The sequence below is a fragment of the Mauremys reevesii genome, linkage group 2, assembly GCF_016161935.1.
Source record: "Mauremys reevesii isolate NIE-2019 linkage group 2, ASM1616193v1, whole genome shotgun sequence".
NCBI classification, from domain to species: Eukaryota; Metazoa; Chordata; order Testudines; family Geoemydidae; genus Mauremys; species Mauremys reevesii.
Genome location: NC_052624.1, coordinates 66,175,484 through 66,752,199, shown reverse-complemented (window position 1 = coordinate 66,752,199; position 576,716 = coordinate 66,175,484). Strand labels below are relative to the sequence as shown.

Below are 576,716 nucleotides of genomic sequence, written 5' to 3'. Positions count from 1 at the left end.
AAAAAAATCCTTCCTGACCCCCCATGCAGGCGATGGGCTAGACCCGCAGCATCTGCCAAACTGTTTTCCCATTTCATGTTCAGGTGTGATCGGGTGGGACTGCTGGAATAGAGCTGAAAAAGAGCATGGCCCATGCTCCAGGTGAAATCCTGGCACCTGGGGAATGCTTGCCAATGAGCAGCACTCCCTGTCCCACATGTGGCCTGTGGGTTCCAGAGACTCTGACAGGGAACAAGCTACCTGGTTTCCCTACTGAGTCTCCTTCCCTCGCTGCTGGGACTATCCCCCTTCACTGCTGGCCCAGTCAAATTCCTCCACCTGTTGAGGTGGGTAGATGGCATATGGAACTGGTCTGGGTGCAGCTCTTAATTAGGTTCAGTTTCTGCTACGTGTAGTTAAATACTTCTTAATTATTTGGGTAATAGATGAAGGGTCCATCCATTCCTCCCTACCTTTCTTGCCTGTAGGCAAAGTGATCAAAGGATTCCCCTGGTACTATGCTGATGGCAAATATTATAATTTATTTCATACAGTGAGGTACTTTCTTACCACTATATAGTAATGATGAAATACTCCTAGAATACTATATCAGACCCTAGTGCCTCAGTATATCACAAAGACGTCAATAAAATGGAGAGAGTTCACTGATAAGAGCAAAAGCGATTAAGAAGTTGCCAGAATGACACATGGTGGAAGTTTAAAACTACTAATCAAGACAACTAAACTGCTGGTGGGAATATAGCTTCATTGCAAAGGAAGAGGATAAATACCAATGTGGTAGAGGAATTGTTTAGCATAGGTCAAGGAGGGAATAAATAGGAGGAATGGATTTTAACAAAGAAATATTTAGGCCATATCATTTCAATAGTATTGTACTTTGATATACTCTCCCAAAAGAAGTGGTGGCCTCATTAAAAAATATACTGAACAAAGCACTGGAAAATATATCATTAGGGATTGGCTCTGCAGTGCGCGGTGAATGGATTCAATAATTAAATGGGTCTTTTTATCTTTAATTTCTGAGATTTATGATACATTTAAAATATCTTTACAAATCTACACTATATTGCTTAATTTATTGTTCTTTTAAAACTTTTAAATGTGTCATATTCATGTAGATTTTTCTCTTCTTAAAACAAAACATTTTAATCTTAGCAGAAAAATGAAGAGATTGAATCATCTTGTTTAAAAATATACCATTCGTAGTCAAGGTCAACGATGCTTATTGTGATGAAACAAAATTGTTTGCTTCATAGATTGGTTTCACGTCTCCTTGACATTCATGATTTTAAACCGATGTCTTACTTTTAAATGCATCTGCTGATAATTCTATAATATAATCAATCCTCATTTTTCTTGTAATTGTTGTGCATGTTTGATACATTTTGATGGCTCAAGTGCAGACACTGATCCATGTTTAATGACTTCAATCATTCTTTTCACTAGTATACAAGCTTAATATACTACTTTAGGTGGTAGGAAATAGATATATTGCCCTTATTCTTCTGAACTTCAATCTGGTGTCAAAGCATCTCATCTTGCAGACCTAATGCCCTGTCATTGCTTGCGTTTCCTGAAACTGCAACTTGAGGAAAACACCGCATAACTCCACTTAGGGATCTGAGGGGAAAAAATAGCATCAGCTTTTCGTGGCAAGCCAGTAAAGTACCAAAATCATTGTTTGGCTTCTTGTGTTGGTGTCCTGAGGTGATCATTGCCAATGCAAGGTCAGTTCATAAGAGACCTGAATCCTGGCAAATGTTTGAACCTGAATTCTCATCTAATTCTCAGATGATATGTATGTAACAGTCTTTTACAGTTATGATTTTAAAAAAAAAAGTTCTCCAACAACATTGCAGACCTCTGGGTCTGAGTTGAGTGTTTTGGGTTTTTTTTGTTATTTTGGTAAGTTAAAGGCACATTCAATCTGTCCCTCTCCTACTCCTCCCTGAACATTCTAAATAAATATTTCTCCTGCGTCACCATCTAATTTTCATGTTCTGGTGTTAACTGGGTTATGTCAGAGCATCAGTGCCTTTGTTGCTTTCACAGCCTACCAAAGAGCAAGGTTTCACTTCCCTACTAGCACTTATGGTCTCTGCCAATTCAGTTACTATATGTGATCAATCAAGATCTCTAGAAATTCCAGGCCTGGTAGTCAACATAGATAAGTCATATCCATGATTCCAGGACATTCTCCTTCCAAGACACTGCATAGCTGGTAGAACTGTGGGGTCCTGGTTCATGACTAGGGCTCCTAGGTGCGATGATAATACAAATAATTGCTTCAAGTTGATGAGGATGTATAGTCTAAAGCCTGGTCTCAGTACTAAATGCATTCAGAGCACTGAAGTCAGAAAGTGTACCAAATATATCAGAGTCAAGACTCATGATCTGAGCCTTAATGCTCTCAATGCACTTAGCCACCAGTGTGTGCCCTGAACAAATTTCCTTATTATTAATGAGACAAATAACTTAAGTGCATTAAAAATAGCCACTATAGTTAAAAACAAAAGAGAACAATAATAAGGATTACGTTATGGTATATAGATCCAATCCTGAAATCATTATTCAGTCTGGATCCTCTGTGGCAAATACACCTCTTCCCCGATATAACGCGGTCCTCGGGAGACAAAAATCTCACCGCTTTATAGGTGAGACTGTGTTATATCGAACTTGCTTTGGCCCCCCCATTCCTTGTACCCTGACCGCCCCTTCCAGAGACCCCAGTCCCTAATCACCCCCAGGACCCCCCGTCCCCTGACTGCTCCGACCCCTATCCACCCCGCCCCCTGACAGGCACTCACCGGCAGCAGCGGGAAGCAGAGCAGCCCAGCCCCAGCCCGCTCCACTCTGCCACCTCCCAGCCGCGGCGCTGCGCTTCCCACTGCCGGTGAGTGCGGGAAGGTTGGGGAAGGATGCCCCCCCCCCCGCACTCACCGGCAACGGGAAGCGGAACAGCCCCGCCCCAGCCAGCTCCACTCCACCAGCTCCCAGCCATGGCGCTCCACTTCCCGCCGGGCAGGTGAGTGCAGGACCTTTCCCCAGCCGCCCCCCAGCGCCACGGCTGGGGCCGGGGCAAGGAAAGCGGAGCGGGCTGGGGCTGCGTCGCTCCGCTTCCTGCCACAGGTGAGTGCAGGGAGGTTGGGGAAAGGATGCCCCCGGTACTCACCTGTGGCGGGAAGCGGAGCGCTGGGGCTGGGAGCTGGCGTAGTGGACCGGGCTGGGGCTGGGCTACTCCGCTTCCGCTGCTGCTGGTGAGTGTGGGGAGGTCCCTTCCCCCAAGCCCCCTCCCCCGAGCGACACGCCTGGGGCCGGGGCAAGGGAAGCAGAGCAGGCTGCTCCCAGCACCCCGCTAATCCCCCGGGCCACTCTGGGACTGCGGGGTCCTCAAAAGTGCCCTCCCACCGCTCCTGCCCCCCAGACCCTGGTGGGGAGCCCCTGACCGCCCTCGAGACCTTCTGTCCCTTATCGAACCCCTTGGCCCGGGCCTGGTCCAGCACCCTTAACGCTGCTCTGAGCAGTGTGTCAGAGCTTTACCGTGTTGTATGTGAACCCGCGTTCTATCGGGTCGCGTTATATCGGGATACAGGTGTGCTTAGCCTCGTATACACCTCAAATAACCAAGTTGAGTTTAATATGGGGTGGGAGCAAAAGAAAACGAATGTCAATTGTCAGTATGATTCCGAAGGATAACATACTATACCTTCAGCGTAGTAGCCGTGTTAGTCTGTATCCGCAATAAGAACAGGAGCAAAAACAGACTACAATGAGAGATTGCTGAACTGGAATTAATTTGCAAAATGGACACCATTAAATTAGGCTTGAATAAAGACTGGAAGTGGATGGGTCATTACACAGTATAATATAGACAGACTTCCCAACCTAAGGCTTAAACAGAGGTTGTTTGTATATCCTTGAGACTGTTCACCAGATAAGTATACACTCTGTGACTTCATAGACTTCCCTTGGTACTTTGGTTGGTCATCTCATTTTCCCAGTGCACTATAATAATTTTTTTGGTTCTGGTCGCAGCCAGCCTAATTACCTTTAAAATGACTAGTAATATCGTACACTTCATTTTAAAAAGTTGTTCCATGCATTTAAAATTAAACTGGGTTTAATCAAAGTGCCATACAACTATTCATCTCATGCCTGATCAGGGTCATGTTCTTGGTCTTTATTCTTTCAAAGAAAAAAAGTAAACAATTTCTGTCCATGAAAAAGAGAGAGAATTCCTGGGAAACAGAGGAAAAAGAATACCCACAATGGCATAATGCACTTAAATTGTGGAGTTACAAAGGATCCATGTTTATTTCCCCCCACACACACACTGTTCCTCACACCTTCTTGTCAACTGCTGCAAATGGGCCATTTTGATCACCACTACAAAACGTTTTTTTCTCTCCTGCTGGTAATAGCTCACCTTAACTTATCACTCTCATTAGAGTGTGTATGGTAACACCCATTGTTTCATGTTCTGTGTGTGTGTGTGTATATATATATATATCTTCCTACTGTATTCTCCACTGCATGCATCCTATGAAGTGGGCTGTAGTCCACGAAAGCTTATGCTCAAATAAATTTGTTAGTCTCTAAGGTGCCACAAGTACTCCTATACTATACCTTAATTTCCATGAATTGTAGCTTCTTAGAATAAGTTCAAATTGCACAGCATTTGCCAAAATCTAATGTTTTCATTGAATGGAGCATTTCAATTTCCCATTCATACTTGGGGTGAAGTTTTCCTCAAATAGGTAAAACAGCAATTCTCAAACTGTGTGGAAAAATTGGCTGGCAATATTGTAGCTTTCTTTGTTTGCATTTACAAGGACCGCGGAATAACATTCCTTCACTCACAGAAAGAAGGGATACAGAGCTCACCACGTCATTATTACAGTATGTTTTTCTGGGCAGCTCATGAGGTGGAATGATCAAGCCCAAAGCTGTTGATAACCATATTCTTTAACTGAAGTAATGCTTAGCTGGATTAGCCAGAATGAGAGCACACTGCATAATGCAAATGGAGGAGCAAAAGAACAACACAGAATAATCAGAACAGTAATACATATGCCATACAATAGTCTAACTTTTTCAAAGCACCATTCCAAAAAAACATTGTTTGTACCACAGTTTGTGTGGCCTGGTTTTACTAAGAGTCAATGGATGCCATAAAAATGCACAAACTATCCTCGCTCCATAATGTAGCAGTAGTGCTTTTGTCAACATATTACAGCATTCAATATGGGTGGGAATACAACAGAGTATAAATACTCTTTTCAGAATAAAGCTTTCAGTTATATTAAACTCCATCATGATCACCCACTTTGCAACATTCTCAGCATTTGCCCCCTGTTGACACTGTCTTTGGATTTATGCACAAATTCATGTGTGCATGTAAATTTCTATATGTGTAATGTCCTTGTGCCTTAGAAGATTTTTTCCACTCTTTGTAAAACGCTGCATATATTTGTAATGCTCTATAAATTACTAATGATCGTGATATTTTCATTTCCATTTTATCTTTCAGTGCCAGTGCAAAGGTTGCTCCACTGAACATTAATAAAGTCTCCAATAGCTTGCTTAATTTTGGTCGAAAGCTGATTGCCCCAGCAATGGCTTCAGGTAGTCCTGCAGGCCCAGCTATTAGTGCTAGCAGCAGCAGCTTTCCTTCTGCTGTAATGCCCATCAGGAGCACTGTGGAGCCCCTCCAGCACCAACACCTGCAGGCGCAGCAGCAACAGCAGAGAATGATGAAATCGGAAAGCATGCCAGTTCAGCTGAGCAAAGGTAAAAATGAGACATAAGAAAAGACTCCAGGTGTGGCGTGGAACTCCACAAATCTCAAAAGGAATCTTGTGGTCAAAAATTAGCCCAAGAGGGAGAAATTTTTTATATTGATTTTATCTAGTATTTCTATAGATTAACATTGCTGTAACTGAAATAGTCAACTTGCTGCTAAACTTAGACATGTTTTCTATGTACTGTGGTATGTTTGCACCTTAATGTGATTTATTTTAGAAATTGTGGCTGTAGAGAACATACAAATAGGATTTTCCCATCTTTTAAAATGAACAAAAAATGTTCAGGGAGGAAATGGTGGATTAAACAATCTAACACAAAATCTTAGCTGCCCCTCTAGATGTTATTTTCTTCTCTCTTAAATGGCTAATATTACATTTTGGGCTGTATAACTCCTCATAGTTGAGGAAATGGCTATCAGGCATAAAGATCTTGTGTAACAGTACTAGCTGAGTACTAATGAAGGAACATAATGTCACTGTAAAATGTTTTGTGATTGATCAATATCTCATTCCGTTCAGAATGCTGGTGTCTGATTTTGATTACAATTAATAGCATAAAACGTATTTGCTTTTGACAATTGGCATTACACCTGGAGGGAGCCATTACTCCTTTTAAGAAATACTGACTTTTTTCTTGAGGCTTAAAATGATTCTATTTCCTTCATTTTTCTCAATTCAATTTTTTTTTTTACAGTCAACAAAATAAATAGTGGGTGATCTAAACCTCAACCACAGTACAGTGCACTGTACAGGATACAGACTTCTGCTTCTTGGGCTAATGACTGCCAAGGAGATAACGTTGTTCTTTATAAAGGAGGAGTATGTAGACTCTGTGTATTCATTTCTGTCTACCTCCAAGCATCTTCTAGTGGATTATGAGCTTGAAGGCTGACGGTTCTCCTGAGCCCCACAGTAAGCACACAGTAGGAAGTTGTGTTTTGGTCAGAGCTGAAAACATATGGGGAGGAAAATAATACAAAAATAATACTTTGCATATCTATGACCCAAATTTCCTCCTCCTCCTTACCTGCCATATCAAGGGTCCTGGTGGGCCAACTCTAGCTTCTTATCAGGCATCATGTGGCCAGTGGCTATTGGTTGACCAGAACCGAAAAGGACAGTCACAGTAGCCCTCCTTTTCCTACACATGTATAGAGTAATTTGAAGCACTTTTCTAGGTGCCTGGCTGAAGTCCAGCTAAGTAGTTCCTTAGCAACCCCAACTCAGACTTGGGGCACTGCAGAAACTGCTCCAGCAAGGCTCTACAATCTGTAAAAGTGAAGTTCCTTGCATAAGGGTAGTTGTATGTGGGCTGAAGGAGAAACTGAAAACCAATTAGTTCCTTAATGGCTCTCAGTTGAAGCAGGGCCCCACCTGACTCACAGGTAGAAATGTCAGACGACCCAATCGTGCTCCTATTGAATCTTTGATAAAACTCCTAGTCACTTCAGTGGAAGCAGATTGGGGCCTGAAGAGAAACAATTCCAATGATTTTTGATCTTTTTAAAAATAATGTTCCCCTTTCAGCAATTTCACAGCCCCGTTTTTTGTCCCCATTTTTTGTGGGGCAGGGTGGTAATAAAGTGAGGTCCTTGTAAATTTTGGAGGTTGTCTGCTTCAGATAAAAGGAGTGAATGAGCCGAGAACACTGGGTATGTCTACACTAGGAAAAAGGTGAGTTTCTACATCATGACAACTGACACATTGGGAAATCCTAGCCTAAACAGAGCAAGTTGTAGTTCTACCTAGATTTAGGTGAACCCAAAGGTTTCCCAGTCTACACTAGGATTTTACAACACGCTACCTGTCATGTGTTAGCCATCATGTTGTAAAAACACCCTCTAAATACAGTAACCAGTCAGAACAGAGATTTGTGGGGGTAGGTCAGAGAAGAGAGATTTGTAATCCTCCTACAGTTATTACAAAAGTTACCATATAATGATTATTTACAACTTCCTGCACAAGTAGCAGTACAGGGATTTACATGCTGTACTGTTGTTGACAAATAATAGTAGTGATACAAGTTAGAGATCCAGAACCAGTCTGGGCACAGGGAACTTCATAGTTGGAAAAAATCCTACAGTTATGCTTAAGTAACGTATCGCATCCATGCTTTATGTTAGAGACTATTCCATTTCAGTATAATGAAGGGTAATAAGCATCTTTGTGTATCTGTAATTGGTATTTTTCTTTAGTCCAGTATTCTGTCATTGGTTTACACTGATTTGAGATTTCTCACTATTGTGTAATATAGCACCATTAGATGTGATTTAAAGACCAAAAAGACTTGAAATCATTAACTATGTCTAAATTTTTTGTATATGTAGTGAGAATGGTAACAATTGCTGTTTTCTATATTAGTTGACTATACTGTTTGTTTTTCTAAATAGATGATATTTCAATTTTCCTTTGATAAGCTACAGTTGATTGGTAATTCTAAATTATGGCAAACAAATGAGTCTAAAAGTGCTGTGATTTAGTTTTTTGAGAAACCAAGCCCAAATGGCTATAGAAATGTTAATTCATCTCTCTAAATTAATATATATGGAGCAGCTGATGAACGCAGATTCCTTATCTGCCTAGAGACATGGCTGTACCCAGACACATCACTGTCTTTTTGTAATGATCATTTTGCAGATATTAGCATCGTGAAAGAAAGGGGTGCCTTGGGTACCTTCCACCTTAGATCTTTCTCCTCTCATGTAAACAAAGCAAAGACTTTGAGATGTGGCTAATATTTAGAAAAACGTAATAGTTTGAGACCATACTTATTTTTAAAAAACTGTAAGTAAGCTATTTTTATTATCATGGTATAAACTCAGGATACCATGAGGATTTTATAGGGGATTACTGGAGATCGGGGATGTGTGCATAGATGGGTCTGGTAGCTAAGGTGTGGATGTGCCTTCTTCCCCTTGCTTCAACCATCTGCTTTTTTCCTCCTCAGTTCTCAGCACTGTATCTCTCCTCAGTTTCCTTCTGCCACACACATTATTTCTCTCTGTTGCATTTGCTCTTAGGCTCTCATTCAAAGAACACTTGTGCACATGTTTAAGTACATGAATGGGCCCCCTGAAGTCAGGGGGACTATTCAAGTGCATAAAGATAAGCCATGTATAAGCATTTGCAGGATTGGAGGTTGTCTTTGTTTTCACCCTCACCCACCACACCTTTCTTCCTTTTATTCCCTAATGCTCTCAATACACTTCCACTATCTGGTGCTCTCTCATGATCCAATTGAGATGACTAGAAACATGGATACCAGCCCAAAGTCTGACAGACACCAGCACTTCAAGTAGTGCCTACAGTCTCATGCTGTACATGGTTCTGACATGTGGAGAGAACTGGCTATAGATGGCTGCTAAGGGGGAGGCTTTAGGTAGACCATAATAACAGATCCAGGAGTGATCCCTCAGGTACATATGCGCTCACCTATTCTGCTGGCAGTTTCACCAGCTCAGCCGGCTGACAGCTCCTTGAGGTGACAGTATGCTGTTCTTTACAAAAACAAAGCACTGTATTCTGTAAATCTGATCAGTGCAGACCCTGTAAAAGAGGCATTCCTTGTTTTCAGAGATCATGATTATCCTAGTTGTTTTGAAAAGCTGAAGTTATGTTGTTCATTTACATTAATGTATAGCGGGTTGTAACCATGGTGAACAAGACAGATTGCTTACTGTTTTCTTGGGCCAGGGCTGAGGGAGTGGTCGGTTGCAAAATGTATTCCATACCTGACAGAATAAAGCCAGCCTCTGTCCTGGATGGCATAGCTCTTCTAGATTAGCACACCCTGCTGAACAGTCACCAACTAGCTGTGGCAGCAGTTACAATAGTGTTGTTGTGCCTGTTGCTGCTTCTTCGAGTAGTGTCCCTATGAGGCTCCACTGTAGGTGTGGCTGCATCCCTGCGCTGCTGATTGGAGAACTTCAGCAGCAGTATCCGTTGGACCCACGCATGCGCTGTCTCTCCTCGTGCTGCACCACAAGGCTAGGCAGCGCACAAGGGCTAACCATCCTCGGTTCCTTCTCAACTGCCCCTGGCTAGAGACAGAGCCTTTAGCTGTCCATTAGCGGATTGTTAACTCTCCTTTTCGGTTGTTAATCTTTAGCTTTTAGAAACCCTGTAGCCTTTGATTTTTATTTATCCATGCCCTAAAGAAAAAAACAACCCAATAATAACAACAACAAGAAAAAAAGAAAAGACTTGGTTCTTGCGTCAACCCCTGGTGTGGGGGGCACCCCTGGACAAGGGTATGCCCAGCTCTTCAGGCTTCAAGAAGTGTCGCACTTGCAATCCTGGTCATGGGCAAGCACTCTGAGTGCATTCACTGCCTCAGCAAGGGCCATATCCAACAAAAGAGTTCCCTCTGCCAGCAGCACTGACTGAAATTTTGCAAGGACAGAGAGCTCCACCAGAAAATTATCTTTATGGAGACGGCTCTCTGACCCCAGCCCTCCAGAAGGCATGCATCTTCCCCTCAACCTTCGACTTCAAAGGATAGTGGGCCAAAGAAACAGTTCGAGGACTCCTCTCCTAAGTCAAAAAAGAAAGCAGGAAATCCCCTCAGCAAGCTCAGGGATAGCCAAAAGCAATCACCCTCTCGGTATCCTCAGCACTGCCGACACAAGGATCATCCGGCACCCATGTCTCACGGGAACAGTCAGTGTCCAGTTCCTTTGATAGGCCCACAGACTCTTTGAACATGGGTACCGAATCTTCGGTACAAATAGACAATGGCAAATCCCCTAAGAAGCTCCTGGTACACGAGCTGCCGTCTGTACCAGTGGTGGCATTGGCCCATCCAGCACCAGAGAGATCAGTATGGGTGAGGTCCCTATCTCCCCTGGCACTACCACCAACACTCAGATGCTCGGTAAAGGCAGAATTCCATTAGGCCAGTGACCTGGCTATGTTGGAAGCTCCTGGCTCTTCGCCCCTTGGTACCGATCCCATGGCACTGAGCCATGGCTGACCTGGGCTATTCTCCCACAGTCATGTCATGCCCCTCGGATATCGAGTTAGGGATCGGTCAGTAAGTCGGAGAGGGTTTCCTCTGTACTCCTCTCAAGCTCCATATAGGGCCCAATATTAACAGGGTCTGAGAATGTATCACCAGACAGCACCATCACCATCTTGGTATGGTCACCCATGGTCACATCCACCAGGCCCTATGCCACCCTAGTGGCAATACTGGGACCCCTGGGTGGCGCAGCAACAGCCTGCCTCATGGGCACAGAGTATCACCTGAGAGCTTCTGAGGCATGCTCCCTCAGCTAGAGCATCACAGGCCTCGGAACCCCAAGAGGTGGACAGAGGAGGAGGCCACACCCAAGGCCATATCCTCTTCTTCACCGGACAAAGCAGTCATGCCATCACCACCTTCTGTGGCAGATGACTTCCGCTTGTTCCAAGATCTGGCGAAGAGAGTGGCAGACAGCCTCTGCATACTATTGGAGGAGGTTAAAGATGCACACCAACAGCTTATTGACATCCTCCAGGCCTTATCTACCTCCAAAATTGCCCTCCCAATCATTGAGGCCATCCTAGACAGAGCTAAAATGGTGTGGCAAACCCCAGCCTTGGTGACCCCAACATGCAAGCGGGCAGACAAAAATATTATGTCCCCACAAAGAAATCAGAGTTCCTGTTCACTCACCCACCACCCAATTCCATCGTGGTGGACTCTGAAATCTCACGGCCAACAGCACGACTCCAGGACAACACCCTATGGCAAAGACTGGAAACACCTTGATCTCTTTGGTAGGAAGGTGTATTCCTCAGCTACCTTACAGTTTCGAATTGACAACTACCAGGCACTCTTAGCAAAGTATGAGTACATGAATTACAATAAATTACATGACTTTATTGATAAGCTGCCGGAGAGCTTCCAGGATTCCTTCAATGCCATGATCCAGGAAGGACAACTGGTGGGAAAAGTAACTTTGCAATCGTCCCTTGACCCCGCCCACCTGGCTGCCAAGATCATCTCCACAGATACGATGATGAGATGGGCCCCGTTGCTCCACCCCTCAGGATTCCCAGAGGAGATGTAGATCACAGTGGCCGACCTCTCTTTTGAGGGGATGAAGCTCTTCGCCGAGAAGACCAACACCTCTCTCCGCTCCTTGAAGGATTCCAGGACCACTCTCCAGGGCACTGGGAATCTACACACTGCGACAAAAGAGACTTTTTAGCCCTCAGTACCACTGGAGGCCTTATTTGTCCCAATTCCCGTCACAATGGCACTAAGTCTCAGAAGAAAAAGGGAAAGTTCTCGAAATGAAAGCCTTCAGGTGCCCAGTCCTCAACTCAACCATGTGCCCCTAAGCATCACTTTTGACAGGCAGGTCGAGGCACTGCAAGACCACTCCTCACTACTACCTGCAGCCATGTACCCATTTGGCCACCATTTGGCAATGTTCCACAGTGGTTGGGAGCTCATAAAGTTGGACAGATGGGTCCTAGAGATCATCAGATCTGGTTATTCTATCCACTTCACCTCCCTGCCCCCTCTACAACACCCTTTCCTGTCCCTCTTCAGGGACTCTTTTCACGGAACTCTTCTACAGCAGGAAATAGATCAGTTCCTGCAGTTAGGAGCCATAGAACCAGTACCTCAGCATCTCTGAGGCAAGGTGTTTACTCTCTGTACTTTCTGATACCTAGAAGGAAGGGAGGTTGGAGGCCCATCCTGGACCTCAGAGTTCTCAACAAGTTTGTCAAAACTCAGAAGTTCCAGATGGTCACACTATCAATGATCATTCTGTCACCAGTACAGGGAGACTGGTTTTCAGCCCTCAACCTGCAAGGGCTTGTTTCACTCTGGAAAACAACCATTACCAATACAGGGTCCTTCCCTTCAGACTTTTATCAGCCCTGAGAATATTTTTCAAAGTTCCCTCAGTGATGCCCACATATTTAAAATCTCAAGGGATAATGATCTATCCTTACCTAGATTACTCTCTTCAGTGCCCAGTCACTTCAGGAGGCTCAACAAGACAGTGAGGGCATGATGCACTCGTTCGTGGAACTGGGCCTACAGATGAATGCCCAGAATTCAACCCTCACACCAGTGCAATGCCTAGAATTCATAGGGGCCGACCTAGATGCACTACAGGACAAAGCCTTCCTACCTCAGGACAGATTTCTGACCCTGATATCACTTACAGACATGACTCAATGCAGCCCTCAAGTGCCAGCCACAATCTGCCTCCAGCTCCTGGGGCATATGGCAGCCGGCATGGTGGTGATTCCACATGCCAGACTTCACATGTGATGCCTACAGCTGTGATTCAGCTCGGTTTACAGGCCAAATAGGGACAGATTGGATAAACCTGTCACTGTCCACCATGATCAAGAACTCCCTGGACTGGTGGAAGAACCCAGCCAGTGCATGCAAAGGGATCCCCTTCTTTCAGTGCTACCTTCGTCACTCCTTATCACAGACACATCATAGGATAGGGCATGCATTTAAACTGTCTCACAGCGCAAGGCAAATACCATACATCCCCACTTGAGGATCCTCCACCTTAAAGCATGGCTCCTATGTGGCTCCAGCACCTATAGAGCTCATGCTCAAAGGATGTGCAAGAGGTTCTACTACCCAGTAGAAAGTCCTCCACACAATGCACTTACCTTCAGTAATGGTCCAGGTTCCAGATTTTGTACACATCCCAACAGATCTCTCCAGTGTCATCAGCTCTTTCACATATTCTGGAATATGCTCTGACACTTAAAACATCAGGGTTATCCCTGAGTGCTCTAGCAGCTTTTACAGCATTTCACCACGCCGTAGAGGGTACTCCGTACTTTTGCACCCAACCACTACAAGGTTCCTTAAGGGAATAACAAATCTCTTCCCTCAACCTCAACTTCCCACCCTTCGTGGTACCTAAACCTAGTGTTGAAAGGGCTGTCTAGGCCCTGCCTTTCGCTAGCATACCCATCGATGAAAACAGTCTTTCTGGTTGCAATTATCTCAGCAAGGGGAAATAGCAGCTCTGATGGCGCATCGCACGTACACAATATTCTTCTCTGACAAGGTTAAATTCAGGCTGCATCCGAGGTTCATCCCTGAGGTGACCACCTCGTTTCACATGAGTCAGTCTCTTCACCTTCCCGCCTTCTACCCCAAGCCTCACTGAGACAATAGGGAGGCCATATTGCATACCCTGGACGTTAGGAGAGCCCTTGCATTCTACCATGACAGGACAAAGGCCTTCAGGATGTTCCTTTCACTATTTCTCTCTATGGCGGAAAGATCTAAGGCCTCAGCAATATCAGCCCAAAGACTCTCCAAGTGGCTCTCGAATTGCATCAAGCAGTGCTGCCAAATTCATAACATGGCCCCTCCAGATTCGATCCATACACATTTCACAAGATCTATCTTCTCATTTGTTACTTTCCTCAAGGATGTTCCCATTTCAGAGATCTGCAGAGTAGCAACATGTCATTCCACACCTTCGCAGAACAGTATGTGAGCACCGGGGACTTTGCCTCTGATGCCATCTTTGGCTTCACAGTACTGTCATCTGACTAACTCTACTCCAAAGTCCCAGCCCTGCAAGGGGATACTGCTCAGGAGTCACCTACAGTGGAGCACCCTTAAGGACACTACTCAAAGAAGAAGGTTACCTTGTGTAGTAACGATGGTGCTTCGAGATGTGTGTTCCTATGGGTGTTCCACAACCCGCCCTCCTCCTCTCTGCTTCAGAGTTCTTGCTATTACTCTGTTGTAGAGAAGGAACTGAGGACGGTTAGCCCGCGCGCACTGGGTAGCCTTGTGGCGCAGCACAAGGAGAGACAGCACACGTTTGGGCCTAATGGACACTGCTACCAAAGTTCTTCAATCAGCAGCACAGGGACAGAGACACACCTACAGCAGAGCACTCATAGGGGCACTACTCAAAGAACCATCATTACTGCCCAAGGTGGTAACTACTTCTTCCACCTGTAAAGTTGCTCACAGTACATTTATAATGAAGGGAGCTTATTTTTTTATCAGTAGCTGATTTTTAAAAGCTCAATAATTGGTGTTCTTTCTTCATTTTAAAGTTTTTGTAATGTGCTGAATCCTTGTAAGGATAATGCCTATGCACTACAATAAGGTAAATGGGGAACTGTAGACTGATCTAAAAGAATACAATTCTAAATCTGCAAATTCCAGATTAGTCTGTCATGTTACAAATAATAGTTGAACTGAGTACCAAGGCACTGAGGGTGCCACCTAATTGAAAAATCAAATTCTGCTAATATTAAATTAACCTTACTCAGCCTACCCTACATTACAGGAAAAGATTGGGCATCAATACTGCTTTCTTGTGCTAGATAGCATGCTACCAGCATAAGAATTAAAATATTGTCCTGTTCGTACTAAAGGAAGGACTTCATTGACACTGAGGTTAAATTTAAAGCTTGAGTTCAATGTGCTGTATATAGAGCTTGTTATCCTAAAAGGAACATAAATGTGATGGTGAAAATGTCTCTGAAAAAAAACTGGCTAAGTTGTTTCCCTTTGTGTGTCACAGGATTTCTTGTTTTTTTTCAGAAGCCACTTACTCTTTAATTACCAACTGGTGATGCGTTCATAGAAGAAAAGAGTTTCTCCTTCAGTTCGTCTCTGTGATATTGACTGTACCTAATTTTTTTATCATTTAAACTACACTACAAGATTTAGTTTTCCTTTAGGGTCCTTGATTCAAAAAGGTTTTTGATTTGAATGCCATTTTATCACAAGCACATATTAAATGACCAATATGAAAATGAAATGCCACCAAAATTATGTTTGGCTATTGGAGCGTCCAGGCTACTATTCATTTTGCATGTTTTCATTTCTGAAGTAGTTGTAGTAACACAAGATCTTTGTAATCAATACAACATTATGACATGCCACTCAACACAGTGTATTTGAATTCACTATATTTTAACTTCCCGCTGATTATATCTGGAAAACAAGTGTGTTGTTTCTGGGGCAAAAGGGAGCAGCTGTGCTTACTCAAAGCAGAGCTACATAGTAATGAATAGAATAAACTGCAGACTAACAAATCTGTTACTCTTTTTGTTGATTTTCGTACTGCATTACTGATAACACAATTTCATACGCGATTAAGACAACGCATATTAAAATCAGCAACATAAAGGTGTGAGTTTAGCAGCGCCCTAAAACAAATTGCCACAACTAAACATATTTTGCTTCTAGCACTTCACAATAGCACAACACTCTGATACTATTTTGTGCATTAGTATCAGTTGTACTATCATTGTGAAGAGCCAGAAGCAAATCATGTTTAGCTGTGCAAATTTGTTCACATCTTTATGTAAATAAAAAAATCTCTTTACACATTGGTTTTTTTTTTCCAGCATACCTGCTTTATTTAAAAAAAACACACCTTTCTTTGCCAAACAGCCCATTAGTTTTTGCCAACTCTGACAGATTTTTCAGCTACTGTTTTTGCTTGGTTCATGTTTCTTGTGTGGAGTTAGTGTCACCATCGTTCAATGAACCACAGGTTAAAAGACTTTATTTCAATCATTTGTATTTGTTCTTGTAAAAATCCTAAGATGTTTTTATTTATTTACTAGGAGATGTAGTTACAGGCAGCGAAGCACAGATGTCTGTTCCTGCTCAGAATCTAACAGCCCTCCAAGGTACAGTTGCTATGGCAACTCATAGTATCTCTTTGCCTGCAGCATTATCATTGGTCTGTCAAGGAACCCCCCGCTGATTTCATCTGTGATGTTTCCATTTCCAGTGCTTATTAACTCACTGTCCTCATCCATCCACAGAGTGGCACTGTTGTTCAGAAGAAAAAAGGTTTCCCTTCAATTCATTAACATGATGATGCTGAGTGTGGCTGTGATACTGATTTACATTCACTATGTGCCAGCTTCTGTCTTTGCTAAAAATCTGATTTATCTTGTATTTTGTAGTTAATTTCACATGTTACTTTGTTAATATTCAGGTGCTCTTTTTTGGTGCATATATTCACAATGATAATCTTCAACGGAGATATTTTGGACTGGAAGCCTGCTGCAATTAGCAGGAGGTGCACTTTTATAGTTTACTTAAAGAGAAGGCGTAGCTGCCTGAATATGAAATATTTAGATATAGATATCTGTAGGTTAAATTGTTTTAAATAAATTGAAAAACTGAGTTGAAAAATTTTATACCACTTAAAATTTGGTAAAGACAGGGGAATTATACAGTAGTTTGCATGAACTTTGAAAATCATTAGCAAAGAAAGTCAAGTTAATAAGAAACAACACCTGTGGAAATCATTCTTTTTCAAATTTCAGTACTACAGCCTAGTTACTGCAACTGCCGTATTATAGATTAGCAGATCTGAGTACTCTTCACTTCTCCTTGAAATCCTGTCCTACTTTGGCTTTCATGGCATAGTCCTCACTTTTCATATCCTCTTCCCCTTTTCATGGGACTTCAGAGGGCTCTCTCCTTAATCCTTATCTTGCTCCATTCTTTATCCCTGGACAGCCTCCTCAGCCAACATGAATTCAACTATTACCTTTATGCTCACTACTGACAAATCAACTTCTCTATGGCTGATCTGTGTTCCTCCTGCCCAGTCCCTGATTTCAGTATGGCTCTCCAGTGTTTGTTTCTATATGGCTCATCTACAACTCCCCCTTAGTAAAGCTAAAACCAAACTGGTTTTTTTTTTCTTCCTAAATCCTCTCCACTTTCCCCATCCTCCACTGAAGTTACTGCCACCATCCTCGAGGCTCACAGCCTGGAAAGTAACTTTAGCCCCTTACTCTTATTATTCCCACATATCCAGGTGGTATCTAAATCTTGCTACTTCTTCCTCCAGAATGTATAGAAAATCAGAAACTTGCTCTCTGTCCTGAAACTAAAATGTTCATAACTCTTCTTATCCAATTTTGATTCTCACAACCTCCTCCTTTTAGCCTGACTTATATCTGAGTCGTCATCTCCAATACCTTCAAAATGCAGCCACTAATATTCTCTCCCCTGCTCACCAGTCTGTCATCCCCTCTCTGAGTCCTTCTCCTGGCTTCCCATTGCACACCACATTCATTTTAATCTCTCATTTTTGCCTTCAAGGCTCTGCACGCCTCCACCTCAGCCCTTTCGCCAACAATGCCAACCGTGATACACAATTCAGTTTCTTCTCCTAACCCAGCATCTGTGCCTTTTTCCAGGGGTACAGAAACAGAGCCTTTGTAACCACAGGACCAGGCAGAACATCAGCTGCCTTTAGCAGCAGGCAAATAGTCAGTGTTGTGGGAGCACTGATTCTTCTGGCGTGGGGAAGGTATACTAGCTGGAGTACTCTCTCTGCATTTTGACTTGGCATCCTCAATCTCTGTGAGCAAATAGGCAACCATTTCTGCATCCATGCACATGTATATACATAGTAAACATACTGTGTGGTAGTGTGCTCAGACTAGTCTTACATTTAGTACTGCATTGTTTTTTATTTTCTTCTTTACATTCCTGTGATGTTTTTACCTTGAGCTTTCTGAAGTCCGCTGTGTCTAGATTGAAGCTCTCCCCCCCCCCCGCCCCCCATGCATGTTTCCATTCTAGAAGGTTGGACTATTAGTATGCTATTTTGAGCTCCTTTTAATGAGGATGGAGTGTATTGATCTTAGATTGAGTAGCAGAGGGGAGAGGGTTGTTGTGATTCAGTGATGTTCCAAGGTTGCTAGTTGAAGCACTAGAGAAGAATGGGCTGTATTTCGCTAGTGGTATTGTCTCATTACTATATATAGTTCTGTTTGTCGCCTTTTTACACATTGTGGCGGCACATTTGAGGTAGGGGTTCTGTTCCTTATTTATTTGTTTTGATTCTACTTGATTTTCTCAAATTATATGCTTCCTTAGATGTCCTCATTGTGGTTAGCCATTCTGTAGGGTGAGTGTACTATGTCATTAATTGATAAGTGTGGTGAATCAGTGGAACATGCTACAGAGTCCCAGATGTTATTTTGTATTTACTCTGCTGAGGTCCTGAAACCTGTGCCGTGCAGGCAATGCTCAAATGTGTTCTTCCAACATAAAATTAAGATTCTTAAGTTTTCAAAAATGGACACAGGTGGAATAAATCTGAAATAGTTGACACAAGCATTATGGTAAGACTTTGTGATTTCCACAATGCAAGTCTCAAGGGAGCTGCAACTCTGCCAAATTTTAGACTGACAGCATTGGAGTTTGCTATTTAAATGAGTCCTGTTTTGTTACTCAAAGCATATAGGGCTGGTTTGACTTGTCTTTGATTTGTTTTCTCCAATTTTAGATTTGGCAGCCTTTCTGGTCATTGCTGATAGCCTGTTTTAATTAATTATGATTCGCCACTCCTTTCTGATTCTGGATATGTAGTTCTTGATCTTCCCAATAATTGTCGGTATCACAGTAGTGCCCACAGGAATGAAGTAGACACAAAGTTCAATGGTGATTATTTTCCTTAGGTTTTCTCAAATTTATGTGCAAATTCTTTTTTCATAGTCTAGTGTCCATTTGAGCAATCATAGACTCATAGACTCTAAGGTCAGAAGGGACCATTATGAACATCTAGTCTGACCTCCTGCACAATGCAGGCCAGAGAATCTCACCCATCCACTCCTGTAACAAACCCCTAACCTATGTCTGAGTTATTGAAGTCCTCAAATTGTGGTTTGAAGACCTCAAGCTGCAGAGAATCCTCCAGCAAGTGACCCGTGCCCCATGCTGCAGAGGAAGGCGAAAAACCTCCAGGGCCTCTGCCAATCTGCCCTGGAGGAAAATTCCTTCCCGACCCCCAAATATGGCAATCAGTTAAACCCTGAGCATGTGGGCAAGACTCACCAGCCAGCACCCAGGAAAGAATTCTCTGTAGTAACTCAGATCCCACCCCATCTAACATCCCATCACAGACCACTGGGCATACTTACCTGCTGATAATCAAAGATCAGTTGCCAAATTAATTGCCAAAATTAGGCTATCCCATCATACCACCCCCTCCATAAACTTATCAAGCTTAGTCTTAAAGCCAGATATGTCTTTTCCCCCACTATTCCCCCTGGAAGGCTGTTCCAGAGCTTCACTCTTCTAATGGTTAGAAACCTTGGTCTAATTTCAAGTCTAAACTTCCTAGTGTCCAGTTTATATCCATTTGTTCTTGTGTCCACATTGGTACTAAGCTTAAATAATGTCTCTCTCTCCCTAATATTTATCCCTGTAATATATTTATAAAGAGCAATCATATTCTTCCCCCCCCCCCACCTTCTTTTGGTTAGGCTAAACAAGCCAGGCTCTTTGAGTCTCCTTTCATAAGACAGGTTTTCCATTCCTCGGATCATCCTAGTAGCCCTTCTCTGTACCTGTTCCAGTTTGAATTCATCTTTCTTAAACATGGGAGACCAGAACTGCACACAGTATTCCAGATGAGGTCTCACCAGTGCCTTGTATAACGGTACTAACACCTCCTTATGTCTACTGGAAATACCTTGCCTGATGCATCCTAAAACCGCATTAGCTTTTTTAACGGCCATATCACATTGGCGGCTCATAGTCATCCTGTGATCAACCAATACTCCGAGGTCCTTCTCCTCCCCTGTCACTTCCAACTGATGTGTCCCCAATTTATAACTAACATTCTTGTTGTTAATCCCTAAATGCATTACCTTGCACTTTTCACTATTAAATTTCATCCTATTACTATTACTCCAGTTTACAAGGTCATCCAGATCTTCCTGTATGATATCCCGGTCCTTCTCTGTGTTAGCAATACCTCCCAGCTTTGTGTCATCCGCAAACTTTATTAGCACATTCCCACTTTTTGTGCCAAGGTCAGTAATAAAAAGAGATAAGATTGGTCCCAAAACTGATCCCTGAGGAACTCCACTAGTAACCTCCTTTCAGCCTGACAGCTCACCTTTTCTTATGACCCGTTGTAGTCTCCCCTTTAACCAGTTCCTTATCCACCTTTCAATTTTCATATTGATCCCCATCTTTTCCAATTTAACTAATAATTCCCCATGTGGAACCGTGAATGCCTTACTGAAATCGAGGTAAATTAGATCCACTGCGTTTCCTTTGTCTAAAAAATCTGTTGCCTTCTCAAAGAAGGAGATCAGGTTGGTTTGGCACGATCTACCTTTTGTAAAACCATGTTGTATTTTGTCCCAATTACCATTGGCCTCAATGTCCTTAACTACTTTCTCCTTCAAAAAATTTTCCAAGATCTTGCATACTACAGATGTCAAACTAACAGGGCTATAGTTACTTATGTCTGAAAAATATAGATATATATTTATGCTCATCATTTCTTCTGTTTAGCGCTTTCTATATTTTAGCTTTCATAGCATTCCATGTAATTTTTTCTAGTTGTCATTTGATTATCCATTTGTATTGAGTAAGTGTTCAATTCTTCAAAATCTCTTGATCTCATTTAAGTAATTCCTCTGTAGAACAGTGTTGTTGTGCAGTCCACTGAGCTTCTTGTTATAGATAGTTTTTCTACTACCAGGGTATGCAGGTCATTTATATGTATTGATTTATTTTAATCGTTTCTGTAAACTGTGATCCTTTTTTTGCGATCTGTCTGATGACATGGTATTTACCAAAAGGACAGTTTGCTGCCCTTTTCCATTTCCTGTGTGATTTATATTTTTGGGGGTTAGTCCTGTGAGAACATGCAAAAATACTTTCACTTTTACAACTCACCTTTTCCATTATGTGGGTTTGATTGAAACTGTGGTATTATTTGCATGCATGATGCTGTGATGTGTTCCAAGTACTGTATATCTATTTCTGCGTATATTGATGGTATCTGTGAACCTATTGCTACGTCATCTGCTGGCCCACAGTGTTCACTAATGTAGTTAAAACAGTTTGAGCACAAAAGTATGTAATGGCATCAGATGTAATATAAGATCTATCATTTTTTTCACATTGTTCTTTGTTTCAATTATCCTGAACAAATATGGAAGTTACCTAGTTATCACTTATTCAGGGGGAAAATAGCTTATTTAGCTTACCCTTTATATGTTATGTATTTTTTAAATTTCTTTCTTCTCATTGTATCTTTGATTTCACACTCCTCACACAATAAGTTATTATTTTTATCATTTCTATTTCCCAGCCATGACTTAAGATCTGTGAAATATACCCTTCAGATTACATCATAACTATAAAAATTGTATACAAAATTCTGAAAAGTTGCTGTCAACCATTGTGATGGGTTAGAAAAGAGGTGGTATATAAGGTAGGTAGGACATAAACTCTCTAAGATTTATTTCTCAATCAATACCAACAACTTGGGTTGTATTCAGAAATGACCTGAAGTGTCTTATACTTCCACCACTGCACCCTGACAGGTACGGATGGAACAATGCAAGTTGCTCCATTCTTTCTTTCTCTGAGAGGGTCCAAGTCTTAGTTTGGGGTAATTCTGCCTCAGGACTTTCTCATATGAGATACACGGGGGTCCTGTACTATTCATCTTCCTTTCAGTGTGTACATGATGCTGCTGTGGTAAAATGGTTCAGATAAGGGCTAGCTGCTAAAATTGAATCCTTACAATATGGGAGGTTATGCTGGTTGTCTGGGGCAAATACCAGGAAGATACAGTAGGTAGATACCTACCTTCTCAGTTGAGGGGGCATTTACCTTTTGTTAACAAGTTTAGTCTCGGGGCCCACTAGATACTACCTACTTTGGACGTTCAAAGAGCAGTAGTATCCAATATTGTTTTTATTCACGTTCATTATTAAAGGAGGTTGGGACTTTTCCTTTGGGCACTGACCCCTTCCTAATTTTGTCACCTCCAGATTAGTTTACTGTGACATGAAACTAACATTAACATAAGTAGAAAGTGGCTTCCAACTTGTTTAGTGGTGGTTTTCACATGGAGCATATTACAACAGTGCTCCATCTGTACTGGATCCCAGAGTGTTTACAAGTCTAATTCAGGGTGCTAATTTGATCTCTACTGCTCTACGTCATTTACTATAAATCTTGGCTACCTTGGAGATTGCCTCTTTCCTCGTGTCCCTTCCCTAGAGCTGAAATTAGCAGAGGTGATTGATTATTGTCGCTGCTGCTATTATCTAAAGCTTCAAGATTTAAACCATTAAGGGATGGAGACAGAGCACTTTCACTGTGTGGCCCTTGTCTCAAGAACTCATTTCTCCCAACAAAGCCAAAGTTAGCTGACTGCAAAGCCTATCCATTTTTTTCAGTTCTTTCCTGAGGGACATGGCTTAGGATCTTGAAGGTTAGCCTGAGTGAAAGCTGTTGACTCCTTTTAGTTGTCACTGTATTAGATTTTTTTTATATCAATGTGGCTTTTTTTTAAATGTGTATATTACCCAAGAGAGCATCACAGGCCACTTTATAAACTAAATTGCTAGGGAGAACATTCATAAAGCAAAAAATATTGAGAAAAATTAGACCAATTATCTTTTGTAGAAGATCTTCAACTACCATCTCCTACATTCATAATGATTCCAACTAGAATACCAAATATGGGATTAAAAAAAAAAGCTGAAATTTCAGGAACTTTTAATTCAAACTAAATTTCAAATCCAAGCCTAGTGAGTCAGGCTCATCTCTATTTGTTATTTAGTCATAAAATACAATGTACATATTGGAGCATTTATAAAATAATTCAGATGATGTTTCAGAGCATAAGGCCAAAAGTGGTGATTGTGAATAGAAAAGTGCAGGAGTCATCTTGAATTGTGTTGTGCCTTAGCAGTGTTTTCCATGGCGATGGGGGTTTCATGTTTTATCCTGAACCTTGCTTTTTAGCCCTGCTTTGTCACCATTTCAGAACCACACTGAAAATTGTTTTCTACTGTAGAAGATCAATATCAGGCATTCAGTATATTCATTCATTTATTTAGACAATTACATTTTAATGTGCAACTTTCAGCATGCTACCTGAAGCCTCTCTTGTTTCAGTAAAGCAGCTAGAAAAATAGCAGCTTTGTCGAATCATGAGGAATATGACCCTTTTTAAAGGTTCTTGTAATTTTATAATTTCTGCTTTCAAAGATGGCCACCCACACTTTCCAATGGGGCTGAAGCCAGGCTGCCTTCAGGAAAGATGGTGGCTGCTTAGTGACCATGTAAATGTTGAGCAGACAGTGGAAACTGGGGGTGCATCAGGGAGGGGGGAATGTGTTAGAGAATGGGACAGGAAGCTCTGAGAGACAGAAGGCAGGGTGAGATCAGTGCTGGGAAATGTAGAGAGAAGGAAACAGACTTGAGGGGGAATGAGGGAGAGGAAGGCAAAAGGAGATTAAAGGGAATATGGGGAAAAGTGGGAAAAGGTTTATTCATCACCTTTTCTACCCACCAGGAAGCTTGTTGAACATTCAAATCAATCTTCCCTGCATTCTGCTCAATTACCCATCATCTGATTCTGCAGTGTGTGGTGTCTTATTTACTGTTGTCTGAAGAATTGGCCAGGACACAAGATTTCAATGTATCCAGTTGTTTGTTTTTAAATAGTGTTTTCATTTGACGCGTCTTCCCAAGATCACATGTTTGTTTGGGTTTATACTTTTTCTTTAAGAAAAACTATAATTTTATCAAAAAATTAAACCCAGTATTATGTGCAGTACATATTGCAAGTATCAGAATGCTATTGAGAACTCTACAATGGGACTCAGCCAGCCAGAGTCTCTTGGACGTCTAGGAGACTTTGCATTGGTGGACCTCATTCTAGGATCGAGGCCTTAGATGACACTGGACAGTGCTAATCTATTTTCTAAATATATATAATAACAAAGTAGACTTGTATTCCCTAGTCTTTTAATTTTTATTAATCTGTGGTGTTAGTGTTCCATGTGGCTTTTTGGTATCTTAATCTCTCTCTTGCTTTCCACAGCCTTTTCTAACTTTGTTTTCTATTGTAGTTTTCTATTGTTTTAGCTCTATGTTGTGTGGTGTAGATTTATTATGGGAACACATTTGGAGTAAAACTGCAGTCCATATTGGACAGAAGAATGTGATTTACCACAGATAGGGAGTTGTTAAATTTTTCAAAATAGTTTAAGCAACAACCATTACAAAATACAGACCATGCTAGTAACTGTGTGCAATTATATATAGCATATGCAAGAGTGAAATTGACATGGAAGATTGAAGCAGCAATAAGCTTTTTGTAAAATCAAGGGCAGATTGTAAGGAGATTTACCAGAAAACCAGTGAGTAACTTTATACCTGTGCATGCAGGTCACTTCCTTTGTGTGAATAATTTTTGGTGTCATAGAGGTTAGTAAAACAAAAGGGATTCACAGTCAGAATAGCTGACCATCCAATGTGATGACTGTAGTGTGCACTGAATTCACAGGCGTAAGCATGCATGAAATCAAATATAAGGCCCTACCATATTTGTGATATTGCAGAAATTGCAGATCCCGCAATATTAGGATTCCACCGCCATTTTGTCAACCAGGTGCCTGACAGCGGGACACTGGCCGCCAGCCACCTGGCGCTAACAGAAGGACCCCAGCCACCCGGGGCTGACGGAGGGAGCCCTTCGCATTAATGACTGTAATGTAGATGCACCAAAATGTTTGGTTATCAAAAAAAGTAGCAGGCATAACGTCGTACTTGAATTTTTATATTGTTCCAGCAAATTTTTCTGAAATAGGTTTTCTCTGGCTTTTCCAAATTACTGCAATTAATAAAGGTCTAGTATTACTTTTCTGCCATTTTCAATGTCTTGTCCACAACTCAGCTGCAGTTATTTGACAATCATCCCATGATTCAAGTAGGGTCCTAATTATATATCAATTCACAGAAGCAGCAAAATCAGAAAAGAGAAGTGAGAGCGAAAATAATTACAGAAGACTTAAAAGAATCCTGGTCCATAATTTCTCATGGCATTTTATCACTTTTTTCACTGCAATAGTATTTAACTTTCCTTTCAAATTAGGATTTTGTGCCCCTCATACTAGATTCACTTTCCCATATGCACCTTTAAAAAAGCTTTTTTAAAAACCCTAGCTCCGCTTTTATCCTCCATCCCAATTCATCTTTGCAACCCTAGTGGCAGTACATCACTTAATGAAAACTGGGATATTAGTTGTTTTTGTTATGGGGCTATTAAATTAATATTTTAAATAAACAATATTAAAAGCAACCCTGTGGACCTAATAAACGTTTTTGTTTCTTGCCAAGGCTAACTCTATTGGTAATATAGGAATTGTCATTTTGCATCAGATCAGTGGGCCATCTAATCCACTGTCTTCTCTCTGATAGTGGCCAGCACCAGATGCTTCAGCGGAAGGTGCAAGAAAACTCACAGTAAATTGCCCCCTTTGAAGGCCTCATCCTAATCTCTGATCGTTGTAGAGTGGTTTAAGCCCTGAAGCATGAGATTTTTATATTTCTTCCCAAAATGTGATCAGCATTAACTGTAATAACTCTAGATTTCCATCCTGGTTAAGTTCTTGACCTAAATATCATCATGTGGCAATTATGCACTGTGTGAAAATAGTTTTTCCTTTTCAGTTTTGAATTTGCTACCTCTCAATGTCATTGAATGTCTCCTTGTTCTTGAGTGATATGAGTCAGGGAGCAGAGAAGCTCTTGATCTACATCTTCTATATTATTATTTGTAGGTGTTGTTGTTCTCTTAAAACCACTGTCATATTTCATTTTTATCAACCACAGCAGTAGAGATGAAAGCTGTCTTAGCTCCCTGAATACCTTACCTGTTGTGAACTCAGGGACCTTGAAATTTTTATCTCCACTGCACTAAACAAAAAATCCATAGGACTTGGAGAAGTGTAGCTCCACGTGTCATAGTGTCATGCAAACATTAGGCAAGTGAAAATAAACTGTTTTTTGTTTTGTTTTGTTTTTACATAATGTTCAGTGGAAATAAATATTTCCTTTTTGGAACTCGCATCTCCTTATCTTCAAAATGCTTCAGCTCAGCTGTTGAGAACGTTGTTTGGATCAGCTGTTATGAGGCAGAGTATAAAATCCATTGGGTGTACTCAGCTTTCTTTCAATATTCTGATTTGCATATTTCTAAACTATGCTTCAGAGAAAATGGGCAGAGTAAGACGTAGGGTATGTTTACACTGCAATTAAAAACCCGTGCTGGCCCATGCCACCTGATTTGGGTGTGTGGGGCTTGGGCTGTGAGGCTATTTAATTGCAGTGTAGATTTCCAGGCTCGGGCTGCAGCCCAAGCTCTGGGACCCTCCCACCTCTCAGGATCCTAGAGCCAAGGCTCCAGCCTGAGCCTGGAAGTCTACACTGCAGTTAAACAGCCCTGCAGTCCAAACCCCAGGAGCCTAAGTCAGCTGGCACGGACCAGCTGCGGGTGTCTAATTGTAATGTAGACATATCCATAGGCTTTAAGCGCCTAATGAATGATAGCGTGTAACAGGTGACGAGCCCTATATTTATATTTCAAATTTTATTATGAGTTGAAGAGCCAGGAGCTTATATGCTCAACCTTTCCATAATATTGTGAATTCAATTTATTTTATTTTATTTTATTTTAATTATGTATTATAGCACTGCCTGGTGTGCTTGATGCTGCACAGGCGTATAGGAAGATACAATCAGAATATAAAAAATGTATGTGTTAGCTCTGCATCACTAAGATAGAAAATACAGTTTGGGGGCTAGCGGATCAGAAGGGAGAATTGACTTTTTTATACTTATTTAGCATCCCTAATAAGCTTAATGCAAGTTAGTATGGATTTCTCTGGACCTGTTGAAACAAATGATAGTAACATTTATAAAGGAAAGTCTTTGAGAGTTGGAACTAATTCCTATGAATTTGGTGTAACTTCTCAACGTGAAATCAACCATATTCTCTGTTTGTTTCTCATTGGTGCAAGAAGATTAAACTGATTTGCATCTATTAAAATATTTGAATCTTAGTTCCTTTCTTAGGGGCTCTTAATTCTCAATCCTAGTACTTGAGCTATAGTCATGCAGAACAACTCCCAATGATGGAAGAAAAGTAGAAAATAAAACATCATAAAAGTCTTTCTTCACAACTTTATATATATGAATTCATTAAACAAAAAATTCTTTTCCATTTCCATCCCTTTTCCCCCACCACATATTGTGTGTAAGACTGAAGGCTTCACATCAATCTTCTCATATTAATTATGTGTGTCATACAAATTACTAAGGTACCACTAGGTGGTATATGTGCTTATTAAGATTTGGTGTTGTTTTTCTATGCTCTCTCATTAGAAATATACAGAGGCCTGTATGTCAGAGTAGTTCTCCATATGTCACAATGCATACAGACACTTTAATTTTGCAAAATCTCATTCTGTGTTGATCTGCTTATGAATCTCAGTGAGCAACATGTGGGAGCAGGTCTACACTATGGCAGGGACCAACGCTCTGAGATCGAACCACCGGCAGTCGATTTAGCGGGTCTTGTAAAGACCCACCAAATTGACTGCAGATCACTCTCCAGTCGATCCCTGTACTCTACCCCGAAGAGAAGAGTAATCTCCCTTTGACCCCTCATAGTGTAGACCCCATGGTAACTTGACCTAAAGTATGTCAACTCCAGCTACGTAATTCACGTAGCTGGAGTTGCGTAGCTTAGGTCGACTTACTGCAGTAGTGTATACATAGCCTGAGACACGAAGTACTTGATCGAGCACTTTTCCACTGATTTAATGATTTGTTGCTCTGTGCTTGTTTTACAGGCCAAAGTTCAAAAAATGTCAGTTCATCTCCAAGCATAGAGAGCTTATCTGCAGGACGTGAATACACAGAATCGCCTCCTTTGTCTGCATCCAAGAAAGATTTCTTTTTCAGTACCATCTCCCGTTCTCGTTCCCACAGCAAAACTATGGGCAGAAAAGAGTCTGTAAGTTCCTGAACATTGTGAGCTGGTTTTGGTTTGGTATTTTTTCCGTGACACATTGTTTCACTTATTGGAATTGATATTCTTTCTTATTAATTGTTTGCCTTTGAAAATATTCCCCAAGCAGAAATTAATGACAAAACAGAAATCACTGAAGATATTTGTATAATATTTTTTGCTAAATAGCATCTGCTCTCTACCCTCAATCCCACAACCCTACTTTATCTTCTGAAGCCCCTGAAAGTCTCTCGTGGGACAGATCAGAGGAGAGACTCCTGCAAGTTCATTTCTTTCATTAGACTTCAGGGGTGGGCCTGAAACTAATATAGTTCAGAGACTGACTTTATAATCATCAGATCCAAATGTATCCCCCTTAAATTCCCTAATATACTAGAGGTTTCCCACAATGTCTGTCACATCTGTATCCTACAATGACAGTTATATCTCCAAGCAGCCACTTTCTTAAGCCACAAGAAATTCTTATTTAAAAAACTTGTTGCTTTCATGTAAGGAAATCTGCTGATGTGATAGGTGCTGTGTAAGAACTTACCACCTTACTAAAGAGCTTTTAGAGGAGATCTAGTTTGATTAATCTTATATGTTATGGATGCAAGCTCCTTTACTGAAATAAAAAATAATTAATTAAAACTTAAAAAAACATTTTCTTCAGCCATCTGCCTCACATAATCTTTCTGATTGTTAGAGACATATTTATGTAATGAAAAACTGTAGAGTTTTTTGCTGAAAAATGTACATTTGCTGTGTTTTTACAAATTTACGTTGATAGAATTTCCTGTTAATTTCACCAAGTAACTGTAATAGCAAAATTTCTGTACTATACCAAAACTTTCAATATTCAGAGATCCCAGAAATACAAATGCACAATGATAAGTTAAAGACAGAATGGAAACATTAACTGTGAATGTCATAACTTTAAAGTTTTAACCCTAAGATTACAAATAATATAGATTTTTTTCTGTTTGGTATTTAAAATTTGCTGCCTTACTGGAAAAGTTTTTTTTTTTAAATATTATATTTTTAAATTTAAGACCTTGCCTACTTGTTTTTCAAACGAAGAAAACATGTCCATTCAGCTTTTTACTCAGCTCTGTTCAAACAATATACTGGGAATAATGAAGACACTGGAGTGGGAGTTACTTGCTTTTTCCTTTTATTGGGGTGTCTAAAGACGCAAGTATATAACGCCTTGTCTACACTGGCAAGTTTCTGCACAGTAAAACAGCTTTCTGCATTGTAACTCCTGAGATGTACACACTGCCAAGCCATTTAATACCCAGAAACTAAGAGACATGAGGTGTACAGCTTTCTGCGCCAGCATAGACACCCTGGTCGATTACAGTGCTGCGATTGGCCTCCAAGAGGTGTCCCACAATGCCTGTTCTTGCCTCTCTGGTCATCAGTTTGAACTCTACTGACCTGCCCTCAGGTGACCAACTGTGAGCCCCACCCCTTAAATTCCTTTGGAATTTTGAAAGTCCCCTTCCTGTTTGTTCGTTGATGCGTCCAGTGGTCTCAGAGCATCTTTCCAGGCGACTATGCCTGCTGTATGCACCAGGTGATCTGCCGCTTGGAGCAATGCTGAGCTGCTGGACCTCATCAGCATTTGGGGAGAGGAGGCTGTCCAGTCCCAGCTGCACTTCAGCCGTAAGAATTATGATACCAATGGACACATTTCACAATGCATGACACAAAGGAGTCATGACCAGGACACACTGCAGTACAGAGTCAAAGTGAAGCAGCTACGGAACGCCTACCAGTGGAGACTTCAGTAGCTCACATGCCAGTCAAGAGTGGACTGAACCAGGAGAAGAAAATCTTGGACAGGATGTGGAGGGGGAGGGGGATCCAGAGGCAGAGGACGAATCGATGGTCAGAGAAGCATGCTGCCAGGAACTCTTCTCTACCCCGTAGGAGGCTAGCCAGTCACAGCTGGCAGAGCTTGGCGAAGCGCAAACAGGAGAGGAGGCCCCTGGTAAGTGGCTTTGATTTTCTGGAATCACTGAAGTGAGTTGTTGGGGGCAAGAGGGTTGCAGAAAGCAGGCTTGTGTCTGTATGATGCGTGTACCACCACATGCCTAGTCTGAGCAGCAGAAGAGGGTGTTGATTGATTCCCTCACTTCATGCCTCAGAGATCTCCACAAAACTCTCATGGAGATACTGGGCAATCCACGGCTGTAGGTTCCTTGGCAGAGCTGCTTTGTTTCTTGCCCCATTAAGAGTAACTTTCCTGCACCACTCTGCCATCACAGGGGTGGTGGTGGGACCATTGCTGCACACAGGTGAGCCATATAAGGACCAGGGCAGAAGCTACAGGCTTGGAGAAGACCTTCACTTGATTCCCTGTTTACCCTCAGTAGTGAGATATCTTCCATAATGAACACAGCCTGTGGAAAATGTGGGGGCAGTAATGATTATAAGGCCCCCCCTACAGTGCTGGCTCTCCCCAAGAGCCACATGCCCAGTGTACAGTACGGTCCTGGAATGCTGATTTCCCCTGCCCCTGCAGTTATTCACCATCTTGGGGATCTTGTGGCTCATGTGTGCTTGCCCGTGGTCAGCCAGTTAGTGACAGGTATGTGAGTACTGGCTGTGTTTTAAATCACTGAATCAATGGTCCGTGTGTTGCAAACAATACTGCTTCTGTAAAATGTTGCATTTTGGCTTCACAGATATGACTTTGGGAGCCCAGTTTCCCTCTTTGTTATCACCGGCTGAACGGCTGCACAGAATTAGAAAGCTGCCACGAAGAACTAAAGAGGGATTTCTGCATGATGTCATGATGCACTCTGCTGCCGAGAAGCAGGAATTGGAGGAGTGGCGGGACAGCGAGAAGAGGGACCAAACAGAGAACATGGCACACGCCAGAAAGACGTGCGGCCTTAAACATTATGGAGCACCAAGTGGATGTGCTCCAGGCGCTACTAGCACTGCAAACCGAGCAGCTCCACGCCCACCCTCCCCTGCAGCCGCTGTCGCAAAGCTCTTTCCCATGCGCTCTCCAGACAACTCCAACACATTCTTATCAACCGCCTGGCTCCAGTCTATACCTGCTGCATTCCACTCCTGCCCCGTCACAGTCCAGCCCTGCGGACTCCCGGTACCCACTGCACTCAACACCCGTCCCTCTGTAGTTTAGCCCTGCTGAAGTATAGTACCTGCTGCACTGGACTTCAGAGGAGAAGGTTGGATATGATACCTGGACATACACACCTCTTTAATCATCCCAGGACCCCGCCTCCTCCTGGGACCCTCCCTTCCCCTATCCCCCTCAGTGCAGATGTGTTTTTTTGTTTCTCCCTCCCCTCTGATTGTTGTTTTTTAATAAAAGAAATGTTTTGGTTTGAAAGCAATCTTTATTCCATTAATTGAAAGCAAAAAGGGCCTTGCAAAGCAACAGGCAATTTTCTTACACCTTCATAGTGCATCGTCTGCACCAATCACAATCACCTCCTAGCATTACAAGCGCTGCACTCCTGAGCATAACAACAAACATTAGTGGGTTTCAGCTTCAAATTGCTGATCCTTATGGCCCCGCACTGTGCCCCTCTAATGGCCTTGGTCTCTGGCTGTTCAAATTCAGCCTCCAGGCACTGAGCCTCAGCAGTCCAGCCCTGAGAAGCTTTCACCCTTCCCTTCACAAATATTATGTAGCATACAGCACGTGGCTATAAGCATAGGACTATTGTCATCAGCCAGGTCCAGCCTCCCTTATAGGCAGTGCCAATGGGCCTTTAAATGTCCAAAAGCAAACTCAACGGCCATTCTGCACTTGCTCAGCCTGCTCTTGAACTGCTCCTTGCTGCTGTCAAGGTGCCCCCTGTATGGCTTCATGAGCCACGGCATTAAGAGGTAGGCAGGGTCTCCCAGGATCACAGTGGGCATTTCAACTTCCCCTACAGTGATCTTCTGGTCCGGGAAGAAAGTCCCTGCTTGCAGCTTCCTGAACAGGCCAGTGTTTTGGAGCAGGATGCAATTAATGGCCCTGCATACTTCCGTCAACCCATTCCAAACTGGTTAGCAACCAATCAGTAGCAGTCTGGAGTAGCCAGGTTCCACAGTGCAATCGCCATGCGCTTCGCCAACAACAGGGCAGCTCTCATTCTCGTGTCCTTGCGTCACAGAGCTGGGGCGACCTCATCACACAGTCCCATGAATATCCCATGAATGTGGTTTTCCTCATCTGAAAGTTCTATAGCCACTGCTCATCATCCCAGAGGTGCATGATGATGTGATCCCACCACTCAGTGCTTGTTTCCCGAGCCCAAAAGTGGCCTTCCACTGTGATCAGCATCTCCGTGAATGACACAAGCAATCTATTGTCGTAGCTACTATGCATGGCGAGATCAATGTCGAGCTCCTCTTGCCTTTGTAATTTAAGGAATAACTCCACTGCCACTCGTGACGTGTTAGAGTGAGCAGCATATTGATCAACAGTGTGGGATCCATTCCTACAGAACAAAGAGGCAGAGTGTGCAGTACACAAACCGTTGAAAGAGGGCGCCAAATGCAGATGGAAGCACAGGGATTGCTGGGATGCGAAGCAATGCATCACGGGGCATCGGGACAGGATCCAGAATGCCCTGCAACTCCCTCTGCCTTCCCACAATGCTTAGCAGCAGAAGAGGAAGAGATGCAGCGGTGCACTCTGGGCAGCTATCCCACAAAGCAAGTGCCACAAGTGTGAACACACTATTGCGCAGGCAGCTGACTCTGTGAACATACAACGGCGGTTTCCCTTCAGCACTCTCTGAGTGGCGCTGTAACTCTGCCAGTATAAACATACCCTAAGTAGTGTTTTTCCAGTTCAAAGAATAAGCTCCACTTGAACTGCTCTAGTCTACTTTGCTCTGTGCAGGCAGACTCCCTGCATCCATAGAGAGCCCCACATGCAGAACAGCTTGCAGAATCAGGGCCCAGGAATGCAAGAAACATTAACTCCTGGGCACTGCCTGAGGCACAGTGGGTTGAGTTAAAGGACAGAATGGAAACCTTACATCTCTCTCTCTTCCTGCCTGAGACGAAGTAAAACAAAACACATTACTTAAAATGTATTTTTGTAGAGATTTTAAGTATAAATGTATATATTTTATGGTATAATTTAAAAGGGTCTAAATTTGAGCCAATTATGTCTACAGGTTGTGGTCTGGCTATCATGCTGAATCTCTTGTGTATAAATGGAGTTTAAGACTAATGCCTCTTTTATACTGTAATACTAGATGTACAAGAATTTTCTATGATACCACTCATGCTTGGTTAGAGTCCCTTGAGAATCCCATTATACATTTTCTGAGTAATTGATTTTCCCAACACTTCTGTTATTACTTTGTATTTTCTTTTCTTATTTTCACTGGATGACTTGAAGAAAGGTTGAGGGAGGGAATGTTTCAAAGGAATAAATCTGTAGTCTCGGTGTTATGGTCCGTTTCTGAAAACGTCTCAGAATCACCAGTAAATTCATAACATGGCAGTCTAAGCAGAGCACAAATTTTCCTAAGGGTTCTTTAAATTACATCATATGCTTTACACTGTAGTGCCTCAGAACTAAAAAAATTGAGCCATATTTACTTCCAACCACTTAAACCTATTTCCCCGTATTGAGCTTTTTGACTGCCTTGTTATAGAACAGAAGTGTTTTATTTCACATCAGCTACTAACAGAAAAGTTTTACTTAAATTTGCTCTTGATTACTAAGGATGATCACTTGTTTTCATTTCCTCACATATTTTATAATGGGGGTGGGAACAAATAGTGCAGCCCAGTGTCCCAAAGTAAATTAAGTCAATTACTCTCAGGCCAGTAATTTATAGCTGCTTGATTGAGAACTGTTTTGAGAGGGAAAAAGAGGCAAAGGACTTGAAAACATATTGGGTTCACTTTATTGTTGAATTTATTTACTATGCTGTGACTGATCGCATACCTTTTTGGTAGATGGTAGTTGTATTACTGTTTGATATTTTGTACATTTTGCCAATCCTAGTTATATTATGGATTATGTCCAAGAATTTTTTATGGAAAGCGACTCTAGTGGGCACTTAGTCATACTTCAGTCATTTTTTAAAAATGGTTTTGATGTATTTAAACATCAGCCATTACTCATTTTATGGACACCAGAAAAACCCATTTCCCACCCTCAAAGGTCTTTGCTAAGAAAAGGGTGAGAGGAGGAAAACATATACACAGAAACACATGCCCTACGGTGAGGAAATTGCAATAATTTAGCCCCACAGGTAAAGCAGGGCAATTTTTGTAAAAAATGCAGTTTGTCAACCCAAAACAATTAGCGAATTCATGTCAAGTTTAATAGTTAGAGCCAAACTGAGAAAATCAGAATGTTTCAGAAATATCAAAATGAAACATTTCATTTCAATCCAGCTTGAAATGTGTTTTGACTTCAGGCATTTTGATAGAAACACAGGATTAGATTCACAAAATGCTGGGAAGAGTGGAGGAGGACCTCCCTTATACAAGAACATTTAGCCCTGTGATCAGGGTACTCACCTGGAAAGTGTGAGACCCCATTATGAATTAATAGGAATTGCCACTGTGAATGACAATGAATAGTCATTCAGTCAGAGAAAGACAATGAGAATGGTTCTATTACCTTAGTGGTTAAGGCATGGGCGGCACGTGCCTCCTGCATTTGGGGAGGCTGGCCCGAGTGCCAGAAGCTCCCCCCAGTTCCCAGACCATGGCCCCGTCCATACTCCCCGGAGGAGGGACACGGCAGGTGGTGATGGCCTCTCGGGGGGTGGTGGAGGAGAGGAGGGACTCAGACAGGGGCAGGCAGTGGTGACCTGTGGGGACAGAGCAGGGACAGGAAAAGGCAGAGCACAGATGGGGCCACCACGGCCCAGTCATCTGCATTCTGAAAGGTGGTGGGTTGGTGGCTGCTATTACACCTGCCGCCTGTGGGTTAAGGGCATTCACGTAGTATGTGGGAGACCCAAGTTCAAGTCCCTGCTCTGATGACTATTTAATTCTTAATACAAAATGTAGCAGTTTCAACAGGAGAGGCTTAGACGGACCCACCCCAGAATATCTCATAACTCAGTGGCTAAGACACTTTCTGCACTGTGGGAGACTCAAGTTCAAATCCTTTCCCCATGTCAGGCAGAGGAGGGAATTGCCTCCCACATCCCGGGTGAGTGCCCTAACCACAGGGCTAAAGGTTGTAAGAGAGGTTCTCTCTGCCCACCCACGTTTTGTTTTAACGTGACTCAAATTTTTTTTTATTTTCTGATTTGCCAAAAAACTCATTTTCGATTTGACCTAAAGCTAAAGCATTTTCAAATTTTTTTTTCAGAAATGCCAGCAAACAAAAAAATCCATTATTTGTCCAGCTCAAAGTTGCAAGATTGTTACGAGATAAACGGGTGTAGCTTGCATACATTTTTCAGGTTCTGAGTCATGACCAATACACTGGACTTTGCTTGGAAAGGGCATGGTCAAAACTGATTCTTAACTTGATTCACTGCCTCCAGCTGAATCACTTTGACAAGGAGGAGCAAGATAGGGGGAGGAATAGCTCAGGGGTTTGAGCATTGGCCTGCTAAACCCACGGTTGAGAGTTCAGTGCTTGAGGGGGCCATTTAGGGATTTGGGGCAAAATCAGTACTTAGTCCTGCTGTGAAGGCAGTAGGCTGGACTCAGTGACCTTTCAGATCTATGAAATAGGTATATCTCCATATATATTAGACTTCTCATGCTGAGGGTCTTTACTCCTCTAAGACAGCAAAATTCCTGTTAAGTGCTGAGAAAGTGATGTATTTCCTAAACCCAAAGACTGATGAAAATACATTCACTGTTACTATCTTCAGAGACAAGTGCTATTTAAATTTTTAGCTGAAAACTTTAATGCTGGAACTTGAGGTGCTGGGGGTGCTGCCACACCCCGTGGCTTGAAGTGGTTTCCATCATATATAAGGTTTACAGTTTGGTTCAATGGCTCTCAACACCCCCACTATACACATTGTTTCAGCACCCTGGCTTACGGCCCCCTCTTGGCAGGAATACTTGAAGTAGAAAGACTCTGGGGCCATCTCCTCACAAGGAGGAGCGGCTTAACTGTTATATGAAAAGCATCTGGTGCCCTTCATCCTCCCAGCAGCAGCAATCATGATGGAAAAGAGCAGTGGTTCTCAAACTGTGGGTCAGGACCCCAAAGTGGGTTGTGACCCCATTTTAATGGGGTCGCTAGGGCTGGCTTAGACTTGCTGGGGCCCAGGGCCCAAGCTTAAGGGCTTCAGCCCTTGGCATCAGGGCTCAGGTTACAGGCCCCCTGCCTGGGGCTGAAGCCCTTAGGCTCCGGCTTTGGCCCCCGGGCCTGGTGAGAGGGGGCTTTGGCTTTGCCCCCCACCCTGGGGTGGTGGGGCTTGGGCAGACTCAGGCTTGGGTACCCCCACCTGGGGTCCTGTATTAATGTTTGTTGTCAGAAGGAGGTTGTGGTGCAATGAAGTTTGGGAACCCCTGGAATAGAGCTCCGGCGTCATTTCCTCTCATTACCTATCTCCCTCACCCTATGAGCAGACTGTGGGGGGAAATTGGACAGATTTGCAGCCCTTCGTTTCACATTATGATCACCTTCCTTCAACTACAAGCATTAAGAACAATCAGTTCCTGTTCTTGGCAAATAGCAGGGCTGACAGCTCTTAGTTTTGGCAAACATTGGAGCTGTCTGACACCTGTCTCTGGCAGGAGATATTGGGCTTGGCTTTTGGCCACAAAGAAGTGTTCAGATGGAAACTGTTGTATCCAAGATTATAGTTGGCCTTATCAGCTGTTTCCTTACTTCTCAGGTTTGACTCAAGTGACACCATAAGACATACAGATAGCACTGTGTCAACGGGAGAAGCCCTCCCACTAACACAGCTTCTACCTTTGAGAGGAGTATCTCCACCCACAGGAGAAGCTCCCCCATAGGCATAGGTAGCGTCTTCACTAAGTGCTACAGAGGCACAACTGCACTGGTGTAGACAAGCCCTGGGATCTGCATTTTGCATAACACCTCCGAAAATCAAACCACTGATTTAGCTCCCTCACTTCAGGCACCCAAGTTTGACAATTTTGGCCATAGACTACAAAGCATAAAAATCCAAAAACCCTTTCATAAGCCGACCCTATATTTCAGGGGTTGGAAAACTTTGGCTCCTGGCCCATCAGGATAAGCCGCTGGCGGATTGGGATATTTTGATTATTTGGAGCATCTGCAGGCATGGAGCCCCTCCGCTCCCTGTGGCCATTGGTTGGGAACGGTGTATCACAGCCACAGGGAGCGGAGGGGCTCCATGCCTGAAGATGCTCCAGGTAAACACAACGACAATGTATTAGATATTCAATTCAGTGATTCCACAGAGTTTAAAATCATCAAATTTTGGGGTAGACCCATTTATAAGCTGACCCCCGCTTTTGATGCGTCAGTTTTTTTACCAAAAATATTCGGCTTATGAACGAATATATAGGGTATAATGTTTTAACAAAATGTTTGTGAATTCATATTTAACATGTACCTCACATTTATTCAGAAATACAAATGTCCCAAAGCAATGCCCTTTCTTAATGACAATCAAAACATTCCTAGAAATAAATGTTATATAATTTAAACTATTATAATAACTGCTTAATGAACTTATAAATGTTTTCTTGTAACATCTCATTGCTTAATCAATAGTTTGGGATTTGCTGGCTCTAATATAAAACCCCCACCTCTGCTGACATTTGAGTGTAGTATATTAAGTTTAATGAATCAATGTGAAACTGTAATTTATATTTCAGAAGATTTTTCAGCTTTGCCATTCCGATATGATTATCTTGATTTTGATATGAGGCCAAATTCAATTCAGACACTTGAAACTTGGCATTTGTTTAGTTTTTCAATGCCATTCTGACTTTGGAAATAGAAAGCATTTAAATCTGACAGGCTGCCAGGTCATCTAACCAAGGTTTGTAGAGGTACTTTTTAGATCTGTTGGAACTGTTGCACTGTTTTCAGTTTCCTTCCTTATGTAGCCACAACATTGCTGTTACTCAGATCAAAGAGCTGTGAGCATCAGGAAAGGAAATGTTTTATAAAAGAAGCTTTCTCTCTTACATGTATTGACATGTTTATGTAATTTTTGTTAAAAGGTTTTTGTTGACAGCTTCATAGTCAGCTGTTACACATCTTCATGCTTCAATTCCATTTAAATAAAAACAACTGTGGTGGGGTATAAGCAGGAAGTGAATTTTTAGGAAGTTTAACAAGAAGTCATACAAATGAAAACTAGGGTTCAGCGGTTCTCAAACTATGGGTCGGGACCTCAAAGTGGATCACGAACCTATGTTAATGGGGTCGCCACGACTAGCTTAGACTTGCTGGGGCCAGGGACTGAAGCCACAGCCTGAGCCCCACTGTTTGGGACTGAAGCCTGAGGGCTTCAGCCTTGGGCAGTGCGGCTGAGATTACAGGCCCCCTACCTGGGGCTGAAGCCATTGGACTTTGGCACCCCTTCCCCTGTGGGGCGGTGTGGCTCTGGCCTGTGACCTGGGGTGGCAGGGATTGGGCGGGCTAAGGCTTTGGTCCCCCCTCCTGGGGTCATGTAGTATTTTTTTTGTCAGAAGGGGGTTGTGGTGCAATGATGATTGAGAACCCCCTGCTATAGTTACATAAGGTGAATGAGATTACAACAAAACCATATTGTTTTTCAGCCATATCTGAGGTCAATATGCTGACATACAGATCAGATTTGTAAAGCCATTTCGAAGACATTAGAAATGTGTAGAACAGTGAATAATCTGTAGTCTTTTACTGGCTAAAAGAGGGTTAAATATTTAAGTCCTGCTGAAATCATGTGTACCAGTAATAATACCTATTTCCACATCCTGACCCATCTTTACATAGTGACAGTGTAGAATTACTTAATTTGGCAGAAGGCAACAAGAGGTTTTAAAATTATTGGACAATAATTAGTGTCTGCTAGGGAAGATGCAATAAAATTTCAAAATCTTGACTGATTCGAGGCTCTGGGTAAAATCTTCAAAAGTGCCTAAATGACTTAGGAGCCCAGGTCCCATTTTCAAAAGTGACATAGACATTTAGATGCCCAAGTCACATTGACATCCAAATTCAATGGGACTTAGGCTCCTAAGTCACTTAGGCACTATTGAAAATGTTACCCTCTGCTTTTTTTCCTCTCTTTAAATTATCTAATAGTTTATCTGAGTTTCCATTTTTGCATATGTTAGTAAACTGAACTGGACTCTCATAAAAAATATGAACAGTACCATTCCAAATCTAGATGATCTGTTTTTTCTCCTTGAAAGAAATTGTAGGTTTATATTTCAATTTAGGATGTGTTGCAATTTTTTCATGTTCAGTTAAATCAAGCTTCTCCCCACAAAAAACAGCAGATCTTTTACTTTTATTGTAGCAAGTTAGTGTAAATGTTTACATTTGTAAATGTTTTGAGTCCTTGCATAATTACTATACTTAAGCATTACCCTTCTTAAATTCTGAACATTGTAATCAGAGCTCCTAAAAGATCTAAATAATGAGGTCCAACTCCAAAACTGCATACTGAATCATATTGTGAATCACATCACAGAACAAATGTATCATTTGGAATAGAGAATATTTCACTTGAACTCTTATGTAGCTGATGCTTAAGAAACATTTTTAAGTGAATAAAATATAAATAGTGGTTGAATATATCTAATATATTTAACAAGCAAATGGAAAGACTGAAATGTTGCTCATGGTGTATTGTGTTTCATAATTCAAAAATGTCTTTTTGTATTATGAATCAAATCAACATTTTGCAGTGGCAAAAGAAATCACTTGTGAAAACTAAATGAGAATTTATTTGGAGTCATTAATCTATAACAAAATGTATGCTTTGGGAATTATTAATAAAAGACTAGATGGAGGCAATATTGTAACTAAAGCACTGAGACAGCAAAAATAAGAAAGAAATAATTGCATAAATATATCACACCTAGTAGGCAATTCAATAACATTTTACGAAATATTTTAGAAACACCGTGTAGGAGCACAATACATGCACTGTATTCACTCCAGAAATACATGGATTCAAGAATACTTAGTATCTTATTTCAAAGATCTTTAACATCAGAAAACTTGGTTTTGGGGATTTTTTTAAAATTATGGACAGAATACTATGACTGTTTTAGTTTCACATTTGTCTGACAGTCACTAATGTATGTATATCTAGAATTAAAAGCAAAAAGCCAGCCAAACATAATAGTAAAATAATCATAATGGGAAAAGAAAATCAGAAATCTCCTAGTTCGTTTATATATTTATCATCATTTCTGTGGTACTCATCACCATATAATCTGAGCACCTATTTATGGATATAAAAGCAACATCACAGTAGGATGTTTTTAAAAAGTATTACAGACAATGTGTGCAACAATGCCTGTACCTGAGTAGTGGCTTTTTCAGGGTTTTATAGGTTCATTTGCACCCACAGCAATCATTAATCCCCACTAAAGTGACAAATCCGAGTGGTGCTGGGACACCATATGCCTGGTCACAATGCCCAGAGCGGAGTGCTGGGCCCAGCCTCGTGCCAGTGCTGGGTGAGTGTGGGGCATGCTCATTCTCCAAACCCTGCCCTCCACGCTGAGCCTGGATTAAGGTTACGGTGCCATGGCAGAGGGTGCTGCTGAGCCTGACCAGTGTCCCACTTGACTGTAACAAGAAACGCTTAGTAGAGTGCACCCATTGAATCATGAGGCTCCATCTGCCCCTGTTATAGCTAAATTTATCAGAATTTCTGTTCTAGGGGGCCATTTCCAATTCTTTATTCCCTTTTCAGTTTTTATATCTAGCTAAATTTGCCAGATTTGTTGTCAGTCTGGGCATAATTTGTATTCTACATCATGGGCACCTTGTGATCCATGACCCATTACAACTGGGGTTTTTCCTCCTTTTCAAAGCATGGAGTCCTCTCTCTCTCTCTCTCTCTCTCTGTTTGTTGGGGTTTTTTTTTAACCAAAGAAGCTCTCTCTAGCTTCAGGATGTACTGCCAGCAGGTGGAGCTGTTTAGAGAACCAATTGCCTCTCTAACTCCCCAGTGTCTTGCCTCCACTGGAAGATGTGGGAAGTTCCTGTCTCTTTTCTCTGTCTCCACGCAGGAGCTTTTTTTCACGATATGTATATTTTTATTTTTCACCCTCTCCTTGGTGCTCCCTTGGTAGGGAGAAGATATCTTTAAAACAGGACCCTGCCGGACAATGGTATTGCAAGAGAAAACACTGCAGTGTTGCAAGCTCAGCTAAGATCAAAGAGGCTTCTGCTGGTGGATCAGTTGTGCAATATTGCACCACTCTGCAGCAACGTGGCACACAAGCCTTACGCCATTTGGGGGCACGGATTCAGCAGTGCAGCAGTGGAAGCCAGCTTTTCAGAACCTCTAAGCCAGGGATCCCTGACCACTTGGTGCTCCAGGCCAAAGTAAAACATGGCAAACAGGGCAGACTACAGCAGTAGTAATGTGGCAGGCAAGCCTTCACTTGTTTGAGGCTGAAATTCAGCAGCAGGCCCTGGCATTTTGGAAACAACATGCCAGAGGTCCTTGGCTGTTTTGTCCCCTCCCCTGGCATTCTTCTTCTGACTGAAGTGAAATATAGTGTCCAGGAGCATCTTCAAGAAGCTGCTAAATGAGAGGGCTAGGAAAAACCCACAGCACAAGATGCCCCGCTCCTTTCAGACTGCTACAGTAACTAGGTATTTTTGACCCAATTATTCCAACAAGGGCCTTAGCCAGTCCTTGTTATGGTCGGTATCGTGAATCCATGCCCTGTCACTGGTTCTGTCAGTCTCTCTCTCCTTGGTTTCAGAACTCCCAGAGGTTCTGAAACCAAAACAACAGGTTTATAAAACCACTCATGGCTGAGGTTCTCCATATTTGGTACCAGTTTCTATTATATCAAGGCAGTCCGAGGGTTCTGTGCACTGGTCATGGTACACCTCTGAATGCTACAAATTTTCGTGATTATCTGAACCAGGAATCAGATGCTTTTCTGCAGCACTGTGAGAGCTGAGATAATGCCACTCAATTCCAAGCAAGAGGTTGTCCTAGGACACTCATCAGAACAGCTTTTTTAAATTGTAGCAGCTAGAAAGGTGGTTCTCTTCCTTAAGTTTCCATCCAGAATTGGTTGCCACTCATAAAATATAACACCAGGGCTACTGTTGCATGCTAGACCAAGAAAGCACAAGCTAAAAATCCTGAATAAAACAGGAGGAATTATTTTTCCTGGAGCTGAAAGTTTTGCTGACTATGTATTACATTGATTGTTTGTTTATAGTACTGCCAACTATTTGCTGGGTATTTTCCAAGCCCTCATAAAGGGGCTGTGCTCTGAGGCGCTCACAACATAAGGCATCTAAGGATTAAAACCACATACATTTGAGCAAAAGAGCAGTATGTAGGTTACGTATTTAAGCAGGTGCCAATGGGATGCTATTGAACAAGAACTAAATCATTTGAAGTTAACAGAAAAGTAGTATCCTAGGAACTCATGGTCTCAGGCTCGTTAAGATGTCAGTTCAGCATCCTTGAAACTCCTGATTAGTGGGAAATTCTATTTCAGGATCCCCTCAAACTTTCACACCTATAGCACATTGAACCCAAGAGGTTTTACCTTCTGGAGCATGAATATTCAGGAAAGCTCATGAACTTCCTGCTCAACTCTATAAACGGTTTTCAAATCTGGGCATTCCAAGGGTTCTGCGAACTTGAACCTGGTGGTGCTCTTGAAAGGACAAAGTTCGCCTGTATCTCACAACCAGGGACATATTGCAGTTCTTTCTAGATGGGCTCTTGATTGGGTTTGAGTCCTACTTTCCTGAAGGACCAAAGCTTAGTGTTAGGAGACATATTCCTTGTAGCATATTCCTTCTACATCTAGCCCTTTTTTAGCAGCACTCTGACATTTCCCAGGACCTTCCCTACTTCAATATACATCCCTGCAAGATGCCAACTGAAGGTGTTGGGGACAGAGATCAGGGGTGGCCTCCTTCCAGAGAGAAGACAGAGGCCAGAGGAGGTTCTGTTTTCTGTACCAACAAGCTCTGTTTAAATTGTGTTCTCCCATCTAATAAACCTTCTGTTTTACTGTCTGGCTGAGAGTCACATCTGACTGCTCTGTTCTCCAACACCTTCATTCAAGCTGTGTCTCTTCAAAATCTGCCTGGAATCCTTATGTGCACCTTTTCTCTGGTGAGGTGACTCTCAGGGCTGCACCAAGATTCTCTGGTTTTCACTTGAACCAATCTTTTTAAATTTGCTTTCCTTATGTTCAAAGCCAGGGATAGGCAATCTATGGCACGTGTGCCGAAGGCGGCACACAAACTGATTTTCAGTGACACTCAACTGCCCGGGTCCTGGCCACCGGTCCAGGAGGCTCTGCATTTTAATTTAATTTTAAATGAAGCTTCTTAACCATTTTAAAAACCTTATTTACTTTACATACAACAATAGTTTATTTATATATTATAGACTTACAGAAAGATACCTTCTAAAAACGTTAAAATGTATTACTGGCATGCGAAACCTTCAATTAAAGTGAATAAATGAAGACTCAGCACACTACTTCTGAAAGGTTGCCGACCCCTGGTCTAAGCCCTTCAACTACCAGGATAATTAGTTTCACTCTTTAGCCGTGATTGAGACATTCAAATTCTGTTTTGCAACGCTAATGCTTGAAGAAAATGTTAGGATTAGTTGGCTGCCTAAGGAAGGGTGCAAATCATTCACTATTTCCAGCTGGATAAATTCAGGAATTTGTCAGACCGCCTACAGATTTTTCACAAATTACGCTCCTCTTCCCCTTCTGTGAGGGCTCACTTATTCAGGAACCTCGCCATTTCCTGGCAGGACAACTCAGTACTTCATTCAAGCAATTTTACTGTATGGCTGCCCAGTCTCACTGTATTTTTTTCCTTTATCTGTTACTTTAAAGCAGAAGTATTGTCTTTATCTTATATTATTTTTGGAGAAATGGTCCTGCAGTTTCATTCTTGGTTTTCTTCGTTAAAATCTTTCATATGATGGAGGAAGGAGAAAGAATAAAAGCAAAAACTCCAGACAAACAAAAAACAATCTTCAGATAAAGAGTTTTTTCCCTCTCAATTCAATTTTATTCATGTTTTAAGTTTCCCTCCTGTTTGTGGGGATTTGTTTTGCTGCTGACTACAACCCACTTGTAAAATATCACAGAGCAGCAGTGAAAGGTATAATTTGCTTAGCTAGTTGTAATTTTTCATTCTCTGAATTGGCACATGTTGCTTCGTGGCCCTCCACCCAAAGCGTCACTTTTGCATCAAATTCCAGTTGGAGGGGAAATGTTGCAATCAGTCCTTTTTCTCTTGCAGAACATTCCTGCAAAGAGAGAGAGAGAGAGAGAGAGAAAAAATGGAATTTCCTCATATTGGGATCTAAGTCTTCATTTCCATTTTTTTGTATAATAAATTAATAAGATGCAAAAGATGAAGTATCCTGCCTGGAAACAGCGAATCTTTCATAATGATTATAAATCAGAATGTATAGCTTGTCTTCTCAGCATAGGCATTAGGCTGGGGTGTTGGAGAGGCGATCAGTTCCCTGAATAGCTCCACCTCCTGGCACTACATTGTGAAGCTAGGGAAAGGGGAAAGTGAGGAAGGTTAAAGAAAAAAAGAGGCTCCTTCCTGTTTGGAAGATGAGCAGGAATAAGATGAGTAATGGGTCACAGAGCATCATGTACCAACTTAAGAAAATATATGGGTAGGTAAGTACATTTTTACCATTTTTCTTTTTTTAATATAATCAACCAAAATGGTTCAGCCATTTTCAAAATCAAAGAGTAGGAACAAAAATACTTTTCCTGTGATTTCCTATGAACAGCACTCATGCATTAGTGGTAGACGTTAGAAAGGTGGATTTTGGCAGGAGGTAGTTCCTAGGTCAGATATGTGTCTTTTGTTGGTCTCTTGATAATTGGCTGTGACTTATCAAAGTCATACTGTTTTTTTAAGTACTTTGTGCATGTACACTGGATTTTGAAATGCAATCGTTCAGTTGTTTGCCAATGTTCTGTTAGTTCTGCACATACGTACATAGCTTTGGAAAGTTCATAGGCAATGCTGTGTCTTTCTCTATGATTAATGGTATACAGAGAAGGAGTCACGAGGATGAGCATACTAGTGCTCTAAAATAGTATGTATTCTTAGGATGCTAAGCTTGGAAATTTGATGGGAGTTGACCACCTAGCTCACTTGAAAATGCCAGCCAAAAACCCTGGGTAGATAAGAGTCCTGACTCTCCTAGCAATTCTTTCTTATCTCAGAAATTCTTTAGGTGCTGCCATTTTTAAAAGCCTGTATTACTGTACTGCTGAATCTGACTGACATTTCTTGTGTTCTGTTCAAGATTGTAACTTTTTTTAAAAGGCATGAAAAATCTACAAATATTTTTGTACCTTCCTTTAGTGAGTTCTTGCTGACTCTCATTAATCATAATTTTCTAGATATTTTCTGATTCTGTGTTTTGTTAGTTTTTTCAATGTGTTCCTGAATTGAAGTCAAGCTTCTGGCTTTGTAATAATCCTGGGTCTTTCCTTTAGCACTTTCTGAAGCATACAATATTAAGTTCCTCATTTCCAGTGACTGTGTGCAGTATCTCAGCTGTTTTCAATAAGTTTAAATATAGCCCTTCGAGATACATTGACAATGTTAGTCAGTATATGAAGCCAGACTATATTCTGTTTAATAGTTTGCCTATTGGTTTCTCATTTCCTTCAGAATTCGAGAGGAACCCTATCTGGGTCTGCCATTTGTTAACTTCTGATATCTTAATTTGTCTATCACCAGGTTTGGCATCACCTCAAGCCAGTTGAACTCTTCCTCCTCCTTTAGAAAATATGTACCTGTTTCTGACATTTGTTCCCAATCCTCTTATGAGACCACACCGAAGCAAATAATGTATTATTATTTTGTAGAGTCAGCAAGTTATCTGTTTTATGTTAGCTCTTGTGAGTTGTATTGACTCTTCCACTGATCTTCCTTGCATATTTGAATTTTTTTATTCTCCACAGCCCCTCACCCTCCCACCAATGGTGAGTTTGGGACCTTTATTTTCAGGATTTTTTTCCCCGTTTGCCTAATTCAGGTGGGCTAATTTCTGGAACTCTTGAGAGGTTTTGAAAGGCATAATGCTACCATAGAGCAGGAGTTCTGTCCAGCAGGTTAGTGGGTCAAGATGGTGGCCAAGGCAGAGGAAACAAAATAAACTCCAGAACATGCTTCTGCAGCTCTTGCAGTGCCCAACTTCCTTCAGATATCAAGGACCTCTACTGCACTTGTTTCCTTTCCTTGGCTGACATTAAGCCACCATGCACTTAAAGGCCCTGATCCAACTAATCACTGAAGCATCTCTCAGCAAGAGAGTGGCCCCATTGACTTCAAGTTATTAAGGTAGTCATTGATGGTATAATTACTCAGAAAACTAATGTGGTTGGCTGACTAGTTTAACTTGAGCTAAATTAGCATTCTATGGTATTGCAAAACCAAATGTAACTCTATGCAAGTCCCACATGGTAGAAAGGATTTGTATTGTTGTTCCTTGTCCTGAGTGGTTAGCCAGTGTTTGGGTTCTTGCCAGGTTGTTTGCTTTAGGAGGAGAAATCTGTTATCGAGGTCAGATATTTCTTTGGTGCAATCCTGTTTATTTACAAAGAATATACACAAATTCTCATTTCACTGAACACAGTAGGAACAAACAGTGGCAATTTCCTTATTCAGAAATCCAAATTTGCTTTCTCAGTGAGTACTCGACCCAAAAGGAGCTCTTTCTTGGCTTTGTCCCATGGCTACACTCACAGTGCTTCCTTGCTTTCTACTGGCTTTCCCTGGCTTTCTAGTTGCTTTCTGCCTCTGACGCTTACAGCTCCGGCCAATCCATGCCCCCCCCTTGCATTTGCGATCAGTTCCTCTGAAGCATCTGGCAGCCGCTGTCGGAAGACAGGCTACTGAGCTAGATGGACCATTGGTCTGACCCAATGTGGCCATTCTTATGTTCGCAGTGAATCCCTCAGCCCACATGGCTCAGTCTCTGCTCAGTCCATACTACACTGGCCAGTGCTTTGGGCAGTGGCTTTCACTACACACCCATCATCACACAAAGGGGCATTTAATTGCTCCCCCATTTAGCCTTGATAAAGGATGCTCAGCGCACCCATTGAATGGTCTGTGATTGATGGGAGCCATTAACACCTTCCAGAATCGCAGAATCAAAACAAGGACGTGTGGGTGTCAAGAGGACACTCCCACTAAGCCTATTTCATATCTACCTTGTGATGGTGTAAGCAGATGAAAAGCAACAAAGAATGGTGTGAAATAAAGCATCACCACCATGACTGTTGTTTATACCCTGTGCACACTGTCCATAGGAATGAAATATCTATTTTTAAAAATGTATCAAAATGCTGTGCATGAAGAATATGTTGGTAGCATTGAAAATATGTTTAAAATATAAAATTGGCACCCATTGAGATGTAAAAAATACAAAGTATGATTGAGGTTCATAAGTTTGGTTCCACAGTTAGCAGGGAGCACAGAAAGTCTGGTAGCTTGTGTGAATGGCCTCTGTGGAATTTGAAGGCTAAACCTCCTTCTTCTGCATGAGGGTCAGCTCACTCCACCCCTATGTATGAGAGTAAACTCTGAGTTTTCCATGTGCCTTTGTGGGAAGTATTATAGCACTAATATATGGAATAAATCTTAATTCCATAGTTTTATTAATGAAAAAATCCAAGGAATTTATTTTTCTGCATTTATCATCAGTATTGCTATGAAAAATATAAAAGTAGAAAGTACTTCAAGTTAATGTTACAGTTGCATGAATATTCCCCCACCAACAAGTGATAAAGAACTGTATCAAACACAAACTACTTGTCTTCACTTTCATGGTTCTTCATTGCCCATCCCCCACCCTACCTATCCTCTCTCATTCACTACCAAGATGTCAGCTTTTGCCTCCAGGGCCAGTTCCATTACCCACTTGTTAAGTTTTCAAACAAGCATCTTCATGCTTTCTCTCATACTGCCCCCACACACTTGGGAGAAGCTGTCCAGGAGCATCCACAACACTAACTACTTATCCTCCTTAAAAATCTCCTTTTCCAAGATGCCTATAAAAACTTGGCCATGATTAGGCTGCTGGTGTACTAAGACCACTACCTAGCATGCTGACCAATCCTTGCATCCTTGTACTGTCTGTTTGTCTGTCTGTCTGTTGATCTCTGTTGTCTCTTGTGTTATCATTGGATTGAAAGCTCTCTGAGGCAGGGACCATCTTTTTGTTCTGGGTTTGCACAGCACCTAGCACAGTGCAGTCCTGGTCTGTGACTATGGCTCTGAAGTGCTTCAGGAGTATAAATAATGATGATTCCATGTGTGACAGGTTGGATCACAGGAAGCCCGTTGAGACTGCCACCTGATGTGCTGGGACTACCTCTGAGCCCGTTTTCCCTGGCAGCTTGGGACTTCAGTACCCTGTCTTGTTGAGCCAGACACACTAGCCTGCTGCAACGTAGACCCAGGTCTGAACCACGCCCCCCACAAGCTGCAGGCTTAACTGAAAACGGCTTAGAAAATGCTCCTGTCTCTAGCACCCAGATACCCAGTTCCCAATGGGATCCAAAACCCAAATAAATCTGTTTTACTGTGTATAAAGCTTATACAGGGTAAACTCATAATTTGTTCGCCCTCTATAATACTGATAGAGAGATGTGCACAGCTGTTTGCTCCCCCAGTTATCAATACTTGCTCTGGGTTAATTAATAAGTAAAAAGTGATTTTATTAAATATAAAAAGTAGGATTTAAGTGGTTCCAAGTAATAACAGACAGAACAAAGTGAATTACCAAGCAAAATAAAACAAAAACACGCAAGTCTAAGCCTAATATAGTAAGAAACTAAATGCTGGTAAATCTCACCCTCAGAGATGTTCCAATAAGCTTCTTTGACAGACTAGACACCTTCCTAGTCTGGGTCCAGCAATCACTCACACCCCCATAGTTACTGTCCTTTGTTCTAGTTTCCTTCAGGCATCTCTTTGGGGTGGAGAAGCTATCTTTTGAGCCAGCTGAAGATAAAATGGAGAGGTTTCCAGGACCTTATATAGTCTTTCTCTTGTGGGTGGAAACCCCTTTGTGCTCCTGTGTAAAATCCCCTCAACCTGATGGAGTTTGCGGTCACCTGGGCAAGTCACATGTCTAAGAATGCCATTTTTTACATGTTAGTTTGAAGATTCCCATGAAAGCTCAGTTGTGGATTGGCGTCTCCCAAAGTCCCTTGTTAGTTAAATACTCCCAATTACTTGAATAACCCCTTCACACTATGTTGACCAAATCTGCCTTATGTGCTTCCTACAGCAAACACTTTAAATACAAGCATAGATCCAACGCTCATAACTTCAGATATAAAAATGATACATGCATACAAATAGGATGAATATATTCACTAGGACATAACCTTTGCAAAGATATGTTACATGGCATATCTAGCATAAAATATATTCCACTTATGTCATATTTACACTCATAAGCATATTTCTATAAAGCATTATGGGGTGCAACATCACACCATGTTTATTTTTAAATTTCATTTTATATTACTCATCAGTGGGAAGTAACGGTTTTAAATGTCAGCACGTGTTGTGGGCAAGCACGCTGCTGGCATGGAACATAAAGATTCTCGGGGTGTCAAAGAGCATAAAATTGTCATGGGTTCATCTGTTATATATTGGCTTGTTAGCAGGGCCAGCTTTAGGAACTGCGGGGCCCGATTCGAATACCCGGCGCCGGTCTGGGTCTTCGGCGGCACTTTGGTGGCAGGGGGTCCTTCACTGGACTGCTGCTGGGTATGTAAAAAAATTAAAAAGGCGCCTAAGGCGCAGGGCCCTCTTAGGTGTGAGCGCGGGGGAAGTGGCCTAAAGCCAGCCCTGCTTGTTAGTCAGAAACAGAATTGAAATAGACTACTGCAACAGAATGGAAACATTAGGTGCTATTTTCTATCCAGGCTACATTTGTGTAAAGAAAATAAGTGGAAGAATTAACATGGTGTGTTCATTTGTCTGCAGTGCATCTGAAAGTTATAATAGGCAGATGTAAAATTACATTGATAACCTGAACACATACTCTGTGTTTGTTGTGAATATGTATTTGTGCCAGTTCCCTGTTTCCAACTTTATTTTTCCCCTTTGATATTCTTTTAATGTTCCAGTATTGACAGGTTTGAATTCTACTATATTTTGTCTTGCCATTTTGACAGGATCTAAGGAGGGACTTGCTTAAATTAATGTAATTATCTACTTGAATTTATTGTTCAAGGAGTTTGGCATAAATAACTTTACACAAGCCAGATTAAGTAGTCCCTTTGAAGATAGTTTCTTCATTGCTGCATATGACACTTTTTATTGCTGCTAAGTGTCTACAGATTCAGACTCATTCAGCTGTAATGCAGATGGACTTTTCCCATGCTAAATATTCTAAGCGATTAGTAAACTTCTGCAAAACACAAAGAATATGAAATCTAAGAAACTATATCAACCTTTTACAAATTCATTCAACTGTATTTATTAAAATAATGCTGTTCATGTCTTTGGTAATCTATCTTGATAAGTTATCAGATCATTTAATTTTCTTCAGCTCTTGAAAAATATTTTGTTTTCCATTCAGTTAAACACATAACATAACAGAAAAAAACTAAATATATAGTTGCCTTCTTCATTCTTCAACAAAAAAAAAAAGGGTATATGATAACATAAAGGGGGGGGGACTAACAGCCCTATTTGTTTTGCATTTTGATGCGTTTCTTTGATGCCTTGACAGTTTGGTATTTGGATATTTATTATGCAGAAGCAGAATACATGTATTGTGAAAGACTGATTTATTTTCAATTGCAAAAAAAACACATTTTGGTGAGAGTGGCACCTGCTAAAATCATTTTTCTTGAGATCTTGGATTTTATATACTGCATAGTTTCAGATGCCTTGAACATAGCTTCTGCCAACTTAATACAGCTTGCAAAGCAATGAGCTGTGAAAAATTAGGATCACAATGTCATGATCATAAAACCTTCTGTAATATGTGATATATAGGTTTTTGAATGATTTCATGAGAGTTCATCTCTGTCACATCTCGCGGCAGGTACCACTCCAAAGCAGCGCATGCCTGGGGCGGCAAGTCGCGCGGCGGGCGGCCGCGCTGCCGCGGCGGGCGCGGCGGCCGCAGGCTTGCCGCGGCGGAGGGTCTAGTCCTAGTCCCGCTCGCCCGGACACTCCCGCAGGGACCCAGGCACGGGACGCCGACCTTCCGTGCTCCGGTGGGCAAATGAAAATGGCTGACTCTAGACTCTGAGCTTTCCTGAATCTGAGAAGCTTATGAGATAGAGCCTACTGACTGCACACACAGTTTTTTTTTTTTTTTTTTATGAGTCTTTCAATCAGGAGGAAAAATCCAAAATATACTTTCCAGTGTCATCCTTCTATTGGTGGGAAAACCGGAAAGGATTTGGGGGAATAGAAAGTTGCAGAAGCAAAATAAATGTAGAAGTAGAGGAAATGAAGCAAAATTAAAGAAAAGAAATGAGAGGGATCATAAACAAAAAGTGAAACAATGTGCATGGTCAAGGGAATCATCAAATGTAAGAGAAGGCCTGAATACAGACGCAAGGAAAGAAGAATATGAGAGAAACACAAATAAGTGAATCACCTTTGCAGGGTTTAGCCTTACCAGAAGGTAGAACAGTTTGGATATAATATGTGGAAATAGTACCAAAAATGCTCTGCTTGGACTAAGGAGAAATTGAAGTCCATTTTATGTTGTCAGAGGAATGTGAACCAATATTACCTATCAGTTATAAACCCACCTGCTTCATTTTCACTTTCAAATTTAGTTCAAGGTGTTGCTGATTATCTTTAAAGTTCTGAATGGGCTGGAACTATGAGGGTGTGGGTAAGAGTTTCTGGGACTGAATTTTGCAGAATTTGTTGTAGGGCTGGGTGGGGAGGGGGTATTTCTCATCATTAAGATTCATTTCTCTTGGTCTTCCAAGCCAGGCACAATGGCTCATTTGTTTGATTTAGCTGTTGTTTGATTTGTTTCTCCTCCTCACAACATGATCCCCAGTGCCTGACTGCAGCAGTAGTGGTTTTGAATAATGCCTACACAATGTGGGTAATTTCATTTAGTATTATAAAATGTTGAAAATAAATGCCTAAATGCAGTTGTTATTTTATAAACCTTTAAAAAGGAGTTAAATTAGTTTTCTCATACTGACAGCAGATTTTTTTCTGTGGTCAAGTGGTCAACTTCACAGAGTTATGGTTGAATTATTTTGAACCCCTTTTCACCTATCCCCACCCCCTTCAGTCTGACTGACTGGCAGTTCAGTTCCCAAAAGAATTACAGAGGATGATGTCTTGATTTTCACTGATATTTATGTAAGTATTTCCTAGCTTTACACTGTGTAGTTTGGGTGTTTCACAGATACATTTTCACAGATACAATTTTACAGTCATTGTGTATGATTCTGGGAGAGCGCACTTGAGAGAGCAGCACAACACATTTTAGCACCTACAATACAAGTTACAATTCCTGATGCAACTCCTTCTCTCACATTTTTAATTTTTTTGTAGCCTACCACATAGTGGTATCTCGCTGCATGGTATCTTTGTATGCAGCCTCATTTTTCCTTCTGATTGCCATGACTTTTCTTTCTTAGTACGTGTTTTTTCATTATAACTCAATTCCTTGTGATCTGCTTTTGGGTCAGGGAAATTCTTCTTTGCCTGCCTACTATTTTACATACCTGTTACAGCACTTACTCATTCTTAGTCCTGTGATAATGTGTAACACAGAGATCAGATTCAGTGATGGTTTGGCTGTTCAGCAATGGAATTTATATACAAGAACTCTCAGGCATGTTCTCCGCAAAGTGTAAATGCAGAAGTTAGCATTTATAGGAACATAGAGCAACGGACTGACAGAAAAATTCATGTAATGTGGTGTGAACTAGAATCGAGAGAGTTGATGCACCTTTGTCTCATACTATTAGTGTAAGGATTTATTATAAATATTGGAAAAGAAGGAAAATATGTTTAGTTGCAATTTCCATTTTTACATTTGCAAGGCATTAAAAACATTCCTGTTTCCCAGGTTAAAACAAGAATGTTACATAGACATTGTAGGTCTTTGGCTACTCTTCAATCTTACTATCAATCTCAGCTAGGAAATTAACTGGTACTTAGTATAACTGGAGAGTTTCATTTTACTGTCTAAGTGTCCACAGCTGCACCAGGAATGTTTTGAAAAACAATTTAGTCTGATTTTGATTCATGAATCTGAAGAAAGATAGAAGTGTGGGAAATACAGAACTATTTATTACCAGAAGTTCAATTTCCATGTCCAGTTCCACAGGAATGACATTGGTATGTGCATCTGTGTTTAAATTGTTAGTTAATGCTGCTATTGCAAGTTGATTGTATATGAGTTTATAGTAAAATGATCGAATCTAGTCTCCTTTCTCAAGCTGGTAACTAAGTATCAAAAGTAGTAACAGGAAATAGAGTAGATTATTTTCTGTAGTCATTGCAAGATGTAGTTGCTAGAGAGAGGTTTTTAAGTACTACATTTGTTGATAGAATTATAACAGTGTGCAGCCTAGTTAACACTGTCAGTATTTCGAATTTCGAACTTGACTTATTTATCAGCAATTTGTTTATGACTTGGCATTAAAAAAAAAAAGACAAAGAAGGTATGTAAGCTGAAAGTTGTGTTCGTTTACAGATTTTTCTTACAGAATGCTAATTTAAACAAATGCTTTCTTTTAAATAGTTGGTGGTGAATACAGGTCATCTGAGTGCCAAGTTTCCTTCTCTTTGCTGGGCCCTGGCTCTCAGTTTTCTGATAATCATTAATTTAGGATTAATTATGCAGCCAAATAAAGGTTGTTTTATCCTTCTACATTGCTGTTTTCCTATTAATACTTAAACCACAGTCTGAGGACCAACAACCTCAGCCAAGAAAGACTGTAATACATCTGTAAGCCTCCCAAAGTGGAAGAAGAGGAGGAGCTCAAAAGCAGGGCCGGCTCCAGACCCCAGCGTGCCAAGCGCGCGCTTGGGGCGGCATCCTGCGGGAGGGCGGCAGGCGGCTCTGGTGGACCTCCCGCAGGCATGCCTGCGGAGGGTCCGCTGGTCCTGCGGCTCCGGTGGACCTCCCACAGATGTGCCTGCGGAGGGTCCGCTGGTCCCGCAGCTCCGGTGAAGCATCTGCAGGCATGCCTGCGGGAGGTCCACCGGAGCCGTGGGACCGGCGACTGCCAGAGCGCCCCCCGCGGCGTGCCGCCCTGCTTGGGGTGGCGCAAATCCTAGAGCCGCTCAAAAGTGACCTTCTTTTGCATACTGCTATACTGTGAATAAAAAAAAACTTGCTTGAACAGGAAGGATGATTAATCTTTGGAGCAACTTTTCTAGGGGCATCGTAGATTCTCCATCACTTATCTTTAAATCAAGACTGAGAGACTTTCTAAAATATATGCTCTGGCTCAAACAGAGGTTATGGGCCTGATGCAGGAATTACTGTGTGAGGTTCTGTGACCTTTGTTATACAGGAACTACATTATCATAATGCTGTCTTCTGACCTTGAAATCTATGGATCTTAAAAAATGTACTTTAAAAATATTAAATGCATGTTTACTGAACAGACCTTAAAGATTCCATAAGAACGGCCACATTGGGTCAGACCAACGGTCCATCTAGCCCAGTATCCTGTCTTCCGACACTGGCCAATGCCAGGTGCCCCAGAGAGAATGAACAGAAGAGATAATCATCAATAATCTATCCCGTCGCCCATTCCCAGCTTCTGGCAAACAGAGATTAGGGACACCATCCCTGCCCATACTGGCTAATAGCCATTGGTGGACCTATCCTCCATGAATTTATCTAGTTCTTTTTGAACCCTGTTATAGTCTTGGCCTTTACGAGATCCTCTGGCAAAGAGTTCCAGAGTAGCTGTTCTACAGTACATTGGTTAAAAAATACTTTCTCCCAAATATTACACAAAATATGCATTTGGAGTTGTAGTTGGTCTATCATGGAAATACAGGGTTTTTTTTTTCAAATAGAGCATGATTCATTAGGTAAATAAAATGAATGCCTAAATATATGGTGAATAAGTATATGTTTAGCTTATACTAAATATTCAGAGTGGCTAAGCTAAAAGGCCAGTGTTTTGATGGAATATGGTGGAATTTTTAGGGAGGTTATAGTAATAATGTCTAAAGTATGTGACTGTGCTCAGTGTGAATTTGCATAATTTGTGTAGGTTCATGACCTGTCTCCGTTGGATTAGGTTTGCATAGACCAAAATACATATTTATCCAGAAATATATCCTATTATCTCCATCAATGAAATGTAATTGTTAACCTTTCATAAAACATTGTATGGGAACTGATGTTTTGTGGTTTGTGGGGGGGGGAGGTGTTCAACTAATTATTCAACTAATATGAATAAAAAATGGTACATTAAAGGACAAAGACATCATTAAGAATGATAAAAGAAAGAGAAGTCAAAATGATTCCATTTCACCTACAAAAGAAAAACCTAACTCTGTTGTTTCCGAGACTTACTGATAGGCAAAAATGAGACCATAACCAGTGGAATGTTCCAAACATTTTAAGGGCATTGCTTATCAATTTTATTGTATGTTAGGTTTCTTAAAGCTTATCCTTTCAATTGTAGGAGGAAGAATTGGAGACTCAAATTTCATTTCTCCAAGGACAACTAAATGACCTAGAGGCCATGTGCAAATACTGTGCAAAAATGATGAACACACATCTTGGTAAGTGAAGTACTCTAGACAATTAATGCTGGCCTATAAATCTTTCTTGAGGTTTTTTCCATGTTGCATACCTGGAATTATGTAATAGTTCTGTAGTATAGTTCGTATAACTTTGTAAGTCATGTTATAAACTGAATTAATGTACCAAATTGTTGTAACAGCTGTTTCTAACCACCATTTTTTTTTTATTCTTAACCTTCTTGCTTTTAAATGTGGGTGCTTTTTAACCTATTGATTAACATAAGGATAAAGAGCAGACATGTTGGGACAGATGGCCTTTTCTTGTTCTTAGATTTCTTGTATTCTAAAGGACCACACAACTCAGCTCATTTTACAAGTCCATGTGCAGTTCAGCTGTTACACAGTGATCCTTGATACATTGAAATATGTTTGTAGAAAATCTATATATTTTCATCAGATGTAATGGTGTGGTGATTACTTTCATTACATAAAAATATTTTGTTGCTCCAGTTACTCCAGGCTGGTTCCTAATCTCTTCTGCCACTTCTTGCTCTGACATTAGCAGCAGAAGACATGAATTAACAAATAATTGGTGTATTGGGAAATGGGATCAAGAGTGGAAATTATTGGATTTATATACTACAAAGGCAAATTGGAGAAAAAAAAAACTGCAGAGGAGCCCAATATATGTGTACGTAGACACAATAAGCAACGCTCTTATAAAATTATATTGAGCCAAATTCCAAGAATTGCCCTATTCAGCCACATAGTGTAAAAACTGCCAGTACTACAGCCCTCACTAGAATCTTCCAGCCATGTTCTTTTTGACAAAGCAACCTTCACTTGGACCCTCCAGTTGTTATCTCTCTGGCTCTGCTTTGTCTGCGGTTTCCAGTCCTGGATACCTGGTAATATTCCAGGTAACATGTAGTCAAAGCTTTTTGTTTTTCTGATTGCCCATCTTTTCAGTGCTCCAGTGTATATCGTCATGGAGAACGAGGCTGCTTCTTGACACCCTTGACACAGTCTTTGTACAATACTTAGTTCCAGTCCAGTGAATCTAAGTCTAGTGAGGCATATTTTTGACCACTCAAGATTCTGAATTTGTACTTTGATGCCTTTTTGATGTATTTTGCATTAAGGGTTTGCCTCAGTAATCTAAACATCTCATTTTCTCCAAGACAGTTTTAGAGCAGCTAGCCCTTTGGAAGCTCTTGAAAGCTTTGGAGCTTAGTTCCATGTAATGTGGCTTTGAGCTTGATGGTGGTCTGGGTCTTTCTCTTGTTTTTTCCCCCCAGTTTCTCTTTCAGGATATAGTCCTTTTCCTGAAGACCACAGAGGTAGGAAGGAAGAAGGCCCAGCTGCCTCTGGAAGTTTGGATGTAGCACAGGGGTGGGCAAACTATGTCCTGCCTGGCCTGGGAGGCTTGCCCCCGGCCCCTCCCCTGCAATCCCCCCTCCTCCGCAGCCTCAGCTCGCTCGCTCTGCCGCCGGCACAATGCTCTGGGCAGTGGGGCTATGAGCTCCTGGGGCAGCGCAGCTGCAGAGCCTGGCCTGACCCGGTGCTCTGTGCTGTGTGGTGGCATCAGCAGCAGCGTAACCCAGTTTCAGCCCAGCGGCACGGCTGTAGCACTGCCAGCCACCAGTGCTCCAGGCAGCACAGTAACGGGGCAGGGAGCGGTGGGGTTGGATAGAGGGCAGGGGAGTTCGGGGTGGTGGTTAGGGGGGAAACGGGGTTGAGTGGGGCAGGGGTCCCGGGGAGGCAGTCAGGAAGGACTGGGGGTTGGATGGGGTGGTGGGGGCAGTCAGGGGACAGGGAGAAGGGGTGGTTGGATGGGGCAGGGGTCCCAGAGGGGCCATCAGGGAACAGGGGAGGTTGGATGGGGCAGGAGTCGGGGGGGGGCCCGATAGGATGTGGGGGCCAGTCCATGACCCCCTCCCCTAACCGGCCCTCCATACAATTTACGAAACCCGATGCGGCCCTTAGGCCAAAAGTTTATCCACCCCTGATATAGCAGGAAGTTATGCTGCAGGAATTGAACATGATATTTTAGGTCTATCTGGAACTGTCATCTGGACCCAGTGAGCTTTGAGGGGGACCACCTGAAAAGCCAGCTGCTAAAGCCATCCCAGGGGACTCCAGTAAGCCTGGTCAGAAGCCAGTCTAGAACAATTTGTCCTTGAAGCAAAAGCCTGAGTTTCATCACTCAGTATCGGTTCCACTCAACCAACACAGTCCCAGTTTCCTTCTCTGCTCAGCAGATCTGCTTCACTAGTTCTCTTGAAGCAATCTGCATTCTTCTCTTTGAAGCCAAATGTTCCATTGCATACGAAGGCCTGGCATATCCTGGTGGTGGTACTGAACTCCAACTCATGGGAAAAGGTGTCATGTCCACAAAACTATTGAGCACAGGAAACAGTGAATGAGCGCCAGCCACCCTCAACATACCACTACCAAAGCCTGCAACGTAGGCACTCCCTTCTTGAACCTGTGATACTGACCAACAGCCTTCTTAAGACAAAGTATTTTATTTAGTAGTTGGAAGAACCTTTATGCATGTCTATCTTGTTTAAAGCACTACCATCCCATAATGTCAACCTGGGCAGGATTATCTTCTTCAGACACCCCCATGGGTGTCTGTGCCTGAGTGTCTCTGTCTGGTTCTCCCTCTAAGTATGTCCTTTTAAAACCTTCCCAGCCTTCATTGTTCTTCAAGAAGCCTCCTGGTCGGATAAATTCCTAGGCTGCCCTGAGGGGGCATGGTTATTGGAACAGTGTCATCAGATTTGATATTTCTGGCTTTGTCCCTTAACAACCCTCAAATGGAAGCTGTTAGACAACTATCCTGACTAACTAACTCTGCCTGGGTTATCCATGATGGTACCCTACTGGGGAGAAGTTCATCAAAAATATTCATGCAGAAAGCACAATGCCAGTGGCAGATCAAGGTACACTATTAGCAGTTATTAAAGAGCACCCCAATATTCATCATACTGAGAGCACAATTCTTGACTTGGCTACTCATGTTAAGAGCTTCAGCGTTGACCTGTCCTCTCTCCAGTCAACATAGTATGCTGAATTACATGTGTGAGAGCTGGGAGAGATTCATGAAGACAAGGAATGCTGTTTGAATGGACTTTTATTTACAATAGTCCAAATTTTACCATAGAATTATGTATTTTTATCTAAAAATTCTACTACATTTGCCAGTCATTTTTTAACAAAGATACTGTGGCTGTTTATCACAAAATTATCCATAGAATAAATGAGTGTACTGAGTATCAAAAATATTTAATAGTTGCAGAATATTTTTTCCGTGAAGTTATCTGAAAATGATTTGTGACCTTCTGAGTAAGTTTTTTAGTCTCCTTCTGCTATGGGAATATATTTATTACCACCAGTGACTATCATAGTTCATTATATAGGTTACTTATTTTTCATAGTCCAAAACTGCTCAAAACCACTCTTAAATCCTATATCCTACTTTAAATCTTTGAACCTCTTGTAATTATCTTTTTAAGCAAATCCACAGTTGTACTGAGTAACTTTTTCTTTTACATAATAGCCCTTTGTATGAAAATAATTTTGTTTAAAAAAAAATCTTTTGCACAATTTTCCACACCACCACAAAATGACGACATAATTTTTTACCTAAAACATGCCAATTTGTTACCATGGGATTGAACAAGAGATTGCCAACATTATAAATTCACTCCATGGAATCTGAAGAAGGAACAGATGGTTAGAATGGCAATTTTTGTTTGTGTATATACACAAAAGCTTTCTCATTAAGTGCTCATCTACTTCTCTTGCTGCACCACACACTGACGACATAATTATATGTTTATGACTTGGCAGTATGGAAATGAATGATGTTCTATGAATATTAGAACTTGGTAGCACGTGGAGGAGTTAAAACTTGTGTTTTGTGTGTGATGAAAATGAATTGAAATAGGTTTATGATCCCTGAGATGGTTCAATAAGATGGATGTGCAGAGCTTTAACCTTCTGGGATTTCCTTTCTCCAGTGTAATACAGCACATCCGCGCACGTAGGTCCATGCATGAGAATGACCATTAAGTTCCCAGTAAAGGATGGCATGTGCCATGGCTGCTGAGAAGGTCTAGTGACTCTTAACGCATCCAACTGCCAATCTTTAGATTTGTATTAGTGGCTAGGAATGCCAGGTTGGAAGGTAGATCTTGATTCTCTTCTCTGCTCTGCCACAAACATGCTTTGTGACCTTGAAAAAAAATCACCTAACTTTGTGTCTCAGTTTGTCCATTTGTCAAATGGAGATGCTCACAAGGGTTTTGTGAAGCTTAATTCATAATATAAATGAAGACTGTTAATGCAGCTGCTGGTGAAGGAATTTACTCACCATTATTGTTACTGCTCCGGCATCATCACAGCTACATTTCCCTTAATGTTTCTCTTCACATCTATTGGTTTTCTTCAGGAAATAATATTCTGATCCTAGTGCCCTTAATACTGTGATAATATTGTTCCTATATTTTAAAATATTTTCAACATTTTTCTTATGAAAGGTATACTTAGTGCACCTCAGGATGCAGTGCTTCACAGAACTTTAATTTACTTGTTAAATATTACATACAATTTAACATTTAATATGTTATGTCCTTATTCATTATTCCTTCTCTTCTCTCTTACTACACCTCTACCCTGATATAATGCTGTCCTCCGGAGACAAAAAATCTTACCGCGCTATAGGTGAGACTGCATTATATTGAACTTGCTTTGGCCCTCCTGCTCCTTGTCCCCTGACCGCCCCCTCCAGAGACCCCCGTCCCCGATCACCCCCAGGACCCCACCCCCGACCCAACCCTGCTGCTCCCTGTTCCCTGACTGCCCCAACCCCTCTCCACCCCCTCCACCCCCTGACAGGCACTCACCAGCAGTGGTGGGAAGTGGAGCAGCCCAGCCCACTCCACTCCACCAGCTCCCAGCCGTGGCGCTCCACTTCCCACTGCCGGTGAGTGTGGGGAAAGGACGCCCCCTGTACTCACCTGCAGCAGGAAGAGGAGCACCGTGACCCCAGCCCACTCCGCTTTCCTTGCCCTGGCCCCAGCCGTGTTGCTCGGGGGTGGGGTGGGGGAAGAGGAGTTGGGAAAAGGTCCAGCACTCACCGGCAGCAGCAGAAGCAGAGCAGCCCAGCCCCAGCCCACTCAACTCTTCCAGCTCCCAGTCGCGGACTCCGCTTCCTGCCCACAGGTGAGTACGGGGGGCGTCCTTTCCCCAACCTCCCGGCACTCACTGACAGTGGCGGAAGCGGAGCAGCCCAGCCCCAGCCCACTCCACTCCTCCAGCTCCCAGCCGTGGTGCTCCGCTTCCCGCCGCAGGTGAGTACGGCGGGGGCATCCTTTCCCCAGCCTCCCCACACTCACCGGCGACGGGAAGCAAAGCGCTGTGGCTGGGACCTGACACGCTGATCCGCCGGAGCACTGCTTTACCGCGTTGTATGCGAACCCGCGTTATATCTGGTCTCGTTATATCAAGGTAGAGGTGTATAATGTAGAAGCATCATCCTAGCAGGTTCAAAAAATGCCCCCAGTATGGTCATAGAATGTTCCTTAAGGACAAATGTGACCCCCGTCTGATGTCTCAGAGCAGATCATGACTAACCTGGTCTGTGGGATCTGTGCCAGACATCACCATGGTTTCTCAGATCCCACAGTGACTGCCTGAAGGCTCCCTGGCCCCCACTGAGTTTGTCATGAAAGTGAGTTTGATGTATTAGTTTAATATCAAGTCAGTCTGGAAGGCCTCAAAGAGAAAAGCTGCATGTGTTCCAGAGCCAAGTATCACAGCTGGACATTAAGCGCTAGCTGATTTGGCACAGATCCAGTGACACAGGTTCTAATACTGGCATTTGACACCCTCTAAATATTCAGCGCTCCAGCATCATCAGTCCAGTTTCTCCTGCAGCACAGATCTAAATCTGGATACAGTCTAAAGCTGTGGGGCAGGGACTGTAACGTATTATATGTTCATACAGCACCTAGCACAATTGGGCATAGCAGGGTTAAGGCCTCTAAGCACTACTGTCTTATAAATGTTAAATAAATGTTAAATAATAAAGTAGAGGTGAACTCTGAAATCTATCGTTCACCAGCAGTGGTCTGGCTTTAGCAGGAGGTATGCCAGAAGTTTTCACAGCTGCTCAGTGATGATGTAAACTTGTTTGGGGGAAAAGATAAGAGGTTAACATGACAAAGATATGGTTCACCTTTCATTCCTTGGGGTCTGTCATTGTAATGCAGAGGTTCTCAAACTTCATTGCACTGCAACCCCAAAAAATTACTACATGACCCCAGGAGTGGGGATCAAAGCCTGAGCCTGCTAGAGACCCACCATCCAGTACAGGAGGGCCAAAGCCCGAGTCCCTCCGCCCTGGGCGGGGGGCCAAAATTGAAGCCCTCAGGCTTTGGCCATAGGCAGCGAGGCTCGAACTTCGGCTTCGTCCCGAAGCCCCAGCAAGTCTAATGCCAGCCCTGCCGACCCCATTAAAATGGAGTCACAACCCACTTTGGGATCCTGACCCATAGTTTGAGAACCACTGTAATGGAATGCAAAAAGAACGAGGAGTACTTGTGGCACCTTAGAGATTAACAAGTCTAAGGTGCCACACGTACTCCTTCCTTTTGTTGATACAGACTAACATGGCTACCACTCTGAAACCTGGAATGGAATACTAAATTGTATTATGCTGTTCAGCCACGAGATGGTGCTGGGTGTAAAATACCTCATACCTGGCAGAGCTTTAAAGGATCTTTTGGTGAATACTTCTGGTGTGTATAAGCAAGCTCTGTAGCCAGTCCCATATCTGGTACAGGAGCATGACAGTCATCCAGCTCTTCGCTCGGTCTTAATATAGAAAAAAGAGAAAAGCATTTGTCAAGAAACCAGTCTGCATAAGGTAGTTCAGCATTATCAGAATGAAGGAGCAAGGACTTGCCTCCAGCAGAGGCCTTTGGGTCTTAAGTTTCAGACCTGTAAATATTGAAAACCTGAACATCTCCAGAATGATTAGCAAGGCACCTGGTATTTGCTTTGGAGGCACTTCTTGTGAGATTAAGGGACAGTTGTAGCAATATCACTTTGAATGTACGGGTCTTCTGCACTGTTAAGCCAGTCTGCACATTTGGTTTGGGAAAATCCCACCAAGTTGTCCAGCTCAAGTTATGTAATTGAGTTAAGTCGTACCTAGAAGAGAGATTGTAGGAAACGCAGTCCTTCCGGACAAAAAGTGCTATCAAGCCCATGCCATTGGTCTGTATACAGTATTTGTAAAGCGTGTGCAATGTAGTACTGAATTTTTGTATTAAGTATAGTGTGATAAGACTGAAGATTATGAAATGGTAATTATAGCTGACTTTGCAAGCCCAGGTTGAAATGAAACATTTTCTTATCTGTAGGGAATGAGTAAAATAAAATTAGTTCCCTTTTATTTGGGGCATAAGTAACATAATCCATACTTTATAAATTCAGTGTTATTAAAGGTGCTGAAGGGGAAAAAAAACCACCTCACCACCCTGCCCTTTAGTTCAGAGAGGGCTGTTTCTTTTGTAAAAGAGCAAAAAAGCTTTAAAAGACTGTTTAAAAAAAACCCTCCTATTAAATAAAGTTTATTTCATATTTTTAAATTAAATGTATGAAACAAAAGGTAGCTGTATAGCTGGCTTGTCAGAGAGCTGATTCTCTACATGCTCAGATATATTTAGAGACAGCCTTTTCTGTTCTATAATCCAAAAACTGTCAGTGGAAAAAATGAAATATCTAGCTCAGTGGTTCTCAAACTTTTGTATTGGTGACCTCTTTCACATAGCAAGCCTCTGAGTGCGACCCCCCCCCTTATAAATTAAGAACGCTTTTTTATATATTTAACACTATTATAAATGCTGGAGGAAAGCGGGATTTGGGGGTGGAGGCTGACAGCTCGCGACCCCGCCATGTAATAACCTCGTGACCCCCTGAGGGGTCCCAAACCCCCAGTTTGAGAACCCTTGATCTAGCTAATGATAGCAAATTAAAACTTTATGGGGTTAGTCCAACTGGGAAGGACTTGCACATTAATGATATATGCAGTGTATTAATGTTCATTGTGTATTTAAGTAGAGCTTTAAAGTGTGATTCCATTCTGAAAAGTGACTCTGGAAATGGCATTGTGACATTCCATGGTTATGCCGTCTCAATAATGTGTTTTGTTTATAATTTAAAAGATGTTTTTGATGACTGCCACCCTTACAGTCTAAGTCTGAATTCTGAAAGTCAGGCTGGGTTCTGTCACATGCCTTATCATTACACCTTTACCTCAAGATAACGCTGTCCTCGGGAGCCAAAAAATCTTACCACGTTATAGGTGAAACCGCGTTATATTGAACTTGCTTTGATCCACCAGTGTGTGCAGTCTCCCCACCCCAACCCCCGGAGCACTGCTTTACCACGTTATATCCAAATTCATGTTATATCAGGTCACGTTATATCGCGGTAGAGGTGTACCTCCATCTCTGGGCTGGGAGAAGAGAACTGCCCTGCTGAATTCTCTCCCTCCTTCTGTGCGCTTTTGTCAGCATCTCCTCTCAGGCAGCAGCAAACAGCCCAGTCAACCCCTTTCTAGCTTAGGCCAGCAGCTATAAAGTTTTAGTATCTCCTTTGATCCTACTTTCAGGGCTGGGAAGAATAAACCATACTAGCCTGGATGAAGCCAGGAGGGGGCCATTCCCCAACTAATAGCTTTCCCATTGTTCCTCAAGGACCCTTGGCATTCTCTATGACAGTACCTTATCTTTGTCATTGTTTAGTTTCTTGTTGGTTTCCCCATACAGCCCTGTGTAGCAAGGCAAGATAATATCACACAGGTAAAATGAAGTGCACATTATATTTATAAAAATAATGTGAGTATTTCCCTCATTGTCTATGCCTCAGTTAGGCCTGTGTTAATCCTTGTTTTTTAAATAGATGTCAGCAAGGGCATTATGTAACCTCCCTTGTATTTAATACCACCATGTAACCGATTGGAATTTCAGACTTGTCTGCACACAGGAGTTGCACCAGTTTAACTTAAATCAAATTTTAAAGCCCCAGACATTCCTATTGTGGATTAATAATGGTTTATTTTAGTTTATCTAATACCTGTTCCCAGTCGATTTAAACAAAACCAAAATAAGCCAGCCTGGGTTAAGCTAAAAGCAATGTCCACACTGCCTTTGTCACCAATTTAACTAAACCCTTTAAAATTGAACCTTAAGTTAAACAGGTGTAACTTTCTCATGTAGAACAAGCCTTAGTAAATAATTTTGTTGATGATGCACAAAATGGACTGATTTCAGAGTAGCAGCCGTCTTAGTCTGTATCCGCAAAAAGAACAGGAGTACTTGTGGCACCTTAGAGACTAACAAATTTATTTCAGCATAAGCTTTCGTGGGTTACAGCTCACTTCTTCGGATGCATAGAATGGAACACACATTCTATGTTCCATTCTATGCATCCGAAGAAGTGAGCTGTAGCCCATGAAAGCTTATGCTGAAATAAATTTGTTAGTCTCTAAGGGCTGGTCCACACTAAGAAGCGGGGTCGAACTAGGGTACGCAAATTCAGCTACGTGAATAGCGTAGCTGAATTCGAAGTACCCTAGTTCGAACTACTCACCCGTCCAGATGCCGCGGAATCGAAGTCCGCGGCTCCAAGGTCGACTCCGCCACCGCCTTTTGCAGTGGTGGAGTACCGGAGTTCGAACTATCGCGTCCAGATTAGACGCGATAGTTCGAACTCCGAGAAGTCGAACTCACCGCGTCGACCCAGCTCGTAAGTGTAGACTAGCCCTAAGGTGCCACAAGTACTCCTGTTCTTTTTAAAATGGACTAAAATACTCCATTTGCTCCCTCTTCGCTACCAGGAGTGTAATGCAGTAACACACATTTTTTGCAACAAAGGGAGACAGTCTGGCTCTGAATATATAAATGGAACAGATCTATAGAATAAGAGAGTTCTTTTTTGGAATATTCAGTTGAAAGTATGAGGATTAAAGTCTCAGATTGAATGGCATGCCTTCAGAATTTAGCTATGCACTCTATGGATTAATATATTCCTTCACTATAATGGACTAACAGATGAAAGGGACCCAGTTTGTGCAGCAGATTTAGTTGCACCATAAAAGTGCCCAGTACAGTTCCTTGTGCCAGAAGTCAGCCCATTCATTAAAATCACAAAGTAAATTAGAATGAATTAGATTTCCTAATCTAGGTTTAGACTCACTAATTAGTGGGAAGGGATAAAACTGCTTGAATTAAGTTAAAGACAACTTTGTTTTCACTGAAGAAGTGTACTGCAGATGTATGGAACAGCAGATTACACTGGAAGGACTATTAGAACACCATCATAGTCTTGGCACTATATGCAGGAAACTTAGATGGTGTCCGTAAATTTATCAAATCCAAACAGTATATTGAGAAGCCCAGGGAACAAAATGGAGGCAAACAAAGGAAAAGAACAGTCTTCTAACACAGTTGTAATTAATGGGAAGAAAATTATACCTTGCAACTTGAATCAATTTAATTTTAAGTTAGAGTCCTGGCACAAGTTCAGCACTAACTGTCAATAATGCTTCTTAAGGATTTCCAGATAAATGTGCAAATGTGCTGGAGTATGTGCAATATTATTTTGGCAACTTACATCAGTGTTTAATGTAAATTACAGTCTTTTTCATCAGGCACAACATTTTGTATCCAGAAACTGAAACAGTGGATATAGAGCCCAGCCATTCATTTTTAGACCTCAGTTAAAACTTTTCGGCAGAGATAAGACAAATGACTCACTAATCCCCAAATGTACCCCACAAATGCCTGGATAACTCCTCATGATGTGATGTCAGTCTTACGAGTACTGTACTATCTTCAGATAACAGGTGTGATGCTACTGCTTTGCAGTTTTGTGGAGAATCCATCAGTGCTAAAATAAACAGAAAGTGACTGAGTCTTACGATGAATGGAAAAAAAAACTTTGTTTTTCTCTCTTTAGGTAGGTGAAAGTGAAGATATGGGAAAAACTGAGGGGAAATAGGTATCCAGTCATAAACAGCAAAATACAAACTAAATATAATGGAATATAACAGGGATAAATCAAAACAATTAAGACAGTGTATAGTAGAATTATTAAATCCCCCCATAGCCTTTCCACCTGCCTCCTCAAGTTGGGTTTTCATCTGAAGCTGTTGCTACCACAAACTCCCACCTTAAACTGAGAGGACAGAGGAAAAAAACCTGTATTTTAAGTTAGGCTCCAAATTTTTGAATACACCATACAGTACTTAAAATTGGACACTCTAGTTTTATCTCACTATGACTCTCCTTATTAGCATTTTAAGATGTCCTAGCATTTTTCAAAGTTACTGTTACTGCAGGAAGAATACATTACTCAGTAGGGCAACATGCCATTGAGGCATCCAAGGCAACTGAGCCATGCATACTGGATATTTATTTTCTGTCTCCGATTCTAAGATTAAATTGGTTTTGGTTCAGTTCACCTCAGAAGAATCACAAACTGTCCAACATTTAAATCATGTGTGCTCTGTGGATTTTAATCTTCTAATTCATTGCAAGGTTGTTTTTGTGACTGGCAATACAGCTTCAGCAGCAGAGGAGAGTTTTCCTTTTAGTTCATAAATGTAAAGTAGTACTTTGCTTCATATGATATTTAAGCTATTGAGGATCCAATCATGTCATGGAAGTAAAAAATAAGTATATTAATTCTTGCACTTCAGTTTACTTTAATTTTGACTTGTTTGACCTAAATTGTAGAAGTTGCGTGTGTAATAGAAAGAGAGACCCTGAGACATGAGGCCTGTTACAAGGGGCCTGATGTAAGGCCTAAGGCCCAAACTGAAGTCAGGCCCTACTGATAAAAAGCAAAGTTTGCAAGAGTAAGGCCCTGTTACAAAACATGCCTAATGGCAAGTTCACTGAACTTGGCAAGAAGAGGGTTGGTGTTGCAAAAACACAAGCAGTCCTAGGAAGTGCTAGGCACAGGACACTTGCATAAACACATTCCAGAAGGATCATGCCAGAACATCCTGATACCAAATTATGGTAGAAGATGATACAGGAACACACTGACCCTCCTAAACATAGGGTCATGGTGACAGGGTGATGGATAGAGAAGTTTTGATTGAACCAACATGTACAAGGTAAAGGGTGGTAACTAACCACGTCAGAGTGGCAATAGGTAACTTGTTTGTATCAGTGTATAAAAGAGGAGTCACAGAGGGGCTGTCTTTGTCCGGCCAAGATGAGAGCGGAGAATCCCACCACTCACTGAGCCAAGTCCTTTGTAATGGGCATACATGTGTTAGTGTACCTGTAGCATGTATAGGAGACAAGGACCATGCTTCGTTAACAATAAACCTGGCCAAGCACCTTCACCACTGAACTGAGTCTGTAGCCTTCTTTGGCAGTTTGATCAAAGTCTGCTGTATGGGCTGTCTGGCCAGAGCCAGTGCAGAACACAGAGAGAACACACACACAGCCAACAGCTGATAACAGGGTATGATCTGATGTGATGCACCTAGTTGTTTGGAGGAAGAGTAAATCTATAGTTGTTCAGTTGAATGAAGTGAGCCCATTTCTCACTGTCTAAGACCTTAAATCTATATTGCCACCAGTCACCATAGAACCTGAGCACAAATGCTCCAAACTCCACTCTCAACCCTCCAACAACTAAATATGCAACACTGGCCTTTTTCAATGAGACTTTTACTGAGGAGCACAAAGGTGGCCTATAGTATCTATCTCTTGCGCGCAAAAAATGTCCAGATGCATAATATCAGACAAGTTCTGCAATTTGGGTCAATAATGGAGTGCAATAATGAATTAGCTTAGTTTTTGTATAACCCTTCCACTTGAGCAATTAGGTTGGCAGCAATGCAGTAACTAATAACTGCAACAAAACTTAACAGATATAATTAGAATGCATAGATATAGCTGAGAGCAACTACATTAAGGGGTGGTATAAGCTTTTATTGGCCTGAGTTTGTGATGATGACATACTCACTGATGGCAAAGGTCATCCCATATTCCTGCTGTTAAAACAGATATACCATGCTATGCCATTATCTAGTCTACATATGCCACATATTCATAGAATAACTCCTTTAACAATGTTTTAAATAGATTATAAAACCTTTATTGGTATTAGGTCTGTTTATCTAGGTTTTATTTATTTATTTTACTGTGTCACAATAGTATCTTGTAAAACCAGGCTCAGTTTTTACTGAATTCCGCTACACAGACCTCTGAAGCAGAAAATAAAATATGTTTTAGAAACCTCTATAATGACCTAAAATAACTTTTCTATACATATACTTTTAAGTCTCAGCATCTGCAGTCTGTTGGATCAGGAAGTGAGTGCTTTATATCAATAGAAAGTAGAGAGATGCAGCTCTCCATTGGAATAGGTTGCAATTTCTAGTTGTAGTTGATGGACAGTAAGTCTATCACTGGTGCAGGAATGAATATTATTTGTTTTGCACATCAGATCATTTGGGTTTTTTTAAATTATTTCTGGTGTATGAGTGTGTTGGCAGAAGCGGAGAAATTCCACAAATGGGGAGAAAGAAGGAAAACTCTTTCTGACAGGTTTTTTAAAAAAATAAATACTGTTTGAAACAGTGCAGAAGTTTGCAGTTTTAGAAGCAGCCTGAGTACAGATGGTTTGATGAGCAGAGTGCGAGAGAGGCAGTTGATGGTGTGCCATAAATGCAGTTTATTGCATGGATAAAGCCTCCCCGTATTTGGCTCTGTTGTGACCAGCCTTGCACAAGTACAAAAGATGGGGTGCATCCCCTGGCGCCACTCTGCAACAGCCAAGAACAAGGGCTAGTCTAAGTCTGAGACCACTGACATTGCCGTGTTTTTCATAGGGGCTTGCCCTGCAAAGGGGGAGAACACACTGCAAGCTGTCAAAAGGTGGCACAGTGCCCACATTCTCCTGGCACTCCTTCCAAAGTCATGGTGCTTCTTTTGGGCTAGTGCACCTCTGCACTGACCACAACCTGTGTATTTATACGTACAGCAGGTGCTATTAAAAAAATCAGCAGTTACCACTTTCTCTTTTACTTATGGGAGAATAACTGGTGTTTAACATAACGGCACATTAACTGTTGGTAAATAGTTGACTTTTTAAAGGTGACTACTGTTTATGAATTACAAGTATATTGTATATAAATACAAACATGAAATATATTACAAGAGGAACACAAGAAAAACCAGCTGGAGGAAGTCTGAAATATTGGTTTCTTTTAACCAATAGACAGTTTTCCATTAGCTCAGTTTCAGGACTTCACACTTGCGATGACTTTAATTTTGAGTAACAATGTTGTCTGCACTACAATGTTATGTTTACACTAAGGGTATGTCTACACTACAAGAGTAGTTCGATTTAACTTAGGTCGAATTTGTGGATTCGACCTTATGAAGTCGAATTTGTGTATCCACACTAAGGACACTAATTCGACTTTGTGAGTCCACACTAATGGGGCAAGCGTCGACATTGGAAGCGGTGCATTCTGGGCAGCTATCCCACAATTCCCGCAGTCCCTGCTTCCCATTGGAATGCTGGGTAGAGCCCCCAATGCCTGCTGGGGGAAAAATGTGTCGAGGGTGGTTTGGGGTAACTGTCGTCATTCAACCGTCACTCCCGCCCTCCCTCCCTGAAAGCGCCGGCGGGAAATCTGTTAGCGTACTTTTCTGGTCAGTGACAGCGCGGACGCCACAGCACTGCGAGCATGGAGCCCGCTGCGATCATCGCTGCACTTATGGCCATTGTCAACTCCTCGCACCTTATCGTCCACCTCTTCCACAGTCAGCTGCTGAGAAATCGGGCTAGGAGGCTCCGGCAGCGCGGTGAGGACATGAAGTGTCAGAGTGGCACAGACCTCTCACAAAGCACGGGATCCCGCGCCACGGAGATCATGGTGGCAATGGGTCACGTTCATGCTATGGGATGGCGATTCTGGGCCCAGGAAACAACCACGGACTGGTGGGACCGCATAGTGCTGCAGGTCTGGGATGAATCACAGTGGCTGCGAAACTTCAGGATGTGTAAGGGCACTTTCCTTGAACTGTGTGACTTCCTGTCCCCTGCCCTGAAGCGCCAGGACACCCAGATGCGAGCAGCCCTGAGTGTGCAGAAGCGAGTGCCATAGCCCTCTGGAAACTTGCAACGCCAGACAGCTACCGGTCAGTAGCGAACCACTTTGGCGTGGGCAAATCTACCGTGGGGGTTGCTGTGATGCAAGTAGCCCACGCAATCATTGACCTACTGCTCTCAAAGGTAGTGACCCTGGGAAACGTCCAGGTCGTCATAGATGGCTTCGCCGCGATGGGATTCCCAAACTGCGGTGGGGCTATAGATGGGACTCACATCCCTATCCTGGGACTGGCCCACCAGGCCAGCCAGTATATTAACCGAAAGGGCTACTTTTCAATGGTGCTGCAAGCACTGGTGGACCATAGGGGACGTTTTACCAACATCTACGTTGGGTGGCCGGGCAAGGTTCATGACGCGCGTGTTTTCAGGAACTCTTGTCTGTTTAGATGCCTGCAGGAAGGTAGTTTCTTCCCGGACCACAAAATAACTGTTGGGGATGTGGAGATGCCTACAGTGATCCTCAGGGACCCAGCCTACCCGCTAATGCCCTGGCTCATGAAGCCCTATACAGGCGCCCTGGACAGTGACAAAGAACTCTTCAACTACCGGCTGAGCAAGTGCAGAATGGTGGTGGAGTGTGCTTTCGGACGTCTCAAGGGGAGATGGAGGAGCTTACTGACTCGCTCGGATCTCAGCGAAACCAATATCCCCATTGTTATTGCAGCTTGCTGTGTGCTCCACAATCTCTGTGAGAGCAAGGGGGAGACCTTTATGGCGGGATGGGAGGTTGAGGCAAATCGCCTGGCTGCTGATTACGCTCAGCCAGACACCCGTGCGATTAGAAGAGCCCAGCGGGAAGCGCTGTGCATCCGGGAGGCTTTGAAAGCTAGGTTCCTCAGAGAGCAGGGTAACCTATGACTGTCCAGTCTCTTTACAGAGAAGCTAAACCTGCCCCTGTTTCAGTTACTATTGACTTTTTTCAGCGGTTACATACCCCGTTCACCAGGTTTCCCCCCTTCCAACAGACGTTTAAAAATAAAGTTATTGGAACATTGTTAATTAACAAAGTTTTCTTTACTAACGAATTCGCGTTAAAGGGTTCAAACAGGGATGCAGACTGTGGTGGGTACGGTGTGCAGTGATGTACAAACCGCTTCTACACTTGAGGAATGACAGGCTCCTGCTCCTACAGCGGTCTCTGGGGGGAGGACAGTTACAGGAGGGTGTGCAGGAAGGGATGGGTTTGCAGGAAGGGGTGAGGGGTGTGTGGGAAGGGTGAGTAGGTGTAGGGGGATGATGGCTCTGGCTGGGGCTCAGGGCATCGGAGAGGCTCATGGCTGGGTGGAAGGGCATGGTAAGGGCAGCCTGCCTTGCCATTTGTGGATGCCAGGTGCTCGGACCCTGGGGCAGCATACACCTCCCAGAGTGACCCGGGTGCCTAGTGACTGCACTCTGTGTGTGACCTGCTGTTGATCCTGCCCCCATGTCTGTACCCTGGTAATGGTGGCTGTCCTATGCAATTAACAAACCCCTCCCCCCCTTCACACAAAGTCTTCTGCAAAGAAACATGACGGAAACAGTAATTAACAGCAAACTATTTTTAATACTCAACTACACAGTTGGGGGATGAAACTGGGATTTGGGATTGGGTGAGCCAGGAAGGGAAGCAATTCTCATACTTTAGGGAATGAGAGCTGTTTGGTACATGAGCGCTCTGCTGGGGTGGAGTGACAGTTTTCACGGCCCCTAGCGCCCCTCCTTCTTGTTATTTTGGGTGAGGGGGGGACAGGACTTTGTGGCGGGGGAGGGCGGTTGCAGATACAGTGCAGGGGGGCTCTCTCCTCCTGCCTGCGGTCCTGCAGAACATCCACAAGGCGCCGGAGCGTGTCCGTTTGCTCCCTCATTAGGCCAAGCAGCGTTTGAGTCGCCTGCTGGTCTTCCTGCCGCCACCTGTCCTCCCGTTCGCTGTGTGAGCGCTGCTGCTGAGAGAGGGTCTCCCTCCACTGGCTCTGCTGGGCCGCCTCGGCTCTGGAGCAGGCCATCAGTTCAGCGAACATCTTGTCCCGAGTCTTTTTCTTTCGCCACCTAATCTGCGCCAGCCTCTGCGAGGGGGATGCCGGGGCAGGTCGGGAAACAGCCGCAGCTGTGTGATGGGAAAAAGGAAGTGATTTCCTTGCAAAGATACATGTTTGCGAACACTGAACACAGTCTAGTCTGTTTCTGTGAACAAGACCATACACGGCACCTATCTCATGCGCTCTCAGGACAAGTTCGAATTTTCGGCATTCGCTTTCATTGCCTGGAGTCTTGCACTGGAGATCAGACAAGCGGGGCAGGACAGCAGAATCCGTGTAGCAGCCAGGCCTGGTAAGCCGTAAACTTTAGGCTGCTTAAAAGTTAATGTATAGCAGTGCCCTCCTGCTGCAGGCAATCTGGAAAGCATAAACTCTGACCCTGTTCCACCCCCTCGCGGCTGTCCCCGGGAAAGATCCCTGTATGCTTCCCCTCTGCAGCCTCCACCACGTGGCTGTTAAACGATGCTTATTGTTATGCAAAGGAAAAGTGAAGCATTCCCAATAGTAACATTACAATAATTCCCCTAATTAGATGCAGCAGTCGCCGAGCGAGATCACCCTGAGGCGGGTCACTAAGACAGACAGAGAGCGCATGCTGCGTGAAACCCTGCACAGACCAGGGCCCTATGCTGCCATGCTCATTGAGGCAATGCTCCCACTGTACGTGAGGATAGCCTGGCGCGGAAGAGTGCTTCCACGGAGCACCCAATAAGGCACCTCTCCCCAGGAACCTCCTGCGGAGGCTTTTCGAGTACCTCTACGAGAGCTTCGTGGAACTCTCCCAAGAGGATTTCTGTTCTATCCCCATATGCATTGACCTTCTTTTCATATAGTTTTTATTCCTGTTTTTTAAAAAATAAATGTTTACATGTTTATAGCACTTACCGACTGATCCTTCCCCTGATTCAGAGTCCGGGTTAACGGCCGGGGAGGGTTGGTAGGGGATCTCTGTGAGGCTGATGAAGAGATCCTGGCTGTCGGGGAAAGCAGTATTGTAAGCGCTGTCGCCTGCCTCGTCCTCCACAAACCCTTCGTCATCTTCCCCATCCGCGAACATCGCAGAGAAACTGCCCGTCGACACTATCCCATCCTCAGAGTCCACGGTCAATGGTGGGGCAGTGGTGACAGACCCACCGAGAATGGCATGCAGTGCCTCGTAGAAGCGGCATGTCTGGGGCTGGGCTCCGGCGCATCCGTTTGCCGCTTTGATTTTTTGGTAGCCTTGTCTCAGGTCCTTGATTTTCACGCAGCACTGCGTTGCATCCCGGCTGTATTCTCTGAGTGCCATGGCTTTGGAGACCTTCTCGTAGGTCTTTGCATTCCGTTTTTTGGAGCACAGCTCCGAAAGCACAGACTCATCGCCCCACACAGCGATCAGATCCAAGACTTCCCGGTCAGTCCATGCTGGGGCCCTCTTTCTACTCTGAGATTGCATGGACCCCTCTCCCGGAGAGCTCTGCTCGTTGCCGGTGCTGCTGAGCTCGCCCCGATGTCCAACCAGGAATTGAGATTCAAACTGGCCAGACAGGAAAAGGAATTCAAATTTTCCCGGGGCTTTTCCTGTATGGCTGATCAGAACATCTGAGCTCGGACTGCTGTCCAGAGCGTCAACACAGTGGTGCACTGTGGGATAGCTCCCGGAGCTACTAAGGTCGATTTCCGTCCACACACAGGCTAACTCAACATAGCCATGTCGAATTTAGCGCTACTCCCCTCGTCGGGGTAGAGTACCGAATTCAAACTAAAGAGCCCTCTAGGTCGAACTAATTAGCTTCCTGGTGTGGACGGTTGCACGGTTAAATCGAATTAACGCTGCTAAATTCAACATAAACTCCTAGTGTAGACCAGGCCTAAGTGAACACAGGTCAGTCTGTGGCCACACTCAATAATGTACATCGTAAAGAGGTAGCTCAGTCTCAGCTTCATTTGCCCCTCTGTATTCATCATTGCTGTTTGTTAATCTCAAAATATCTGTCAGATGAAGCAATCAGTTTTCATTCAATACCTGCTCATTATACTGCAGATAAAAAAAAATTAAATTTCATGAATTTGCATATCAAAGACCCACATCCCTTTACCATTTAAACCCTTTTAGGCACCGCTTTTGAAAACAGTGCAATGGAGATTTATTGAAAGATGGCACCCACAAAAAAGAGAGGTGGATGAGACTTTGATTCCTTGATAGTGTTGCCATCATATGCAAAACAATTAACCTTTCGTAAACCCATTAGCTTGAAAATGAAAATAATTCACTCATTGTCATTTGGGGATGTTAATTATGAAAAGCAAAGGAAACTAATGGAAACTTGTTGGGTTTTGTTAATAAGCATCAACATCTATATACTATACTGCATTGCCTGTCTGTATAGGTCATGCAAGATATTAATTTTCAGATCTGACAACAACTTTAAATGAGGTATATGGATTCCAGTTTCATATTCAATCTAGTTATAAGGAAAATGCAGCCTCTCCTATAAAATAAAAGGAAAAAGCGGAACTTTAAGATTAAATGAGACTGAGATACCAGTTCATGTTTTCCACTTCATTGTAGGGCTACTGAAATAGAAGTTGTGTCATTACAGATATACTAGGGAACTTGGAAATATTAGCACCTATTTTATCTTTCCTATAAATCTTTTTCTTTAATAAGTGTCACACTGCAGGATTTGTATGTGAAGCACGAAACACACAGTCTTATTGAATCCCTGACACCGGTGTGCACTCAATTGTTCTAGTCCTGTTTGGAAAGATTTAGAACTAAAATGAAGCATCTTTCATCTTGGTGTCCCCAGGTTAAGTATCCCTTACCAGGGGCTTAAATTGATAATGTGAGTGTTGCAAGTTGCTAGCTCTCCTTCATTCTGACTTTGAAGAGTGTTCTTGGTAATCACAGCCATGGCTGTAGAAAGGAAAACTAAATTTAATGTGATCCTGACAGTGTTAGTGTGTACAACTCATTGATCAGGAGCCAACACAGGCAAGGCAGCAATCATAAAAAAAAGCCTGCAGCTGTTTCAAGATTGTTCCTCTCAGAAGGTGTTATCTGCACGTAAATGCCACAAGAGACCTAGGATACAAGTGGAGATTAGTAGGGGAAACATTTGCCATAAAGAATGGGTGTGGAAATAGAGGAGGAAATGAAGAAGTGAAGTGAACAAGTACACTGAAGAGATATCTCATGTTTAGTGGTTTCCATTCCTCTCTGCCACCCCTGATTGTCAACAGCAAATTTCAGTCCATTACTGTCTCTTCCTACTTCCGGGTTCTAACATATGAAATAAACGGAACCCCACCTTTCACTGGTCAGGATGCCATAAGGTGCCGCACTAGTTGGTGGCTACATTAGAATACGTTTCCATTCACCTTAGGTCTTCAATTATTACAACAGTTCTTAACCGACTCAAGCAGCTCATCCTTTGTTGTACACTCAGTGGCCTTGTAGTCTAGTAATTTTTTCTGGAATGTGATAATTTTCTAAACCCCAGGAAATTATGTCTACAGTTTTCCTCTATTGATACCTTTTTTTTTTTTGTTACTGCTGAAAAAAAATCTTCCACATAACAGATGCCCTCTAGTAGATCCATGCTCAATATCCAGGGATTAAATCCATGCATTCCAAGCAGTTCCTTTTTGGTGGGAGAGGTGGTCCTTGAGTGGTACTCACAGTATCTTCCTTTGTTCTGGAGACCAATTTACAGATATGCTGTTTCCTGGTTCTCCTCTAAATTCCATTCAAGGTGTTATTTTGTCCTTATCATTATGCTCTCCTTTTTCCAAAGATGTAGAGTGCAGTCAAGAAACACAACAGGAAGTGTTTGTTGTAGAGCAGTGCTTCTCAAAGTTGGGCCGCCGCTTGTGTAGGGAAAGCCCCTGGCGGGCCGGGCCGGTTTGTTTACCTGCTGCATCCACAGGTTTGGCCAATCGCAGCTCCCACTGGCCATGGTTTGCTGCTCCAGGCCAATGGGTACTGCGGGAAGCCGCGCAGGCGGAGGGATGTGCTCGCCACCCTTCCTACAGCCCCCATTGGCCTGTAGTGGTGAACCACAGCCAGAGGAAGCCGCGATCAGCCAAACCTGCGGACGCAGCAGGTAAACAAACCGGCCCAGACTGCCAGGGGCTTTCCCTGAACAAGCGGCGGACCGGCTTTGAGAGCACTGTTGTAGAGTCTGTATTCTTCTTTCATATGGCATTTGAAAAGCAAGGGGCTAGGATTATAATTAATTTTAAGATTTGAAAGCCATTCTAATGCTTCTGTGATAGCTAGGTGGATCCCCTTTGTGCCACCACTGTAAACGGGAATGCACCAGTTGTCTGTCATGTATTGCATGGTTTGCACCTCACTGTGGTCACAATTTGATTCTTTGATTTTTCCATTTGTGGAAGAGATATCCAAACCTTCCACGCATTGTCCAGACATGGTTGAGTGCAGTCCACTGCCTGTGAGGAAGGCAGAATCCCAGGACGTCTTTTGTTGAATTTTTCAATCAAGGCTTTGTTTGGGATGTCACAAGCAGCATTTCCATTGACCTTCAACACTGATGTGGGGATCCAGAAAGGCTTCCTGGATTTGTGTCGGGAGAGTGGCACTGAATTGAAGTATTGGTATATAGGCAGGTCCAGAACGGACAGACTGCTGTTGTACTCTGGACCACAGCAGCGTCTTACCTAATGTTGGCTGGCACAATGACCGTGAAGACTGGATCCATGGTATTGGCATTGATTTGAGGGAACCACTAACAATCTTGAGTACAGCATTAGTTTTTGGTGTCAACAACATTGGTGTGGGAGCAGTTGCACCAAGCTAGCGCACAGTACTCCACTGTTGGCAAGATCAGGACTTGTGCTGAGGTTTGAAACATGCATGCATCACATCCCCAGCATATGCCAGCGAGCTTCTCAATGATGTTAACCCTTTTCTTTATCATCTTTTTGGTGGTGTTGATAGCTGAGCATCTGATCAAGGTGTCTCAAGGGTACCATGGATTCTGGTTACGCAAAAGAGGTGGATCACAAAAGTCCACTTTCAGCAGAACTTTGGCTTCATGGTTATTCAAGTGAAAGGCAGAGATGAGCATTTTGAAGTGTTGGGTTTCAGTCGTAAAGCTTTGAAATAGGTCTCTAGGGTCCAGAGGTGGTTGTTCATGACCATTTCTGTGGCCTTCAAAGAGGACACTTGTGTTGCTAGAGTAATGGTGTCTGCATAGATGAATTTAAAGGAGAATGTGACCGGAATATTGCTGGTACAGAGATTGAAAAGTGCAGGCACTAAAACGGATCCTTCTGGGAGGCATAGTTCAATCTCTGTAATTTGCTGGTAGATTCACCAAGGTGCACAGTGAATATTCTGTTACTCACCATCTCTATGATGAGTCTGATGGTTGATTGGCTGGGAAAGCTAATGATGACTTCAGCGGGAGACCTTTGCACCATACATTATCCTATGCAAAAGGAAGATCAATGAATGCAGCTGCTGTTTTTAATTTTTGCTGGTGGCCGGATTCTGCGAGGCTGGCTAAGGCCAGCACCTGGTCACAGCAGTTGCGACTGGTTCTAAATCTGGCCTGCTCTTTGGGGACCAGTTGCTCCAGTATCAGCTGTAACCTTTGAAGTAGGAGCCACTCCTGCAGTTATAGTAACTGCTAAGGAGGGAGACGGCCAGTAGCTGTTCTGAATGTTTGATAGTCTTTTGATGTTCATTTGAACTTATTTAATAGGAAACTAAAACTCATTAGGCACAGTGCATACCATTTTTGCATATTTATACATATTAACTTTACACGTCATCAAAGAGCACAAGTCTTCTCTAAATAGTGCAGCTAGGACCTACTGTGGATTATTTTACTCATCCATCTTTATACAGAAAATGATAATGTCTAATTTAAACTTTAGAAATTAGTTTTCTCAGTGAGCGGAAAAATTGAAATCTTGAATTTTTTCAATACCTGTTTCAAGAGTGAATTTTCATGGGTGTTGTTTACAAGTTTGGATAAGTGTGAGAGCAAGATATGAATGTTTATTATTCATTGTAATTCTTCAACTGTTACAGCTAACCTGTTTCAAACCAACATTTTTATCGATTTGCCACGTTTGGGCAGCAAATTACATTATTTTCCTTGGGAATAGTTATTGAATGTTTGGTGAGATTCCTACAGTATTTAAATGAAGCATTTGCTTGACAAGAAGTTTCTGAGATTTATTCCTAGCCAGTTATGCAAAACACTTTTAGGAGGTATCACTCGTAAATACGCCATTGTTGAAAACAAAGCAGCCTTTGTTTGATATGGTAGCTGAATTCTGAAAGTGTGTGTGGCTCCATTGTTCTTTATGTTGAGCTATATGTGACTCATGTCCTGCTCTGCCCCTAGGGTTTTGATAGCTTTTGAACTACAACCACCATTTAACAATGTTGTAAGAAAAATATGTATAGCACAGAAATAGATTTACTTGGCTTTGCAAATAATTTATAAGCCATATAATTCAGTGGTTCTTCAGTGTATATCCGTGTTTATTCTGCAGATAGGAAGATGCTCTCAGATTTTCTTAGATTTGGGCTTGATACTAATGCACGCTTTCATAAAGGTTTTATTATGTTATGAAAAAATCATAATTCAGGAATTACAGTTCCATGATAGGATAAATATTGTAAAGCAAAATTTGGCCATTCAGCTGTATGAATAGAAAAAAATATCAAATAATATATAAGATCTCAAACTTGGGAGAGCAATAAAATTAGATATGTGTGTGGGTGGGTGGGTGCTTTAATATAGAACGGTGGTGCCCAAATGTTTCTTGCCACACCCCTCTTACCAGTAATGGAATCTGTCCTTTTGCTCCATTCCTGCACAGCCAAAGCTTCCTCAGCAGAGGAGCTTGAGCTGAAGGCAGAGCTGGGGGCAGAACTGGGGATGGGTGTTTTCCTTATTATTCGCGTGTTACCACATCAAGGTTTGAATTGTTGAATTAAGAAACAGTAGCTATGAAAAACCAGAATACCAATGGATTATTTCCACATCATGTGGAGCGCCTTGCATCTTCTATTTTGTGCTTTATTTTCATAGCATTTTAAAGGTCAGTGTCCCACATCTGAGGTATGTTCTGAATTACTTATTTTCTCCTCCTTACCCCACCCAGTTAGTCTTTGTGCGTACTTGTTTTATAACACACGTTTCCATGCATGTGTGTGTGAGGGGGAGGAATAGTGTTAGAGAGACATAAAAACCCTGCAAAATGTGAAAGCCAACTAAAGCCTGATGATTCAGGTTCCCCATTGATCAGTTGTTTTCCCCGGATATTAACGTGTATTTTGGGTGCTGGATAGTTTACAAAACTTTCTGTAGTAAAAAGACAAGCGTTATTTGGGAAATAATCAGAGTCCGGAGTTAAAGTAGTATCGCCATATATGACACATTTTAAAACTCTGCCAGAAACTTTTAATACCAATTATTTAGTTCAGTAGTATTCAACCTGTGGTCCATGGACTCCTGGGGGTCCACAGACTATGCCTAGGGGATCCGCAAAAGTTTGTTGTTACCATAGAACAGTGGTTTTCGACTTGCGGTCTGCAGGCTCCTGGGGGTGTTTAGACTATATCTAAGATTTCCAAAGAGGTCTGCATCTCCATTCAGAATTTTTTCAGGATCTGCAAATGAAAAAACATTGAAAACCATTGATTTAATATAGTGAAAGACTGCAGCAGTGCAGGAGGAAAATATTTAATATAGGCCAAAATAATGAATAACAGGAAACATATTTGCAAAGGGATCTAGCTTCATATTAATTCCATCCTCCATAGTTCAGCTTCTTTGTAATGTACCTTGGAATCATAGGATTAACATTCGTCACTATCCAGTTTTCATTCTTATATTTTAGTCCATTGTTCTAGTACATAGCTACAGTTGACTTCTTAAAAACTGCACTGTACGGATGCTAAATAATGTTCATGTAATCTAGTAACTTGAGGCCATCTCACTCCATTTCCCCCGGCTGCTTTTTACACCTTACGCCCTGAAATCTTTTCCTCTCTGGGCTTTCATGGCTCTTCTGTTCCTTCTAACTCTCTGATCATTCCATCAGCATCTCATTTGATGTATGGATCTCCACCCCTTTCCCCATTTTATGGGGGTCTATTGCTGTAACACGCTTCTGGAAATACCCAGAGCTATGAGACAGCGTTACCTCTCTGCCTCAACAAGAGCGATTTTTGCTGGTGAGTAGACTCCGTGTCCGCTCCATGACACAGCAGCAGCAAATCACCTTCCTCGCCAGCAAACACCTGGCCCAGACCTTGCCTGGCAGGTAACAATCAGCAAAGTCCAGCTCCCAGGCTCCTCAGAGATGTTTCTCTGCAATGCCCAGCTCCTCCCACTGTGCAATCACAGAAGATACAAAGTTCACTGTTCTGTCAGACATAGCTTATTAATTTAATGGGGGTAAATAGATCCATCTTTTCAAACACAGCACTGAATTGGTTTATAGTAAAAGTAAAACAGGTTTATTAACAAAAGAGCATGGATAAAGTGATACCAACTAAAAGAGAGAAAGGTAGAAATGGTTACAAGCAAATAAAAGTGGAAACACGAATCTAAACAGCTAAAACTTAATCTAGCAAGATGAAGTTTTTGTTCAAGATGGTTTTTCCTCTCATCCACCGTCTTCTTTCCAGCTTTTTACTGGCTGGCCTGGCCAGGACCTATCTCAGAGGTGAGATCACTTGATTTCTTTGTCTCCTTAAGGTGAGGGATCGAGATGGAGTCTCTCTCTGTTCCTTGTATTCCCAAAGGATTTTCTTTTCTTACAAGTCTGGAAGGCCTCCTGGGGATTCTGTCTCCTGTCTCTCTCTGGGTTTCAGGAGCCATGTTAGTTCTGTCTCTCGCATTCCAGCTCAAGATAACCCCACTGGTTTAGCTAATATGTAATTGAGGTAAACCCACATTTCTTTGTCTAGAACAGACCTATTTATCAATTTTACGTAGGCTGGAATATCTTTGTCTTAAACATGCTCTAGTAACGTCATTCTTAACTTCACATGTAAAGTTAGAACATACATTTTTACGAAGCTCTTAATAACCAGCATGTTGCTAGCTTTCATGTGATGTATTTCACAAGACATATTTTGTACAAATATTATTAGTGTGCAGGGAGTGAATACAAGGGTGCTTATGGCCACACTTGTCCCTTTTTCTTCTCTCTTTACATCTATCTCTGGGTGATCTGATCTGGTCTCAGTTACCATCAACAATGTGAACTACCATCTTTACACTGATGCTTTTAGATCTGCCTTTCTAACCTGTCTTCTTCTGACCCAGTTCTAGATCACATCTCCACTCTTTCTCATCTCATTCTGCATATATTAAATTTAACATGGCCAAACTGTACTCCTTTTCTCTCCTATGAAACCTTCTGCAGTCCCATATTCAGTCACTTTTGACAACACTACCATCTTTATCTCTGTTGGTCATGTCTGTAACAAAAACTTTGAGTTTTCATTCTTTCTTGCCCTGAACATGCAGGGTTTGTTGTTGTTTTTTAAATGATGATGATGAGAGGGCATGGTGTTGCTAATAAAAATGTTATATCACTAAGAGTTTAGGATGATAGCATTATTCACAGGTAGCAAAGCATTGTTCCCAGATGAATGCCAGGTAAAGGGGTAGATTTGCATAAAGCTTAGTACAGTGGGGTGGAGAAGGACACAGAGAAGCTTTTCCCTCCCCTCGTTGCATTCCAGTGCAGCAGGTATCAAGCATAAATTTGTTGTTCTGTGTTGTGCCTCTGAAGCATGGCACAGAAATCAAAGCCCAAGGAGAGTGGAGGGTTAAGGTGAATGGAGAGGTTCCTGGCATAGTTTAATCAGCTCTGGGGGCCTGCCTGAGTTATGGTAGCCTCTCTGGGCTGCCCTGTGCACTACAGCATGGCCCAAAATCTCCATGGCACTGTGTACTGTGGTATTTTCTCTGAAATATCCGTCCTGGACTAGGTAAATCCCCTGTGCCAGGGCTTGCAAGGGGGATCCTTGAAGAACAGACTTTCAGCTGTCTTCCTTCTCCAGCCAGATATAAGACTATTAAGCTCCATTTACTCTGCTCCGGCTCTTTTACCCAGAATAAAGGGGAGAGAGCAGAGGTGAGGATTTCACGCTTGGTACCCAAGGACCAGGGAACTGTAGCATCAGTGCTGGCATTAGGACCTAGCAGAACTAGAATTGCACAGTGCACACTTAAATGAATTGAAGGGGTCCATAGATACTATTGCTGTGTATATTCATAAGTGCTTCCTGAAATATTTCCAGAATCAAGTTAGGAAGGTTGCACATCTGAATGGGGATGAAAGTGGAAGTAGCCAGCTGACTAGATTCTCTAAGGGTAGGTCTACACTACGAAATTAGATCCATTTTATAGAAGTCGATCTTTAGAAAGTGATTTTATATAGTCAATCGGGTATGTCCCCACTAAGCGCAGTAGGTTGGTGAGTGGTGCACTGTGGGTAGCTATCCCACAGTCCCCGCTGCCCATTGGAATTCTGGGTCGAGCTCCCAATGCCTGATGGGGCAAAAACATTGTCGCGGGTGGTTTTGGGTACATGTTGTCAGTCTCCTCTCCCTCTCTCCTTGAAAGCAACGGCAATCAATTGTTTTGTGCCTTTTTTCCTGGGTTACCCGTGCAGATGCCATAGCACGGCAAGCATGGAGCCTGCTCGGCTCACCACTGCTGTTGTGAGCATTGTAAACACCTCACGCATTATCCTACAGTATGTGCAGAACCTGGGTAGGAGACGCCAGCACAAGGACGATTGTGAGGAAGACATTGACACAGATGTTCCTGGAAGCATGGGCTGTGGCAATTGGGACATCATGGCAGCAGTGGGGCTGGTTGATAGTGGAATGCCGATTCTGGGCCCGGCAAATAAGCTCAGACTGGTGGGACTGCATAGTGTTGCAGGTATGGGATGATTCCCAGTGGCTGCAAAACTTTTACATACGTAAGGCCACTTCCATGGAACTGTGTGAGTCACTTTCCCTCACCCTGAAGTTCAGGAATACCAAGATGAGACCTGCCCTGACAGTTGAGAAGCGAGTGGCAATAGCCCTGTGGAAGCTTGCAACGCCTGACTGCTACCGGTCAGTCGGGATTCAGTTTGGAGAGGGCAAATCCACTGTGCGGGCTGCTGAGATCCAGGTAGCCAAGGCAATAAGTAACCTTCTACTAGCAAGGGTTGTGACTCTGGGAAATGTGCAGGTCATAGTGGATGGCTTTGCTGCAGTGGGGTTCCCTAATTGTGGTGGGGCGATAAATGGAACACATATCACTATCTTGGCACCAGACCACCTTGCCAACCAATATGTAAACTGCAAGGGGTACTTCTCGATGGTGCTGCAAGCACTGGTGGATCACAAGGGACGTTTCACCAACATCAACATGGGATGGCCGGGAAAGGTGCATGACACTCGCGTCTTTAGGAACTCCGGGCTGTTTGAACAGTTGCAAGAAGGGACTTACTTCCCAGACCAGAAAATTACCATTGGGGATGTTGAAATGCCAATAGTTATCCTTGGGGACCCAGCCTACCCCTTGCTCCCATGGCTCATGCTCATATACAGGCAGCCTGGACAGTAGTAAGGAGCAGTTCAACTATAGGCTGAGCAGGTGCAGAATAGTGGAGGAATGTGCCTTTGGACGTTTAAAAAGCTGCTGGTGGCTGACTAGGTTTAGACAGTGCAAACAATATTTCCATTGTTATAGCTGCTTGCTGTGTGCTCCATAATATCTGTGAGAGTAAGGGGGAGTGTATGGCGGGTGGGGGAGTTGAGGCAAATCCTGTGCAGCCAGTTTTGAACAGCCAGACACCAGGGAGATTAGAGAAACACAGCAAGGCGACTGCACATCAAAGAGGGGCTTTGAAAACCAGTTTCATGACTGGTCAGATAGTGCAGACAGTTGTGTGTGTGTGTGTGATGCAAAAAAACCCTTTGTTGTGTTTACTTCCTCCTGTCCTGTAAGCCTCCTCCCCTCCCCCTTCGACTACAGCTGGCAAAGGAAATAAAATTCTTTCTCCATGCATCATTTATCTTTTTTTTTTTTTAAAGTTAATGACTGAGGGTGGGGGGTTGGGTGGGGGAGGAAAGAAGGACAAGGCCGCATTGCTTATTGTAGCCACACCACAAATCAAAGCTGTTTGAATGACAGCCTTCTGTTGCTTGGGCCATCCTCTGGAGTGGAGTGGCTGGGTGCCTGGAGCCTCTCCCCTACCCGCACCCCCGCCTTCTTGGGTGTCTGGGTGAGGAGGACATGGAACTTGGCGAGGAGGGCAGGCAGTTATACAATGGATGCAGCAGCAGTCTATGCTCTTGTTGCCTTTCCTGCAGCTCCACCAGACGCCTGATCATGTCCGTTTGCTCCCCCATTAGCCTCAGCATTTCCTCCTCCATGTTCTGATCACACTCACTGAATGCTTTCCAGGCCTTGGCCACTAAATGCCTCCATGCATTCAGCTGTGCCCTATCAGTGCAGGAGGACTGCATGAGCTCTGAAAACATGTCATTGTGGGTGTATTTTTTTCACCTTCTAATCTGCGATAACCTCAGGGACAGAGATGATACGGGGAGCATAGAAACATTTGCACCTGCAGGGGCGATAAAAAGGGATAGTAAAATTTAAGAAGATACATTTCTGAGAACAAAAGGGAGACTCTTTCACAGTGAATCAAGCAATTCACAGCAGACAGCACATGTGCTTTAGGTACAAGGTTGCATTTTGCCTTTTATATTGAGCGCCTGCTGGTATGGTGACACATCACACACGGCTGGGCAACAGAATTCAGTTTCCAGGCAGCGGGGTATGCGGGGTTGGCTTCTTCCGCCTTCATAATATGTGGGAATGGTTTCAAACTGCAGCGCTCTCCTTTCCCACAGCAAGCAATGTGGTTGGGTCTGCCATTTAAAAGGAGGGGGCTGCGGTTTTGGGTTGGATGTGCAGCACACCCTTCCTCCCACCCCGTGGCTATTCCCTTTTAGCCAAGCGCAAACAGCCCAGCATGAATGGGGTCCTTTTACTGTTCCCTTACAAAAATTCCCCTATTTCAACCAGGTGACCATGGATGATATCACTCTCCTGAGGCTGACACAGAAAGATAAAGACAAATGTTGCATGAATGCGACCAAAACCCAGGACCATTCGCTGCCATGCTTTGCGCTGCAATAATTCCAGACTAGTTGCTACTGGCTTGGCATAGTAAAGTGTCCTACCATGGAGGACGAAATAAGGCAGTCCTCCCCAGAAACCTTCTGCAAAGGCTTTTGGAGTACCTCCAGGAGAGCTTCATGGAAATGTCCTTGGAGGATTCCTGCCCAACCCCCAGACACGTTAACAGACTTTTCCAGTAGCTGGAAGGTTGCATCCCAATTCTTCAGGGCAAATCAAACATTAAACACAATTGCTTTTAAGCCCTGTAGTGTAGTTACAAATGTGCACTCATCAGAGTGCCTTCCCTGCCTTCAGGGTCCTGGAACCCGCCTTGGGAGAGTATTGGCTCCAGGGTGATGAGACGGTCCTGGCTGCCGGGGAGAACAGATTCTCCGCCTAGAATGGCATGCAGAAGCGGCATGTTTGGGTCTCTGACCCAGAGCGACCGTTTGCCTCCTTTGTCTTGTGGTAAGCTTGTCTGAGCTCCTTAACTTACACGCGGCACTGCTGTGTGTCCCTGGTAAAGCCTCTCTCCACCATTCCCTGTGCGATTTTGACATATATATTTAAGTATTTCTTCTTTTTGATCGGAGTTCTGCCTGCACAGATTCTTCTACCCATACAGCAATCAGATACAGTGTCTCCCGTTCACTCCATGCTGGAGCTCATTTGCAATTCTGGCACTGCATGGTCACCTGTGCTGCTGAGCTTGCCATGCTGAGCAAACAGGAAATGAAATTCAAAAGTTCCCAGGGCTTTTCCTGTGTATCTGGCTAGTGCATCTGAGTTGAAAGTGTTGTCCAGAGCGGTCACATTGGAGCACTCTGGGATAGCTCCCAGAGGCCAATACTGTTGAATTGCACAATGCTGCATCTGCACTACCCCAAATTCAACCCAAGAAGGTCGATTAAGCTCTACTCCCCTCACCAGGGAGGAGTACAGCAGTCGATTTTAAGAGCCCTTTAGGTTGACGGAACGGGGTTGGTTGTGTAGCCGCATTGCTTATAAAATCAACCTAATTTTGACCTAACCTTGTAAGTGTAGACTAGGGCTAACTTAATATGGAGATCATGAAGGTTATAGCCATCAGCTTTCTTCTAGGGATCAGGAATAGTATGTCTGTTGTGTGTCCTGATTGATTCAGTTGGCAGTCAATCTGGTAATAGCACAGCATCATTGTGGGAGTTCTGACTGGTGCATAGATTTGGCTAGCCAAGTTTCTAATCTGCTTCTACAATAAGTAAAGGTGCCAAGCTCTATAGGTCTATATGTGTGTGACTGTTTGCATGACAGCATGAGACATGGTGCTAATTTCTGAGCATGCTCATGCTGACTGTAAGTTGGTGGCAGATAAGTACTAAGTGATCATTTAGGAAAATATTGTTCTTTGTGTTGCAGGAAATATTCAAGAGGTCATATTACAGGAACAGTTGGAGAAAGAAGATGAAATTCTGGTATCCCTGGCAGGCTTGAAGCAGGTATAGATATTGAGTGAATTCAACTTTACAAATATTAATATATTAAGTTTTACAAATCCTCTTTTTCTGGAGGTGAAATTGAACCATAGGTCAAGTTTCCTACCCAGTCCCAATTTCAGGAAGTCTATGGTGGCCTGTGAGTAGAACCCTGATAGCCTTATTCTCAGTTCTGGGCTTTAACCATCACTCCTCCAATGCATAACATACACTGTATTCAGTATCCATGCCTCTGTCTTCTGTACCAAAAAAGCTGATATTTGTGTGTCATTTGATTTGAGGAAAAAATACTACATTCCTTTAATGAGAATATTACTAAACAATGTGCATCTGTCTCTAAGAACTATTTCATTAGGGTTAGCTCTAGAATATCTTTCAACTGGAATACCATAATATATGTCAGCTATATGAGTGCTGGGGAGAGCACATCGGTGGTTTGTTCTTTTTAAATATCTTGGGTACTTTGTGCTTTCCAGTTTCTGGTAGAACCTTGTTTCACTAGTGCTTGATCCTTTAACCAGTGCAAGTATTACCATTAATATTGTTTTCTTTTTCAAAAAATATAGTAAATCATTTAAAAAAACATAGTGCATGAAAGGCAGACTGTCTGCTTTGCGTACATTAGCCCAAGCTTCAGATATTTTAGATTTTTCCTAATGTTCTGAATTATTTTTCCTCCTGTTTGGCAAATAGATCAAGGATATTCTAAAGGGTTCCCTGCGTTTCAACCAGAGCCAGCTGGAGGCTGAAGAGAATGAGCAAATCACAATAGAAGATGATCATTACTGTTCCAGCAGTCAGAACAAGGAGATGGGCGATGTCCTAAAAGGATCTGTTATGGCAAAGCAACACTTCCTCTCAGCGCTTCAGGTAAATACATCCATTTCAGCCAAGTTGCTGATACCCTGATGGAAAAAACGTGGCATTCAATAAACATCTTTAGAACATTTTTCAAAAGTTCCTAAAATTTCACAAATGTCTTGTGACAATTAAAATATTTTTTTTGTGATTCAGACATTTACCTAAGAATGTAATGTAAAAAAAATTTGTTCTAATTAAATAGCTTTGTTTATAAGTTGATACAATAGCAAATAAGACCTAGAGCTCCCTTAGCTGAATGAGTTTTCCCAGGGTTTAAATTATCCATTATCAGAAAGGAGGCAATATTGTTCGCTGCTAGATAAGGCTCTGAGCCCAATCCTACTCCCACTGAAGTCAGTTTCAAAACTCCCACTGACTACATTGGTGCAGGATTGGGCCCTTTGTGAATAGGTAAATCAAGTACAGTTGTTTTTTGTTTTTTTCTAAATAGTTATCTTGGCTGCTTCTCAGTAAATTAGTTTCATATTTTAAAAGATTGAAAATATATCTTTAAAGAGAGTTATAAAGGTATTATTGGTGCTGGGGATTTAAAAACTGAAAGCAAATGTTTTCCTGTGGGTAGACCATTCTCATTGCCTCTGTCCTCTAGAATTTCATTATGCAACAGCTGATTACTGCATTGCCCCAATGTATCCATCCTCAAGTGCCCAAAAAGATGCTGCTAAATCACTTTAACCTCCCATTCCCTTTCAGTTGTTTGACGTTTCTATATTGGCTTTCTCCTTGAATCAATATGATGTTTTCATCCCACATGAAAAACATACGGTTACAAGGCAATAGATTTATTTCCATCCATGGTAGCACAAGGTTGCATAGCACACGGTTTTTGTCATTTAGTTGAGCTATGATCTTATATGAACAATTAACTATGTATGCAGATTAATGTATAATTCCCAATAACAGCACATCAGCGGAGTTCTGAAGTTAAATCTGCCATATGCCAGCGCCAGTATCAATACCAACAACACTGGGAAACCAATAACAGCATTATCATTGCCATGGTCCAGTCTAGGCTGTGCTCAGTTTTCTACTACAGCTTGTTGAATCAACTCAGCAGTGCTGAAGGAGTGAATGAAAGGAAATAGAAAGAAGAATTACTTACCTAAACCTAGTGAAACAGGATGTTGTGGTTTATAATAAAAATTTTCTTGCTTTTAACAGCTGTTAAAAATCGTATTTTAATATTAAAAATAAAATATATCTTATTTTACTTAATTATGTTAGATGCAAAGATAAAAGGCTTTTACGTTTGTTTACAAATTCATTTATAATGGATGTTGTCATGGATCTTAGTGAGCGCCCCTTCGCGGCCACCTGCTAGGACTGCTGTGAGGGGAATCCAAGCCTCTTTGCTTTAGCTCCTCAGGGGTGTGTTAAGCTCATGGAATCTGAACAGAGTCCAGCCACTGCCCCAGTCTCGGAGTCCCTAGACACACGCTCAGGGTGAGATCTTGTAACTGCACCCCTTTTCTGAGTGTTTGAACCCTCTGTCCAGCTGCCTAGCCCCCCCTTCAAGACTCTCTAGTATTTAAACACACCCCTGTCCCAGAACACCATTCCCCAAAAGGTGTGAAGCTTCTGGTTCACAATTTAAATCCCTCAGGTGCACCACAGTAGTTGTGAAGCAGCCCACACACACACACTTTGCTCAATCTATCAACCTGTACTTAAGGATGCTCTAAACAGATAAAGCAGAGGAGAGTACAGATCATATAAAACATCCTAAATGCAGCATCCCTCACTGGCTTATCCTTCTTTTGGGATCCTTGGGGGACCAACTATATTCCAGCAGGCAAGCAGGGCCCTCCATCTCCTTGCCTAGTCTGCCACTGCAGCAGCCTCCCTTGCCTTAGCAAAATGACTCCCTCCCCTAGTTCCTCCCTGTGAGTCCTTTAATAGACTCCGACTGGGGTCACATACTTCTTTTGTTCAGCCTTTTGGTAACTTTCCACTGCTCCCCTCCCTTCAGACAAGAGGAGAAAGTGTCTTCTCCAAGGTAGAGCAAACCTATTGTCCCAAGGTGTTTTACTTTGAATAAACTGTCGCTGAGTGCTGATTAATCACCATTGTTTCTGGCCTGGCAGAGGCATGGCACAACCCTGCTAACTCATTGGGGATCCCCATACATATAGGTATTCCAGGATACAATTTCATAAAATCATCCAAAGTTCAGAAGTGGTACAAAAAGAACTCCCAGTTCATCACAGATGTCATTACTGCATTTAACCATGGTTATTAAAACCAGGCTTTTCTGCCATATTGAAGGCAATGGTTAAACTCCATTGGTAGCCCGCTGGAGTACATATGGGCTAACACGGGTTTAACCAATGCCTTCAATATGGTAAAAAAGTCAGGTTTTAACAAAAGTTGTTAAAGCAGTAATGACATCTGTGATTTGTGTAAGCTCGAAAGCTTGTCTCTCACCAACAGAAGTTGGTCCGATAAAAGATATTACCTCTCCAACCTTGTCTCTCTAATATCCTGGGACCGACACAGACACAATGGGATTGCATATGGGAGTGCATATCTAATGACAGCCCATACTTTGGTACTATAGCTTCACACTCTTTCCGTAAGAAATATTTGTGCCTTAGTATTGAAATGGCAGATGCCTTATTATTAATAATCCTTAACATTGATTCACAGTATAAAATGAAAGATACAGTATAACACAACACGCTGTGTTAGATTGTGCAAACATTACTCAGGCTGGAAAGGATTTATTCTCACATTGGTATCATTGGGGCTACTCATGAGTAACTGCTGGCAAATGCGAGTAAGGGTTGTGCAATCTAACCCTGAGAAAACATTTAATAAGGTTTTGAGCTTTAAATGGTTAATATCTGCAGATTATGGTACATTTACAGTTTAAGGTACAGTGCATTTATTCTTATTAGCCTTCTCTCATCTTATCTTCTGGGAGCTCCAATTATAGTAATGAGCATCAGTTTATTATAGTAACAAAAATAAGAAATTAGTTTTAGAACTGCTTATTGTTGGGAAGAAATATTAATACCCCAGCATTCTTTGCTGTTTCTGACTACATTGTGTTTTGCTTTAGTAGGTAAAATCAAGTAAAAAGAGAAGATGTTTTGACATTATGTAATGAAAATTAAAAGATAAAAGCTGCTAAGTTTAGTAGCCTGAGAAACGAGAGCATTAATTAATTCTTTTCCAAACAGGACCACAGTCCAGCTTTTTAGTCTTAATGAGGGTAATGTGCTACAGTGATGTTTCCAGGTCAAGCTAGAAGCATTTTCTGAATACGGCAGAAAGTTTAAAAAGTTCTAAACATTAATTATTTAGAACACATTGTGTTGCTTTAGTTTCATTCCTATTTAATGTATTTCCAGCAAAATAAATTTTACTACATTTGTGGGTTTTTTCCTAGTGCAGTACTGTGAGTAATTCTGTTTAGTATGGCCTTTTATGGCTGCTGAGTCTGTTATGTAGAAATTATATTTATATTCCAGAACCTCTAGAAAATGTTTTGGGCCCAAATCTCTTCTCATCTACACTAGTCTCACACCAGTGTTACTCAGTTGACTTCATTGGCATTACTGCAGATTTATATTAGTGCAAATGAGATTGAAATCTGGCCCATTGTCTTTCATTGTTTTTAGATACTGGTCATTTGTCACTTCATTAATCAAAAAAGAAACTTACATCCCACCCCGTACCTCAGTTTCCCCATCTGTAAAATGGGAGTAGTGATACTGACCTCCTTTGTAAAGAAAACACTTGGCAATACAAAGATGAAAAACACTATATAAAAGCTAAATATTATTATTTATACCACTCTACTATATATGTTTGGTCATAGTGGCACATTGCTCCAGCACTTGACATTTTATAAAGAATTACACATATAAGGAGGACTTTTTTTTCCTAATGCTCCATTTTTAACTCTGTGCTACAGTGGAATAAGAAAAAGCCTCAAATAAGATGTACAGCATTAATTTCAGTAGCAATACAGTTGATAAATAGAAATCTTGCATTGCTAAATATTGTATAATTAACTCATTATCTTTTTACCTAGACCAAGAAGGAGACAAAATGAGCTGCTGCTGTTTTTCTAGGCTTACTTAAAATGTATTCTTATTGTTAGCTTTAGCTAGTTCACAGTATGCAGGCAATTGAAATAAGCCTGATACTAGTAGCTGATATTCATCAGGAAAAAATGTTTGGAGAAGCCATATGGCACCAGGCAAAAGGTTGTTAACTTTCAAACGCTACTGGAAGTATAATTCTGTCATTTTTCATTTATTCAGTAGTGGCGGCAGTTGGAAGAAAACATGGTTCACATCAGTACGAGTTTCCTGAAAGAGAAACAGACAGCGCAGGGAGTGGGGAGACATATTTTTACCTCTGGAAATACCAGCATCAAAATAATAGTGTGTTCTAAACACAGACCTGTATTTATACCAAGCCTTTATATCATATTGAAGGGAATGGGTACACACTTCTACCAAACCCAGGTTTAGGGGCCCAAAATTTGAGTAGCCTAAAAATTGAAGAACATAACCATAAAGAAAAGAAGCTAAGATATGATGCTTCTTTTTGTCCAACCAGGCACCAGCACATTTCAGAATTTAGGAAGCTGCAGTAGCAGGCCCCCAGTAGAACTAGCTAAGGCAGTGCCTGTTCATTGCCTTAAGGAAGTCAGCTTGTTTGCCTTACAGATATCTTCAAGATCGCTAGCACTGGTAACCTATTTGTGTGTTGCTAGGTAATGCCTTTGGTTCCCTAGGGTAGCAGCCATCTTGGACAAGAGAGCTGGGAAGACTGAAACAGTGGCTAAGATGATGCCATCAGACTGGAATTATAAAATACACTCAGTGCTCAAAACTAAATTTGTATCTGTGTGTCAGGGGCTTCCAAAAAGAACGGGGAAAAGTGGATTACGTCAACTAGGGGTGTTTAAAGTAGCTTTCATTACTGTTGTAAAAAGAAAAAGAAGGCCATGAAATTTGGAATGGAACCTACAGCCCCAGAAGACCTTAATCTGGCTCTTGTAATGCTATGTGATGAGTGTCCATGGAATCAAGCAGGATACTGTTGATTAATTTCTGGAGCTGAGCCGTTCTTTTACACTGTCTGTGTTCTCAGAGCCCTAGACATGATAGCTGATTAACTGACAGACAATGAAGCTGGTAATTCAGATACAAAAACAGATGAAACAAAAACAGTAATTAAAGAAAAATTATATGTTTCATCATACAAAAGGTGTTTAAATAGTGTAGTGTCTCTGTCTGTAAATTAGATCTGTTTGTTTGTAACTTCTTGGAGGAGTGAAAACATGTTTTTAAATTCACAAAAGGAGTAGGAAATTTACTACCAGTCAGTTTTAACCACATTATGAACTTGCTAAATAGTTTTTGGAACTCTTAAATATAATTTGTTCAATTTGGGTTATATTATTTTTATAATGGTCATCTGAAGGAAAATTAATTATTTATTAAGTTATTTTAAAAGGGATGTGTGCATGTAAAGATTAGCAACAGTATTCAGCTAAAGTCAATTTTTTAGACCCATTAATTATATAATTGTTATTGCTTGTGATTGGTCATATTTTTGTTGCTACACTGAACGTAAGATGTTTGAATTTGTATTGGACAGACCGTATTAAAATGGGTAATTTATTTATAGAAGAAAATATAAATAAAAATGAGAGTATTTAATATTAAAGTTATATAAGCAATAATATTTTTTTTAAATAGTCTATATTGATAGTGGAAATGTCTCTGGAACCCCTTTAATACAAACTTTTCTTTGTTCTTGAGGTACTGAGTCACAATTCTTTGTTCTGGCCTTTTTCACTCTCAGCCGATACATTCCTTGTTAATTTTTAATAATTTGTAGTAACTACTTGCATAATAGCTAGTAGCATAAGTTTCCTACATCCTGTACTTCAGTCCTCCCAATCCATTGATGGACTGAGGACTTTCAAGAGAGTACTCTTGTGTAATGAACAAGAGAGACAATGGGAAATGGCTATCAGCAGTTACTACTGTAAAATAAATTTGGCAAGAGCCCATGGGGTACCTAAAGGCAAGTTATGGATCACCAGTACCTTAATGATGCACATAATTTTAAGATACTGTATTACTAATCTGTCTCTATCTCATTCACGCTGTTCCATATCCTTTATTTTATTATTTTTCCCCTCTACCAAAGCCCCCCATCTCTTACCCTAAAGTTACATTATGCTGGGAAATATAACTTTGCCTCAAAAATCATTGTTGATGGAGTTGCTCCTGCTTAACACACCATTGTCTATTTGAGCCTTACATAACTGACACACATGTTCCTCCAGCTGCTCCTTACGCTTCTTTTCCCTTTTCTCACTCTTGTGTTACTGTGAATCTAACAAGTTAGAATCAAATTCATCTCACCTCAGGCTAACATGGAGTCACTGCTTATCCCATGTCAGACTGTTTGCCAGACTGTATTCTTACTCAGTGGCAGCTGTATGAAATTGACTAGGCACCCAGTCATGATCCCTGGTAGGTGAACAAACTGCTTCCTGTACAGGAACATGATATTAATGTTTCTTATGGAAGAAAAGGGAAATAATCTGCCATCCATTCAAGGTAACAGATTACAAATTTGCTATTGAAAGAATTTCTGCTCTGCTGGATATGCCATTAAGTCTCATGAATCAAATCGTGGACCTCTTGAGGCACTGCAGTTGTTCCAGGTGGTGTAAAAGTTTGGTGAACAAGCCACCACATGGGCTAGGTGGACATTCAGATCACTCTCCAAAATGTCATTTCACACCAACTTCTACAAGCCAAAGGTTCTCTAATACTAGGTCATCAACCAACAGAAAAAAATGTCACTATAATTCTGATTTCCAAAAATCTTCAGTACTATAATGTACCTATAAGATCACCTAGTTACGTAGAACTATAGGGAACTGCAGTAATGTGAGAGAGACGTACTTTAGTACCAGTACAAGCTCCAGTACCTGGTGATGTATTTTTAGTCTCTCTCAACTTTATATTTCATGCAAAGTAAACAAGTACTTTTAGCCATTGCTGTTTTGTTAGTTAAAAAACATATTTTTTCCCTCATCTGCCCTTCTGCAATGCTTGCAATGAGCCAAATTCCTCTTGCTGTTTCTCCCCAGGGTTGAGGTTTGAGATATGAGTGTTGGGGTCATTCTTCATAGAGGGGCTTTTGAGCCTGGAATTAATTCCATCCATGTATCTAACCAGGGTCCTATTTAGTATCTTTAGGACACAGTGCAAGATACATTTGTATACTCTGAGTTTAATTGTTTATGCACCTAAAGTACCAAGGGTATTTGTCAGGTCAGTGGGTAGAGATCATACAAGTCAGAGTAGACTTGAGTTCTTCTTCGAGTGCTTGCTCATATCGATTCCAATTAGGTGTGCGCGCCACATGCACAATCGTCAGAATATTTTTACTCTAGCAACACTTGGTGGGTTGGCTGAGGCGCCCCCTGGAGTGGCGCCCTTATGGCACCGGATATATGCCCCGACCGACCCAGCGCCCCCTCAGTTCCTTCTTACTGCCCGTGGAACTGTGGAGCAGCTTAGCTGATCTCCGCTTTCCCTAGAATTCACTTTAGTACCTGTTAATAGTTTCTGATTAGTTAATAGTTGGTTATAGTTGTTAATAGTTGTGAATTACTTAATATAGTTAGTTAGTTTAATTAGTGTGGGAAACGGGGTCTTCTCCCTTCTCCCCTATCCCAGTACCCAGGCCCATGCCTGGGTCTCCAGGCTTCAAACCCTGCTCAGCTTGCCAGAGGCCGATGCCAACGGGAGACCCTCATGACTCTTGCCTAAGGTGTCTGGGGGAATCCCACCAAGCAGACAAGTGCTGCATTTGCAAAGCCTTCAAGCTGAGGACCAGGAAGGAGCGGGACTTTAGACTGAAGCAGCTCCTTACGGAGGCAGCACTTAGCCCAGTCCTTTTCTCCGCGCACTGAGACTTGTCACCGTCGTCCTCGGTGTGGAGTGCCCCTGCGGTACCGACTGTTCTGGCACTGTGTTCAGACTCTACCAAAGACTTGCAGCACCAGCTTTCCCCGGCACCTCCACCCCCACGGCGCAGGTCTCTATCTCCAAGGCAGAAAAAGAAGCAGCCCAAGCAGGTGCCAGCCACTTCTTGTTTGTCGGTGTGGCAGCCGCCGACCCTTCCTGCACCACAGTTGGAGCTGTGTCCATTGCCGGAGCGCATAGCACAAATATTGGCTCCTGCACTGTCGACTCTGGCACCGCAAGGGCTGTTGAGTCCAGTGCACGTAAGCTCCCCGGTGCAAACCACAGTCGAGCTGAGACTACCCTCCACACCGGATACCTTTTCAACGGCACAGGACTTGATCATGCTCATAGAGCTGACTTCTCTGCAGCCAGCAGCACCTCTGGCACAGACAGTGCTGTGGAAGGGAAAGCTGTCCCTCATGCGACCACCATTGCCGAGTGAAGAAGAACGACACCAGTCCCGGTCCCGATCTTCTTTCCGGCACCCATCACGGCGTTGCTCGCAGTCCCGGCACCGTTCTCGCTCTTGGCGCCAGTCGTACTCGCAACGCCACTCCAGCTTGCAGAGATCCAAATCGCGTTATGGACTCCCGGTACCGGTCAGAGTGGAACTCGACCCATAGCCGATCCCAACACCGCTCTCACCGCAGGTCGCCATCGAGATCCAGATCAGGCTCCCAATACCGATATGACCGCAGGCACAGATCCCCGGCATCGACGTCTCGGTACCGTTCTGCCTCACGGCACTGGTCCCCGACACCACGGCACTGTACAGCACCGGGGTACTCGGCACCAGCGCATACAGCACTGCCGCTGCGTCATTGCACTCGCAAGGTGGCTACCATGCCCAGAACCAGGGCAGTACAGGCCAGTGGCTAGAAGAAGGCCAGGACCCAGGCCACGAACCCCCACAGTGGTCCTTTTGGACCCCCTGGGCTTACCATCAGGCCCAGGGGGCTCCTTCGGGGGCTTCCTGTTCCTCCCCTTTGGAGCCCCGAGTACTGGAGGCCATTGTGTCTTGCCCCCACACCGGGAGGCTCTGAGGCAACTGCTCCAGCACCAGTGCAGGCCCATGCTCCTAGCATGATGGACCTTGAGCAACAAGATCCTCGCACAGGATCTCTTAGTCCCGGGGGTATCTTCCTCTCCTCGCCCGATGAGGCAGTGGCGGGGACTATGGTTTCCAGCCCTCCTCCTATGGACCTCCCCGACCACCAGGAACTGCTCCGCAGAGTGGCGCGCAATATGAACCTCCAGGTAGAGGAGGTGATGGAGATAGAGGACCTTGTGGTGGACATTCTGTCCGCAGAGGCACAATCCAGAGTTGCCCTCCCCGTCATACGAAGCATATAGGCCAATGCCAAGACAATCTGGCAATCGCCAGCCTCTATTCCACCTACGCCCAAGGGGGTTGAAAGGAAGTACTCTGTCCCTTCAAAGGACTACGAGTACCAATATACACCCCCCCCAACCGTGCTCCCTTGTCGTGGCTTCAGTCAACAAGAAGAGCAGCATGGTCAGCACCGTTTGTGCTATGACTTGGCTGGTGTCCCATCTACGCACCTTACTGCCCACTCCATGTGGGCTCAGGCTTCATCCTCTGCTTTCCTGGCACATGTGCCCATTCAGGAGATACGTAGCGCAGCGACTTGGTCATCGGTGCATACCTTCGGCGCCCACTATGCAGCAGTCCAGGGTTGATGCTGCATTTGGTTCGGCAGTCCTTCACTCCGTGACATCTCACGCCGACCCCACCGCCTAGGTAAGGCTTGGGCGTCACCTAATTGGAATCGATATAAGCAAGCACTTGAAGAAGAAGAGACGGTTACTCACCTTTGTAACTGTTGTTCTTCGAGATGTGTTGCTCATATCCATTCCAAACCCACCCTCCTTCCCCTCTGTCAGAGTAGCCAGCAAGAAGGAACTGAGGGGGTGCTGGGTCGACCGGGGCATATATCTGGCGCCATAAGGGCACTGCTCCAGGGGGCTCCACAGCCGATCCACCGAGTGTTGCTAGGGTAAAAATCTGTCAACAATCGTGCATGCGGCACACACCTAATTGGAATGGATATGAGCAACACATCTTGAAGAACAACAGTTACAAAGGTGAGTAACCGTCTTTTATGTCAGTTGTTGGCAACAATTGTTTGTTTTTCCTATGTCCAGTATCACAATGGTGGGTATAATAGAGATTTTAAAATAAAGATGTGGTTTTTAGTTTTGCCACTTAGTCTAAATCATTTCCATGCTATTGTCTCACAGGCAACAGCTGAAACAAGTGGAAATTCAGAGAGCAGAAGCACTGATGACTATATCCTGGTTTCCAAAGAAGAGGAGGGAACTAAAGGTGCTGTCTCTGAGCATGAGCAGTCACTTCAGGCACACAAGGAGACGGCAACAAAGAATGAAGCTCCATCTCATTCTTCTTTGGTCTTTTCTGATCCACTCATGGGCTCCATTTCTGCCTCCTCTAGTAATCTGAGTTCCAGCCCTGATGATGATGATAGCAATAATAGCAAGGATTCTGACTTCACTATTGTCAGCCCATTGGACAGCTAATTAAACAGCTTGGAGAGCTTGTGAGGTCAGTTACTAAACCTCAGCTGAAATAACTTTGATTCCACAGGGCTGGATGACTGACTCAGAAGGACAGAAGGTATATAAAGGTAACCCATTTCAGCTGCTAAAAGCCTAGCTAATAGATCAGAGCACAAATTTGGTACAGGCAGTATATTGCAACCCTCCAAAGAGTATAAAAATTTTGTAATGATTACCTTAACAGCTGCAGTAGTATCCAGATCTAATATACAACTACTGCTAGTTGTAGGGTTATCTTAGCAGCTTCTAGAACTATAGTATTATTTACTTAGTTTCTCACCACATAGAATAACCTGCAGCATATATTCTAATGGATACCCAGAGGAGAGGAGACAAAACTACAGTTAACACATTTACTTTTTCCAACATGCCAGGTTAGGCTTATGCTGGGTGGGAAGGGAACTATTTCGCTAGAGATTATGGGTAGAAAATGAGGGGAGACAAATCAAAAAGATGCAAAGCATCCTTCAGCAACTGGTTCAGCAACTGGCATCAAGATTACTGGAGTCACAGCAAAAACCTCTGACTAGTACTCAGAGAGAGAAACTATAAAAGATAAGACCAGCACTTCAGGTATAGGAGAACACCAAATTAAATCTAAAATAGCCTCTTTAAAGCACTGGGAAGCTTGAATCTATACTAGTTAAAAGACTTCTAATATTTCTGCGTGAGATGGTATGGGGTTTGTGTGTTGGAGTAGTGTTCCTTTGGAATCTTTCTGTAAATGTTCTAAGAACTGTACAGCCTCTTTTGTGTATAAGAATCAAGTCTATTCATGATGGATGGTGCTGTAGTTTTCCTTCATTGCAATTCTGTTACAGTTTAAGAAATAATTCACTTAGAAATGTGACTTGGAGTTATCCCCATTTATTTGATTAGAAGCATTGTCTGTTGTCCCACAGGAGTCTTGAATTCCAAGGGACTATGTGATTCCTTTTCCTCTAGCCAGAGAAATCTGAGTGGTGACTTTTGCTGAAGTATAACATTAGTTCTCAGTCAACACATCTGTTCTGAGGTATAGAAATATGCTGGAGGCATGGCTGTGAAAAGGAGTGGATGTGGCCTGAAAATGAAAATGATGTGGAGACTGATTCCAAATTATGGAGTTGTTGAAAATCATCCACCTTGCTGGAGTAATTTGTTTGTTACTGTGATAAGGAGAGAAGGCAAAGGAGAACTCTACTCAGATTCCTAGGGATGTCTGCAACAAAAGAGAGTGATAAAATGAAAGAACTTCTACTACTGTGTCTAAAAGAAATTCACAGTTGGAGAGATGAAAATGTATATGCTGCTCATGGAGAGGTGAAAACTTTCCTTTGCAGATAGCTTGATTAGGTTTGATCTTTCCTTCTGAAGCTAAAGGAAGTTGCCCTTGCTCTGATTTAGGTATGCCACCAGGTTTGTTCTCAGTAGAAGAGTCCTGAGTTCTTTATCTTTAATCCCACAATAGCTGGTATAGGTTAAAGACACAAGTTTATGTCCCATTTTTAAGACTTCCTCACTACTGTGTTAAAGTAAAACCAGCTGGCAAATTTTGGAAAGGATGGGGATCTGAACAGCAGAGTCCTACTTCTTTTTGCCTAATATTTTTTTCTCCTCAGAAGTAGCACTATACCTCTTATCCCGAATTATATTGACTAATTTCACTTTCCCTGGGAAGAATTATTGTTTAATGAGATTAACATGTCAAATCAGTGGTTTGCTAGGGAAATTTTAACCATCTGATGGTGTTAGATCTGAGTAAACTGAAATAAAACAGCTTCCAGCTATTGGGTGAACATAACTTGCCAGGGAAGGAGGAAAAGAGCTCTGAGGCACTCATAATTAAAAGCACTTTATATCGCAATGCTACTAACCATGTATTCTCTGTATACAAATAGAATGACATGATCCCCATTGCTGGTCAAGAAAAAGGCAGTGGTTCAATGCGGTCAAGATTCTAATTAACTCTAACTTGTCTCTCTATTCTGAAAAGGAAATCTCTTTCCCATGAAATGTGGAATGCATCTGATGATAATTGTGGGGTTGTTTTTTGCATTCCATAATCATTCTTAAACTCTTTGAAAGTAACAAAAAGAAATTATTAGTAAATGGAAGCCTACTTTTTCAGGAGCTCTGAGGAGATACACTTATAGAATGAATGCCACTAAATTACTGTATACACAACAACAACAAAATCCTTCCACATTAATAGGATTTTATTTTACAGGACACATACAGTGTTACCATGCAATAACTTTGTAATTGCATGGCAAATGTTCTGTTATTAATAAATGGTACATACAATGATCAATTCATCTGCAAGTAACTGGAGTTAAATACAGTTTTTCAAAATTAGGTGATGTGATATACTGTAGTTGGCTCTTACAGGGTCTAGTGTTGAAGACTGAAATTAAAAGGTAATTATCACATAATTACAGGGTAGCTGCCACACATGTACACATTCGAAAGCCACCATATAATTCTTCCAGAATTATTTGTGCCTTGTAAAATGAAGAAATACTGGAATGTTATGAGCAGGTTTAGCATCATGTGCATGACAGGTTGAGGTGCCGCATAGTCATGATGGCTGTTTGTTTTGCTGAAAGATCTTAAACGCATAACATTTTGGAGGGGTTTTTATGTTGGTTTAATTCTAATCCTCTCATTTCTACATCTTCACAAAAAAACATTTCAGGATTTAACCTGCATGCTTGTGTGTAGGTTTATTTTGTATCCCTGAGTTTGTGCGAATGTTAGAGAATTAAATAACTGTTAATTTAGAGACTTCAGGTTTTTCTAGCATTACCCCTTCCAGCTAGAGTTGTTGCTGATGTGGCACAAAGGTGAATCTGCTCAGGAAGCGCATATGTAAAGCTGGGGAAAGTGTTATGCAGATCCGGAGAATCAAGAAGTACCGTGTATCATAAAAACAAAATCTTCAGTGACCACAGCAGTCTGGCAGGGGTAAAACACTTTATTTTTTAATCTTTTTTAAGCATTCTTTTGTTTTGTGTCCATTTACTCCAGGGATCACATTGTCATTCTCTTGAACAGTCTCAGTGCCATAAAAGAATGTGATTTGTACAGTTCTTTTATTCTTTAAATTTAGTGGTTATGTCATTAATATCACATTTTTAAGCAAAGCTGAAAGTATAAAACTTTTTTTAAAAAACTCACAAGTTTGTAATAATCAGTGAATCTCCCTGTTGGCTGAATGTCTATTGTGCCATGGAATTTGAACAAATCCTCGGCAATAGAGAGACATTAATACAAATGAGATTTGAGTGAATCCCACTAGATGAATCCACTTTGATTATACCATGTCCCTCTACATTCCAAATACCATTTGTGGCTGCTGTTTAATCATACCAGAAATGTCATTAGACTTTTTTATATACATTAAGCCAAATAGCTATAGTTTGGACAAAATGACAGATAATCACCCTATCTTGCCTTATGTTACAAATATACCAAGGAAGAAATTGCCATTTTAAAACACAGGATTATTCGTTCTTCCAAAGATGACCTGCTCATAATGTTCATGGATAACACGTAATCTGATATAAAATATATGCATTGTAAATTACAGATAAGTACTGAAGTGGGACTTCAAAAATATACCTGAGCCAATTTGAGGCTTATTGTACTGTATCTCAAGTGTGTACCAAATGATTGTTTCAAGGCTTGTGCATGTAATGTCAGTCATACCTTACTGCAGAAAGGCAGTCACCATATTTTGACTGGGTATTCATTTAGTTGTGGAAATGTGTGTCTTCACTCTGGAAGAATGTCTAACCTGCTTTATTAAAGAAAGAACTAACAAATGCAAAGGGTGTCTGCTTTTATTCTCATCAACAACAACAAAAAAGGTGGGAGGAATCTGGTGAATAGGGATTAAAATATTACAACTATGCTTTCCCAAAATAGGGATGCACAGCTGCTTGAAAATAATATCTAGCTCTTATACAGCATTTTTCATCAGTTTATCTCAGAGCACTTCCATTGCTTACATAGAACTGAAATCACCACTATTCATTACTGTTGTTTTATTGTAATTGTATACATGAGCTAGAAAACGCAAGTGATTACTATGTATTTCATTAAAACACGTTAGAATTTGTTTGCTATTTCATTAAACTGATAGTGTGCCATATTTACTGTACTGAAAGTAAAGGGCCAGAATTTAATATAGTGAAAAGCAGTCGTTCCATTAAATTCAGTGTTACTAGTTTAATAGATTCCAAGGCCAAAAGGGACCATTGTGACTATTAATGTTACCTCTGGTATAACAGAGGCCACAGAACTGCCCCTAGAGCAGTGTTTTTTAATCCGTGGGCCATGACCCAGTACTGGGTCGCGGCATTTAAGGCACTGGGTCACCTTGCTCTGGTCAGCACAGCTGACCAGGATATTAAAAGCCCTGTTGGCGGTGCTGCCCAGCTAAGGCAGGCTAGTCCCTACCTTTTCCGACACCGCACTGCGTCCCGGAAGCGGCCAGCAGTGGTCCAGCGTCTAGGCAGGGGGGGCCATGAGGCTCCATGCATTGTTTTTGCCCCAAGCCCTGGCTTCACACTCCCATTGCTGGCCAATGGGAAACTGGGGGGGAAGGTGATGCCTGCGGGTGAGAGTTGTGCGGAGCTGCTTGCGCATTTCCACCTAGGAGCCAGACCTGCTGCTGGCCACTTCCAGGGCACAGCGCGGTCCATACTGGCTGAGCCTCCAGAGGTAAGTCCATGCCCCAATCCTCTGCCCCAGCCCTGAGTCCCTCCGGCACCCTGAGCCCCCCCCAAACCAGAGCCCCTCCTGCACCCCTAAGCCAGAGCCCTGACCCCCCTCTTGCACCCCTGCCCCAGACCAGAGCCCCCCAAACCCAGAGCCCCTCCTGCACCCCAAACTGCTCTCCTGCACCCCAACCCCTTGCCCCAGCCCTAAGCCCCCCCAGAGCCTGCACACCCAGCCCAGGGCCCTGACCCCCTCCCACACTCCTCATCCCCAGCTCTGTTGGGTCAGGGGCATCAACAATTTCTTCAACTGGGTCCCCAGAAAAAAAGCTTGAAAATCACTGCCCTAGAGCAGATCTTTTAGAAAAACATCCAGTCTTGATTTTAAAATTGCCAGTGATGGAGAAGCCACCACAACCCATGGTAAATTATTCCAGTGGTTAATTACCGTCACTGTTAAAAATCGATGCCTTATTTCCTGTCTGAATTTGTCTAGCTTCAACTTCCAACCATTGAGTAGGGGTGTATAGCCTTCTCTGCAGATTGAAGAGCTCATTATTAAATGGCACTTATAGACTAATCAAGCCACCCCTTAACCTCCTCTTTGTTAAGGTAAATAGATTGAGCTCCTAGAGTCTATCACTATAAAGCATGTTTTCTAATCCTTCAGTCATTCTCGTGTCTCTTCTCTGAACCCTCTCCAATTTATCAATATCTTTCTTGAATTGGACACAGTATTCCACCAATGCCAAATAGAGAGGTAAAATAACCTCTCTACTCCTACTCAAGATTCCGCTGTTAATGCATCCAAGGATCACATTCCCTCTTTGGCCGTAGCATTATATTGGGAGCTCATGTTCAGTTGATTATCCACCATGACTCCTAGATCTTTCTCAGGGTCACTGCTTCTCAGGATAGAGTTCCCCATCCCGTAAGTATGGCCTGCATGCTTTGTTCCTAGATGTATACATTTACATATAGCCGTATTAAAATGCATAATGTTTGCTTGAGCTCAGTTTACCAAACAATTCAGATCACTCTGTCTCAGGGACCGGCACTTTTCATTATTTTCCACTCCCCCAATTTTTGTGTCATCTGCAAACTTTAGAAGTAGCGATTTTATGTTCTCTTCCAGGTCATTGATAAAAATGTTAAATAGTGTGGGGCAAGAACCAATCCCTGTGGACTCCACTAGAGAAACGCCCAAAAGATGATGATGATTCCAGCTTCATACTAAATAATATCAGCTTACTCCAGCCAAGGTCCCAATATTTTTACATTTTTTTCTCAGCCCATTTCAGTAATGTCTATTTCATATTTGTAAATGTTATCCATAACTCCTGCTATTCTAATATTTACATAATACTAACTTAAGCAGGCAAAATTACTAAATTCAGTTTACGTATTTAGGGCCTGATTCTGCATGGTAGTGTTTTACTTGTAACTACCATTTATGACACCCAAGCTGTGTAACATCACTTAGAACTCATCTGCTCTAAGGCACAGTGTGGCTGTTTGAATACGGGCATAGAAGCCTTAACTTAGTCAGTTTCTTTGCTTTTGTATGTCAGACCTTTAATGCTACTTCAGCTTTTGTATGTTATGTGGCTGCCTTAAGTGAAAACCTATGATAGTAATTAGACATGAAAAGGTTCAATTTGATAAGTGCAGCTGGATCTGGCTGCACTATAGTCATCAGGCTAGCTCAATCTTTGCTAGTCTTTCAAGAAAGAGCAGGACAGTTGCTGCTTGTCATTTCCTGTGGCGTTGAGTCTGCAACATAGCCATTGTAGTAGCTATCTAAATTTAGAGATGAAAGAATGTGGAAGGTCACCAAAGAAATAGCTAGCAATTTGAAATGTGCTCCTAACCAGCCTGCTGCCCCCTGCTTACAATATTATTTTAACCACTAACAAGGAGCATTAGACATTAAGAAACACTTGTGCCTGCCTCCAAGAGTTTACAGTCTGCTGAGAGTGCACAACCTACAAATGGTAAACAAATGGAAGGGCTGCAAGGTGAGGGGTTTGTTTTTGTTTTGTTTTTAATATTGTAAGCTCGTCGGAGTAGGGACCATCTTTGTGTATTATGTTTGTACAGTGCCTGAGAAAATGAGTCCTGCTCCATGACTGGGGCTTCTGCGTGCTACCATGACACACATAATACACTCATCATTTCCCATGGCTTGCCATTGCAAACAATGGGCTAGATTTAATCTATGATACAAATGTTTAAAGCAATGGAAATATCCCCAGGGAAGAATTTGGCCCATTACCGCCAAGGTAGAAAGTATAATTCAAGAGACTTGGCAATGTGGTAAAGGCCTAATACAGAACAGAGCAATAATGGCCCAGGAAATTATAAATTGTACCTGCCTATACCCATGCATAAAAGATTCTAAGTGTTTTCTATAGTACCCATCACTATAGCATCTATATGCTTTGCATGTAGCAGCCAAGGTACATTTGTGCAAATCTATCTTCATTTGTAAATTGTCAAGTGCTAGCTGATGCTGAGATGCAGGGTGGATGGAAAAAATACCAACAGCCAAAAGAAGCCACAGAAGTTTCAGTTCACTTGCACTGCAAGAACTTCAAATGAATTTCCCATTAATTCAGCACCTTCACTGGCCATCATAGAGTGCATGAACAACTACACAAGCACCAAAGGGCTAAGGAGACTCTGCAGCTGAACAAACACTGTCAGTCATAGAGCTAGTCTGGGGAAAGCTGGACGTTTTCACAGGTTCTGCCTTTCCACTCTGACCATTTCTCTACATGCAGAGTCTCTTCTCAGCTATGAACCTTAACAGTGTCACAATTAAGGCTCCTTCCGATGTGTTTTCTCAAGCTTCTAATTGCTAGGAAGCATTCAGAGCCCCTAGAAATAGACATGTCAGTATCTGAGGCATCTTAACAGGATTAGGCCTATTCTATCACGCTGTCCTGCTATCAGACCAAGCTTTGTTCTTGCCAAGTCAGCTCGCTCCCTGGGGTTAACTCGTCTGGGCTTTCTCAAGGAATCCAGGAAAGCTGTTTTCAGCAGGGGGGTTGTTGCTTTACTTAAGCCTTCTTAACAAAACATAATCAAAACCTTTGCAGAGTCTTCCCTCAAAGTCTGTGCAAGCAAAGTAGTCCCTTTCCCAACTCTGTCTTTAACTTCAGTAACAAGACTTCCTGTCTCTTACCTCTGAGCCTCAGCAATAAAGGGCTCCAGTCTCCCTTCCTCGCCATTTGTTTTCTAAGGCAGTTCCTCTCTGGAATAGATCCAGTAGCCATCCATTGGGAACTCCACCTCTGGCCTCTCAGCTTTCTGCAGTGATGCAGTTTCTGGTCTCCATTTCTTGCTGCCCTCTTTTACAAGGATCAGCTAATTAAAGTCTGACTCTTTCTCAGGTGCAGCAGGTGGGGCTAATCAGCCAGCCAGCTCCAGGCCTCTGATCTGAGATTAACGAATACTGGACATTTGTAAGGCAGCTATCTGGAGCTCCATCTTTACGAAGCATTATGCCCTGGCTCAGGCTTTCTCAGCAGATGCACCAGTGGGGACCGTAGTGTTACAGTCATCCATATCAACCTTCTATTTGAATGCAGCTTAGCAGTCGCCCATGTGTGGAATACACATAGGGACCAGCACTCAAAGAAGAAATGGCGGTTACTTACCTGTAACTGGAGGTTCTTTGAGATGTGGAATCCCTGTGTGTTTTCCACTACCCGCTCTCCAGCCCCTCTGCTTCAGATCCTATCTGATTTGTGGTAAGAGAAGGAACTGGAGAGATGTTGGTCCACACCATCTTTTATGCTCTCAGTTTGGAATACCAAGAGAGAAATTGCACATTTGCAGACCAATGGACATTACTTGCTACAAATTTCCAGTCTTGGGCACATGGAGTGTATGTGTACCCCAGGCATGGAATACAGATATCTCAAAGAACCCCCAGGTAAGGTAAGTTACAAGTAAGTAACCTCCTCTTATTTTTCCAGTTCAAAATTCCTATCACCACAAATTGGAGCTGTTGTTCATCTTGTTGCAATATTTAGTGATGTCAGAAATGCAGTATTTTGAGATGTAAGCAATTAAAGACTTGAGGCTGAAGAAATAACTTTTTAATGATCAGTTCTGCCACCCGTTCTCACATTTCAGATCCTATTCTGCAAGTAGTCCGGTTGCTATTAAAAGGACTTTTCATGGAGTTAAGGTACTATTCAGTATGACTGTTATGACTGCTGCTTATTCCACTTCCTGTCTCACTATTTCCTTGTGCTCCTGTCTGTCTGTCTCCACAAGTTTTTCCTCCTCTGAAACAGAGTGTAAGCTCCTCCAAGCAGGAACTGTTTTCTTGGTATAAGTTTGTACAGCACCTAGCACAAAGGGAACTCTGGCCTCTAGGTGCTACCACAATACAAATAATAAATATATGTAAGGGTGGAAGTTTGTGATCCTAAGTTATATGGAAACCCTGCATTTTGGGTTTGTACCTCAGGCTGATAACGTTAGAGTTATCTTGTAAAAATATGGATAAAATTATGACCAATGAGTTGCATGTTTACTGAACAGCGAAGAAATTGGGGTAGGGAGACAACTCCCCACTAAGCTCACTTTCTCAGTTCTTTTCTCCTTGGAGCATGCAGTGCCTATTGTGTCAAAAGTCTGGCAGGGTTTTTTTTATATTGACTATAGCCCACAAGAGCATGAGCTGTTTACAGTCTCCTGAACAAATTAATTATTTGTCACTGTGATCAAAGCTCATTTTCTGAACATGACAGAACTGAAGCACTTTGTGGCTGGAGGACAGTCACTGACCCAGCCAATATGCTTCTTATTTTGCTACATTTTGAAATCTTTCTTAGGTCTAATGAAGGTTTTTGCAACAGGTGTTATCCATACTCAGGCCACTTACCCAGCTTCTGATAAGCTTATCAATGAGCTTTATTGCCCACTGTTTTTTTCCATCCACACATGCCTTGTCATTTTTATTCTATGTTATAAATGTTTACTATTTGTAGGTGGTGATGGTCTAACACACTGAAGTCATTGGACAGTGACCTCGGTCACATGACAGCAACATACCCTTTTGAAATGCCAATTCGTGCTATGTTACTGGGGCCAGGAAATAAAGGCCAGTCTTTAACCAGTACACCAGTGTCTGAACCAACTTAACAGTGCTCACCCACACAAACAGAGGCAGTGGCTGGGAAACTGAAACTGCCTGTTTAAGCTGTGCTGGAGACCGTACAGTGGGGCAGGGATGGAGAAGAGGAGGCGTCGTTACTGGACCAGAAGCCTGATTGACATGGCAGGGCAATGCCCTGCAGGCTTAGGATAGCAGAGGGACTGCCCAGACGTGCCCTGAGATGGAAGAGGCAGTGTTTGGGCCAAGAGAGCTGGGTGCAGGGAGCAGGAGGGAATGCAGGCTCTCAGTCACTCTGAGGGAAGCAGATAGGATCCTAAGACTCTACTCCAGAGCAGATTCAGTGCCAGCCTCTCCCACTAGGCCTCCCCTCACCAAAAACCAGGGCTTGCCCAGGACCACCATGGGCTCACTCCATCTGGAAAAGAGACCTGTCAGTTTCCTACACAGGAACCTCCCATTGGTGCACCAACCCCACTAACTAGCTACAGCCTGTGGGGAGACTTTGGGCTGACCCTTTTTATTTCTGGACTCAGTGTGCAGGATTTGGATTATTTGAGGGGAGGGAATGTTTAACTATTGCTCTGTGATGGGATAATCGTTCAGTTCTTTGTTACCCTTGATTTTCTAGGGCTGGATAAAATAAAAAATCGTCACTTATTTTCGAATGGCAAATAGGGGGTTTCGGCCAAAAACTGTTGAGTTTTCAACTGCAAACTATTGACATGTTTTGCTGAGAGTTTTGACAAAAACTATTTTTTGTTTGTTTTCATGAAACATGCTCTGTGGAGCAAGAAAACATTTTCCAAACAGCTCATCAGTCAGTTCCTTTTCTCCCTGGTTTGAGCTTTCTTTTCTTTGAATCCCATCTCTTTCTAGAATAAACTGTTCATTTCTCCTTCCAATCTGCTGGTCCTTGATTCTATGTAAATACAGGTTTTTATATCCTTGAGGGCTATATATGAATTTATTCACCCAGCCACTATGTAGCAGCTTAGGCACACTAAGAATCTGGTTTAGCACCAACAACTAGCAAACTCCAAGGGCTGCACCTGTCATCCGCCCAAGAAGTACAAGGAACACCCATTGGTCCTAAAGTGGGATGCAGAGCCAGCTGCCTTTGGAGGCAGAAATAAGTGAATTCTAACACTTGGGCAAAGGTACTCTGGGGTGGCTAATTATGTTACAGCTGTATTCAGAGGAACCAACCATGATTGGGGCTGCATTGCACTTGGTGCTATACTAACACCCAAAGAGACACACTCCCTGCTTACAATCAAAAAAGGCAAGAAGCACACCAAGGGGGGAAAGTGGGCTACATCATACAAGCAGAGTGCTCAGGATAACAAGCACGTGTCTTTTTGAGGGAGGCAACAAGACAAGCAGCGTACAAAGTACAAGAGAGAGGCAATCAATCACAACATGGCATTTTTGTGATCACTAGTTATATAGAGACAGGTTCTATCCATTAGCTACTTTCCTAAAGGTAATTTGCTTGTTCAAAGACACAATGCAAACGAGATGCAGGCACAACGTCCAGACTCCCCCTCGCCAAAGTAATTGACTTCAGCAGTGTTGCTGAGGCAAAAGGGCCATCTTTTGTCATTTTCAAGCTCCTGTCCCCCATCTGCCCATATCAGCACGCTAACTGATGGTGGTCCTGGAAGTTGACAGCCAGATTGTCTGTTGAGAAAAGCTTGTTTGATATACAGAAAATACAAGAAAAAAGAATGAGTACTTGTGGCACCTTAGAGACTAACAAATTTATTTGAGCAGAAGCTTTCGTGGGCTACAGCTCACTTCTTTGGATGTATAGAATGGAACATATAGTGAGGAGATATATATACACATACAGAGAGCATGAAAGGGTGGGAGTTGTCTTACCAACTCTGAGGCGCCTATTAAGTAAGACAACTCCCACCCTTTCATGCTCTCTGTATGTGTATATATATCTCCTCACTACATGTTCCATTCTATGCATCCGAAGAAGTGAGCTGTAGCCCACGAAAGCTTATGCTCAGATAAATTTGTTAGTCTCTAGGTTTCAGAGTAGCAGGGTGCTACAAGTACTCCTGTTCTTTTTGCGGATACAGACTAACATGGCTGCTACTCTGAAACCAGAAAATACAAGATGGTTCCTGCACTAAAGAGCTTTGGGTATGGGTGGGGAAGGGACTGGGCAAGAGAATCTGCTTTGGGGCAGATCCTATCGTCCCCCTCCCTGCAGTATATTCTAGCCAGCAGACTGAAGTGGCTTCTGTTGAATGGCTCCACAGCTGCTCCCTGACCTGCTATTGACATGTTCAGTATGTATAAGATATGCGTATGGATTGTAGATGGACTCTAAAAATACTAGTCGAAGATGAGTTTGGGGGCCTGGAAAGATAGATGTGCCCCTTTAATCAAACCCAGCACAGAGGGAAGCACGAGTCTTTCAGTGCTGTAGTCCTGCTGGAATTTTTTCCTCAAATAATGGGTCAGATTGTGGCCCCCTTGACCCACATGCAGAGGGGGTCCTGCACACAGTGATCACCCCTTTGCACATGGAAGTGGAGAATCAGCTGCCTCTGTGGCACCATCCTCTCTGTGAGGTCTAAGCGCTGTGCTGAGGAAGGGAACAAAGATGTAGGGACCAGAGAAGGGGGAGGAGGTGGGCTAGGGTGGGGCTCTGGAGAAGCTTGTTCCCTGTCAACCCCAAGGTCCTTAATTATAAAAAGTAACAGGCTGTGTAGGGCCTTGTTTACCATGTAGCTTCCCTCCACAAGGGCTGCTATGGGGGGGGGGGAGTCTCTGGCTGCACAACTGCATTAGAACTGCCCTCCCAGGGGAGCCACGAGGAACTGGAATTATTGTGCGGGTACTGGGCTTTCATGCTGAGATGGTCCTGGTCTCCTGTGGGATCTGCCAGGTTAGGGTAGGCTCCAAAACCACCTTCCACAGGGAGGCAAATCCTCTCTCTCCCCACAGATCACAACCAAGTCATTCAAGAGACTCTCTGTACCCTTTGGGTGGTCTAGAGTTCAATTCATTGCCCTTCTCCGGTGCCTAAGAAAACCCAACTCTCAGAGAAAAGTAGCTGGACACCCAGAGTTCAGTCTCAGGATTTTCAGGAAGGATTGCACAGGGGCAACCTCCCCACATTCAAGTCCCAAAAGGAATGAAATAAATGAATGAACTTTATAAAATCTTATGATAAATGTAAATAATTTTTACAACATAACATGGCTCTTTTATAATCCACAGACATTCTCTTCACAGTTATATATAAACATAAAGAAATAAATCAAATCTGAACAGTTCAGTCCCCACAGAAGCAGAGTGAGAAGAAACTCAGAGTCCCCAAAAGCTTAGGTTGAGTTCTCCTGAGTCTATCTTTGATCACCAAATCTATACAGTCTGCTGAGTCAAAAGCAACATCTTCCCTTCACTTGCTTGTAGGAATCTTCAGCTGGAATCCATGCAGCCTCTTCCTGTTCCTCTGCCGAGATCACTGCTAGCCAGCCAGCTAACTGATTAACCAACCGCTCAGTAAAGTGTATAGATTTTAAAAAAATCCTTCTTACAAGAAAATACAAAACGGAGAATAGCAAAACAGAAATGACTCTTTCCCCATTATCACTGTTAAAGTTGGTGAATCACACTAGTTGAGACAATTTAACTAAAACAGTGTGGCTAAAAGTATACAATTAAAATAGAAACAAGTATTTTTCCTCCCAATTTCCCCTGCCTATAATGAACATTGCCGATGCTTCCCTGTTGGAGAGTTAGTTAATATCCCTAACCTCCTGCAAGATGCATCAGAATTAGGGACACCAGCCTGCTTTCTGCTCCTGGGCTCAGCTCCTCCCAGCTCACACAGGGCACATGGCCCTCTGCAAAGCAGCTGCCCTGAGGGCTTGCTCTCATGGAGCCTGACCCCAGCAACAGGGCACCTATTGGAGCAGACCCAAAACTACCACACCCAATTCCAGAAGCTTCTGGCTGTGGAGTGCTAAATCTGCCTAGTAACAATGACCCAGACACAATTCACTCCTCTCTCCCTCCCTATTAGGCACCTGGGTTACCTCTCCATGAGGAAACTCCTCACAGACTTTCTCCCCAGAACTCCCTTTTCATCCAGGAGCCGACCGTTTGGGCCTACACTAGGAGTCTAACATTTCATGTCATTTAGAACCAGTTGTTTTTCTGCCACCACATCAGGATCCGGAGGCCCTGCTTATTTGCTGATGAACAGGGAGTTAATTCCCCACATGCTGCTCGCATGGCTGCACAGGGCACGGCGCTGAGGCAGAGCTCAAGGCCCAGTCAGGCCCCAGGAGGTGTACAGGACACTACCACAACAGCCATCTGAGTGCTGGGGGAGAGAACGCAGCGCTGGTTACCACCAGGCTGGATGCCACCGCAAGGTGAGGTTCTTGAGTTTGATTTTGTTTCTCTTGTAACCAATATTCCCTGCACCCCTCCGACTGAAACCTGGAGGAAGGAGCCTCCTGACGGACCCACTTCACTCTTGAACCACTTATTCCTCCTCAGTCCCTCCAGCTTAGTGCCCTGTTTGACAGAGCCGTTGCTGACCACACAGGGAAGTACTGGGTTACTTTCTAACTATGCACAGTGTCCCTTAATAAGGGGAAGAGTAACCCTACTAATAGAGCCTTTGGTAACAGAGCAGTTTGCTCCTGGATCCGAGTGGTAGTTTCTGCTTCTCTGTCAGGAGTGAAAAGCTTTCACGAGCAAATTCCTTGCATCAGATTTCATACTTGGAAACAGAGCCATTTGCATTGTGCACAAAAGGGCTGTAATTTGTGAAAGTGCTGTAGCGCCAAGGAATTGCTAGAAAGGGAGAAGGGAAGATGTAAATTAGCCTTGTTTGTCACGTTCTGCACATCTTGAGAGCTTTAACACTAACTAAAAATGAAAAGCAATTGCACTTGAAGTGTACCATATGGTGTGTCATTAACTGTACTAGTATTAGTCACTTTAATATGCCTGCCCTGAAGTTTGCTTTTTCTGAAATGTGAATTTTGCATTGACTCCAGTAAGAACCCATTCCTTGTACTCTGGCTTTTCCTTTTGGGTTTTAATTGCAAAACTTTACTCTTTATTACTTGTTGCACCTTGATGTCTCTTTCCAGATTGGGGTGTATGGACACCCTCCGTTTTGTAGGCATTGTACAAACACCTAGCAGGCAATAATATCTGCCTTAAAGAGTTTCAAAATCGAAGTGTAGTAATTATATGGCTGGAACAGTCAATTCAGTAATTAATTAATAAGAGCATTGTCAGAGATGATGTGTTGGAAAGACAAAGTCTTGCTGGCACAGGAATATAGTGATTGCCAGTGATTACAATGTATAATTGGTCATACTGTCACCCATGAGGAAAATCTATCATGAATACGGTACATGTTTAAAGAAAATGAGAGAATATTTTAGCATAAAACAATTTCTCTATCTTAAATCTTTAGTATTTCTTCATTATCTTCTCAATGTATTTTAAAGTTCAGCAGAAGTTTTCTTCTCCTTAACACTTCCCCTCTTGCAATTTTATGACTTGATTTGATTTCTGCTCCTGCCACATAAACTACGATTTACAAGAGTATCAGTAATTGACCTTTTTTGGTGTACAGCAACAAGAGATGTGCAGGCATGAATAGCAGCAGCCTGACACAAATCAGTGAGTTACAACCCTGTAATGAAACATTCATTTGTTATCCCTGACTTCAGTAAGCCACAAACATAATCAGAATCACTGGTTACCAGGGAGGTTAGTTTTTTGTTAAAGTAAACAAACACAAGTGGTAATCAGCACAGTGGCACCATGCCCTGTTGTTACAGGGTATTTATACATGCTAAAAAGCAGAAAATGTGTAATTCCAGCTATTATCAACGATGTTGGTAAAATGTTAAGTGAAGAACTCTTGAGTGCAAACAAGTATGGTACAAACCTCTCAGTCTGACCCAGTGCTGGTAAGAAATGGTTGTGGAGGTTGGAGGAGCATATGGGTTCAAATATACATACCAGGTCTCCCTCCCTGCTTCAAAATTCCTACATCCAGAACTACCACCGCAGCAGCCTGTAGAGTTTGGTTGCAAGCAGATATCGTTTTAGAGCATTACAATTCTGACTGAACTGCAAGCTTGCTATCACAGGCTATCCGTATCGCTTTGTGTTATGAAGGTTTACAACACAGTAGTCATGGCAAGCTGTAACAGATCAGTCCTTCAGAGGCAGTGTGTGCTGCTTAGGTAAAGATGTGCTAAAGCCAGATGTTGCCACATGTCTGTTGTTGAATCTGTGAGCCTGAGCTCTCATAATCACTCCATTAACGCCTGCCTTCCTTTCCCTGCTTCCATGGATCTTGTAAACAGTTATCACTATACAACATTTTGTATTTAAAAAATTAGAAATCATGGTCATAGAAGGTGGAAACAGGCTATGTCACGTATACTGCAAATAGGCCCAGCCAAGTTTAGTGTTGATGGACACTAGTGGTTTTTAAGATTATTATAAAACATTTATATTCTGGTATCATCCAAAAGCCTCAGTTGGGTTTGGGGTTTCATTGTACCGGCTTCTCTATAACATAAGACGGTCTCTGCCTTGGAGGGTTTACAGTCTAAAAAGAGACAACAGCAGCAAGGCTGGGAAGAGGTTTATGATGCAAAGGCAGGCAAATATGGTGATGAGTGTTTGTTAGTTACATGCCTTATTGCTGGGGTATTTTTGTTTTTAAATAACAACTCTGTGAGTTCCAGCTATTCTGTTCATTTCACAAAGACCACTGCACAGCCATCAATTGCTCATACCGTTCGGGTTTTCAGAATATGTCAGATGAGAGACTGTTCAATCCTCTTCTTTCATCCCAATTTCTCCATTGTATTTCTCAGTCCTATAGTTTCCCCTCCACCTCCTCAAAGCAATAGCAGCCATCACACTGGATTAGGGAACTCCACCTAAGGAATTTGCAGAGCAGAATGTTTTCTGATAACATTACTGTCAGGGTTCCCTCCCTACTCTGAACTTTAGGGTACAGATGTGGGGACCCGCATGAAGACCCCCTATGCTTATTTCTACCAGCTTAGGTTAAAAACTTCCCTATTCCTTGGATTAAGTAATGCTGCCACCACCAAGTGATTTAAACATTTAGGGAGGGCCACTTGGAGTCCTACCTTCCCAAATATCCCCCCAAGCCCCTACACTGCCTTTCCTGGGGAGGCTTGAGAATAATATCCTCACAAATTGGTACAGGTGAACTCAGACCCAAACCCTTGGATCTTAAAATGATGAAAAATCAATCAGGTTCTTAAAAGAAGAATTTTAATTAAAGAAAAGGTAAAAATTACCTCCGTAAAATCAGGATGGAAAGTACTTTACAGAATAACAAAAGACTCAAGAACATAGCGGATCTCCCCTGTAGGCAAAACCTCCCTCTAGATAAGGAAAATCATAAGCCAAAATAAAAGTAAGCTAACGCATTCCCATATTATTACTTACTAATTCTAACTGAGTTGGATTGCTTGCCTTCCTGATCTGTCTCTGGCAAGCACACAGAACAGACAGACAAAACAAAGCCTTTTCCCCCTCCCCTCTTGTCCCCTTATTGGTCCTTTTGGTCAGGTGCCAGCTAGGTTACCTGAGCTTCTTAACCCTTTACACGTAAAAGGATTTTGTGCTTCTGGCCAGGAGGGATTTTATAGTACTGTATACAGAAAGGTAGTTACCTTTCCCTTTATATTTATGACAATGACACTTTAGCACAATACAATTCCATATCTCTTGGGCCAGATCGTTTGCTTGCGTAAGTCAGCATAATTTTATTGACCTCAGTGGAGAGACAGCCATTAATACTAGCCAACGATTTGTTTCCTTATATCTCACCAGGAAACAGCTATTTTGTCTCAAATATCTCCTTGCCTGGCTGATGGAGGTGGTTATTGCTAGCCTTGACATGGCAGCACAGCCCATCAAATCAATGTAACACAGTAGTTATCCAGAAGCTATTCCCAAAGAACAGGAATGATGGGGATCTCAGAACTTTCCTTTTAAAGCAACAAGAGCGTCTCTTTAAGGAGTTGTTAAGATGTGCTTATTTTAGAAAGATTGCTAACTAGTAGATGAAGCTAACGTAGCATTTTGCACAGCAGTGGTGCTGCTGCAGCTGCAATTCGAGTAACCGTGAATTGGCCAGAGTCAGGACATTCACTTCCTGTCCCATGAGGCTGGAAAAAAAGCCCATAGATAGGAAACGAATTCAATCTGCTTACTCCACTTCTTCCCACTGCACCACAGACCAGCAATGCAATTTGCTAATGTGTCATGTTGAAAAACACTAGAACAGTAACAATAGCCCAGGAGTTGGTGGACACTGACCTCTCTCTCATGTGACAAGGGTGTAGCCTCTGCAGCTCCAACCATGGAACTAGAGATCTGGCATTTTCCAAGCCAGCACTCCTATTGGTTATTCAACCTCTAACTGTCTCTTTGTTCTAAAAGATACAGGATGCTGGCAAGGGTTTTGCCTCGTGGAACCAGAAGGCTGTACTGAAAGTACGTGAGAGGATGTCTGTGTGAAAAGCTTCTTATGTTTCTGCTACATGCTGGTTTCCACAGATACGGGCAGTTAGGTTTAGCCATAGTTGCTAACTACCCTGAATCACTCAGAAAAACCCAGGTGTGACTGACTGAGACATTGTCCGTTTCTTAGAACTCAGCACCTAGTTTCAAGGAAAGTCTAAAAGAGTAGCAAACCACAGCTAGCACCACAACCTCAGTCATCAACTGAAGAGATAGCGTGACAGTCTCAGATGATAAGTTAATGACCTTGGATCCAATTCTGCTGTGAATATTAAATTGGCTGACCAAAGAGGTAAAGTAACATTCCTATCCTGAGCCAGATGTGCAGTTGGAGTAAATCTGCATAGCTCCTTTGACTTCACTGGAGGAATGCTGATTTACACCAGCTGAGCTGGCTCCCATCTCAGTCCCTCTCCCCTACTTTCTGTTTCCAGTGTGGTTTAGGCGTATTGTTAAGAATATTGTTGCTGATTAAGGGTCAGATCCTGCTGCTATTGAAGGTAATGGGAGTTTTACAACTGACGTCAGAGTGAACAGTCACCAGGCCCTCATATAGATTAATGTTATTTAATGAGTATTAATGTATTTATTTTTCAATGGGGAGACTTTATATTTATTGTATTTGGTTACTTGCTGGCAAAAACATCAAAGCATTGTCCTTGGAACTGAACTCCAAGAGGCAGGTAATCAAAATCCTCTTCCCCTCAGCCTTTCCATAACCTGGGCACCTTTTTTTTTTTCCTTTATATTTTTACCAACATCCATAATCCCTTGCTGATCTATCCCTGGCTTCCAGATGTTGCTGTTCAGTACCACGTTTGACCAGAGGTCCATATCCCAAGCAGGAGGCAATAAAGAGAGTTAAAAAATTCTTTTGAGTGCTGAGCTCTATTCTCCACTCTCCTCCGCTAAAGCCAGCCTTCCCTTTTACAGGCCTCAGCTGCAGCAGTGAAAGGAGCATGAGTGCCCACAATAGAGCCCTTTGGAAAGCTAAGTGTACCAAATCCCATTAATAAGTATCCTGTCCTGAAAGGGCACTCAACCCCCACCAGCTCTGCCCTGCAGTATGAAGCTGACTAAAAACAGAATACAGCTGTACTCACCAAAGGAGTGTAACCTGCATCAACATTAAGACAGGATTTGTGGCTCATAGAGGGAGGCTTAGAGCAAGCTTTTTTAAAAAATGGGTTTTGATCAATAAACAAGGGTTTAAACAGGAAGCTGAACATGTAATTAAAATGTTGGTATGCAGCCATGGTTATAGCACTATCATTGATACTATGTTCACAGTTCTATTGGAAGCCTTATTTTAGATACCTCCACGCTCTCTCACACACTCTACCTTTGGGTCTGAACCAGTGAATTCTCTGTATGTAGTATAGGTTAGAAATGATTTTTTTTTCCAAAAAGTTTAGTAACTCTAGGACGCCATTTAAAAAAAAAAGTACTATTTAAAACTTTGACACATTGTGATTTTGTGGCCTCTGATTTCTCAGCTAAAAATGAAGGTAAATCCATCCAAAGTATTATAGGTGTGAGAAAAGAGAAATTGATCCCTGCACACTACTAAAAACAGAGTATCAAGTAATATTTTAAAGGACTTACTCGAATCTAGCCACATTAAAATAGACTTACAAACCTCCCTGCCACCGTCCATAACATTTGCCATCTTTTTTCTCCATGTCACTTCTCTTCCTGACCCACAAACCACTGTTAGCTAACTAGCAATAGTGGATTTCAGAAGAGAAGCTGCTGCTCCCACCTCATTCAGAGTGTTGGGTGGCAGGGCTTCAAACAATAAACAGCAACAGTAGGAACTCACTATCCTTTGATGGATACTGCTACCAGACAGGTTTGCAGAGTGAGGCTGGTCCAGTGGGTAGGATGCTGGCCTGGGATGTGGGAGGCCCAGATTCAGTTCACTGGTCTGCCACAGACTTCCTGTGTGACCTTGGCCAAGTCATTTTAGGACCAAATTGTTAAAGGTATTTAGTTACCTAAAGAGGCAGATGGACACTTAGTGGGATTTTTAAATGTGCCTAAGTAGGATCAATGGGAATTAGTTGCCTAACTGGCTTAGGTGCTTTTGAAAACCCCACAAGGCACCTATCTGCATCTTTAGGTGACTACTTCTGTATCTCAGCTCCCCATCTATAAAATGAGGATTATAGCACTTCTGTACTACACAAGGGTGTTGTGAGGATAATTGCAAGGTGCTCAGATACTATGGTAATGGGAGTCATATAAATTCCTTATATAGATTTTTGTGGCCTACTGGACCACAAATTAGCAAGGAAAGAGAAGAGTCCAGAGAAGGGGCATGACTTAAGGTCATGTACATTTACCCACATTGTAACATGCTTGTCTGATACAGCTACTGACTTCATTGTACAGCTGCAAAAATTGGGCTGTTACAGACATATCTGCTACTCCCTTTTGTTTATAGTGTCCAAGTTTCAAATAAACCCTAATAGTACCAGCACCAGTCATTTCAAAAGGAGTTTGTTCGCTAATATACTATTGTAGCTTTCTACAGAAAAGGCTTGGCTGGCTTTATATCTTCTTTGTGGAACGATCCAGTGCAGACAAAAAAACATTTCCAGTAAAGCTGTGTAAGACACACCAATTATGAAAGAATGTCACCAAACACAATCTCTCTCTATCATGAAGGAATGAGAGAATCTAAGGGACGTTTCATTAACAGCTTCTGTCAAAAAGACCCAACAAAGTGCAATCTAGAGCCTTAGAATTCCACCTGTTCTGCAAAATGTGAGAGGTAGGTGGGTTGTTTGTTTTTTAAATAAAGGAACTCAGTGTCATCCAGTAGAAGCCACCCTCCTGAGCAGGAAATTCCTGCAGAACGATTGATTTTTAAGTAGCTAGGACTGTAACAAGTCTATGCTGTGGATTATTAACATCTATTTCCCTTCAGTTATTTCTACAGAACACAGTAAACACAGTTCTGTCACAGTGGTAGATTTAAAGACTGGATGGAACAAAGATACCAAAGCAGGAGGGGGGAAGGAGGGGGAGTGAAGCTGAAATCAAGATGTGGTTGTAAAGAGCCTGAGAGAGACTATTTGTGAACTGAGAGACTGTGTGATGGTTTTGTGTAAATATCCTTGGATTGTTGGGATTTAATTTTGTATATTGATAATGCAGTGTGGCCTTTTATGCAGCTACAGGGACTTCTCAGAGAAGGCTGACATCAGCCCAGATGAAATATTATTTTACTGTCAATATTTCTCAAGCCATTTGTTTGTAAATAAACGCTTAACTTGTTTACTGTTGTTAGGCCGTTTTTCATTATTGTTAAAGTAAAAATAATGCACTTCCAATGTTTATTTAGTCTTAAAAGGAACGTTGGCATATACCAGTTAAGATGACTGGGAAACGGAAAGGAATATTCGATAGGTTATAAGGAACTGGTTTTCAAAAGTTCACTACTCCCACACTGTTGATTTAATACAGTCTGTTTTATAGGGCATACCAAAAACACATTCTGGCAGATACATAGCAATCCTGAGCTGGCATTGTATCTAGCTATCTATTCTAGTGTCTTATACTTTGGCCCATCACTGTCTTATCTGAGTGTCTTCCATGTAAAATGGATTAGCAATAACAAAGTCCCTAGTGAACGTCCTGGGGTCTCTGGCATTGGAAAAGTCAGCTGGTTTTTTTTGTTTGTTTGATAGCTGCAGTTCTCTTAGAAGAAGTTGCAAGAATTTTTGAGGGGGGATTGTAAACTCTTTGGGACGTGGACTGTCTTTTTGCTCTGTCTATGCAACCTGTAGCATAACAAGGTCCTGGTCAATGATTGGAGCTCCTAGGCATGACAGTAACACAAATAATTTCCTAAAGAAGAATATGTCTGCTCTGTGGAAGTTCGTTCCATAGCCAAATGAAGAAAACATGGAAGGGCACCCACAGGTACTCTGAGTATTCCTTAAAATATTTATTGAGGTTTTTTTGTAAAATATATCTGAATTCAGGAACTACACTATAAATTCCTGGCCTTTAAGATACTTTTGCAAATTAAAAAAAAGTAGGGAATTTTTTTAATTTTATTTTTCTAAATCCTCATCAGGTAAGAATGTCATTGATGCTATTATATCTTTGTGACATTTGGGAACAAATCTGGACTCAGTAGGAAAGGTCTGTCAAGAAAACCCAGATTTTTTTTCACCTCTCCTGGTGCTATGGGTATGTCAAAAGGAATTCAGTACTATTCGTGTATATAGTTTACACATTACTTTGAGTATAAGTATACTCATAAGTATGTTGGATAATTTACCAAATGGAATTATGTTGCTAACACATTGACAATGATTCCCAAATAAAAATACTGAAAAGTACAAAAAAAATTTAATCCATCCTTAAAAAGCATATTCATAAAATCACATACATGTCTTGGAAGGAAATCCCTCCCAGCCAATCAGACATCAAGAAATTAGATGGGGGAGGTGAGCCAAAAAATTCACATCCTGTTTCTACTTTTCCCAAAGTTGCGTTTTTATACCAAATGGGTGACGAAGTGCATGGTGACTGCGTGTATGTCCCTGGCAGGTAACCACAAGTAGCAGAAGCATTTTGGGGGCATGCAGGGTTATAACACAGTCAGCATGCACTTCGTATTCTGTATGCTGTACATCTCTGATTCAATCACTTTGAATCCAACAGCCTGCCAGCAGTTATCACAGGCACACTTTTGTCTGTCCCAGACTTGGTGAATGTTAGCAGGTGACCTGCGGTCCTGAACTTCCCCAGACCCGTGTACTCTGAAATGTCCAGCCCTCTAGTGCAACATTCAGAGGAACAATACGGGTCATTTGTTCCTTTAAAGAGGCAAACCCAACACCTTGCTACATTAACTGGAGTTAAAATTCACTTTAAATCAAACACTGCATTTTTTATTTAGATTAATGGAAAAACATGTTTATTAATAAAAGAAGACAGGATTTGAAGTGGATTCAAGTATAAGAGATACCTGAATAAACTATTCTTTGTTGGCTATCCTTCAAAAGAAACCACTTTAAAGGTTCACTAAAAGAACTTGGGGTTTTCTGCTGCTTTATCTCTTTCACTTGAAAAGACCCAGGCACCAGCACTTTTGGGCCTCTTTAAGCCATCCTAACCAAGGACAGGTCAGACACCATCTTGCTTGAAGAAAAGCCATCTTAAACAAAGCCTTGAACCAAAACTTGCTAGATTAAGCTTTAGATTTTTTGATGGATTTTCACTTTTATTTGCCTGTAAGTATTTCTAACTTTAGCTCTTATTCTTGAATTCACTTAAAATCCTATCTTCTTTTGTTAATAAACATGTTTTATTTTTAATCTAAACGAATCCAGTGCTACATTTAAACTCAACTGTTTGGTAACTCCAGTTAAAGTAACGAAGTGTTGAATATTGAGTCCTTACAGGGGAAGTGGACCCTAAGGGCTTGTCTACACTACAGGAGTATTTCGAATCTACTTAAGTCGAATTTGTGGATTCGACCTTAATAAGTCGAATTTGTGTATCCATACTAAATACACAAATTCGAACTTCTGAGTCCACATTCATGGGGCCAGCTTCGACTTTGGAAGCGGTGCACTGTGGGAAGCTATCCCACAGTTCCCGCACTCCCCGCTGCCCATTGGAATTGTGGGATTTCCCCCCAATGCATGCTGGGGGGAAAAATGTGTCGTCATTGAACCGTCAATCCCGCCCTCCCTGTCTTCCTTGAAAGTGCCGGCGGGAAATCTGTTCGCGCCCTTGTCTGGTCGGTTACAGCGCGGACGCCACAGCACTGCGAGCATGGAGCCCGCTGCGATCATCGCTGCACTTATGGCCGTTGTCAACTCCTTGCGTTATCGCCCACCTCTTCCACAGTCAGATGCTGAGAAACCGGGCGAGGAGGCTCCGGCAGCACGGTGAGGAGAGTGGCGCAGACCTCTCAGAAAGCAGGGTACGCCGGGCAGTGGAGATCATGGTGGCAATGGGTCAAGTTCATGGTGTGGAACGGCGATTCTGGGCCCGGGAAACAAGCACAGACTGGTGGGACCGCATAGTGCTGCAGGTCTGGGATGACACAGAGTGGCTGCGAAACTTCAGGATGCGTAAGGGCACTTTCCTTGAACTGTGTGACTTGCTGTCCCCTGCCCTGAAGCGCCAGGACACAAGGATGCGAGCAGCCCTGAGTGTGCAGAAGCGAGTGGCCATAGCCCTCTGGAAACTTGCCACGCCAGACAGCTACCGGTCAGTAGCGAACCACTTTGGCGTGGGCAAATCTACCGTGGGGATTGCTGTGATTCAAGTAGCCCACGCAATCGTTGAGCAACTGCTCTCAAAGGTAGTGACTCGGAAATGTCCAGGTCATCATAGATGGCTTCGCGCGATGGGATTCCCAAACTGCGGTGGGGCTATAGATGGGACTCACATCCCTATCCTGGCACCAGCCCACCAGGCCAGCGAGTACATTAACCGAAAGGGCTACTTTTCAATGGTGCTGCAAGCTGTGGTGGACCATAGGGGACGTTTTACCAACATCAACATCGGGTGGGCGGGCAAGGTTCATGACGTGCATGTGTTCAGGAACTCTGGTCTGTTTAGACGCCTCCAGGCAGGCACTTTCTTCCCGGACCACAAAATAACGGTTGGGGATGTGCAGATGCCTACAGTGATCCTCGGGGACCCGGCCTACCCGCTAATGCCCTGGCTCATGAAGCCCTATACAGGCGCCTTGGACAGTGAAAAGGAACTCTTCAACTACCGGCTGAGCAAGTGCAGAATGGTGGTGGAGTGTGCTTCGGACATCTCAAGGGAGATGGCGGACCTTACTGACTCGCTCGGACATCAGCGAAAGAATATCCCGTAGTTATTGCTGCTTGCTGTGTGCTCCACAATCTCTGTGAGAGCAAGGGCGAGACCTTTTTGGCCGCTTGGGAGGTTGAGGCAAATCGCCTGGCTGCTGTTTACGATCAGCCAGACACCCGTGCTGAGAGAATATCCCAGCGGGAAGCGATATGCATCAGGGAAGCTTTGAAAGCGAGTTTCCTCGCAGAGCAGGGTAACCTGTGACTGTCCACTTGATTTTAAGAGAGCCTGATCATAAACCAAGTTTCCCCCACTTCCGAAGGCCTTTTTAAAACTAAGGACATGTTTTAGTAATTAATAATAAATCTTTCGTTGACTTTTCATTTCTGTTTATTCGTTGAAACATGGAAGCATTCTGTGCTGGTTAAGGTGTGCACTGATGGGTGGGTTTGCAGGAAGGGGCGAGGGGTGCCGTCCTTGGATAGGGGTTACCATGACGGCTGTGGGTTTGGGCGTTGGAAGGGGTGAGGGTGTGGGGAAGGGTGAGTATCTGCCCCTGGATGAGGTCTATTTTTGGGGCTCAGGGCACCGGGAGGATCGTGACTACGGTCCAAATGCATGTGAAGGAAGCCTGCCTTTACATTCTGGGATGTCAGGCACCAGGACCCTGCACAAGCATACACCTCAAGGAAAGACCCGGGCAGCATACACCACACAGACTGTCCCTGGTGCCTAGTGACTGCAGTCTGTGTGTGCCCTGCAGTTGACCCTGCAGCCAAGTCTGTAGCATGGCACTGTGGGCTATGCAGTGACATTACAATTACCCCCCCCCCCCACAGAACAACAGAAAGTCTTCTGACACCAGAAACGGGACGGAAACAGTCAGTAACACCAAACCGCTTTTAATAATGTAATACACAGTGGGGGGTTTGAACTTGGAGTTGGGACTGGTTGATGCTGTAAAGAAAGAGCTTGTACAAATTTACAGCGCGACAGTTGTCTCTAACATTATCGGTGTGCTGCGGTGCAGGGACAGTTCTCACGGCCCCTACCGCCCCTCCGTCTTGTCACTTTGGGTGAGGGGGGGACAGGACTTCTTGGCGTTGGAGGGCGGTTGCAGATGCACTGCAGGGGGGCTCTCTCCTCCTGACTGCGGTCTTGCAGAACATCTACAAGGCGCCGGAGCGTGTCCGTTTGCTCCCTCATTAGACCAAGCAGCGTTTGAGTCGCCTGCTGGTCTTCCTGCCGCCACCTATCCTCCCGTTCCAGGTGTGCGATGCTGCTGACACAGGCTCTCCTCGACTGTCTCTGCTCTGCCGCCTCCGCTCTGGAGCTGGCCATCAGTTCCTGGAACATGTCGTCCCTTGTCTTTTTCTTTCTGCGTCTAATCCGAGCCAGCCTCTGCGAGGGGGATGGCGGGGCAGTCCGGGAAGGAGCCGAAGCTGTGTGATGTGAAAAAGTAGGTGATTTCCTTGAACACATACATGTTTGCCAACAGTAAACACAGTCTAGTCAGTTTCAGTGAACAAGACCAAAGAGGGAACCAAGTCTCAGGAGATCTCAGAACTAGACCGAGATTTCGGAATACGCTCTCATTGGCGGCGCCATTGCACTGGAGAGCGCACAAGCGAGGAGAGACAGCTGCATCCGTCTTGCACAAAGTCCTGGTAAGCCTTACAGTACAGAGTGCTTATCAGTTAGTGCTTAGCTGTGCTCTCCTGCTGGAGGCAATGTGCAAAGCAGAAAAGATGAGCGTTATGCGGCATCTCCCGCCAGTGAACGGAAAGACCCTGTATGCTTTTCCTCTGAGGCCTGCCACAAGTGGCTGTTAAGCGAGGGTCATTCTTATGCAAAGTAAAACTCTGTTAAGCGAGGGTCATTCTTATGCAAAGTAAAACTCTGTTAAGCGAGGGTCATTCTTATGCAAAGTAAAACTCTGTTAAGCGAGGGTCATTCTTATGCAAAGTAAAACTCTGTTAAGCGAGGGTCATTCTTATGCAAAGTAAAAGTCTACCATGCACAATAGTAACAGTACACTAATTCCACTAATTAGATGCAGCACTTCCACAACGACATCACCCTGAGGCGTGTCAGGCGCACACAGAGAGCGGATGTTAATAGAAGCCCTGCACAGACCAGGACCATACGCTGCCATGCTCAGAGGCGATGGTCCCCTCTACCTGAGGATGGCATGGCGGAAGAGTGTGCTTCAACGGAGCACCCAATAAAGCACCTCTCCCAAGAAACCTCTTGCTGAGGCTTTTCCAGCTGCTCTCTGAGAGCTTTTTGAAATATCCCCAGAGGACTATTGCTCCATTGCTGTCTGTGTAGACCTGCTGTTTGTTTAGTTTCATATTTAAAATGTTTATATAGTATTTCTATTTTTATATAAATCCCTGTTTCTTAAAAAATAAATGTTTCCCTGTTTGTAGCACTTACCGCCTGATCCTTCCCCTGATTCCGAGTCCTGGTTAACGGGCGGGACGGTTGGTAGGGGATCTCTGTGAGGGTGATGAAGAGATCCTGGCTGTCAGGGAAAGCGGGAGTGGGTTCGATGTCGCCTGCGCCGTCCTCTAAAGACCCTTCCTCATCTTCCCCATCGGCGAACAGGAGGGGAACTGTCCCGGTACACTATTCCGTCCTCGGAGTCCACTGTCACTGGTGGGGCACTGGTGGCAGACCCACCTAGAATGGCATGCAGTGCCTCGTAGAAGCGGCATGTCTGGGGCTGGGCTCCGGGCGTCCGCTTGCCGCTCTGACTTTTGATACCCTTGTCTTAGGTCCTTCACTTTCACGTGGCACTGCATCGCATCCCGGCTGTATCCTTTGTCTTTCATGGCTTTAGAGACCTTCTCGAAGGTCTTCGCATTCCGCTTGTTGGAGCGCAGCTCTGAGAGCACAGACTCCTCGCCCCACACAGCGATCAGATCCTGGACTTCCCGGTCAGTCCATGCTGGGGACCTCTTTCTAGTCTGGGATTGCCCGGACTCCTCTGCTGGAGAGCTCTGCATCGTTGCAGGTGCTGCGGAGCTCGCCCCGATGTGCAACCAGAACGTCAGATTCAAACCGCCCAGACAGGAAAATGAATTCAAATTTTCGCGGGTCATTTCCTGTGTGGCTGGCCAGAGAATCCAAGCTCGGACTGCTGTCCAGAGCGTCAACAGAGTGGTGCACTGTGGGATAGCTCCCGGAGCTGCTAAGTTCGATTAGCATCCACACCAAGCCTAATTCGAGCTAGCAAGTGCGAATTTAGCGTTACTCCACCTGCCGGGGTGGAGTACCAAATTCGAACTAAAGAGCCCTCTAGTTCGAATTAAATGGCTTCCTGGTGTGGACGGTTGAGCGGTTAGTTCGAATTAACGCTGATAAATTCGAATTAAAGTCCTAGTGTAGACCAGGCCTAAGATCTCAATGGAAAGCTACTATCATGCTGATCATTAATACTATTGGGTGGTGTCTGTATGGAGGACAAATTCAATTTTACTAACATTGGAAAGCATGTTATCAAAGTGTGTCTGCCAGATGGGGCTAAAGTTACCCCCCTCTAGATAAAGGAGTCCGGTGGCACCTTAAAGACTAACATCTGAAGAAGTGGGTTTTTTATCCACGAAAGCTTATGCCCAAATAAATCGGTTAATCTTTAAGTGCCACTGGACTCCTCATTGTTTTTGTGGATACAGACTAACACGACTACCCCTCTGATACTAGACAAAGGAGAGTGGTTCTGCCACCTTGAAGGTGCATTTTGGCAATGGGAATGCAATTTATATGGAAGGTAAACAGGGTCATCAAACTAACAAGGGGAGGAGGTAACCCTTCAGTATCACAAAACTGGGAGGAAATTGCAGGAAAGAGAATAATTTGCATTTTAGCAAACACGAGCAAGGGAAGAAACCAGCATGGAGCTTCTTTCATCACCAGACTCCATGTTGCCTTCCTCACAGGTTGACTGGACTATAATAGAAAGGAGTGAAGAACCTCAAGTTGTCTTTCGCCTAAGAATACAGAGTAACCGATCACCTTAGACATCGTGGGAGATCCTGACCAGAGAAGTGGTTGGTCATCTAGCCGGAAAGTAATGTGATGAAAATCTTAATTTGAACCAAAACTGTAGTTTTGTTAAGAACATAAGGTGGGGATACACCACCTCCTCTTTCAAGGAGCAAACAAACCTTTATTATTTCTCTGAGTGCTTCAGGAGAGGGCTGGACATGTCAGAGCCCACGATTTGGGGAAAATTTAAGACTGGATGTCTGCTGGGGTCACTATGCAAAGTGAAGCCTGAGTGTGGCAGGGGTGTAACAAGCAGGCTGCTGGAATCAGAATTGCTGAGTCATAACTATTTACAGTTACAGGGCAGACAGAGTGCCTCACTGGTCTGGATTTCACACCACAATGTGAACGCAGAACGTAACATACATGGAGCACATTATTTATTACATACTGCTCCATGGTCTGCACTGGTTTTGTTTGTTTCAAGGTGCACTTCAAAGTGCAGGTCTCGATCTATAAAGCTATATTTGGTTTAGGTCCTGGCTGTCTTAGAGAAAACCTTGCTCTCCATGTCCTATCCTGGTGGTCATGATCATCTAAGGCACATGAGATAACAGGCCCCAGATTGAAAGGTCTAGGATCTGGCAATATGGTAGCCTATATAAGGGCACTTTGATTCTGGAATCCTCTTTTCCCAGTTTATTCAGCAATACCTGAATTACTGATTTTATTTTATTATTTATTTATGGCACATTGCAAGTCCTATGTATTAATCTGGCTTTTTTGAGTGGGTTATTTAGGCAAGTTTGGAAAAAGTTGCTTAGTCCTTTAGCTGACAGTATTTTTTTTTGTTAATAAATGTATTAATGTACAGGCCCCAAGAGAGTGCTGAAAGTAGCCATTGAAAGATTCCAGAACAATAAATCGCCAGGTGAAGATCAAATCACTGCAGAACTGCTTGAAGTAAGTGGAGAGGACAACATTAAAATCCTGCTATGCCACTTCACTTTGGTATATGAGAAAGAATACACCTCAGAAGAATGGAAAAGAGGGATCATAATCAAATTCCCCAGAAAAAGAGAGTTGAGTGATTGTAACTGCTGTAGTCTCAGGAAAAGTCTTCTGTGCAATCATAGAATATCAGGGTTGGAAGGGACCTCAAGAGATCATCTAGTCCAACCCCCCAATCATCCTAAATAGACTTAGAGGTGCATAAATAGCAGACCTGGAAAGCAATCTGGTTTTCACCCAAATCAGTCTTGTATAGATCATTGTTCATTTTCTGTGAAAGCTTAAAACAAAGCAACAAATGGCACCTGCCAGTAGTCTTGATTTTTGTGGATTTCCAAAAGCATTTGATAGTCGAGAATTGCTGTGGCAGATAACACAAATCTATAGAGTCGTCAGCAAAGTCATTCAAATTTAAAAAAATGTGTATCAGAAACCTCAGTGTACAATAAAGAGAAACCAAGAGCTAACTTTTAACGTTAACACTGGTGTCAGGCAAAGCTGTATCTTGTCCCCCACGTTGTTTGGAATTGCTATTGACTTTGTTACTGACAGTCTGTCACATACAGAAATGGGCATTGCATAGACAGATGGTGAGTATGGAGACTTAGACTTTGCAGATGACATCTGTCTTATAAATAATCAGTTGACTGTATGCTGCAAAAGACAGATGGTCTTGCAAAGTCTGTCAAGCAAATAGGTGTTCTTATCAATAAATCAAGGATAGAAATTACGTAAATTAATTTACCTACCACTGATGTTTATCTACTTGGAAGTCAAAGTCTTTAGAACCATTCATAAATTTACTTGTCTGGGAAGCATCATTCATGATACATAAAGTCCAGAATAGGTAAAGCAAATGCTGTATTTCAAAAATGTAATACAGTATGGAAGTCCAATGGGATTAGCAAAACCACCAAATTTAAGACCTTTCAAAGCAACATCCTAAATGTCTTCCTATGGGGAGCTGAGTCCTGGGAAAACCATAAATCTGTCCAACAAAACTGAACAGCTTTCAGTGCATGGGTCTATAGAGAATATTCAGAGTAAAATGAATAAGTAATAAAGAGATCTTAGAATGGGCACAACTACCTACAACAGTACAAGTAATACAGAAGAAAGGATGGACATATCTGGGATATCTTTTAAGAATGCCCTATAATAGGCTACCTAAACAAGCACAACCCCAGGGCAAGAGATGGAGATGCCAATCTAGAGGCATAATAATGACAGAAGTGGCATTGATACATCTGAATATAAAAGACCCGGGGAAAATGAGCCTAGGCTAGAGATGACTGGCACTGTTTGACTTCTGCCTTATGCACCTGATGGTGTTGGAGGAATGATGATGATGCCAAGAGTGCATATAAGTACATCATATTTATTAAATAATATACAAGATAAGCTCTGTACAGCAGAAATAGACAACTGTCACCTCTTACTGCAAGAAGTGTACATGTCATGCTAAGGTACTGCTAACCATTTTGCATATTTGTCCAATGCTGAGCCTTTCCGAAAACACAATGAAACATTTAAAGCTCTTAAATGTCAGCAACAGGGCCAGTAAAGACCAATATCCTGGATTATGTAGGAGGAGACTCTCTCCAAGCAGTTGCTCTTAAAGGCTTGACTGTTTTCTTGTACATTTGCTACAATAGCAATGATGTTAATGGAATACGAGTTTGTGTTTGTCATTAATCTATCAGCGGGAGTTCACTTAGTGGAACACAAACTTGCAGTCTATTAATATTATCATTTAACTATTGTGGTTGACAGCACAGCATCTTCACAGCAGGCACTGGATGAATTCTGAGAGCAGTGCATTATCTTTTAACTTTATTGGCACTTCTGAAAACAAGATCATAACAGCAGGGCTGGAACCTACTATTGTGGAGGATGACACTACTTACTGTATGTGAACTTACATAGCTAGTTGGCCAATGCAGCTCAGACCTTCAGACTAAGTTCTGAACCAAGCACATGTTTGTGATGTGAGGAGAAAGTCAAGGGTTAATAAAGAAAATGCAGCAAGCTAATACCTTGGCTTCACTAGCAAACACTGCTCTAGTATGTCTTTAAGATATTTGCTGTACACACAACAGGGAAAGAGGAAGGGCTTTTAGTACCTTTGGTACGGCAAAAGAAAAGTTCCATGAATTTCCTAAATTCTCTGACTCTCTTGAAGCTTCAATACAGGTAGAGTAATTGTAAGGCCTACACAGAAGGGAGTGCTATGAACTTACATCAATAACTGAAGTTTTCACAGTTGTTTAGCTTTCTGGACTACCTACCTGCTTTTACACACACACACACACACACACAGACACACACACACACTCTCTCTCTCTCTCTCTCTCATTTCAAGACACTCCCTATTCTTGCTGGCTATGGTTGCTGTATAGGGGCAGACATTTTAGTTTGAGCCCTGCTGGATACAGACCCCTAAATTTCTGCTCTGCATTATAGGTGTTTGCATTATCAGAAGCAATAAAGAATCCTATGCATTCAAAGAATAGAATCTGAGTTTGAAGTGTATTCATTTTTTAAAAGCACTTTTATCAATATAAGAAGCTGCTGCTTTCCTAAGAGTTATAGTGGCATTTTCAGATAATTACCACACTGTCCATGCAAAATAGTCTGTGGAATTTTGAGGTAACCATGTGGTTGTCATGTAGCCTTAGGATGTAAAGAACACGGGGAAGGAAAGGTCATGTTACTTTCTGACTGAATCTTTGAGCTTTTAGTTTCATGGTGGTGGATTTTTTCCTTTTCACTTCTGCCATGCAATGGGAAGTTTAGAACAGAATCCATTTTGCATATCTCTGAAGTAGCTGCCACCCAGTAGACAGCCAAGCCAATTCCGTGCTGTTCTAAATTACCATGTTGGGGTCATCATGAAATATACTTTGGTCTAATTTGAGTGTGTGAAGTCTATAAGGCCCCCTGCTCATTCCACAAGAGAAAATATGTAGGTTCATAGATTCAGTCCAAGGCAAGAAGGAACCATTGTGATAATCTAACCTGACCTCCTGTATAACACAGGCCATAGAACTTCCCCCCAAATAATTCTTAGAGCATGTCTTTTAGAAAAAATGTCCATCCCTGATTTAAAGAATCCACCACAACTCTTGGTAAATTGTTCCAATGGTTAAATACACTCTCTGTTAAAAATGTCTGCCTTATATCCAGTCTGAATTTGTCTAACTTCACCTACCAGCCATTGGAATGTGTTCTACCTTTCTCTATTAGACTCAAGAGGCCATTATTAAATATTTGTTCCCCATGTAGTCACTTACAGACTGTAAGCAACTCACCCCTTAACTTTCTCTTTGTTAAACTAAATAGCTTGAGCTACTTGAGTCTATCACTAAAAGGCATGTTTTCTAATTCTTTAATCATTCTCGTGGCTCTTCTCTGAACCCTCTCCAATTTATACTTGAAGAAAGGTGTAGGTGAGTGGAGAGTAGACTCTCATTTCATTTCAGAGATTACGCAGCCGAATATCTAAGATAGAGAGGCCCAAACTGTAGCCTGTGGACCACCGTTGGGGCCATGGAGAGCTGGTGTAATTAACCCCTGCTTGGGCCAAGAGCAGGGTTTGAACCTGGAACCTTCAGCGCTATAAGCATGAGCCTCTACCACTTAAGCTAAAGGATGATGAGACTGAGCCCAGATCTGTTAGAGTCAAAGGCCTGGTCTACACTACGCGTTTATACCAAATTTAGCAGCGTTAAACCAATTTAGCCCTGCACCCGTCCACACAACGAAGCCCTTTATATCGATATAAAGGGCTCTTAAAATTGATTTCTGTACTCCTCCCTGACGAGGGGAGTAGCACTGAAATCGGTATTGCCATGTCAGATTAGGATTAGTGTGGCCGCAATTCAACAGTATTGGCCTCCGGGCAGTAACCCACAGTGCACCATTGTGACCGCTCTGGAAAGCAATCTGAACTCGGATGCACTGTCCAGGTAGACAGGAAAAGCCCCGCAAACTTTTGAATTTCATTTCCTGTTTGCCCAGCGTGGAGCAGGGCCGCCCAGAGGATTCCAGGGGCCCGGGGTCTTCGGCGGCGGGGGGCCCTTCCGTTCCGGGACCCGCCGCCGAAGTGCCCCGAAGACCTGCGGCGGGGGCCCCCCGCTGCCGAATTACCGCCGAAGCGGGACCCACCGCCGAAGCGCAGCCCGGTCTTCGGCGGTCATTCGACAAAGGGGGGCCCCGCCGCGGGTCTTCGGGGCACTTTAGCGGCGGGTCCCGGAACGGAAGGGCCCCCCGCCACCGAATTACCGCCGAAGACCGGGCTGAACTTCGGCGGCGGGTCCCGCTCCGTCTTCGGCGGTAATTCACCAGCGGGGGGTCCTTCCGCCCCAGAGCGGAAGGACCCGCCGCCGGCGAAGACCGGGAGCGGCAGAAGCTCCTGCGCCCGGCCGCACAAGAGTTTTCCGGGCCCACCGGAGCGAGTGAGGGACCCTGCTCCAGGGGCCCCGAAAAACTCTGGTGGGGGCCCCCGTGGGGCTCGGGGCCTGGGGCAAATTGCCCCTCTTGCCCCCCCTCTGGGCGGCCCTGGCGTGGAGCGCTGATCAGCACGGGTGGCCATGCAGTCCCAAATCCAAAAAGAGCTCCAGCATGGACCGTACGGGAGATACTGGATCTGATCGCTGTATGGGGAGACAAATCTGTTCTATCAGAGCTCCGTTCCAGAAGACGAAATGCCAAAGCATTTGAAAAAATCTCCAGGCTATGATAGACAGAGGCCACAGCGGGGACTCAACACAGTGCTGTGTGAGAAGCGTAACGGAAAGCCAAAGAATCAAATGGACGCTCATGGAGGGAGGGAGGGGGGACTGAGGACTCGAGCTATCCCACAGTTCCTGCAGTCTCCGAAAAGCATTTGCATTCTTGGCTGAGCTCCCAATGCCTGAAGGGTCAAAAACATTGTTGCCAGTGGTTCAGGGAATATGTCGTCAATTTACTCCCCTCTCCCCCTCAAAGAAAAGGGGGAAAATCGTTTCTTGCCTCTTTTCAATGTCACCATATGTCTACTGGATGCTGCTGGTAGACGGGGTGCTGCAGCGCTAAACAGCAGCATCCTCTCCCCTCCCCTCCCCGGTGACAGATGGTACGGTACAAAATGACTGATAGCCGTCCTCATCATCATCCTGTGAGTGCTCCTGGCTGGCCTCGGTGAGGTCGGCTGGGGGTGCCTGGGCAAAAATGGGAATGACTCCCAGTCATTCCCTTCTTTAAGCTTTGTGTCCTGGAGATTCAATCCTGGCAGATGGTGCAATAGGGCTGGTAACCGTCCTCATCATAGCAGCTGGAGGCTGAGCTCCTCTCCTCCCGCCCTTTCATGTCTAATGGAGATTCTGGACTATCATAGCAGCGGGAGGCTTTGCTCCTCTTCCCCCCCCCCACCCTTTAATGAGTAATGGAGATGTCCTGCCTGGAATATCATAGCAGCTGGAGGCTGCCTCCCCCTCATTTTATCTCACTAAAAAGTCAGTGTTTCTTATTCCTGCATTCTTTATTACTTCATCACACAAATGGGGGGATAACTGCCATGGTAGCCCAGGAGGGGTGTGGGAGGAGGGAAGCAACGGGTGGGGTTGTTGCAGGGGCACCCCCTAGAATAGCATGCAGCTCATCATTTCTGCAGGATATCTGGGGCTCTGACCCGGAGCGGCTGTGCTCTCTGGTTCTCTAGTAGACTTGCCCCATATTCTAGGCAGGACTGACTCTATTTTTAGACAAAACATAAAGAAGGGAATGACCTGGGAAGTCATTCCCATTTTTGTCCATGCGCCCCCGGCCGACCTCAGCGAGGCCAGCCTGGAGCACCCATGACAGCAGCAGATGGTACAATATGATTGGTAACCGTCATCGCCATTTCCAAAGCAGCAGACGGTGCAATAGGGCTGGTAACCGTCTCTGCTACATTGCAAAGGCAAATGAATGCTGCTGTGTAGCACTGCAGTACCGCGTCTGTCAGCAGCATCCAGTATACATATGGTGACAGTGAAAAAAGGCTAAACGGGCTCCATGATTACCATGCTATGGCATCTGCCAGGGCAATCCAGAGAAAAACGGCATGAAATGATTGTCTGCTGTTGCTTTCACGGAGGAAGGATTGAGTGACAACATTTACCCAGAATCACCCGCGACACTGTTTTTGCTCCATCATGCATTGTGCTCTCAACCCAGAATTCCAATGGGCAGGGGAGACTGCGGGAACTATAGGATAGCTATCCACAGTGCAACGCTCTGGAAATGACGCTAGCCTTGGTACATGGACGCACACCGCCGAATTAATGTGCTTAGTGTGGCCGCATGCACTCGACTTTATACAATCTGTTTTAAAAAAACGGTTTCTGTAAAATCGGAATAATCCCGTAGTGTAGACATACCCAAAGAGACTGCCATTGCCTTAATGGGCTTTAGATCAGCCCTCTCTAGACCCTAAGCTAGGGGTTCTCAAAGTGGGGGCCGGGACCCCTCAGGAGATCGCGAGGTTATTACATGGGGAGTCGCGAGCTATCAGCCTCCACCCCAAACCCCGATTTGCCTCCAGCATTTATAATGGTGTTATAAATTGAAAACACTTGTTTATATATTTAAGAGGGGGTCACGCAGAGGCTTGCTATGTGAAAGGGGTCACCCGTACAATAGTTTGAGAACCACTGCCCTAAACCATTTAGCGGGCAGCTATAACAGACTCTGGGTATGTCTACAGTGTTGCTGGGAGTGAGCCTTCCAGCGTGGGTAAACAGACTCATGCTAGCAGGGCTCAAGCTAGAGTGCTAAAAATAGCATGTGAACAATGCAGCTTGGGCTCTCAAGTCTAGTGGGTCAGAGGTTGCACAGTCAGCCTTGCTTCTGGCATTGCATAACTTGAGTGGTTGACTTTGCAACTATGTTCTGCTAATATTGTTTTGTGTGTGTAATATTTACATTGCTGTTTTTCTTAACTATAGATGTGAATGCCATACAAAAATACACACTATGCAAGTACAATTTGCTCTTAAACATCTTTTGAATCCAACTGGTCTTTGAATTAATGTAAAATCTAGGTTTGCATAGCAGGTACTGGGTCAGTTTCAAAGACTGACCTATTAATTTTGATTGAATCTCTTGGCTTAAAAGTGCCCGAATAAAGCACAGCGGGTACTGCTGCTCTGTGTCTCTCACTGAACGTCTTAGAAGACTGCAGGAGAAAATTTAGAAGAGCTAGCAACAAAAAAAATAGGAACATTTGTTATAAGCTTCTTGTTGCTCTGTTCAGAAGTAATTTATCCCATATTATTATTTTCTCAACTGGGATAAAGCGGAAGCTCCTTAAGTAGAGTTGTCCTTTGTGGAGATGGTTGGCAGGTTTGTCTCTAGTTGTCTAGTATAGCTGAGTGGTTGGCTACAGTATAAGAAAGCGCATTGACCAGTAAGTCCTGAGGTAAAACCTCTCAGACATCCAGTATTTTGTATCCTACATTATGTATTGAAGACGACACATTGGGCTGTGGATTTCCTACATGTCTGGGAGAAGGGGACCTGTGTGAGATTCCCAAGCTAGGACCTCTCAAAGTCAGTTGGTAACAGCAGCTAAGGTGTAAAGATGGTTAAGGTTAAAAAGGAGAAGGAACTTTATTCCACTTACATCTGTAATGTTCTATCCTTTTATTGGAGCAGCTTCTGTTGGTGAGGGAGACAAGCTTTTGATAAGAGCTCTGTCTGAGCTTCAGGGCCGGCTCCAGGGGTTTTGCTGCCCCAAGCAGCCAAAAAAAAAAAAAGCCGCTATCACGATCTGCAGCAATTCAGCGGGAGGTCCTTCGCTCTGAGCGGGAGTGAGGGACCCTCCACCGAATTGCCGCCGAATATCTGAAAGTGCCGCCCCGCTCCGGAGTTGCCGCCCCAAGCACCTGCTTGATAAGCTGGTGCCTGGAGCCGGCCCTGCTGAGCTTAAAGGCTTGTCTTTCTCACCAACAGAAGTTGGTTGAATAAAAGATACTACCTCACACACCTTGTCTCCCCTTAAACTATGCAGCCTGTGCTTCTTTACTGTAGTTTGTCTGGCAACAAATTACCCTGTAGCACCATCCAGGAGATCACTACAATTACCACCCTCCAAAATGCATGGTATGTTTAATAGAAATTACTCATATCCTCTGCCACAGAAGAATCTCTTATGATGAGTTGGAGTAATTAGATAAACCATTAGAAAGACAAAGTTTGAGATAAAGAGCCTGCACCACAGTACTTGTATGAAGTGAATTGAAAAATACTGTTTCTTTTGTTTATCATTTTTACTGTGCAAATATTTGCAATAAAAATAATACAAAGTGAGCATTGTACACTTTGTATTCTGTGTTGTAATTGAAATCAATATATTTGAAAATGTAGAAAAACATCCAAAAATACTGAATACATTTCAATTGGCATTCTATTGTTTAACAGTGTGATTAATCATGATTAATATTTTTGAGTTAATCGCGTGAGTTAACTGTGATTAATCGACAGCCCTAATTACAATCTCTTAAAATGTTTAAATAAAAAACAAATATGCTGAATCCAGGAGTCTCTATCAAAAGCTTTTTAAGTTAAAGGCTTTTCTATATAACAAAAGATTTGGGGCAGGGGGGAGAACATCTAACTTTTGAGATCAGGCTTTATAAATATGGCACAATAGATAGGCAAGTAGGAGCTTGAGCTTCAGTCACTTTTACTTAGGCATATTTTAAAATTTTCCCAGGTTGGCCTGAAATACTTCACTTACTACAGTTAATCCCTCTGTTTAATAAATCATTTAGTTGTAAATGAGACAGGTCTTGATGAGAAGTTTATGTATCCAGAACATTTCAGGTTGTTTTGTTTAATTAAATTCCAGTGACCATCCTAATGCAGCTTGACAGAAATCATGAGCAAAAAGTTAATTATCTAGTAAACAAAAAATATATCCTTCACTATTTTCTAACATACTAATATGTAAAATTAATAAGAATCTAAAACATTAAGCTATATAATTGCTTAAATAAGTGTATACAATTATATTGTACCCACCTAGGCAGCAAAAAGATGATGTACCAAATCTGGTGCAAATGCTGTATTTAGTTGTAAATCAACATGTTTTAATGATTATATCAACTATGTGTAGGCACCTGTTTTTAGAAAATAACTGAAGTACAAATGAAAAAATTTATTAAAATCTATGGTGATTTAAATCACTGATTTAAATAGCCTTGATTTAAATCAATCTGGACTGCATAGCAGGGTGGGTTTGATTTAAATCACTAGTCAGGAAGACTGGATTTAATCATGGATTTCTACATAAAAGTGCATTCTTGTTGGTTGTTATAACTTTAATACATATTCTTCACAACTCAGAGAGAGATGTAGGTTTCATTTTTAGAAGGTACACACTATACATTTTTAAAGTGATTTATTTTGAAAACTTTTCAGATTAGTTTTACAGCTATCTCAGAAAATAAATGATTGTTTGGTTATTTCATTTACCAAAGGTAACTGAAGCAGATATTTTTGAAGTCATTGGGAGGTGAACTATCTCCAATTCAACAGGTTAATCATTAATATTTGGAGGATTTTCTTGCCATCCTGTATTAGGAGGAGAACATCACCAGACAGACATTTAAATTGTTTTGTTTAACTAAAACAACGTTACGTATTCTGGATTTTTTTTCTTCAACAGCAAACATATAATATTTTAGCAAAACAAGCATATGAATTTTTGAATTTAGTTAAACATTCAGGTTTTTTAAAATCAGGTTTGTTTTTGTTAAAATTGTTTTTAACTAAAATAGTTAAATAAAATATTTTAAAAAAACAACAAAAAGTAAATCGACTATGTCAGCTAGGTCAACATGAGAAATTTAAAATATTGTCTTCTGCAGCTAACAGTCATCTTCACCTTCATTTTCCTGTTTGTTCATAATCAGGAAACGAAAAACAAGCTTTCTTGCTTTTTCAAGTCCCAAACGATTTCTCAGTTTGGAATGAATTAGTCCAAAGGAAGAAAATATTCTTTCTACACTGGCAGAAGAAGCTACTCCTGTTAAAAGTGGGATTATCACTTCAACAATCTCTGAATCCAAGTGTGTAAGTGATTTCCACCAGTTCACTGGTGTGGCTTTCTTTAAAATATCATCAGCAAACATATATTTCTTGAATGGTTCTTATTCCCAAACTGGGTCTTTTACGGCCTGCTGCCATTAGAGGTTTTCCCTTCTAGTCAGAGAATGGTATGGTAGATCTCAGAAAGACCTAAGACTTCTGGAATGTGCTGCTCAAACAGTTTCACTTTGGTTTCTACTGCCTGACCATCCTTTCTCACATTTATCTCCAGACGTCTTCTCCTTGTCCAGATCTGTTCCGCCCCCAACAATCTTTGATTCATTGAACTTTTTGAAACTTCACACTTTTAGAGAGAGGTAAGGGATTGACTCTGTGTGCACAAATTTGAAGAGGGACAATAGGGTTGAGGTCTGTCATTTCTCACCTCTAGATTTATTTATTTAAAAACATTTTTGCTGTTAACAAGCATGTTATATCTGGAGACACAAATCCACAGTTTGAGAACTGCAAAACTAAGCATCTCTGATGGTATCGTCTAGACTGAGCCCTGAGTCCCATTGGGTAGATAGAAAGATTAACCTAAATAATCAATACAGAAGCCTGTGGAACCCCATAAAATTGGGTCCCTAATCCATGAACAATTGGAACTCATTTACAAAACTTTTCTTAAACATTACATGAATACATTGTCTCATACTATAGAATTTATAATCCCTATTCCATGATGAGATATCTTTGGGCTATAATGGATCTTAATTAAAACCATCTTTAGATAGGTTTTTTTCATCAAAAAGCATTTTATAAAAAAATCCAATTAAAAAAAAAACATCGATTTTTATTCATCCTGCTTCATAGTATAAACGGGCCTTAAAACAAACATGCAGGTTTAAAAGTGATTATATAGTTTAAAAGTGCTGAATTCGGGTTAAAAAATAATTGATTAAAATTTCAGAGATTTTGAAATTTGCAGACTCAGACTCTGATTCTCCCCCTTCTCTGGGCTTGCCAAGCCACACACCCTCCTCCCAGGAAGTCACTGTGGGCTGCGTGTCTCTAGCAGCCCAGGCACACCTCTCTTCTCCCAGGGAGTCCCTTCTGCTCTAAGCTCCTGGGCTTAATACAGGTCCCTCCAGTTCCTACCCAGTTGAGCCTGTTCTGCTTAAATCCCTGCGCCCTGTCTCCTTCTGTAGGTGCAACCTGGGCAGTTAATTGGCCAATTTTAGCCATCTTAACCCTTCCAGGCCCGTGTAGGTGGACACCACATCACAGCATCATACATAAGGCCCTACTAAATTCACGGCCATGAACAACGCGTCACGGACTGTGAAATCTGGTCTTTTGTGTGCTTTTACTCTATACTATACAGATTTCATAGGGAGAGACCAGGGCTTCTCAAATTGGGAGTCCTGACCTAAAAGGGATTTGCAGGGGGGTCCAGGGCTGTCCCTAGCCATTTGGGTGCTTTATGCAGCCCCCCTGACTTGGCCCTGGCCCCAGGCCTCCCCCCGAGTCTGGGAGGCAGGAGTGTGGGGGGGGGCGCTTTGGGGGGTTCCGCAGGCCCAGAGCGGCCCCAGGAATTAGCGGGGGGCCGGGAGCAGCCCGCTCCACTTCCCTTGTCCCGGCCCCAGCCATGTCACTCGGGGGAAAGGGTTTGGGGGAAAGGGATTCCCTCGTCCCGGCCCCAGCCCGCTCTACTCCGCCAGCTCCCAGTGGCTGGGAGCTGGTGAAGTGGAGCTCCGCTTCCTGCCGCTGCCGGTGAGTGCAGGGTCGCTGGGGGCAGAGGTGGAATGGGGCGGGCCGGGTGTGGAGGAGGAGGGAAGGGTAAGAGGCAGGACGGAGGGAGTTGTCCAGGGCTCCACACACCCCTAGGGACGGCCCTGCCCCTGGCAGGGGGGGCTGGATGAGGGATAGGGCTGGTCGCCGGGGCTGGTGCTGCCGCATATGCAGCAAGCACCTGCCTAGGGCACCATGAAATTTGGGACAATTTGGTGCCCCAAATTTCATGGTGCCCTACACAGCTGCATATGCCTAAGGATGGCTCTCGGGGGAGGGGGGTCGCAAGGTTATTTTAAGGAAGTTGCAGTATTGCCACCCTTACTTCTGTGCTGTCTTTGGAGCTGGGCAGCCGGAGAGATGGAGCTGCTGACTGAGAGACCAGCTCTGCACACAGCAATGCAACAGTAAGGGTGGCAATACCATACCGTGCCATCCTTAATTCTGCTCTGCTGCTGGTGGTGGCTCTGCCTTCAGAGCTGGGCTCCCAGGCAGCAGCCACTGCTCTGCAGCTGCCCAGCTCTGAAGACAGTGCCGCCGCCAGCAGCAGCGCAGAAGTAAGGGTAGCAGTACCACAACCCCCCCTACAATAACCTTGTGACCCTCCCCCCCAAAAAAACCCTCCTTTTTGAGTCAGGACCCCTACAATTACAACACCGTGAAATTTCAGATTTAAATAGCTGAAATCATGAAATTAACAATTTTTTTTAATCCTATGACCGTGAAATTGACCAAAATGGACCACGATTTTGGTAGGGCCCTGCCCCTAATCATACACAGATCCACCCTGACCCTGAGTGCATGCTGTCCCTTCAATTTATAGTTGTGGTCCCTCTCTTGCCTTGGTGCGCTAGGCAAGCAGGAGTTCAGGCCAGCACTCTGTAAGTCTGGCAAAGGCAGTCCAGTTGAAACAAAAAGTAGTAAGGCAATTTTGTATCATGACCAGTCAAGATTGCACAGTATGAGCTGGCAACACCAGCTGTTATATCAGAGAGAACCAACCCCTGATTCTGACCATACAATGAATCCCTCCTCTTTTTCCTTTCTTAGACTTAATGTAGCCACACTGAATTGTAACACTGGACCTTCAACCCAGAGAGCACAGCCCCAGGGGTAACTCACTCTTTCCTCAACTGACAGAGAGGCAAATTCAAATCTGCAGCACGACTGCCAGTCTCCGGCTCCTGCTCTCAATGCCAAACCAGGGAGGAGGAGTCTGTGAGCTAGGACTCAGCACTGACAAGCATTCAGCTGTAGTGTACTGTCATCTTAACCCTGGTTGCATTTCTTCAAGCCCGACAACTCAACATAAGAACATAAGAACATAAGAAAGGCCGTAACGGGTCAGACCAAAGGTCCATCTAGCCCAGTATCTGTCTACCGACAGTGGCCAATGCCAGGTGCCCCTGAGGGAGTGAATCTAACAGGCAATGATCAAGTGATCTCTCTCCTGCCATCCATCTCCATCCTCTGACGAACAGAGGCTAGGGACACCATTCTTACCCATCCTGGCTAATAGCCATTTATGGACTTAGCCACCATGAATTTATCTAGTCCCCTTTTAAACACTGTTATAGTCCTAGCCTTCACAACCTCCTCAGGTAAGGAGTTCCACAAGTTGACTGTGCGCTGCGTGAAGAAGAACTTCCTTTTATTTGTTTTAAACCTGCTGCCTATTAATTTCATTTGGTGACCCCTAGTTCTTGTATTATGGGAATAAGTAAATAACTTTTCCTTATCCACTTTCTCAACATCACTCATGATTTTATATACCTCTATCATGTCCCCCCTTAGTCTTCTCTTTTCCAAACTGAAGAGTCCTAGCCTCTTTAATCTTTCCTCATATGGGACCCTCTCTAAACCCCTAATCATTTTAGTTGCTCTTTTCTGAACCTTTTCTAGTGCTAGAATATCTTTTTTGAGGTGAGGAGACCACATCTGTACACAGTATTCGAGGTGTGGGCGTACCATGGATTTATATAAGGGCAATAATATATTCTCAGTCTTATTATCTATCCCCTTTTTAATGATTCCTAACATCCTGTTTGCTTTTTTGACCGCCTCTGCACACTGCGTGGACATCTTCAGAGAACTATCCACGATAACTCCAAGATCTTTTTCCTGACTCGTTGTAGCTAAATTAGCCCCCATCATGTTGTATGTATAGTTGGGGTTATTTTTTCCAATGTGCATTAATTACATTTATCCACATTAAATTTCATTTGCCATTTTGTTGCCCAATCACTTAGTTTTGTGAGATCTTTTTGAAGTTCTTCACAATCTGCTTTGGTCTTAACTATCTTGAGTAGTTTAGTATCATCTGCAAACTTTGCCACCTCACTGTTTACCCTTTCTCCAGATCATTTATGAATAAATTGAATAGGATTGGTCCCAGGACTGACCCTTGGGGAACACCACTAGTTACCCCTCTCCATTCTGAGAATTTACCATTAATTCCTACCCTTTGTTCCCTGTCCTTTAACCAGTTCTCAATCCATGAAAGGACCTTTCCTTTTATCCCATGACAGCTTAATTTACGTAAGAGCCTTTGGTGAGGGACCTTGTCAAAGGCTTTCTGGAAATCTAAGTACACTATGTCCACCGGATCCCCCTTGTCCACATGTTTGTTGACCCCTTCAAAGAACTCTAATAGATTAGTAAGACACGATTTCCCTTTACAGAAACCATGTTGACTATTGCTCAAGAGTTTATGTTTTTCTATGTGTCTGACAATTTTATTCTTTACTATTGTTTCAACTAATTTGCCCGGTACCGACGTTAGACTTACCTGTCTGTAATTGCCGGGATCACCCCTAGAGCCCTTTTTAAATATTGGCGTTACATTAGCTAACTTCCAGTCATCGGGTACCGAAGCCGATTTAAAGGACAGGTTACAAACCTTAGTTAATAGTTCCGCAACTTCACATTTGAGTTCTTTCAGAACTCTTGGGTGAATGCCATCTGGTCCCGGTGACTTGTTAATGTTGAGTTTATCAATTAATTCCAAAACCTCCTCTAGTGACACTTCAATCTGTGACAGTTCCTCAGATTTGTCACCTACAACAGGGCTTTTCCTTGGCCCAGATCCCAAAGGGATCAGAAGCTCTCAGTTATAGCTCCCAGTCAGGGGTGAAAGTAACTTAAAGGACTTACCGGTACGCTGGAGTCCTGAGCGAGGGCATGGCCTCAGCCAGAAGAGGCGAGGCCTTTCAAGATTTAAAGGCCCTGGGGCTCCGGCTGTGGCTGGGACCCCCAGGGCCTTTAAATCATCCCAGAGCTACCAGCTGAAGAGGTGGCTGGGAGCCCTGGGGCTCAGAGGCAAATTAAAGGGCCCAGGGCTCCGGCTGCCGCGGAGCTCCGGGCCCATTAAATCCCCGCCTGAGCCCAGCTGCCCGAGCTCCAGTGGCGCTTTAAAGATTAAAGTTAACCTCCATTGCTTTAAATCTCTTTCTTAGATGCCATATGCATTGTCATTCTTGATACCTGTAAAAGGGAGCTGAGCAGAGAGGCAACTTGAAGACATGATGCTTACCGAGTCACCCAATTTCTGGGATACATAATCTTGTTCCTGGTTTGTGGGCCTCTCTCCTGAAGGGGCATGTGAAATGATTAAGAGGAAACTGGCACTGGCTCTTTATTTCCCACAAAACCAACCATTCCCTGTAGCAAGAAGACAAAAGAAAAGCAGCTGGAGGCTGCTGTTTAGTGTACTTTTCCAAAGATATTTCGCAAGAATCATCTAAAGTGCTGAATCATTGACTTGTGTAAACATTAGTTTAAAAGAGAAGTGAAGCACAGTCTCTTCCTAAAGTGCTGTATTTTTGCCAGTGCAAGTTATGTATGATGTCAAAAAAATAATACTACCTATAATCTGCATTACGGAGAGCAGGGCCCTATTGTGCAAGGCACTATAGAGTGAGCTTAATCCTGCAAAGTGCTGAGCACTCTGGTCTTAATCCACAATGCCCACGGTGCTTAGGTAGTCTAAGAATGCTTTAATACGGGGCGATCTGACACATAATGGACTACCTTTTACCCTTGGTGTTACACCCAGGCAGTCATTAATTTCACTGAAGTTATGCAGTGTAACTGACGCCAGAATTTGCCTCCATGAGTGATGCAAATACCTAAGTGCAGAGTGATTTAGGGAGAGTTCGTTACAGCTAAATTTTTTTTTTGATGATGGGGGAGAGGAGGTGAAGGGAAGCCTTCATGCCACTGTAGCTTTTTGTGTTTAACACGCACATTTTTTGAAATGCGTATATAGAAAGGATAACAACAGTCATCAATATCCTCTCAGATATACAGATTTTTGGACACCAGACCATGCAAAGCAAGCTAATCGTTATGGGTTGTGATAAGACATACATTTTGTATTTGGGCAGAGCATTTTTGATCTGTGTTGAACAAATTCCCTATGCACGTTGCAAAATCACTGCACTATTTGCAGCCTTTGCTCAAGAGAGGCCCTGGTGAGATATAAGCCAGAGATGTGGTGCAAAGCAATGAAGGCTGCATGCCACATATGCCTCTTTGGTCCCTGGCTTTCACAAGCATTAATTCACTCTCAAGTGTTTTTTGAAGGGGACTTAACGTTTAATCTTTGCTTCTGTCAGCTTGTTTCAACATTACTAACATTTTAACCCATTTGTAATGGCTTGTGCTTTATGGTTCATTGTCTCTATTTTATTTGTAAAGTACTGCAAGATGTCTGCATAAGTACAAAAAACGCTCCAACCCTAAGCAATGTGATTGACTGAACTGCAGTCATTAGAGAAAGTAAACAGGGTTAAGCATGATATATTACGTACAAAATCAACTACAGTTGTTTGTCCATTTAAAGTTCACAATGTACAATAGCTAAATGGACTCTAATTTTGACTGAAATCGGTAGCCAATTGTGTCAAGTATTTTATTCTATAAAAAATGATATACTACGTTAAGGCAATTTTGAAACCCAGCTTCTCTGTCTACCCAGTCCTAAAGATTCATACATGCAGTCAGCTGAGGTGTGTTTTCTTGTTTATATAATATCAGCACAGTAATAGAATAACCCAGTGTGTTGTGCCCCCCAGCCTACTCCATCTAAGGGCAAAATTATCTGTGCGCCTGTCTTTTTTTAAATACATTATAAAATAACAGTGAAAGCCTGTTTAGATAATGAACATAATGAAAAAATTACTGTTCAAAGTGCTGTATTAATTTAGGTCCACATTATTAATTATTCTCAAACGTCATTAGTCAAACCAAAATCAAAATGGAAAACGTCATAAAAGATCTGTTCATTCCTTTTCTTTAACACATTTTACTTGTGCTGCTTTTCACGTGGAGTTCTCAGTGCACACTGGAAAGGTGAGTATGTGTTTTTGTCGACATTTTACAGATGGAGAATCTGAGGAACAGACGTGGCCAAGGTCAGACAGCAAGTCAATTGACAGGGTCAGTGTAGATGTGCAGACTCCCCCCTGCGGCACCTCCTGCTGGTTGTCCTTGAGAATTAGCTCATTCCAGCTCCAGAGCGCCCTCTGCAGGCTGGTGAGCCACCTGTCCTCTGGCCCCCGTGTCCCTCCCAGACCCGGTGCCTCTTTTACCTGGGGTGCTGCCTCTCTGGCAGTAACCCCTTTCTCTTTGGGTCTTCCCTCCCCTGGAAACCCCCACCCACTGTCCCCACCTCGCCTCAGTGTAAGGCTACTGCTAGTCATTGTCTAGCCTCATGCCCTGGGGCAGACTGCAGTATCAGCCTACACATCACTGGCAAGGAGGGTTTGGACCTGCTGCCTTGGCCTACCCCTGGGCTGCCCTCTGCAACCCCTAGTATCCCTTGGCCTTCTGCTAGGCCACAGCCTGGGGCTTTCCAGGCTGGAGCTCCCCAGCTCCTCTGCCTTTCCCCAGCCCTGCTCCGGTACCCTGTGTCTAGCTCCCTGCAGCCAGGCCCTTCTCTCTCTGAATGCAGAGAGAGACTGTCTGGGCTCCTGGCTCACTACCTCTTATAGGAGCCAGCTGGGCCTGACTGGGACATGGCCACAGCTGAGCCTGCTTTCCCCAATCAGCCCAGGCTTCTTGCCCCAGCCACAGCCCTCTCCTAGGGCTGTTTTAAGTCCCGAAGGGCAAGAGCGGGTAGCCACCCCACTACAGTCAGGAATAGACCCCAGGTCTCCTAAATGCCAGTTTTGTGCTCAGTCACTAGATCACAGCCACCCCTTAGCCTTGGCCCATATATCCTAGAACAGGAAGTAAATTAGCCACTGCAACAATACCTTTCAGGCTCTGACTTACAACATTTTGGGTTTCTTCAAAGGAAAGTAATGTAGAGTGGTTTGGTCTAAAAGTCCAACAGGAAAAATTCTATCCCCCTATACCAACACACAAAAGCATCCCTACAGGCTGGCACATTTCTTAACCTCATAGACTTCAGACTGGGGACTAATTCTTCTGATTTATGGTATCAAGCCAGCTAAATGCAGGGTCTGTTGCTTTCTGATCACTTCTAAGCCCTCTCCTCAGATTCTGTGCTTCTAGAACTGCATCATGCATACATTAATAGAAAAATACTTTCTTTTCTGATCTAGTCTGAGCAGGTCTCATTTTACATACACATTAAAAAAAAACCCTCTTGGTTATGGCCATGGCATAGAAATAGCATTATGCAACTGCTGCCTTTTGTGGCATAATCAGATTTACTGTGGCATACCGTGCCCTGCTGCCTGCATCTGTACAATAAGAACTGAGTACTCCATGGATGATGAAAGTAAAGACTTAAGGAAAACCACTCAAAAATCCAGCCGCTGGTTTTCAACATTAAGAAAACATGCAACCCGCTTCCTGCATCACATACCGTAAACTAAGCTCAAAGAGCCAGTGGAAAGTAATTCAACAAAGACAAATCTGTTGTAACTGTGCAATAGAAGGAGTGTGAATATAGAAAGCCTTTGTGTTGTTAATAAATTCCCATTTGAGAAAGGAACAATATCTTTTTCTTGCTTTCTTAATCTATCTGTCAGCAGCTAGTATAATGGACCAAGACTGGAGGCCTCAAAAGCATAATCTCTGCTGCTTCTTGAGCTGTGTGTTTCTGTATTATTTTTCCAAGTATTTCTTCCCTTCGGGGCCAGCAGGTTTTTTAGCCATCTGTTCATTGATTAGGTTGGCTGCTGCCCTCCACCCCAGAGGTAGCAGCCTGGTGGTAGTGCTAGCTATATGTAACTGTTGAAGCAGTTTGAGATCCTTTGCAATGAAAGGCACTATATTTTACATTGTTGTTTTTAATGAACAGTGCTAATTAGAGATGGACAAACTACTTCAGATAAATTAAGAAGCATCCCTACCTTTGTGTGAAAATTTTCATGGTACTCAAATGGAACATTCTCTGAATTCCCTTTGTCAATCCTGCTTGGCATTCCAGATTCTGGACCGGAAGCAGGAATTATATAACAATGACAAAGAACATACCCGGGGTATTTCTGTCCCAAGGAGAAGCAGGAATCTGCAAGAGCCTGGCCTTGTGAGTTGCAAAAGTGTCTGACTGATGTGAACAAGAAACTATATTGTGGATGATTTTTTTCAATTCAAACCTCCACAGATTTTGAGGTTTGCCCTTCGCTACTGCTGTGTCTCTTTAGCCAGCAAGTAGAAGGTGCTCCCACCTACACGCTTTGGTTTCCATCCTCTGTCCCAAAGGCTGACTCACCCACTTTATAAGGAAGTCAGCAATTCTGCGTTAAAACTGCTTTTTTGCCATTTGATAGTTACATTTTCTTTTTCTAGATGCAGGGTGAGATTTGAACTGGGTGCTTTGAGCCCACAAATCACATACAGTGCAAGGGCCTGCTTGTGACTGAAATTTCACCGTTTCATTAAGAAGCCAAAGGGATAGAGCAATGCTGAGGACTAGAGAGGAGACCTTCAAAGCCTTAAAAGACAGCTGGGCACGCAGCTCCCCCCTGAAAGCAAATGGTAGCCTAACTCCCAGTTGTGCCTGTGAAAATCCACTCCCCACGCCCAACTGCTGCAGCAACCTGCACTAGGGGTCTGTCCAAAGCCCAGAGAAGTCACCATTAAGACTCTCCTGGCCTTCAGGGGGTTTAGGACCAGCCCTGCAAGAAAAACAAAGATTTTTATAGCCATTGTTGATAACAAAAATAACACCACCACCCCCCCCAGCGCCAAGGCTTTGCTAATTAGGACATGTCTGCTCCTAAGACTGTCAATGGCAGGCTTTCACAGCCTCTCCCTAGTGTCAGCCCTCCAGTGTCGTGAGCCTAAAAATAACGTCTGTAGCAGCATTTTTTAAAAAATAAACCTCCCCGACCTCCCCAGGAGCTACTCCCAAGTACTTGTTGACCTGTCATTTGTCTGATCCAAGTGCTGTTATTGTAGTGATGGCTCAGGGGACCTCGCTTGATGCCTTCCGAAAGCCACCTCCCAAACTTTAGTGTATCCAGCTAAGAATACCAATCACTGGCGAAATTCCAGCTTATCAAAGCTAGGCACAGTGGGCATTAATAACCAGTCACTGCTTTTTTCCTTCCCCGGCAAAGCAATGAGACGCAGGCAGGCTGGAAACCCTCCACAAAGCTGCTGAAGAAGTGTTTACGTGATTTTTAAAAAGCAAATTTCTTCGTTCACCCTAGAAGCATTATTGATTTAATTGGAGAGCTCCTCTGGGGGTTGCACTGGGGAAAGGTTACAGCCTGTTAAGACAAAATTATCTCCATCAATTGTCAGCTCTTTAACCTAATGATGACAATCATGAGTAGCTCACTCTACTCTGCAGAATTACATAAAGCACCTAATTAGATTAATTGGCAAAATAATAATATTACGAAGAACTTGGCTCAATATATCACTGCTGGAAAGAGGAGGCACAAAAAAAGCAACTCCGTCTGAATGAGACCTTGCTAAATGGTTAGTAATAGTTATTTTAGGTGGGGGGTGCGTGGGGAGGCTTTGTTTTTGTGTTTTTTTATTATTAAAAGAATGCTGGAAAACTGGAAAAGCACAAACCCATTAGAACTTTTCAGCAGTGGCTGCTGTTGTTTTTATTTGACTGGTACTTGCAATGGGCACTACTTAGGAGTGCCAGCAATTGATCCTGTGACTTGGAATGAATCAGTAACTATGGCTCTTTGCTAGTACCCAGTAGAAAGATAGTATAAAGATAGATAGGTAAGGAAACATGATTGCAATGGCTTTTCATCGGTGTGGTTCTGGCTTAGGCTGATGCAGTGCTTTCTCAGTCCTCCCATAGAAGAACAGATCAAAACAATGTACATAAACATAATATTGACCAAAGCTGAGTGAAACTCTGGAGAATGGGGTGGACAGAGGGAACCATTTAATAGGTTTGATGAAGACATTAGAAGTGAACTAACGCTAAACTTCACATTTTCTGGCAATAAGTACCATCCTGCATAGGATTTGTTCATTAACAAAAGGCGAGTCTTAATCTGTATTTGGTCTTCTTCAGATGATAGACCTGAAATACAGACTGAAAACAATGGAATGTCAGTTGTTTTTGCTTCTGTTTAATGTGGTGGTCTTGTTTCAGGCTATATCTATGCTACAGTTTTGTCAACAAAATTTATGTTGGCAACCAAAAAGCGTTATAATTACATCGCTATTGCATGTTCACACTGCGCTCCCTCTGTCAGCAGAGCGCATCCACACTTGGTGCTCTAGCAGTGACAGTGAGAGCAATGCACTGTGGGTACCTATCCCACAGTGCTACAGCCATCTTATGCCGCTATGAATTCTCGGTTGGCGGAATAGATCACAGCGCATCATGGGTGCAGGCTCAACGTCCCATGATGCATTGGTTTTTGTCCCAGCATTCCATGGTCTTCTGGCTTCAGTTTGTGGCATTTTTCAATGGCCTTTGTTCGTCCACCCACCATCTGTATGTGAAAGAATGGATCCCACGCTGCTCTCCAATGCTCTTCTGTCATTAACATATCACAGATGGCAGTGCAGTTAATCATAAAGTTCCTAACAACAGGATTCAGACTTGCCTGACCTGCTGAGTGACATTGGAGTAAGATACGATTGCTTCTGGCATTCACGGATCAGCTGCACACAGTGGACTGTTGCTTTGGGGCTCAGGAAACAAGCACTGAGCGGTGGGATCGCATCGTTATGCAGGTCTGGGCTGACAAGCAGTGGCTACAGAATTTTCAGATGAGGAAAGCCACCTTCTTGGAACTGTGTGCGGCGCTCGCCCCAGCACTGCCATGCAAGTACACCAAAACGAGAGCTGCCCTCTTGGTGGAGAAGTGCGTGCCAATTGCAGCATAGAAGCCAGCGACTCACTACCATTCGGTCACTAATCACTTTGGAGTGGGGAGGTCGACTGTTGGCCTTGCGTTAATGCAAGTGTGCAGGGTCACTAATCGCATCCTGCTGCAAAGGACTATGACTCTTGTCAACATGTGGGAAATAGTGTATGGGTTTCCCTAACTGCGGAGGGGTGATAGATGGCACATGTATCTCGATTTTGGCACCAGACCACCTAGCGATGGAATACATCAATAGAAAGGGGTACTTCTCCATGGTGTTGCACTGACATAAACACTGGTTGGTCCGGGAAGGTGCATGATGTAAGTATTTTCAGGAACACCGGCCTGTACAGAAAGCTGAAGATGGGGACTTTCTTTCCAGACCAGAAGATTCCGATGTAGGATGTTGATCCCATATGATCCTGGGAGATCCAGCGTACGTCCATGGCTTATGACGCCATACACAGGAAACCTGGATAGCAGTAAGAAGCGCTTCGGCAATAGACTCAGTAGATGCAGGATGACCGTGAAATGTGCGTTTGGCAGATTAAAGGCACAATGGCAATGCCTTTATGGCAGGTTAGACCTGAATGAGGAGAATATTCCCATGGTCATAGCTGCCTGTGGTATGTTGCATAGTATTTGTGAAGTTAATGGGGAAAGGTTTGTTCAGGGGTGGACTGCTGAGGCTCAGTGCCTGGCAGCTGATTTTGAGCAGCCTGATACCAGGGCTATTAGAGGGGAACAACAGGGGACAATTCAAATCAGGGAAGCCTTGAGGCAACACTTTGAGAATGAGAACCAGAAATGTATGTTTCTATGCTGCAAACTGCAATGCTTCATTAAATCGAACTTTCCTAGGAAGCACATGTGATTATTCATGGTCTAGGATTTCAGTAAGCAAAAGATTAAACTGCCTGTGTATGTCTTGCTGCCACCTGCTATCTCAATTTGTAGGGCATAAATAAGGATCAATTATCTTTCAGATTCTTTTTTTTTATTAAACAAGCAATCAGCACACATACAAATGCCTGGTGGGATAAGAAGGGAGCAGGGAGGGGCAGACCGTCAGAGCTGGGCAGAGGTCCAGCTATCATTCTGAAAGCTGTCCGAGGGGGTGGAGTGAATGGGAAATTTGAGAATTTCTGGAAAGCATCAGGGAATGCATGGATGGAAGGGGGCGGGGCTTGAAAAGAGTTCTGAATTTGCTGCAGGTGAGCGCACATCTGTTCCAACTGCAGCTTTATGAGGGACTTGAGTCTCTCTGCTGCTCCATTACTTTTATCATTTGCTCGGTGGCATCCTTAACAAAGTCCTGATTTTCTTTTCTGTCCCACCTTTCAATTTCTCTCCACTCCCTGCATTCCCTTTTTTCTGCATCAAAGTATTACAGGACCTCCCGGAACATGTCCTCCTTGCTCTGTCTTGGCCACTTTCTTATCTGGCAGGGGCTTGTGTGGAGGCAGTTCCCCTGAAGGCCACATCCACAGAAGCACAAGAAACAACAGACAGAAGCATGATTGTTAGTTCTTGCATAGCATTGAATCATTACAGTTCAGCACACTTCTTGTAAGATACCAAGCACTTTCTCAGTGTCTCTTGGCAAGCACACATCTCGGCGAACACTCTAGGCCTGGTGAGTTTAGCCCAGGGGGCGAGGGGCTTGTACTTGGGGTAAACAGCAGCGGTGCTTATGAAAGGGTGGCAGTGCAGGCGACTAGGGACAATATTGTAAATCAGGGGTAGGCAACCTATGGCATGTGTGCCAAAGGTGGCACGCATGCTGATTTTCAGTGGCACTCACACTGCCCGGGTCCTGGCCACTGGTCTGGGGGGCTCTGCATTTTAATTTAATTTTAAATGAAGCTTCTTAAACATTTTAAACTTTATTTGCTTTACATACAACAATAGTTTAGTTATATATTATAGACTTATACTAAAAACGTTAAAATGTATTACTGGCACGCGAAACCTTAAATTAGAGTGAATAAATGAAGACTCGGCACATAACTTCTGAAAGGTTGCCGACCCCTGTTGTAAATTCTACACTTTTCCACAGGCGGGGGTCACTGAAGCAGATATTTCACTCCTGTGGGTAACCGGGGAAGCAAGGCTGCATTTGCTGATTGCAGAGTGGTGCAGGAAAGCGTCATTCAATGGGGGAAGGAACAAAGCAGCTCTGCCAAGGAACCTCCGGCAGAGGATTGCTGAGTACCTCCAGGAGTGTTTTCTAGAGATCTCTCTGAAGGATTTCCATGAAATCTCAGTGTGCATCAATACACTCTTCTGCTGTACTGCTTAGATCCACATGGAAATGTCCAGCACACAGAAACGCAGCCAGCCTTGTCCATTTCTATCCCTCCTCCCATCATGTAACCAAGCACCATCGACTCAACCCCCACCCCCAACAACAACACATACTGGGGTCTCCTCTCCTGCTTCATGCTCGCCGGACTGGGAGTGCTGGGACTGGCTAGACCACTCCAGAGTGGAGAACAGTTCTTGACTGGCCTGACCACCTGGCAACCCCACAGCGGGTTCCACAGCATCCTCTAACTCTACCTCCTCATCCACCATCTCGTCCTCTGGGTTAGGCCTGCTTTCCACCATCTCAAGCCCTGCTGAAGTGTCCACAAGGCTCCTCCTGTGGAGGAGGGGTTGCTGCCAAGGATAGTGACCAACTCCTTATAGAACCAGCAGGCTTTCGGTGCAGCACCGGCACGACAGTTTGCCTCCCTTGCCTTCTGGTACGCCTGCCTCAGCTCCTGTATCTTCACTTTGCACTGCAATGTGTCCCGATTGGAACCCTTTTCACACAGGCTGTGAGAAATCTGCCCATATGTATCAAAATTCCTATGGCTGGAGTGCACCTGGGACTGCACAGCCTCTTCTCCCCATAGATTCAGCAGATCCAACTGCTCCACAGTGGTCCAAGCGGGAGAGCGTTTGCTGCGTGGAGCCGCCATGGTCAGCTGGAAAGATGTGATGTGAGCGCTCCATGCCGAGCAACCAGGAAGTGGAATTTAAACAAATTGTGGGGCTCTAAAGGGGGGAGGGGCGGAAAGTTGCTTATCTGGCTACAGGGCAGTGGAGTTCATTGCTGATAAGAGCCATCAGGATGGGTATTGTGAGACGACCTGGAGGCCATTTACAGCGGCAAAACCAAGTGCAGTGTCTACACTGGGACTTTTCTGCTAAAGCTTTGGCGCAAAAACCCCTCTGTCTGTCATTGAGGAGGTTTTATTTTGTCGCCAAAACAAGGCAGTTCTGTGACAAAAAGTGGCATTGCAGTGTGTACATTTCCACTGTTTTGCTGCCCAAAGCTGCCTTTTTCTGACAAAACTCTGTAGTGTAGACAAAGCCTTAGTGTCACTTCAGCTCACAACTTTCAGGTAAGATACTGGTGCCCCAAGATCATGGACAGTTGGATGCATCTTTCCAGGCAAGAACATTAGAAGAACTGTCCACAAAGCTCTCTGAACCATTACTGTTGATTTTTACCATGATCTTGGGACACTGGGGAAGTTCTAGAAGACTGGGGGAAAAGTAATCTGCAAATATTTAAAAGGATCATTGGGATGACCTACAGCATTACAGACCAGTTAGCCTGAAATTGATCCTAGGCAAAAGCATGGTAAATTCATATGGGATGCAATCAGCCACATGGCCCCGCTCCAGATGGGCAGCAGGGTCAGGGGCCACTCCACATGGCTCTTGGAAGCAGTGGCATGGCCCCTCTTTGGCTCCTATGCGCTCCAATGGCTCCGCTCCAATGGGAGCTGCAGGGGCGGTGCCTGCGGATGGGGCAGCGCACAAAGCCACCTGGCTGCGCCTCCGCATAGGAACCAGAAAGGGATATGCCGCTGCTTCTGGGAGCTGCTTGAGGTAAGCACCACTCGGAGCCTGCACCCCTGAGCCTCTTCCCATGCCCCAACCCCCTGCCCCAGCCCTGATCCCCCTCCTGCCCGCCAAATCCCTCGATCCCAGCCCGGAGCACCCTCCTGCACCCCAAACTCCTCATCCACAGCCACACCCCAGAGCCTGCACCCCCCACCAGAGCCTGCATCTCTTCCTGCACCCCAATCCCCTGCCCCAGCCCGGAGCCCCCTCCTGCACCTGAATTTCTCATTTCTGGCCCCACCCCCAGAGCCCACACCCCCAGCCAGAGCCCTCACCCCCTCCCATACCCCAACCCCAATTTTGTGAGCATTCATGCCTCACCATACAATTTCCATTCCCAGATGTGGCCCTCGAGCCAAAAAATTTGTCCACCCCGGTCTATGACCTATGTCATGCAGGCGGCCAGATTTGATTATCATAACTGGTCCCTTCTGGCCTTAAAAACTATAAATGCTTCTCTCTGTCAGAGCAGCAAAGAGTCCTGTGGCACCTTATAGACTAACAGACGTATTGGAGCATGAGCTTTCGTGGATTTCCACTACATGCATCCGACGAAGTGGGTATTCACCCACGAAAGCTCATGCTCCAATACGTCTGTTAGTCTATAAGGTGCCACAGGACTCTTTGCTGCTTTTACAGATCCAGACTAACATGGCTACCCCTCTGATACTCTCTCTGTCAGGTGTCCAGGGGAAGCAGAAGAGGTGCAAGTTGCTAGTAACTTTCAGTAGACTGGATAAAACTTAAATGTTATCCCTGCACAGTGACAATTCTCCAGCCAAAGAAAAGGTGCCTCTGGCTGGAGTTTCCTTTGTTTTCTACTTAAGCTTCAGAATAAACAGGAGTTACAGGAATTGGAAATTAGGCTGCATGCCCCAATTTTCACATTTGTAAAGGTAGGAGCAGCTACAACGTAACACCCAGCCCCCACCGTGATGGTGGTGATCGGTTCAGAGCCAGGCCTGTTGTGGGTCCCCAAGACAGCCCTCTGGGACCAGTGGCAAAGTGTTCTTAGTAATAATAGTAATAGATGCAATGTTTTGACATTGATGCAATGTTTCAGAATGAAAAATCAAACACTCAGAAAAGAGCAAACTTCGAGTTAACATTTCTGCCACAATTAACCCATTGTAGCCTAGTATTGTGTAGTTTACGGTGCAAATTAAATACTTAAGAAGGAAATGAGTATAGAAAACACTGTGACCCAGATTGATCCTGGCACTGGCCCAAGGGGAACAGGCATATGGAACCTTCCTCCCAACTCCAGCACACCATCACTACACACTCAGACCAGCACGTCACACCGTCTCTTAGCCCAGGCTGAATGTCATGCAGTCAACTGGGTAGTAGCTATCGTTAATCCTTTTGGCGGCCAGGGGTTGCTGAGATACCGGCTGAACAAGTAGCCAGTTCCAGCTTTTCTGGAGTAGCACAAAGGGAAGAAGGCAGTGGCTGGCGAGTGTGACAGGCAGGGGATGTGGTGGGCTAAGATGGGGATGGGTGGGAGAAGTAGGGAGGGAACAGATGCTTTTAAGAGGACATGAACTGTTGGGGAATCAGGATCTGTTGTGGGGGTCAGGAGCTAATGGGGAGGACAGTTTCTGATGTTAAGCAGATAGGCAGTGTGCAGGGGTTGGACAGCGTGGAACTGACTCCAAACTCTCCTTCCCCTTTAATCCCCACCCAAGCTAGCTCATGGGAGGAGAATATAACTTACCCTAATGGCATAGTCCCATCCCAGCTGCTGGGACACTGCCTGACTGCATCCCATTGCTCTTTGTAGGAGTCCCCTTGTGATATTTTCCAACCAGGGAGTCAAGTCGATTGTAGGAATTGGGAAATACAATTAAAGGTGAGCTGCAGACAGTAAAGTGTGTGCCCTTTAATCACAAACTGAAAGTTAGTTAGGTTTTTAAAAAAAAGATATTTATTTTCATGTTTTTTGAACGATCAGGCCCTGCGTTCCTGCTTTTTAACGGAGTACTTTAGGAAGCACTTTGGAGCATCTAGAGGGAGACATCACAGGTTGATTGAAACCTGTTCTGCTCTGCCAGCCTTTTAACTGAGGAGGAGGGGAGCGAGTGGTCTGTTACCACAGCCCTCCACCATAAAGGAGGAAGTAAGAATCTGACGTTGCAAATATAAACTACAAAGCAGAAAAACTTTAAAGAAAAAACACCCCATTGTCAGCAAGGGGAACAAACACAGCTTTTTGTTTTGCAATACGTCTTTTAGCACTTAGACACAAGTAAACAAAAGAATGATGTTTTACAATAGAAACCCCCTTCAAATGTTAAATGTCTTGGATAACTGACCTTTAAAGTTCACTTTCTTGTGGCTTGAAGCTGATTCCCTGCCTACAGTAGGCTGGATATGGAATGAGCATTTGCTGCTAAATAAGTTCTAGAAAATATTGTAAGTGTTAAATAGCAAGTATTGAGACAATATATATTCTTACACACACAAAAATAGTTACTAAAAATACTCTAGATTATCAAAATGGAAAGAGTTTGAAGCATCAAAAAATTTTTCCAGCATTTCTGCTGTTTACTCTGTTTCACCTCGAGTGGGCAGTGAAACTAAACTGTTCAATTTATGGCATTTTCACTTGCTATTTGTTGTCACTACCGCTTTCTGATGCTCACCCTCAAGCCCAGTGCTGTTATCTTTGGACTTTCAGCATTGCAGGGAACTAGCTAATGAAAGAGATGAGGTTTTTGTTCATGGCGGTGTTTGCTACCGTTTCTTGAAACCACGCCTGTTTGTCCCAGGTTTCAGTTTACACAACCTAAATGTTGTGCCTAAAACCAGTTGACTGTTAAGCTTTTGAGAACTGTATCAAAACAGATTGTACAGTATGTGGTAATATCTCTTGTTGTGGGACACTAGTCTAGTATTATATTTCCTCTCTTGAAACTTCCAGTTGAGGCTGAATTAAATCTAGTTTACCACAGCCCTCCCACCTCTTAGTTCCTGATAGATTTATATCAGTAGAAACCATTGGAAGTGTCTCAGCTTTCAGCCGTTTTTTATGGCCTCGCTGTGCAACATCATTTACATCAGAAATAACTGGCAACGCAACCAATGTCCTCTAATCATTCTGTCACTTCTGTTTCTTCTGCCATGCTAGATCTGCCTCGGTGTTCAAGGGACAGTGCACACTGTGCACATGCAGGAGGGAACAAAGTCCCACAGCAAGACATTTAAATGCCATAAAATGTCACAACACCAGGTAAAATGAGGATTAAAGAGGGAGGCAGAGATACAGTTTATTGGCAAATGATATGCAGTTAATAGTCCTTTGCATGCGTTGACTTCACATAATGTTTCTATGCAGTTTTAAATGTCTTCTAAGTGTATAAATTCCATGCAAACGTAACCTTTATTATAAGAGCATCAATAATAGGAAAATCTAATTAAAGGCTAAAAGGCTTGCTAGAAATGGAACCTTTTTTTCATATGGAATCAGTAATGAATGAAATGGCTTCCATGAAGGATATTATTTCAGATGACTACTGACAAGTACAAAGGAAAGCCTGCCTATCACAACATTATTTAATTAATGTCTTTCCCCCTTGCACACACACATCCCCTCCAGTCCCTGTGTGGTCCTGAGTGAATTATTATTCCATGTGCCTGCATCAGAATATATGAAAAGAGCAGCTGGACTGTCAAAAGCCTCTCCATTTTGCTTAACCCAAATCATTAACATTCGGGCACTTGCCACATTGCCACAGTCTATTACACCCAACACCATGGCTGATGAATTACATCTCTGTCAGTTGTCCTGTCTAGCAAATTACCAGCATGTGAAGAGGAACCCAATATCATTATCAGCATTACTGAACACAATGGACAAAGTAATGGCAGGCTAGATTTCACTTGTTCGGTGCTTCCCCAGTGAAACCAGACCATGGTGTCCTTCAAACCATAATGAGAAACACTACTGAGAATATTGTCAATCCAAATAACAGAAGAAATGAGGCATGACAGTTCAGAAGATTGGGGATAAGTACAGTAACAGAACCAATTACTGGGTTTCTTTTTCTCCATGTTTCAGTCTAAAATGACTGGAATGACCCAGTCAGGGCTGTTATCTAATTTGACGTGTATCGTGATTTTTCCTTTGTCTGCCTCTATATGCCTGCTGAGGCTGGGAGTACTTTGAACACTGTACAGTTTCATTTAGAGCCTCTTTCTTTCCTTGAATATATATCTGAGTCCAAGCCGCAAAAAAGGAATGTGTGGACATGACATATTGCACTATAAATGGATAGTAAGAATAGCCCTAATCCCTGTCTGTCTTCTGTATTATATACATATAGAGGGGTTGTGAGCATTCTTTAGGCTTTTCCACTTACTTGCTAACTTCATTTTTCTTCCATAACAACAGTTGAAAGTGTGTGCTATTAAATCTCCTGCCAAACTATGACATGCCATTTGACTTACACTGCACTCTACTATGAAAGCACCAGGTAGAATTCATTCTCTAGAAAACAATGTATAAAATAAATGCATGTGAACATTAAATAAGAGAGCAAGGGATATAAGAATCTTGTAAGTGAGAAAAGTCCTTCAGAATTTACCTACCTGTAGAGCTGTGGAAATAATGGTTTTTTCAGTTCTCTGGCAATTTTGAAAAGTTGAAAAACGTATTTTGAATTGGACCAAAAATGAACATTTTTTTTAAATTGTTGGTGAATCAAAACCTAAAAAGGAAAAAATTTGTTTCAAGTAAACAAAAAGTTTTGATTTCAAAGCATTTTTAAAGATTTTGAAATGTTTACAAATAAAATTAAATGTCAAAATGAAACATTTCTGATATTAAAAAAAAATGTAGGATTTATTTTTAAACAAACAGTTTAGTGAAATGAACATGAAGTTGTGAAACAGTCTGGTGTCATTAAATCTGCATTTTTTGGCTGAAAAAATAGTTTCTGTTGAAAAATTTGAAAAATTTCACCAAGCTCTATCTAGTGCTTCCATCAAATCCTGGATGTAAAAGGCCTCAATCCCCCACCCCACTTAAAAGTGTTTCAAACGGCCCAGAGCACAGGGGCAAGTCCATTGGGAGCTCTCTTCAGAGGCTAAAATAATTTCATATTTTTTAATGTCTCCTTCCCTATGGGAGGCAAGGACTTCCCTACTCCGAAAGTGTGTCTGACCCCATTAGCACTTTGCTAATTGGAGCAAACTCTTTTACAGATGTGTTGAGAGCATTCTACACAGGACATGATAACTGATGGGTGATCCCTGGAGTTTGCTTCAGTCTGTGTTCACAACCAGTTTCTCCCATTGCTTGCCCACACTCAGGAAAAGGAAAGGAATAGCCACAACCTTAACTGTCTACAAATTCAGCACATTGTGTCAATTCCAGCTGGTCTGGAGAGGACTTGAAGGAAACCTCTCCAATGAGTTCCATCTCATCCTGGATTTGAAGCATTTAACCAAGTATCTGAGGAAGGCCTTTTTCTCACTCAAGACCTTGAGGCCTACCATTAAGGTGTAGTGAACTCAGAACAGTTTCTAGAGAACAGAGACCTTTGGGTTGCTTCTCTTCAGGGTTCTATTCTTCTGATTCATAAACAGTTCCTGAAGGTGTATGTGTTTCAAAAGCACTTCTGGGCACCTCTACCTCCTCCCACCCTAAGCTTTCATAAAGGTAGTCCTAAATTACATGATGGGTTGCTACAGGCCCCTTCAGAACTGGAGGACTCAGCAGCAGCAGTACAAGTAAAATCCAGACATTCATCAAGGATGCCTGTGTCATCAGTCTCAAAAAGCGATTTCCTTCCCTCTCCCCCTGAAATTGGTTTACCTGTAGGCTCTATTCAACACTTGGATAGTCATTTATTCAGAGGACAGGATCTCTAAGGTGAGAGAGGAGGTTTTGGGCCTGTTGGGAACTGGGAAAATTAGTGAGACCCTGTCAAGTTTCCAGTCTCCCTCACAGCTTGCACGAACCTTGTCCAGTGGGCAAAGTTCAAGATATAGCCATCATAGGCTTCCGGTACGTTTTGGTAGGAAAGTGATTCTCTCATTCCCTTTTGCAAAAAAGGAGCTGAAGTGGTAACTGAGTGTCTCTTATTCCACTTCTGTGCAGTAATCATGAAAGATGCCAGTCTGCAAGAGGCTGGAGCCAACTGGGAAAACAAGGCACTTTGGTACCTGAGAGAAGAGCCTCTGTCTATCAGAAAGGCTGTAAACAAAGCTAGCCCTGCTACACTGCAGGGGCGCTACCAATGGAAGCACAGTCACATCCAGAGAGGCAATGGCAAATAGTGCTAGCATGGCAAATCTGAGTGAGGTGGAGGGGCTGGAAGTTCCAGGATGGTGCCAAAGCTCACAAGGTTTGCCTGTGGGCTGACACTCATCTCTTGATCGTCTCAGCAGTCAGTAAGTTTTACAAGAATGTTGAATGTGATGGTAGAGTTGCTGAGTCGCCCCCTTTCTGCAAATCGAATGGGAGCTGTCGACAGCTGCCTGTCAAATTGCCTCTCAGAACTGACAATTCTCCAGATACACATAATGGCCATCAGCAGCATTGCAAAGATTAGGATTTATGTTCTGGGATCAGGTTCCCCTGGCTGCTGGGAGTGGCTTCTCAGTTGTACCCCTGAGAAGTCAGTCTTGATCTGCCTTTCTCCCCTTTCCATCTTATAGGTCAGTTGCTAGAGATTTTGGCACAGGAAATAACTACTTTAATTCTGATCACTCGGAATTGGCCTGAACCCCCAGAAGAAGGATTGAGTTACTGAAATCCTGCATGTTACCTGTGGCGACTGATTCTCTCATAAAGCTTCTGCAGTGTATAAGTATTCCTAGTAGTCATAGGCGGCATGTAACAGAAAAAAATCCTCTCTACAGTTCTGGCAATGTGCTATAATTAATGTAATTACCGTGCCCTACAGCATGTTAGAATTAATTTCAAATTTCAATTACGTAGGCACACAGGAACAGGAATTGCCATGCAGGATTAAACTCATGGTCCATCTAGTTCAATATCCTGTCTCTGATAGTGGCCCGCACCAGATGCTTCAGGGTTAGGTGCAAGAAGCTTCCTAACAGAGGTTGGCTTAAACCCTGAACCATGAAATTGAATATCTCTTCTAAGCTTTTTGTTAGCATTAACTGTTGTAACTCTGGATATTATTATTATCTGTATTTTTCTGAAGATACTTGCAAAGATTTTTTTGGCCTCAGTGACATCCTACAGCAATGAGTTCCATGGTTAATAAAGTTGTGTGACAAAGCATTTCCCTTGGTCGGTTTCAGATTTGCCATCTTTAAATTTAATTTAAGGAATTTACCATATACCTACATCCGGTTAAGCATAGGTTTAGAAGACTCTAAATGATAAACATCATGATGCTCACCAGTCCCATGGATGTGTATCTAAGTGGTCTACATGGACTATTCAAAACAGTGAGAACTGTCCAGTGGGCTGCCTGTTCTCCTCTCTACTCTGTGTAATCTTTGCCACTAAATGGAGCAGGATATTTGTTTTAGATCCTGCTCTAGGTTGAATCTTGGGTTATTCCTTTGGAGTATGATGTGATTTTCTTCAGGCCTGGTTATAATAATAAAAAAATAAAGCTATACCAATCTCCTAGAGCTGGAAGGGACCCTGAAAGGTCATCAAGTCCAGCCCCCTGCCTTCACTAGCAGAACCAAGTACTGATCTTGCCCCAGGTCCCCTCAAGGATGGAACTCACAACCTTGGCTTTAACAGGCCAATGTTCAAACCACTGAGGTACCCCTCCCCCTTGGGGAATGCTATGGGGTATTACAATAGCACCTGACATGGGAAAGGAAGGGTTGAGTAGGATTTACACAGGTGTAACAGAGGCTAGAGACATTACAAACGCTCAAGAAGTTAGAGAAAATGTACAGCTATATCAAAGACAAACTGTATGTGATTTTATTGTGTTGAAAGGGATCATTCATTATAACAGAGACGTCTCTATAGCTGCTGGTTTTTTTTTCTTGATTTAGAGTCTTACATCTCAGTGTTACATTTTGTTGATAACGTAATGAACATTAAAATGACACATACTATTTCTTTCTTATAGTCAGCAGTAAATCATAACTCTTCTCAGCACTTGCTGCTAGTATTCCAAAACATCTAATTTATGCTTCTAATTGTTTTGAGACAGTGTTTATACTTGATCATTGTTTTTGCAGGCATTAATACTGCTTTTGTGTGTATTTTCCCCCAGATGTTATAGCTGCAGCAGAGAACAAATGTAAGAAGAGCTCAAATCACATGAAGAAAATACATTTCCTTTTGCTAGAGCATTGCAGTGCAAATGGTGAGTTATCGGTTAATGGTGGGACATCTAATACAGAATTTACATCTGAGTTTGAGCTATCACAATTCAGAAGTCAGTCCTGTGGAATTGTACAATTTAATCCCTGAAAGAACAATCCATAATACCAAAGATACCTGCCATTAAAACCAATGTAGTACAACTTCTCTGCTGAGCCCCTGAAAGAGGAGGGCTCAGTTAGTGATTCCCCTCCAAGGACTGAATATTTCCCTAATCCAAGGTTCCCAGCTCCTATACTCAGTCCAGTCCCCGTATCATAAAAGCTCTGCAGGCTCTTTCCTGTGAGGTGCTGAGTGCCCTCCACACATACTGGCTTAAGAGGAGGTAGAGGAGGGTCAGCTAGTGTCAGGGTTGGGCCCTGTAAGAGCAAGGGGTCATAGTAAACCCAACATAGTTTTAAGTTCTGAGAGCTTGGGAACCACCAGAGCTGCAAATAAATGTTTTATACAGTCACAAAACTAGAAATCACAGCATTCTGCCAATTCCATTAGGTTTGTGAGCTACCGGTTGCTAAAATCATGTGGGAAAGACTGTTGCAAAGTTGACAGGCCAGCACCAATGTTTCCAAGCCAGCAAAAGCAATGGCAGAATTGAATTTTTTTAAAAACATAGTGTCTACATAAAATGTAAAAAAAATACTGCGCATAAGGGTCTCTGTTACACTAGGGTCTTTATCGAATGCTACTGGCAGCCCACCCTTACTATCTCCCTCCAGTAGCAGAAGGATCTTTGGAAGGAAAGGGCTGTCCCTGGCAAAGTGTTCACTCTAAAGCAGAGATCCTTGGAAGGAGACCTCTGGAAGCTAATTTCCTGTGTGATATAGCTATGCTATAAGAGATGGTCCTTACCTCTCCAACCAGGGAAATCTCAACTTCATTTTCAGTGTACCTGACAAAATGTAAATAAGTATTGGCACTGGATATGCTTCAAGAGAAGATGTTACTGGTAATATGTCTTGCTTAATTCTTTGTGTTTGAGAATGTAATTACTACTAGAAATGGGTCCAGACCAGAGCCACAGATCTCAACAATTCTGAAAGGGATGAGGATTTGAAATCTGGATCTGAAGCCTGGCGTATCTTTAAGACTTTTTTGACCGAATGGGAGAAACTCCAAAGAGAAAGGTGTGCTAAGCTTGCAAGCCAAAGTGCATAACAAGCATGCTGAAAGTGTAACAGAGGTTCTTTTGTGTTACTGCACAGTACAGCCAATCGTACAATGAATTAACAATATTGACATGGCCAATTCTCGGGAACCCAGAACCTATTTGCTCAGTTCATATCCATGTTCATGGTGTGGCTTACATTTTAAAACCTACTATACAAATGAACTAAGATCAGTAGTGTGATCAGTATACGGCACTGGAAAATCTCTAGTGTGCAGTGTGATTTGCAAAACAACATCCAGTGAAACCTATTTAAGTGAATAAAGGCTGTGTTCACCACTATGTGAGGGTGGATTGGTGTGGGTTGTGCATACACATCATTGCCCCAACACTAATACACAACCCATTTCAAAGTGGTTTACAAAGGAAGTTAAATATAATTATCCCTATTGAAGAGGTGGAGTAAAGTGAGGCACAGAGAGGCTAGATAACTTGCCCAAGATCAGGAAGCAGTTTTGTGGCAGAGTCCTGAACAGTATCTTGCACTCTCAACTCAGTGCCCTAGCCAATGCTGTCATCTCCGCTACAAACAGTGAAGGATGCTCCAAACAATGGAAAAGAAAGTTGTTAAGAACATAACATGCCCCTGCACAATCGAGCTCTGCTCTCTGCTGAGGCACCTAAGTTTCCTCAGAGAGGAGCTCTTCTTTTATGAACCATAGGAGGCTCATTGGAGCAGAGGTCCTCCATAGATGGCTTGTGAACACCAAATTCCTCTGCTGTGCTTCTCCCACTGCAGCTCAAGCCCATCTCTCCTCATTGCAACCCCCACAAAACACTTTCCTGGTCACCCTGTTCCATCATTTCTCATGACTCACTCACCTCAGCTTTGCAGGGTGCTATTGCCTGGTGTGTCAGGGAGCTGAAGGGACATGAGGGGTGGGTGGGTGGGTAGGGCTATAAAGGCCAGAATGGGACTGTGCAGGGCACTGGTATTTGAAGAGGTCTCCCAGGACAGCTTCCTTTTCTCTTTGACACACCAGGCAGCACTGCTAGGAGAAGAAAGTGTCTCTACACCAACACTTCACCAAAGGCTCCCTGTGACACTACTGCCTTAGCGCACCAGGGAGCCCAGGCAGCAGCACAGCGGGAACCCTGCAAGCTCCATTGTGTTGCAGAGGCAATAGTCTGCCCTCAGACCCTCTGCAAGGCCCCTCCTGGCTATAGCTCCCGTACCACCACCCCCTGCTCCTTTTTGTACAAAACCCTCTTCTGCCCACTTACCGGCCCCTCCAAACATCCATGTTTAACTCCTCACTGATGCCTAAAAGCCGCACTGACTATCTCCATGTACCACTCCAATCCAGCATGTTCTGGTACTGCTCCCTAGTGCATTGAGAGCTGAAGCAGCGGCTCTGAACCCTCCTCTTGCCTGCCACACAAGCCCCTTTCCATGCAGGGGCGGCTCTACCTTTTTGGCCGCCCCAAGCAGTCATGCGCGGGAGGCGCCCCGGAGCCGTGGGAGCAGCGTACGTCCCGCGGGCATGACTGCAGAGGGACCGCTGGTCCCGCGTGGCTTGGCTGGACCTCCTGCGGCTGCGGACAGTTCGCGGGTCCGGCGGCTCCGCTTGAGCTGCCGCAGTCATGCCTGCGGCAGGTCCAGTCGTCCCGGGGCTCCGGTGGACCTCCAGTAGGCATGACTGCCCAGCCTGCCGCCCCCCCCCCGGCTGCAGGGGACGGGCCGCTCCTCGGCTCGCAGCGGCAGGATGAGCTGGGGCCCCAGTCTTTTTCCGCCCCCTAGATTTTGCCGCCCTAGGCACCAGCTTGTTTTGCTGGTGCCTAGAGCCGCCCCTGTTTCCATGCCCAGTCTTTGTGCTCTCAGAACACCTGGGCTGCTGCCCAGTCTGGCTCCTTGGTCCCCTTAGGGGCTCGGTATGGAGCAGAGCTGGGGCATCAGAGAGGGAGGTGTAGCAGCATCTGAAAGGAGAAGTAGCCAGCAGGAGCTGACAGTTGAAAGCATTTCCTTACTGAGAACAGACAACTTGTAATGACTAATGGGAACATGAGCTGAGAATCACCCACCCCCATAATCCTGCTAGCACTGATCAAGCTAGTGTGCTAAAAATAGTAGTGTAGGCATCATGGCACTGGCAAGCAGCAGCACAGGGTAACCACCCTAAGAACAAACCTAGCACGTCTTGGGCAGGAATGTGCACTGGCCCATGCTGTTTGTGCTACACTGCTGTTTTTGGCAAGTAGCTTGATAAGAGCTAGCAGGAGTATGTTTGCTCGGGTTGGGGGATGGGGAAACCCCTCCCTCCCCCCCCCCCCCCGGGAGCTGGTGTGGAGTAGCCAGTACATGTTAGCTACTGCAGCCTTATTCCCAATGTCAATACACCCTTAGTCCTGCTTTAATAGCAAATCGCAAGGCAACCCTAGCTGCGGAGCATAGTACTATGACTGGCTAGCTCACTGTATGGATACTGTGTAGCCATAAGGCTAGTTGCACTTTAGCCCAGTTTAGAATCTAGATGAACTAAACTCCAGCATAAAATGCTCTTCACAACATTTTGAGCCATGTTTTCATAGGGGTAAGGTTTGGATGACAGCTTGCCTTTAAAACGCGCAGATCACGTAAGAGTTGCTGGGAGCTACATCACAATCTCTGCAGGCGGCAAGGCGAAAGCAGTATTGTTAATAAAATAACGTTCACACCGTGGAAACAGGCGAGTTGTACAAATGGAAATTTCTGAACTGCGAGCGCATTGGGCTGGCTCTTTACAGATTGTTTCATTTGATTAGTAGATTGTAGATGCATTTTTAGTCATCTCAAAAGCACTTCCATTTTTCATGCTGGCAGGTCTGACATCTTTCTTCTGCTTCGGCATCAAAACAGGAAAAAAGAATGGTATGGTAACCAGCCATGGAGTGTTATCAAAATTATTTATACACAGCATGTAACTATTGCTGAAAGGCCTGATCCATACATTATTATGCGTACTACTTAGGATGGCAGGATTGGTGAGCTTCTAAGGGGGCAAAACAAGGCATTGCGAGTAGGAGGATAAATAAGAGAGAAATGGGGGAACTTGTACTCTTGGCATGAAATCCTGGCCCTCTTGCAGTCTTTGGGGCCAGGATTTCAGCTGTAGAACTCAAACCTGAACTCCATTTTGGACCCTTTATGAAACGGGGGGGGGGGGGGGGAGAGGAGGGGTGGCAGGAAAGAACTTAAAACTGACAGTTTTCCCCCATTTGTTAGGGGATTTCTAGGATGGTGTGAAGTTGAACTAGTTTGCTCCTATACCGGCCCACCATCTGGAGGGTAGGGCATGGCCAGAGCATGCTGTACTCCAGGGAAACTTGAGGCTGCTCTAAACTATGCTGGAATGACTGAAATGGCCCATGGAAGGCTCCACGATCAGGTGTCCACAAGGGGCTCTTTACAACCCGTCCTCCTCACCTGCCCTCAGTGCTTTCTGAGTGCAACTGAAGATGGAAGTTCCAGTTTAGCTTGGTACCTTTCCTGGGCCAGGACTGTTGCATCCTTTGTCTTGTGTACAGAGCAGAGCACAGGGTCAATATTTAAATGACAAATAATTCATGTGTGCATTTTCTTTCAAATGGCACTCGTCTCTCTATCGTAACATTGACTATTTCTTACCAGGGCTGAGCCAAGGCAAAAAAAGGCAATTTGATGAAAACCTATATTCATTTTTTGGGACCCTTTAAACATATGTACAGTGAAAACAAAGGATATAAAGTTGAAACCAACTGTGGTTGGTTTTGTTTTGTATTGAATATCTAGAAAACAACCAGCAAACATGGTCTTCATTTATAACCTGAAAATAAACAGTGTTAAAAATGGAGTAGCAAATAAAATAACTTGCATTATGGATACAAGGATGCCTTGTTAAGGAAACATAATTGAAAGAACCTCATTGACAACTTTGGTCTTGAATTTACAATGCCTGGATTACCCCTAGCATAATTTCAAGTGTAAATACGTTGTTCTTCTAAAATGCAAGATGCATACGCCTTCTGGATGTCCAAGTCCCTCTCATTGTTTGATGTGTTTTATAAGCTCATTTTAAGACCTATTAGATACAACTCTGGCCATGTATGAATAATGCATGGATGGTTTCCATTCAAAGCAACAGAAAGCAATATTAGAATGTAAAATGTTAGTGTTTTGAGTGGTGGGGTTTTTTAGGTTGAATGAATACATTTTATTTTTAATTGTGCTTTTCTGCTTTCCCTAAGCACGATTTAAGCCTACATGAGATAAAGGCATCATAATAGAGTCATTTTTGAAAATGCTAGTTTTGTTTGTGTTGGGTAACTGTACATCTAGTGAGCATGGAGTCATGATTAGTTGCAGTCCCATGTACTTTTGGTTTCAATATTTAAAATTACTCATAGGTCAGATTTAACTCATGCAGTATACTGCCTTTTTTCCTTTCTTTTTAGGTTGCTTGCCTTTTGAACAAACAAACAATATTTTAGGCAAATCTTACATCCTTGAAGGAGATCAGGGATTAACGTGCCTTAGAGAAATGTGTAAATGGAATGAGTACCTGAGCCAGAATTCTGATTATATGTAGTTTAAGAAACAGTCTCATTTATGGTATGTTATAATCTGCCATACTGTCGGTGGTGCAAAGTGATGCTGGCCAGGATTCCTGTTGGAGCTTTGTTGACTTGTGGTCATATTTAAGGACAATACACATTATAGTGATGTTTTCCAGATAGCTTTAGAAAACAATTGGCTTTCTGCTTAAATCAAAAGTTGTCAGTAAACACTCACTGCAACTAGGTTATTGAAGTTTCTGATAAATATTTGTTTACAGTGAAATTGCCCTTGTACATTTGTAGCCCAGTTCATTCCTCATTCCCATTTAGTTTGTGAAAAATACATCAGGGATGCATTTGGCCTATGCAGACTAATTTTGTATTAACTACTACTAAGAATGCTGTTTGCTTCCTATCAATTTCACATGGAATCGGGGATCTCACAGCTGACAGCCTTGGGAAAGATCACTTAAAGAGCAATGGTGACTATGGGCCATATTTCACATCTTTATATGGCAGTCAATGGAAGTTTTGCCTAAGTAGGAGTATAATATTTTGGGCTTGCAGTATATGATCTTCTTACTGGGAGTTGAGTGAGCAGCACCTGCTACAATCAGCTCCTAATCTGTACAGAATGTCATTTAGAAAAGCAACTTCAAAGGGTTCTGCTTAGGGTGCGTTCAACTTCTTTAATGACTAAAGAATGTAATCAGATCCATGTAGGCGGATTGCTGCCTCTAGGGAGAGCTCCATTAAAGTCATCAAGATTCTGTGTAGATGAAGAGGTCCACTCATACAGCTTTCATTGCAGAATCAGGGCCTTGGTTTGGTATAAGTGAAACCTCTGTCTGGTGTAAAGTGCCACTCAAGGATTCAATAAAATCCCCCCTGCTGAATAGAAGCTGCATTTTAATCTTATTTTTCTTTGAATATAATGCACTGTGTGATGATACACTGCACTTAAATCAGAAGCCCTAATAGATGGCTCTAAGTTTGTATAATAACTTTAAGAGTACATTAGCTACTGTACCTTTATCACCTATTGTGTATGGAAGAAAATATTTTTAAACTGAAAAATAAAGTTAAAGTTTAGTTAAAAGATTTACTTGCATGGGAGTGATATCACAAAACTTGCTTTTAATGTGAACACGTCACTTCACAGAATGAAAAATTATTTATAACACTTTACTCGCAGTTTGGTCACTTTTACATTAGCTGTACACATTTGCTGAAGTTCATAGGTATGTATCGTCTTTAGGCCTAGGCTATATCAGACTGATTGCACATTTTCCTTTCACGCAATGGCTCTCCTATAGTGCACTGAAGTGTCAGTGAGCACTGTCTAGTTACATTCTCCTTTTTACTTATGGCTCAACAAGAAAAAAAATATTCCCCTTCAAACCCAAATACCCTCAAGTGTCTAAAATAAAATCCACATTTTTTAGAGAATGTATAATTCATTTTATTGACCTGATTTTCATAAGTTAGGTGCACAATTGCATACCCATGTATTACAAACAATTACTGAATTTTGCACAAAAATCAAGGAATTGCACACCTAATTATTTTGAAAATCAAGCACAGTCACAGTCCATCTATGAATCCACCTTCCCTTTTCAGCACACTTTACTGAATTATGATATATTTTACACATATACATTTTGGCCAGCAAGATAATTTCCATGTTAAACAATTTCATTGCCGTCACACGCAGAATTGCAAAGTACGTTCACAGTTTTAATAGATTGTAATTAGCTTTTCCAGTTGTGCTTTAAAAACTCCAAATATAGTTTTCAATATTAAGTGCAAAGCAAATGTCCTGTGCAGCTACAATTGGTTGCAGAGTTATAAACTCCAGAATTATGAGCAGAAAGTTCCCTCATTCTCCAATTTCATCACTTGACTTTTCAGGTATGGCCTCCAGGCTTCGACGGGGCTTTGAGACTTCTGCATTTTCAGTGCCTGGTTTATTGAGTCCACATGAAAGAGCGGCATAATGGATTTGTTTCAGATTCTCCAATGTCTCATTTTTAGCATATTTTAGAAGATCAGCTTGTCCCTGTAAGAAAAGTACAGTTAGAACATACAGTCAAAAATCGGATTCTTTTCAGATTTATTGTACAGTTGCCCTACTCATGAAGATAAAAAACAGATTACTATGCGTTCGTAAGAAGCCATGCTGCTTGCTTTCTCTGGAGCCAACTGGATGTATAAACAAAAGAACAGAAACCCTCGCTACCCAACAGCTTTCAGTAACGGAATCTGCTACAGTTTTTAACACATGCTGTTTATTAATGCAGACAGATGTGGGGATTCATTTGTACACCTCACAGAGCAGTTACATGCTTTTCTTTTTTGTTTACCAGCAAGTCTCTTCACTCAACAGTAGCCTGGTGATAAACCTAAATAAGGGCGGGTGTCAGAGAAAGCCCTTGTGAGAGGGGCAGAGAGGACTGAAAACTCAGCTGGGTTACATTGATGATGCTTCCAAGGAATTGTATTTGTCCTGCTGTACTAGGCGGAGCTTAAGGAGAAGCTCGGAGAAAGGACAGGCCTAGAACAGGAATGGCTATCCCTCCCTCCCTTCCCTTGGTGGAGTCATGCTGTCATTAGCTAGGCTCTCCCTACTTGCAGTTGTGCTCAGGAAGAGCCAAAGAGGTGAACCACCACGAGGCAATGCTGCTACAAACACCAACTCCTCCATATGCTATTTACATGCAGGAATCCATAGGCTGACCATGCTACAGAGAACAGCCTCTTCCCTGAGTCACTGCACATAGAAGACTTCCCAGAACCTGTGTAGAGAGGCTCCTCTCTGGAGGGCTGCTCTTTGCTCGCAGAAGTAAAACAGGATAAGCCAGCTCTGAATAAGCATACCAGATCAGTATAGAACTTGCTAAAGAATGTTACGGTACTGACACTTACAACTGATGAAAAATATTTTCATATGGAATCAGAATGTACCAAATTATGTCTGTTTGAGTCACACAAATGGAAAACATTGTTGTATACAAAAAAAAAAGTCCTCCTTGAAATTGCAATTGGCAATGCATGTTCCACCTATGGGGAGACAAGTAACAGAAAGTTCAGCCACTGCGGCACTGGCTTCAATAACATTCTGATTCTTTCATCTGTTAAAGGAAACCAGGACATCTTTTTTTTCTTCAAACATGACAACCAAGAAAGTTAATTTAAAACATTCCGGTAGAATAAGTGAGTCATAGCGAGAGTGCATCTGTTTCTAGCATAAGTTGTTATGTGGATTAGTTAGAATGCAGTTTTAGAACTTTAACCAGGCTGTTTATTATAGGTTGTACTGGTGGCTCGGCCTACAATTAAGCTTGCCTGACACTCCCCATTATGAGACTCTGTTGCTTACAACTATGTGAATCTTTAACTGTTTGGGCTGAAATTTTCCATACTGCCTCAGCCTCAAGCTGATTTTTTTTTTCTGAAAAATTTCAGCATAAAATATTCAGCCATTTCCAATAACAAGATTACAGAAAAAAGTGGGGTTTTCTGTCCATTAAAAAATCCTTGAGACCTTTTATTTGAATGGCTCTAGTGTTCGATATTTTAAAGCAAGGACTTGTAATTTGGCAGGGGGGTGGCCTTTGTATTAGGGATGTGCCTTGTGATGTAAAAATATGCTTGTTTGGCCAAGTGATAAGCCTTTGATAAATTGAAGTTTGCACATGCTCAGTAGAGATTTCATCAATTTAAGCAGCTAAATTTCCAGAGTCTGTCCTCAGGGAGCATGCGCCTGCATATGGTTGTGCATGTTCTATCCAGCCTAGGGCTACAAGTGTGAAGCCTGACTTTCTCTGTAATGGTTGCTCCCTGTTACTTTGGGCTGGGCCCTAGAACTACGAGTAGGGAGATGGTCTCTCCTGTGCTATTAATGCCCATGCCTCTGCCCAGGCCACGTGAGGGAGGAAGCTGTCTGATTCAAATGTAGAGGGAACAAGAGCTGGACCGGTGGCGGGGGGAGGAGGAGGGAGGAGAGAATCTGGAACTGGGAGTGGGGACTGGGTGTGACTGGACAAGGAGACTGGCTAGGACTGTTTGGAAGAGAACACTGGGAGATGGTGAGAGAAATTCAGGGAGGCTGGGAGATAGCTTACGGGGAGAACATTGAAATCAGACAAGGAGCTGGGGACAACTGGGACTGACTGGACAAGAAGACCAGGACTAAAACCTACTGGGGAGAGCTGAGAAAGAGCTAGGGTGCCGGGAGAGAACAGGGACTGACTGGGAGCTGGAGTGGACAGAGTGACTGACACTGAATGACAAGCCTGCAGAAGAAGAGTGGGATGGATGGGAGAAGGACCCAAGAGACGAGAACTGAGAGTGGCTGGGCAAGAAGACTGGGACTGGAAATGGTGGGGGAGAGGGGAGAAAAGGAGAGACTGGGTCTAGGACAGTGACCATGGCTGGGGAGACTAGCAGGGGTTAGGCAGGGAGACTGGGCCTGGGTAAGTTAAGAACAACAGTACTGGGGCAAGGAACCAGGGATGGAGAAGAGACAGGACTGGGACAAGTTGAAGGGAATGGTGCAGAATGGGTCGTCAGGGCAGAGAGAGGGGGAGAAATAGGCAGAAGAGTCTGTGCCCACTAGAGCACCCTCCCATCCAGAGCCTGAAATGGAACCCAAGATTAACAGATAGCAACAGGAGATTGTCATTCTCTGTATGGACTAGCAGTGGGGTGCGGGGTGAATGGCACTCTTTTCCCATTGGGTTTCATACATAGTTGCTGACAGCAAAGGGATAGTGAGACTCAGTACTCCATTAACTCAAGTGGCAGAGGTCAGTGCAATGGCTCTAAAGATTCCAACCCTGCTGATGAACCATGGGGTTGTCAATATGATGCCACAGGATGGAATTTCCCCCCTCCCGGTTTGTTTGTTTAAAAACCTAGGAAATTACACACAAACTCTGTTAAAAGTCCACTACTGAGGTTGCAAAGTAAAGCACTTCAGTGTTAGGAAATGCCAGAATTAATTTTCCCCCAGTGGAGAGGCAGTGAGACACAGTCTTTAATTACATGATCACATACTGTTTTTCCACAGGACCAATTTTCAAAGGTTCATCATTCTTTCAAACTAATTCACCCCAGAACAATACAAGGCACCGTTCCTTGGTAAGGGCTATTACAGTGACACATTTCCTTTCTTTGAGCCCTGCCATTTTGGTTTTGGGGATATTCAAAAAAAGGAAGCAAGACTTTAAAAAAAAATTCAAAGATTAATCAATTCCAAGGCCAGAGAAGACCATTGTAACCATCTAATCTGACTTCTTGTATAACACAGGACTCCATCGAACTCCTCTTGTCCCCCAAAAAACAACTTGATAGTTGGTAAGTCAAAATAAGCCAAATAATAGCCTTTCTTGACAAATAAATATAGCCTCTTCGGTTTCTTTTCCCTCAGCAATGCTCTGTTCTGTCTTGCCTTCTTGTTGGCCACCATGATAACCAGGGTGGCTGTAAAATATTCCACATCTCCAGGTGGAAATTTATATTTTCTGTCCACCTTCCTGGATGTGATGGCAATTGTAGCTGGGGTCCGCTATAGTGATTGGGCTGAATCCATTATTGCCTCATTTATAGGCCAGGCTATCATTCCAGAGCAGTAGATTGCAAAATATTCACTAGCTTGTGGGTGGGCTCCTGCACCTCCTCCAATGGTAGCTGGAGTGCTGTTGTTTTTTTCCAGAGGTCTTGGAACTCCTTAAAGCAGGGGTTCTCAAATTGGAGGTTGGGACCCCTTAGGGGGTTATTATGTGGGGGGTTGTGAGCGGTCACCCTTCACCCCAAACCCCGCTTCCCCTCCAGCATTTATAATAGTGTTAAAACATTAAAAAGTGTTTTTAATTTGTAAGGGGGGGGTCATACTCGGAGGCTTGCTGTGTGAAAGGGGTCACCAGTACAAAAGTTTGAGAGCCACTGCCTTAAAGTCATCCAGTTGTGGGGTCCTGAAGAGCAACACTGCTTCACCCAGAGATGATGACAAAGCAACTGGTCTTGAGGAATCTAATGGAGGAAGGGCTTGTTTCCTCTTGCTCCTCCTCATGACTACGAGAGACCTGAGTTGGTGGGAGTTCGGGCGCTGCTTGACTTGCTGAAAAAATGAATGAAGGAGCCTTAAGCATGTATGGTCAGTCTGAGTAGTCTTGTTTCCCACGAGATGACCAAGGTGCCCAACAGGGCCACAGAAGTATGGGCCTTGAGGTCCTGGTGTGAGGAAGCATGTTCCTGGGAGTGATGAGGGACCCTGGAATTCCTAAGGAGGTAAAGGGTAGTGGTAATGCTCTCAGTGAGTACACATGATCATACTTGTGATCATCACCCAAGGTAACTGAGGATGCTGAGGAGACTGAATACTCTAGATCACGGGTGGCCAACCTGAGCCGGAGAAGGAGCCAGAATTTACCATTGTACATTGCCAAAGAACCACAGTAATATGTCAGCAGCCTCCCATCTGCTTCCCACCTTCCCCTCTCTCCCTCCCCGCACCTCCTGATAAGCTGTTTTGTGGCATGCAGGAGGCTCTGGAGGGAGAAGCGAGGGCACGGCAGGCTCAGGGGAAGGGATGGAGTGGGGGCAGGGCCTATGGCAGAGCAGTGAGCACCCCCTGGCACATTGGAAAGTTGGCGCCTGTAGCTCCAGCCCCGGAGTTGGTGCCTATACAAGGAGCCACATATTAACTTCTGAAGAGCCGCATGTGGCTCTGGAGCCACAGATTGGCTACCCCTGCTCTAGATCCATCACAGATGCCGCAGATCTGGATGTTGCTGGCAACTGCGCTGAGGTTCTTGATGCCACATTCAAGAGTTTCAGCACAGTCAGGGTGAGTTAGGTTGAAAGGAGCGAATACTCCAGTTCTTATCGGATTGGAAGATCTTGATAAATCTGGCTGTTGGTGGTACATGCATTCCGGGGTAGCTGATCCAATCAGTGCTGGAGTTGAACTCTTGACCATGCCTACCCCTCATGACAGTGCTGACTTTGCTACCAGTGCTTGGGTAAAGTGTATCTTTCCCCATTGGTATTTCATTCATATAGGCCAGAGGCTCTCTAATTTATTTTGTTGGGGCCCCCTTTGAAAATATTTCAGGCTGTGATAACCTTCCCCCCACAAAAAAGGCAATAGCAAATTACTAAACATACTCATAGGAACATACTTGTGGTATTGCCACTCTTACTTCTGAGCTACTGCTGGCGTTGGCACTGCCTTCAGCCTTGGGTGGCCGGAGAGCGGCGACTGCTGTACCCACCCCTACCCCCCTCTCCCAGAAATATTTTTTGTGATCTCGCAACCCCCTTACAATAGCTTTGCAATCTCCTTTTGGGTTGGAACCCCCAGTTTGAGAAACAGATATAGGCAGAACTATTCCTAAAACTTTCCAAACAAATTGTAATCAGGAAGTGGCAAAGCTTCAAAAAAAAAGTCTCCCAAAAGGTAAAAGTTTCAAAAAATTCTTAATGACTGAAAAGGGGGGGAATGGTGTGACAGAATGGAAAGAGTCATGCAATCTCAGCTACAGCACTTACTGAAGTAACAGCAAAACACAGTAACACGGACTTTAATAAAATTAAACTAAAAAGCTCCTTTGTACAGATTCAAAGATTTGCCTTCTCAATTTAGAACTCAACAGTTGGCCTAATACAGTAATTCATTTGTTACAGGTTAAATGTCTCAACGACTAGACAAAAGCCCAATCCTATAAGCCCTCTAAATGAGGAACTACTAGGACATGCAAAACCGATCCTCAACTCCTTATTTGTTGTTACAGAAGACCCCAGTTTCTTAACACACTATTTGATCCTGATTCACAAAGCCAAGTACTATTATATACAATTGATTGCCAACTGGAATATATGTATGCATTGAAATTGTGGGCCATTCACCCTTCATCATGGACAGTCACACCCCATGCTCTGAAAATCTATGCTGCAAGACCAAGATGTATGCCAAACCCATGCCTTCCAAAATGAATGCAAACCTAACCGATGGCTCAAACAAGAGTGATATGCAGACACCATAATCCCGAATAAGTCAAAGGAAAACAACATTCAAGGAAACAAAGCGATCAGCTACCCCAACAGTAACCTGATCTTTAAAGGCAACTCAATCCTGGAGCCTGAACCAATTCCAAAACTAAACCCAGATGCTGTTTGTTGGCTCTATGGCGATGTTAGTTCTACCAGCCTTTCACCTCTGAAGACTTGCCTTCAAATCTGGGTTAGGTCAAAAGTGAAATGAGCTTAATTATCTGAATCTAGTCTCCATTAGAAAACTGTCCACATAACCAAGATATGCTACCACCAAATCTGACATGGGTGGGAACCAATCTGGGAATGGGAACAGTAAGGGGTTTGCATTGCGATGAAGCTGCCATTCTGGACTGTAACCACTGCTGTCCACTAAAAAAAGGAACAACAGAATAAAGCACAATAGTCTAGTTCATGTACAGAATACACCTGCTAACCCAAAACACTGTTATCTGAACTTCTTATTATCAGAATTCCTCATCATGAGATAGATGAGATATCTGCCTCTACAGCATGTATCTCATGCTGGGGAACAAGGAAGGGATTTGGATAATGTGGAGGTTCGGTTAAAAGAGCAACCTCCCCACCCCAGCCAGGACCCATGGCCAGGAGGATGACCACCTGGCCGTGGGGAGGCCACCCTGATGCTGAATGGCTCCTGTGGCAGTGCAGGGAGCCCTCTTCAGTCCCCACTGTCACAGAGAGTAAGTGCGTGGGGCTGTGACAGAGGAGCTGCAGAGGGCTCCCTTCACTTCTGCAGGGCTGTGGACACTCAATCGCTGCAGACACTGGTCGGGGAGGGGGGTGTCGCTTCTCTGCCTTGTCAGGACCGCAGCTTCACCCTCACACCTTGTGCCTGCAGGCATTGACTGTCACCAGCTCAGCAGCAGCACATGGAGCCCTCTGCAGCTCTGCTGTCATAGGAGTGAGCGAGAAGGGACAGCAGAGATCTCCAACCAGGACTGTGAGGAGGACAATGATGAACCCCCAGCTGTTGGTGAAGCCACCCCCTGCTGAAGGGCTCCTGCCTTCTTCATCATCAGAACTCCCGATTATCTGAACAAAATGCATGTTACTGGCATAACTGGGAGAATATTGTACAGTAGACATTCATGTTGTTCATAAGTGGTGGTTGCTCTTAGAAGGTGTTGCTGCAAATGAGCATCTACTGTATTAACAAATGTTAATACTTCACAAAATGAATTCAGTAGAGTATTGCTTTTTGGCCCGTTATGTAGTAATTGCTTTAAAAGACATCAAACTTCAACACTGATATTCATTTATAAACTGTTAAAAAACGAGGACATGAGTTAATATGCAGTATCAATTAAATTTCCTTAATGAATGTAAGTTCTCATTTGCCTGAATTCTACCCTAGAAGAGCAACTTCATCAGCATGGAAAAGCTCATGCTTCACTTTGATATTTTCAGGTATGAGCTGTAATGTCAGATCTGAATAGAAACTGAAAGGTAATTAAAAAAGGAAAGGGTTTTGGGTTTATCATCTCCTCTACATCTGTGAAATGAGATGTTGGCTTTGATCCAATGTGACACAATAACAAGTAGAATGTCTCAACAGTTTTACATTTTCTTTACTCTGTATCCTGTACTGAAGCTTGATTTTTTTTGTCACAGATTCTACTGTATCTGTTACTATTATTACTGTATATTTTACTTTTAAAATTACTTGTTGGCCAGAAATTAAAAAGGAAATAGGAATTTAAAGAAATGGGAGGGCAGACACCACAATGCGGTGGTCATAGACCAGCACTGAGCCACCAGATTGGCTGGCTCAACGGGGTGCTCCACTGTAATCTGTCTAAAGGGCAGCAGTATTTGAATAAGAAAAGGATTGGCACTGGCATCTCGATAAAATTCAGTTCATCTTGACTTGTATATGTATTGGTTACACTGTGCATCTTTTCTCTAGTGCAGGTATTTGTGCTGCTTCTTGTACATAGCTGGGTGCAGGTTCTTAAATGTCCTACTTTCCAACAAGACGGTAGAGTTTAGGCCACTTAGGGGCCATCTCCAAATAATCATCATTGTCTATTTTACGTTGGGGTGATTATGAGGTGGAAGGCATGGAATTGATGGTAAACTCCACAGTTGTAGGCCATCGGAGAGAAAAAGCATCAAACCATCAGTTACCTGTGCTGATGTGACTTCGTATGAGGACACCCCTTTGCTCTGAATCAGAAATGGTTGGTGTAGGTGCCATTGGAACATGCGGCTGCGCCACCCGGGTGCCACAGCACGCTGCGGCCACGACACCCAGCCCAGCCCACTGGAACATGCTGCGGCCGCGCCGCCCGGTCTGGCCCGCCAGAGCAGGCTGCGGCCTTGCTGCCCAGGCTGCTGGAGCAGCTCCAGCCAGCTCAGAGACATCCTCCCTTGACCCTCCCCAGATAAGGTGGGAAGGGATGGGATGGGGAGAGTGTGGGGTCCCAGGCTAGAGGTGGGGTTATGTGGGGGGGTGGTCACAGGGGTTACTCCCCTGACTCCCAACTCCTCCGCCCCCCAAAATTTCCCCACCAGCTGCTGTCCCGGCCCATCACTTTGCCGGGACACTTAAATTTACTTAGGTTTACCTCCATGCCTGCAGATGCTCGAGGTAAACAAACCATCTTGGCCCACCAGCGGCTTATCCTGATGGCCCAGGAGCCAAAGTTTGCTGACCCTTGAATTATAGGGTCAGCTTGTGAATGGCTTATAAAAATTTTTCCATTTTTACTCATCCATCTTGGGGGGTTGGCTTATAAACGAACCGTCTTATGATCGAGTATATACGGTAATTTGTTTAGAAATTACATCAGCTGCGTATTACATTCCTGACCTTTCCTTATGAAGGAGCTGAGCTTGACTCTTGGTTTTCAGCATGAGGATATTTTTGTAGTGTTGTTCAGATTAACATGACTTTGCTTTATTATAAGAGGTTATGCTTTTTGCTTAAAAGAAGTAGGCTGATTTCAAATAGCCATGGGGAAATACAGAGCAAATAAAATGAACTTGTATTGTTTATTTTTCCTTCCTGATGCATAAAGATAGCCTCAAAAGGTATATCTATACTGCAACGGCTGGAGGGACAGTCCACAGCAATGGTTCTTAATATTTAAGATGTGCTTTCCCCAGAGGAGTGGACGGAGTACTGATCATACCCACACATACATTATGGGACATTGTAGCAGGGTGGACCCCTGCTCCTGCCCTGAGGGGTTTAAAAGCTGCCTGGCAGGGCTTGAGAGCTGCTGCTCTAAAAGCTGGGCTGATTGGGGAAGTGGCTGCAGCTGGGCCACACCCCAATCAGGCCACAGCTGGCCCCTATAAGAAGGCCAGGGAAGCCAGAAGCCCAAAAAAAAGACAGTCTCTCTCTGCCTTCAGAGAGAGAGGGGCCTAGCTGCAGCGAGCTTGAGACTGGATACCTGAGAGAAGCAGGGCTGGGGACAGGCTGAGGAGCTGGGGAGCTCTAGCCTGGAAAGCCCCAGGCTGCGGCCTAGCAGAGGGCTAACAGGTACTGGGGGTTGCAGAGGGCAGCCCAGGGATAGGCCAAGGCAGCAGGTCCAAACCCTCCTTGCCAGTGATGAGTTGGCTGATGCTGCAGTCTGCCCCAGGATGTGGGGCTAGACAACGACTGGCAGTAGCCATACACTGAGGCAAGGTGGGGATAGAGGGTGAGGGTTCCCTGAGGAGGGGAAGCCCTGAGAGAAAGGGGGTTACTGCTAGGGGGCAGCACCCCATATAAAAGGGCACCGGGTCCAGGGAGGGACACGGGGGCCTAAGGACAGGTGGCTCACCAGCCTGCAGAGGGCACTCCAGCGCTGGAACGAGCTAATTTCCGGAGTCACCAGCAGGAAGCGCCGCAGGGGTGAGTCTGGCCCGTCTACAGGCATGGACACTGCAATTAGTGGGTGTGCTGAAAGGAACTCCCTGCACCTGCTTTAGTCTCAACTGTCCCTATCAGACCCTAAATTTCTGATTTAGTACTTTGACCATTACACTCAACACGTTGAACTACATGTAGTTAGTTCCTTCCTAATACAAAGTCACAATATACAACTTCATGACCACAGCTCACACTTTTTCTTTAGCTCACAATACATGCACTGCAGTCACTATTAAAACTCCATTTAGTCTGAAATCAGAGTACTTCTAAGAGTGAATTAAAATTTTACCTAATGACCCTGCCCGCAGAGGTGAAGAAAACAACATCAAACTTCAGTGGCATTAAACCAGTTAAAATATCTATATTATAAATATAATATACAAATAGAAAGGTCAATCTTTTTTTAAAAAAGGTAACACCTCACAGAAAGATTGTAAGTGTGAAGTAATAATGGCAAAGAACTTTAATATCCTCTGATAAAAGGTGATTTATACACATTATTATTATTATTTATTATTATTATATATAAAGTTTCTGCAGTTGGTAGGAATATCTATTGGTTTGAAAGTTCATAAGAATGTCAATTGTTTTTCAAACTTCTCATTAGGATGAATAATTAGAAAATGCTTTTTTAATATATGGTAGTGGTGGAAGGGGCAGATTTTGCAATGTTCCTGTGTAGTACACAATAAATATAAAAAACTAGAAACCCACACAAACAAGTTTGTATGGCAGCGATATGCAAAACAAGAATAGTAGATTTAAAATTAATTATGCGGTCAGTGCCTATCTTGGTGTATATTTAGAATTAATTGCTAGTGTCCCAAACAAAGTAGCTGGACTTTTAAAAATTATTTGCAGGTCACTTTTAAGAAAGTGGACTTGTCTTTTCATTTACCACCGTATGAAAACAAAGGACGTACATATAGTGTCTTGCTGCACCTCCACAGTCAGTGAGCACCCGGGTCTCTTCACCTTTAATAATGTTCAGTGGTTTTTTCACGAAGATACCCACATGTGTTATTTCTTAAATTATTTTGAGGGGTTCCACAATATTGTACCCTTCACAACACAAGCTCATTATGCTCGTATAACATAAAATTCTTCTTTAGAGGAAGAAATAATTATCCACATTCTATCCTGTGTTCCAGTTTGGGCAAAAGAATTGACATTCGTACTTGACATGTCTAGAGGTTTAAAGAAAATGCTAATATTTGAACTGTGATGGTTCTTAAAAGTTTTTCTTTGGAGAGGGGTGGGAGGAGGTTGAAGCTAGTAGACAGTGAATGCACTCAGAAGTTTAAAATCTCTAACTTCCTTTTTTTTTTACTTTTTAATTTAAACACCAAAACTTTTCAAATAATAAAAATATATTACCACATTTCACAAGACTACCTAGAGATTTAAATACTAATTATTTCACTGTTCTTCAATTAAGTATTATAGAGTGGATATATATCAAATTCCAAGCAGCTCTGCTCTCACCACAAAACTTTAATTCATGGATCAATGGGAAAAGGAGCTGAATGAATATGTACCTGCTGGAGGCCTGGGAATCAGTTGTGCTAGAAGCCAAAAATGCTTCCCTGTGTCATTAATAGAAATGCAATACAAACTACCTGTCGGGATATATTTTACACCAGCATGAATAATTCCTATATATCCCAATACACCAGATTTATACTGGATAAACTGTGTACAAAACGGGTTAGTGTTCTAAAAGTTTTTCAAGGAAATGCATGCATATAAATCCAAATCCTGCATCCGATGTGACACTCAAGTGGTTAAATGCTGTGCCCAGTAAGTCAATGGAAACTTTGCCATTGACTTTAATTGGGTCAGGATTACACCCAACACACTTAATGCAAAGGAAACTGGGTGGGCTGAATCCCTGTGTGAGGTTGAATCAACAGATCATGATTGTTGGAACCTTGGAAAAATGAGCCTGGTGTCTGGCTGCTCAGACAACCAGTCTGCTTGTGCCTGAAAGTTCTGTGTCTCAGCCCCACAACTTTTTCAGGCAGAACAAACACACTTTATATGGTCTTTGTTCAGCTATTCAAAATTTGGCATGCGCTGACCAAATTCTAGCTGTAAATGTGCCTAAGGTCTAATTTTTCAGAAGTGTCTAGAGATTCTGGGTGCTCATTTTGAAACAATTTAAATTTAACTATGTTCTGAGCACCTCTCCTCTGAAAATTAAACCCCTACCTCTAAAGTGTTTCCACCTAGGCACCCAAAAAAGGACTCACTAGTCACTTTTGACAGTCTTGGCAGCCTTGGTTCACACTGTTGTGAGGTGTACAACTTGCAACTAAAATAACCAAGACCTAGAATAATTGTTGTCTATACTGCTATTAGCTTAGAGATCCCTCATCCTTTTGATGGAGGCAGGTGAAAAGGACGACTCTATGTATGGAAAACACTGAGGTCACTAAATTAGTCTGTTCCTAAACAGATGAAATATTTAAATTTGAAAAATCCTAGAACCTTCTTTAATATTATGAAAACACTATAAACAATTGTAGTCAGCCACATGTTGGCCATATCTTGGTCCCCAGCATACTGAGCCCTACTTAGCTGTACCTTTTTCCTCTAGTATTTTTCTATTTTGATATTTCTCTTCTGATCACATTGTAATATTTAATGATATGCTTGACTCCTCTGCTATAAGATAAAGTATTTTCATGTATTTCTGTAACCAACTGATGTTTTTCTGTGATTTGAGAGCTATTTTTCCTGTTTTATTTTTTTGTTCTCTTCTCTGTAGAGGCCTCCTATTTATGTGTAGAGACACCAAGGGGTCTTTTGGGTAAGAGAAGTCTGGAATGAGGGGCAATATCTTGGCTTTTCAGGAGAATTAACTCAATGACATATTAATATATTTTCTATCTCTAACTACTAGCAACTGATAGTACTTTGCTATTGTTTGAAAAGGTGTACTCACTAAAAATGAGGAGTAAATCGGAGCTCCCCTATACATATAGACAATAGTCGAAGGTAACACTTTAGCTTTCTTATGTTGTGGCCTATTATTGGATTGGATTTAACATATACTTTTTTTCTTTTTCTGAATAAAAATGTGCTGCTGAATAAAAGAAAATGCTGCGTAATCTGTTCTGAATATATTTAATTTTACTTTGCATGTGTGCTCTCATCTAATCCTCTTTGTTCAAGAAGAACCACCTGGGTTGAAACAGTCTCTATTTAAGACGTTATGTACTTCAGTCAGTTGCCCTATTGACAGGGGCGGCTCTAGGCACCAGCAAAACAAGCTGGTGCCTAGGGCGGCCAAATCTAGGGGGCGTCCCCTGCGGCCGAGGGGGGGCGGCAGGCTGCCCGGCGGACCTGCCGCAGTCATGCCTGCGGGATGACCGGACCTGCCGCAGGCATGACTGCGGAGAGGGCGCTCGTCCCGCGGCTCGGCTGGACCTCCCGCAGGCATGACTGCGGCAGCTCAAGCGGAGCCGCCGCGTCTGCAGCCGCGGGGGGTACAGCCGAGCCATGCGGGACCAGCGGACCCTCCGCAGTCATGCCTGCGGGAGGTCCGGGGCGCCTCCCACGCATGACTGCTTGGGGCGGCCAAAACGCTAGAGCCGCCCCTGCCTATTGATCATAGTTTTTCCAAGCCATATAAAGTTGGCTTTAATTTTTAAGCCTCTCTGATAGAGCACTCTCTCAAATGGCATGGCACTGTATCACTGACAGTACCACATTTCGGGGCATCAGATTTTTTTTTACGCCTTACTCTGAAGTATCTGAGACTGATTCAAGTCTATGACTGAGACCTGGATTACCAGAGTTCAAGAAGAGAGAGACCTATCTGTCTTTCGTCTTCCCCATTTGCAAAATGGAGAGAAGAAGAATAATTAAAGGGCTGCTGCGGTTGTCTAATATTTGTAAAGCACTTTTCAATAATGTTTTACATCTTCAGTGTAGCATATCTCCATCATCATTTGCCACACACAGAGACAAGATATTGACTGGATGGCTCATTGGTCTGTTCTGCTATAGCATTTTCTATGGCACAAGTGGTACCCTTCTGCAGATGAGAGTTCAGTGTGGGAGGAAACAAAGCAAGGTAAACATTAAAGAGCTCTGTCCCCTCAGAAGGAAGAGCCTGCCACCTCCCAACCTTGTTGGTCTCAAGAGCATGGCATGTGAGGGTGACAGGCCTTCAGTATTGTGAGTGGTCTACCATACTGCTATTCTCCCCCACAACCCCAACCCTAGCATCATGGCTCCTGCAGACATGGGGATGCCACTGACCAGACCCTGCAATTACAGAATACTCCCTACACTCTGACTAGGATGCAGACATGAGGTCTAAGTTATTGTTGCTTCAGGCAGTGTTAAATTAGGTAGGAATAGCCAAAGGTAATAATTGGAGATATACCAATCTCCTAGAACTGGAAGGGATCTTGAAAGGTCATCGAGTCCAGCCCCCTGCCTTCACTAGCAGGACCAATTTTTGCCCCAGATCCCGAAGTGGCCTCCTCAAGGATTGAACTCACAACCCTGGGTTTAGCAGGCCAATGCTCAAACCACTGAGCTATCCCTCCCCCCTAGATGATCTCTGATGCTCAGGACACAAAAGTGCAGCAAATAACAACTCCTTCCCCTCATGCCCCCCACAATGTTGGACTACGATCCCCCAATGCATCCACACAGTCCCAAGACACAGGGGAATGATGCCAAGATCCACCAGATCTAGCAGAAGCTGAGGGACAATCTGGTCCCTTTAACTTTAAACAGAACTTGGAACCTTACCAACAGAATTTGTTACCTGTGAATGCTCTAACCTATTTTTGTTTCTCCCTAGAGTTGGGCTCAAAGAGGACTTTTGCCATCTTAAATACTCTGAAAAGCACAGCTCAGCATCTGTCAGCTGAAATGGATAGCAAGTGTGGGAGAACAACATGGGGGTGATGGTTTTGTATGTAATGTTTTTCTATAAGAGGCATAACAACACAAATGTGGGGAGAAGAACTAAGCTGAGAAGGAAAATTTATTTTCAACAATTAAAAGAGATAGGGTTTAAAAAGCATGCATTAGAGGGAGAAAGAAATGAAACAATTTTTGTAATTAAAATAGATTTTACACTTTATTGTAGAGATGAGGTACTCGGATGGACAGAGGACAGGGAATCTTTATTAAATTTAAATAGAAAACTGTTTAAAATGAGGCTGGAAGGACTGAATTGGAGAAGTTAAGGGAGGCAGCTGTGATAACTATCAAACTATTTTACACTACTGTACAGAGACTGTAGACGACAAATATGAAAACCATTCTGCATTTTAACTGTCTCAGGGTGTCCACTTGAAAACTGTTTACACTACATCACTTCATGTTCACTCAAAATGTAAGCAACATGTGCTTAAGAAAAAGCAGAGGGAATTTCTAAGTCAAACATACTCAGTTACTCAAATCAGAAGTATTAATACATTTATGTATATATCTTTAAACACTATTCTCATCATAGATTACTAAAAATCAACACTTGTATTTATTTCCTATCTCGATCTGCATTTATCTCAATACTGCTTCTCCTTTTCAAATCATTGAATAGATTTTGAACTGCATAGCCTCTTCACAGCCCTATTTATTCCACAGAAATCAATAATCACTGTCCTATAGGTATATTCAGGACCACAGTGGACCCTGTTAACATTAAAAGGTTTTACAAAGAATATATTGAAAACTAAACCAAACAAAAAACCCCAAAGAAATTACAATGATAAAATTCAGTGTACTTGTCTAAATTCATGTTGACAGCCTGTTACTCTTTCAGGATACCCGAGATAATTTATAAAGATAGTAAAAGAAATGAAATCAGGTCACACAGTGACCACTAATTTGATACACAAGACAATATAATTATAAGAGCAAGTGTGAATGGAATAAATAACATAAGTGCCAGCACCAGTGAAGCGCCATTACCTTTAAAATTGTAATATTCCAGGTAAAACTCTCTACTGCTTTCTGTAGTTTCCTTTCTTTTAAACCTTCCTTTGCTCCTATATTGTGCAGGTTTTCATGGAACTCCATTGCTGTGAAGGGTGAAAAAGATGACTTTAGTATCTTGGTGTTTACTTTGAATTTTCATAATGGTAGAATTAGATTTTTCTAGAAACACTTCATATAAATAGCTTCCTGGAACTGCTGTCAAAAGCTTAGATAAATCTGAATTGGAATAAGGCAAAGATGAGAGACTGAAAATAAAATCATAATGATAAAACAAACTGAAGGACAGGTGAAAAATCTGCACATTTTTATTCTATACTGGCAAATGTTCATGTTTTCAGTCATACAAACTTAACCAACATGTCAATGTACATTTATTCTCTAAGAAAAAGGTAGCATGTTGTAAGTTATTATTGGGTTATATAAAAGCATTACCATCTTTGCTGTACAAAACGCCACAGTACTTGCAATCAAATTAATTATACTATATATAAAGGACTTTTTGTGAGTTGCTGTAATATGGAAACAGTTAACTTCATGAAATGTTATCCTCTGACAAATGTATTTTGCATCTTGGTCTTTCATGCATTAAATCTAGATAATGGACAATTTGACAGAACCATAGCATTGTTTATACCAATGGACGCAAGTTTACTCTTTAAGAAACTTAGTCCCATATTGCTGTTGTTTCATGTCATATATGGTAAATTAGAATAAAAACACTGATATCTTCCTCATACAAGGACAGAATTGGCTCCCTCATGTGCCCACGCAGTGCAGCTAGTGCTGCACAAAGAGAAGAGCAGCATACAGGGAACTATGCTCTGTGGCACTCCATCTATGGCTAGGTCTACACTATGAGCTAGTGGTTTGATTCCTCTGCTTGTGTACACATACTTGAACTAGACTGATGTCAAGTAATTGTCTCATTGCCACTCTGTAGCCTCAGGTTGGGGATTCTGTTCCACACCCCCAAATTCCCTGACTCAGAAGATGTGGTCCGTAATGTACAATACTGTAGTAATGTCATGCAATAACATTCAGATATGAACAAGACACACATTTTTCCTTAATCCCCCACCTCTCGTGTTTCTACAGATTTATGTTTTTTGTGTTTAGATTTCTTTTTCTGTTCTGGGCAAACTAAGTGTTCTACCTGTTCATAACCGTCACATGCAGTCATATATCAAACCCAGGTACATTAAAAAGGTTCAATCCCAAAGCCATCATTTAAAAAAAAATTTTTTATAAAAGCTTCATGAATTGATTTGAATGACAAAGTGGTCATTTTTGTATTTATTATATTTTTAAATTGACTGCAAGGAAAACTAAAATAGTGAATTCCTTATCTGAATTAAACTAATGTATCATTTTTATTTAAAAACATTAACTTCCTCATAACTCTGACTCAGTCTCTGGAGTGCAGCCTGAATTAAACCATTAATTACCTATTTGCCCAGCACAGATTATCAACCAGGTGAAAAATTAAATTCATTCATCCATAGTATTTATTTCCTGTCCAAATAATCTACAATCAGTTTAACAATATGCCTATGGATAGACTTGTAGACCCACAGCTACAATGTCCAACTCCTACTACAGCGATGAAAATATAACTTTTCTTATGTGTCGTTGGAGTCCTCTAAATATGTTGTTTCCCCAGATCCACAGTTTTGGACACACAGTGCTGCATTCAGCATCTTAGAAGGAACGCAGACCAATTCTACAGGCGATAGGTACACAGGCCCTGCCTCTTCGTTTCATAACCATCTTCCCACCAGTAATAAATTCAAAGACGAGCAAGGAGGAAGGAATGCAAGTGTGGATGCAATACATTCAGAATGATGGGGTTCAGAACACACGCAAGTTTACTCAAGATTGGATTGATGTTTGGGGATTGGGGAGGTAGCTTTAGGGCTGATTCTGCACTATGACTGAGCTTGGATGTTTTGACCAGTGGCTACTGCAAGGAACTGGTTGCAGGTCTCTAATCCTCAGTTGCCCACCCCCACAATGGATTCTATGCCAGTGGAGAGTCAGGCATAGTGAGGCTCTTATTCATCCCGCTCTCCCTATCATGCATGCACGCTCACACCCAGAAAACTTTGACAAGTACCCTCATTCCCCTACTCTTGGGATGGGAGTGGTGCAGCTGACGTAGGAGATGGTAGAGCTGGTGGAAAATTCCCCAAGGGGAATTCTCCACTAACTATTTTCAGCTATTTTAATTGCCATTTTGTGCCATGTAAGCTCTGCAGAATGGCTTCAGCAGAACAGAAACTATGGCCTTAAATTTTTACAATACACTTGACTATGAACAAAGTTTGCTTTCTACCAGCTCAGGAAAAGCCATGCTAGCTGCCAAGTAAACCTGGATTAAGACCATGTGATGTGTCTCACCTTCATGAGCACCAGCCTACATATACCCCAAAATATTTTTAAGAGGCAAAACAAAAACATCCAATCCTAAACTACCAATCTTAATTAATATAGGATAACAAGTTTTAAAATAATCTAGTAAAATTAAATAATTTAATGTTCTATTAATTACTGGCAACGCTTTTTTTTAACATATATGGTCTTTGAGAAGTGCTAATACACTAGGAAAGGAGTAGGGTGTAACTAATCTTACACTTTGTGTGAATCAGTCCTCTGTATTGCTTTCATCCTATTACAGAATCAACATGCACTAACATTAATATTATTTTTATATCTTCAAACCATGGTTCTGTCTTTTACAGCTTCATTTTGATTCAGGTCTGAATCAGTCCTTGAAGCTTTTGCAAAAATGTTTTGCTCTTGGGAAAAACGTGCATTTCAAAATGTTAGGAACGTTGCAACAAGCAGATATTTCTGACGGAATGTACGTAATGGATGCTAGTTTTTCCACAGGATTAACTTGTGTCAGAATATTTTAAGGTCATTTATATAAAATCTTCTGTAACTCACAGTGGATTATCAACAGTACTACTATGTTATATTAGTACTGAAAGTACTGTGCATTGACATTGCTATTGACTGGAACACACTTTACAATTTGTAGGGCCTCAAGCTGTTTGAAGGGAGAAAGATGAGTCCATGAATTGCCTCCATTTCCAGTTCTGTTGCTGTATAGTGAGGGGTGTGAAAAATGCTGTGGTGTTGCCTCTCTCTCCAGTCCCACAGCTGGAGGGAGAACTAAACTCAGTATAGGCATGATTTTGTAAGGTACTAAGCATTATGGCCCAGATTCAGCAAAGCATTTAAGCCATAGTCCCGTTGAAGTCAGTGTGCCTATTCACATGTTTAAAGCTGAGTTGCTGGCTCAAGACCAGAGTGTTCAGCACTTGGCAGGATTGAGCTCTATGTGAGTTGCAGAAGCCCCAAGTAAACAGGGCACCAAATGGCTGCTTGTTTTGCTTGTGATTCTTTCTGGCCATTTCTTGCATTACTACTAGCTAACAACTGATTAAAAAAACCCAACAAAACAGTAACAGACAAATGACTTTAAATTGATGTGGGGAAGACAGAGAAGGGAACGAAGAAGGCAGGGGCGGCTCCAGGCCCCAGCATGCCAAGCGCGTGCTTGGGGCGGCATGCCGTGGGGGGCGCTCTGCCGGTGGCAGGGAGGGCGGCAGGCGGCTCCGGTGGACCTCCCGCAGGCGTCCCTGCAGAGGGTTCGCTGGTCCCGCGGCTTCGGTGGAGCATCCGCAGGCACGTCTGCGGGAGGTCCACCAGAGCCGCGGGACCGGCGACCGGCAGAGCACCCCCCGTGGCATGCCGCTGTGCTTGGGGCGGTGAAATGGCTAGAGCCACCCCTGGAAGGAGGAAAGACATGGCTTCTCATTCAGAAATAAATGAAATGGGAAATGCATATTTGCACAAAATCATGTAAAAACCCCTTAAATTAATATATACTTGTAGTGAAAATGTATCTATAAAATTAAATATAGACTATATTAACTGGAGACATAGAAAACATTGTTTTTGCAGGATATAATTTTTTTTTTTTTACAAGTGCAAGTTCAAATTTAGCTCAATAATATATTAAATGAATCTAGTACTCAAGCAGGTTTAATTACTTTTATTATTCTTAGCTCATTAATATTTTGGACTGTCTGATTGATAAGACACTAGACTACACTAAACCTGAATTATTAGATTATTCAGAGCTGTATTCCTGTATATACCATCTGTCTAATCCACAAAGCACAAGTTACCCATCTTTTCTAGCTTTGCTGACAGCTGTCAAAAATCGACAACAAGCTAATGTTTCTGAGAGATTATGAGGATTACAAATGATACCCAAGAATGCTAAAGCAACTTTCAGCTGTTAATGATTCACTATGTTTGTGCAAGGAAAACCCCCAGCAAAATATATAAAACACACTGTTACTCTCAGAGAGTAAGAATATCTGGTTTTCTTTGCTAGAACCAAACTTTTAGATATGAGAAAATGCCACACTTAATTCAAGCTATACTACGTCTAAAAAGAAGATTTTTTTTCTTGATTTAGGCTATAGCTCATTCCACACTACAACTCTAATTCAGCATGATCAATGTAATTAGGGTCAAACTGAAACATTTAGTCACTGGCCTGAGTAAGAATAGGGGATAATATGGAGCAAAACTGTCACATGTGGAGAGACAATGTTTCAGGGTAATACAATCTCTCCCTGAGCAGCCAAGTGCATTTGGAATGATGCAGTCTGCTTTGTTCAGTGCAGCTGGCTCACTGTGCATGCTGGTAGGCCACTGCATCACTGCCTCTCTTGAGTCAACGGGCACCTCTGGAGACACACATAAATAAGCAGTAAAACTATGACAGGCCTTTGCGTGGGTCATTCAAGGTTGGGTGAGAGGCTCCTTGCATTCCCCCAAATATCTGCAGATGGATTTGTCACAATTTATCTCTGAATGACTTTTTATAAACCTCTTGTCATAGTATCTGGGCTTAACTGGTAAATTAAACACCACAATCCATTAGTTAAAATGGCTCACAATATAGTATAACACTTCCCAGAATGAAAGATAGCTATCATTATTAATAATTAAAAACAGCAACCTAGCACTGCTGCAGAGCCAATCAGATGCTGGACTGAGTGATGTGCCAATCAAATACTTGACTGAAATGATGCGTCTGAAGGTGCAAACTGTGGCTCCAGCAGACCACCAGAGGGAACTAGCACTCCAGTGATCCCAGTCATTACGATAGCACATAAAATGACATACAATCCATAAAATAGCTAGATCCCAAACCATAGCAAACCTCATAGATTAAAACCAACACCTTAAATTATTTCAGAAGGAGATGAGAAGCCAGTGCAGTTCCTGGATCAGAGATGTAATATGCTCACATGGACCCACCACATTATTAGGGAACTTACCACATTCTGTGCTAACTGAAAGCTCTTTAGTGGTTCCTTATTATATTAACCATTGTAACTGCACCAATAATAAACAGACTAATTTGTGCACATTCAAACTTCTCTCAGTTAACTTTATCAAAAACAATTATTACAAAGATGATATCCTGCTAAACAGAATAGGTAGGGCCCTACTTACCAAATTCACGGTCCATTTTGGTCAATTTCACAGTCGTAGGATTTTAAAAATTGTAAATTTCATTATTTCAGCTATTTAAATCTAAAATGTCATGGTGTTGTAATTGTAGGGGTCCTGACCCAAAGAGGAGTTGTAGGGGGGGTCGCAAGGTTATTGTAGGGAGGGTTGCAGTACTGCTACCCTTACTTCTGCGCAGCTGCAGGCAGTGGAACTGTCTTCAGAGCTGGGCAGCTGCACAGCGGTGGCTGCTGGCTGGGAGCCCAGCTCTGCAGGCAGAGCTGCTGCCAGCAGCTGTGCAGAAGAAAGAATGGCATGGTATAGAATTGCCACCCTTACTTGTCTGCAGAGCTGGGCCCTCAGTCAGCAGCTGCCACTCTCCAGCTGCCCAGCTCTGAAGGCAGCAGCGCAGAAGCAAGAAGGCATAGTATGGTATTGCTGCTCTTACTTCTGCGTTGCTGCTGGCGGGGCGTCACCTTCAAAGCTGGGCACCCCTCCACCAGCTGCTGCTCTCCGGCCACCCAGCCCTGAAGGCAGTGCAGAAGTAAGGGTGGCAATACTGTGGTCCCCCTAAAATAACCTTGTGACTCCCCCCCAACTCTCTTTTGAGTCAGGACCCCCAATTTGAGAAGGCTGGTCTCCCCTGTGAAATCTGCATAGTATAGGGTAAAAGCACACAAAAGATCAGATTTCATGGTGAGAGACCAGGTTTCATGGTCCACGATGCATTTTTCATGGCCATGAATTTGGTAGGGCCCCAAGAATAAGTAATCTGAAGGTTTTAAAATATGACTTCTGATTCTCTTCTGGATTTTTTTTCCTGAAGAACCATGGCTATGGGTCTTCAGTAGCAGAAAGTCAGTCTGTGAGAGCTGCAGTAGTTTAAGTATCTGATAACCAAGCCCCCACCCAATCATTAAGGGATTAAGGCCTGGCCAACACAGTCCAAAAAGTGATTCAGCCTCGCAGGCAGCCTCTGCCCCATCACAGAATACATCAAATCTGCCTTCCCCTGGAAGGTTCCTTCAGGAAAGACAGCAGTGAATACAACTGTCTTCCTCCAGGATTAACTCACTTTTGTGAACAATCGTCCCCAGGGACACAAGGGTTTGTCACCAGCATAGGTGAATCAAGCCCTAGGAGCTCACCCCCTATTATAAATACCATCTCTTAACTTCCATCCAGACTTGGTTCCATTGTACAGTAGCACCTCAACGTACATCCCAATATCACCTGCACATAGTCATCTACTCCTCCTGACTTACATTATGGCCTTCTGGGGACTCTGAGAGACTAATTAAAAAAAAATACACACTTGTCCTCTCAACTTTTGAAGCAGATAGGGTTACTTTAGATACTGCCCTGCAGCTGATGGATAGAGATTCTGCCTTAAGACTGCATCAATCACTTATATTTGAATAAATATAGCATTTACTTACAAGCTATAATACACAAATAAGGCAATTCTTGCACCAGATAAACAAATTAAAAACAAAGGACTTAAAGCAAACTCACATGCACTGTTTACTAATTTATGCACGAGGCTTAAACCTTCCTAAATATTTTGTTCCTTGAGATAGTGAACAAAAAATACTTCTGAGTGGGAAATGTGGAGGGCAGAGCACATTTTAGTGGGTGCAAAAATGGAAGTCAGTGTTTGAAAATCTGGCCCTTAGCAAGAAGGACTTGTTTAGGAAGAGAAACAGTGTCATTTTACAAGTTACCCTACCTTCACAATTCAGGTCATGTTAATACTCTATAGTTGTTAAAGGAAAGGATAACAGAGTAGCATGGATCAACATAAGAGCTGAAAGTCTGAACAAAACACTGCCAGTTCTTACTCGGTGATTCTCACAGCATACGTCTGCTCTAAATTGCAACAAATTTTCACCTTACATCTAAAGCTCTCTAATAATCAACGCTTAATTATTTCTAGAGTATCAAGTTCTTGCCTTTCACGGCAAATCACTCTGTGCTTTCCCCATGCACATTGGATACTCTGCATTTTCAAGTCCCCCCACTACCCACCATCTCTCTCTCTCTCGCATGCACACGCACACGAAAAAATGATTGCCATCTAATTCCTCCACCCATGTGTTGTAGCAGATGTATCTGTTGTAAGCTACACAACATGACAGGGCATGAACTGTTTTACATTAATTCACACCTAGTGTATTGTGATGGACGAGACAGAAAGTTGATGCTGCCAACTAAACTAAGCATGAACTGATATGACAATCCACATACTGGAATGTCATTGCTATGACATTCTCAAACAAAAACAGTATTTTTAAATGATAAAACATACAAGCTTGCTTCTTGCTTGCCTATATAAACCTGCCCCTGGAAATTTCCACTACTTGCATCCGAAGAAGTGGGTATTCACCCACGAAAGCTCATGCTGCAAAACATCTGTTAGTCTATAAGGTGCCACAGGATTCTTTGCCGCGTCTACAGAACCAGACTAACACAGCTACCCCTCTGATACAAAACATACAAGGCAAATTGAATGATGTAACTGGCTGATAGGAATTTTGAGCCATCAGTTGTCAGAATAATTCATGGCTTACAATTTAGGTTCACTTTCTGAAGCCTAAACTGTAATAATTACAGTAACTGCTAACAATTCTTATCAGACAGAAACAACTTATCAGGCAGATGTAGAAGCCTGTATCGTTATTAATTTGCAAATGAGACACCATACATTATTTATCATTTTGCTGTTGCTTAATGCACCTAGAGCAGCAGACAAAATACATTTCTAGTGCTGTCCAGTGTATGAGGTATGTCAGCTGTGACGTGCCAATGTTCCATCCTCAGAATAACCAGTTCCATTTTGGGATATTTGTACCAAGGATAATAATTTACACCAGTGATGAGCATCAACCGAGGGTGCTTGTGCTGCCCCAATGGGTATCACTAAGGGAAAAATTTCCAGTGAATATGTGCAGGACACACACACACAAAGAGCGGGCTTCACATGTGCAATCACTCAGAGAAGTTGGCTAGTATTTGAGTTTAGACATTACAAATTTAACACTGCAAAACATTTAGACTGAGATTTTTTCAAAGCTGTCTAAGGGATTTGGATGCCCAATTTCCAGTAAAAATAATGAGAACTGAGCATCAAAATCCTTTCAGTGGATTTGAAAGTTTCAGCTTTAAAGCTTAATGCAACAGTATAGCATTGTTTGCAGTGAATTAAAATAATAATAATTGCATGAAATAAAACTTAACAGTTCTCAACCTTACTTCCAGGGAAAGCAAAACTCAAAGTTGACAGTGAATAAAATAAACAAACAAATTATGTTTGGAATGATGGCTTTCTTTTCCACTTCAGAATCAATAGTATTGATTAATATAGTGATAGAGTTTCTGCTCCAGTGAGTGATTCATGATCTTTTCTCTCTCTTCAAATCTCTAGAATGAACACAGCAAACTCTTCCTCAAAACAGATTTTGTATGGTCACAAAAGAATTTGAAACTGGATTTTCTTTAAGTGCCAAAGTCCAGCAAAATGCCTAGCACCAGTGATAGAGAAGGCTAAGTGAAATTTTTATTCAGGTGGCAAATATCTTGGGAGGGATTCTACTGGAAAAATCACCCCCTATTTATAGGAGTCGATAGAGGCTTTTCAGATTACATCATTCCCATCACTGTAAACTCATTTGTCATAGTTTAAAAGCTTTTTCCACGGGTATGTGAATTAAATAGGAAGCTATCAAATCACCTATAGTTTTATAAATTAAAAAATTAGTTTGATCATTATTACTTTTAAAAATTGTCCAAATTACATAAATAATAGGATGAAATTTTAAAAGCAAATGAATGTTAACTGGCCCACAAACTATTTCAGATAAAACTACACTCTAATGAAATGTACAGCATAAAGATTAAAGTCATAAAGGTGGAAAAAATTCATTGCCTCAGGGCTTCCTGTTTCTCACAGCAGACAGATGGATGCCTAGAAATCAAACACCACCAGACTTTATTACAATGTCCACACTTTATTAATAACAAATATTATTCACTAATGATACAGAGAAGGCAGAAGTGGCTCAATAGATCTCTCTTCTTTGCATTTGGAAAGAGGTTGGATGATGTAGTCACATCTTACAGTGGCAATGAAATATTCCTATTCCAACAGTAGCTAAGGAGGATGTTAAACAGTAACTAAAATTACATATTTTTAATCTGCAAAATCAGATAACTTGCAGCCAAGAATTTTTTTAAAGAATTGCAAAGGAGCTCTCTAAACCAGTGATTCCCAAACTTGTTCCCGCCGCTTGTGCAGGGAAAGCCTCTGGCGGGCCGGGCCGGTTTGTTTACCTGCTGCGTCCGCAGGTTCGGCCAATTGCGGCTCCCAGTGGTCGCGGTTCGCTGCTCCAGGCCCAGGGGCGCCGCTTCCAGCAGCTCCCATTGGCCTGGAGCAGCGAACCACAGCCACTGGGAGCCGCAATCGGCCGAACCTGCGGACGCGGCAGGTAAACAAACCAGCCCGGCCCGCCAGAGGCTTTCCCTGCACAAGCAGAGGAACAAGTTTGGGAACCACTGCTCGAAACCATTGATGTTGCTATTTAACAAATCTTTAGACTCTAAAGAGGTTCCAGAGGACTGGAAGAGAGCTAATGGTGTGCCAATATATTTAAAAGTTAAATGGGACACCCTGGGTAACTGAAGACTGGATAGGTGACATTGATCTAGGGCAAAATAATGAAAACGCTGATACAGGGAGAAATCAATAATGAAGTAACAGGCAGTAGCATAATTAATGCCAATCAATATAGTTTTATGGAAAATAGGTCTTGTCAAACAAACTTGATATAATTTTTTTTATGAGAGTACCAGTTTGGTTGATAAAGGTAACTGTTGCCATAACATCGTTAGATTTCTGTAAAGCACTGGATTTAGCACCATAAAACATTTGCATTAAAAAATAAGCTCTCTATATAAAACCAGTGTAACACAAATTAAATAGACTAAAATGGATAGATCTCAAAAAGTAATATTAAATGGGGAATCATCATTCATTAGGGGTTTCTCTACTGTGGTACCATAGGTATTTGTTTTTGGCCCAGTGCTATTCAATATCTTTATCAATCATCCAGAAGAAAATACAAAACCATTGTTGATAAAGTATGCTGGTGACACAAAAATTGGTCAAGTGGTAAATAATGATATGGACACATCTGTTATACAGAGTGATCCTAAGCTGGGATCATTTGAACAACATGTATTTTAATACAGCCAAATATATGAACATACATCTAGGAACTAAGACCACAAGTCATACACAACTGGGGGCTGTGTCCTGGAAAACTGACTCTATAAAGGACTTAGAGGTCAGCCAAATAACCATTTGAACATGAGCTTCCAGTGTGATGTTAAGGCTAATGCAATGCTTGGATGTACAAATAAAGGAATATAGAGTGGGTGCAAGGAAGTGGAATTAATCTGGCATACTGCATTAATGACACCATCATTGGAATACTATGCCCAGCTCTGATGTCCATACTTCAAAAAGGGTTTTGAGAAATTGGCAAGGGTTCAGAAAAGAGCTACAAGAATGATCCAAGCACAGGAAAACCTCCCTCATGGTGAGAAACTTATGAAGCTCAAACTGTTACATTTATCCAAGAGCAGGTTAGGTGGTGATATGATCACTATCTGGAAGTACCTACAAGGAAGGAAGATTTCTGATAACAGAGGGTTCTTTAATCTAGCAGACAAGGCCATAACAAGTTCCAACAGCAGGAAGTTGAGCTAGACAAATTACCACTAGAAATAAGCAACACGTTTTTCAAAATGAGGGTAATTAACCATTGGAACAATTTACCTAGAAACATGGGGATTCTGCATCACTTTAAGTTTTTAAATCAAGATTAAATATCTTTCTAAAATATTTGCTATAGCTCAACCTGAAGTTATGGGCTTGATGCAGGAATTACTGGAGAGGTTCTATGGCCTATATTAAGTAGGAGATCAAACTAAATAATCAAAATGGGTCCATTTTGGTATTAAAATCTATGGGTGAGCTTCAGCGTCTGTATGCCAGATGAACAGAGCTGGAGCTGTGTAAATAATCTCTAAAAGCCTGAGTTCTGGCTGGGAGAAAATTCTGCTGTTTCAGCCTGTCTTTGGAAGATCCTGAAATAGGGATATCGGAAGTTGGGAGAAGCATGTTGGGGCAGAGCCACAGCACATGGTACTGTGGAGACTGTGGGTACTAGGAGGGTACAGGAGGCTGCTGTAATTTGGACAAACCTCGGGTGGCCTGTCTAAATCACACTTGCTCCCTTATCCAGCCACAACATGGATTGGGAGGGTGCAAAAGTGGCTTAAAGTCACTTTAGCCCATCTTACCTCTGTGCTACAACTCTTACTTGTGCAGCACAGAATCTCACCCTATGAAACTACAAACTGTAAGGATCAATTCTGCACTATCAGGGAGATGAATAAGATGAATTAACCAATTTTTAAAGCTTTTCTCACCTCTGCAAGTTGAAACAACATCTGAATGACAGAAAATAAATGTAAACCCTTTTGTGGCTGAGGATAAGACCATCCATGATTCACCTTACTTCATACTCCACCTTAAAGGTAGTGTTGTGTGGTATATAAAAATCTTGCTTACCCTATCTCACTGTGAGCAATCCCCCAGTAAATCTGGTGTTGGCTCACACCACCAATCTATGCTAAAATAGGCAAGGAGGCACATTTTGATACTAGTGTGCCGGGGAAGATCCATGGACTGGGCAAGAGGGTAGCAGAAAACTAAAGCAGCTACATGGCCCTTTCTGGCTTTTATAACTGCACCTACTTATTTAAATTACAGATTTGAGAGCTATGCCTGGTGTGACTGCTGTGGAAACTAGATTTACACTATTCCTCTGTAACAAGCCTGATGGACAATCATCAATTTCACCTTTGAGCATCAGGTGTTTTCTCATTCTGTCTTCACTGTAGATATGCGCGCGCACACACACACACACACATCAATTTGAATCTTCTAAACTTGGGAAGCTGGAGTAAACAAACACCTCAAAATCAGAAGTATTCTCTCAATTAGTAAAAACCTGTATCATTTAATTTAATTCTAAATCTCAATAAAAAGAATTTTCTAGTTACCCTTTCTCTTCCACAAAGTTTATCTCAAAGTTTTTATGTATAAGTGATCTACATAAATGCAGCATATTATTATAGTGTTGGAAATGAAAAAACTGATTAGGGGTGAGATCCTCAGTGGCTGTAAGTCAGTATAGCCCCACCAAAGTCAATGGACCTGTGCTGATTTAAAGCAGCTGAAGATCTGTGTCAAGAATTTTAAACTTTCAAAGAATGATAAACGGTAATGGATATGGAATGGGAACCAAAGCAATATTGCCTTACAGTATAACCTCAGGGTTACGAACACCTCAGGAATGGAGGTTGTTTGAAACTTTGAAATGTTCGTAACGCTGAACCAAAACATTATGGTGGTTCTTTCAAAAGTTTACAACTGAACATTGACTTAATACAGTTTTGAAACTTTACTGTGCAGAAGAAAAATGCTGCTTTCCTTTTTTTTTTTTTAGTAGTTTACATTTAACACAGTGCTGTACTGTATTTGCCTTTTTTGGGGGGGCTGTTTCTGCTGCTGCCTGACTGTGTACTTCCGATTCCAAAGGAGGAGTGTGGTTGACCGGTCAGTTCGTAACTCTGGTGTTTGTAACTCTGAGGTTCTACTCTACTATACGTCTTCATTATTTAGCACATATAAAATTCCTGTAAGGATGCAGATATTTTATTCAGAGAAACACAACTGTGTTCAGCTGAAAGCAATGTGTTGATTTTTAGAAAACCAACAGAGCCATTTGGATTTTGTTGAAACTTAAAAATAATAAGGAAAACATCCAGCTTACCAAAAAGTTTATACCTTTCAATTTTTGCTTTCATAAAGTTTAAAACAGGTGCAAAAGCACCACTATGGGATAAATCAGAACAAGAGCAAAACTCTAGCTTATTCAATGCATTGTTAACCAAAATGAGCAAAATTATTGACTTACTTCAGAATTAGTTTTGAATTTTAACAGATACACAATAATCTTATTATTCATTTAAACCTGGAATTGGTTTAATTAAGAGAACAAGTCCAGTTAAAAGATTTTCCTACTGAGCTTGTTAATGACAATAAAAATTTACTGTATGTTCACAGCTTGTGAGGATGAGGATTTATTCTTATTTTAGCAACTCTCTTCTTGTTCTTCTCCGACACATGATAATAGTGCAATTTCCTTTTACTTACAAAGACACTAATTATAAAAGCGTATAAGCTTTTACTCAGAGTTAATATGCTATCCCATGAAGAAATTCATTCTCAACAAAAATCCAAAAAGCTGACAGTTCCAGAATCCAGAAAACTGACAAAACCCTAATGCAACAAGCATCTGCTGGAACCAGGAAATTAACAGAGTTGTAGATGAAGTCTTTGGACATCACCACTATGTAAAGGCTTGGATCAGCTCATCTATCTTAAGATGTACGTCAGTGGGACTCTGCAGGGGTGAAGCTGTCCAAGATAGCAGATCCTATTTCCTATTTCACAATCAGGAATTAAGCCTATTGTGTTGTACTGTAGGATACTTTTGGTGAGGCCCCATCTGGAGTACTGTGTCCAGTTTTGGGCCTCACACTACAAGAAGGATGTGGAAAAATTGGAAAAAGTCCAGCGGAGGGCAACAAAAATGATTAGGGGGCTGGAGCACATGATTTATGAGGAGAGGCTGAGGGAACTGGGATTATTTAATCTGCAGGAGAAAAGAATGAGGTGGGATTTGATAGCTGCTTTCAACTACCTGAAAGAGGGTTCAGAGAGGATGGTTCTAGACCAGCTCTAGGCAACCTATGGCACGAGTGCCAGAGGCGGCACGCGAGCTGATTTTCAGTGGCACTCACACTGCCCAGGTCCTGACCACCAGTCCGGGGGGCTCTGCATTTTAATTTAATTTTAAATGAAGTTTCTTAAACATTTAAAAAACCTTATTTACTTTACATACAACAATAGTGTAGTTATATATTATAGACTTCTAGAAAGAGACCTTCTAAAAACGTTAAAATGTATTACTGGCACGCGGAACCTTAAATTAGAGTGAATAAATGAAAACTCGGCACACCACTTCCGAAAGGTTGCCGACCCCTATTCTAGACTGTTCTCAGTGGTAGCAGATGATAGAACAAGGAGTAATGGTCTCAAGTTGAAGTGGGGGAGGTTTAAGTTGGATATTAGGAAAAACTTTTTCACTAGGAGGGTAGTGAAGCACTGGAATGGGTTACCTAGGGAGGTGGTGGAATCTCCTTCCTTAGAGGTTTTTAAGGTCAGGCTTGACAAAGCCCTGGCTGGGATGATTTAGTTGGGGACTGGTCCTGCTTTGAGCAGGGGGTTTCGACTAGATGACCTCCTGAGGTCCCTTCCAACCCTGATATTCTATACTTATTTAAATAACACCAAAGTCTCACTTCAATATTTATAGAATCATAGAAATGTAGGGCTGGAAGAGACTTAGAGAGGTCATCAAGTCCAGACCCTTGTGTGGTAAACCAAGACCATCCTTGACAGATATTTGTCCAACTTGTTCTTAAAAACTCCAAAGATGGGGATTCCACAGTCTCCCTTGGATGCCTATTCCAGACCTTCACTAGCCGTATAGTTAGAAAGTTTTACTTAATATCTAATCTAAATCTCCCTTGCTTCAGATTAAGCCCATTACTTCTTGTCCTACCATCAGTGAACACTGAGAACAACCGATCACCATCCTCTTTATAACAGCCTTTAACATAACTGCAATTGTTATCAGGTTCCTCCTTAGACTTCTTTTCTCAAGACTAAACGTGCAGTTTTTTTTAAATCTTTCCTCATAGGTGTGGTTTTCTAAATATTTTATCATTTTTGTTTCTCTTTGGACTCTCTCCAATTTGTCCACATCTTTCTGACTATGTCTATGACGCACACCAGTGGCGGCAGTGTATGTGGGTATGTGTAGCTACACATCACAGTGAAAAGCAGGCTGTATCCAACTGCAGTGTGCAGCAACATGTCAGTGAACGGCTTGGCAGTGGGGAGGCAGCGAGGAAAGACTTGACAGCTGCCAGAGACTGTCCCCATTGCTTCCCTGCCAGAGAGTCTCTCACTGTGGTGGGGGAAAACTCTGGCAGCTCCCAGCTGTCAAGCCTTTCCTCACTGCCGAGCTGGGAGCTGCTGGAGACTTGTCCCACTGCTGGAGCCTTTCACTGTGCCGAGGAAAGACTTCACCAATGAGTATCAGAGGGGTAGCCGTGTTAGTCTGGTTCTGTAAAAGCAGCAAAGAATCCTGTGGCACCTTATAGACTAACAGACGTTTTGCAGCATGAGCTTTCGTGGGTGAATACCCACTTCTTCAGATGCAAGTAGTGGAAATTTCCAGGGGCAGGTATATATTCACCCACGAAAGCTCATGCTGCAAAACGTCTGTTAGTCTATAAGGTGCCACAGGATTCTTTTCAGCAATGAGGAAGCAGTGGGACACTACACTGCTAAAAAGGCATTGCTTGGGTAAGTAGAGAGCTGTGTATGGTACATACCCCCAGGGTTCAGGCACATCCTTGCTCTACTCACCTCTAAGCATTGCCTTACAGTCTACACGGCTATTTATACCTATGCTATGCACTGTACCTCTCCAAAGGGTAGTGCTGATGCAGGGCATTATTCTCCTTAAGGTTCACCTTTCCCATTAATGTGTCTCTTTTCCTCCCTTTTTAACAAACCTTTAAAGTACTGACTTTGAAAAGGTTTTCTTCAGGATCACCCACTTTTTATTTTCTCTGGTTACATCAACACTCCACTCCACTGGCAGCAGCGCAGAGTGTATGTGTAGCTACAACCCGCAGCGAAAAGCAGCCTGTGTCCACACTGCGGTATGTAGTTACACGTGAAATGCTCCGGCAGAAGGGAGGCAGTAGGGAAAGGCATCAGCAGCTTCCCACTCTAGCTTGCCATGCTTTAACTCACCACATACACCAGGCCTAAGTTCTCTCCAGCAGGTCTTCATATCAAACAATCTCAGGGTTTATTTACACAGGGCTTATTTACACTATCAACTTTTCAGACCAGCCATTTGCCATATTTACATGAATTGTCACACTAATACAGTACAGTACATGATTCAAACATCAACAGTGTTTTTCTTTATTCAGTACTTCTAACTCTTCTGTCAATGCAGATTCATCACATTAGTGCAACAGCACAACATAATTTCCATAGATATGGCTTACACTTGTATACCCATGTGTATTAACCCCAGACTTCCAAGATGGCATGGCTGTTAAAAACATTAGCATTTCTGTAAGGTAAGTATTCTTATTCTCAGTTTGCAGATGGGGAAGCTGTCCAAGGTCACTGAGGAAATAATTGTCAGATCTGGGATTGGAATTTAAGGCTTGATTTAGTTGGTGTTGGTCCTGCTTTGAGCAGGGGATTGACTAGATGACCTCCTGAAGCAGGATGCCAACTGATCAAATGACCAGGAGCCAAGAAAACCTGGATTCTTATCCCAGCTAAACTAATTTATGGCATTTTGCGGCAATTCACTTGATGCTCCTGGGCTTCATCTAACGCAAATGAACCATATGATATTTGAGTAAAACTGCAAATTGAAAATGATGAGAAATGAATCACTGATACAGGTGTTATTGTAAAAAATATGCCTCCCTAATCTTTCATCTTTCATAATCTCAACATAACAAAAGTCTAATGATGTGTATTTTATATTTTCCACAGTCTAATGAACAATTAAGAAAACACAATGTTTTAACCACTTTGGCATTAAAATACATCAAGTACATTCTAGAAGGTAGCATCTGTTTAGACCCACAGTGTGCACATTATACTCTTCCCCTATATCAGCATACTGAGCAACACCTCGGGCATACACTTAAAAAGCATGGCCTTGAATGTGTGTAGGAATAGCGCAGTATCTCTCATTCATAAATATATCAATGTGTATTTTCTACACTTTATCTTTGCTTTATTAAAATAGAATATGTCAGCAGGCTACTGTCCAATTATAAAAGTTAAAAGGATTAAAAAGAATGATTTCCAAAATTCAGTTGAAATGCCAAAGACCCCACTGTCCATGATTAAATCAGTATTAAGAAGGTCCATTTTTGCTGCTTTTGTGCCTGCATAAATTTGAATAATTTTGTTTTGTGCATTAATGGACTAAATGAACCCAATCTAAGGTTTTGTAAAAAATCAAAATATAGGAGAAATGCCTTACTGTATTTTAATTTTTCAAAAAGAGAGCCTGCACTTACCTGCCTTCTGACACTGTACTATCTTCTCATATACACTATTTGCGGTTTCAATCAGAGTCTTGATAGTCTGAATCATCTGCAGAGAAAATATCAGATTAAACTGTTCAAACATATATTTATAAAAGTGTCTTAAAATATTAATCATGATTGGTACAGTTGTATCTTTGAAAGATATGTGCTTAAACTCTGGACTATTTAGTTTTGAAGCCACAAACTTTATTTAAACACCTATTATTAGTTTTTGCATAACTTTGTTTTCCTTGTTGGTACCAGACAGATGGAAGCTCCAAACTTAGCATGAAGGAAGGAGGAATGTGGTGTTGGTGGTTTGGGATTTGTGAAGAGGTTTATAAAACACACTGTGGCTTACCATTAGCCCACTGTTTGTCAAACGAAAGGGGAAAAAATATTCCTATTTACCAGCTAATTCACATTCTATGGTTTGGTCAAGACAACGTGGATGCTGTTTCCTCCTCCTCACCCTGACATTCAGGATGACAACCAATCACCATCCAATATTTTCTGTTCTCTGTGTACTCTCCCTCTGCTTTTCCAGATTGGTTCCTTATAATTGCCTTTTTGTAGCTTGATCTGTAGAGAGAAAACATCCTATAGAGGAAGAACAAGAGACTCAAGGCCAAACTAGAAGAGGGAGTTGGAAGGTGAAGGAGTAGAGAGAAAGGGAACCACTGACTTCTTCACCAGCTCTTTCTAGATAGAATTTCTTATGGAAGCCCTGCTCTAAGCAGTCAGGGACAGATTTGTAAAGATATCAGTGGGAGTTAGGCACCTAAATACTTTAACAAATTTGGCACTCTAGAATCAGGGATGCATCCATAGATGCCTGCACTTCCAGTCAATAGTGCCTGGTGAAGTGTATAAGGAATGCTAGGCAGCAGGTTTGCTGCAAAGTTTGTTCACTGCTGTCTCTGCTCTCTGATCCAGCAGACAGCAATTGTGTTAGTGGATCAAATTATACATTTTTCCTTAAATTTTCTTTTCTCTGAGAGACCATGTTCCCTGTGCTGAACAGGCATCTGCATAAGCTCTACAGCAAAAATCCCTTTTAAGATAACCCACCCGGCAAAGAGTTACTTCAACAAGCACAGTTGAGGAGGGGTTCCCTCACCCACTTTTTTTTTTTTTAAGTGTTTTCAGTTTGAGAGAAGCGGAGAACTCCTTTTGCATGTTGCTTTGAGCAAGGGATGAACCAAACTGGAGAAAAAGAGGAGAAAGCCTTAGATTCTGGGTCACAACAGGTGATCTTCTTGCCTTTCACAGTGAGTGAGGAGGAAGAACCCGATGTCTGCATTAACATAGACTATACCACAGAAATTTAACTGTTGCTTTTACTTCCAGTTAACAGAAAGCTGAGCTAGACAAACTAAAGATTATCACACCTCTACCTCGATATAACGTGACCCGATATAATACGAATTCAGATATAACGCGGTAAAGCACTGCTCTGGGGGTCGGGGCTGTGCACTCTGGTGGATCAAAGCAAGTTCAATATAACACGGTTTCACCTATAACACAGAAAGATTTTTTGGCTCCCGAGGACAGCGTTATATCGAGGTAGAGGTGTATTTGAAAGTAATCCTGGCCCTTCTTCTAGGATTACAAGGTTATAAGATACATATATTAAAATACAAAGAAATATGAAGCAGCTCAGATCTCATGTTTAAGGTAGAAATAAACAGAACATGAACCACAACTGTAGAGTTCTGTTCTAGAGTCTGGAGCCCATTATTTTGGATTGGGTTATTCATTTTATACAGCTAATTCTCCCATTCCTAGTTACCTCTACTTAATTTTGAAAAATCAAAATGTCTTGATTTCTGATTAGATTCCAGAAGTCCTTCAAAAAGAAGAAAATAAAATGCATATCACAACATTAAATAATGAGAAAAAATTCACAACTACCTTAACTAAGCTGCATTTGAAATAGTAGTGCTGATCTATTCCTCTGTTGGACTATTTATTGTACATAAACACCTTATATTTGGCACCCACAGAGGCAAAAGTTGCCAGATAAATAAAATTGAACTGATTACTAGATAATTAAGTACTGTATACTGAGCATGCTAACATTTTAAAGAGAGTCATATTTTAACTAAGAGAAAGGTGTAAGACCCAAAATATTGTATGTCACCCCAAACAGACTTTTCTGAGAATCACTGCAAGCTGTTTATTCCCAATTTTTCCTGAGAAAGCTGTAAGAGTATTTTGTTTCATGGTGTTCATCACTAATGATATGTTTTCAACAACAGTTAGAAATTACAATTAATCTGCTCTATAGATGTCCTTGAAAGACAAGGAATTTGCCAGTTGTTTCAATATGCATGTCATGAAGTGTGTGTTTGTTTGCTTCTGTAATAGGCTTGAATACTAGGAACCAAGATACAGCTGATTTAAATCACAAATAGCCTTGCAATACCAGAACATGTTATTTTACTAACTAGCTGTAACAAGACTGCACAGCTCCCTGTGAGGAGAGTCCTGTTGATTTGAAAAATGAAAATCACCTTGGAAATAATTCCCTGAGAATGTGTGGACACTGTTTTAATCAGAATGCCAATACACAACAATTGGGAATCCAATTTACAGCTATACAGTCCAATTAAAAGCACATATGGGGTTTTTCCTAAAGAGCATTTTAACGTGAACAGAATAGGGCAAATATTCAGATAGGAGCAGTTTGAGTTAATAACATGGTTACTCATAAAAACCTGCCACTTGCCTTACATCAATATTTCTTGAATTCTAGGTATTCTGCGTAGTATATAAGAGGAAGTAAAAGGGAATACTGCAGATACAACAGCAACCATATTTACTTATGTAAGGCAAAATTGATAAGTTTTTAAGTTTAAGTTTTTAAGACGAGATATCATGTAACTAAAAATCCATTCATCTCTTTGAAAATCTACTTCAATGTAAGACAAACAACATCTTAGTTTTGTACTGACAACAAATCCTACATTCTAAACTTTTCAGCCATCCATGTTTAGTATCAAATGGTTTTTAACTCCTCACTATGATCATGAGTTCAGGTCTTCATCATTTCCCATCTTTATCAGTGTACACCACCCCAATGCCTACATCACTCCCACTCCAGACATTACAGAACTCACCCACTAATGGCTATCTCCATTGCCTATTTTTTTATCCATGTCACCCTGTCTTTGAATCCCTACAATAGCTCCCACTGCATCAAAGCCAAGTTTCTTGTCACTGTCTTCTATATAACTCCATAGCACTACCCTTATTTTGTTCCAAGTTGTTCCCTTCCCCTTTCCTCCCTCTATACGTTTGTCTATTTCTCCCACAACTGTCTCTATACTGTCTTCATACCAGATCCACTGCAGAGAACCCCTTCCTTAGCTTATCAGCACCTTGCAGTGTTCAACTCCTTCTGAAGAGACACGTCTGCCCTGATGCTTATAGGAAACTTGCTGACTGGCAACAGCAAGCTTAGGAGAAAAACAGAATCATTTTAATGTCACATTGTATTACCAAGACATGGCCAATCACTCTCTCATGACTCTACTTTGATATGGCACCTTTAGCCTATTTTTAGACTGAGAATCTTTGGAACAAGGATTGAGCCCAATTATGCTCCCATTTATTTCAATAGGAGTTATGGCCCCCAATACTGTTCTCACTGATAAAAGAAAATGCTAAAGCTCACTATGTGCAATAACTAGTAAAAAGATACCCTCTTGACAAAATAAACAGAAATCAACCTACAATTATATGTGTTGTTGCCTATAATACTGGTACAGCAAAGATAGCTAAAATGTGGACTTGTCTTGCATGAATGGTTTTCAAACTTTTAAGCTCTATCTGCTGTTATCAACAGTTCTTTCACTCTAGAATCCCTTCTGTGACAGAGCTCAAACATGCAACAGGCTGTAACTATGTTACAGCAGAGAGAAATTGTGTTGCCCATTCAAAACATTTTGTTCTGGAACAGTTTTGAGAAATATTGGTGTTGGAATATATTAGCTTACTGCCATATGTTTACATTTAAGCAACATTACTATCATAATACCTACATCATTTTAATTCTGGCCCAAACTCAGCTATGTCTTACACTCAGAAAATCTGTTTGTATTCTGCTTCCTTTCAAGTATAAATTTTACATGCATCAGACAAACGCACTACTATTTAGAAACAGCGTAATAATCTCTTTCAAGAAAAGTGGGGAACAAGTCTCAGAAGCATAATAAAACTGCTCCTTATACTTTGAGGCAATGCAATGATGTCACGGAGTGAGAGAAGGGAGGCAAGTCAAAGACAAACAGAAAATCTTAAATCAATATGCCTTTTTTATTTATATACTGTATCTGCAAAGAAGGTGAGGTAAATTAGTTTAATTTCTTAGGTGGAAGGGAATTTAACAAAATAGTTGCATTAGTACTCATGTATCATGGAGAAGTAAAAGTTATAATCAGCTTCTACTACGAAGTCTTATTTAAGTACTTGGTAACTTTGACTTGAAAAATAAGATTGGCCTGAAAACTGACAGATCTTTCAGTAAGTGTTTTCACAATGTGTGAAGAAAATTTGTGAAAGTGCTTTTGTAGGTCATTAACAATTATTCTAATATGAAACTGAATTTAGTCTAAAATATCTCCTTCTAGGGCAACAATGGCTTGTTTCTAGTCTTCAGCCTTCTTTGAAAACACATGCACTGGCTATATTTAAAGAAAACATAATGTAATTAATTCAGCAAAGTTGTTAATCTTTGCTATGGAAAGGTTAAGGGCCAATTCTGCTCCATTTATTTCAGTGGGAGTTATGGGACCAATTCTGTTCTCACTGACAAACAGAAGTTTTTAACTGATCTCACTAGGTGCAGGATCAAGCACAAAATTGTGTGTAAATAGGTTGCTCCCTTTTATTTGCCTACGTTTTAGAAAGAACATAGGGTCAGTTCATTAGGTTAGTTCAGACAACAGCTAATTTAATGAGCTGAGGACCAACAATACCGTCTCTTGCTTGAGCAGACAAGTGGAAAAAGTGGGTAGATGTAGAAATGACACATGAGCTCCAGCCTGGCCAACCTTTTCATATTGGAAGGTTGAGTCTGCTATGAGACTCAGACGTTTCAAAACAACAATTTTTTTGTAGCTTCTGTTCTGAGTCAAACCTTGGTCATAACATTCTCTAACAATTGTTTGACTGACAGGTTCTGGTTAACATGCTACAGAAGTAACTAAGGTAAAACATGACTAGGAGAAAACCTGGACATATCAAAACTAACAATATTTCCAGATGTTGCTAGGGTACACGATGGGAAGCAAGCACTGAACTCAAAGGCAGTCTTCCTCCCCACCCCAAACAGAGAGCTGAACATTCCAATAATTTTCCTCTCCTGCCATCTTCTTCCAAGAGTACATTGCAACAAAAACCTCACATAGACAAGAATTAAATAGAACACTTTTCAGAATGAATAAGCACTGCACCACAGGATCATTATGAAAGGGATGTGTCATAAACAGATAGTTAAGGGTTAAAGTCTCTTTTACCTGTAAAGGGTTAACAAGCTCAGTAACCTGAGGAACACCTGACCAGAGGACCAATCAAGGGACAGGATAATTTCAAATCTCTGTGGAGGGAAGGCTTTGTCTGTGTTCCTTTGTTTGCTCTGTGTGCTTTCTTTGGATCTAAGAGAGGCCAGACATATCTCCAAGTTCTCCTGGAGTATTTCCTACTATCCAGTATAGTGAGTATTAGTTAAAAAGGTGGATTAGCCTTTTGAGTTGCTTTCTATATTTGCAATTGTGTGTTTGCTGGAGAAATATCTTTATTTCTGTTTGCTGTTACTTTGATTATTCTGAGAAAGGAGGGGGGGGGGAAGCCTCTCCAGGTTTATAGTTAGACCCTGTATTTTTGCATCCTGGTAATACTTTTTTTTCTTTCTTTAATAAAATCTTTTCTTTTTTAGAACTTGATTGATTTCTTCCCTTGTTTGGATTTTCAGGGGAAGGGGAGGGGGAAAAGTGAATCCCTCTTTGTTTGATTCAAGGAGTTTGAATCAAGGTATCTCTCCCAAGCACTAGGAGAGGGGAGGAGGGAAATGGATTATTTCCCTTTGTGTTGAGATTCAAGGTGTTTGGATCTGTGTTCCCCAGGGGAAGTTTTTGGGGGAACAGGGAGTGTGTCAGACACTTAAAACTTGACTGGTGGCAGCGAGAACCAGATCTAAACTAGGATTTTGGTTTAGAGGAGTCCATGCAGGTCCCCATCTTGTGAACGCTAAAGTTCAAAGTGGGGAATAAACCTATGACAGGATGTTACTGCAACGTTCTCGCACACAGCAAGCTTCACTCAGTGTTCCCAGAAGATGCTGGATCTGAATGTGATAGGTCCAGTCTGAGAAGCAATCATGGGGTGGTTGGGTGGCAGTGTTGATATTCTCAACATGAATTTCAGTTTCTATGAAACAACGGTCACACAGATATGACTAGCAGGATGTTAACAGAATGAAAATATAGGGGCCGGTCCTTCACCCTTCAATGGGAGTAGGATCAAGCCCATAACGATGATTTTGGGAATATCTTACAGTAAAATTGTACATAACACTTTCAGAATAAGATATTTTAAGAAAGGCTCATGTCATCTTTTTTTTTTTAAATACGATTCCCCCGCGCTCCTCAGAGCGTACACACTCTTCCTTTCAGTCAGTGCAGTACATGTATATGGTTGCTGAACTGTTCATCTTCCAGACTGATCTGATGTACCAAATTCTTTTGTATCCAAGCCAAAATGACGACTTCATGAAAATATAAGTTGCGAGGCCTGTGACATCTATGGGAGGCCTGTGACATTCTTCATTAAAACTTACTTGAGATCAATAATATTGTGCAATATTATTGATCTCAAGTAAGTTTTAATGAAGAATGTCACAGGCCTCCCTATGCAAGGGAGATAAAAATCAATGATTTTATTGGGGGACGACGACTGATTTTTTATATAAATGGATTGTTTTATTTTGTTCTTTAAATTACAAGATGTTTTTTCTTTTTAAAAATAGACCAGTTTAAAATGAAATCCAAATTTAATACAAAATAGGTTAAGGGTTGGCCCTAAACTTATTATAATCTTTTAAACAGTTAAATAAAACAAATATATTGAAGACTGCTTTTCTATATAAAGAAAGTTAAAGTCTGCTTTTTTATATGAATCATAGAAGAAAGAATAAGGAGAAAAACATCCAACTTTTGAGATCAAGCACAATAGGTCATGTACTGTATTAAGGGCTTATCCTGTGGGGGGAACCAGGGGCTGCGTTACTGGGTGCAAAAGTCATCACAGGCATTGAGACTTAGTCTCTGACTCCAGGAGACATCATCATGTATTAGGATCATCCATTGAGCCCACCTGGGTGATCTCATACGCCTATTTTATAGGTTCTCCCTACCTGAGCTCTGATGGGTTCAGTTATCAAATTAACTCTCTACCTCGTAGAAAAACACTGATAGGCCCAGTAACTATCAGCCCTTGCTTTTGGATAGTTCTGGGCACTTCGTGAATGGCCTTGCTCAGTCTCCTTACATGTTTACACAGACTGAGATACAAACAAACAGAAATCCATTAACTTCTCCAGTAACACTCTCTCTCTCTCTCTCTAAACAAAAGACTGTAGTGCAAAGGCACATGAGTTACAAGAGCAAAAAGTCTTGGATTGTTGTTAGTTCTTGTTTTTCTGGGGGTAGGGTGGGGATGGGGCAGAGGAGTTATGCGACAAGGGAGAAGGAGCTGTGTGTGCAACCAGAAAGGAGCAACACTGATGTCCAAGCAGCACAATCTGGGAAGAAGGAGCAATATTTCTTCAGAGTGCAGCCTCTAGTATGGTCAACGACTGGGAACTGGAGGAAAAAACTGCCTTAGGTTCAGGTCACAAATACCACCCGATCTGGGAATATTTTCAAGAAAGTCCTGTACTTCTAGGTAAAAAAGAAATGTGCACCAAATGTGAATAATGGAACAAATGTGAATAGTAAAGAGATACAAGGCTGGGCTATCAGAATGAAACAACATTATGAAAAATGCTCCTCAGAAAGCAATGACTTTGAGGATGATGACATGGACATATCTGAATTATCTTGGTCAACTGCTTAGTAAATGTATTATGAACCAATCTTAAGGACTGCCTACCATGTATTACTATGCTAGTAAATGATGACTTAGATTATTGTCATAAATTTGTGTTTGGGGTAGATTACTCTTACTTATGAATTTCAAAATGTTTTTGTTGAAAATATAATTGGTATGTTAATTTGTTGTGGGAGGATTTATGAATTACATTTTCACTGTTACTACTGGACTTCTGAAATGATTTTTCAATTGTTCAATATAGTCAGGTTTCAGAGTGGTAGTTGTGTTAGTCTGTATCAGCAAAAAGAACAAGGAGTACTTGTGGCACCTTAGAGACTAAATAAATTTATTTGGGCATAAGCTTTCGTGGGCTAAAACCCACTTCATCAGATGCATGGAATGGAAAATACAGCAGGAAGACACACACACACACACACACAAAATGAAAAGATGGGGGTTGCCATACCAACTCTAACCAGACAAATCAATTAAAGTGGGCTATCAGCAGGAGGAAAAAAAACTTTTGTAGTGGTAATCAGGATGGCCCATTTCAAACAGTTGACAAGAAGATGTGAGTAACAGTAGGGGGGAAAATTAGCATGGGGAAATAGTTTTTAGTTTGTGTAATGACCCATCCACTCACAGTCTTTATTTAGGCCTAATTTCATGGTGTCCAGTTTGCAAATTAATTCCAGTTCCACAGTTTCTCATTGGAGTCTATTTTTGAAGGTTTTTTGTTGAAGAAATGCCACTTTTAGGTCTGTAACTGAGTGCCCAGGGAGGTTGAAGTGTTCTCCCACTGTTTTTTGAATGTTATAATTTTTTACGTCTCATTTGTGTCCGTTTATTCTTTTGCGTAGAGACTGTCGGGTTTAGCCAATGTACATGGCAGAGGGGCATTGCTGGCACATGATGGCATATATCACATAGGTAGATGTACGGATGAACGAGCCCCTGATGGTGTGGCTGATGTGATTAGGTCCTATGATGGTGTTCCTTGAATAGATATGTGGACAGAATTGGCAATGGGGTTTGTTGCAAGGATAGGTTCTTAGGTTGGTGTTTTTGTTGTGTGGTGTGTGGTCGCTGGTGAGTATTTGCTTCAGGTTGAGGGGCTGTCTGTAAGCAACGACTGGCCTGTCTCCCAAGGTCTGTGAGAGAAAGGGATTGTCCTTCAGGCTAGGTTGTAGATCCTTGATGATGCGCTGGAGAGGTTTTAGTTGGGGTTGAAGGTGACGGCTAGTTGCGTTCTGTTACTTTGTTGGACCTGTCTTGTAGTAGGTGACTTCTGGGTACTCTTCTGGCTCTGTCAATCAGTTTCTTGATTTCAGCAGGTGGGTTTTGTAGTTTTAAGAATGCTTGATAGAGATCCTGTAGGTGTTTGTCTCTGTCTGAGGGGTTGGAGCAAATGCAGTTGTATCTTAGAGCTTGGCTGTAGACAATGGATCGTGTGATGTAGTCTGGATGAAAGCTGGAAGCATGTAGGTAAGTATAGCGGTCAGTAGGTTTCTGGTATAGGGTGGTGTTTATGTGACCATCACTTATTAGCACTGTAGTGTCCAGGAAGTGGATCTCTTGTGTGAACTGATCCAGGATGAGGTTGATGGGGGATGGAAATTGTTGAAATCCTGGTGGAATTCCTCAAGGGCTTCTTTTCCATGGGTCCAGATGAAGAAGATGTCATCAATGTAGCACAAGTACAGTAAGGTTGTTAGGGGACGAGAGCTGAGGAAGCGTTGTTCTAAGTCAGCCATAAAAATGTTGGCATACTGTGGGGCCATGCGGGTAACCATAGCAGTGCCGCTGACTTGAAGGTATACATTGTTCCCAAATGTGAAATAATTGTGGGTGAGGACAAAGTCACAAAGTTCAGCCACCAGGTTTGCTGTGACATTATCGGGGATACTGTTCCTGACGGCTTGTAGTCCATCTTTGTGTGGAATGTTGGTGTAGACGGCTTCTACATCCATAGCGGCTAGGGTGGTGTTTTCTGGAAGATCACCAATGGATTGTAGTTTCCTCAGGAAGTCAGTGGTGTCTTTAAGATAGCTGGGAGTGCTGGTAGCATAGGGCCTGAGGAGAGAGTCTACATAGCAAGACCATCCTGCTGTCAGGGTGTCAATGCCTGAGATGATGGGGCATCCAGGATTTCCAGGTTTATGGATCTTGGGTAGCAGATAGAATACCCCTGGTCGGGGTTGACAGGAACAAATCTGCACAGACACACCCTTAGAACTCTGACCAGGGGTATTCTATCTGCTACCTGGGGTATTCTATCTAAATCTGGGGAAAGCTCAGTCTAAGGCTTTCCCCAGTAAAAAGGAATTACCAATGTCCAAGGTCCATATGAGGGGGAGAGTGGAATGCTTCTTTCTCTGATTGTTTCTGAGGTGAGTCCTCCCTTTCTCTCAGGGAGGGCCCTTTGGGTCAGTTATCCTAAAGACTTCTGACTTCCCTCTGCTCTGTGCTGCTGGAGCCACAGGTTGCAAGTCTGCTGCCTTCCAGATCTGCTACCTAATGAGTTGTTTCCTTGTCTTTTAATTCCTCTACCAGAACGAGCATTTGCTGCAGGTGTGGTGGGGTGGCACTGGCTGGGCCCAAAATAATCCTTTAACCCCTCGTTGCCCTTTGTGTACACCCTATCATACACACTCTCCCTCAAAATGGAGCCAGGGGAGCTGGGGCCAGGAGATTGCTCCCCCCATTCTGGTGGGCTTTGCTGGTCTGATACTGAATTTGGAATGCACAGGGATGGAGGGACAGATACCAACACATAAGTCAGGAGTTTGTGTCCTTCCTGATATTTAACCATCTTAAAGGTGTATGGTCGTTGATGAGCTTGAATGGGTTTCCCAGGAGATAATACTGGAGTGACTCCATGGCTCATTTTACTGCCAGGTCCTCTTTCTTTGTGACAGAGTAGGCCCATTCTCATGGAAACAGTCCACGGCTCAAATAGAGCCTGGGGTGTTCCTCCCCCTTTATTTCCTAAGATAAGATGGTGCTCAGTCCCACATCCCACATTGACTTTCTGGTCTGCAAAATGAATTCTTTGGAGAAGTCCGGACTGAACAGAACCAGTTCTTTACATAGGAGTTCTTTCAATTCTTGAAAGGCCTTTTCACAGGCCTCGGTTCAGTGTATCTTTTGAAACATGACCAGATCTGTGAGGGGGTGCTATTACTGAAAACCTTGGAACAAACTGACAGTAGTAGTAGTCGTCCCAAAAAACTCCAAATCTGTTTCTTTGTGGCTGATTGGGAGGCTGCTTTGATGGCCTGGACTGTATCTATAAAAGGCTGGACCTGGCCTTTCCTAAAAGGGTATCTGAGGTAGGTGGCTTCTTTCCTTATCTTACACTTTGTGGGGTTCGCTGTTAGTCCAGCCTGCCATAGAGACCGAAGCATGGTAGCAATTTGTGCCAGATATTCTTCCCAGGTTCAGCTGTAGATGATGACATCATCTAAATAGCCTGCTGCATACAAGTTATGTGGCTGAAAAACCTGGTACATGAGGTGTCGGAATGTCGCAGGTGCCCCGTGGAATCCAAAGGGCATAGTTCAGAATTGATAGATGCCAAAGCGAGTGGCAAAGGTGTTTTTTTCTCGTGAGTACGGTGTGAGTGGGATTTGTCAATACCCCTTCGTTAAGTCTAATGTGATGATATACTGAACCTCGCCCAGTCTAGTAGTTTACCCATGTGGGACATGGGGTAAGTGTCAAATCTGAAGATAGCATTGATTATCCTGAAGTCGATGCAAAACCAGACAGTGTCATTGAGCTTTGGGACAAAAAGGATGGGGCATTGGCACTTGCTTCAGGATTCTTCAATGACCACAAAATCCAAAATGGTCTGGACTTCTTCATGCGTGTTCCTGGGAAGTGGCTGGGGATTCTCCTGAAGAAGTAGTCCTGGTTCTGTTTGGATGTGGTGGTACGCGTGATAGGTCCTTCCGGGTTGGAAGGAGAACACTGTCGGGAATGCTTTCATGAGGCTTGTAATGGGGTGCACTCATCTCTCGTGTGTGCCCTCTTGGCCTAGCGCATGCGCCTTCACACACTCTCTCAGATATCCCTGCTCTGCGATAAAGCAGGTGCCTCAGGGCCCCCTCCCTGGAGACAATGTCTTTGCCCTCTTGAGACTTCCTGGCTACAGATCTCCAGTTGTGCCACTATAGTTCACTTCCCCTTTGGGGTGCTTCAATGTCCAGGCCACTTCCCGCAGGTGGCTAGTAGAGGGTGGGGGAACCCGGGCCCACCCACTACCCCGGGTTCCAGCCTAGGGACCCTGTAGATCGCAGCTGCCTGCTGTGTCCCTTTAACTATGTCACACGGCTTCTCTAATTTCCTGGGCCACTTCCCTGTGGCCCGCTCCATCTTCACCCTTACCTTGGGGCCTTGTCCTAATGGAGTACCAGCAACCAGCTCAGGGAACCTTCTCACTTTCCTCAGCTTCTGGCAGCACTGGCCTGTCCAGGGTTCTGTAGCTCCATCAGCCAGCCACACACCATCCACACTCTTACACCTCCAGCAAGGAACTGAACTCCCTCTGGCCCTGCAGCTCTTCTTATATTAGTCTGCTGGGCCCTGATTGGCTATGTCCCACACAGCCAAGCTAGGCAGCTTGGAGTACCCTCTTCATTGCCCTTTTTTTCGGGTGGGGTGTCGCAGTGCCATAAGGTCTCCAGCAGGGGGCCTCAGAGGGTCTGGTATACCCCATCACAAGGCTCCTCACCTGGGCCCTTTGTTCAAGGTAAAGTTGTTCTCTCACCTGTATAGCATCTGGAGAGAGGGCATAAGGTACTTAGGGCCCCAGTTCTGGTTCATGGCGGTATGGGGTGAAAAATAGGCTCTCTCATTCTTTCCATACCTTCAGCAGATTGATATGAAGATCTACGTGGGCCTCCATTTTTCAGGCAGTCTAATCTCATAAATCTTGAACCAGCTGCTGCTGCTGCTGGGTAGCCATTTGCTGCAAGAGCTGTTGCTGCTACTGGTTCTCCATCACCCATTTCAGCAAACATTCTAAATCCATCATGGCTGACCATGGCCGACCAACCAGCCCACGTTGCTTTAAATAGGGCTAGTAGAGTCAGTCCTCCCTTCCCTTGGGGTAGAAAGGTGCCTGTGTTCTCCACCAATTTCTAACCATCCTCAGTTGGGGGTTTGTCAGGAAGCGTGGCCCAGTCGTCAGGGTTATAACCCATGAACAGCAGAGGAGTGTTGGTATGGAAGCCCGGGCAGTCCCACTCTACGAGGCTCCAACCCAGGGCCCTTTGGGACTACCAGTGATCTGGAAACCAAGGCTGCTTAAAGCTGCCCTCCCTGGGTCACTTCCTATCTTCCTCCAGGCCCTGGGCCAGCTCAGTCCAAGGCTTTCCCCTGCTGGGGTACTCCACACCAAGAAAGTAAAAACAGATTACCAATGTCCAGGGTTCACATGTGGGGGAAAGGGGAATGCTTCTCTCTCTGACTGTTTCTGGGGTGGGTCCTCCTTTCCTTCATGGAGGGCCCTTTGTTGCAGTTGTTCTAGAGATTTTGGCCTTCCTTCTGCTCTGTGCTGTTTTTTGAGCCTCAGGTTCAGGTCTGCTCTTTTCCAGGTCTGCCACCAAATGAGCTGTTTCCCTGTGTTTTAATTCCTCTACCAGATGGAGCATTTGCTGCAGGTGTGGTGGGGTGGGGATGAATGGACCCAAAGTAATTCCTTAAGCCCTTCTTGCCCAGTGTGGGGTTTGTACACCGCATCTCAAACAGCTGCAGCAGAAGAAATCTTATTTACAAGCTCATTTTTTTTAAAGCCGTGCGCTGAGTAATATCCAGTGAGTATGACTTTTTTACCATTTTGTTTCAGGGTCCAGCTTAGACATAAGAGGTCTATCATCTGCAGTGTGTACAACTTCAGAGTCATCTGCTGGTACTGTCAGCAGTGCTGGAACTAAACATATGTCAGACAGTAAATTACCTGTATCAACCCCTCACCCCCAACTTTCTTCATCATCCAGTAAAACCATGGATGAGTTCAAAATCAGAACCAGAAAATTCCTGCAAGACTCCAGAGATTAAAAGATTTCTCAGTTCATTTATGCAATAAATTCTCCCTTTCATCTTGTTCAGAACAAACATCACATTGACATGGTTCAATTTGTTATGACCAGGCTACATTGCACCTGGCAGAGCAGACGTTGCTGGAAGTTTGCTGAATACAGTGTCTGAGAAGGAAGTCGAACAGTATACAAAAAACATTGACAGGAAATTTGTTAATCTGATAGATGGAATGATGTGCACAATGATCCAGTAACATGTGCTGGTGTGACAACAGACGCTGAGCTCATCTATTTTACAGAAACAATTAACACATCAGGAAGTGCCCACACAGCAGCATACTTGTAGCAGCAGTAAAAGCTCTAACAAACTGAACAAAAATTGAAGTGTCAAGTGCAACAGAAATATTGCAAATGTAGTAAAGATGAGAAGAAATCTAGAGGAAGTTAATGAAAGGAACCTGAAACTTATAACATGTGGGTGCAGTTCTCATTTCATGCATCTTTTAGCCAAAGACTTAAGTACAACTCAGGAATAAAGGAAAAATATTGTTGAAATTGCCAAATACTTCAGCTTCACTGAATCAAGCAGGAGACTCCAAACCAATTCTCCAAGATGTATGACCAAATTCCTTGGTTGACTGTTTTGAGCTATTTATTAAGAACTAGCCTATTCTGAGGATAATTTATGAAGAAAATTGTGACTGTGACAGAATGCTGGGAATCAAAAGCTGAGCCAGCACTCTGATCACTTAAACACCAATTAACTCCCCCAATGTGGCCCTGACTGTGCCTAATTAGTGGATTAGAATGGGCTGAGGACTAACAGCTTAGTCCATTAATGCAGAGGGTGGAAGGCAGCACAGGAAGAAGTTCTGGGGGAGAAAGGCAGGTTAGCAGAGCCAGAACCAAGAAGAATCTCCGGGTGGAGAGATCTCATCCCTTTCCTCTCCACTCCTTTTGTCAGAGGAACTGATGTTGTAAGTGGTGTGATGTATGGATTGCTGGAAAGACCAATGCAAATAAACAACATGTTGGTCATTAACAAATGAAGCTCTGCTAATAGGCTATGTAGACTGAGGAGACAGGAGTGGGACCCTACCCTGCACAATGACAAAATTTGATGGAACTATCACAGCCAGAGTAGTCAACATCAGACTAAAGAGAAGTGTAGAAGATAAGCTGAATATACAGAAACTTATTTCCATAGCCCTGGACAAATTGCAGAAAGATTGCTGCTGTATTGCTGATGCTGTTGATATTTGGAAAGAACTTCAAGAGACACTACTGGCACTGATAGAGTGCACAATGCAAGAGCAACAGTGGGAGAATTTCAGAAAATCCTTAGTCTAATAAGGCAATGGAGGTGAGCAGCCAAGAACCATAGGTCTGCAACCAGTGGTATAAGGGTTTCCAGCTCCCCATCACACAGCTAGGAGATGGAATACCCACCTCTGCCAAGTTCAAGTATGGTGCTCTTCTGCCATTTTCCTTGAATAGCAAGGCTTTATAACATCTGCAAGTTAGACATTCCAGTTTTCACCTGACAAATATATCGAAAATACAACTGCAGAAGAGACTTAGCTAGTGAACCAGTAAACAGCTTTCACCAGGAGTAAAGTTTTCCAATGACTACTCCTAGATTAGCTATCAGAGAGGAAAAATATCAGTCCAGAGCAAGTCCCCAGTAAAGCATAATTATAGTAGCTTTCTCCCCACTCCCCCCACTTTTTACTTTTCTTCTTCTATCCCTTTTATTTCATATGAAATTTTTCAATATTCTTTGGCACTGGTCATGCTGACAAAACAATATTTGTCCTAATTCTAGACAGATATTTCAGATAAGTAGCCGAGAGACTGCACACCTAACCCAATTGTCTTTGGGTCATTCTTTTGGCATTAATGGGTAATATATATCAATAATTATCAACATATCAATAATTGGGTAATATATATCAATAATTTTATCAAACTCAGCTGCATGCATGTAAATAGAAATGTATTTTACTATGGCTACTGTGGTTGGTGCAATAGACACCTCCAATTAAAAGAAGCTTTTAATGTCAAGTTTTGTGGCAGCACATTGATAAAAGAAACTGCAAACAAGACAGCAATCAATAATAACCTCATAATAGATCAGCCGGGATTTGGCCAGACAATCAAAGTCGATTTATAATGAAGTGTAATTGATCTTTCTACTGCTGCAAGTGCTGTCCCAAACTGAGAGTGTAAGAAAACAAAGCTTCTGCATGTTATTTATGTGTACAACGAGTACTTGTCACCAATACTTCTCCTTCTTGGAAAAGATAAAGATCAGACTAAATTTGTCTGATGCCAGTGATTCATTTGGAAAGCTTGTTTTTAGTATCTCACTAAAGAGTAAAGAGTAGAAATCATACTTACAAGCCAGGCAAAATTCCTATTCTCCCCAGAAAACAAGTTTACATTAAACACTCTGTGCCCCATAGTGCCTCTGAGGTACCACCCTGCAGTGAGAGTGGTGCAGAGGATATCTTCAGAGGAGAATTCCTTACTAAATACAATACTATGGGGCACATCTGCTGCTATACCACACTGGTGTTTGCAGCATACTCCTTCTGTGTGAGGGGAAACAAGGCTATGACCCCTCTTTCTCGATGTCTCTTCTTACCCCCATTGCGGGGGATGTCTTATTCCAAAGGAGAGTTATGAAAAGAGCATCCCTTCTCTCTGAGGAGTAGGGGGGACTGCAGTTGTACCCCCGTGCTATGAAGGAGCATAAAGGAAGCGGCCTCTTTGCACTGATTCACTCTTGAACCCGATGGAGAAATAGGACACGATCTGGTCCTACATGTGCAGTGTCCCAAAAATGAAAAAGGAAAAAATAAGTAGTACCAAGATAATATAAAATTTATCAAAACAACAAATAATCCACAAATTCTCCACTAACAAGTCTGCATGTCTCTCAGTTCATTATGAACAGAACATTTAGGAAAAACTAAGGATGGAAAATAGAGCCAAGCAGATCCTGCTTCCACATCTCAAACCAGACATCCTCTACATACAAAGACATTAAACTCCTTTTAAAACTCAACAGCCATTTCTCCTTACTTCACAAATTCCTTCACTGACACCAAACACTTGGCTTCTGAGGGAAAGAATAATAAATGAACACCAGCCTATTCTGTGATATCAGATTGTGAGTTGAAGTTGATGGAAGGAAACTGCTGAGTAAAAGGTAAAGATTAAAGAAGCGGGACATAAACTGGGGGATGGGAAGGAAAATATCCCAGGTCTACATACAGAAGCAGAGAGAATGGCCTTTCTTAGAAAAAATTAATAGGCCCAACACAGTGTCACCTTTCAGGCTGATGATGACAGACTGCAGTGCAGGTAGGCCGGTATGGTGTTCCAGCAAGCTATTTACAGCTGGTACAGCCTACTGGAGGAGAGGGCTGGGGGGGCAGGTCTGGGAGTTCTTTTCCTTTCCCCGCTGGGAAGGGCAGCGGGGAAAGGAGCAGAACACCGGCAGCCCCCCAGTGGCTGTACTGTCTGCTCCAAGCCTCTCCCCCAGCCCTGTCCCTGCAGCAGGACGAGGACAGAGCCCTCTTCCCCCGCTCTGTAACATGGGAGGGGACAGGGAGAGCATGGGGGCCCTGGGCTGGGTGGTGAGGAGTCACATGGAGGATCACGTGGGGAGGTCACATGCTCACCATAGCTGGTGCCTTCTCCCCACCATGTACCAGTAAGATATGGATTTTACTTGCACCACTGATGACAGAGGCCTGGTCTACACTAGGCGTTTAAATCGGTTTTACGAGCGTAAAACCGATTTAACGCCACAACCGTCCACACTAGGAGGCACCATATATCGATTTTAATGGCTCTTTAAACCGGTTTCTGTACTCCTCATTAACGAGAGGAGTAACGCTAGTATCGGTATTAACATATCGGATTAGGGTTAGTGTGGACGCTGATCGACGGTATTGGCCTCCGGGAGCTATCCCACAGTGCACCACTGACCGCTCTGGACAGCAATCTGAGCTCGGATGCAGTGGCCAGGTAGACAGGAAAAGCCCCGCGAACTTTTGAATATTTCCTGTTTGCCCAGCGTGGAGCTCCAATCAGCACGGGTGGCGATGCAGTTAAAAATCAAAATAAAGAAAGAGCTCCCGCATGGACCATGCGGATGTGATCGCTGTAAGGGCAGGCAAATCTGTTCTATCAGCGCTCCGTTACAGAAGACGAAATTCAAAATCATTTTTAAAAAATCTCCAGACAGACGCCATAGCAGGGGCTCAGCGCACTGCTGCGTGACAAACGAACGGAAAGCCCAAGAATCAAATGGACGCTCATGGACTGGAGGACTCAAGCTATCCCACAGTTCCTGCAGTCTCCGAAAGTATTTGCATTCTTGGCTGAGCTCCAAATGCTTCTAGGGTCAAACACAGTGTCCGCGGTGGGTCAGGGCATAGCTCGGCAATTTACGCACCCCCCTACCCACCCCAGAAGTGAAAGGGAAAACAATCCTCTCTTGACTCTTTAACATGTCACCCTATCTTTACTGAATGCTGCAGATAGACCCGATGCTGCAGCACTCAACACCAACATCCTTGCTTCGCCCCGCCATGGGTGGCTGATGGTGCAATACGACTGGTACCCGTCCTCATCATCAGCCTATTGGCAAAAGGGGCAGTGCAAAAGGACTGGTAACCATGATGACCAGCATCTGTTAGGTCGATCAAGGGTGCCTGGTCCTAATTTTTCATGGTAGATGGTGCAATATGGCTGATAACCATCATCATCATAGAAACAGGGGGCTGAGCTCCATCAGCCCCCACCCTTCATGTGTAAAGAAAAGATTCAAGTGCCCCTGAACTAGCAGAGGGATGCTGGGCTCCTCTCCTACACACTCCTTACTGTCCTGTCTGGACTATCATAGCAGCTGGAGGCTGCCTTCCACTCATATCACTGTGTCTTATTCCTGCATTCTTTATTACTTCATCACACAAGTGGGGGGACAATGCTATGGTAGCCCAGGAAGGCTGAGGGAAGAACGGAATCAACAGGTGGGGTTGTTGCAGGAGCACCCCCTGTGAATAGAATACAGCTCATAATTTCTGCAGGATCTGACACAGAGCAGCTGTGCTCTCTGGTTCTCTGATACAGTGGTTCTCTAGTACACTTGCCCATATTCTAGGCAGGACTAGGGGACTTGCCCATATTCTAGGCAGGACTGATTCTATTTTTAGATACCAAAAAGGAGGGATTGACTCAGGGAGTCATTCCCAATTTTGTTTTTGCGCCCTGGCTAAGAGCAGCCAGGGGCACTTATGACAGCAGCAAATGGAACAGTGCAAAAGGACTGGTAGCCACAATCATCTTATTACCAATTTATGGTATGGTAGATGGTGCAATATGGCTGATAACCATCCCTGCTATCATGCAAAAGCAAAAGCATGCTGCTGTGTAGCGCTGCTGAATCGCCTCTGTGAGCGGCATCTAGTCCACATACGGTGACAGTCACAAAAGGCTACACAGGCTCCATGATTGCCATGCTATGGCATCTGCCAGGGCAATCCAGGGAAAAAAGGCATGAAATGCTTGTCTGCCGTTGCTTTCCCAGCGGAAGGAGTGACTGACGACATTTACCCAGAACCACCCGCGACAATGAATTTCTCAACCCGGAAATTCAAAGGGGCGGGGGAGGGGAGGCGGGGGAGGCTGCGGGAACTATGGGATAGCTACGGAGTAGCTACCCGCAGTGCAATGCTCCAGAAATCGACGCTAGCCTCGGACCGTGGACGCACACCACCGATTTAATGTGTTTAGTGTGGCCACGCACACTCGATTTTATAAAATCTGTTTTACAAAACCGGTTTATGCAAATTCAGAATAGTCCCGTAGTGTAGACGTACCCAGAGCAGGTTCAAGTTAACCATTTGATTCAACCATCAGCTGTAAATGGGACTAATGGAAGAAAGAGAGGAGAACCCTATGATGTACATTCAAGGGCATATAAAAAAGAGGAGAAACTCTGACTTCACAGAAGTCACCACAGAGTTCCCAGAATCCAGGGCAGTTGGACTGCAAAGTCCACATCTACAGGAAGGTGCCAGACAGGGAACGTCTACACTGCACACTAACTCTGGGCTCTGACTAAGCCCCGCCAGCACAAATCAGTCAGCAAGCACTGAGGTGCCAGGTTCTAGGACTCTGCTAGGGGAATAGGTGAAAGACCAAGGCGTGCTGTGACTCGGGTCCAAGCCTCACCATTTTGTAGTGTGGACGCAACTCAAGCTGCAGATCCAAGTCAGAAGGTCTGCATAGTTCAGTGTGGATGATTAGTGTGACTATGAGACCCAGGGTTCAGCAATTGTAAAACCAGCTTTACAATGCAGTGTGGACACTCAAGTGTGGGCTTGGAAACACTGAATCCACAGACACAGGTTTACAATGCAACGTACACATACTCACTGAGGCCCAGAATCAGAAAACAGTGATAGGACACTGCCCTGCCCCAGCAGGCTTTGAAGCACATGGAATCCAAAACTGGGTCCTTATGACCACCCATAAGGGGGACCTAGACTTGTCCTTAACAATTTTAATCAGAAACTGAAGATTCAATACTAGATGTTAACCTGATTTTCAGTGTCACGGGTTGCTCTCTAGAATGGAAGTTGCACAAAAGCTTCCTTATGGAACACCTGCAGTATGCCCTTGGTGATTATTAATGTCTCCCTTACAATGGACCCAGTTCTTCCCCCTCTAGCTTTCATCAGCCAGGAAAGGCATGGGCCCAAAGAATAATTTGTGGAACAATGAGTTCTCAATAACTCTAGTAACTCTGATGAACCTTCACGGCCTAAACTCAAGCAGAGAAGTCTTAACCTTTGTACCCTCAAAATACCACTCTGTCTGTACAGAAGCAGACAGCTCAGTTTGAATCTGCTCTATTTTAACCACAATGTAATCAGAATGAGAGATTCAAATCAGCCAACAAGAAAATCAACTCCGTGAATGTCTATACTTCAAGACAGAGCTGTACATTCCAACTTGAGGAGACATAGCAATGCTAGCCCTGACTGAGCTAGAGTGCTAAAAATAGAGCGTAGCTGTGGCCCTGCAAGCACCAGGAGAGGCTAGCTGCCATTACTCATTATGGTGGTTGGTCATAACAACATAAGAATGGCCATACTAGGTGAAACCAATGGTTCATCTAGCCCAGTATCCTATCTTCTGACAGTGGCCAATGCCAGAGGGAATGAACAGAACATGGCAACTGAGTAATTCTCTGTCATCCAACACAGGCGACACAGGGCCAGAAAGGTTAGGCAACTTGCTGGCTAATTGACCTAAATTCAACCTTTAAAGACATATTAAAGAAGTATATAAATGGTAATTAGGGCTAGTCCTTATAAATAGCTAACATAGCTGTGTTAGATAGACTAGAGCTTTGAAATGCAAACTTGTATTGTTAAAGAATTAGAGGTAATGTTAATTGTATGTGTTTACTTGTATCTTGGTAGATGTTAACCATGTAAACAGATAGTTCCTGTCTGTTACTATATCTGTTAATTCAAAGATCAAGATGTTAACATTTAGATGAAACTTGGGTGTGAACTCATTGTCTATATTTCACTTCGGGCAGTTTGGGTGATTATGTCACATGATGAAATCTCCAGGAATTCGTCCAACCAAAGCTGGCAATCCTATCTTTCACTTGGCTGTCTGGGAGGAAGCCCATAGGCTGGGTTGCTTTAAGGGAACTGTGTTTTGGCTATTGTGTAACCAGTAAGGTACTGTAGAAGCTATTTTGTTGCTGGCTTGGTGAATTTAAGTATTAGAATACCCACCAGTTTTGGGGATCATCTATCCTATTCCTTGCAGACTGCCTTAACTGAGCAATCTCAGTGTGCCTCCCCTGGAGCCCCAGTCATAACCAGTTTCTGGCAGTCAGAGGTTTAGGGACACCCAAGCATGGGGGTTGCATCTCTGATCATCTTGGCTAATAGCCACTGATGGGCCTAACCTCCATGAACTTATCTAATTCTTTTTTTGAACCCACGTATACTTTTCATTTTAGCAACATCCCATTAACGAATTCCCACAGGTTGAATGTGCATTGTGTGAAGAAGTACTTCCTTACGATTGTTTTAAACCTGCTGCCTATTAATTTCTGGTTCTTGTGTTATGTAAAGGGGTAAATAACACTTCCTTAGTCACTTTTTCCATACCATTCACGATTTTATAGACCTCTAAATCATATTCTTCCTTAGTTGTCTCTTCTCTAAGCTGAACAGTCCCAGTCTTTTGAATCTCTCCCCATATGGAAGCTATTCCATACTCCTAATAATTTTTGTTGCCCTTCTTCGTACTTTTTTCATTTCTAATATAGCTTTTTTGAGATGAGGCGACCAGAACAGCATGCAGTATTCAAGGTGTGGACGTACCATGGATTTATATAGTGGGCATTATTATATTTACTGTCTTATTATCTGTCCCTTTCCTAATGGTTCCTTACATTCAGTTAGCTCAGAGGTAGGCAACCTGTGGCACGCGAGCTGATTTTCAGTGGCACTCACACTGCCCAGGTCCTGGCCACCGATCCGGAGGCCTCTGCTTTTTAATTTAATTTTAAATGAAGCTTCTTAAACATTTAAAAAACCTTATTTACTTTACGTACAACAATAGTTTAGTTATATATTATAGACTTATAAAAAGAGACCTTCTAAAAACGTTAAAATGTATTACTGGCATGCAAAACCTTAAATTAGAATGAATAAATGAAGACTCGGCACACCACTTCTGAAAGGTTGCCGACCCCTGTTAGCTTTTCTGACTGCCACTGAACATTGAGTGGATGTTTTCAGAGAAGTATCCATGATGACTCCAAGATCTCTTTCTTGAGTAACAACTAATTTAGACCCCATCATTTTGTAGGTATTGCTGCGATTATGTTTTTCAATGTGCATTACTTTGCATTTATCCACACTGAATTTCATCTGCCATTTTGTTGCCCGGTCAGCCAGTTTTGTGAGATCTGTTTGTAACTCTTCACAATTAGCTTTGGACTTAACTATCTTGAGTAATTTTGTATCATCTGCAAACTTTGCCACCTCACTCTTTACCTCTTTCTCAAGATCATTTGTGAATATGTTTAACAGCACTGCTCCCAGTACAGATCACTATGGGACACCGCTATTTACCATTTTCTACATTCTGAAAACTGACCATTCAGTCCTACCCTTTGTTTCCTGTCTTTTAACCAGTTACTGATCCATGAGAGGACCTTCCCTCTTATCCCATGACATGTCAAAAACTTTCTGAAATTCCAAGTACACTATATCCACTGGATCAACCTTGTCCACATTTATTGACCCCATCAAAGAAATCTAATAGATTGGCGAAGCACGATTTCCCTTTAGAAAAGCCATGTTGCCTCTTCCCCAACAATCATGTTCACCTATGTGTCTGATAATTCTGTTCTTTATTATAGTTTCAACCAATTTGCCAGGTACTGAAGTTAGGCTTACTGACTTGTAATTTCCAGGATCGCCTCTGGAGCGTTTTTTAAAAATTGGCATCATGTTATCCCCCAGTCACCTAGTAGAAAAGCTGATTTAAGTGACAGGTTACATACCACAGCTTGTAGTTCTGAAATTTCATATTTGATTTCCTTCAGAACTCTGGGGTGAATGCCATCTGGTCTTGGTGACTTATTACTGTTTAATTTATCAAAACCTCCTCTATTGATACCTCAAGTCTGCAGCCGTTCTTCAGATTTGTCACCTAAAAAGAATGGCTCAGGTGTGTGAATCTCCCTCACATCCTCTGCTGTGAAGACCAATGCAAGAATTAATTTAGCTTCTCTGTAATGATCTTGTTTTTCTTGAATTTAACTAGCTCCCTCATTTCTGCCTACTTCCCCTTTTTGAAGTTAAATGCTACTGTGGTGGGCTTCTTTGGTGCTCCCCCCAAAAAGGTTACTAAAATTATATTATAGTCACTACTACTGACTCAAGCTCAAACACTTGATCAAGTGTGCGACTAGCTACATGAATTGAGCTTTGATAACCCCATAGTTACCATAGTAGCCATAAAGCCCAGAACTGATGCTAAAGATTCATCATCCACATGGATGCTGAAGTCACTGAGTACCATCTAATGTCAACGGACAAAGATTTGGGTTTGGAGAAAGATAATTAATAAACCAAGACTAGCTCAGCTTGACCCTATACTAGGACTCTCATACAAAACGAATAAACTATGGTTACATCTATACATGAAGCTGGGTGTGTGATCTCCAGCTCAAGTAGACATACTTATGTGTGGTCTCATTAAGGTCACATCCTAAAAATAATAGTGTAGCCGCAGTAGCACAGGCAGTGGCAAGCAGCAGCCTGGGCTAGCCATCCCACCTACAAAGTTGCCCAGATTCTCTGGATACATATCCAGGGCAGCTAGCCTATATAGCCGCTCACAGCAGCATGTGGACATCAGCCCATGCTACTATGGCTATATTTCTATTTTCTGTGAGCTATCTGGATGACAGCTAGCATGCATATGTCTACTTGATCTGGAACTCACACCCCCAGCTCCAACTGTAGACATAGCCCATATGAGATACAGTTTTAGTCTAGGAGACCACTTACGTGGTACAGACACACCACCCCATCTCCAATCCCCCTTAGGCTCATACTGTACCAAAAACTTGACTGATACCAACTGTGTCAAGACAGGTCAAGCATATTATCCAATCAGGTTTCAGTAATACTTGTTAGATTACGGGCTTCATCCAGACAGACAGGTTCTCTGTAATAGCTGGCTTCTTTTGTATGATGCCCCAGCATGCACTTTGCTGGTATCATCGCTCTCATCACACTGCTGCAGACTGGGGACAAAATAAGTATTCTCTTCCTTGTCATTGCATAGTTTTAAATTTTTTTCACTATTCCTATTGTTTATCCTGTAGGGTATATGACATTAAGAAAAAAATGCAATGGTGTGGAAGAACCACTTGCCTTATCTCCAGGCTTCAGTCTGCAACACTGTTCAGTGACAGGTGTGATGACACCAGCAGAGTGCATGCTGAAGTATCACACAGAGGAAGTTGCAGTTCATGAACTTGAGGGGAAAAAAATAAAACATTGTTAAATGGTGAAAAAATGATACGTAATGTCCCCTTTACTAGTCCCTAATCAAAATATCCTGATGCTTTTATAAAGTGTACAGATTACATTCAGGATTCTTTTGCAGCTTCATCAACCCAGGAAAATAAGCATCTTAGTATCCTGGGAAACAGACTTAGGTGATTCTCATTACTTTTTTTAAATTAATATTCTGAAAACATGCCCTGACTTACTATAGTGTAGACAAATACAAAAGATCCTCCTTTTTTAAAATTCCTGGGTAAAATTCTGGTTCCAATGAAGTCAGTGGCAAAATCCCCATTGTCTTCTATGGAACCAGCACTTTAGCTCCTGTGTGTATCATTTCTATCTTCCTTACTAAATGTCCACTTTACCCACAATATACATTAAGCATCCAATTCAACTACCACTAAAGACAACATATGTCTTTCCACTGACTTCAAATGCCTAGTAAAACATACCCAAAATCCCAGAATTTCAATGACACTGTAGTGAATGCTGACTGACTAGAATAATTTTTTATGCATTGTATCTTTTTGTCAAGAATATGTAAAATAACAAGTATCCTGGGATGTTCTAATTAAGTCATGCTTACTTACTAAGTGTTTCTTTAATAACTATACTGTTCCTGTATTGTACTAAAGACATTTTCACCGGTTTTATCCCTGCAGTATTGTATTCTTTAGTAATTACTTTACTGCAGACTAACTCTTTCATTGAAGAGGACTTGCATCCTATCCTAGTTTATTGAGCAAATATATAGAGCCCTCTAGTCACTCACTGTGCAAACAAATTCTACTGAATAACTGTTGACCACTTTGCTAGGGTAAATGTTTACTGTAGTTTTTACAGCCGGGAAAGTATTTCTGTCAAAGAACTGTTAAATATTAAATTACTGTATCTGTCTGAGATAGACTGACCCTGAAACAGTGGGTGCTTTGAAAATATCCGTATTAACCACATGCCACATCCAGAATGAAACAACAATGTAAACCAAAGATAGCCTATGCACTTACCATGGTAACCAAGGTTTGTTTGAAAAACATTCCACAAGGTAATGTTTGCTGTCACCCTGATTTCACATTGATAGTAAATGACAAATTGGAGCAACTCTGTTAAAACATAATTCTGAACAGACTGTGAGGCATATGCTAGCACAAAGTAAAAAAGGTAAGAAATTATTATTATGGAGAGGTGATAGTCTCTCTCTAAATTAAGACTGAATTTGTCTTCCCATTATATACCTAATTTTCACAACTACCTCCTAATTTAACAGTAGCAGGCCAAAAAACCAAAAAAGAACGTCCTTGGGATTTGTGAACAGAAAGTGTCCTTGCCTGGGCATCTTAATTTCAATTTGCCCCAAAATGTAAGAAAATGTATCTACAGTGTCACAGACAGCTTCAGGCTCTCCTCTGCGGTGTCCACCCCATTAAATAATTATAAAGCACAGGCTGGATCCCCTTCATGTCCTTCCTCCATCTAGTGAAAAGGCTAATGTTTATATAGTGACCTTTATTTCCCACCACACCTTGCCAGAAACTAGGATACTAATATCGCTGCCAACAAAAATGGTTACCCACCATTTTATAACTATTGTTCTTCAAGATGGGTTGTTCATGTCGATTCTAATCTAGGTGTGCATACGCCCATGTGCACAGTCTTCGGAGATGTTTGACTTAGCAGTATTCCTAGGGCCAGCTGTGTCGTCCTCTTGAGTGCTGCGCTCATGCCTTGGTATATCAGGCGCTGCCGGCCCTACGCCCGCTCAGTTCCCTCTTGCTGACAACTCTGACAGAGGGGTAGGAGGACAGGTAATGGAATGGGCATGGGCAACACATCTTGAAGAACAACAGTTATGAAAAGGTGGGTAACCATTTTTTCTTCTTCAAGTGCTTGTTCATGTTGATACCATTGTACGTGACTCCCAAGCAGAATCCTCGGAGGTGGGCTCACAGTTCAATGCATTGCAGATTGTAGAACTGCTCTGCTGAAACCGGCGTCTTCTCAAACTTGCTGGGACATGACCTTGATCAGAAACGCCAGGTGCAGGCACAGCTGACCTTTGTCCTTGAAGACCGTATAGGGCAGTTCAAAAGTGAGCCCTGATCTCTGACCCCCTATGGGCTGACGTTATAGCAACCAAGAAAGAAACCTTCCAGGAGAGAAGCAGGAGGGACCAGGAAGCCAAGGATTCAAAGGGATGACCCGTGAGCCTGGACAGCACAAGATTCACATCCCAAGGAGGGCCCGGTTCCTGGACATGTGGGTAGACGCGCTCCAGCCCTTTCAAGAATCGCATTGTCATGGGATGGGCAAAGAGAAACCTGCCCTGGACCGGGGGCTGTAGCAACAAGATGGACACCAGGTGGACTTTGATGGAAGAGAGGGAGAAACCTTGAAGCTTAGGATGCAGCATTTAATCCAGGATGTCCTGAAGCGAGGCCTGCAAGGCCTGAAGGTGCCACTCCGAGGCCCAATACTGGAATCTTTTCCATTTTGCCAGGTAAGTTGCCCTGGTTGAGGGTTTCCTATTGCAGAGCAAAACTTGCTGAACACGGGCCAGACATGCCCTTTTGTCCACGCTCAGCCATGCAACAGCCAAGCTGTCAGGTGCAGCACTGCCAAGTTCAGATGCAGCAGGTTGTCATGGTTCCGAGACACCAGATCCGGTTGAAGAGGTAGCCGAAAAGGCAGGCTGTCGACAGGTCCAACAGCATGCCGAAGCAGTGCTGATGGGGCCACGAGGATGGCGCGCTCTCTCTCCTGCTTGACTTTAACCAGGACCCTGTGGATCAATGACACCGGCGGCAAGGCATACATGAGTGCCCCAATGAAGGGATGAGGAAGGCATCCGAAAGGGAACCTTTCTCCAGACCCTGGATGGAGCAAAACTGGTGGCACTTCCTGTTCTGCCTGGACATGAACAGGTCCACCTGGGGAATTCCCCACCTTTGGAAGATTACATTGACCATCTCCAGATGGTGGGACCACTCCTAGCGAGACGAGAAGGTCCTGTTGAGGCAATCTGCTAGGACATTCTTGGAGCCGGGTAGATGAATGGCATGCCATGCACAGAAGTTCCAAAGGTTGAGCACCTCCTGACAAAGGGCTGAGGATCTGGCCCCTTGATGTAATACAACATAGCGGTATTGTCCATCAGGACCTGCACCGCCTTACCTTTCAGGTGGGGCAAGAACACCTGGCAGGCCAGGCATTGATAAGGAGGGCCAGACTGTCTTGTAGCCAATGGCCCTGGGTGCTGAGCTCGCCCATGTGGGCTCCCCAGCCCAGATCCAAAGCATTGGAGACCAGGGTCAGCAATGGGGATGGGAGGCAGCACCAACTTGGGGTCAAGACACCAACTCAGGGACAAAATGACTTGGCTCAACACCATAACCACTTGGTCAAGTGAGTGCCTTTTGGGGAGTCCAGGCGCACCTGCAAAGGCCGCTGACATGTACATGCATGTGGCCATATACCTCACAAGGTGTGGGCTGTAGTGAGTGGGTGGTTCCTTAAATGGCAGATTAGATCCACCATGGCCTGAAAACATGCTTCTGGAAGGAAGGCCCTGGCCAGTGTGGAGTCAAGAATGTCCCAGATGAACTCTATGCATTGGACTGGCGTTAATGTGGACTCTTCTGTGTTTATCAACAGGCCCAGGTCACAGCAAGTGGAGTGTACCAGGTCGAGGCTCCTCTGCACCTGATCCAGAGACCTGCCCTAGTTGTCGAGGTACGGAAACAGGTGGACTCCCCAACGTCTGAGGTAAGCGGCCACCGGCGCCATGCACTTTGTGAACACCCTCAGAGCCAAAGAGAGTGCCATGAACTGGAAATGGTGCCCTCCCACCAGAAATGGAGGAAGCACCTGTGGCCCGGGAATATAGAAATATGGAAGTAGTGTCTTTCAAGTCAAGAGCGACGTACCAGTCTCCCAGATCCAGGAATGCATAGACTAAAGGGGGAAAGGAAAAACCACATGAAAGACAAAACCTCAGGTAAGAGGAATATGGGAAAGAAAGACAGACAGACAGAAAGAAAGGTATGAAACTCGCTGGGAAGGAATGGTCTATCTTGGTGCAACCTGAAAGTTTTTTTCTGAACAGCTGAAATGCCCAGATAAATGATTTCACCACCTTGGAGTTAAGGTTGAATAGACATAACAATGACCTTTGTTCAAAAATTCTTTAAGAGAATTACCATTTTAAAAAATATCCTAATTCTAAAAATCCAGATATTCCAAATTTATGGATAGTATAGAAATGCCCAGAAAGGAGAAACTCTGCTCCCAGTGTCACCAACCTCAGAACAACCGGACATTTAGACACATTTTCCATCAACAACAACAGAGGTTCATTTTATCTGTGATTTAGCTGTAATCCCAACAATTAAAAACACCTTGAACTACAATATCCTAATCTTACAGTAATTACACAGTACGGTATCATTTAAACCAAACTGCACCTGTGTTTACATCACTGAGCCATGCACGGATCCCATAGTCCTACTTGAACGCCTAGTTAACTAATTTTTCTTTCTACAAACAGTGCTACTGTTTGAGCTCCTCTAAGTATGAAGGGTCTGGTATGGTTACTATTCCAAAACTATTTGTGCCAGGAAATTAGCTCTAAAATGTAACTCCATATACATATTTTCAGATCCTAGGTTAATGGTTTGATTTTCTAATTTTTTTAAAAAGGGAAACAGTTGAGCTGTTTTGTTTGAAAACACAAAACTAGTAGAAAAATCCTGGAAGAGAATATCTACATTTCATCATATTCCAATTTTAGAGGAGTTCATTTTAAAAAATCAAAAGCTCTAACCCCATGTGACAGATTGTCTCTTTCCCATGCCATATTTCTGCAACTGAAATCAGGTGGAGGTTTTAAACTCTATAAATTCAAAACTGTAATGTAACAAATCATTGTACACCTGTGAAAAAGCTATCACTCTGCAAAAAGTTACAAGTTAATGTATAAACAGGTAAATTTCTAACATATTTACATACACTAATTCAAAATCTTGTGAATTTGCATGAGGTAAGAGGTATTAATTTTTACATTCCTCCTTACATATACATAATGTAAACTTCATAATTCATCACTCTGCTACAGAATTCATATCTTTTAGTCTTTTTTTACACAGTTCTTTTTTTCCTCATGCAGTATACTTCTGAATTTTTTATGTATTTCTAAAGACACCATTTACAGATTTGCTGAAGTTTATAATAGCTAAAGTGAAAATTAGAGTTGATTATAGAATGCACAACTGCCAAAATAAATGAGACGTACAGGAAAGATGCAGCATATACATATTATATATGTATGAAAAAAAAGGGCGGATTTCAACAGTATCACGCTGCTCATAAAATTACAGTTTCTAAAAACATTAACATTTTCTGCTCTTTGAATCAATGGTGAAAAGAACTACAGCTCTATAAATTCAAAACTGTAATGTAACAAATCATTGTACACCTGTGAAAAAGCTATCACTATGCAAAAAGTTACAAGTTAATGTATAAACAGGTAAATTTCTAACATATTTACATACACTAATTCAAAATCTTGTGAATTTGCATGAGGTAAGAGGTATTAATTTTTACATTCACCGCACATTAAAAACAGTGTCAGATGCTGAATGTTCATGGGAATAAATTTTCAAGCACAAGTAATGAAGCATGAAATAGGAAGTCACAGATTCGAATGACCTTTGAAAACAGACATGGTACAGTATATTATAAAAAAAAAGTCTTTCAAGCAGCATACATAAACCACAAAGGACTACTCACCATGTCATATGCAGTTACAATCTTTTTCAAGACCTCTGGAACAGTCCCTTGGATCTCCATAGTGGGATACTGATCACTGAGATTCAGTAGTACCAAGGGTGTACTATCAGGTCCGACCAAGCGGGTAGACACTGCCAGAATACACTGCATAAGATTTGCTACAGGAGAAAGGCCACATAATTCTTTGAATGAAACTACTGCATTCTGTTAAAAAGAAAATAAAAAAGTTACTTTACAGTTAACCATGATTTTTAGTCTCTCATTCATTTAGTTTAATAGACTTACATTTCATTGTATAATAGTTATAACCAAGCAACAGTGTAGAACTATTGGCGGTTTTGTCCTGGAAAAATGGCAGTTTTCCAAAGCAAACAAAGTACCACAGATATTTGCAATATTTTATTTATCAGAGATATTAAAATCCTGCCACAGAAAATAAATATTACTTAGAATAAAGAGGTTGTAATATGCTACTATTAACTTCAAATTTTCAATAAATATAAAAACAATGAACTACTAATCCATGTTCATTGAAAAAGCTTTTCAAAATCTTCAAAAAGTATTTAAATTTTTTTTTAAATTCAACTGCTTAAATGTTATGTGCTGAATGTCTCAAAAAAACTTAGTAAGGTGGAGGTGGCAAGTCAGTCCATTTGTAACTTTAAACATACCTATTGTATATGTCAGCATTCTCCAGACATGCTGAGGATCTGCTGGCTCCCACTTGGTGTGATGCCAGAATGCTGCACACCACTAGTGATGTCACACTATCACTTAGATGACCTTCTAGGAGTATTTGTTAAACCCAATATTGTACATATTCCAAGAGTTTATAGTATTTTTATTTTGTAGGCTAGAATATAAAATATATATGTTTAAACTTAAGAAACATTGAAATATTGTAAACATCAGCCATTTATCTTAATCCTATAAAATGATTCCAGCCTCCAGTCAATTCCTATGATGGGAGTGCTCTCCACCATAGTGAATTTAGGGTTGTTGCACTAAGTGGGAGGTGGCAATCTGTGACAAGTCTGGAGTTTGTGGACCTGTAAGATAAAAATCAGTAAGTTTAAGTAACAAATGTTCCAAGTGCTCCTCTTACCTTGGTCATTTGGGATATTCTGCACATATTTTAAAGCATATGACAAGTTTATAGGTCTTAAGTCACATTTTTACTTTCTGAAAGACCTTTATACTGCCAGAGGGGTGTAAAGTGGTTTTAGTGTAAATGGGAATCAGGGCTTAAATGCTTAGGCCACTTTTAACAGACAATCCACATCAAGTTGACAACCTATTTTTAAATGAACATATTATGTATAAATTTGTATACATAAATTATTTCCAGTACAGTGACTGGTACAACACTCAATTATTAACATAAATGTTTAACTGTTAGAGTAATTAGCCACTGGAACAATTTACCTAGGGTTGTGATGGATTATCCAATAGTGACAATTTTTAACTCAAGATTGGATGTTTTTCTAAAAAAATACGTTCTAGGAATTATTTTGGGGAAGTTCTATGGCCTATGTAACACAGGAGGTCAAACTAGATGATCACAATGGTTCTTTCTGGCCTTGGAATCTATTAATTTTATCTTTCAAATAATTCATTTTCAATTTTTAGTAAACCAAGGCTATTTGTAATAATTAGATTGGAATTTAATAAAACAATAGGACATCTGAAAAGACAGACCTTATACGGCTTTTCATTTATAGATCTCAAACTTTACAAATGTGGATAAGCATTACAAACGGCAATTTTACAGAAAAAAAAACCCTAAGACCCAGGGAAGTTAAGTGGCTTGTCTAAGGGCACATAGCGAGTCAGTGGCAGGACAGTGAATAGAATTCAGGTCTTCTGACTCCCAGTTTGATGTCTTACCCACTAACCCCTGCTGACTTTCATGATTCTCTGCACTGCACTGCCAAGCAACGTGGATGTTCTATACCGTATCCCAGTATAATCACAGACATCATACATTCAGCTGTGGTAGTGATACCAGCTTTTGTATTAGTAACACAATGCATATTGCTGACTACAGAAAAAGGCTAGATATGGCTAAAGGGATTCTAATGACTACTCAAACAAGATCTTGGTGTAGTTCATTATACTTCTGAGTGTACTTTATTCCATGAAATACTTTTCTATTTCATATTTAAAATAACTAGATACCTGAAGTTGTCTGTCTTTCTAGCTGCTATATCATGGCAATTATAGTAGTAAATGGATATGTAATTAAGAAATTAAACCATTTCAAATTCCCTGACTTATACATTTTGCACTTGTCTTTATTTTAATGGATTTTTTTTCTTTTTTTTTTTTAGGCCAGTTTATACAGGGTGTAGCACATATTATATTACAATTTAAATTTTATAGACATATTATGCAAATCTGTCAGTTAAAATAATCAAAATTAGCATTCTATCATTCACCTCAACTATATCTCTCTTGGGAACATTTCCAGGTATGCTACTGATAAGTTGGGAAGATGTAAATACATCTTTCAAAGTAAAAGAATGAAATGCATACAAGGAAATTCCTTCCCATGCACTTACCCTAAAACCTCTACTAAATTAAGTTTTTCAAAAAAAAAACCAATCTGAAAAATAAAATAGCATACTAGTTATGAACACACTTTTTAATTGTATATTGAAGTCTTAGGATCCAGGTTTCTCCTTAAGGCACTCTAATTCCATTGTGTATAGGCTAGGAGATTTTTTTTTTAAGAGTCTTTCGTTAATTACAGTTTACATTCATATCTAGTCTCCAATCTGAATCTCATTTACCAGTCATAATCACACCTCCACATTTTGCTAGTGATCTTTGCTTATAGAATGGAATAGGAAGTTGCAGGAGACTGGATACAATTCATAAGAACAAGTGTGCAACACATCATGCAAATCTGTCAGTTAGAATAATTTTGATTATTCTATCATCCGCTTAAACTATATCTGTCTTGGGGACATTTCCACATATACTAGTAATAAGTCGGGAAGATGTAAATGAATCTTTCAAAGTAATAGAACGAAATGCATAAAAGAAAACTCCTTCCCAATCACTGCTCCTAAAAACCCTAATAAAATTACATTTTTCAAAAACACACCAATTCTGAAAAATAAAATAGCATGCTAGTTATGAGCACACCTTCTTATTGTATATTGAAGTCTTAGATCCAGGCTATCCTTGATTAAGACACCTTAAAAAAAATCTCCTAGCCAGTACACAATGGAATAACAGACCTTCCTTAATTACAGATTAGATTCACATCTAGTCTGCAATCTGAATCTCATTTACCAGTCATAATCATGCTTCCAAATTTTGTTTGTGATCTTTCCATATAATAATGTCCTTGGCATAAATCATACTGAATGGAATGGGGAAGCTGCTGGATACAATTCAGAAGAACAAGTGTAATCTTTAAAGTTTGCAATACTGTTAAAATCTTTCATTATTACAACTTTCAACATAACTTTATTCATAAACAAAAGTTATCTGCACTGATATACAGTACAAACACCCTTTTAGAATCTGGAATTGAGCCTCAAACATGTTTCTTTGACCCAGTTTTTCCTTAAAGTCACATAAAATAAGATTTAATGGGTAACTTTTTTGATATGGTTATACTTAATTTTATTTTTTAGTGCTAGGACTTTTACTGTAGCTTTTATATACACCTCTACCCCGATACAACGCAACCCGATATAACACAAATTCAGATATAACGCGGTAAAGCAATGCTCTGGGGGTGCAGGGCTGCGCACGCCGACGGATCAAAGCAAGTTCGATATAACGCGGTTTCACTTATAACGTGGTAAGATTTTTTGGCTCCCGAGGACAGCGTTATAACAGGGTAGAGGTGTAGTTAAAAGCTTCATCAAACAGAATATTATTCTTTACATTTTTCTCTACCCTGTTCCAGATCAGCAGTTCTTGTACCAGGAATATTTATCAATACACAAAAGATGCAATCTAACAGTGGAATCCATAATCCAGCATTTTAGCCTATACTACTTCCTATCATTCTGCAATACTGTATTTGTTTGATATTGCAGTCTTTAAAACACCCCTTTTGGGGGAGAAGGAGTAACTCCATCCCCATTTAACGTGTTTGTAAAATACTAATGGTCTTTTGGATTCTGGTAAGGGAAGGATCTCTTTGAAAGGTCTGCTAGTGATGTGAGGAAATTTTTCACCTCATAAAGACACGGGAAAGCCATCACACTATGTTTCATTTACAGGGTCCTTGAGAATTCTTTCAGATATGAGGGGGTCTCTGAATACACAGTAAACTGTTCACAAGTTTTATTATTGTTAGTAATGTTTTCTCCCTGCACTTCTATTTTACTTAATTTCTTAAAGCTGAAAAGTAGCCTCCACCCTTTTTTCCAGTATATCTAGTGTACTCTTCTCAAGAAATAGGGCCAGTTAATAGGCTTGAATTATAGCACAAACCATGTGTTGGTACTAGGAGTTATCTTAATAGACAATATCATCCAGCTGCTGTTCAAATAGAGTCTGTTTTTAAATTCATACAGTGTAAAAACATGATAAATGAATGATATTATAAAATGCAGTTAATATTTACATATCTATGTAACACTCACTGCAGAGACACCATAATGCAAAAGTACAACTGTGGCACAAACATTGATAATTTCATCGTAAAAACTGTACCTGCATATTTTCTCTCAGATCCGTGGCATCCCGTATGGGCTGGAGAGCATTCTTGAATACTTCATCTATGGTTTTAATCCATAATGTTCTCATAGAGGCATATTCCCTGGATTTCTTTCCTTTCCTCACTGAGAGGCCACGTTTATGAGGTTTCCCACCACCCCTTCGATTAGTAATAGCAACATGTACAAACAAGAAAGCATGTGCTAAAATTTCTCCAGTTAAAGACTGCAGTGGAACATGCCGATAGCCTGTCTGTAAACACTCAAAGGGAATAGTGTACTGCCCAATAAATTCATCCCCAATGTAATCATCATCTAGTACTACAAAACGCATGACAGCGAGTTCAGGAAGATTAATTTGAAATTCAAAACTTTCATCAAAAATTGGATTGTCTCCATTTTGATGGACAGTTTTTGTCCTTTTTTCTGCACAGTCTGCTGGGATTCCATGAATTTCTACATATACATAAGGATCTACAACATCACCTTTGGCACCGGACCCTTTGGGTTTAGGAAAGTTTTGCCCACTAATAATTTTAACATGAAGAAGCTGAGGTGAAACTCCAGGCACAGTATCTTTTGTATTTGCACTGAAGAAGGATACTTCCTCTCGCATGATGGCAGGACGAAGGACATAACCACAATTCCCATTTTGTCGAAACCAACCAATGTTAAGGTCCATCATTAAGCCAGGTGTCTGAAAGTTCATGGCTACTATCTGACAGCCACACTTCCAAAAATCCTGGGGATTCATATTACTAGAGTCAATCCTCATAGGGCTAGGAAAAACCCTGGCAAGAAAACGTTTGTTGTAATTTACAAAGTCTCCTGGATTTTCATTGGCATACTTGCTAGCAAGCACTTCATTAAATGAACAAACTTCCCAGTATTTCTGGAGCTGAAATGAGACTTGAAACTCTTTGAACTGAACTGATTTACATATGCTTACCAATTCGGAAAGCTCTTTGCAAAGCTGAAATCGTTTCACTATCACAGTGTTCTGTTGTTCTGCACCCTCTTTCCCTACTCTTTGTGACATTTCTGCTCCTTCATCTTCATCTGTAACATCTCCCTCTAGCCCAGAGCAATTAGAGGAAAGCTTCTTTGCTTTAATTAGTATTTTCCCTTTAAGTGAGTCAGGTGAGGGAAGATAAGACTCTTCTATGTTTGGAGACTGTGTGTGTAGCTTGTCGCCCAAAATTTTCTTCATATGTTGAACCATAACTTTCTGCTGCTTAATAGAACAATGATTTTCTAAACACAGAATAAGAGGGTATTCTGAAGCAAAAAATGCATACTTGTTAATAATGTCAATTACACTGCGGAAGACTATCTGTGATGTCATTGTATGTCCTGTATAAATTACAGGCTCATTATCTGGACCATCCCATACATCCAATTCAACACTTCGGCAACCCATTTTAAGAGCACGAATATATCCTGTGATATCAGATGGACCTCGGAACTGGTCCTCTATCAAGTATGTATTGTGAGATGAGTTTATGAAATAATGGGATAAAGGTTGTTTCATATCCTGACAAACCTTTTTATGCTCTGGATCAAATATATGACAGTCAGGTGAAGTAAGATAATTAGTAAAACCATCTATTGAGAGCCAGCCCTTTTCCTGGCCCTCTTTTGATGGTTCATATTTGTGAATAATTTCAAGACTTATTTCTTCTGTGACATGTGCCATTCCCTGTTCTGCTTCTAAAAACATCATAAGGTCCTTGGTATCTAGGAATTCTTTATTGCTGGAAAACTGAACCAATAAGAAGTAGATCTCAGGTCGGGTACAAAGTTCATGGAAAACTTCAATAAATTCTTCCTTTGTGACTTCAGTACCAGTTTTGTCCTTGGATCTATGTAACTCTTTGAACTTCAGCTCAATTTTACTTGTTTTTAAACCCGGATTTAATTTTTTTATAAATTGAACAGCTTTATAAAGGGCTATATGTCCAAAATTATCTACATCAGTTTCACTGAACATCTGTGAAACCCAGGAAGTCCGCATATTATCTTGGCTACTTTCTATCATATCTAGTGTATGTTTTCCATAAGAAATTAGGTATCTTAGCCCAGTAACCCAAATGTTTGCAACATCTGCTGAGTTAGCAACGAGATCTAGAGACTCATAGTTATCTCCATAAATAACTGAAAATGCACAGTCTTCTGATATCTGGTCATAAATTCCATTGCTGCGGAATATATCTGTATTTTTTCCTGTTCTCACTTCTTTGACTGATTTAATATCAATCTTTGCTTTTTCTGAATCCTTCTTTGAAGGTTCCCAACGCAGGGACTGCATATCTGCATCTAAAAGAAAGTACCGGTGATATACTCTCGAGTTGGACCGAAACTTTCTGAGCTCAGAGCCTTCAACCATTGCATTAATACAGTCACTTGCACTACTGATCTTCTTCTCAGTCGGCATGCTGCTAAATGACACAGTCTTCTTCCGTTCTCTCTTTTGTTTTGTACCATCCTGTGGATTAAAAAAAAAAAAAAAGTCAATATGAGCTTGTTTATAGGACATGCAAAATCTTTATGTTCAAAGATCAAAAATTAATTGAGGAAAATCTAAAGAAGGTATGTTGGACAACAAATCTTTTGTTCTGACACCACAAATGCAAAATCTGACACACTAACAACTGCTTAATGATTGTGTTTGCATAACTATGTATTCGGCATTTTTAAAAACATGTGTTTTTTTGCATCACAAAGCTTAGGTTTTGTATGCCCACAAAATTTAACAAAAAAGGTTTTAAAAGTAAAAAAATGCATAGTATTTTGTTAGTAGCAGCATGGTGAAATAGGTATCTCACATTCTACTAACAAGATGGTGGGAAGTAATCTGTTCCCCTGAGTCCTCATGCAGTCCTTGTAATCATTTGTAGATCCCTGACACCGTATTAAATAGGGTGCTTAGATATCATGGCGATAGCATCCTTAGAAATACCAGAGACAGACTGATACACAAATAAAGAGACAGGTCATGTCCTCACAGAACTTACAATCTAAGTACTGACAGGCAAAACAACGTACACATAGGTCTTCCTCCCTCCCTATCCTGCCCACTGAACATCCCCAATACACACTCTTCCCAACCTGAACTGGGGAAATTCTCCACTAGCCATATCTAGCTGCTTTATGGCAGCTTAATGATTTTAGCAGACAGGAGAGTCTGATGGAGAATATTGGGATGTACAGTAGTGATTTGGGGGGATAGTCTTTGCTAAGATTATTGGGGTTTAGAAGGTGTCACATAAGAGGAGTATCTTAAGGAAGAATTTGAAGGGGGACAGGTGAAGGCATGGAAGACCAGGTTGGCAACAGTGGTTCAGCCTCATCTTAAGAACAATGATTCACCCACCATTTCTGTTTTGTTTTGACCCTAAATTTTCCTTATATATTAAAAAGTCATTTTCTGCAGTAGTTAAAGAAGAACAATACCACTTAGCCAGCTCCACTCGAACTTTGTATCCAGTTTAAGTTTACCTGAATGACAATAACCTAGTGCAATATGTAATGAGTTTCAAAAGAGAAATAATTACATATGTTCATTTGCACCATTCAGACAGAAATCAGCCTGAGAAAATTTCTAGGAGTGTTTGAAAAATGGCCATGTCTTGCAAAAGGACTCAACTTCTGGTCTGTAAGTTCTAACACAATCCTTCCCATAGAAGAACCTCTTGATATCAGATCTCAAGAACAGCAATTTTTCTATTTGTATAATCCTGCAAGGTTCAACTAATTACTTTTCCAGATTTGTATAGAAAAGTTTTGGTGGGGTGTTTTGTTTTGTTTTGTTTGTGAGGGAGGATTTTCTCCCTAGTACTTTCCCTCTGGAAATCTGTTTAATTTTCATTCCAGAGCTAGCAAAGATTGCTAATACGGGCAGCGGCGGGGTACTTTTACTAGATTGTTGTCACTCCGTTCAAATAGAATATTTGAAATACAGATACATTTCCACATAACAAATTTCCTGAAACATTTTCATATGTAATCAAAGGACACTAATAAAAATATGCATCTCACAACATTGCTTACGTGGTACCCTATATATAGCACCTAATCTAATAGAGAAAAGGCAAAATGCCTCTCCATCAGTGCATTTGGAAAATACTCATTCAGATGTGAAAATGGAGAATTCTGTTTTTCTGATTTAATATGTGAAGCTACCTTGCCAAGTGTTTAATAGATTTAGTACTTGTAGTTCCACATAAAAATATAAATTTATCAGACATAAATATTGCATCTTTAACAACAGCAAAATCTGTTTTAAGAGACCACCCAAGAGACCAGCAAAAATTAGTTGCCCTGTAAGCATGTTTTTTAACTACAGATCAAACTAAACTGCATTGAAAAACTCAAGGGATTGCTTCTTGGAGTTGGTTCTTAATTATAAATTGTTCTTTAAGTATTTTAGATTTTAAGCAACAATTTGATTAGAGTTATTTTCTGAGTTTCAATAAAATTCAGTGATAAATTTAATTATTATTTACATGGAGGGGTCATTTATTTTTATGTTCTTGTAGTACTAGGATACTAATTCTCATTCTCCAACAGACAAGCTCAACAGCATACTTGCATTGTCTTTCTCAAAACAACCATGTCTAATAAGTGGATGGCATGGGAAGTCTGAATTGTTTTGTGCATTTTTGAAATTTTTTAAAGACAGAACAAATAAAATACTACTTCAGATTAATACCAGGGTGGATAAAAATCAATGATTTAAAAAAAAATCGGATTGTTTTTATTTAAATCTTTTTTTATACACTGTGTTTTGAGGAAAAAAACCTATCTAAAGATAGTTTTAATTAAGATATATTACACTGGTCTACAATTTTTGAGAAGTCATCTGCTTCAGAGATAAAATGTGCTATTTATTATGTATTTTGATGTGCTGAATTCAAATATGACAATTAAAACAACTGATTGGCTACTGTTTCTAATATATTTAAGTTTTTACATTTTATGTCCATGTATATTGTGTAGATAGTAGAGTTTTAATCATAAATTGTAAACCTAGGTCTTTTCATGTGTTTATGGTTGCTTTACATGATAATATGTCACCTGTCCTGTTTATGTAACACTTTAAAAATCAGCAAAAGGGTTATATAAATAAAATTTATTATGAAACAAAAGGCAAAAAACTATTATGTACATAGTTTAGTCCTATTCGGTGTCTACTCGGCGCTTCTTGGCTTGTCTCTTGTATTCATTAAATGGAGCATCTCTTGTCACTGTCCAGCAATAGTCTGCAAGCATTGATGGGCTCCATTTGCCCTGATAGCGTTTCTCCATTGTTGCAATGTCCTGGTGAAATCGCTCGCTGTGCTCGTCGCTCACTGCTCCGCAGTTGGGTGGAAAAAAATCTAGATGAGAGTGCAAAAAATTTATCTTTAGTGACATGTTGCAACCAAGGCTTTTGTATGCCTTGTGGAGGTTTTCCACCAACAACCTGTAGTTGTCTGCCTTGTTGTTTCCGAGAAAATTTATTGCCACTAACTGGAAGGCTTTCCATGCCGTCTTTTCCTTGCCATGCAGTGCATGGTCAAATGCATCATCTCGAAGAAGTTCACGAATCTGAGGACCAACAAAGACACCTTCCTTTATCTTAGCTTCACTTAACCTTGGAAATTTTCCACGGAGGTACTTGAAAGCTGCTTGTGTTTTGTCAATGGCCTTGACAAAGTTCTTCATCAGACCCAGCTTGATGTGTAAGGGTGGTAACAAAATCTTCCTTGATTCAACAAGTGGTGAATGCTGAACACTGTTCCTCCCAGGCTCCAATGACTGTCGGAGTGGCCAATCTTTCTTGATGTAGTGGGAATCTCTTGCACGACTATCCCATTCGCAGAGAAAACAGCAGTACTTTGTGTATCCAGTCTGCAGACCAAGCAAGAGAGCAACAACCTTCAAATCACCACAAAGCTGCCACTGATGTTGGTCATAGTTTATGCACCTCAAAAGTTGTTTCATGTTGTCACAGGTTTCCTTCATATGGACTGCATGACCAACTGGAATTGATGGCAAAACATTGCCATTATGCAGTAAAACAGCTTTAAGACTCGTCTTCGATGAATCAATGAACAGTCTCCACTCATCTGGATCGTGAACGATGTTGAGGGCTGCCATCACACCATCGATGTTGTTGCAGGCTACAAGATCACCTTCTATGAAGAAGAATGGGACAAGATCCTTTTGACGGTCACGGAACATGGAAACCCTAACATCACCTGCCAGGAGATTCCACTGCTGTAGTCTGGAGCCCAACAGCTCTGCCTTACTCTTGGGTAGTTCCAAATCCCTGAGAAGGTCATTCAGTTCACCTTGTGTTATGAGGTGTGGTTCAGAGGAGGAGGATGGGAGAAAATGTGGGTCCTGTGACATTGATGGTTCAGGACCAGAAGTTTCATCCTCTTTCTCTTCCTCGTCTGACTCAAGTGAGAATGATTCTGTTGCATCCTTCCCCGTGGAGTACTGGGCGTATAGCTGATGGAATGTTTGGATAATGCACAGTCCACTTTTTCTTCTTTGACACACCTTTCCCATGTGTCAAAGAAGAAAAAGTGGAGGCACCATGCAGAAGTAACAATTGCTGGTATGATCTGTTGGCTCTCTCCAAATCATTGGCACTGCAAAAAGGCATAGATTTCCTTTTCCTGTTCAACCACTGGCGAAGATTTGTTGCACAAGTGTTGCAGCATATGTGTGGGGCCCACCTCTTGTCCTGATCTCCAATTTTGCAGCCAAAATAAAGGTGATAGGCTTTCTTAACCACAGTGGTTATACTGCGCTTTTGTGATGCAAAAGTCACTTCACCACAAACATAGCAGAAGTTATCTGCACTATTCACACAAGTACGAGGCATCTCTGCTCACTTTGGCTAAACAGAAATGTGTCCCTTTTTCAAAATCAAACACTGACAAAAATAAGAGAGCATGACACTGTATGATTTCTAGAGCTAATATAGGGCAATTTGTTCAGCAGAGTGATGTAAGCTTCGTTATGATTGCATCATCCATGACTTCTAGGAATAACATGATGCAATTCATATCATGTATGATGCAATACCAGCTTCAGATTGCATCATTCATTGTTTTGCCTAAAAAGCAAGTACTGTCCAAACCCAGTCATAGATTTATTCATAGATCCAGTCAAAGATGTAGTTTAGTCATTTCTGGTTTAAATTGAGATCCCTTCACTTTATAACTCACTTATCCTCCGCTATTCCCAAGTCAAGGGTCATATATACTGACCCAATAGCATATCTTGAAAACTAGAGCCAATCAACAATTTTAAGCATCATTTTTGTTCTCAGTGACCCAGAATTAATAAAGTTTGACTACATTTATTTCAGAAGCATTTTGGCTGTAGAGCAGTGTTATAGCTCAAAGATATCTCATCATGGAATAGGAATTATAAATTCTAATTCTATAGTATGAGACAATATATTCATGTAATGTTTAAGAAAAGTTCCAATAGTTTGTGGATTAGGGACCCAATTTTATGGGGTTTCTGGAGCTTCTGTATAGATTATTTAGGTAAATCTTTCTATCTACCCAATGAGACTCAGTGCTCAGTCTAGAAGGTACCATCAGAGATGCTTAGTATGCAGTTCTCAAACTGTGGATTTGTGTCTCCAGAGACAACATACTTGTTAACAGCAAAAATGTTTTAAATAAATAAATAAATAATATATCGAGGTGAGAAATAACAGACCTCAACCCTATTGCCCCTCTGCAAATTTGTGTACACAGAGTCAATCCCTTACCCCTCTCTAAAAGTGCAAAGTTTCAAAAAGTTCAATGAAGATTGTTGGGGGCGGAACAGATCTGGACAAGGAGAAGTAGTCTGGAGATAAATGTTAGAAGGGAGGGTCAGGCAGTAGAAACAAAAGTGAAACTGTTTGAGCAGCACATTACAGAAGTCTTGAGGTCTTTCTGAGTGTAGCCTTCATTGATTTGAGACCTACCATACCATTCTCTCACTTGAAGGGAAAACCTGTAATGGCAGCAGGCCATAAAAGAAATTTGGGAATATTTTAATGAAGTTCCCCTACCTGTGGATAAGACAGGCATGTGTGCAAAATGCAAACAGTGCAACAAAGAAATGCAAGACCTGGTTGCTGGAATGAAACAACATCATGAGAAGTGTTCCTTCGCAGGAGGAAGCTGCGTTGAAAATGATGAAAGGAACATGTCTGAACATGCAGTATCTTCAGGTTGCTAAACTTTTTTATTTCATACTTCTTTCTTAAGGACTGCCTGTCTTCCCTCTGGACTGTTCTTGAATTCTCATGTTTGAGCAAAAAATATAGTTGTTACTCTATGGTACTATCATTTTGGATGCAGTTGTGATAAAAAAAATAGTTGAAATAGGCAGATCTTCCTTTTATAATTTCACCTTTAAATTAGTACTATCAGTGAATGCAATGGTAATAATAATTAAATAACTGCATTCACTTATTTTGTTTAGGAGAATTCATCCTCAACGTACAGGATTCTGAAGAGTATCCACCTTCAAGATCACCATCATTTTCTATAGTTGCAGAGTTATCTGCCAATGATAGTGTTTCAGCCACATCATGAACGTCACATAGCCACAATATATCACCTGTAGCAAAAAGAAGTAAAAATCTCCATTATCCAGAAACAACCATAGATAAGTTTGTGATAAGAACCAGCAGATTACAAAAAGAGGTACTTGAAAAAATTGCCTGGTTTGTTTATGCAACAAACCGTATGACTGAGCATCCACACTTCATTAACATGGTTCAGTCATTAAAACCAGGATACAGTCCACCCAACAGAGCAGATGTCGCAGGCAAATTGCTGGATAAAGTGTATGAAAGAGAAATTGAGCAGTGTGCAAAAGGTCTAGAGGGTGAAATTGTTAACCTGAGTCTTGATGGGTGGAGCAATGTCCACAATGATCCTGTTGTATGTGCTTGTGTGACAAAAGAAGGGAATGTCTTCCTCACAGAAACAACTGATACCTCAGGAAATGCACACACAGCAGAATACTTACAAGAAGTAGCAGTAAAAGCTATAACAAATTGTGAAAAAAAATTCAAATGTCTAGTATGCAGCTTGGTCACAGACAATGCTACAAATGTATCCAAGAGGAGAATTATTTAGAAGAGAATGAAGAGAGTCCCAAACTAATAACATACAGTTGCAGTGCTCATTTCATGCACTTCATATCCAAAGACTTCAGTGTTCCAGAAATAAAGGCTAATGTTGTTGAAATTGCAAAATACTTCCATAATAACCACTTTGCAGCAGCTGCTCTGAAAAAAGTGGGATGAACCAAGCTAATTCCCACAAGACGTGCAATGGAATTCAGTAGTGGACTGTTTTGAGTACTATATCAAGAACTGGCCTAATCTGATGACAGTTTGTGAACAAAATCATGGAAAAATAGATGACACTGTCACAGCCAAAGTTCTCAACATTGGGTTTAAGAGAAATGTTGAACACATGCTGAATACCCTGAAACCTATTTCTGTAGCCTTGAACAAAATGCAGGGAAATAGCTGTTTTATTGCTGACACTGTTGAAATTTGGAAAGAACTGAGTGAGATCTTAAAAAAAAAGAGAGAGAAATATGCAATGACAGAGTTAAATTACAAGCATTAAAAAAACAAATGAGACAAGCACTATTTCCAGCTCATTTTCTTGCAGATATTCTCAATACTCAGTACCAGGATCAAACCTTAACTGCTGAAGAGGAGGAGTTGGCTATCACATGGACATCCAGCAATCATACCTCTATAACGCCAACTATAATAAAATTCAGAGCTAAGGGTGAACCATTCAAAAAATAGATATTTGCTGATGATGTTTTAAAGAAAGTCACACCAGTGAACTGGTGGAAGTCACTTATGCACTTGGATTCAGAGACTGTTGAAGTGATAATCTCACTTTTAACAGCAGTATCTTCTTCTGCCGGTGTAGAAAGAATATTTTCTTCCTTTGGACTAATTCATTCCAAATTGAGAAATTGTTTGGGACCTGAAAAAGCAGGAAAGCTTGTTTTTCTTTTCCAGATTATGAACAAACAGGAAAATGAAGGTGAAGATGACTGAGTTAGCTGCAGAAGACAATATTTTAAGTTTCTCATGTTGAGCTGGCTGACATAGTTGATTTAATTTTTTTTAATATTTCATTCAATTATTTTAGTTAAAAACAATTTTAACATAAACAAACCTGATTTTAAAAAACCTGAATGTTTAACTAAATTAAAAAATTCATATGCTTGCTTTGTTAAAATATTATGTTTGCTGTTGAAGAAAAAAATCCAGAATACATAACGTTGTTGTTTTAGTTAAATTTAAAAAAATTAAATGTCTGTGATGTTCTCCTAATACAGTTGGCAAGAAAATCCTCTAAATATTAATAATTAACCTGTTGAACTGGAGATAGTTGACCTCCCACTGACTTCATAAATATCTGCTTCAATTACCTTTGGTAAATGAAATAACCAATCATTCATTTTCTGCTATAGCTGTAAAACTAATCTGAAACGTTTTCAAAATAAATCACTTTAAAAATGTATAGCGTGTACCTTCTAAAAATGAAACCTACATCTATCTCTGAGTTGTGAAGAATATATGTGATGTCGCACTCCATATGCTTTATAAAAATATGTTTAGAAGTGCGAATATGATGTAACTGGAATATGCTTTACGCAAAAGGTCTCTTGTAAGATATCATTACAAAGCTTATGATCTACTGGGGGTGTTCATCCCATTTGTTTGCATGTATTATTTCTATGTCTGGAGTTAGGAGAATAAGATATAAACTTGTATTACTGATGTAAACATGTTAAGTGGAAGCCATTAAGGGTGCTTCAGAATCAGTCACCTGTAAACGGTTCTGTTTACTTGCAAACCTTCTGGTGTACGTGCTGGCCAGCCTTGGAAGAATGGAGACTAGGGGTCTCACAGGACATGTGACCATGTCACATGATACTGGAATCCATCTTAAACCTTGTGCTTTTCCATTTAGAAGGAGGGGTGGAAACCCGGAGAGAGGCAAAGCATTCCCACCTTGTGCCAAAGTTATAAAAGGGGGTAGAACAGAACAAAGGGCGGCCAGTCATGAGAAATCCCCAATTTACCACCTGAGCAGGAACTAACAAGGTCTATACCAGGGGAAAGGATTGGGCCCAGACTAGGAAGGAGTCTAGTCTGTGAAAGAAGCTCATTGGAACATCTCTGAGGGTGAGATTTACCTGTATTCAGTTTCTTAACGTATTAGGCTTAGAATTGCATGTTTTGTTTTATTTTGCTTGGTAACTTACTTTGTTCTGTCTGTTATTACTTTAAACCACTTAAATTCTACTTTTTATACTTAATAATATCACTTTTGTTTATTAATCAAGCCAGAGTAAGTGATTAATACCTGGAGGAGCAAACAGCTGTGCATCTCTCTCTATCAGTGTTATAGAGGGTGGACAGTTTATGAGTTTACCCTGCATAAGCTTTATACAGAGTAAAATGGATTTATTTGGTGTTTGGATCCCATTGGGAACTGGGTGTCTGGGTGCTGGAGACAAGAGTACTTGCTGAGCCGTTTTCAGTTAAGTCTGCAGCTTTGGGGACGTGGTTCAGATCCTGGGTCTGTGTTGCAGCAGGCCAGCATGTCTGGCTCAACAAGACAGGGTCCTGAAGTCCCAAGCTGGCAAAGGAAACGGGCTCAGAGGTAGGGGGTCTCTACGACCGAACCCGTCACAATGTATTAAGGTTATAACAACCAACAAGAATGCACTTTTATGTAGAAATCCATGATTAAATTGAGTCTTCCTGACTAGTGATTTAAATCAAATCCACCCTGCTGCCCTACATCCTCCCAGTCCACTTTGGGATAGTTAATGCTCCTAGCAGTGCTAGCTATGCAGTCCTCCATACCTACATTCATCTGAACATAAGGATTGTAATTGTGATGGAAAGGTACACAAAGAGGTTAGGCTTTTTGCATCCTCAATCCATTCCTAGAGTCTTTAATGTGCTCCTTTTAGTGCACTACTTAGCAATTTTATCAACTTCTCAAAAATATACAGGTTCCTTCTCTTCTTTACATGTAATTATGGTAACTAGATGTCCCGATTTTTGGGTCTTTTTCTTATATAGGCTCCTATTATCCCTGTCCCAATTTTTCACATTTGGTGTCTGGTCACCCTACATGTAATGGTATGTGTTGTCAACAAGTGATATGCTATAAAAGTAGATATGTAAATAGTTGAGATATAATCTCTAAAATACCTTTCAAAACTCTTTGAAGGTTCTCTCATACAAATATAGAGCTACCATCCTGGGTCATTAACTCTTAGTACCACCTACTACTACAACAACAAAAAAGGACTGATTTTTGGAGGTTTTGAGCTTCCTCAGCTTCCACTAAAATAAATGGGAACTATGGGTGCTTGGCACCTTTGAATATCAGCCCACTTATATAGGTGTCTAGTGTTAGCACCCATGTTTGAAAATGTTGGCTTAAGAGACTTACCCAAGTCAGTAGCAGAGCCAGAAATAGAACCTAAGTCTACTAGTCCTGCGCCCTATGGACTGGCTTTATGCTGACTTCCTAGGAAAACTGAAAGTCCTTTTAACGTTAATTAAAGATGTCCAATATCCAAGCTTCCCAGACACAACTGTAACTGCAAAATCAAATACGTTCTGAGTTGAAGGACACAAAACAAATATTGGTAAGACAATATTCGTCCTTCAGAAAATATAATAGACTTACCTTGAATCAGCTATAAACCTTATGATGGTTGATGTTTACAGTGAAAAAGCAATCTACAGGATAACACTGAAGCATAACTGTTCATCAACCATTAGTTCATTATTAGGAGAATCAAAAGAAACCAAAACATCTTGCCCAAATATTAAAGCAGCCTGAGAGAATAATTGCACACATCATTAACTTTGAAATTAAATTAAATGGAAGACTATTAGCTACAAAGTTAACTGGCATGCTTGCTCGCCTCACACAAGAGGAATCACATATCCCCCAGAGCCTGAGAATAGTGTTTTCACATTCTTCTAAAAGTTATAGATGGAAACAATACTGAACTCCAGTACAAACATCCGTCTAGACTGCGTACCCTGCAATACTAACTTCCACTTAAGGGTCTAGCTCTGAAAAATCTTGCAGCAACAGAGTTTCTAAGAGCAATGACCCAAATGGTCTTTTCTACTTTCACTGATGTTATTCATTTAAAAGAGCAGTTTCAGCTGGCAGTGACGTAGGAAGGGGAAAGCCAAACATGAGTTAATAATAAGCAGCAACATTGGATCTTATTTCTTCCCATACTTTTCCTACCCAGAAGACATTATTCATAGCTTGGCACTATGTCCGTCTGCCATTAGAGCATCTAGTGAGTACTTAATAGTCTGACAACTTTCTCCTGCTGATAGATCCATTCTGACTAGCTTCTGATCTGAAACATAAACAACTGTTCACTCTCTGGATGATGTTCTCATTTCAGAAGTCAAGCTAATAAGGCTGAATATAAAGAAGCAGATCGTCAGCTAGTAGGTTATGACAATTAACACCAGCTGAGGATCTGACCCAAATAATCTTAGCCATCAGGATCACCTGGAACCCTGGAAATATCTCAAGTCAGAATTGTCAAAACAGTAGGTCTAAAAATGAAGGCTATTCCATCTCCTCATGGGTAAACTTTTAAATCTTACCTGTCACGGACAAAAAGGTGTGGTTTTGCAGGTTTTTGGTCCTTTGTGATGTATAATATTTGTGGGGTTTTTTGTTCTTTTAGAGGATTTTTTTCAACTTATTTTTACTTTATGACTATCAGGTTTTGTCCACTTTGTTTGATGGAGGACTCCTTGGACTATTTGAGGACTCATGGGATTAGGATACCATAAGAGACTGAAAGATGGCCACTGGGGATCAGGATCAGGGATTTTTAATCAGACTATTCAAAATTCTTGGTTTTGTTTGTTTTTGTTAACACACATGCATGAAAAGTTCTCTGTTAATGATTCCAACACCCTTGTCCCTCCCTTTGCTGATCTCTAGTCTTCCTTAGAGCCATTCAACCAAATCATAGTAGTTAAAATCTGATATTCCTTATGTAAAAGGAAGCAAAGAAATAAAACTTCAAAAACAAATAAAATTCAGTTATGGCTATGAAAGAATAACATATTGAATACAAAACAAATTTGGTACATCTGATGACCTATACAAATGTTATGTTAATTACTACAGCAATGAGGAGTTCTTTCATAATTTTGGTATAGTTCTGGCTGCTCAAATTGAGACATCCTAAAAGGGCCTCATTTTCAGAGGTTGAGGGCTCAGTATTAGTTCAGTTCAATATAGCGGCCATGTCTATATGGTTAGCAGTATTGCCCACCCTAAGCAATTAAAAAACATGAGTCAGGTTGAAAAATCATGATATTGTCTTAAAAATCAAGAGTTTTTTAAATAATAAATTTTGCATTCTTTTTATTTGCCTTCTGATTTTTGAGTGTTTAGGGCAGTGGTTTTCAACATTTTTTTTTCCTTTTGGGATCCTAAAAAGTTTCAAATGAAGTTGTGGACCCCTTTGGAAATCTTAGACATTGTCTGCGGACCCCGACCACAGGTTCAAAACCCCTGTTCTATGGTAATGACAACATTTCATGGACCCATTAGACATAGTCTGCAACCAGACATTGAAAACAGTGCTAGAAAATGTGTATGTGTATATATATATATATATATATATATATATATATATATATATAAACAAATGAACAAAGCCCCCAAAGACCGCATTCTACATGCATCTTTGTGAGGAAGGACTATAATTTTCAATATGCATTGAAATAAACAGTATACTTCTCATTTAGGGGCAAAAATATACTCCTTTCTCCCCAATAAATACTGAACAGCACACTTCACATGTGCAACTCCTCACAAATTACTGGCATGATTTTGTAGCAGCCAAGCATGAGCTGTTGCCATAAATTAATACTGACCAAAAAAAAAATAAAAAAATAAAAAAGAGGTCCGGTAAACGGCAAAAATAGAGTTTTTCATATGAAAAGCAATATAAAGATTGGCAGGCTGAGATATAACAGAAATACGTATAATCAATTATCTGAACAATTATAATGCATTAACAAGCAGCTGGGAGTTGCAGCCCAAAGCCTCAATTTACAGCCACTTTCTGGCCCGCATGTTTAAAATTCTGGAGACTTCTGCCATGGGACCTCATAGCTACCCTTCTTGAGACATGCAACATAGCTCCTTGTAGACTGAAGTATTGTGGGGAAAAATCAAGCACTGAGCTTTAACCTTTCAGAAAAAATATGCAACATCTGTATTTTGAGTTAATATTGCTTTGTGTATTATCACCAACTCAGCCCATAAAAGTATAATTCTTTCCCAAGAAAGAACGCAATAAAACCACTTAATGCTAGTCTGAAGCCAGACTGCAGTCCATCAGAAAAGCTTTGACAAACTTAAAATCTATTTGATTGCAATCTTTTAAAACATAACTTTGAAACATGATTTGAGTAACCAATGCATGCAGTTAGCTTAAAATACTAATAATGCGGATCTACTTTTAAAGCCTCAAAACTACTCCTAAAGGTAAAGTTCTCAACTAAGAACTGACAAAACTCAGCAAAATAAAAAGTGGTGTTCATATTCAAACTGCAAAGCTAGCAATGTTAATGTGGACATTCTGCATGTCTCAAAAATGTATGTGCTATACTTGTAACTGGTTACTGTAAATGTTACACGTAAAGCTTAAAGGAGATTTACATGGGTTACTTTTTAAATACCTGAACAGGAAAGTGTTGAAATTAAACACTAGAATTTCAATTTCTTTGCTGTTGCAAGGGACATTAAAATAATTAATTTTTAGGTCTCTTGCTGTTCTCATATTTTTAAACCTAATTTAGAACCGGGGACATAGAAGTGCAACCTGGACACTGTATGCAGCCCTCTACAGTATGTAAGTCTGAAACTGAAGTTTATACATTTGACCCTTCTGCCAGCAGCTAAACCACAGCATAACAGAAAAAGGATGCAATCAGCTACTTCAGTTTGCTCGTATTGTTATCGTGAATTAACAAAGACAAAGGTAGGAGATATCCCTTTATTTCCTGTTCTGGTAGGCATATGGAAAATGGCAGGGGAGCAACACTGGCTAGGCAAGTGGATTCATCAGCAACTGGCTTCAGGGAGCATGATGTGTTGACAAGTGAGAGGAGCTGATTTGGAATAGTTGCAGCCCAGAGCCTCCATCTGTAATCATGATGCAACCCACATGTCAAAACAGTTTAGTAAGCTGTTTTTAAGGGCATATATTCTATGATAAAAGGTGCACTTGATCATTTACCCTTCTAAAAAAAGGGTACATATTTCACTACACATTTGTAATAACCAAGACTAAACTAGTCCACTAAATGTGTTTTTCTAAAACAGAAAATTAACAAGTAGTTTGAAATACATTATACACTGCTTGCACTACTGATCCAAAAGGTGTTGCACCCACTTCCACCATGTCTGAATTCGACCCTTGGTGTTTCTAAAATTTGAAAACTAACTACAGTAACCAGGCTCTCTGTATTCTGTGGTTTGATGTAGAAATCTGAAGTAACGCTAAGAGTTAGCTGTGGCAAGAGTTATCGTAACTGATAGAAATTTGGCTATGTTTATTTAGCAATAATGCAGGAGTAGCAAACTTGATAATAGCATCAGATGATAAAAGGATGGTGGCAATAATTATATAGTCAAGCACACTTAAAAACAATCTTAAAAAAAACCCAAGGAGTTAACGGTGGTCAGCACCTCATGGGATGAGGCCTTTTGTGTCTTACCTGAAAAAATTAAGTAAATGGCATCTCAGGCAACTGCTTATACTGCTGTAGATTATGGCAAATGCAATGAGTGAGTGAAGTACAGACTGGTAGTCTAAACTTTGAATTTTCTTTAGTTGATTACAGTTCATCCTTCAGGGAAGAACTTCCAAAGGATCCTAAGCAAATTAGGTGCCCGGACCCCATCAAAATTCAATAGGAGTTGGGTGCCTAACTCACTTGGGCCCTTTTGAAAATCCCAGAGCCAGTAATTAACCTTTTAAAAAAATAATATAGTTATATTGCAATAATGATTTGTCTAAAGCTAGTAAACAGGAAATAGCACAAAACTTTCCATACTAAATTGTGATATTCAGAAAACACAGTGATTAAAAGTAGTCAACATAAAAACTGCCTGGAGCTGAAAGGTTATCAACCCCAAATGGATATGTGAAGGATATTTCAGTCTCCCTAAATTCTTATCTACTGTGAAATGACAAGATTTATGACAAGAGAAGTGGCAGAGATTACCCCTTAAACATCCAAGAATCTGACTTTATAGCTTCTTCCTAACACATATTGATCTTTACTATTTGGCTCAAAACTTAGCTAAAAAAAAGAGTCCTTGTCATTTCTATAGGCAATTATTATATTGTGACAGGGGTACAATATGCATATTGAAGTTCTAATATTAGTGCTCACTATATATTCATTACATTTTTTGCACAATGCATTACATGGCAAAAAATCAGACACAAAAAAGATTCACTTACATCAACACAACCAAAGAGAAGTTAACAACAGTTATACAAATCAGAACAGAGATGAATTGCAATGAGTTGGAATCACTTTATTCATATAAAATAAAATCTTGGATCGCAGAACAAAAATCTAAATTGATTTATTAAGTAATCATTTCAGAAAATGACATTTTATTTGCACATTATAAAAATTCTTGCACTCATGCTAGAAATTATATAAGTGCAAGTGAAATTTGGCTTTGGTCAAGTAGTACATAAATTAACTTGTTCAATCAGGCAAATCACTTTAGTATAATCTATAATAGCCTGAAATATGCAGAATTACCACTTTTCCAAATCTATGACATTAACAGATCATCACATAGTAGGTCCAAAAAGGGTAAATACAAAATTAAGCATATTAGTTATTCAGTTAATTGAATGCCATTAAAAATCAAGTAACTAAACTAGGATTAAACCTTGTTGAGCTGCCTGTTTTCTTTCCCCCAAATAACTTCATCACTAGGGCCCTACTTGAATTGTGGGATGATTGTGAAAAAATGTGGCAGAGTTACAGACAAGCAATGAAAAATTGCAGAAAAGTAATAATGGACTTTATTAATTGCAGTAATAAAGTCCATTATTACTTTTCCACAATCTTCTGCTGTTGGCAACCAGGGATTGAGAGCGGGGGACCGGGGCTGAGAGTGGGGGCTCCAGCTGTTGGTCGCCTGGCGCTGAGAGCAGGGGCCAGGGCTGACAGGAGAGAGCTCCTCCTGTCAGCTTCACGCATGGCAGGGCTCCCGTTGTCAATACTGTGGTGGAAGCCTAATATTGGGGAATCTGCAATATCGCAAGTTAAGTAGGGCCTTATTCATAGAATCCTAGAATATCAGGGTTGGAAGGGACCTCAGCAGGTCATTTAGTCCAACCCCCTACTCAAAGCAGGACCAATCCCTAGACCAGGGGTCGGCAACCTTTCAGAAGCGGTGTGCCGAGTCTTCATTTATTCACTCTGATTTAAGGTTTCGCGGGCCAGTAATACATTTTAATGCTTTTTAGAAGGTCTCTCTCTATAAGTCTATATATTATATAACTAAACTAGAGTTGTATTGTAAAATAAACAAGGTTTTCAAAATGTTTAAGAAACTTCATTTAAAATGAAATTAAAATGTTGATCTTACGCCGCCGGCCCACTCAGCCCGCTGCTGGTCTGGGGTTCTGTTCACCTAGGCCGGCAGCGGGCTGAGCAAGGCCTGTGGCCAGGACCTCGGCAGGCAAGGGTCCGGCAGCCACAACCCCAAACCAGCAGCAGGCTGTGCGGGGCCGGCAGCCTGGACCCCAGACCGACAGTGGACAGCGGTTCCATCTGCCGGCTCCTGCCAGCCGGGATCCCGGCTGCCGGATCCGCTCAGCCCGCTGCCAGTCTGGGGTCCCGGCCCTCCCCACATACAGTAGGTACCTACCTTCTCCCTGGCCCATTCTCTTCCTCTCTCTGCACTGAACTGAGGGTAGAAGTGCACTGAGCACAGGGCTGGGGGTGAAGGATCTGGCCAGGAGCTAAAATGAGGGAGGGGGCTCAGGGTTGGGGCAGGAGGTTCGGGTGTGGTGCACTTACCTAGGCAGCTCCCATTTGATGTGAGGGGTGCAAGTGGGAATGTGTGTGTTGGGGGGGTGCAGGAGCTCCCGTTTGGTGCTCCGGGTGGCGGTGGGGATGTGGCGGGTGCAAGAGTCAGGGCAGAGGGCTGGGGGCAGAGGGCTGGAGTCAGGGCTGGGGGCTGGGTATGTTGGGGGCTGCAGGTGTCAGGGCAGTGGAGGGGCTGGGTATGTGTGGAGGGCAAGAGTCAGGGCCAGGGTTGTGGGGGGGATGAAGGAGTCAAGCAGAGGGCTGGGTGTGTATGAGGTACAGGGCTCAGGGCTGGGTGTGTGGGGGGTGAGGGCTCAGGGCAGAAGGCTGGGTGACTGCCCCCCTAAGAACTCCCAACCACCCTGCTCCTTGTCCCCTGACTACCCCTCCTGGGACCCCTGCCCCCAACTGCCACCCAGGACCCCACCCCCTATCTAAGCCTCCCTGTTCCTTGTCCCCTGGCTGGACCCTATCCCCTACCTGTCCCCTGACTGCCCCAACCCTTATCCACACCCCCACTCCCAGCCAGATCCCGGGGACTCCCATGCCTATCCAACAACTCCCCGCCCCTCGACAGGACCCCCAGAACTCCCGACCCATTCAACCCCCCCGGTTCCCTGCCTGCCCCAACCCCTCTCCACACCCCTGCCTCCTGACAGGACCCCCAGAACTCCCGACTCATACAACCGCCCCCGTTCCTTGTCCCCTGGCTGCCCCCTCCAGAGACCGCCCCCCGTCCCTAGCCACCCCCGCGGGATCCCACATACACATCCAACCCACCCTGCTCCCTGTCCCCTGACTGCCCTCCCCCTTATCCAACCCTCCCCCCCCCCGCCCAGGACCGCTTACCATGAGGCTCCACGCAGAGCCAGATACGCTGCCCTGCGGGAGCACACAGCCTTGCCCCTCAGAGCGTTGCGCGCGCGGCGACAGAGCTCCGATTGAGTGGGGAGCATCTTTCCCTCCCCGCAGAGCCAAACACTGCCCCGCGGGAGCACACAGGGTGGCATGGCTCCAGGGGAGGGGGGAGCGTTTCTGCCTCCCCAACCCCTAGAGCGCTGCGTGCGCAGCAGCAGCGCCCGAGGGGAGGGGAGAAGGCGGGGGAGGGGCCAGCAGCTTGCTGCGCTTGGCCTGGTGCTCCGGCCCGGGAGTGTGGACCCCACAGTTTGCTGCGCCGGGAGAGTGGGCCCATTTGCCCACCCCGTGTGCATGGCTATGCTTCTGCTCCCTGCCCCCGCGGGGAGAGCGGAAGGCAGAGGAGAGCGGGCCGGGCTGGGCAGGATTTTTAATGGCATGCTGGAGTTCGAGCTGGCTCCAGCATGCCATTAAAAATTGGCTTGCATGTCGTCTTTGGCACGCGTGCCATAGGTTGCCAACCCCAGCCCTAGACAGATTTTTGCCCTAGATCCATAAATGGCCCCCTCAAGGATTAAATGCACAACCCTGGGTTTAGCAGGCCAATGCTCAAACCACTGAGCTATCCTCCCCCCTTCACCTAAATGAAGTAGCATTCCGAGAGACAGAGAGAGAATTAACTAGGATCCGCCTGAGATCTGTTACCTTAACTAATTAAGAGATAATGAAAATGCCTGGTTCTGATACAGGGGACAAAATAGTAAAATCTGGCAACAAGACAAAACAGGGGTAAGGGACACGTGGACAGGTCTATTGAGGTAAAGAGAAGACATTTAGCTTCCAAACTCATAGTTCAAAGAACAGTCCAAGTAAAATGGGACTACTCAAATGCATGTGTGTATGTAGCAGCATAAAAAAAAAAATCATACACAGCATGTCATGCAACATACAGAATATGCAAAAAGCTGAGCCAACATTTCTTATGGAATGGTAATTTTTGCATTTGCTGGCTTTTTAGTTGTACAACTTTATTACTGCCTTAACACTTTATTGCTTTATTATTGCTTTCTTTTTGCATTTCAAATATATAATTAATGAATATTGAATTTTTGTAATATTACTAATATGTAGAATTGAGATTTATTACCAATATTATTTTTCAGCAATAAATAAAAATAGGAATAAAAGTTATGCCAGCTTTTAACCTGACAAAGTCAGTAAATAAAACTGATACCATGGAGCATGTGTCATTCCATGGCTAACTGGGTGTGTATTTTTATCTTCTCTGAGTAGGTATCAGTTTTAGAAACAAAGTACTGAGACAGCACAATTTTCTGTTTTCTCGTCTGTTGACTTTTATAGCATATAGTTACAGTACATTTTGTTGCAATACAAGTTAATAGATCTGCTTTTGGAGTAGAATTCAAAATGTATAGGACCAATAAAGAAATTTAAAAAAAAAAACTCAAAAGAAAATTTTCCATGCAGGCAAGTGATCCCCAACCAATCACAAAGGGTTGCAGTTTAGGAAAATGTTTTTTAAGGTGAAATGTCCTAAGGCAACCTGGACCTCAAACACAAATGTATGGTAAGAAAATACAAATTGTCTCAATTTTTTGAGAGCCAATATTGTGGGAATTTTTTAAATTAGCAATTGTTGTATATACATTATATTTATGAGTATATCGCATTCAGCATTTGGATACATTTTTATTGCTGAGTTCAATTAAGTCAAGTTATCGTCTTGTCCCTTAGTCCATCTCACTTTCCATTACATAATTAACCTTGTATACTCTTCCTGAGGCACAAATGCATCGTCACCGACTCTGTGGGTGCTCTGGGGCTCAAGCACCCAAAGAAAAAAAATAGGAGGTGCTCAGCACTCAAGAAGTGTGTCCTTGCCTGCACTCCACCCCAGTGTCCTGCCCCCACTTGGCCTCTTTCCCCCGTGGCCCTGCCCATGCTGCGTCTCTTCCAGCCTCCGCTCTGCCACTTCCCCTTAGGCATCTGCCACTCACTCCTCTCCACCCCCTCCCCGTCATTTGTCCTTAAGGCATGAGGAGGCAGAGAGAAGTGAGCGGTGGGCAGGGGGAGTCTCAGGGGAGGGGGTAGAGAGAAGCAGGCAGCAGGTGCTTGGGGGAGGGGGTGGAGAGAGGCAGGTGGGAGGTGCTCATGGGAGCGGGCGGAGAGGAGAAAGGGCAGAGAGGAGTGAGCGGTGGAAGCCTCGGGGAAGGGGACAGAGAGGAGCAGACAGGAGATGCTTGGGGGAGGGGGTGGAGAGGAGCAAGCGGCGGTTGGGCAGGGAGGCCTTGGGGCAGGGGATGGAGGGGTGCCAGCAGAGGGTGGGCAGGAGAGCCTCAGGGGAGAGGAGCAAGCAGCAGGCGGGGGGTGGGAGCGGGCGGTGCTTGGAAAGGCGCAAGCGGTGCGCAGGGGAAGGAGTGGAGAGGAATAAATGATGGGCAAAGGGACCTTGGGGGGAAAGGCAGAGTAGTGGCAAGGCCTCAGGGGAAGAGGCCGAGTGGGAGTGGGGCATTGGAGTGGAGCAGTGGTGGAGCACCCACCAGCGCAAAAAAAAAAAAGTCAAAACCTGTGCACAAATGAATGAGCGGAACCAAATGAGGAATTTAGCAAACCAATGGGCTGTTATTCTGTTACTAAGTGTTGATTATAAGGAAACCAAGGTAAAAGCATAGGCGTGGAAGTAGGGATGCGGGGGTGCTGCAGTATCCCCAGGTTTTATGCAGGGTGCCGGCTGCGCACACGGGGTCCCAGCTGCTGGCCCCGCTCTGGCCTGTGGGTGAAGTCCTGGCTGCTGGCCCCATGCCCCGCCTCAGCTTGGGGGGTTGGGCAGAGCACGAAGTAAAAAGTTTGGGGATAGTTTTTGCTGGCTTTCAGCACCCCCACTATAAAAAGTGTTCCAGCTCCACTGGGTAAAAGTAAGTGTTCATTTTCAGCCTCAAGTGGAAAATGCTGGTCAATCAATATACCCAGGATTTTTAAATGCAAGCTAGCAGCTTCTACAGCTGGCTGCAGGTAATTAAATTTCACTTAATGTGCTGGCCAGCCGGACATCAGGATTTTTCTTAGGTTAGAGGGATGGAAAACTATGTAAGATATATTTTATTCCTTATGGTCAAGTCATTGAGGATTTGGAGATACTTTAAAGGCTTCAAATGAAAAATCCTATTTGGCCCAACAAGATGTAGAAAACTGTGTGGCTGAAGAAAATTCTGAGTCTTTGCTTTCATCCTTCAAAATAGAACAAAAGCCTCACTTTTGCACACACAAAACCAAAATTCAAGCATCTCAATATCCATCCGCATTTTCCCCTCAGAATAGTGCAATTATTTCATCAACATCACAGATTATTTAATTTAACCCTCTTAACTAGTCCCTGTGTCTTTAACATTATTCCAATCCAGAGCACTAATTATAGAACAGGTCTACAATGGTCTCCAGGTCTTAGTCTGGACAAGAGAAGACTGAGAGGGGACATAATAGTTTTCAAGTACATAAAAGGTTGTTACAAGGAGAAGGGAGAAAATTTGTTTTTCTTAACCTCTGAGGCTAGGACAAGAAGCAATGGGCTTAAATTGCAGCAAGGACAATTAAGATGGACATTAGGAAAAACTTCCTAACTGTCAGAGTGGTTAAGCACTGGAATAAACTGCTAGGGAGGTGGTAGAATCTCCATCATTGGGGATTTTTAAGAGCACGGTGGACAAACCTTGAGTGCAGGGGACTGGACTAGATGACCTCTTGAGGTCCCTTCCAGTTCTAGGATTCTACGAATGAGCAAGTGGAGAGGAAATGTGCTCTTTGGGAACCTGCAGATCATGCTGGAACAGTGCTTGTGCATGATATTTCCATTCACAGTAATTAGCATTTTCATTTCCACTTCAATAGCATCAAAAATTATTTTTAAAACTGAATTAGTATTGCAGTTAAACAAGACACCTTTTCTTCTGAAAATTGTAATCAACACATATCAGTGAGACTTATTATTCAGAATGTTGAAATACATAAGTAGAAGTTCTGAACAGAAAATTTTTAAAATACTTTTTTAAGTATTCATAGATGTAACTTGGATTCACTGAGCGAGCACAGTATTATCTCATTTCTTGTTTCTTGTGTAAATAATAATTTGTCTAAATTGGTAAAATATCTTTCATAATACAGCTGTGTGCCTTCACAATTTAAAACAAAAATGTGTACAGATGACCTATAAAGATAAGTAGATAATTACGGTTGAAAGTTGCAATACGGAAAGTGTTTTGTGAAGCTTAGAAGAGGCTCTGCATTATTTTCTAATACATTTTAGATCTTTAACAACTCTAAGTAAATGTACATGCATATTATTATTTACAAATGGAAAATGCTTTCTGTTGAACAAGGACAAATGTTAATATATCAAGGCAAATAGGCAAGATACTATAGCACTATTGATACTATAACAGCTAGTGCACACAGCCAAAAGTTAGATAACCTGGGTTCTATTCTTGGCCCTAACATTGGCTCACACTGAAGCCAATGGCAAGACCCTAAACCTCTGTGTGTCTTAGGCCCAGATCCTGCAAGAAGATATGAATGTGCTTAACTTTACTACTGTGAGTAGTCCCATTGAATTCAATAAAGTTAAGTACTTGCAGAGGTGTTTGAAGGTTTGGAGCCTTAGTGTAGAGCAGTAGTCCCCAACCTTTTTCGTCTGGCGGGCACCACACGATGAGCCACGGAGGACCGGGGCGGCGGACGAGCATCCGCCAAAATGCTGTCGACAAGTGGCGTCATCCAGAGGTGGCATCGCCAAAATGCTGTTCCAACACCGCTGGATGACACTGTTTGTCAGCGGCAAGTAGCATCATCCAGAGGCGTCGCTGCCGAAATGCCGTCGAATTACAGTGGCATTTTGGCAGATGCTCGTCCACCGGTCAGTACGCAGGCGCACTTAAGATGCCCTTGTGGGTGCCATGGCATCCACGGGCACCGCATTGGGGACCCCTGCTGTAGAGGAATGAGGCTTTAATTTCCTCATCTGTAAAATGAGACAATATTTCTTTATCTTTGTAAAGCATTTTGAAGTCTTCAGGCAAAATGATATTTTTCTTAAGGAGATTTAATTTGTTTTGTTTTAATTGTTTGTAGATATACTGTATGCCAGTCAGGGGCGGCTCTACAAATCACGCTGCCCCAAGCAGCGCGGAGCGGTGCGCCGCCCTTCCCCGGTCCCGCGGCGGGTCCTCTCTTCCCGCGGCTCCGGTTGAGCTCCCGCCGGCATGCCAGCGGCAGGTCCACCGGAGCCCGGGACCAGCGGACCTGCCGCAGTCATGCCTGCGGGAGCTCAACCGGAGCCGCGGGAAGACGGGACCCGCCGCAGTCATGCCTGCGCAGGTCCGCTCGCCCGGCTCCGTGGACCTGCCGCAGGCACGACTGCGGGAGCTCAACCGGAGCCAAATGACGCCCCCCCGGGAACGGCCGCCCCAAGCGCCTGCTTGGTGCGCTGGGGTCTAGAGCCGCCCCTGATGCCAGTAAACAAAACCAAAACCTTTAAAAATGTTTTGGGAGAACAGGACTGCCAAGTGTCATGCATTGCACCCGACACTCATACATTTGGCAGCCCTGACTGCATTCCTGCAGCCCAGCTGTGATATCAGCTGTGGCACAGGCTCTGTGGGCAGCTACTTTGCCTCCTCTCTCACTGCTTCCCTGGCTTGATCTGAGAGGGGAAGGAACAACCAGCAACAGTGACAACAGCAACTGCAGAGACAGAGGATTAGAGGGTGTCCGTGCCAACCCTGTCCCCAACCTCCCTTCCTTGTAATTGGAAGCAGAAATTGATCGAGTCTGGCATTTTCTTTGATGCAATTTTGTTTATTGTGTCTATGTATGCAGAAGGAATCAAGAACAAAAAGGAGCAATTTCTTACCTTACAGCCCCAAGCTTTTTTAGCCAACAGACCCAAAAGCTCTCTAACTTTTTTTCCAAGGCCACACTGTCTTCACAAGCTACTACAACTAGGCTTTCTTGTATTATTCACCCTTTGTTTCTCTCTCTCTGTTCTTGACTGTCCATTTCTGTGTGTTCTCTCATACACCTACCAAAACAATACTCAGCCTAAAAGCTCCTGGGTAGATTCACGCACACCTTTTGTCTTAAGTGATATTTATCTTTACAGTTATGTTAACTGCAAGGTGAGTTCGCACTTACCAACCACAATAGGTTTTTAACCCAACTCATAACAAGTTTCTCCTTTAAAGGGCTGTAACATTTTGACTGTCCCCATGCAGGAGCCCTCAGCACAGGGCTAGTGCTAAATGCCACAATCTAGCCCTCCTAGTATGTCTACATTGAGATAAAAAAGCCACGGAATTTCAGAATCCAGGTCAGCAGACTTGGGCTTGAGGGACTAAAAATAGCAGTGTAGACATCAGGCTCAGGCTGCCGCCTGGGCTCTGAGCTCCTTCTCTCTCGCCTCGGCTCCAGCCTGAGACCAAAGTCTATTCTGCAATTTTATAGCCCCACAGACTGAGCCCTGCAAGCCCTAGTCAGCTGACTCTGGTCAGTTGTGGCCACGCTGAAGGTCTTTGATGCCAATGGTTTGGCAAAACTTTCAACTGTGGCTTCACTGCCAAGAGTACTTCACCTGTGACACTAATACATATGTGGTAACTTTCCAGAAAGAGCTCTATTCATACTGCTACTACTATACTGATTGTGTTGCATTAACACAACATACGCTGGCAGGCGCACCCTCCAACTTTTCCACACAGAACAAACAGATTGGTAAGAAGATTGTTACACAGTTACATTAGCAATAACAACTACAAAATTAAGGCTGCAAATATTGTGCCATCCTTAAGTTTTTATGTTATATTATGGGAGTGCCATTCATGGTTCCTTAGTTAAGAATGAGCTGAGTTTTGCCATTAAAAGTAGGAATTAAATCACATTGTTATATGTATCAAAATACAGCATATCCTCCTCAAAATAATAGTATGTAGTCTTTAGGCAAATAATTAATTTTATGAGACCTCACTAGTAAATCTGTTAGTTTATGACTTAAAATAATTTTAAAAGGGTCCGTTAATAAATTTAGCACCATGTCAGGCCATTTTTAGGTTAAAGTAAGTAAACACACACACACACACACACTAAATAGGCTGAATTAACAGCACCTCCTATTATGGTTACCTAACACTTCCCTTTATAAGATTCTGTTTTGATTTGCTTATAACTTTGCAAAATTTCAACCATTTGGGCTGAACTATCTCAATGTAGACATACTATGTAGACATACTAGAAGGGCTAGATTGTGGCATTTAGCACTAGCCCTGTGCTGAGGGCTCCTGCATAGGGACAGTCAAAAATGTTGGGTATCTGACTCAGGCTGAATTCTCTTTGGAAAATTTCAACCAAAACCATTCAACTGTTTCTGACAACAAGACGAGGGGGGAAAATATGTTTTGCACTACTTAAAAAAATTCTTGAGACCTTTTCTTTGAGTAGTTCTACAGTCCGTAGGTTTTTGAACAGGGATTTGTAATTTGGAAGTGGTGTGGCCTTTGTTTGCTGTCCCTGTGAAAATGTGCCCAAATTTGTCCAGGTTATAAACATTTGAAAAATCTTAGTTCACATATGCTCAGTAGAGAATTCTTAGAATTTATCAGCTAAAATTTCCAAATTGTCCTCACTGAACATGCTCAGATCTCTCACAGTTACTAGTATTGACCACACTCTGCATACACCATCCTCTCACAGAGCAACAGAGCATGGTCCATCCCTTCGCAGGTCCTAGGTATGATCGATTGTGTATGTGCCAGTCCCAGAGAGCAACTAGGGAAGTATTAATGCAATTTTACAAGCACCTATAAGACCCTATCTGGAATACTGTGTACAATTCTGGCTGCCCATGTTCAAGAAAGATTAATTCAAATTGGAACAGATATAGAGAAGTGCTACTAGGATGATTATCAAAATGACATTAAAAGAGCCTGGCTACTTTAGCCTAGCAAAATGAAGGCTGAAAGGGGATATGGTTATTCTCTGTAAATACATCAGAGGGATAAACACCAGTGAGTGAGAAGAGCTATTTAAGCTAAAGGACAATGCTAGCACAAGAACAAATGGGTACAAACTGACCATGAATAAAGTTAGATTGGAAGTAAAAAGAAGGTTTCTCACCATCAGAGGAGTAAGATTCTGGAAGAGCCTTCCACTAGCAGTATTGGGCACAGGCACTGACTTTTGTTTTTGCCAGTGGATGCTTTTGAAGAGGCGTGTGTGTTTGGGGGAGAGGGGTCTGCCAGTTTTGGGGGGAAAGAGACTGAGCAGGGGCAGGGCCTCAGGCAGGGGCGGCTCTACAAATCACGCTGCCCCAAGCAGCGCGGAGCGGTGCGCCGCCCTTCCCCGGTCCCGCGGCGGGTCCTCTCTTCCCGCGGCTCCGGTTGAGCTCCCGCCGGCATGCCAGCGGCAGGTCCACCGGAGCCCGGGACCAGCGGACCTGCCGCAGTCATGCCTGCGGGAGCTCAACCGGAGCCGCGGGAAGACGGGACCCGCCGCAGTCATGCCTGGGGCAGGTGCGCTGTTCGGGCTCCGGTGGACCTGCCGCAGGCACGACTGCGGGAGCTCAACCGGAGCCAAATGACGCCCCCCCGGGAACGGCCGCCCCAAGCGCCTGCTTGGTGCGCTGGGGTCTAGAGCCGCCCCTGGCCTCAGGGGGAAGAAGCCAAGTGGGAGCAGGGTGCTTTTTTTAAAAATAAACCTAGGAAACTACACACACAATAATGTTAAAAGAACATTATTAAGATTGAAAAGTCTAGCACTCAAAGTTAGGAAATTCCAGAATTAAGATTGCCTGTGCAACTTCAATTTGGCCCTCTTGTGCATAAGTATATGTAATAATTAGGATACTGTCTTTAATTACATAATCTTGAACTATTATTTTTCCTTTTCTATATTTTGAAGGGAATTTTCTTTTACATAAAAAAGAGGTTGAAGGTAAGTTTGTCAGCTATTCAGCTTTTGACCAAATAGCTTATGTTTGGATACTGTCCCATTCTTGATAGCACATAATGCCACCTATACAATACCATTTAAAACATTGCTTAAATATATCACTAAACCATCCATACCTCTGGACTTCCCAATGCATCCTGCCTTCTATTATTATTTATATTATAGTAGTGCCTAGATACCCACAGAGACAGCCTTGTGGTAGGCACTGTACAGACCAATGATTAGAGACAATCCATGCCTCAAAGTGTTTAACACCAGATGCAACAATTGGGTAAAGCAAACAAGTAGGAGAGCGAAGGGGAGGATGGACAGGGAAACAGTAATATCAATGTGGTTAGCAAAGAGGCTTAAAGAAGTTCTCTCTGACACACTATACAAAAATTAAAACTTTGAAACACATACAACTTCAGTGTCATACAGAGATGAGAAAACGTGTCTCATAACTCCTTGTGTAAGAAATAACTCTAGCCTAAAGCCAGGTGTATACTAAAAAGTTAGGTCAACCCAGCTATGTCACTCAGGGGTGTGAAAAATCCACAATCCTGAGAGATGTAGTTAAGCCAACCTAACCCACAGTGTAGACAGCACTCTGCCACCTCTTGGGGAGGTGGATTAACTACAGCAACAGGAAAAACCCTCCCGTTACTGTAGTGAGTGTCTATACTGAAGCGCTACATATGTGCTGCCACAGCTTTTCTCGTGAAGACATAGCCTCACACTACCTAGATCTCTTGGTAGTCTATTATTTGTAATCTTTACAACAGTGACAGAAACAATATAATCTTCTGGTTTTGAAGGGGAGAGGATCTTTACAGATATTTATTTTCCTGATTCATAGAATTATAGAATATCAGGGTTGGAAGGGACCTCAGGAGATTATCTAGTCCAACCCCCTGCTCAAAGAAGGACCAATCCCCAGAAAGATTTTTGCCCCAGATCCCTAAATGGCCCCCTCAAGAATTGATCTCACAACGCTAGGTTTAGCAGGCCAATGCTCAAACCACTGAGCTATCCCTCCCCTACGTAGGGTCACCATCCAATCAGTCATGTTGGTAGAAAATGTGAATATATTCCCCCTGCCCAAAATGCAATAAACAAGTTTTCAAAGAAAAACAAGTAACAACCTAAGATATCACTGCTTTTAACATTCATTCCTTGTTGGTATTTAGAAAATGCATTTAATTTATGCTTAAAACATAATCACAGGGGAAGAAGGAAATTGATCATTCTGAACACTGTATCAAATGCACTTTTTTCCTTTAATTCTGTTAATTATTTACTGTAGTGAGAAGTGGTTAAGAAAGGATTGTGATCTATGAATATTTCATAGAGGAGACCTGTAAAAACAGAGGAAAGAGACATGAAAGAGGCTAGAAAATCAGATACTGGCGTAAAGGACTTGTTCACCTTCTGTGGACCCAAAAATACTAAGTACTGTATATCCTACTGGAAAACATATTATAAAAGTAAATCACAATCTAAACAATGTTCAAAATATTTTTATCAAGCACAGAACCACTAGATAATGCATGTTTTACGAGCCAATTACAAATCAACAGACAAAACAATTAATATATTTCAAAACAATATTTTCCCCAAGTTCCTTTTACTACTTTTATAAGCTTTTTTTTGCATGCCTTGCCACAGCAAGTTGAATGAGCTTTGATGCTTGTCCTGAAAAGATCACTGGCAAACCATCACCTAACACAGTCCGAATCCAAGCAGTTAATGAGTATCAGAGCTAAAGTGATTAGCACTACATTTGGAGAAAAAGCTCATGTGAAAATACACAACATCAAGCCAATGATTCTTGACATCATGTCTGCAGAAGTACAGTGTTGTCTACTTTTGCAGTTTTATCTCAAACATCAGGATCACTGGCATTTTCCTTAAATCCATTTTTTTCAGCTGCTACAGTCAGGTGAATATGTGAGAATCTCAATCTTTATTTGAAAAAATTTGCTAGCCCTCATGGTTCATAAAAAAAGTATGAAGATGTGAACTCTGTAAACCGAAAGCTTCAAAAACCAAAATGCAAGTAAACAGAACCCAAAATGTAATTTTAACATTTCATGATTTTTTTAATGTTTGGGACTGACAATGATGGAATTATACTAATGTAATAGCTGAGTTTTGAAAGAAAAGATAACAAGTGGAAAAATAAGTATTAGATATGATAACTGTATACCAATTTTTAATGGATAAGGAGTGTTAGGACTATGCTCCCAGTCTTCCATAAAAATATCCACAGGTTTAAGAGCTGAAATATTTTAAATGCATAAACTTGCTTCAGACAATTTGTACTGAAAATTCTGCACCTGTGTCACAAGCAGTAAAAAGTGTCAGATTATGGAGCACAAAATCATTCCACTGATGCTTAAATATTGAAAGAAACCACCCAAACAAAATGTTTTTTCCAGTGATGACTGAAACTTTGCCTTGTTTTTAGGTTAATTAAATTAAATTAATGTGTCTGCCCCAAAGATGTCACTGACATATCAAGTACAGGGAAGGAGGTTCTTGATGTGAAAACAGGTCAGCATGTCTCCCAGTGATGACACAGTGGCCGAAACCAGCAGAAATAAGAGGTGAGCAGGTCCAGATGGGAAAAAAGTGGAGGACAGGGGAAAAAATATCATGCAATAGTTACATTCATTTTCCTCACCCCAACCTGAAAACCACAAGATGCCTTCCAAAATTGTCTGATTATTTAGTGAACATGTCTAGCAGTTTGCTCTATCAAATGGATCTAGCATACAGAATGTAGGATTCTCTCCGTTTCAATAATGACCCTTTTGCGATAAATTACTTGCTCCCTATAAATCAATTAGCTATATTTCTACTCTGATGTAAGTACTAAAGGAATGCTGTCTTGTAATATTTGACAGGGACCTTCTCTAAGCATTTATCTTCACTATTGTCTGTTCACAACATAGATTTAAAATGTTCTCACTACTTTCTTGATCCTACTTCTTCACTGCTGGGAGGTGAACCATGTTAATTCCAACTCAAAAGGGAGATTCAAATTTACTTGAGATTCAAAAGGGATATTCAGGCACCACTGTACATAAATCACTGTGCTGTGCAAGATACATTTGAGAGTACTCCTATTGACTTAATTCCCTCAAGTATCACCCTTAAAAATGAAGCCAGCCTGGAAGTAAAAAGCAAACACTTGAGCTTGATAATAAAAAGTCTCAAGAACTGTACGTGTACCCATCAACTCTCCAAATACTTTAATTAACATACAAACTAAAATTAAAAAATTAGAGTCTTCTCTTTCTCACAAAACTGAAGAGATTATTAGATAGTAATTCCAATATATGCATTCATAGAGAACTTCTTTAAACCTCTTGCCTTCCAGTTTAAAGGTACAAGGGGATGTTTAAGAAAATTCTCTTATTACACATTAGATGTGGCCCCTAAGAAAGATATAATGAAAAATTAATCAATCTCTTAAACAATTTTATGAAGATCTCTATGCATTTCTATATTTTTTCATCACAATATGACTTGCCTTGGGCTAAGGAAAACTGGAAAAGTTCTCTTAATAGTCTAAGGACTAGAAACAATTAAAAGGTGCTAGTAACTATGCCCAAGCTGGAGGAGGGACACTGACAAAAAGAGGGAAGAGTGCTGAGATGCCACTGGTTTGGTGCTTTAGAAATACAAAACAGTAAACCAGTTCAGATTAGATAGACGATGCCTATGGGGAAATGGCATGCTGAATGAATTTGATCCAATACTTTATTAATAACTTTATTAACTTTTCAATGAAGTGTTTAAATTCTTGATCTTAAAGAAATGTTTTCCCCAAGTCCTTTATGCTTTATTTTAATCATGGAAGAAAAAACAAGAACAGTGAAAAATTACCATTACCACCAGTTTGGTGTTTTACATATTTTATTATCGCCCTGACATGGAAAATGCAATTCCAAATCCAAAACCGTATCCCATCTACTCAAAAGTCTTGCCAGCTTGGTTGCTCGATTCTTGCTACATAGGCTTTGTCAGTAACAGAAATTAAGTATCAGTATTAGAAAAACCATTCTAAATCAAAAAGATCTGGATGCTGAAGAAGTATTATATCAAATAGGAATGTTTTTATGAAATCCCAGATATGGTTCAAATTTGGTTCCATTTTTACAAAATGAATCAAATATACTTGGTTTCAATTAGGACCTAGGTGTCAACAAATGGTTTGCTTTCTCTCCTTTTCAGTATTAACATGGGAGAGAGAAGATGAATTATTCCTTTATTATTTGCATTAACTACAGAACTTACTGTAGCAAATATTAGACAACTGCTTGAAATTATATTTGACATTCATGACTCAATGAAAAAATCTCCCTTCACTCTGCTTATATCCTATTTCGTCATGATACTAAAAATTATCCAAGGATTTCAGTTAAAAAATTGCATGGAATAAGTTAATTTACTATAAATCACCAATCCTTCGCGGTCTGAAATTGAAATACAATTTAGCAAAGAATTCTTTTAAACTAGCAGGTGTCATTTTTGGTACCTATGGTATCCTGGTGCTTATTGACCTTTCAGTTTCATTTGATATCAACTGTTTTTGTAGTTTAGTCAGAAGGAACAGAATTTTAGAGACTGAACTGACCTTCCTCTATTACTGGTAGAAGCCTGTGACATTAGGACTACTGTACCCCTTTCAGGAGTCTGATTTGTCTTGCGTATCCCCAAGTTTCACCTCACTTAAAAACTATTTGCTTACAAAATCAGACATAATAATACAATTGTGTCACAGCACACTATTACTGAAAAATTGCTTACTTTCTCATTTATATTATATAATTATAAAATAAATCAATTGGAATATAAATATTGTACTAACACAGGGGTAGGCAACCTATGGCACGCATGCCAAAGGTGGCACGTGAGCTGATTTTCAGTGGCACTCACACTGCCCGGGTCCTGGCCACCGGTCCGGGGGGGGGGGCTCTGCATTTTAATTTAATTTTAAATGAAGCTTCTTAAATATTTTAAAAACCTTATTTACTCTACATATAACAATAGTTTAGTTATATATTATAGGCTTATAGAAAGAGACCTTCTTAAAACATTAAAATGTACAACTGGCATGCGAAACCTTAAATTAGAGTGAATAAATGAAGACTTGGCACACCACTTCTGAAAGGTTGCTGACCCCTGTACTAACATTTCAGTGCATAGCATATAGAGCAGTATAAGCAAGTCACTGTATGAAATTTTAGTTTGTACTGACTTCGCTAGTGCTTTTTCTGTAGCCTGTTGTAAAACTAGGCAAATATCCAGATGAGTTGATGAACCCCCTCTGCTTATCCCCAGAGTTAGACATACCCCTGGTTGAGAACCACTGCTCTATTTCACCCATATGTTGCAAATTCAGTTGCAACTCTATTTCAGTGTTTTGTTCTAAGTTGCAGCTCTATTTCAACTCTTTACTATTGGGTTGTCTGAAAACTTTTGCCTCACTGGACATAATCACCAGTTTCCTTGAAAAACAAATATATGAATTACACCTTAGTCTTCACTTTCAAATTCCCCAGTTAGTTAAGGCTTTGCCAAATATTTAATTCTTGACTTTTGGCTGCACAATGATGGTAAGATGGAATTTTCAAACTTGGTATAGATGGACCAATGTTGGATTCAAACATTGCAACAATTACATGGTCTGAAATAAAGTCTGTATACATGATACAACCAGAACTGTTAGATTAACTACAGACAATATGGGAATATTCCCACACTGTTGCAAGTTTAAAACAAAATGAACCAATTCTGCACAAAGATAAGCAAAGATTTTCTGTGTATTCTGATTAGACACAACACATTTTTCTTAACTGTCATAATGATCTACGTTCTAATAATGGGTATGCAATAGCTCAAATTTACATCTCCCATTTATCCACTAATGAAATTTTTATGGCTTTCTCAAACAAAATTTTAATAAATATTTACAAGTACACATCTTAATTACTAGATTATAAAATAGGTAACTAGCTCCTTGCATTGCTCTCTGTACTAGACTACGTATTCGAGTTTCTCAAAAAGAAAATAAAAATGTCAGATTTATTTTTTCTTTATTCAGAAAGTTCCAAATCTACACATGTGTTCAAACTTTAAAATGGCTCTATAATTAAAGGAAAACAAGAAACTCCCACCTTTCCAGCAGTTTTAAGCACTTCTGCGTACAGCTTGTAATACATAACCTTCACTAAATGCTACCAGGTAGGATGCTTGCAACTTACTATATATGACTGATGAAAACAGTGCTGCAGATGTAAATTATCCCCAGGTAATTTACAGAATGATACTAGGATTGTCCTCTGCCAACATTTGGTATCCTGTAAACCAGGCACATCACAAAGTCTCAGCTATTAAAAAAACATGTTTTCCTCTGGATGCGACTTTTCTTGCCTTCAGAATGGAGATTTTCACTATTTTTACAGATATATATTGTAAGTCAATATTGAAGTCAAGACTGTTTCTTTTTTTTTTAAGAAAACAATTTGTTGGTGCCCATCAAACCTGGAATATATAAAGCTAGTCTCTTAAGCTTCTCAAGAGCAATATAATTTTGTATGGTGCTTCAATATGAGGTGGTTTGGGAAATACGAAGCCTTTAGTGATATTATATGAGGGCACTGAATTATGCTGATTGCCTTACTAGCCAGACTGTTATTTATATATACATAAGAGTAGCCCAAGCAAAAGAACATGGAGGCCCTGGGTCAAATCATTTTACTCTCCTCATTCACTTATTTGTATCATACCACTATATTTGGCACTAATTCTTGAATTTAAACTTTATATTTCCTGTACTATTACAGAACAATTGGGCAAAATGAAGATAACATGAAAGCCTTAACTCTGAATTTCCTTGCTTTCTTACAGTTAATCAGCATTTGCTAATCCTTTTAACAATTTTCATGAGAAAAATATATAGGGGAGAAGGAACAGTTGGGGGGTAATTTAAAAAGCACAATAAAGACAAACATGCAACTATAAAAACCTCAGATCTCCTGTCAGATCTCACACACTAAATTGTGTCAGTCCAGACTGTATTAGGTCAGGAAACCTCATGTTACTTTTCATAAGACCGGGGGTATCAGCCTTGTTGCACCAACAAATTAAAGTCAGGGTAAAGGTATTCTGCTTCCTTAAATATTCAGTGAATTTTCCACTGGTATTCTTCATTTGCTGTCTTGAACTATTTGTCTGTGTTCCTGTACACAGTTAAACTACTGCTACATTTCAATCAAGAGGTGGCATTTCTTTATATAGGTATATATTCTAATACAAGTACATTATACTTCATTTACTTTAAAAATGTCTTGCCTTTCAAAAGTTACTCAAACTTTGTGAAACGGGAATTTCATTTTGATTATACATTACTAGTGCTTAATGGAACCTGTGCATGGAAAGCAGTACTTAGAAGAGAAATTAATATACAGATTTCTTGTTTGAATCAGTTTCAAAATATCCCTCAGGTAATTCTAACATATTCATTGTTCTTTCCTCCCTTTTTGTTTCACAAAGCTTATGAAAAGTTCCTGGTAAGTGTAATTTATTTTCTTACATATGTTAAAAAGTTCTTTCCTTTTAAGTTTAACCACCTTTGAAAAATTTAAATATAGAAATTATACACAAAACAGCTCTCATTTATGCTCCTTTTAGCACTACATTGCTACTAACTTTAGGAGTCACAATGCTTGAGGGTAGTTTTAAGATTTTTTCTGAAAAGAGAATGGCAATTACTTTCATTTTCAATTCCTTACTTGTTGTTTTGATCTCAAAATGTGTTCCCTCTTTTTAGCTGTTATGTACGGTACTTAAAATAAATGGAAACAAAACTTTGAACTAATTCTACAATGACAAAGCAAAGTGCGCAATTTTAAGAATGTGAAGATCAATAGCAAGTATGTTACACCAACTTGAGCACATTATTTACTTGGGCATTTGAAAAGTGATAGTTGCAGTTTACTTGTAAGTATAAAATGGCTAAAGATTAGTTATTGAGGTGAATAACGTAAACAGATTTTCAGTTCCTGTGGGACCCATCCAGCAAAATATTATTTCCAGAATTTCAGGTAACATAAGCTTCAGAAGTAGCGATACAAGGGGAAGGTTAGTCTGCCATGAAAGACAATGCAAAAATGACTTCTCAGAAGCAAATTGGAGATCAATTGAGGAGATGGTGGAAGGGAACAGGGAGGAGGGAATCGTGGAGAGTAACTTTCATGAGAACCTGTGTGGGTGAGGAGGGAGAAAAATGCTTTCAGGGTGACCAATAATCCATATATTCTGTTTTTGTAACTCACTCCAGAGAAGAGAGAGGTGCCCTGCTATCTTCCTCCCGGGGATTAGTATTTTCCTCTTAAAAATCAGGTAAACTTTAACCAACACTTCCTCCTCACTTTTTTCACCTATCATGGCTAAAAAAAAAATAGATTCATATCAGTCAGGGGCAGGCCTTTACATCTGGACTATTCCCTCCTTACAACGTTTTCTGAAGGACTACGTGAGTATGCTCAAGGAGTTCCCCCAAACCATGATGACACTATAAAACAATCTAGGTAAACCAAATACAAACTCTGTCCCAAAGAGTACAGATGCAGAATACCCACTTCACCTTTCAAAATAGGGAATCTTCTGCAGCTACAGAGCTTGAGAAGATTGTTTATCTCCCTTAGGCCAGAAGGAAGATAAGAGGTTTATTTCAGCTGGATTGGGCCTTATGAGTTTACACAGAAGATACTGTCAGGCTTCAGAGGGGCCAGGAAAGATTTGGGGACAGATCCTGTCCCATGTCAAAATCCCTTTGTGCTCCTCCCAAAGCTGCTCTAAACAGGCAGTTAATGATTCCTCCATGGCGGGAAAATCCATGAGTAGCATAAACTGGTGAAGCAAGCTCTAGGCTGTTTACCTTCTCTTTACACTGAGGATACTGTAGCTTATGTCTAGGGCCAAGAAGTCCCCCAGTCAGCCCAGTAGGATCGGGGACAGAACAGTGTCATAAAACTGCTTCCTCTCTCCACCCCCAACCTCAATTAGGGAAAGCACTGCTCTGGCTCGCCTGAAATTTAAGCCCTTGGATTTCAGGAGCAAGTTATTCTTTATTAGTATGTGAACACAACACAAGATAGTCCTTCCTAGTCAATATTTATTTTATTCAAAAATTCCCAAACTTTTTCTTAGTATGGACTACATCTTGAGAGAGAGATTTGGACACTTCCCCTCCCATTAACAATCACACAGACTGTCTGCCTTTTCATTCCCAAACAAACATCATGCCTATGCTTAGGAAAACATTGATTGTATTGTAGTGGTCTTGTAGTTTAACACATGAAAATTGGGTGGGGAGCCTGCAACATCTGGCTAGATAACTCTTTGTAATTTCTCCTGAAACATACTAAAAACACTTGTTAAGATTATGGTGGTTAATAAATTAATAACCGGCCAACTTCAGGAAAACCTGATTGCTTTCTGTATTTTTCAGATCCTGTCCTATCCAGGTTTCAACACAGAAATGGCATTCATACTTCAGAACAACAGACAGAAATCAATTATCCACACTAACACAGCTAGATTACTGATTGCCTTCAACACCCTTGACAATGAAGTATTGCCAACCTGCTAGGTGGAATCACACTGAACTGGTTCCACTCATTCCTCCTGGATAGGTCCCCAAAGGGTGGCAATGAGCACCTCGTCTTCTTCTACCAGGTCCTAACCTAAAGAGACTATCAGGCTCAGTCCTGTCCTCTCCATCTAGTTCAACAATCCAGCCACTGAAAGAGACTGAGAGATGTACTGTGGACTCCAATACCTTCAATATGCAGAAGATACTCAATCTTTACTTCTCCATAAAAAAAATGAAGACTCTTTCCTTAAGGACTCAAATGCCTGACAGGGAAACACGATGAATAGCTAAAGGCTCAAGCTAAACCCAGATATAAAACAATCCAGATGCTGCTGATCTTTACCCCTTTAAACTATACTACCGGTAATCTTCAGTGCCCAGCCTTTGATTCTTGTTTATATTATGCTAGTCTGCCTTTAAAAGGATTTGTTCCTAACTTTGTCTTCATTTTTTCCTGCTATAAATCGAATATGCTCAGTGAAATGGAAAAAAATTATCTGTGAAGGCAATTATTTCTAATAGACTAAATGAGGGTCCATAATCTGCAATGCTTCATGTTAGCGCTAATTTAATCTGTAATATTTTCCCTTCATATTAGCCTTTGTGGGTGTGTTCCTGTCGAATACTATTTAGACCAAAAATCTCTATTTCCAAATTCCTTAATTCTTGTCACATTTTTTTTATGAAGCGGACTCGGTTTCTCCCCACAATGCATCAATACTTCATAGGTAATAAGATATCAATTTATAACACATACAACTCTCCACATAAAACACAACAAATCCAGTTGCATGGATGTGTATTTGAATCACAGAAATTAGAGGCATAAATATCTATCAGAGCATCAAGTCCATATACTTGCTAGTGGAAAAGGCAATGCTGATTAATAAAATTTGTATTTGAAAACTATCTACATGGTATTATATATATTGTGGCATATTCATTAAGCTATATTATTAGTGATTCTTTAATTTTTGAAAATAATGTAATAAAAATCTTTTGTGAATATGTCTATACTATAAACATGAAATTCAAGAAGTCCATGGATATAGTAATCACACTGGCCCAAATTTTCTAACATGACTAATGATTTGGGGTCCCTCAAAATTTTAGGTGCCTAATTCAAGATAGTTGAAGTGACCTGATTTCTGGAACTTGCTGAGCACCCACCCTCTGAAAATCCAATTCCTTTAAAAAGTGGAGCAAGATGGGCACTCAAAAACGGAGTCACCCAAAATCACTAGTCATTTTTCAATATGTTCTTGAATTAATCGCAGTCCTTCAGATATTAAATACTTGTTTGGCTCGCAACCAAGTTTACAGCTGTTCTCTAATACCAAATATTGTACTTCAAGAAACTGAACAACACTGGTGTACCATGCCAGGTTTTTGTACCATACTTAGCAGTTTACTTACTTCAGCTGTGAATCTACTACCTATGCAAGCATTTCTACAACTATTTTATTTACTACATGCCCTAATCAAAGAATGGCTATGCAGAGAAAAATATCACAAAATGTTTTAGGGATATATACAGTGTATTATTCTGCTGCTTCAATCTTACTTACTATTTTCATTAATGACCCTGGCACATAAAGTAGGAAGTGCTAATAATTTACTGATGACACATAGTTGGGTGCCACTGTTAACATAGAGGAGGATCAGTTTATTATATAGGAAGAATTACATGTCCTTGAGGACTGGAGTAATCAAAATGAAGTTAATAATATAAATTGCAAAGGGATTCATGCACTTAGGGACTAATAAAAATTTGTGCAATGATCAGGGGCCTTATCAGTTGGAAATAAGAGAGGAGAAGAACGACTTGCCTGTATGAGTCAATCTCAGGATGACTATGAGCCACCAATATGATGTGGTCAGGAAAAAGGCAAATGCAATCCTACAGTTTACCAGGTGAGGTATCCCCGCAGAGTTAAGGAAATATTAACACCATTCTGCTAGGCACTGGTAAGATCTCATCTGGAGTACTGTGTACAATTCTGGTCACCCATAGAATCACAGGAATGTAGGACTGGCAGGACCTTGATAGATCATGTAGTCCAATCCCCTGCACGGAGGTAGGACTAAGTGTTCTCTACACTATCCCTGACAGATGTTTGTCTAATCTGCTCTTAAAACCTACAATGATGGAGATTCCACAACTTTCCTAGTTAATTTTAATTTCCTAGTTAATTTCCTTACAGTTAGGAATATTTTCCTAATGTCTAACCTAAATCTCCCTTTCTGCAATTTAAGCCCATTACTTTTTGTCCCGTCCTTGTCCTGGTCAAGGAGAACAATTTATCACCCTTCTCTTTATAACAACCTTTTAGGTACTTGAAAGCTGTTATGTCCGTCCCCGCCCCCCGCAAGTCTTCTCTTCTCTTCTCCAGACTAAACAAACCCATTTTTTTTTCAATCTTTTGCTGCTCTCCTCTGGACTTTCTCTAGTTTTTCCACATCATTCCCAAAATGTAGTGCCCAGAACTGGACACAGTACTCTAGTTGAGGCCTTATCGCTGCTGAGTAGGGTGGAAGAATTACTTCTTGTGTCTTGCTTACAATACTCCTGTTAACACATCCAAAATTATGTTCGCTTTTTTTTTTGCGACAGTATTACATTGTTGACTCATATTTCATTTGTGATTCACTATAACACCCACTGCCTTTTCTGCAGTACTGCTTCCCAGGCAGTCATTTCTGAGTTTGTATTTGTGCAATTTATTATTCCTTCCTAAGTGCAGTACTTCACATTTATCCTTATTGAATTTCATCCTATTTATTTCAGACCATTTCTCCAGTTTGCCAAGATCATTTTGAATTCTAATTATGTTCTTCAAAGCATTTGGAACCCTTTCCAACTTGGAATCATCCACAAACTTTATACTTTCTATGCCATTATACAAATCATTTATGAAGATATTGAATAGAACTGAACTCAGGACATTTCCATTGTGCCCTTCTAGCTTGATTGTGAACCATTGATAACTACTCTCTGAGTATGGTTTTACAACCACTTATGCGCTCAACTTATAGTAGGTTCATCTAGGCTATATTGCTGTAATTTGCTTATGAGAAGAAGTCATGTGAGACCGTATCAAAAGCCTTACTAAAGTCAAGATACATCACATCTACTACTTCCCCCTTATCTACAAAGCTCTTTATCCTGTCAGTGAAGGATATTAGGTTCATTTGACATGATTTGTTCTTGACAAATGCATGTTGACTGTTATTTATCAACTTATCTTCTAGGTGCTTACAAATTGATTATTTGCTCCATTATCTTTCCATGTACCAAAGTTAAGGTAACTGCTCTATAATTCCTTGGGTTGTTCTTATTATCCTTATTAAAGTACCTATATTGCTCATTTCAATATCCTCTAGGATCTCTCCCATCCTCCATGAGTTCTCAGAGATAATTGCTAATGGCTCAGAGTCCTTATCAGCCAGTTCCTTAAGTATTCTAGGATGTATTTCACCAGAGCCTGTTGACTTGGAGACATCTCACTTGTCTAAGTAATTCTTAACTTGTTCGTTCCCTATTTTAACCTAAGACAGACAGACAGACACCAGTGATTTTTACTATGTTAGTTGTCCAATCATTGTTAATCTTTTTGGTGAAAACTGAAACTAAACATGTTCAAGAAAGATGAATTCAAACTCTAACAGGTATAGAGAAGGGCTACTACAATGATCAGAAGAATAGAGAGCCTATCTTATGAGAGCAAGCTAAAAAAGCTTGGTTTGTTTAGCCAAGGAAAGCAAAGACTGAAAGGGGATATGGTTGCTCTCTGTAAATACACTGAGGTAAACACCAGGAAGGGAGAAGAGCTATTTAAAATAAAAGAACAATACTGAATCAAGAACAAATGTGTATAGACTGGCCATGAATAAATATATAGGTTGGAACTTAGAAGAAAGTTTCTAACCATTAGAAGAGTGAGGCTCTGGAACAGCACTCCACTAGCACTAGTGGAGGCATACAACCTTACTAGTTTTAAGATAAAGGTATCCAGCTCTATGAATGGGATTATATTAGGGGGCTGCCTATGATAGCAGGGAACTGAACTCTATTAACCCAGCATCCAGCCCTATATTCCTGTAAACTGAAGGACGACCTCTTTGAAACAACATTTCCACAAATCCATGTTATATAAATGAATACTGGTACTCCGATTCTGCTTAAGAGTAAAGGTGAAGTTCACCCAAGAAAGAGATTCTAGGTATGTACAGAATGTACTGAGATATTATTCAGTAGTAGATACAATTCAAACCTATAATTGATTAACAAGAGACTTTAAAAAACCCTCCTAAAAACAACCAACCAACTAACATTCGCTCTAAAGGGCTGACACTTAAAATTAAAGGTGGACAGTCAACATTAAAAAAAAAAATCACATTACTTCTTATACCCACTAATAATAATCACTATTATTTCTTATATCCACTATTGTTAAAGGTAACACCTATAATTATTGTGATGAAGAGCTTAGATAAGAATTTCTTCCATTATTTTCAATTTGTTTACTTTGTGTGTTTAACAAAATATTGTGTACAGGCAGTTTCAGTGTACAATCAATCAACAGTCATTTCTCCCTGTTTCTGTGAGTCTCACTTTTTTTTTTTAAATAAACATGGGAAAATGTGACTGTAAAATCATAAATTGGCTGGAGGTCAGGAGCACTACCATGAAACTACTTTTAAATCCATTTGATAAAAAATTAAGTGTCAAATTGATGGTGTTTTTTAAGTATCACACCCACACTGGGTCTTTGGTTTTTTGTTTGTTTGTTTTTAAGTAAACAGCATCAATGTTAAACAACATACTTGTGTCTTTTACAGATCTGTGTTGGTGAAGCTTTTCTTTTCAATGTCCAGTGCCACTCCAACCTGTACACACCATAGTGTATAAAGGCCACAAAGGACCAGAACACCCTGTTGTAGAGAGCATGCACTGAATGTTATGGAGCATTTTGGGCTACAGAAAGTTAAGAGTAGATCTAAGGACAGCTCTAACATATGTGAGGGGCAGGGCCAACCCATGGCACAGGCAGAATCTAAACACAAAGCCCCCTCTTCTTTCCCTCTCTATGGCTGCTCGTTCTGTTGCTGCATCTCTCCATTATTAGCAGTATTGATATATATATATACACACACACACATATATACATATACATATACACACACACATACACACACTGAGATGAAGATAATTATACTTTCTTTGTTTCTGCTGTTTTACTTTTTCTTATTCTTTTTGATTTTTCAAACAAAAATAAAAATCTTGGGCTTCAATATGATAATGGTACTTATACAAATGAGTGGACCAGCTTTCTTTAGAACCTCTAAAAAGTACCATAGCAGTATTGCCAGCATCAACCATTCAAAAATAATGAGTCAGGTCCCCCTAAAATCATGACATTTTTAAAAATAGCAAAGTTTGCATTTTTTTAATTAGCCTTCTGGTTTTTGAGTCTTTGGGGCTCATATTTACAAGTTTTTCTATACAACCATGAAAACTAGCAACCTAATTATTTTCTAAATGAAAATTGAGAATCTCACATAATCACGACACTAGGCACTAGCGGTGTAAGAAAAACACATTACTAAACTTGCAAAAAAACAAACCCTGAGCGTCAGCAATGCTGAATAGCAATGGGACATGGTTATTTCCCTTCAAAATACATGTAATTTCCATTAACGTAAATAGAAATTAGACATATGCAATACAGTAGAACACATTCCCACATATTTTTGGATAAAATCTCTCCATTCATTTCACACCCACAAATTGCTGAGGAAATTAGGATAACAGCAAATATTAATTCAAGAATGATCACCTTACTTCACAATCAATGAGCCCTGTAAACACTCGCGCACATGCTTAACTTTATGCATGTGAGAAGTCCCATGTACTTCAGTGGGACTGCTGACAAAGGATATGCATAAATGTTTGCAGGAATAGGGCCAAAGCACCTAGTTCTTAGCTGTAGCAATTATGCCTCTACTTTATGTAGAAGTGCAAGTCATAACATTTTACTGCAAACAAATTTATTTCTTTTATTGGCTAGCAGAAACCCAAGGAAACAATGGCAATAACTTTTAGCCTCCTGCAGATCTATAAACCATAATTAACTGCTTGTCCAATGTAATACTGTGCCTTTGGCAGCTGATTTAAAACTCACTTTGACCAAGCAATTAGTAGGTGTGCATTAACAATAAATTTACAGTTGCATTATACAGACATTGGGACTTGAGGTAAATCAAGTAAAATTTTGTTTGAACCTTTAAAATATGAAGTAAGCTTCACACTTTAAACTAATTACCCCTAGAACCATACATATAGCACTATACAAAAACAAAGCACATAAGCTTTTTAAATAAATTAATTTTGTTTGCTAGAAAGGATGCACACAGGCTATATATTGCAAAGAATCATGATGCTCACAGGTCTTCATTGTTTGTTCAGAGCTGAATATGTATTTACTTTAAAAAGAAATCAGATTGCCTAAGAAAATTGAAAGATTCCTCACCCCTATGTGAACCCTGAAGTCTGTGGAGTAGTCATAAAAATAAATAATTGGGTGGCAAGAAGCTGTCTGTGGCTGACTTCAGAGATAAGTTTATCAGCAAGGAATGAGCAGTAAATAAAGAGTGAATAATAATTAATATTCATAACACAAATACTTATAGAACACTTTTCATCCATAGATCTGAGAGTGCTTTAGAAAGGTGGGTTAAGGGACACCACACTACATACTTCCTCTCTTCCAGACCATATGAGGTTCATTTGTTTTCATTTACTGTAAATATTACATGTAGTCCAAAGCTAGATCATTGAATCTCTGTCCATTCTCCGTATCTGCAGTCACAGGAGAAATTACTCAACAGGTTTTTTTTCCACTATTACATAACTACTTTATACAAGTTTTGTGGTGGTGGGGGTTTAAATTCACTAAATACTTGTATAGCTTTGCTATTTTAATACCTGGATTCCTGTACAGTCACTCATCTATAAATAATACAAAAAGAGGAAAAAAAATCACCTGAGAGATTGAATATCAATACTCTTTTTATGTTAATAATGTAGCTTTACAATACTTGTCCCATTTAGCAACTACAGGTAAAGAAAGTGCAGCTTCCCAGAAAATTCATTCAGCTGCTGTTAATCAAAAAAGCAGGATGACACAATCAGTCAGCCAATAAATAAAGGATCAGAATAGAATTAGAACAGTAGGATAAAAAGGGGAAATGACTAATTTAATGCTTTATTGATCTTCCCTATATCACTGTACAATGTGAGATGACAAAAGGGTATATATTCACCTCCGCTATAAACTTCATAATCATAATATTTAGAGTCTCTCCTCATTTGAAAGTCTTTCCACGTCTCTCATAATAGACCTTTTTCATTTCTGTATTACCACTTTTAAGATGGGGTAATCAGAACTGACTACAGAATTCAAGGTGAAGATGTACCATCAATTTCTATGAAGTTTTTAGTATTGTTCTCAATCCTTTAACACCCTAACATCATGACTCCTTTTACAATCACAGCTGCGGAGAAATTTTCACGGAACTGTGCACAGTTATGCCTAGGTCTTTTCCCTGAGTAATTACTGTTAAATTGGAATCCATCAGCGTGTATGAGTAATTCAAATCAAAACAGTGTATGTTGGAAGTCTTGTTTACTCTAAATTTCACCTGCATTATTTTGCCAAAATAAAGGTCCTTCTTAAGTTCCTTACTGCCTTTTCTAGCTTTGATGAACTTAAATAATTGTGTCATATGCTCTTCTTTTCACCTCACTGTTTACTTCTAAAGACCAATCCCAGGACAAAAACTTGGGGAACCCACTATCAACATCCTGCTGCAGGTGAGACACCTCAATATTTATGGAAAAATACTAATAAAATTAAGTTTAAAAATATTAGGTCACTAAGCTTGCCTATCCCTTTATTGAAACTTACAATATATTTATCAGGTTTCAGAGTAGCAGCCGTGGTAGTCTGTATCCGCAAAAAGAACAGGAGTACTTGTGGCACCTTAGAGACCAGCAAATTTATTTGAGCATAAGCTTTCGTGGGCTACAGTCCACTTCATCGGATGCACAGACTGGAACATACAGCAAGAAGATGTTTATACATACAGAGAACATGAAAAGGTAGAAGTAGCCATACCAACTGTAAGAAGCCAATCAATTGAGATGAGCTATCATCAGCAGGAGAAAAAAAAACACAAAACTTTTGAAGTGATAATCGAGATGACCCATAGAAGGTGTGACGATATAGATTCATGGGGAAATAGATTCAATTAGTGTAATGGCCCAACCATTCCCAGTCTCTTTTCAAACCTACGTTAATTGTATCTAATTTGCATCTTAATTCAAGTTCAGCAGTCTCTCTTTGGAGTCTGTTTTTGAAGTTTTTTTGTTGTAAAATTGCCACCTTCAAGTCTGTCACTGAGTGGTTAGAGAGGTTGAAGTGTTCTCCCACTGGTTTTTGAATGTTATGATTCCTGATGTCAGATTTGTGTCCATTTATTCTTTTGCGTAGAGACTGTCCGGTCTGGCCAACGTATATGGCAGAGGGGCATTGCTGGCACATGATGGCATATACCACGTTGGTAAATGTGCAGGTGAATGAGCCCCTGATGGGGTGGCTGATGTAATTAGGTCTATGATGGTGTCACTTGAATAGATATGTAGACAGAGTTGGCATCGAGCTCAGAGTGAAATGAGTAAGCAGAAGGATGATTTCTTACCTGTCAAGTACCTATCAAACAGAGTCCTTTAAATACGCCTATATCACTGCACACTGTCCCACAGTTTGTTCATTCCTATATGTCACTACAGTTAATGATAGTCTATTAAACTGGAGCGTAGCAGCCAGCAGGTCACTAAGAATGTAAGCTCTGGATGTGGGCTGTCACTACCTGCTAGAACACAGGTAGAAAACCCATTATCTAAGCTGCCAAAAAAATACATGTAACCCTTTTGGAGTTTAGAGAGCATGGCCCCTATGAAATCTTTTTCCTACGGGGGGAGGAGGGAGTGAGAAAAAAGGAGGGAAACTCCAGGGGGGGCTCTGGAGCTCGGAGGGAGAGAGAGGTGGCAGCAAGCAGGCCCTCGCAAAGTGAAGCAGCAGAGAACCTGCCTGAAGCCTGAGAAGGACAGGGCGGCCGATCGGGGACACCCAGGACAGGAGCCAGAAGGAGCACTGTGCCAGGAAGGAATTGCCTGAGAAAAACAGGCTGGAGCTGAACCCAGTATCACGGCTGCCCAGAGCTGCACGGGGCTGTGAGTACTGGGGCTTGTGACTCTGCATTGGGAACAAGGAGGGAGGTTGCTAGCAGGGGCGGCTCTAGGCATTTTGCCGCCCCAAGCACGGTAGGCAGGCTGCCTTCGGTGGCTTGCCTGTGGGAGGTCCCCCGAAGCTGTGGGACCTGCGGGAGGTCCGCCGAAGCCTCGGGACCAGCAGACCCTCCGCAGGCAAGCCGCCGAGGGCAGCCTGCCTGCCGCCCTCGCAGCGTCGGCAGAGCGCCCCCCGCGGCTTGCAGCCCCAAGCACGCGCTTGGCGTGCTGGGGCCTGGAGCCGCCCCTGGTTGCTAGATAAGTTAAGTGGGGAGGTTGTCGCTCTGTGTGGCTTTGCAGAGAGTGGCAGAGGTGGGCACCAGAGGGGTTTGTTGGGGGAAAGTTCACTGGCACCGAAGACAACCAGGAGTACCCAAGACTCATCACTGGACTGGAACTTTGCTCAGGACTCCTGAATTCTGTGTACAGACACATTGCTCGGTGTCTGCCCTTCCAGACTGTTCTACCACTGGGCCTGTGGGGCCTTGGTTTGGATGCAACCTTGTTCTACTGCTCCCCCTATATTTCCCCTTGTTGTTTTTCTCCTCTCATCCCTCTGTAAATAAATATTTCCCTTTCTTATATCCATTGTACTTTTCACGTGGGTGTTCACTCTGGAGGGGGCTGGAACAGGTGCCTCAGGGGTGGAAGGGATTTTTCCTGCTGCATTCCTGCGCGTGCCTTCTCTTGGCCAGACCTGCCTGCAGAGCAGACTCCATCTTGGCCATGAGGGCGCTAAAGTTACATACATTAGGAAACATAATTAATAAGAAAGCATAATCATTTTTCTCAGATTTTAGGAGATTAACTTGCACTATTTTCCTACTAGAGTCATCCTTTTATTTCAATCAATTGTGTTTATTGGAATTAATGTTAAAATAAGCAGAATTTTTTTAAAAGTTTTTATTTCAGACTGTGACTGTTTTCTTGTTGATGCTTTCTAGCAGTTAAGATGCTACATTTTTATACTGCCTTCATTATTCCTGTGTCTTTCCATTATTTGTCCATTTAATTGTCTATACAATTCAAGATTAAGTTTTGAAGTGTATTCTTTGTGTTGAAGGATCTTTGTATTATTACTTTTAGCTATAGGAAGTGATCCATATTTATCAGAGGGGTAGCTGTGTTAGTCTGGATCTGTAAAAGTAGCAAAGAGTCTTGTGGTACCTTATAGACTAACAGACGTTTTGGAGCATGACCTTTCATGGGTGAATACCCACTTCGTCGGATGCATGTAGTGGAAATTTCCAGGGGCAGGTATATATAAGCAAGCAAGAAGCAGGCTAGAGATAACGAGATTAGTTCAATCAGGGAGGATGAGGCCCTCTTCTAGCAGCTGAGGTGTGAAAACCAAGAGAGGAGAAACTGGTTTTGTAGTTGGCAAGCCATTCACAGTGTTTGTTTAATCCTGAGCTGATGGTGTCAAATTTGCAGATGAACTGAAGCTCAGCAGTTTCTCTTTGAAGTCTGGTCCTGAAGTTTTTTTTGCTGCAGGATGGCAACCTTAAGATCTGCTATTGTGTGGCCAGGGAGGTTGAAGTGTTCTCCCACTGGTTTTTGAATGTTATGATTCCTGATGTCAGATCAGAACTTTCCCCCAACAAACCACTCCGGTGCCCACTTCTGCCACTCTCTGCAAAGCCACACAGAGCGACAACCTCCCCACTTAACTTATCTAGCAACCAGGGGCGGCTCCAGGCCCCAGCACGCCAGGGGGCTGGAGCACATGACTTATGAGGAGAGGCTGAGGGAACTGGGATTGTTTAGTCTGCAGAAGAGAAGAATGAGGGGGGATTTGATAGCTGCTTTCAACTACCTGAAAGGGGGTTCCAAAGAGGATGGATCTAGACTGTTCTCAGTGGTAGAAGATGACAGAACAAGGAGTAATGGTCTCAAGTTGCAGAGGGGGAGGTTTAGGTTGGACATTAGGAAAAACTTTTTCACTAGTAGGGTGGTGAAGAACTGGAATGGGTTACCTAGGGAGGTGGTGGAATCTCCTTCCTTAGAGGTTTTTAAGGTCAGGCTTGACAAAGCCCTGGCTGGGATGATTTAGTTGGGTTTGGTCCTGCTTTGAGCAGGGGGTTGGACTAGATGACCTCCTGAGGTCCCTCCCAACCCTGAGATTCTATGATTCTATGATAGATTGGTGTCCATTTATTCTTTTGCGTAGAGACTGTCCGGTCTGGCCAATGTATATGGCAGAGGGGCATTGATGGCATATGATGACGTATATTACATTGGTGGACGTGCAGGTGAATGAACTGGTGATGGTGTGGCTGATCTGGTTAGGTCCTGTGATGGTGTTGCTGGTGTAGATATGTGGGCAGAGTTGGCATCGAGGTTTGTTGCATGGATTGGTTCCTGAGTTAGAGTTACTATGGTGCAGTGTGCAGTTACTGGTGAGAATATGCTTCAGGTTGGCAGGTTATCTGTGGGCGAGGACTGGCCTGCCACCCAAGGCCTGTGAAAGTGTGGGATCATTGTCCAGGATGGGTTGTAGATCACTGATGATGCGTTGGAGGGGTTTTAGCTGGGGACTGTATGTGATGGCCAGTGGAGTCCTGTTGGCTTCTTTCTTGGGTTTGTCTTGCAGTAGGAGGCTTCTGGATACACGTCTAGCTCTGTTGATCTGTTTCCTTATTTCCTCGTGTGGGTACTGTAGTCGTTGTGCGGGTATTGTAGTTTTGAGAATGCTTGATGGAGATTTTGTAGGTGTTGGTCTCTGAGGGGTTAGAGCAGATATGGTTGTACCTCAGTGCTTGGCTATAGACAATGGATCGTGTGGTGTGCCCGGGATGGAAGCTGGAGGCATGAAGGTAGGCATAGCGGTCGGTAGGTTTTCAGTATAAGGTGGTGTTAATGGGACCATCACTTATTTGCACCGTGGTGTCTAGGAAGTGGACCTCCCGTGTAGATTGGTCCAGGCTGAGGTTGATGGTGGGATGGAAGCTGTTGAAATCATGGTGGAATTTTTCCAGAGTCTCCTTCCCATGAATCCAGATGATGAAGATGTCATCAATGTAGCGTAGGTAGAGAAGGAGCGTGAGTGGACAAGAGCTGAGGAAGCTTTGTTCCAGGTCAGCCATAAAAATGTTGGCATATTGTGGGGCCATGCGGGTGCCCATAGCGGTGCCACTGATCTGGAGATATATATTGTCATCAAATCTAAAATAGTTGTGTGTGAGGATAAAGGCACAGAGCTCAGCAACTAGTTGTGCTGTGGCATCATCAGGGATACTGTTCCTGACAGCTTGTATTCCATCAGTGTGTGGGATGTTTGTGTAGAGAGCCTCTACACATGGTGGCTAGGATGGTGTTTTCTGGAAGGTCACCAATGCATTGTAGTTTCCTCAGGAAATCAGTGGTGTCACGGAGATAGCTGGGAGTGCTGGTGGCATAGGGTCTGAGTAGAGAGTCCACATATCCAGACAATCCTTCAGTGAGAGTGCCAATGCCTGAGATGATGGGGCGTCCAGGATTTCTGGGTTTGTGGATCTTGGGTAGTAGATAGAATAACCCTGGTCAGGGCTCTAAGGGTATGTTGAATTGTTCCGGTGTTAGTGTAGGGAGTGTCCTGAGTAGATGGCAATAGCAGATCTTAAGGTGGCCATCCTGCAGCAAAAAAACTTCAGGACCAGACTTCAGAGAGAAACTGCTGAGCTTCAGTTCATCTGCAAATTTGACACCATCAGCTCAGGATTAAACAAACACTGTGAATGGCTTGCCAACTACAAAACCAGTTTCTCCTTTCTTGGTTTTCACACCTCAGCTGCTAGAAGAGGGCCTCATCCTCCCTGATTGAACTAACCTCGTTATCACTAGCCTGCTTCTTGCTTGCTTATATATACCTGCCCCTGGAAATTTCCACTACATGCATCCGACGATGTGGGTAGTCACCCACGAAAGCTCATGCTCCAAAACGTCTGTTAGTCTATAAGGTGCCACAAGACTCTTTCCTGCTTTTATCCATATTTATGTTCACCATATCTTAAAGCTATATTATTTGTTAGTGATCTCTTCTTTTGCATTTTCTAGATATCAGACCGTCACCCACTTTATAGTAAAAGTCTTGACCACAGAGTACTTTAGAAGATTTTGATTGCTGTTTTAAAAATAAGCTGAAGACTTATTTAATCATGTATTAAATTCTCCTTAGTTATTACTACTTTAATTATACATTAGGCTAATGTTTACCTTTTGAAAAGCACAGTGATAAATTAATAAATAATGACACTATCTGCATTGCAATCAAAGAATTCAGAAACAAATCATTTAGTTTTAATACAAATGTTCATGTTTTGCCTCAGTATAGTTTCAAACATCAGCACTACAGCCTCCAGTATATAACCCTTTTATCTGAGCCAATATAACCCAATTCATATAATTTTGTTCTGTATTTTAACTCAAAGCTTGTTGGAATTGTATGTATGTTATCTATAACAAGTGGCATGCATGAAAATATGTACGATTGGGGCCTTAAATGATATAATGATTTTATTTAACAGAATTATGTTTTAAAAAAATAAATATAAATATAAATATGTAATGCCTCAAAAAAGATATATCTGAATTGGAAAAGGTTCAGAAAAGGGAAACAAAAATGTTTAGGGGTATAGACTGGCTTCCGTATGAGAAGAGATTAATAAGGCTGGGACTTTTCAGCTTGGAAAAGAGGAGACTAAGGGGGGATATGATAGAGGTCTATAAAATCATGAGTGGTATAGAGAAAGTAAATAAGGAAGTGTTAAGTATCAGAGTGGTAGCCATGTTAGTCTGTATCTGTAAAAGCAGCAGAGTGTCCTGTGGCACCTTCCTGTGGCATCTTATAGACTAACAGTTAGTTAGTCTATAAGGTGCCACAGGACTCTTTGCTGCTTTTTAAGGAAGTGTTATTTACTCCTTCTCATAATACAAGAACAAGGGGCCACCAAATGAAATTAATAGGCAGCAGGTTTAAAACAAACACAAGAAAGTATTTTTTTCACGCAATGCACTGTCAGCCTCTGGAACTGCTTGCCAGAGGGTGTTGTGAAGGCAATACTATAACGGGGTTCAAAAGGGAGCTAGATAAATTCATGGAAGATAGGTTCATCAATGGCTATTAGCCAGAATTGGCAGGAAAGGTGTCCCTAGCCTCTATTTGCCAGAAACTGGGATTGGGTGACAGGACATGGATCACTTGATGATAACCTCTCTGTTCATTCCCTTTGGGGCACCTGCCATTGGCCACTGTCAGAGGACAGAATACTGGGTCAGACCAAAGGTCCATCAAGCCCAGTATGGCTGTTCTTATGCCTTCAATAATTTATGCGCCAAATACTTGACTCATTGCCTAATGCCCTATGTTCGACAAAAGCCTCTGACATTGGCAGAGCTGATCTTCCTTTTTGCCTCAAGAATCCAACATGACAAGGCTGAAGTCCAAGCCTTCCCAACTCAGAGACCTCATCTGTAGAACTCCCTCCCTAAGGATTCTGGTACAATCTAACTGGGTTGCTCTTAGAGACTCTGATAAATATTCAAGTCAGTACATTCTTCACCATTTTAGCCTCTCCTCTTCATGAGAGCTTCCTAGAGATAACTCTTCCTTTTTACCCACTTATTGTTAATTGTAAAAATGTCAGGTATCTCTGGGGCCTTTGGACTGAAATTATTTTGTTTGCATACTACAATCCAGATGTTTTGATAATGGGAATTAAAAAAATTAAATAAAAATTAAACTGTGCTTAAGATCTGTTTACATATATGTAATTAAACACCAGTGTTCAAGGGCAGCAGGAAGCTTTTTTGTGTGGATAATTATTAGATTATATGACAGTTTTAGTATTCTTTTGCAGCTTTAGACCTTGCAGCTCTCAAATGTCCCATCTATCAAGACACAAGGTGGGTGAGGTAATAATTTTTAATTGGATCAGCTTCTGTTGGTAGAAAGTACAAGCTTTCAAGCTACAGGAGATCTTCAGCTGTGGGGAAGATAACCGGAGTGTCTAAGCTAAATACAAGTTGGGATAGATTGTTAACATACGAGGTTCACACATGCTGAAGGAGACCATGTAAAATGAAGTGGGCAATTAAGAGTTAGCAGGCAATAGGGTGTGTTGCAAATTGTTGTCATGAGCCATAAAACCAGTGTCTCTGTGGAGTCCCTGGTTTTTAATGTCTAGCAGAATTATGAATTTAAGTTCCCAGATTCACCTTTTAAAGGTTTTGTGTAGGTTTCCTTTGAGGACAAATATAGAATCATCACTTTGTGAAAAGTGTTTGCCCATTGATGATGTGGTGTTTTTGTCTTTTATCATTTTTCTGTGCGAGTTCATTTGTGAGTGTAGTGACTCTCTGGCTTTCATGCACATAGTAGTTATTGGGCTTTTGATGCACTAGATGAGGTACACCACATGCTTGTAACAGGACCCATGAATTTTGAACAATGCATTCTGGGGCATATTGATCATCATGACAGTGGGGATACATCTGCAGGTTTTGCATCTGTTGTTCTGGCAGGATCAAGGGCCATTTTGAATTGGTGTGTCCTGGTCTGTGGGGAGTTTGCTTCTGATGATGAACTTGGAGAGGTTGGGGAGGGTTGTTTGAAGGCCAGAAGACGGGATAAAAAAACAGCATATAACTCATGGGAAAACATTTTTCACAAAGCGATCACTCCATATTAGACCTCTCAGTCCTCATCCTCAAAGGAAACTTCCACAACATTTTCAAAGGGCAAGCTTGGGAACTTAAATTCAAAACTCTGCTAGACACTAAAAACCATGGACTCAGAGATACTGGTTTTATGGCTACTTACAAAAATTTGCAATACTCCTCACTGGCTGCTCACCTCACTTTAAGTGGTCTCATAGGAGCATGTGTGAAGCTCTTATAACTCGGGCCCTACCAAATTCACAGTCCATTTTGGTAAATTTCACAGTTATAGGATTTTTAAAATAGTCAATTTCATTGTTTCAGATGTTTACATCTGAAATTTCACAGTGTTGTAACCATGGGGGGTCCCAACCCAAAAGGGGGTCATGTGAGGTCATAGGATTGCCACCCTTATTTGTGCACTGCTGCTGGCAGGGGTGCTGCCTTCAGAGCTGGGCAGCCGGAGAGCAGCAACTACTGGCTGAGTGTCCAGCTCTAAAGCCAGCGCCACCACCACCAGCAGTGCAGAAGTGAGGGTCACAGGATATGTGGGGGAGGCAGGGCCAGCCTTACAGGTGGGCAACCCAGGGCCCCATGATCAGGGGGCACTGTAACCCCCTCTTCCCCCACCACCCCAAAGCCTCTTTAACCCCTAAGCCAGGCCTGCACAACATACGGCCCACGGGCCGCATGCGGCCTGCGGACCCTCAATATGCGGCCCGCGAGGGGATTTAGAATCCCCCGCACACGGCGCTCTGCGGGCACCCCAGAGCCCTTTGAATCCCGACCGCGGCTGGGAGTCAGAGGGCTCTGGGCTGCCCGGAGCAGCGGGGAGCCTAGAGCCCTTTAAATCTCAGCCGCGGCCGGGAATCAAAGGGCTCTGGGTTGCCAGCAGTGGCGGAGAGCCCAGAGCCCTTTAAATCCCAGCCGGGGCCAGGAGTCAGAGGGCTCTGGGCTGCCCGCAGCTGCGGGGAGCCCTGAGCCATTTAAATCCCAGCCGCGGGGAGTCAAAAGGCTCTGGGCTGCCCGCAGAGATTCCCAGCCACGGCTGGTATTTAAAGGGCTCAGGGCTCCCCACGGCTGCGGGCAGCCCAGAGCCATTTGAATCCCGGCACCCGGCTGCTGATTGCCCCCTCCCCGGACCCCTGCCCCAACTGCTCCCCAGAACCCCCACCCCTTATCTAACACCGCTGGTCCTTGTCCCCTGATACCCATCTCCTGGGACTCCTGCCCCTAACTGCCCCGCAGGACCCCACCCCCTATCTAAATGCCGCTGCTCCTTGTCCCCCGATTGCTCCCTCCCAAGACCCCTGCTCCAACTGCCCCTTGGGACCCCAGCCCCTATCTAAGCCTCCCTTCTCCTTGTCCCCAACTGCCCCCTCCTGAGACCCCTCCAACTTTCCCCCAGGACCCCACCCCCTACCTGTCCCCTGATAAACCCCTGGGACTCCCATGCCTATCCTACTGCTCCCTGTCCCTTGACTGCCCCCTGGAACTCCCTACCCCTTCTCCAACCCCCAGCCCCCTTACCGTGCCACTCAAACCAACGTGTCTGGCTCCATGCAGCTCCAGACACATTGCTGCCATGCTCCCCTGTGGAGCCCACAGGCCCCCCGCCCAGCACCTGCCTTCCAGATTTGAACACCTCAAAATTCAGGAGTGCTCATGCTCAGTTTGGGCATCTGTTACTTCATTTCTCCCAAATCAAATATACTGATCCACTGTAACTTGCTGTAGAAAAAGCAGGATAAAATTGAGCAAGAAATGCTTATTAGCACTGGAATTCCTATTTTCAACAGCCATTGCCTTTTTGTTTGTTTAAAAGGAATACAGTGATTTTGCACTGGCAAATTCCCCATAGAAAGAAAGAGTGGAACAAAAGAATAATAAAGGCACCTCAACTTTTCCTCATTTATGGAGGACAGTCTTATAATATGCATCCAGATATCCTCCAATCACACAAGCTGAAAATTGTTCCACTTTACTGCAGCTCTGTAACCATATGGGAACCAATCCTGTCTGTGTTTTGTGCACATCCAAAATTCCTGCTGAATGACCTGCCCTGGGAGCGTTACCAGTGACCCAGGGCTGGAGAGGCAGGAGGTGTGTGTGGTGGGGAGGCACTGGTGCGGGGGAGCCCAGGGCTGGGGCAGCAGCAGGGTTGGGGGAGGGCACTGATGGGGAGGAAAGGGGGAAGCCCAGCGCTGGGGCGGCAGGGGGTGTGGGTCAGTGGGGAGAGAGCCCAGGATTGGGGCAGCAGGAGGGGTACAGGGGGGAGCCCAGGGCTGAGATGGGGGGCAGCCAAATTTTTTTTTGCTTGGGGCAGCAAAAAACCTAGAGCCAGCCCTGCCGGGTTGCCCCAGCCGCTGGAGCCCTGAGCCCTTTAATTTGCCCCTGAGGGCTCCCAGCCACCTCTTCAGCTGGGAGCCCCTCGCTGATTTAAAATAAAGTATCACCTCCCCACCCCCAACCTTCCTTTTTGGCCCAAAGCTGTTTTGGTGGGGCGGCGCTGGGGAAGGAGGGTTTGTTTCTGCAGGGCTGGATGGCCCTGGGGCGGGGTGTTTCTTCGGGGCCGGGAGGTTTCGGCCCTCGGCTGTTTTCTTTGGAGTAATGTGGCCCTCGCCGCTTTACGAGTTGTGCAGGCCTGCCCTAAGCACTGGAACCGGGGAGGGGCAGGGCTGGGGGTGCTCCAGCTGGCGGCTCTTACCGTGCACCGGGCTCCAGCTGCTACTGCCAGCAGGACTGGGGAGGGATGGAACTTCCTCTTCCCCTGCAGAGGCCACTCCCAGAGCCAGGTCAATACCACCTCCAGGAATTTCCCCCAGCTGCAGAAAGCTCTATGGCTGTGCTGCCTTCAGAGCCTAGTGTTCCTCCCTGACTTTTGTGCTGCTTTTAGAGGTGGGCTCCCAGCCAGCAGCTGCGGAGCTTCTTGCAGCTGGGAGAGTTTCCTGGAGGCGAATCTCACCCAGCCCTGCGAGCAGCCCCTGCCACGGAAAAGGAAGTCCTTTCCCTCACTAGCCATGGCCTTCTCTTTAAATCTCCTAGCTTCAAGGCGTACTGCAGTAGCCTATCTCCCAGATGCAGCTCCTTCTGAGCAGAGCCACTTGCTAGCTTTTATAATCCCCTACAATAGCTGGATTTCACACTCCATCACACGTTTTTCATGGCCGTGAATTTGGTAGAGCCCTGTTTATAACTTACTATCTATCCCAACTTGTGTTTATCTGAGACACTCTGGTTATCTTTCCCAGGCCTGAAGAAAAGCTGTGTGACTCTCGAAGCTTGCACCTTCCACCAACAGAAGTTGGTCCAATAAAAGATACTACTTTGCCTCCTCAACTCTCATATATCTTGAGACCAACACAGCTACAACAATACTGCAACCATCTGCCAAAAAGGAAATCATTGCCTGTTGTGGGACCCTAATAATCCAATATTTACTTCTGGTCCACTGTTATGAACATTCCCTTCCTTTGCTAGCAACAGAGCATGAGGGGGAGAGCAAAAACAATCACTTGGAATTTAGCTTACATGCAGTGGTTCAACACCACCACTTTATCAGGAAATGTTTGGAGAGGGGTAATATTGTACAGGTATGGCATGAACTTCACTGCTGTCTTAGAATTATTGTTCAGTGAAGTATTCGAGACCTATGCCTTTAACGTCATTCTTATTTTAAAAGGTTTTAAAAGAAAGAAAGAGTTTTTCCACCCCTTTCCTTGCCAAATAATTTGGTATACCCATAAAGTATTTGAAAAGGTGCAAGTTGCTGGTCTGTTTTTCCAGCCCAGGAATAACTCACTGCCATGCCCAAGTCTTCAGAACTAAAATGAAGAGGATTAAGATGAATGTTGTTCAGTGCTACGCTCCAACCAATGACAGTGAAGAGGAGGACAAAGACTACTTTTACAACAGACTCCAGAAAATATTAGAGACTCTCCCAGACAAAGACATTACCATCCTTATGGGAGACTTTAATGCCAAAATTGGACCTGATAACATAGGATACGAACAAGTCATGGGGACCCACGCTCTGGGAGAGATGAGTGAGAATGGAGAGAGATTTGTGGATCTGTGTGCACTTAACAACCTGGTCATAGGAGGCAGCATCTTTCCTCACAAGCGGATCCACAAGAGTACCTGGGTATCACCAGCAGGCATGACAGAAGACCAAATCGACCATGTCTGCATTAGCAAGAAGTTCAGAAGATCCTTGCAGGACGTTAGAGTTAGAAGAGGAGCAGACGTGGCGTCCGACCATCACTTAGTGGTGGCCAGATTGAAGCTGAAGCTGAAGAAGAACTGGATAGACGCGTCAGACAGAAGAGTGAAGTACAACGTCAACCTTCTGAAGGACCATAAGACCAAGGAAGATTTTGGATTGACGCTGAAGAATAAGTTTTCAGTACTACAGGATCGGTCTGAGGAAGAGGAAGACAGTGTACTCAACAGATGGCAGAAAGTGAGAGACACACTTAGGTCAGCATGCCAGGAAGTGCTTGGAATTAAGAAACACCAGCAGAAAGAGTGGATCACAGCAGAGTCCTTGACAAAGATAGAAGACAGAAAGAAGAAGAAGGCAGCAGTCAACAACAGCAGGACTAGAGCAGCAAAGGCCAAAGCTCAAAAAGAGTATGCTGAAGCCCACAGAGCAGTGAAGAGGAATATTAGGAAGGACAAGAGAGATTATGTGGATGGACTGGCAGCAGAAGCAGAGCAGGCAGCATACAGCGGTAACATGAAACAGCTGTACGATACTACCAAGCGACTGTCTGGAAAGTTCAGCAAGCCAGAACGTCCCGTTAAAGACAAGCAGGGAAAGTCTATAACAGGAATAGAACTACAGATGAACAGATGGGCGGAGCACTTTGAGGAACTCCTGAACAGACCAGCACCACCAAATCCACCAGACATCGACCCAGCCAATGAGGACCTCCCAATCAATTGCGATAAATCAACCAGAGATGAGATCAGAAAAGCCATCACCATGATGAAGAACAGGAAGGCGGCTGGACCTGACGATATCCCAGCAGAGGCCCTGAAAGCAGACCTGGATGCTTCAGTGGAAATGCTGTACCCCCTCTTTGAGAAGATATGGGAAGAAGAAGTGATTCCGGCTGACTGGAAAGAGGGATATCTCATCAAAATCCCCAAGAAAGGAGACCTCAGCAACTGTGCCAACTATAGAGAATCACACTCCTGTCGGTGCCAGGAAGGTCTTCAACCGAGTCCTCTTAGAGAGAATGAAGGATGCCGTCGATCCACAGCTACGAGATGAACAGGCAGGTTTCCGGCAGAACAGATCATGCACGGACCAGATAGCAATGCTCCGCATCATAGTCGAGCAGTCTATGGAGTGGAACTCCTCATTGTACATCAACTTTGTTGACTATGAGAAAGCATTCGATAGCGTGGATCGAGAGACCCTCTGGAAGCTCCTTCGGCACTATGGCATCCCAGCAAAGGTGGTCAACCTGATCAAGAATTCATACGACGGCATACACTGTAGAGTGATCCACGGAGGGCAGCTCACAAACAGCTTCCAGGTGCGAACCGGAGTCAGACAAGGATGCTTGTTGTCACCACTTCTCTTTCTTCTCGTCATCGATTGGATTATGAAGACATCCACTTACAAGCGTAGGAATGGAATCCAATGGTCATTGTGGACCCAGCTTGATGACCTGGACTTTGCCGACGACCTTGCACTCCTTTCGCACAGTAAACAGCAGATGCAAGAGAAGACCAACGTAGTGGCAGCCACATCATCACAGGTTGGCCTCAACATCCACAAGGATAAGACCAAGATCCTTAGGATCAATTCCATCAGCAACGACCCAGTCACACTGAATGGAAGCCCCCTGGAAGAAGTGCAGTCCTTCACCTACCTAGGTAGCATCATCGACCAGCAGGGTGGCACAGACGCAGACATCAAAGTAAGGATTGGTAAGGCAAGAGCAGCCTTCTTACAGCTCAAGAACATCTGGAGCTCCAGAGAGCTGTCTTTGGCAATAAAGATTCGACTGTTCAACTCCAACGTGAAATCAGTCTTACTGTATGGAGCTGAAACCTGGAGGACAACCAAAACAACCACCAGGAAGATCCAGACCTTCATTAACAGCTGCCTCAGAAGGATTCTCCAAATCCGCTGGCCAGACACCATCAGTAACATCCACCTCTTGGAGAGGACCCATCAACTCCCAGCAGAGGAAGAAATTAGAAGGAGAAGGTGGGGCTGGATAGGACATACACTACGCAAGCAGCCAACCAACATCACCAGACAGGCACTGCAGTGGAACCCCCAAGGCAAGCGGAAAAGAGGCCGCCCAAGAAATACCTCGCGACACGACCTTCAGGTTGATAGCAAAAAAATGGGCTATACCTGGAACCAGCTAGAGCGAATGGCCCAGGATAGAAGACTATGGAGATCTGTGGTTGGCGGCCCATACCCCGGTTGGGGTGACGGGCATGAATGAATGATGAATGATGCCCAAGTCTCTTTCAGGTCACAGTTTTATTCTTCAACATAAAACTTAAGCAAAATATCACCAAAACCAAAAACAAATCAACACTGATCTACAACTCCCAGAGGCTTTCCCCTCTTGTCTCTCTCACTGCTGAAAGAAGAGCATGTCCTTCTCTTTAATTTCCTGCTTCAGGGCCTACTGCAGTAGTCTATCTCCCAGATGGAGCTCCTTCTAAGCAGAGCCTGTTGCTAGCTTTTATAATCTCTTTCTCCCTTCCCAGCTGGGTCTGATAATCAGAGTTGCCTGCCTCAATCCTCTGGCCCAGTTACATATGTACAGGCGCGCGCACACACACACACACACGCCCAGTGCACAGTACACCTGACCCAGATCTTCAAAAGGTATTTAGGCACTTCACTCTCACTACCTCTCATTGAGCTCAATGAGAGGTAGGCACCTAAATACCTTTGAGAATCCAGACCTTACTGCATAGGCCAGAGAATATTCTGCAAGACATCTGACAACACAATTAACATAGTAGTCTCTTAATACATATTGTGTGTTAGCCCTCCAGGGTTTAATTTATGAAATGAGACAATACAGCAGTTAGAAACCCCTGAAATTTTCTTAGTGATGAAGGACTCAAAAGGGCACAAGAACAAAGTATCCCGTATGCGTAGGAAAGATAGGAAGTATGGCAAGAGACAACCCAGGCTTAACCAGGAGATCTTCAATGATCTGAAACTCAAAAAAAGAGTCCTACAAAAAGTGGAAACTTGGTCAAATTACAAAGGATTAATATAAACAAATAACACAAGTATGTAGGGACAAAATTAGAAAACTCAAGGCATAAAACGAGATTAAACTAACTAGAGATGTAAAGGGTAACAAGAAAACATTCTACAAATACATTAGAAGCAAGAGGAAGACCAAGGACAGGATAGGCCTGTTACTCAATGATGGGGAAGAGGGGAGGACAATAACAGAAAAGTGTTAAATGACTTTTTGTTTGAGTTTTCATTTAAAAGATTAGTAGTGATCGGACATTTAATATAGTGAATGCTAATGAAAATGAGGTAGAATCAGAGGCTAAAATAGAGAAAGAACAAGTTAAAAATTACTTAAACAAGTTAGATGTCTTGAAGCCACCAGGGCCTGATGAAATAAATCCTAGAATACTCAAGGAGCTGACTGAGAAGGTATCTGAGCTATTAACAATTATCTTCAAAAAGTCATGGAAGATGGGAGAGATTCTAGAGTACTAGAAAAGGGCAAATATAGGGGCAATCTATAAAAAGAAAAATAAGGATAACCCAGGAAATTACAGGCCAGTCATTTTAACTTCACTACCCAGAAAGATAATGGAGCAAATAATTAAGCAATCAGTTTACAAACACCTAGAAGATAACAATGTGATAAGTTAACAGCATGCATTTGTCAAGAACTTCATAGCTTTCTTTGACAGGGTAACAAGCCTTGTGGATTGGGTGGAAGCTTGACTTTGGTAAGGCTTTGATACTGTCTCACATAACCTTCTTGTAAACAAAATAGGGAAACATAACCTAGATGGAATTACCATAAAGTGGGTGCATAACGGGCTGGAAAACTGCTCCCAGAGAGTAGTTTATCAGTGGTTCACAGTCAAGCTGGAAGGGCATATTGAGTGGGGTCCTGCAGAGATCAGTTCTGGGTCCGATTCTGTTCAATATCTTCAGCAATGATTTAGATTAGGGGTAGGCAACCTATGGCACAGGTGCCAAAGGCAGCACGCGAGCTGATTTTCAGTGGCACTCACACTGCCCGGATCCTGGCTACTGGTCCGGAGGGCTCTGAATTTTAATTTAATTTTAAATGAAGCTTCTTAAACATTTTGAAACCTTATGAACTTTACATACAATAGTTTAGTTATATATTATAGACTTCTAGACAGAGACCTTCTAAAAACATTAAAGTGTATTACTGGAACGCAAAACCTTAAATCAGAGTAAATAAATGAAGACTCAGCACACCACTTCTGAAAGGCTGCCGACCCCTGATTTAGATAAAAGGCATAGAGAGTTCACTTATAAAGTCTGCAGATGATACCAAGCTGGGAGGGGTTGCAAGTGCTTTGGAGGATAGGATTAAAATTCAAAATGATCTGGACAAACTGGAGAAATAATCTGAAGTAAGTAGGATGAAATTTAATAAGGACAAATACAAAGTACTCCACTTAGGAAGGAACAATCAGTTGCATATGTACAAAATGGGAAATGACTGGCTAGGAAGGAGTACTGTGGAAAGGGATCTGGGGGTCATAGGAGGTCACATGCTAAATATAAGTCAACAGTAATAAAGGTAATAATTGGAGATAAACCAATCTCCTAGAACTGGAAGGGACCTTGAAAGGTCATTGAGTCCAGCCCCCTGCCTTCACTAGCAGGACCAATTTTTGCCCCAAATTCCTAAGTGGCCTCCTTAAGGATTGAACTCACAACCCTGGGTTTAGCAGGCCAATGCTCAAACCACTAAGCTATCCCTCCCCCCACTGTGACACTGCTGCCAAAAAAGTGAACAACATTCTGGAATGTATTAGCAGAAGTGTTGCAGGCAAGACGCAAGAAGTAATTTTTCTGCTCTACCCCACACTGTTTAGGCCTCAACTAGAATATTGTGTCCAGTTCTGGGCGCCACATTTCAGAAGAGATGTGAACAAATTGGAGAAAGACCAGAGAAGAGCAACAAAAATGATTAAAGGTCTAGAAAACATGACCTACGAGGGAAGATTGAAAAAATTGGGTTTGTTTAGTCTGGAGAAGAGAAGACTAGAGGGGACATGATAACAGTTTTCAGTTACATAAAAGGATGCTATAAGGAGGAGGGAAATAAATTATTCTCATTAACGTCTGAGGACAGGACAAGAAGCAATGGGTTTCCAATTTTATGTCATGAATCAATATTTAGAGTCCTTAAACTAACAGACCAATAACCTGGTCATTTTAACGTATTAGTATCATTGTTTATCCTCATTTCTATGGTAACAGCACCACTTGACTGGTCCACATCACTCTTCATCTTAAAGTAGACATAATAAACTTTCAAATGATGTGTGATGGGCACATGTGTAAAGAGGATACATGTAGTCAACAAAATTTGTGGTGTCTTCTGCTCACCTACAAGGGTATGTAGCAAAACACTATATTACTTGTCTAAATTCTATCAGAAATGAAAAGACAAGATTACCAGTCTCTGTTCGTGAAGAAATTTCCTATGCCCTTTTATTAGTGGCTACAATGCATATTCAGTAGGCAGTTTCAAGCACTTGCCATAACATAGTATGGACACAGATTACTTGCAAAAAGCACTTTCCCCTTTTAAATTTATGCACAAATTATGTGCATTTGGTCTTATTTCAAACCCTTCTCTTCACCAAAAAGCTTTAAATTTAAAATACAACATACTAATTGAGAGAAATTACACTAATTCTAGATCGTGGCCACATGCAGCCACAGCCTCCTGGGCAGTGATAAGGGGGCAAAGCATAAACATACAATAAACATACAAATACCACATTTCACAGAAACAGACTTACTAGCTAGCAAGTAAAAAAAAAAAAACTACCACCACCATTTGTTTTATTAGGGCTGTCAAGAGATTAAAAAAATTAATCGCACTGTTAAAGAATAACAGAATACCATTTATTTAAATATTTTTGGATGTTTTCTATATTTTCAAATACATTTATTTCAATTACAAAACAGAATACAAAGTGTACAGTGCTCACTTTATATTTATTTTTTATTAAAAGTATTTGCACTGTAAAAAAAAATAGTATTTTTCAATTCACCTAATACAGGTACTGTAGTGAAATCTCTTTATCATGAAAGTTGAATTTACAAATGTAGAATTATGTACAAAAAATACTGCATTCAAAAATAAAATATAGAACTTCAGAGCCTTCAAGTCCACTCAGTCCTACTTCTTGTTCAGCCAATCGTTCAGACAAACAAATTTATTTACATTTGCAGAAGATAATGCGGTCCTCTTCTTGTTTACAATGTCACCTGAAAGCGAGAACAGGCATTCTCATGGCACTTTTGTAGCTGGCATAGCAAAATATTTATGTTTCAGATGCGCTAAAGATTCATATGTCCCTTCATGCTTCAACCACCATTCCAGGGGATATGTATCCATGCTGATGACAGGTTCTGCTCGATAACAATCCAAAGCAGTGTGGACCAATCCATGTTCATTTTCATCCTCTGAGTCAGATGCCAACAGCAGACGGTTGATTTTCTTTTTTGATGGTTCAGGTTCTGTAGTTTCCACATCAGAGTGTTGCTCTTTTAAGACTTCTGAAAGCATGCTCCACGCCCCGTCTCTCTCAGATTTTGGATTGCACTTCAGATTCTTAAACCTTGGGTCAAGTGCCGTAGCTATCTTTAGAAATCTCACATTAGTATCTTCTTTGCGTTTTGTGAAATCTGCAGCAAAAGTGTTCTCAAAATGAGCAACATGTGCTGGGTCATCATCCGAGACTGTTATAACATGAAATATATGCTGAATGTGGGTAAAACAGAGCAGGAGACATATAATTCTCCCCCAAGGAGTTCAGTCACAAATTTAATTAACACTTTTTTTTTTTTTTACGGCGCGTCATCAGCATGGAAGCATGTCCTTTGGAATGGTGGCCAAAGTATGAAGAGGCATAATAATGTTTACCATATCTGGCACGTAAATACATTGCAAAGCTAGCTACAAAAGTGCCATGCAAATGCCTATTCTCACTTGCTGGTGACACTGTTAATAAGAAGAGGGCAGAATTATCTCCTGTAAATATAAACAAACTTGTTTGTCTGAGAAATTGGCTGAAGAAGAAGTAGGACTGAGTAGATTTCTAGGCTCTGAAGTTTTATATTGTTTTGTTTTTGAGTGCAGATATCTAAAAAAAAATTTAAAAAAAATCTACATTTGTAAGCAGGGCCGGTGCAAGCACTAGGCAAACTAGGCAGTTGCCTAGGGCGCCGAGATTTGGTGGGGCGCCAAAAAGCAGTGCCTAAAAATAGGACCAGATAGCAATCAAGAAGCAGGCTGCAGATCCCAGACTGTAGGGAGGATGTAGATAAGAACCACACTCCCAATGAATTGCTCTCCTGCCATTTAGGCAACCAGTGATTAGGAAAGTCCTTTGATTAGATCGCAGATTATAGGGAGGTGATAAGAATCACACTCCCAATGAATTGCTCTCCGACTCCTGCCATTTAGAAAGCCAGCGAAGTCCTTTGATTGTGAATCGATCATTGGACAGATTGCTGATTGTTGGTAGGTACATTATTACAGTACTAGATCCTCTGTCTTGTAGATTGCATAGCAGCAGCCAGAAGGAGAGTGGAGCAGCTTGCGGTGGGAAGTGTAAGACCCCCCGCTGGGGCTGAGCTGTGCTGTCAGTGTGGTACAAGCGGGGCCGGCTTGCACATGGCATGCTCCACGGAGAGCAGGCTGCAGGTTTTCCAGGCAGAGGCTCTGCTCCCTGGGGAGAGAAGGGAGGGAGGCCGCAGCTGGCAGGTCTGCGGGCTCTCTTGTGTGGTGGGGCGGCTAAGCCGTTTTAACCCACCTCCCTGCGCCCCAGCTTTCTACCCTCCCAACTCTGCTTTGGCGTGAGAGACGCGCACTCTCTGCCTTCACAGTCCTGCCTGACTCCCACGCCCCCCTGCTGGAGCGAGAGCAGGACAGACTCGTGAAGGCAAAGCAGGCCATACGCTCCCATTGCCCTGTTGCAAGTGAACTTGGCCCACTGCTGCTGCATGCCAGCGACTGGAGAGGACAGTGCCCATTTCACCTCGCGGATCTTTGAATCCTACCCTGCCCACCGCCCCCCTCCACACCCAGACCCGGTCTGCTTCCCTTCCCCTCCCCAGCCAAACCCAATCCTCCCAGTGACTGAACGGTCTGCTCCCCTTGCACTCCCCAGCCAAACCCGAACCCCCACTGACCGAACCCGGTCTGCTTCCCTTCCCCGTGGAAAAATAAATTCTAAATTATAACATGTTACTCTGTGACAGTGTATTGTGTATAATGTATGTGATTTATTTTAAGATCCATGCTATGTTGTGCAAAGTGAAAACAATAACAGTGTCAGAACTGTCAAGGTTATTCATTTATTTTCATTAAATATGTAGACTAAATAATTAAATTAATAAATTTACATGTATTAATTCTAATGAACAATGCCATATTATGCAGTGTTCACTTGTTAAAGTTTTTAATAAGTGATGCGGGGGTGGGGGGGGCAAGGTGGAAGTTTCGCCTAGGGCACAAAATATCTTTGCAACAGCCCTGTTTGTAAGTTGCACTTTCAAGACAAAGAGATTGCACGATAGTACTTGTATGAGGTGAATTGAAAACTATTTCTTTTATCATTTTTACATGCAAATATTTGTAATAAAAATATACACTTTGATTTCAATTACAACACAGAATACAATATATATGAAAATGTAGAAAAACATTCAAAATATTAAATAAATTTTAATTGGTATTCTATTGTTTAACAGTGCAATTAAAACTGTGATTAATTTTTTTAAGTTAATCACGTGAGTTAACTGTGATTAATCAACAGCCCTAGTTTTTATTCTGTTTAGGTCCAGTAAAGAATAGAGACAACTGTACATTATTTTTATTATCGAGTCTGCAATAAAAACCTACATAAATAAATTTAAATGATTTGGACATGTATATGTGCATATGTATTTGTTTTTCCTAAAGTTAATTAAGTATTTTAGGAAAAATTATCAAAGTGGCCACCAGCAAGAGTTGATGGCCACACTCTGAGCCCACCAAAAATTTTCTTGTGATACTTCCTGCATCTAGATAACACTGTGCAGTGTTCTGTTGGAAGCTTCTTCCCTTTCCTATCAGCCGTGCCTGAACCTGAATCTGTTTTCAATACAGTTACATTTTGTACCGAAGATTAGCATCTTCCTTGGCCTTCAGAACAGCAGTATCACCTGTTTATTAGTTCTAGTCATGTTTGTTAGAAAAGAATAAAAGTCAGGCAAAGCTGTACACTGAAGAAAAAGATTATTTGTAGCTAAAGCTCTGTCAGTTTAATAAATCAATCTACTATAGTTCTTTTATTTATAGCAACTTGGATCAAAACCTACAATCCATAGGTCTTGTTCCATAGGTCTCAAACTTCATATATGCAGATAGAAGAAACCACAATTTTAGAGCCAATTAGACAAATTTCAAGGTTGTTCTCTGTACTGGCTCAGTGCTATGGCAGAAAAGGAAAAGCTATCGTTATACTCTGCACAACTCCTATGTATAGAATCATAGGCCTGGAAGGGATCTCAAGAGATCTTGTCCAGTCCCCTACACTCATGCCAAGACTAAGTATTATCTAGAGCAGGGATTGGCAACCTTTGGCACGCGGCCCACCAGGGTAAGCACCCTGGCGGGCTGGGCCAGTTTGTTTACCGGCCGCGCCTGCAGGTTCAGGTGATCATGGCTCCCACTGGCTGCAGTACGCGGCTCCAGGCCAATGGAAGTTGCGGGAAGTGGCAGCCAGCACTTCCCTCGGCCTGTGCCGCTTCCCGCAGCCATAGGTGCTGACTCCATGGGTGCTCCAGCACCCCCCAGCAGCTCCCCACCCCGCCCTCCCTGCTCCAGCTTACCTCCGCCTCCTCTGCAAGCGCGCTGCCGCGTCCTGCATCTCCCTCCTCCCTCCCAGCCCTTGTGCCGTGAAACAACTGATTCGCGGAGCAGGAAGAGAGGGGGAAGGATGGGGAACGCAGCGCATTGTGGGAAGAGGTGGGGCCGGGGCAGGGATTTGGGGAAGGGATCCAATAGGGAGAGGGAGGGGGCGGAGTTAGGGTGGGGACTTTGGGGATGGGGTTGGAATGGGGGCGGGGAAAGGGTGGAGTTGGGCTGGGGCCAGGGGCGGGGGGGCGCGGGCACCCACCGGTGATAGAGAACGTTGGCACCTATGCCCGCAGCCCACATTGGCCTGGAGCGGCAAACCGCGGCCAGTGGGAGCCACGATCGGCCAAGCCTGCAGACATGGCAGGTAAACAAACCCTGGCAGGCTGCGGGCCAAAAGTTGCTGATCCCTGACCTAGAGCATCCCTGACAGGTGTCTTGTCTAACGTGGTCTTAAAAATCTCCACAACCTTCCTAGGTAATTTATTACAGTGCTCAACCACCCTGACAGATAGAAAGTCTTTCGTAATGTCCATCCTAAACTGCCCTTGCTGCAATTTAAGCCATTGCTTCTTGTCCTGTCCTCGGACATTAAAGAGAACAATAATCTCCCTCCTCCTTTTAACAATCTTTTATGTACTTGAGAACTGTTATCATGTCCCCTCTCAGTCTTCTCTTCTCCAAACTATACAAACCCAATCTTCCCTCACAGGTCATGTTTTCTAGACCTTTAATAATTTTTGTTGCCCTTCTCCTGAAGTGTGGCTGGACATAATACTCCAGCTGAGATTTAATCAGCACAGAGTAGCAGAAGAATTACTTTGTGTGCCTTTGATACTTATACTTTGAAATTGAGCATTCCTCTCTGTCTTGGTGTTCTTCCACCTATGCAAGAAAAGCAGTCTGTTTTTTAAAAAAAGTGAAATAAAGATGGAATATTGTGGTTTTCTTAATTTCAGTATATGGTATGAATACCTGTTTTCAACATCAGGGTATAATTCACACCATCTATTTTGTTGCTATTTCAAAACATTTCTATATAAAAGGAGATTCATGTTCCTGATCAGGAAAAAGGATCTCTTCTTAAACTATGGGTAAGTAGGATACTTTACTAGGTGAACATCATGTTTTGCACTAGATGATAGAAGAACACAGTGAAGAAGTAAATGGATCAGTGTGGGGGAGAAGGAGAAAAGCTCATTGTTCCTTTGTGTGCGCATGTTCATGCATGCAAACAGACACAAGCACACTGATTGTGTCCTCATCAGTGAGTTTGTTTAATCTGGAGAAATGAAGACTATGGGGGGGACATAACCGTTTTCAAGTACATAAAAGGTTGTTACAAGGAAGAGGGCGAACAAGTATTCTTGTTAACTTCTGAGGATAGGATAAGAAGTAATGAGTTTAAATTAGGGTTGTCGATTAATCGCAGTTAACTCACATGATTACCTCAAAAAATTAATCGTGATTAAAAAAATTTAACGGTGGTTGAAGCATGAAGGGAAATATGAATCTTTGTGCATCTGGCACACAAATATATTGCAATGCTGGCTACAACAGTGCTATATGAACGCCTGTTCTCACTTTCAGGTGACACTGTAAACAAGAAGCAGGCAGCATTATTTCCTGCAACTGTAAACAAACTTGTTTGTCTGAGCGATTATCTGAACAAGAAGTAGGATTGAGTGGACTTATAGACTCTAAAGTTTTAATTTTTTTTATTTTTGAATGCAGTTTTTTTGTATATAATTTTATATCTGTAGTTCAGCTTTCATGATAATGAGATTACACTACCGTACTTGTAATGGGGGAATTGAAAAATACTATTTCTTTTGATTTTTACAATGCAAATATTTGTAATAAAAAATAAATAAAAAGGGAGCACTGTATACTTTGTATTCTGTGTTGTAACTGAAATCAATATATTTGGAAATGCAGAAAACATCTATTTTATTCTATTATTTAATAGCACGATTATACGCGATTAATTTTTTTAATCTCATGATTAATCATGATTAATTTTTTTAATTGCTTCAGAGCCCTAGTTTAAATTGCAACAAGGGAGGTTTAGGTTGGATGTTAGAAAAAACTTACTGTCAGGATAGTTAAGCAATTTGTTCCAGTGCTTGGGAAGGTTGTAGAATCTTGTCACTGGAGGTTCTTAAGAACAGGACAGTATCTAAAGCTCAAACATGGCAGACTATGCTAGCAAACCATTTGAATTAACTGTCTGTATTCATTATCCAAACTGAGTGTAGTGCAAAGCATAAACAATATAAATGGTGAAAAGTAGAATTGTAGAATTTTTAAGATGTTCCTTTTTTATATTTTTAATTGGTGTCTCAATAGGGGTATTAAAGTACTATAAACTCTTTGCATCTCTCATTGAATCACGAAGACAAAGAATACCCTTATCATTCACACACAGGATTAGGAGTCAGGAGATCTATGCTCTTTCTCTGGCTCTAAATATGCAGTAAAGTATTCCTATCTGGTGGCATCAATGTCCTCTAAATGCCTAAGTAGTTACTTACATGGACCTTCCCAACATTTCCTAAACTCTGAGTAGGTATACCACTAATGCAATCAATTTACATTCTAGGGTAAACACTTTCAGACATTAGACTCACATGTCAGAAAAATGTGTTTCTCGCCTATAGAGCAACATGCACTTTTTGCACAAAGATTGAGTAAAATGGATATTACCTTATTAGTTAGAAAAAGATTGCTCTATTGGGAGTCATCTATTTCAGTACCACATAGGCTCTCCCAAGCTTACCTGAGGGTGTCAACTTTGAAAAAATGATGTGATATAAGAAATCTGTACATGACGGTGACTGATCTGGAGCTTCTCTAATAATTTATGAATACTGTATGTTGGTCTAGTTATGACTATAGTAGAACCTCAAAGTTCCAGACTTATCGATTAGCCAGATGCCGTCTAGAATTGGAAGTAATCAGACAGCAATGGAGACACACAAAAAAGCAAATACTTTACTGCCTCGAGGCTTTAGCCCAGGGGCTCAGGGCTTCAGCTGGAGGTGGTGGGTGTTAGAGCTGCAGTGGGTCAGGGCTCCCAGTGTGTGTGTTTTGGGGGGGGGGTCAGGGCTTTTGACCCTTGGGAGCGCTGGGCTCAGGACTTTAGACCCAGTGGGAGCACTGGTGCTTGGGGCTTTAGTCCTGCGGCTCTATTCCCAGCTTCAGCCCCACAGGGGGCACTGGGGCTCAGGGATTTAGCTACGGGGGGAGCGCTGAAACGAGTGTTCTCCCACCCATAGCTAAAGCCCTGAGCCCTGGGTGCTCCCCAACCCCCGCTGAAACCAGAAACAGAGCCATGGGAAAAAAAACAACAGCGGGTGTTCAGTACCCACCGGTTGGCCCTGCCGATTAGCTCCTCCCTCTTCCCCCGCAGGGCTGAAACTGGGAGCGGATCCAAAGGGCTGAAGCCCTGAGCACTACCCAAATATCTAAAGCCCTGATATTCATGAGGGTCAGAAGCCCTGACACCTGCACTACCCAGAGCTCTGCTCCCCCCAACAGTGGCTGAAGTCCCTAATGTCTTGTTCAGAGTTACGGACAACCTCCATTCCTGAGGTGTCCGTAACTCTGAGGTTCTACTGTATATCAGATTAACTTAACAAAGAGTGTCTGGGAAAGCAGGTCAGAAGGAAATAAATGACTCAAGATAAGCCACCTCTGAGCAAATACTTGAGAATGTTTAAAGGGACAATTCCAGGCTTATTAGCTTTGATGATTTTTGCCTCCTGTCTAGCCAACATAAACACCCAAGAATAAAAGAACTACAGCAGTGTTTAAAAGAGTACCTCCCTCAGAAATGGTAACAGCTCCAGAAAAACAGACTCAGATACAAGCATCCTGCTGGGAGTGTATAAAGAAGTTAGGCCTGCCTCTGTTACCACTGGGGATGATAAACTTTAGATAAGATACCTGTATACTGTTTTAAAATATTTTTTCTCTAATGCTTTGTTCCTCTTCTTAAAATAAATAATACTTTGGATTTGCCGTACGCTGAAAAGAACTATTATTGTTCTATCCATATTATATTACTGATGAAGGTAGACATACAGTAGAACTTCAGAGTTGTGAACTGACTGGTTGACCACACATCTCATTTGGAACCGGAAGTACACAATCAGGCAGCAGCAGAGACACACACACAGAAAAAAAAGCAAATACTGTACAGTACTGTGTTAAACATAAACTATTAACAAAAAATAAAGGGAAGTTTTAAAAAGATTAGACAAGGTAAGGAAACTGTTTCTGTGCTGGTTTCATTTAAATTGGGATGGTTAAAAGCAGCATTTTTCTTCTACATAGTAAAGTTTCAAAGTCAATGTTCAGTTGCAAACTTTTGAAAGAACCACCATAATATTTTGTTCAGAGTTATGAACAACCTCCATTCCCAAGCTGTTTGTAACTCTGAGGTTCTACTGTCGTACAAACTTCTGTGGACTTCTCTTATGTTGATGAAACTAAGTAACTTTATTCCAGAATACAAATGTCTGGCAGAACAGAAATATTGATACTATTTTTGTTACTGATACTACATGCATAATTAGCTGTAGTTCTGAAAGAAATTCCCTTACTAAAGGAACAAATTCTGCCACCATCCCAAATGCATCTCCACTGAATTCAGGAGTCACATGGGTGCAAGCCAGGACAGAATTTGGCTCTCAAATATCAAAAACAATCTCAAACTGAAATCAAATTTCTTTTTATTCTATTTATCCCAGGTTGTGATGCTGAAGAAAAGACTACCCTATAGCTAAGTGTATCAACTCACTTGAAATCATTCTGAAATGTTCAAGGAAAAGGTATATGGGTGCTCCTTAAGTCTCAAAGCTAGTTACAGTAGTACAAGTATCTTTGTGAATCTCAGTACTTTCGTTTGTCCAAAAAAGTGTTTTACCCACCTCTCCTACCACACCTCTGAGAAATCAGACAATTTATGGTGGTTGAGGGGCCTAAGTGAGGTGACATTTATTAATTTATTATGCGTAATTTTTTATTTGTTAATGTATATTAAAATGTGATCTATTTGATTGTATCCTCTCTCCTCACCCTGTGTATGTTGTATTCTTAGACTAAGCTTTTCAGGACAAGAGCTGTAACTATGTATGTTTGTAAATTGCCCAGAACAATGAGACTTGATAGCAGTCCTCTAGCAACTGCTGTAATACATACTTTTATAAAAGATTTGGTGGAAAGTATGAAAGTTAGCTAAACTTAGTCTTTTTCTGCAGCAACTGTTAAGACAGGTAGATACACTTCTGCTGGAACTACAGTTGTTCTCCCAGAGAAATAAATGGTCAAACTGATTTCACTTTTTGTCTAGGGCAGCAGTTCTCAAACTGGGTCGGGACCTCGTTTTAACGGGGTCGCCAGGGCTGGCTTAGACTTGCTGGGGTCTGGGGCCAAAACCTGAGCCCCACCTTCCATGGGTGAAATCTGATGGCTTCAGCCCTCGGAGGTGGGGCTCAGGCTTTGGCTTCAGCCCTGGGTGACAGGGCTCAGGTTTGAGTCCCCCCTCCTGTGGTCATGTAGTAAGGTGGGGTTCAGGCTTTTGCCCCTCCACCAGGGTGGCAGGCTCAGGCTTCAGTCTCCCTTCTTGTGGTCATGTAGTAATTTTTGTTGTCAGAAGGGGGTCGTGGTGCAAAGAAATTTGAAAACCCCTGGTCTAGGGGACAGTTTTTTATAACTATTCAAGATTCTTACAGATCCTCTCATCATTATAGCAGATATACCAGAAGCTCTGGCATGTATGTGTGTAAACAATACAAAAGACAGAATACAGGCCTGATTCTTCTTTGTTAATCTGGTATAAAGCTAATGTAATTCCATTAAATTTGATAAGGCCACTGACCTAACCATAAACCTTAATTTATATGCTACTGCATTAGAAAGAAAGGATAAAAAAAAATTGGTCTCAACATGAATATTAAATTCTTATCCTTCGGCGAAATTTGTTTGTCCACATAAAAATACTTCCGCCCCCCCCCCAGAGCACTGCTTTACCGCATTATATCCAAATTTGTGTTATATCGGGTCGCGTTATATCAGGTTAGAGGTGTATTTTATGAATCTACAATGTCTTAGAAAAGAAACCTTAAAAAACCGCAAACTAACCAAAAATTAACCTATGGGTTTAGAACAAGATTCTGTAACTTAACAAATACTAGAGCTGTAAGTCTGTTCTATATCACCAGGAAAGTCCCCAAGAGGTAAATTTACAAGTTCACAGAGAAACCTGGGTGGAGATGCTCAATTACTCCATCAAATTTCTTGCCTGCAGCCCAGGGTAGCAGACCAGGTTCCCACAGATGGATGGCATTAGTTCTTGGATCTGACTGAAGGAAATGTGCTTCTGGTCTACTCAATGTCAGGATAAATTTTGCCTCTGGAAACAGAAAGAAGTGGATTTTTTCCTTCCCAGAAGGCTACAAAAGCCAAGAGATGGGAGGGTTGCCAAAGAACCTTACATCTTCTGCAGGATATCATAAATCTTCTCACTAAATTGGGCTCCCAAACATAAAGGACTTCTACTATGGTCAGAACTTCTTTTGAAACACTGGAGCTCTTTAACCAGGAAGGCTGATCCATACTAACTCTGACCACTGCCTTGGCAATAGTACCAGAAGCATCCTATGCTTCCTCCAAAGCATGTTTTGCCACCATCTGACCCTCAGACTCAATTGATTTAACTTCCTTTTTCACTTCAAATCAGATCTGATTTTAAAAAGACAGCAGCTTCTCCAATATGAGGAAGTCAGATTTAACAAGTATATTTTTATAGCTGATGATTTTTACCCTGCAGTATGTCAGAGGAATTACTGCTTATCCACCAATATTACTAGAGAGGCTAGAGCCAGGTGAGAGCCAAAAGTATTCAAAAATCTGTTTGAGGGACTTGATATACATGGCTAATCCACCCTGAAATAGGATGAATTAAAACAGGGATTAGCAGAAGTGTCTTACCAGCTCCAGAATACCTTCATTTATAGGAATAGCATATATTCTGTTTACCTAGGGTGAAGATAGGAATAAATCAGCATCAGTGGGCTCTCTCTGGACTACAGTAAGCTAAATATCTAGACAGCCCAACAAGGTACAGTGATTTAAATAATTTGGGTTGTTTTTTCCAATAACTGATTTCAATCAGGTTTTATAAAACCACTGCATAATGTAAAAGTCTGTGCTATAAATTTTAGATTGGAATTTATAATCAACTAAATTATAAATATTTTTAATATTGACTTATTTCAATGCCACTACTGATAGGGTCTCTTATCTGAATTTTGCACAACTACTATAGGTTAAAAAAAATATTGAAAACTAGAGCCCTGACTTGTCTTGCAGTTCAATTAATTCCAGCTTAAACTACTTCTACATATTCAATTGTCTCAACCAAGGTAACAGGAAGTCTATGGCAAAGCCAGGTATTGCACCAATCACTCTTGAGTCAGAACCACAAGATCATCTTTCCTCTTCTTGTAGGCAGAGCACATTCAATTAATTTAGAATCATAGGGTTTGACAGGACCAGAAAGGTCATCTTGTCTACCCACCCCCTCTGCCAAGATGCAGAATTTAGAGGTGAACAAGAGAAGGAAGATGACATAGTAGTTGGTCAGGCAGGTGGACTCAAGCTTTTTTAGTTGAGGATGTTTCTTTTGTGAGGGGAAGGAACTAGAGAAAAATTATAAATAAAAAGAAAAGTCAGGGTTTGACAGTGTCACAGGAGGAGATGGGGTTCATTGAGACAGGGGAGTGATTAGAGAATGAAAAACCACAGCACTGGCAACCTGGAAGGAGGAGACAGTTGGGGGATTGAGCAGAATGAGGAAGGTCATGTTGATCTTATTTTCTGTTTGAAAAAAGTCTGCAAGATTATGTGAAGGGAGACAAAACAAAACAGGTGTAGGGAAAGGGCGTTAGGAGAGAGTCAAAGGTGGCAAATAAGCAGCTGGGGTGTAGATATTTGATTCAATGAGGATGGAGAAGTAGTGCTGTTTGATTAGGAAGATGACAGAACTGAAGGAGACGTGGACAAATTTATACTGGAGGAAGTCCTCCTCCAGAGGCACTCAGCAACATGACAGCATAAGCATAGGAAGTGGAAATTATGGCAACCAAGGTCTTAGGATTATTGGGGAATATTTAGTAGTGGGAGTGATGAAGTTGAGGTGGAAGAGACCATGACTGAGTGGAAAGGGAGGGAGCCGGAGACAAATGATAGCCACTGATGGATGGGAGATAACAGGAACTCTGGAGGAATGGGCTTGAGGAAGGAGACAGATGGATGAAGTTCAAGGCAAAGAGCTGGTGAATAGACAGAGTGAACACTAATAGAAAGATCAGAGAGGAAACTGTAGTTAATGAAAACAAGGTTCAATGAGTGTCTGTTTTTCTGAGTGGAAGAGCTGATCCAGATTGAAGATCAAACAATGAGGCAAAGGAAAGAAGAACTAAGGGCAGTTTTGTACTTTAGTTGAAAGAATCCCTAACATTATACTCTAGGAAGGAGAGTCCTCTGATTTAGCCATAGGACCAGGATTTAGGAGAGTTACATTCAATTCTCAGTTCTGCCAGACTTCATATGCAACTTGTGCCTTATCTTTGCTTGTGACAGAAGAGCATTCAGCACAGCTTGAAGGACACAAAGGACATTTGTACATCCATAAGCATGAGCCATGCAGTGCTGGTGCAATTTAAAGCATATATTCCAGCAGAGGATAGCCCAAAAGAGCTGATAAACCATAAGAATGAACTCACTGCCAGGGAGAGGGGGCCTGGAATCTTCCAGTAGCTGGCTAAGCCAGCTTTAGAGCCACTTTACATTGGTGAAGTCCTAATACAACCAAGGAATGAGAACTGCATCCGACGAAGTGGGTATTCACCCACGAAACCTCATGCTCCAATACGTCTGTTAGTCTATAAGGTGCCACAGGACTCTTTGCAACTTTATTTCTGTGTATTATTTCACAGAATTGAGGTGAGACAAATTTATTAAAATTAGAGAAGTGCTCAGATGCTATGGTAATGGAGACTATGTAAGCACTTGTATCGTATCTCTCTCTCTCTCAAGTAAATACTCAGTTATTGGTAGTCTTGAACATGTTGAACATTACTTTGAATGTCTGCCATCTTAGAAGAATGGTTTTGTAATTGGAGGATCTTTATTTTTTTTAAAACCTTTACAAGGTCCATTTATCTGATTACAAAGAACTGACAATAGCTGGGTACATACTGAACAGGAGTGGGTCAGCTGCATCCTGCTATGCTCTGCAACAGGGTACAATAAGGAAAACATTTAGGTCTTGTATTTAAAAAAAAGAGCCTACATAAATCTTAATATGTTCATTCTTCCTGTGTCATTCTGACCTCTTGCTCTTGTGAAGAACTTCAAAGGATTACTTACTTTTTCTATTCAAGCATACAAGTGTTTTTACTGTTAGTCCAATTTTTTTTATCATACTTAATTTGATGGGTAATGTTTATCTAAAATTTTAAGAGAATGTATAATAAAATAGAAAAGGAAGTTGCCCACTATTCTTTTGTGATATCAATTGACTTGAAATTATGCAGAGTGAATGGTTTCAGGAGATCATTTTCGTGTTTGCTCACTGACCTTGTAGTTCATAATGCAGCACGATTTTCTTTGAAAACAGAGGCCTGATACTTATGTTTACAAGCTTTTTACTTCTTCTATCTCAGTTTTAAACAAAAACTGAACCATAACATTGTCCACAAAAAATTAAAAAGCTTCTCTTGTATACAGACAAATAGAAGAAGAAACAATTCAACAGGGATGTACATACAGAGGTAATGTGAACAAAGTAATGCTGTAGTGACACTAAAGAAATACTTTCATAAATAAACCCTTTGTAAACATCGATCCTACTATATTTATGTTACAGTCTTACTATGTCTTACTTAATTTGACAATTACACATGCAATCTCTCTCTCTCAGATAGATCACACACACACACACACTACTGATGCTAATTTTCTGCTCTTATCTGACTGACCCTTGCACTATTATATATACACAACACTAAGCTACAACAGTTGCTGATTTTTATTGTATTAGTAAGTGCAAACTGCAATACTGATACAATTTTACTGACTTCACTTTTTTCTTTTAACTGTGAACACAAAAACAAAACAAAAACCAACAACAAAACTCTGCTTGTCCCGATGGCTCTTTACCATTTTACAAATCACTCCCTCACAATGAGTTTATAAAATACTTGTCTATGCCACATATATTTTCTTATTCTTAATGTTAAAACATATTAATGTACTTTCTATCTTACATTTTGAAAGACCAGAACACACAGCAATAGGTACAGCCAAAAGATTAAGTCATGCAAAAAAAAAAAAAACCTAGTAGAAATATTACTAAATTTCCTGAAAGTTCTTTATTTCTACCTTTTAAAAAGATACATAGTTTGAGAACCACAGAAATGATCTTGACATATTCTCCTTAAAGGTTTGCTATAATTTCATGTATAAAACTTGTTAGTGAAGGAATGGGAGAAGATAGCAAGAAAAAATAAAGAAGCAAGGGGAAAAAAACAGAAATTTTATAATTAAAAATACTCGTTCCTGCAGCAACATACATATTTCCGTGTTAAATCAGAGCAATAAAACTACACTGAAATGTTCAATATTTGTCACTGGTAGAAGCCCCACTATTTTGTAGTTCTATCCGGGACAATTTCTTATTCAGTCCATTACTCCTGTTTGGAGAAGACAAATTCAGAAAGCCTTTTACAGCTGTAAATACAGAAAGACAACTATTTTGCTCTTTAGTCAGTGTCTACCAAAACCTTCTTTATTATCAATGTTTGCAATGTAATCCCTTCTCTCCAATTGGTGCCTGGTCTGATTGAAACCTAAAATGTGTTAGTAGCAGTTTTGTCTTCTATATGTAGTTAGAGAGAAAACTAGTATAAAAGACGTACATAAATTCTATACAACCTTGGCACCGCCTCTTCTTGCTTGTGGTATTAACTGCTTGTTCTAACCTCTTCTCCATAAATGTGTTGGTGTCTTTGGCAGCTGTAAGCTCAGATGCCAAGCTCAGGGATGTATTTTTCCATCAGTAACCATGTTCGCAGCTGCCTTCCCAGCTGGTAATTTCTCAAGTCTTCTGACCGGCTTGCTTGTTACCCTGTTCAGATATTGCATGCAAAGCCTGTACATTCCACCTTGCACATTGGTTTAATTTCTTTTGTGGTCAAAAGACTTTCTGCCTAATGCCTGCATTTGTTTGCTGCAGAAAACCACAACATGGCCCTAGAGAAGCCAAATACACAATCTACTTGCATACTGAGTTTTCTGGTCAATGAGAAATAAAATTGGGACTGCCTCTGCTTTGTCAAATAGAGAAACACTTTTCTTTCCCAATCCCTTAATCACTGGTGGAATGTCAGAGTGTACAGTATATGTTCACAAAGTGCCTCAGCTGACATCATCATGAAGGTTACAATATCATGATGGTAGCATTAAATGTTTGCCAGTTTAGCTCTTGTATATCTTGAATTGAATTTAAAACTGTTCAACCATCAAATTGAACCTATTTGTGTCAACGTAACTAGTCATAGGAAAACAGGTTCAAGTTGGCCTGAAATTTTCTGCTAACCTATAATATTTTAAATAAAAAATACACTTAACACCCAGAGCAGTTGTCCTCAACTTCAGAAATAAGATTTGTTTCTTCACAGCTGATTACCTCATAGGTGTAAAGCAGAAGTTTCCTAAATCAACCTCTCATACTAAAGGCATTTTAAAAGAAAGAATTAAGGCTTTTCAAGAGCATTCAACTTTGGCTTACCTCTGCTTCTGCTGAAAGAGTTTTATCATTGACTTCAATGGGAAGAAAATTAGGTCAATATGGAGCACTTTCGAAAATTCCACCTCAAAAGTTTATATGAAAGGGAAACAAAATGAAGTACAACTGTTAACAAAGCTAGGACCCAATCTTGAGGGGCAGGGCAGGAAGGAGGCATGGAACTTACACATGTGCTTAAATGACATAAAAGAGACTACTCACCGGCTATCTGGAGACCCTAGTCATGCCTCCATAGTTAATGTTACATTGACGTTTGCATTTAAAGCAGAGATTCAAGTACTTTCTTACGTATGATGAATTCAGTGTGTCCTCTCCAAAATTAGAGAGCTTCCTTTTTAAAGTCAAAATGAATTTTCAGAGAGTTGACAAATAGATTTGTTAATTTATTTATGAATAAAAATACATTTTAAAATTAGTCCTCCAAAAAAATCTAACCAGATTTTTTTTGTCCTAAATGACAGGCAATATCTGTACAGACAGAAACTGGCAGAGAGGAGAACCTTGAATAGAGCTGGTGCAATGGGTAGACTTGGGGGAGAAAATTAGAATTAATCAATCTTTTTTCACCAATATTTATCATAAAGTTTATTCTTTAGGAGATGAAGAATTTAACCCACCCTCAGAGAAACCCATGAAGAATTGCCCTAGTCCAAAATGGCCACCACTGCCCATTGTTTTCAATGGGACTAAGGACATAAACTGCCCATAGCAAAGGGGGCTGCTGCTTCCCATTGTTCCCAATGGGAGTGAAGCGGAATGTAGGGGGTGCAGGAGGGAGAGGAAACTGATGTGTGAGCACATGCAGGGAAATGTGGAGAGTTGGACAAAACAGCTATAAATTTCCCTCAACTAGCCAATATGGTCTGCCTACTTTGCACTGCTTCGAAGTGGCATTAAGCAGACAAATCATACCAGTGAATATCACTAATGTTAAATTAAGCAATTTAAGGTTGATGTTAAATATTGTCAAATCTCAAAGCTAAGCATATTTGTATGTCTTTGCAAGATCGGGGCCCATGGCTGTCTTTTTGTTAACATTTAACAACTGTATCTCCTGGAAAAGCCTTCTGATAATGATTCCTTAGCTACAACACAATTACTAGCCACATTATCAGCAATCTACAGTCAATTTTTAACATAGTTTTAGAGCACCAAAAGAACCAACTTGAGGCATGTTGACTGAAAAATAAATATGTAAGACTGGAAGATGTAACTAGTTAAGGAAAAAGGAAATACCAAGTGGGCATACATTTTCTTTGGTCACAACCAAATGCATTAATCTTGCTAACAGGACTGTATAAAGCCAGTGGTCCCCAACGTGGTGCCCGTGGGTGCCATGGTGCCCGCCGGGGCATTTATGTGTGCCTGCCTAGTGCCCAGCAGGGGAGAGAAGCTGCAGCCCCACACCTGCTGGGGACAGAGAACTCCGGGGCTGCAGGCTTCTCTATCCTCCCAGCTTCTCTCCAGCTTCTCTCTGCATTGCCCAGAACTGGCGCCAAAAAAACCCAAAAAACAAAACAAAAAAATGCTCCGACTCTGCAGAATGGACAGAATGCCGTCCCGTAGCATGTGCTGCACCAGGCACATGCTTGCTCCACTGGTGCCTGGAGCCGGCCCTGTATGTGAGTAATTGTTGGCGCCTGCCAAACTCTTCTGAAAACATGAATGTGCTAGTGGCCACAAAAAGGTTGGGGACCACTGGTATAAGCAATGAAGTCCAAAAAGGCTAATATTTGAAAAAAAATAATGCCCAGAAGACAACACTGAAAAGGTCTTTCTGGAAACCTAAAAAAGTACTGATTATATGCCAGTGTCAACTCCAGCATATTGTTCTGAATACTGGGATAATGGAGGCACTAACCGGATGTTTTCCCCTATGAGAGGGTTGGGGAGGAGGGTTGGCCACTAAGTAAACATTTTTAGAAATTGCTAGAATTGTGTATCATAGCCCCTTTGGATAACTTCTGATACCTCACATGTCCAAAGTTGTATGTGCTTCAAGAGTCAGAGAAGCATGTTACCAACCTTTTGTGGACTTATCCCAGCATTCTTGCTGTATCCAGAGGACTAGCAAATATGGAGAAATAGCAGCCAAGAAAATAGAGTTTATAGCAAAAGCAACAGTAATAAAATGGATGTGTCTGATTAACCAATAGAAGCTTGTAAATTACAATCCCTGTAGGGACTGTATTTTAATTCCTTTGCTATTAAGATGATGTTTTGATATTTAATTGCTTTGAGATTAAGAATATATCTTAGTAGGTGTAAGCCTTAGAGGTAGAGCATCATCTCTTTTTTTCAGATCGCCCAGACAGGTGCCTTGCAAGAGGTTCACTACATAGCTTATCCACTTTTTGTGTTGTTAGCCACAGATGTAAAGTGGACAGTCTAGGGAAAATCTTCTGCGAGATGAACAAATTTCAGTGTTTTCTTTGGAAGAAGGGGAATTCAGTAAGGAGTCTGTTCTTGCCAAGACTACTCTAAACATGTTAATGATAATACAGAGGCTCCAAGCAATGCCAAGGATTATAATTCCTTCCAAGTGAGGATTCAATTCTTCTGTTTCTGGGTTCTCTGGAAAAGACAATCTCTCCTTCTGAGCCATCAGGTTCAGGGGTTGAAAGGTTACCCCTTGTTACTGGCAATGAGCTGGCCCTAAATGAAGCTTTTTGGTTTTTTTTAATGCTTTTTCTTTATCACTGCTTGTCTAACTTGGTCTTCCAAGCCAAAAAGAAGTGGGATGAATGGGAACAGTTTGCATCTTATTTTGTCTTCACCAGTACTAATGCTTCAGAATTGATGGAGCCTAAATCTTCTTCAGAAGGGGTGAGAAAAGTTTTTTTTTCTGCGAGTTTAGCTTTTAGAAAAGTGGTGGTTGGAGAAAAGTGTCTTTAATTTGTCTTCTACTTAGGCTGAGGGTTCGCTAGTTATGAATCATTCAGGAAGGTCTCCAACACTTTCAAATTCAGACTGATCTCTTTAGTCGCCTTTAGTCCCACATCGTTACCCTGTTGCGGAGAGTCACTGAGAACAATCTTTGAATTTCATTTTAAGATCACTTGTTTTTCTTTTTTTTCCCCCAATGGGCACAAAACATAGCTTGAGCAGTTTCCCACAGGCAGCAAGTACATGTATCCAAAATTCAATCTTAATGAGTCCCAATAACTCATTTAACCCAGCAAGAAATTTCTCCCTGACGTAACACAGGTCAGCTTGAACTCCTTGATGAAGTATATCAAGTAAGAGGAGAAGAGATGGGGGTCACAGCATACAGCCATTTTAAGAACTCAGGAGGAACCATCCCTTCTAGCTGTGGATGGAGGCCCCTGAAAGTGAAGAAAGAGGTGAATGGTGGTGGGGGGAAAGAACAGCACTTACATTATTCTGAAGTAGAAGTTCCTTTTGGGCAAAGGCAACAGCAAGGACCAGAAGTTCTTGAATTGAGGAGACCTAAGATATTGGAGAAGCAGCAGAATGCTTACATGGCAGCAGAGCACAGGAGAACAGCTGAAGAGAGAAGTGCTATTCTGACCAGAAATGGCTTTGATGTGTACTATTGCAGTTTCCCACCATTCTAGCAAGAGCAGGGTTTTGAAGTTCTTACATCTGCTCTAGCTGCGTTTCACTGCTCTACTAGCATATAGCAGCTCTTAATCCAGTTTAACCAGCTCCCCAACTATTCACCTTGTACCGCTGCTCTATGCTACCTCTCTTCTGGTTCTCAGAATAGGGAACATGTCCAGAATAGTTATGAAAGGTAACTAACATTGTAAAGTTCCTTTCCGAGAAAGTATTGGACATTATAAGTATATTGCATTTACAAGTCTATATCAGTATTTTAAATACAAAAAAGAATTCTATATTCTGTTCCATGTTATGCCAAACACATGTAGTGATTGTGCCAAAGCTATCCATCAGCAGCAGGTGCTATGAAATCAATAGTTTTGGGTTAGAAATAGAGCTATATTAAAAAGGAGTTTTATTTTAACTGCAATTTGTCTTCTCATAGAATGTACTTCCACCAGTTTAGAAAGTCTATTAGATTAGTCTTGCCCAATGTACTACTGGAAGAAGCATATGCTATTTTCTTGTGCCAAAGTTTCCTTCTATAAATAACCTGATGCCAGTAACGACCAGAAAAAGTTCCAAAGCTGGAATCATGCAGCAATCTACAGTAAGAACATATTGAGGGCAGAAAGGAGAAATACACACTCCAAAAATTTAAAAAAAGGGGTGGGGAATAAAACCCCATGAATATTTTGGATTTTTTTTAAATCAGAATTTTTCAAAATTTAAATCAGAGTTTTTGATTGTTATTTAAATTGTTGTTCTTTTTTTGAAAAAAAACTTGTTTTAAATTCATATTTCATTTTATACAAAATATATTAAGGTCTAAATTGATAGTCATAGAATCATAGAATATCAGGGTTGGAAGGGACCTCAGGAGGTCATCTAGTCCAACCCCTCCTCAAAGCAGGATCAATCCCCATACAGATTTTTGCCCCAGATCCCTAAATGGCCCCCTCAAGGATTGAACTCACAACCCTGGGTTTAGCAGGCAAATGCTCAAACCACTGAGCATAAAAAAATAAATATGCTGAATCCATGAGCCTCTATCAAAAACTTTGAGTTAAAAGCTGCTTTTCTATATAAAGAAAGAATCTGGGAAAAGCATCTAACTTTCAGGTGAAGTTTTATAAATACGGCACAATACATCATATACTGTATTAAGAGCTTGATCCTGTGGGGAACCCACGGCTGTACTATAGGGTACAAGAGACTGGCAAAGTCATCGTAAGAGTTGGGACTCAGCCTCTGACTCCAGGAGACACCATCCTATGTCTCATCATGATCATCCACTGCACTCACCTGGATGAGCTCACACTCCTGTTTTATAAGAACATAAGAATGGCCATACTGGGTCAGACCAAAGGTCCATTCAGCCCAGTATCCTGTCTACCGACAGTGGCCAATGCCAGGTGCCCCAGAGGGAGTGAACCTAACAGGCAATGATCAAGTGATCTCTCTCCTGCCGTCCATCACCACCCTTTGACAAACAGAGGCTAGGGACACCATTCCTTACCCATCCTGGCTAATAGACATTTATGGACGTAACCTCCATGAATTTATCCAGTTCTCTTTTAAACACTGTTATAGTCCTAGCCTTCACAACCTCCTCAGGCAAGGAGTTCCACAAGTTGACTATGTGCTGTGTGAAGAAGAACTTCCTTTTATTTGTTTTAAACCTGCTGCCCATTAACTTCATTTAGTGGCCCCTAGTTCTTATATTCTGGGAACAAGTAAACAACTTTTCCTTATCACTTTCTCCACATCACTCATGATTTTATATACCTCTATCATATACCCCCTTAGTCTCCTCTTTTCCAAGCTGAAAAGTTGTAGCCTCCTTAATCTCTCCTCATATGGGACCCTCTCCAAACCCCTAATCATTTTACTTGCCCTTCTCTGAACCTTTTCTAATGCCAGTATATCTTTTTTGAGATGAGGAGACCACATCTGTACGCAGTATTCAAGATGTGGGCGTACCATGGATTTATATAAGGGCAATAAGATATTCTCCGTCTTATTCTCTATCCCCTTTTTAATGATTCCTAACATCCTGTTTGCTTTTTTGACTGCCGCTGCACACTGCATGGACGTCTTCACAGAACTATCCACGATGACTCCAAGATCTTTTTCCTAATTAGTTGTAGCTAAATTAGCCCCCATCATATTGTATGTATAGTTTGGGTTATTTTTCCCCCAATGTGCCTTACTTTACATTTATCCACATTACATTTCATTTGCCATTTTGTTGCCCAATCACTTAGTTTTGTGAGATCTTTTTGGAGTTCTTCACAGTCTGCTTTGGTCTTAATTATCTTGAGCAGTTTAGTATCACCTGCAAACTTTGCCACCTCACTGTTTATCCCTTTCTCCAGATCATTTATGAATAAGTTGAATAGGATTGCTCCTAGGACTGACCCTTGGGGAACACCACTAGTTACCCCTCTCCATTCTGAAAATTTACCATTTATTCCAACCCTTTGGTTCCCTGTCTTTTAACCAGTTCTCAATCCATAAAAGTATCTTCCCTCTTATCCTATGACAGCTTAATATACGTAAGAGCCTTTGGTGAGGAACCTTGTCAAAGGCTTTCTGGAAATCTAAGTACACTATGTCCACTGGATCCCCCTTGTCCACATGTTTGTTGACCCCTTCAAAGAACTCTAATAGATTAGTAAGACATGATTTCACTTTACAGAAACCATGTTGACTTTTGCCCACCAAGTTATGTTCTTCTATGTGTCTGACAATTTTATTCTTTACGACTGTTTCAACTAATTTGCCTGGTACTGATGCTAGACTTACCGGTGTGTAATTACTGGGATCACCCTTAGAACCCTTTTTAAATATTGGCGTTACATTAGCTATCTTCCAGTCATTGGGTACAGAAGCCAATTTAAAGGACAGGTTACAAACCATAGTTAGTAGTTCTGCAATTTCACATTTGAGTTCTTTCAGAACTCTTGGGTGAATGCCATCTGGTCCCGATGACTTGTTACTGTTAAGTTTATCAATTAATTCCAAAACCTCCTCTAGTGACACCTCAATCTGTGACAATTCCTCAGATTTGTCACTTACAAAAGCCGGCTCAGGTTTGGGAATCTCCCTAACATCCTCAGCCATGAAGACTGAAGCAAAGAATTCATTTAGTTTCTCCGCAATGACTTTATCGTTTTTAAGTGCTCCTTTTGTATCACGATCGTCCAGGGGCCCCACTGGTTGTTTAGCAGGCTTCCTGCCTTTGATGTACTTAAAAAACATTTTGTTATTACCTTTTGAGTTTTTGGCTAGGTGTTCTTCAAACTCCTTTTTGGCTTTTCTTATTACATTTTTACACTTAATTTGGCAGTGTTTATGCTCCTTTCTATTTACCTCTCTAGGATTTGACTTCCACTTTTTAAAAGATGCTTTTTTATCTCCCACTGCTTCTTTTACATGGTTGTTAAGCCACAGTGGCTCTTTTTTAGTTCTTTTACTGTGTTTTTTAATTTGGGGTATACATTTAAGTTGGGCCTCTATTATGGTGTCTTTGAAAAGTGTCCATGCAGCTTGCAGGGATTTCACTCTAGTCACTGTACCTTTTAATGTCTGTTTAACTAACCCCCTCATTTTTGCATAGTTCCCCTTCCTGAAGTTAAATGCCACAGTGTTGGGCTGTTGAGATGTTCTTCCCACCACAGGAAAGTTAAAAGTTGTTATATTATGGTCACTATTTCCAAGTGGTCCTGTTACCCCTTGGACCAGATCCTGTGCTCCACTCAGGACAAAAAGAGAATTGCCTCTCCCCTTGTGTGTTTCTGTACTAGCTGCTCCAAGAAGAAGTCATTTAAAGTATCAAGAAATTTTGTCTCTGCATTTCATCCTGAGGTGACATGTTCCCAGTCAATATGGGGATAATTGAAATCCCCTACTATTACTGAGTTCTTTATTTTGATAGCCTTTCTAATCTCCCTTAGCATTTCATTGTCACTATCGCTGTCTTGGTCAGGTGGTCGATAAGAGATGTCTAATGTTATATGCTTATTAGAGCATGAAATTACTATCCATAGAGATTCTATGGAACATGTGGATTCACTTAAGATTTTTATTTCATTTGATTCTACATTTTCTTTCACACATAGTGCCACTCCCCACTCAACCCCCCACACAACCTGTTCCGTCCTTCCAATATATTTTGTACCCCAGAATGATTGTGTCCCATTGATTGTCCTCATTCCACCAGGTTTCTGTGATGCCTATTATATCAATATCCTCCTTTAACACGAGGCACTCTAGTTCACTCATCTTATTAGTTAGACTTCTAGCATTTGTGTACAAGCACTTTAAAAACTTGTCACTGTTTATTTGTCTGCCCTTTTCTGATGTGTTGGATTCTTTTTTATGTGAATGTTTCTTGTCTGATCTGGCCCATAATATATCCTCTTCCATCCTCTCCTCCTAACTGAAACCTAGAGAATCTCTATCAATAGACTCTCCTCTAAGAGAAGTCTCTGTCTGATCCATGTGCTCCTCTACAGCAGTCAGCTTTCCCCCATCTCTTAGTTTAAAAACTGCTCTGCAACTTTTTAATGTTAAGTGCCAGCAGTCTGGTTCCACTATGGTTTAGGTGGAGCCCATCCCTCCTGTATAGGCTGCCCCATTCCAAAAGTTTCCCCCATTCCTAATAAATCTAACCCCCTCCTCTCTACATCATCGTCTCATCCACACATTGAGACTCTGAAGCTCTGCCTGCCTACCAGGCCCTGTGCATGGAACTGGAAGCATTTCTGAGACTGACACCATAGATGTCCTGGATTTCAGTCTCTTCCCTAGCAGCCTAAATTTGGCCTCCAGGACTACTCTCCTACCCTTCCCTATGTCATTGGTACCTACATGTACCACAACCACCAACTCCTCCCCAGCAGTACACATAAGTCTATCTAGATACCTCGAGAGATCCGCAACCTTCGCACCAGGCAGGCAAGTCACCATACGGTTCTCCCGGTCATCACAAACCCAGCTATCTGTGTTTCTAATGATTGAATCTCCCATTACTAACACCTGCCTTTTCCTAGTGACTGGAGTTCCCTCCCCCGGAGAGGTAACCTCAGTGTGAGAGGATACCCCAGCACCATCTGGAAGGATCCCAATTTTGGGAAGGTTTCCCTCTGTTCCCATTGACTGCTCTGCTTCCCTGGGCCTTTCATACTCCTCAACAGCACAGGGGCTGCTGACCGGAGGTGGGACAAATCTACAGTATCCCAGAAAGCCTCATCAGCATACCTCTCTGCCTCCCTTAGCTCCTCCAGTTCTGCCACCCTGGCCTCCAAAGCCCGAAGGCGGTCTCTGAGGGCCAGAAGCTCCTAGCATCGAATGCACACATACGCCCCCCGCTCACAGGGCAGGTAATCATACATGCTACATTCAGCGCAATAAACTGGATAGCCCCCACTCTCCTACTGGGCTTCTGCCTGCATTCTCTCCTACAACTACCTAAGTTAATTAAAGGGTTTTGTTTAAATCAAAAAAAATTGAATATAGTTTACAGGTTTAAAAAGATGGCAAGTGAACCTTGCCCCTTCCCACTCCCCTTCCAAACTCCCTAGCAAAACTCCCTGTTGGCAGCCCTGTTTGCAAAGCTCCCTTGTCACTTGCTCACTGTTTTTATAAAGCCCTGGCCTTCTTGATAGCCCCGCCCACTAAGGCTCAGCCAATTAACAGAGGCTTCTAGCTTTCAAACCTTACTTTGAAGCTTACAGCTTCCAACTGCCAGCCACAGCACACAATCCTTCAAACAAACAGACAGATAAACACAAGCTCTGCACACAGCAAGTAACTCACAAACACAAACACACACTACAGACAGACACTTACTCCAAGGGTCCCATATTTGCTCCTCCTTCATCTGGAGAACTCCCTTGCAAAACTCCCTGTTAGTAGAACCTGTAGCTTCTCTCTACCTAAGATCTGACTAGCTCAGTTCTCCAGGTATGATATTTTTTTACCCCACCCACCATGGAAACTTTGTGTATGTCTAGACTGCAAAAATTCCCATAGGTGTTTATAGACCTGGGCTCGGGCTCAGACTCAGACTCCAGCTTGTAGGGCTCGCACTATGGTACTAAAAATAGCCATGTAGACATATCCACTCAGACTGTAACTCAAGTTCTGAAACTAGGTGTCGGGGCGCGTCTCAGATTCCAAGGTCCAGCCTGAGGGGTAATGTCTACACCAGTGGTTCTCAACCAGGGGTCTGCGGCTCCCTGGGGATCTGTGAGCTCTTTCAGGGGGGCCACGGAGCCCCGCAGCTGAAACCCAGTGCCCAAGCGCTAAAGCCGGCACAGGCTTGGCGCTGAGAGCAGCGCCCCCCTCCCCACCTCACACCAGCCAGGAGCAGCACGGGGCTGAAGCCGGCAGCCTCCCTGCCCCAGCTGGCAGTGGCACGAGGCTGAAGCCAGGAGCCGCAGCACCCCCGCTCCAGAAGGTAGGAGCCTCCCCTGCCCACACACAGCCCCTAGCTACCTCTCCCTGCACCCTGAGCTACCCCCCTGTGCGCACACAGACCCTATTTACCCTCTCCCTGCACCCTGAGTGGTTTTCAAACTTTTTTAACTGAGTTCCCCCTTTGAGTTATATTTTTTGGTTGCATCCCCCTCTACAGCCCAGAGAGGCTAGGTGGCCTCTGAGTGAGTCGGGGGTGGAGGTGGTGCTCCCTCCCTGGAACCCGCTCTGTGGAGCTGGCTCGAGCCCTGTCAGCTCCCCCCGCCCCCCAAAATAGAAATAAAATTATGCCTATGCCCAAGGGTCCCCACTCCCAGCCCGGAGCCCCAAGTTTCCCCAACCCCACCCACACCAGGCCCTGGAGTTTTTAATAGCATGTTGAGGGAGGCCTGAGTAAGAAAAAGTTTGAGAACCCTGGTCTACACAGCTATTTTTAGTGCCATAGCACATGTCTGAGTCTGTAGACCCAGAATCTGAAACTCACTGCCACAGAGCTTGTTTTGCAGTATAGATGTAGTCACACTCTCCTGCGCATGAAACTACCAGTCCTTACTTCTGAATGGCTCTGGGCACTTCAAGTAAATGGTTCTGCTCTGTCTCCTTGCATGTGTACACAGACATACAAACAGAAATCCATTAATTTCTCAACTGCGCTCCCTTCTCTAAACAAATAAAATACTGCAATGAAAAGGTATGCGGGTTACATGAGCAAAAGTCTTGGATTGTTAGTTCTTTGGTTTTTTCGGGGTTATGGTAGGGGGCTGGGCAAGGGAGTTAAGTAACAAATAAGAAGGAGCAGAGTGTGCAACCAGAAAAGAGAAACACTGATATCAAAGCAGCACACTCTGGAAAGAAGGGACAACATTCTTCAGAGTGCAGCCTCTAGTGTTGATTTCAATCCCTGGGAACTGGGGACAACTACTATCATGTTTTAGTACACTAGTAAATAATGACAGATTATTGTCATAAATTTGTGTTAGGGGTGGATTACTTTTATTTATGAATTTGAAAATGTTTCTGTTCAAAATATAAATTGGTATTTTAGTTTTTTGAGAGAGTATTTGTCAATCATGTTTTTACTGTTACTGCTGGGATATCTGAAATTATTTTTTCAAGCTCACTGGTATGTTGCTAGAGATAAGGGTTTAAATAGATTTACATAATCCTTATAATTTATCAATTCTTTTCCCTATAAACTGGGTTTAGAATAAATTATATAAATTTAAACAGTGGTACAAACAGCTGCAGTTGGAGGAATCTTTCATTTACACTCTCTTAAAAAAAAATAAAAAAACCCACCAGTGCACTGAGCGAGAGTGACCTCTTTACTATTTTGTTTCAGCGTCCATCTTAGACATAAGGAGTTATGAACATCCATCGTCTGCAATGTCTACAACTTCAAAGTTATCTACTGATACCACCACCTGCAGTGCTGCAACTAAACATACATCAGACAGTAAATTACCTGTATCAAAATAAATAATAATAAATAATAGTAATAGTAATAATAAATAATAATAATAATAAGATTGTATTCATCACCAGTAAGACCAACAAGACTCCATAGATTAAAAGATTGCTCAATTCATTTATGCAACAAATTCTCCCCTTTATTTTGTTCAGAAGAAACATTTCATTGACATAGCCAAATTGTAGTGATTTAACTATCTTCCGCCCAGCAAAGGAGCCCTTGCTGAAAAATTGCTGGATACAGTGTATTTGAAGGAAATTGAACAATGTGCTAAAAATATAGTCAGAAATTTTTTTAATCGGAGTCTTGGTGGAGCAATGTACACAATGATTCAATAATATGTGCTACTGTGTCTATTTTACAGGATACATCAGGAAATGCTCATATGGCAAAATACTTAAAAAGAGGTAGCAGTAAAAGCTATTAAAAACTAAACAAATATTCAAGTGTCAAGCACAGTGGTGCTCAAACTTGTGTATTGTGACCCCTTTCACAACAGTAAGCCTCTGAGTGTGACCCCACCCCCTTATAAATTAAAAACACCTTTTTACATTTAGCACTATTATAAATGCTGGAAGTGAAGTGGTGTTTGGGGGTGGAAGCTGACAGCTCGCAACCCCACTATATAATAATCTTGCAACCCCCTGAGAGGTCATGACCCCCAGTTTGAGAACCCCTGGCCAAGCACATTGCTTTGTCACAATGATACAATGTAGAAAAGATGAAAATAAATCTGGAAGTTAATGCAGGGGACCTGAAATTTCTAACATATGACATATCTTTACCCAAAAAGATTTAAGGACAACTCCAGGAATAAAGAAAAAAGTTGTTGAAATTGCAAACTACTTCAAGAACGACCACTTCACTTCAGCTTCACTGAAAAGAGCAAGAGGATCCAAACTAATTATCCCCTAAAATGTATGATGGTACAGTAACTCCTCACTTAACGTTGTAGTTATGTTCCTGAAAAATGTGACTTTAAGCAAAACAATGTTATACGAATCCAATTTCCCCATAGGAATTAATGTATGTGAGGGGGTTAGGTTCCAGGGAAATTTTTTTCACCAGACAAAAGAATACACACACACACACACACAAACACACAGTATAAGTTTTAAACAAACAATTTAATACTGGTACACAGTGATGATGATTGTGAAGCTTGGTTGAGGTAGAGTAGTCAGAGGGTGGGATATTTCCCTTACTGCTAAATGATGAACTAGCAATTGGCTGAGCCCTCAAGGGTTAACACGCTCATTCTACAAGACAGCAGGAATGAGGGAGATATGCACATTTCCCCTTTAAGTACACTGCCTTGTTAATTAGATCAGCTTGCTGAGACTGCAGCTGCTGCAAGCTCACTGCATCCTGAGCCCTGGTATGTCCCCCCCCCCATGCTCTATGGAAGATGGGGTAAGTGGGGTGCAGGAGCAGGGGGGAGGGGGACACCCTGACATTAGCCCCCCTCTTACTCCCCTCCAATCCTCCCACCCCCCGCACAGCAAGCAGGCGTCTCGGGGAGCAGGTCCAAGGCAGAGGGCAGGAGTGGCACATGGCAGTGGGAGGGACAGCTGCAATTGGTAGCCTGCTGGGCAGCTGCAGCACAGGGAACTTGGAGCGGGGAGCTGATGGGGGGCTGCCAGTCCACCCTGGTTCCAAGCCCCCACCAGCTAGCTGCAACGGGCTGGTCTTCCTGCAAGCAGTAGACCAGGGTAGGCAACCTATGGCACGCGTGCCAAAGGTGGCACGCAAGCTGATTTTCAGTGGCACTCACACTGCCCAGGTCCTGGCCAGCAGTCCGGGGGCTCTGCATTTTAATTTAATTTTAAATGAAGCTTCTTAAACATTTTAAAAACCTTATTTACTTTACATACAACAATAGTTTAGTTATATAAAAACATTAAAATGTATTACTGGCACGCGAAACCTTAAATCAGAATAAATAAATGAAGACTCGGCACACACCACTTTTGAAAGGCTGCCGACCCCTGCAGTAGACAAAGCAGGCGGCTGCCAAATGACGTTAGAAGGGAGCATTACACAACTTTAAATGAGCATGTTCCCTAATTGATCAGCAACGTAACAATGAAACAACGTTAACCGGGATGACTTTATGTGAGGAGTTACTGTATATTGGCTATTTTGAGCTGTTTAGTAAGAATTGGCCTATTCTGATAATTTGTGGAGAAAATCCATGACAAAAATAGATGACCCTATCACAGCAAAAAGGAATCTACATTGGGCTTCAGAGAAATATAGACGATGTGCTGAATGTACTAAAACCTATTTCCATAGCCTTGGACAAACTGCAGAAAGATTGCTGCTATATTGTTGGTGCTGCTGAAAGAGCAGAGGAGAAGTCCTCTAGGCAGCATAGAGTGGATGCAGGGGAGCAGCCAATCAAAATGGCTGCTGGAGCAACAATCGGGGCCAAAAGGATCATATAAAAGGAAGCACCAAAGGCAGAGTAGTCAGCTCCTGCCTGGAGCTTGAAGAGGGAGAACCGAGTGTCTTGCTGGCTGAAAGAGCAGCAGAACCATGGACAGGTCAGTGGGGACAGGCTGAGCCCAGGGGACTGAGCCCAGAACCTAGCCAGACCAGAAAATGATATTATGATGGGCCCTGCTGGTCAGGCTAAAAGACTGAGCCCAGGGAGGGCTGCCCAAAGGTCACCAACTGAGGGTACCAAAATGGGCTCCTGTTGGGTTGTTAAAGAAGGCAGTGTCTCTGGGGAGTAACCGTTGGTACTATGACCCCATACCAGGGCAGTGAGAAAGAACTAGAGACTGTATACCCCAGAAGTGGGGGGGAGGGGTGGGGAGAGACAGACAGCGTGTGAGATGGTTCTTTCAGCAGGTCTTCAGCAACTCAGCCCTCTGGCTAAGTCACTGAAGACCTGCTGATTGGGGGCACTCACAAGAGCTGGGTGCCACCCCCTTGTAAGAACTCAAAGGAAAGCAGGGTCCCACCCGACCAGAAAGGGGGCACTCACAAGAGGTGGGTGCTGACCCCTTTACAAATTCACTGACTACGTAATCCCTTTATTGCTTTAATGAATCATTTAGTTGTAAATGTGAAACATGTTTTGAGACATTTATGTATCCATAACATTTAAAGGTTGTTTTGTTTCATGAAAATAAATTTTACATGCTGTTTTGTGTGTTTAATTACATTCCTGTTACCATCCTAATGCAGCTTGACACAAGTCATAAGCAAGAAATTAATCTAGTAAATAAGCAACATATCATTCACCATTTTAACATATTAAAAAAATTACAATTAAGCATTTGAAAATATTAAGCTACATAATTGCTTTTATAATATATGTATTAGTGTTATAGTGTACTCTCTGAGGTAGCAAAAAGATGTACCAAATCTAGTGTAAACGCTGTGTTTAGTTATAAATCAACATTCTAATGGTTTTTACAAACAATGAGAATGCACCTTTCTTTAGAAAAAAAATAACTGAAGTACAAAGGGACAAGTTGATTAAAAATCAATGATTAAATCGTGGCTTTCCACTTGGTGATTTCAGTTGCCTTGATTTAAATCAATCCACCTTGTTAGATCAATAATTGGGACTTAACAAGCAGCAAAAAGAAGAATAAAACTAGTAAAAACACTAAAAAAAGTTAAAACTGACTATAGGATCCAACACTAAAATGTGGGAGAAGACAAAAATTTGCATCTAATTTAGCATGTGGTTAAAAGATGCTCGCTTATAGCCTACATATTTCATGAAATGTCCTATTTTTCTATACTCAACAAACTGCCATGGATTCCTGCTGGAGAAACAGACCTCCTTAATTGCTCAACTAAATAAAATGTGACTTTTGACACTTTGGTTCCTCCTTTATGCAATAAGATGTGCATTTGATTTTGTAAGGTAGAACTCAAACGGCTTACTTGACATTAGGAAGTGCAAAAAGATTTATCTTAACTGAAAAGGTTTGCAACCAGATTTATAAGAAAAGGTGAACATAGAGGCAATTTCTGAAGAGAATCTCAAAACAACTATGTCAACAAAGAACTAGAGAAAGGGTTCCTTGTGGATAGAGCTCTAAGTTAATCAACTTCAGGGTTAGGTGATAGCTACTCTAAAAAGGCTAATTTAAAGGTTCAGAAATAAACTTTAGCGGTGGTCTCTACAGAAGTTTTACAATAGGATATGTCACTAAACGGAGGTTCCAGTGGGTATCCTGTTGTCTCAATTGGCTTCTGTCAGTGTTAAAAGGAAATGTGTGATGTTGGATAAGATGACCAGTTCTCCAACCAACAGTTTTGTTTTCAAAATCCCTTACAGCATTGGTAGGTTAGCATTTTTCTTAGAATTAGCATTTCACAGTATTAACCTGGGTATTTCAACAGCACCTTGAATAACAAGACTAGCAGTGCAGACTGTCATAGCCACAATGGCCAGTTTTGTGGAGATTTCCAAGTGTCTGAAAAGTCTTTCAATAAGACTGAATAGGGCACATTATTTTTTTTCCCTTACAGGAATTCTATTGACATCATTCTCCCATGTCAGATGATCACGCCAACCAAGCAGCACAAAATAGAAAATTTAGGCAGGACCTAGTAATTGAAAAGTCAGAGACACAAGTCTCAATAGTAGATAAAATAGAGGTCAAGGACAGAGTTAGCATGATCAGCACTCCAGCTATCAGAGTACACTTATTTATAGAAAGGCATCTTGGCATCAAGAAAACAAAATTATATGCTGCTTGTCAGAGGGTAGCTGGACCTTTGAAGGGGTCAGGGACTCAGCCTACCTTCTACAGGCTCCACAAGGGGAGAATGAGGCAACTCAGATTCACCTGGGACTAGTTCAGAGGGGGGAGAGCAAGAAGGGCATTTGCCCCAGGCCCCGGGCCCCACAGGGGCCCCCCATGAGAGTTTTTCAGGGCCCTTGCAGCGGGGTCCTTCACTCGCTCCAGGGGCCCTGGAAAACTCTCACGGGGCCCGGGCCCCCGGAGTTTCTTCCACTCCAGGTATTCGGCGGCGAGGGGGTCATTCTGCTCCGGGACCTGCCGCCTAAGTGCCGGGTCTTCGGCGGCAATTCGGCAGCGGGGGGCCTCCGCCGCCAAAGACTCCAGACCCCCTGAATCCTCTGGGCGGCCCTGAACTAATTAAGTCACTAAGTAACTAGGAAGCAGTTAATTAGGCAGGGAAGTACCCAGGCATGATAAAAGGAAGCTACTCTCAATGGGAGGGCTTCTCAGGAGTAATCTGGTGAGGGGCTCACCAAGAAAGGAAGCTAAGGGAGAATGTTCCTAGGTGACGGAGGTTCTGAAATGGAGAAGCTATCAATGCCACGTCTCAGCAGAAACTGGACCCATTTAAGGATTTTACCAGGTGGCAACAGAAGCCCCAAATCAAAGAAATTATATATTGTTCCGAGGAAGGGTCCTCATAGTTTGACTGTGGGGACTTTCCCTAGCTGAAGACAAGAGAAACTGATCCGGAAGGGGGTTCTGGGTCAAGAGATCCTCACTGATAAGGAACCTGGACATAAGGGAAGGTTGATGGACTTCATTAAGGTTAACTCAGCCCCTCCCCTTCAGCTAGAGACTCTTCAGTGGAGGCCTATTTGTATAATGCTCCACCTTGAGTTAAACAAACTATTCCCCTGAAGGGGCACTGTTCAATATACATAAGCCTCACTGGACTTCTTGAAACCCACAAGGGGAAATTGAAGCTGAGACATAATGGTGATGCTGCACCAGGCCACCAGGGGGCACTCCAGAGGCATAGTGGGTATGACTAACCACAAATGCTCCAGACTGGTGAATGTATATTTGCATGAGAAAACTTTTAATAGTAATTTATTTCTATTTTATCTCAATTTATATAGTTTTTAATGAAAAAATTTCACACTGTAACAAGCTAAATTGTGTTACAACAAAAATTTTGTTAAGGAAGAAAAGTCCTTGCTTTTCATAGATAAATTTAAAAATTAATTTGCCCAGATACACAATTAACCGGATAGATATGGGACGGTTCCATGCTGCAGAATTTCTGCCTCAGGTTATTGCAAATGCTTTGAGAGTTTAATGTGGTGGGTGACCATCAACAGTATCTACACAACAGAACTTTAGTGCACAAGGAATTACCAACTCACATGAAAGTAAAATATTTTTAAGTAAACGTATAAAAATGTTGCGTTAGTCCTAAACCCAAATACAAATTTAAAATATAGAAAACAAAAGATGCTCCAATCTATAAAGTGACTCTTCCCTTCAGACTGCAGCAGGTGCAGAACAGCAGTTCCTTCTGTTCTTTCACTGGGAGTTTGGAGAGTGCATGTGGCCTTCTCTCTGGGATGTCATCTATAGCAAACATTGCTGTTCTCAAAAGCAGGATGGAGACAAAGAGGGGGAAAACAAAATTTTGATCCAAGTATGTAAGACACATCTATCATAAAATGTTGGATATAAGCAACAAACTTTTGCTAGTCTAGGAACTACCATAAAAGGAACTGTATTTCAGGAGAAAAAAGTAAAAAAAATGATGCATTAGTATTATTCAAATTATGAACACTTTTTAAAAAGAGGTTCCAATTCAACTATTATAACATTCCACCACTTTAATTAATTGCTCTGAGATATAGGTAAGTGTCTATATTTTACAGCAATTAAAGAGAATCAAGCACCACATTGAACTCCTAGACACTTCAGAGAACATAACTGGAAATTGAAGAGAGGGAGAAGAGAGACTGTCTGGCAGAATCACTAATCAAAATGCAATTGTACTTCACAAAATTCTATGCAGTGTCAAATACTGTATTTCCTTGTGATATCCACAGTACTTAGAGTAAAATAATCCTGTGCTTCTTTATCATCAGTTTCAAAGATTGTCCGTTTTGCTTGAGCAGTTATATAGTACATAACTAATAATATCTAAGTGTATGAGAGATGTATAGCACTGATAGCACCACATCACAATAATTCAAAGTTTTATCACTATGTGAACAGTTAAAACATGAGAACCAGAAACCTAACTATAGTAACTGGCATATCATAACTGCTGCAGTAAAAGCTGTGACCTTTTCTAAATGACACATTAGTTAGGTACTGAATTACACATTCTGATGTCTCTCAATGATAGTTGCCTCATCATCATTCCTTGTAGGAAGGGGCTATAAAGTCCGCAAAACACACCACCTGAACATGCCAACATACCAAAGATACTAAATATGAAGAAAAGGTAACTGGGTATTTGCCTGGGTATTTCAAATACTAGTGTAACGCCAACGGACCCCTGTCATAGGAGGGCGGGCTTGAACCTGGGACCTCTGGAGCTTAGTGCATGAGCCTCTACTCATGAGCTAAAAGCCAACTGTCTGTCAGCTAAGGCTGTACAGCAGATTCATAAATATATAGATATAGCTATCTCCCTCTTCCTCTGCCCTGCAGCTGCTAAGTAATCTCCCCTCAGAATAAGGACTCAAGTAGATTTCCAGTAAGAAAACTGGGTTCCCAGTGTTACCTATCAGCTTTGTGTTCTTGGGGAACCAGAGTGCAGTACCCAGCCTGTCTGACTCACAAAAGACCATCCCCACCCACCCTCTGCTTGAACCAAAACCAATCAGAAGAAAGACTTACAAAAAGCAATGAAAAGGCAGTGGTAGACACACCTAAACCCCTGGGATAAGGAAACTCCCCTAGCCTCATTTGCATCGAAGATGGGACAAGAAGGCATCTCTATTAGCATACAGAATGGAGAACAGAGATTCCAAGGCAAGAACCTCATGGGACTCTGGAACCAGAAAAGCTAGGAAGCACTGCATGATGGGGGATCTCTGCTCCAGATGTTAATGAACCCATGCCTGCACACACCGAGCTCAGTAGTTATCAGACCAATTCTAGTAATAAATCCTTTATTGGTATCCAAAATAGTGAAGCTCCCTAATTACACTGTGAGCTCCCTCCTGAGAACACCGTCCACAGCCAGGTAAGACCAGTTCCTAATGTCTAGCCTGAACAAAACAACTTTGGTATACTCCCTTGAGCCACCAGTTTACACATAAACAAATCTAGAGTTCTCCCTTGAACCATTGTACTTTCCCTACAAAACCCCCTATCCATGCTCAAGTAAGTGTTCTAATGCCAAGATCCAAAATCTGCATCAGTTCCATTGGGACTTCATCTTCCCCTGACTGATCGTGCTGGGGGCTCTGCCTGTCTCCAGCACTCTGGACCCTCAATTACCACCACCACCTTGGACCCCTGATCGAGTCAACCTTCACGGAGTGGTGAGAAACCAGTGCTCTCGCTCTTTTTTTCCTTTGTTTGTTTTACTTTGATCACTAAAATTGCCTTATTAATTGTTGTACATTACAAACTAAGATACATAATTCTACTAAAATTCTCCAAGTTATTTTCCTCAAAGTATCTAAATGAAAACTGCCATATAAACATCACTTCTGATTCCTGTGTCTGGACAGGTTCTGCAAGGCCTCTGGCTCTTTGTCTATTCTGATGCAATTCCGAACAGTATAGTAATTTGGGGGATTTGTAAATTATCACGGTCCTAATATACACTTAAGACTCAAATCTAAAAGATCTTTTCACAACAAAATAATGTTACAACATAAAGGAAAAATGAAATAAGTCACAAAAATACAAACGTTGACAAAAAATTAAAATCTACTAGGTATAACTTCTGTCTACAGTTATCTCGCTGTGAAAAGCCAAACAGAAAAAATAGTTCTGTCTGCCCCACATAATAGTTGTCTGAATGCAAGATAAAATCAAATTATATAGCGCTAACATCTCACTATATTATCGCAAGTCTTTTGATAGTTGGTGTTTTCCTTAAAGTCCCAGCTCCAGAGTCATATGACTACATGAGCATCAGCTTTCATTTTTAAAAAATTGTTTACATAGGGGCTGGAACTGGAGGTGCTACCGCACCCCGACTTGAAGTGGTTTCCATCATATACATGGTTTACAGTTTGGTTCAATGGCTGTCAACACCCCCTCTATACAAATTGTTCCAGCACCCTGATAGCAATTGTGAAGGCTAGAAACAAAGACTTTAAAACATGAAGTGAGTGCATTCCAAAGCCACAGAAACCAGAGGACAAGTGAAAAGAACCCAACATATATTATTTTTTAAAATCTCATCTTTTAGCCTCTCTTATGATTTTGGGGGCCTGATTCATGCTCTCTCAACATTCAGGTTGGCAATACTGCACAAGCACATATACTGTATCTTAAAAAAGTATATATATTAATATGTAAAAATCTGAAGACGGTGGATTAAGAGGACAGGAAAGCAACATATGTGAACCACATGCTTTACATTGGAGAATTTTATTATTTTAATACAAAGCAAGGGAGAGAAGCAATGGGCGGGAAACAGTTTTCTTTCAGCCGTCTGTGTCTGCACAGCAGGGCAATTCAACTAGGAGGTCTGAGAAACACCCAGAAGAAGGGTGGGGACAGGGTAGTTACTGGTCATGCTTATTAGCTTGCTTTTCGTGAAGTTTTATAGAAAGCCATCATTATGGGCAAGCAGTCTTACACCTCTTATGTATTCATAATCTGTGAGCTGGGTCAATCAGCGCTCAGAGGTGGGGGAGATTATAAATACAGAATTCTGCTCCTCAGTGTAAGATCAGGAGTAGTGTTGGCTGTTGGGCTGGGTCTCAACACCTGTAACATTCTGGATACAGGCTACAGATTTCCTATCTGACCACATACTGAGAAGAGCGAGTCACCTATTAACCAAAGGCCTAAATGCTGCTAGCTAGAAGGAACCATCAGATTGTTTATTGACAAAACAAAAGCATTTGGATTTTGTGCTGAGGCCTGCAGTTTCCTTTTTCAAGATCTGAAGAAATCCAGGTGATACACACACTACACCTTAGGTCACATTATAGACCAAGAAATCACTTTTCAAAGGAAATCCGAGGGCCAAGAATTTGTTTGTGTGTCCTCAAGTGTAAAATTTTATGCTGAAAGATTTATATTGTTATACAGATGATAAAAACCAAACTTTAATTCCATGTGCATTTATAACAATAGCAACAGTTAGTGAAAGATGGCATAACAAGAAACACTGGTTTTACTACCTTACAGTTTGTTTTCAAAATTAAGAAATATTTCAAATACTCTTTACAAACAGTGTATTAAATATAAATGTTTGTTTACTAAGCAACTGTGTGGTACTCACTCGTTGAAACTTACTGGAAGTTATTACTAACACCTATATTCAGGATTTTGAATACAATGGTCCTGGGATTTGACTCTATATATTCTCTTTCTTCTTCAATTCCCATCCACCAGCTCAGCAGCAACAAGGAACCCAAATGAAGACTTTCTACCATATTCTATCTTGTATCAAATTCATGGTTTTGTTCATAACTAAACCTTTTTGCTCTATGTCAGTCTTCACCAAGTCTAACCAATGCATCTTTGGTCTTCCTCTATTTCTAGTTCCCTTGCACTGTGGTACATATTGCCAGGTATGGCATCCTTTCTGGGCTGTCCTTGACACATATCCAAACCACAGTCATCCTTCTTGAATCTTCTGTAACAGTGTTATTTCCTGCCCTGGCTGTTTTCTTATCACTTCATTTTCTGCAATCTCAACTCACTCAGTATTCCCTTCAGCCCGTTCATTTTAATAGTCAGTATCTCAAGTTTGTTCACTTTCTTCATACTCCAACATTCTGAGATGTACAGCAGTAACAGCGTAACAATTGTCTCATATACACTTATTTTCACTTTTATCAGAATATCTTTAGCCTTCTATATCATTCAGGGTTTTCCAAATGCAGTAGCGGCTAGTCCAATGCTTACTTGAGTGTCATATTCAAAATATTCATTCTTCGATACTAGTCCTCCAAGACACACCTTTTCCACTTTTTCTAGTCGTCTCCAACTTTGACCTTTACTTCTTTCTCTTCTCTTCCAATTGCCATAGTTTTCATCTTCTCTGTGCTGATCTTCACTCAGAATTTTCTGCTATCCCGTCCGTAATTCTCATAAATCCTCGTTGGTCAATGCTATTAGGTCAATATAATCTGTGAATTATTCACTGTCCTCCCACATAACATAACTCCTTTTTTCCCATCTCCCAGTGTTGTACCCATTACTGCTTCCAGTACCAAGCTAAACAAATCTGGCAATAGTATGCATCCTTCTTTCACTCCTACGGTCATCTTGAACCATTCCATCAACTTCAAGTCTACTCTCACCACACTCAGTGACTTGCTATTGTTTTTGGGGTTTGGGTTTTTTTTTTTTTAAATCAGCTTGATAATTTTTTTCTGGATGCCACACAGTCTCAAGACAAATGTTATCAAAAGCCTGTTGAAGTCTATAAAGTTCTTGTAACAGGGTTAAGAGTTATTTTCTGTGTATTTCTGCAATAATCAGTCTTATCACAAATAGCTGATCTATTGTATTTCATCCTGATCTAAATCCGGCCTGTTCCTCTGCAAGCACAAGTTCCATATACCGCTTCATTCCCCTCTGCAATCATAGTGAATATTTTTTCCCAGCACAATCAAGAAGCTGATTCCTCTGTAGTTCTTGCACTCACTATTATCACTCTTTCTATAGATTGGTACTATTATCACTTTCCCCCACTTGCTCACCACTTGTTCTTGCTTGTAAATCTTGTTGAATAGATTGTGCACAGTCTTTACTGTGTTTCTTGCCTGCTTGCACCAGCTCTGTGGTTATGTTGTCACTTCCTGGCACCTTTTCCTTTTTCAAAACTTTCTATTGAGATCTTTACTTCCTCTAAGCTTTCCAGCATCTCCTGTGTTCTGTATGTTTTACAGCTCTTCAAAATATTCTTTCCATCACTTATTCTTTATTTGTTCATCCTCAATTATTTGTCCATACTTGTCTTTCACCACCATCATCTTCAATTCATATCCCCCAGTTCTTATATTACAATACAACCCCATGCTGCATTTCTTTTTGCATATTCTTCTGCTTCTTTACATTGTTCATTTATCCAGTTGTTTGTCTCTCTTCACTTTGTTTTAATCTCTTTAGTCAACATATTGTATTCAGCCTCTTACATTTGCGTCTTCCTTTTTATTCTCTAGCTACTTACACTTGTCACTCAACTGCAGCACTTCATCAGTTATCCACACTGGTTTCTTTGTTTACATCTTGTAGCCCAATGCTTGTTCAACAACCCGTGTGATCCCATTTTTATACTATTCCATCTCTCTTCAACATTCCTTACTTTCACCATGTTCTCAATCTGATTAATGCGTACACTAACTTATTATCTGAGCAAGCATTATTCATATATGATCTGCATAACACCACACTGCAATTCATCTGCAATTCACAAGTACAAAGTCTATCATGTTCTTTGTTTCCCCATCGGGGATAGCCAATGGTTCCTCTGAAGCATTCCTTGTTGAATCAGTGTGTTTGTTAACACCAAGTTATTACTTAGGGTACTGAATTTCTGCCTCTCTGCTCTTTCATTTTCTTCAACAAGTCCAAATCTGCCTATTGCTCCAGTCCAGGAATTCCAGTCCAATCCTACTTTAGCACTGCAATTTCCCATAATTAATATATACATTATTCAGGACTTTTCCAAATATACTACATAACTCACTCTTTGCTGACATGCAGGTCAAAGTGAGATTCAAGGAAATGGGAGCAATATTTGTCCCCATCCCCTTCTAAACACATTCCAGGGCACTGAATTAGGAGTCAAGGGACTGAGGTTCTGTTCCATGGCCTGCCAGTGATGTGCTGTGACACATTGGCCAAATTATTTCATCTTTTTGTATCTATCTCCCCTTCTACCAAGTCTTACCTATTTCAATGTGTGTTTTTACATGTATTTTGCATTCCCCCTACCCGTTTTTTTAAATAGCCTTATTTAAGTTAGTTATTTGGTTTTTTCCCCTGCTCTTGTAAAGCTGTGTCTTTTTTGGAAATATTAATCTTATTTAAATATTTGAGACTGGGCTCTTAAAACAGAATTTCACTAATAACAGAGACCCATTGCATATGACTGAATTTGGTATATTTGAAGTAACTGTAGTAGTCAATAAAAAAGAATAATATCACAAAATATACTTATCTGGATACTTGACAGTTTATTTTAGTTTTTAATTATTTGATGGTATTTCAAAATATATGTACTGCAGTATACTTTGTAAAAGTAATACATTATTAGTACACAACAATGTGCCTGAAATCAAATATTTCTTAAGAAGTGGGGATACTGTGTTTTTTGGGTTGTTTTTGCCTTTAAAAAAAAAAAGATTATAAATTGTGCCGATTAGCAAGATTCTAGTTTATGGAAGGATGTGTTATCTGTTGTATGTTTCTCAGACTATAAGACTGTATTCTTATAAACTTTATGCACTATTACCAGCTAAAAAACTTGAGTCATGAGCACTTTCATGGGGGGATGGGAAGTTTTGATATGTTGTAAGGAAACTTAAAGAAGGGGTCCCCTAGGTTAGATTGTATACAGGCCCCGTTTAGTCTTAATTCACCATTGTGCAGACATTAAAGATTTTAATGGCATCCAACGTATATATTAAGTGATTGTTCTGACAGGCAAGAAATGTATTGCCTTCATCTCAGGATTATTCACTTCATCTTTAAGAGGCAAAAAGTGTATATGATGTGGCCTAAAACTTCCTCACTCCATCTTTAAAATGTAAATGATATCCTTTGACTGAGACTAATTATGACCATAAGCATTAGAGAAATAAGTGATACTAGGTAAAAAGTTAAAACCACTCTGGGCCAGGCAGAAAGCAATAACTAAATTTTGTAACTATAGATTTCTAGTCTGTATATACAAGCACAGATTTTCATTTCACAGTGTTTTTACATACAATATCTTTTAAGATATTAGTGACCTATATTGCATTATAATTGAATACACCATAAACTTTATATTTCCAAATCATTAAATCATAAGTACAGTAACTACTTTAACAGCATCTGAAATATTACACATATTCTAAACTGATACTATTCCAATGCAGATTAGTGAAAAACAGATGTTATAAAAATCAAAAGTTTATATTATTTCCATGCAAAAGAAAATATGCATTTAGTCATGGTCAGATCAGGCTGTGGAGTACTGTACAATGCCTTTATTTAAGTTTATATCTAATTTCTTAAGCACACAAGGGGCAATGAAATTGGAAAGGCTCAAAATAAATTCAGCAACTAATTATTCATTTTACAATATTTCCAACAAATATGGATAGTTTGCAAATTATACAGTAAAGACTGAATGTAAAGATATAATTTTAACCAGAGTTTATATCAACTCAAGACCCTTAGATTTGAGACAACTGGTAAACTCTCAGAAAACAAATTTTAGAGGCTTGAGTCCATCAGGAGTATTCAGATTCACTTTTTTTGCATCTCTTTGCAGTCTGCTGCTATCTAGGCAGGTAGTGAGAATATATATGCTAAAATCTCACTCTCCAGAGTTTCCAAAAGCAGGATTGTAGTTAATTTCACATGCCTACCCATGAAAAGAAAAAAACAGTGAGGAAACTGAAAGGACAGATAACACGGGACACTGGGTTAGATGTGGAGAGTACGGCACACATGATGCAGTTGAAGTCACTAAACTTGTAAGTTATATTAATCACAAGTCACTAGTAGTGATAAACAGCAAAAAACGTGAACAACCACCACCATCACTCACCATGATACGTGGGAAGTTTTCCCTACAAGTGTGGGGGCCTAAGCTAACAATTTCTGCAGTTAAAGTTCAAGCTTAAAGCTTTGGAGCGGGGAGGGAAAAGTCTCCCAGTCCTTATGAGTGAGCAGATAATCTTCCAAATGTGAATTCAGTGCAAATCCATGTGGTGTTATCTTCTTAAGTCTGCAGATAAACAGTTTCAGTGCCTCTGCTTGAGCTCATAAATTTTACTGCTACTGCTTGGAAAAGCAACAAGTCCCTGGTCAATTTCACAGCTACTCTTCTGTGAGTAGCCTGTGGGGAAACTGTAAAATTATCAAAAATCAGGTCATGTTGACAAAGCTTGGCAAAGCTATTATTACTATGTCTACACTACCACTGGGACCATGCCTCCCAGCCTAGATAGACAGACACTAGCTCAGCTCCAGCTAGCATGCTAAAAACAACAGTGTGGACATCACAGCATGGACAGTGACTACCCGAACTCTGACCAAGGGTGTCAGGCAAGCTTGTACTCTGGTAAGTAGCCCATCTATTTTTAGCACACTTGCAGGCATTTAATCACTAGGGTGAACAACACAAACTATGGAGACTGGGGAGGAACAGAACAGCAGTTCTCTTTGGCTACTTCCATAAGGCAGGAGAGGACTATGAGGCCGAGCGGTAGAGACTGGTCCCTTTCATGGCAGCAAAGAGGCTGGGGAGAATGTTTCTTATTTTGAAGTTAAAAGGTTAGAGGCAGATACAAATGGAGAAGCCCCCAAATAATACAGGAACTGCACCCTGGTAGATATCTCATACCTTCCCTTTTTCCAATTAAGATGCAGGATTGAGCTTCTCTCCAAGACATCAACCTTGAACCTTTTGTGGGAAATTTGTCTAGCTACTTCTCATTTGTATATTTTAGTCTACCTTATAGAAACTATTTGGTAAATTTTTCAGGCCCCAATTGGGTTCTTCTCACAAGTGAAAAATGTTGATCCTTTCTCTTTGTTGATACAGGCTATTATATCAGGGAGTTGTCTGACCTCGAGAACACTTTCTCTACTATGAATTTCCAGAAGACTATAAATGTCCTCCTTTCTTCCCTGGACTAGGGGATTAGTAGCCCAGAAAAGCCTCAAAAATTGTAATGCAATACTTGTGGTTAAGATGACCCAGGTTGAAATCCTGGCCCCCACTACAGTACATCACAAGACTTCTGTTCACTTTAATAAAGCCAGGATTTCACTCACAGTCTAGTACAAGTACATATAAAGCTGACCCTATTTTGATTTTCAGATAGAGAAATATGAAAAACTGGCATAATTAGTAGGGAAATTTATTTAATACCAAAAGCAGCAAAAGGTACACAAGAACATTTAGTCAATTACCATATATTCATTCCCCCCATCTTTCTTTTTAAAATTAATTTTTAAAAAGAGATGAGAGCTAGCGACACTGATAAGAATCAGCTAAAAAAAAAAATCTTGAGGGAAACCAAGGAACAGCCAAAAGACTGATTTCAGAGCTGCAGCCGTGTTAGTCTGTATCCGCAAAAAGAACAGGAGTACTTGTGGCACTTTAGAGACTAACAAATTTATTTGAGAATAAGCTTTCGTGGGCTACAGCCCACTTCATCAGATGCAAGTAGTGGAAAATACAGTAGGAAGATATATATACACACAGAGAGAACATGACTGAGTAACTGCAGTTTTTCATAGAAGCAACCAAAAGGAATTCCTCAACAGACAGAGACAAAAGCAACTCACAGATGAGGGCCCCAGTAGGCTGTGCCTCTCATTATTACAAGGTCAGAATGCTCCAACCTGCAGCCTTCTAGAATTTTTTTGCTTTGGGAGTTCCAGCCATTCTTGCACAGGAAGACTGAGGACCCGGAATTGGGATCTGAAGATGGTGGAGATATCTTTAAAGAAAGAAAGGAAATTCTCCTGGCATTGAGGCTTGCCATTTTTCAACTACTAAGACATAACATTTGGTGTGTCACAATGTGTGTACTTTGAGGCCATGTCAGAAAGAAGCCAACTCTATGGAGCACCTTGGACTTCCCTTTCATAGAGGAAGCCAGCTGACTTTTCCACTTGCCATTCAATAAGTGTTCCAGCTTTGTATAGGGAGCCCACTTCAATGCCAAGATGTTCAGTGGAGAGCCCAGCTTGCCATTAATAATAAAGCGACCTTTCATGAACTCTATTCATCTATTTTTTTTTTAATCAAAAAGATCCCAGGGAGTGACATTTTCCTGTAGTGCAATGCTGGGCTACTGCTGAATCAATCTCAAGGGCATTACCAGAATTTCTCTTTTTCAGCTGACATTTTATATAGTTAAGGGATGGAAGAAAATAATGCAAACCATATCAGGAGAGTAGCAAATATTACTGAATTTATTCACAGTTCGTAAGCTTTTTCTTCCTCTATTATCAAAAAGACTCTTTAGGGCCTTGTGAGGACCAAGTAGAAAGTGTTTAATAGTTGTTGGGGTTTTTTTGTTCTGTTTTTAATAACTAGGTAGATAACAAGTTTTAGCTAAGTGCACTAACACATTTATTTAATTTTCCAAATCTAGATAAAGCTTAACAGTAATTCTGGGACCAAAAAAAAAAACAACCCAAATATTTATATACAGAAGAGAAGTTCCCCAAGACAAAATGGCAGAAGAGGACAAACCAGTCTTTTCCTCTGTTCCTGTGGACTCAATTTCTTCTTTGTCAAGCATAGTTAAAACTCTCCAGAGGTTAAGTTGGGTCTTGCTAGATCAGTTTCTCCCATTAAACTCCTAGAGGAGTCATTTTTATCTTAAGTTTCTACCCCACATGATCCTGGGAGTTCAGATGCCCCTAATTTTGAATGTATTTGCTGTGGTAGCTGAGGGAAGACTATGTGCACTTACACAAGCCAGAGTAATTAAAGAAAAAGATTGAAGTCAGGGAGGAAAGAATAGGGTGACTTTCTTTTCCCCCACTAGTAACTGGAGAAGGTCACTTCCTTCAGATCCATAGAAAAAAAAAACAAAATGTCCACAGACATTTGAGGAGTTTCTGTAGTAGAGTTTCTCGTTCTGTAGAAAGAGAATCACCTTGGACATCAGTGCTCCTAGGCCAAATCTCCAGTTTGCTACTGTTGTAAACACACGTTAAAACTACAACTTGCCTTGTCTACTCTAGTAACAACTAACATGTTAACTTTTTTTTTAAGTGGAGACAAAGCCCAATACAACAGCCCCAACACTACAGGATGTACACAGGCCATTCCTTTGTGGTTCTGAGTTTAAGCAATAAAGTTAGGGCACTTATATTAGTTTTCTTTGTTTAAGCGTGCTCAAAAAATATTTTTCTTCCAGACATCAGACACTGACCTCTAGCTAGTTAAGATAGCAATTCTCTAGTGAGAGCCAAGCAGGCAGTACCGTGTGGAAGACCTAGGATGGCCCTCTCATCATCTGCTAGAAGACTGGTACTCTAAGCTTTCCTCTAGGACACAGCTCCTAGACATTGCTACCTTCCCCATGTTTCAGATCAGCTTTGGCTAATAAGAAGCTCAAAGTCTGATAAGCATGAAGCCTTTTTCCCAAGTGCTGGGACCCGAAGGAAGCTTTACTGCACTCTCCTCCTCCACAAGGAGTGAAAGGGGGAAAAGGGGCAAGGCAGTGACAGGGACAATAGCATCAATGATGGTTCAAAATACCCCCTCTCCCCAAAAGCAGCAAAGAGTCCTGTGGCACCTTATAGACTAACAGAAGTTTTGGAGCATGAGCTTTCGTGGGTGAATACCCACTTCGTCATGCATCTGACGAAGTGAGTATTCACCCACAAAAGCTCATGCTCCAAAACTTCCGTTAGTCTATAAGGTGCCACAGGACTCTTTGCTGCTTTTACAGATCCAGACTAACACGGCTACCCCTCTGATATCTCTCTCCAAAGAGAGTTTTAGTGGTCCTTTCTCCTATGAGAGGTGGGGTTGTGAGAGTCAGCGGATCTTATCAGATCCTTCACATTGAGCACTCTACTGATGGATCTGCCTGAAGCACACTAGCATTTCGCTCTTCCGTTCTGACTGTGCGCATCAGGAGAGAGCAGCCAGTGCAGAACTAGACAGCCAATATTGTATTCACTATTTTCAAGCACTATGTTTAGAATATGTAAAATCTTCAAGAAGATTTCAGGTGTCAGGCAGCAACATGCAACTGCCTCTCTCAGTGAAAGCAAACGCAGGGGGTTTCCAAAAGAGTAGGGAGAGAGGGACAAAGAACATTCACATAGCAGATTTCTGATGGAGTGTCCTAGATCCTCTCTGATGGCCACAACAACTTCTGAATAAACTTTAACTGAAAGTTATTTTGGAGCCCTTAGAGGTGCAAATCTTCTAAAGGTGAATCAGTGTAGTGCTGTCTTAAGTCAGGAGACAGTCTGAAATAACAGGTGTGTGAACTTTCTGTTTACGGTAACTCCTCACTTAACGTCATCCTGTTTAATGGTGTTTCCTTGTTACATCACTGATCTATTAGAGAACATGCTCGTTTAAAGTTGTGCAATGCTCCCTTATAAGGTTATTTGGCAGCTGCCTGCTTTGCCCACTGCTTGCAGGAAGAGCAGCCCGTTGCAGCAAGCTGGTGGGGGCTTAGAACCAGGGTGGGCCGGCAGGCACCCTATCAGCTCCCCTAAGTTCCCTGTGCGGCAGCTGCCGATCAGCCTATCAACTGCTGGGCAGTTCAGGTGTCCCTCCCCCACACTGCTCTGTGCTGCTCCTGCCTTCTGCCTTGGAGCTGCTCCTGGGAGCCTCCTGCTTGCTGTGTGGGGGAGAAGAGGGGTGCCGATGTCAGGGTGCCCCGTTTCCCCCACTCCTGTACCCCATCTCCATGGGGTGGGGGGGGACACAACAGGATTCAGGATGGAGGGAGCTTACTGGCAGCAGCTGCTGTCTCAACTTGATGATCTACTTAAAAAGGCAGTGTACTTAGAGTAGCGTCAGCGCACTTAAAGAGGCAATGTGCGTCTCTCTCTTGCGTGCACACACACACACGGTCTCTCTCTCTCACACTTTAGAAAGTTCAGGGAGTGGTGCGCTCTAGCGGGATAGCGTAGGTTCATCATCACGTTCAGTTTCGCAGGGAACATTTGCAGCCACTGCCATGCGTCTGTTGTGTCTCCTCCCTCCATTTGTGCTGCCCAGTAGAGCGTGAGGCTACATGTCCCTTCCTGAACATATAGAGCATCCCAGAATTTCCTCCAAAGGACTCGTTCCCTGTACAGTGGCTATTATAAATCACAGCACTAGCAAGTCCAAAATCCTCTCAAAATGAAGGATATTTTATTTACATACACATTCTATCTCCCATTTAGAAGCCTATTCTGAAGTGCTACACTTTTTTTAACCTTACTCTGCAACCTTACATAATGTAATTTTTTTCTACTTTATTCTGCTGATATGCAAATAAATGTATTCAACCATAGCTAGAAGCTAAATGCATTAATCAGCACGGTTTCATTTCACTAGCACTGTAAAAGGAACATGTTTATAGCATGTTACTAAACCACTTCAAACAAAGCTTCCAGATCCTAGCAAACACATTAATGCCAAACAAAAATTCCCGAACAAACAAAAAACCCATCAGAGCACATGTTTCTTCAAAGAGAAGAGTTTAAATGTATTATCTGAAAGGCATTCACAGCACTGTCTCATAGCCAATATCTTAAATAGCACCTATGATGGTGTCCCTAGCTTCTGTTTGCCAGAAGCTGGGAATGAGCAACGGGGAATGGATCACTTGATGATTACTTGTTCTGTTCATACCCTCTGGGGCACCTGGCATTGGCCGCTGTCGGAAAAAAGGATACTGGGCTAGATGGACCTTTGGTCTGACCCAGTATGGCCATTCTTATGATCAGCCCAGTGACTTACCAATGGTATAATGCAATCTACCACCCTAAATTCTAAAGCAAACTCTGGCCTTTTGCTGCTGAAGCAACAAGCATGCAACACACATCATTTTAGATTAAGTAAACTCAAAAAGGCGCAAGCAGATTTAGAAACTACCTACCCTCCCCAAGCAACAGCTGTGGAGTGCAATGATGTATCTACTACAATGGGAGAAGGAAAAGGAGAGGGGGGAAAACCACAAGAGAAAAAATAACAAGCTACAATTATAAGAGAATCTCAGAAAGACAAGAGACTAGAAATTAATTAATCTAGCAGTCATCTGAGAAACACTCTCAGCTCAGTACTCAATGTCTGCAGTCTTCTAGGCCACATAGAGCCTTAGAAAGCCATAGATCCAGGCTACACAGCAATCCATGAATATGTTTGATGAGATCTTATAGAAAAAAGGACATTCAAGCTCTCATGGTATTTTTGTAGGCATTTAGGGCTGCATATATATATATATATATCTTTGGCCAAATACTACCCACTGACCATTGTTGTATAGTTTACTGCATACTGGTTTTCTGCATGCTCCCTCCACCCCTGAAAAAAGTTGCTTTTCAATGGTGTTGCACATACTGTAAATCATTTTGGGGATTCTTTGGGAAGTGGCAATATGAGAACTCAAGTTATTTAAGGTAATGGTCTGTCTCTTTCCACTACATGGTAGTAATGTTCTATGAATAACCACCTTCTCATCTCCTGCATTTCATGAGTTCATACTTAAAATCCTAGGTTTCCACTGGATACATCTCTTAAAACACTCCAGCGTGGGTGCATAGCAAAAATTAGTTTAGAAGTTGTTTCTTATGAATAATAAAATAATTTCTGTTGATCCAAGGTATTTCCTGAAGTGAATATTATACAACATTCTTACTGCCTTATGTTAAATAAAATGCATTGTATTTAGCACGTATAGATACAGAACTAGTTTCAGTGGCTTTGTGTGTTATTTCAGCAACACAGAAGTTGAACTCCTGGGACCAAGATGGCTAAAACCAAAACAAAAAACAAACAAAAAACAACACACATTTAGGATGGGGGGGGGGTTGTTGTTTTTTTACAATAACTGGCATGGCACGATATGTTGGATCCCACCTCCAACTTTATTTACCTCCAATGGATTTTTTAAGCTTCCATAGTTTTGGAAACAATCTTTTATTTTTTTCTGTTTACTGATTGTCAGTTAACTCCTGTAAACAAGTGCCTTTACTGAAAATAACAAAAGCAACTAATAGACAGAGACCAGTTTAAACAAAGATTCTGGCAGTCAACTGAAAGAATTCCAGTCATTTGTTATAACAATATACTTTAATACAGACTAAACAATGAATGTTAAAACAATGTTCAATTTTAAAAAGCTCTCTTCCCATAATTTTGTTTAAGTACTGTTAAAACATTGCTACCTTGAAGACTGGGAAACAAAGCATGCTGGCTACACAGTGGGCCTGCACTTTCCTTATTATGATGCTGTCAAGCACTAGGTAAAGGAATTTTACAGAGCATCCAGGAACGTTCCACCACTTCTTGGAAAAGATGTCTCCTCTGCTTTTGAGCCAGACAACTTCGTACTCCTTGCTGCCTGGGCACCAGCAGGAGGGTCATTGAGAGCAGAGGAGAGACAAGCTCCCTGCTCTAAATTCCAGTTCCCAGTCGGGTGCAGCTAGTATAGGTAAAGTCCTGTAACTATGGGTTGGCTGGAGCTTGCTCAGGTGCTCTTGCAGGGATTCCACACTCCAGTCACAGGCAGAAGCTGTGGAGAGGCCGGGGCATGCTAAGTGAGGACAGGAGATTTTAGCTGCTAAAATTGAAGATGTTTCTACTGAGCATGTGTGAACTTCAATTTTTTAGAGGTTTATAGCCTGACCAAATTTGGGCAGATTTTCATGGACAGCAAAAGACACCCTCTTTGCCAAATTACAAGGTCCTTCTCCAAAGCATGGGGGTGTAAGAGCTGTTTAAAAATAAAAAAAAATGGTCACCACATTTTTTTAAACTTGGGCAAAACAACATATTTTCCCCTAGTCTTGTTCTCAGAAATGGCTGAACCAGTTTGGCTAAAATTTTCGAAAAATAATTCAGCCTGAGGCTGACATCTGGCATGGAAAATTTCAACCCAAAGTGTTAAAGCTTGGTAAATTACAAGCAACAGAGTCTTATGATAGGAAGTGTTAGGTAATCTTAAAAATAGGTGGCACTACCAGCCCTGCCTATAATTACACACACTTTCACACCTATTGCTAGACTAAACTCCAATGCAATGCATTAATTTTCAAAAGTTTACAGATCAGCTCTTGAGACTAGCTTCCAAATTTCAGAAGTTAAACTTCTGGCATGAATAAGTCAAGATGTGTCTGAAGATTCATTTGATACCTTGTTTTGAAATTTCAGTTGTGTGGGAGAGCACAACAGGGTGAATTTTCTTTTCATTGTTTTAGGAAGAGTATGACAGACAACATAATAATCTATTGTCCTCTATTATAGAAAGGATACGTCCTAAACGTCCCCTCCTGCTAGTCTCTTGTGTCGCACTGATATACTGATTCTCTGTATCAAATGAAACTATTAGAGAGGAGGTCAGAGTACAGGTGGCAGAAATCACAGCATAAATATTAAAGTCCTATACTGAAGATGTGATTGAAACAAAGAAGGTTCTCTTTTTCTCCACCATAGCATCCGCAACATCATAGTAAAGGAAATTTCTCCAGGTAGCAGACAGTCTAACGAAATTGGCTGCTTCTGTTCAGATACTGTCCAGTGTCTAATGCTTGAAGAATTTTCAGTTTACTTCACAGAAAATGATTTAATCTGGACTGGAGTGGCTGTGTCCATGGGCTAAATTCTATGTCAGGAAAGAGAAGGAGAAGTGGACAGTTTCTTTCCTTGAATTGAGTTTCAGTCAATTATGCTCATTGAGGTTCCAGAAGTACTTGAAGAACTTTGGGCTATCACCTATATTAGTTGTAAAATCTAACAGAGAGACAGAGTCCATTATTGGGGGGGAGGTTAGTCAACACCTATTACAGGCTGCCAACAATAGCTCATTAAAAAGATGCTAGGTCCTTAGTCAGGAAATTACAATCTTGCCTTATCTCAAGCCTTCATTTGTGGAAAAGGTTATTGTACAGGTGAATGAGCCTCTGATACTTCACATCTACTAAATGTGTTATATGCCATCATGTGCCAGCAATGCCCCTCTGCCATGTACATTGGCCAAACCAGGCAGTCTCTAAGTAAAAGAATAAATGGACACAAATCAGACATCAGGAATGGTAACATACAAAAGCCAGTAGGAGAACACTTCAATCTCCCTAGACATTCTATAACAGACTTAAAAGTACCCAACTTCAAAAACAGACTTCAAAGAGAAACTGCAGAGCTACAACTCATTTGCAAATTTAACACAATTAATTTGGGCTTGAATAGAGACTGGGCATGACTAGCTCACTACAAAAGCAATTTCCCATCTCTTGGTATTGACATCTCCTCATCAAATATTGGGAGTGGACCACATCGACCCTGAATGAATTGGCCCTCCACTTGCAAGGTAACTCCCTTCTCTTCACATGTCAGTATATTTATGCCTGCATCTGTAATTTTCACTTCATGCATCTGAAGAAGTGGGTTTTTACCCACGAAAGCTTATGCCCAAATAAATCTGTTAGTCTTTAAGGTGCCACCAGGCTCCTCGTTGTTATTGTGAAGCAATTTATACAATACTTTAAGTCCTCAAATTTCCTGGGGAGAATTCTAGTCTCGTTTTAGACCTAGTTATGATACAGAAATAACTGTGTACTTGCTGGACCTTCTCCTCATCCTGGCAGTTGACAAAAAAGTATCCATGCTGATTCTTTTATATCCATCAGCAGACTGATACCACTAAACACAATATTTTGTTAATATGTTTATAGACTCTGGCAGAGATACACAGAGCTTCTCTTTAACTGCTGTCTTGCTAGCATTGTGCCAATTGGTAAAGCTGTTGTTTGTATTTTAAAATATTGCACGTCTCAATAATGTTTTGATTAGTACTTCTTATAGACTGAAACAAGTTAAAAATAAATAAGAAATGTTTAACAAATTATGAGAGGAAGTTGCATCATTTTGTAGCATGTTGAATGTATCTCAGTGAAGAAGCAAGGCATGTCTTGTCAGCTTAGAGGCACACCACAAATTAACAAGGACGTTGAGGTGTACTAACAAGTGCCTTTCACATCACTGACATATGCAATACATTGAAACCCCTGAGGGTTATAAATATGACTTCATGAAGAGCCTAACAAAGAAGTTATATGATCATTGCCACTTTTATAGTTTAGTGACAGGAATTAAGCCCTATCATTGAACTGAGGGTGAAGAGAAGACACATGAACAGAAATAATACTGCGGCTGTTCATCCTTTCCCATAGCTTACTGTGTTTACCAGAAATAAGAGTATAGACAGACATACCTGTACAGGGAAGCTCAGAAAGTTATGAAGCAGCTTCTGGGTCTTCAGGTGGGAGATTTACTTGTATTATCTGACAATCCTGATAGATGAGACACCATATACTAGCTAGGAGAAAGGCAGAAACCTGAAAAAGGCTGGCCCAGGAGCAGCTTGATTGAGGGAGCTACATTCTGACTGCCTAGTTGCAAGCCTATTGAGCTATAAAAATCAGCCAGCTGCAGATTAAAGTAATGAAAGGAAAAATATCATAGAGCGAGGGCAACTCCACCTGTGCTAGGAATAGGGATTTTATACTGTACAAAGGAATTCCTATATTAAAAGCAATTATATAGGAAACCTTAGCTAGTAGTAACTCCAAGTTGAATATTCTGGAATATTGCTAATATCTTTCATTCTCCCATCATGCACTAGTAAACCATTTAAGTTCATGAGCTGGATATCTAAACTACAGGACACCCCTGCAAGACACACAAACAAAGCACAGTAACATTTCTGAAAACATTGCCTGGAAAAATCCCTAGTATAACATTTCCCATTCTGGGAGGATGGCACCGTACAGAGGAAAGGAACAGTAGAGGAGAGATTAGCTTCATGAACACCGATCCACCCAAGGCCCATATCTGCTCCAATATATGCAAGTAAAGCAGCAGGCTTCACTGAAAACAATCCATCTTTACTTGTCCCTGCACCATCCTTTAATACACTTGGCAATGGGTACAGCTCCCATGCTCAGGGGTGGAAGCTCAAGCAGCAGCCCTCACCTCAAGGTCATCTTCTGTTTTTCTGTAATACTTAGCTCAGCCACTTGAGCACATCAAGCTTCTATGATTATTTCAGATCCAAGTAGCAAACGGCCATCCCATGAGGGAGAAAGAAGAGGGTACAAAAAGAAAAACCAAGAGCAAAAAATAATTAAATATAGAAAGATAGAAAAACACAGAACAAACAAAAAGAGGAAATAACAGAGAGGAAAGAAGAAGGATAAGAAAATGCAACAACTGTTCAGAGATACAGGACTAATGGAAGTGGGGTGCACTTGTGTGCCCCTATTACCAATGAAGGTTCAAAGAAAGGATTGGGAATCACTACCATGCAGTCTTTTGGAGTAAAATATTTTTGGGTATGCTGATTTTCCTATACATATGCACTTCCAAAGAATATAATATTAACTGAGACTACTATTGTAATATAAATTTGCTGTTGTCTCTCTCATATTCTGGGACGAACACAGCTACAACAACACTGCAAACAATTTGTTGTTTATAACTCAGGAGCCCAGACAATATTAAGCATGCAAAACAAGGTTTCTTGAAACACTGACCAGATGTTACATCAGTTTACATCTAATTACTACTACCGTTCTTACAGTCAGATCCACTAACATAGTTCCGTGATTCAAATGGATTGTAAAGGGTAAGAAAGCTGCACTTCTTGTTGCACACAGGAGTTTTGCTGAGATTTCACATTAATACCCATTTTCATTGGAAAGGTTCGAATTTAGCCCAGCATATAAAAATAAGCCACTTAGATTCCAAAAAAAGTTGTATAAACTGGACTATGACAGTGAAAAGACATGTATCTTGATTTATGCTATGTAGTACTAGGTGTACAAGTGTCAGATATTGAATGTTAAGATAATACTAAATATTGTTGCTAAAATTGTCAGACTGGCTCCTAATCGTAAGCATCTACAGGATTTTCAAAGCACCTTGAATCCTACAGGAATCAATCTGAGGAAGGGCACTCAGCAACTCTGGAAGTCAAGCCATTTTCAGTTAGGTACCTAATTTAAGGTACCCAAGTCTAAAAGAAATATAGCCAGAATAATCTCTAAAGTTATTGGTGTTCACTGGAATTTTTCATTGTACTTATCTAAACTACAAAGTAAGAGATATTAATCAGTACTAAGATAAAATACATTAGCGTTCAAATTTATAAAATTGAGAAAAGAACAGGAGTACCTGTGGCACCTTAGAGACTAACAAATTTATTTCAGCATAAGCTTTCGTGAGCTACAGCTCACTTCTTCGGATGCATAGAATGGAACACACAGACAGGAGAATTATCAATTAGTAACTTTCAGACATCATTGCTTAAGAAATTTCTATAGAAATAGAAGAACTTTAGAGTTAAAGATGACGTGTGTTTGAGACAATACTATACGTGAAAAGATCACTTTAATATTTCCACATTTGTACTCTTTAGTTTTATTATATTGTACCTTGAAACTTTGTATACTTGTTTGGACCTTACAAACATATAAGCTTGCTATATAAACAGAAATCAGTATCACAACCACGTGTTACATACAGCACACAACGCAGTATCTTTTTTTGTACTACCAGAGAGGATGACAAGGGTAGAAATTAACACTAATCTTGTATCAAAATTTTTTTGGCAGGTCCAATGAACATTAAATTATGCAAACACAATGTTCAACTGCCTCTTGATGCTGGGTGTGGTGGAACAATAAATATCACTCTGACAGGAAGGGTGGGTACACTGCTGTCAACCGTGTTCCACCACTGGCTGTCCTTGTCCTCTCCTTGGCTCTCAAACCAAGGTCCTGCTGTCTCAGAGTACAACTTGAGACACACCACTGGGCTAGCTTTTCCTGATATACTTCACTATTATCCAGCTAGCAAAAATACATATTCTCATTTCAGCATACGTTACTACATGTATCAAAAAATATGTAACAGGAAGACAAAAACCAGTTATTTATATCAGTCAGTGAAACTCACCTCTAATGTACTTTTAATTTAAAAAACTAGCATTCTTTTTGTGAGATTTTTTTAAAGCTCTTTAGGCCTATCTGCTGGAGCTATGAAAGATAATTAACCCAAGACAAACTGTCACCTCTTAAAGGCCTTGGGGTTTAAGGAAAGGGAATATCTGTACTTACATAAATGGTTATTGTCAGAAATACTGCATCCCTTCCTCCAATGATTTACATAATATAAAGGCTGCCCTTGTCTGTTCATGTTTAAACATTAGCAGCTGAAATCTACATAAAGGTACCAGTAGACAAAGGTTGCTGCTAAGTAAAGTATAACAATCTATTACTATATGCACTGACCCCTTTAAGGAGGAAGCCTTCATATTTTACCTTCTCCCACCCCCAGTCCAATGAGTGCCTGGTTTTCCCATCACCTGTGTGTGTGTGTGTCTCCCTCTCACCTCCCCAATGGGCCACAAAATTGCTCTGCACCGGTGCACCCACCATCAGAGAAAATAAGCAGGGATCCTGTCATCCACAGCTTTCAGTGATGCTCATGTTTGCTGCCTTGCTAGTAGCCAACCAGGCTATGCCTTTTCTTCCACCTGCTCTGGGCTAGGAACCTTCCAAGATCAATAATACCCTGTGCATAAGTCCCCCTCTCCCCAAATTGTCCACGATGTACGATGGCAGATCAAGTCAGCCCCACCAACTCCAACAAATCCTTTCAGCCTGAGATGGACTACGTGAGCCAGACCCCCCTTCCTGCATCTCTTCCCGCCCAGGCAAGAAGAAATCCCCGCGGTGTGGCGGGGCAAGCCCTCTTACCTTGATGATACTGCTCCTCCGGGGGATGCCGGATTTGCTTTCCCTCTGTTGCACGGTGGAACATCCTCTCGCTTTGCTGCCGGGGCTGCCGAGCTGGGCTGATCCTGTCTCGTCTCCGGCCAGAGCGCAGTCCCCATTGGAGACCCCGCCGCCTGCACTGTCAACACAGGATCTACCGCCGCCGCCGCCGCCTCCTCCTCCTTCCCCGTCTCCTGCCTTGAAAGCCACCTTCCCCTGGACAGGACCCGGGGACGAGGGAAGGCCCCCGCCCCTGGTGCTACCAGTGGCAGCACCCCTGCTGCCAAACTCCGCCATCAGCCTCTGCCACTATAGCTGCAACAATATCGCCGTTCCCCTCCACCCCCTTCCCCGGCTGCTGGCTCTTCTTCCGCTTTTTGTATATTTAAGATTGGGAAGGGGGGGTTGTGCGAAAGTCTCTCTCCTCCACAGATCTGGCAGCTGAAATTGTAAAGCTGCTGTAGGGGTGAGGGGGAAATGTCCTCGAGCCTGCTTCTGGGAGCTGCTGCAGCCCTCCTTTTCAGCACCTGGGAAAGGAAAAAAATGAAACGTGACAGTCTCTCGCTTCACATGAGACTAAAGGGGCGCGGGGGTGGGGCAGAGAGCTACAACACACACCACGGACTACAGGGAGAGGAAGGCTGAATGAGATCTGCCTGAAAGACAACACACCACAAAACACACACAGCAATGGAGGGTGGAAAGGTGCCACACGCCACAGGAGGTGCATGTGGCCAAACATCGATGCGAAGTACAGCAGGGGAGGGCGAGATAAATCCTGCCTCTGTTATTACTCACTACTTAATATTTTGGAGGAACTACATCATCCAGGCTGCTAAATTATGGGGGGGGGGAAATCTGTTGCTGGTCGTACTTCCCCAAGGCGGATACACAGACTTACAGGGGGAAACGAGAAGCCCAAATAATACGGCCCCGGCTGAGGGGCGGGCTTAGGAGAAAAAAGTGTCCCCCTCACACGACCAAAAAGACCCGACACAAAGACAGAGCCCAGCTCAAAGCAGGAGCCCGAGGCATCAGACACTATTCAGTAACACCAGACCCGCCTCCTAGCCCTGCCGCCCCCCGGCCCCCGGAGCGTTGAACACGTTAGTTCCCGGCGCTCCAGCGCAGCCAGCCTGGGACCGTTACCCTGCCCACCTCCCCGGGGAGGCACCAGAGGCGGGGCCGCCAACTTTCTCCCCTCTTCGCTCCCCGCGGAGCCCAGCCACTCAGCACAGCACACACCCGCCGTGCGCCCGGCCCTGCCGCCGCCCCCCTCGCACCCCGGCCGGCCCCAGGCAGCCCCCCACCCCCCCGAGCCCTTCACACTCCCCCCCACGCACCTCTGCCCCCAGCAGACACACACCTCCACAGCCCGGGCGCGGGCGGCACCTCCCGCCGCTTCCCCTCCCTTCCCGCTCGCTCCGCGCTATGGTCGCCGCCTCTGCCCGAAGCCGGATACAGAGATTCGCGTGGCTGCTGCCCTCGCCTGCTGCATCGCCGGCCCCGGCAACCCCGAGCGCCCTCACCCGGGAAAAACCTCCGGGGACGGGAGAGCGCGACCGCCCGCACGGCCGAGCAACCCTGGGCTCGGGAACCCCGCCGCCAGCACCCCCATCCGGCGGACCAAAGGCACTCCGCGGCGGGGGAGGATTACGTCCGTCAGTCAAATGTTACCCTCCCTGCCTGGGGCTGGCGCCCTCGCTCTGCTGCTTCGCGGGACCCTCCCGAGCTGTAGCAACATGATATTGGGGGGAGACGATGTTTGAGATCAAGAAAGCTCTCCCCCCCCCACTCCTCAAAATCAAAATGTTCAGTCTCCCAGCTCCAACCCTCCAGCAATTCCCCAGGCCCAAGGCGTGTGTCTGTCCCCATCTGCTCTTATTTTTTCCTGTGGTTTCCATTATCACTTGCTAAGTACATTACAGTGCAGCACTGTTCACCTTGAACCGCAGCTTTGACACAATGTATGTCCCCTCCCACCCTAGTCCCTCAGGACTCTCCCCAATTAATCTATAATGATGCCTATATTAGATCAGAGCCAGGAAACCAGTTCATTCATGGACAATCGATCCTGCCCATTAACTGCATCCAAAGTGTAAATCAAATTGATTGCACTGGATAATACTGGTACATGCTGTACGTGTATGATTAAGGGCAATTTCCAAAAAGAAAGGGAGGGTAGCAAGGAAAAGGAATGGCACCCTATGGTACAGGTAGCTATTTGACCCTGTCTGATGAAGTGACCCACCTAGAAACCTCCCCTTCTACAGTATTTCCATCGTCCCCCAAGGAAAGCAGGCCATTAAACACACACTATGATCATCACTAACCCAGGAATCTGAATAGCACCTTACATCACATGTAGCCCTGTTTTTTTCTATAGGGCTACTTGCAGAGCAAGGTCTTACTCAACATGAGTGACTGTTTCAGAATCTGGCCAGTACAGTCAGAAAGGTGTATTAATAAAGAGTAGATAGAGTGATCAAGTAGTGGGTTAATCATAGCTTAATGAACAACATAATTTGCCAGTCACCCTGAGAAATATTGACAACACAAAATTATACCGTGTTGTACACTGAGACATATGTGCACATATTTGTCTATATCCAAAATGTGTATACAATACAAACAAAAGCACGTTAATGCATGGAGGCAATTATTGTAATACATTATTAATTTCTCCCATCTTCTGACCACAATGTATTTTTGCAACAGGTTATTTAGTCTTTTAGGCCCTGATCCTGCAAACACTCATGCACTTGCTTCCTAACTTTAAACTAGTGAGTAGTCCAGGTTAGAGTCAGAGAGATTACTTGCTTGCTTAAAGTTATAAAAGGGCATAAGTGTTTTCAGGACTCGAACCTTAGAATTGTGAGGGGTAACACTATTAAACCTAACTTCTGGACTTGAAACAACCAAATTGAGTTTTGATGATATAGGCATGCAGTCATCTTTAATATTCTTCCTCGGCTTGGCATTTGGCACTGCCTGACCAATTACATATAAAACCCACAATCATTAAAAATTCAAAATGAACTTCGAGTAATGTATCTTCAGGTATGCAAACCACTCCTACCCAAGTTTCCTCTCCCAGATTAGCATCATAACCATTTCTTCCAGAGGATAGGATTTACAAGCCACAGGTACAAAATGTTATTAGAATCATTTGTTACACAGCCTTGCCAGTAACGCAGTGAAAAGGAAGATTAATGTTTTCAGCCATTTTGCTACTTAGGATGCACATTAGAGAATCAGTCATCCAACCAATGATTTTCAGGCTTGTAACAAGATTTGAATGGTCCATCTGCAGAAAAAGACAAAGCCTCCCCTTCCCACCTCACTCTATTTGCCCACTCTATATGGAGAGAGGAGAAAAAGATTTGGCCTTTAAGTAAAACCTTGGCAGACCTGTAATTAATGATGCCAGGAGCAGCAAGCAGCCCCGCCAGACTTTTTCATGTGAGCACTACAGATACATATCTCCAGAAGCCCTGTTCCCACAGAGCTGATGATTTTAGAAGTGCAGGTTTTTGATACAAAGCAACAATTAAAATATCTCTGAATCTTAGTTTAAGAAGCATATACGTACCAGCAGGTGCTATACTACATATGTAGGTATTTTTATAATAGTGTAGTGCAGTTTAGGCACCTAATAACTGCTGAAGATATAGGTATCAAATATTGAACTTGAACCTTTGTGCCAACAGATTAATGTAATAAAGAAAACCAAATTGTTATGTTTTTGAGATTTCTTCTGTGACTCCTTATTCCCTGGTGTTCATTATTTTCTTGTTCTGCCTACTTTAGTAAAGGAACAATTACAGTTTTGTCACAAACCTAATTTTTTAGAGGATTACAGCTCAACCATTTTATTCAGATATATAGTTTAGTACATTAACCATAAACTCTATTTCTCCATACAAAATGGAAAATTGCTGAAACTTACAAGCCAAATGTTCAGAAGTACCCAATAAAATTGGAACAAGTAAGAACATAAGAACATAAGAAAGGCCGTACCGGGTCAGACCAAAGGTCCATCTAGCCCCAGTCTCTGTCGACACCAGTGGCCAATGCCCCAGGCCCCCCTGAGGGAGAAAACTAACAGGCAAATGATCAGATCTCTCTCTCCATCCATCCATCCTCTCTCCTCTGACAGGAGGGGGGGACACCATCATTACATCATGGCTGCTAGCCATTTATGGACTTACTTAGCCACCATATATTCAGTCCTTTTTTAAAACATTGTTATATAGCCCTAGCCCTCTCTCCTCCTCAGGTAAGGAGTTCCACAGTTTGACTGAAGAAGAAAGAAGAGAAAACTTTTTTTTATTTGTTTAAACCTGCTGCCTATTAATTTTTTTTTGCCCCTAGTTTAGTTCTATATTATAAATAATAAATAAATTTTTTTTTCCACTTTCTCAAGTGGAGGGTCCTTACTCACCCTAGACTAGGCTCTCTAGTGAGCACATATTTACTCAGGTAGTCCTGTTGAAGTCAATGAGACTAGTGATTCAAGTGCTCAGAAGTATAAGTTAATGGCTCCATAACTGGAGACATCTTGGCCTTGATTTACAGAGCTGAGTTCCTGCATTCCCAAAAACTTCAGTACTCCTGAAAAATCAAGCCCAATGTCTCTAAAGTGCAACACTCAAAGTCAGTGGTCACTTTTGGAAATGGTGACCTTGGGGTTCAGTCTTGTGAAATATCAAGTGCCATAGAAGTCAACAGAGCTTGCAGGCACTCAGCACTTTGTACATACAGAACCTCAGAGCCTCATTTGCTCCTACTGAAGTCAATGAGAGTTTTGTCTTTGACTTCAATGAGACTAGGATGAGAGCCTTAGGACCAGGTTTTCAAAGGTTTAGTGCTTGAAAAGGTGCTAAAAGCACCTTTTCCCTCTCTGTGGGAGTTATGTACATAGGCACTTTTAAAACTCCTACTAGGTGACTAACTGCATCTTCAGGCATCTAAATACCTTTGAAAAGGCCTTAGTCCTTAGTGTGGGTAGATAACTGACACTGCATGAAAAACTGCTAAATTATATTAATTTCTCTCTATTTTGGGAGAAAGTGTGGTCCAGTGGATAGGGCACTGCCCTGTGACGAGTATTGTTCCCAGCCTGTCACTTCACTTCTTTGTACCCCAGTTTTCACACGGGTAAAATGAGGGCCATATTTATGTTCTTTGTAAAGTGCTTTGACATCTATGGCTGAAAAGACTTTTGCATTATTATTATTTTTATAAGATGTTCTTAGCAGCCAACTGTTTTAATTGTTATAATGAAATGAGGATTATTATAACGGGAGCCAGAGAACCTTCTATGAGGATATTTAACTGAAAAACAGCTGTTATGCATGCACAGCAGCCAATTTTCATAAAATCTTACTAAATATCAAAGTTCCATAGCTAAGCAAAAAGCACCTGTTGGTCTATTCCAAGTCAAGTATTAACTTGCCAGCATTAAGGGCCTACAAAAATGGGGCAATTAACCCCCTGACTCATAATTAAATGACCTGTGAAATGAAAGGCCAGATCATTAATATCCTAAGCACTTTTACTCATTAACATTTAAAAAAAATATTATTAGCGATTATTTTGAACAGATAAGCTTTACTGTAATCTCTGCTTAGAATTTGTTTTTTCTCCACTATAAGATTCTTTACAACTCCAGTAATTATCTTGTATCTGATTTGATTCAATTACTAAGGCCCTGATCTTATAAATATTTATACACGTGAGTAAAACTACACATATGAGCAGTCAGTAATTGATCTAAAGGAGAGTTTAGTAATCAATAATGTATTATTACACATTTGTAGATTATGAGTGTCTCTGTGTGTGTGAAAGAGAGCATATGTTTTTGAGTGTGAGAATGTGACTGTGTCTATGAGAGAGAGAGATAGAGAGAGCAGGTTGGTGGATGAACACAGCCAAATTAACAGATTTGTTTCTTGGAAAATATTTGTTATTTTTTTGCACTTGCATTCATTATGTTTATATTTTTGGAAAGTTCATTGGACCAGCCGTTGCAAGATAATCGCTTCTTTTCTATATTCATTCATCCGTACCAAACATTCTTAGCCTACTGACTGCAGGGTGAAAGATTCTTTAGATCTCTCCCACCGATCATGCCAAACAGTTTGGCTAGAAATCTACAGAGCTTTGCAAATGAAGATTAGCAAGAACTTGACTCTCTGTCTCCCACCAACCTCAGTATTTGAATCTGTGAGGGGTTATTGTCCAATCCAGCATCACTCAGAGGTTCTTCATTAGACTGGCTGTTACTAACCTACCAGACTTTGTCAGTTGGTTGCATCTTCATATTCTAGGTCACATTATTTCTCAGCATTTCTGAAAAACAGGCCATTCCTTTAGGTTTCTAACAAAGGATCTAGGGCTAAGATTTTCAAAAGTGACTAGTGATTTTGGATGCTTCACTTTTTGGATGCCCAACTTGACATATCATAAAGGGATTTTCAGAGGGTGCATGCGCATCACTTTCTGATAATCAGGCCCCCCCTTAAAATCTCAAATTGGGCATGTAAAAATGGTACCCAAATTGCTGGTCACTTTTGAACATCTTGGCCTTGGCACCAGTTTTAGGCAGCCATCTTCTGAAATTTTGGGTTATCTGAAATAGAAATGGGATTATATAATATCTTAGCCGGTTGTTATTTATTTGCATTCCTAAAAATAATTAAGATCTGAACTTTTCTTGATTTACTTTAATGTCAATAATTTCAGAAAAACCTTAACATCTCAGGCTACTAGTATTTGAGATCGTTCTGGGTAAAAATTCCAGAAATCTTAAATGCTCTCAAATATCTCAATCATGTATAGGGCAAAATGTCTATTTCCAACCCACATGAAAGACAGATACAGCTGATAAGACTTGAGTCATGAGCATTTAAATTGTAGCACATATGTTTTACCAGAGCGACTGGAATAACAAATCTGTTCTTGAAGTATTTCTGATACATCTTTAAAGGAGCACACAAATACTGTTTGCAGACTCCTTGTTAACATACTGAACTCTGACCTCTAAGGAAAGCAGGGAAATGGCAGAGTTATATAAAAGGGCTGAGAGCCAGAATTCTGCAGAAGAATGGATTTCATTTTGTTCTTGTTATATTTGCTAGTAACTATTGGAGATGTTTAGTAGTACTTAACTCATTGAACATGAATGCATCTCAAGGGTCGTGGACTCTGTAAGTACAGGAATCTGACTTTGCTACTACAAGAGCCTGCACATCAAATAACTAAGTACCTGCAATAATATTTTATGACTTCATACAACCTAGACTTTGTTCCTGCAAACTGAGTGAAATGTTAAACCCTTATCTATATCCTTCATTAGATTCTTATGTTGAAATGAAAATGTGTAGGCTTTAGTTGGCAACTTCAAGCTGATATTACCTTGCCAATTCTCGTAATAGTATTATACATTTCATTAGTTCAAGAAAGGGCCCCAGTCTCTCACATTATGGGAGATTAGACTAAATTAAAGTGTCTCATTTCTGTCATCTGAATCTCATCTAATGTGTTTTTCATTTTATCATCTCTGTGGTGGCAACCAATGGGTTTGTAGATGCTTAACAAGCATAGCGGTGGTTTTGTGTCTGGTTTTTGAAAGTTACAATACATAACTTTCTGCAGGTCAAAAGCTAGACTTATTTCTTCCAATTTACTCTGCTAGCCAGAAAGCTGACGATACTACAAAGGAAATTAGTGATATGAATAAAAGGGGAATTAGACTCCCAAAGTGAATGGCAGACAAAATTCAACATTTTCCACTTTGGCCTAATAACCTCTCAGTAACGCTATGCATATCTCAGGACTCTATTAAAAGTCTGCAGCCAAAGGTGGAAGCCAAACATGAATTGATTAAGCCATGACTAACAAAGGTTTTTGAAAAGAGTCCATGAAAGCACGGTCTCATCTTTACCCAGTCATTACAAACACGATCTGTTGTAATAAGAGCTACTGCAATGAAGTGCTGCTGTTGCAGCATGATCACTGTTCTGTTACAAATTAAGGTCAAATACAGTCTCTTTCTAAGGACCAAGCTAACATCTCAGGGAAAAATGACTGAGTGCTTTCCCTAGCAGAATGTATTTTAAAAGCATTCCATTTTATACTAATGTAACTAACTACTTTCATTGGCGTTCCAAAAACCAAATGAGTAAACAGCTATCTGCTTACTACTTTGTTGAGATAACAATGATTTTATTTTACAAACAGACAATGCAGCTCCTTACTGAGTACACAGATGGAAGGACTCTGTACGCCACGATATTCCTTGCAATGGAAAGTTGTAACTTGTGTTGCCAAAATCTGGTACAGATATTCATTTTCAGGGTACAATATTTGATGGACTTATGCACTGACTTAAAATGCCCCATTCTCTTCTAAGCTATGTCCCTTTGAGGCAATCACACAGTACAAATGATTTGAAAAGGAAAACAGCACTGAAACATGGTAGAATACAGCCCACTTGGGCTATTTGGCATGGAGACTGATGTCAGCTCAGCAAGCACTGGATATTGTGCCTTTTGCTTGAAGAACAACAGTGTATATTTCAGTGTGTGAGTAGTCTCACTAATTTCAGTGGAATGGCTCACAATTAGCTCTTCCCTATGAGGGCAGGCAGGATTGAGCATGTTACAGTGTTCTGCAGTCTCAAGTGAAGTCAACCTTACTTTTTAGTATGTTAGTATTTTGTCTTTCACCTCTTTGAAAACAAATTGATAGTTTAAATTATTGTTTGTTTTAAATAAGGAGCTTTTCAGCAATAACATGTGATAAAATGTTACAGTATTTATAGCTTAGGATATATATTCAAAACTTCTTGACTACAACACACATGTAGGCTTAATGGTTGAAACATCAAGAAAGAAGAATAGGATTATTTTGAACACTTACGGTGCTGTTACAACAAACTAATAGCACAGCACCAGAAAAATCTAATTACTTTCACTGCAAACATTTGTATTGTAGATGAACAAAGTTAGAGTCCTGACTGTGCTTAGGTAGTATATCTTTTTATTGTATTTGCCTCTCTTTTCCTATCATAAAGACATTCATTACAAAATCTTAGTGTATCAGAGAGGTGCCAATACTAAAAGGAATACTATTTTACAACAAAGTAGACCAAAGTCAATACACTGTGACCTTGTTTTCTATCTGAATAAGCAGGAGATAAAGTAGGGGGAGCTCAGCTTCCCTTCCTCTACCAAAAAAGCAGAGAGAGTGTTCTCTAGCTCCATCTTTCTAGCATGAGGGAGTTTGCTCCTCCAGATCACCCACTCAGTTCTGGCTTGTGTGGGGAAGATTCACCAGGAAGGGGAATCTGAAGTAGGAGCAGCAACAGGAGCTGGTGCCGGCTTGAGGAGCTTCTGGGACTCCTAGCCTTTCTGTCCATAGGTAGACCAAGTCTTCATCTTGGAGAAGTCTAAATGATGGCTTTTATAGGAAAACAGCAGAGGGACTACAGATGTTCCCTGGTACAGTTTCATACACTGCACCACTGCATATATACACACTATTTTGCCTTGCTGATCACTGGCCTGAATTCATTTCAGATATATTTCTTCTCTAGTCCCCCTTCTCTTCCTCTTTCTGTGTCTCATCATCACAAGGTGATGCAACACCATATCTCCAATTAACATCAAGACCTGTGAGAACACCCACTAAACTTGGCAAGCTCCCTCTTCTATTTTCATCTACTTTAACCACTGTAAATCAGGTGAGCTAATATACTCTGAGCTGATTCAAAGCTTCTGCATGTAGTAGGAGTAGCAATGGCACCAATAATTGTACAGACATGATCCTGTATATGTGCAATGGGTTGTAATATGTATAAACATGGAATTACCAGTAATTTGATTTTAACTTCACTAGGTACAACTGTTTAATGTGATGCAGTGTAGACAATGAAGGACAGGGACTAATCTATGCAGGCTTTAACCTTCAAAGTCTCAAGGAGGCTCACTAATGATCTGGAAATATTGGTGTTTATGCCTGTCTGTTTGGAAAACTTGTGCTCCTTTTTGCACAGACCATCCCAGAGGTTTAAGCACTGGTAACATTGCTTGCTAGTTCTGACTCCAGTACTAAAAAAAAAGTTGCTTCAACTGAGAAAACAGCTTTCGTTGGCTGGTTCCTTTAGTGTCTTGTTTGTTGAGTTATGAATAATACTTTGTTTCACATTTTAGACCTTTTTGGTTTCTGGATAGTAATTATGCATACACATACATATACACACACACACTCGTGATAGCACTACCCTGATTGCTTCCTTCGTTTACAAACTCCTTGTTGAGTTTCATACTATATTTTAAAATTTTTCAATAAAATACACATCACTTCTCCCAAGAAAATAAATAAAGTTACAGAAAGTAGATGTAAAAGATGGTTCTAGCTAAGATATAAAAATGAGAGACGTATAAGAACTCCACATAGAGTGGTGTCCTGGTAGCAATTATGGGGAATGCCTTGCAAAATATATATTACACTATTTGCAAATGGAAACAAGAATCCCCTCCCCCCAAAAAGAGAAATTTTATTTCCCAGGAGCCTGAAAAGCAGTAAGTTGCAGAGCTATCTACTTTAGTTCCTTTTATGGTTTGGAATATATTTAAGAATTTGAAAAATAAAAGTTTGTTAATCCACTGGGAGCTCAAAATGAATTGCTTATGAAAGCACAGATTCCTTAAGCAGTTCTAAGGAATTGGGGTTGTTTTGTCTCACAGCTCTCTTTCTGAAATATGTCTTCAATTTCCTAGTATGTTTTCCAACTCTAATAGGATCAACATATGACACATACAATGCACAGTAGTTCTCTCTTCTTCTTGTATGTGAAGGGTTGACCTTCTAGCTCACTGGCGACAGAGTCTCTTAAATATAGCATCTTGTCAGGGAAGCAAGGCTTCTTGCTTGGATTTACCCTTTAATCTAATGCTTTGAATATTTTTAGAACATGCTAATATTGTTAAAAATACCATTCGGCATATATAAATGTGGTTTTTTTTACTAGCAGCTCATATTCAGATGTGCCCTTCCTTATGCTTTATCTTACTCAAGAAGCAGTTCTGCATTTTAAGGTGATGTGTGTGCTCCTTAGTCATCAGGCTGGCAGAAACTCCATATAATACAAGAAGGGGGACAGCTATTCCCTTTGGGAGCAAAAAGTGCTGGGTAACAGCTAGACATTAAATATTGTACACCCTGCGATCTATGGCTGGAGTTAAAGAAGTTGCTTTACTACACAGGATTTGTGCTCTCCCTATGCTGTGTCGTCTCTTTGGTATATTTTGTCCACTGTGATAATGTCAAATGTCATTCTCACGCCCCCACCAACCTCATAAAAAAGTAGCAATTTAGCACCTCAGAAGAAAAGGGATAGATCCTTAGCTGGAAGCTATGCTAATTTTCATCAGCTTTGGATCTGAACCACAGTACATACAATATATTGAGACTACTCTGGTCCGCTTAGTTGTTAGTACTACACTTGAGCCCACAACATCACATTCACTTCAGCCTGTGTATAGGAGGGATCAAACACATCCAAATCTTCTCTTTCCTATGCAGTAATGAGAAGTTGGATAGTTCCACTGCACAGCACATCTCTCCTATTGATCTTTGCAGAAGATAGCCTCCATGGGGAGAGGAGAAGGCTGAGTTAGGAGGGAAGGAATGTCCTCCATCCAACGGCCAAACTCTTACTGAAACTGCATTAGCTTTTGCATGATCCCACTCCCTCATACTTTGAAAGCAGTGCCTGGAGCAGCAGAAGGCAGAATTTTCATAAAACCATATGAAGGGCCATACTGGGTCAGACCAATGGTCCATCTATCCCACTACCCTGTCTTCAAACAGTGGCCAGAGCCGGATGCTTCATAGAGAATAAACAGAGCAGGGCAATTTATTCCGCCATGAACTTATCTAATTATTTTTTGAACCCACTTATACTTTTGGCCTTCACAACATCCCTTGGCAATGAGTTCTACAGGTTGACTGTGAGTTGTGTGAAGAAGTACTTCCTTTTGTTTGTTTTAAACCTGTTGCTACCTATTAATTTCATTGGGTGACCCCTGGTTCATCTGTTATGTGAAGGGGTAAATAACACTTCCTATTCACTTTCTCCACCCCATTCACGATTTTATAGACCTCAATCATAGCTCCCACTAGTCATCTCTTTTCTAAACTGAAAAGTCAGTCTCTTCTCATATGGAAGCTGTTCCATACACCTCTACCCCAATATAACGTGACCTGATATAACACGGGTTCGCATACAACGCGGTAAAGTTCTGACACGTTGCTCCGAGCAGCGTGTTAAGGGTGCCGGGCCAGGCCGGGGCCAAGGGGTTTGATCAGGGGCAGAGGGTGTCAGGGGCTCTCTCCCCCAGGGACTGGGGGGCATGAGTGGTGGGAGGGCACTTTTGGGGGCAGGGCCGGCTCTAGGCACCAGCTTATCAAGCAGGTGCTTGGGGTGGCCACTCCAGAGCAGGGCGGCGCTTTCAAGTATTCGGCGGCAATTTGGCGGAGGGTCCCTCACTCCCGCTCAGAGCGAAGGACCTCCCACTGAATTACTGCAGATCGCGATCGCGGCTTTTTTTTTTTTTTTTGTGGCTGCTTGGGGCGGTAAAACCCATGGAGCCGGCCCTGTTTGGGGGCCCCACAGTCCCAGAGTGGCCAGGGGGATTAGCAGGGGGCAAGGAGCAGCCCGCTCCGCTTCCCTCACCCCGGCCCCAGCCGTGTCGCTCGGGGGAGGGGGCTTGGGGGAAGGGATCCCCCCGCACTCACCAGCAGCAGTGGAAGCGGAGCAGCCTGGCCCCAGCCCGCTCCACTCCGCCAGCTCCCAGCCGCAGCGCTCTGCTTCCCACCTCAGGTGAGTACAGGGGGCGTCCTTTCCCCAACCTCCCCGCACTCACTGGTGGCAGAAAACAGAGCGACGCGGCCCCAGCCCTCTCCACTCTGCCAGCTCCCAGCCATGGCGCTCCACTTCCCGCCAGGCAGGTGAATGCAGGACCTTTCCCCAGCTGCCCCCCAGCGACACGGCTGGGGCCAGGGCAAGGAAAGTGGAGCGGGCTGGGGCTGTGTCGCTCTGCTTCCCGCCGCAGTTGAGTGTGGGGGGCATCCTTTCCCCAACCTCCTTGCACTCACCGATGGCGGGAAGTGGAGCAGCCCGGCCCCAGTCCGCTCCACTCCACCAGCTCCCAGCTGCAGTGCTCCGCTTCCCGCCACTGACGGTGAGTGCCTGTCCAGGGGCGGGATAGGGGTTGGAGCAGTCATGGGACCAGGGGGTTAGGTAGGGGGTGGGGTCCTGGGGGTGATTAGGGACGAGGGTCTCTGGACGGGGCAGTCAGGGAACAAGAAATGGGGCGGGGGGGCAAAGCAAGTTTGATATAACGCAGTCTCACCTATAACACGGTGAGATTTTTTGTCTCCCAAGGACCACGTTATATCAGGGTAGAGGTGTACTTCTAAGCATTTTTGTTACCCTTCTCTGTACTTCTTCCAATTCTAATATATCTTTTTCGAGAGGGGGCAACTAGAACTGCATGCAGTCTTTAATGTGTGGGTGACCCATGGATTTATAGTGGCATTATGATATTTTATGTCTTATTATCTATCCCTTTCCTAATGGTTCCTAACATTGGGTTAGCTTTTTTGACTACCACTGCACATTGAGCAGATGTTTTCAGAGAACTATCCACGAAGACTCCAAGATCTCTTTCTTGAGTGGTAACAGCTAATTTAGACCTCATCATTTTGTATGTATAATTGGGATTATATTTTCCAGTGTGCATTACTTTGCACCTATCAAAATTGAATTTAATCTGCCATTTTGTTGCCCAATCATCCAGTTTTGTGAGATCCCTGTATAACTCTTCACAGTCAGCTTTGTACTTAACTATCTTGAGAATTTTGTATTGTCTGCAAACTTTGCCACTTCACTGTTTACCCCTTTTTCCAGCTCATTTATGAATATGTTGAACAGCACTGGTTCCAGTATAGATCCTTGGAGCACTCTGGTAGTTATGGGGGGCAGCAGGGATAGCTCAGCGGTTTGCATATTGGCCTACTAAACCCAGGATTGTGAGTTCAATCCTTGAGGGGGCCACTTAGGGATCTGGGGCAAAAATCAGTACTTGGTCCTGCTAGTGAAGGCAGGGGGCTGAACTCAAAGACCTTTCAAGGTCCCTTCCAGTTCTAGAAGATTGATATATCTCCAATTATTAATTATTTAGTTACCTCTCTCTACTGTGAAAATGGGCCATTTATTCTTATACTTTGTTTCCTATCTTTTAACCAGTTACTGATCCATGAGAGGACCATTTATCTTATTCCTGACTGCCACTTTGAACCTTGTCAATGGCTTTCTATATTGACTGGCTCATCCTTGTCCACTTGTTTATTGACACCCTCTCTGAAAGAATTCTAACAGATTGGTGAGACATAATTTTCCTTTACAAAAGCTGTGTTGACTTTTCCCCTACATATCACATTCATCTATGTGTCTGATAATTCTATTCTTTACTACCCTTTCAACCAATATGCCTGGTACTGAAGTTACGTGTACAGGCCTATAATTTCCAGGATTGCCTCTAGAACATTTAAAAAAAAAATCGGCATTACATTAGTGATTTCCCAGTCATCTGGTACAGAGGCTGATTTAAACAATAGGTCACATATCACAGTTAGTAGTTCTTCAATTTTATATTTGAGTTCCTTCAGAATTCTTGGGTGAATACCATGTGGTCCTGGTTTCTTATTACTGTTTAATTTACCAATTTGTTCCAAAACCTCCTCTCTTGACACCTAAATCTGGGACAGTTCTTCAGATTTGTCACGAAAACAAATGGCTCAGATGTGGGAATCTCTTTCAAAGCCTCTGAAGTGAAAACCAAAACAGGAATTGATTTAGCTTCTCTGCGATGGTCTCGTCTTCCCTGAGTGCTGCTTTAGCACCTTGACTGTCCAGTGCCCCACTGATTGTTTGGCAGACTTTCTGTTTCTGGTGTACTTTAAAAAAATGCTGTTCGTTTTTGTGTCTTTTGCTAGTTGCTCTGCAAATTCTTTTTTGGCCTACTTAATTTTATTTTTACAATTCATTTGCCAGAATTTACGCCCCTTTCTTTTTTCCTCAGTAGGATTTTACTTCCCGTTTTTAAAAGATGTCTTTTTGTTTCTAACTGCCTCTTTTACTCTATTGTTTAACCATTTTTGGCAGTTTTTTGGTCCTCTTGCTAGTTTTTTTTTCCAATTTGGGGTATATCTATAGTTTGAGCCTCTATTATGGTGTTTTTTAAAAGTTTCCATGCAGCTTGCAGGCATTTCACTCTTGTTCCTTTTCATTTCTGTGTAACTAACTTCCTCATTTTTGTGTAGTTCCTCTTTTTCAAGTTAAATACTACTGTGATTGGGCTTCTTTGATATCGCCCCCTCCCCCCCAAAATATGTTAAATTTAATTACATTATTGTTGCTATTATTAAGCAGTTCAGCTATAATCACCTTTTACACCAGATTCTGTGCTCCACTTTGAACTAAATCACAAATTGTCTTTCCCCTTGTAGGTTCCAGGACTAGCTGCTCCAAGAAGCAGTCATTGATGGTGTCTAGAAATTTTACCTTTGCATCCCATACTGGTACAAAGTCTATATGGGATAGCTGAAATCCTCCATTATTGTTGGGTTTTCTGTTTTTGTAGCCTCTCTCTCCCTGGGAATTTCACACTCACCATCACCATCCTGGTCAGGTAGTATATTACTACTGCTATACTCTTCTGTACCGCAGAATTTCTAGAGATAGAAATTTCATGGTACAGTTTGCGTCACTTAAGATTTTTACTATATTTGACTCTAAACTTTCTTTCACATATGGTGCCATTTCCCACAAATGCGACCTACTCTGTCATTCCTATATATTTTGTACCTTGGTATCACCATGTCCAATTGATTATCATCATTCCACCAAATTTCTGTGATGCCTATTATATCAATATTCTCATTTGATACCAGGTACTCAAGTTCACCCATCTTAGTATTTAGACTTCTTGCATTTGTATACAAGTACTTATAACATTTGTCAATATTTCATTGTCTGCCTATGTGATGTAATTGAATAGTACTCTTGTTTGACTGTTTCTATACAGCAGGGGTTCTCAACCTTTTCCTTTCCGAGCCTCCCCATCCCACAACATGCTATAAAAACTCCACAGCCCACCTGTGTCACAACAACTGGTTTTCTGCATAAAAAAGCCAGGGCCAGCATTAGAGGGTAGCAAGCAGGGCAATTGCCTGGGGCCCCACGCCACAGGGGCCCCTGCAAAGCTACATTGCTCAGCCCCATGAAGTGGGGCTTCGGCTTTCTGCCCTGGGTCCCAGAGAGTCTAATGCTGGCCATGCTTGGAGGACGCCCTGAAACTTGGCCACGGCCCCCTGGGGGCCCCAGACCTTGGTTGAGAACCACTGCTCTACAGTTCTTACCTGTACTTTATCAACTTCTATTCTCTCCTTTTTACAAGGCTACAGAGTATCCCCTTTAATAAATCCTCCCCTAAGGGTAGGTCTATACTTACCTGCCGGGTCGATGCGTAGTGTTTGACTTCTCGGAGTTCAAACTATCGCGTCTAATCTAGACGCGATAGTTTGAACTCCGAACGCGCTCCCATCGACTCCGGAACTCCACCACCGCGAACGGCGGTGGCGGAGTCGACGGGGGAGCCGCGGACTTCGATTCTGCGGCGTCTGGACAGGTAAGAAGTTTGAACTAAGGTACGCGTAGGTATGCGTAGCTGAAGTCGCGTACCTTAGTTCGACCCCCCCACCCTAGTGTAGACCAGGCCTAAGAGACATTGCTGTTTTAACTGTGTGCTCCTCTGCACCTGTTGGTTTCCCCAGTTCTTAGCTTAAAAACTCCTCTACAACCTTTTTAATTTTAAATGCCATCAGTCGTGTTCTGTTTTGGTTTAGATTGGGCCTCATCCTTCCTGTAAAGGCTCCTCTTTTGCCAGAAGGTCCCCCAGTTTCTAATAAATCTAAATTCCTCCTCCAAAAACAATCATCTTATCCAAGCATTGAGAAACTGCAGTTCTGTTTGTCTAACTGGACCTTTGCATGGAATTGGAAATATTTCAGAGAATGCTACCATGGAGGTCCTGGACTTAATCTCTTACCTAGCAGTCTAAATTTGGCCTCCAGAATCTCTCTCCATGTCACTAGTATCTACAAATACCATGACCACCAGCTCCTCCCAAGCACTGCACATAAGCCTGTCTAGATGTCTTGAAAGATACTACGGGATTGTTTCCCTCCACTGCAGCTTGATGTTCTGCTTCCCTGAGATTTTCAGCTTCCTCAATAACATGGGGATGGGACTTCTCTACTGTGTCCCAGAAAGTCTCGGCTATGTACCTCTCTGTCCTGCATCACTGCTAGAGAGGAACCAGGAGACTCTAGAGCTGGTGCAGGAGTACAGGGCCTCCAGTTGTATGATTCTGGCCTCAGATGAATCTCCTCAGCCCTGTAGCTTCTGAGGAGATTCAGCACACACGAGAACTCCAGTTTTCCCTCACACCCAATCCAAAGAGGAATTTGTATAAAACTCTGAAAATGGTTGGAATATTATTAAAACTATGTGACTAGAGATTTCACCTGGGACGAAATACAAGTAAGTACTGTAATTACAAAAAAAATGCTAACATGGAGTTAAGATTGAGAGTACATGTCAGTATACATAATCTGGCTAAGAGTTTTGTAAATACCTTTACATTTTGCTAACCTACATAGTTCATAAGTCAAACACAGAGATGGGGTCTCCTTCCCACTCCTTGGCAAAGAGATTTAAGAATAGGGTGCTATCGTGAGATCTTATATCACTCAGACTTCATTATTTTCCCTGTATATTGCACAATATATAATAGTATGCTATGCAGTATTATAAATAGTTATTACTATACTGTCAAATTAATAAGTGTCAAAGAGTCCTGTGGCACCTTATAGACTTCTGTTAGTCTACAAGGTGGCACAGGACTCTTTGTTGTTTTTTTTACAGATCCAGACTAACATGGCTACCCCTCTGATGCATAAAGTGTACATTAATTTGACAAGTAATGTACACTTTATGCATGTTCACTTCCTTGGCCTGTCACAAAAATATAGTAATTTGTAATTGTCTTCCCTGTAAATTAGGGCTCAGTTTTGAGCATTCTGGCCCCAATCCAGAAAAGCACTTAGGCATGTGCTAAACTTTAAGCAGGTGAGTGCTCCCACAAAAGTCAAAAGGATGACTCATCTGTTGAAAATTAAGCCCATGTTTAAGTGCTTTGCTAGATTGGGCCCAGAGTGCTCAGCTGTTTGAAGAACAAGCCCTTTGTGAGGTTATACTATAAATGTAGGTGCTGAAAAAAAAATCATACTGTACTTACATTTCAAATTATTTCAAACATGCAAGTCTAGACTTGATAACTAATGATTGTATCAAATAGTCCATCTGTATGAATGGAGGCCTAGGATTACTTCCAATTAACATCAGATTTTTTAAATTCTTTGTTCTATATCACTAAAGTGCCCTGGGTTGTTCAAAACCTAAAAAGTTCTGAAGGGCTCTTTCTTGAGTCTCAAAGCCTGCTCTATGGTACATGTGTGTGATAACCTGAGAAGAGAACACAGGGAGCCTTTGTCACCCCCATCCCACAGAAAAGGGTTAAATCTGTGCCTCCAGAGCAAGGTGGTTTCTATGCTGCCCAGCACACCACAACCTCAGGGAAGCATATTCTTACCCTATGGCATGTGGCCAGACTCTAACAAACTAGAATACATGGGTTAGTAAGGGAGCATCAAGGTACTCCCGGCAACACATTACAGCTAGCCTGCCATGAGTCATCTTACACTATGATGGCAGGATGCTTCTAGTGCTGGATGCATGGCTGACACCAGCCTACTCTCTCCCCTTCATGACCACATGTGAAGTATAGGACTTAGCTCTTACGTTTTACAGTTACTTTTTAAGAGAAAATCCTACCTTACTCCACACATATGCATGGGATGGCTATCTGCCAGCATTACTGGTACATGTCTGTTGTGTAAGGATCATATGCAGAGGCCCAGAACTCTGCACACCATAGAGTGCTTTGCATCCCAGCATAGAGAAAGTTTTTCTGAGTCCCTCCCTCTCACATGTAGCACAGAAGGTACTTAGGGTTATAGATTCATAGATCCAGAGGACAGAAGGGACCATTGTGGTCATCTAGTCTGATCTCCTGTCAGGGGTGAAAGTAACTTACAGGACTTACCGGTACTGCCGGAGTCCTGAGGGGGCGTGGCCTCATCCGGAAGAGGCGTGGCCTCTCAAGATTTAAAGGCCCTGGGGCACCAGCTGTGGCTGGGAGACCCAGGGCCTTTAAATCAACCAGGGGCTCCCAGCTGAAGAGGTGGCTGGGAGACCCCCGGGGCTCAGGGGCAAATTAAAGGGCCCGGGGCTCTGGCCGCCAGGAGGAATCCTGAGTGTTGCGGGGCTGGGGAAGGGATTTAAAGGGCCCAGAGCTCCTGCCGCTGAGGGGAGCCCTGAGCCCTTTAAATCCTGACCCCAGCCCGGCCGCCAGAGCCGCGGCCGGGATTCAAAGGGCTCTGGGCTGCCCGCAGCCACGGGGAGCTTTGAGCCCTTTAAATCCTGGCCCCTGCCCGGCTGCCGCAGCCACGGCCGGGATTCAAAGGGCTCTGGGCTGCCCACAGTGGCAGGGAGCTCTGAGCCCTTTAAATCCCAGCCGCGGCCGGGATTCAAAGGGCTCTGGGCTGCCCACAGCAGCAGGGAGCTCTGAGCCCTTTAAATCCCGGCCCCAGCCCGGCTGCTGGAGCTGCGGCCAAAATTTAAAGGGCTCTGGGCTGCCTGCAGCGGCGGGGAGCTCTGAGCCCTTTAAATCCCAGCCCCAGCCCAGCCACTGGAGCCGCGGCCGGGATTTAAAGGGCAGGCAGCCCAGAGCCCTTTCAATCCCCGCCATGGAAGCCGGTGCGGTCCAGCACGGCGTACTGGCTCTTGCCATTATGCTGTACCGGACCAGCTTACTTTCACCGCTGTCTCCTGTATAACACAGGCCACAGAACTTCCCCAAAATAATTCCAAGAGTGGATCTTTTAGAAAACATTCAGTCTTGATTTAAAAATTGTTGATGATTGAAAATCCATCACCACATTTGGTAAATAGTTCCAATGAAGTGAGAGTAACGAACTAAAAAGTTATGCCTTATTTTTAGTCTACATTTTGTATAGCTTCAACTTCCAGCCATTGGACAGCAGCCTTGAGGCCTGACAAGAAGGTTCAATTAACTCTGGCTCCTGTGGCCCACTCCTCCACAGCCTGTGTTTTCTGACTGCATCTGGGTCCAGGAATTGTCTCTAAGAGCTCAGTAGAGACCTTCAAGAGACTTCAACAAATAACATGATTTTGGAGTCATAGCAATGACTCCAGAGGTAATGTAACACCCATTCTACTATGAGCGCTAGTTTTGACTCTTCAAAGTTTCTCCAAATAATTTCTCATGCTGTGAAAATTCCCATGCTTAATGTCAGACTAGAGTTTTCATTTTGAATATTTAGTTTATAAAAGTTATCCTGTATAACTATCTACACTGGGAAATGAAAATTATTATTCATTGAGATTCTTAACAGGGAATTTCCATATGTTTGTGTGTTTACATTTTTAAGTGTAATGCCATTTCAAAATTGTTTTTGGAAGTAGGAATAACTTAGCAATCATAATGAAAGGTAAAGTTTCTCTGGGACTATTACATTAGCTTGACTGAATGATCATCTGCATGCGTAGCTTCATATTGTATATTAACTCTTTGCCATCGCTTGAATTCCCGGGAGCACTGTTACAAAGCAATGATTTTTCCAATACTTAATAATCACGGAAATGACCAACATCTAATCTGTGCATTACCCCCTATATGCCTTCCTGATTAGCCTCAGTTAAAACAGTTAATTGCTTAAACTGACTATTTATATAGCATCAGTATCATTTTAATTAGTTGATGGGGGGGGATCTAAATTTAATTCAGTTCAAGTCAGATAAGTCCATAAAAGTTTGGAGGCTGATTCAAATTGCATCTGAATTATATGAACCTTACAACACAGTTTTGAGGAATGGTAAGTCTTGCAATAACCGACTCTTTAGCAAGAGTGTGAGGCTTCCTGCTTCTGGCTGAGTCAGAAAGACTGTGTGAAAAGACTTTCTGTTTCTGATCTCAGCCAGAATCAGGAAGTGCAAAGCTGCAAGAGAATAAAAGTTAACCAAACCTTTTCAACCTCAACAGCAGTTCATTTGAGTTTGATCAAAGGTCACATTGGTTCATCATTTATATAAACCAATTCACCCGTCCACTTAATTTTAATTTGATTTTCTGTTGCACATAAAATGGGAAGTTATGCACAGACTGCAATCCTAGTACTATATGTTTCTATATTGCTGAGAGTATCATTCTTTCCTTTTGTAAGAGTGTTTGGCTTTCTTGACTCAGCAAATCTCTTGTTCCTTAATTTCCTTATCACAAGGAAAAGTAGTCCTGCAACTCAACAGCTAACAGTTTGTCTAAGAAAACACGAGTTTTGCTGATCTTGAAGAGCTGTTATGTTTCAAGAGTACCAATCCTAAAGTTTACTTTTCCTGGGAGACCTGTCTGTAGATTATCACTATATTTCTACTTTGTTGTTACTCTAAGATGAACACAGTCCCTCGTCACATTTAAGAAAATGTATACTAAGAAATACTAACTTTCTTAGTTCTGAAAAAGACAAGTTTTTAAACATGATTTGATAGAGTAAGCTTGATTATAGAATGTAAGCACTTCTCTAAATGAGTCTGGTTTTCTGTCCACAAAAAAAAAAAAAAAAATTAACAACTTGGGCCAAACACTTCTGTACTTAGGGAGCTCAAACCCACCTGAAACACATGCCAAATTGCCAGTATTTCCACATACGTAGAGTGTGCTGCCCAGCTTTCTCTTTCTTTCTTCCTTCCTCTGTACTCACAAGGTTCGTCCCTCCCGCTTGTTGCCAGGCAACAGAATGATACTCTGTGCATACACGTCCAGCAATCACTGACATTGAATTTTAATGTTGCACAGTTTCTTAAAGAAGGAAAATAAAAATATCCCAGAATACACAGTCTGATGAACATCTAACATCCCAAGAAGTTTTCTAGGCTTTAAAATGTTGTTCTCTCTCTCTCTCTCATGCACTCACAAACACACACATTGTGAAACCTTTCAGAGGAACTCTCATAAAAGTGTGAACCCTATAACTCTAAACATATACTACAATATTACTCAATACAGAAAAACCTCTGCTGATACTCACACCTTCTTGTCAACTGTTGGAAATGGGCAACGTCCACCTTGATTGCATTGGCCTCATTAGCACTACAAAAGTAATTTTCCCTCTGTTGATATTCACTCCTTCTTGTCAACTGTTGAGAATAGGCACTTCCACCTTAACTGAATTGGCCTTGTTAGCACTGACCCCCACTTGGTAAGCAACTCCCATCTTTTCATGTGCTGTAATATATATACTGCTTACTGTATTTTTCACTCCATGCATCTGATGAAGTGGGTTTTAGCCCATGAAACCTTATGCCCAAATAAATTTGTTAGTGTCTAAGGTGCCACAAGGACTCCTCATTGTTTTTGCTGATACAGACTAACACGGCTACCACTCTGAAACCTGTCTACATTAGTTTTGTTACTCCACATTGTTAATAATTACAAATACAAACATGCAACATCTACATACACTTACATAAATCTATGTCATAATCAATGCAGGATTATGGCAGTGAGAAATGTTCATAACTCTGAACAAAAGATTACAGTGCTTTCAAAAGTTTACAATTGAACAGGACTTAATAGAGCTTTGAAACTTTACTATGCAGAAGAAAAATGCTGCTTTTAAACCATCTTAATATAAATGAAACAAGCACCAAAACACTTTCCTTACCTTGTCAAATCTTTTTTTTAAAACTTTCCCTTTATTTTTTTAGTAGTTTAAGTTCAACACAGTACTGTATTGTATTTGCTTATTCCCCCCCCCCCCGTTTATTTATTTATTTATTTATTTATTTATTGGTCTCCATTGTTCCCTGACTGCATACTTCTGGTTCCAAATGAGGTGTGTGGTTGACCGGTCAGTTCGTAACTCTGGTGTTCATAACTCTGAGGTTCTACTGTATATGATGAGGCTGGGATTTTTCTGTTTTGTTTTTCAGTTTGATGCAAATCATTTAAGAACATTTAGTATTTCACTTTTACTTCTGACGCTAGCTATTAGAGATGGATCCAAATCCAAATTAACAAAATTCCTTGCCTCATCCCAAAATGGTATTTTTGTCTGAGAGGGTGGCTTGTAGCTCTAAGCCTGGGTTTGGATCTGGATCCAAATTTCATCTTAGAAAGATGTGAGTCCACCTCCAAATAACACTCTGACCTTTCAGGTAGTTTGGATTCAGACCCAAATTTCACACTTCAGATCCAACTAATTTTTATGTAGCTTCAAAGGAACTCAAAGTTAAAGGCTTTAGTACAGTCTATTTCATGTCTCCAAAATCAGGGAAATTTTCAACTGTAAACCAGTGTTCTAGAATCTAGATAATCCCATTGGGCTGTAGAAGGCCAGTGAAGTGAATTATTAATAATTGTGAAAGTATGTGTCTCCAGCTCCAAAGACATATTGCATGAATCTAAACTAGTAGCCTCACAAGTATATATTAAACCAGTTTATTTTAAACAGCTCCAAAAGAGGAGTTGAATCTATAGAATAATAGAGGGTGTGATTTCTCATTATGCAGTGGTTGAATTGCTTTTTCAACAGTTTTATAAGCAGTTCATTTAATAATTAAGAAAGGCAGAGTCTTTCATCTATGTTGAAGGTTCTCAAACTGGGGGTTGGGACCCCTCGGGGGTCATGAGGTTATTACATGGGGGGCGGGTCGCAAGCTGTCAACCTCCACCCAAACCCCGCTTTGCCTCCAGCATTTATACTGGTGTTAAATATATTTTAAAAATGGTTTTAATTTATAAGGCGGGGGGGGGATCACACTCAGAGGCTTGCTATGTGAAAGGGGTCACCAGTAAAAAAGTTTTAGAACCGCTGATCTATGTTGAATTTTATGTGCCTACATTTTTCTAGATATAAAACTCTGTAATTAAAGTTTTCAATGTGGATAAAACCCTCCTATTAGCAGGGTTTGATCCCTGGACTTTCAGATTGCTAGAAAATACAACTACAGTAGGTAACCTCCTCACCCTGAAAGGGGATATGACACACACTTTGCAAGTAGATTACACAGCTACTTGCTAGACAGCAGTAGAAAGTTGGGAACCAAGATTTCTAGGTTTTATTTCTGGCTTTCGAGTGGTTACAGTAGTAGTTAGAAACAGCATACCCAAGTACACAGAGTTGGCATATTATTAATTCCAAAAGGCAGTGTGGATGAGAAGTGAGTCAGCTATATTAGATAGCTGGGTTCTATTCCCAGTTCTGACAAGAATGACCTTGTGTACCCTCTCAGTTAATTTATTTGTAAAACAGAAAGGATGATATGTGATTGCTTTCTAGGTTAGGGATATGAGACCTTGCTCAACAATAAAGGCTGTAAAGTGCACAAAAATATAAACAGTTGTCACTAGAACACATGTTGGTGAGATATTTTCTTTTCTCATCTTATAGTCTGCATCTACCTGTGAGACTGCAGTGCAGGGGCTCATGGCTCTGAGCCTAGGGCCCTTTCTCCCATGCTAAAGAGCATTTTAGAAGGGAGCCTTTCCCCATCTCCTCTCCAAACACAGCCTGACCTAGAAGAACAGGAACCATAATTCAGCTGAATATGGTATGTCCTGTAAAGTCCAGTACACCTGCGAGCTCAGGGCAGCTGAAGCTGCTCCTTACTGAACAATATATAAACTAGCTAGATCTCTTAACTGTCCATTTACAGACCTTTTAACATTTGGATTTTTCCCCCCAGAGGTACAGAAGTTTTGTGAAGACCATGTAATTTTTTTCTTGCGGGGGGGAGGAGAGTGTTAGCTGGACTCCACTGAAACACTTTCACCCTCAACAAAGCATTTTGTCTGCAAATTGACCAGTGTGAAGTGTACAGGGTAGAACAGCAGGTTTGGTTACAACTTCTAAATAGGGGCCAACAAACCAAGCAAAACAAATATTAACCTTTCTTATGTACCATATTGAGTCTTCATTTTAAACACACACTTGAAATTCAGTTGTTTTAAGCGGGGCCACATGACAAAGTAGATTGTGCAATAGAGTGACTATTGACTGGTTTTTAGGCTAACAGTCAATAGTCTCAAAACTATTGACTGCTCATGTAACAACCCATATTTTCCATTCCGTGTTAAACAGCTGTAGGAAAACATTTGCCAAATGTCCACTCTGCAACAAAACATTCCAATGTCGATGGTTTCCTCCTATAATCCTGCATGATCTGATTCTTCCTCTACACAGCATTTTCTATTTCCTTCAATGTGCCAGTGTTGCAGTATTCTACAAAAATGTACTTGCTGATGATCTGAATGTTGTGGGTGAAAGTAATTAGATGAGATACTCATTTTCATCTCTTATTGGTCTGCCCCCAACTGTAAGAATCAGACCCAAATGCTTTTATCAAATAAAGGTATGCTCACCGGGGTAGGGGAAAGGGCAGCTGATCTCTCCATACAGACAGTTCACTTCCCACTCCACGTGTCCTGTAACAGGGTTACTTGTCAATATGCAACACAGACACAGCATGTTTCTCTTGTTTACAATATATTCAGTTATCCGTGTTGAGACTCTGATTCTGGAGGTTCAGTATACTGATAAAACAGCTCTAAATTGCACCCTCTAATATCCTTTTTAATGCCTTAAAGTAGATGAGTGGTTTTTAACCTCTGCTCTGCAAACCCCTCGGGGTCCACAGACCATGTCTAAGAGGTCTGCAAACAGTGACTCTGAAAATAAAGTTTCAGATCCCAGAGAAGGCATTCCATTTTTCTGATCAATCAAAAGTATGTGAATACCCCCATCTACAGATCAAAACTCAGAAGTGTTGTTACCATAGAAGCCCACAGTTTAGCATCAAATGTGTCAAGCTGTGTCAAATGCTGTGCTGAGCATGTTCATCATTTATAGTTGAATGCTGTTCAGTTAGTTTTCAGTCTAAGACTTCTATGGTAGGCGTCCGCAGACCACAGGTTGACTGTCCAAAGGAGTCCACACCTCCATTTGAAATTTTTTAGAGGTCCACAAATGAAAAAAGGTTGAAAACCACTGAAACTAGAAGGATAAGTGACAGATTCAAAATATCACTTTGCCTAGAAATCACACTTTAAAAAAAAATTTACAACATTTTCCTAGTAGCGGGGGCAGAGGGAAGAGAACAAAAGAAAACTAACAAGCCCCTTCCAAAGAAAGCTACTGTGACATTAAAACTGCAGTTCCTGTGCAGCGTTACCACCAAAAACAGAGTTTGCATGCTCAGTTTGTTCAGCCTATAGGTGTTTATATGACACAATTGTATGTGGCACAGATGTTCACATGATGTGAGCTCCTGCACATTGTGCTTTCCCTCCACTCTCCCTGTGGGAGCACGTTAGGTTCCATTTGTCTGACCTAGTAACGGAATGAGATTGACAACAGTTCTCCTCCCTTCAGAGCCTGGGTGATGAAAATCTGGGATTTTAATACTGTCGCAGTTGTCAGTTTGGAGGAGTGAATAGATTTGGTGCTGTCAGTGCTTTTAAAAAAATATGTAATTTTTAGAAAGGGTCAAAACTGAGGGGTGTCAGCACTGACAAAGATTCTTTAAAATCCCCGTAGTAAGCGAGGAAGGATTTGAGTGGTGTCATCCTTCAGTTGCCAAGTCCTTTACACACCATATGCTGCCCCAGAAGATAGATCCTAGACGTGTCACTGACAAAACTTGTGACAGAGACAGTAGCAGGACCTAGATTTGCTGCTACCATTTCCCCGTCCACTACTGAATGTGCTCTTTCTTGCAGTGAAGTGTGATATAGATGTTGCAAAAGACAGTGGAGCCAGTTTTGACATGAGAAAAATAGAGACATTTTTCTTCCCATTTTTATATGGTTTATCTTTACATTTTAGTTTATCATTTAAGCATTACATTCTTTTTTTCAATTGTGCCTGGCAGATTTCTAAACTGAATCGAAAAGGCTCTTCCTACATTTGCAGAATTCTTTGATGCTAACATGATTCTGCACATGTTAGCTTTGAAGAGGTCTGACACTCAGTTCAGATTTAGCTGTGAACGTGTCATTTCTTCAGCCATTCTAAAAGAGTTCAATGGAAGCAATATAGGCTAAGGCCCAGGTCTATGATGGTACTTAGGCATCTAACTCTCAAGTTTAGGTGCTTAAGTCCCTGTTTTGGCTCCACTGCGATCCACACTTTTGCCCAACCCAGTAGGTGCCTAAATTCACTTGGTGCCTAAGTTTTCAGGGTAAAAGTTCTCTACGCACCTATGTTTCTGCCTCTAGGCATGCACACTGCTATCTTCATCTAGGTATTTGGATGCCTAAGTCCCAGAGCAATTAATGATTGAAGGGAAGATAGGCATTCATTCGCCTAAATTGTGAGAGGGGCCCGATCTGGTAGGCATGCTCAGAGGTCACTTGCCAGATCAAGTCCCATTCAAGTCTCCACCTTATAACTTTTCAGCCAGTAGAGCACTTGCTGGGATGTGGAAGACCCCGGTTCAATTGCCCCAACTCTGTCAAAGGGGGAGAAAGGCTTTGAACATGGGTGGGTCTCCCATCTATCAGAAGAGTGCTGTAACCACTGATTTATGGATATTCTGATGTGGGGTTCCTTCACTGTCTTTTGTTGAAGCTGATGCACTGTGGCTAAATAATGAAAGTGACTGGAGTAGGGGGACTAGACCCACGGTCTCCCACCTTGGTGCCCCTTTCCTGGGGCTGTGGCAGTGGGGCTCCACCGGTGATTTAAAGGGCCTGGGCCTCCCTGCAATAGCTGGAGCCCAGAGCTCTTTAAATCAGCGCTGGAGCCCTGCCGCCCCTACCCCGATATAACGGGGTTTCAGCTATAACACGGTAGGGATTTTTGGCTCCCCACCACCGTGTTATAGTGGGGTAGAGGTATATTCCATTGAACAAGACTGCCCCAGCCTCCTGTGTGGGAAATTAGTGACCTTATGCTCCCCTTACTTACACTGGTATAAGTTATATACAATATATATTATTTTACTTTTACTGAAGTCAGTGAAGTTATGCTGGTGTAAATGAGAGAATAGTAAGGCCCTATGTTTTTTCACAGGGTTTCTGTAGTTTATAAAAAGCATTGGATTAATACAACCAAAGTATATTTTTAAAGTATTGTCAATGACTGTATTCAACATAACTGCAAAGATTAAAATTAATGGGCTAAATTCTATCCTCTTTTACAATTTCTATTAAGTGATCTGGGTTACAAATAAATAACTGAGGATAGAAGTGGGCCCAGTGATTGCAAGGTCACATTTCTGTTCAATACCTGCCAATGTCATGTGACAAAAAAGATTTTTAGTTTGCATAAAATTACACAAATTGGCATATAAAGTACTGCTTGGTGGTACAAAGGAATTCAGTTTCTCCCTAAACAATTCATTAATTCCGTGCCCTACAAGTTCCACATCAAATCATTATGCATGCCTAACACCCCAACTTCAACTAGTTACACTCCTCCCAGCCCCATATCAACTAATTCTGGTCCTATCATCTTTACAACAGTTACTTTTGTGTGCCTAGCCCACACTAACACTGTGCACACCCAGCCCCAAACCAATTAATGTTGTGCTCCAGCCACATTTGCCTCAGCCCCACAGGACACCTCTGCTCCTCCTGCAGCTGTGGAAGTTTTTCACTCATCTCTCAGGCCTGGAGAGGCAGATTCCGAGGGTTATTCATCCCACCTCCCAGCCATGAAGGAGGACAGTTCTTTAGATCTCCACCAAACCAGGAGTTGCAAGGAGGAGCCATCTTATGGTTTACAGGAGGGATTGGAGTTGCCCTAAGCTGCTGTTGTGCTCTTTAGCTCCCTCTCGCCCCCTCCCTTCTTATAAATATGTTATCAGTTGTCCCTTTCCCCACCCAGAAAAACCTGACTGACTATCTCATGATCAGTGGAACGGGAGTCAGAAGGCCCACGTGCCCTGTGGGACTGCTATTGACAGGACATCAGTGGAGCAGGGAATGGATGGAGTTAAGTCTGGAAGCAACTCAGCCATGTAGACACCATCACTTCAGTCTATCTTTCCTTCCAATCCTGCCCCCAAAGTCACCACCGTCTTTATGTATTTTTCACCCAATATCAAGTAGAGGCCTCAGCTGTATCTTAAGCAACCCACAATAGAGTCTCCTGTAGGTTACCAACATGTATTTATTCAATCTTTATTAAAAGTCCAACCCCTTCTAGGGGTTGTTCTTTATTTGTAGGTTAGATTTCAGTATAGAATATTGGGTGGGATTTTCCAAAGTATCTATAGAAGTTGGGTGCCACCTAACTTTCTTAGGTGCTTTTGAAAATCCCATCCAACAATTTAGCACTGATGGAAAGCCAATATTGGTTGGCTTTTATGCTTTTTAAAGTGGCGGCAGCAGAGATTTTCATTAAACATGTGTAGTCAGCTCAAAATCCCCAAAGAAGAAAATATAAACAGTGTCATACTCCCTCATCCAGCTGTCAGTGCTCATTTCTTGTTCTGAGGATCAGAGAAACTCTAGTGCAGGGATTCCCAAACTGTGAGCCATGGCTCTGTTAGGGAGCCACAAAAGGTTCATGGGGAAGCCATAAGTGTTTGGGGGCGGGGGAAGGAATATTTTGGCTTTCTAATTAAGTGACAATTAAACTAAGCTTAAAAGTCACTTGAGTTGTATCTATGGGTCTGTCTCATGCTGCTACTGCTAGGTCTATGAGCCTTTCTGGGTAAGTTTATGCTGCATCTGGGAATGTGCTCCCAGGTTAAGGTGACCAGATAGCAAGTGTGAAAAATCGGGACACTTTTTTTTCAGGGGGAAGAGTGGGGGGCGGAGGAGGTACAGTTGTGTATACAAGACAAAGCCCCTAATATCGGGATGTCTGATTACCCTACCCCTGGCCCAGCTGGACAGACTCACATTAGCTTATCTCAAAAAGCCTTAGAAGTATTTTATGTTATGGCAATACAATCTGCAAGCTAGCACACACCATTGGTGAGACCCTTAGAAGAACTCAGTATGTGGTGGGGCGACCACGTGTGCCAGGTGACAATTCCACTCACTCACATTTGTCCTGGACACACCCTCCCCAACATGTGTTTTGCATTTGCAGAAGACATAGGGGCTCTAACTGTGGAAACCTAAACACTTTTAATGTTAAATTAAGGCAAGAGATGAATGCAACTTGTCCTGGCTTTTAGTTATCTCCTCCAATCTAGTATTCAAAGCAAGGCTCCAGAAGGTCAATGCAATGACTTTAAAAAAAAAAATCTCAGTTGTGTCAATCATCCATCTCGCCACCCATTTAAGCTGTGTTCTGACTCATGACTGGCAAACACAACACAAATAAAAACCCATACGTAAAAAGAATAAATACATCAAAGCACATCCTAGGGCTCAGCCAAAGCACATCCATCCCATTCAGCTGCCAGGAACTGCTCTCCAGTGAATGCAAATTTTTCCCCTCTACAATTGCTAAAAAAAAGAAAGATTAGAGATCTTACCCAAACAGTCTTTATAATGTATCAGAGACATTAGTTCCCATTGCACTAATGTCTCTTTAAACTCATAAATTTGCCCGCAACAGCAACCAGACACGACTCTTCTCTTATTTTTCCTTGCTGACAAAGCATGTGATAGTTTGGAGTGAGATTTCATGGTTAGAATATTTTGTACTATTAAATCTGTTCCTTGTTTATATCCATGCTAGCCATAATTTCCTGCTGCTTACTGTGTTTAGAAAAACTAGTTCATTTCGGTGGTTCCCCCCGCCTTTTGTTGAGAGTTATGCCAAGGCTGTCTTTTGTTCTTTTCTCTTTTGTTGTGTCAAGAGCACTGCTGCTAGATGTGAATGCAATGCTTAGATCTCTCTCTGGATGCATTCACTGTATTAGTGTTGACCATAAAGGACCAAATCGAGTTCCTAACTCCGTTTTTATCTTGTCCTTATTTAGGCATATAAGGGTGTGGACTCACCCCTGAGGTGCCTACTGCTGGTCGTCTCTGGAAATTAGCTCGTCCCAGCTCCCGAGTGCCCTCTGCAGGCGCCGGTGATCTACCTTACCTCACTCTGGCCCCCGTGTTCTTCCCAGGACCCAGTGCCCCATTATCTGGGGTGCTGCTTCCTGGCAGTAACCCCACAGTTCTGGGTCTTCTCCTCCCAGGGGAACCCCCACCCACTATCCCCACTTCGCCTCAGTCTTGGCTATTGCCAGTCATCACTTAGCCCCCATTCACTGGGGCAGACTGCAGTGTATCAGCCACTCATCACAGGCAAAGGGGTGTGGACCTGCTGCCTCTGCCTACCCGTGGGCTGCCCCTTTGCAACACCAGTACCCAGTTGGCCTTACCCTAGGCCTGCAGCCTGGGGGTTTCCAGGCCAGAGCTCCCCAGCTCCTCTTGCCTTCCCCCAGCCCTGCTCCACCTTAGGTACCCAGGTACGCTCCCTAGCAGCCAGGCCCTTCTCCCTCTAAAGGCAGAGAGAGAGTATTTGATCCTGGCTTCCCTGGCCTTTGTAGAGCCAGCTGGGTCTGTTTGGGGTGCGGCCACAGCTGAGGCTGTTTTCCCCCAATCAGCCCAGCTTTTCCCTGCCACAGTCCTCTTGAGTGGCTGTTTTAAGTCCTTTCGGGCAGGAGCGGGTGACCACCCCGCTACAAGGCAAATTCCCATGAAAGTCAATGCTGCCTAAATAAGTCCTTCCTTAAAACACACTTCTCCATAAAAATCCAAGTTGTCCTCTCAGAGAAGTGCTAACCAACCAGACAGTGTAAAATCTCCATTAGTCCAAACACAAGTTGCAGAATCGCTTGATGAATGCTAAACTTCACCTTTCAAACACTGCCTTGCATTTCATCATAACCTTTTCAGCCTTTGTATATTTTCCCTTCTGATTGTTATAAACTCATCAGGGCAGGGAACGTAGGCCAGATTCTAGGGTATGGGGGTAGTAAAGGGTGCAGGTGAGGACTGTCTATGCATGAGACCTTAAGTCCTGTTTTGTACTCCCCCATTTCTAGTGCTGCATCTGTGTAGAGCCAGTCCCCTTAAACAAGTGAGAGCACCACGCTAATTTATACCAGCTGCAACAGTCCCAAGGACTAGAACAAAAGCCGAGGATTGACGGTGCAGGGCTCTCATCTCCTCCCACCACATAACCATTTCCTTGATATACCAGCAGCAAGGTAAGGGAAAGGGGTAAGTGTTCTTACATTAGCTCTATGTCATGAGAGGATCACCCTTAAACTAAAGTGTTCCTCCCTGGACCAGTTATTTTGTCACTAGGGTAAATTATTCTGTCACTATTTTGACATAAAGCAGCTGCACTGCCCTAAAAAATCTGGCCCCTTGTTTTCACAAGAACACAGAGCTGGAAGGGCCCTCCTGGGTCATAGAAGGTATGTCTACACAGCAAAGAAAAATCCATGGCTAGCTCATGCCAGCTGACTCAGGCTCCTGGGCCTCAGGCTGCAAGGCTGTTTCATTGCTATGTAGACTTCCAGGCTTGGGCTGGAGCCTGGGATCTAGAACCCTGCAGGGTGGAAGGGTCCTAGAGCTCAGGCTGCAGCCCGAGTCCAGAAGTCTCCACAGCAATGAAACAGCCCCATAGCCTGAGCCCCACGAGCCCGAGTCAGCTGGCATGGGCCAGCTGTGAGTTTTTCTTTGCTGTGTAGACATATACAGTGTCTACTCTCCTGCTGTAACAGGTGATCCAGGCACATAAGCTTGTTCATAAATTTATCACTGGTTAAGTTGTTTGCTCCCACTACTGCTATTGGGAAGCTGTTCCAGCACCTCACTCCTCTCATGCTTAGAAACTTTTTTCTAACTTCCTGCATAAATTTATTCATGGCCCGTTTATATCCATTCATTCTTGGGCCAACATTGTCCTTTAGTTTAAATAGCTGTTCTCCTCCTGATATATTTATCCACAGTAATTATATCTCCTCTCAACCTTCATTTTGCTAGGCTAACCAAGCCAATCTCTTTTAGCCTCCTCTCATAAGATGGGTCCTCCACTCCCCCTGCACCTTTTCCAGTCTGAATTCATCTTTCTTGAACATAGGGATGAAGAATGGATATGATTCTGGTCACCCATCTGTATAGCATCAACCTGTCATTGGTAGTCTATAAGTTATAAATGTTAAATAATGTTTTTGATAGTGTTAGCGACAGCAAGAAGAATTTGATCATCCTAGAAACAATTGCAACCCTGCTGTCCATATCCTGTTGAGGATTTCAACATTTATTGTTTAAAAATAAATCTAAAGTGCCCTTTTAATTCAAGACCAGTTTTACTAGTCTGGAAGGTACTCTAGTTACAAATTCCTTCTATAATTCTATTTTGAGGAATACAGTAATCTGAAACTCCAAAAGAGAGAACACCACAGATGCCGTTAGAGGACTGAGAGGAAGCACTTCCCAGGGTTAAATGAGTCTACTGGTGGTCTTTTCAATAATTATTCTTTTGATATTTTGAGAGTTGTCTTCATGACTGGAGAGAGGCTGGATTTGTGGTTATTTGCTGAGTATTTCTTTTTCAATACAACACTGCTTGTTCAAGTAGGTTACACTTGGGGTACTGGGAGGGGAGTAAGACTATGGCTGTGATTTGAACTTTTAAGATAAGGAGCTTGTGAATGGTTTTTGACTTGAAAGGGCCAAATGTGTGTGAAGAAGAGTTATGGGGATGGGTCTTGAAGACAAAGGAGGATTGGGATGCCAAAGTACCTAGGAGAAAACAACAAAACTGCTTAATTTTTGTTGTCAAAAATCTATGTAAACCTGTTTTTCCCTAATGTGGCTCACTAGCAAGCTGACTGGTTTAAATAAGAAAGGAGTGCTATGGAAGGGAATGAAGGTAAATTAAAGATGACAAAAGTAGAATGGTATCTACAAAAAATGTAGAATATGCTTCCAGGAGCAAAGCAAAAGCCTGGAGCTGGGTATTAGGAGTTACAATTCCTGTGGTCAAATTCTCATTTTGATCAGCCACAGGAATTACTCTGGTTTTACACCAATGTAATGACACAAGAATTTGCCCCCAGTTTCTATTTCTGGACTTGCTACCAACTTGCTTATGACCTTAGGTAAGTCATTTGGGGCTAGATCCTGCCTGGTCCTTGCACGCTGTGCAGAGAGGGAGGCAATGGAGTCCCCACCTCCCTCCTGTGGCCCATGTAAGGGCTAAACAGAACTGGACTATAGGGCTGCTACTGAGATGCTCCTCAGAGGTGCACAATGCCCCAGAACTGTGATGGAGGGGTGGGGAATAGGCAGAACCATAGCTATTCTGCCAATGGCTAGGATGGGAGGGGAAGGAGAGAGTATGATACATCCCTTGAGTGATAGATTAAAAGGATGATGATGATGATGGGTAATAAATGGAGGAGCACACCCACAGGAAAGGGGAGAGAAAGGAAAAAGCTGAGAGGAAGCTTATGTGCACAGTAGGGATATAAATAGTGTTTGAAAAAAGTAAACGTTTAAATGGTTAAAATTGTACCAGTTAAACGTTTAACTGTTAGACTCTGCTGCCGCCCAGCGTGCCCAGGATCCCAGCTGCCGCCCAGCGTGCCCAGGATCCCAGCTGCCACTCGCGCGTCCAGGATCCCAGCTGCTGCCCTGCACGCCCGTGGCTCTGTTGCTGCCCTGCGCCTGGGATCCCAGCTGCTGCCCTGCACGCCCGTGGTTCTGCTGCCACCCTGCACCCGGGATCCCAGCTGCCGCCCTGCACGCCCGTGGCTCTGCTGCCGCCCCATGCGCCTGGGATCCCAGCTGCTGCCCTGCACGCCCGTGGTTCTGCTGCCACCCTGCACCCGGGATCCCAGCTGCTGCCCTGCACGCCTGTGGCTCTGCTGCTGCCCTGCATCCGGGATCCCAGCTGCTGCCCTGCACGCCCCTGGCTCTGCTGCCGCCCTGCACCCGGGATCCCAGCTGCCGCCCTGCACGCCCGTGGCTCTGCTGCCGCCCCATGCGCCTGGGATCCCAGCTGCTGCCCTGCACGCCCGTGGTTCTGCTGCCACCCTGCACCCGGGATCCCAGCTGCTGCCCTGCACGCCCGTGGCTCTGTTGCTGCCCTGCACCTGGGATCCCAGCTGCTGCCCTGCACACTTGTGGCTCTGCTGCCGCCCTGCACCCGGGATCCCAGCTGCCGCCCTGCACGCTCGTGGCTCTGCTGCCGCCCTGCACCCGGGATCCCAGCTGCCGCCCTGCACGCTCGTGGCTCTGCTGCCGCCCTGCACCCGGGATCCCAGCTGCCGCCCTGCACGCCCGTGGCTCTGCTGCTGCCCTGCACCTGGGATCCCAGCTGCCGCCCTGCACGCTCGTGGCTCTGCTGCTGCCCTGCACCCAGGATCCCAGCTGCTGCCCTGCACGCCCGTGGCTCTGTTGCTGCCCTGCACCCGGGATCCCAGCTGCTGCCCTGCACGCCCGTGGTTCTGCTGCCACCCTGCACCCGGGATCCCAGCTGCTGCCCTGCACGCCCGTGGCTCTGTTGCTGCCCTGCACCTGGGATCCCAGCTGCTGCCCTGCACACTTGTGGCTCTGCTGCCGCCCTGCACCCGGGATCCCAGCTGCTGCCCTGCACGCCCGTGGCTCTGCTGCCGCCCCATGCGCCTGGGATCCCAGCTGCTGCCCTGCACACTTGTGGCTCTGCTGCCGCCCTGCACCCGGGATCCCAGCTGCTGCCCTGCACGCCCGTGGTTCTGCTGCCACCCTGCACCCGGGATCCCAGCTGCTGCCCTGCACGCCCGTGGCTCTGTTGCTGCCCTGCACCTGGGATCCCAGCTGCTGCCCTGCACACTTGTGGCTCTGCTGCCGCCCTGCACCCGGGATCCCAGCTGCTGCCCTGCACGCCCGTGGTTCTGCTGCCACCCTGCACCTGGGATCCCAGCTGCTGCCCTGCACGCCTGTGGCTCTGCTGCTGCCCTGCACCTGGGATCCCAGCTGCTGCCCTGCACCCAGGATCCCAGCTGCTGCCCTGCACCTGGGATCCCAGCTGCTGCCCTGCACCTGGGATCCCAGCTGCTGCCCTGCACCCAGGATCCCAGCTGCTGCCCTGCACGCCCGTGGCTCTGTTGCTGCCCTGCACCCGGGATCCCGGCTGCTGTCCCCATGTCAGGGACTATGCTGCCAGCCCCACGCCTGGGGTCCTGGCTGCCACGCCTGGAGAATCTGTTAGCTGCTGGCCCCACATCCAGGGCTCTGCTGCCGCCCACGCGCCTGGAGACTCCGCTTGCTGCTGGCCCTGTCCCCAGGATCCCGGCTGCTGCTGCATGCCCAGGGATCTGCTCCCGCCCTGCACAGGACACCGCCCGTCCCGGTGCAAGGCCAGCAGCCAGGACCCTAGGAGCAGGGCGACAGCCAGGACCTGTGGCATGGGGCAGCAGCCAGGACCTGTGGCATGGGGCTGGCAGCACTGTCCCTCAGCGGGGTTTAAATGTTAACCAGAATACCTTACGAATAAGACTGATGCTTATTGGTTAACTGGTTAACATTTTACATCCATAGTGCACAGCAGCAACTGTTGTTCTGCTCTGGAAGGTACTGAAGCCAAGCTAAGAAGGATCAAAGACAGGAAAGAAAATGGACCAAACAGCAGATATTAGCATGATCCTTCAACAAGGCCAGAAGAAGGGATAGCAGAAGACTTTGAGCAGAAATTAAAAAGTGAAGATATTTCCTTCTGGGTGTGCTAAGTGATACTATGAATGATAACTTTTGATCATTTGTATTACCAGAACACCTAGAGGCCCTTAGATTGGGTTCCTTTGTTCTAGAAATTGTACAAACACTTGTACTAACTCAAATAACTGGCACTATAGGTGAACAAGAGTGGCGCAGAGAGATGAAGCAACTTACTCAAGGCCACACAGCAGGTTAGGAGCAGAACCCAGAACTCCTAACTTCCAGTCTCAGGCCAGATCCACTAGACTGCAATGCCTCCCTATTAGCTTAGTAGTAAAGAAGAAAGAATGTAATCTAGAGTTTGCACAAAGAAACTAGGATGGTGTGCTGCCTCTCTAGAGCAATCAAGCTGGATGAAATCCTGATGATGAACACTGGACAGAATGCTTCTTCTGATTGCACTTATGCTGGTATAAATTGGGAGTATGTCCACTGAAGTCAATAGTTCTACACCTACGTGAAAGCAGTGTAAGGGAGAAGAGACTCAGGCACAGTGTGTTGCCAGCTGCCCGTATCAGGAATAAAAACAGAGAAGTAGAGAAGCAACAGAGAAGATTATATCAGATTTCAGGGAGAAGAGGAGGCATAGCAAGATCTCTAGAAGTGGATTATAGCACCATGAATGGGAAGAGAAAGGAGCTGAAAGATCCTAGAGACAAAGTGTTGGTGCATAAAGGAAGGGTGGGCTTTACAGCACATTCACCCTTCTTTTTGTGAAGTGGAAGATGTTTGAGGAGCTGGAGGCAGGAGACATCATTTGAGCAGATTGCAAACCAGTCTTCTGGGTTCAAAAGTAGCCGCTTTCTTTAGAGAGCATTAATCTGGGAAGTAAAGGAGAGGAAGACTATACTAGCGTATGCAGAACAATAGAGAAGGGATAACAATTTTTAAAGACAAAACAACAAAAATAAGGGGAGACAGGAGTGAGTTCCTTATGAGTGTATATACAAATGCTAGAAGCAAGGATAAGATGAAATGGAACTACATGGAGAAATTCATATCCTGACTGATCTACAGGAAAAAAACAAAAAATTGAGGTGATGAAAAGAGGAGTATATGCTCAAATTCAAATGAAAGAATTCAAATTGGCCATAAGAAAGTAATTCTGAATGTTTAAGCTTTCTTTCATCACTGATTTTTATAATACCTAAAGACAATTTTTGTATGCTACTAAAGTGAGAATCACGAGATTATGTATATTATTCCTGTAGTGTTGTTGTAGCCATGTCAGTCCCAGAATATTAGAGAGATGAGGTAGGTGAGCTAATATCTTTTATTGAGCCAACTACCATTGGTGTGAAATACAAGATTTTGAGCTTATACAGAGCTCTTCTTCATGTCTGAGAAATTTACTCATGGCTTGTCTTCACATACAGCACTACAACAGCACAGTTGCCCCGGTGCATCTGCCCCACTCTAGTGCTTTAGTGAAGACATTGGTGTAGTTAATCCACCTCCATGAGAGGAGGTAACTATGTTAACGGGAGAAGCTTATCTACAGTATAACTTCATCACTCAGGGACGTGGATTTTTCACACCCCTGAGCAATGTAGTTATACTGATAAAGGTCTGTAGTGTAGACCTGGCCTAAGAGTGTCACCGCTAAATACAAGATGGAACAGATTGTTTAGCATAAGTAGTTAACATAATTCAAGGTGAAGTGGCCCATTAAGTAGCCACCCAAATACCCCAAGAAAACATGGTTCAATACAGAAATAAAACCCTCTCTGACCACACACCCCTAGTGGTCACCTACCACTCCTGGAACTCATATGGGTATCGTCAAACAACTATAACCCATGTTCAATGGGGATCCCATCCTGAAATAATTTTTTCCTGAACCCTCTCTCCTGGCCTTCAAACAGTCCCCCAGCCTCTCCAAGCTCATCATCAGAAGCAAGCTCCCCACCAACTTGGCCATACCAACTCAAAGCAGCACCAGACGCTGTCAGAACGGATGCAAAACCTGCAGACATCACTTCACTGCTACAATGATCAACACAACACACCTTTCAAGATCCATGGGTCCTACACATGCTTATCACAACATGTGGTATACACCATCCAGTACACTAAATGCCCCAATAGCAATTATGTGGATGAAACCAGACAATCAATACATCAGGGGTCAGCAACCTTTCAGAAGTGGTGTGCTGAGTCTTCATTCATTCACTCTAATTTAAGGTTTTGCGTGCCGGTAATACATTTTAACGTTTTTAGACGGTCTCTTTCTATAAGTCTATAATATATAACTAAACTATTGTTGTATGTAAAGTAAATAAGGTTTTAAAAATGTTTAAGAAGCTTCATTTAAAATTAAATAAAATGCAGAGCCCCCCAGACCAGTGGCCAGGACCCGGGCAGTGTGAGTGCCACTGAAAATCAGCTCACGTGCCACCTTCGGCACCCGTGCCATAGGTTGCCTACCCCTGCAATATGTTCTTGAATGAACTCACACAGAAAAAGGATAAGAGACTAAAACACCATATATCCAGTGGTAAACACTTTTCACAAAGTGATCACTCTATATGTGACCTATCAGTCCTCACCCTCAAAGGAAACCTGACCACTTTCAAAAGATGAGCCTGGGAGCTTAACTTTGCTAGACACTAAAAATCATGGACTGAATAGAGACACTGGATTTAGGCTTTTATTACAACAACCTATAACAAACTAAAACCCTCCCCACAGCTGCTTCTCCCCCTGCCAACCTTCCTTTCCTCCCTATGACTGGAGGGGCGTTAACTTCACCTTGAATGGTCCCTTGACATATGTGTTAACTACTTATACTAAACAATCTGTTCCATCTTATATTTAACTATATTGTTCTATCATTCTATATTATTTTGCTGTAGCAAGGAAAAGAAATAGACAATAAAAAAGATTCACTTCCAAAGGAACTTAATCAGCTCATTACTGACTAGGCTGCAGCTATGTTTTCAAGAGAGACATCAAAAATAATTCTCAAGACTCAGAGCACTTGATTCATCAGGACATTTTGCCAGTCTGTAGAAGAGCCCTGTCAGAGACAGAAGAACAACAAAGGACCGTTTTCAGTGGGCAGAGACCTTGGATGAAGTGCAAAAATGCAAGCAATTGCACACTTAGATACTTCAAATGAATGCAGAATTTGCATGACATTTTCTCTCATAAATACTGTGACATTTCACTCCACATTCTTTATGAAAATATGTTTATGATATGAATATGACATCATTTCTGTATCTGAAGTTAGGAATATTGACCATAGAATATCAAGGCTGGAAGGGACCTCAGGAGGTCATCTAGTCCAACCCCCTGCTCAAAGCAGGACCAATCGCCAGACAGATTTTTACCCCAGTTCCCTAAATGGCCCCCTCAAGGATTGAATTCACAACCCTGGGTTTAAGCAGGCCAATGCTCAAACCACTGAGCTATCCCTCCCCCCATGTACACCTCTACCCCGTTATAACGCCACCCGCTATGATGTGAATTAGAATATAACGTGGTAAAGCAGCCCTCCAGGGGTGCGGGGCTGCACACTCTGGCAGATCAAATCAAGTTCGATATAACGTGGTTTCACCTATAACGTGGCAAGATTTTTTTGGCTCCCGAGGACAGTGTTATATTGAGGTAGAGGTGTATCTGTATTTCAAATGTTACTTTGGGTGTCACTCCCAACTAGCACTTCGGATACAACAATTGAAAAGCCAAACAGGGCTAATGGGCCATTAGCAGAGACAATGCACTGTGAAAGAGCTTAGCCTTCCCGGGGACCCTCCAGACAGCCTACGAGTAATGGCTGCCACAGCCCTGCAGAAACATGGGCCTGAGTCACCTGGTAGTGGATCCACCCCTTGGAATGCCAGTGTTCTTCCACTGGGAGACAAAGAGTTCCCACCATACACAAAAGCTATATAAGGAAGGGGAGTGACATCATAGAGGTTCTCTCCTCTGCATCCCCACCCAAAGAGACACTGAAAAACACCTAGAAGCAAGAACTGAACTGAGGGGAGAAGGGCTGAACTCAGATTGGAAGGGCATCCACCTTTTGACTAATACCTGAGGTCTCAAGCTGGAGACCAGTGCAGCTGCCTTTTCAAGACTTTCTGTAATCTGCCAGCAACAATATCTAGGGTGAGAAAGTACTATTTGTAACCAATTTCTTTAGTGAAACAAACTTAGTTTGGTTTTATTTGATTAGTAATCTGCTTTGTTCTGTTTGCTATCTTTTTAACCACTTAAAATCCACCTTTTGTAGTTAATAAACTTATTTCTTGTTTATAATATAACCCAGTTTATGTAATTTCTAACTGGGCAGGGGCAAGAAGTTGTGCACATCTCTCTTCACACTGAGGAAGAGGGTGGATTTTTATGAGCTTGTGTTGTACAGATTTTTCTATACAGCACAAGACAGTATTATTTTGGGTTCATCGCCCAAAAGGGGTATGCACATGAGTCCCCGGGGAGTCGTCTCACACAGAGCTGACTTCAGCCTGTCTCTGCAGCGGAGTGTGGCCCTACCTGTGTGTATGTGCTCGAAGAGGCCGGAGAGCCAAATTCAGCAAATCCAGGATGGTCGAGAAGGAGAGGCTCAGTGAAATCCCAGTACATCAGGTGGCATCCCAGAAGGGGGTCCAACCCATCATAAATAAATGCATAATAAACATGAAAGTGTGTACTAGTGGGTACTTGTACATTTACATGCCTCTCTGCACATGCAATTACCCTAACAGTATATACAAAGTTAAACAAGCAATTCCTTGCATATGTTTGCAAGTAGACAAAAGCCTCTACTTTCTGGAAAATTGTCTCTCAACACCAACATCCACAATAACTAAGAAAGACTTGTTTGATGTTATTGGTGTGTCCGATCAAAAAAAAAAATCATCCAGCATACACATCCTAGCACAAGGTCTTCTATGCCATTTAAACCTACCCACTTCAGCCTTTCTGCACTGGGAAGGATTTCACCTCAAGGACACTTGATCTGATGCTACTGAAATATTTAACCTCATTATTTCATAGAATATTTCCTAACAGTAGTGTGAGCCTCATCTCTCAGCCCTTTAAAAATTAAGGTTTGGCCAAGACTCTTATAGTAATTACAAATGTTCCCACAATTTAAAAGTCAGGTTTTCTTCTCAATAAGATTTTTTTTGTCTGTAAAGCCAAAAAGGCCTTTAGTTACTTTATGTGGTAGTGCAAGAGTCCTTGTACTTTGTACTTGACTATACTTTAATTAAGAAGCTAGTACTGTGTGACTGAATGCACCACTATATTCACATTCTACACATCATTGTAATGATCTTTGTATAAAATATGCCTTGTGAGATATCATTTGAAAACCAATAACTTGCTGGTCAATATTATCATGGTAAAATGTATGTAGCAACATTATATGTAAAGTTATGAGTATAAGCTGAAATTATGACTGAAATGTGTTTACCAGACAACTGTGGGGTTGGGGTAAACCTGTTCCTCAAAGAGAAAGGATAAGCTAGCGCCTCTAGTGAGGTGTCATCAACATTGATTGGCAATAGGGTGACCAGACAGCAAGTGTGAAAAATCGGGATGGGGGTAGGGGGTAATAGGAGCCCATATTAAAAATAGCCCCAAATATCGGGACTGTCACTATAAAATTGGGGCATCTGGTTACCCTAATTGGCAATCACCAGTCAAGTGGCCATTCTTTGGCAATGGAGGGGAGCAGGAATAGATGGATCTACATTTTAACAAACAACAAAATGGAACTTCTTTTACCACAAAACTTCATGTCTCTGTCCTCGCAATGGGAAGGAACTTTTCCTGAGGGTTACCTCTAGATAAATGCATTTCAAAGGGTGACTGGATTATAAAAGTGACTTTAACTGATTTCTTTTTTGCACTATGAGCTGAATACATTCTAAGCATAGTTAGACAGCTTTACAAAAATCAAGCACAGAACTAGACACATCAGTATATTAAATGGAAATGTTCTCTTATCGCTAATACATGAGGATTTTATTGACTAGGTTTAGAAATTTGAAACATTACCTTTATTTTTAATCCAATCTATTCCTAGATTGTAAACCCCCTGGGGTATGGACCATCCTTTTGCTCTGTGTTTGTACAGCTCTTAGCACAATGAGTCCTAGTCCATGACAAGGGTTTCTAGGTGCTATGGTAAGACAAATAATAACAACCAGTAGACGTGTCACCTGCCTAATATAGCTGGTGTCACTCCACTGCATCAGGTTCTGGCTAGCTGGCTTGGGGGAATGCCCAGGCTCTTGTTTACCTGCTGACTTCAGGAGGCAGGTGCTGGGAAAGTGCACAATACATCTTTCTGCAGCCACAACAAGGAATGCTGTTCTGTGTGCAGCCTCCTGCCTCCCCAGAATCTGTGCCAACAGAATAGCTAAGAGAATCTCCTTACAAGGAAGGTGGTATTAACCCCTATACTTATGTTCCCTAACACTTTCCACCATAAAAGTCCTGCAACCTTTTCTGTGATAAGTTTTCATATCTCCATTGTTTACAGCAGGCCTTTGATATTCTGCAAGGGAATAGTCCTCATGTCAGAGGAGTGTCTTTTCTTTGTCCCATGAAATTCTGTTCAGCTTTTGCTGAGTTACAAACTGTTAAAAATTGCTATTTCCCATCTCATATGTTCCTCAGTCTGTCAAAATAATAACTAAGAAAGCCCTGCACTGTAGGATGATCTCACTCTGCCACCAAAGAAGCAGCAGCACACCTTGTCCTAGGAACACTTAGGAGCTGCTGGAGTTGCTGCAGTGGAGGAAACAGAGTGGAGCTGCACTTCCCCCTAGGACTCAATCAGTATATAGCCTGTGCCTCCTTCTGGGACACTGCATGGGCAGGAGCTCCCCCATTTTCTTGAGGAGAATAAGAGAAAGTAAGCACGCAAGAGAGCTGAGAATTCTCCCCCCTCCCCAACACAAACAACTTTCCTGAGCCCAGCAGTCCATCCCCCTCTGAGATAATTCTACCAGCCTATGGAGTTAGTCCTGTAGCTTAAGTGGAAGCAATTTGTCCTGATGGTGCATGAGAAGAAAGTTGTTTGAGTTTCACATAATATAATTTTTTTATCTTTTTTTTTAAAGAAAACTAGGAAATTCTATTTAAAAAATCTAAGTTAAAAGATGTTATCTAGGTTGCAGAGTCAAGCACTCAAAAGTTAGGAAATGCCAGACTTATAACTGACTGTGCCTACATTGATGCCCATTATGCATATGTATTATGATTAAAGTCTTTAATGACATGATCATATACTTTTTTTCCACATAACCCTGGTCTCATTCATTGCACAGGATAGACACATAAAAGGAAAGAATTAAGGTTGTGCGGGCAACCCTAAATCTGGCATTTCCTAATTTGGTATGCTTGACATTGCAACTTCAATAATTATTTTTATGTATTTTATCCCATATAATGGGAGGCAACATTCAAAGGAACACATTTCACACCAAAATAAACATAATGAAAAAGAATTTTCTTTCTTTTTTTCTTTTCAACTTGCCTCTTAAAATAAGAGAAAAAATAATGGAAAAAATGTTAATGCAGTGTTACAAATCAGAATTAATATACACTAATGTCAGGAAATTAAAAGCTTCATTTCCCACAGCAACTGTAACAGCACATTGCACAGATATAGTGAGTCATACACGTAGCATATAGAATACCACATTTTCACAAAGGAGGCTGACTTATGGTTGCCGTGGGAACCCTGAACTTCCTAACATGGGTATGCACAATCCTACTGCCTCCTATGATGTTGCATTATCTTTGAGGAGGAAGAGTTAGCACTGAATATCTAAATACTCTCCTTCCATACTCAGCATCATGCTGTGAGAAATCTTGTATTCAAGCCATAAAAATTCTTCCTATCTTGCCTCTAGCTCACTATTTGCGTCCCTTAAATCTCTTCTCTTCTCTCCTACTTTCTGATTTTCTTCCTCTTTTGCTTGCCTTCTATTCCAGGATCACAGGCACGCAGGATCCATGAGCGAGTAATGAGGATACTCTAAGATTAAGTGTAAATAAAATCCTCCTAAGTGAAGTTATTATATTCAATTAATAGAAATGTATTTAAAACTGTCCCTTGACTTTGAAGCTGCAGTGGCAGCTGTTGCTGTCGGTAATCTTCACTTGTGCTGTGTTGCATTGGCTCTCCCAATAAGTCCTGTTGCATAAGTCTGGCGTGCTCTGATTAAATGAAGAAAAGAAATTTGTCTGAACTCTATCCTTTAACCTCTCTGATTTATATTTTACTGTCAATATTCTGAATTTTAGAAAGTCTCTTACCTGAGGTCTATCTATGTAAATTATACTTGTGCATTTATGAAGAAACCGAGGATAGATTTTATTTAAATGTTCTTGAACAAATTCAAACACCTTGAACAGGATCCGCAGGTTGTTTTCTAACATTCTGTGGATTTTTGGAGAGGGAGCATAGCTAGGTGGTTAGAACACAGAAATGGAAATTGGGATTTATTTATTCTAGTCCTCATTCTGTCCATGACTCTGTGTGAAAGTGGACTCTTCATCTCAGTTTCCTTCATCTGTAACAGCGGGTATCATCTGCAGATGTGTTCCTTGTAAAAAGGGAAGTCTGCATACACAGTGACTTAAACTATGTACACATGTATATGAAATAGCAATAGTACGATGTGTGGGCATAAAAGTCATGGCTGTGAAGGTGGGCCTTTAGGACTCCAAAAAGCTGAGCTTTATTTTTGGAACTTGCCCTACCATAATCCCTTCTGGGATCAGTGTCATGTCTGCTTTTTTGTTCTGAATGTAAGATAATCAGTTGAAGACACAGGCTATTGCTTTTCAAACCATACAACATATGTACCTGGAGGTCCGTCTCATTCAAAAATACTTTAAGAAAACTTTGAACTGTTTGTGTTCTCTCTTGCTGTGGGAAATATTGCTGCATATATCTCATGTGTGCTTCCAGCAGCTAGAGAGATTCGATACACAGCATACTTTTCCCTTCATTGTTTATGTACAGACTGAGTGAAGGGACATAGTGATGAACAGAGTAGCCAGAAGCATTGTGTTTTCTAAGTGTCTAAGGAAGGCTTTGGCAAATAAGAGCTTGTCTACACACAAACATTTTACCACTTTAACTAGTACAGTTAAAGCAGTACAACCCTGCTAGTGTGGACACAGTTAGTTATACCTGTACAAAGAGTGCTTATACTGGCATAGCTTATTCCATATGGGACGGGAAATAAACTATACTGGTATAAGGCCACTGTTATACCATATAACTGCCCACATGAATGGTTATACTAATATAATTATAGACATAAAAAAAATCACCTCTCACCACCATACTTATACCAATACAAATCTATGTGTAGAGCAGGTCTTAATGTAGGTAGCAATCATCATGAGTGAGATGTTTTCATTGAAGGTTATAGTAAGTGGCACAGGTTGGTCAGGAAAAAATATAATGAAAAAAAGTGGTGAAAATCATCATCAGCAGGACCAAAATCTTAATAGCAAATACAAAAATGCCCACCAGTACCTCAAGAGCAGGCAGAAGGAAGGTATACAGTACCAAGGCATTCACAGAATGCTGCTATCTAGCTCGGGCAATGCTTGTGAATGACTACGAAGATTGCAGTGTACATTTTTTGTTATGGTCTAGTGGCTGAACATGATGAGATGCATGACATCATTGAACCAGAAGGTTCATTTCAGGCTAATGTGCAAGCAGAGCTGGAATAGCTATGGGCCCCATTATCTGATAAAGGTAACCATGGAATTCACATCCAGCTTATGCAATGTGCTTTTCTAGAAAACGGCCTTATGGGAGAATAAGCCCCAATGGTATTTGTTGAATAATACTGATCTTATTCATTCAAATTTTAACCCCAACTGTAAATAATTCCATTTGTTAAAAAGATGCACTTACAGAAGTTACTAAGAAAGGAAATAGAACATTTCATTTATCATGATATAGAACCCTTAATAGCATCTATGGAGTACAAGATTTGTCATTAAAGATGTGCTTATATGACCATTCTGTACTCCTAAGGATACATTTACAGTGAAGAAGAAATACTGATGAAGACAAGTAAATATCATTTGCTTATTTCTTAATTCTTTATATTTATTAACTTTTCTGTTATAGAGTCAGAGAACCATACAAATAGCAATAAGAATTATCTTGCATACATCCACAGAAGTACAGTAGAGATCAAGGCAGATTCTATTGGGTCAGAATCTGTTCAGTTACACCCAGACACCCCCACTTGAATCAATGGGATTGTTCAACTGTCACAGAGCAGAATCCAGCTACCGTCTCCCAAAATCCAGAGAGGACAAACATAGCACCGCATCTAATAGAAGATGCCTCTCATATAGCAGACAAAGGCTTAATAAAATCCAGTGTCTAGAAATTGAAGTTAGAAAAATTCAAACCAGGAATCAGACACACATTTTAACAGATAGAAATTAACCATTGGATTTGGTAAATTCTCTATCGCTGAATCTTTAAATCAAGACTCGATGCCTTTCTGAAATACACAGTCTAGTTCAACCACACATTATTGAGCTTGATGCAGGAATTTCTGAGTGAAATTTCACGGTCTGTGTTACGCAGATCAGACTAGATGATTATATTAGTTTCATTTGATCTAAAATATAATCTACCTATCTATGAGCATTCTCCATTTGTAGAATTACAGTGCAAATGGCAGACACTTCCCTCAAAAAGCAGTGCCCTGGGTTTATGGATTTAATACACAGGGTTCTCATAGATTAAAGCCAATGAAATCTAAATACACAACACCATAACTGTCTTGAAAACAAATTCATTATTAATATATTAGCTATATGTAAAATAACATTTGCTATTTAGGTCTTACATATAGGCTGAACACTCTCCTGTGAGTCCAGAGATGTTTTAATCCATCACTATTCAAAGAGCACATTGGTTTGTGCAATAAATCTGAAGGGAACAGAGTGATAAGAATGAAAGTATCTCTGATTAAAACAGTAATTTCTTAAAACATCAGACTAATCAAAATACCAGCTTGTGCAGTAAGGAATAAAATGAAGCATCATAAGCAATAAAAACTAACCGGTACAACATAAGAAACAGCTATACAGTCTCATAAACCTACAGACTTCTAATAGCACCTCATATTCAGTTTAACAATTCAATTTTACCAATGAACAGTTTATATCACAATAGCAATGAATATTCAAGTCAGTCATTGATTTCAGTACTGTTATCCCCTGCTCTTTTAATTTTTTCCAGGAGTCTAAACTTATTGAGGGTAAGAAAAAAATTGTTTTTAGTGGCACATCCTATTTCGCAAGCCAAAGCAGAGTTACAGACCTTATTTATTTATTTATTTATTTATTTATTTAAAAATCCATTTCTCTGCTATCAAAAGCTTTCGCTTTGGCTGGCTTAGCAGTTAGCACTTTGACAGTTGCCAGAAAAGATTAGGATTTTTATTATAGCCTTGGAATATCAATTCTTTTTCTGAGTTATCCAAAGTCTGTGAGCCTTTTCTGTAGGTCTGAAGTGAAGACAGTGCCTGAATATTTTTTTATTGAAGGTTTTCTTTTCTGGCTGCAGTATGCTACTTACCTGTAGGAAGGGTCTTCCACAATATCAAAGTTTAAACTTCGGAAAGAAAATCTCTAATCAAACCAGAGACAAACCAGCCCCCTCACTAGGGAGAATAGCAACACATTTTTTGTTTGATTCCAGTTTTCCCCAATGGTAATCTTTCTTTCCTTCATAATAGACCATTTTTTTCATGTACACAACACCTATGTGACCATAAGTATAATTCAGAGTTTGTCTACAGTAGAGCACTCAATTATTTATGCTTCTGTATGTGAACTTGCACTAACTGATGCACCATTCATCCAGGACATCCACACCAGCCAGCTTCAGTTGGCATCAGGTTTCCCTTTGACTCCACTCTTGGTCTGCCTTACTCTGAAAGACGAAGATGAAGGGCTGTGAGAAGCTACCAGCCCAACTACTATCTCCTATTGTAGACCCATCTGTGAGAAACCATCTATGGTTCATCAGAGAAAAAGCATATGACAATGAAGTATCAGTGGTTCACCAGCTGAGAAGTTACAGGCCTGAAGCCAGGAGGATTTAATGGTGATAATAAAAGTCATATAAGGAAAGAGGTCAGATGCATCATCAGCTGACAAGCCATAGCTGATCACTGGTCTTAATGTAAATGAGAATTAGGCTACTTGGGCAACATTTTCAAAAACATGTATGTGATTTAGGAGCGTAAGGCCAATTTTCAAATGTGATGTAGGCCCAGATCCCCAATTTAATTTTTAATTTAAATGGGAGATAGGTGCCTAAATACCTTTGAGGGTTTGGATCTAGGTCTTTTCTGAAAATGGGACTGTAATGGGAGTGTACCAGGCCCTTTGAGGCCCTCTGTTAGAGGCCTCATGTCCCTACCACACCCTGCCCCAGGAAAGGAGCAGTGAAGGTGGGTCCTTCAGGCCTTCCTAAGAGAGGCTGCAGGGAAGCAGCCAATAAGGGCACAGCAGGCTCAGATAAAAGGAGCTGCAGGGGCTGAACAGGTCAGTTCCTGGCTGGAACCAGAGGAGTAAGAAAGGGAGCTTGGAGCTCAAGAGAGAACCAGAAGATGGGTTCTGGTGGCATTCGGTGAGGAAGGAGAGGAGTAGAGAACTTCAGCCCTGAGGCAGGGGCGGCTCAAGCCATTTCGCCGCCCCAAGCATGGCGGCATGCCGTGGGGGGTGCTCTGCCGGTCGCTGGTTCCGCGGCTCCGGTGGACCTCCCGCAGACGTGCCTGCGGAGGGTCCGCTGGTCCCGCGGCTCCGGTGGACCTCCCGCAGGTATGCCTGCGGATGCTCCACCGAAGCTGTGGGACCAGCGGACCCTCCGCAGGCACACCTGCAGGAGGTCCACCGGAGCTGCCTGCCACCCTCCCGGCGACCAGCAGAGCGCCCTCCATGGCATGCCGCTCCAAGCATGCACTTGGCGTGTTGCGGCCTGGAGCCGCCCCTGGAGCCGCCCCTGCCCTGAGGTAAGGGTGAAGAGGAAGGGGCTATGGAGGAAGCGGCCCAGGGAATAACAATAGCAGCAGCAGCAACTATTAAAGGATGCAGCATATGACTGTTATTTGTAGGGTCCCCAGACTGGGAGTGAGAGTAGTGGGCAGACCCAGGTCCACATACCAACCTGGAGGGGAGCAGCCTAAGCCTGAAGAAGGGGATAAGATGCAGTACTAAATGCCCAAGAAAGGAGCTACATTTAAACAGGACACCAGAGAACTCCCGAGGACAGTCTCCAGAGAGAAAGCCCTGAGGGCACTGCTCTATACCAGGGTAGGCGTGGTCTTAAAGCTAGTCCAAAAGGGGCTGAGTACTGAGCCCAGAGATAGGGCTAAAGCCATTAACAAGGGCTCAGGCACTGGCCCTGTTGGACCTTTTACCCCAGAAGAGGTTCATCCATCCTTTCACCTATTAATTGACTGACTTAGCCAGAGGGCTGAGCCACTGAAGACCTGCCTGATAAGAGCAACAGCTGACAGGGGACACCATAGGCAGAGAGAGTGCAGGTTTGCATCCAGCTGGCAGGAGGCACTCATGGGAGGTGAGTGTACCCCGTCACAATGACTTAGGCTCCTAAAACACATATGTATTTTAGAAAATTTGTTGCCTCTTATATCAACTATAACATATCAATAAATGTACATTTGATAACTTTACTACTGTTGCATTAATGTAAAAATCTTACTTGACACTCTAATCTGGCAGATTTTAAACATGACTATGATTTTCCCAGATGGTGTTTCCCAGTTATGTTTCTGATTAATGTATGTTAAAATTTATAACTTGGATATGGTTCCATGGAATTAACAATATCAATGAGCCAACATATCCTGTACTTGATTACATGGAAGTAAACTAAACTATTCTACATATAATAATGAAAACTCAAGGTGCGCAAGCAAAATTTATTTGCAACACGTATGAGAATTAGAAAGAAATTGTTCTTTGAGAATTGAAAAGCAGAGAAACTCATGATTGACCAGAGTGATGGGAAGAACAGAAGTATTTTCTAAGGGTCTATCTACACTACAGCTGATAGGGCACTGACACTGCAGCTATGCTGCTGTAGTGTAGCTGCTTCCTATATCGACAGTAAGGGGATTTCCTGTCAATGTAACTAATCCACGTCCAAGAGGTAGTAGCTAGGTCAATAGAAGAATTCTTCTGTTGACCTAGCCATGTCTACAGTGGGAGTTTTGTTGACCTAACTATGGCACCCAGGGCCTGAAATTTTTCACAGCCTTGAGTGACAAAACTAGGTTGATCTAATTTTTCAAAGCAGACCAAGCCTAAGGGAGACTATCACTGTGATGCACAGTTGTGCAAGATACTTAGTAAATGGAGTTGAATAGGTAAGTGTTATTCATTGCAGAATTCAGTGAAGGGCTGCCATATCTGATTATATGCAGGGAGTTTGCCATTTTGTCTGTGTGAAATAGTCTCATATTTAGCAGCTTCCATTAGAATAATCGACTAATGAAGTTGCTGCAGCCTTCCATGTCAGAAGGATTTTTGTTCAGTTAGCTACAAAAACCCACAAGAAGTTGAGTGTGTTTCTTCTTCTTCTTCTTCTGGATTTGCTTAATTTAAAAAAGCCCTCCTATTAAGAAGAGTTTGTTTTCACTTAGCTTTTGTCTCTGCTTTCCAATTCACAGTGTTTCACTGCCATCTTGCTTAGACTACTGCAATACATTTATTTTCCAGTCTGCTTCTGGCTGCAGGTAATTAGAAGATCCAATCCCTGTTCGTCCATCTGTTGTGTTAAATTAAAGTAATTCCTTCCTGCATGTGATTATTTACACCATATAAACAGGGCACAGGCACCAGTGCACAGAAATCCAGTAAACTGTAATTTAGAGGGGGAAAAACAAAGCTAAGATTATGGGGCTGGCAGCCTTTATTTACTGAATTTATGATATGAATAAACATATGTAAAGTTAGTGGTTTTATTAACTATTTCAGTGCTGCCTAACATATTAGGAACGAAGATCTGGTTAGCTGGTTTTTCACCCTTAAAACTGTGAGTCTGGTAGCACAGAAATCATCAAGAAACACATTAGTTAAATCATTTTCACTAACTGAGTGATCATAGCAGGTTTTTGCAAGCTCCCTGCTGTGAAGATGGAGTGAGCATGTTGTACCATTCTGTCAGATGCTGTTGACTGGAAAGATTATGGCCCTTTTCTTTTTTTAAAAATGCCTAGGACTTTATTAAACATCGGTGAGCAGTGAAAGAAGTCACTATATTGACACAAAAATGAGTACACCAAACACTTTCATAATTCCTATGTCCTTCATTGCTACAGCATGTATCTTTTTCAACTGGAAGAGGGTTAATGTGGACCAGATGTGAAACCATGTAGATCTATTTCACCACATTCTAGTTCATCTGTTTTTTACAGCAACCTAAACTGGTGTAAAGAAAGCTGATTATCCCATTAACGCCAGATCCTGATGGTAGAGCGAAGATAAAGTTTTCCATGATTCCATGATTGTAAAATGTCTGAACAAATCCACTACAGAGTTGTGCTTCAGAATCTAAGCTTTCATTTAAAAATAAGAGTTATGATTCTATCCCAGGGGTTATGAAGAAAACTTTAAACATGAACCAAGTGTAATTTAATATAATTTTATCTTCCTGAGCCTGCTGAGAGCCTAGGGTTGCCAACTTTCTAATTGCTGAAAGCCAAACACCCTTACTCCGCCCCCTTCTCTGCCTCTTCCACCGAGGCCCCACCCCTCCTCACTCCTCTCCCTCCATTGATCATTCTCCACCCCCTCCTTGCTTATTACCCTCTCTCCTGGGACTCCCCTGCTGCCTGCAGAGCCAGGCTTGGAGAAGCTGATGTGGAGCCAGCCTGCCTGCCTAATCAGGGCACAGCGAGGGTCGGCCCCCGGAGCAAGGGGTCAGGGAGGGGCTGGTCCCTGTAGCAAGGGGCCAGGGCAATCAGGGCATGGTCCCCGGAGCAAAGGGCTGGGACACGGAGGGGTTGGACTCAGTCCCCATAGTGAGGGGCTAGGGCAATTGGGGTACGGCAGGGTTGAAGTGGGAGTGGACAGGATCCCTCCCCCAGGCAGTGGCACCTACCTCTTGGAGCCCAGTCTGGAAGCCAGTCATTGCTCTCTGTCAGGTGTCAGCAGCTGAGCAGAAAGCATCTCCTCCATGTGGCTCCAGCTGCAGCTCTTCCTGACCCCCAGTGGTGGAGGCTGGTTACTGTGGCCAACTGGACTTTTAGCTGACCAGATACTGCCAGGTTCCGTTTTCGACTGGACATTCCAGTCAAAAACTGGACACCTAGCAACCTGAGGAAAAATGCTCTGATTGGTAGTAACTGCCCCATCATTTCAATAAGGTGTAGACTCTGAAACCTAGAGATGAAAATCTAAATGCCCTGATTAACTATTTCACTGCTGTTCATTTTAGCAGAAGCAATCACCTCTCAAGCCCCTACTGTCCTCTCCTTAGCCATCAAACTCTCCATCTTTGCCTGACAACTTCTATAATGCAGCTGTATGTCATCAATGCAAAAATCTGCAGCAAACTCAAACTAAAAAGATGGGACCAATCTAAAGTAAAAATTGAATGTAATAGAAATACCCTTGCATGCTACTGTCTTAGATTGTATTATTTATTTTCATGTGTAGTTCAATAAAAATCTATTTTAAAAAAATTAAAGTTGTTACAATATTTTTGCGGTGTGCTGCAGAAACCAGATGCTTTGCAGTATCATTTAGTCACCCAACTTGCCACAGAACACATGGGCCTTTGTGTATAATGTACCTATTTTTGTCTCATAGACTGTAAGGTCAGAAGGGACCATCATGATCATCTAGTCCAGCGGTAGGCAACCTATGGCAAGCGTGCCGAAGGCAGCACACAAGCTGATTTTCAGTGGCACTCACACTGCCTGGGTTCTGGCCACCGGTCCGGGGGGCTCTGCATTTTAATTTAATTTTAAATGAAGCTTCTTAAACATTTTAAAAACCTTATTTACTTTACATACAACAATAGTTTAGTTACATATTATAGACTTATAGAAAGAGACCTTCTAAAAAGATTAAAATGTATTACGGGCAGGTGACACCTTAAATCAGAGTGAATAAATGAAGACTCGGCACACCACTTCTGAAAGGTTGCCGACCCCTGATCTAGTCTGACATCCTGCACAATGCAGGCCACAGAACCTCACCAACCCACTCCTGTAATCGACCTCTGGCTGAGTTACTGATGTCCTCAAATCATGGCTTAGAGACTTCAAGTTACAGAGAATCCACCATTTACACTAGTTCAAACATGCAATGACCCATGACCCACGGTGCAGAGGAAAGCAATAAAACCCCAGGGTCTCTGCCAATCTGATCCAGGGGAAAATTACTTCTTGACCCTAAAATGCTTGTCCTCCAGGCATTCAAGGGTATGGTAAATGGTACAGTATGAACAGCTGTAGGTTATTATAAATATGGAAGGTAACTTCAATAAAAAAATTCTGTTTATAAACTGACTTCATATTCTTCTCCATTTTATTATAACGTGTGAATTGAATTGGGGATATGCAGAGAGCCATAAGCAACAATACATACTCTTTACCTCCTGAGTTTCTCTAGATTGGCTACTCCTCTATATTGTTGTAGTTCAATATTATTGTCAATTTCCCCCGCAAAAAAAATAAAGGACCAGCGCCAAAACCATCCAATGGGGAAAAATACCCTTTGACATCAATGTGTGCCCTTAACAGTCAGTATCTCAGAGATCAAAATACACATACTATTCCCCCCCCCCCCCGCCCTTCACAGTAGTAAATCCTTCTATGGGACCTACTCAAAACACTAAGGGAAAAGATATCCCAGCTGATACTTCCTGTTCTACAATGGAAATAAAAAAAAATCACCACCTCTGTGGTGGAGAAGAGATTTCCAGCATACTCCTAAGAGACTAGAAGGTACTTTAGATATTGTTTCATCAACTCCACAAATTTCCCTAATTGTCAAGCTACCTCAGAATCTAGTTACACAGAACCAAGCAGTGCAAGAGAAGCTGGCTGAAGATAGTTACTACACCGAAGAACAGCTATACACCATTTCTTCAGGAAAGTGCAGCATTCTAACTACTTGAGTACAGCACTGACAGTACAAGTTACTTCCCACAGACATCATCATTTTGCTTCTTGTAAATCCCAGCAAACTACGTGCCATCTTCAACTTACATGACAACACAATATCCCTGAAGTGATACAGCACACTTGAAGATACACATCTAAAGGCAGCATTGTCTGAATAATGCATTTTTCTCTGTAGTTTGTTTCTCTCTCTTAGAGAAATCAAACTGAGAATTTAATTCATGAAAGAAAATGTCATGCCCATTGACCTGACATAAGGGTAAAGTATATCAGGAAAAAGTAGATAGATTTTATTGTACAAAATAGTCCTGCTTCCCTGAAAAAGTATCTAGTGCTAGGCAAAAGTGTCACATTATTGTACATCTTCACAATAGCATATATAACCATTCAGAAATATATTAATATTTTAGAGGGAATTTGTCAATGGTACAAGTGTAAGCTCTTTGGGCCAAGGACTGCCATGATGGTCTGTTTTAGATCATGATCAACGACTGGGCTCCTAGGCACTATGGTAGCAACACTAATAATAAATATAAATGGGAGTTAAGTGCCCAACTCACCTTGATTTTCAATGGGATGTAGGTGCCTAACTGTTCTTTGCACCTTTGAAAATCTCCCCCTTAAATTCTGTTTTATTCTTTATAGGAAAGAGACTATTGCAATCCCTTCTCTCCACATACTCTCATCCCTGTTTTTAAAGAAAGCTCATCTGAATAAATTAAGAATCTAGGAGCTCTTTTTAATGCAGAATTAATATTACAAATGCCACCCAACACATGATATCAGTATGTTCACACTAGTATTAAAAACAGAATTACCAAGTTTCTTAAATTTATCATTTTCATCGATTAGAAACATCTATACATCTATTGGTTCAGATTTATAATGGCCACCAGAATCGCCAGAGGCTGAAAAATTCAACTGCCCAAGCACCAGTGTTTTTGCTTTCGTAGAAGCTATGATTAGGAAGGTAAGTATTGGTATCCCATTTCAAAGCCAAGGAAAGAGGCACAGAGAGATGAAGTAAATAGATTTTACTCCTAGTCCTGTACCTAAACCATTTAATCATTCTTCTTTCCAGTATAAAAACTATGTTTTCACTCCCCTCACACAGACATCATTTACCAGCACCATCATCACCTCACAACTGCCACCCTAAGCAGTTTCATTGCTGCTGGTGGGCACTACTCCAGCAGGCCTTCTGCTCCTGGTGCCACCTACTGGTCCTCATTAGTGGTACCTCCTTGGTACTGCTGACATCCTCTGTCTGGAACTCAGATTCCAAGGAACCATTATGATCATCTAGTCTGATCTCCTCTCTAACAAAGGCCATAGAACTTCCCCAGAATAATTCCTAGTGAAGCATTGTTACAGCTGCTCTTCCTGAGGGGTGGGGAGAATGGCTTCCCAGCATCTGCAGCAGAGCCCTCTGCTGGGAAGATGTTCACATATGTGAGAGAAACTACTGAAAAACAGGACTGTCCTTGAAAATGGGATGTCAGGTCACTAAATGCATAAGATACCCCAAGCTAATACTTTTTTAGGTAGCAGCACTATAAACAAATACTCTTTCTTCCCCAATTTTCAGTGACAAATATCTCAATTATGTGAACAACTGAGATGCAGTTACATAAAATATCTGACAGTTACACATTTCAAAACTTTCATCCATCAGTCACTCCAAAATACCTGTTTGCATTTATGCGCTTTCACCTCACCGGATAGTTGTCAAGGCTATGAGCATGCACTAGGAAACACAAGAGGTGTCCAACAATGTACACAGTCTGACTGCCTGTGTAACTACACACAACTGACCTTTGTTCCTGTGTTACCAGTTAAGGGTAGTAGTTGTAAACACAAGATTAACAGCCCATGCAGGAAGGACATATGTTTTGCATAAACAGGTAGTATGTCATAATTGTAATAGACATGTTTGTGGACTGTAATATATGAAAGGGGCCATTTTCATATTAGTTTACATATAAACCAGTCTCTCATTCAAGATCTCACATAAGGCCAGTATGTAAAACATATGCTACTTATATAGCTTTAATGCATAGTATTGATTATATTATATTTTGGAGTATTACTCAAAAAATCCAGTCAACTTCAGGTTTACTCCAATGTAACATTGCAGGATATGGCCCACTGTGCATATTACATTAAAAAAAACACTAAAAGAAGATAACCGGTACAACCTTAATTCGGCCTCATGATGGTACTGTCTTTAGTTACATAAGCACACAGTGCTTTTTCCACTGGACCCATGCCTTATTCAGTGCACGGGGACAGACCTGCTCTAGGGATGAATCAGGACTGTGTAGTGAAGGAAACTGTTGTTTGTAGGGCCCCTGCCTCATTTGTTGCACTAGTTGGAAGGTGTGCATGAGTGAGACGGGATTTCAGGAACTAAAAGGAAGTTCTCATGGTCATAGCAGTTGAATGCTACCCTGAAGAACTATATTCTATCCATGCCTCTCCCACAGAGTTCTTATGTGATGCTAGACAAGTCACTTTAACCAAACCCTTCACAGGTGGTCAATAAATGTGTGTTCTTCATTTTCTGGAGTTTGAGATCCTGGGGCTTCATGTGCAGGAGTGCTGAGCACTCATAGCTGCAACTGGGGTCAATGGGAGCTGTGGTTTGAACACGTTAAGGGCAACATACTCTGAAAATTCAAAGCCCTAGGTTTCTCAAACTGGGCATTCAAAATTAGTGGATACTTTTGATAATTTTGGCTTTAATCTCTGTGCTTCAGTTCTCCATGTGTAAGACCTGGGTCCATTCAGTGTCTAGCCCTGGTAGCTGAAAAATGAGGATAAAAATATGTATTTAACAGCTGCCTCATTTACTAAGCCTCATCTATATTGTGCGCTGATTGAGGCAGGGATCCTGTTGGAAAAACAGTGTGTGTTCAAGAGCAGCTGGAACTGTCCTGTGTGCCTGATATGTTTCATCACAGGAGATGATGCAACAATGCCATGATGTCAGCACTTCATGCCCAGCTGCTGTCTGGCAGAACCTATAACAGTCTGACCTCAGATAGCAACACCAGCCGATGAATTTGGGAGAAGACGGCATAGACTAGAGTCCTTCAAGAACTGGATTAGGATTCACAGGGTAAGAGAGAAGAAAGGGACAACAGAGAAAGAAGTGACAAGGGAGACTCATAAAGGCATGTGCCACAAATAACTGCACAGAGGAAGAATCATGAGCTGGAGAAGGGACCCTGAGGGATTATGTGGAAATGGAAGAGGGTGGTGAAGGATCATGGAGAAGAGAAAGAGGGACTATGAGCGGTTGCACAGAGAAGAAGGGATGGGAACAAAAATAGATGCATAAGGGACATGTTACAAGGGAGGAATGACAAGGCAAAGGAGAAAAAGGCTACATAGGTGTGATGACTCACTCAGAAGAGCCACCTAGGAGTATGTGAAACTTCATTCCCTTATGTGTAATGCCCCCTCAAGAAGGAGGGGTTAATACAATTCCCATGTGTATTCAAGGGGCTTTATTTCCCAATTCTGGGGTTGCCTTGGGTGGCTGGGCTTGCCTGCTGTTTTATTCCTGAAACAGGCAGCACTAAAAACACCCATCTTGCACATGGCTCCATGGATGACTCTGTGGATGAGTTTCATCGAAGGATTTGGTTGCCAGTGGAGATATTCATTTCACACATGCAAGCATGGGAGCTGGTAGGGTGCAGGTGTGCAGCACAGCTCCAGCAGCTGCTACTGTAGCCTGTAGGCTGGAATTGTACATCCCTCAGCACCATTCCAGTGGCCTCATTGCCCATAATTATGGAAGCCATGGCCCATCCGTATCCTGCCCTCTGCAGCACCCAGTAGGGCAGATGCCTCCCTGTGCAGCCCCACTCTACAGGGTAAGTGATAGTGGGTGCTTTTGCACAAGCCCTGGGCACCAGGGTGAATTTCGTTCCACGTGTCTTGTATTATAGGCAGCACACATTGCAACACCTGTACTTCAGGCTTCCCAACACTTCTCACTATAAGCCCCTATTTTCAGTGGCTTTATAACTTTTCCAAACTTTAACTCTTCGGGCTAAAATTTTCCATATTGGGTGTCTGCCTCAGGATGATTTTTTTGGACTGTTTCAGCTAAAATGGTCCAGCCTTTTCTGAGAATGAGGTTTCACTGAAAAGCTCTAGCATCTCCATGCTTTAGAGCCAGCGCCTGAAATCTTGCAGAAGGATTGCCCTGAGGTCAAGAATGTACCTTTTATTATGTCTGTGAAAATTCACCTAAATTTGGTCATGTTGTAAAAAAATCTCAGTTCATACATGCTCAGTAGAGATGGATTTGACAGCTAAATTGTCTGAAGATGCTGTCTGCCCTGAGCATGCTCTATCCCCTCACAGCTATTATGCGCTGACCACGTCATGTACTATCCCAACAGAGCACATGAGCATGCCCCATCCCAGAGCTGAGCAGGCTGTTTCCTGCAATTTCTACTCCCAGCTGCCAGGAGCCGTTTTGGAACCAAGCACTAGAACTGACTGCAGTCAGTCAGTCAGTCAGTCTCTCTCTCTCTCTCTCTCTCTCAATATTCACCCTCCTGGTGCCCAAGCAGCCTGAAGGGGAGGGAGGGAGTTGCTTAAGGGGAATGCGGAAGGGTGATGAATAGGAAGGGAGGAGGAAGACATGGGCAGGGGGGCAAGGGCAGGAACAGAAGGCATAAGGGAAGGATAGGAACAAGTGATAATGGGCAGGCATCAGGAGGATGTGCAAAAGATAGGAGGAATAGCAGGGTGGAGGGATGGGGCAGGAGCTGAGAACGGAGAAGAAGGAGCGGAAAGGGACAAGGAGAAACTGAGGAGTAGGCAGGGGCAGAAGGGTCTGTAACCACTAGAGCATCATCCTCTGTATAACTGGGGACTGAACTCTATTCCTGAAACTCAGAATTCCTTTACTGTCTACCTAACAGCTGTGAAACCTACCAGCAAAGTGTGGCTCCATCACCCATGAACGGCATGGCCACACGGAAAACAGCTTGCTATTGCTATCAGTTATTCTGTTAGCTTACCAGTAAAGGCCTGTGCTATGGATCTAAAGATCCTGCCCTGCTGATGACCAGAATGGGAAGTTAACATGGTTCCATATGATGTAATTTTTATTTTTTTAATTTGTAAGTTTTAAAAAAGAAGTAGGAAATTACATTAAAAACAACTAAATAAAAAGAATGTTAAGGTTACAAAGCCAATCACTCAACGTTAGGAGAAGCCAGTATTAAGATTGGTTGTGCATTCATTATAATAATAATAATAATATTTATTATTGTAATCTGTACTTTCATCTAAAGATCCCAACCAAGATTGGGAACTCACTATGCTAGGCACTGTGCAAACACACAGTGAGGGACAGTCCCTACCTTAAAGAGGCATACACTCTAAATAGAAAAGACAATGGGGCGGGGAGGAGAAACAGAGGCAGAGTGACTTGGCCAAAGTCACATGGCAGGTGAGTAGCAGCACCAGGATTAGAACGCAGGTCTCCTGCCTCCTAGTTTATCCACTAGACCACATAGAATCTCAGAAGTGGATATGGTCATTTTTAATAGAGATAATAAATTCAGTGAATATTAGTAGAAATGAAGTGCAACATTAGACCTGTAATTTGTATAAATAAAACAGACAGGACAGACCCTGCGGTAGTGCTAACACATGCCTAATTTATAGTGGGACTAACTGCCTCCAGTGACATAGCCATTCAGCTGTGATTTCAAAGGGACAGGTTCTGTTACCCTTATTTGTACCAAGAACTCCTCCCATATCTGTATATGTATTTTCCTTCTTGTATTCTGACCCTTTTCCTTTGCTTTGTTTGTGTTTTGGGATTTCTTTGTATCTCTTCCTCTGTCTGATTTTCCTTCCCCCTCAAAAATCAGAGCTCCCAACTTGCCCTTTTCAGATTTTTCTAACTTCTAAGAAATCCCAATGAAAAGATCTGCACATATCTGACTTGCTACTGACAATATGGTTTATTAGGGCCATACATTCACTCCTGAATTTGGATAGCTATATAAAGCACTCAAATTTGTTTGCATGAAGTATCAAAGCTAGGATTCAAAGACTATTACTGACCTTGCAAATGGACTGCATTTTACTCCCATCACCTTAGTTTCTCCTAAAATTACTCAGTAGCCAAGAGTATGAAAGAAAAGCTATTTTATTTTTTAAAAACTGTCATGTACGTTAATCACTGATGGATCCAAGAACAGGACATCAAAGCACACACACAGTGCTCCCGTTAATTTAACTTTTGAAACATTGTTACTTCATGTATTGGTGTCAACAATAAATATCTTGTTTTTCTAGATCAAAGAGACTGTAAAATATGGAGTCAGATGACGGCTGTCAACAGAGCATCAGGTATGCATGCTCTTTCAGGATTCTTTAAACAGGAGCAGCTGAAGATCATCTCGCAGGGGTTTTGTTTCATTCATTAATGTTTGTGAAACACGCAGATATTATGGTGATGAGCACCACAGAAAAGCCCAGGAGGAAATTAATAATTTGTGTTCAGAGCAGGGTTTTAATGGTGTGCAGTAATAAGGCCTGGAACCACACCTTGAACAATGAGGATACAAATATTTTTAAAGATAGGTCCTATGTTTGTGGACCCATCCTCCATGAGTTCTTAAAGATAATTGCTAATGGTTCCAGGATTGCTTCAGTTAGTTCCTTAATTACAGAAGGGTGAATTTTGTTAGGCTCTACTGACTTGGATAAATCTAACTTTTCTAAGTATTCTTTAACCTGTTCTTTCCCTATTCTGGTTTGTGTTCTTTCCCCCTTGGTTTTAATATTAAATTGTGTTAAGCATCTGGTTACAATTAATATTTTAGTGAAGATTAAAGCAAAATAGGCACTAAGATACCTCAGCCTTCCCGGTGTTGTCCATTATTAGCTCTCTTTCCCACTTAGCAGAGGGGCAACACTTTCTTTCATCCTCCTCTTGCTCCTAATGTATTTACACAACCTCTTCTTACTGACTTTTATGACCTTGCAAAGTATAACTCATTTTGTGCCTTAACCTTTCTGATTTTGTCCCCACATGCTTGCACTGTTCTTCTGTACTGATCCTTAGCAATTTGCCCATTTTTTACTTCTTGTAAGATTCCTTTTTGGGTTTCAGGTCATTAAACAGCATTGGGATAGTTTAATTAAGTGTGCTTAATATTGTCAGTTGAGTTTAGTTGGAGGTGTGGATATCACGACCTCTGAAAAAAACCACATCATATGTGCCTATTACTTGGTTCCCCAAAATGGAGATAGTTAAAATTATTTACTTTTTAAAAATTTGACTTGCTCGAGGCCCCAAAACAATTCATTTACAGAATCAGGAACAAAAACCTCAGACTCCTGACTCCCAGTCCTGAGTATTTAACAACATAGCCTACTTTGTAATGTCTAGTGAAATCATCAAGTAATCTACAAAATAAACATATTAAACAAAAACAGGCAATCAGGACCTATGTCCTAGGACCCTGCTAGTGAGCTTGGTCAGAGCCTGACTCCCATTGTGACTTGGGTCCAAGCCCTGTAATTTTGCAGTGTGGATGCAGCTCAAGTCATAGTCCCAGAAGGTCTGTGTATAGTTCAGCATTGACACGTTAGCATGGCCATGAGACCTGTTTTTAATGCAGTGTGGTTGTTCAAGCACAAGCCAGGAAACACTAAATCCACAAACTGTCTCACAGTGGGGTCTACCGTGCAGCATAGACATACTCTTAGAGACTCCAGTCCATGACCCCAAGTTCCATGAAGAACTCTAGCAGACACCAACTAAATACTCCAAAGAGGAAACTTATTCCCTAGTGAACAAACCCAGTGCACTGTCTCTGCACCTCAGAATTTTGGTGTCACTCTTCTAGGACGTCTATGTGTTTAAGCTGGGTCCAGAGTGACAACTGCCTATCATCAGAGTGTGGGAGCATGTTGGCATTGAGTGGATAGAGGTTTGTCTGTGGGCAGGGCATGGGAGAGAACCACCATCTATTTTTTCCAACTTTGATCATTGCATATGGGCGTCTTAATACATAGGGTCTGGTTATCTTAGGCTGATATGACAAACTATATTAACTTTATTTTTGAGCTTTTCATTATTATCATTAATAATTATTTTTATTTCCTTAGCACTTAGGACAGAACAGAAAGGCAGTCCCTGCCCATGGGTTCACAGGTCTACATTTTAGAAAGTTTTAAGCTGTTGCATATCAACGAGGGGATTTTCCAAGCTCTTTGTAGGTTTTGTCGATACAGTACTTTTTGTAGTTACACACCAACACCCATTTTGATCAGGCAAAATAACCTGTGTACAACCTTGTTTCAGCTGTGCTCACTGGGATAAAGACTACATTTGCTATTTTGGAAGGCTCTGTGTTTTTTAAAAAGCTTGTCAAGGCAAAGTCTCAGTATAATCTGTTAAGAATTAACTACAGTTGGGGGGTTTCCAGGGTGGGTTCCATCATTTTTTCTAATTCCTGGATCAGAGATGTGTAGAGAGTGGAACTTTCATTTTCAGAACCATAAAGCCGTAAGAAATTGGAAATGTTGCATTAAAAGGCTGAGTACGCCTCTTAAGGCTACACTATTTTGTGGTATATTTGAAATAAATCAGAGACAGATGAAGTGAGACAAAATTACAGAGAGCAGAAACCTCTAGTTAAATCAAGCTTGTATAGTAAAGTGTTCCATTGCCAGATTGGAAAAAAAAAGGCAAGTTAGCTAGGGTAAAGCGAATGAATTATCTTTGATCTGGGTACTGATGCTATGCTTAATTTTACAAATTCTCAAGCCTTACTATGGGAGATTAGTATAGTTATTTTTGCTTAAAAACATACTACAGCTTGGCTGCATCTTCCCAAACATATTACCATATAGTATAGAAAACAAACAACTTGCAGATTTTTTTGTGGAGGTGTGTAGTCCGTTGGGGGGAGTGGCTCCTCCTCTGTGTCCATGGGTGGCCAATCCACCCCACTACATTTTCGGGGGTCGCCTGACATGGGGAATCAGCAGGGCAATGGGAGATATGAGCTCGGGCCTGTGGTCAGGGCCGAACAATAAACACAGTTACGGAGCCCCAGCACCTGGTTGCGGCAGGGCAGCAAAAAGTCTCACGCTCAGGCCTATACTCAGGCTGGGCAGCAAACAGTCAATCAGCCCAGGTTCTGGTTCAGAACAGGGTGGGAAACAAAGTCTCTCAGCTCCAACCTGTACTCGGGTGGGGCTGCAAACCAAAGTCAGTTAACTCAGGCTTTCCTTCAGCTAGCCTGAGGGAAGGGGAGACTGCACCCACTGCTTGGGTGGCAGGGGGGATGCAGGCCCTCCCACTCCACTGCATCCTGGCTGAGGGCCCTAACGGTGGTGGCAGGGCCGGCTTTAGGACATGCGGGGCCCGATTCGAAAGAGCTTCCACTGAAATGCTGCTGAAGACAGCGGCAGTGATTGAGCTGCCACCGAAGATAGCAGCGACAATTCGGCAGCAGCTCAATTGGTTGCCGCTGTTTACGGTGGCACTTCGGCAGAGGGTGTGGGGCCCTTCTTCCGGATGCTGCGGGTCCCGATTCCTGGGAATCAGAGGAATCGCCCTAAAGCTAGCCCTGGGTGGCGGAGGAGTCTGCCACCAAGTCAGCGGAGATCCAAGCCGCAACACGCTGACTCACCCTCTGCCAGCGTTGCAGCCAGACAGGAGTCTAGTATCCCTGGGCCACTTCCACACTCCCCCTCCCAAGGTACCTGCTGGTCTGGTAAGGTAAGGTGATTGGCGGGGGACCTCAGTTGCCAGCAGAAGCTCTGCCAGGGTTGGGTCAGCCAGCGGTCCAGGCCAGCAGTCTGTCTCCTGCGGGGTTGGGGCATCCAGGGGTCCAGGCCAGACATCTGCTTCCTGTGGGGCCGGGTAGTCCAGGGGTCTGGGTGGTCCAGGCCTGTCATCTGCTTCCCCCGGGGTCAGGTCAGTCCAGGGTCCAGGCGGTCTGGGCCAGAAGCTCAGCAGTGGCAAGCACTATGCAAAATATGTTCATGAAGATTCTGATCTATTTATACGTATGAATATTAACTATAGTACAGTAATTCAGAACCAGTAACATTTTTAATCTCAAGTCCTCGAATAAGCTTTGCTGCAGAAGCAGTTTGGTTTTCATATTAACAAACAGTTTAATTAAATCGGTTTATGACAGGCTCCCTCCACCCCCATAGGCTACACTATCAGTGTGTTAATGATACTTCAGGTGATAATTATGCACAGCATACTTTTAAATCCTTGTAGTGTGAAGTCCTTATTCTATTTTATTTTCTCTGAAACCAATTTCTAGGCAAACCTTGTGTGAAGTAAAGAGAGGGTTAGTGTCACGAATGAATGGGAGAAATTAGTTTAAGTATATTTGCATCAGTGAGGACAGAAACACACTTAGCCAGATTAATTACAAATATCCACAGATTTAGAGAAGCCAGGGCTGGAGGGCCAATTGCCATATGAAGACAAGATAGAAAAAGACACTAATAGCCACAAGAACAGAAAATTAGGGGACAGATTCTTGAAGTGCCTAACTCCCATTGGGCTTCTGGCTGTATATGAGCCAAAGAGAAAGCCAGTACAGAACTAGGAATAGAGAGGAAGGGTGCTAAGCCAGGTAGATGAGAGTTAGAGAAAGAAAGCTGAGAATCAAGGGATTCTTTGGATAAGCCACTCAAGGAGGAAAAGACAGAGAGATGGTCAAAAAAGAGCACAGGGGTACTTGGCAAGGAAAAAGATGACAAATTAAAAACCTTGTTATCTTATACATTTTCTAACTGTGCTCAGAATTCCCCAAGTAGCAGCAACACTAATCTTATGTCAAAATGGAATGTGTTCTGTGTAAGGGTGTTGAGTCGTGAGAACAACAGATATTAAGGGAGAATAAATAGTAAAGCAAGCTCTTACTACTAGAAGGAGAAAGGCAACTAAGAACTGCACAAGATAATATCATGGTGATGGATGAATGCACATAAATTCTGTCCTAGTTTAGCATGCATTAGACTCTGTGATAAATAAGAGTTTTCCAAATGCTGCAAAGGAAACATTGCAGTAAGAGGATTTTTACATATATCTTAAAAATGAACTGCAAATGCAACATTAAAATTCTGTTTACTTCATCCATATGTGCTGAATATCCTCACCCCAGGCAGGGTAAGAGGAGCATTTAGCACATTAGCTACTAAACATATTAATTTAAAAATTCAGCATAGGTCCCACTAGATGGCCCCACTCCACAGTCTCAGAATATATCATTCTGTGACATCCCAATTACCAAGGAAATGCTTTTGATGCATGGATCTGGCCTACTGAGGGCAACTATGTGTAGATGTTCAGCAAATGGCAGATCTTCTTATGCCTACTTAGGCAGATGCGTGTTCCCCACCATAGTAGGAGCATCTTCCAAATATTTAAACATAAAATAACAATCTCTTTTTTCCCAGCCAGAAGGAGAAATAGGAGGGTTACTTTACAGTGGGGCTAAACACAGAAGTTTACTGGCTATTATGTATTTACAGAGTCTTTTTAGGGGACTAGCTGAGTAGATCCAGCCAGCAGGACTGTGTGTGACATCAGAAAGAATGTTAAAAAGGTTAATTTTTAGTTGTTTATGTGCTAAATGCCCCACTTATCCTAGTTACTGAGGGCACTCGTCAGACAGTGAAATAGAGAATTTTTGCATTTGCAGTTTGTCTTTAAAGTATGTGAATTCTGCTTGGAACAAAGGGCTCTAACAAATGTTAAAATGTTATCTTGCATGACTGACCAACAGTGTAACATGAAAGCTTTGCTAAGTAGTTGCTTTAAGGACCACTTTTCCACTCTGGGACTTCTAACAGATTAACTTCTCTCAAAGCTTCCCCAGCCTGCAATAATGTTAAAACCAACTCTGATAACAGGACCTTATCATGATTGCCTCCCTCCCAGCCGGGACCTAAATGTTTTAATTTGTTTTTTTGATTCAATATGCAATTTTTACCGTAATGTGTCAGTGGGCCGGCAACATTAACAGGAGCTTCGGAAGAGGACAGTTAATAGGTCGTAATAAAAGCATACCAAGATGATAAAAATAACAGCCTGTGGCCTTGCCATAATACAAAGTGTAAAAGGGAGGGAGAGTTTCTTTCTTTCCATGGGCAAACAATAATGTGCTCTTTCATTTCCTTGGTAGGCCCTGCTACTTCTGTTGGACTGAGACATCTACAAAGCAGGTTTTGGGAGCGGACTCTCAACCAGTGGAGATGGAAAAGGCTCCCAACAGCCAGTGCTCCCAGTTCTAGTAATTGCAACCAACATCTAAACACCACACAACACCAACTACATCATCCCAGCCAGGGCTTTGTCAAGCCAGGCCTTAAAACCCTCTAAGGACAGAGATTCCACCTAGGTAACCCACTCCAGTGCTTCACCACCCTCCTAGTGAAATAGTGTTTCCTAATATCCAACCTAGACTTCCCCCACAGCAACTTGAGACCATTGCTCCTTGTTCTGTCATCTGCCACCACTGAGAACAGCCAAGCTCCATCCTCTTTGTAACCCCCCTTCAGGTAGTTGAAGGCTGCTATCAAATCCCCCCTCACTCTTCTCTTCTGCAGACTAAACAAGTCCAGTTCCCTCAGCCTCTCCTCATAAATCATGTGCCCCAGTCCCTTGATCATTTTCGTTGCCCTCCACTGGACTCTCCAATTTGTCCACATCCTTTCTGTAGTGGGGGGCCCAGAACTGGATGCAATACTCCAGATGTGGCTTCACCAGTGCTAAATAGAGGGGAATAATCATTTCCCTCAATCTGCAGGCAATGCTCCTACTAATACAACCCAATATGCCATTAGCCTTCTTGGCAACAAGGGCACACTGCTGACTCATATCCAGCTTCTCATCCACTGTAATCCCCAGGTCCTTTTCTGCATAACTGCTGCTTAGCCAGTCGGTCCCCAGCCTGTAGGGGTGCCAAGAATTCTTCCATCCTAAGGGCAGGACTCTGCACTTGTCCTTGTTGAACTTTGTGACGGGGTTGAGACTCACCACCGCAGCACCTCCCGCTGGTCGCCTCTGGGAATTAGCTCAGTTCATGGAGAGCGCCCTCTGCCAGTGGTGTCCCATCCATCATCTGTTCCTCACTGTTGTCTGGACCCGCGTTGCTCCCCACTTGGCGGTGTCCTCTTCAGGCCATTGCCCTCTGGCAGTGCCCCCTAGTCCATCCTCACCCCCTTCCAGGGATGGGGGGGGATTAGCAACAGTCCTTGCACTGGCCTCAGTGGCCAACCATAACCTCCAAAGTCTAGCCCCTTGTCTCAAGGGCTGGTTGCAGTTTGTTTCAGCCACCCTACTGCATGGCCAGGTGCAGTACAAGGGGGAAGGGGGGGTCCCAGGCCCACCCACTACTCTGGGTCCCAACCCAGGGACCCTTTAGTGGCAGTCTCCCTGCCCTCTTTCTCTCCCCTTGTGCGCCTCTCTCTCTGGGCCACTTCCCCTTCAGCCCCTTTTGCACTGACTAGGCCCTTCCCTCAGGGCCTGCAGCCTGGCAAGTAGTGGGCTGGAGTTCCCTTCTGCTCACCCAAGCCTGCCCAGTACTGCACTGTCCCAGGTGCTGGTCTCTACACCTTCCCCTGTGTGGAAGACAGACAGACAGACCTTCCCCTCTGAAGGTCTGGGAGAGACTGCCTGCTGCTCTTCTGGGCAGCCTTTATATAGGGCCAAGCTGAGCCCTGATTGGCTATCTCCAATCTCAGCCCTGATTGGCCCCCAGTAAGCCTTTTCTAATTGGCTGCTGGCCCGCGCAGCCGCTGTGGCCTACTCTAGCCCCCTCTCACATGGAGGTGGGGCAGCCACCCCACCACAAACCTCATCAGACCCCTTGTGGCCCAATCCTCCAATTTGTCTAGGTCATTCTGGACCCTATCCCTACTGTCCAGCATATCTACCTCTCCCCCCAACTTAGTGTCATCCATGAAGTTGCTGAGGGCACAATCTATCCCATCATCCAGATCATTAATAAGGACGTTGAACAAAGATGAAATGCTGCATGACATAATGGTCAAGTCAGACTACCAGAGAGCAAAGGAGGAGTGGAAGGTGCAGAGGGAGACAACTGAGCAGGAGGAGAGAACGGTCATGCAGTTCCTTGAATAGGACTGGAGGCTGAGGACAGAGGACAGAGCATAGCAGAAGGACCTGTTTGAGATGCCACTCACACTTGTGAGCTCCAGCCCCCAATACCACCCCTGACACCATCACAGGTTGCCACAGAGTCTCCTTCATTATACCATTTTCTGCAGCCAATGCAGCCACTAGACAGTTTTGGCATTGGCTGGGCTATGTACCATTCAATGAATTTGAATAGCCAGATGTATCCTGCTTAATCCACCCCTGTACAATTGCATACAACACACACAACACATTCTAGCAGGGGCAAGGAGAAACAGCAAACAGTGGACATTCAGTTCCACTACAAGTAAGACTGTACTGGTTGCCCTGCAGATAATTATTCAGTTTTGAGATGCTTTTGCACTGTTGTGGGTGGACGGTTCTACACAGATCCTGCTCTGGTATCCTGGTGTTAGTTAACTATGGGTTTCCCTTGCAGGAGTCATGGTGACCCCAGCCAATAAGTTCAGGACATGAGACTACAGCAACAGCTGCTTGCACGCTGACATGAATCACCTAGTACTTGCTTTAGAATTCTTGGGGAGCTACAGATTTTCTGAAACTGTTTTCTAGGGACTTGCCTACAGTGTAGGCAATGTAGTGCTTCAGTGTAGATACTACCTACACCAAGTGGAGTGATTCTCCCTCCCATCAACATAGCTAATCCACCTCACTGAGAGGTGCTAGCTAGGTTGACAGAAGAATTCTTCCATTGACCTAGTGCTGCCTACCCCAGGGATTAGGTCGGTATAACTATGTTTCTCCGGGTGTGGATTTTACATTCCTGAGAGACGTAGCTATGCTGATATAAAATCTTAGTGTAGACTAGGCCTAAGTAAGATGGATGCTTGCTTGAGCCTAAATTCCAGTCTCAGATATACACACGGCTTTGGGGAGTGTAAAAATACATCAAATGTTAGGGCCTAGCTAAATCAGAGGCAAATTTCCTTGTGACAGGCAAGTTGAGAGTATAGTATCAAATTTGGGCAACAGTAGTCGGTGTAGAGTAAAGCCTGGATGGCCTGGAATCAGCTCAAGGTTCAAGGTGGCGTGGTTAAAGTAATCTCTAGAGTAACTAAAAGCCATATTAAAACAGGGTGACAAAGCAAATGGTGAGGAATAACTAGGTCTTTACAATATCCTGAGGAAAAATGGTATTGGAAACTGATGTTTGTCCATCATTGTTGATGAAGACCTCAACAACTCATTCATTTGATGACCGGGCTCTGTGAGTCCGAAGATGACTGATCAGTCTGATTCGGGCGTGGAACGTCCTGTCACATGTCGGGCAGACATGTGATGGCACTGTCGATGATGTGCGGGCAGCTCTGGACTTGCGCAGCTCACGCTTTCTTTCAGCCTCAGCAGTACGCCTCGCCTCAAAGGTATTACTGCCTGTGTGAATGAGGCTACGCCATGGTGGACAGTTCAGTGCGTGGGTTTCCCATGTGGCAGTGTTGATCTCGAGGGACTTCAGAGAGGTCTTCTGAGTATCCTTGAACCGCTTCTTTTGTCCTCCATGGGAGCGCTTTCCCCGGGTGAGTTCTCCGTAGAAGAGCTGTTTAGGAATGCGCTCATCTGACATTCTCATGACATGTCCGGCACATCTGGTCTGGGCTCTCATCAGCAGTGTGTGAACTGACGGCAGACTGGCTCTGGTAAGGACTTCAGTATTGGGCACTTTGTCCTGCCATCTGATTTTTAGAAGCTTTCGCAGACAGGAAATGTGGAAGTGATTGAGCCTTTGTGCATGACTCCGATAGACAGTCCACGTCTCGCAGGCGTACAGCAGAGTTGGAAGCACCACTGCTCGGTAGACCTTCAGCTTCATTGGTAGGCTGATCCCTCGACGTTCCCAGACGTTGGAGCGCAATCGGCCAAATGCAGAGCTGGCTTTAGCAATTCTGCAGTTTACTTCATCATCGATTGACACTGCTCGGGAAAGGGTACTGCCCAGGTACGTGAAGTGGTCCACTGCCTGAAGTCTCTGTCCATTTACAGTGATGGACGGTTCAGAGTACGGAGCTTGGGGAGCTGGCTGATGCATGACCTCAGTCTTCTTGATGTTAATGCTGAGACCGAAGTTGTTGCATGCAGATGAAAACTTGTCCATACTGGCTTGCATTTCTGGCTCTGTACTTGCATTCAGAGCACAATCATCGGCAAAGAGAAAGACTCGAAATACAGTTTCCTTCACCTTGGTGATGGCACGCAGTCGCCTCAGATTGAATAGTTTCCCATCAGTTCTGTACTTCAGGCCTACTCCTGCAGTGCAGTGTTGAAAGGCATCAGTCAGAGTGACAGAGAATATCATGCTGAACAAAGTGGGTGCTAAAACACACCCTTGCTTGATGCCGTTGGTGACTGGGAAGGCCTCAGATGTTTCACCGTCATCCAGGACACGAGCCATCATACCGTGATGAAATTGACATACCATTCGCATGAATCTGTCTTGAAATTCAATAGTGAAAAGTGTAAGGTTATGCATTTAGGGATGACTAACATGAATTTTAGTTATAAGCTGGGGACGCACCAGTTGGAAGTAACGGAGGAGGAGAAGGACCTAGGAGTCCTGGTTGATCGTAGGATGACTATGAGTAGGCAATGTGATGTGGCCGTTAAAAAAGCTAATGCGGTCTTGGGATGCATTAGGCGAGGTATTTCTAGTAGGGATAAGGAGGTGCTAGTCCCGTTATATAAGGCGTTGGTGAGACCTCATTTGGAGTATTGTGTGCAGTTTTGGTCTCCCATGTTTAAGAAGGATGAATTCAAACTGGAACAGGTACAAAGAAGGGCCACTAGAATGATCCGAGGAATGGAAGGCCTGTCGTATGAAAGGAGACTTGAGGAGCTCGGTTTGTTTTCCTTAACCAAAAGAAGGATAAGAGGAGATATGATTGCACTCTTTAAATATATCAGAGGGATAAATACCAGGGAAGGAGAGGAATTATTTCAGCTCAGTGCTAATGTGGACACGAGGACAAACGGATATAAATTGTCAGTCAGGAAATTCAGGCTTGAAATTAGACGAAGGTTTCTAACCATCAGGGGAGTGCAATACTGGAACAGCCTACCAAGGGAAACAGTGGGGGCGAAGGACCTCCATGACTTTAAGATTAAGCTAGATAAGTTTATGGAGGAGATGGTATGATAGGATAACGGGCTTAGTCAATAGGTCAATTAAGGGCCACACTGAAGTAAATAGTACAATGGGTCAATGATATGATATAACATTTTTCAAGAGGGTATAGCTGGAGAGTCTTGCCCGCATGCTCGGGGTTCAGCTGACCGCCATATTTGGGGTCGGGAAGGAATTTTCCTCCAGGGAAGATTGGCAGTGGCCCTGGAGGTTTTTCGCCTTCCTCTGAAGCATGGGGCAGGGGTCGCTTGCTAAAGGAGTGGGTGGAGCGGCTTATGTGGCCTGCATCTTGCAGGAGGTCAGACTAGATGATCATAATGGTCCCTTCTGATCTTGAATTCTATGATTCTATGATTGCCAAATTTCGACATGATCCTCCATAGGCCCTGGCGACTGACAGAGTCAAACGCTTTCGTGAGGTCCACAAAAGTTGTGTAGAGTTCACGATTCTGCTCTTGACATTTCTCCTGTAGCTGACGCGCAGCGAAGATCATGCCAATAGTCTCACGTCCCTTGCGGAAGCCGCACTGTGATTCTGGCAGTAAGCCCTGCTCCAGGTGAGTGATCAATCGGTTCAACAGAACCCGTGCAAGAACTTTCCCCGCTGTAGAGAGCAGCGAGATTCCATGGTGATTGTCGCATACCTGGCGATTGCCCTTCCTCTTATAGAGGTGCACGATGGACGCATCTCTAAATTCCTGTGGAATGGATCCCTGCTTCCAGAAGGACTGAAACAGCTCAGTGAGTTTCCGTAGCAGCACGGATCCACCGACTTTGTACACCTCTGCTGGTATGGCATCTGACCCTGGGGCTTTGCCACTTTACAGCTGGTTGATGGCTTTCTTCACTTCGTCCTCTTCTGGTGAAGCATCCATGGAGTCATTGACTGCAACCTGTGGCATCTTGTCAATGGTCTCATCACTGATGACTGAGGGGCAGTTGAGAACTGCTTCAAAATGTTCAGCCCATCTCTGGAGAATCTGTGTCTTCTCTGTAAGGAGCACAGTGCCATCAGAGTTCAGGAGGGGAAAGCTCCCAGAAGACTGTGGACCACAGAGTGTGTTGAGGGCTTCATAGAACTGCTTATAGTCGTTCCTGTCCGCAAACGCCTGTATTTCATCTGCTTTGGCGCTCAGCCACAAGTCCCGCATTTTGCGCAGTCGGTTCTGTACTGTTCTGTCAGCGTTGATAAAGGCGGTCTTCTTTGCCACTGAGGATAGGTTGTTCTGATATGCACGATGCAGGCAGTGCTTCTCAGCAAGTAAGGCCTGGATTTCTGCATCATTTTCATCAAACCAGTTTTGCTGCCTGCGTGTAGAGGGCCCCAATACCTTCGATGCAGCTGTATGGACAGTGTTGCAGAATCACTCCCAGTCTTTCTCAACGTCATCCTCAATACGAAGATCAGCAAGCTCATTCTCTAGGTCTTCCGCTAGATTTTCAGTGATGCGGCTGTTCTTCAGCTTCGACACGTTGATCCTTTTGAGAGCCTTATAGCCTTGTGGTCGTCTCTTCGGCATGATACGGAGCTTCATTTTGGATACTATGAGCCTGTGATCCGTCCAACAGTCAGCACCGCACATAGCTTTTGTAACCCTGACATCTTGTCTGTCCCTTCCCCTGATGATGACATAGTCGATCAGATGCCAGTGCTTGGAACGGGGATGCATCCACGAAGTCCTGTTATGGGTAGGGAGACAGAAGACCGTATTGGTGATCAGAAGGTCATGTGCTGCACAAGTTTTCAGCAGTAACAGGCCATTGCTGTTACACTTTCCCACTCCATTTTTCCCAATGACTCCTTCCCAGGCTGTGGCATCGCATCTGACTCTTGCGTTAAAATCGCCAAGCAGGATCAGCTTGTCTGTGCGCATGAGCTTTCGTGGGTGAATACCCACTTCGTCGGATGCAAGATGGATGCCTTGCATCCGACGAAGTGGGTATTCACCCACGAAAGCTCATGCTCCCAAACGTCTGTTAGTCTATAAGGTGCCACAGGATTTTTTGCTGCTTTTACAGATCCAGACTAACACAGCTACCCCTCTGATACTTGTCTGTGCGGTGCACTGATGATAGCAGAGCATCTAGTTCTTCGTAGAATTTATCCTTCACATCCTCTGGTTTGGTCATTGTGGGAGAGTATGCTGATCAAAGTAGCTTGTTTTCCTTTTTGAAGCAGAAGCTGCATTGTCATGAGTTGGTCATTCACACCCTTGGGGGGACTGGCAAGTTTCCGAACAAGATGATTCTTGATGGCGAAGCCAACTCCAGATTCATGACGCTCATCACTGCTGCGGCCACTCCAGAAGAATGTATAGCCTCCGCCTGACTCGGACAGCTGTCCTTCATTAGCAAGGCGAGTTTCGCTAAGGGCTGCAATGTCAATGTTGTAGCATGCGAGCTCTCTGGCGACAAGTGCTGTTCTTCTCTCCGGTCTGTCTGCCGTGATGTTGTCCAGTAGCGTGCGCACATTCCATGTGCCAGTGGTGATCGGTGTCACTCTAAGTTTTTGTTCGACCACTTTTGTGGGATCCCCGCCAGCCGCGGTATGCTGGCCAGGGTAAGGTGAAGCAGGCAATGTTTAGGGCACCTTTTCTAGCCCCCTCCTCATTCTATGGAGGTGAGCAGTGCAATCCTGAATAGGGCTGCTCAGTCGCTCAAGAAGACGCCAAGCTCCACCGCTGCTTCAGTCAGTGAGGAATGATCATTTACCTGAGCCGCCTGTGTGCAGGTCTGCGGCTACAGCTCCCAGTGTATTCACACCTGCTGCTTCGTCGCTCGCCCATCGCCACAGGTCTTGATATGATGTGATATGATATGATGTCGAGACTTGCACGTGAATTGGATTAAAGTGAGGGAGAGTTGCGCGACGTCAACCTCACTCTCTCTTCCCAGTTCCTATCTGTATCCAGTGACAGGACAACAGTCTATCTCCAGCTGTCTCGATTGGAAACTACATATCAAAGGAAGGCTCTGTGTTTGTGAAGGGAGGCTACTGATTAGTCAAGAAAGACCCAGAGGAAAAAGATTAGTGACTTAATTGGATGTCAGAGATAAAAAAAGCAAAGGCAGTGAAAGTTATTGTGTATGAAGACTGTAAAGTGTCTTTCTTCTGAAACCTTAGCCTTACAGTATAAGTGAGGAAAATGATTTGATTCCTTTGACTGTGGCTTAGGCCTTAGAGCAGCAATTCTTTTCATGACAATCTCTAAGAGGGAACAATGTTTTTGGAGATTAAGGTGGTCTCTCAACAAAACCATGGACAGAGTAAGAGATGGTAACTACATTCAGAGGGGGTTTTCTCTGCTCATGGAAGTACGAAGACTGAATTGTTTCTCTCATATGTTTTAAACAAACATATCTATTTCACTAAATAACTGTAAGATTTGGCTACACCTACCATATTATTCAGAATGTTTGTTATAAGCTTATGTACTAGTATCTTTGCTAATATTTGGTCTTCTTTCTCCCCATACGTACAATCAGTATTTGTATTTGGTTGGCGGTTCTTTGGGACCTTTCCACTTTCAAAGTATTTATGGAAATACAATGTGAATATTACCAAAAAGCTGTTCCACAGCTGATCACACACATCATCCTGACTATGCACTTTACTCACCATCTAAAGGGACAAACAGATTTGAGAGGCTCTATGAATGATGGGATGAGAGATGGCAAAATAAGTCATTGTCAAAATATTTAGCACATTCCCTGTCCAAATTGTTTCATGAACATAAATTAGTCCTCACAACATACCAGTGAATATTATCCCCATTTTATAGGTGGGGAAAACCAAGGCATGGAGCTGAAGAGGCCTAAATAGGCCCACAAAGCAAGCCAGTGGCAGAGTGCAGGATTAGAATTGAGGAGTTGCTGACTCCCAAATATATTACATTCCTAAATTAAGCTTTAGCATAAACTTCAGAATAGTATCAGAGGGGTAGCCGTGTTAGTCTGGTTCTGTAAAAGCAGCAAAGAATCCTGTGGCACCTTATAGACTAACAGACGTTTTGCAGCATGAGCTTTCGTGGCTATAGACAATGGATCTTGTGGTGTGTCCGGGATGGAAGCTGGAGGCATGAAGGTAGGCATAGCGGTCGGTAGGTTTTCGGTATAGGGTGGTGTTGATGTGACCGACGGTGCAAATAAGTGATGGTCACATCAACACCACCCTATACCGAAAACCTACCGACCGCTATGCCTACCTTCATGCCTCCATCCCGGACACACCACAAGATCCATTGTCTACAGCCAAGCACTGAGGTACAACCGTATCTGCTCTAACCCCGCAGACAGAGACCAACACCTAGAAAATCTCCACCAAGCATTCTCAAGACTACAGTACCCACACGAGGAAATAAGGAAACAGATCAACAGAGCCAGACGTGTACCCAGAAGCCTCCTACTGGAAGACAAACCCAAGAAAGAAACCAACAGGACTCCACTGGCCATCACATACAGTCCCCAGCTAAAATCCCTACAACGCATCATCAGGGATCTACAACCCATCCTGGACAATGATCCCACACTTTCACAGGCCTTGGGTGACAGACCAGTCCTCGCCCACAGACAACCTGCCAACCTGAAACATATTCTCACCAGCAACTGCACACCGCACCATAGTAACTCTAGCTCAGGAACCAATCCATGCAACAAACCTCGATGCCAACTCTGCCCACATATCTACACCAGCAACACCATCACAGGACCAAACCAGATCAGCCACAACATCACCGGTTCATTCACCTGCACTTCCACCAATGTAATATATGCCATCATATGCCAGCAATGCCCCTCTGCTATGTACATCGGTCAAACTGGACAGTTTCTAAGGAAAAGGATAAATGGACACAAATCAGACATTAGGAATGGCAATACACAAAAACCTGTAGGAGAACACTTCAACCTCCCTGGCCACACTATAGCAGATCTTAAGGTGGCCATCCTACAGCAAAAAAACTTTAGGACCAGACTTCAAAGAGAAACTGCTGAGCTCCAGTTCATCAGCAAATTTGACACCATCAGCTCAGGACTAAACAAAGACTGTGAATGGCTTGCCAATTACAGAACCAGTTTCTCCTCCCTTGGTTTTCACACTTCAACTGCTAGAACAGGGCCTCATCCTCCCTGATTGATCTGACCTCGTTATCTCTAGCTTGCTTCTTGCTTGCTTATATATACCTGCCCCAGGAAATTTCCACCACTTGCATCCGAAGAAGTGGGTATTCACCCACGAAAGCTCATGCTGCAAAACGTCTGTTAGTCTATGAGGTGCCACAGGATTCTTTGCAACTTCAGAATAGATATTCAAAAGAAATTAAAGCTCCCTTAGTAAATACTGCAATTTATTAAGATGAAAAACATTTCAGGTGAAATCCTGGCACCACTGAAGTCTATGTTAAAGCTCTCATTGACTTAAAAAGAGCCAGGATTTCACTCTTTAAGTAGTCACAAAGAGCAAATTTAGCCCTTGATTACAACAATGTAACCTCATTAAAATCAGGGAGATAGCACAGGTGTAATTAAAGGGGAAAAAAAGAGAGAGAAAAAACTTGAAAGAGTATTTCAAAAAGCAAAGAAGTAAAGCAACTGGACATGGCTTAACAGCTATTGTTGAAAAAGTATAGAAGTGTATGTCAGAATGACATGGTATAATCCCTGCACTACAATGTCTCATCTGTTTATCCATAACTAAGGAGTCCTTTACAAGAGGAGGTAAATAGCTTAGTATCAGTCTCAGTACTAAAAGAAGTCAAAAGGTTCAATTACATCTCTTATCCTTTCTTTCTCCCTCTTCGGTGGAAAAAAAACCCCAAACATCTGAGACAAGCATAAAGTAATGAGCTGAAGGAGCAGGATTTGATCAGGGATAATCTGTTCTTAAAGATATTAATAAAAATCTCCTTTTTAAAAGCAGATTAGAGCTTCAAGCAATGAACGAGAGTATCTTCTCTCTCTCCTAAATAGTGTCTCTTTTTCTCCACCTGCCTTTTTCTTCCTTGCTGACAAATTATCTCACTGTTTTCTTAAACCTATGCGAAAGTTTTATTATCTAGAAACAGTTCAGAAAATTGTCAATTTATTCAAATGCAGCAAGTGCACTTTGAGTAGAAATCTCTAATCGAGGAGAGAATGGTACATGCTGAATCTGTTCTTGTGCTAGTCACTGTAATTTACACGTCTCTGTCTTTAATTACTCTCCAAGGAATACAGATTTTTTTATTAACTATAAAGTTCAAACTTCAAGAGCAGCTGAACTATCGAGGACACTAGAACTTTGAAGACATGGCTAACTAGGGCACTGAAGTTAAATTATGCACGCATAAACCATCTAATATACGGACATGTTAAAGATTTGTTGGCTATGCCTTGGTGACTGCTACCCCTGACTTGAGTCATCACTAGAAAATAAAGTGTTCAGGCTTCAGTGGTTTCATCGTTTACAGTGAATTCCACTTCCTTCATCAAGATTTAGCACAGGGCCTACACATCATATTAATAATTTACCTCTAGAAAACCTATATATAGGCTTAACTCAGAAAAGATCCAAAATCATTGTCCTGTCTAGTTCTTAGATGACATGCCTGTATCACAGAAACACCAGCTGAGTTTCCATGTTGGACAGTGTGTATTCAGATGGAATCCAGGATTGAAACAGCAGGGGTATTGTGCTGTAAATCGAAATTGTGATGTATTGGCAGAGCTTCCTGGGGGGAAAACTTGCACAGAACCTCCCTGCACCAGCTCGTGCTCTCAGTTTCATCAACACAAAATATAAGTACAGTCACCCCCATTCCAATCTCTGGTTTAAAAACATGCACCAAATTGTCAGTTAGGTTCATTCATATGCTTAATTTAAACACATAAATAGCCACTGTGCATACAAGTTAGACAGAAATTATTATAGATAACATACACATGACTAAAACTCTGGTCTTATTACTCTACCTGGTTACAGAAATCAATAGAATAACACTGGTCTACAATTTTTGAGAAGTCATCTGCTTCAGAGATAAAATGTGCTATTTATTATGTATTTTGATGTGCTGAATTCAAATATGACAATTAAAACAACTGATTGGCTACTGTTTCTAAGTTATGTAAGTTTTTACATTTTATGTCTATGTATATTGTGTAGATAGTAGAGTTTTAATCATAAACTGTAAACCTAGGTCTTTTCATGTGTTTATGGTTGCTTTACATGATAATATGTCACCTGTCCTGTTTATGTAACACTTTAAAAATCAGCAAAAGGGTTATCTAACTAAAATTTATTATGAAACAAAAGGCAAAAAACTATTATGTACATAGTTTAGTCCTATTCAGTGTCTACCCGGCGCTTCTTGGCTTGTCTCTTGTATTCATTAAATGGAGCATCTCTTGTCACTGTCCAGCAATAGTCTGCAAGCATTGATGGGCTCCATTTGCCCTGATAGCGTTTCTCCATTGTTGCAATGTCCTGGTGAAATTGCTCGCCGTGCTCGTCGCTCACCGCTCCGCAGTTCGGTGGAAAAAAATCTAGATGAGAGTGCAAAAAATGTATCTTTAGTGACATGTTGCAACCAAGGCTTTTGTATGCCTTGAGGAGGTTTTCCACCAACAACCTGTAGTTGTCTGCCTTGTTGTTTCCGAGAAAATTTATTGCCACTAACTGGAAGGCTTTCCATGCCGTCTTTTCCTTGCCACGCAGTGCATGGTCAAATGCATCATCTCGAAGTTCACGAATCTGAGGACCAACAAAGACACCTTCCTTTATCTTAGCTTCACTTAACCTTGGAAATTTTCCACGGAGGTACTTGAAAGCTGCTTGTGTTTTGTCAATGGCCTTGACAAAGTTCTTCATCAGAGCCAGCTTGATGTGTAAGGGTGGTAAAAAAATCTTCCTTGATTCAACACGTGGTGGATGCTGAACACTTTTCCTCCCGGGCTCCAATGACTGTCGGAGTGGCCAATCTTTCTTGATGTAGTGGGAATCTCTTGCACGACTATCCCATTCGCAGAGAAAACAGCAGTACTTTGTGTATCCAGTCTGCAGACCAAGCAAGAGAGCAACAACCTTCAAATTGCCACAAAGCTGCCACTGATGTTGGTCATAGTTTATGCACCTCAAAAGTTGTTTCATGTTGTCATAGGTTTCCTTCATATGGACTGCATGACCAACTGGAATTGATGGCAAAACATTGCCATTATGCAGTAAAACAGCTTTAAGACTCGTCTTCGATGAATCAATGGACAGTCTCCACTCATCTGGATCGTGAACGATGTTGAGGGCTGCCATCACACCATCGATGTTGTTGTAGGCTACAAGATCACCTTCCATGAAGAAGAATGGGACAAGATCCTTTTGACGGTCACGGAACATGGAAACCCTAACATCACCTGCCAGGAGATTCCACTGCTGTAGTCTGGAGCCCAACAGCTCTGCCTTACTCTTGGGTAGTTCCAAATCCCTGACAAGGTCATTCAGTTCACCTTGTGTTATGAGGTATGGTTCAGAGGAGGAGGATGGGAGAAAATGTGGGTCCTGTGACATTGATGGTTCAGGACCAGAAGTTTCATCCTCTTCCTCTTCCTCGTCTGACTCAAGTGAGAATGATTCTGGTGCATCAGGAACCGGCAGTCTTTCTCCGTGGGGTACTGGGCGTATAGCTGATGGAATGTTTGGATAATGCATAGTCCACTTTTTCTTCTTTGACACACCTTTCCCAACTGGAGGCACCATGCAGAAGTAACAATTGCTGGTATGATCTGTTGGCTCTCTCCATATCATTGGCACTGCAAAAGGCATAGATTTCCTTTTCCTGTTCAACCACTGGCGAAGATTTGTTGCACAAGTGTTGCAGCATATGTGGGGGGCCCACCTCTTGTCCTGATCTCCAATTTTGCAGCCAAAATAAAGGTGATAGGCTTTCTTAACCATAGTGGTTATACTGCGCTTTTGTGATGCAAAAGTCACTTCACCACAAACATAGCAGAAGTTATCTGCACTGTTCACACAAGTACGAGGCATCTCTGCTCACTTTGGCTAAACAGAAATGTGTCCCTTTGCAAAATCAAACACTGACAAATAAGAGAGCACGACACTGTATGATTTCTAGAGCTGATATAGGGCAATTTGTTCAGCAGAGTGATGTAAGCTTCATTATGATTGCATCATCCATGACTTCTAGGAATAACATGATGCAATTCATATCATGTATGACGCAATAACAGCTTCAGATTGCATCATTCATTGTTTTGCCTAAAAAGCAAGTACTGTCTAAACCCAGTCATAGATTTATTCATAGATCCAGTCAAAGATGTATTTTAGTCATTTCTGGTTTAAATTGAGATCCCTTCCCTTTATAACTCACTTATCCTCCGCTATTCCCAAGTCAAGGGTCATATATACTGACCCAATAGCATAACTTGAAAACTAGAGCCAATCAACAACTTTAAGCATCATTTTCGTTCTCAGAGACCCAGAATTAGTAAAGTTTGACTACATTTATTTCAGAAGCATTTTGCCTGTAGAGCAGTGTAATTTGAGCTCATCAGTTTGAGCAATACATTTATAGATATAGCTTTTGGTGTGTGAATTAATGTGTTAAAGGTCATCTGCAAAGGTTTAGAAAGCATGTAACATTTCAATTCTGAGCCAAATTACCCAGTGAGGGTAACAGAGCACTAAGCACACTAGACAACTACAAAATTACATCTTTTAAGTGGATGGAACTATTTACTTATACTCCTGGAGCCAGATTGCCTGCTTGTGTGGATGCATAAACAGGGGAATCTTGAGTAGGAGTAGAGAGGTTATTTTAATTCTTTATCTGGCACTGATGTGATTGCTCCTGGAATACTGTATCTACTTCTGGTGTCCACAATACAAGGATGTCGATGAATCAGAGACAGTTCAGAGAAGCATCAAGAAGGATAATTAAAGGATTAGAAAACCTGTGATAAACTAAATAGATTGAGGTCATTGAGTTTAACAAAGAAGGTTAAGGGGTGATTTGCTCACAGTCTGTAAGTACCTACATAGGGAATACAAATTTGATAATGGGCTCTTTAATCTAGCGGACAAAGGTATAACAAGATCCAATGACTGGAAGCTGAAGTTAGACAAATTCAGACTGGAAATAAGGCAGACATTTTTAACAGTGAAGGTAATTAACAATTGGAACAATTTACCAAGGGACAATTTACTATGACAGATTCTCCATCACTGACAATTTTAAAACCTTTTTTTTCATGTTTTTAAAGATATGTTGTAGTTAAAAAGGAATTATTTGGAGGGGAATTCTATGGCCTGTGTTATACAGGAGGTCAGACTAGCTGATCACAATGGTTCCTGCTGGTCTTTGAATCTATAAAAACCCCACAAAAGGAGACAAGAGCAAGAAAAATCCTGTGGGATTCTTCTTGTGGAGTTTCTTCCACAGTCCTCAACTGGGGGCATATCTACATTGCAGAGTGCTCCCATGCTTGTCAAGACCACCTGCAAATGTTCACCTTGCAGAGCTGCATGGCCTGCACCCACCAGTTATATGGATTTGGTGCTATGATTTCTGGGGGCATATCCCAAGGTTCTTAGTGCCTAACTTAAGCCACTCTAGGAATTGTTCTGTGATGAACTGTGGAAGAACTTGTCTGTCATTCCCAAGCTCCTGTTTGGAAGTGTTCTTAGCTTCCTAAAACATTTAGCCAAGGCCCTTCCAGTTCTGTATGCTCCTTGCTTCTGTGTGTTCCACCTCTCTGGATCCAGCACATGTGAATGAGCTGTTGTTGCTTGCAGCTATGATGTTATTACAGCAGGATGCAGTCAGAGGGTAATTGACACGTTGGCGTGCATTTTAGCAGTGATTGCCAACCCTCAAAAGGTGGAAGCAGGTCGTGGAGGGGTGCTCAAGCATGACAAAGTGAAGATACGTGTTGTATTCTGCAATTGCTATGAATTCCACATATGTAGACCAGGGCTTCTGGAACAGGACAACTAGCACATTGTGGTGAGATCATATTGTCATGCAGATCCAGGGTGAGCAGCAGTGGCTCCAGAATTATTTCCACATGCAGAAGCAGACCTTTATGGAGCTTGTGTGAAGAATCTGCCCCAACCCTCCAGTGCTAGGAAATGCATACAAATGAGGGTGGCCATATCAGTCTAGAAGCCGGTTGCTACTGTCATCTGGAAGCTCATAACCCCAGAATGGCTACAGATCCATGGCTAATCAGTTTGGTGTTACCTGTTTGGACAAGAGACCTTATTCCCTCCAAATAATACAGTTAACAGTAGGCACAGAGACCCAACTGATATTTTAGGGGACCTCACATACAGTATACTGTGATGGCTTATGAAACCATACCTGACATCAGAGCAGCTGTCAGAAGAAGAAATGGTTACTAACCTTTCCACAATTGTTGTTCTTCAAGATGTGATGCACATGTCCATGTGACCTAAAGCATCCCTGTAGTCACACCCTGCACACTACTGTAATAATCTTTATACAAAATATATCTTGTGAGGTATCATCTGAAAACTAATAACTTGCTGGTCAATAATTTGATGGTGAAATGTATGTAGCAACATTATATGTAAAGTTATCAAATCCCCATGTATAATGTTATTAGCTCATGTTCATAACCACACAGCCCTGCCAAGGCAAAATGTATTAAACAGCTCTATCCTAAACAAAGGAATGTGTGTTTACATCAAATTTACGTATATGTAGTAAACAGGGTCATTGTGACAACAGGGGGAGGAAATGGCAGGAGACACAGCAAATTTGTATTTCAGCAAACACACGTGGGAAGAGCATGGGGCCTCCTTCATCACCAGGTTCCATGTCTCCTCCTTTATTGTTTGAATAAGAGATAATCTTTAGAAGAATCCACTTCAGTGGATCACTGGATTATAAAAGAAAGGGGCAACGAACCCCAAGTTCTCTCTCTTTCACCTAGATGGCAAAGGTGTCAGAACCTTTGGGCCTCTGGGAGAGATTCTGACTGAGGAAAGGATCAGTCACCATCTTCCTGGAAGACTGTGGTTGAGAAACTTGCTAGATTAAGTTTTAGACTTGTAGCTGTGTGTTTTCACTTTCATTTGTTTGTAACCATTTCTCTTTCATACTTGAATTTACTTAAAATCCTATCTTCTTTTGTTAATAAACTTCTTTTTTTAATTATTTTTTTTATTTAAACCAATCCCGTGCTATGTTAAAACTGAATTGTTTGGTAACTCCAGTTAAAGTAGCAAATTGTTGAATATTGAGTCTTCAGAGAAGTAAAAAACTTTCATATCTGAACTATTCAGAAAAGGGCTGGACAGTGCAGAATACATGTTTTTTGGGAAATCCAGAACTGGGAGGGTATTAGGGGCACCCTGCAAGTGGTCATCAAGGCTGGTGGAAGCCAGAGTGTGAATGATGTGTTGCTGACAGGATGCTGGGGTCACAGCTACAGGACCAGGGCTGCAGCTATACACAGACACTCTGGGTTTCACCTGCATGCTGGTAGGCTGTTTGTGAGGGGCCCAGAAAAACAATGCAGGGCACCCAAGGTTGCCAGACAGGCAGTGACAACACCTCAATGGTCTGGATTGCAACCCAAAATGTGACAGTCCATTCCACTGTAGGTGGGTGCATTCCAGTGCAGAGTTGTCAGAGTTTTCCCCTTAGTGGCACCCGTTGGTGTCCCTTAGCACTCTTTGGTGCTTCACACATAGTGTGCAGGCATAAAAGGCAGAGCCATCCCCACAGTTCCTTTCTACTGGAAAAATCCAAGAGAGAGGGAAGGAGGGCAGGTCATGGAATGGACATGTGCAACACATCTTGAAGAACAGTTACAGAAAGGTAAGTTAATGTTTCTTCTTCATTGAGTCATTGCACATGTCCCTTCCACTGTAGGAGATTCACAAGCAGTCCCAACTGGAGGTGGGTTCAGAGTTTATTTGAACAGGGATTGGAGGACCACTCATCCAAATTTAGCACAGTCTCTAGATTGTTAAGAGACAGCATAGTGAGAGGCAAATGTGTGACATGATGACCAGATTGCTGCTCCTCAAATGTCTGTTATGGGAACATTAGCCAGAAAAGCCACAGAGGTCGCTTGGGATCTAGTTGAATAATCCAAGTCTTTATTCAGTATCTTGACATTAGCCAACAGGTAGCATAGGCAAATACAACTGGATATTCTAGATGATATTCTTTGAGTTGAAACAGGACAGGCATTCATTCTGTCCACAAACACAATGAACAATTGAGTCGAAGACTTGAAAGATTTAGTCTGTTGCAGACAAAATGCTAACGTTCTTCATGAAGCTTTGGGAAGAAGGTTGGTTAGAAAATTGCTTAGCTAATACAAAAAGCAGAGATTACTTTTGTAAGAAACTTTGGGTGAGGATGAAGGTAGACTTTGTCCATGGAGAAAACCAGCAATGAAGGCTCTTATACTAGAGCCCTCAACTTCCCACTCTCCTGGTCAACATAATGGCTACTAAAAAACTACTGTCATCAAAAGATGTAACAGAGCAGATCACTAGAGGTGAAGGGGGGAGGAGACGGAAACCCATTAGCTTTGATAAGAATAGATTCAGGCTCCATAGTGGAATAAGATTCTGTACCCGTGGAAATAGTCTGTCCAAACCCTTTTAAAAAAAATCTTACAGTAGGGGGTCCAATTGTTAAACATTTTGGTTGCGTTCTGGCTCAGGTTCATCAGTATTTCCTAACTCTCTGGTTCTGTTCCAGTTCAGACACTTTGAACCTGTATGAACCAGTTCAGATACACTTCCTGCAGATTAAATGCCACACTCTACTAGCAAAAGAGTACAATGATAAATATCTCTTTCACTGTAGAAAAATTATTTATTTTTTAAACAAATTAGTTACATGCATTAGTACAACATCCTCCAGAACTCTGTCAGTCATATTTGACTGCTGAGATGACAAAATTAATTTCAGCCAGAAAATGCCCTTTCTACACTGACTTCCATAGCACAGTGGTTTTCAAGGTTTTTTCATTTGTGGGCCCCTAAAATTTTTTTAATGGAGGTGCAAACTCCTCTGGAAATCTTAGACTTAGTCTGTGGACCCCCAGGGGGCTGTGGACCACAGGTTGAAAATCACTTGCATAGCAGAAACAAGCATTCACCAGGAAATGGGAGGCGATTGGAGAGAGGTGTTCTGGAAGTTATAGTTCTCTTCTATGGGCAGTCCTCTACCAGGGCATAAAGGACAGGAGAACTATCAATCTGAGAACCTCTCTCTCCCCCTCCTCATCCACCTCCTGGAAAGAGTAGTCTTTGCCCCTCTATTTCTAGGGTTGGGGCAGAGAGAGACCCTTCCTTGGGACCCCCAAAACACCCTCCCTCAGCACCTGATTACTGAACCTGTTATTTTGAACTGGTTATCAGTTTTGGGGGGGGGGTTCGGTTTGGTCCAATTTGGGTTCAATGTGACTGAGAGGCTTTCAGTTTGAGTTCCATTTGGATTCACTCAAAAGACCTCTCTGAGCTGGTTTTTAGATTCTGATTCAGTTTGACTACCTGGTGACAAAGAAGCCCCCCAACCCAGGTCTGAGGCACCTGTGACTAAGGTGAAAGACTCTTTTGCAGACACTAGCCGGATCCGTCTGCCAATCTAGGGAGGATAAGATTCAATTTGGCATGTGAATTGACATGTCTATATGGCTCCTCTTTGGTGAATACACCTCAGCCAACCAGCCTTGTAGCATCTGAAATGCAGTCTGGCATACTGGAGTACGTAAATGCATGCTGCCATGTGACCCAGCAACCTTAAAGAGTTTCTAACTGTGATGAGGGGATAAGCCTCTAAGTCCAGAATGATGCTTTAGATTGCATGAAACCTTGCCTGTAATAGTAAGGCCCTGGCCATTATCAAGTCCACAACAGCTCCAAAAATTCTATTTTATGAACTGGAAACAGGACTGACTTCTGTGTTGATCAGCATGCCAAATGCATTGAACATGGATTGGATCACGCTGGATGACACCTGCAACCTGGATCATCCTCTTATCAGCAGCCATCCAGGTAAAGAAAGATATGGACCCCTGACCTCTGGAGGAATGCTGCTACAACTACCATACACTTTGTAAATACTTTGGGGCAGCCAAGAGACCAAAGGGGAGCATTGTGAACTGATAATGGTGGCCACTGATACTGAATCTCAGAAATTCTCTGTGGCTCTGATGAATCGCCACAGGAACGTAAGCATAATTTAAGTCAAGAGCAGCATACCAGTCTCCTGGCCCCAAATAAGGAATAATCACTATCTGGAATTTTGATTTTTTTTATGAACTTGTTTAACTCCCTCAGATTTAAAATAGGCCTGAGACCCCCTTTTGCTTTCAAGATCAGGAAGTATCGGGAGTAAAACCTCTTTTCTCTGAGCAAAAGAGGAACCTCTTCTCTAGCTCGCTTACAAGAAGAAGTGATTGTCCCTCTTGCAGTGACATTGCTTTGTGAGAAAGGTCTCTAAAGAGGGATGGGGAAGGGGGATTGGAGGGAGGGGTAGAAATAACTTGGAGTGTTTATCCTATTTCCCCTGTTCTTAGAACCCACCGATCCATTCTGATGTGGGCCCAAGCACCATGGAAGTAGGACAGGCAGTTTGCAAAATTTTGGGAAGAAAAAGAACTAATAATAAGCTCTCAACCCACCCATATGAATGAGCTCTTGGAAGATGGCACCTGCCTTGATGAACTGGCAGCTGCAGAAGCAGAGGGTAGTAAAGGATGTCTGTTGTAATCTATGTTCCTCCTCCTTGGCGTGACCTGGGTTTGAGGGGCTGGTGAGGATGGAATGCCTTTTGTTGCACAGCCAGGGTATGCTTCACATGCAGAGGATGTGGAAAAAGCTAATGTACTCAATGCTTTTTTTACCTCTGTCTTCACGAACAAGGTCAGCTCCAAGACTACTGCACTGGGCAGCACAGCATGGGGAGGAGGTGACCAGCCCTCTGTGGAAAAAGAAGTGATTCAGGACTTTTTAGAAAAGCTGGACGAGCACAAGTCCATGGGAGCGGATGCTCTGCATCCGAGGGTGCTAAAGGACTTGGCAGATATGATTGCAGAACCATTGGCCATTATCTTTGAAAACTCATGGCAATCGGGGGAGGTCCTGGATGACTGGAAAAAGGCTAATGTAGTGCCCATCTTTAAAAAAGGGAAGAAGGAGGATCCGGGGAACTACAGGCCAGTCAGCCTCACCTCAGTCCCTGGAAAAATCATGAAGCATGTCCTCAAGGAATCAATTCTGAAGCACTTAAAGGAGAGGAAAGTGATCAGGAACAGTCAGCATGGATTCACCAAGGGCAAGTCATGCCTGACTAACCTAATTGCACTGCTACAGACTAGGGACCAAATGGCTAGGCAGTAGTTCTGCAGAAAAGGACCTAGGGGTTACAGTGGACGAGAAGCTGGATATGAGTCAGCAGTGTGCCCTTGTTGCCAAGAAGGCTAACGCCATTTTGGGCTGTATAAGTAGGGGCATTGCCAGCAGATTGAGGGACATGATCATTCCCCTCTATTCAAGATAGGTGAGGCCTCTGCTGGAGTACTGTGTCCAGTTTTGGGCCCCACACTACAAGAAGGATGTGGAAAAATTGGAAAGAGTCCAGCGGAGGGCAACAAAAATGATTAGAGGGCTGGAGCATATGACTTAAGAGGAGAGGCTGAGGTAACTGGGCTTGTTTAGTCTGCAGAAGAGAAGAATGACGGGAGATTTGATAGCTGCTTTCAACTACCTGAAAGGGGGTTCCAAAGAGGAAGGATCTAGACTGTTCTCAGTGGTACCAGATGACAGAACAAGGAGTAATGGTCTCAAGTTGCAGTGGGGGAGTGTGACGGAGCAGCCCCGCCCCACACTAGCCCCAGCAGTGTCAGACCAGTAGCTCTGATGGAGGAAGTCCCGCCCCGTTTGTACTGGGCATGCTCCAAGTGCTCTGGGAGTATAAAAGGAGAGAATTCAGCTCAATCTGGGCTGGTAGCCGCAGGGGAAGGACCTAACTGCAGAGCTCCTGCAGAGGACCAGCCAACACTCTTGAAGCTGCTGGGAACGGAGGCTTCTACAGGCCGGCGCGAACCCCTACGTCTGGAGGAACCAGGAGAGGCAACGGACCCAGACAGCTGTGGAGAACCTTGGGATTTGTGGGAGACTCCAACTCCCAAGCTGGTAGGAAGCGACCCGGGGGGGGGGGGGCGTGATGGACTGGTACTTGGCCCCTGGTGAACCTCAGCATGTTTTGGTAGGATCTCCCCACCACTGAGCCAGTAGTAAGCTACTACTGCCCTGCGACCAAGGCTACCTCTGTGGACTCTGGCCATTAGGCCATGCTGCCTTGTGATGAGGGGCAATTCTATAGACTCTGACCACTAGACTATGCTGCCCTGCAACTAGGGCTACTCCTATGGACTCTTGCCATTAGGCTGTGTTGCCCTGTGACCAGGGGCAATTTTATAGACTCTGGCCACTAGACTATGCTGCCCTGCAACTAGGGCTACCACTATGGACTCTAGCCACTAGACCGTGCTGTCCTGCAACTAGGGCTACTCCTATGGACTCTTGCCATTAGGCTGTGTTGCCCTGTGACCAGGGGCAATTCTATAGACTCTGGCCACTAGGCCGTGCTGCCCTGCAACTAGGGCTACCTCTAGGACTCTGGCCCTTAGGCTGTGTTGCCTGGTAATGAGTGGTGTAAGCCCTCACAGGGAGGTTTAGGTTGGATATTGGGAAAAACTTTTTCACTAGGAGGGTGGTGAAGCACTGGAATGGGTTACCTAAGGAGGTGGTGGAATCTCCTTCCTTAGAGGATTTTAAGGTCAGGCTTGACAAAGCCCTGGCTAGGATGATTTAGTTGGGGATTGGCCCTGCTTTGAGCAGGGGGTTGGACTAGATGACCTCCTGAGGTCCCTTCCAACCCTGATATTCTATGAAATGCCCAGGAATTTCAGGTTTGCACCAGAGTCATTGAGACTATGCAGAGTCTCTTCTTTTTTTGCTGAGAAGAGCAATCACCCTTCAAACGGGAGGTCCTGGACTGTTGAACCTCTAGAGGGAGGCCAGAAGACACTAACCAAGATGTGCACCTCATCATGATGGCAGATGCCAGGCCATAAGCTACAGAATCGGCTGCACCGAGACCTAGTCTGGCAACCAACTTGTCGTCCTCAATTAATGGCTGGAACTCTTGTTTCACAACATATGGGAGCTTGTCTTTGAACTCTGGAACTGTATGCCCCAGGGTGAAATTGTAGCACCCCAGCAAAGCTTGCTGGTTTACAATGCAAAGCTGTAACCCACCTGTGAAATAAAGCTTCCTCCCAAATAAGTCCAACTTTTTGGCCTCTTTGTTCTTTGGGGTTGATGCCTGGGGACTTTGTCTTGCTCTCACTGGCTGATGACACTATGAGGGAACCCCGAGGGGGACGATTATAGAGAAGACATAGTATCTCCTTGCAACCCTTTTTGCAGTAGACAGCAGGGAAGCTGGGGTCTGCCAAATAATATGCTCTAAAACAGTGTCATTAATAGGGAGAGCTATCTTAGCCAGGGCTGCAGATGCCAAGATATCCACAAGCTTGTGGGACTTTTTCTGGACCTCCTCCAGTTGGATGTCCTGGGCTAAAGCCATCCTCCTCAACAACTGCTGAGGTGTCTTAAAATCATCAAGAGGTAGAGAAATAGGTTCCACCACAATTGCCTCATCAGGAGACAGGGAAGAGGATGCCAATTGTAGTGGAGGCAGTTCCAGTTCTTGCTCTTCTTGTGGATGCTCGTGAAAGGAATCCTGAATCTCTCAGTGCCAGGCTTAGTACGGACGCTAGGGTGTTTGCAGCATCAATGCTCCTGATAGCAGTAGATGGAGCCAAGTGAGGTGGATGCACGGACGTTCTTGATTTGGTGGGGGGGGGGGAACCCAGGGGTTCCTGAAGGGCCACTGGTATGGTCCTGTGTAACACTACACCCCATAATCTTCATAAATATTATCGACCACCTGACCAGGACAGTAATAGTGATGATGAAATGCTAAGGGCAATTAGAGAGGCTATCAAAATTAAGAACCCAATAATAGTGGGGGATTTCAATTATCCCCATATTGACTGGGAACATTTCACTTCAGGACGAAATGCAGAGATAAAATTTCTCGATACTTTAAATGACTGCTTCATGGAGCAGCTGGTATGGGAACCCACAAGGGGAGAGGCAACTCTAGATTTAATCCTGAGTGGAGCACAGGGGCTGGTCCAAGAGGTAACTATAGCAGGACCGCTTGCAAATAGTGACCATAATATAATAACATTTAACATCCCTGTGGTGGGAAGAACATCTCAACAGCCCAACACTGTGGCATTTAATTTCAAAAGGGGGGACTATACAAAAATGAGGGGGTTAGTTAAACAAAAGTTAAAAGGTACAGTGACTAAAGTGAAATCCCTGCAAGCTGCATAGGTGCTTTTTAAAGACACCATAATAGAGGCCCAACTTCAATGTATACCCCAAATTAAGAAACACAGTAAAAGAACTCAAAAAGAGCCACCGTGGCTTAACAACCATGTAAAAGAAGCAGTGAGAGATAAAAAGACTTCCTTTAAAAAGTGGAAGTCAAATCCTAGTGAGGTAAATAGAAAGGAGCATAAACGCTGCCAAATTAAGTGCAAGAATGTAATAAGAAAAGCCAAAGAGGAGTTTGAAGAATGGCTAGCCAAAAACTCCAAAGGTAATAACAAAATGTTTAAGTACATCAGAAGCAGGAAGCCTGCTAAACAACCAGTGGGGCCCCTTGACGATCGAAATACAAAAGGAGTGCTTAAAGACGATAGTCATTGCGGAGAAACTAAATGGATTCATTGCTTCAGTCTTCATGGCTGAGGATGTTAGGGAGATTCCCAAACCTGAGCCAGCTTTTGTAGGTGACAAATCTGAGGAACTGTTACAGATTAAAGTGTCACTAGAGGAGGTTTTGGAATTAATTGATAAACTCAACATTAACAAGTCACCAGAACCCGATGGCATTCACCCAAGAGTTCTGAAAGAACTCAAATGTGAAGTTGCGGAACTATTAACTAAGGTTTGTAACCTGTCCTTTAAATCTGCTTCGGTACCCAATGACTGGAAGTTAGCTAATGTAACGCCAATATTTAAAAAGGGCTGTAGAGGTGATCCCAGCAATTACAGACTGGTAAGTCTAACGTCGGTACCGGGCAAATTAGTCGAAACGATAGTTAAGAATAAAATTGTCAGATACATAGAAAAACAAACTGTTGAGCAATAGTCAACATGGTTTCTGTAAAGGGAAATCGTGTCTTATTAATCTATTAGAGTTCTTTGAAGGGGTCAACAAACATGTGGACAAGGGGGATCCAGTGGACATAGTGTACTTAGATTTCCAGAAAGCCTTTGACAAGGTCCCTCACCAAAGGCTCTTATGTAAATTAAGCTGTCATGGGATAAAAGGGAAGGTCCTTTCATGGATTGAGAACTGGTTAAAAGACAGGGAACAAAGGGTAGGAATTAATGGTAAATTCTCAGAATGGAGAGGGTGTAGGGATATTAAAGAAGGTTTATTAGACATGGGTAGGAAATCGGACTATTAATATCATACATGCCAACAGGGACATGTTAAGAATTGCCACTGCAGAGAAACAAATAACTTATCATTGGTATGATATATTCTCTGGATGGTCCCCAACCACCACTGGCATCCTATCAGTAATGCTACATCCCTTAATAGTTGTCTTGGTATTGAATTGTATTTGTATTATTGGAATGTTTAGCATGTGCTTTTGGATAAAAAGGATGTACAATAGATTGAAATCACAAACCCATGTTGCCTCACAGTACCTTCTTTTAAACAGGTTACATAGAAAGTGACACTAACGAGTATATGTATATCGTAGTGTCAAAAGGGGGATTATGTAGGGATATTAAAGAAGGTTTATATTAGACATGGTTTATATGAAAAATGATTTATTGTTAGAAATGATTTATTGTTAATTGATACTTTATAACTGAAGGTTTATATTAGAAGTAAATGTGATTCCCAAGATTTAGCCTCTAACCTGCAAGCCACCAGCTGTGTCTGTGTGAAGCCTGCTCAAAGAAATACTTTGTATAAAACTTGTTAAACATCAATTAACTCTAAGTAAGCCAAAACAGTAGCTGTTATAGTATATAGATAGAGACCCCCACCCTCTAAGTTTTCATCTCACTTTATTTTTGAATGTTAAAAGACAGGGAGTCTCACATAAATTGGTAACACCCCAAAAGGTAAAGAGACAGTGAAATAGATGTGATTAAGATAGAGAATGTATGTGAATGAGTGCCTAGTTTAAATAATGAATGAATGGTTAGGGAGTTACCAGCCTGAAGAATTCAGCTGAAGAAGGTGTCAAGTGGGATCTACCAGATGACCCCTGGAGGGCAAACTGGAATCCACCCCACCACCTCAAAGGAAGGAAAAACAAACATCTGACAACATGGAGCCAGCCACCTGCTGATTGATTTAGCAACAGCAGAATGAAGCAACTCTCATGGACTGACATAGGAATAAATTCCTATAAAACTGGACTCTGAAGACTAAGGACTTTGAGTCTATGGTTCTGCTGCCAGCCTCCAGGAGCATCAGGTGCATCTGACACAGACTCGGCTCCATCCTCATGACCAAGATACCTGGCCAGTAACTTGGCATGAGCAACGTCTAGGCTGGTGATAGAAATAAGTAGTAAAACAATGTTGTTTGCTTTTATCTTTTGCTTTACTATTATATTTACAATAAATGTGGCATCTTTGCCTTATCCCTCTTAATAAGATCCTGCTGGTTTTTATTATATTGGTATAACAAGGGGTAACTAGTGGTGTTCCCCAAGGGTGAGTCCTAGGACCAATCCTATTCAATTTATTCATAAATGATCTGGAGAAAGGGGTAAACCATGAGGTAGCAAAGTTTGCAGATGATACTAAACTACTCAAGATAGTTAAGACTAAAGCAGATTGTGAAGAACTTCAAAAAGATCTCACAAAACTAAGTGATTGGGCAACAAAATGGCAAATGAAATTTAATGTGGATAAATGTAAAGTAATGCACATTGGAAAAAATAACCCCACCTATACATACAATATGATGGGGGCTAATTTAGCTACAACGAGTCAGGAAAAAGATCTTAGAGTCATCGTAGATAGCTCTCTGAAGATGTCCACACAGTGTACAGAGGCAGTCAAAAAAGCAAACAGGATGTTAGGAATCATTAAAAAGGGGATAGAGAATAAGACTGAGAATATATTATTGCCCTTATATAAATCCATGGTACGCCCACATCTTGAATACTGTGTACAGATGTGGTCTCCTCACCTCAAAAAAGATATTCTAGCACTAGAAAAGGTTCAGAAAAGGGCAACTAAAATGATTAGGGGTTTGGAGAGGGTCCCATATGAGGAAAGATTAAAGAGGCTAGGTCTCTTCAGCTTGGAAAAGAGGAGACTAAGGGGGGATATGATAGAGGTATATAAAATCATGAGTGATGTTGAGAAAGTGTTTAAGGAAAAGTTATTTACTTATTCCCATAATACAAGAACTAGGGGTCACCAAATGAAATTAATAGGCAGCAGGTTTAAAACAAATAAAAGGAAGTTCTTCTTCACGCAGCACACAGTCAACTTGTGGAACTCCTTACCTGAGGAGGTTGTGAAGGCTAGGACTATAACAGTGTTTAAAAGAGAACTGGATAAATTCATGGTAGTGAAGTCCATAAATCGCTATTAGCCAGGATGGGTAAAGAATGGTGTCCCTAGCCTCTGTTCGTCAGAGGATGGAGATGAATGGCAGGAGAGAGATCACTTGATCATTGCCTGTTAGGTTCACTCCCTCTGTGGCACCTGGCATTGGCCACTGTCGGTAGACAGATACTGGGCTAGATGGACCTTTGGTCTGACCCGGTATGGCCGTTCTTATGTTCTTAAAAATATTGTTATAATATGACTGACATAACTATGTGTTTTATGCAAGATGGGTCTTGAGATATCATTGGGAAAGGTTATGATTTACTGAATGATTATCCTATTTGTATGCATGTATCATTTTTATATCTGAAGTTAGGAATATTGACTATGGAACAATTACCAGTGGGTTTACTCCTGGAGAACGCCCAACAGACAGAATGCAATCAGTCTGGATGAGCCAGTAGGGAGAAAAATATGATTTTGAAGATGCTAATCTCCCACCTTCCTGAAAAGCTTCCTGGGATGCTACAAACAACTTTTGACTCATGGCTGCTTTGACACTGCAGGGTCATGTGATTAAGTCACCTGGTAATGGATTCCATGATAGAATATCAGTAGTTTTCCACTGGGGGGAGAGGGGAAGCACACTGGCAAACAAAGGGTTCCCGCCATATGTAAAACCTATTTAAGACAGGGGAGTGGCTTAAGGTATGTCTTCACTAGCAATGTTAAAGCACTGCCATGGCTGTGGAGTCGCATCACCAGCGGTGGGAGAGAGCTCTCTTCCAGCGCTGTAAAACAACCACCCCCATGAGGGGAGTAGATCCCAGGGCTGGTGCACTGTCTTGTCTACACTGCAGCACTGAAACTTGCAGCGCTATTTGGAGTGGTGCACTCTGGGCAGCTATCCCACAGAGCGCTTCTTTCTCTTTTGCCACTAAGACTTGTAGGAAGGCGGAGGGAGTCACGGGACGTCCTGGGTCCAGTCCCAATGCCCCATGATATATTGCTTCACATCCCAGCAATGCCTATTCTTCCGTCTGCATTTGGCACCATCTTTCAACGGTTTATGTACTGCATGCCCCGCCTCTTTCAGGCTGCAGGATCCCAAACTGCTGACCAGTATGCTGCTTGCTCTGACCAACACATCATGAGTGGCAGTGGAGTTATTCCTTAAACTACAAAGGCAAGAGGAGCACGACATTGATCTCACCATGCATAGTAGCTACGACACGAGATTGCTTGTGGCATTCACAGTGGAACACCACTTTTGGGCTCGGAAACAAACTCTGAGTGGGGGATCACATCTTGATGCACGTCTGGGATGCTCAAACAGGTCCTTCTGCTGCACCTAGGCCTTTCCCTGCCATGCTATCTCAAGCATGACCATTATATCCTCCCTCTCTGCTTTCTCCTTCCCTCTCCTTCTTTCCTTAGAGTCATCCAGATATCCATCTGACCTGCACCCAAAGTCATGCAACAGCTCATGTCTGAGCCTTTTTCTATGCTGGTTCAGGGACCTATCCCCAAGAGCCAGGGGTGGCTGCCTTGTCCCAGATAAAGGGAAAGGGAACAAGGGATGTTAAAATGAAAGCCTTGTGGAAAATGAAAAACAGTTAAAGCATCTGAAATGTAATTATAATAAAAGGATTTTTAATGGGCTCAAAGCTGGGTAAATGCACAGGGTAAGCCTGCAGTGTAGGTGTATCAAGGGAGTGGGGGAGAGAGAAGGGCTCTGTATAACCTTACTTCCTGTGGAAGTAGTACTTGGTCTCAATACACACAGGACTTCCCAAGGGATGCCAGGGGGACATGTACTCCAGCCATGCTGCCCCCCCTATAATATGCAAATGCCCAAAACTGCTGAGGCAGTTCTATTTATTCAGATGGGTGTGTCATGTGGGTCAAATTCACCCATGATGTAACCGCAGTGAAGTGAGACGTTTTAGTCCATGGTGAAAGCTGACCTCTATAGATATGGTTTTCATTTTAAAACAGCAGTAGTTTAAATGAGCAGAGGCTCACATAGTTTATCTTTACTGCACTTTCTAGTGTAGTGCCCCCTTTCCACCTGGTTACCTTCTTTAATGTCAATCTGCTTACAGGCTTTGATGGACAGGTCTGGGTTCTTCTGGAGCCGGCCACCCACTCAGCAGGGTGTATCTTCTTTACTTTTTCCTATAAATTTATTTGGCGGTCCCTCCACCCCCATCGCTCCTTCCTGGTAGGGTCTCCAGGGCAGCTTGGGAGAAAAATTCTAACCACAAGGTAATTCCCACTTACTTGCCGGATAGTTGGAGACTTCCGAGAAATAACACAAACACGTACAATATATTCAACACAATAATTATATTAAACAGGAGACAAATATAACCAGGTAAACCACTATTTTTAGTTTCACGGTGCCTATGCTGCTAATACCTGTGACTTTCCCCAGTCATGTGACTTAATGTAGCAAATATAAGGATTAGTGTCCCATTGGTACACACACTTTATTGGGGCCCTTGATGACCTATGGCCACAAAATTATCTGCAGTGGTTTAGCAGTGTGGCTAACTGGGTTCAGTACAGCCCAAAGGACTCTCAAGTGGGAGAAGGTGGTAAATCCCTCCACAGGTTTAATATGCAGCAGGTTATAAAATCCCCCAACCCTTACTCTCTGGCTTGAGGACAACGTTCAGGGAGTAGGGGGTCCCCAAAACAAATTCCCTGACTAACTAAAAGATGGTGCACTCACAAACTCCATGAATGATCTTCAGGTTCAGAGATGACTCTGGACTCCTCAGTCACTGCAAAGGGGCTGATCTCTGCTGGCAGGGGTCCTCTTCAGGCAGGAATCAGGCTGCTTCTGTCCCAGGATTTCCCCTAACCACAAAGGGGTGCAGGGCTCAAGGTGCAGACTATACAACTGCACTAAAATCCAAACTGTAGTCTCCTAGCCCAGGGTCCAGACACACACAGCAGGCAGCAGCCCTGAACTAGCAGACAGAGCAGAGCAGACCATGTGATGACTGGTCTCACCTAGGGAGCTGAAGGGCTCAGCCTGGTTGTGGAAGTTTCCCAGCAAAACTCTATAAACTGGGAATCATCAGTGGAGAAGGAAAAGCCCAGCTGAGTGATCTTGCTCTCAGGTCCCTAGAGGCCAGTTCTCAGGGGGAACCCTGCATTCAGGCCTAGGACTCCCCAGCTCCCCACACAGTCAGTCCTGCCCTTGCCCTGGCTGGGTCCAGACTGACTCAAAAATAGCTTCTCCCCTTTCCTGAACTCCCTGGGAAGGGCCTCTCACTCCCTATTGGTTGCCGGGCAAACTCTGAGTTTGCCTTGGCTCTCCCTCCCTACCAGGGACAGTGTTCCTCTCTCTGAGCTGCCAGTAGACAGAGCCCCAGGAATCTAGATAATCTCCTTGGAAGTTACACTAGGGCAGGAAGCCGTGGCCAGCACATCCCTCGCCTGCGCCACTTCCTGCTGCCCCCATTGGCCTGGGACGGCAAACCGCGGCCAATGGGAGCCGTGGTCCGCCGAACCTGCCGACGCGGCAGGTAAACAAACTGGCCCGGCCCGCCAGGGTGCTTACCCTGGCGAGCCGCGTGCCAGAGGTTGCCAACCCCTGCACTAGGGTAACAAGAATACCAGTGAACACACTCCTGTGTATGGCAGCGACTTTTACCTTGCCTGGAAAAAAAAAAAAGAACAAGTCAGTTTAATTTTGTGTCTCAAATGAGTTATTCTGTAGCAGGAGGACGAAGTTTCTCAACAATTCCCTAAAATGGGGAGGGCTGTTATTGTTTTGTTCCTTCCAGCTTTTTAAGTTCTGTCCGCATAAACTGAGGATTCCCAATATGGCAGATGTAGGATGTTCCTTGTTTATACACAATTAAAAGGTAAGGGGTGGCAATCTTACCAAAATGCCATTTAAATTCTCTTCCCTTTCCTCCAAATCATGCAACTTTTGAAAGAGTGCAATTTTTAAAATTTAGATCTTTCAAAAAATCAAATTCTATGGGAGTTTGGGCAATTAAGATTACATTATTATTTTTGTATGCAGTAATGTAATTGCCATCTTGGTCCCAGCATATTAGAGAGATAAGGTGGGTGAGGTAATCTTTTCTTGACCAAATTCTGTTGGTGAGAGAGACAAGCTTTCAAGCTCACCCAGAGCTCTTCTTCAGGTGTGGGAAATGTACCCAGAGTGTCACAGCAAAATACAATGTGGAACAGATTGTATAACACAACTAGTTAACATAATTCAAGGGACCATTCAAGGTGAAATCACCCTTTCCCCCCTGTGATTGGAGAAGGGTCAAGGAAAAAAAAAACTGATGCAGATTTTAAGTATGTTATTGACTTCTGTAATAAGCCATAAATCCAGTCTCTCTCCAACCAGTCTATCATTTTTAGTATCTAGCAAAGTCACAACACAGCTTTCAAGATCCATGGGTCCTACACATGCCTCTCAACACGTGGTGTACCTCATCCAGTGCACTACATGCCTCCCCACTCCCCCCAGGACAAAGCTGCTGACCCCTGGGTATATACACTGCCACTCTGCTATTTTTAGCACACTAGCTTAGGGTTTAACTTGACTAAATACACTAAGGTACCTCATTTCTACTAGGTTACTATGAGTTAGTGATCTTGTAAAAGTCCCATCTTTTTTCCTGGTTATAATACAGGGCTGAAACTCTGTTACTGGCTTCAGGGCCCCAGAATCTCTCTCCATCTGAAAATCTCCACTAATTGGTACTAATGCATCAGATTGAAAGCTTTCACCTCTCATACACGATATACACAAGTGTTAAGAAAAATATAAATGCTTAGATGGTTATATTTCACAGTACTTCTCTCCTTCACATCATCATATTCAGATGACACACTGGCGAACTGAATTAATAGTAAAGGCTTTCAACCTGTGAACAGGAACAAGATGGATTTGTGCCTAGGTTTGCTGATTTACGTATAAAGAAAAATGTGGGATATATGAAGTTTTAAAAGATATTCAGATTTGCAGGAAATGTTGTGTTGCGCACATATGCGTTGGTTAGTATCTCAGAGTAGACTATATCCAGGTAGTGGACTAGAACTTACAACTTAGAGGGAAAAACATATGTCTTAGTAAATACAATAAAATTATACACTCTGCATTTTTAAATGCACTAGAAGCCAAGATTTTCTATTGCTGTGTAATAGTCCGAGGTTGGGGCCGTGCCCTCTCAGGGGCGTCGGAGCCCAGGCCCCTCTCACTACGTCCCAAATCAGTCTCTCTTCTGGTTCTTTTTTTGGGGTTCTGCCTCCTCAAGGGGGGAACGGGAACCATAATGCAATGAGTCCCAGCCTCAGTCAGGTCAGACAGCAGACACTAAGACACGGCTCTCAGACCCTCCAGGCTGAGCACACACACTGAGCACCAACAAAGCTCTCTCCACACGGGGGGTGGGCAGCAGGGCAGTTCAGCCCTAAGCTCCGGTCTGGCCTGGGGATCTCTGCAGCAGTTAGTAAGCCCCAAAGCCCAAGCCTCAGCTCAGGGGGGCACACCAGAGTCCAGGGTCCTCAGATCCCCCTGCAGGCTGAGCAGTAACAAAGTTAACAAGCCAGCCCCAGGCCCAGGGCAGGGGTTCAGGCAAGCACACACAGGGCTCAGCCTCAGCAGCTCAGCTGAGGGGTAAGGTAGTAATAGGCTCAGGTCCTCAGGCCCTGAGTCAGGAGTATCAGTTCTCAGTCAGTCAGTGCTGAAGGGACTTGCTTAAAGCTAGAGGAGCAGCAATGAACCAGGGCAATAAACTATAGTTCAAGGCTCAGGATAGCAGCAAGGCTCAGCTCCTCAGGTCCTTGCTGAGCTGGCTGCAGATACACTGGGTATAGGTCCTCAGCAGCAGGTGAGCCAGCTGGTAGCCAGGCAGCAGGTAGGCTGCGCTGAGGCCTGGAGTCTGGTGACACAGGCACCCCCACTCACGGGGTGGACTGTCCCCCCCAGCCCACCCACCACTGTGTCCCCCAGCCAGGGCCTAACAGTCAGCGCAGTCTGCAGGGGCAGGCAGTGACACAGCACAGCACTGCCGGGTAGGGCACCTGGGCTCAGCCCCCAGAGCGGGGTCCCTCTCCCTCCATCTCCCTACCCCTCCTCACGGTGCCTGCTCGGTGCTGGCTGGGGGCTCTCGTCCCACTCTGCTCTCTGGGGGTCGGGCTGTCTGGGCTCGGGGGTCGGGTCGGGCCGCGGGCAGGCTCGGGGGGGGCCGCCGGCTGGCGCCGGTCCAGGGCGGCGGGCCCTCGCGGGGGGAGCCTCGGGAGTACCGGTCGGTCCACATGGTCGGGGGTGGCAGAGGGTACCGTCCGCCGTCAGGGTACCTCCGAGGAGGCGTCGAGGCTCGGTCCGGCTCGTGGGGGTCGTCCGCAGCGAGAGGCAACTCGGTCGCCAGGGCCTGCAGCCCGTCGTCCCTCCAGCGCCTGCGTCCTCCAGCTGAGTGGGCTCCCCTTCCTTTATACTCCCTGTCCCGGGCCCCGCTCTCGGGGGGGGCGGTGGCTCTGCCCTGGCGGAACAGGCCTGCGCTGCCGGCTGCACTGAGGCTGTTCTGGTTCTGGTGGGGCGGCTGGCCGTCGGTCACCGCCCCGCGCCCCCTCCAGGCCCCCCACCGCCGGTCACAGCCATCCCCAGCCAGGGGAGAGCCCAGGCCAGAGAGATCTGAGGGCCAGGTACCAGCGATGGTGGGGCCGGCTCTAGGGTGGACCGGGCAGGCCGCTGGGCCACGTACCCACTGAACCAGCGCCACACCGGGCAGCAGGCTGAGGTGAGGAATGGAAGGTGACCGGGGTGGAAGGGAGCTCTTCACGGCGAGGGGACCTTCTCAACAAGGCCACTTCTTTTCCAATTCTTCACCGCCCCACGGCCGCGTTTCCGGCTTCCTTCTCGAATGCGCATTACCTCACCCCTTGGATGCTCCTCACCCCCTGCGCCTTCTCTCACCCGAAACTTCGTCCCTGGCTGCGTCGGTCTGTGTAACGCGGCTTTAAGAGCGGCTGCCGCGCGTCTCTGTCCGCTTCAAGTGTGTCGCAGAGTCCGTGTCGTTCGCACGGCCGCAAGCTCTAGTCGCCTGCCGTGGGCTGTGAACCTAGTCGCGCCCAAAGGGGGCGCGTAAGGCTGCCGATGGGGGATGAACCCTGCAAACCGGCCAAGCCTAGAAACTGCCGCACCTGGCGCCCGGTGGCGTGGGGGGTAGCCCGGGGGTTTGGACCTTGCCGATCTCTGGCGCACCCGCCCATGCCTTTTAGGTGCCCCCAGGTACCCAGCCAGCCGAACCACACCAGCGTTTTTTCTCAGTGGTCCTTCCCACTGTTGGTTTTAGATTGGCGGTTAAGCATTTTCTCTCGAGAGACTCTCCTGGACTCTCTCAGAGGAGCAGGACAGGCCCACTTGGCGGCTGATGTATGGCTCCATGGAGGCGGCGCGGGCTCTCCTGAGCGGGGGGCGCGGGGGAAAGGGGCAAGTGGGCTGAGGCGTGGCGGAGGGCGTGGAGAGGTGCTGGTGGCATCCGGCTAGGGAGGAGGGCAGGAGCAGTTTTCAGTAGGGGGATCCCCAGAGAGGGGCCAGGGCCAGGGGGGACTCCCCGGGCGTGGGCGGGGCAGCGGCCCAGGCCCTCAGCAGCGGGGGCATGGGAGGGGCATGGGGTAGGCATGGCTGCGCGCGCGGGCTCGGGCGCTCGACAGCAGCCGGCCGGGGCACCAAGCGTCGGGTTGAGTACCCGGGTTGGGACCCAGCCTACCACTCAGCACTCCTTCTTGCTCAACACCTATCACCCCCCATTGCCTCCTGGATCGAATGGTCCTCCAGGGTAGCAACCTCACCGGTACGTGTATCCCCACTGGCCCCGGATCTGGATGGTCCAATGGCTGCTGGTCCGGGTGTCTCCAAAAGGGGAGGCGAGGTGGTGGGGTGTTGGGTGTGGGGTGTGTCCGTCTGGCTGGTCTCGGTCTTGGGGCTCTCCGGGTTGGGGGGTTGGGGTTGATTCTGGGGTTGGGGGGGTGGGGGGGTGGGAGAGCCTTCCCTTCGCTTCTCAGGGGAGAAGGAGGGGGCCCTTTGAGCTTCGGGACGGCCCTTCTTCTTCCGGCCTCCGTTGGATTGCCTTCCCACCGGTCTGACCACGGGCCACCTTGCTGGGAGGGCCCGGCCCCCGGGCACAGGGCCCTTCACAGGAAATACCGGTCCCTTGATTTCTTGGAAGTCTGGCGGTTCCCCGGTTATTTTGGGGTCTTGATTCGGTTCCTGGGCTTGGGCGCTTCAAGTCTGTCCGTTTGCAGCAGATCCCCTGGGCTTGGGCGTTTCCCTGGCGCAGGATTCCCTGGGAGCCCGCTCCTGGCCGCTCTGGGCACATGCCCCTCCTGGGCGGCCAGAGAGGGAAGGCCGTCGCCAGGTCCACGGAGAGGGGGAGGAGGGAAGGAGGGCCGGTGGATTCCATCTGGAGAGCCGAGCCGCTAGGAGGGCCGGCGGAGCTGGTAGGAGCAGGGGCGTAGGAGCTGGGGCCACAGGGCTGGGTCTCCCTTGGGAATCGACCCTTCCCCCATCCCTCCACCAGGTATCAGTCGCTTGGTTTGACTAATCCCTTGACCCGAGGATTTCGGGCCAGGTCTTGGAGTTGGTTGAAGTCCTCTTTGGTTAGATTGGTCCGTGAGGTGGGGGGCCGACACGGGCATGCAGAGCTTCAGGGTCCATGCTTCTGTGAAAGGGCGCTGAGACCGCATGGTCGGCTGGAACCAGTGGTGGCATAGTCCATCACTATCACAGGCTCTTGTGCATGGTGCCAGGGGCACTAAACAGGCCCTTCAAGGTCCACAGCAGGGGAGCTCAGGGTCAGGGTTGCCAAAATCACGGGTCCGGCGGGGCCTTCTTCTCAGGAAGGCCAGTCCCAAGGCCGTGCCCAGCCAGGTGGCGGCCAGAGGAAGGAGTCTGGTCGGGCTGCCAGCAGCGGGGCCCCGGCCACCAGGACCTCGTGGCCCAGTTTCATGACCCAGGCAGCCGCCGGCGCCCCCGCGGTGGGCCGCCATGGGGTGAGCGCCTCGCCGTTCCAAAGCGCGCGGCTGCGCCGAGCTGGCCAGCGCGTGTTTCCGTGTGCGATCCACCGCCCCGCGCGTGGCGCTCTTCGCGCTCTTCGAGAATATTCGTGCTCACGGAGGCGGCCTGTGATGGTCGCGTGCTCCGGCGAGGGGTCCCTGTCCCCGCTGGCTCGGGAGCTGGGTCGGGCCTTCTGGTCCCCTCTTCCCTGAGGGGGTCTCCTCTCCCCCCTGTCCTCGGGGAGGCGGGGCCCCTCTAGTGCGGGTGGTGTGGCGCGCGCCGTCCAAGGTGGCGCCCTCGTGGTGGATCACCCGTCCTCCCAGCCCCAGGGGCAGCACCACGGTGAAGGCGTGCCAGGTGGCCCCAGGATGGTCAGTTGGTGTGGGGTGCTTGGGGTGGGCAGCGCTCCACTGGATCCGGGCCAGGGATCCTGGGCACACCCCAGGCCAGCGGCAGACCAGGTCGTGGCCAAGCCTGCCTATCTCCTGCCAGGTGGCACTAGGCGAGCTCACGGCACGGGGGCACACCACCAGGCCGGAGACTCACCACGGGCGGCCGTGACCTGCCGTCCTGAGATGAGCCGCCACAGGCCTTCTGGACAGTCTGCCAGACTGTGCACTGGCCTGTTCAGGGCCCCCCACGGCCAATGGCGCTCTCCTTGGCCCAAACAGGGCCCCGCAAAGTTCCCTGCTGTGTCGCTGCCCGTGGCGTAGGGGGGCCGCGGAGCCCTGCTGTCGGCTGCCGGGTTTCGGGCCGGGTCGGGCCGGGGTTTCGGCTCTCGGCCGCTCGCCCCCGGGGGGGGGCGCGGGGCGGCGCTTCAGGCTGCTGACGGGACCGGGGTGTCCGCTGGAGGGGACGGCCTGGCAGCTGACCGCGCCTCCCGGGAGGCGACAGACGGTCCCAGCCCGGGGAGCCACTCCGGACCATCTGTGCCGGTCGTCTCCGCGCCGGGAAGGCGCGGCAGTCAACGTGTAGCCAGCCTTCCGATCCATCCGCCTGTGGTGTAGGACCACTCCGGGCGCTCGGCTTGGTTAGCGAGCGCATTCCATCCTCGGCATTTTCTGGTTAGTCCAGCTGTTCTGATCCCGCAGTTTCCATCTCTAGTTTTCGGTCACCTCCAGTGTTCTCACGGCACTAGGTTGTAGCTGGTTCTCGGGGATTCCCTACAGCTCCGCCTTCACTCCCTGGGTGTCCTGGGCTACCGTCCAGTTGGTGCTAGAAGTGGGCCGCCTGCTGTTCCTTCCAGCCGCTCACCTTCACAGTCAGGTAGCAGGCCTGGGCAGGCCCCTGCCTCTCTCCACTGGCCGCGCCCACAGCCTCGCCAACCCACCAACTCCCTGCCCCCTGCCCTGTTCCCCGGAGGGGTGTCCCCCCCGGGGTCGGGGCGGTGCCCTTGCTGGGCCGCTCATTGGGGTGGAACTGGGTGTGATCAGCTGATGCTTCCCGGGCTGGCTGGGTGTTCGCTTGTCTGCCTCTACCTGCCGCTGCTGCTGCTGGTGCTGCAGGCAGGGGGCAGCCTGGTGCTGCCGTTGCTGCCGCTGCTGCTGGTGGCTGCTCCTGGTGCTGACCAGCTGGCTGGTGGCCTGGTGCTCCTGCTGGTGCCTGGCTCTCAGGCCTGTCCTTGGGCCGCTCTCACAGGTTGGAGGTCAGGGGCCTGGGTCTCTGCATCTCTCTTCTTTAGTCCAGCCCTCCTCGTCTTCCCCTGGCCGTGGGTGGCCAGGTCTCTTCCCAGGCCTGATCCGTGGCAGCCGAGATCACCCTCCGTGTCTGCCTGGTAGTTGGGGCCGTGCCCTCTCAGGCCGGGAGGTCCCCGGGGGGCCTCACTACTAGTGGGGTTTTGCCTCTGGTCCTCAACTGCAGGCACGGTTCGCAGGCCCTCTCCTCCAGCAGCCAGCTGCAGCCCTCAGTCAGTCAGGCAAGCAGCCCTCAGTCAGGGCAGCGGCAGCGGGCTTCAGGGCAGCAGAAGTCCTGGTCAATAAGCACAGATGCAACAGCGCAGTAAGCCCCACTCAGTTCCCAGCTCGGGGCTAGGCACCACAGTTACCAGCTCAGAACGGCCAGAAGCCTCTTGAGCAGTAACAAAGTAGGCAACACCTGAGGCCTCGGGCAAGCTCAGTCTCCCAGAGGAGCTGCAGGTACACAACTCTTCTGGCAGCAGGACCAGAAAGTTAATAGTTCAGGCCAGGAGCTCAGGCAGGCGGGGCAGGCTTACCAGCTGATATTAGCAGCCTGGCAACTGGCTCAGGTCCTGAGGTGTGCAATAGCAGGGGCCCAGGCAGGAGCTCAGCAGCTGAGGCAACAGCAGGTCATATCAGTCTGCCAGGTGTATATCAGTCTGCATAACAACTCAGGCAGGGCTCAGGTCCTAGCAGAGTAAGCAATAGCAGCAGGCCCAGGGCTAAAGCATAGTTCAAGGCAGGCAACCTGTAGCAGTAAGCTAGCAGTCCAGGCAGTAGCGGCAAAGGGGGGGGCAGCTCCTTGAGGTGGCAGGGGCAGGTAGGGCTAGCAGGAGCTGAGCAGTCACAGGGGGGGGCTGGCTCAGGTCTTCCAATAGGCACAGCGGCAGGCAGGTACAGCAGGCCTTCTGTGGGGCAAGGGTCCTGGGGGGGTGCCTGCCACCAGTGCAGGGGGAGCTTGGCCCCCCCCACTGCCCTGCACAGTCCAGGGGGTGCCAGGGCCCGGCCCGGGGTGTGCAGCCCACCTGAGGCTGGCTGGGCCACTGCTCGGTCTCCTCAGCATGGGCAGCCGGATGGGGCAGGCTCCTGCACCCTCCATCTCCCCAGGGCGGGTCAGGGCCTGCTCCTCTAGTGGTCTCCGGCTCCCCAGCGGGGAGGCCATCTCCTCTCTCGGGCGTCCGCTCCGGGGGCTCGGGCGCTCCTCCCAGTCCACTGGGGCGGGTCGCTCGGGCGGCTGGGCTCTCTAGGTCGGCGGCTCTTCCTCGGCTCGAGGAGCCGAGCGCTGGGGGTCCGGGAAGCGGGGGGGGGGCTTGCTGGAGGCCGCCTCAGGGGGCTCCTGGGGCCTGCCTGAGGGGAGCCTGGCCCCCGGCGTCCCTCGGGCGGGAGGCTGAGTGTCCTGCGTGGTCCGCTCGCCTGAGGCTGCCTGAGGGGGGGTCCGCGTCGGGCTGCCTGTCAGGCGCTCAGCTGGCCCTGGGCCAATGCTGGAATAAGGGACAATCTTGATTTGCTCCCTTAATACAGACAAGGTCTAATGCTATGTTCATTTACACGCAACAACCCTATTGAAGTCAATGATATTGCAGTAACTAAGCTAATGGACCTCTATTCTCTTCTGATTTGATTCCTGTATCTTTGTATAGGACAAAAGATATAGGTTTTGATTCTGCTCTCAGTTATACTGGTTTCAGTCATAAGTAATTGCACTGCAGTCAATGGAATTACTCCAGTGTAAGTCTTGAAGACCTGAGAGAAGAAACAGTCTGTAAAAAGGTGGATTCACCACTGGAGTACCTCCTCATGGCCAGGAATGACAGCTCTTGCTCTTCATCTACTGACAGACACTCTGTTGGTCTGCCTCTTCCTGTGATTTGGGCCTCCTGCCAGGTCCTGATTTAAGTCCACCCCTTCAAGGTGGAGAGTCCAAGACCTTGTATCAGCTCTTTGGTTCCAACTCTGGGCCCTGCAGGCCTCACTCCCTTTTCTCAGGGCTCTCTGTCATCCTTGTCCTCTTCTCCAGCCTCATGCCACAATACCAGTGGCTGGTAGGGGAACACAGGCCCTCCCTCTTCCCACATTCCAGCCCAGGGACCCTATAAACCAGCAGCCAAGGGCTGCTCCATCCTACTCTGCTGTGGCCTCCATGGATTTCTTCCTACCCAGCCTCTCAGGTCTCCTCCTCCACAGCTTCCCTAGGTTCACCCTTCTTTCAGGGCTGGGGATCTCAGAGCCCACCCCTAGAATCCCCTAACAAACTCCCAAACCATAAAATAAAAACATAAACCCACTTCCACCCTCCATGGGGGCTTGAGTTTATGATCCCTCTCAACTTTCCAGTGTTCTGTTCCTGGATTAAACATCTGCCAGGCTCTCTCCCTGGAAATCTAGTTCCTGCCCTTCTTTTAGAGTGTACCAACATAGCCTGCTCCACCACAGGGGCTACTCACCTCTCTTTGTGATCCTTGCCAGCCTTCTCAACTCAGATGAGGATCTCCTCCTGGGTAAGCAGTGCAGCATAAAGCCCATAATAACAGGGAGGAGATAAAGATCCACATTTTGTGCTGTCCTATGTAAAGGAGCTATAAAAAGGGTTTAAATGTTCCTCCTCAAAGGTGGATTATCTCTGTCCAGCATACAGCTGGTGAAATGGCTCTATACCAGCACCCCACCCTGGAAAGTTGGGAGAGAAAAGGGAAAGACCACAAGATGCTGGACATTCTACAGGGGGCTTTTATAAACCACACCTAATTTTGTTTGGGGCTGGCCAGACCCCCAGCATGGTCAAAAGGGGCACCAAAACACTTTTTGAGTCCTTTCCTCCACTCCTGCATCCAGCACAGGAATAGAGCACCACAGAATCTATGCCAAAGGGCTATTAAACATACAATTGCTTATACAGTTCCCTGTGTACCCATTCATGTACATGAAGGCTTGTCTCAGCATGGAGTTATTCCTGATTAACTCTGTCTAGAATAAGTGCCTTGTTCCTGTTTAGTTAAACTCCATGTATAGACAGGCCCTGAACTTCTCTTCTGCACACAAAATGGGAGTCACTTTAAAGCTACATTTTAATAGAGAGCATTTTTCCTCAACTATACTTTTAATCATTTCAGCAAAATCTGATACTCTTTCCCCCTCATAATGCAAACAACTCACATGTCACTACTTTGATTTACAGCAGAGATTATTTAACACAATTCTGAAGTTAATATATGTACAGTTTATGGCAGCAAATAGGATTAAGTCAACTGGAAATGTGTGGCATAACAGTTCCAGTAATTCTGTAACAGCTAGTCAAGATAAATGTACAATTAAGAAAATAAATGTTGTTCGCAAGGCACTCATCAGGATACAGAGATTTTCATGTGAAGTTTTGCTGTAAAGACCACAAGAGGCAGGCACAGCTTCTGTACAGAACAAGAGAACATTGCTGCAGTCATTGAGACAAACAGGCACAGCTTTTTATACAAACATTCTTTGCCTGAGTGGTTTCATCAGTGTGACTCCCAAGAGGTGCTGAGCACTCAAGTCTTTGACTGACATCAATGGGAATTTGAGGTAATTAGCACCTCTCAGGGTCTGGTCTACTAATTTTCAATGTGTGAAAAGAAAGATGGAGGTAGAAAAAAAAATCTTCCATTCCAATGGCTGAAAGGGGGTTCCGACAAATTACCTCCAGATTTACTAGTACTTCTGACAGAGCAGAAGCCAGGGAAACAGAAATACTGTTTTGTCACCACATATTGCTGTGATATTTGTAGTCCAACCTCAAGGGTAAAGTACATGAAATCGGGAAGGGCCACAGCACTCAGCCAGTCCCCAAGCAGTGCAAAAGCCTAGGCAGCCTTTATGACCTACTTTAAAAAAACCTGAGTGAAGCAAAGAGCATCAAGAGCTTATGTGAGCCATGCACCTTGCAGAGCAGCCTCACCTCAGATTTACAGAAAAACAAATTAACACTGAAATCAAACATAGCCACCTGTGCATTAAAGTCCATAACATAACATAACATAAACAACATTAGCCCTTCACAGAGCTCCAGAGCAAATACTGTCAAGGTTAGACTCCTGATCAGGCCAGATTACAAAAGACCCATCTTCCCTGTCTTGGCTTCATCCAGAACTAGCCCCTACTAGAAGCAGCCAGTTTTATCTACCCTGCAGGGTCCTGATTGGCCTCTGCCTGCTCCCAGGCTTGCTAGGTGCAGGAGGTTCTGCCAGCAGCTGATCATGGGAGGCCTGTCTATGCAACCCCTGGACATTCAAACTTGCTGCTCTTCCCTTCCTTAAGATAGGGTATGCTGAGGAAACAAGCCTTTGGCAGGGGGGTAGCAAACACCAGATACTCCCCATCACAGACAGGAACAGGGATGTTGGCATTTCAATTCAGTCGTGATTTTTCTGCATTAAGTCACTGACAAACTTAAGTGTTTAAAATGCAACAATGGTGAGACAGAAATCTGTTTACTACAGGATCTGAATCCTTCTGCATACAGACCCTCTTATCCAAAAAGTTCAGGAGTAGTATGAGAAACTATGGCAAAATGAAGTGATTCTCAGATCTCACACTGCTAACTAAGACACTGACTCCTTCTTTACCTCCATGTGGAAGAGTAGTTTGTACAGCTTTTATATTTATTTCCCTTATTCTTAAACTAATGTATGCAAACAAATGAGGGTGTCAGCACAGTCGCAAACAGTATTTAACATGCTGTGTAAAATCTGACTGTGCATTGCTCTGCAGTAAGAGACATAAAAAGCCTCTATATAAGAACAAGAAGACTAACAACATATCTCCTGAAATCAATGACCAAATTTACTGCTGATGTATGCAGGTGGAACTCCACTGACTTCCCTGAAGTTTCACCCACTTTTATCAGCAGAAAATTTGGCCACGTTTGTCCAAACTCTTCATGGTACTTACTGTACATGAGAAATATATTCCCTCTATCCATTAAGCTAGGAAAGAGCTGTTTCATGTCATATAACCCCAAGACATCATAATATATAATGTGAGGCTGCCTAACTGGATATTGTGGCTACAGCTGTTGGAGTGAAAAAAGTGAATGTGTAAGTCCGTTGCAGTGATGAGGGAAATACTAGTTGTTAGTACAACCATTGCTGAACAAATACCAGTCACAGGAGCTTTGGAACTTAGAAAACGCTAGATGTTAGCTTATTCTATGTGCAGCTTAGAGTAGTAGTGTGAGGGTTAGGAAAATAAAAAAATGGGCTTGGTCTGTAACTCCTGTGTCTATGGTGAATTATTGCCATGGGGCTCTGCCTTCAAACATACCCCCATGTGGCCCTGCAGGTGCATTGCCCTGAGCACCCACTTGGCTTCCTTCAGTCAATTACTCAGACTCAATTAGTTCAAAGGATATGCCCCCTCATGGGGGGGTCTGGTTTATTAATCCTTTCTATAGAAAGTAACTCCTTTCTTTAGTCACTCAAGTTCACACCCACTCTGGGTCCATATATGAGTCCCAGTAGGTTTTTCTTGCCCTGTTCAGGAGGTCCCCCCAGCCCCCTTCCTGGAGCTGGAGTTGTACTTTAAACAGTCACACTCTCAAGACAAGAGTTCCCAGTTCTCCTCCTTGGAGCTGAGTTGTAACTTAGGCAGTCCCTCTGCTTCTCCTTACAACAAGAATTCCCCCAGCTCTGCTCCATGGAGCTGGGTTATAATTTAGGCCAGCTATAAGCCTTAGCCAGCTTCTCCTTAGGCGGGTACCTTTTCCACAATTAGTCCCCCAGCTCAGAGGGTTCAGCAGGCAGCTTTCTCCTGACATGAGGGAACATATAAGCTGGTTCCCCTCCTAAAGCTCATACCAACTGGTTGAGTGAGAGGGGTGCCTGGCCTCATCCACTTGTGCAAGGCTCCTCCTGGTCCTGGGCACATAAGGAAACAGTGATTGGATTTCCTCCCAAACACTACGTATTCCCAGGACTGCTTCCTATCTACCTATAACTCCTAGGTCCTTGTACATATAAGACCGTTCAAAATCCTAAAGGACCACATCACAGGATGGGGATGAGCTGACCCCTAATCACCATTACTCTTAAGGGGGTGGACTACCCTGTCACAAATTACATTTTGCATAAGGACCAAAAGATTTATCCCTTGGCTATGCTATTTTAAGGTTTTTGTTTTGTTTTTGTATATCTTAGTGTTGTGGTATTTTGAGGAGATGGGAATGGTAAAGTGTAAAGAACCTAGAGCACAAGTTCCTGTCTAGAACTAGAACAAGAAAATGGGTGCTAAGTTACAACACAGAAATACTTTTCCATTAATTTAATGGATCTGCTTTTATGTACATTTTATTATGAGCATAGTAATAAAGTTGAAAACTTGTCTCCTCTCTTCCTATATTAACAGCCCTAACATTGTTAAGACTCAGTTGTATTAGTGTGTTTATTATTTTAATAGATGATGCCATCATACAAATTTATTTTGCTACTATATCTCATAGGGTGATATTAAAATGTAATGGTCTTATATTTATATTTCAAATGGATTTAAAAAAGATATGAGATCACTTCATCAACCACTGAAATGGCACCACTGTGCAAAAAGGCAACTGTTTATAATGACATGCAGCAATGTAGTAACTCAGTAGTTTATAGATGAAAATCAAGAATATCTTATTAAAACTGAAGGGGTATTTTAGGCAGGCAGAATGTACCTACTTAAACTGGAATTTGTGCCAAGCACTAAGATTAACATCCTATTTATGAAGCATATTGTGGGATCTATTGACCATAAATTCTCATCCAAAAGACTTATGCACCTTAAACAATGAACTGAGAAACAGGAGTGAGGCTAGCACATCCAAATGCTTAATTGCTTTCAAGTTCTTTAAATTCAGGCTCAACTCCAAAATATTTAAGTGCTCTTACCACTGTATTTTTGTAATTTAAGTATGAATATGTCTATACTAGGAATGCTACAGCAGTAATGCTGCTGCTATGCCACCTTAGCACTGTAGCGTAGACATTACAGCAAAACAAGGGGTTGTTCTGTTGCTTTGTAGTAAATCCACCTCTTTGAGAGGTACAGTACTAGTTAGGTTGACAGAAGAATTATTTTATCGACCTAGTTGTGTCTACAGAGGGGGTTAGGTCCTAAGTACACTGCACAGGGTGTGAAATTTTTCACTGTCTTGTGGGTTGCAGGTCACTTAACCTGTTTTAGGTATAGACCAGGCCTAAGTAAAACTACATAGAATGGCCTTGCTAAGTCTTACCATTAAAGATAAGATTATGTTACTTTCATCCCTACATTAATTTGAAGTAATTTAATTGATTACAGTTCCATTATGAATGTTTAAATTTTATTTTATTTTACTTCCAATGACTATGGGCCAAATTCCACAGCCTGTGCTCAGGCAGAACTCTCACTGAAGCCAGTTAGAGTCAATACAAACACCTAACAAGGACCAGTTTAGCATTAACTAAATCTGATCTCAATTAAACTTATGCAAACCCTGTATGGACACTTGTTTTAGTGTAATAGTGCCTTATTTTAGTATAGCTTAAACAAATTATAATGTAACCTTCCCCCCTCCTTTCAGCTTGCCTTCCCTTCCCCCTTCCTCTCCTACAATTCTCACCCCTTCTCCCATCACAGATGCAGAAGTTTCTAGTCACTCTTCTCTTGCCCCAGTGATCACATTCCCTCCCATTCCATCTCCAGATCTCCCTCACATCCACTCTCATCTCCACACTTATTTTTCTCCTTAACCTCTTGCTCTCATCTTGCTCTTTCCTCTCACAATACAACCAAGCCCTAGTCTCCCTCCATCTTAAAAAGACTCACCCTTGGCCCCACTTGCATCTCCAACTACCACCCCAAGCTCCCTTCTCCCTTTTATCTCTAAGTTCATTAAAGGCACTGTGTACAATCACTATCTGGAGTTCATCTCCTCCAGTTCCATCCTAGACCTTCTCCAATCTAACTTTTGCTTCTTAAACTATCCTGAAAAACCACTCTTGCTAAAGGCTCTAATGACCTCTTCCTAACTCAAAACCAGTACTCCATCCACATCCTCCTTGATCTGTCTGCCACCTTTGACCATACTCTTCTTTTAGAAATGTCCTTCTGTGGCTCTGTTCTATTCAGGTTCTCCTCCCACCTCTCCCATCGTTCCTTACCTTGTCCTTTCGAGGATCGTCCTCAGCACCCCTCCAACTTTCTCTGCGGATTCCACAGGGCTCTGTCCTTGGTTCCCTTCCCTTCTCCCTCTACATCTAATCTTATCCACAAACTCAAATTCAGCTACCATCTCTGTGCTGGCGACTCACAGATCTACTTCTCAACTCCAGACCTGTCTCCTTCTGTCCAAACTAAAATCTCAACCTGTCTCTCATACATCTTCTTGCGGATGTCTAGCCATCAGTGCAAGCTAAACAAAGCTAAAGCAGAGCTCCTAATCTTCCCACCTAACCCTGCCTGGTACCTTCTATCTCAATCACTGTGAACACCAGCATTCTACCTATCACTGGCTCATGACCTGGGTGCCATCTTCAACTTGGACCTCTCTCTGGGTCCTCACATCCATGCTATATCTAAATTTTGCCAATTCTTTCTGCAAAACATCTCTAAAATATGGTCTTTTTATCCAGAGCTCAAAATCTCTTCCACCCTCTCATCATCTTGTGTTTCAATTACTGCAATGTCCTTTTCTCTGGCATTGACAAATGCAAAGTGGATTAAACTGATATAGAGAAAAGCACTCTGATTCCCGAATAAGAGCATCCACACATGGAGTTATTCTAGATTAGCTATTCTGGAATAGCTCCATATGTAGACAAGCTCTATTTGTGTTAAAATTACAAACTGCCTTGACTTCACTAGGATTTTACTTCATGCCAGGCCTTGCCTGTACATAAAAAGTTTGCTTGTATAGCTATACCAGCAAACCCTCCTAGTGTAGACATTGTTTATACAGACAATGATGGTATAATTTATATGGTTTCCTGAGTGATATCGGCAAAAGGATTTTTTCTGCCAGTATGATTTTGTCTACACTAGAGCTTTTGCTGACAGCTATATCAACAAAAAATCTCATCCCCAACTGACAGCTAAACCAACAAACTTTTAAGGGTAGACCAGGCCTCATACATCACATGCTAGCAAACACAAGTTAACAGAACACTCCTTTTTTCCATTGAAGACAAGCCCTCTGGTCTTGTCCACCCCAGGAAGAAAAGTGTTTTTTTTTTTTAAATACAACAGATGTTTTAAAATCTTAGGGTAAAACACAAACTTCTGTTGCCTGAAACAAGTATTTGGGGAATGTACAAACTAGTCTTTATATTAATTGCAAAAGAAAGAGAAACCTAAATCTTAGTACAGAAGCATGGATTTACCTTGATCAGTTAACATGTGTTAAAACTACAGTTTGCCTTATCTGCACTACAGTTTTAATGTGTGTTAGATAATGTCTTAAAAACACACCTACTTTCTTAGTGAAGAAAAGGACTAGGAGTGAGTGTGTGTGTGTTGCTTACATTGGCATAGATCCAAAGGAACTCCATTGATGTCAAAAGTAGTACACTGGTGTAAAACCAGTGTATGTGAGAAGAAAATCAGTCCCAATATTCATACTGGGGGAAAACAGCAGAAAAAACATTAAAATAATAATTGAGGATGTCTTTGCATCATGTGCAAGCAGTAAATAGCAAAAATAAGTAAATAAATAAATACATAAAAGTTGTCCTATAGTGTTTTCCCAGGAGAAAAAGTGAGAATAATCCACATAAGAAAGTGTCAAAAACAAGGAAAGGCTGGAATACCAGGTTCTTTCAGACATAATTGATGTGATTTTTGATTGGTATGTATGTTGCCAAAATACTACAGTTACGGACAGATGACACTTGCTTATACAGATAGTTTGGATTTTTTTTGTTGAGACGGGGGGCTAAAGTGCTCCTACTTATACTGCAAGCTCTTTGGGGCAGGGACTGTCTTTTGTTCTGTTTGTACGCAACAGCAATTCCGGGCCCCAGGGAAGAACAGTCAATGGGCGCTCTACCGGCACGGCCAGGGCTTCCACATGCTCACCCGGATGCCTTCGCCGCTGCCACTACCACCCACATGCGCCTAGGAGCCCAGTGGCCTGCCCGGGCGATTTAAAAGGGCCCGGGGCTCCTGGGCCCTTTTAAATCGCCTAGACCCCTGAGTAATTGCCCCCCTTTAACCTCCCCCCCATCAGCGGGCCTGGTACAGTTCCTAGCTCAATGGAGACCTACCTCATGACTGTTGCCCACAGATGCTAGTGCAATACAAATAATAAATAATAATACATGCCTTCCCCTCAAGCTGCAGAACAGTTTCTCCCCTGAGCTGAAGGCAGAATGTGATCTTTTACTTTGGAACCTTACAATCTACCTTTAAGGAATTCTGTATCACTAAGAACTCAGCTGCCTTTTAAGCACTGAATTAAACACACATTGCATGCTAAGTTCTTTAGATTAATCTGGCCTTTATTTAGGTGTCTAAATGAGAGCTGAGCTTTTTTTGGGAGTGTGGCACCACATCACAAGAGTATCCTGTCTCTCTTAAGTGACACTGGGCACTGACTTGTTGGTTGTCAAGAAAAACAAGTAAAGGAAACAAGTTAAGATTTAATGTTTTCCCCAGGCCTTCAAAATATAATTTTTATAAACCCTACATTTATAATGTAAGAAAGTGGCCTTAAAGGCATCCAGCCTTTGGAGATTGTGTTTTTAATGAGCTGTTGCATTCAGTATAGTAACTTTGATTTGGGCCACAAAGTTATGCTTTTGGATTGAAAACTGGATAGATGCCAGTGTTTTATTTGAAGGCAAACCATACACTGTGGTATTAACAAGTCAAATGGAAATATTAAGGGTATGACATAAGCAAAGAAATTCAGAGTTAATAAGACCTAACCACTCCCGAGTGATTATGCAGAATTAATTATTCCTCCCTATAGTAAGTGCAGCACATATGCTGTAAAAACCATAGACTACATATGCACCATATGAAGAAAAGATATAGCAATATGTTTGGCCAAGTCTACACTACAAACTTACACTGGTATAATTACATTGCTTGGGGTATCCACATCCCTGAGCAATGCAGTTATACCGACCTAAACCCCGGTATAGACAGCGGTATATTGATAGGAGGGCTTTTCCCATCAACATAGCTACCACAAGGGTGGATTAACTATGCCGATGGGAGAAGCTTTCCTGTTGGTATAATAGCATCTTCAGTGAAGTGCTACAGCTGTGCTGCTGCATCGTTTTAAGTGTAGACCTGCCCTATAAATCATTTACACAGTGTACATCCTGGTTCCACTGAAGCCAATGCCAAAACTCCCATTGACTTCAGTGGGACCAAAATTTCACCCGTAATGCACAAAGTTGTTGTGGTTGTGCTACAGGATTTTCATGGAATATTATAGAAAAGCCTTAGAGTCAATGGAGACAAAGTCATAGGTATCATAGCAAAAATAATGGAAAGTTTGTGCTTTGTGATTACAAAAGTGCCTTTACAAAACGGAACCACTGCATTTTATTGTGAGGGGTTTTTTTAGTGATTAGGAAGCTTTTCTTGTTCACTCAGCTAATGTCATTTTTAGGTACAGGCATCTTTATTTCTTTTTTCCCTAAAAGGTTTGCCTTGAAAATTATGGGGGGCATAATTAAGAGAAGTGTTGCTTTTGGATCAAGACAGTAATAGGAAATTGATGGCAGTTTCCCTATATCAGGGGTGAGGAGAGGGTAAGTGACGTCTACATCTAAGCAGACAGGAAAAGGTGTGCTTTTGTGTGCATGTTAAGGTTGACTTTTGAACCTGAGCTTATTGGCAGAGGAATAGAAGGCAGTTAAAAAGTCCAGTAAGAAACATAATTTAATTTAAAACAACAAAAAACCCTCATGACTTTTTCAGGCTGTCTCAAGATTTTTGATTTCCTGAGCACGTCTGACTCATGATTTTTGATCTCTTGAGATTGGTAATACTGTATTTCCAACTTCCATGATTTATCATGAGTCTTACAATAATTGTTTTTCATGAAGCCTTAGCTGCTGGAGTCATATGAATACACGAGAATGTCTGCATTCATTTTAAAAATAGTAAATTTCCAGCCTATATGGTTGGGGAGAAAAGCATGAAAATGTGAACCAAGTGTACACTAAAGGCTCAAAAATCAGAAGGCAAATAAAAAAACCCTAAACTGTATTAATTTTTAAAAAATCTCATAGTGTTAAAGCCAATTTTCAGAATGGAGAGAGGTAAATAGCGGTGTCCCCCAGGGGTCTGTACTGCGACCAGTACTGTTCAACATATTCATAAATGATTTGGAAAAAGGTGGCAAAATTAGCAGATGATCAAAACTACTCAAGATAGTTAAGTCTAAAGCAGACTGCAAAGAGTTACAAAGGTAGCTCACAAAACTGGGTAACTGGGCAACAAAATGGCAGATGAAATTCAAAGCTGATAAATGAAAGTAATGCACATTGGAAAACATAATCCCAACTATACATATAAAATGATTGAGTCTAAATTAGCTGTTACCATTCACAAAAGAGATCTTGGAGTCATTGTGGATCAGTGGTGGGTGCGGTCCGTCAGGGTAATCTGCTGGTGGGCCGCGAGACAGTTTGTTTACATTGACCATCCACAGGCACGGTCACCCACAGCTCCCAGTGGTCACGGTTCGCCGTTCCTGGCCAATGGGAGCTGCGGGAAGTGGCGTGGACTGCAGGGACGTGCCTGGATGCTGCTTCCTGCAGCTCCCATTGGCTGGGAACAGCAAACCGCGGCCACTGGGAGTTGCGGGCGGCCGTGCCTGCGGCCGGTCACAGCCTGCCAGCAGATTACCCTGACGGGCTGTGTGTAGCCCACGGGCCGCAGGTTGCCCACCACGACTGTGGATAGTTCTCTGAAAACATCCACTCAATGTGCAGTGGTAGTCAAAAAAGTGAACACAATGTTAGGAATCATTAGGAAGGTGATATATAATCAGGGCCAGCTCTGGGCACCAGCAAACCAAGTTTGAGGCAGCACAATTTCAGGGGTGGCATTCCGATCTCCCCCCCCATTTTTTTTCTTTCTTCCCTTCGGCAGTTGCGCACCTGGAGGTTTTTTTGTTTTTGTTTTTTTGCTTGGGGTGGCAAAAAACCTAGAGCAGGCCCTGTATATATACAATGGAAAATATCATATTGCCTCTATATAAATCCATGGTATGCCCACATCTTGAATACTGTGTGCAGATTTGGTCACCCTATCTCAAAAAAAGATATATTGGAATTGGAAAAAAGAAAAGGGCAACAAAAATGATTAGGGGTATGGAACAGCTTCCATACAAGGAGAGATTAATAAGACTGAGACTTTTCAGCTAGGAAAAGATATGACTAAGGGAGGGTATGATAAAGGTATATATTAATCATGACTGGTGTGGAGAAAGTAAATAAGGAAGTGTTATTCACTCCTTCTGATAATACAAGAACTAGGGGTCACCAAATGAAATTAATAGGCAGCAGGTTTAAAACAAACAAATGGAAGTATTTCTTCACAGAACGCACAATCAATATGTGGAACTCTTTGCCAGAGGTTGTTGTGAAGGCCAGGGTTCAAAAAAGAACTAGATAAGTTCATGGAGGATAGGTCCATCAGTGGCTATTAGCCAGGATGGGCAGGGATGCAAAACCATGCTCTGAAGTGTCCCTAGCTACTGTTTGCCAGATGCTGGGAATGGATCATTTGATAATTACCTGTTCTGTTCATTCCCTCTGAAGCACCTGGCAGGATACTGGGCTAGATGGACCATTAGTAGAGCCCTGCAAATCCACGGAGATCCGTGGACCATTTTTGCGGCTAGTGGATCAGATGCAGATACAACCGTGCAGGGCTCTACTCACCGGCGGTGCCTGGCCCGCGGCATCTGGCTTGGGCGGCCCGTGGGGGGCACAGCACGCTCGGGGCTGGCAGCCAGCAGCCCGGGCTGAGTGGCAGGTCGGAGTCAGGGCTGTCCAGCACCTGCTCGCCATGCCACTTCCTGTCCAGCAGCTCAGGCCTGGCCATGGGGATTAGAGGCCCCGGCACCCCATCCCTCCACCCCACTGTGATGCAATACGCACTGCTGCTGCCGTGTGCAGTTGCTCACGAGCCCCCAGGAGCAGCATGCGATGCAATGCCCCTTCCCCCCAGCCTCACCCCCTCCATGCCACCACTTCTCCTCAAGACCCCCCTGCTCTGCCCATTACCCCCAGTTCCCATCCTCATGCTGCCTCTTCCCTGTAAGGCCCTGCCCCCCACTCGCTCCCTTCTCCCCCCCCACCACATTGCTAGCCCTTTTGGGATGGCTTGCTGCTGTGGGTGCAGATGTAGGTAACAGATGGCTAGCAGATCATGGGTCGGATTGCAGGTTGATACTGGCGGATGTGGATCAGATGCAGATCCACATTTTTGTATCTATGCAGGACTCTAACCATTAGTCTGACCCAGTATGGCCATTCTTATGTTCAATCTCATTTTTTGAGGCCTGCCTCATGATTTTTGAATTTTTGGTGTTGACCATCTGGTTTCTAACCCCAAGATTGTGGAGAAAGCTTAAAAACATGAACCCTGAATGCTCTAATATCAGAAGGCAAATAAAAATAATCTAAAATGTGTTATTTTTTAAATCTCGTTATTTTTAGGCAAATGTTTGGGGCCTCATTTATGATTTTGAAGGATTGGAGATGGCACTATTGTCAAAGTATGAGATAGAGGACTACTGGCAAAGTGCTGAATGTTATTTCTTTGACCCAGTCAGCTGGCATCAGTCAGAGCCCTAAGACATTAATACCCTTGTCACACGACAGGGGTCAGTATCCATTGCCTATAACTACAGAAGGAATCTTCCACCCCCGGTTGCAGAGTAGCTGTGAACCTTATCCACAGATTCGGCAGATCTGTCAAGTTTTGTGCCACTCTGTGTGTGACATTTTACACAAAATATTTAATTAGCAAATTTGTATATAACCACAAACTTCGCTGATGGCCAATGTACCCTCCCCCAAGTAGGGTAGGACACAGAGATTAATAAAATTTGGGAGCTGAACATGGGATTGGCAGGTGCTAGGTAGATGGGTAAGTACTGGAAGGCATTAGGGTATCTGGGTTCAGTGGCTGCTGGCTTTCTTGGGTCAATGATGATGCTTTCTGATGATAATGCTGGGAACAAAGCTAGGGCCAGTACTAGGCCCCTTACTGTTTCTGCTGCTGCCACCTGCTCCATTTGTTCTTGCTGAAACTAACAACATCTCCTTGCAGCAGCTTCCTTTCATGCTTGGACCCAGCACAGGGAGCAGTGATACTGCCTATTCAGTGGGTACCACAGTGGCCCCTGGTGACTGGCATCAAATATCACAGGCTATTTTTGTAGTCCAACTGAATGTGTGTTATTTCAGACTGGCTGCAGGAATGTCTGACAGGCTGTCAAATGTGTGTCACACAGGATGTGTGGCACTTTGCAACCCTCGGCCCTGTGGATTCTTATGTGACCCTCCGGCCAAGACAGAGAAGGAAGAGGATCTGAACAGTGTTAGATCCCTATTGCTTGCCCCTTACTGTCCCTGTGTGATTCCTCACTGAAGGAACCTGAAAAACTCAGCTTTGTGCAAGGAATGTGCCGCCTTTGAGCAGTCCTCCTGGATCTCAAATCTAGCTTCCTCCTCACTTTGTTGAGTGGAACTGGCTGGTTCCACTACTGTCTGTTGAGTCTCTGCACCTGTGAAGGTAGGACTGCATTTTGTCCTTAGGGAAGTTTCAGGCTGTCTGTAAACATAAAAGAATAACACCAAAATTAAAAGTAAAAATCTCATTGTGAGTGAAAAGGTAGAAACAACAGTAAAATTCTCAAGAATCTGTTTCCAAAAAGAACTGTTATTTGAAACTCCCTCTCTCATCCCATTCCCACTCCTAGCCAGGTCGGAGAAATCCTACCTTTAGTGCAAAAATTACAAAGATGTCAGGACATACTTTAGAAATTGATAAGCTGATAGAAAACAACAGAGAATGGAGAATGAAATGTGCACAAACTCAAGAAAGAAATTCCAGTGCTTCTTACAGCAACAATACACCAGAAGGTCTATTTTCTCCAGCAATTAAATAACACCATTGTCACTACCACTGCTAAATTATGAATCTGGATCATTGCACATTTATAACAATAAATCCTGCATTTAGATCCAGTGCTAAAAAGAAATGTTTTCAGCGGATGCCACCATTCACAACAGGAAGAGTCCATTCTGGTAGTCTCTGATTCAAATATGAACAAAATTGGATCATTTTCCAGAGATTAATATAAGGCAGCTATTATATAGTCCAGATTCTACTTATATATTGGCTGCATAACAGATGCTATCAAGTTAAAATCTGTAATACTGTACTGGATGTACATTTTGTTGTCATAGCTATTGGGAGGAGGGAAAATAATAATATAACATACAGGAAAAATTCTACTTTATTTTACACTAGTACCTTCAGCATTGTGGCAGAGATGTAAATGAGAGCAGATTTTATCCCAATGTGTTCAAAGACCAAATAAAAGAAAATATGGGCTAACAACAGATGCATATTGTGAGACCAGGCAACCTCTGCTGAGGTTTATAAAAATTACAAGATCCAAATTTTATGTCCACATTGCCAGGAAACTATGACTAAAGTATGTGTGTATTCAGGCACATATTTCTACTTGACCCACAAAGTCTGTTGCAAAATTTTCCTTTCAAGCATTGAAGGAATGTGTATTGTTCTTGCTGATTCTTTTCATGCATGTATAAGTGTTTCTTCACCTCTGGTTAAGGTAAAAATCAGAATTTCCAAGCCTCTGACAGATGCTGGGACTGGATGACAGGGGGATGGATCATTCCATAACTGCCCTGTTCTATTCATTCCTTCTGAAGCATCTGGCATTGCCCATTGTTGGAGAAAAGGATACTGGGCTAGATGGACCATTGGTCTGACCCAGTACAGGCATTCTTATGTTATGTTCCTCTAAGTTCATACTAAATTAATTACTTGGTGTTGGCAGCTGTCTTTTTGAGTGCTGTGAGCAATCGTTCTGCTGGAACTCCTTATTCTTCACATAAAGCTTGGGACAGTTTGATTTAGACTGTGGTGAGTGCTATCCATACCTTCCTACAGTGGGAAATGGAAAAACCCTGAGATTTTCATCCTAGCTCCTCCCCACATTCTTGTCCCAAAAATTTCTATTTGCCACCTGACAAAATCAAAAGGCATAGAAGAAATATGTTTGGGTGTTTTTATTCAGGAAAATAACAGCCCACAACTTAGCCGATCGAGTGACATCTGAGCTTTAGGGATATTTCACTCTCGTGTTATATTTCCTTATAAATATAAAATGCAACATGAACCTTCACTATGTTGGGAAATCTTCGCTCATTGTATACTCTGCATTGCTGCTCATTTGAGTAACTGAATAAAATACAAAACCAAAGAGGTTGCACTTCTTGGTGTTGTTTAGGTAACTGGAGGAGGTTTGGGGGTAGTTTTATCAGTTGCTTTCCTCCTTCCAAGTCATTTAAATCAGAGAAACATGATGTTCAAGAACTCAAATCTGTCTTTGTTGTAGCCTGTCTAAACAGGACTCATTTGTCTGCTACTCTCTGTTCTGTTCATCTCTTAAACATCTGGAGGAATCAGGCCTGAAAAACTGAGCGAATCCACAACAGTCTCAGTCCAAAAGCCTGAGGTTAGACAGGTGTATGGCAGTATCCCAACCCTCCCTCTTTATATGCCCTTCTCTAGATACAGTACTTTAATGTGCTATTTAAGAAAACATCTGAGGGGAGAAAGAAGGAGGTCATAGGACCCAAAGTGACAGTGGACTTCATCTCTTGTGTCTCTGATTCCTGGGTCCCTAAGTTCCCCACCTAGATCACATAATTAACCTAGTTTATTCATAAAAGGTCATGGTGCAAGCTAAAGAAAAAGGGAAGATTAAGGAGGAAAACTCAAACAGAAAATTACCAATTTCTAGCCAGAAACCTCAGATAATTCTGATTACCAAGCAAGCGAATGTTCCAGCAGCCCTGGAAGACATGGGAGAAACAATGCAAAAATTACTTCAGAAGATGGAGTTAGGCAAAAAGCAGCTTTCAGAACAAGTAAGTGCTATTTCCACTCCACTAAACAAACTCCAAAAGACAAAATCAGATTTTTGGAGTGGTTGGGGTGGGTAATTGCCATATTTGAGGAATGTAGAACAGGGAAATTCTGAGCTGTGGACCTGAAAGATTAACAATAAATTCAGGGCTGCTGGAAAGCAAGATGAAAGACTCCAAGGACAGTTCAAGGCACCCCAATAGAAGTCCTGTGAGTTTTTCTTGGGGCAAATAAGAAAGTAATACGTTAATCTGTACACATCCCTTGCTGATTTCTTTTTAACATGGCATTTGGAGTCTGAATGCAAACTCAGTAGGCTGCGTGCAGTCTTCATTTCTTTCTATGCCAATAAGTAATTCTTAAATTTTCACAATGAAGTAGGTTATACCATTCAGGCAGGACAAACACTTGGATTATGGCAAAATTCCTTGGAGTCAATCTATTCAGGAATGAGGAAAAATATTCAGACTGGAGAGAGAAATGGAATCTAGTTTCTTATAAAGGAGTCTGACTGATGTCATTATAGAAATATATTGCAGACAAATGCAGTATATTCCATTTAAAAAAAGACTGAAAGCAAAAAAAATAATTTGCTTTGCAGTATCCCATCCAATCATATACGTGTACAACAACAAACGCAAGGTTATTTGATACATCTGAGAAGGCAACTGATTTTCTATATCACATAAGAATCTTATGTGTGTGTGTATATATATATATATATATATATATATATATATATATACACACACACACACGATCATTTCAGCTGAACACATCAAAAGGATGCTGTATATTGATCTTTTAACTGGGCTCTAACAAGAAAAATTGTTAATATTCAAGGAAAGAGAGCAAGGAAAAAGACATGGATACTCTCAGAAAAGCTAGCTGAACTACAGCTTGTGGATATTTGGAGAAAAACGCATAAGAGAAATTACTCTGAAATGCATCTCTTACTCTAGAATTGATTTAATTTGCACTGATAGAAGTAATCTTCACAGGGTAGAAGAAAGTGAGATAAATTATATCATTATTTCAGATTATGCCTCTGTGTGGGCTTTAATAAGCAGTTCATTGGGACCAAAACAGACAAAGCACTGGGTTTTTATGATAATTTATTGCAAAATGATAATACAGTTAAATAGCACAGGGCAGACTTCAAAGAGTATATGTGAAACTGCACATCTGTGAGTCCACCTTCACAGAATAATTTCCTGTCACTGTGGCAATGAAAATAAGTGGCATGAGAGTAGACTGCAGTATATTTTAAATTACTTAGAAATAAATTTGGGGATTTATGGGGATAAACAGTTTAAACAAGTTTTACTCAGTGGGAATGATCAAGAATTGCTACAACTGCAAAATTAAAAAAAAAAGAGTGGCACAGAGCAAGAAATAAAGATCAGAAAATATCCAGACCTTGATAGGTTTTCACTTTATATATATATATATATATATATATATATATAAATTTTTAGGGGAAAAAAATCCTCATTATTAAGAAGGGTTTTGTTGAAACTCTGAAAATTGTCCCTAAGTTGAGACAAATTTATAGGTTTAAAACATAAGGTAAACCTTTTATCCACTATATACATCCTTTTATCCAATGTCAAATATAGATTTAAAAATACTTGCAAATAAATTAGTAATGAGAATCATTGGAAAGTTTATTAGTTGTGACCAAACAGGATTCAAAGCTACCAAGCAGTCTCTGCACACAGTCTGAGGTGAACATTAGGATCTGATCCTTCAAAAAGATCCTCATGCATAGATCTTTGTGCTGTCATGGATCTCTTTGTAGAAGTAGGCCCTTAAACTGTTGGCCTCTGACTGGTCTTAAGTACCAAGATCTTTTACTTCTTTCCTTTGATAAAAAGTGTTTGACTGAGGCCTGGTCTACACTATAGCATCAGGTCGACTTAAGGCAGCTTAGAAAGCCGGCTCCCAGGGTCCTGGCTTCCCGCTCCAAGTGGGCTGCCACCGAGGCTCTTGGTTTCCTGCTCTGATCCAGGCTGCTGCTCTCAGCTCCCCGCTGGGAGCATGGCAGCCGACCAGACTTCAGGCGCGGATCTCCCCGCTGGGAGCCCAGTTACCGTCCCTGGGCTCTTCAGGCCTCACTGGGAACAGGGCAGCCCCACCGGGCTTCCTGACTCCCTGCCGGAAACGGGGCAGCCAGCTGGACACAGCACAGATCTCCCTGCCGGGGACCTGGCTGGCCACTGGGATCTTGGCTCCCCACAGGCAGCATGGCAGCCGCCCAGATTCCAGGCACAGATCTCTATGCCAGGAACCCCACTGCCCATTCTCCCCCTCCTTCTCCACCCTTCCCCCCTGCCCATGGGGGTCTCAGCTCTTCGCTCCGCACTGAGAGCAGAGCTGCGCTTGGCGGGGTGCTCCACACCCGGAGTCTGGTCAGCTGCCATGCTCTGGGTGAGGATGCACACCACCAACAGAAAAAGGGCAATATGGACATGAATGTCTGCACTGGTATTTTTAGCCCTGCAGACCTCTTAGAGTGAACCAATTGACCCAGGCTGTGAGATTCGGTGCAGCGGGTTTTTCTTGGCAGTGTAGATGTCTACACTGTGCAATTAAAAACCTTTGGCTGGCCTATGCTAGCTGATTTGGGCTTGTGGGGATCAGGCTTAAGGGGCTGTTTATTTGCAGTGTATATATTTGGACTTAAGGTGGGACAGTTCCAGAGCTTGGGCTGCAGCCCACGCCCAGACATCTCCACCTCAATTAAACAGCCCCTTAGTCCAAGTCAGTTTAGACATACCCTTAGAGCAGGTGTGGGCAAACCTTTTGGCCTGAGGGCCACAGCAGGATTCCAAAATCGAATGAAAGGCCGGTTAGGGGAGGATGTGCCTCCCCAAACAGCCAGGAGTGGCCTGGCCCCCGACCCCTATGCGACTCCCCCCACTTCTTGCCCCCTGACAGCCCCCCTTGGGACTCCTACCCCATCCACCCCCCCCCCCAATTCCCTGTCCCCTGACAGCCCCATCCGCCACCCCCTGCTCCCTGATTGCCCCCGCCCCCCCATCCAACCCCCCTCCTTCCTGACTGCCCCCCTGGGACCCCTGCCCCCATTCAACCACCCCTGTTCCCCACCCTCTGACTGCCCTGACCGCTATCCACACCCCCACTCCCTGACCACCATCCCAAATTCCCCTGCCCTCTTACCGCGTTACCTGGAGCACCGCCCAGAGCACCAGGTCAGTCTGCGGCTCTGCAGCTGCGCTGCCCGGCTACCCAGAGCATTGCGCTGGCAGCGCAGTGAGCTGAGGCTGTGGGGAAGGGGGAACAGCGGGGCTAGCCTCCAGGGCCAGGAGCTCAGGGGCTGGGGGAGGTGGCCCGCAGGCAGCAGCTTGCCCACCTCTGCCTTAGAGACTAGCATAGATACCAAGCAATGGTCCCAATCCTGTTGTCACTGAAGTCAATAACAGAACTCCTGTTGGCTTTGATTGGAACAAGTGCATCTCAAGATTTGGTTAGAAAGAGAGAAAGTTCTCGTATGAAAATCTATATTACAAGAAACTTCAGTTTGAAGGTGATTGTTAAAGTGAGGAAATCAAACTGAAACCTCTTCTCCAGGGCCATGTTTTAAGCGAGGACCGATTAAATGCAGTAAGATTCTCAAAGGATGAGTGCCTCATTAAAATTAACACCTACTGAGCAAAGTCCTCCCATTTGATGGAAAGAGCTTATGCTATGCAGCAAAATGTTACCCTTTTCACTGGCGGGCAGGGGGAAGCTACAGGACACAGTAAAATACCTTTCCCACCTCCAGAGAGGTTAGAGCAAAACCCACCCCAATCCAATACCAGATTAAAGGCAGGGTGGGAACACCTCGAAGAAGCCAGTCTTCCCTCCCTCCCTCTTCCTAGTGACAAAGCAGTGCCCCTCTGGGTGTGGCCTCTCCCCGCCCCTTTCCCCGCACTGATTATTTGGAGAGCCGGCTGGCCCAGCGGGAGGAGCTGCTGTTTTTAGGGGTAGGCGGGAGGGAGTCGGTGGGGTTAGTTTTTACACGTGCATGGGCGCTGTCCCGCGTGCGGGGAACGATGGTGAGTGGGGCTGGCGGCGGGGCACGAGCTGAGGTGGGTTAGCGATGTGGTTTGGGGCCGGTGATCTGAGCCTTGGAGGGGGAGGGCTGGGGCCCAAAGCAGCTGGCTACTTGTGGGTTGGGAACGGGGTGCAGGACTGGCTTGCCTGTGGGGAGGGGCTCGCCAGGGCCTGAGGCTCAGTGTGACTGAGGTTGGGGGTCACCGGCCCTTGCATGGGCGAGGTCCCATGTGGGGTGGAAGCGGCGGGGCTGGAGGGCGAGCGGCCGCTGCGGGGTGCAATGGGCCGGCTCTGCCGAGGGCAGGTAGCCGGGGCGGCGAGAAGACAGCGCCATGCCTCGCAACCGCCGCCATTTTGTTGCAGCCTGGCTGGCGACGCCCGGCCTGTTCCGCTCGCTCGCTCCCCGTGGGCGGGAGCCCAGCGCCAGGGCTGTCGGAGCGCGGTGCTGCGGCTGCGGCCCCCTCCTGGGCCCCGCCCTCTCACGCGCGCGTTCACTGCGCCACATGGCTCCGGTTCACCACGGGCGGGCTGAGCCCCGGCCTGTCGCCTGCCTGGCTGGGGGCGGTCCCGGGTACTTCCCTGCAGTCACACTCTAGTGCGCCCCCAGGGGGGAGCCCCGGCCCGCTGGGGTGGGCCCTACCGGCCCGTTCCCTAGAGGTGCTGCTGGACGGAGCAGCAGCCCACAAGCGTGGGGAGTTGGGCTTCCTCCCCTCCTGCCTCGGCTGGGGGGCTGGGATTAGCCGGCCTGTGGCAGCATTTCCCTGCTCTGATGCCCCGTGAGGTGGAGGCTTCAGCGCGAGGTCACTGATGTCTCAGATCAGCCTGTCTGTAGGAAGCATTTTCAGGAGAGGTCAATCATCCTCGTCCCTTCTGCCTCTCTCTTGCGGGCTGTATGGTGTAGTGCCCCATAGGAGGTCACCTCTTGCAGACCGTTTGAAATGCATGCTTCCATTGGTCTCCTGGCAGGTTCTCCACTGGCAGTAGTGGGTGCAGGCACTGCCTGGTAATGTTAACTTCCTCTGGTGTGTCTGCTACTGTGGAGACTTGCCCAGGCTATTGTGGAAATGCATAACAAAGCAATTCTGATTTATGTATGTTATAGTTCCATATTTCAGCTAAAGTAATGTTTTAGTTTGAATTTTTTCAAAAGCAATTTCATATTATGAGCTTGCTGTGAATTGCTCTTCAAAAAAACCAAACAATTGCAGTTCTCAAATGTGTGTGTGGAAAGTACTAGAAACTAAAGCCTGCATTTTTTTCTGTGTCAAACTTTTAAAGGCCAAAGTGTACCTTATTGTCTTTGAGAGGAATTAGTTCTCTTTATGTGAGTTCTTTTTCAGGGTGTACTAGGACATATTTATCTCTCACACATAGTTAATCATTTACTAAATAAGAAAATGGAGACTTTTTTCAATGCTTGATGCTCTTTGCACATCCCCTTTCCCTAAATCATGCTGTTGTCTGTTGGGGGGTGGGTGTGGGGGTGTGCTGCATTAAGCTTGATGTGATGTTAACAATAGGACTAAACTGATAAAACCATCTGAAGATACTAGCAATCAAGAATCTCAGTTGCAAGGTAGCAGTTGTATTGTAACTCTCAACATGTACTATGCTCTGTACAAATATATAAAAACTGCCTTTCCTGCAGGTGTGCATAGAAAAATCTCATAAATAATTGGCTTTAAAATATTTCAAATGGTGACACTAATTCAGTTGACCTTTGTATTCTCAAAGCTGGTTGTTTATTAATATTTTTCTTTTTTTGTAAAAGCAAATGTTTTAGTGGCTTGCCTTTCATATTTAAATGCAATTTTGCTCTTCACGCTCTTTCATTTATGGCAGCATGACACTTCTATATTTTCTAGCTACTGCAATGAGGTCCTAAACACACACAATCCAAAAGCCACTTCCTGTCATATTAGCAACTTGATTGTATATCCACTTTCAGTCTGTACAAGTTCTGTTAAGTATTAGACCAGGGGTGGGCAACCTATGGCAAGGGTGCCAAAGGCAGCACGCGAGCTGCTTTTCAGTGGCACTCACACTGCCTGGGTCCTGGCCACCGGTCCAGGGGGCTCTGCATTTTAATTTAATTTTTAAATGATGCTTCTTAAACATTTTAAAAACCTTATTTACTTTACATACAACAGTAGTTTAATTATATATTATAGAAAGAGACCTTCTAAAAACGTTAAAATGTATTACTGGCACGTGAAACCTTAAATTAGAGTGAATAAATGAAGACTCGGCACACTACTTCTGAAAGCTTGCCGACCCCTGTATTAGACATATAAATCTAAGCCAGTGGTCCCCAGGGCAAGGGTGTATGTGGTGGGGCAAGGGCCAGCCCCCACGGGGGGTGGGAAGGGAAGGGAGCACCCCCACCATGCTCCCCACAGTTCTGGCACCAGTCATAGCTCTGCTATGGCCCCAACTGCAGTTCTGCTCCACTCCCAGGCCAGCTCCGCCTTCAGCCCAAGCTCCTGTGCTGAGCCAACTGTTAAATAATGGAGTGGGGCCATGGACAGATTCCATTACTGGTAAGGGGTGTGTGTGGCATGACAGAAAACATTTGGGCACCACTGATCTAAGGTACCCTTTCTCCCCATTCCCCTCATGTAAGCTATTTTGTATTACCAGGGTCATTTATCAGCTAACTGCTTTACTTTTGAATTGAATTTAACACAGGGACAACAGACTTTTTCACCTTGGGTGTTTGTTCCAAAACTATTTGCTAGAGAATCTTTGCATGCTTCCAGCCTCTTTATAAGAGTAGATAAAAATAGAGGTTGAATTAATTATAGATAAATAATTGTATTGGTCTACGTCGGTGCTCAAACTTTTCCAGTCATGCCCCACCCCCTTTATCAATAATGTAATCTGTCTGTGCCTGCCCTCCAATTACTGCATGATAAGGGTTCCTCAGCAGCAGAGCTTGGGTCGAAGACAGAAGTAGGGGTGGAACTGGGGATGGGGGAAGAGCTGGGGCTACAGGCAGAGAAGGAATTAAGGTGACCTGCTCTGGGGACAGAGAAGGAGTGAGGGTGGAGCTGGGCCTGGAGGTGGAGCAGGACTGGGAGCTGAACAGGGTTGGAGGTGCAGCTGGTCTGGGAGCAGTATGGGACTGGAAACATGGTGAGCCCTCTGTGCTGCCTCCCCCCCCACCCCCCAAATGTTCCTCTGTGTTCCCCCTGGGGGACATGCCCCCACACTTTGAGAGCCACTGATGTATGTACAACAGAGAATCACTCATAGCTGTCAGCTACAAGACCCAAGTCCTGAAAAAGTTGATTGAGGTACCAACTAGTTTTCAAAAGGCATGTACAGTACTTGGCTAATAGCTCCACCTGCTGCTTGATGGGTAAACTACACTATCACTATTACAGGGAGCCATGTTCCTTCTCCCTTTCAGGTAATATGCTGTCATGGTAACTGCAACTCCTGTATGTAGAAATGCTGCACATGTGAGTGCAATACCAGGAGTGTGAGTAGACATTACATATCTTTATATTCTGAGCAGGGTGTGGAAGGGGTGGAGAAAGGTCAGACTCAAACTTCCTGTCTAGGGAGAAAAAAGGCGCAGGCGTATTGCTCTGGGTTGGGCTAATTGAAGCTCTAGCGAGGATACAGCAGAACTGTTGGTTAGGTTTGTTGAGGCTTGTTTCTTTTCATAAATATCAATTCTGCTTTATTATAAATATTGTAGGGTATAACAGAGGCCCTGCCTATTCAGAGGCAGAATAGGCTCTAGTGCTGCAGCAGCAGCGATGCCTACATTCTTTGGCAACTGTCATGAAATGTCCTCCATTCCCATCTGCCATCTTTTTCTGTACACCCATCTAAGGGTCTTCAATTTTATATCAGTTAGTACTTTCAACTATCCCTCTATTTTTGAAAATGGTTTTGGGTTTTTTTTCCCCCACTAACTTTTCCAGGCAGCCTGGCTGCACTCCCTGACTTTGGTTCCTGTGATGTTGGCCGGCCAGCCAGCCTGGATCAGAACCTCTTCCTATTCCCCTGTATAAAAGGGAAGGGTGAAGCTTGAAGTCACCTGCTGATGCTGGCTACTCCTAACTGCTATGATGCTCTCCAGGAAGCTCAACTTGACATTTTACGCTCTTGGTTCACTTGGCTTCCTGGCTGCAACTTAGATTCCTGTTCTGGTTCCCCAACTTCCTGCTGCCTGACTCTGTTTGACAGTACAGAGAGCATACACTGTAATCTGTTTAATTTCCCATTGTCATGAAATCTGGAGAATAAGAGGCAGCTGCAAGAAGAAAACATAATGTCAGATGCATGGCTGCAGTAAAACAGCAAATGGTGCGACATAAATATTGAATTCCTTGGCATTTTGGAATCTGATTTCACAAGCCCCAGATTGAGATGAATGAGGCAGGTCACCCCACTACACTTAGAGCTATTGTTGCAGGCTGTGTGTTCACTCAAATATATTACTGCTTCAGTTTAGTCAGTTACCCTCATGGTTAGAAATAAAACCTAGAAGGTTAAGAAAGACTTGGGAACTTCAGCTCTCATTTTAGAGTGTAATTCTCCGGTAAGATGTAAATTCAGTGGCCGCGGAATACACAGGGCTCTTGAGGATTGGCCAGCATGTATGGGAAAAGGCTATAGAATCTTTTCCTTATGGGAGCTTAAAACGATAACTTCTTGCTTTTTCCTCATCTAGGACTTAAGGCAAAACCCTTTTTGCTAACGCCTTATCTAAATCATAGCGGCTGGAATAAGGGCCAACAGTCTACATGCTTGCATTATATAGATTCCTGTTTGGGATGGGGACAATGAAAACTTTAGGCCAAATTGTCCGAAATGGGCAATCTTTCCTCCTGACAATTGAACTGAAATACGGCTGAAATGCACTGTGACATTACAGACTTGGAAAGGAGACCTACCAGGGAGGAAAAAAGGCACGTACCCATTCTTTGCTGCTTTATTTTGTAATAAGACTTTTCTTAAACTTGTCTCAACACTAAAAAAATTGATTTGGTCTATTCAGGAACTCATGGATAATTGGAGAACTAGGACAATTACAGGAGCAACAGCTGAGCAGTTGAGAGGTTAAAAGATCTTTAATTGGATTGTGTAAATCTGTGCCATTAACCTCTTTAATCCCAGTGCCTAATATCCTTTCTCCCAGATGTTTATCTGTAGATCCAGAACTCTGCAAAATTCTCTCAAAATTCACATTCGAATCTTCCAGCAAAACTAGGAAAAATCATAGGAACATGCTCCTGATACAAAGCTTAAACTTCCTGAAACAAACTAAGGTTGTGTTTTATGCATCAAAAGCAGAAAAAGTGTAACTTTATCTTCCCTTGCAGGTCATTTTGTAGCTGGATTTAAGAAATTATTAGCAGTGAAACTTGTTAGTTTCATTTCTCTCTCTTTCAAGGTTTACTTGACAAATCAAAAACCTATCAGTGGCGCCAAACTAGTTTGTCTAAACTAGTGGAAAAGTGTCTAAAGTATAGGAATAAAGTCACTGCAAGATGTACGTAATAGACTAGTAGACGACTGATTCATTGAGAGGCAAAAGGCTGAAAATGCCTTCAGCCACCTGAGAAGTACCCCAATATCCATTGAATTAATGTATAATGGCTATTGCAGTTTAAAGTATTTTTTCTGAATACTGTAAAACAGACTTCACAGAAGAACAATGACAGTTTAAAAAAAAAAAGCAGGGAAAGATGTAAACATCTGTTTTAAGTCAAATTACACTTTGTAAAGTTACCTTTAACTAAATGAATTACATTTTTTTTTTTTAGCCTTATGGTTCAAGTTAACCTTCTGAATGTAAAGTGATGTAGTGTGGTCTTCCTGAGATCAAAGAAAAATGGCTCCAGTATCTCTGCTGCTGTTCATGGTATTGTCAAGCAGCCATAACAATGTGGAATTAAGTAGACTGTGGGTACTTTCAGTGTTGCGGTTCAGAATCTTGTAGGAACTAGCAAAAATGGCAGTTGTCATTTTTCACTCTGCTTACAAAGCCATGAGTTGTGGCAGGTACTGGAGACACTCAAAAGGCTGTGGAAAGATAGTGTAACAGACTTCCTTTGCAACAGTGAGGAGGTTCTGAAGCTTGGAAGGAAAGAGGAAGAGAAGGTTCCTCTCAGCAGCTGCAATGAGAGCTTGATTCCCTTGGTACAGGGGTGGCCAACCTGATCCTGGGAAGGAGCCAGAATTTACCAATGTATATTGCCAAAGAGCCACAGTAATATGTCAGCAGCCTGCCATCAGCTGCCCCCACCCTCCAGCTCCCAGTCCCTCCTGCCCACCAGCAACCCTGCTGATCAGTGCCTCCCACTTCCTCCCAATTACTTTGAGATCCTATAGGTATAGCCCGATCTCCTGTTTTGTGGCATGCAGGAAGCTCTGGGAGGATAGGAGGGGAGGAGTGAGAGCACGGCAGGCTCAGGGGAAGGGGTGGAGTGGGGGCAGGGCCTGTGGCAGAGCCAGGGGTTGAGCAGTGAGCACCCCCTGGCACATTGGAAGGTTGGCGCCTGTAGCTCTAGCCCCAGACCACACATTAATTTCTGAAGAGCTGCATGTGGCTTCAGAACCACAGGTTTACCACCCCTGCCTTGGTAGTATCCCCCTCTGTAAAGTATGCATTCAGGTATAGATGTTGTGTGCCTAGAAAGTCAAACTTTTATTTTTTCAGAGCCGGCATGGGGATTGACTTTCAGAGTAAAGGCCTTTTCTCTGAAAACTCCCTGCCACTTCAAATTAGCAGCTCAGGTATTTTATTTGATTTCAGCTGCTTCCTTATCTTCAAAACACAGCCAAGAGACAAGAAGAAACCTTCTCCCAATCCCCCCAATTGTGCACTTGCTAGCAGAAAGTGGGCAAACAGCATCTGAGAGGGGACCAATAACTGGAGATAATTATACTGTTTTTCTTCACAGCCACTGGCATCTTCTGGTTTGAGTCCTGATTTGGTTAGAGGCTGGCTTAAACAGATTTCGAGTCGCCCAGGTCCAGTAAGAACAATGTCCGCCCAGAGCTAGGTGTTGTGTTTTGCATCCCGATGGCAATGCAGTCTAAATCTCAGTATTGCCCACAGAGATATTGCCTACACAGGCATCAAGAAGATTGACAGAATAGAACATTGTGGTACCTTTTATATAGGAGAGAGCTGTCATTGCAGGTGGGTGTTTTCCTTCACAGTGGATCCTGTTGAAGATCTCTGATATAACTTTGGTGCTACATTCATTTAGTATTCTTTGATCCTGTTCCCGCAAATGTTTGGAGCTCATCTTCCAGAGAAATGAAACAAAATAAAGGAAGTAACATAAAATATTATTTACCACAGCACTGAGGCTTCTCTTACCTTTTTGCTGCTTTTCCCATAGATGCTTAGCATACTCTTGTTCTTTCCCTGCTGTTTTTTTCCCCTCAGTTGAAGATAACTCCTTTTGACAATCCAGAAAAGTATTTTCTTTTTTATAGTCTCATTTCACTCCCTTTTCTGTAGCTGTGTAGTTTGAGGTGGGACATAAATCATAGCAGGAAAACCATAAGGGATGTCTAGCCCCTCTCTCCAATTATAGCGGAAGGCTGTTATGGAGGGACAAATGGCTTGAAAGAAAAACACAGAAAATAATGGGAGGGGGGAGAAGGAAGATCTACCTATACCAGCACTCTTGTCTGTAAATCAGATAGATGTGTACCTTGAAGAATCAAGGAAGTTTCTCTTATGAAAAGAGATGAAAGAGGAGTGCCCAGTCCTTTCTGCGTAACACCATTGAGGAGACCATGCTCTTGCATCCGAAGAAGTGGGTATTCACCCACGAAAGCTCATGCTGCAAAACGTCTGTTAGTCTATAAGGTGCCACAGGATTCTTTGTTGCTTTTACAGATCCAGACTAACACGGCTACCCCTCTGATACTTGACACCATTGAGGAGAAATACTTCGTCATGTACAGTAGCACTTCATTCCTGTGAATATGAAATTAATGGCAGGGACACCTGCAGGAAACAAGCTGAGGTTGCTTGTTTCTACTTTTGCATTTGATAGCTACCCTTGGTCAAACTGTACTAGAAACTTAGGATGTACCTAAACTGAGGATGAGTTTCCATATAACTACCACATGTCTGCTAGGTATCCTAATTATGAAAAGTTATCATTTTAAAGAGTGCAAAAGTAATTGCATTTAGTAATTGTATCTGGATGTTTAAATGATAACTCTAACCTAAAAGGGTTTTGGAGGGCTCTGGAAGTAGAGTTGAAAAACTAACAAAACTCCATTGCTGATTTCCACTAAATTTGACTACCATTCCATGAGTTTGCTTAGAGAAACTTGAAATGGTTAATAGCCAGGCACAAAAAGATGAGGATCCTATAGGTATATCCAGGGAAATAGCTAGTCTTGCGGGAAGCTGTGTGTATATAACATTCTATAAAAGTTGTCTTAGTTCATGCACAATGATTGCATTGTATTCAATTTTCTTGATACAGCAATATTTGTTCTTCGGTATGCAAAAATCTGAGTAAAAATGCCATGGGAAAAATGTCCTCTCAATCTACAAATGCTTACCTTTATTGAAAATGTTTAAGGGACCGCATTCATGGGGCCATTACACAGATACACTGACTTTTTTGCAGATGACACTCTACAACTTCGGTTCTGGCACTAATTCTTGCGATGTTGCTACCTATTTTTAACAAGAATTTTGTTTGTACAAAAGGCTCAACCAGTCAAGACTTATTTCTTTTTGAGGGCTTGGAAGTTGTGCTGCTGCTCTCTCAGATTTTAAATTTACCTCTTTGTGGGGGTGAGGCTTAGGGGAATAATTAATGGTATTTGCCCAGGAAGTGACTGGTCACTGCATCATTAAGGATTCACTGTTGAGGATACTGCTTTCTTCCTTGACTCTTGTTGACTGGGACAGGTTTGGATGAGGAGCCAGGGATGGATGACGGGTTTGGGACTCAAATGGTAGAGTCTGGGGATGGAGCCTGGGTCTGGCTAGGCAGGGAGGCTGCGGTGAAGAAGCAGAGGGATCTGTGTGGAACAGATAGCACTAGGTTGGGGTTAAGGGGGAAGCTGGATCTGCAGCAGCAGTGGAACCTAAGACTCAAGTCTGTGTTCTGCTTTTGACAAATGTCTGAAACCCATTGGCAAAGTGTGTGTCAAGTCCCCCTCTGGTGTTGGTCCACACTGAGACTGACATCCTCTATTGCTATCAGTTTCTCCAGTATCACAAGTGGCAGAGATCTGTCTGGATCTAAAGCAGGGGCGGACAAACTTTTTGGCCGGAGGGCTGCATCGGGTTTCCAAAATTGTATGGAAGCTATAGTGGAGGCTGTACCTCCCCAAACAGCCAGGCGTGGCCCAGCCCTGCTCCGTGTCTGACCCCTCCTGCTTCTCGCCCCCTGATGGCCCCCCAGGGACTCCTGCCCCATCCACCCCCCTGTTCCCTGACAGCCCCCACCCCTGACTGCCCCTCGCCATAGCACCCAACCCCTCCTCTCATTCCTGACTGCCCCCTGGAACCCCTGCGCTCATTCAGCCCCTCTGTTCCCTGCCCTCTGACCACCCCAACCCCTATCCACACCCCGGCCCCCTAACCACCACCCCAAACTCCCCTGCCATCTATCCAACCCCTCCCTGCCCCCTTACTGCACTGCCTGGAGCACTGGTGGCTGTTGGCGCTACAGCCGCGCTGCCCAGAGCAGCATGATAGGCAGCTGCACTGCCCCAGGAGCTCACAGCCTCACTGCCCAGAGCATTGCGCTGTCAGTGGAGCGAGCTGAGGCTGCGGGGGAGAGGGAACAGTAGGGGAGGGACCGGGGGCGAGCCTCCTGGGCCAGAAGCTCAGGGGCTGGGCAGTAGGGTCGTGTGGGCCAGATGTGGCTTGCGGGCTGTAGTTTGACCAGCTCTGATAACTCCTGTGGGTGTCATGGGCCACCTGATGGAATTTTTGCTTTTCAGTTAGCTTTGTGTTCTCTTTTTATAAAGAACAGCCCAGGAAATCACTTGCACGCAACTGCACTAAAAGAATATTAAGTTTGCAAAGTCAAACACTCAGAAGTTAGGAAATGCCAGAATTAAGGTTGGCTGTGCAAACTTAATTTGTCTGCCTTGTGCATCTGTATTGTGACTCTTTGATTACATGATCATTTACTGCTTTCTCCCCCCCTCCCCCCCCCAGGACTCCTTCATTCAGTGCACAGGCCGAACCTGCTCTGAGAATGAATCAGGATTGTGAATGGAAGAAGGCTATAGGACCCCCTCCCTCATTTGTTGTAGATATTGAGGGTGCATGTACCTATTGCAGATATTGGGATGACTTTCCCAAAAGGCCCATCCTCTCCTCTGAGAGGACAAAAAGGGGTGGGGGAGTGAAGGTCATAGAGCTGAAATAGTGTGTGTACTGTTTGTGGATAGTGAGACAGGCTGGGCTAGGCCTGCCCAAAGCTAAAGACCTGCCCTCTTAGCTGAGGGAAATGAGCCATTGGACCTAGGTTGCATGTGAGTAATGGGGATAACAAGTTAAAAAAACAAACAGGGAAGGGAGTGAAGGTCAAAGGGCCAAAACTGTGTACCTGTGGTTCTGGGAGATAGATGGTAGACCTAAGCCTGCCCAGAGCTAAAGGCCCTCCCCATCAACTGGAGGGAAGGGCGGGCCAGTGAACCCAGACCACAAGTTGCAGGGATCAAGAAATGGAAAAAATGATGAGAGTGAAGGTCAGTGGACCAAAACTGTAGTAAATGAAGCAGGGGACCGGAGGAATGAAAAAGATGGTCTCATGGTTAAGGCAATTGAATGCTACCTTGGGCAGCGATTCTATCCCTGCCTCTGTCACACGGGTGTTCTGTGTCATGTTAGGCAAGCTACTTAAACCACACGTTAAAAGTTTGGCCACTCAGATTTTTTTTTTTGCTTGCATGCTCAGCTTGGAACTGTGGGGTCTAATTTGCAAAAGTGCGGATCACTCAGTTGTAGCTGAAGTCCATGGTAGCTGTGCTTTGAACATATGAGGTGCCATGTATTAAGTTTTATTTGAAAAATCATACCCTAGGCACCCAAGCTTAGTGGATGCTTTTGACCTTCATTGTGATTCCATTTTCCCTATTGCTAAAATTAGGATAATTAGATCTGACTAAATAATTGAGTTTAGTGTAGTGGGAGAATATAAATAATCCATTTGTTTTGGTTTAAAACTGACTTTTTTTGTTTCTTGCCAAAATGAAAAACCAGAAAACAATTTTGAAATAGTTTTGACTTGATTCAAATGGACAATTTTCTAAACAAAACATTGAGTTGAATGAACACTTCTTTGGGAGAAAATCAGGGTTTTTTTAGTTGAAACTATTCAAAAATTGGGGTTAAATTGGTAAATGGTTTTAGTACTCTAAAAATGCATTTTTATTTGTTGAAGAACTTTGTGCAGCTCTTATAATAACACCCACGTGAAGTGAGATGGTAATATAGTTTCACAACTATGAAGCTCGCTGATACTACAGTGAGTGCCATGGAAAAGCCCATGAGGAAACTAATAATTCATTCTTTGGAGCATGATTTGAATGGTGTGCAGTAAAAGCAAGGGGCCACTCATGGCTTTATGGTCTTTGAACAAAATACTGTATAGTTGTTTGTTCATTGAGTTCCATCCATTCTGTGCACTAAGTGAAGCTGGGATCCTCTGGAAAATAGTATGTGATTATGTAATTAAAGACTGTATCATAATGTATAAACATAAATGCATGCAATTAAAGTTGCATAGGCACCCTTAATTCTACTATTTAGCTTTTGAGTGCTTGACTTAAGATTGTTCTTTGAATGTGTTTCTTCCTGTTTACATATGTGGGGGCGGGGGGAGGACGGGGACGTGGTGGCCTGTGTGTACACCCAATTACAAACATAAGTGATTTTTTACAAGTCAATTAATCTCAAACTATTCAGACTGTTTAAGACAGTTGCAGATCTTGATAGACCTCTGACTTGGTGTAACTTTAAATTGTGACAGAGTACAAAATCTCTCCTTCCAAAGGGGAGCATAGTAATGTGATCCTATTAAGAGCTAGTTGTAGTGGCTATAACTTCTTCTTCTTTTTTTTTAAAGATTAATTTCTTCCATGTGTAGCTGCTGGGTTTTGTTCTGGGATTGCTCATACACGAATGCTGCATTAATTGTTTAAGGATTTTTTTTTTGGCTAGGATAATGTGGAATTCTGGAACTCTGCAAGCAGATCTGGCAGTCTTCTATGTCCGCTAACTCTTTCTTAAATCCCATTTGGTAGATATTGAAGTGCATTTTTCAACAGTTTCATTGTAGAATTAGTAGTATAGGTTTAAAGTGACCATGGAGCTTTGAGGAAAAGCAGCTTTAACTAAACCTACTTAATCTATTCTAAATGCAGCTTAGTGCTAGGTAAAGAGAATAAATACTGGAAAACCAGTCCATGAAGTAGAATTAATTCAGAACATATGTTTTTCTGAAAATTATTTGAGACATTTCTGTTCCAAATAGAGTAAACTGGAAATGGAAAGTATTGTGTCCATGGGAACACTTTGAAGTTTTAGTATCCTAAAATGCAGTATATAAACGGTTATAATATGTACTTTATCAAACTTGCAGTCTGCAGCAAATCCAGAGTCCCAGTGTGCAAGCATCTCCAGGGAGGATAACACCCAGTTGTCGTCAACTACCAGTCAAGGATATGTTTTACCAGAAGGAAAAATCATGCCGAACACAGTCTTTGTTGGTGGAATTGATATAAGGGTATTTACATGTCTTACCTTTCACATATATTCTGTAGTGGTTGGACTGTTCTTTTTGGGCGGGGAGAGCAGAAAACAGACTTCTTACAGGACTTGGCTGATCCCATGGCATCTACCAGTTTTATGGTATTGCACTGCTGTGAGAGATCTGAGTTCAGTTCCAGTTTTATCCCTTAACTAGGTGAGCAGCACCGAATTGTGCAACAGTGGTGGATGGGTTTGAAAGTGGCTCCTGCTTCTGTAAACCACTTCAAACAGTTGAACACAAGTTTGCAAAAGGAGTTAAGACTTTCTTGTGGTGGCCAGTGATGTATTTTTTTTAAAGCTAAACAAATTCTGTTCCTTAGATGGATGAAACAGAAATTAGAAGCTTCTTTGCACGATATGGTACAGTGAAAGAAGTGAAGATAATCACTGATAGAACTGGTGTTTCCAAAGGGTAAGTAGAACATGAATGACTTGCCTTGAGTCATTAAAGCCTTTTCTAACCTAGTAAAGTTGATAGCCATAAATCACCAGAGGAAGCAGTACCACATGGAGAGTTGGACTAACCCAACCCTACAACACACTATTAAAATGCTTGAGCCCTGTCTGTATCACTACTTCCAGAAGTGGTGAATTACAGCTAAGCAGTTGGCTCGTATAACTCAGTTTAAGTATAGCTGATTTTGTAAAGAATAATATGGTATGCTTTAGCTGACTTAATAAATCTTGCTTTTCAGGGGGCATTTAGGGCATATAACTGCTGAATTGGTGGAAGCAAAGCTTCAAACTTGCCTTGTCTGCCAAATGCAGCCAGCTTTTGATGGGATGGGATGAAATTCTTATCTTTTTAGCCCAGCTTCTTATGTTATTGTTCACCCAAAAGAATCATGGATCCACTTCCTAGGCATGAGCTTTTGGAGCTGGAAAGAACTCTTCTGTCAGCTTCTCTATACCTCTTGCCCCAAACTTTCCCCTGCAAGTTGTGATGTACACTGGATAACTGGAAGTCTTGGTTATTGCTAATGTGCTAGACAGAAGACTAATTTTGATTTTTAAAACTACTGTATTGTCCATGCTTAATATAATAAACTCCTGTTGCTCTAAGTCTCACATCAACTCTGTGATGGGACCAAATACTATCCCAGTTTCCCAAATTGGGGAATTGAAGACAGAGATGAAGTGAATTGCACCAGGTCGCACCCAGTCTGAAACGAGAATCAAATCTCTTAACTGGATGCTGGCTGGCACCTTGCAATAAATACACCTTCGCATCGGTTTTTGGTTCGTAGAGTCCAATGGAAGGATATAGACTTGGACAGGACTATCTTTAGGCATACAGTAACCCAATTTATGCTGTTGAGTCTTGTTCAAAACAGGCTTGTAGGTTGTGCAGTAGTCACACTGAATTTTTTTCCTCTGCAGATATGGATTTGTATCCTTTTTGGACAACGTGGATGTTCAGAAAATAGTGGAAGTAAGTTACTTAGCTATTTGAGGATGTTCATATTCATATCTGTATTCTGTAACGAAGAATGCAGTATGGTGATTGGTTTGAGGGGGTAATAACAGGAAAATTGAGCAGTCTAAAGGTTACATGAGAATCTGAACTAGATTAAGTGAATAGGAAGAGGCAAAGATTAAGACTGAGCATTCAAAATAGCTGATTACAATCTTTCTAAAATCACCACTGCTCTTGAAGTAGGATTTTTTTTTACACAGCTTACTTAGCCAAAAATAATAACACATTTTTAGATTTATTGCGTGGAAGTGTCCGTTCAAAGTCCATTCTTTCCATTCCTATCTGCCATTCAAACACACTTGAGTAGTTAAGGGCTTCAAGATGCACTGACCAAATTATGTAAAAACTGCACTATTAACCGATAGAAATGACAGAGTACAACAGAACTGTAGCCTCACGGCTGTGAAAAAAGGATCTAGCAGTGAGACACTAGACTACTAAAAATAGCAGTGTGCTTGAGCAGAGTAGTTTATATACCCTGGGTGTTCGGGTGTGTAGGGAACTCTACTCTTCCAAGCTGTGCCTCACTGTCCACGCTGCTATTTATACTTATGCTAGGTGTGCATACAGTCTCTGTACTCTACATGCTGCTGTAAATGTAGGTGTACCTTTAGATTGACTTAAAAATAGTTATTGACCTGTCATTGAATCTGAAAGTATAGTAAGGTGTTTTTTCTGTTTGTTTGTTCTCCTCCCCACTCCAGTCACAAATAAACTTCCATGGTAAAAAACTGAAACTGGGCCCAGCAATCAGAAAACAACAGAATTTATGTAAGTACATCTAGGCTGGAACTTTAACTTGTTTCCTCATGAAAGGATGCTGGATTACATGTAAGATATTAAAGTAATTTGTTTATCTGTGATACTTACAATCTTGCTTTATTAGTATTAAAAGTGTTACAACTAAACTAAAATCTAAGTAATTACCAGTCAATACTGAGACTTTTTTTACTTGGCTTTGGCAAAGAAAGCAAACTATGATTAATTTTGTACTATCAAAATGCCCCAGCATGTAAATTGCAAACACTGCTGAACTTATCTATTGTCCCGCACTACTTTTTAATTTAAATTAAAAAAAAAAAATCATGGAAACATACATATCTGAACTCACACAAAACCTTAATTTTGGGCCTAAACTGCTGTTAAAACGTTTTGGATCATCTTTCCTTTGTCTCTCTAAACTAGGTGCTTACCATGTGCAACCCAGACATCTGGGTTTTAATCCTCCTGTGCCACAGTTTCATAGCGTGTGGAGTAATCAAAACACAGAAACATACATGCCTCCCCCAGCTATGATGAGTCCAGTAACTCAGTACGTTCAGGTAAGATTATTTCTTTATGGTCTGATCTTGGATTATAACTGTGTTCTTCAAAGCACTAGAATGTAACACTTTTGAGCGCCACACTTGCATGGCCTCTGAAATATGTACAATAGGAACTTGAATTTTTGACATTCATACCCCTAAAAATGAAAATCTAGCTGTAACAATAGCAAATAAGCCAAGTGCAGATAGAATTGTCTTCTAAATTGACAGTTCTGCCTGCCTCTCAATGTGTCTTCCAAATTAGTCTTCTACTTTATAGAATCTTGATATATGCAGCCAGTTACTAACCCACTATACCACAAAGTACCTCTGTACTGTGAAAGCTTACTTTGTAGTTAAGAAAAACAGTGAGGAGTCCTGGTGGCACGTTAGAGACTAACAAATTTATTTGGACATAAGCTTTCGTGGGCTAGAACCCACTTCATCCGATGAATGAAGTGAAAAATACAGGAGCAGGTATAAATACATGAAAGGATGGAGGTTGCTTTACCAAGTGTGAGGTCAGTCTAATGAGATAAATCAATTAACATCAGGATACCAAGGGAGGAAAAATAACTTTTGAAATGGTAAGAGAATGGCCCATTACAGACAGTTGACAAGAAGGTGTGAGTAACAGTAGGGAGAAATTAGTATTGGGGAAATTAAGTTTAGGTTTTGTAATGACCGAACCACTCCCATTCTTTATTCAGGCCTAATCTGATGGTATCCAGTTTGCAAATTAATTCCAGTTCTGCAGCTTCATATTGGAGTCTGTTTTTGAAGTTTTTTTGTTGAAGAATTGCCACTTTTAGGTCTGTTTGAGTGACCAGAGAGATTGAAGTGTTCTGCTGGTTTTTGAATATTATGATTCCTGATGTCAGATTTGTGTCCATTTATTCTTTTGTATAGAGACTGTCCGGTTTGGCCAATGTACGTGGCAGAGGGGCATTGCTGGCACATGATGGCATATATCGCATTGGTAGATGTGCAGGTGAACGAGCCCTGGATGGTGTGGCTGATGTGGTTAGGTCCTATGATGGTGTCCCTTGAATAGATATGTGCACAGAGTTGGCACTGGGGTTTGTAGCAGGGTTTGGTTCCTGGGTTGGTGTGTTTGTTGTGTGGTGTGTAGTTGCTGGTGAGTATTTGCTTCAGGTTGGGGAGCTGTTTGTAGGCAAAGACTGGCCTGTCTCCCAATGTCTGTGAGAGTGATGGATCATCCTTCAGGATAAGTTGTAGATCCTTGATGTGCTGGGTTAGTTGGGGGCTGTAGGTGGCAGCTAGTGGCATTCTGTTACTTTCTTTATTGGGCTTGTCTTGTAGTAGCTGACTTCTCAGTACCCTTCTGGCTCTGTCAGTCTGTTTCTTCACTTCACCAGGTAGGTATTACAGTTTTAAGAACACTTGATAGAGATTCTTTAGGTGTTTGTCTCCATCTGAGGGATCGGCGGAAATGCAGTTGTATCTCAGAGCTTGGCTGTAGACAATGGATCGTGTGATGTGGTCCGGATGAAAGTTGAAGGCATGTAGGTAAGTATAGTGGTCAGTAGGTTTCTGATATAGGGTGGTGTTTATGTGACTATCGCTTATTAGCATCATAGTATGTAGGACAGGGGTCGGCAACCTACAGCACACATGCCAAAGGTGGCACGCGAGCCGATTTTTGCCTGGCACACGGCTGCTGGCCGGGGTCCCGGCTGCCAGCCCCGCTCAGCATCCTGCTAGCCTGGGGTTCCGTTTACTCCGCCAGCAGGAGGCTGAGCGGGGCCGGCGGCTGGGACCCCAGACTGGTGGCAGGTGCGCCCCGTGGCTCTCCCCTCACCACACTCGGGTTCTGCGGCTCCCGGGAGTGTGAGCCACCGGGGCGTGGGGCCCTGAGCCTGCTGTGGGAGGGGTGGCGGCGGTGGCGGCTTACGCTCCCGGGAGCTGCAGAGCCCGAGCGTGGCGAGAGGGAAGCCGGGGGGTGCACGGGGACCGCTGCCCGCATGCATCCGCTGCAGGGGAGCAGTGGGTTGCAGCCCGGGCAGGTGCGCCCCTCAGGCTCCCCCCTCACCGCGCTTGGCTCTGCGGCTCCCAGGAGCTGCTGCCCCTCCCACTGCCTCAGCACTCCACGTGGAGTTTAGCCTCCATGTGGAGCCAGTGTCTCACTGGCATGGGCATGGTAAGGGGAGTCCCGGGGGGCAGCCAGGGAGCAGGGGGAGGGTTGGTTGGGTCAAGAGTTCTGGGGGTCCTGTCAGGGGGTGGGGAGTGGTTGGATGAGGTGTGGGAGTCCCAGGAGTCTGTCTGGGGGAGGGATGTGGATAAGCGTTGGGGCAGTCAGGGAACAGGTAGGGCGTAGGGTCCTTGGGGGGCAGTTAGGGTGGGGGGTGTCTCAGGAGGGGGCAGTCAGGGGACAAGGAGGGAGGGGGTTCTGACGGGGGGTGGGAGGGAGTGGATGGGGCGGAGCTAGGGCAGGGCTCTCCCCTCTTTTTGGTTGTTGAAATATGGTAACCCTAGGTGAGGGGGGAGTCAGGGGGCTCATGGGTGCTGGCGCCCGCATATATCCACTGCAGCCTGCAGGAGCCCCTGTGGGGCGCTGGACCGCAGCCTGGGGTGGAGGGGGACACAGCTGCTCCCTGCTAGCAGCACCGCCACCTTTGCAGGGCTGCTGCCCCCCTGCACCGCGCCAGCCCCTCCATGGCTGGGGCTCGCTGCTGCCGCAAGCGGGATGCTCTGTGCACCCTCTAGGGGAGTTCAGGGGGCAGGGAGGGGGGGAACCTAGTCTGGAGAGCAGCTCCTGGGCACGTCTGGCTCCTGGGCAGGCTGGCCCCTGGGGTCTATAAAGGCTCGTTGGGATTTGCCCCTCAATGAACTGATGTGCAAGGGGACCAGGGGGGGTGCAAGGTGGAAGTTTTGCCTAGGGCGCAAAATATCCTTGCACCAGCCCTGCCCCAGGGGGTGCATGCACCGTAGGTTAAGAACCACTGCACTAAACTGATAAGATCTGCATCTTAATTTAGTTTTAAATGAAGCTTCTTAAACATTTTAAAAAATTTGTTTACTTTACATACAACAATAGTTTATAGACTTATAGAGAGAGACCTTCTAAAAACGTTAAAATGTATTACTGGCACGCGAAACCTTAAATTAGAGTGAATAAATGAAGACTTGGCACACCACTTCTGAAAGGTTGCTGACCCCTGGTCTAGGAAGTGGAACTCGTGTGTGGATTTGTCCAGGCTGAGGTTGATGGTAGGGTGGAAATTGTTGAAATCTTGGTGGAATTCCTCAAGGGCCTCTTTCCCATGTGTCCAGATGATGATGTCATCAGTGTAGCGCGAGTGGATGAGAGCTGAGGAAGCATTGTATTTAGGGGGATTGTTGATGATTTCAAATGAAGCTAAAGCATAAGAATGGTCATACTAGGTCAGACCAAAGGTCCATCTAGCCCAGTATCCTGTCTTCTTCTGACTGTGTCCAATGCCAGGTGCTTCAGAGGGAATGAACAGAACAGGTAAGCATGAAGTGATCCATCCCTTGTTGCCCATTCCTAGCTTCTGGCAAAGCAAAAATCTTCAGCCTGGCAATGCTACAGAATGGAGCAAGAAAAGGGAATGGGGGAAGTAACCTAGCTTATAAGAGATCTTGGGTAGTTTGGAGGTTGCTCCCAAAGCACACAATTCTTCACATAACACTTGAGCTGAGAAACTTATTTGAAAGATCTTCTTGATTTTCGCTTGAGAGTAAGTTAGAGGACTAGTGTACAGCATCCCTTTTATTAACAAGGTATGGAACAGCAAAGCTGGCTCTGTCAACACTTTTTCTCTAGGCAAAACAGTTTGTTTGCTTCTGGATTGGTACAGTACCTTTGTGTAAAACACAAATATTGCGCTCACTTCTGTAAGACATACCATTATTGTGGGCATGACCAATATCACCATTTAAGTGATATCTTTATACATCTAATGAGGGGAAATGGAATGCATGCTCATACATGTCTATGCAGTAGTCTTCTAAGCTGTCATCATGCGTTGTTCCCTCCCAACACCACATTGGGAGGATCCCCTTATAGCTTTTCTTCTCACCTTCCCCCAAACCCCATTGCCTACTAAATATGACCAAATCTAATATTTATTGTAAACAGGCATGCAACCCATGGTGAGTTAAGAAAATAACTTACTAAAAGTAAAATACTTGGTAAATGTGCACTGAGATGGCCCTAAAATGTGAAGGAAATCTGGGGAATGGAAATAATTTTAATACCTCATATGCTGAAATAGTTTAAGTAGACTGGAAGGGCTTTACCATTTAGCATCAAACAAGAGCTGTAACAAACCAAAAATAAACTTTAAAATCTTACCTCAGTTTTCCAGTTACGGGTTCTCAAATCTCATTGCACCGTGACTCCCTTCTGACAACAAATTATTTCATGCCTTCAGCCCCAGCAAGTCTAATGCCAGCCCTGTTGACCCCATTAAAACAGTTGCAACCCATTTTGGGCTCCTGACCCACAATTTGAGAACTACTGTTCTAGATAAACCTTTAGTTAAAGGAGAGTAGGGGGGAGGATTTTAAGAAATCAAGTAGTGGAACACTATTTGCGGGGGCATATGTTTCATTCTAACTCAGCTGCTTGAAACCTTGCATATCTTCTGAGAGCACAATCTACTTCAGACTTCTGTTGATGTTAAACTATTGGAAGTGAGTTGTTTACTTTGTCTAAACTCAGAATCTGGTTAAAATAAATTCATTGTTAGAAGAAACTACTTCCATTCCTGTTCAAATGCAACTCACAACTAAGGGCTTGTCTGTACAAATGTTTAGTGCACAGAAAGCTAGTGTGAGTTAGATTATTTACACGCCAGCTTGCTGCAAACTCAGTATTTGTAGAGATAAGCTCTAAGGAAAGTTCTGTTAGTAGGTGTATGTTAAAAGTCCCATTGAGGCTCAGTGAGACTGACTTACTCTGTGGCAAGCCAAGGTGTGGATCTACAGTGGGGATGTCCTGTATGGAAACTGCTCCAGTGCAGTGAAAGCCACAGAGTGCAGCTTGGTGGGATATGATAAACAATGGCCACACAGGATGTTACTGCATAGCAGGTTGGTGTGCTGTAGATTCACACCATGGCTTGCCACTCTATAAGGTAGCTGTGTAGACAGTCCTTAAGCTCCCTTTTGAAAATAGGTCTTAGACACTTAGGATGTGTCCACACTGTGATCAGAGGTGTAACTACTGGCTCTCGTACACATACCCGTGCTAGCTGTCATCGAGCTTCTGTGCTAAAAATAGCATGTAGCTATGACTATGTGGGCTAGCCACCCTGAGTAAACCTGACTCCCCACAGATGTATTTGGGCAGCTAGCCTATGCCGCTGCCCACGTAGCTGTGGAAGCTATTTTTAGTGTGCTATCTCAGTCAGCTGGTGCCGGTAGGTTTACCAGAGCTGGAAATTATACCCTGGTTGCAGTGTAGATGTACTTTACCTAATCTCTTTAACCTATGAAATGCAAAAAAAATTTTTTTTTCCAGGCATACCCTTATGGGTCGCAAGCTGTACTGATACAACAGCAAGTTCCTGTAGGATACCAGCCTGCCTACAACTATCAGGTACATATTTAAAAAAATGGCTTAATTGATTACAAAAATTAATTGTGAATCAGAATATCTAAACATTCTGATGTCTAGATGTTGGACCTCAGTTTGTTGGTTCAATGCTTTTTTTCCCCCACCAAATCTTTCTCTAGTTGACTTGATAAATTCTTTGTTTTAGGGCTGTCAATTAATCGCAGTTAACTCACGAGATTAACTAAAAATGAATCCTGATTAATCACATTTTTAAAAAAAATTAATCTCCATTATAATAGCACTATTAATAAACAATTGAAATGTATTATATATTTTTGGATGTTTTTTTCTACATTTTCAAATATATTGATTTCAGTTACAACACAGAATACGAAGTGTACAGTGCTCACTATTTTTTTATTACAAATATTTGCACTGTAAAAATGAATGGAAAAATACTATTTCGTTTATCACCTCATACAAGTACTGTAGTGAAATATCTTGTGAAAGTGCAACTTACAAATGTAGATTTTTTTTTCCTTTTTGTTACATAACTGCACTCATAACAATCTAAAACTTTAGAGCCTACAAGTCCACTCAGTCCTTATCTTGTTTGTCTTTGGGATTGGCTAAACAAGTTTGTTTACATTTACAGGCTGCCCGCTTCTTGTTTACAATGTCACCTGAAAGTGAGAACAGGTGTTTGCAAGGCACTTTTGCAGCTGGTGTTGCAAGGTATTTTAGTGCCAGATATGCGTTCAGATACCCCTCCATGCTTCGGAAACTATTCTAGAGGACATGCTTCCATGCTGATGATGCTCATTTAAAAAATAATGCATTAACTACATTTGTGACTGAACTCCATCGGGGAGAATTGTATGTCTCCTGCTCTGTTTTACCCACATTCTGCCATATATTTCATGTTATAGCAGTCTCAGATGATGACCCAGCACATGTTCATTTTAAGAACACTTTCACTGCAGATTTGACAAAACGCAAAGAAGGTATGAATGTGAGATTTCTAAAGATAGCTACAGCACGCAACCCAGGATTTAAGAATCTGAAGTGCCTTCCAATATCTGAGAGGGGTGAGGTGTGGAGCATGCTTTCAGAAGTCTTAAGTCTCTGATGTGGAAACTACAGGACCCAAACCACCAGAAATCAACCTTTTACTGATGGCATCTGACTCAGATGATGAAAATGAACATGGGTCAGTCCGCACTGCTTTGGATCCTTATCGAGCAGAGTTCATCATCAGCATGGATGGGATCAGAAGGGACATACGAATCTTTAGTGCACCTGGCATGTAAATATCTTGCAATGCTGGCTGCAACAGTGCCATGCAAACACCTGTTTTCCCTTTCAGGTGACATTTTAAACAAGAAGCGGGCAGCATTATCTCCTGCAAATGTAAACAAACTTGTTTGAGCGATTAGCTGAAGTAGTAGTAGGACTGAGTGGACTCAGAGGCTCTGTTTTACATTGTTTTGTTTTTGAGTGCAGTTATTTTTGTACATAATTCTACATTTGCAAGTTCAACTTCCATGATAAAGAGATTACACTACAGTACTTGTATTGGGTAAATTGAAAAATACTGTTTTGTTTTTTACAGTGTAAATATTTGTAATAAAAATAAATATAAAGTGAGCACTGTACACTTTGTATTCTGTTGTAATTGAAATCAATAGATTTGAAAATGTAGAAAACATCCAAAATATTTCAATAAATGGTATTCTATTAACAGAATGATTAATCATGATTTTTTGATTGACAGCCCTACTTTGTTTAAAAGTAGATGAATACTGGCAACATTCACACATTCTGGGAATTTTCTGCTGGGTTGCATGGCTGTTCAGAAACTGTTTGCCAGTAAACAATAGACAACTGATGATGTTGCTAAATATTCTGATGAGAGAGGGCAGGAGTTCTCCAGACCATTATCTGGCTTAACCAGGAGCTCATCAATGATCTGAAACTCAAGAGTCCTACAAAAAGTGGAAACTAGGTCAAATTACAAAGGATGAATATAAACAACTCAAATATGTAGGGACAGAATTAGAAAGGGCCAGGACAAAATGAGATTAAACTAACTAGAGATGTAAAGGGTAACAAGAAAACATTCTATAAGTACATTAGAAGCAAGAAGATGACCAAGGACACCGTAGGCCTATTACTCAATGAGGGATGAGGGGAGAGGGGAACAATAACAGAAAATTATGGAAATGGCAGAAGTATTAAACAAATTTTTCGTTTCAATTTTCACCAAAAAGGTTGGTTAGTGACTGGATGTTTAACATAGTGAATGGCAGTAAAAATGAGGTAGGATCAGAGGTTAAAGTAGGGAAAGAACAAGCTAAAAATAACTTAAACAAGTTAGATGTCTTCAAGTCACCAGGGCCTGATGAAATAAATCCTAGAATACTCAAGGAACTGACTGAGGAGATAATTGCTAATCATAGAATCATAGACTTTAAGGTCAGAAGGAACCATTATGGTAATCTAATCTGACCTCTTGTGCAATACAGGCCACAAAATCTCACTCACCTACTCCTGTATCAAACTGTGTCTGAGCCATTGAAGTCCTCAAATCGTGGTTTAAAGACTTCAAGGTGCAGAGAATCCTCCAGTAAGTGACCCAGGCCCCATGCTGCAGAGGAAGGCAAAAAAATCCCAGGGCTTCTGCCAATCTTCCCTGGAGGAAAATTCCTGCCCGACTCCAAATATGGCGATCAGCTAAACCCTGAGCATGTGGTAAGACTCGCCAGCCAGACACCCAGGAAAGAATTCTCTGTAGTAACTCAGATCCCACCCCATCTAACATCCCATCACAAGCCATTGGGCATATTTTACCGCTAGTAGTCAAAGATGAATTAATAGCCTAATTTTGGCAATCCCATTATACCATCCCCATCATAAACTTATCAAGCTTAGTCTTGAAGCCAGATATGTCTTTTGCCCCCACTACTTCCCTTGGAAGGCTGTACCAGAACTTCACTCCTCTGATGGTTAGAAACCTTCGTCTAATTTCAAGTCTAAACTTCCCGATGGCCAGTTTATATCTATTTGTTCTTGTGTCCACACTGGTACTGAGCTTAAATAATTCCTCTCCTTCCTTGGTATTTATTCCTCTGATATATTTATAGAGAGCAGTCATATCTCCCCTCAGCCTTCTTTTGGTTAGACTAAACAGGCCAAGCTCTTTGAGTATCCTTTCATATGACAGGTTTTCCATTCCTCAGATCATCCTAGTAGCCCTTCTCTGAACCTGTTCCAGTTTGAATTCATCCTTCTTAAACATGGGACACCAGAACTGCACACCATATTCTAGATGAGGTCTCACCAGTGCTTTGTATAACGGTCCTAATACCTCCTTATCTCTAGTGGAAGTACCTCGCCTGATGCATCCCAAGATCACATTAGCTTTTTTCACAGCCATATCGCACTGGCAGCTCATAGTTATCCTGTGATCAACCAATACTCCGAGGTCCTTCTCCTCTTCTGTTACTTCCAACTGATGCCTCCCCAGCTTATAACAATAGTTCTTGTTGTTAATCCCTAAATGCATAACCTTGCACTTTTCACTGTTAAATTTCATCCTGTTACTATTACTCTAGTTTAGAAGATCTGGATGACCTTGCTATATGATATCCCAGTCCTTCTCTGTATTGGCAATACCTCCCAGCTTTGTGTCATCCGCAAACTTTATTAGCACATTCCTACTCTTTGTGCCAAGGTCAGTAATAAAAAGATTGGTCTCAAAACCGATCCCTGAGGAACTCCACTAGTAACCTCCCTCCAGCCTGACAGTTCACCTTTCAGTACAACCCGTTGTAGTCTCCCCTTTAGCCAGTTCCTTATCTTCCTTTCAGTTTTCATATTGATCCCCATCTTTTCCAATTTAGCTAATAATTCCTCATGTGGAACCTTATCAGATGCTTTACTGAAATCGAGCTAAATTAGATCCACTGCATTTCCTTTGTCTTAAAAAATCTGTTACCTTCTCAAAGAAGGAGATGATCAGGTTGATTTGGCACGATCTACCTTTTGTAAAACTGTTGCATTTTGTCCCAATTACCATTGACCTCAATGTCCTTGACTACTATTTCCTTCAAAAAATTTTCCAAGACCTTGTATACTACAGATATCAAACTGACAGGCCTGTAGTATGTATCACTTTTTTTCCCTTTCTTAAAGATAGGAATTATGTTAGCAGTTCTCCAGTCATACAGTACAACCCCTGAGTTTACAGATTCATTAAAAATTCTTGCTAATGGGCTTGCAATTTCATGTGCCAGTTCCTTTTAATATTCTTGGATGAAGATTATCTGGCCCCCCTGATTTCGTCCCATTAAGCTGTTCGAGTTTGGCTTCTACCTCGGGAGTGGTAATATCTACCTCCATATCCTCATTCCTATTTGTCATCCTACCATTATCCCTAAACTCTTCATTAGCCTCATTAAAGACCGAGGCAAAGTATTTGTTTAGATATTGGGCCATGCCTAGATTATCCTTAACCTCCACTCCATCCTCAGTGTTTAGCAGTCCCACTTCTTCTTTCTTTGTTTTCTTCTTATTTATATGTCTATAGAACCTTTTACTGTTGGCTTTTAATTCCCTTTGCAAGGTCTGACTCTACATGGCTTTTAGCCTTTCTCACTTTATCCCTACATGTTCTGACCTCAATAAGGTAGCTTTCCTTGCTGATCACTCCGATCTTCCATTCCTTGTAGGCTTTCTGCTTTTTCTTAATCACCTCTCTGAGATGCTTGCTCATCCAGCTTGGTCTACAACTCCTGCCTATGAATTTTTCCCCTTTCTTGGGATGCAGGCTTCTGATAGTTTCTGCAACTTTGACTTGAAGTAATTCCAGGCTTCCTCCACTTTAGATCCCTAAGTTCTTCAGTCCAATCCACTTCCCTAACTAATTTCTTTAATTCTTTAAAGTTAGCCCTTTTGAAATAAACCCTAGTCGCAGATCTATTTTTGTTTATCTTTCCATTTAGTTTCAACTGAATTAGCTCATGATTGCTCAAACCAAGGTTGTCCCCTACAACCATTTCTTCTATGAGGTCCTCATTACTCACCAAACCCAAATCTAAAATGGCATCCCCTCTTGCTGTTTCAGCAACTACTCGGTGAAGGAATCCATCAGCTATTGCATCTAGGAAAATCTGAGCGTTATTATTATTACTAGCATTTGTCCTCCAGTCTATATCTGGGAAGTTAGTCTCCCATGATCACACAATTCCCATTAATATTTAGTTCATTAAAAAGGTCTCTGTCCATATCCAAATCGGATCCTGATGGTCTATAGCACACCCCAAGCAGGGGAGGTGCTAGTAGCTTTCTTCCCCAATGTGATGTTTGCCCAGACAAACTGTGTCTTATCCATTCCATCCTTTCTTCTTTCTTTACAGTCTACCTCATCATTGATATACAATGCTACTCCACCACCTTTGCCTTTTTTTCTGTCTATCCTAACCAGCACATATCCTTCAATACCTGTACTCCAGTCATGACTTCTATTCCACCATGTTTTTGTTATCCCTGTAATATCCGGTTTCACTTCCTGCACCAGTAACTCTAGTTCCTCCGTTTTGTTACCTAGACTCCTCACATTGGTGTACAAACATCTTAATTCTTGCTGTTTGGCATCACTCACATTCTTTACCTGATTAGGCCCAGACATTCTACCACCAGTATCACCTATTAGAATTGTATCTACAGTACCCTTCCTCTGTATGTCCATTCTCTTACCCATGACAGTATCCTTTCTTGCTTTGTTTTCTTCCCCCTCAATGTTAAAATCCAGCGTGGAGATTACCTGGACATCTCCCAACCATCTCCCCCAAATTCCTAGTTTAAAGCTCTCTTAATCAGTTGTGCCAGCCTCCATCCTAGAAGTCTATTTCCCTCCCTACTCAGGTGAAGTCCATCCCGAGAGAACAGTCCCCTGTCCATGAATGCTTCCCAGTGGCCATACATCCCAAAAGCCCTCCTTATAGCACTACTGCCTGAGCCATCTGTTGATCACCATAATATTGTCACACCTTTGTTGCCCTTCTCTAGGAACAGGCAGAATCCCACTGAAGATCACCTGAGCCTTGATTTCCTTAAGTGTCTTCCCCAGCCTGGCATAGTCTCCCTTGATACGTTCCAGTGAGAATCTAGCTGTATCATTCGTTCCCACATGAAGGACAATCAGCGGATTCTTTCCCGCTCCCGATAGGATCCTTTTCAGCCTTAGGTCCACATCCCTTATCTTAGCACCCGGCAGACAGCACACCCTTCTGTTCTCTGGATCAGCTCTGGTTACAGACCTGTCTATCCTTCTCAGTAAGGAGTCCCCAATCATGTAGACCTGCCTTTTCCTGGTGACAGTGCGATTCTCCAGTCTATCCCCTGTTCCCTCTGGCTGCAAGTCCTCTCGATTCCTATTCACCCTGCAGTCCTCTGCAACCCATCCCGTATCCTCCTGGGGTTCATGTTTGGTGTCCTCTCCATTGACTCTTCCCCTCTCCTTATAGGGCTAGCTGTTCTTCTCTTCTTCCTTGCCCTCTCACCTTCAGCAACGACCTGCTGTGCCCCTTCTCCATTTTCCAACTCCACAAACCTGTTCCTGAGCTCTATTGCTCCTTCACTAGCCTGTCTTTTCCTCTTCCTGGTGCACTTAGTCACATGCTCCCACCATCCACTTTCCTCACCCAGCAGTCTCCCCTCAGAGTTCTTTGGTCTTGCTTCCATCTGCAAGTCTGAGCTTTTCCCTTCGGCCTCATCATGTCTTTGCGCCATCATCTGCTCGAACCCCCTTCTAAACTCGACCAGAGTTTCCACCTGCATCTGCAATCCTCTGATCTTTTCTTCCATCAGCTCTACAGGCAGCACTTCATGCAGACAAAACTCTTTTCAGGTACCCCCTCCAGGATCATGTACATGCCGCAGCTTCCACAACCAGTCATCCTCATTGTGTCTTCCGCTGCTTGGGTCACTACAACTGCTGCCTTTGTATCTGTCATAGGCTTCCCACCTAAACTCTGTAAATCTGGGAAACACAAACCAACCCAAAACACCACCACCCACAGCAAAACAAACCCCCAACAAGAACCAAGACACTGCTAGAACAGTGACCCCTTCAGTAGCCTGTGTGTTCCTCTGCCTGCCTCTCTTAGTCTTCCCGAACACTCCCCCTGTAAACTCCCCTGTTTACAGCTCTATTTGCTGGCTCCTTTGCCGCTGCAGCTATCTATGGCACAGATATCTTCAAAAAGTCATGGATGATGGGAGAGATCCCATCAGAGTGCCACTATATTTGCCCTTTTCCAATCCATAAAAAGGCAATAAGGACAACCCAGGGAATTACAGACCAGTCAACTTAACTTCAGTACCCAGAAAGATAATGGAGCAAATAATTTAAGCAATCAATTTGCAAATACCCAGGAGAAAGTAAGGTGATAAGTAACAGTCAGCATGAATTTGGCAAGAACAAATTGTGTCAAACCAACCTAATAGCTTCCTTTGATAGAGTAAGACTTTAGTAAGGCTTTTAATATTGCCTCACATGACCTTCTCATAAACAAACTAGGGAAATACAGTCTACATGGAGCTAATATAAGGTGGGTGCATAACTGTCTGGAAAACAACTACTCTCTGGGAATAATCAGTGGTTCACACAATCAAGCTGGAAGGGCATATCAAGTGGGGTCCCACAGGTATCAGTTCTGGGTCCAGTTCTGTTCAATATCTTAATGATTTAGATAATTACACAGAGAGTACACTTATAAAGTGTGGATAATACCAAGCTTGGAGGGCTTGCAAGTGCTCTGGAGGATAGGATTAAAATTCACAATGATCAGACCACTCAGAAAGGAACAATCAGTTGCATACATACAAAATGGGAAATGACTGCCTAGAAGGAGTACTGTGGAAAGGGATCTAGGGATTATAATGGATTCCCATCTAAATATGAGTCAACAGTTTAAAAAAAAAAAAAGGGACAAACGTTATTCTGGGATGTATTTAGCCAGGAGTGTTGTAAGCAATACGTTAAAAGTAATTCTTCTGCTCTGTTCTGTGCTGATTAGACCTCAACTAGAGTATTGTGCGCAGTTCTGAGAGCTACATTTCAGGAAAGAGGTGGACAAATGGGAGGAAGTCCAGAGAAGAGCAACAAAAATGATTAAAGGTCTAGAAAGCATGACCTATGAGGGAAGATGGGGGGGGGGGAAATTGGGTTTGTTTAGTCTAGAGAAGAAGACTGAGGGGTGGGAGGACATAAGTTTTCAGGTACATAAAAATTTGTTATGAGAAGGAGGTTATTTAAAAAAAAAATTCCCTTTAGGATAGGACAAGAAACAATGAGCTTAAATTGCAGCAAAGGCGATTTAGGTTGGACATTAGGAAGCTTTTCCTAAACTGTCAGTGTCTGTAAGCACTGGAATAAACTGCCTGGGGAGGCTGTGGAATCTCTATCACTGGAGATTTTTAAGAGCAGCGCGCACGCTCGCTCTCTCTCTCTCTCTCTCTCTCACTTGTTTGGCCATGAGTGCAGGGGGCTGGACGAGAAGACATCTTGGTCCCTTTCCATCCTATGAGTCTATGATGCAAGCAATTTGGTGAGGAAGCTTCAGTAACTGCTTGGGAATAGGTTAACAGTCTGCACAGCAGTGTGGATAAAAATGGCTTTTTAAAAAAAACCCTGACTTAAATGCATATTTTCTTAAAAAACAAAAACCCCCTAAACTTACTGTAATCCTGTTTAAATAAAAATATTCAAGCATACATACTTGCTGCTGAAATGTCAGACTACTGAACAGCTAGAAGTCACGGGCTAAGCAACTGGAACCAGTTGTTTGGTTTAGCACTTCAAATAATTCAGATCACTAACTGCCGCTAATTGTTTCTTTAGTAAATCAGTTTTAAATGCTCAAACAAGATTTGATAAGCTTTTATAATGTATCAGCACATCTAATGTAACTTTTTTTTTTTAAAAAGCTGTTTTGTCAATATTTATGAATGCCAGTTGCCATACAAATGCGGTTTTACACACTACATGAGTAAAATTAATCATGTAGTACTTGCGAATGCAATCCATTTTCTAACACAGAAGGTAAAAATTGAGAATCAGACTTTATTTAGGAAAACTTAAGTACAAATTCAAAACAAGATTAAACTGATTAGTTTAAATCATGTTCCCTAGTTCCTGATTTAAATTGCTTTCATTTAAATAAAATCACCCTGACCTACAGTAAAGAAGTAGGAAATGCAATGTGGTGGTAAAACTTACTACATACTTAATCAAAATACTAAGGACTGAATACCTGTTCTCCATAAATACCATGACAGATGTCAAGAATAACATGTGCTTGGGTAACACACACTGGGCTACAGGCTTTATGTGTAGCTTGTTTTTGCACATAGAACTGACCTCAAGCACCTCATGCTCTTGCCAAACAGGGTGTGGTATTCTAACTTGCCTATTGCATTATTTTAAAAAGTTTGTAGAGTACTTCAGTTGAACTTGGTACAATTTAAACTGATAACGTGGCTTTCTTAAAAACGTAAAATATTCTGCTTGGTGAAGGGATATTAATCTAGTTGTGGGCCTTGCATGCTCTATTCAAGCTAGGCTGCAAATATCTTCACCAAATGCTTTTAAAGGTGACATGCGAAGGAAAAAGAAAAATGGGATTGAGCCCTCTTTGCATTCTTCAAATATAAAGAATGCCAAAAAGACAATTTGAGACGCAAGGTGATCAAAATATATATGTGTGTATAATCTTTAAAAAATATTTGGATTGTCACGTCTGGTTTTCCCTGGATTTGCTAAAAGATTGGTGATTTCAAATATGTATTGTGAGCTTTTTCACCTTTTAACTGAGAGTCAGGGGTATTGTCTTTTTAAGAGACCACTTCTAAGAGTTTCTCGGCCATTTGAGTTATAGGAAAGTTTTAAAGTCTAATTTTAAAAACACCCTCTATTACTTAGCTTTCAGCCTTAACATAAATAATACTTCCTGCCAAAGAATGCATCTGATACCAGGAAGTGAGCATCCCTATCCTGAGAGGTCTTGAAGTTCAGCTGTGTCTAAGCCACTGATCTGTGGGTGCAATCAAAGCTAGCTACAGGATAGCTAGAGTTCTGTGTAAAGGGTCATAATCTAATCAAGATTATTAGTCAAAATGCTGAATTTAATGGCGCAGGCCCCTATAGTTCTCCTGAGCACTACAAATTACTTTGCTCAGGTTGTTAAAACTGATCAGTGATTGGTGGGGCATCCAGCATCACTAGTCACTCAGAAAAAAATTTAGGATTTAGTGTTGTTTTGTAAAGCACTCTTGGTAATTGGCTACCTTGCAGAGCCTTTCTACCATTTCTGAAAGAGAGCACAATGCAGATCCTGATGCAAATACCTGCTCAACAATATATTATGTGGGGGTGGCCAAATTTTTCTGAGCCGCATACAACAATCTTCAGTTTTAGAGCCAGCAGGTGCCTGCTGGGGCTTGAGGCTTCAGCCCTGCTCCTGCTGGAGCCCCAGCAGGTACCCCCTTCAGGGCTGAAGCCCCACGACTACACCTCCCCCCCCCCCCATCCCACTGTGCAGAAGCTGCTACCTGCAAGGCAGAGGTCCTAAGCTCCCCCCCCCCAGTCTGAGAGGTGGAGAATGTGGGAGGGCAGCAGGGGGAACTCCATGAGCCACACTTTAACTGTAAAAGATACGCCTGGGGGCATTCTGTGACCAAAAAAATAAAAATTCTGTGCACAATATTTTAAAATTCTGCAAATTTTATTTGTCAAAGTAAAGCTACCTCATCACACACTTTCAATTATTTTGGTAATTTATTTAAAAATGCCTATAAGCCAAATATGTCTCTAACAATACAGACACACCCACACTCACTCTCTTTCTTCCTCCCTCTCTCTCAGGAGTAGAACGTTAAAGAAACCCCTGTGACACCCCAGTTCCTGTTTCTCTGCCCACTCCTCTCTTCCCGAGCCCAGCTGGGAGGCTAGACACTCACAATCTCTTCTCTCCCCCACCCAGAGGGCAGATGCCTCCCCCCCCCCCACTCAGATATCTGTACTTCTCCCCCCAAAGGCCAGCCACAGGGCCCCCTAGCCCAGATTCCCACACCCCCCTCCCCTGCCAGAGTCCAGCTATGGTCCCCCTAGCCCAGCCATTCCCCACCCTCGCCCTCCAGAGCCCAGGTATCCAGAGGGAGAAACAACCTGATGCTCCGTCCCAGGCTTGCATGGAGTTTCCTGCATGCCACCCTCTCCTTCCCTCAGGGCATGCTGGGAACTGCAGCTGCCAGGAACCCTCTAGCATTCTCTCCCTCTCCCCAGCAGTGTCTTCTATGTGTGAGCTGGCCCCTAGTGGTGGCACTTCAGCCCATTTCTGTGGGGGAAAGGAAATTCTGTGCACACAATGTTAATTTCTAAAGTGAGCAGTGGCACAGAGTACCCTTAGGAGTAAAAAGAGCTGCATATGGCTTGTGAGCCACAGTTTAGCCACCCCTGTATTATGTCAACAGGCAAGAGGGTACCTACAACTCCTTTGTCAAGAAACTGTTATGCCCTTAACATAGTTCTCATGGACCTTATACATCTGTCATTTGTTCCCTTATCCAAGGCACTCTACCACTTCACCATTAAAACAGCCTTCCTGATAGCTATCACCTCAGCCAGAAGTGTCGGTGAAACTCAAGCACTAATGGTATATCCTTCTCAGACAAAGAATCCCGTGGCACCTTATAGACTAACAGATGTTTTGTAGCATGAGCTTTCGTGGGTGAATACCCACTTCGTCGGATGCAAGTTTTACAGATCCATACTAACACGGCTACCCCTCTGATACTTCTCAGACAGTATTCCAAAGTGTGGTGCTGAGATCATAGCCTAAATTCCTTACAAGGTGCTGGCCGACTTTAATTTAAACCATGCCCTCAATCTCAGTTTTCTTCTCCAAACCCTATTCAAAAGTAGGGAAGCCAAACTGCACACCCTATCTTCAAAGCCTTTCTTTATTGACTAGCTAGCACAAACCCCTTCAGCTTGCCTGAGAGAGACTCCTGTACAGGAAATCTGCAGAATAGCCTCATGGAGTTCCGTTTCTATTTTTACAAAATATGCCCTACATTTGGCATCTAGGTCAGATTACAAATTTTGGAGAACAGTTTTGCAATCTGTATTTAGTTAGATATAAATAGAACTCCTCAAACCTCCTCCTCTTCCCCTCCCCCCACTTGCTTTGGAACCTGCTAGAACTCAGATCTACATGGACAAAGACTGAGAGCACAGTTCCTTGTAGTTAAGGCTAAGATTTTGTCATGCATATTTTTAGTAAAAGTCATGGACAGGTCATGGGAAATAAAGGAAAAAATCATGGAAGCTTCTGACCTATCCTGACTTTTACTAAAAATATGCATGACAAACATTGGGAGCTGTGGGGGGTCGTCCTGGGCGGGGGTCTGGCTCAGACTTCAAGGGTCCCCCTGCCACCTGTGGCTGGGAGCTCCTGGGGCATCCCTGCTGCCCATGGTGGCTGGGAGCTCTTGGGGGTACCCTGCAGTTTCCAGCCACCACAGGTGGTGGGGGGGACCCTGCAGCTCCTAGGTGCTGTGGGCTGAACTCATGCAGGTCTCTGGAAGTTAAGGACTCTATGACTTCCATGACCTCCGTGACAGACTCGCAGCCTTACTTATAGTTACTGTGGTTTAAGATGTCTAGTCTGTGTAGCTCCCTGACCTAGCCTCTATCCCTGTGCTTTTGGAGTTCATGTTTGCTGGGGTTCTGAATTAGTGAGGGAAGTGAGAAGCGGTAAGGGCTGCACTACCCTACGTATCTTCATGGGGCATGCATGAGGAGACAATGCTGAGGGTCAACAGGTTTGAATTAGTGTGCATGAGCACCACAATTGTGGTCACTCACACACTTACCTCCAGGAACTGCAGTTATTGTAAATGTTCTTTGCACAAGTCAAGATAAAGGATAATTCTTATTTATTAAATCTTTAAGGTTCCACCACAGTGGCCTCCTGGGGAGCAAAGGAATTATGTTATACCTCCGGTAAGGTGATAAAACTTAGTGCATGAAACTTCAACCTTCTTGTCTGAGTGGTGGTCTGCATCTTAACTCTTGTAAGCAAAATCAATCTTTTATTGGTGCAAAATTGCTCTGCAAAGAGTAGACCTCTCTGGATTAAATGCTGACAGTGGTACTTGTGACTGATATTTCTGATTGATAAGTCTTGGTTTAGGGTTTCATACTTGCATGGAAGCTCTCTTAAGGAAGAGTTTCTTGGGAGAACAAAAACAAGTTTCATTTCTTTTTTCTCCATATTCTCCCAATTAACCCCCTGGGAGAGTTCTAAGGCTCTAAAATAACATAATTTGAACTACTCCTTTTCATGGAAAATTAGAGGGGATAAAATGGTAGCCTCAACTTTTTTCTTCAAGACCTGTACAACGAGGACTTTACTACTGCTTATTGATTGTTCCAATTTTTTTGAAAGGCTCTCTGATAATGTATAATAAAGCAGACGCTTGTAGTATTTCTGAAAGTGTCTACAAATTGCTGAATCTGGTTCCTTCCAAACCCTACCGAAGCAAGATAGACTATAGTATCTCTGCCAAATTGAATGGACTGGCAACAGTGATTGGAAGCCATCAGCTCCAACTCTCAAAGAAAGGTAACTTTCCATGGCTTTGCAGAAGTGACAAAACATGTAATTCTTACTCTTATTTTCCTTTTAGAGACCTGTAAGAATTTTATTCTACTGGTATAAAACCTGAAACTTGAATCACTGTCCACATTTAATCCAGATGTATTTTTTTTTCCCATTGGAGGGTCTGACATGACTTCCCTTTAGGAATAATTACTTTAGTGCAATGAATAATTTGGCCATGATTTGAAATTGTGCTGCTTGAGTATATGGATAGGATATGTGCACAGTGGAATTAGACACTGGCGGCTGGCCTGTACCAGCTGACTTGAGTTTGTGAGGCTTGGGCTAAGGGGCTGTTTAATTGCAGTTGTAGGTATTGGGGCTTGGGTCTGAGCTTGAACATCTACACCAAAATTAAACAGTCTCTTAGCCTGAGCTCCGTGAGCCAAAGTCAGCTGGCATGGGCAAGTTGCAGGTGTCTTAATTCCAGTGTAGACCTAGTCTGTCTCAAAGTTGATACACTTCGTGGTTTTTCTTCCTGTGAATGGTATCTCTTCAATGCCATTTCTCACAGTCCCCTTATAGGATGCATGGGGGATTGGAAATAATGTTAATCACTTTCCCACTCTGATATTTTGAGTCTCAGGGATGGACTTCTCTTTCACAAACTATTGCAGGTGTCACCACCCATCCCCATGTTGAACAATTACTCAGCTCAAGTCATAGTTAAGAACAGACTTATATTGTCCTGGTTTTGAGTGGGTAGGGTAGATCATGTGTACCAAGCTTTCTTGGTAGCATACTCTAACCTCTAACATAGAGGGAGAAATCCCTGTGCTCAACACATCCTTTGCAGGGAAAGTCTGTAGAGCCATTACAATGTGTCTTCCATCTACTGGAGCTCACCAGAAGCAGAATCAGGATCAGGCTTATCACTCACCACTCACAGCAGTCTGGAAGTGGCCATACGCCTGAATTTCCAGCCAGTTTAAGATGCATAACATTTAATGTTTAAAGGAATTCATTCTAACAGGCTACTAAACATTCTCCTAAAAAGCAACTTATAGTTCCATCCCAATTACTAGCTGGCAGACAAATAGTATGCATTAGAGACAGGTGCTATAGGGTGAGCTGTCTTTCAGAATAATAGTGCTTATATTGGGCTGAATGGATCAGCAGAATTTCTCTCTAGAAGAAACACAGCTTTTTGAATGAGAGATTTTGCTGTTATGTGTGTGTGTATGTAGTAAGCATCATATACCCTTCATAGTATAGTGCTTCATTGTGGCAATGTATTAACTATTCTATAGTTTGGAACAGGAAAAATAAAGCTATTAATTGTAGTAGTCTGAACACAATGTAAACAAGTAGGGAGAACAGACCTTTTTAGGAAGTAAATTTATCACAGATTTGTGTGTAGGGGGTTTCTCAGAGGGGCAGTGACCACAAGGGTGTTGTGGCCAATGAGTAATCAGCCAAGCTCCCTTCCTTGATTACAGCAGTGTTTCTTGGCTGAAGCGTCAGATACCAGCACGTTTCTTGTAATGCTTAGTTATAACTTAAGAACTCAGTCTAAAGCCATTCAGTAAGTATCTTCCATTTGGGTGTCCATACAGGGTAGGAGATACTGTCTGTCACATCATTTTTTGCCTTGATAAGCCATTTGAGCCATGAAGTGATTAGTACTACTTTTGTGCAGTACCTCTCATGGAATGGCATTGTACTCACGAATCTTTCACCAGAAGACTACTGGAAGTTCAGTGGCTCTCAAGGATTTTTGGGCCTCTGTTCGTTAGTGCCTTGGATCCCCCAGAACATCCCACGCCAGATTCTTTCTGATGGCAATCAGAAACTATATACATGTGCTCTCTTTCAGCTCTTGGCCTGGTCTTTGCAGTCTATTGGCTTCAGTTGTGAACACCTTTTCTTCCCTTCCTGTCCACCCAAATTAGATACAATTCCCTATTAAAATAACCCTTTTTGAGGGGGAGAGCTGGGTCTAACTTCCAGCATTACACCATGAAATGTATCCTGGTGAATGAGTCATTCAGTTTATCTGGAAGGAGCAATAGATACTCCTGTGTTGATGTTTTTCAGTTTTTGAAAGTGTCAACACATCAAAAAAAAAGAAAGTAAAAGTTGCTCTGCCTTAGTGGTAGTTGAGGACCAGGGACCCAGCTGCTATTCTTCCAAACTGCTCCAATTCAAATTGCAGTAGACCCACAACCATCCACCTTGGGATGGGGAGCACATGTACTTTCATTCATTAACTGCAACACTTAATTATACAGGCTTATACTCCAGTAAACTACCACTGCAGTGAAGTAGAGCCAGACATTATCCAAGCAGAATGTTCTGTTCCAGAGCCTGCACAACCATCTGGAAACAGTCCACAGAAGGCAAGTGTTCACTCTGAAGATGTATATTCTTAAATGTCACCATATAACCTATTTCTAGGAACTTGTGTGGAAGGGTGGAAGGAAGATGTAGTAGATAGGGCACAGTCCTGGGATCCTGGTTTCAGTTTCTGCCTACTCTTAGACTTTGAGAGACTTGTCCAAGGTCACAGGCTACCCAGTGCCTCAGGTTCCCCACAGTAACGGTGGTAAATACTTCCTCAAACACAGTGTGAGGTTGTTGGGTACTATGATAGACAAATGTATAAATCAGCATTAATTCAGCAAGCAACTTTGTTTAGCCATATGGTTTGGCTTACAGTGAGAATCACATGAAACAAGGTACAACTTGGTTTTTTCAATTGAACAATTTTAATTTTATTTTGCTTCTGACAATTTGTGGAGTCAAAAAACATTGGGGAGCATCACACTTGCCTTTCATGTTGAAGTCTCCTAGTTTAGGAAAGGGCATCATGTCCCCTTCTGGTTGTAGATCCTTAACTTTTGGGACTTAAATTTAACTTGGTATTCGACAGACATCACTTGCTCGTATTGCCAATTAGTAATAAATTCTGGCTTGCGATAAGAAGATGGAAGACTTTTTGGTCAGTGGCATTTCAGGTGTGGACCAGGTTACTAGAGGAAACAAGTAAACTGAAATCTCTCCTTCAGATAATTCTGGAAAACCCCAGCCTATTAACTTCCTTTCACAAAGAAAAGAAAAGCTTCATATAACTCCGAGGGAAAGAACAAAATTGTTGTTGTGTAATATATTCATACAGTTTGAATATAAACTAGCAAATATACTATAGCAAATAAGTGCTTGATAAATATTGACACTTGCCAGTAATCCTGAATGTTTACACTTCAGAGTTTAGCATCTGATTTATAGACACAATAGTTAATAAAATCAGTATTGTTGTAGATGCATGTTACTGAAAACATGTATTTCAGAAGTCTGTGGACCGAAGCATACAGACAGTGGTATCCTGTCTGTTTAATCCCGAGAACCGTCTGAGAAACAATCTTGTATCCCAAGAGGACTATTTCAAGGTACGGGTAAAAGCAAACTTTAAAAATTTGACCTGTTGTTTTTCTTCCACCACTAAATACTATAGTGACAAGTAACTCAAATGCTGATAGACTTGTTCAATTTTTGCAACTGTAGGCTGCTCTGGACCATATCTGTGTCTGGCTCTGACACTTACTGCGATTGTTTGCTTGCTTTTCTGTAGAGATCTTTGATATAACTATTGCAGTGGTATTTGGAAGGTCTTGAATCTTAATACCAGTGCCCAAGACAACCTTTATGAAACCACTGATGGCCTTGACTTGAATTAGATTAAACAGTGCAGTATCACAAACCTGCACAAAAACTGCTATGCAATTCAAACTGGCAGTATTGGCATTAGCCTTTTCTTCCATATTACATCTTTTTCCATAACATTTTCCTTCAATGAGAAATAGATTAACCTTGGTCTGTTGGTACTGAACAAGCAGCAGTTTATTCCCTCATCCAGAGGATGACTTGGGTTCTATAAATTATGTTCTTCAGATCTGTCATAACCAGGGCCGGCTCCAGACCCCAGCACGCCAAGCGCGTGCTTGGGGCGGCATGCCGCGGGGGGCGCTCTGCCGGTCACCGGGAGGGCGGCAGGCGGCTCCGGCGGACCTCCTGCAGGCATCCCTGTGGAGGGTCCGCTGGTCCCACGGCTTCGGTGGAGTATCCGCAGGCGTGTCTGCGGGAGGTCCTCCGGAGCTGCGGGACCGGCGACTGGCAGAGCGCCCCCCGTGGCGTGGCGCCGTGCTTGGGGTGGCGAAATCGCTAGAGCCGCCCCTGGTCATAACTGTATTCTGACATTCAAAATCAGTAAGAGTTGCTACTGCAGCCCTTCCAGCTGTGAAATGGAGAATGGTGGCTTATTCTTGGACTTCTCAGGTCTAAGGCCTAACGCTTCCAGTCACTCTCAGGGTTGTGTTGTTTTGTTTTGCTTTAGTTCACAAATGTGTGTTTGGGCTAATTACAACTTGTGGTCACACTGTTTTTATGTGAACACACCCTGGTATCTTCTTATTAAACTCTCCATTAGGATTTTTTTAAGGCTGTCTTTCTGAATCTTTGAATAGTTTTTCAGTTTCTACTTGTTTTTGCAGAATAGACACTCCTACTCTATTATCTGAACTAAAAAGCTTTATGTAAAATCTGCATTTTTAAAACATGGGATTTTGAAGGAGCAAAATTTTAAAATATATTTCTGCTTTATGTAACTTACATTACTTCATTATATTGTATCTAGCAATATTGTTACCTTTCAGTGAATTAAAACTATTTTTCTTTCCCTTCCCTCACAGGAGAAAAGGGTGCATCACTTTAGAAGAAGTAGGACAGTGCTTAAAAGTGTTTAACCAATGACACTTGAAGACTTAAAGTGCCTGTTTGGGGTGTTACTGTTCAGTATAGCAAGATGTGCTGTACAATTATGTAATCTTATGGAAAAAGTTACTTCAAGTTGAAGTTGTTCATATTTGCATGTTATCTGTTCCTAGATTGTTTTGTTTCTAGCATTTTAAGGTTATGATAGACTAGAAAGTTTCAGTATTACATTACTTGGGTTTTGTCCTTTCACTTGATGCTAGAATATGTTAAAGTTTTTTAAGGAATTTGTATGGAAAGATTACTCCTGGTTTAATTTGTAAATGTGTGAATTTTCTTCTGGAGTTTAAGGTACAGTTTGCATGTTGCACTTGTTTTCTCTTAAAACACAGCTTAAATGCCTACCAAGTTTAGCCCGTAATTCAAAAGTTGAACTAGAAATTTGCCCAAAAGGTAGTTTTTAAATTGTGTTCTTAATCAGTGGAACAGAAGACATCAAGTTGTAACTCAATTGAAGCCCTTCAAGTCTATACCCGGTGTTATATTGCTGGTTCTCTACAAATAATCCAATCAATGGAGATTACATTTATTAGTTACAGTTTATGCACCTGGAGTCTGAGCATCACTATCAGTTTGATTGGAAAAAGTAATTAAGAGAATTCTAAAATTCCTAGATCTAATTCAAAGAAAAACCCAAGAACATAACAAGCTACATTAACTACTCAGTGGGTTACACTTTTTTACTGAGCAAATTTTAACAATGCCTGTATCTTAATATTGTGGGAAAATACTGACATTAAAATAACCTTATGTTATATCACACACATTGTTAATCAAAAGAATTTTGTAAGGAAACATGTTTTATAATAATTATGTAGATTTTAGAGTTTCGTATTTGAAAAACTTAATAAATTTTTTTATTTTTTTTTTTGTTTGAGTTGGCTTCCTACTGGAGATGCTAATTACAGTATTGCAGCTGTTGACACAGGTCTTAAATTTTGTCTTTCTAGATGTTGCTGTATTCTCCCAGCAGCCATTTGTTGCAGTACTTGTGCTATGTTCAACATTATCCTGTTACACAGATTTGTAGTAACTGGATGTTGCTTAGCAAATGTAGCTAAAACCAACAGCTAAAGATCAAGGTAAAGAGTTTGTCTAATGAATTCGTTTGAGACCGTAGTACAGTCTTTGCTTTTAGACCAAAGTTGAGCCTCTTCAGAGATGGTGCACCGATCCCTTAGAAGACTAACTAAGGTGATCTGACACATTCCAAAGTAATATTGGCTCCGAAAAAGAAATCATATCCAATGTTGCCCAGGGTTGTCTGAACCCAAAACTATGGTAACGTCTATTTCCCCCTCTTCAGGTGGTTTCAGGAATAAATCGATGGGAACACAACTTCTCCATTTGGTAAATGATTGATTGATACAAATGTCAGTGCTTTCACCCCTTCTTCCTCCCCCCACCCCTCAAAAAAAATCCATTTTAAATCTACAGCACACATCTAAAATAGCAATAGTCTAGTGCAACCCAGATATAGTTACCTAAAGTCTGAGATCACGTCGAGCAGTCAGCAGCATGTTTTTGGTGGCCAGCCTTACTCTTATCCATTGGGGAGTGGGATGTCACCCTCTGAGCTCATAGAAAACTTCTCCAACTTACACACTCTGACTTATGTGCTTTTTTTTTTGAGCAACCTATTAAAAGATATCTCATAGTAACCCCTTGCAAACTAACAGTTTCCTAATATCAGCAAAACAACTCTGTTCATAACATCAGCAAAAACTCAATCAAGAACACCTAGATCCATGGTTAACTAGCCACACTTCCACCTATTCTCATGGTTCTTCCAATTCTATTTCTGTATCAGCAAAACTGAAGCTGCAGCTATTTCATATGCTCATGCAGAGCTGTTATGCATGACTATGTTGTGTTCTCGCTTTTAGTTAATGATGACTGAGTGCACCAAAATGGCTGTGGTTTTGTCAAGTCAGTTTCTCTCATAATTCCAGCTCTTAGTTGCCACAGCTGAGTATGAAGTGGGGAGAGAACTGATGTTCTGGGGCCTTAGGCTCTCCAAAGCAACACCTATACACTTTTGTATAGTCTCATCTTGAAGTGTGACACAAGTATATGTTAGTAAACATCCAGAAGAAAGCATCTCTGGGTATCAAATATAGGCTGTTCAGGGAGAGGCTTTGAATTATCTGCAGGTACCAAGTTGTGCCAGTATTTTAAAAGGGTAAATGGAATGTCCAGGTAACTACAAAGCAGTTAGCTTGACATCATCCCGGGCAAGATAATGGGAAGATTGACATGGGAAACATCCACTAAAGAATTAAAAGGATGGTAACATAATGGCAATCAACATAGTTGTGTGGAAAATAGGTTTTGTCAAACTTTATATTGTTTTTAATTGAGAATACAAGATAGAACTAGCTACATTGAGATTATATACTTAAATTCTTTATGATTTAGTCTTAGTATTACACAACATTCTGATTTTTTTTTCGTTTAGTCCTAACTTTTCAATATAGCCCATATTACAGGGATTAAAAACTGATGGATCTCAAAGTAATTGTAATGAGTTATCAGACTATATGAGAGTGTTTCTAGTGTGGTCTCTTAGAGATCTGTTCTTGGCCCAGTGCTATTTAATATCCAAGATTTGGAAGAAAACAATCATTGCTGTTAAAATTTGAAGATGAACATTTGCAGTGATAAACAACAAAGAGGACAGGTCAGCTGTAGAGGCCACTCTGGATCATTTGGTCAGGAGGGCTTAATTGAGTGTGTGCAGTACTGCACCTGGGTGCAAGGTCACATACAGTATGGGAGATAATATCCTCAAGTAGAGTAGCAGTGAAAATGATTTGGGGATAATGATAGATAAACAGCTGAACACAAGCTCCCATTGTGTGCTATGGCCAAGAGGGCTTACACCTCTATGGATAATGTAAGCTGGGAAGAACAAGTAGGAGAATGGAGGTGGTATTACACTGCATTTGGCATTAGTGAGACTATATAGTTGAAATACTGTGTCCAGTCTTGAGGTTAACATGTCCAAAAGGATGTTGAAAATTGGGAAGGTTTTGTGATGCAAGAATGACTTGAGGTCTGGAAAACAAAACCAATAAATCGAGACTTAAGAAGTTCAGTCTGTTTTATTCAAAAGAAGGTTGAGGTTCACTTGATCTATCTACAACTACCTGCATGGGGAAGAGATTTCTGGGAGTAGATAGTTCTTTAATCCAATGGAAAAGGGTGAAATGAGAGCCAGTGGTTGGAAGCTGAAGCTAGACAAACTCAGGTTAGTAGTGTGTGCATTTTTAATAGGATAACAAATTGTTAGAACAACTTACCTAGGTATATGGTGGCTTCTCCATCATTTGAGCTCTTTAAGATGGGATATCTTTTTAAAAGGTCCCAGGCCACAACCAAAATGTAAAAATATATGTTTTGTTGCATGGTGACCTATAAATGACACTATGGCTGACCACTAATAAAACCCGTTGACGGTGTCTCCTCATTATGAATAAAAAACTTGGAACAGATTAGTAGGTTGGCTTCATTGGGAGAATTGCGGAGGGACTACTCTCTCTCTCCTGCTTCAGAACTTGTGTGGAGATCCTTATAGGATTATGGATAGCATGAGACAGAGCTGACACATACCATTCCATGCCTTCTGGTGTGTTGCAAAAGATTTGCCTTTTTTGCTCTTGAAAAGCTAAAATCTGGTCACTAATTTTGTAATTTACTCTACTTCTCATCAGCAGTAAGTTACAAAACATATGTTTCTGAGCAATTTTAGAGTACACAGGGACGTATCGTAAACTACGTACACTGGCAGATAAACCAATCAGATTCAACATCAATGAATCTATGGTTAAATAGAGTAATTGAAAGTGATTCCCCTGAAGTTCTCTACTTTTCAAATTTTGGGATTCTTTGTTCTCTGCCACTGTCTTAAGCAACTAAAGACTGTGCCCTTGCCTTTGTGACTCAAAATCATAGATTTTGCCAAACTCCCCTGCCCACCCACCCCTTTTTTTTTTTGGAAAGGTAATTGTTTTTTCATAGATGCAAATTTTTTTTAGCTTAACATTTTTCTGGTGGGTTTTATGTAGCAACTATTAAGAAACTACTTACAAAATGAGACTAAAAACAAAGTAGCAAAACCCCCAAAAAAGTATAAAAGGAAGATATCTACATAGAGTACATATTTTGTGTTTATTTGATAGTCTTACCAATAACACCATCTGGTGAGTGCTAATTGTTCTGGATATGAATTGTCCTTACAATTATGCTGTGAAGATTTTTTTTTTTGTGGTGAAATGCATAACCCAGTCCTTACGAGTGCCATTTATTTTCTCTTCCACTAGATAGCATTGTGCTGCTTCCCTGAGCTATTCCTCATCCATAGGAAATTCTTGGGTGTTTTTTATTTATTTTTTTTCATTCCCATCTGGGAATTGTACATTTTATAGCATACACCAATAAAAGTAACAAGTAAAAACATACTTTTTAATGTTCTTTTGAAGTACACAATAACCATAACACAGAAACAGTAGGTAAATCTCTATTGTACGTTGCATTCAGGAAGTTTATAACATCTGTTTAGTATGGCTGTAGTTGAGGGCATTACCGGAGTATATGCACAGTAGAGCCTCTTGCAGATTTGCACCAAGTATATAGTCTGAATGGATTGTTAATGTGTAACACTCAGTCTTGTGAGTTTAATCTCATTGATGTTTACAGGGTCAAACATTTTTAGCAATGGAAGAAATAATATTTTCCCAATACAATCTTGAAAGGAACACTTAGCTGCTTTTTTGGTAGCATCCAAAATGTGCTAGGGACTTCAGAAATGGATGAGAAGACAGACCCTGCCCCAAAGAGAACTTAGACAAGAGAGGTAAAGATACCAGCATAATGTTAGATCTTGTATTAAGTACACCACATCACGTTTTTGTTACTTTTTCTCTGGTTCCATGGCCGGGTGCCCTATCCAACCTGCTACACTGCTGTGGCCCCCATGCCTTCCTTTCACAGGCCCCACCATGTGAGACAAATTCACTCTATCAGACAGAAGGGCACTATCTGTCTATCTCCATTAGAATCCTACTCTGTGTCTGATGTATACATGAAGTCCACACTAAAAGGAAAAAAGTATTTCCATTTCAGGTATTTGTATGTTTAAAAACAAAGACATTGACTGCTAAATTCCTTGTGATGTTTTACGTGAGGGGGATCTAAAGCTTGAAGCTGTAACTTGGAAAGATATCTTTTCTTAATTGTGTTTCACATCACAGGGCTTGCTTTCTTATGTATGACTTAAAGCAACAGATGGTCTGTCTTCCAAATCTGCTAATTAAAAGGTATGCAAGCTGCAGCTATTCGCAGGTATATCTTAGTGGACCTAATATTTCAAGGCAAGCACAGCATATTGCATGTCACTAAATGTGAGGTTTTTCCCCCTCCTTTTTCCATGTCTTCAACTGGCGCATGAATTACTCCTCAGTCTTAACCTTGATGGCCTGATGTATTAAGTGTTGCTCCTTTGGAGGGAGGTCTCTGAGCAGGTATCTGGGTTCCAGAGGCACTTAGGCAAGCTTAATTAATCTTGCTGAATTGGGGGTCATTTTTATTCAAAGATTATTCTGAACTCAATGGGAATATTTGAAAATAAAATCTGAAGCCAGTGAGGAGACTAACAATTGGAGAAGGCTCCCAAGGCAGGTGTAGGCTGCAGTTTAAGCTCAGACTCACGGTTGATCCCAACTCCTTTCTGTCTACACACAACTCTCTCAGATTCTGGCTTGGACCTAAGTTGCTAGGACCCTACGGGGCTGAAGTGTTCAAGCCTGAGTCAAGCTGGGACCCAGGGTTTAAATTCAATTTCTTTGCAGTGCAGACACAGTTCTCCCCACAGCTCAGGTTCTGGGACTCTGCCAAAAGTATCCCACAACCCCACGGGCCAACTTCCTTTGTCCTCTTCATTCCAAGAATCTCTAATTGACTTCAGGGGAATGGAAGCATCTCGCTTTGGTGTAGAGCAGCAGCATCAGTGTTTAATCCTTCCATTGTCTTCTGAACACTTGAGCTGCAAACACTCATCCAAGAGCCTTCTCTTCGATCTCCATTGCAAATACAGAAGAAGTCTTTTGCAAAGTGTGCTGTTTCATGATCAGGGGAGCATAGCCAAACTTTGGTACATTTCTGGTGCGGGGCCAGCAAAACCGTCAACTTATGTATGGTCATGCCTGGTACTTTTACTTACTAGCAAATAGAGAAGAAACTGGCAGTGTTGCAAAGTTACCAGGCCAGTGACCACTGCAGGCAGTAGATTAAGTGGCTCAAGACTGAGTACTGGAAAACCAGGGACCAGAACTGCAACGTGGTTATATCATGACCATTCTGTGATTAATTTGACCTTGTGCTGTGCACTGGACCAAGCATGGAGCCAATGGTGCATGACGACTTGGTCAGCCTGGTGCTCAGCTGGGCCCAGAATCCAGCATGGGTCCTGATGGGAGCCAGTAGTAGGTGCCAAGAGAGGATAATGCAGTCACTCCTGCTGAAAGCAGTCGCAGAGGAGGCTTTGCAGTAGGAGCAGCAGCAGCAGCGCATTTTGGGGATGTACTCCCAGGAGCTATTTGCACCCCACCCCCCCAGAACAGCCCAAGGTAGAACCTGCAGTAGACCCAGAAGGGCTGGAAGTGACCCCTGAGCTCAGTAAGTTTCTAGCTCCATTCTAATGTTAATACAGTAATGGGAGAGATTTCTGTACTATGAACCAATGCAAAAGTCATTAGAAGCCCTGGCTAACAACATGTACAATATCTGCTAATGGTGGATTGTATGCCACCTTGTTTCCATCTCTTCCCCCTCTCCAACTTTGTGTAATTCAAAATGGCAACCAGGAAATGCAAACAGTAAATGTCTTGAAAGCATTTTTTTTTCTTCTAGTAGATGCAGCTGTGTATGCCTCTTAAGTGTGGGCACACCCAGTGAATTGGTGCCAGAGATCTTTGCCTAGCAGAACCTGTAGAGCAGGGGTCCCCAACGCGGTGCCCGTGGGCGCCATGGCGCCTGCCAGGGTGTCTAAGTGTGCCCGCGTACGGGCTGGCAAACGAGCATCCACCGAAATGCTGCCGACAAGCAACATCATCCAGAGACATCACTGCCGAAATGCCGCCGGTGACATTTCGGCGGTGACGCCTCTGGATGACGCTGCTTGTTGGCAGTGCCACCTATTGACGTTGCTGCTTGTTAGCGGCATTTCAGCAGATGCTCATCCGCCGCTATGGTCCTCCGTGGCTCGTTGTCTGGCACCCACCAGACAAAAAAGGTTGGGGACCACTGCTGTAGAAGGACAGTGCTTGTGCCTCCTGGCCATAGCTCCTCCCCTGGCTATATGAGGCAGCACTGCCACAAACCCCTCTGTTTGCTCTTACCTCCCGTGACTGAAGTCAGAGCTCTGTCTGGTTTCTAACCTCACAACTTCTCTGTTTCTTAGTGACTTTTCTCTACTTGCATACAGTTAGCTTTAGTATAAGTATTTCCTGATGATGCCCTCACTGGGATTTAAATGTTATTATTGGGGGATCACTCCCACACATGGTGCTTGCTGTGTATAGGCAAAGCCAATGACAAGGAGTAGTGTTTGATTTGCAAATCGTTCATAAAATGGATTTGGGTGACACGGGATCTTTGTTTAAAGCAGCGCTTGCTTGAACAGGCCATGCATCCTACTTTGCCAGAGAGGCATGTGTTGGATCAGAGGTCACTCTGGGTTCTGGGAGTGCTGCTGCTATGCATCCTGGAACTACACGCTCTGAAGAGATGGAGGAGTTGCTCCCTGTTGAGTGTATCAAGGAAAAAGTCACGTAAGACAGATTGTGGCCACTCCAGGTCGTGTGGGGACTCGTCTGCCTTCTCCAGAAGGAATGCGGACTGGCATGGTATGAATGCTGGGACGTGAGATGAAGCAGATTCCATCAGCTGCTCTCAGGTACTATGCAAGAAAGTCAGAGACCCCATACTATCAACTCCAGTTCTGGCCCTGGGGAGACTGAGTCCGGTACCAACAAGGGCAATGTGGACACCAGCTGTTTCTGCACCAGCGGCATATCAGGATGCAACAGACACCTTCTGCCTTTCTGTCACAAACTCTCTTGGTTCAGGACTTTGTCAGGGCTGCATCATTTACACCTCTGTTGGCGGGGGAGGAGGGGCACTGAACCTGTGGGTCTCTTGGCCCCAAACCCCAATGTTTCCTTTCTACAGTCAGTGGAAGTGGGGCTGGTGTTAGACTCAGCGCAAGTCACCTCTTTGGCACCCATGGTGTTGGTGCTGCCAATGTTACTGTGGCGGCACTCACCACCATCACTTCAGCACCACTGCTGAGGCTGACAACGCTTCCAGCACTGGAAACAATGGAGGTGTACTGGCTGCCACTGTTGGCGCTAGTTCCCCCTTCATTTTGGGCTGCCGATTTATTAGACCAGTAGCTTACACCCCCAGGGCTGGCTCCACTGTTATCCCCTGAAGCCTGGGACTCAGCATCCCAGTTGAGATCTTCCTCCTATTCTCTATCACCTGGTGCGCATCAAGGGCTGTTTCTGGAGCACTGTGGGTACCTGGGTACCTACGCTACATTGATGACATCTTCATCATCTGGACCCATGGGAAGGAGACTCTAGAAAAATTCCACCATGATTTCAACAGCTTCCACCCCTCCATCAACCTCAGCCTGGACCTATCTACACGGGAGGTCCACTTCCTAGACACCACGGTGCAAATAAGTGGTGGTCACATTAACACCACCCTATACCGAAAACCTACCGACCGCTATGCCTACCTTCATGCCTCCAGCTTCCATCCCGGGCACACCACAAGATCCATTGTCTACAGCCAAGCACTGAGGTACAACCGTATCTGCTCTAACCCTGCAGACAGAGACCAACACTTAGAAAATCTCCACCAAGCATTCTCAAGACTACAGTACCCACATGAGGAAATAAGGAAACAGATCAACAGAGCCAGATGTGTACCCAGAAGCCTCCTACTGCAAGACAAGCCCAAGAAAGAAACCAACAGGACTCCACTGGCCATCACATACAGTCCCCAGCTCAAACCCCTCCACCGCATCATCAGGGATCTACAACCCATCCTGGACAATGATCCCACACTTTCACAGGCCTTGGGTGGCAGGCCAGTCCTCGCCCACAGACAACCTGCCAACCTGAAGCATATTCTCACCAGCAACTGCACACCGCACCATAGTAACTCTAGCTCAGGAACCAACCCATGCAACAAACCTCGATGCCAACTCTGCCCACATATCTACACCAGCAACACCATCACAGGACATCCAGATCAGCCACACCATCACCGGTTCATTCACCTGCACGTCCACCAATGTAATATATGCCATCATATGCCAGCAATGCCCCTCTGCTATGTACATCGGCCAAACTGGACAGTCTCTAAGGAAAAGGATAAATGGACACAAATCAGACATTAGGAATGGCAATATACAAAAACCTGTAGGAGAACACTTCAACCTCCCTGGCCACACAATAGCAGATTTTAAGGTGGCCATCCTCCAGCAAAAAAACTTTAGGACCAGACTCCAGAGAGAAACTGCTGAGCTCCAATTCATTTGCAAATTTAACACCATCAGTTTAGGACTAAACAAAGACTGTGAATGGCTTGCCAATTACAGAACCAGTTTCTCCTCCCTTGGTTTTCACACCTCAGCTGCTGGAACAGGGCCCCATCCTCCCTGATTGATCTAACCTCGTTATCTCTAGCCTGCTTCTTGCTTGCTTATATATACACACCTGCCCCTGGAAATTTCCACTGCTTGCATCCGAAGAAGTGGGTATTCACCCACGAAAGCTCATGCTGCAAAACATCTGTTAGTCTATAAGGTGCCACAGGATTCTTTGCAGCCGCTCAAGGCGCCGCCGGTCGCGCTCGAGGTCAGTCTCCCGACACTGCCGGTCGAGCTCTCGGCGCCGCAGGTCGAGCTCCCGGCACCGCCGGTCGAGCTCCCGGTACCGCGCTTCGCGCAGATCTCGTTCGCCGATCAAGCCACATGACGACCGGCACCGTCCACCGGCACCGGAGAGACAGTTTATCCCGGCACCGGATGTTCACCCGGGTACCGCCACGGCCCCTCCCTGGCCTTCGAGGGAGCCCTCAGTTGCTTCTCCGGAGGGCAGCACGGTAGACTTCAGAGCGGGGTCTATTCCGCAAGACCATGGACCTCAGCAATGGGGGTTTTGGGTACCCTGGGCCCAACATGAGCAGGGGCCTCCCCTTCCACCGAGACAGCCTGGTTCGGTGCGTTCGGTGCCAGAAGCCACTGTAAGCAGGCCACCCCCGTCTCCCACGCCACAATCTGCCCCCCGTGATACACCGTTGGGGCATGAGACGCTGGCACCGGACAGACCAGACGCGCAGCCAGCTCCTGAAGAGGTGCTGCCTGGTCACTCCTCGTCCTCCTCTCCCGACGAGGCGGTGGCGGGGGCGTCGCCATCAGAGCCCCCACCGATAGACCTCAAAGCGCACCAGGACCTTCTTCGGCGGGTAGCGAAAGCCATCAACCTGCCAATCGAGGAAGTCCAAGAGGTCGATGATCCCATCACGGACGTCGTGGGAGCAGACGCCCCCGTGAGAGTAGCGCTGCCATTCATCCGCACGATCCAGCGGAACAATGCCGCCATCTGGCAGTCACCCTCCTCCGTCCCTCCCACGGCACGCGGCGTGGAGAGGAAATATTCGGTACCACCGACAGGGTACGAATACCTTTATGTCCACCCGACTCCGGACTCGTTGGTGGTCCAATCCGTGAACGACCGGGAGCGTAACGGACAGCCTGCCGCTGCGCCGAAGTCTAAGGAGTCCAGGCGCATGGACTTGCTGGGGCGAAAGATTTACTCCGCGGGCGGTCTCCAACTCCGCATCGCTAATCAAATGGCCCTGCTCTCCCGGTATACCTTTAACATCCTGGGCTGCCTGGGAAAGTTCGCGGAGCTGACCCCACAGGACTCCTGCCGGGAATTCTCGGCGCTCCTAGAGGAGGGCAAGTTGGCCTCCAGGACCTTGATTAAGGCTGCGGTCGACTCAGCGGACTCGGGGGCCAGGACGGTGGCGTCCGGTGTAACCATGCGACGCATCGCGTGGCTACAGTCATCCACTTTGCCACCGGAGGTACAATATACCCTCCAGGACCTCCCCTTTGAAATGCAGGGCCTGTTCTCGGAGAAAACTGATACGAGAATTCAGACCCTGAAGGACGGACGAGTGGCAATCCGTACTTTGGGGATGCATACACCAGCCACTCAGAGGCGTCCGTTCCGGCAACAGCCCTATCGGCCCGGACCGCAGGCCAGGTCTCGGCCATTTAACAATCGCAGGGCCCCATTCCGCCGCAGACCATCGGGCGGGCGGCGTAACCAGTCTCAAGGCTCGTCCAAGGCTCCTCAAGGTCCCAAGTCGACCTTTTGATGGGACGCCCGAGGACGGCACACCACTCTCCCCTCAGGATCCATCCCCGTTGTTTTCAAGTCGCCTTTCCCGCTTCCTCCAGGCGTGGTATTCGGTAACATCAGACGGCTGGGTGCTCAACACCATCCAGCACGGCTACCGCCTACAGTTTATTTCGCCCCCTCCCTCCCACCCACCCTCCTCGTCCCTCTTCAGGGACCCCTCTCACGAGCAAGTCCTCTTACAGGAGGTCCAGTCTCTGTTGAGCGTGGGTGCCATCGAGGAGGTGCCTCCCGACAGGCGGGGCAGGGGATTCTACTCCAGATATTTTCTCATCCCCAAGGCGAAAGGGGGTCTTCGTCCCATCTTGGACCTCCGAGAGCTGAACAAATACCTCTGCAAGCTCAAGTTTCGGATGGTAACTTTGGGGACCATTATCCCTTCTTTGGATCCAGGAGACTGGTTTGCCGCCCTCGACATGAAGGATGCTTACTTTCATGTGGCAATTTACCCCCCCCCCACAGACGCTACCTGCGCTTCATGGTCAACGAGGCCCACTACCAGTTTGCGGTGTTACCCTTCGGCCTCTCCACCGCACTGCGGGTATTCACCAAATGCATGGCGGTCGTAGCTGCGGTCCTCCGTCATCGTCAGATTCACGTGTATCCATACCTCGACGACTGGCTGATTCGGGGCCGTACCCAAGAGCTGGTAGCGGCTCAGGTATCCGAGATACTGTGTCTGTTTCGATCTCTCGGCCTGCTTGTCAACACCGACAAGTCCCACTTAGTTCCGACACAAAGAGTGGAATTCATAGGAGCCGTCCTCGACTCCACTCTGGCCAGAGCCTGCCTCCCTCGGGCCCGGCACGACACGTTGGCATCCCTGATACGGACACTTCAGGCCTTTCCAACGACAACAGTGCGGTGCTGCCTTCGTCTTCTAGGTCACATGGCAGCGTGTACGTTTGTGACCGCGCACGCAAGGCTGCGACTGCGCCCGTTCCAAATGTGGCTGGCATCGGTGTACCGCCCTCAGCGCGACCCACTGGACATGGTGGTGGTGGTGCCGAGTCCCGCTCTTCAGTCACTCACCTGGTGGCTGGATCCGGAGACAGTCTGCGCAGGGGTTCCGTTCCGCCCTCCTCGCCCGTCGATCACCCTGACCACAGACGCATCGGCGCTGGGATGGGGGGCTCACATAGGAGACCTGCACACCCAAGGTCTCTGGTCAGCCCAGGAGCTCTCCCTCCATATCAACGTCCGGGAGCTGAGAGCGATCCGTCTGGCGTGTCTCGCCTTTCGGACCCACCTTCAGGACCGCTGTGTAGCGGTGTACACGGACAACACCACAGCCATGTTCTATGTCAACAAGCAGGGCGGAGCTCGGTCCTCCCCGCTTTGCAAGGAGGCGATGCTCCTCTGGGATCTTTGCGTGACCCACTCGATTCGCCTCGAAGCGTTTTTTCTACCGGGGGTGCAGAACACGTTGGCCGACCGTTTGAGCAGGTCCTTCGCCTCCCACGAGTGGTCCCTTCGCCCAGATGTGGCTTACGCAATCTTCCAGAGGTGGGGGTTTCCCCAGATAGACCTCTTCGCCTCCCGGGCCAACAGGAAGTGCCACAGGTTTTGCTCCTTCCAGGGTCAAGCTCCAGGCTCCCTCTCGGATGCGTTTCTCCTGCCATGGACGGAGCCTCTCCTCTATGCGTTCCCCCCGTTTCCGCTTGTCCACCGAGTATTACTCAAGCTTCGGAGAGACAGGGCCCGCGTAATACTCGTCGCTCCGGCCTGGCCGAGACAGCATTGGTATACCCTGCTGCTCGAGCTGTCGGTTCGGGAACCCATTCCCCTTCCGCTATGGCCGGACCTCATCACTCAGGACCTCGGCAGACTTTGTCACCCGAACCTGCAGTCGCTGCATCTTACAGCTTGGTTCCTGAGTGGTTGACCGACGCAGAAAGGGGATGTTCGGCAGCGGTGCAGCAAGTTCTGCTGGAAAGCAGGAAGCCTTCAACGCGGTCTACCTACCTCGCAAAGTGGAAACGCTTTGCGCTATGGTGCGACCAGCGAAGTCTTAACCCATTCTCGGCCCCCATCCAGACCATCCTCGATTACCTCTGGTACCTGAAAGGTCAAGGTCTCGCGATCTCGTCCCTGAGGGTACACCTGGCGGCTCTGTCAGCCTTCCGGCCCGCTATAGGAGGGCGCTCCGTGTTTTCCAACCCGATGGTAGCCCGCTTCCTTAAAGGGTTAGACCGTCTCTACCCTCAGGTGCGTCCGCCTGCTCCGACTTGGGACCTGAACCTGGTTCTCGCCCAGATGATGGGCCCACCCTTCGAACCCCTGGCCACGTGCTCTCTGCTCCATCTTACCTGGAAGACGGCCTTCCTCGTGGCGATCACATCCGCCAGACGAGTCTCGGAACTCCGCGCCCTGACAGCAGGTCCCCCATATACCGTCTTCCACGGGGACAAAGTGCAGCTTCGACCACATCCGGCCTTCCTCCCCAAGGTGGTGTCGGCCTTCCATCTCAATCAGGAGATCTTCCTCCCGGTTTTCTTTCCAAAGCCGCACGCCTCACCTCGTGAACGGCAGCTCCACACTCTGGATGTCCGTAGGGCCCTCGCCTTTTACATCGACCGGACAAAGTCCTTCCGGCGTTCCTCCCAGCTCTTTGTGGCAATTGCTGAGCGTATGAAAGGCGAGCCGGTTTCCTCACAACGGATTTCATCCTGGGTGACGTCCTGCATACGAGCGTGCTACGAGCTTGCTCGCGTCCCCCCGTGCCGCCTCACCGCACACTCGATGAGGGTGCACGCCTCGTCAGCCGCCTTCCTGGCCCACGTTCCCATCCAGGACATCTGCAGAGCGGCTACCTGGTCTTCAGTCCACACCTTCGCTTCCCACTACGCGTTGGTGCAGCAGTCTCGGGATGACGCAGCCTTCGGCTATGCGGTATTACACTCCGCCACGTCTCATTCCGACCCCACCGCCTAGGTAAGGCTTGGGAATCACCTAAATGGAATGCATAGGAGCAATCACTCGAAGAAGAAAAGACGGTTACTCACCTGTAGTAACTGGTGTTCTTCGAGATGTGTTGCTCCTATCCATTCCAGACCCGCCCTCCTTCCCCACTGTTGGAATAGCCGGCAAGAAGGAACTGAGGAGCGGACGGGCCGGCTGGGGTATATATACAGCGCCATAGCGGCGCCACTCCAGGGGGCGCCCAGCCGGCCCGCCGGAGTTGCTAGGGTAAAAATGTTCCGAAGAACCGTGCACGCGCGGCGCGCACACCTAAATGGAATGGATAGGAGCAACACATCTCGAAGAACACCAGTTACTACAGGTGAGTAACCGTCTTTTTCTTGGACACATGATGGCATGCACACTTGTGACCCCACACCCCATAGATGAGATTGTTTTGGGATATGGCTCAGATCTGTCTACTGTCCCACAAGGACAGGCTAAACAAGCCACTGTTGATGAAAGGCTGCAGCTTTGGACTGGAGTCTGTTATTGATGATAGTACTGAAGATGGCATCAGAGGTTGAGTCTTGAGTAATCAGGTAGTGTTCCATAAAAGTATGGGCAGAGGCTCAGGTTGCTGCCTTGCAGATTTCTGAGATGGGGACATCTTTAACAAGCACAACTGAAGCGGAAATGGATCTCGTGGAATGCATGAGGATTCCTGATGCGGGCAACAGGTTATGTGCATGGTAACAGTGATTAATGCAACTGGAGGCCCATTTTAGAGTGTCTTTGAGCTGATATTGTGGAGCCTTTGGATATTTCCATGAATGAAAGGAAGAGTTTAAGAGACTTGCTAAAGTCCTTAGTCCTGTCCAAATAAAATGCTAGGGCTCTCCTAACATGGAGCATTGCCTCCCTCTTGTCACAATGTGGTTTGGGAAAAAAGGTAGGGGAGGTGAATGAGTTGATTCATATGGAAGGACAAGGTTACTTAACTTGGGGAGGAACTTCAGGTGTGGCCTCAGGGTGACTTTGCCTTTAAAAAAGACTGAACGGTGGGCGTGCCATCAACACAGCTATTTCCCCTATTTGCTGTGCTAAGGTAATGGCTACTAAAAATGCTGTCTTCATGTACAGGTGCAGGAGGGAGCAACTCACCATAGGTTCCAAGAGTGGTCAAGGGAGTGATAGACCCTGTCCCATGCATTGCAGGTGGTGAGGTTTCTACCCTCTTTACTTCCTCATCCTGAAGAAGGGCATAGGGCACTGCCCCATTCTAGATCTTTGGCTGCTCAGTGCATTTATCGGAAAATCCAAATTCTGTATGGTCATACTGGCATCGATTATCTCCTCCCTCTCCTAGGGAGCCTGCTTCACAACTCTGTACATGAAAGATGCTTACTTCCACTTGGACATTCACCCGGCCCACCATAAGTTCCTCCGTTTTTGGGTAGGGTACCAACGTTACCAATTTCAGGTCCTCCTTAGCAACAGTTCCAAGAGAGTTCACAAAAGCCTTTGCTGTGGTAGTAGCCCAGATGTGCTGCTTAGGCTACTCTGTATTCCCCTACCTCAACAACTGGCTCCTGGTGGCACTATCGCAAAAGGAAGCAATCTGTGCAATCCTCTGTCTTCGTAGTCTCCTGGCATCTCTAGGTATCTGCGTCAATGAGGAAAAGTCAGTGACACCTATATAGATGATACACTTCATTGGGGCACAACTCAACTCTAGCATGGTGAGGGCTTTTCTCCTGGCAAACTGCTTTGCAGCACTGACAACCCTCATCGCAGACATGCATTAAAGACCACACATCACAGTCTGCCGTCGTCTTTCCCTCCTTGGTCATATGGCAATCTGCACCTACATGACAGTGCACGCACATCTCCATACACATTGTCTTCAAGCTTGTCTCCTCTCCATCTACACACCCAACAGAGACTCATATAGAGTCCAGGGTCACGTCCTTCCTCACATGGTGGTCCAATCCCTCCAAGATCAATCTCTGGTCCAAGGCGCGCGCGCGCACACACACCCCCCCACACACACACCCATCGTGATGGACACTTCATCAGTCACGGAGCCCACTTAGGCCTCCATACAGCTCAGGGGATGTAGATGCCATGGGAAGCTAGGATGCACATAAATGTGCTAGGACTGCGGGCAGTCCGTTTAGTATGCCAGGCCTTGCTCCTGCTCATTCAGTCCCCCATGTTCAGCTGCTCTCCGACAACATCACAGAAGTGGTGTACATCAACAAAAAGTTGCCAGGTCTCCCTCCTTCTGCTCTGAGTCACTCTGGCTTTGGAACTGATGCATCAAAGAACCATGTGACACTTTAAGCTGCGTACCTACTGGGGCCCCCAGAATTCCTTGGTCAATACATTCAGCAGGACTGTCCACCTCAATCATGAGTGGAGCTATGCAACAGTACACTCTTGTATCTCTTTGCGAAGAGGGGCACCCACCCGATGGGACCTCTTTGAGATGGAATCTCTTTCATGAGAACCAAAAGCTGTCCGTCTGTTGCTCTGGAGGAGCTCTATGGAGGCCTCCTTAGGGTGATGCTTTCCTCTTCCCCTGGACAGGCAACCTCTACTATGCCTTTCCTCCTATTCCCCTCCTGCTGCAGGTGCTAAGCAAGGTTCACTGGGACAGAGCCACCATCACACTCATAGCCCTGTTCTGGCTCATGGACCGTCTCAAATTCTTCTCCCGCACATCACTCCACCTCTGCATACTCTTAGATGTGCTCACGCAAGATGGGGGAGGCTCTGTCTTCCCAATCCAGACCCTCTTCACCTCACAGCCTAGTATTTGGATGTGCGTAGAGGGTAAACTGTGCATGCTCTAATCCAGTTGGTCACCAGCCTGCTATCAAGGTAAATGGAGATGCTTCACAGCATGGGCCCATCAATACTCACTGACTTTGTCCTCAAGATGTCTGGCCTGGGCATCAATCTATTCGAGTATGCCTGGCAACACTCAGTGCCATTTTGCCTCCTGTGGATGGCACCTCAGTGTTTACACACCCCACTACTATCCACTTCATGAAAGGTTTACTTAACACCTTTCCACAGTACTGAGGCCCACGCTGCTGTGGGGTTTTAATCTTGTTCTCTCAGACCTCATGAAGCCACCCTTTGAGCTGCTAGTTACAGGCTCCCTCTCCCACCTCTCAATGAAAGTGACTTTCTTGGTAGCCATTACTTTGGCCTGATGAGTCAGGGAACTCGCAGCCATGGTGGCAGACACCCCATCACCACCCAGACAATATTGCACAAAGAGGTGTCCTTATGGCTGCACCCTAACTTTCTCCCAAGAGTGGCGTCTGTGTTCTACCTAAATCAGTGCATACAGCTGACTATTTCTGCTTCAAACCGCACACACCTACCCTAGTGACAGAGGCTTGTACTCCCTTGACATCCATTGTATACTGACATTCTACCTCCACAGGACTCGACCCTTTCACTTATTGCCGAAACTATTTGTGGCCATTGCTGGACAATCCAAGTGCTCTCATCCTAATTAATCTCCAAATGGGTCTCAGGGTGCATTTACGAATTCTACAACCAATTCAACGTACCCCTCCCTGTCTGATAGAATTATGGTGCACTCTATGTGAGCACAGGCCGCCACATCCGCCTCACTGGCGGACATATCCTGGCAAGACATATGTCATGTATTAATGTGGTTTTCCGTTCACACATTCATGACACACCACACCATCACACAAGCAGCAGCTACAGACGTCGCCATGGGCCAGTCCGTACTGCAGACTGCATTTCCACTGGCATCCTCACACCTACCTCTGCTGACCACTTCTCACCAGTCACCCATGTATGGAATATAGATAGGGACCATAACATGAAGAAGAGGGGCTACTTACCTGTAACTGGAGGTTCTTTGAGATGTGTGGTCCCTATCTGTATTCCAGTACCTGCCCTCCAACTTCTTCGCTTCAGACTGGATTCCATTACAATAAGAGGGAGACTGGAGAGGCGTTGACTCACACTACTACTTATACCCTGAGCTGGGAGCATGAGGAGATGCTAAGAAATGCTTCAAGACTCAGGCGTGTGGTGCACATGCACATCTGTGTGGAATACAGATAGGACCACACATCTTGAAGAACCTCCAGTTACAAGTAAGTAACCTCTTTTCAATCTTTGCTGCCTCAACAAATATATTACATGCATGAGGTTCTGAATGGTCACTTTATCGACTACTCTCCCACATTGCCTCAGACTGACTGCTCTGGATCTTCAGGACCCCTACTTTCATGTGGTGATTCTTTCGGTTTGTCGTAGCAGAGCATCACTTTCAGTATACGATGCTTCCCTTCGGCCTCTTTTCTGCCCCTCAGGTTTTTACCAAATTTATGGTCATGGTGATGATGTACCTCAGAAAGGAATCCACATCTTCTCATACCTGGATGATTGGTTACCAAAGGGAAGTCTTTTCCCCCGTTTACATTGTACTGTGTTTGCTCGGCCATCTGGTTCTAATCCTAAACACTGGAAAGTCAACTTTGGTTCCCACTCAGAAAATTGAGTTCTTTGGGTCCCTAGTAGACTCTGTTTGAGAACACTTTTCTTGATCAACCATTTTCAGGCAATTCGGTACCATTGGCTCAGTTTGCAGCTTGGATATACCTGAGACTTATGGGCCACATGTCTGCTTGCATGCCGGTGGTCCAGTTTGCAAGGTATCCAAACTGGTCTGTAGCTCTCTCCAATGGGATTTCAATTTGCCATACAATAGAGTAGTACCCTTTTCTGTTTATGTACTCATGTGTACCTTGAAGAGGGCAAATTATAGGCACATGAGTCCCATCAGTGGCCCCAGCACAGTTTGGAAACCCCATTCTCTGACATCCATTCACAGATCCTGCTCTTTAGTAGTTGAAAACATCCTGGCTTCCAGCAGAAAGGACTCCACCAGTCTGCTAAATGGAAGAGGTTATCTGAGCATTCAAGAATCATTTTGCTTCTTCAGAAGCACCACTGCTGCCTTCCTGGACTTCTGCCTTGACTTAAAGGCATTCAGACCTTTTCCTCAGCCTATTCAGAGTACACCTGGCAGCCAGCTCCACCCATCATCCTTTGGCCACACTGTTTTCTCTCATCTGACAGTGCTTCGGTTTCCCAAGGGTCTCTTCCACATCATTCCACCAGTCAGGGAGACTCTGCCCTCCTGGGACCTTCTTTTGAGCCCTTGGTACCAGATATCGACTGGACACAGAACTTGCTTATATATGCCAGATGTGTTCATCATAAGATCATTTAATGCTCTTCCAGATGTTGCTGTGCTTAGTTTAAATAAGGTATTTTACATAAGTGCCACCTAGTGGCAAACAGTATAATACAGTTGAGCATTCTGTTACGTTTGGCAACCTGTTCATTTTACTGTTCTGTGAAGACTGTATTTCTAGTGGCTATAACCTCAGCCAGAAAATTAGGAGAGGTTTGGTTCCTTATGACAGGACCACCACATATCGTATTCCACGAGGACAAAGTGTGTTTAAAACCTCACACAAAGTTTTTACCCAAAGTGGTTTCTGACTTGCATCTTAACCAGCTGAGATCCACCAACTTGCCTTCTTTCCCAAGCCTCACATTACCTGGGGAAAGGCTTACCTCCCCACATGTTGGACATTGTCAGTTATCTTTCCTACTATCAGAACAAAACAAAATTGTTTTTAGGAACTCTCCTAGATTGTTCTCAGCATTTTCCAGCAGAATGAAGGGTCAACCTATCTCTACCCAAAGACTATTAAAATGGGTCTTGGACTGTATTTAAAGCCACACTACACAGAGGCCTATTTAGACTCACTTGGGCTCATTAAGATCCATTGTACCAGAACTCAAGAAAGAACGGTTACTTACCCTACAATAACTGTAGTTCTTTGAGATATTGTCTACATATATTCTATGATCCATTCTCCTTCCCCACTACTGCAGAATCCCTGCCGATTTGGATTCAGCATGAGTGAAGGAACTGGAGAGTGGTAGAAGCCACCCTGCTTTTTATGCCCTCTGCTATGGGGCACCAGAGGACATATGGGGTGCAAGCTTGGCCCCAATGGAAAGTGCTGTTCATAAAGATTCTGGTCTCATGTGAATGGGGTGCATGTGCATCAGAAGTGGAATATATGTGGACAAGATATCTCAAAGAATCACTGTTACTGTAGAGTACATAACCATTTTTTCATCTATACACAAAGTACTGCACCCAGGCAGGCATCACATCTTCCACGTAGAGTTCTCTGAGTTGCCGTGACAGCATATTGCTACCTAGACGTATTAGAATAATAGGCACATGACTTCCTTTGGTAGTGGCCATGATGAAATTTAATAATCAGCCAGCAGATGGGGCTTTAAGCTAACAAAAACCTAATATAGTAACTTTGGAAACTTAATATTCTGTTATCCTAATAGGACTCTAGAGCGACTGCTGTTCATAATGTGAATCCTGCAGCACAGTGTGCTGCAACTCTTGAGCTAGTCTGACTCTTTTTATTAAAAGTACAGAAATATCATTTTAGCTTTATGAAATGAGTTGTCTTTCATTACCGTTTCTAGGGTACAAATGATCACACCACAATAGATATTTTTAGCAATGTAAACTGAAAGGCATAGGCTCTGTTCTTGTTGTCTTCTCCTTTACCAGGAGGAGTTAGGATTTAAATGGATAAGAATGTTGTTCGACTCTTCAAAATTTGCACCAATTCCTCTGTTCCATTCATATGAGCAGGTAGAGGTCTGACACTGACATGTGCCCACTCATTTAAAGTACAATCAGCTGTTGCTAAGTGTGCCAGATATAGGGCCTGATATTGAGAAGTGCTAAGTCTTTGCAGCTGAAGCCAATGGGAGCTGCAGATGTCTAGCATCTCACAAGATCAGTCCCCTGTGCCCTGACTTGATTGGGGGATTGCCCAGCTGAGGATCAGGGATTTTTTTCAGTGTTTCAGCTTCCATGGCTGATTCTACACCAGAAAATTTCTTCTGACATGTTCATTCTGGAATTAACACTGTCCAATGACAAAGTCCATTTCTTAGAAAAATAATTATGTAGTTATTGTAAATAACTTTGACCATGTAAGCTTCAAAAAAAATTCTTAAGGTTCATTTATACAAATGTTATACCTTGCTGATTATGAATTTAAATGTGCACCATTCACAGTAAGCAAAAATACAGCAGTCTTGCTAATCCACGCATCTGATACCACACAGGATACCAGCAGTTTCTTTCCATTTCTTAGTAAATACTTAATGCCAGAGAAGTATTGTGAGGTCTGTATTTATAAGATAGCATTATAGAATAATTACTACAATATTATGAAGTACTGTAAAAGTGAATTACATTTTTCAGATAATGAACAAAGTACACTTCTGATGAATCCTTTATTTGCTTGCTTGATAATTCACAAAATTCAGTAAATTGTAATAGTGGGGGGAAATCCTTTAAAATTCCCAAGGTAAACTTCCTTTTATAGGCCAACTTTTGCGGTGTTGGAATTTGCAATTCCCATTGAAACAAAAACCTTTCAAACATCTTTGCAAAAAACAGAATTGTGTCAAAATATCCATTTCTGTTTGATATCTGAGCTTTTGATTGGGGAAGGGGCATGTGCATATCTGTCCATCAACCCCATCTGGGTTGCTAGAGCCCTTGTGGGAGACCCAGGTTTGAGTCCCATTTCTAAATCGGGCAGAACAGGGAATTGAACTTGTCTCCCACATCTCAGGCCAGTGCCCTAACTGTAGGCATGTCTCTCTCTCTTCTTCCCATCCTCCATTTCTCTCCCTCCACCCCCACATTTATTGAAATTTGTCAGAACTGATTCCTTTTGGCTTGACAATTCTTTTTGTCAGAAATGTTCCATCCAGCTTTAACATTGTGGAGTGCACTCTGTGTGCAGGGGAAGGAATGACCCCAATCCCTTTTGGGTACATAGGGGAAATCTGAACAGACAGTAGGGCTACTACCTAGCCCTATAATTTTGCCTATATTATCTGCTATTATATATATACTGCCTATATGATCCAATTGCATTTTAGGCACTTCACAGACATAACAGTTCAGTTCTTCTTCGAGTGGCTGTTCATGTCCATTCAAAGTAGGTGTGCGCGCGCCGCGTGCATGCCAGCCGGAAGATTTTCCCCTAGCAGCGCCCGTAAGGTCGGCCCTGGCGCTCCCTGGAGTGGCGCCACTACGGTGCCCTATAAAGGGGCCCGCCGACCCTCCACCCCCTCAGTTCCTTCTTACCGCCGGTGATGGCTAGCTGAAACTTCGCTTGCTGATAGCAAGTTTAGCAGTGTCCATAAAACCTCGTGTATATAGTTAGTCTATCTAGATTAGTTGTACATAGTTCTTTGCTGTTGGGGGCTCCCCCCCCATCTACTTGTCGCCCCGCCAGGGCATGCCCGGGTCTCCCGGGTTTAAACTCTGCAAAGACTGTGGAAAGTTCATGCCAAAGAGTTACCCGCACTCTGCTTGTCTGCGGTGCCTCGGGGAGAGCCACCAAAGGGACCGGTGCACTATTTGCAGGGACAGAGCACAAAGACTTAGAGTTCTTCTGAAGGAGGCTGCTTTGCGGCCACCTTCGGACCCGGAGCCGGCCGATGCAGTGCCCAGCACGTCATTGTCGGTGCGGAGCGCCCCGGCACCGGCATCAGGACTTAGGGCCCAGCCCAAATCCTCTAAAACCCGGCACAGGAGGGAGTCGGGTCATAAGAAGTCGGCCTCAGTGCAGCACCGCTCACCCTCCCCGGTGCCCGCTAAGAAGAAGAAGTTGGTGAGGGAGTGATTGCCCCACCAGGACCTCCACAGGCCGACGCTGTCCACTGGTACAAGCAGCCCCCGGCTGCTCTGTCGACTCCCGCACTGGAGAGAGGGCGGTCAAGTCCAGAGCGACCATCATCCCCGGGCCTTAGCGGAGACGTGCATCCCCCCTCGATGCCAGAGGCATTCAAGGCGGCCTCAGACCTGCTGAGACTCCTGGTACCGGTCTCCCCGCATCGTGGCAGGGAGTTGCCGACCATAGCTCGTCTCCCAGTAAAGTCTAGGGGCAAGCCGGCCATGCTGTCACCTCCCTCTCCGTCCCGCGCCACCCGGGCAGCACAGATCAGAGAGACAGCTCCCCACCTCCACGCCGCTCCCCGGCAACGACGGGTGCCGCTCCCCCCAGGTCCTCTTATTCAGAGACCTCCGACTCAGAGGCAGACTCCTATCGCTCCAGCCGGTCGTGGAGCAGAAGATCGACTTCGGGGTGAGCCACCAGTGGCACCCACCTCAGTGGCAGCAGCAATGGCAACCGCCCTCTCAGTGGCTGTTTTGGACCCCCTGGGCCTACCACCAGTCGGTGGGCCAGGCATTTGGTCTTCGCTCCAGGTCAGCCTCGGTCTCCTCAGCATTGATGGCTCTGGCGCAGTTGCCTCCGGCACCGGCACCAGGCAGAGGTGTGCCGCATCTAAGTTCAGCACCCTCTAGCCAGGCATCAGCACCGGCGGCAACCACAGTTCATGCTCAACAGGTGCTGCCAGAGACGCCAAGCCATTCATTGGCGACCCCGGTACTGGCCACGGTGCCGCATTTGGAACCGGCACCGGCCCCGCAACCTCGGTACCGTGTGCTGCCAGACCCTGAAGGGCTGGAAGTGCCGGAGGACGGGCCGATCCAAGTGATTGCCTCTTCTTCCCCGGATGAGGCGGTCGTGGGCATGGCCACGGCACCGGCCCTGGAAGACGCTAGGGTCCTTCAGCAACTGCTCAGGCGAGCTGCTCAGAGCCTCGCGATCCAGGCTGAGGAAATTGAAGTGGACGTAGATCCGGTAGTGGACATCCTGGCTCCATCGGGACCATCCTGGCTCCATCGGGACCATTGATCAAGACCATAGAGGACACGTCCCGCACCTTATGGCAAACGCCAGCCTCATTGGCCCCTACTGCCAAGAAAACAGAGAGGCGTTATTTTGTGCCCTCGAAGGGGCATGAGCATTTGTACACCTACCCTTCCCCAGACTCCCTGGTGGTAGACGCGGCCAACCAAAGGGAGCGTCAGGGGTTTCAAGGGTCGACGCCAAAGAACAAGGACACCAAAAGGCTCGACCTCTTTGGTAGAAAGGTGTACTCCACGGCAGGCCTTCAACTACGAATAGCCAACCAACAGGCTGTCGTAAGCCGATATGGTTATAACACGTGTTCGGCCATGTCGAAGTTTACCGAGCTCCTTCCCCAGGATTTGAGGGCAGAGTTTTCGGCCTTGGTGGAAGAGGGAAAGCTCATCTCCCGAGCCTCCCTTCAGGCTGCCCTAGATGCAGCAGACTCGGCCTCACGCTCCATGGCAACAGGTCTGGTCATGAGGCTGGGAGCCTGGCTCCAGGTCTCGGGCCTCCCTATGAGGTCCAGCAGACTATCCAGGACCTCCCTTTCAAAGGGCAGATGCTGTTTTCGGACAAAACAGATAAGCGTCTGCATAGTCTAAAGGATTCAAGGGCTACGCTTTGCTCGCTAGGCCTGCATACCCCGGCAACCCAACATAGGCAGCTTAGGCCGCAAGCGGCCCCGCGCCCTTACCAGCCTCAGAATCATCCAGAGGTTGGGTGCAGACGGGGCAGGAATGGGCGAAGGCGCCACCACCACCACCCCTCCGACCAGGCATCCAGCCAACCGAGACCGTCGTCGGGGCCTAGGCCCCCTGTTTGATAGTATGGTCAAGGACGGCTGACCGATCAGGACTCCGGATCCTTCTTTCCCTACCTTTGGGTCATGTCTGTCCCCCTTCTACCATGCCTGGTCCCAAATCACGTCGGACAGTTGGGTGCTTCACATGGTAGAGAGGGGATATTCTATCCAGTTCTCCTCCCTCCCGCACCCCTCTCACGGGAAACTTCTAATTCAGGAAGTGTGGTCCCTCCTCACAGCGGGGCCGGGGAGGAAGTTCCTCAGGAGCTCAGGGGCAGAGGCTTCTACTCCCGGTATTTTCTAATACCGGAAGGCAAAAGGGGGCCTCAGACCCATCCTGGACTTGCGGCGGCTGAACAAGTTTGTGAAAAAGCTCAGGTTCCACATGGTCTCCCTGTCTTCGATCATTCCCTCCTTGGATCCAGGAGATTGGTATGCCACCCTCGACTTAAAGGACGCATATTTCCATATTGCCACAATCCCCCGACACCGTCGGTACCTCAGGTTTGTCATGGCCGACGCCCATCTGCAGTTCACAGTGCTCCTGTTTGGCCTATCGGCGGCACCAAGGGTCTTCACGAAGTGCATGGCAGTTGTGGCGGCCTTTCTACGCAAGCAGGGTATCCAGGTATTCCCCTACTTGGACGATTGGCTTATAAAAGGCCGCTCCAGGGAGCAGGTGGAAGCTCAGGTGCTTTTCATCAGGCGGACCTTCCTCGAGCTCGGCCTCCTCTTAAACGAGGCCAAGTCCACCCTGTCTCCTACCCAAAGGATAGAATTTATAGGGGCAGTTCTGGACTCAACACACACCAGAGCGTATCTTCCGGAGTCCAGGTTCTGGTCCATGTCCGAAATCATTCTCGGTCTGCACCGCGCCCCGAACACCATGGCAAGAAACTGCCTCAAGCTGTTGAGCCACATGGCAGCGTGCACCTATGTGGTGAGCCATGCCAGACTCCGGCTCCGCCCACTACAATCCTGGCTAGTGACGGTATACTGCCCGGCCAGGGATCCCCTGGACTCAGTGGTGACTCTTCCCCAGGTGGTGCTGAGCTCTCTCCAATGGTGGCTGGACCCACAGAAAGTGTGCTTGGGTGTTCCCTTTGCTACCCCTCAACCCTCCCTCTCCCTGGTGACAGATGCCTCGGATCGGGAGCGCACTTGGGGGATCTCAGGACACAGGGCTTGTGGTCGCAGGAGGACCTCAAGTTACATATCAACGTCAGGGAGCTGAGAGCTGTTCGCCTGGCTTGTCTTACCTTCCAATCCCACCTGGCCGGCAGATGTGTCTCAGTCCTCACGGACAACACGTCGGCAGTCTTCTATATCAACAAACAGGGGAGTGCACGCTCCTCTCCCCTGTGCAGGGAAGCCCTCGCGCTGTGGGACTTTTGCGTTCAGAATGCTACCCACCTGACGGCGTTCTACCTCCCAGGGGAACAGAACGGCCTGGCGGACGCCCTCAGCCGCTCTTTCCGGGGCCATGAGTGGTCCCTTCGTTGGGACATAGTGCGCTCAATCTTCCAGCTCTGGGGTCGTCCCCAGTTAGACCTGTTTGCTTCAAAGGAAAACAGGAAGTGTCGGTGGTTTTGCTCCCTCCGGGGCCACAGCCCGGGGTCTCTGTCAGACGCCTTCCTCCTGTCATGGAAGGAAGGGCTGCTCTATGCCTTTCCTCCATTTCCCTTGATACACAGGGTAATTCTCAAGATCTGCAAGGATCACCCCCATGTAATCCTGATAGCACTGGCGTGGCTGCGCCAACATTGGTACACGTCGCTCCTGCACATGTCCACCCGAGCGCCCCGATGCTGCCCCTGCTGCTGAACCTGATCACGCAGGACCAGGGCTGCCTTCGCCACCCGAACTTGCAATCTCTCCACCTCACAGCCTGGTTGCTCCATGGTTGAACCCGGTGGAGATGCAATGCTCCCAACAGGTCAGACAAGTGCTGCTCGGTAGCAGAAAAACCTCGACCAGGACCACCTACCTGGCCAAATGGAAACGCTTCTCCATCTGGTCCGGTCAGCGAGGGCAGGAGCTGTTGCGGGCCCCGATTCCTGTTATCTTAGACTATCTGCTCCACCTGAGACAGTTGGGCCTTTCCCTCTCCTTGGTTCGAGTGCACTTAGCGGCCATCTCGCTTTCCACCCGGGAGAAGGGGGCACCTTGGTGTTCGCAAACCTGCTGGTTGTGTTTCCTTAAGGGCATGGACAGGCTTTTCCCGCATGTCCGTCAACCAGCTCCTACCTGGGACCTGAACCTGGTCCTCTCTGCCCTCACGGGTCCTCCCTTCGAGCCCCTGGCTTCATGCGCTCTGCTGTACCTGTCATACAAGGTCGCTTTTCTTGTAGCGATCACCTTGGCAAGGAGGGTATCAGAGCTCAGAGCACTGACATCCGAACCCCCGTACACTGTCTTCTATAAAGACAAGGTCCAACTTAGACCTCACCCGGCTTTCCAACCCAAGGTCATCTCCCAATTCCATATGGGACAAGATATCATCCTACCGGTGTTTCATCCAAAGCCACACTCTTCCGGTAAGGAGCGGAGGTTGCATTCCCTGGATGTCCGCAGGGCCCTAGCCTTTTCTGTTGAATGAACAAAGCCGTTTAGACTGTCGACTCAGCTCTTCATCGCGGTGGCAGATAGAATGAAGGGGCTCCCGGATCGTGGCCTGCATACGGGAATGCTATCGTATAGCCAAAACCCCTATTCCTCCGGTTACGGCCCACTCTACCAGGGCGCAGGCCTCCGCCGTGGCGTTCCTGGCTCAGATCCCGACTCAGGAGATTTGTAGAGCTGCCACGTGGTCCTCCATCCACACGTTCATGTCGCACTATGCCATCACGCACCAGGCTAGGGATTATGCCACCTTTGGTCGTGCAGTACTCCAGTCAGCAGTGACCTCCGACCCCACCACCTAAGGTTAGGTTTGTGAGTCACCTACTTTGAATAGACATGAACAACCACTTGAAGAAGAAAAAACGGTTACCCACCTTTTAGTAACTGTTGTTCTTCGAGATGTGTTGTTCATGTCCATTCCAATACCCACCCTACTGCCCCTCTGTCGGAGTGCCGGCAAAAAGGAACTGAGGGGATGGACGGTCGGTGGGCCCCTTTATGGGGCGCCAGGGCCGACCCTACGGGCGCTGCTAGGGGAAAATCTTCCGGCTGGCATGCACGCGACGCGCGCACACCTACTTTGAATGGACATGAACAACATCTCGAAGAACAACAGTTACTAAAAGGTGGGTAACCATTTTTTATGGCAACAGGGACTGAAATTCTCACAAGCTTAAAAACAAATCAAACAAAATCAATTACAGTGCTAAGGGCAAGTTCTATACCCTTTTAAAGAGGAGCCAAAAATATAGCCCATGGCACTCATCATGTTAGGGGAACAGGCATTCTAAAGATTTGGAGCAGGAGGGACACTTAGATAAGCTGTACCATTTGTGTCCCCAGCCCCACAGAGCAAAGGTAGGGTGCAGAAACTTGAACAACAACTTACAGTAGAAAGCCACCCATTAAGGGCTTTGGAAGTCAAAACTAAAATATTAACTACATTTATATGCCAAAAAGCAGCTAATGCAGAAAGTAAAGCCGCAGCTATGTAGAATCCATTTTTGCCATTTCCAGAAGAGAGGAAATGTACGTCTGTTCCAAAACAAAGTAAAATAGCACATCTTCGTCTCAAAGCCCTAGATTGCTTCTAATTCTACTGAAAATATTTCCTTTTTTTCTTTACATTTATAAAACACAGAAAATCTGTTCTGTATTGTTATTCCATGTGCCTTCGGATAGAAATTAATCACTTAAAAATTGAGGTCAAAGCCACCCTAAATCTATTTTACTACAAAGAATATACAGTATTTCTATCTGTCTTGGGGTTTATACTGCTACCTATTACTGTAGTATCTACCATATAAAATCAGTTTCAGTAGAATCATAGAACTGGAAGGGACCTTGAGAAGTCATCTAGTCCAGTTCCCTGCACTCAAGGCAGGACTAAGTATTATCTAGACCATCCCTGACAGGTGTTTGTCCAACCTGCTCTTAAAAATCCCCAATGATGGAGATTCCACAACCTCCTTACGCAATTTATTCCAGTGCTTAACCACCCTTACAGGAAGTTTTTCCTAATGTCCAACCTAAACTGCCCTTGCTGCATTTTAAGCCCATTGCTTCTTGTCCTGTCCTCAGAGGTTAGTGAAGTTCCTTCTGGACTTCATATAATCCCTGGCACTTCTCCTTTTTTAAGACTCTTCTGGGGATGGGAGTTTTGTTTTGGTGTTTTAAAAGACTTTTAATTTGTTGCTGACTGCAGCTGGTGTTTGTCATCTGTACTGGACAGACTCCTTAAGGAGTTGCCAACACACACTGTTTATGTACTGCTTTATTTATATCTATTTAGAAACAGATATAAAGTGGTGCAACCCCTTAGTGTGAATACAGCTATACCAGTATATAAGTGCTTATGTCGCTATAGCTTATTCCCCCTAAATTCACAGAAATAAGCTGTATCTTTGTAAGCATATGTGTACTGATAAACTCTGTCCCCCCCAGTGGGTTGTACTGTTTTAACCAAGAATGGGACCTCATCATGTTAGGCACTGCACAAACACAGAGTAGTAGATGGTCCCTGTCCCAAACAACTTACAATCTAAATAGACAAGGTAGACATAGTGTGAGAATAGGGGTATAACACACAAATGGCACAAAATATGTGCATAAACGTCTTAATATTTTGTCCTGATATGATATAAACAATCTGAAGCTTATTGCCAGCTTCTATGTGTTCTGAGCAGAAGCCGTGGCAAGAACGGAGTCAGACATTTTTAATGGTGGTAAGTCAGAGGTTCATCACATTTTTTTAGTGATTTTTTTTCTCTAGCCTCTAAGACTCATGGTACTTACATTTTACTTCTGGATTTATTTTCAGTCCATGGGCTCTTCCCAAACCCCTTAGAATTTTTCACTGTTTTCAGGTCGCTCAGTCTAAGCAACTCCTCTCATCAGAACCCTGCAGTGCATTTTAGCATCACTTTTTGGGGGGTAAGATTGGATGACCTCATCCAAGAAATCTAGTTCTTTCTTATTTAAATGCCTATACTTCTAGTTGCAACAAATTAAAAAACGGTCAGAAATACTGTCTGGACTTAATTATGACTGGAAGTGCCCTTTGCTACTTGTTTTCTTTGGAAATATCCTTCTTTGGGAATCAGTGATGGGTCTTTGGCCTCAGAAGACTTATGCAGTCACTAAGTAGGGCCCCTGTCCACATATCCTCCCCAGCTTACTAGTTACAACACTGTAGACCCACTTACAGAGGGAGAGGCAGAGTCCTGTGTGTCTTCATTTGCACAGGATCTCACAATTTGAGGAAGAATTTATTTTTAGATACCATGAGCATTAAAAATGTTACTGATTATTAAAGCAAGACTATCAACATTATAAATCTGGTGTATAAAATAGAACGGGTATGATACCAATTTTGTTCATGACTTTCTGGGACCCTCAATTTTCACTTCTTGATACAGCCTTTCTAATGATCTTGGCCTAGTCATTTAACCATTCTGTACCTTACTTTCTTCTAGGAGTGCTTGCTCAGGTCGATTCCAAGTAGGTGTGTGTGTGTGCTGCGTGCACAGTCGCCAGAAGGTTTTCCCCTCGCAACACCCGTAAGGTCGGCTCAGGTGCCCCCTGGAGTCGCACCTTCATGGCGCCGCATCTAGGGCCCTGCCGACCCACTGCCTCTTCAGTTCCTTCTTACCGCCAGTGATGGTCGTTGGAGCATTCTCTTCTCTTGTTTTCAAACAATCCCCTAGTGTATCTGTAAATAGTTTTCTGTAGTTAGTTAATAGTTGGTAGTTTGGTGTAGTTGGGTCCCTTGTTAGTCAGGGTTCCCTTCCCCATTCCCTTCCCCTTCCCGGGGCCAGGCCATGCCTCAGTCCCAGGGGTTTAAGCCATGTGGGGTCTGCCAAAAGCCGATGCCCAGGGGCGACCTGCACACATCCTGCTTGAACTGCCTGGGGGAATCCCAGCAGACTGAGAGTCTAAAACTGTTGCTGATGGAAGCAGCCTTGTGGCAGCAGTCGGAGTCAAGCCCCATGGATCTGGCACCAGGTTCTTTGGCATCGGTTCGCAGTGTGCTGGCCTTGATCAGGGATGTGGCATGGAGGAAGGACTCAGGGGTCAGAGACCCTTGGCACCGCCACTCCCCGGCACTGAAGAGTGCCTCATGTGTGGAGTCCTGGCACTGCTCGCAGTCACTGGTGCCACGTAAGAAGCCTAGAAAGATGGACAGAGAGCGCTCACCTGCTCGAATGACTGAGCATGAGCCTGCTAATGGAGCGCGACCTGTGCTGGGCCACTCTGCCTTATCCGTACAGGAGGCAGCACTGTTGACTCCAGGCCTGCAGAGGGGTCTGGCGCCAATGGAAGAGGGTCAAATGGAAGACTTAGATCTCTCTTCCACATCAGAGACCTTTGAGGCAGCCAGTGAGCGGATAGCCCTGACAGATCTGCGCTCTCCCAACCAACGCGAAAGGTCATCGGTCCCAAAGCCTCCAGCACTGCAAAGACCACTGGTGCCATTCAGGGGCAAGCCGATGATGACGCGGCACTGCTCGCCCTCTCCCCTATGCCGTCCGACACCGCCTCACCATGGTCTCTGCAGTTGGACTCCTCTGCATCAGACTCGGAGGTGGAGTCCTATGTCTAGGAGGAGCCAGCACTAGCTGGGAAAGGAAAGGGAAAGGGAAAGGATTGTGCCATTTCTGGTCTCTGGGGATGAGCATAGCGGCATCCCCAGAGACCAGAAATGGCACAATCCTTTCCCCCTGAGCCGTGGCCAGCGTAGTGGCAGATGCCAGTGCAGTGGCCCTTTTGGACCCTGTGGGCATACCACCAATCACAGGGGTCCTTTTCAGAGCAATCCTTCTCCGTCGCATCAGATGGACGAGCCCCATCAAGGACCAGAGAGCTCTCTCACGGTGCCACTACCGGCACCGCGGCTGGCACCGCAACCAGAACTGCAGATGACACCATCGTCAACACTGCATTGGGCACAGAGATGGGCACTGACACCGATTACCGGGTGTACATCAAGGATTCTGTGGAGCAAGAAGGCTCTTAGCAGCCCGGGCCTCTTCGTCATTGTAGCAGGGTGGACCCTGCTCCTGCTGTGAGGGGTTTAAAAGTGGCCTGGCAGGGCTTGAGAGCGGCTGCTCTCAAGGCTGGGCTGATTGGGGAAGTGGCTGCAGCTGGGGCCATGCCCCAAACTGAGCCAAGGGCCTTATAAGAAGGTCAGGGAAGAGAGGCCCAGGCAGTCTTCCTCTGCCTGAAGAGGAAGAAGGGCCTGGCTGCAGGGGCTATAGGCAAGGTACCTAGGGTGAAGCAAGGCTGGGGAAAGGCTGAGGAGCTGGGGAGCTCCAGCCTAGAAAGCCCCAGGCTGCAGCCTAGCAAAGGGCTAACAGGTACTTGGGGTTGCAGAGGGCAGCCCAGGGGTAGGCCAAGGCAGCAGGTCCAAACCCCTTTGCCTGTGATGAGTAGGCTGATACTGCAGTCTGCCCCAGAGTGTGGGGCTAGACAATGACTGGCAGTAGCCACTACTGAGGCAAAGTGGGGATAGTAGGGTGGGGGTTCCCCTGGGAAGGGGAAACCTAGTTAAAGGTTAAAGGGGCACCGGGGTCCTGGGAGGGACACGGGGGCCAGGAGAAGACAGGTGGATCACTGGCCTGCAGAGGGCGCTCCGGTGCTGAACAAAGCTAATTCCCAGAGTAACCAGCAGGAGGCGCTGCAGGGGTGAGTCCCAACCCGTTACACGTGGTGGAGAATGCGGGCTTAGTGGTCCGCCCCTGATACAAGGGGCCAGGGCAAGGACTGTAGGACAGTTGCCTGGAAGAACAGCTGAGTTCAAAATGGTGGAGAAGAGGAGCAGTTACTGGAGGGCCTGGGCAGCCCATCTAGCCGAGCGGCAGAGGACATTGCTCTGGCTACTACGGGTGTGGGCACCCGGCCCTTGTACGAGATCAGGTGCTGGGGGCAAGAGGCCAGGGCCTGGACTTAAAGACTGTTTTGCCTGTGTGCAATAAGGGCACTTGAAAAGGGAGTGCCCCCATCAGGAGAATGCAAGGAGGCCCTGCCCGGAAAAGGCACCCCCTGTGAGGGTAACAGGGGGGGCCCAGACTTGTTGGGCCTGTGGGCGGCTGGGGCACCAGAAGAGGGAGTGCCGGTATAGGACTCACAAGGCCCAGGCGAGTCCTGGAGGAAGGGCTGCACTGGAGACAGACTGTGGACAGACAAGAGTGCCCCCTGTGAAGTTAACAGGGGGGCTCCAAACTTGTTGGGCCTGTGGGGAACTGGGGCACCGGAAAAGGGAATGCCCTCAGAGGACTCACAGGGCCCAGACTAGTCCTGAGGTGGTCAGGGGTGGGCACTGGCTGTGCTGCCTCTGCCACAAGGGGCACAAGCAGCCTAGTCCCCAGAGAAGTTGGGGGCAGCTGGAGGACCAGGCTCAGTCCGAGACCAGCCCCAGGGAAGGGGTGGTGAAGACTGAGGCCCCCAGAGAGAAGGGGGCTGGGGCAGAGAGGCCCCACCTTAAACAGGGAACCCACACAAGGGCCAGGAGGGCCGATGTGGGAACCCAAACAGAAGTGGGGACCCACATAGGACTAGGGAGGTCTACGGTGGGGACCCAAACAATTGAGGAAGCCAGCAGACTACTCCAAACAATGGAGAGCCTGCGGCAAGAAAGGGATTCTCTGCGGGCCCAGCTGAGGAGAAAGCTGGGCCGGTAGAGCACCCCACCTGCCCCCCGGTGGAGGGGTTCTTGAGGTGGGGGGGGTGTAGCAGGGTGGACTCTGCTCCTGCTGTGAGGGGTTTAAAAGTGGCCTGGCAGGGCTTGAGAGCGGCTGCTCTCAAGGCTGGGCTGATTGGGGAAGTGGCTGCAGCTGGGGCCATGCCCCAAACTGAGCCAAGGGCCTTATAAGAAGGCCAGGGAAGAGAGGCTCAGGCAGTCTTCCTCTGCCTGAAGAGGAAGAAGGGCCTGGCTGCAGGGGCTATAGGCAAGGTACCTAGGGTGAAGCAGGGCTGGGGAAAGGCTGAGGAGCTGGGGAGCTCCAGCCTAGAAAGCCCCAGGCTGCAGCCTAGCAAAGGGCTAACAGGTACTTGGGGTTGCAGAGGGCAGCCCAGGGGTAGGCCAAGGCAGCAGGTCCAAACCCCTTTGCCTGTGATGAGTAGGCTGATACTGCAGTCTGCCCCAGAGTGTGGGGCTAGACAATGGCAGTAGCCACTACTGAGGCGAAGTGGGGATAGTAGGGTGGGGGTTCCCCTGGGAAGGGGAAACCTAGTTAAAGGTTAAAGGGGCACCGGGGTCCTGGGAGGGACACGGGGGCCAGTAGAAGACAGGTGGATCACCGGCCTGCAGAGGGCGCTCCGGTGTTGAACGAAGCTAATTCCCAGAGTAACCAGCAGGAGGCGCCGCAGGGGTGAGTCCCGACCCGTTACAGTCATCCTCACTCAATGAGGCAGTAGCAGGAACATCTTCAGCACCTGCCCCACTGGATAGTAGAGCCCACCTGGAGCTCCTAAGAAGGATGGCACAGACTCTGGGGATCCAGATGGAGGAGGTCACTGAGGTGTCGGACCCTATGGTGGACATCTTATCCCCTACAGGCCCCACCAGGGTGGCACTCCCCTTTATTAAAACAATTCAGGAGACCACTAAGACCCTGTGGCAGACACCAGCCTCTCTGACCCCCAGAGCAAAAGGGGTTGAAAGAAAATATGTTGTGCCATCAAAGGGGTATGAATATCTGCTTATGCACCCACTACTGGACTTGGTGGTGGTGGTGGTGGCAGCTGTTAATGAGCGGGAAAGGTAGGGGCAGCAGGGCCCCACTCTTGGGCAAAGGATGTGAAGAAGCTGGATCTCTGCAGGAGGAAAGTGTATTCCACCAGAGGGCTCCAGCTTCGTATTCTGAACCAGCAGGTGATCTCAGTTGCTATAACTTTAAATCCTGGGATGCAATGTCAAATTTAAAGACTTTTTGTGCTGGCAGACTCCAAGTCTGAGTTCACTGCCTTGGTTGATGAGGGCAAGGTGGTGGCGAGGACCTCATTGCAAGCCTCACTGGACTCGGCGGACTTAGCAACCCACACTATATCTTCGGGGATTGTGATGCGTCATTGCTCCTGATTTCAGGCCTCCCGGAGGAGGTTCAACAGACTATTCACGATTTCCTGTTCAAGGGCTCCACTTTGTTTTCAGAAAAAATGGACTCGAAGCTGCATAGCTTAAAAGACTCTTGAGCCACTTTAAAATCTCTGGGGTTGCACACACCCGTCACCCAGCACAAGCATTTTAAGCCCCAGCCTATGCCATGCCTGTATCAGGGCACTCTAGGCAGAACTTCAATAGAAGAAGGGGCAGAAACTATTGGGATCGCCAATCTCAACCCCCTAACAACCAGGGGTTGGGGTCATCGAGACAACCCCCAGGTCCCAGGCAGGCTTTTTGAAAATGTGCCCAGGGGTGACACACCAACCCAAATCCTAGATCTGTTACTACCCTTTTTAGACTGTCTATCCCATTTTTACCATGTGTGGTCCCAAATTACCTCAGACTGTTGGGTACTACGCACGGTAGAACTGGGATATTCCCTCCAATTCAGTTCAACCCCTCCCTTCCCCGTCCCTCTTCAGGGACCCCTCTCATGAGCAACTCCTAATAAAGGAGATACAAACCCACCTATTGGCAGGAACAGTAGAGAAGGTTCCACAGGAACTAAGGAGCAAGGGGGTTTACACCTAGTACTTCCTCATACTGAAAGCCAAAGGGGTCTCAGACCCATCCTAGACCTGTGCGATCTCAACAGGTTCATGAAGAAACTGAAGTTCCGTATGATCTCTTTGGCTGCCATCATTGTGTCCCTCGATCCAGGGGATTGGTATACCGCCATCGACTTGAAGGATGCATACGTATACATTTCCATAATCCCGTCCCACAGGAGGTTTCTAAGATTCATAGTGGGGCACACTCACTACCAATTTACAGTCCTCCCCTTCGGCCTGTCATCGGCCCCTCAGGTATTCCCCAAACGCATGTCAATCGTAGCCGCCTTCCTGAGGAAAAGGCAGTTACTGATATTCCGGTACTTCGATGACTGGTTGGTCAAGGGCCGTTCCAAGATGCAAGTGGAACAATAGGTCAAATTGATAAGGTCCACATTCGACACTGGGTCTCCTGGTGAGCTCAAATGCTCAGATCCCATGAGGGAGGTTCTCCTTGGCAGTATGAAATCATCCATCAGGGCTACCTAGTTAGCCAGGTGGAAGAGATTCTCAATCTGGTGTTCCTACAGCCGTACCTCTGACACAATCATCAATACCCTTTATCTTGGACTACCTGCTACATTTAAAGCAGCAGGGCTTGTCGTTCTTGTCACCTGGCCCCCATTTTGGCATTCCATGCAGGAGAGGCAGGCTGCTCGGTCTTCACTAACCCAATGATGCGGTGTTTTCTTAAAGGACTGGATAGGTTATACCCACAGGTTCAGCAACTGACCTTGGCTTGGGACCTTAATCTGGTTCTTTCAAGGCTGATGGGACCTTCAGTTGAGTCCTTAGCAGCATGCTCAGTGCTCTACCTGTCATGGAAGGTGGCTTTCCTGGTCACTGTAACTTCAGCTAGAAGGGTGTCTGTGCTCAAGGCCCTCACAACTGAACCTCCTTATACCTTCTTTTACAAGGATAAGGTGCAGCCTCGGCCACACTTGACCTTTCTTCCTAAGGTCATTTCACATTTTCATGCCAAGCAAGACATTTTTCTCCCAGTTTTTTTCCTGAAGCCTCATGCTAATGGCTGGGAGCAGAAGCTCTACTCCCTGGATGCTCGGTGGTCATTGGCTTTTTATATTGAACAAAAAGCAGTTTCGTAAATCGAATCAGCTGTTTGTCGTGGTGGCAGACAGGATGAAGGGCCTTCCCGGTATCCTCCCAAAGGATAGAATTGTGGATCACATCCTGTATCCCATCATCCTATGATCTAGCAATGATACCTGCCCCTGCGCTGATGGCACATTCCACTAGAGCACAGGCCTCCTCGGTGGCTTTCCTGGCCCAGGTCCCAATCCAGGAGATCTGTAGAGCGGCATCGTGGTCCTCAGTCCACACTTTCACTTCTCATGCCATTACCCAGCATGCTGGGGACAATGCAGCATTCGGCAGAGCACTGCTTCAGTCAGCGATTCCATGAACTCCGACCCCACCGCTTAGGTAAGGCTTGGGAGTGACCTAATTGGAATTGACATGAGCAAGCACTCGAAGAATAACTCGGTTAATAAGACTGGGACTTTTCAGCTTGGAAAAGAGATGACTAAGGCGGGATATTTTAGAGGTCTATAAAATCATGACTGGTGTGAAGAAAGTAAATATGGAAGTATTATTTACTCCTCCTTGTAACACAAGAACTAGGGATCACCAAATGAAATTAATAGGCAGCAGGTTTAAAACAAATAAAAGGAAGTATTTTTTCACACAACTCCTTGCTAGAGGATGTTGTGAAGACCAAGACTATAACAGGGTTCAAAAAAGAACTATGGCTGTTCCATCAATGGCTGTTAGCCAGGATGGGCAGGGATGGTGTCCCTAGCCTCTGTTTGCCAGAAGCCAGGAATGGGCGACAGGGGATGGATCACTTGATGATAACCTGTTTTGTTTCTTCCCTCGGGAGCACCTGGCATTGGCCACTGTCAGAAGACAGGATACTGGGCTAGATGGACCTTTGGTCTGACCCAGTACGGTCGTTCTTATGTCACATCATAGAATGAAATGTACATGTGCGGGAGGTGAATTGCCATGCATTGTCATTATGAATGATGTGACTGCTTATGAAATGTTAGGGTGGGGTGTGTGGATTGTCATGCGTTGTAGTTGTGAATGACATGACTGTGTATGACGGAAGAGTGGGCGGCGAGTGGCAAGGACTGTACATTTACATTTATGGCTTGATGTAGAGAAATGTATTGAGTAAAAGTATTTGCATACTACTTCCAAGTTATCCCTTATCATGTGTTTACCTTTTATTATTTGAAATACAAATTATATGATGTGATGCAGTGATGGCAATGAAATTTCTTAATAAAATACAAATCTTTATTTTTGAACATATATTAGAAAAGCACAATATTAAACCATTGTCAGGCAGGCCAGTTACCATTAGCACACCAGCACAGCAGTAATAAATCAACACTAAACTTTTAACAAAAATAAAGTTCATGTAAAATGCAAACACTGAAACCAGTTCCAAACAATAAATCCCTACTGTTGCATGTCCCCTGGCCTCCCATTCTCCTTTCTGGTCCTTTCATATTTAACGTTCACTTGGCGCTGCATCAGGGGGTGCCACTGTTCACAGGAGTGCAGGCCTGCAAGGGAGATGGAGGTCAGCATGGGGCTGATAGCTGCATGGGGTAGATTTGCCCTGGCTAGCTGCTCTTAAGTCCCAGTTGCATGGGTCTGCCAACCATGGAATTGTCCAAAGTGGTTGTGGTCTGCACCACATGGTACTACAGAGGGGATTCAGGACATGCTGGTGGCCATAAGCCTAAGCAGTTTAGGTTTTTTTCATACTGTGGCAGTTTCACCAAGCATCAGATTTCTCTTTTGAGAGAAATGTTGCTCTCAGTCCTCTTTCCCACTTACAAGCAGTGCTGGGTTTACAATAGCGCCATGGAGCCAGGCCCATGCTCAGAAAGGGCCCTGGCCTGCTCTGCTTGCACTGTGCCCTGAGACTCCACCAGCCCGCTGGCTTCCCCTCCCCTACCCACTTGTTCCTCTCAGCCTGCCACCTGCTCCTCTCTGCCCCCTGGCCCCACCCGCCGGCTTTTCTTTGCCTCCTGACCAGCCCCCAGTGCACCTCTGGCTCCACGCAGTCTCTGCTTCCCATCACTTGTGCGGCCTCACCTGTGTCCCTGGAGCTGAGCCGCCTGGGACTGGTGCAGAAGCCTGGCCAGTCTCGGCCGGTTGGGTGGTGGGGTACAGCGTGTGTGTGTGTGTGGGGGGGTGGCTGGGCTTCTCCAGGCAAGTGGATCCTGAGGGAGCATGGCCGGGGCAGGCGCTGGCCTGGCTGATCGTGCCACTCCCAAGGAGCCAGAGCGATTCCCCACCCCGGGACCAGCCCTGGCTGCACTGGCAGCTCAGCCAAGCAGATACAGTCACTTCTTAGCAGGGCCAGTGAATGCAGCCAGGAGGCAGGGAGTGGGGGAGTGGGTCTCTGGAGGGCCTGGGGGGTGCTGCTCAGCTGTGAGTTGGTGGGGAAGATCTCTGTGTGTTGGGGCGCTAGGGAGTGGGGGTTCTGTGGGGGGTCCTGGGCAGTTGGGCTGTGGGCAGGGGGGCACTGGGCAGAGGTGGTGTTGTGCAGGGTGCTGTGCATTTGTGGCAGGGTCTGGGGGAGTTCTGGGCATAGTGGATCCGGGGAGGCTCTGGCCATAGAGAATTGGAGGGGTATTCCAGTGTTGGGCGGGGAGGATGTGTGACATGGCATGGGCCCACCCCCGAGGGGAAGCAGCATGCTGGCAGCATAGGGCCAGTTTGTTAATAGTGCCCTCGCACTGGGCTGGGTGGAGCGGGGCCACCTCTGCCATGCCATGCCATACCCGTGGCCTGCCTCTCACTCCGGGGACCAACCCCCGCTGCCATTGCCTCCATGGAGGCCCACAAATATATTTGGCATCAGGCCCACAAAAGGTTAATCCAGCCCTCCTTACAAGATGGGCTTTTCTTGGTGTCCTAAATTTGTTCTAGACTCACCTCTATGGGGCAGTGTTTGTGTTCTCTGTTTGCATACCACCTAGCACCATGGAGCCCTGGTCCATGACTAGGGTTCCTAGGACCTACAGTAGTATCCATAATAACCTTTATGTCGGTTTTGCTTTGCCTACCAAAGTGGTTTTCAAACTAAGGCCGTATACCTCTTGTGGGTCACAGAGCACTTTCAGGTGCATAGTTATTTCTGCCACAAAGCTTGAAGCCTCTGTCTTTTGTTCATTACAACTCAGTCCAGTTCTAGCATCTCCAGAGATTTTTGTGAAAAAATTGAAACTTCTTTGCGTGGGATTGTTGATGTTGACATTGACTTCCATAGGGCCAGGAGTGCAAAGGTGGGTTAAAGCAGTTCATTAGCTCAGTACTGGAAAGGAGCTGAGCCAGTGAGGCTAGACAGCTTAGTTCTAATGTTCGCCCTCAGTTTTCAAAGTAGCTAGCAGCTCCTAGTAAAAAAATGTTTATATATAGTGGCTGGCAAAACTATGGTCTGGTCTGTAGGCTTGAAAAATATGACCCAGTGGAAATTTTAAAAGAAATTAGAAAACAAACAGGTTTTTTTCCTTTTCTGAATAAAAATTGCTTCATGGCAGGAATGGAGTACAGCAGTGTATTCTGGACTCATTTTGGTTGGATACCTTCTCTTTTTGGCTGGAGTCCCTTCCTCTGACAGAGGAAGTATTTGCATAGCAATAGCCCCTAATTGCTTTGAAGCAAGGTATTTTTTCAAGTTAAATCTGTGATGTGCAGTTCACCAATCCTGTGGCATCAGCAACCCACTGTCTAGCACCCAGGACCTGGGTTCTGGAGCCATTCATGACCTGACTTGCTTATTATGCTACTGGGAAAGCTGTACTTTCACTCCTTGCCCACAAATTCTTCCCCATATGCTTTAACACCAGTATCAGAAAAACAGCCTAATTACATGGCTCCCTGATGTGACTGCATGCTGCTTTCTCACACAGTCAGAAAGCCAGACAAGCCATTGAGTGGGGGGGAATGATGAGGTACAGAAAGAGGGGGAGAGAGGAAAAACACTGCAAATAATAAAGGGAAAACTCCAAGGAAAGAGCGAGAATAAGGAAGGAGAGAGAAGAAGAGCAGAAGGAAGGAGAAAGAGAAGACGGACTGAAAGACAAGGTAAAGCTACTGGAAAACTTACACAAAAATGTATGGTAGGCGGTTGCTTTATAGTTAAGAATAGGTAAGAAGCATTTTATACTATTGATATTGTCTTTAATCTTCTGTGTTTATCCCTCTGCTTTAATCTTTTCTGTTTTGTGTGTCTTCTTTACACAATATAATTTAGAATAATATTTTATGTTTACATCTCACACCTATTCCCCCTTAATTAGTCCACTCCGTGGACTGTGCATTGAGAGCTTGTATGTGGTAAAAAAGCTGTGCCGCTCTCCACTAACAAAGGTTATATTCTGTAGCACCTGACAGAAAAGTGGTAGGAGGACAGTTCAGTCTGGAGTTGTACGTGTGACTAGATCTCATGTATGCACTTTACCAGCCTTAAATACTTTTAGTATTCTGCAGTCATGGTCACAATATTGCAGCTTTCATTACTGTTACTGCAGTGTTTTCTATTAATACACAATAGATTTTGTTTTTAATAATGGCAACTGGATTCCTACACTTTACTTACAGTCTCCTCTCTTACCTGTTGAGGCACAATGTGCCTCTAAGAAACCACAAAGAGCATAGCAGGGAAGAAGGCATTTGTAAGCCTGAGTTGCAAAAAGACTTCCAATGACATTAAGGGTCAAAGTGGGGCAGTGCACTTGAAAGTGTGCAATAGTGTAGTTGAGGGTAATTTGAGTAAAGGGAGTTTACCAACTTCTCTGGAGGAATATAGAGTTTAGTTCAGGTACATTTAATCACTTATTTTTTTCACAATTACACCACTGGTTGTGTGTCTCGAAGGTGAGACTAAACTAATAACACTGCTCTACAGCCAAAATGCTTCTGAAATAAATGTAGTCAAACTTTACTAATTCTGGGTCACTGAGAACGAAAATGATGCTTAAAATTGTTGATTGGCTCTAGTTTTCCAGTTATGCTATTGGGTCAGTATATATGACCCTTGACTTGGGAATAGCGGAGGATAAGTGAGTTATACAGGGAAGGGATCTCAATTTAAACCAGAAATGACTAAAATACATCTTTGACTGGATCTATGAATAAATCTATGACTGGGTTTGGACAGTACTTGCTTTTTAGGCAAAACAATGAATGATGCAATCTGAAGCTGGTATTGCGTCATACATGATATGAATTGCATCATGTTATTCCTAGAAGTCATAGATGATGCAATCATAACGAAGCTTACATCACTCTGCTGAACAAATTGCCCTATATCAGCTCTAGAAATCATACAGTGTCGTGCTCTCTTATTTGTCAGTGTTTGATTTTGCAAAAGGACACATTTCTGTTTAGCCAAAGTGAGCAGAGATGCCTCGTACTTGTGTGAACAGTGCAGATAACTTCTGCTATGTTTGTGGTGAAGTGACTTTTGCATCACAAAAGCGCAGTATAACCACTATGGTTAAGAAAGCCTATCACCTTTATTTTGGCTGCAAAATTGGAGATCAGGACAAGAGGTGGGCCCCACACATATGCTGCAACACTTGTGCAACAAATCTTCGCCAGTGGTTGAACAGGAAAAGGAAATCTATGCCTTTTGCAGTGCCAATGATTTGGAGAGAGCCAACAGATCATACCAGTGATTGTTACTTCAGCATGGTGCCTCCAGTTGGGAAAGGTGTGTCAAAGAAGAAAAAGTGGACTGTGCATTATCCAAACATTCCATCAGCTATACGCCCAGTACCCCACGGAGAAGGACTGCCGGTTCCTGATGCACCAGAATCATTCTCACTTGAGTCAGATGAGGAAGAGGAAGAGGATGAAACTTCTGGTCCTGAACCATCAATGTCACAGGACCCACATTTTCTCCCATCCTCCTCCTCCTCCTCTGAACCACACCTCATAACACAAAGTGAACTGAATGACCTTGTCAGGGATTTGGAACTACCCAAGAGTAAGGCAGAGCTGTTGGGCTCCAGACTACAGCAGTGGAATCTCCTGGCAGGTGATGTTAGGGTTTCCATGTTCCATGACCGTCAAAAGGATCTTGTCCCATTCTTCTTCATGGAAGGTGATCTTGTAGCCTGCAACAACATCAATGGTGTGATGGCAGCCCTCAACATCGTTCACGATCCAGATGAGTGGAGACTGTTCATTGATTCATTGAAGACGAGTCTTAAAGCTGTTTTACTGCATAATGGCAATGTTTTGCCATCAATTCCAGTTGGTCATGCAGTCCATATGAAGGAAACCTATGACAACATGAAACAACTTTTGAGGTGCATAAACTATGACCAACATCAGCGGGAGCTTTGTGGCGATTTGAAGATTGTTGCTCTCTTGCTTGGTCTGCAGACTGGATACACAAAGTACTGCTGTTTTCTCTGCGAATGGGATAGTCGTGCAAGAGATTGCCACTACATCAAGAAAGATTGGCCACTCCGACAGTCATTGGAGCCTGGGAGGAAAAGTGTTCAGCATCCACCACTTGTTGAATCAAGGAAGATTTTGTTACCACCCTTACACATCAAGCTGGGTCTGATGAAGAACTTTGTCAAGGCCATTGACAAAACACAAGCAGCTTTGAAGTACCTCCGTGGAAAATTTCCAAGGTTAAGTGAAGCTAAGATAAAGGAAGGTGTCTTTGTTGGTCCTCAGATTCGTGAACTTCTTCGAGATGATGCATTTGACCATGCACTTTGTGGGAAGGAAAAGACGGCATGGAAAGCCTTCCAGTTAGTGGCAATAAATTTTCTTGGAAACAACAAGGCAGACAACTACAGGTTGTTGGTGGAAAACCTCCTCAAGGCATACAAAAGCCTTGGTTGCAACATGTCACTAAAGATACATTTTTTGCACGCTCATCTAGATTTTTTTCCACCGAACTGCGGAGCAGTGAGCGACGAGCACGGCGAGCAATTTCACCAGGACATTGCAACAATGGAGAAACGCTATCAGGGCAAATGGAGCCCATCAATGCTTGCAGACTAGTGCTGGACAGTGACAAGAGATGCTCCATTTAATGAATACAAGAGACAAGCCAAGAAGCGCCTAGTAGACACTGAATAGGACTAATCTATGTACATAATAGTTTTTTGCCTTTTGTTTCATAATAAATTTTAGTTAGATAACCCTTTTGCTGATTTTTAAAGTGTTACATAAACAGGACAGGTGAAATATTATCATGTAAAGCAACCATAAACACATGAAAAGACCTAGGTTTACAATTTATGATTAAAACTCTACTATCTACACAATATACATAGACATAAAATGTAAAAACTTACATAACTTAGAAACAGTAGCCAATCGGTTGTTTTAATTGTCATATTTGAATTCAGCACATCAAAATACATAATAAATAACACATTTTATCTCTGAAGCAGACGACTTCTCAAAAATTGTAGACCAGTGTAATGGGGAAAGTTCTAGACTTAGGCAAGGGCATTGGGCTTCATTGTGATAGGAGTAGGGCGGCTAAGGAGAGCAGGGTTTGAGTGTGATGAGGAAGCAGCAGTTCTAGAGCTCATCAAAGGGAGCAGGGGGTGCGTGTGATGAGGAGGGGGAAGTTCTAGACTGGCCAAGGGGAGCAGTTCTAGACTGGCCAAGGGGAGCAGGGTTTCAGTTTGATGATGATGGGGCAATTCTGAACTGGCTGAGGGGAGCAGGGTTTCAGTGTGATGATAGATGGGCAGTTCTAGACTGGCCAAAGGGAGTGGGGCTTTGGTGTCCCTTCCAACCCTGATATTCTATTATTCTAATGAGGAGGAGGCAGTTCTAGAGCTGGCCATGGGAAGCAGGGTTTGGGTGTGATGATGGGGAGGGCAGTTCTAGACTGGTTAAGATGAGCGGGGTTTGGGTGTGATGATGGGGAGGCAATTCTAGACTGGTCAAGTCAAGCGGGGTTTGGGTGTGATGACAAGGAGGGCAGTTTTAGAGTGGTGTTCGGGTGTGATGATGTGGAGGCAGTTCTAGAGTGGGCCAAGGGGAGCAGAGTTTGGGTGTGATGATGGGGAGTGCAGTTCTAGACTGGTTAAGGAGAGCGGGGTCTAGGTGTGATGATGGGGAAGGCAGTTCTAGAGTGGACGAAGGGGAGCAGAGTTTGGGTGTGATGATGGGGAGTGCAGTTCTAGACTGGTCAAGGCAAGCGGGGTTTGGGTGTGATGATGGGGAGGGCAGCTCTAGACTGGCCAAGGGGAGTGGGGTTTGGATATAATGACGAGGATGGCAGTTTTAGAGTGGTGTTTGGGTGTGATGATGGGGAGCGCAATTCTAGACTGGCCGTGGGGACAGGGGCGGCTCTAGACACCAGCGCGCCAAGCAGGCGCTTGGGGCGGCCGTTTCCCGGGGGGGCGGCATTTGGCTCCGGTGGAGCTCCCGCCAGCATGCCTGCAGCAGGTCCACCGGAGCCCGGGATGAGCGGACCTGCCGCAGGCATGGCTGCGGCAGGTCCCGTCTTCCCGCGGCTCCGGTTGAGCTCCCGCCGGCATGACTGCGGCAGGTCCGCTCGTCCCGGGCTCCGGTGGACCTGCCGCAGGCATGCCGGCGAGAGCTCAACCGGAGCCGCGGGAAGACGGGACCCGCCGCGGGACCGGGGAAGGGCGGCGCAGCGCTCCGCGCTGCTTGGGGCAGCCAGATTTCTAGAGCCGCCCCTGCGTGGGGAGCAGGGTTTGAGTGTGATGATGGGGAGGGCAGTTCTAGACTGCTCAAGGGGAGCGGGGTTTGGGTGTGGTGATGGGGAGCGCAGTTCTAGACTGGCCAAGGGGAGCGGGGTTTGGGTGTGGTGATGGGGAGGACAGTTCTAGACTGCTCAAGGGGAGCGGGGTCTGGGTGTGATGAGGGGGAGTGCAGTTCTAGGCTGGCCGTGGGGAGCAGGGTTTGAGTGTGATGATGGGGAGGGCAGTTCTAGACTGCTCAAGGGGAGCGGGCTCTGGGCGTGGTGATGGGGAGGGCAGTTCTAGAGTGGCCAAGGGGAGCGGGGTTTGGGTGTGGTGATGGGGAGGGCAGTTCTAGACTGCTCAAGGGGAGCGGGATTTGGGTGTGGTGATGGGGAGGGCAGTTCTAGACTGGCCAAGGGGAGCAGGGTCTGGGCGTGGGGATGGGGAGGGCAGTTCTAGAGTGGCCAAGGGGAGCGGGCTCTGGGCGTGGTGATGGGGAGGGCAGTTCTAGACTGCTCAAGGGGAGCGGGGTTTGGGTGTGGTGATGGGGAGGGCAGTTCTAGACTGGCCAAGGGGAGCGGGCTCTGGGTGTGGTGATGGGGAGCGCAGTTCTAGACTGGCCAAGGGGAGCGGGCTCTGGGTGTGGTGATGGGGAGCGCAGTTCTAGACTGGCCAAGGGGAGCAGGCTCTGGGTGTGGTGATGGGGAGCGCAGTTCTAGACTGGCCAAGGGGAGCGGGGTCTGGGTGTGGTGATGGGGAGCGCAGTTCTAGAGTGGCCAAGTGGAGCGGGCTCTGGGTTTGGTGATGGGAGCGCAGTTCTAGACTGGCCAAGGGGAGCGGGCTCTGGGTTTGGTGATGGG

At 43.3% G+C, this 576,716-nt stretch overlaps 3 protein-coding genes and 2 long non-coding RNA genes across 27 annotated transcripts in view; 4 read left to right on the top strand and 1 right to left on the bottom strand.

Annotated features, from left to right (window-relative positions):
• The window catches only part of TBC1D5 (TBC1 domain family member 5), a 487,219-nt gene extending 383,515 nt beyond the window's left edge, over positions 1-103,704 (top strand). For 9 of the 11 annotated variants that reach the window (XM_039523970.1, XM_039523969.1, XM_039523966.1 and 6 more), the window contains 7 exons: positions 5,531-5,790; positions 16,386-16,451; positions 28,476-28,639; positions 56,447-56,546; positions 88,321-88,400; positions 89,091-89,267; positions 99,557-103,704. In XM_039523970.1, the coding sequence (XP_039379904.1) occupies positions 5,531-5,790; positions 16,386-16,451; positions 28,476-28,639; positions 56,447-56,546; positions 88,321-88,400; positions 89,091-89,267; positions 99,557-99,853 (1,144 nt within the window). In that variant the 3' untranslated portion in view covers positions 99,854-103,704. Of the gene's footprint in view, positions 1-5,530; positions 5,791-16,385; positions 16,452-28,475; positions 28,640-56,446; positions 56,547-88,320; positions 88,401-89,090; positions 89,268-90,182; positions 90,386-99,556 lie in introns of those variants that run through there. The other 2 variants (XM_039523973.1, XM_039523964.1) reach the window with 2 other exon arrangements.
• Positions 103,705-171,265: 67,561 nt separating this feature from the next.
• On the bottom strand, positions 171,266-418,884 carry PLCL2 (phospholipase C like 2). Of its 7 annotated transcripts, XM_039522883.1 has the most exons (8): positions 418,769-418,876; positions 388,191-388,253; positions 362,476-363,020; positions 241,649-244,135; positions 236,969-237,172; positions 205,900-205,975; positions 188,008-188,117; positions 171,266-172,188 (listed from the first exon to the last, which is right to left on the bottom strand). In XM_039522883.1, the coding sequence occupies exons 3-8, from the start codon at positions 362,788-362,790 to the stop codon at positions 172,009-172,011; spliced, it is 3,372 nt and encodes a 1,123-aa protein (XP_039378817.1). In that variant the 5' UTR covers positions 362,791-363,020; positions 388,191-388,253; positions 418,769-418,876; the 3' UTR covers positions 171,266-172,008. The 7 variants fall into 7 exon arrangements, 6 of the variants coding, with proteins under 6 accessions (XP_039378817.1, XP_039378819.1, XP_039378818.1 ...); XM_039522885.1 differs by lacking the exons at positions 388,191-388,253; positions 418,769-418,876 and adding an exon at positions 384,440-384,509; XM_039522884.1 differs by lacking the exons at positions 388,191-388,253; positions 418,769-418,876 and adding an exon at positions 363,860-364,101.
• LOC120397207 lies at positions 232,235-281,204 on the top strand. Of its 2 annotated transcripts, none has more exons than XR_005593718.1 (6): positions 232,235-232,345; positions 234,836-234,946; positions 257,582-257,763; positions 278,261-278,277; positions 279,048-279,109; positions 280,221-281,204. It is a non-coding gene; the product is annotated as an uncharacterized LOC120397207 (long non-coding RNA). The 2 variants fall into 2 exon arrangements; XR_005593717.1 differs by having other exon boundaries at positions 234,836-235,178.
• A 715-nt stretch (positions 418,885-419,599) lies between the features above and the next one.
• LOC120399394 lies at positions 419,600-441,965 on the top strand. Of its 3 annotated transcripts, none has more exons than XR_005595123.1 (5): positions 419,600-419,647; positions 420,592-421,512; positions 423,965-424,018; positions 429,838-430,053; positions 441,158-441,965. It is a non-coding gene; the product is annotated as an uncharacterized LOC120399394 (long non-coding RNA). The 3 variants fall into 3 exon arrangements; XR_005595124.1 differs by lacking the exon at positions 441,158-441,965 and adding an exon at positions 431,654-431,902 and having other exon boundaries at positions 420,592-421,057; XR_005595122.1 differs by lacking the exon at positions 441,158-441,965 and adding an exon at positions 431,654-431,902.
• A 48,441-nt stretch (positions 441,966-490,406) lies between these two features.
• Positions 490,407-531,052, top strand: DAZL (deleted in azoospermia like). 4 transcript variants are annotated; one of them, XM_039527599.1, is made up of 11 exons: positions 490,407-490,515; positions 503,191-503,334; positions 503,681-503,772; positions 504,741-504,792; positions 505,542-505,608; positions 506,023-506,159; positions 511,651-511,728; positions 524,705-524,755; positions 527,645-527,752; positions 528,704-528,802; positions 530,102-531,052. In XM_039527599.1, exons 2-11 carry the CDS (start codon positions 503,296-503,298, stop codon positions 530,153-530,155), a joined length of 777 nt encoding a protein of 258 aa, XP_039383533.1. In that variant the 5' UTR covers positions 490,407-490,515; positions 503,191-503,295; the 3' UTR covers positions 530,156-531,052. The 4 variants fall into 4 exon arrangements, with proteins under 4 accessions (XP_039383533.1, XP_039383530.1, XP_039383532.1 ...); XM_039527596.1 differs by having other exon boundaries at positions 490,436-490,587; XM_039527598.1 differs by having other exon boundaries at positions 490,436-490,587; positions 528,675-528,802.
• The last annotated feature ends 45,664 nt before the right edge of the window (positions 531,053-576,716 follow it).

What these genes read in the sequence shown, in the direction of transcription:
- PLCL2 (XM_039522883.1), bottom strand. Translation starts at nt 362,790, where the DNA reads ATGGCGGAGTTTGGCAGCAGGGGTGCTGCCACTGGTAGCACCAGGGGC. An exon ending in TTGTAACTGCATATGACATG is followed by an intron (nt 205,976 to 236,968) that starts GTGAGTAGTCCT and finishes TTTTCTCTGCAG; the next exon opens with ATGATTCAGACTATCAAGAC. An exon ending in GGAATATTACAATTTTAAAG is followed by an intron (nt 172,189 to 188,007) that starts GTAATGGCGCTT and finishes CTTTTCTTACAG; the next exon opens with GGACAAGCTGATCTTCTAAA.
- DAZL (XM_039527596.1), top strand. An exon ending in AGAACTGGTGTTTCCAAAGG is followed by an intron (nt 503,773 to 504,740) that starts GTAAGTAGAACA and finishes TTTCCTCTGCAG; the next exon opens with ATATGGATTTGTATCCTTTT. An exon ending in CAGAAAACAACAGAATTTAT is followed by an intron (nt 505,609 to 506,022) that starts GTAAGTACATCT and finishes TCTCTAAACTAG; the next exon opens with GTGCTTACCATGTGCAACCC.